Below are 576,716 nucleotides of genomic sequence, written 5' to 3'. Positions count from 1 at the left end.
ATTTTAGAGGCCAAAATAAGACGAAAGAATACCAATTTGTTGATGGAGGCTTCGTTAAAAAGTTACTAACAATTAAATTCAAAAATTACAAATCGTTCTGGAAAAATTATTTTCGTTTGTAGGGGTTAATTACTATCATTTTTGGTCATTACACATACCTCCGAAATCCTATCCACTTTTGAGAAAAAAATTCGAGACGGTGTTAAAATTTTTCGGCGAAGAAAAAATTTTTCAAACCGTTCTGGAAAAATTATTTTCGGTTGCGGGGGTCAATTACAATCATTTTTGGTGAATAGACATATCCCCCAAATCTTGCGCATTTTCGAGAAAAAAATTCCTTACCGAAAATGTAATTAGGTGCCTAAATTTTTCGACGAAAAAAAAAATTTCAAATCGTTCTGGAAAAATTATTTTCGGTTGCGGGGGTCAATTACAATAATTTTTGGTAAATAGTCATACCCCCGAAATTTCGCACATTTTCGAGGAAAAAATTCATTGGGGGTGGAATTTTAAACGTTAATAACTTTTTAACGAAGCCTCCATCAACAAATTGGTATTCTTGATTTTCGTCCTATTTTCGCCTCTAGAATCTTTCATTAAAATTTGTCCCAGAAGTGGCTGTACACCCTGTATATAGGGTAATTCACCAGATTTTAGCACCTGAATTTACGTCATTATTATTGCCCTTAGTGGTCAATATTTGAGATGGGGTTAAATAATTTCAAGTAAGTCGTATCATAATGTTAATAGTTATTTTTTTAGGTGGATATGTAGAGAGCTTATGATGATCATTAGGGTTTTTTTTGAACGAGATCATATATTTTTTATTGCACCTATCGATGCACCTTGATATTCTCTGTAGAAAAATACTAATCTATTAATGTCGAAAAACCATTAGTGTAGAAGATATTTTAATTTTAATAGTCCTATGAAACCATGACTCTCTTTATACAGTTGCAATGGTGTTATTTATATAAAAGGCTCAATGTAGTGACCATTTATATGGCTATAGTTTCTAAATTGTGAAAGTAATGATTTTTTCACATTATGTATTTTATTTATGTTGAATTTATTTATTGGAACAAAATACCTTACAAATTCGTTAACGATGACAAAAATATTATTTTACTATGTACATAATCAGTATTACTATATTTGCATCCACAACAACAGCAGGTAACCATAAAAGAGATAAAATTGTTGGGAGTATATCAATCCACACTGAACACAGTACAGTGCTGCCCACTAGCTCGCAGATGGTGATTATTTTTTCACAAGTTAAGAATATGTTATCACATTTGGTGATTATATGATTCTTCATTGGAGCCTCAACGTATGTCCTATTTTTCAAGTAACCCCATAAAAAAAACAAGGGATATTAAATCAGGTGATCTAGTTGAAAAATTAATGTAACCACCAAAGTCTTATGCAATAATTTGGAAATATTTCATTAATACTTTTTTATAGGGAATACTAAGTTGCATCGACTGATGCAGTAAGAAATATATAATCTCGTTTAAAAAAAACACTAATGATCTTTATAAGTTTCCTACGTACTCATCTAAAAGAATAACTATTAACATCATAATGTGTCTTCCTTGAAACCATTTAACGCTATCTGAAATACTTTCTGCTGAACATAATGATAATAACATAAATTGAGGTAGTAAAATCTAGCGAATCACTCGGTATACTATCAAATTTTATTTATTCGACAATGATGTATGTTGGGAAATTAAAATTTTATGAAATCAGCATCGAGAATCACATTTCATATCCAGTAAGAGAAGCAAAGTATGCAATGCACATGATTATACATAGCACAAAGCTTTTTTTTGTTATTCCTATGTATGAGCATACATAAGTATATTATTAATACGATTGAGTGTAAATAGCTGAATGAATTTAAATGAAACTTTACATTTAAGTTTTACGTTCTCATTTCAAAGTCCAGTTAGATTTTGACTATAATCAGGCCATGGATAATAATGATTATATAAATCTTAGGAAGAATTAAATTTTATGCAAAAAAATCAAATAAACTTTTTCTCTATCTTCTCTAGAAAAGAACCTTTTCCATTCCAACCTTTACTTGTTAGAACCGAGTTTTCAATTACCAAACATTTGGTGGATAATAAAAACAATTAATTTTTTCATTGCTGTTAAGAAACTTGTTACTGTTATCTTCTCTAGAAAAGAACCTTTTCCATTCCAACCTTTACTTGTTAGAACCGAGTTTTCAATTACCAAACATTTATTTCTCAATCGACCCTTTGCGAGTGAGACCATTTTGCACATTATTTTGAAACATTTGTGGTATTTGTTTTCAATGCGATTTAAGTAAGCATGTATACGGTTTTGAATTAGGTTTTACTTTGAGATATTATTACAGTTATTACAGGTACTTATCTTGAGAAATAGAACTATATTTTCCACTAACTAGCGTGGTGTGATTAACAAGGTGTTTGCCTACAAATTCAACGAGCTTCTTTTGCGTTGAGGGTTCAAATCCCGCTAAAGCAAATCTTTTATTACTTTTTCAATCATATTTTAATCGTACCCTGAATGTGACATATTTTCGTCTGACTTTCGAATATTTTTTTTTTCTAAAAATTGAATTTAACCTATTAAATTTAATATATGTTATTTTCAATGTACGAAGTATATGAATCTAAATGGTACTTTTCGTAAAAATAATCAGAACATAAAAATTTCAAGCACTACGTACATTTAATGAGAGTTTTGTTTTCATAGAAATTACAAAATTTTGTATTTAACTCTAGTGGAAAGGCCGCCTCATTTACATTGATAAAATGTGAGCGATTTTCGAATAGTCGTACCTTTTACCTTATACTGTAAAACAGCTTTATGACATTACTTGCTAACTCATGTTACTGTTCCAAAATTAAACGCTATGTTTTGTATCTGTAACAATATTCGACTATATCCTTTTAAAATTTTAAATCCCACCCATACTTTATATTAAAATGGCATATAATATTTAGTTCGTCGTAACAAATTGATACGGTTATCTCAAAACATATCGAGGAAAATCATTATTAATTCATTTCTGCAACAATTAATTCTTCTGTTTTGTTCATATTACAAAAATAAGAACACTTCTTATTGAAAAATGCTACAGCGTGCACAATATTGGCAGAGAGTAGACTCTCATTTTAATTTATTAATTTTCAATCTTAAAGTATGTTGCTTTTGAAAAATCGTATATAGGATAATAAAAAAAATTTCTTTTTTTTCAATAATTAAAATGTGATCACAGGGTCTTAAAACGTGTATTTCCGTAAAAAAATTTTTACAAAATTTGCCTGCATAGGAAAGTAAAAATGCCTGGGCAGTCGAGATTCCAAATCGTGTGCCGTAGACGGGAGATCGGATTTCAGTTGTTAAGAGCGAGAAGGCAAATGTGAGCCTTTCTCTCTCGACTCCCACGAGGCAGTCCGAAATTACTTCGGGCAACTTCGGAGAATCGAGAAAGAGGACATGCGTCAGTTTGCCTTTGTCGACTTTCCGAAACTCCACGAGCTCACGTACGCGTGATCTGGCATAGTGTGAGAAAGCACCTTCGGTGCTTTTCTGGCATCTCTGCGGGTGAGTGAGAATGGGGAGGGGCCTGAAAAGGCACGGCGGGGGACTCTGCGATGGCTCACTAGAGTTCCCGGTCCCCCGCCAGGCGCCTGAGGATGGTCACCATGGAGTTTTAGTCGATAAAAATTACTTTCGAGATTTTTTATCCTTTCGACGAATAGAATGAAATGCAACGATAAAGAAAATTCGACTTTGGAAAGAAACTGGTCATGATTAATTTTGAAGCCCACCCCTAACGCCTTAAGGGTAACACCCTTAACCTTTTAACGCTCATGCTCGAGTTTGACTGCTTTGAAAAAAAATATTTGTTTAATTTAACGGTTTAAAGGATAACAATGCTTGTTTTCCTTCAAATTAGAAGGTAGATACAACATTGTAATTAACAAAATCCGCATTTTTATATAGCTTAGAAACAAGTCCAATACAGAAAACTGATCATTCTTGGAAAAATATGAACGTTAAGGGGTTAAGAAAGCAATATTAGAATGGTCACAATTACACTGTAATATGTATCATTAACGAACTTATTAATTCTATTCCAAAATTACTTCTAGCAGTTATTCATAACAAACTAATACATCAAATATCATTAAAATGTATATATTTTTTAGTTTACATATTATTTTGCATTGCCACCTTACTTTCCAAACTGTAAGAAAACTGAATCTTTCAGTTCTCAAGTTATACACAAATATTTTCCGTTTTCCTCTGGTTACACATTTCGTGATACAACTTTGGATTGATTTTATGACGTTCCTCTATTCGTATAATAATTTTGTGTTGCTTTAAAGTAATGAAAATTAATTTGTATACATGTATAAAGGGTGTTCGGCCACCCCAGGGAAAAATTTTAATGGGGGATTCTAGAGGCCAAAATAAGACGAAAATCAAGAATACTAATTTATTGATGGAGGCTTCGTTAAAAAGTTATTAACGTTTAAAGTTCCGCCTATACTGAATTTTTTTCTCGGAAATGCGCAAGATTTCGGGGGGATGTCTAATCACTAAAAGTGTTTGTAATTGACTCCCGCAACCGAAAATAATTTTTCCAAAACGATTTGAAATTTTTTCTTTCCGTCGAAAAATTTTACACATTCTCGAATTTTTTTCTGGAAAGTGGGTAGGATTTCGGGGGTATGTCTATTCACCAAAAATGATTGTAATTGACCCCTGCAGTCAAAAATATTTTTTTTAGAATGATTTGAAATTTTTTTTTTTCGTCGAAAAATTTGGGCACCTATCCCCTGTCGATGTTTCTTAAAAATTCCTTTTTCATTTTTAGTAATTTTGTTTGACGCCCTATAGAAAAGTTGTCTAATACTTTTTTGTAGGTACCCATGAGCTCCACTTCAGAAAAAAGTTTCATTGAAATACATTCACAATTGTAGGAATTATGGTTGTTTGAAAATTAGACCATTTCCACACATATTCTTGAAAGTGCGTATAATTTCGAGGGTATGTGTAATAACCAAAAATGATTGTAATTAACCTCAGCAACTGAAAATAATTTTTCCAAAACGGTTTTGAATTTTTTTTTCCGTCGGAAAATTTCTCAGCTTCCCTAATTTTTTCCTCGAAAGTGGGTAGGATTTCGGGGATACGTATATTCACCAAAAATGATTGTAATTGACCCCTACAGCTAACAATATTTTTTTCAGAACGATTTGAAATTTTTTTTTTCGTCGAAAAATTTAGGCACCTAATTAGATTTTCGGTACGGAATTTTTTTCCCAAAAGTGCGTAGGAATACGAGGGTATGTGTAATAACCAAAAATGATTGTAATTAACCTCAGCAACTGAAAATAATTTTTCCAAAACGGTTTCGAATTTTTTTTTTCCGTCGGAAAATTTCTCACCTTCCCTAATTTTTTTCTCGAAAGTGGGTAGGATTTCGGGGGTACGTATATTCACCAAAAATGATTGTAATTGACCTCCACAGCTAACAATATTTTTTTCAGAACGATTTGAAATTTTTTTTTTCGTCGAAAAAATCAGGCACCTAATTAGATTTTCGGTACGGAATTTTTTTCCCAAAAGTGCGTAGGAATTCGAGGGTATGTGTAATAACCAAAAATGATTGTAATTAACCTCAGCAACTGAAAATAATTTTTTTAAAACGATTTGAAAAGATTTTTTTTCGCCGAAAAATTTCAATACCTACCAGTTTTTTTTTCTCGAAAGTGAGTAGGATTTCGGGGGTACGTATATTCACCAAAAATGATTGTAATTGACCTCTACAGCAAACAATATTTTTTTCAGAACGATTTGAAATTTTTTTTTTTCGTTGAAAAATTTGGGCACCTACCCCCTGTCGATTTTTCTTAAAAATTTCTTTTTCATTTTTAGTAATTTTGTTTGACGCCCTATAGAAAAGTTGTCTAATACTTTTTTGTAGGTACCCATGAGCTCCACTTCAGAAAAAAGTTTCATTGAAATATATTCACAATTGTAGGAGTTATGGTTGTTTGAAAATTGGACCATTTCCACACACATTCTCGAAAGTGCGTATAATTTCGAGGGTATGTGTAATAACCAAAAATGATCGTAATTAACCCCAGTAACAGAAAATAATTTTTCCAAAACGGTTTCGAATTTTTTTTTTTCCGTCGTAAAATTTCAGACCTTCCCTAATTTTTTCCTCGAAAGTGGGTAGAATTTCGTATATTCACCAAAAATTATTGTAATTGACCCCTACAGCTAACAATATTTTTTTCAGAACGATTTGAAATTTTTTTTTTTGCGTCGAAAAATTTAGGCGTCTAATTAGATTTTCGGTAAGGAATTTTTTTCTCGAAAGTGTGTAGAATTCGAGGGTATGTGTAATGACCAAAAATGATTGTAATTAACCTCAGCAACCGAAAATAATTTTTCCAAAACGGTTTCGAATTTTTTTTTTTCCGTCGGAAAATTTCACACTTTCCCTAATTTTTTTCTCGAAAGTGGGTAGGATTTCGGAGGTACGTATATTCTCCAAAAATTATTGTAATTGACCCCTACAACTAACAATATTTTTTTCAGAACGATTTGAAATTTTTTTTTTTCGTTGAAAAATTTAGGCACGTAATTAGATTGTCGGTAAGGAATTTTTTTCTCGAAAGTATGTAGAATTTCGAGGGTATGTGTAATGACCAAAAATGATTGTAATTAACCTCAGCAACTGAAAATAATTTTTTCAAAACGGTTTCGAATTTTTTTTTTCCGTCGGAAAATTTCACACCTTTTTGAATTTTTTTCTCGAAAGTGGGTAGGATTTCAGAGGTATGTGTATTCACCAAGAATGATTGTAATTGACCCCCACAACTGAAAATAATTTTTCCAGAACGATTTGAAATTTTTTAATTTAATTGTTAATAACTCTTTAACGAAGCCTCAGTAAAGAAATTGATATTCTTGATTTTTGTCTTATTTTGACCTCTAGAATCCTCTATTAAAATTTTTCCAAGGGGTGGCCGAACACCCTGTATACACAATTGATTCGATCCTGGATTTTCATCTTTCTGCTGAGTTTCTGCGAGGCAACGAAGAGACGAAATGAAGCAGCGGGGTATCGTAACGATAGACGTTCATTCGGTGGTCTTGAACGGCCAAAATCTTTTGCTCAGACTATAGTCATATTACCACGCACCACTGATACCACGAGCAAACACCATAAATGCTTTATTTACGGTGCTTTTATTATTTCAACTTATCATGTATTTCGTTCTTTTGTATTTTATGACGAACAGCACAGTCGTGCAAGTACATCATTCAAAGTAAACAAATATAAAGTCGAGTACAGTAGAACCTCGATTATCGGAACTATTAGGTCATCTCATAAGTTCATGCTTAACTTTTCTACAAGAATTTAAAGCAATATTTAGAGCATACCATTGAGTTTCGAGAAATACAAAATCACCCTTGTCCTTCGATAACACCCTCCCATTTTCGACTAAGTCATTATACCGTCACTGTAACTCCTCATTAATTTTCTATTCAAATTATTATTAAACACTGTTTTCATTCAGTATATATACTATTGATAATGTCTGAAGGCAGTGATGAAGGTAATTTTAATTAATTGGTATTTAACAAGTTAACCTCAGTTTTTGGACAATTGCGTTAGTTGAATAACCAGTACGTTTAGTTAATATAAAACTTAAAATTTAATATTGAATTTTAGAAATTATTTCACCCATGGGGAAGAACAGAACAAGATCATTTAGTTCAGATAGTGAAGAAGAAATAGTAACTAATGATTTAAAAAGAAATGGAAAAAGAAACAGAATTATAGAACAATATTCGTCTTCAGGGGATGAAGATACGGATAACAATGGAAAAAAGATTGATGAATCATACATCCAGAAAGTGTGAAAGATTAAACGGAATTCAGGAAAAAGATATTGTACTAAAACCGAAAATATTGTACCTGCAAAAATTTGATGAAGGTAATTTTAATTAATTGGTATTTAACAAGTTAACCTCAGTTTTTGGACAATTGCGTTAGTTGAATAACCAGTACGTTTAGTTAATATAAAACTTAAAATTTAATATTGAATTTTAGAAATTATTTCACCCATGGGGAAGAACAGAACAAGACCATTTAGTTCAGATAGTGAAGAAGAAATAGTAACTAATGATTTAAAAAGAAATGGAAAAAGAAACAGAATTATAGAACAATATTCGTCTTCAGGGGATGAAGATACGAATAACAATGGAAAAAGAAATGATGAATCATACATCCAAAAAGTGCAAAAGATTAAACGGAATTCAGGAAAAAGATATTGTACTAAAACCAAAAATATTGTACCTGCAAAAATTTGATGAAGGTAATTTTAATTAATTGGTATTTAACAAGTTAACCTCAGTTTTTGGACAATTGCGTTAGTTGAATAACCAGTACGTTTAATTAATAGAAAACTTAAAATTTAATATTGAATTTTAGAAATTATTTCACCCATGGGGAAGAACAGGACAAGACCATTTAGTTCAGATAGTGAAGAAGAAATAGTAACTAATGATTTAAAAAGAAATGGAAAAAGAAACAGAATTATAGAACAATATTCGTCTTCAGGGGATGAAGATACAAATAACAATGGAAAAAGAAATGATGAATCATACAACCAAAAAGTGCAAAAGATTAAACGGAATTCAGGAAAAAGATATTGTACTAAAACCAAAAATATTGTACCTGCAAAAATTTGATGAAGGTAATTTTAATTAATTGGTATTTAACAAGTTAACCTCAGTTTTTGGACAATTGCGTTAGTTGAATAACCAGTACGTTTAATTAATAGAAAACTTAAAATTTAATATTGAATTTTAGAAATTATTTCACCCATGGGGAAGAACAGAACAAGACCATTTAGTTCAGATAATGAAGAAGAAATAGTAACTAATGATTTAAAAAGAAATGGAAAAAGAATCAGAATTATAGAACAATTCGTCTTCAGGGGATGAAGATACAGATAACAATGGAGAAAAGATTGATGAATCATACATCCAGAAAGTGCGAAAGATTAAACGGAATTCAGGAAAAAGATATTGTACTAAAACTGAAGATATTGTACCTGCAAAAATTTGATGAAGGTAATTTTAATTAATTGGTATTTGACAAGTTAACCTCAGTTTTTGGACAATTGCGTTAGTTGAATAAGCAGTACGTTTAATTAATAGAAAACTTAAAATTTAATATTGAATTTTAGAAATTATTTCACCCATGGGGAAGAACAGAACAAGATCATTTAGTACAGATAGTGAAGAAGAAATAGTAACTAATGATTTAAAAAGAAATGGAAAAAGAAACAGAATTATAAAACAATATTTGTCTTCAGGGGATGAAGATACGGATAACAGTGGAGAAAAGATTGATGAATCATATATCCAGAAAGTGTGAAAGATTAAACGGAATTCAGGAAAAAGATATTGTACTAAAACTGAAAATATTGTACCTGCAAAAATTTTCCAAAACAAAGATTGCCGTTGTCAGAAAGCTTGCACAAAAAATTACGATGAAGAAGAAAGAAAGAATATTTTTGAGAAGTTTTGGGGTTTGGGAGATTTTAATAAATAAAATGTAATGAGTAATTGTTGCTGCACATACTGTCTACCTGATCGACTCATGAAAAGTCTGTGCGTAAAAAATGATTTTTATGCATAAACGTTCTACAAATTCCCATTTGACAATGTAGCATTATCAAATTAGATCAATTATTTATAATTTGTAACATGAACATAGCAACGATAGTCACTTGTTTCTACCTGTGAATCTGTCAAAAAATGTACTTAACCTTACTTTTTACTGTAATTTTACGACAAGTTTATAAAAAAATAACGAATTTCCGCTGATAATGAAATGCATATCAATAATGTACTGAATTAGACGAATCGAATGACGTATAACTCACCCCGATCGGTGAACGGGCCGTTTGCTAGGAATGTTGCGAAAACGCATATTATTCACTTAATAATTGCCACTATTTTAATAGGAACTATAAATTTAACACCCTTAGATACACTTAAGGAGTATGACTCATTAGTATCCTGTACATATATTTTTAATTGCATTGAAACACAAACCCTTAAATATCTCAATTTAAGTATAAATGAACTTAGGCCACTTTCAAAATAAATGGCTCAATTATTTACCTCAGGGGTCTCAACTCCAATTTTGATGATTTTGAAATATGTTATAGAAGATAAGATTCTGAACAACATTTTTCTGTACATATAACCGTCGCACGGTTATCTTCTATAACATATTTCAAAATCATCAAAATTGGAGTTGAAGCTCCTAAAGTAAATAATTACCTTACTTTCTTCTTTTGTCTCAGCATGTAAAATTTATAAAACACGATAACAACTAATGGTTCCATATTGTTCAAATATACACATAATACAGGGTGTTCGGCCACCTCTGGGAAAAATTTTAATAGGGGATTCTAGAAGTCAAAATAAGACGAAAATTAAGAATACCAATTTGCTGATGGAGGCTTCATTAAAAAGTTATTAACAATTAAATTCAAAAATTTCAAATCGTTCTAGAATAATTATTTTCAGTTGCAGGGGTCAATTACAATCATTTTTAGTAATTACACATACCCTCGAAATCCTACGCACTTTCGAGAAAAAAATTCCTTACCAAAAATCTAATTAAGTGCCTAAATTTTTCGACGAAAAAAAAAATTTCAAATTGTTGGAAATGCGGCCAATGTCGGCAGTATTGGCGGGCTGTAGCCGATGGTGGCAACGTCGCGCGGGGTTCTTCCCCGTTCACCTTCACTTGTTAATATGTGACGATCCTGGGTTTTTCGAGACTATGTAACGGACGAACTGTTTTAATAGGTTATGGGCCCAGAAGCCACGTGTTAATTGAAAAAGGTAAATCAGTGAATGTGAACATGGAATCAAAAATAGAACTCTCAGGAAGAGATAATTATGAATCGTGGGCGATTCATATGCGTGCAATTCTACGAAAAAAGAAATTATGGGCTTACGTAGAAGACAATATCAAGGAACCTGTGATTAGTGCCGAACGCAGACAGGAAGAACTTGCAGCGGATAAAACGTGGTTTGAAAAGGATGAAGAGGCTCGATCGGAAATAGAATTGGCTATTTTGTTTGCACAGGTAAAAGTTGTAAAGAATTGCAGAACCTCGAGAGACACGTGGACAAAATTGGGTGAGACGTATCAATCTAAAGGGCCTGCTAAAAAGGCAATGCTGATATTATACACCTAATCTTAAATAAAATGTCAGAAAGTGAAAACATTAGAGACTATCTCAAAAAGTTCTTTGATGTAGTTGACCAGTTAAGGGATATGGAAGTTTAAATTTGTGAAGATTTGATAGCAGGGATACTGTTTTATAGCTTGCCAGCTGCTTTTGAAAATTTCAGGTGTGCCATAATATCACGTGATGAGTTGTCTGATCCTGAGACATTGAGGATAAAAATTATCAAGCAGGGCGATATTAAAGGAAGTAATTCAGACAAAGTATACGTACCTGGTGCTAACGCAACCTTTCATAAATCAAGTAAGAAACCTATGAAGCCTCAATTCTATAAATCTGATACTACCAAAACTAGATGCTACCGCTCCAACAAAATGGGGCACAAGGCAGTTGATTGCAGAGTTAAGATGATGGATGTCCTTTGACATCCATCATCTTATTCTGGCCACAAGGAGGAAAAGTACACACTGCTTATGTCGACAAAAGATGAAAATGTGTATAATGCAATAGAGAACAGAAATATTGATAAGAAATCACTGTGGTGTTTAGATAGTGGTTGCACCAGTCGTATCTGCAATGATGCTGACAAAATAAAGGAAATGGCAAAGTGCAACGTAGGAAAATTATATCTGGCAAACAAAGAATCTGTTCAGATCCAAGCCAAAGGTAGGGTTCAGTTGAAGACATTAGACGGTTAGGGTGGTATAAATAATATAACCATCGAGGAAGTACTGTATGTGCCAGATGTAACGATGAATTTATTATCGGTCAGTAAAATGACACAAAAAGGTACGAAGGTCGTATTCAATAAAGAAAGAGCCACAGTTTTAAGCCAGGAAGGACGAACAGTATTAAGAGCAAATAAGATTGGAGACTTATATTATTTATGTAATAATTCCGTTTTAGCGGTTAACCAAGTAACCTGTAATCTTAATAATCTAGAGAAGTGGCATCAAACCATGGGATATCTGAATGTAAAGGATATTGCCCAACTGACCCGTCAAGGTATCATACCAGATCTAAATTTCAAGGATTATAAATTGGAATGCGATATTTGCTTGAAATATTTCATAACATTTACTGACGATTGTTCAAGGTTCACGGAAATTTACTGTATAAAGAAGAAAAGTGATGATGCTTTCCAGCAATTTCTGAGGTTTAAGGCCAAGGTGGAAAATCAAATGGGAAAGCGTATTAAATGTTTGAAGAGTGATAATGGGACCGAATATGTTAATCGCGTGTTTGAAGAATATTTAAATAAGTCGGGAATACGACGACGTCTTGCAGTACCATACTGTCCAGAGCAGAATGGAATAAGCGAACGAAAGAATCGTACGCTAGTGGAAATGGCGAGATGCCTATTGATGCAGGCGAATTTATCCCCATGTTTTTGGGCCGAGGCTGTGACGACGGCCAATTACATTAGAAATCGATGTCCAACTTCTAGCCTGAGAGGGAAGACACCGTATGAGATGTGGTACAACGAATTACCCAACGTTAATTATTTTCAGATATTTGGGTGTCGAGGTACGATATACGTTAAGACAGGGAACGAGTATGGGAAAGTTCATGCCCAAGTCGGAAAAATGCATATGCATTTTCGTCGGATATAGTGACGAGGTTAAAGGATATAAAGTTTGGATACCAGAACGTAGACGTATGGAAATCACAAGAAACGTAAAGTTTTTAATGCTCAAGCATCAGAAGGTTAGTAATTTCCAAGATTTTTACACAGATGATCCAGGAATAGAAATAGAGGAAGCGGAAAATGAGAGTGGTGGCAATCATAGTGAGGATGCACCCTATTATAATACTGACGACAGGAGTAGTCCAATTTCAATATGCAACGAAGAGGAGAGTGAAGAGGAAAGAGTTCCAGTAGATACTTCAAAGAGGGGTCGTAGCTGTCCACGCATACAACGCACTGGTTTAAGGAGGAGGCCAAGAAAACTTTACAATTTTCGAGAACAAAAAACGAATCATGAAATACACAATGATATTGGAATTTCAGGCAATTGGATCGGTCAAAAGGATGAGGTCAATTGCATTAAGGAAGAGTATACCTATGCAGGAGAGGTAATAGTGGAAGATTTTCGGAATTTACCTGAAAAAGAGGAATGGCTGCATGCGATGGGATCTGAAATAAAGTCTATTACAGAAAAGAAGACGTGGAAGTTGGTAGAACGACCAACGAATAAAAATATAATTGGTAGTCGTTTTGTATTAAGTATGAAGAGGGACCTCGATGGCCAACATAAGAAGTATAAGGCACGATTGGTTGCGAAGGAATGTGCGCAACGTCCAGGCATTGATTTCACAGAAACATTTTCCCCAGTGACCAGGATGAGTTCCATCAGATTGATGGCATCCCTAGCCTCAAGATATAATATGGTCATCGAACAAGTAGACGTAACTACTGCCTATTTAAACGGTGTACTTGAAGAAGATATATTCATGGAAATCCCACAACATTTTGAAGAAGGTCTGGAATTCTTAATTAGGAATGAGCCGAAAAATAGTGAAGTAAAAAAGATGGGAATAATAATGCTAAATGATTTACGAAAGGGAAATCGAGTTTGCCGTTTGAAGAAGGCGCTATATGGTCTTAAACAAAGTGGAAGACAATGGTTCGCTACGTTAAGTGACAAATTTAGAGAATTTGGTCTGTGCCAGTCGAAACTTGATCCATGCGTATTCTATTCCGGGAAAAGGGAGAAGTTATTAATGGTATGCGTATACGTCGATGACATGTCGATCTGTTGCAGGAGTAGGACACGGATAGATGAGTTAAAACAGAATCTGCAAGAAGTTTTTGAAATTAAATCCCTTGGAGAAGCATCGTGTTGCTTAGGAATCGAGTTTACAAGAAAGGGAAGAAGTATTGCACTTTATCAGTCTAGTTATGTTTCAGGTTTATTAGAAAAATACAAGATGACTGATGCAAATACAAGTTCGACACCTATGGTTGATGGATCAAAGCTGCAAAGAAGTCCCAGAAAGGATGATAGACCATACAGGGAATTAGTCGGAAGTCTAATGTATCTAGCAATATGCACACGCCGGATATTGCCCATGTGGCCAGTGTATCGGGCCAATTCAATGATCACCATAATGAAGAGCATTGGCAGGCAGCAAAGCGGGTGCTACGCTATTTAAAAGGAACACGTGAAGTTGGCTTAGCTTATAATACCAACGATGATAAATTGGTCGGCTATGTGGACGCCGATTGGGGAAGTAGCCTGATAGATCGGAAGTCATATACAGGGTTCGTGTTTACGCTGAGTGGCACGGCGGTTTCTTGGGAATCGCGTAAGCAGCGTGCAGTCGCAACATCTTCGACTAAAGTCGAGTACATTGGTTTAATTGAAGCTGCAAAGGAATCACGATATTTGAACAATTTACTGTTGGAACTCGGCTGTGAAGAGGTCATCAGCAGAGTCATTTTTAACGACAGACGAAGTGCTCAATTTATGACTAAGCATTCTGGATATCATGCTAGGATCAAGCACATTGCCATTCGTTGTCATTTTATCAAGGATATGGTCCAAAATGGAGAAGTTGTAATCGAATATATGCTAATGGAACGAATGGTGGCTGGCGCACTGACCAAATGTGTTTCGAGAGAGAAGCACCTTAGTTTTTGCAACCATACAGGATTAACCAATCTGCCAACATTGAGGGGGAGTGTTGGAAATGCGGCCAATGTCGACAGTGTTGTTCGTATTGACCAAAAATGATTGTAATTAACTCCCGTAACCGAAAATAATGTTTCCAAAACGATTTGAAATTTTTGAATTTAATTGTTAATAACTTTTTAACGAAGCCTCCATCAACAAATTGGTGTTCTTGTTTTTCGTCTTATTTTGGCCTCTAGAATCTCTCATTAAAATTTTTCGCAGGGGTGGCCGAACACCCTGTATACGCTCAATTTTCTTGGTCACTATCATCGAAGCCATATGTATACGCTCAATTTTGTTGGTAATTATTATTCGTCTTACAGGTCCATGTATTTAAAATTATAAAAAATCGTCTGGTTCGGCCTGTCATAAATTGGAGACTAAAACATCAGGCACCTTTGAGATCTTACCAAGCTAAGTGCGGTTGAACGATAAAATAATTAAACCGTACCACTGGTATGAAAGGATCAAGGAGCCGCGATGATCAGTGGCCAAACGGAATGTTTGCTAGATTAGAAAATATAGATAACTATATTCATTTTCCAATGGTCATACCATCAACGTCATCAAGAAAAGCTCAAAAACGTTGCGTCGTTTGTTTAGCTCAAAAGAAAAGAAGAGAAACAATTTATCAGTGTGAAAATTGTGAAGTGGCTTTATGCATTCAACATTTCAAATACTATCATACTGCCCAAAATAACTAATTAACCCTCTATGGGCCCGTGTAACTTTCAGGTCACATGTTAATATATCGACATTTTACTAAATAATTTTAGTTTTCTCACAAGATTATTTAATGGGAAATTTAAATTTTCAAGAAACTACAGAATGCACTTAATATGCCAAAATATAAGAAATGTTTCAAGTTAGATACAAATTATTGTATTTAGAGGTTGAGACAACCCTCTATAAAGTTCCCATTTCATTAATTCTATTAACCCTTTGCACTCGAGGGCTCCAGAGCGGAGCCATTTAAAATTTGTCTTCAAACTCGAGGGCTCCGCTACGGAGACAATGCAAATAATTTTCAGTTTTTAACATAAGAACAAAAACAAATCGTAAAAACTAGTTGTAGGATGTTTCGCTGTTGGTGACAAATGACGGTCGCAGCTCGCGGATTGTTATGCTCTCGATAACAGCAAATAATCGCGGTTTGAGCAACATTCTGTTGTCCGCACTTGGATGCAAGTGAGTTACAGTGACTCGCATTAATATTCGGACACCATGCTGTGTGCGAGATTATTGCTCTATATATTTGTTTACACTAGTGTTATCGAATTGTTTTTTTCGTAATATATTAAAACACTTATTGTAGTTAGTAGAAACATAAACTTTATTTATTTCACACGCATAGTTTTTTGCAAAATACGTGATAAAGTGAAGAATGTCGAAATTTAACATCGCAAAAATATTCGGACACAACAGTTTATTGGCTGTAGTAAGTCGTTGGATCCAGTCGGTTATTTTGCTAGTGTACATTGTTTGTAAACATAACGTCTAGCGTGCATCCAAGAGTCAGTACTGTTATTGACTTCGTTAATAGTAGACGTATTATTAGTGAATATGGGACGAAAAGGCAAAAATACATCCTTTGAAATTCGACAACTGGTTATTTACCACAAAGAAAAGGGAAAATCATATCGAGAAATAGCCAAATTGGTAAATGTAAGCAAGAGTACTGTAGCAGATATTGTACACAGGTATATTCATGAAGATCGAATCGATTCAATTCGGCAAAAGGGACGTCCAAAATTATTAGATTCTCGCGAAGAACGCAAGATTGTTAGAAAAATAAAGAATGATCGTAAAAAAAGTGCTATAAAACTAGCTGCCGAATTATTCCAAGAATCTGGAAAGAAAGTGCATCCCGACACAGTGCGTCGGGTATTAAAAAACCATGGATACAACGGCAGGGTTCCACGAAGAAAACCATACATAAACGAAGTGAATCGTAAGAAACGATTAAATTTTGCTAAAGACTACGTTTCTAAAGACCAAACATGCTGGAACAATGTAATATTTGCGGATGAAAGCAAATTTAATCTTTTTGGGTCAGATGGACGAAGAACGATATGGCGTAAAGTCAACGAAGAATTGAAATTAAAAAATTTGAGAGCAACAGTGAAACACGGCGATGGCAGTGTAATGGTGTGGGGTTGCATCTCAACTGCAGGTGTTGGTGAACTAGTTTTTATCCACGGCATTTTAGATAAGATGAAATATTTAGACTTATGGAAACAAAATTTAATCAAAAGTGCTGTTAATATGAACGTACGCAATAGTTTGAAGTTTTATCAGGACAACGATCCTAAGCACAAATCGAGAATCGTTCAGGAATACTTACTATATAACTGTCCTAAAGTGTTACACCCTCCGCCTCAATCGCCAGATTTAAATCCTATTGAGAATTTATGGAATCAATTGGATCGTAAAATTCGAACAACACCCATAAAAACAATAAAGGAATTAAAAGAACGTTTATTACAAGAATGGAAATGTATAACACAGGAATATTTAAATAAAATTATAACAAATATGCCCAAACGATTACAGGAAGTAATAAGACAAAAGGGTCAACCTACAAAATATCAATACGGTTCAAAAAATATGTATATTTTATATAAAATTTATGTAAGTTATTCACTGTCCGAATATTTTTGCGATGTTAAATTTCGACATTTTTGACTTTATCACTTATTTTGCAAAAAATTATGTGTGTGAAATAAATAAAGTTTATGTTTCTACTAACTACAATAAGTGTTTTAATATATTACGAAAAAAACAATTCGATAACACTAGTGTAAACAAATATATAGAGCAATAATCTCGCACACAGCATGGTGTCCGAATATTAATGCGAGTCACTGTAAGTCCTATTATTTAGTAGTAGAGTGTATCAGATTCAAGTTTATCTGTTGTTTTTATATTTTGAATTCATATTTATATCCCCGATATGGCAAATAAAAGAAAAATTTGTGAAAATTATAGTGATATTGAAAGTAGTAGCGATGAATTAGAATTTGAAGTTTCTAGTGAACATAACATAAATAATATAGACGCTCTTACCCATGATAACGCAGACAATATTGAACTAAACCATGAATCCGATTCTAATGATAGTGATATATTTCCTATTGTACGACGATACATACCGAGAATTGAAAGTGATACCGGAGAAAATGTAGAAGACACAGCAGATTCAACTGGAAATGACGAATGGATAGATGTTTCGGAAGTGGATAATATTCCATCTCCTATGGATTTCGATATTTCACCTCGAATTGCCGGACCAGAAATTTCCAACGATATAAAAGAACCATTAGATTTTTTTCGATTATACTTTACGGATACATTGATTGATTCCATAATAAAAGAGACAAATGATTACGCAAATTGAAAACTGCGAGGAAAGCAATTGTCAAAGAGATCAATATGGAATACATGGAGTGATGTTAATCGGAAAGAATTTCTGGCCTTGATTGGAGTGATGTTGAATATGGGAACCATGCCGGTTGCAAATCTCCAGGAATATTGGTGTACCAAATTCACCAGTAAAATTTCATTCTTTTCAGACGTATTTACCCGAGATAGATTCCAACAAATATTTTGGATGCTTCATTTACACAAAAATGCACCAGTAGGCAGAAATACATGCTTAAGGACCCGCATTCAAAAGGCTAATAACTTTTTACAATACATCAACTAAAAATTTTCCGAACATTTTGTACCTTATCAGTCGATTTGCGTTGATGAATCCATTAGAAAATTTAAGGGGAAAATATGTTTTATGACATATAATCCAGCTAAACCCACTAAATGGGGAATTAGAATTTACGTTCTGGCCGACTCAAATACCGGTTATGTTTATTCGGGTTTGCCTTATTACGGCAGTATTACTTCTGAAAATCTCATAAGACCTGATCTGCCTGTCAGTTCCAGAATTCCCTTAGACCTGTATAGAAAACTATTGGACAATGTTCCTAATGCTAAAGGTTATCACATGTATACCGACAGGTATTATACAAGCATACCCCTTGCTGAAGAACTGCTAAAAATGAATTGTTTCCTCACCGGCACAATAAAAACAAATAGGAAATATTTACCAATGGTAATAAAAAAAGCGGAATTTGTAAGAGACAGAAAAACAGTGGCTTACAGAAAAGGCATGGTTCTCGCATGGAAGGACAAAAGGATTGTAACTTTGTTAAGTACTCGTAATGAAGCGGGTTTGATATCGGTTGATAGAAGAGTACGTGCTGGTGAATTAGTCAGAATACAAAAACCTAAAATTGTTATTGATTACACAAAAAATATGCGTGGAGTAGATCGGGCCGACCAATATGCTGCAACATATTGTTTTCTGAGAAAATCCCTGAAATGGTGGAGGAAATTATTCTTCCGGGGGATGGAAATGTGTACAGTAAATTCATACATATTGTACACTTCTGTTAAAAAAATAAATAATGAAAAACCAATGTCACATTTGAAGTTTGTAAAATTGCTGGTGGACCAATTGATTGGGAATTTTCGACAAAACAGCACATCTCGAAAATACACTTACACGCCAAATACGGAGGGCAGGCTCAACAACCACCTACACATTATACGTTCTGGAACCAAGAAAGATTGTGTAGTGTGTTCCAATAGAAAAATTCCGGGTGAAAGACGGCAGACCCATTATTTTTGTGATACCTGTCTAGAAAAGCCAAGATTACATATTGGCAATTGCTTCGAGAGTTATCACACTTTCGACGATTACAAAATGTAATAATTTTATAATTTTTTGTTTCTTTATATATCATAACATTTGTATTCATAAACGATTAAAAAAATAATAACATACAACGATGACTTTTCTTTTAATGCGAATATCATTAACTTACATGTGAATATGATCTTTTCACTAAAATCGCTTCGAGTTGCTGGTAATATGAATGAAAAAAAACTTCGAGTGCAAAGGGTTAATAAAAATACGAATTTGCATAAAGATCCGCAGTCTACTAATAACAATATTGATGACGGTTGAAACAAATTCGGCCCATAGAGGGTTAACATTTCCGCCATTATAATAGTAACATACATGTATATGGACGTAAAGCCCGTATTTGCAATTTATTTGCATTGAAATATGAAGTTTTTTTACTTGTGGTCATTTTTGTACTTAAATATAATAAAAAAAAAAAAATTGGTGATAAAGGCCATTTTCTCATATTTCATTATGATGCAAATGGGTTAATAATCCTAGACTAAAAGCTTCGTCCACAGATGTAGGAATTCCAGCGAGTTACAAAAATTACTCTATTTTGGTTACTCAATAAAAAGGGATAAAAAAAATGCTTAAAAGCAAAAAAACCAAAGTGACTTGGCAAGTAACAAAATATGGAATCTGTGAAGCTTTATGTAATCTTTTCTTATCGTTTATATTAGAAAAAGAGCAAACTATTTTTCTGAAAGGCCAGATTGCTACATATTTTTTGAGTAAGAAACCGATAAAATATGTTTATATTAATATTTAACGCAGTAAAAGGTAACACAGGAAGTAAAAATCTTTCTGGAGCTTTGTCCAACGTGAGCCATTGTTAATTATTTTGTTACTCTGCTTAAAAAGCTGTCCAAAAATTCTATTCTTAGAATATGTCTCCCTATTAGTACCTACAATGGAGGTTCTACTGTACCTATACGTGTTTTTACATATCATTTTATTCGTTACTATGTTTCAAATTGCCCTGATACGTTATCAGCGTATTCGAGGTAGTAAAACATTCGTTATATGCTATTTTTTGCGTACAAGTCTATTGGAAATTGTTAATTACGTTAAACTCCACGAGAACCATTTAAACGAGGCCCACAAACTGTACAAACCATTGAATTGTTACAGAAGCTGGTCTATTATGCTTTTACGAATAGTACATTTTTAACACAGAATACATCCTATATTTGTTAATTGCTATGCTGAGTTATGCACATTAATATGCTCTTAAGAAACATTTAACGTAAAACATCGCAGTGTTGCTTCAGAAGAGAATTTTTAAAGCTTAAACATAGGACTATACACAGCTAAAAATCATACATAATACTTATTATTTTCATCCCCTTTAATCTCTTATATTAACACGTTTTAGAACTCGAAAGAATAATGTGAGAATTACTTGTAAAACAGCATTTCACGAATTTCTGTTATCCAGCACAAAATTTTTTAACCGACAAACTATCTCTAGAGCTAATTTTTTCAATTAATTTTATTAGCGGCAATGTTGGCAAATTAAAACAAGGAACTGGATATTTTTAATTTTTGAAAATATGGTAGTAAACAAAATATGATATTTTCGTCTTAAATTGATATCGTAAGTTGTCGATTTAAGCAATCTTTTCATTTAGGAAATGAACTCATTTCTAATATTAATTAACCCTTAAATAGTATCGTGTATTTTCAGAAAATAACTAAGATCGTCTCAAACTATCGAAAAATTAGACGCAACAAGTTTCTCGCATAATTGTTTCTATTTGAGGAAGCTAGTTATACAAAATAATAAAGGTAAATATTAATTAGAAATAAATATGAATGTACTAGTTAAGGGTTAAGTTCAAAAATAATATGCTTTGTGCACAATGTGTTCTAATAATACATATTCTTAGATAATTTACTATTATAAATTACAGCAATAAAATTAGAATAAACTTAATTCTCTTTTAGTTTTTTCAGAAATAATTATATTGCATTATTATAGATATAGCTGCTATAGTAAAATTAAGTATACAGGGTGAGTGGGTCACCTAACATTTGCAGCTGAAATATCTTTGTTATTTGTAAAGATACGTCAAATGTCTTGAGAACAAAATTGAATGGTAAAATGGGGCTCGCACGATGCCAAAAATATTTTTGTTTCTATGTCATTTTTTTAAAATAGAATCACCCTTTTTGAAACATCTACAATGATAGTCCCCTTAATTATTCCAGGTCATTCAAGGTCACGGTTGGAGAAAATGGTACAAGATGTAAAATATGAAAGCAGAATACCTGTATTTCACAAATGTTCAAAATGATGGCCATTTACTTCGATACACTGTTTGAAACAGATGTCCTGCTTTCGTGCCAGGGAAATGTTTAAAAATCCGGAAAAATGGCAACATAGATCCATTTGTCCTCTTGATAGATACAGTTACCGAAAAAAGTATCCATACACCGCAATACATTCAGTTTAAACAATAATAACTCTGATTATAGAAGGCTACTTAGCTATCAAAGGCACATATGCAGGTGGGAAATTAATTCAGCTTTCAGATAGTACGAATTCTATTATGATTTAAGGGAGTATTGCTGTCTAGGCTGTCATATCTTCGGCCCTTTTTTGTGATTTTTTTTTTACCGATAGGTAGGTTGTTTTGTAGTGACATTTTGCAGATATATTTATTCATCTTATAGGTATGTACAGTATTTTTTTCATAAAAAAATATTAAAAATTGCGAGAGTTATAGCTTCTCGTTTAAAAAAACGCATTTAAACTGGCTTACATGATATTTCAAGATCTAGCAGACCGATCGACTTCAAATTTCGAGAGAATATTCAGCAGACACGCCTTTATAGCTGGAACTAGAGATTTAAAAAAATATTGAGTTTTACTATTTTTTTCGATACGCTAAAGACAAACGAACGATTAACAAATAGAAATTCGAAACTTGAAGCGTCGCCATTTCTTTATTCATCAGGATTTTGACTTCTCCCTGGTTCCTGCTATAACTACAAGCTTCCTTATGAAGATATTTTAACCCCTCCTGTTTCAAATTATTTGGAATCCTGGAAGCCATTGGAGCACCTTTTCCAAAAGAGCCATTAAACAACAAGTTACAATTCCCACGATTTTTAATATTTTTCCATGAAAAAAATATTGTACGTGCTTAGAAGATGAATAAATGTATCTACAAAGTCTCAGTACAAAACAGCTTACCTGTCATTAGAAAAAAAATCACAAAATGGGCCGTGAAATTGAGAGTCTAGACAGCAATACCTCCTTAAGGGAGTAATACTGTCTAGGCTGTCATATCTTCGGCCTTTTTTTGTGATTTTTTTTTTACCGATAGGTAGGTTGTTTTGTAGTGACATTTTGCAGATATATTTATTCATCTTATAGGTATCTACAGTATTTTTTTCATCAAAAAATATTAAAAATTGCGAGAGTTATAGCTTCTCGTTTAAAAAAACGCATTTAAACTGGCTTACATGATATTTCAAGATCTAGCAGACCGATCGACTTCAAATTTCGAGAGAATATTCAGCAGACACGCCTTTATAGCTGGAACTAGAGATTTAAAAAAATATTGAGTTTTACTATTTTTTTCGATACGCTAAAGACAAACGAACGATTAACAAATAGAAATTCGAAACTTGAAGCGTCGCCATTTCTTTATTCATCAGGATTTTGACTTCTCCCTGGTTCCTGCTATAACTACAAGCTTCCTTATGAAGATATTTTAACCCCTCCTGTTTCAAATTATTTGGAATCCTGGAAGCCATTGGAGCACCTTTTCCAAAAGAGCCATTAAACAACAAGTTACAATTCCCACGATTTTTAATATTTTTCCATGAAAAAAATATTGTACGTGCTTAGAAGATGAATAAATGTATCTACAAAGTCTCAGTACAAAACAGCTTACCTGTCATTAGAAAAAAAATCACAAAATGGGCCGTGAAATTGAGAGTCTAGACAGCAATACCTCCTTAAGGGAGTAATACTGTCTAGGCTGTCATATCTTCGGCCTTTTTTTGTGATTTTTTTTTTACCGATAGGTAGGTTGTTTTGTAGTGACATTTTGCAGATATATTTATTCATCTTATAGGTATCTACAGTATTTTTTTCATCAAAAAATATTAAAAATTGCGAGAGTTATAGCTTCTCGTTTAAAAAAACGCATTTAAACTGGCTTACATGATATTTCAAGATCTAGCAGACCGATCGACTTCAAATTTCGAGAGAATATTCAGCAGACACGCCTTTATAGCTGGAACTAGAGATTTTAAAAAATATTGAGTTTTACTATTTTTTTCGATACGCTAAAGACAAACGAACGATTAACAAATAGAAATTCGAAACTTGAAGCGTCGCCATTTCTTTATTTATCAGGATTTTGACTTCTCCCTGGTTCCTGCTATAACTACAAGCTTCCTTATGAAGATACTTTAACCCCCTCTGTTTCAAATTATTTGGAATCCTGGAAGCCATTGGAGCACCTTTTCCAAAAGAGCCAATAAATAAGAAATTATAGTTCCCACGATTTTTAATATTTTTCCATGAAAAAAATATTGTACGTGCTTATAAGATGAATAAATACATCTACAAAGTCTCAGTACAAAACAGCCTGCCTATCATTAAAAAAAAAATCACAAAAATGACCGTAAAATTGACAGTCTAGGCAGCAATACCTCCTTAAATAAAAATACAACAGACAAATCTCAAATACCGAATGAAGTAAGAAAATCAGCGAGAAAAAAGTATTCATACGTGATATCTATTGGCGAAATATACCAATAAAACTAAAAATCTTGGGAGAATCTCGTCCATCTTTTATATCTGTTTCTTTTGTTTCATAGCATTTAGTCAATTGTTAGCGTGGTTTGTTAAAGAATCATAGTTTGTATCATAATGAGTGCTAAAAATAAGGAAACTACAACAGAGGAAAGAAAAATTGTAATTGAATTATGGAAAAGTGGGAAATCACTTTGCGAGATTGCTGAAATGGTAAAAAGGAGTCATGCTAGTCTACAATATACAGGGTGTTCGGCCACCCCTGGGAAAAATTTTAATGGGAAATTCTAGAGGCCAAAATAAGGCGAAAATCAAGGATACTAATTTGTTGATTGAGGCTTCGTTAAAAAGTTATACAAACATTTCCACACAGTATATTTTTGGTAAAGAATTTTTTTCTCGAAAGTACGTAGGATTTTGGGGGTATGTGTATTCACCAAAAATGATTGTAATTGACCCCCGCAACCGAAAATAATTTTTTCAGAATAATTTGAAACTTTTCAATTTTCAGGGTAACAGTTGTGGTCAGACATTATATTTTCAATACTGAATTTTTTTCTTGAAAATGCGTAGAATTTCGGGGGTATGTCTATTCACCAAAAATGATTGTAATTGACCACCACAGCTAACAATATTTTTTTCAGAACAATTTGAAATATTTTAATTTCGTTGAAAAATTTCACACCTTCTCGAATTTTTTTCTAGAAAGGGGATAGGATTTCGGGGGTATGTCTATTCACCAACAATAATTATAATTGACCCCCACAAACGAAAATAATTTTTTCAGAATGATTTGAAACTTTTCAATTTTCAGAGTAACAGTTATGGTCAGACATTATATTTTCAGTAATGAATTTTTTTCTCGAAAATTCGTAGGATTTCGAGGGTATGTGTATTCACCAAAAATAACTGAAGTTGACTCCCGCAACTGAAAGTAATTTTTTCAGAATTATTTGAAACTTTTCAATTTTCAGGGTAACAGTTATGGTCTGACATTATATTTTCAGTAATGAATTTTTTTCTCAAAAATGCGTATGATTTCGGGGGTATGTGTATTCACCAAAAATAATTGAAGTTGATCTCCCGCAACTGAAAGTAATTTTTTCAGAATAATTTGAAACTTTTAAATTTTCAGGGTAACAGTTATGGTCAGACATTATATTTTCAGTAGTGAATTTTTTTCTCGAAAATGCGTAGGATTTCGGGGGTATGTCTATTGACTAAAAATGATTATAATTGGCCCCTGCAATCGAAAATAATTTGTTTAGTATAATTTAAAATTTTTTAATTTAATTTTTTAATAACTTTTTAGCGAAGCTTCAATGAACAAATTGGTATTCTTGATTTTCATCTTATTTTGGTCTCTAGAATCTCCCATTAAAATTTTTCCCAGGTGTGGCCAAACACCCTGTATGGTTAATAAGTACAAAAGTACAGGATTAATTGAAAATATGCGTCGTTCCGGGAGACCGAGTAAGTTAACTGAAAGGGATGAAAGATTTATTACAAAGAAAATAAAAGAAAATCCATTTGAAAGAGCACCTAAAATCGCAGCAGAATTAGAAGCATGAACTGGTAAGAAAATTTGTTCAAAAACGATATCAAAGAAACTTAAAGAATCAGGGTATTTCGTACGAGTAGCGAGGAAAAAACCCTACTTCAATAAGGTGAATAGAGAAAAGAAGACTTAATTTCGCAAAAATTTACATAAATAAATCGTTTGATTTTTGGAAGCCAAGTTATTTTCTCAGACGAGAGCAAGTTTAATACTTGGGGTTCAGATGGACGAAAATTAGTGTACAGAAAAAAGGGAGAATCTTTAAGGCCGAAAAATATTAGATCTACAGTGAAACATAGTAGAAGTAGCCTTATGGTATGGGTGTGGGAAACTTGCATCTCATTGATGGAATAGTAGACCAATAGAAATATTTAGATATTTTAAAATCAAATTTTAAAGACAGCGCACGGAAATTAGGTCTTTCCGATAATTACTATTTTCAGCGAGATAACGCTCCCATCCACAAGACTCGTTTAATTAGAGAATGGCTTTTATAGAATACGCCTGACGTTGTGGAAACTCCTCCTTAATCACCGGACATAAATCCAATTGAGCATATATGGCGAGAATTGAAACATCGTTTGCAAAAATCTAAAATTACAAATAAAAATGATTTAACAAATGCTTTGCAAGAAGAATGGGAAAAAATGGAGAGAAATGTAACAAATAATTGAATTGAATCTATGCCCAGGCGATTACAAGCGATTATTGATAATAACGGATATCCTAAAAAATATTAATTACTATAAATATGACTGATTCACGTACAAACAAAATTCTGCATGAATACTTTTTTCTCGCTGATTTTCTTACTTAATTCGGCATTTCAGATTTGTCTGTTGTATTTTTATTTAAGTTACAATGAAATTCATACTATCTGAAAGCTGAGTTAATTCCCTAACTGCATGTGTGCTTTCCATAGTTAACTAGCCTTCTATAATCAAAGTATTTATTGTTTAAACTGAACCTGTTGCGTTTCTGTCGTATGGAATATGAAACAAAGTCATGGAGGCCATCTTTATAAAAATAAAGTGCAACTATCATCTTTATCAAAATTAAGTACTACGAACGATTATATGCATATTATAAAACCGCTCTCTTGTTTCTTAAAGAAAAATCTTCTTAATTTCTTGTTTTTTTTAAATATTTTTTAAGACCATGTAAGAAGAAATGCTTTGCCAAGCGTTGCTTTCTTCGGCGGATGAATCGATCAGCGTAGAAACTGATCTCTTATATATTCATAAATATTAAAAATTTAAGTATTTTATATAATCCATAGCCCAAAATTCTAAGAGTGAACTAATTTCCATTTGTGTTTCGGTCGTAAATTTATTCACAAATTATAATCCCATTAATAGATATTTTAATACGGCAATCGGGCGAGCGAAGCCTCGGACAAAAATCAGTTTACGAATAACTCTAAAGTTCCTATTCCTTATTCGTTAATATTTGCTCGACTCCGACTTCTAAACGGTACGAGATAGAAAAGAATTTATTAGGAAAACTTACGTGATACCGTAAAAAAATCAGTTTAAAATCTACTTTATGCGTAACATTAATACCATTCAAGTCTAAAAGTTAGGCTCACGTACAATGGAATGATAAAAAGCGAAATATCTTATAAAATAATCAATGTATGACGGAAACGTTCTCATACTTTTTTAGAAGGTTATTATAATAAATAATGGATACATCCATTGACGCATAAAAAATGTACAGTCCCGTTCAAAAAGTAGACAAGACACTGAAATCTTCGAAACGCCTCCATTTTCGGAATAAACGCATACACCGGATCATGCAGTGTCCAATAAAATGTAAGTTTGCCTAATGAAATTTTTTTTTTTGTTTATCTTCTACCGTTTAGACGTTATGGCCGAATTCGGCATAAGATTACGATAAGATAAGGAATTATTTTATTAGCGTAGCAGTATAATACGAATTCCATTTAAATAAAATGTACAAAATATTCCACATCAAATTAAACAAGAAAATTATTTCTTGGCACACGCTTCATGTATATTTTAATATACATTCATTCCGAAAATGTTTGCACATAAGATTTAATTCTATTTGCAATTTAAATTCTTACAAACTTACGTTGCTCGTTCGTTACTTTCGAATAGATGTTTCTATAAAATGTATAGTCTATCAAAAATTCTGAATATATCAAAGTCACGATCGATAATAACAACATTTTACTAAAAGAATAAACCAATTTTTAGAGTATCGAATAATACTTTGTAATTAATTTGAATTCCAGCATATAACGATGTCTAACTCTTTGAATATTTTAGCGTTTGCAGATTTTCAAAAACATACTATTTAGTATACGAAACGAACATCGAACTAATTTGCAGACTGTATTTGAAAAAGAATTAAAAATTAAAAGCAAAGCTTGAGATATATTATTTTATTACAAAATTATCAAAACTACTCGAATATTAACAAAAAAATGAAAAGAAATTGCACATCAGAAATCATGCACAAAGTCAATGCATTTCAATATGCCATGATTCACATTCAAGTTAATTTTGTTAACAAGTAGTAATAATATATCGTAGTTAAATAAAATGTGTCTATGCAAAACTTTCAGTAAATACATTTACTGTGCTCAAAGAATATTTTCTAAAGAATATACAGGTTTTGTTTCTATTGAACAATATTTTCCATAACATAAAGGGTGTTAGGCCACCCCTGGGAAAAATTTTAATGAGGGATTCTAGAGGCAAAAATAAGACGAAAATCAAGAATACCAATTTGTTGATCGAAGCTTCGTTAAAAAGTTATTAACGTTTAAAGTTCCGTTCGTGCCGAATTTTTTTCTCGAAAGTGAGTAGAATTTCAGGGGTATGTCTAATGACCAAAAATTATTGTAATTGACCCCCCTAACAGAAAATAATTTTTTTAGAACAATTTGAATTTTTTTTTTCGTCGAATTTAGGCATTTTCGGCAAGAAATTTTTTTTCTTGAAAGTGCATAGGAATTCGAGGGTATATGTAATGACAAAAAATTTTTGTAATTGACCCCCCTAACAGAAAATAATTTTTTTAGAACAATTTGAAATTTTTTTTTTCGTCGAATTTAGGCATTTTCGGCAAGGAATTTTTTTTTTTGAAAGTGCATAGGAATTCGAGGGTATATGTAATGACAAAAAATTTTTGTAATTGACCCCCGTAACCGAGAATAATTTTTCCAAAACGATTTGAAATTTTTTTTTCCGTCGAAACATTTCATACCTTCTCGAATTTTTTTCTAGAAACTGGGTAGGAATTCGGGGGTATGTCTATTCACCAGAAATGTTTGTAATTGACCCCCGCAACCGAAGATAATTTTTCCAAAACGATTTGAAATTTTTTTTTTTCGTCGAATTTAGGCATTTTCGGCAAAGAATTTTTTTCTCGAAAGTGCGTAGGATTTCGAGGGTATGTCTAATGACCAAAAATTATTGTAATTGACCCCCCTAACTGAAAATAATTTTTTTAGAACAATTTCAATTTTTTTTTTGTTTGGCCAAATATTTGGGCACCTACCCCTTGTCGATTTTTCTTAAAAATTTGTTTTTCATTTTTAATAAATTTGTTTAACGCTCTACAGAAAAGTTGCCTAATACTATTTTGTAGGTATCCATGGGCTCTGCTTCAGGAAAAAATTTCAATGAGATACCTTTACTATTGTAGGAGTTATGGCCGTTTGAAAATTGGACCATTTTTATTGGGTTTTTCTCAGTTTACGGGGTCAAGGATCGACTTTTCGAATATTTTTGCAATTTCTACATATTCTTCATCTAAATACGCGTCGTTTGCATTTTGAAAAATTAAAATCTTTCAATCCGTTCAGGAGTTATGACATTTTAAAGATTCGCCTGAAATTTCAAGGAAGCATTTCTGGCCTTACATCAGATTTAAATTTAAGCACCTGTTAAAAAAACTATTAAATTGCAAATTTAATATAATAATAATATAATTTAATTTTACCCCCTGTCGATTATTTTTAAAAGTTTGTTTTTCATTTTTAATAAATTTGTTTGACGCTCTATAGAAAAGTTGTCTAATATATTTTTGTAGGTATCCATGGGCCCTGCTTCAGAAAAAAATTTCAATGAGATACCTTTACTATTGTAGGAGTTATGGCCGTTTGAAAATTAGACCAGTTTTAGGGGGGGTTTTCTCAGTTTACGGTGTCAAGGAACAACTTTTGTAATATTGTTAAAATTTCTACGTATTCTCCACTAAAATACGCATTGTTTGCATTTTTAAAAATTAAAATCCTCCAATCCGTTTAGGAGTTATGACATTTCAAAGATTCGCCTGAAATTTCAAGGAAGCATTTCTGGCCTCACATCAGATTTTTGCTAAGGAATTTTTTTCTCGAAAGTGGATGGGATTTCGGGGGTATGTCTATTCACCAGAAATGGTTGTAATTGATCCCTGCAACCGAAAATAATTTTTTTAGAACACTACAAAACAACCTACCTGTCGTTAAAAAAAAAATCACAAAAAAAAGCCGAATAAATGACAGCCTAGACAGTAATACTCCCTTAAGGAGGTATTGCTGCCTAGACTCTCAATTGCCCGGTCCTTTTTGTGATTTTTTTAAAATGATAGATAGGCTGTTTTGTACTGAGACTTTCTAAATACATTTATTCATCTTCTAAGCATGTACAATATTTTTTTCATGGAAAAATATTAAAAATCCTGGGAACTATAATTTCTTATTTATTGGCTCTTTTGGAAAAGGTGCTCCAATGGCTTCCAGGATTCCAGATAATTTGAAACAGAGGGGGCTAAAGTATCTTTATAAGGAAGGTTCTAGTTATAACAGGAACTAGGGAGAAGTCAAAATCCTGATAAATAAAGAAATGGCGACGCTTCAAGTTTCGAATTTCTATTTGTTAATCGTTCGTTTGTCTTTAGCGTATCAAAAAAAATAGTAAAACTCAATATTTTTTTAAATCTCTAGTTTCAGCTATAAAGGCGTGTCTGCTGAATATTCTCTCCAAATTTGAAGTCAATCGGTCTGCTAAATCTTGAAATATCATGTAAGCCAATTTAAATGCGTTTTTTTAAACAAGAAGTTATAACTCTCGTAATTTTTAATATTTTTTGATGAAAAAAATACTATACATACCTATAAGACGAATAAATATATCTGCAAAATATCACTGCAAGACAATCTACCTGTCGTTAATAAAAAAATCACAAAAAAAGGCCGAAGAAATGACAGCCTAGACAGCAATACACCCTTAATTTGATTTTCGGCAAGGAATTTTTTTTCTCGAAAGTGCGTAGGATTTCGAGGGTATGTGTAATGATAAAAAATGATTGTAATTGACCCCCCTAGCTGAAAATAATTTTTTTTTTGTTGTCGAAATATTTAGACACCTACCCTTTTGTCGATTTTTCTTAAATATTAGTTTTTAGTTTTTAATCATTTTGTTTGACACCCTACAGAAAAATTGTCTAATACTTTTTTATAGGTGCTCATGGGCTCTACTTCAGAAAAAAGTTTCATTGAAATATACTCACTATTGTAGGAGTTATGGCTGTTTGAAAATTGAACCATTTTCATTGGGTTTTTTTCAGTTTACAGGGTCAAGGATCGACTTTTCGAATATTTTTAGAATTTCTACATATTCTCTACTAAAATACGCGTTGATTGCTTTTTTAAAAATTAAAATCCTCCAAACCGTTCAGAAGTTATGGCATTTTAAAGATTCACATGAAATTTCAGGGAAGCATTTCTGGGCCTCACATTGGATTTTCGGTAAAGAATTTTTTTCTTGAAAGTGCGTAGGATTTCGGGGTATGTTTATTCACCAAAAATGCTTGTAATTGACCCCTGTAACTACATATAATTTTTTTAGTATGATTTGACATTTTTTAATTTCATCTAGAAATTGCAGTACCTACTCGAATTTTTTTCTCGAAAGTGAGTAGGATTTCAGGGGTATGTCTATTCACCAAAAATGATTGTAATTAACCCCCACACCCGAAAATAATTTTTCCAGAACGATTTGAAATTTTTGAATTTAATTGTTAATAACTTTTTAACAAAACCTCCATCAACAAATTGGTATTCCTAATTTTCATCTTATTTTGGCTCCTAGAATCTCCCATTAAAATTCTTCCCAGGGGTGGCCGGACACCCTGTATATTGGGGTAGAAGATAATAAATTAAAATATACACACACATGGTTATGTTATTTACAGCTATCTAAAAGAAAAAGTTTACAACAAAAGTGGAACGGTATTTGATGTACAATAGATGTCGCTAAAAAAAATTTCGGAAACATTTTTTTGTCACAGCTATAATCATTAGCGTAATTTGAGTATTATAAATAGGAACACATAGTATTTTTTTACCATATTGTTGAGAAGATTGTTGAATCGAATACAAAACACACATTGCACAGTATTTTTACTAACATATTACTAGATTTACAGTACTGGAAATGTAAAACATTTAGCTTCTCATCGTATTTTACTTTTATACAGTAAACATACTTGATTACATATTTCAGACTTTGGAATGTAAACACGGAACGTTGCTTAACCTCTTAGGCACTATGCGCCACTATAGTGTGTGGCGGATGACGTCACAGGCGTAGCAAGCGCCATTTAGTTAAGTCCCTAGATTAGTTAGTTTCTAGTTAGTTTAGTTAGGTTAAGAGATATCTAAGTCATTAGTTGGTAGTACTAGATTTAAGTTGGCGCACCCCTTTCTTCTTCGTGGCCCGGAGAGTTTGTAAGGCCCAATCTGTTCGACGCCTACGAGAACATAAGAAGTACGAGAACACGCGTAAAAATAAAAATCCTGTTAATTCAACCACAGAGCTGAGTTTATATCAGAAGCCTCTCCCAGCGCGAACCAATCCACCACAAGTTGTGGCCATCATTGGAAACTTTGGCGCTTCAACATCAATACCGTCATGCCTCTAGTGGCCAAATAATCGAAACAATTACATCACCAAAATCACGCAGTCACTCTACCCACTCTCTCTCAGAACTTCTCCAACTATACACAAGTGCAAACGCCACAGCTGTAGCGACACACATACGTATCATTTGAGTTTTGCCACGTTTTTATCACAGAGTTTACGTAACGTTTTCATGTGTACATTATTGAATAAATAAATAAATATATATATAATTTGGTTCACCTCGTTCACGAATATATTTGAATATAGCCACAAACGCTATAATTGGTGACCCCGACGTGATTGGGGTGGATTACTTTATCGCGCGCGTAACATTAAAATCCACGTGTTCAGATACTCAACGCGAACCGCGTGTTTCAAGTGACGCATCAACATTAACTTTTAAAATAGATAACTATATAAACATTTGAAGTATTTATTTATTTTTTTTTTATTTTATTTTATTGTGAACAATTCATTTTCAACAAGTACGTAAAAGCCACGTGGTGACACAATAAGTGCAAATAGTGATATACCAACAACCGGGGACATCTCAAGCATCGCCAGATTTTATAGCAAACTCGACAACACAAACATTTACTGTGACATCTCGACAGGTTACATTTGATGTAACATTGATGTGAAAGTTAATACAAGAGTAACGCCAAAATATTAGGTTGTTCCATAAGTTCGTGCCGTTCGATATTCTTAGGTCGACGAGGATAAAATTCGTAGCTTGATGGGGAAAAAATGAAACTTTTCAACATCAACGATTCATAGACATTTAAAAAAAAATTGGGGCTGCGTCGAAGCTAGAAGTATGGATGGATACACATTGACTTACGCAACAAAACTTTCTGGATCGCGCGACTGCATGAATATTTTTGTTTACGTATAATAAAACCGAGTTTTTATCAAAGCATTTAATAACTGGCGATGAGAAATGACATTTCATACTGTGGCGCGCATGTGGCCGCACGATGGCGCTTTACGTGAGAGTATGTGGCCACCATTCGTAACTTTGGCGCTCCAACATTAATACAGTCATGCCTCTAGTGGCTAAATAATAGAAACAGTTTCACCATCAAGATCACACAGTCACTCTATACACTCTTTCTCAGTTCTTTCCGAACCTTACACAAGGACACACGCCACAGCTGTAGCTACATACACAAGTATCTGTTTAGTTTCGCCACGTTTTTTAATCATCAAGTTTATGTAACGTTTTCATTTGTGTTTTATTAAATTAATAAATAAATATACGTTTAATTCAATTCACCTCGTTCACTAGTATATTTGAATATAGCCACAAGCGCTATAAGTATGTGGCCACCATTCGAAACTTTGGCGCTTCAACATCAATACCGTCATGCCTCTAGTGGCCAAATAATCGAAACAATTACAACACCATGGGGTTTATATGAGTATATTGGAATGCCATTTGGATTGAAAAATGCAACACAAACTTTCCAGAGGTACATGGATTACATCTTTCGTGGTCTGGATTTCGTCTTTGTATACATAGATGACATTATTGTAATGTCTAAAGACGAGCAACAACATAGAGGCCATCTTCAACAAGTATTTCAACGACTGTCCGATCATAAATTATCCATCAATGTTAACAAATGTACTTTTGGACAAAAACAGGTATCATTTCTCGGGTACCAGATCAACGATGAAGGATACCATCCAAATCCTGAGAGAGCGAAAGCCATCGATGAATATCCACTTCCATCAACAGTAATGGAACTACGGAAGTTCCTTGGTATGTTCAATTATTACCGTCTATGCATACAAAACGCAGCACAACTACAATTACCGCTCACAGCATATTTGAAGAATTCTAAGAAGAAAGACAAAACTCTCATCGACTGGACAGATACTTTGAGACAATCCTTTTACGCTTACAAAAAAGCTCATTCATCTGTAGCACTGACTACATATTCAGCTCCATACACATTTCTACAACACTTGAATAGCAAGAACATAACAAAAACTGGAAACCGATAGGGTCTTTCTCTAGAAAAATGACTGAGACTGAAACGAGATACAGTACTTATGACAGAGAGCTACTTGCAATTTTTGCCAGCACGAAACATTTTAAACATCTTTTAGAAGGACGTCAATTCACAATCAGGACAGATCACAAACCACTTACTTACGCTTTCTCACAAAAATTAGAAAAAGTTTCAGAACGTCAACTGAGACAATCAGACTACATTTCACAGTTTACAACAGACATAATCTACGTAAAGGGTGAAGACAACATAGCAGCAGACACTCTTTCAAGAATCAATTCAATTAACTTACCAATGATACTAGACCCACAAATAATACATCAACAAGATGACAATGAACTACGAGAACTTCTCGAAAACAATAGTTCATCCTTGCAATTGAATAAACTCAAACTCGACAACACAAACATTTACTGTGACATCTCGATAGGAACAGTTTGAACTTACCTTCCACTCACACTTCGCAAGACAGCATTCAATGTCATTCACAAGTACAAACATCATGTCACGCCAGGTTCGAGAGAAGTTTGTATGGCCAGGCATTAAAAAAGATATCATCACCTGGGCTAGAGAATGCTTACCCTGTCAACGATCCAAAGTACATCGGTACACACGCATTCAACCACAGCACATAGATGTACCAGATGATCGTTTCAAACATATACATCTGGACATCATCATGGTACCAGAACACAAAGGATATAAATATTGTTTAACCATCATTGATCGTTTTTCTAGATGGCCTGTTGCGGTACCATTAAAAGACATCACTGCTGATACTGTCATCACCGCTCTATTTGACCACTGGATTGCACATTACGGCACGCCAACAACGATAACTTCTGATCAAGGTTCGCAATTCGAGTCATCCTTATTTCAGGCATTTACCAAATTCATTGGGTGCAACAAGCAGAGAACAACACCATATCATCCGCAATCAAATGGCATGATCGAACGATGGCATCGTACGTTAAAGTCAGCATTAATGTGCTCACCAAAACCTTGGACAGATATACTCTCCACTGTACTGCTTGGACTTCGTAATAGTCATAAAGAAGACATTGAAACCTCACCAGCAGAAATGTTGTATGGAACAACCTTACGCATTCCGGGAGAATTCTTTATCAACGGCGATTTTGCAGCTGATCCAGAAATTTTCTTAGAAAAGCACCGCGAATATATGAGAGGTTTGAGACCAACGCCAACAGCTCATCATATGAAATCAAGGATATTCATACCAAAAGACCTCCACACTTGTAGCCACGCATTTATAAGATCTGACCACGTCAAATCACCTCTAGAACAACCATACAGAGGACCATACAAAATTACAAAAAGATTTTCAGACACAAATTTCGAATTAGATATCGATGGCACACTTAAAAACATAAACATTGACAGATCGAAACCTGCATACCTATCCAAAACAGATGCAGACATTGGCTTAGAACCCACACAAACTGATCGCGTTCTTGAGCATCGATGGAGTTCAACACAAACATTCCTACAAAAACATATTAAAAAAAGAAAGTCTCTTTCAATCTTCCGATTAAAAAGACTTAGGGGGAGTACTGTGGCCACCATTCGAAGCTTTGGCACTTCTACATCAATACCGTCATGGTATTGAAATAAAATACAAAAATATACATAAAAATAAAATACAATAAAATGTTTCCATTTCCACTATTATAAATCTAGTAATGTTTTAGTAGAAATATTGTGTAATGCATATTTTGAATTTGTCTTGATGTCTTTCGCAATATGAAAACTAAAAGAAATATGTATATAGCCCCCTTTGAAAACCCCAAACTGACTTTAATTTCGCCACAAAAACAAACTGTTTTCGAAGTTTTTATTTAAAACTTTTTTATCAGATGGTCATGAATGGCTGAAAAATTGTGCGTTATACTCATTTTTTATATTTAAAATTGAACGATATCTATTAATTTTATGTTTTACTTGACTTTGAATATACCGAAATATAAGTATATTCCACTTGATGAAAATCATTTGATAAGAAAAAATTTCGTATATTTAGAACGATAGTAAAATAATTCGTTGTACACAGTTTAAAAAGGTGTAAGTTCACCATTAATTAGTGTGCACAATCAGTGTTTGATATAACATAACACTTTGGGAATTGTAATTTTCAGGTCTGTTTAATTTAATGTGGAACACTGAAAATTTAAAAAAACACAGTCACAAAGGAAACTAAGGAAAAGCTGGTCAGAGAAGTGCAAACGTAAACTAACATAATGGTGATCGTACCTTTATCCTAGATACAGCTTCCTCGGCCTGGCACATGCGCGTCGATTTGGTGGGCTCCCCTTCGCAGACAAGCTGAGTAGATCCGAGATATCTTGCTCTGAACAACACCCCCTCGATTAAAACTGAAGGATCATCGAGAAGAGCTGAAATAGCCATAGAAACGTACCATTTAGACTTGCGTCTCGCAATATTTTCTTGTTCAAGCAAACGAACACTGATAGATACTTATAATCGAACGAAAATCGAAGGAAGATGCGGATACAAGTTGCATCACCCTTCAGAATATTTTCCGACACGTTGTCCGTATCTCTCATATTAAAACATGTGTAATTCTACATTGTCTTTTAAGGGAGTATTGCTGTCTAGGCAGTCATTTATTCGGCCTTTTTTTGTGATTTTTTTTTTAACGACAGGTAGGTTGTTTTGTAGTGAAATTTTGCAGATATATTTATTTGTCTTATAGGTATGTACAGTATTTTTTTCATCAAAAAATATTAAAAATTGCGAGAGTTATAGCTTCTCGTTTAAAAAAACGCATTTAAACTGGCTCACATGATATTTCAAGATCTAGTAGACCGATTGACTTCAAATTTGGAGAGAATATTCAGCAGACACGCCTTTAGAACTGGAACTAGAGATTTAAAAAAATATTGAGTTTTACTATTTTTTTTGATATGCTAAAGACAAACGAACGATTAACAAATAGAAAATTGAAACTTGAAGCATCGCCATTTCTTTATTTATCAGGATTTTGACTTCTCCCTGGTTCCTGCTATAACTACAAGCTTCCTTATGAAGATACTTTAACCCCCTCTGTTTCAAATTATCTGGAATCCTGGAAGCCATTGTAGCACCTTTTCCAGAAGAGCCATTAAATAAGAAGTTATAATTCCCACGATTTTTAATATTTTTCCATGAAAAAAATACTGTACATGCTTAGAAAATGAATAAATGTATCTACGAAGTCTCAGTACAAAACAGTCTACCTGTCATTAGAAAAAAAATTACAAACTGGGCCGTGAAATTGACAGTCTAGACAGCAATACCTCTTTAAGGGAGTAATACTGTCTAGGCTGTCATATCTTCGGCCTTTTTTTGTGATTTTTTTTTTAACGACAGGTAGGTTGTTTTGTAGTGAAATTTTGCAGATATATTTATTTGTCTTATAGGTATGTACAGTATTTTTTTCATCAAAAAATATTAAAAATTGCGAGAGTTACAGCTTCTCGTTTAAAAAAACGCATTTAAACTGGCTCACATGATATTTCAAGATCTAGTAGACCGATTGACTTCAAATTTGGAGAGAATATTCAGCAGACACGCCTTTAGAGCTGGAACTAGAGATTTTAAAAAATATTGAGTTTTACTATTTTTTTCGATACGCTAAAGACGAACGAACGATTAACAAATAGAAATTCGAAACTTGAAGCGACGCCATTTCTTTATTTATCAGGATTTTGACTTCTCCCTGGTTCCTGCTATAACTACAAGCTTCCTTATGAAGATACTTTAACCCCCTCTGTTTCAAATTATCTGGAATCCTGGAAGCCATTAAAGCACCTTTTCCAGAAGAGCCATTAAATAAGAAGTTATAATTCCCACGATTTTTAATATTTTTCCATGAAAAAAATATTGTAGATGCTTAGAAGATGAATAAATGTATCTACAAAGTCTCAATACAAAACAGTCTACCTGTCATTAGAAAAAAAATTACAAAATGGGCCGTGAAATTGACAGTCTAGACAGCAATACCTCCTTAAGGGAGTAATACTGTCTAGCCTGTAATATCTTCGGCCTTTTTTTGTGATTTTTTTTTTAACAACAGGTAGATTGTTTTGTAGTGACATTTTGAAGATATATTTATTTGTCTTATAGGTATGTACAGTATTTTTTTCATCAAAAAATATTAAAAATTGCGAGTTATAGCTTCTTGTTTAAAAAAACGCATTTAAACTGGCTTACATGATATTACAAGATCTAGTAGACCGATTGACTTCAAATTTGGAGAGAATATTCAGCAGACACGCCTTTAGAGCTGGAACTAGAGATTTTTAAAAATATTGAGTTTTACTATTTTTTTTGATATGCTAAAGACAAACGAACGATTAACAAATAGAAATTCGAAACTTGAAGCGTCGCCATTTCTTTATTTATCAGAATTTCGACTTCTCCCTGGTTCCTGCTATAACTACAAGCTTCCTTATGAAGATACTTTAACCCCCTCTGTTTCAAATTATCTGAAATCCTGGAAGCCATTAAAGCACCTTTTCCAAAAGAGCCATTAAATAAGAAGTTATAATTCCCACGATTTTAAATATTTTTCCATGAAAAAAATATTGTAGATGCTTAGAAGATGAATAAATGTATCTACAAAGTCTCAATATAAAACAGTCTACCTGTCATTAAAAAAAAAATCAGAAAAAGGGCCGTGAAATTGAGGGTCTAAACAACAATACCTCCGTAACTCTTTTGAATTTAAAGTTAGAACTACCGGCGACTTCCTTATACTTTTTAGGAAAAACTTTAATGGGAGATTCCAGCGGCCAAAATAAGATGAAAATCAACAATATCAATTTCTTGATTGAGGCTTCGTTAAAAAGTTATTAACAAAATTAAATTAAAAAATTTCAAATCATTCTGAAAAAATTATTTTCGATTGTGAGGATCAATTACAAGCATTTCTAGTGAATAGACATGTATTCGAAATCCTACTCAGTTTCGAGAAAAAAATTGGAGTAGGTGCTTAAATTTTTCGGTGAAATTAAAAATTTCAAATCATTCTGAAAAAATTATTTTCAATTGTGGGGGTCAATTACAAGCACTTTTAGTGAATAGACATGTATTCGAAATCCTACTCAGTTTCGAGAAAAAAATTCGAGTAGGTGATGAAATTTTTCGGTGAAATTAAAAAATTTCAAATCGTTCTGGAAAAATTATTTTCGATTGTGAGGGTCAATTATAAGCATTTCTAGTGAATAGACATACCCTCGAAATCCTACTCAGTTTCGAGAAAAAAATTCGAGAAGGTGCGAAATTTTTCGACGGAAAAAAAAATTTCAAATCGTTTTGGAAAAATTATTTTTGGTTGCGGGGGTCAATTACAATCATTTTTGGTGAATAAACATACTCTCGAAATCTAACGCACTTTCGAGAAAAAATTCATTACCAAAAGTTTTATGTCTGACCATACATTGACATGTTTCCCTGAAATTTCATGCGTATGTTTAAAACATTATAATTTTTTAACGGATTGGAGGATTTTAAAGTTTCAATGTAGCAATTTCAACAATGTCCGAAAAGTTGTTCCTCAACCCCGTAAAGTGAAAAAAACCCCATAAAAATGGTCGAATTTTCAAACGACCGTAACGCCTACAATAGTGAATATATTTCAATGAAATTTTGGGAGGAAGTAGAGTTCATAAATACCTACAAAAAAGTATTAGACAACATTTCCGTACAGCGACAAACAAAATTATTAAAAACCAAAAACGAATTTTTAAGAAAAATCGACAGGGAGTAGATGCCTAAATTTTTCGGCGAAAACAAAAAATTTCAAATCGTTCTGAAAAGATTATTTTCAGCTGCGGGGGTCAATTAAAATCATTTTTGGTGAAGAGACATACCTTCGAATTCCTATGCATTTTCGAGAAAAAAATTCGTATAGGTGGATAAATTGTCGTTCTACAGACGGAACTTAGAATGTTAATAACTTTTTAATGAAGCCTCAATCAACAAATTGGTATTCTTGATTTTCGTCTTATTTTGTGCTCTAGAATCTCCCATTAAAATTTTTCCCAAGGGTGCCCGAACACCCTGTATAAGAGTTGATGCACAAATTTTAATTTAAACCGATATACAGGGTGATCGGCCACCCCTGGGAAAAATTTTAATGGGAGATTCTAGAGGCCAAAATAAGACGAAAATCAAGAATACTAATTTGTTGATGGAGGCTTCGTTAAAAAGTTATTAACGTTTAAAGTTCCGCCCGTACTGAATTTTTTTCTCGAACATGCGCAGGATTTCGGGGATATGACTCTTCACCAAAAATTATTGTAATTGACCCCCGCAACCGATAATAATTTTTCCAGAACGATATGAAATTTTTTAATTTTGTCGAAAAATTTCGCACCTTCTCGAATTTTTTTCTAGAAAATGAGTAGGATTTCTGGGGTATGTGTAATAACCAAAAATGATTGTAATCGACTCCTGCAACCGAAAATAATTTTTTCAGAAGATTTGAAATTTTTTTTTCCTCAAATAATTTAGGCACCTACCCCCTTGTCGATTTTTTCTAAAAATTCGTTTTTGATTTTTAATAATTTTGTTTGATATCCTACAAAAAAGTTGTTTAATACTTTTTTGTAGGTACCCATGAGCTCTACTTCAGAAAAAAGTTTCATTGAAATATATTCACTATTGTAGGAGTTATGACTGTTTGAAAATTGGACCATTTTTATGGGGGTTTTCTAACTTTACGGGGTCAAGAAACAACTTTTCCAATATTATTAGAGTTTCTACATATTCTCGACCAACAAACGCGTCGTTTGCTTTTTTTAAACATTAAAATCGTCCAATCCGTTCAAAAGTTATGATGTTTTAAAGATTCGCATGTGGGCAGAGATTTCTGGCCTGAAATTAGATTTTCAGTAAGGAATTTTTTTCTCGAAAATGCGTAGGATTTCGGGGGTATGTGTAATGACCAAAAGTGATTGCGATCGACTCTTGCAACCGAAAATAATTTTTTTAAAACGATTTGACAAATTTTTTTTCTGTCAAAAAATTTCAACACTGTTTGGAGAGCAGCTCCGGTTTCAAAGATTCAAAAACCAAAGGAGTTAATTTATAAACGATATTTATAAATTATACAGAAACAAGGAAAATGTAGTCGCGGAAAGTAAAACATGTGCGTTACAACGTAGAAGAAACAACTGCCAGTACACAGTCGCAAACCGTCGGTCCCGATGGGTCAACGGCAGGGGCGTATGACCCAATACGGGTCGCCCCCCGATGTGGAATCTTACAAATACCTACCCAATTTTTTTTCTCAAAAGTAGATAGGATTTCAGGGATATGTCTATTCACCAAAAATGCTTGTAATTGACCCCTGTAACTAAATATAATTTTTTTAGTATGATTTGAAATTTTTTAATTTCGTCTAAAAATTTCAATACCTACTCGAACTTTTTCTCGAAAGTGGGTAGGATTCAAAAAATAATTTTTCCAGAATGATTTGAAATATTTGAATTTAATTGTTAATAACTTTTTAACGAAGCCTCCATCAACAAATTGGTATTCTTGATTTTCGTCTTATTTTCGCCTCTGGAATCCCCCATTAAAATTTTTCCCAGAGGTGGCGGAACACCCTGTATAGTGTGTATCATAAATATACCAACCCGTCTATATTTAAATATTTTTACAGATTAGGAAAAGATTATGATGATGCGGTATTTTATAATAATGTATAATACTATTTAAATAAATAATATAACAGAAGTGGTTACGTAACAACATAAAATACTTAATAGAGAAAACGCCAGGATTGAAGCTTTTCGTATTGAAGACAGAGGGTACACCTATAGCAAACAAAATTGACCGTTCAAAAAGTGCAATTGCGGATATCATTGCTAAAAGATGTAATCATGGACAGAAAAAGCGTCCATGTTGATCTAGGAAACTGTCTTCTCGAGGCGAACAAAAAGTAATTCGAGTAGTTTCTAATTCCATAAAGTTATTGGTCAATGCTGGCGCAGTGAATAAAACAACCTGATTGCATATAACAAACAATGATACATTTAACGGAAATACACAATGATAATGATATATCTAGGTATGTTAATTATAGGTATCATAATATAGGAGTGATTACGTAGTAAATAATGATTGGTTCAGTTTAGTTTGAATCGCGTATGAGAGTGGGGGGTTGCGAGCTGGGCATGAGTTGCGGGGTTTTAAAACGAAGGGGCGATTGCAATTTTGTTATTATTAATGTTTGCGACGTGATAGCGAGCGGTGTATTTAATATACAGGGTGGGGCAGTAACTATTAGCACCTCAGATATCTTCGAAACTATAAGTTTCACAGAAATATTTGCTAAAGTAAATTGCACAGTACGAAGGGCGCTATTGGGTGGCGATAATAGTTTTTTTGCAGCTGGAGGTACTTCGGACATTTCAAGGTCACATCCATTTTTTTAAATGGATCGGTATGTTTTTGCTTCCGTATCACGATAGAGGATCTTAAAACGAGTTCAACGACCTGTTACACAAGGTCATCGAAGGTCATAGAAAGTAGAGAAAGGCGATAATACTTATGGTTTTGGTAGTAAATGAAACATGTTTATAGTAGGTGTTCGAAATGATGACCATCACTGTCAATGCACCGTTGGATTCTTTTTACGATTGATTGACTTGCAAGTCTTACAGCGTCAGAACTTATTGATGCACAGGCTGCAATAATTCGCTGTTGCATATCGTCAGATGTAGTTGCTACTTCTTTGTACACTTTCTCTTTCAGTGTTCCCCACAGAAAGAATCTAAAGGTGTTATGTCTGGTGAACGAGCTGGCCACGATATTGGATTCGAAATTTTTCATCGAGTTCCCTTCGCGCAATCGATGAATAATGTGCTGGGCATCCATCATGTTGATACCACATGGTTTGTCGTGTAAATAAAGGTAACTCTTCTGGCAAAAGACCCAATGTATCCTTAATAAAATTAGCATAGACGTTGCCATTGAAATTTCCATTGATAAAATAAGGTCCAATAATTTGATCACCTATGATACCGCGCCATACATTCACAGACCATTGTTTTTGATGTTCAACCTGTTGCAGCCAATGTGGATTTTCCGCTGCCCATAAATGCACGTTATGCAAATTAACATTCCCGTGATTTGTGAATGTTGCTTGATCAGTAAATAAGACGGTATTAAAAAAAGCTCATTGTTTCGAATCTGACGTATAGCCCATCGACAAAACTCAACGCGATTCGTGAAGTCGTTCCCATGCAATTCTTGGTGAAGACTAACGTGATGTGACAGTGCAAAATGCGAAGTACGCTCCTCCTACTAATGCCAGATTCGCGTTCAATTTGTCGCCAACTAATATGAGAATTTCTAGAGCACACCGATTTCCATTTCTTCGTTAATTACTCGTTTCTGGCGTTCACTTTTACGAACACTTAAACTACCGGTTTGCCTAAGTTTATCATACACATTTTTAAATGTTTGACGCGAAGGCTGAGACCGATGTGGATATCGTTCAGCATACAAGTTTGTAGCCCTTACAGAATTTTGTTGGCATTCGCCATAAATAAGAAGCATATCAAGCTGCTCTTCAAACGGATACATCGTGCCGGATTGACCGATTTATCGATACTAATCTTATGATGTTTATCTTACTCTGCAAACTATTAAAGTGTCCTTCAAGCAGTGTTTATTCTCAGTGAAGTAAACGGTAAGCATTACGCATTCCTCTACTGTTGACAATACGTACAGTGACTCGCATTAATATTCGGACACCATGCTGTGTGCGAGATTATTGCTCTATATATTTGTTTACACTAGTGTTATGGAATTGTTTTTTTCGTAATATATTAAAACACTTATTGCAGTTAGTAGAAACATAAACTTTATTTATTTCACACACATAGTTTTTTGCAAAATACGTGATAAAGTGAAGAATGTCGAAATTTAACATCGCAAAAATATTCGGACACAACAGTTTATTGGCTGTAGTAAGTCGTTGGATCCAGTCGGTTATTTTGCTAGTGTACATTGTTTGTAAACATAACGTCTAGCGTGCATCCAAGAGTCAGTACTGTTATTGACTTCGTTAATAGTAGACGTATTATTAGTGAATATGGGACGAAAAGGCAAAAATACATCCTTTGAAATTCGACAACTGGTTATTTACCACAAAGAAAAGGGAAAATCATATCGAGAAATAGCCAAATTGGTAAATGTAAGCAAGAGTACTGTAGCAGATATCGTACACAGGTATATTCATGAAGATCGAATCGATTCAATTCGGCAAAAGGGACGTCCAAAATTATTAGATTCTCGCGAAGAACGCAAGATTGTTAGAAAAATAAAGAATGATCGTAAAAAGAGTGCTATAAAACTAGCTGCCGAATTATTCCAAGAATCTGGAAAGAAAGTGCATCCCGACACAGTGCGTCAGGTATTAAAAAACCATGGATACAACGGCAGGGTTCCACGAAGAAAACCATACATAAACGAAGTGAATCGTAAGAAACGATTAAATTTTGCTAAAGACTACGTTTCTAAAGACCAAACATGCTGGAACAATGTAATATTTGCGGATGAAAGCAAATTTAATCTTTTTGGGTCAGATGGACGAAGAACGATATGGCGTAAAGTCAACGAAGAATTGAAATTAAAAAATTTGAGAGCAACAGTGAAACACGGCGATGGCAGTGTAATGGTGTGGGGTTGCATCTCAACTGCAGGTGTTGGTGAACTAGTTTTTATCGACGGCATTTTAGATAAGATGAAATATTTAGACTTATCGAAAGAAAATTTAATCAAAAGTGCTGTTAATATGAACATACGCAATAGTTTGAAGTTTTATCAGGACAACGATCCTAAGCACAAATCGAGAATCGTTCAGGAATACTTACTATATAACTGTCCTAAAGTGTTACACCCTCCGCCTCAATCGCCAGATTTAAATCCTATTGAGAATTTATGGAATCAATTGGATCGTAAAATTCGAACAACACCCATAAAAACAATAAAAGAATTAAAAGAACGTTTATTACAAGAATGGAAATATATAACACAGGAATATTTAAATAAAATTATAACAAATATGCCCAAACGATTACAGGAAGTAATAAGACAAAAGGGTCAACCTAAAAAATATTAATACTGTTCAAAAAATATGTATATTTTATATAAAATTTATGTAAGTTATTCACTGTCCGAATATTTTTGCGATGTTAAATTTCGACATTCTTGACTTTATCACTTATTTTGCAAAAAATTACGTGTGTGAAATAAATAAAGTTTATGTTTCTACTAACTACAATAAGTGTTTTAATATATTACGAAAAAAACAATTCAATAACACTAGTGTAAACAAATATATATAGCAATAATCTCGCACACAGCATGGTGTCCGAATATTAATGCGAGTCACTATATGTTTCATTTACTACCAAAACCTGGCTGCGACAGGTTGAACATCAAAAACAATGGTCTGTGAATGTATGGCGCGGTATCATAGGTGATCAAATTATTGGACCTTATTTTATCAATGGAAATTTCAATGGCAACGTCTATGCTAATTTTATTAAGGATACATTGGGTCTTTTGCTAGAAGAGTTACCTTTATTTACACGACAAACCATGTGGTATCAACATGATGGATGCCCAGCACATTATTCATCGATTGCGCGAAGGGAACTCGATGAAAAATTTCGAATCCAATATCGTGGCCAGCTCGATCACCAGACATAACACCTTTAGATTTCTTTCTGTGGGGAACACTGAAAGAGAAAGTGTACAAAGAAGTAGCAACTACATCTGACGATATGCAACAGCGAATTATTGCAGCCTGTGCATCAATAAGTTCTGACGCTGTAAGACTTGCAAGTCAATCAATCGTAAAAAGAATCCAACGGTGCATTGACAGTGATGGGCGTCATTTCGAACACCTACTATAAACATGTTTCATTTACTACCAAAACCGTAAGTATTATCGCCTTACTCTACTTTCTATGACCTTCGATGACCTTGTGTAACAGGTCGTTGAACTCGTTTTAAGATCCTCTATCGTGATACGGAAGCAAAAACATACCGATCCATTGAAAAAAATGGATGTGACCTTGAAATGTCCGAAGTACCTCCAGCTGCAAAAAAACTATTATCGCCACCCAATAGCGCCCTTCGTACTGTGCAATTTACTTTAGCAAATATTTCTGTGAAACTTATAGTTTCGAAGATATCTGAGGTGCTAATAGTTACTGCCCCACCCTGTATATGTAAGGAAAGCATCCTTAGTTATATTGAATTTAGCGCGTAAATAGGTCAATAAGTTAAATCTCCAATTGTATCAAGATAATTTAATGTATAGACAGGTGGCGTTAGTACGACAAGGTAAGCCAAAGTGAAAAGATATAGAAACTGCAAAAGAATCATAACGAATTACATATAAGAAAATTGATCAAGAAACAACGGTGTGAATAATAGCATTGAATGTTGTTTCTTTGTTATTACAGGTAGGATAAATAATTAGTCTAAGTTATTACATTAATATTTTGTTCAAAATAATAAAAGCTTTGTTATTACAGAGAAACAATTCTACTCGTTATTCACCAATAACCTGCATATTAAATAAAGCATTATATATATATTTCCATTTTCCTCCAATCCTCTATAAAATCCTACAATAATGCAAATAAAGTATTATACGATTTCCTAACGCACGCGGTGCGTACAGCGAGCACGCCATGACAGAAGAGAGCGCCGCCCGGCGGTGGGCCCCCACAACACGCGCGCGAATTATAACTAGTCTACAGTCAATATTAACCTCTTAGGCACGGTTGAATTACGTGTAAATGATACGACACTGCAATGTGTGACGGATAATGCTGTTCTTCCCACGAGTACATTGAAATGAAGTGTTTGACGATTAAATTATAATTTTTCTTAGAGATATGATACACGCATTTTAACTTCAACAATTTATTCTAATAATTAATAATACGATTCAGTATGGTACGTCTTAAAACACGGCACAACGCAAAGACCAACATCACGATCAAATCAAATAAATATAAAAAAGAAATCAAATGGTATATTTATTTAAATAAAGAGCAACAATTCATACCTGACACGGGTAGATAAAGAACAGGCTGTATATTGTGAAAACAATTAACAATCGATATGAATGCAAAACAAATGTGAAACAATATGTGAAAACGATTACTTTATTCAAACGGTGAGCGAGCGTGCCAGTAGAGTGCGCCATTTTGGTAGCGCGTCGTTCAGAAAGATGGCGTCCGCGAAAGCCACTAAAGTGGCGCATAGTGCCTAAGAGGTTAAAAACGAGTGCAAATTAAGATATATTTCGAAGTGTACATCGAAGTATTTTAAAATTACCGACAAGATTAAAAAATGCCGACAAAGAAGCAGGACTTTCGATTTCTAAAGCAAATATGAATACAGATTGGGGAAAGGTAAATACTTCTCTTACAAAGTGAATGATTATCAATGAAATTTTGTTTCTTAGATTATCTTCAGCGATGGAAAGAAATTTAATTTAAACGGACCCAACGGATTTAATTGCTAGTATGAAATACGAAAGGAAATAAAATATGTTAGAAAAATGGACTAGCTTATTTCTCAGGCACTGAGAAGCAGTAAATGTTCGAGCACGTCGCAAATGTTTCGTTGTTCTATAAAAACAGTTCTATACAGCCATATTTACTTTTATATAAATTTCCATTTTGTTCGTTAATCGTGTCTAAGTTTATTATTTCGTATCCCGACCTCATCAACAAAATATTTCTTTAAACGCAATTTTGGGATTTGGGATTCGGACATTCTTCTCAATCCTAAGAAAAAGTTCTCTAGCTTTCATTCCAAGTAAAATGAACAGAATGGATTATAGAAACATGTTAGAAAATTATTTGAAACCATTTTGGGCAGAAATTTAATTTTTATGCAAGACAATGCAGCCATTTGTAACTCAACCGATATCTTAAACTGGTTTGCAGGAAATAATATTCCTGTTTTAAACTGGCCTGCAGGTTCCTCTGATATCAATCCTATTGAAAATTTTTGGAGAATTTTAGTCATTGATTAAATTATTAATTAAAATAAACTAACGGAACTGCTTTTGAATATTTATTTGCATAGCACTTGCTATTATAGCTTAATTTATTTCCAAAATATCAAATTGTTTACATTTTCAGGGGTTGATATATTTATGATACACACTGTAGTCCAAACTTTAGGTCCTTTATAACAGTTATTCGAAATAAAAGGAAATAACTGCTTCAAGAACCTAAACCTGTGTATATTATAACAATATACGACAACTAATTGTAAGAACCGAATCAAGTTAGGATTAAGGTTAGAATCTTTGATCTCGAGCGATACAGTAAAGCTGATAATTTAAAGGGAATAGCCGAATAAGGGGGTCAAATGTGCCCCCAAACCGAATTGAACGAACGATGGGTCATTCGATAGCTTATCCAAAAAAAACCATGTGTGCAAATTTTTAACTTGAAATCTCGACCGTGGGGGTAGTAATGGGGTGAAAACGAAAATCATGTTTTTCAACAATTTCTCTTAACCTATTGAGTAAAAAAATGTAAAAAAATTCAGAGACACTTCGGATACTGGGATATATATTTTCGGAGATTTTCAGATTTTTTAATCGAAGAACCAGATAGTAAAAAATAAAAAACCGCAAAAAATGCCGAAAAATGCCCATTACGTATCGAAGGAGGCCCGGAACTACTTTTATACTTTTACAGTAAACACGTATTGCTATTACTATTATTCTCAATTTTTTTCAGATTTTTCATTTTGGTGCGCCGCAGTGAACAAAAATAAAAACCGATTTTTTCCTCATTTTCTGCGTATTAGAGTAACTTACACGTTGAATTTTTATGCATTCTTCAATATGCGAGTGTTTTGTTCACTGTTTAATGTTTCTACACTAAGCAAAATTACATAACAATTGAAAAAAATAAAATAAACCAACCGTTGAGCGCAACATATCCTAAAAAATCAACGATGTTTTCAACAGAGTCGTTGGCGCAGTGTTAGAGTGTCCGGCTGTGGAACCGCTGGAAGTTTTTTTACCGTAGGTTCGAGTCTCTCTTTGGGACTTAGTATTTTTTTTCAAATTCTGACTATATAACAATGGTTTCTATTTATTTATAAATATTCTAAAGGCATTTTACAAATATTTTAACCTGAAATATGTATAAATATAATTTTGGAGCGTCTTTGCGTCCTTATTTTTTTTGTCAACCACGATTATTGTTTAACATCTCTTAAACTGAAATTAATGTGAAATGTTAGTATTCAAATCTCTTACCTTTGACTATTGTGAATGGATTAGAACAGAAGATTCTATACTAGCTTACTATTACTTCTTCTCCTCCATCGATCAAGCAGATCTTTCCTTTTTTTTCTCTTTCTTTGATAAATATGAATGTTTGCTACAGAGTAACTTGCTAAAGAGTGACTAATCAATTATGATAAGGCTCTATGACAATATCTCGTCCTAATGTTCTTAGAATGTCACATCGACATTGTATAGTCGCGAGGTGCGTAACATTGAATCCATAACTTTATTCTTTTTTTCCTATTAACACTATTCCTTGTGCAAGCCTGAGGTTCACTGAGGACTTAACGGGAGTATATTCATTCGTACAGATTCAATATTCGTATATTTATGATAGGACAATCACTATTGAGGATATTGAAGCACAAATGTAGAACAGAAGTGAAGGATTTAAATATCCTGTATTAGATTTCAGAATTCCAATTTCTTACCAATTACAAATTATTAGAAAAATAATCTTACGAAAAAAACGATTCCTAATAACTACAATGTACCAGAAAACTGTCATAAACCGAATTCTCAAATCACTTTGGATTTTAACAGTATATTAAATATTGCAATAGTTTAACCATATGTATCCTTAATTTTTTTGAAGTTATTTTTAAATGATGTGGAGATAAGAAAATCATCCTACGCAAAAATCGCTCCAAAATTATATTTATACATACTTCAGGTTAAAATATTTGTAAAATACCTTTAGAATATTTATAAATAAATATAAATCATTGTTATATAGTTAGAATTTGAAAAAAAAAATAACGAATAAAAAAAAATTCTAAGTCCCAAAGAGAGACTCGAACCTACGGTAAAAAAACTTCCAGCGATTCCCCAGTCGGACACTAACGCTGCGCCATCGATGCCGTTGAAAACATCGTTGATTTTTTAGGATATCTTGCGCTTAACGGTTGCGTTATTTTATTTCTTTCAATTGTTATGTAATTCTGCTTAGTGTAGAAACATTAAACAGTGAACAAAACACTCCCATATTGAAGAATGCATAAAAATTCAACGTGTAAGTTACTCTAATACGCAGAAAATGAGGAAAAAATCGGTTTTTATTTTTTTTCACTGCGGCGCACCAAAATGAAAAATCTGAAAAAAATTTGAGAATAATAGTAATAGCAATACGTGTTTACTGTAAAAGTATAAAAGTAGTTCCGGGCCTCCTTCGATACGTAATTGGCATTTTTCGGCATTTTTTGCGGTTTTTTATTTTTTACTACCTGGTTCTTCGATCAAAAAATCTGAAAATCTCCCAAAATATGTGTCCCAGTACCCGAAGTGTCTCTGAATTTTTTTACATTTTTTTACTCAATAGGTTAAGAGAAATTGTTGAAAAACATGATTTTCGTTTTCACTCCATTACTATCCCCACGGTCGAGATTTCAAGTTAAAAATTTGCACACATGGTTTTTTTTGGATAAGCTATCGAATGACCCATCGTTCGTTTAATTCGGTTTGAGGGCACATTTGTCCTCCTTATTCGGCTATACCCTTTTAGTGATTTTTGAAAAAGTTACGTCTCAGGGAAGATTTTTAACGATCCTTTCCTACTATACGGTCTTTAAATGATAAAATTGAATTCATAAATATAAAAATATACGATTAAGTTCGACAGCTAATGAAGATTTCTCGATTGGTACATTGGACGTTGTACTTGAAAAGTTAATTAACACTAGGTTTAAACTTAACGTTATAGGACTCATAAATATTATTTGTTATCAATTTATGTTAAATTTAATTGATGTAACGATATGAATATACACTCTAATTAAAGGAAAAATTGCATTTCAATGCAACTATCAACATGGCGAATTATAATAAAAATATACGCAACGAGTGTCCGTAAACCTAGTGTTAAATATTATAAGATCGTCCCAAGAACACTGACCAACAAGTTTATATAAAAAATTATATAGAGATACAGCGTTTATCGGAAAGAAAATAATAAATACATCTTATCAGGATAGTCTTAACGATCCAATTCGAAGCTACTGCTCTAATCCTTAGATTGTTTAAACGAACGACCAGATACGAGTATTCGCTAAAGAGATACGGACTTAAGTTTAATTATCGTTCGGCGAATTAACCAGTCAAGCAGCAACTATGTAACACGATATACAGGGTGGTCCACGCAATTGTTTCAAGTCATAACTCCGTCATTATTGCATTTACGAAAAAATGCCAAAGGAGAAAGATAAATGGTTCGAAGAGCACCACATCTGTAGGCCTTTAAATTTTTTTTAGATGCAGTAGTGCATGTGCAATTAACATATTAACGACGGGGCATTTTTATTAAAACTTCCCTATACGACGGGTGATTTTAATGATACAGAATTCCTTCAACATGTGTATACTAAAAATGTGACAAGTATTTTTGTAATTAATATATTTCGTTGATATTTTCAGCAGTCATATGTAGGTAATATTGGAATTTTTTTTCCTTGTGTTATTAGAGAAATTACTAGAAAGACACACACTTGTCATAAAACGAGAATACTCGTTTACCGACGGTAATGTGTTAACAATTGCATCATTTCTTTAAATAGAAATGCATACTTTTTTTACACAGATCGATTCTTCTGTTCATTCTGCGTAAAAAATGATTAGGGTACCATGGCAAAAAAATTATTAGATCTCGAGATATTTTCAAAAAATGTCTTCATCGAAGAAGATACTCAAACACTTCACGACTATGTTGTAAAGGTAGACACCCTTTCGACATTGTTATCACAACAGAAACTGATTTGCACGAGTAAGCATTTCATCATTCAGTAGCAATTCACGTATCGTAACTCGAGTACGAAAACTAAGAATTTGGAAAAGTGTAACTATATTTCACTAAATACAAGAAAATGTATTTTACTGACAGTGAGAAACAAGATATGTACGACACTTTTGTGTTGTGTGACAAAAATACGAATGCCGCCGCAAGACTGTATCAGGAAAAATATCCAAACCGTCGACGACCATCGCGACAATTGGTTTTCAAATTGAATAACAGTTTGCAACACTATGGTGCATTTGTTGATATTTTCAGCAGTCATATGTAGGTAATATTGGAATTTTTTTTCTTGTGTTATTGGAGAAATTACTAAAAAGACACACACTTGTCATAAAACGAGAATACTCGTTTCCCGTCGGTAATGTGTTAACAATTGCATCATTTCTTTAAATAGAAATGCATACTTTTTTTACACAGATCGATTCTTCTGTTCATTCTACGTAAAAAATGATTAGGGTACCATGGCAAAAGAATTATTAGATCTCGAGATATTTTCAAAAAATGTCTTTATCGAAGAAGATGCTCAAACGCTTCTCCATTACATTCTAAACATTTCTGATAACGTTTTTTTTATTGTTTGCATAACTGCGTTTAAATTATTTGCAGTTATTGCTGCACATTCTAGTATGATTCTATCTCTCAGATTTTCTACAGAATCTATGGGATTTGAATAAATTCTATCTTTCAAATAACCCAACAAAAAAAAGTCAAGGAGACTTAAATCAGGTGAACGGGATGGCCAACGTATTGATGTATTTGTTGCGATAACGTTATTGCAAAACTTATTTTTTAGAAACCGCATGGCCACTTGTTAGCTGTGTGCCGGTGCACCATCTTGGTGAAAGTACAGTGTGTTAGGAAATGATAGGTTCACTCACATTTATTATCGTAACTTATAGAGAAATGTATCAACTGCTCTGAAACTTTCAAGATATAATGTCCTTGTATTAACAAATGTGATTGCTAAATTTCGTTTTCGAGTAATATTTCAAAATGATGTAACATAAGAATATCATAATTTTAACATATTTCAACCGTTAATAAATGATAGGTTCACTTTAAAAAACATATTTATACATAGTGATTAAATAATTCTTGACAAAGTAAAAATTAAAATTAATATTTAATAGATTTTCCAGCACTTTTAATTAATAAATTGATTCGCTTCGGCATGGATTCGACAAGATTTGTGAGTTGCCGAGTAGTAATGCGATCCCAAGCGTTCGTAATTGCCGTTTCGAGCTCTTTTACACTATTCAATTGCCGACATCGCGTACTAGTTGTCCCCATAAATTCTCAATCGGGTTAAGATCAGGAGACCTTGATGGCCATATTAACGTGACTATATTTTTAGTTTTTAACCATTGTTTAGTGCTTGATGAAGCGTGCACTGTTGCGTTATCATGCATCAATGTTAATTTTGCAGACGAAAAACGGCGAATATAGGGCAAAAGGTGTTCTTCGAAAACAGCTTGATATTTTTTTGAATCGAGTCGTGTATCAACGAAGGCTAATGTCGTTTTGTCAAATCCAGAGAACCTCCAGCAAAGTTACGCTTTGAAAAATAACGCGGTTCTGTACATAGATCGTGCCAATAGTTCGCCAACCCATCTGCTCCATCCAAGTTGAATTTCTTTTCATCGGACCAAATAATCGAAAAATTTAAAAATATGTAAATTGCAACGTCCTCGCTAAAAAATGTGCACATACCGAACGCCACCGATGGGTCCACGTTTTATGCAAATCTACAAATGTTACACGTCTTTTGCAATGCTCCTTTTTAAGCGTTGGGGCAGATTTCATTTTCTTGTATACAAGATTAGAAGATTCTTTTAAAACATTCCATACTGTCACGTGTGAAACATTTGCCGCGAATTCGTTGCGTAATCGTCGACTTCCTATTGTTGAATTTTATGTACACGCGATAATTGCTCTTTTATCGCGTGGTGTCGATTTTCCTGGTCTTCCAGGTGATTTTTTCATCCCCGTTTTTTATAAACTGATTCACCACATTGCAAGATCTGCCTATGCGACGACCAATTTCTCGATCAGACATTCCAGAATCTTTATACGTCAATATCTGTCCTTTCTCTTTTTCGTTCAAAACTTTACCCCTGGCCATTTTTAAAAAAAATGCTTCAACACCTTAATAACTCGATACCTGGATACTTTAATACGTATCTTTTTCACTGTAAATGCATGGGAAGATTCATGAGAAATTGTTTACCGTTTGTTTCCTTTGTAACCAGGATACGTACCAAACGACACGCAAACAAAATGACGGGTGTCGAGCAGCCAAATTCACAATGAATGCATTATAACGAAAAAATATTGCGATGTATTAAATTTTGGTACATTAACAAATCGTTTAATCGTCCTTTTAGCAAGTGAACCTATCATTTATTAACGGTTAAAAGCTGGTTACATTCAGTAAAAGATTTCTAGTTTCTTTTTGAACCGTTATTTCCATATAATGTTTAGCAGAACAGTTTGTTAATATAAAAGCTAAAAATTCTGAAAATTTGAAACTGATTTATGCACTTTTTTCTAAATTATTATCATAAGTATGACTGAACCTATCATTTCCTAACACACTGTATTTACAATTTAGCCTGTCTCGGAGAGGAATGTCGTTGAGAAGAGATGACAATTCAAATTCCAAAAAGTGTCGACATTTTTCTCCATTTAGGGCACCATCGATGTAGTATGGACCAATAATATTGGTATTTAAAATCCCACACGATACATTAACAGTGTACCTTATTTGGTGATGTATGTTCCTCCTAAGGAATGCATTTCTTCTTGCTCATGTATGTTCATTATGACGATTAAAAACACCATTGTTGGTGAACGTACATTCATCCGTCCATAAAATCTGCCGCGGGAAATCTTCGTTCATCTGAATTTGGTTTAAAACAAATTGACAAAATTGCATACGTCTTATTGAATCTCCAACATGTAAGGCATGACCAACACTAAATCGATACGGATGAAGCTTCTCTGATTTAAAAATTCGTTTCACACTATCGAGGCTTACACTGCATTCTCTCGATATTTCTCCTGTAGATGCTTTTGGTTTCCACTGAAAATAAGCGAGTATGTTCACTCTGTTGTTTTCATTTCCTACTACTGGTTTTGGAACTTCTCTTTTGGGTTTGGTAAATGCACCATAGCGTTGCAAACTGTTATTCAATTTGAAAAACAATTGTCGCGATGGTTGTCGACGGTTTGAATATTTTTCCTGGTACAGTCTTGCGGCGGCATTCGTATTTTTGACACACAACACAAAAGTGTCGTACATATCTTGTTTCTCACTGTTAGTAAAATACATTTTCTTGTATTTAGTGAAATACAGTTACACTTTTCCAAATTCTTAGTTTTCGTACTCGAGTTACGATACGTGAATTGCTACTGAATGATGAAATGCTTACTCGTACTAATCAGTTTCTGTTATGACAACAATGTCGAAAGGGTGTTTACCTTTACAACATAGTCGTGAAGTGTTTGAGTATCTTCTTCAATAAAGAGAGAGAAACGAGAATTTTCGTTTTATGACAAGTGTGTGTCTTTCTAGTAATTGCTCCAATAACACAAGAAAAAAAATTCCAATATTACCTACATATGACTGCTGAAAATATCAACGAAAAAATATCAACAAATGCACCATAGTGTTGCAAAGACGTGTAACGTTTGCAGATTTACATAAAACGTGGACCCATCGGTGGCATTCGATATGTGCACATTTTTTTAGCGAGGCCGTTGCAATTTACATATTTTTAAATTTTTCGATTATTTGGTCCGATGAAAAGAAATTCAACTTTGATGGAGCAGATGGGTTGGCGAACTATTGGCACGATCTATGTACAGAACCGCGTTATTTTTCAAAGCGTAACTTTGCTGGAGGTTCTCTAGATTTGACAAGACGACATTAGCCTTCCTTGATACACGACTCGATTAAAAAAAATATCAAGCTGTTTTCAAAGAACACCTTTTGCCCTATATTCGCCGTTTTTCGTCTGCAAAATTAACATTGATGCATGATAACGCAACAGTGCACGCTTCATCGAGCACTAAACAATGGTTAAAAACTAAAAATATAGACACGTTAATATGGCCATCGAGGTTTCCTGATCTTAACCCGATTGAGAATTTATGGGGACAACTAGTACGCGATGTTTACGATGATTGTCGGCAATTGAATAGTGTAAAAGAGCTCGAAACGGCAATTACGAACGCTTGGGATCGCATTGCTACTCGGCAACTCGCAAATCTTGTCGAATCTATGCCGAAGCGAATCAATTCATTAATTAAAAGTGCTGGAAAACCTATCAAATATTAATTTTAATTTTTACTTTGTTAAGAATTATTTAATCACTATCTATAAATATGTTTTTTAAAGTGAACCTATCATTTATTAACGGTTGAAATATGTTAAAATTATGATATTCTTGTTACATCATTTTGAAATATTACTCGAAAACGAAATTTAGCAATCAGATTTGTTAATACAAGGACATTATATCTTGAAAATTTCAGAGCAGTTGATACATTTTTCTAGAAGTTACGATAATAAATGTGAGTGAACCTATCATTTCCTAACACACTGTACTTTCAACAAGATGGTGCACCGGCACACAGCTCACAAGTAGCCATACGGTTTCTAAAAAATAAGTTTTGCAATAACGTTATCGCAACAAATACATCAATACGTTGGCCAGCCCGTTCACCTGATTTAAATCCCCTTGACTTTTTTTTGTTGGGTTATTTGAAAGATAGAATTTATTCAAATCCCATAGATTCTGTAGAGAATCTGAGAGAAAGAATCATACTAGAATGTGCAGCAATAACTGCAGATAATTTAAACGCAGTTATGCAAACAATAAAAAAACGTTATCAGAAATGTTTAGAATGTAATGGAGAAGCGTTTGAGCATCTTCTTCGATAAAGACATTTTTTGAAAATATCTCGAGATCTAATAATTCTTTTGCCATGGTACCCTAATCATTTTTTACGTAGAATGAACAGAAGAATCGATCTGTGTAAACAAATATGCATTTCTATTTAAAGAAATGATGCAATTGTTAATACATTACCGACGGGAAACGAGAATTCTCGTTTTATGACAAGTGTGTGTCTTTCTAGTAATTTCTCCAATAACACAAGAAAAAAATTCCAATATTACCTACATATGACTGCTGAAAATATCAACAAATGCACCATACTGTTGCAAACTGTTATTCAATTTGAAAAACAATTGTCGCGATGGTCGTCGACGGTTTGGATATTTTTCCTGGTACATTCTAGCGACGACACTCGTATTTTTGTCACACAACACAAAAGCGCCGCACATATCTTGTGTCTCACTGTCAGTAAAATACATTTTCTTGTATTTAGTGAAATACAGTTACACTTTTCCAAATTCTTAGTTTTCGTTCTCGAGTTACGATACGTGAATTGCTACTGAATGATGAAATGTTTACTCGTACAAATCAGTTTCTGTTATGATAACAATGTCGAAAGGGTGTTTACCTTTACAACATAGTCATGAAGTGTTTGAGTATCTTCTTCGATGAAGACATTTTTTGGAAATATCTCGAGATCTAATAATTTTTTTGCCATGGTACCCTAATCATTTTTTACACAGAATGAACAGAAGAATCGATCTGTGTAAAAAAATATGCATTTCTATTTAAAGAAATGATGCAATTGTTAATACATTACCGACGGGAAACGAGAATTCTCGTTTTATGACAAGTGTGTGTCTTTCTAGTAATTTCTCCAATAACACAAGAAAAAAAATTCCAATATTACCTACATATGACTGCTGAAAATATCAACGAAATATGTTAATTACAAAAATACTTATCACATTTTTAGTATACACATGTTGAAGGAATTCTGTATCATTGAAATCACCCGTCGTATAGGAAAGTTTTAATAAAAATGCCCCGTCGTTAATATGTTAATTGCACATGCACTACTGCATCTAAAAAAAATTTAAAGGCCTACAGATGTGGTGCTCTTCGAACCATTTATCTTTCTCCTTTGGCATTTTTTCGTAAATGCAATAATAACGGAGTTAGGACTTGAAACAATTGCGTGGACCACCCTGTATAGAAACAGTAAACTTTTAACCTTAAAGAACCATTGCAGTGGGGGTAACTACACTAGTGGAGAAAATTATAAAACACCTCATTCAATAAGTACTAACATATGCATCAATATGTACTTTTCAGTACAGTATGTACAGTATGTTTTCCACACGATTTAAAAAATAAAAAATGCAGTACAGAACAAGCATTTATAACACGCGCTTGGTGTATGAAACCATTTTGTTTTTCTTGTTTTTATGATAAAAATCATACAATGCGTTGTGAAACTCGTATGAAATAATTATCTAATGTTTGTATTTATTTATACGTGAGATGTAAATATGTGTGAAAATAAACATTTATAACCATAAAAGTATTTTATTTATTTGTAACAGCCAACGTTCGTGGAAAATATTCAGTATTTTGCGGAGCTAGTGCATTTTTGTGTGGTCGAAAAGTAAGTTGACACATGTAAATTTTCATTCTGTAGATAAAATATTAACCTTCTGCTTAAGTGTTAACGTTATTTTATAAAAACAGTAAAGTTGAAAAATATGTTTCAATTGTATTTGATAATTGGACCGTTTATTTTGAAAGTGGTGCAAGTTCATTTACTTTTGTTTCGAGAAAATTGAATGTTAGCAGATCTGACAATTAAAAAATATAGGTTAATTATGTGAAGTCTGGGAATGTTTGTACTAATTTATCAATATGTAATTTAATTATATAAATTTCTTTTAGGCGAATTTAACTAAAATAATGTACAGTTTCCAGGCTGCAAATGGACTTACACCACTTTCATAACACTGTTTAATACGAATTTTGTTTTCTTATAACCACTAGGTGATTCTTGTAGAGCCCTGTTTCCTAAACACGAATCTGAAAATGGAATTGCTGTATCACCCTCAGTTTTCGAAAAACACGAGTTTATGTAAAAACGCTCAATTTTTAGCAATAACGAGGTATTACGTGAAAATTAAAAACATCAGAAAGTTCCACTTAGTCTTAAAAGATAGAGGAGAGATTCCTGAATGTGCTAACATCAATAGTTATAATATTTTGTGCTTTTGAACGGTTGTAAATGATCGCCAAAGTTTGAAAAAGTGTCCAAGTACGCACTTTATGCACAATACTTTTGCATATTTACGAAAAGTTCTTTACCTGACACGAAAACTATACACAGGATTTGATTGAGCAGACATTTCTGAAGAAGAAACTGTCCAACAGAAGTATAGAAGCCGTTTTCAATTGTCACAGGTCGAAAAAATGTTCATCGGCAACGCGTGCACGATGTTTTACCGCCACGCGACCATCGCTTGCCTATCTCGGCGCGGCAGTGCCGTAGCTACCTACAAGCGAAACTGGTGTAATGGTACAATAGGGTATGCACTCTGTACATAATATATTTCATTTCATTATTGTAACTTTTATTGCTTAATATTGTTGTACACTGTATGATACTAATCACTGAATTATATTTTCAAAATTCATGTAAATCCATCAATGGAATCACTCGAACATGTACGCTTTTCTAAGAAAGATCATATACATACAATGAACATCGAAATTGTTTAGAAATGGAAATGATCGGAAAATGTTTTTTACAAATCCACAAACAGATTAAAAAATTAAACATGATAAACATATACAGGGATTGGGAACCTAATATATTATCAGTGTTGCATCGATTATGCGTAGCTACGGCGCTGGTAGGCTAGCGATGGCCATGTGGCGGCAAAACGCCGTGCACGCGTTGCCGACGAACATTTTCTCGACTTGTGACAATTCAGGACGGCTTCTACACCTCTGTTGGACAGTTTCTTCCTCAGAAATGTTTGCAGAATCAGATCCTGTGTATAGTTTTCGTGTCAGATAAAGAACTTTTCGTAAATATGCAAAAGTATTGTGTATAAAGTATGTACTTGGACACATTTTTAAATTTTGGCGATCATTTACAACCGTTCAAAAGCACAAAATATAACTATTGATGTTAGCACATTCAGGAATCTCTCCTCTATCTTTTAAGACTAAGTGGAACTTTCTGATGTTTTTAATTTTCACGTAATACCTCGTTATTGCTCAAAATTGAGCGTTTTTACATAAACTCGTGTTTTTCGAAAACTGAGGGTGATACAGCAATTCCGTTTCCAGATTCGTGTTTAGGGAACTAAGCTCTATAAGAATTACCTAGTGGATATTGAAAAACAGAAAAAAAATTTTATTTGTAGAACAGTGTAATTAGTCAATTGTAAATATCATTTAATTTCAATTTTGAAATAACAAATATCACTTAAAATATATCTCATATTAATCCAATTTTGTTTATAAATAATAACAAGAAATAAAGTAGGATTAGCATTTTTTATTTTGAACGTTAATTATATTTCTATATTGTTAAACTTAACACAAGATATTGGTATTATTAATTATGTATGCTCTTCGTGTGGCAGTGTTTTGAAATATTCATGATGCACAGGAGGTATATAAGGTAATACCTTATATTTTTCGTATGTAATAGGCTTGGTATCGTGATACAAAGGCGCCAGGTCGATTTTTTCAAATTTTACCGGTCTTCCCCGACATGTAGGTGATAAATTTAGAGTCTTAAATTCTGTGTCCTCCATTGATGTTTCATATGAAATAGTATACGGTGCAGTTTTGCAGAATCTCATCCAACATATTTGCAACCAATTTACTTTTCCTCCATTAGTGTTTCTTCTTATCTGTTTTTTAATTGCGTTTTGTAGATTTTTTGTCGAAACGAAATTCTCTCGTTTCATTTCGTGTAAAATAAATTTATTATGTCGCCTACATTGGTTTATAACGTCATAATAATCCTGTGGTGTGTCCAGGAAATTCTTTTTTCGTAATAAATACCAAAATCTGCATCGTTTGGAAGATACGAATGTCCGGAGAGTAAAAATTTATGATCAATTACTTCAATGTTATTTTCTAAATACTGGACAACCCTCAACCACATCAACGCCATTTGTAAATTTTGATTTTGCCCAGTACACGTATCACTATATGCAATAACATAAGTATGGAAATTGGACTTACACCACTTTCATAATCAATGGTTACGTAATTTCTTTTACCGGCAAATTTTAAATTGAACAAAGCATTAGCATCTTTTAAGATACTAAATACTAACTAGTTATAAACAAAAAGTTTACACTAAATTAAGCATAAATCACGTCATATCTCATTTTTTTTAAAAAAAGGACTTACACCACTTTCAAAATAAACGGTCCAATTATAAAGTGTAATTTTTCTATAGTATGCCAAAAACACGTGAATTAACTCCAGAGGAACGAGTCGCAGTATATAAAAGACGAGTAAAAGGTGATTCCCTACAAAAAATTGCTTACTGATTTCGGTATATCAAGAGAAGGAGTTAGAGAAATATTTAAAAAACTCAAAAATACCAGAAAAGCGGAGAATTTACCTAAAACAGGTCGGTGAAAATAAACGACTAGGCGTGAAGACAGAGCAATTCTTACAGAAGTTAACAAAAATCCATTTATTACAGCGAAATAAATAAAAGAAAATCTTTGTTTACCGATTGGAATTACGCAAATAAAATCTCGAATACACGAATGTAATTTACACGGTCGAATTTCAAGAAAACGTCCTCACATTTCTAAAGTCAACGCATTGAAGCGGTTAAAATTTGCACAAGAGTATTATAAAAAACCAATTTCATTCTGGAAATCGATCATTTGGAGCGACGAATCCAAGTTTGAATTAAAATCGAACAGAAGAAGAAAATATGTACGGAGAAAGGTAGGGGAGTCGTTCAAATCCACGTTAATTACGCCAAACATAAAACATGGAGGAGATAGCGTGATGATATGGGGTTGTTTTAATATTGAAAATGTGGGCAATTTAGTCATTATTGAAGGAAAACTTACAGGTGCAAAATATGTTCAGCTGCTAGAAGAAAATCTTTTTGATTCCATTGAAAAATTCGGAGAAATCGAATCGTTTATTTTTCAACAGGATAACGATCCCAAACATACTTCAAAAGTGTCCAAAAAATTCTTTTATGAACAAAAAATAAAACTGATTCCCTGGTCGCCCAAAAGCCCAAGACTTAAACCCCATCGAACACTTCTGGGAAGAATTGGACCGCCAAGTATCACAAAAATAAAGTTCATTGAGGTATTGAAACAGAAATGGGATAAAATAAGCTCTAATACGTTAAAAAATCTAATCGAAAGTATGCCAAAACGGCTTTTAGAAGTTATAAAAGCGAAGGGCTACCAAACATCTTACTAATTTTACGTTTAAAATTAAAACGTTGTGTCGTATTTATTGTCAACTGAATTACCGTTGTTCAGTTTTAATAATTGTTTTGTATTTGTTACTATATGTGTATATATACAATATCACAAATGCCTAATTTCTTATAAAAATAAAGTAAATAATCGTTGACAATTGTGGTTGTATTAGAAATTGCTTCTATTTTAATATTATCGTACTTTTCTTCGTATATTTGTGGTAAAATGCATGTGTCAACATAAATACCGTCGCGAGTGTATGTCTAGAAAATTACAAAGTAGTGTAAGAGGCCATCATATTTCATTTCATTGTAGCAATTTACTATTTCTAGTTTGAAAATGCATCTGCTCCAGAAATGTTACGATGATTATAATAAAATTATAAGTGATCTATTATAGTGACAAGAGTCACCATTGTTCTCACGTACAAATAAATCATCATCCACTTCTTCTCTTTCTTGATTCCGAAATTACTCTAAGCTACTTTCTGCTGAACTGTACTGAGCTCTACGCATTTTACAAAAAAGATAGTTGGATGTAGAAAGAAATCATCAAACTGTATGCTGCTAAAGCTGGATGTTAACTGAAGAGAATTTGAATCTGGAAAACTTCGTGTTTAAGAAACAGTTTCAATCCTTGATTACATACAGTTACCGAAAAAAGTATCCATACACCGTAATACATTCAGTTTAAACAATAATAACTCTGATTATAGAAGGCTACTTAGCTATCAAAGGCACATATGCAGTTGGAAAATTAATTCAGCTTTCAGATAGTACGAATTTCATTATGATTTAAGGGAGTATTGCTGTCTAGGCAGTCATATCTTCGGCCTTTTTTTGTGATTTTTTTTTTACCGACAGGTAGGTTGTTTTGTAGTGACATTTTGCAGATATATTTATTCGTCTTATAGGTATGTACAGTATTTTTTTCATCAAAAAATATTAAAAATTGCGAGAGTTATAGCTTCTTGTTTAAAAAAATGCATTTAAACTGGCTTACGTGATATTACAAGATCTAGCAGACCGATCGACTTCAAATTTCGAGAGAATATTCAGTAGACGCGCCTTTATAGCTGGAACTAGAGATTTTGAAAAATATTGAGTTTTACTATTTTTTTTGATACGCTAAAGACAAACGAACGATTAACAAATAGAAATTCGAAACTTCAAGCGTCGCCATTTCTTTATTTATCAGGATTTTGACTTCTCCCTGGTTCCTGCTATAACTACAACCTTCCTTATGAAGATACTTTAACCCCCTCTGTTTCAAATTATCTGGAATCCTGGAAGCCATTGGAGCACCTTTTCCAAAAGAGCCAATAAATAAGAAGTTACAATTCCCACGATTTTTAATATTTTTCCATGAAAAAAATACTGTACATACTTAGAAGATGAGTAAATGTATCTACAAAGTCTTAGTGCAAAACAACGTACCTGTCATTAGAAAAAAAATTACAAAATGGGCCGTGAAATTGACACTCTAGACAGCAATACCTCCTTAAAGAAGTAATACTGTCTAGGCTGTCATATCTTCGACCTTTTTTTGTGATTTTTTTTTTAACGATAGGTAAGTTGTTTTGTAGTGACATTTTGCAGATATATTTATTCGTCTTATAGGTATGTATAGTATTTTTTTCATCAAAAAATATTAAAAATTGCGAGAGTTATAGCTTCTTATTTAAAAAAACGCATTTAAATTGGCTTACGTGATATTTCAAGATCTAGCAGACCGATCGACTTCAAATTTGGAGAGAATATTCAGTAGACGCGCCTTTATAGCTGGAACTAGAGATTTTAAAAAATATTGACTTTTACTATTTTTTTCGATACGCTAAAGACAAACGAACGATTAACAAATAGAAATTCGAAACTTGAAGCGTCGCCATTTCTTTATTTATCAGGATTTTGACTTCTCCCTGGTTCCTGCTATAACTACAACCTTCCTTATGAAGATACTTTAACCCCCTCTGTTTCAAATTACCTGGAATCCTGGAAGCCATTGGAGCACCTTTTCCAAAAGAGCCATTAAATGACAAGTTACAATTCCCACGATTTTTAATATTTTTCCATGAAAAAAATATTGTACATGCTTAGAAGATGAATAAATGTATCTACAAAGTCTCAATACAAAACAGTCGACCTGTCAGTAGAAAGAAAATTAGAAAATGGGCCGTGAAATTGACAGTCTAGACAGCAATAACTCCTTAAATAAAAATACAACAGACAAATCTCAAATACCGAATGAAGTAAGAAAATCAGCGAGAAAAAAGTATTCATACGTGATATCTATTGGCGAAATATACCAATAAAACTCAAAATCTTGGGAGAATCTCGTCCTTCTTTTATTTCTGTTTCTTTTGTTTCATAGCATTTCGTCAATTGTTAGCGTGGTTTGTTATAGAATCATAGTTTGTATCATAATGAGTGCTAAAAATAAGGAAACTACAATAGAGGAAAGAAAAATTGTAATTGAATTATGGAAAAGTGGGAAATCACTTCGCGAGATTGAAGTCATGCTAGTGTACAATATATAGTTAATAAGTACAAAAGTACAGGATTAATTGAAAATATGCGTCGTTTCGGGAGACCGAGTAAGTTATCTGAAACGGATGAAAGATTTATTACAAAGAAAATAAAATAAAATTCATTTGAAAGTGCACCTAAAATCGCAGCAGAATTAGAAGCAAGAACTGGTAACAAAATTTGTCGAAAAACGATATCAAAGAAACTTAAAGAATCAGGGTATTTCGCACGAGTAGCGAGGAAAAACCCTACGTCAATAAGGTGAATAGAGAAAAGAAGACTTAATTTCGCAAAAATTTACATAAATAAATCGTTTGATTTTTGGAAGCAAAGTTATTTTCTCAGACGAGAGCAAGTTTAATACTTGGGGTTCAGATGGACGAAAATTAGTGTAGAGAAAAAAGGGAGAATCTTTAAGGCCGAAAAATATTAGACCTACAGTGAAACATAGTGGAAGTAGCTTTATGGTATGGGCGTGGGAAACTTGCATCTCATTGATGGAATAGTGGACCAATAGAAATATTTAGATATTTTAAAATCAAATTGGAAAGACAGCGCACGGAAATTAGGTCTTTCTGATAATTACTATTTTCAGCGAGATAACGCTCCCATCCACAAGACTCGTTTAATTAGAGAATGGCTTTCATAGAATACGCTTCACGTTGTGGAAACTCCTCCTTAATCACCGGACATAAATACAATTGAGCATATATGCCAAGAATTGAAACATCGTTTGCAAAAATCTAAAATTTCAAATAAAAATGATTTAACAAATGCTTTGCAAGAGGAATGGGAAAAAATGGAGAGAAATGTAACAAATAATTGAATTGAATCTATGCCTAGGTGATTAGAAGCGATTATTGATAATAACGGATATCCTAAAAAATATTAATTACTATAAATATGACTGATTCACATACAAACAAAATTCTGTATGAATACTTTTTTCTCGCTGATTTTCTTACTTAATTCGGCATTTGAGATTTGTCTGTTGTATTTTTATCTAAGTTACAATAAAATTCCTACTATCTGAAAGCTGAGTTAATTCCCTAACTGCGTGTGTGCCTTCCATAGTTAACTGGCCTTCTATAATCAAAGTTTTTATTGTTTAAACTGAACGTGTTGCGGTGTATGGACACTTTTTTCGGTAACTGTATATCAATATCATTGAAATCGGTAAGATGGCCCATTTTCTAAACAATTACTCAACTCTTTTTTAACAGATCTTCACCAAGCAAAGATATTATAGGATCCCGCTGCAATGATCGTGACACATAATTAAGTATATCACAACGAGACGATGAATATTATATAAAGTGTAATCGTATTTATAATGAAAAGATAATATTTAAAATTCACACATACAACGACGAAACTAATTTAAAGACATAGCTTGACTGGTTAAATTGTTTATTTTTCACTTAAGATTGTGATTAAAATTATGTTAGAACTACCTACCGTATGTACCCAATTGGAATGCAGCAATTAAAAAAGAATATTAATTATTTGTTCATTAGTACACGTTCAATAGATAAAAAGGACAGAATGTATTGATACATTTGTAATTACACAAACAGTAACTATAGGCATCTAAATGGCTAAAAAGATACATATTATTTATATTTTTAAATAAAATAAAACATTATATTTACGATATTGAAAAAGAAAGTTTTCAATTTGGTATAATATACAGGGTGTTCGGCCACCTGTGGGAAAAATTTTAATGGGAGATTCTAGAGGCAAACATAAAACGAAAATCAAGAATATTAATTTCTTGACTAAGGCTTCGTTAAAAAGTTATTAAAAAATTAAATTCAAAAATTTCAAATCGTTCTGGAAAAATTATTTTCAATTACGGGCCTCAATTACAACCATTTTTGGTGAATAGACATACCCCCGAAATCCTACGCATTTTCGAGAAAAAAATTCCTTACCGAAAATCTAATGTGAGGTCAGAAATGTTTTCATGCGAATCTTTAAAATGTCATAACTCCTGAACGGATTGGACGATTTTAATTTTTCAAATTGTAAACTACGCGTATTTTAGTGAAGAATATGAGAAAAATCCAAAAATATTCGAAAACTTATTCTTTGACGTCGCAAAATGAGAAAACCCCCGTAAAAACGGTCCAATGTTCAACTGTCCGTAACTCCTACCATTCTAAATATATTTCATTGAAACTTTTTTTTGAAGTAGAGCCCATGGGTACCTACAAAAAAGTATTAGACAACCTTTCTGTAGAGCGTCAAACAAATTAATTAAAAATGAAAAACAAAATTCTAAGAAAAATTGACAGGGGGTAAGTGCCTAAATTTTTCGACAAAAAAAAATTTCAAATCGATCTAGAAAAATTATTTTCAATTACGGGCTTCAATTATAATCATTTTTGGTAAATAGACATATCCCCGAAATCCTACCCACTTTCGAGAAAAAAATTCGAGTAGGTATTGAAATTTTTAGACGAAATTAAAAAATTTCAAATCATACTAAAAAAATTATATTTAATTACAGGGGTCAATTACAAGCATTTTTGGTGAATAGACATACCCCCGAAATCCTACGCATTTTCGAGAAAAAAATTCCTTACCGAAAATCTAATGTGAGGCCAGAAATGTTTTCATGCGAATCTTTAAAATGTCATAACTCCTGAACGGATTGGACGATTTTAATTTTTCAAATTGTAAACTACGCGTATTTTAGTGAAGAATATGTGAAAAATCCAAAAATATTCGAAAACTTATTCTTTCACGCCGCAAAATGAGAAAACCCCCGTAAAAACGGTCCAATGTTCAAATGTCCGTAACTCCTACAATAGTGAATATATTTCAATGAAAGTTTTTTCTGAAGTAGAGCCCATGGATACCTACAAAAAAGTATTAGACAACCTTTCTGTAGAGCGTCAAACAAATTAATTAAAAATGAAAAACAAAATTCTAAGAAAAATTGACAGGGGGTAAGTGCCTAAATTTTTCGACAAAAAAAAAATTTCAAATCGTTCTAGAAAAATTATTTTCAATTACGGGCTTCAATTATAATCATTTTTGGTAAATAGACATATCCCCGAAATTCTACCTACTTTCGAGAAAAAAATTCCACTAGGTATTGAAATTTTTAGACGAAATTAAAAAATTTCAAATCATATTAAAAAAATTATATTTAGTTACAGGGGTCAATTACAAGCATTTTTGGTGAGTAGACATACCCCCGATATCCTACGCATTTTCGAGAAAAAAATTCCTTACCGAAAATCTAATGTGAGGTCAGAAATGTTTTCATGCGAATCTTTAAAATGTCATAACTCCTGAACGGATTGGACGATTTTAATTTTTCAAATTGTAAACTACGCGTATTTTAGTGAAGAATATGAGAAAAATCCAAAAATATTCGAAAACTTATTCTTTCACGCCGCAAAATGAGAAAACCCCCATAAAAACGATCCAATGTTCAAATGTCCATAACTCCTATAATAGTGAATATATTTCATTGAAACTTTTTTTTGAAGTAGAGCCCATGGGTACCTACAAAAAAGTATTAGACAACCTTTCTGTAGAGCGTCAAACAAATTAATTAAAAATGAAAAACAAAATTCTAAGAAAAATTGACAGGGGGTAAGTGCCTAAATTTTTCGACAAAAAAAAATTTCAAATCGATCTAGAAAAATTATTTTCAATTACGGGCTTCAATTATAATCATTTTTGGTAAATAGACATATCCCCGAAATCCTACCCACTTTCGAGAAAAAAATTCGAGTAGGTATTGAAATTTTTAGACGAAATTAAAAAATTTCAAATCATACTAAAAAAATTATATTTAATTACAGGGGTCAATTACAAGCATTTTTGGTGAATAGACATACCCCCGAAATCCTACGCATTTTCGAGAAAAAAATTCCTTACCGAAAATCTAATGTGAGGCCAGAAATGTTTTCATGCGAATCTTTAAAATGTCATAACTCCTGAACGGATTGGACGATTTTAATTTTTCAAATTGTAAACTACGCGTATTTTAGTGAAGAATATGTGAAAAATCCAAAAATATTCGAAAACTTATTCTTTCACGCCGCAAAATGAGAAAACCCCCGTAAAAACGGTCCAATGTTCAAATGTCCGTAACTCCTACAATAGTGAATATATTTCAATGAAAGTTTTTTCTGAAGTAGAGCCCATGGATACCTACAAAAAAGTATTAGACAACCTTTCTGTAGAGCGTCAAACAAATTAATTAAAAATGAAAAACAAAATTCTAAGAAAAATTGACAGGGGGTAAGTGCCTAAATTTTTCGACAAAAAAAAAATTTCAAATCGTTCTAGAAAAATTATTTTCAATTACGGGCTTCAATTATAATCATTTTTGGTAAATAGACATATCCCCGAAATTCTACCTACTTTCGAGAAAAAAATTCCACTAGGTATTGAAATTTTTAGACGAAATTAAAAAATTTCAAATCATATTAAAAAAATTATATTTAGTTACAGGGGTCAATTACAAGCATTTTTGGTGAGTAGACATACCCCCGATATCCTACGCATTTTCGAGAAAAAAATTCCTTACCGAAAATCTAATGTGAGGTCAGAAATGTTTTCATGCGAATCTTTAAAATGTCATAACTCCTGAACGGATTGGACGATTTTAATTTTTCAAATTGTAAACTACGCGTATTTTAGTGAAGAATATGAGAAAAATCCAAAAATATTCGAAAACTTATTCTTTCACGCCGCAAAATGAGAAAACCCCCATAAAAACGATCCAATGTTCAAATGTCCATAACTCCTATAATAGTGAATATATTTCATTGAAACTTTTTTTTGAAGTAGAGCCCATGGGTACCTACAAAAAAGTATTAGACAACCTTTCTGTAGAGCGTCAAACAAATTAATTAAAAATGAAAAACAAAATTCTAAGAAAAATTGACAGGGGGTAAGTGCCTAAATTTTTCGACAAAAAAAAATTTCAAATCGATCTAGAAAAATTATTTTCAATTACGGGCTTCAATTATAATCATTTTTGGTAAATAGACATATCCCCGAAATCCTACCCACTTTCGAGAAAAAAATTCGAGTAAGTGCTGAAAGTTTTGGGTAAAAAAAAAAACTTTCAAATAGTCTTGAAAAAATTATTTTTAGTTGCAGGGTTCAATTACAAGCATTTTTGTCAACAGACATACCGCCGAAATCCTACTCAGTTTCGAGAAAAAAATTCCTCAACGAAAATATAATTTCTGGCCAGAAATGTCTGTCCGAATTTTCATGCGAATCTTTTAAACGTCATAACTTCTGAACGGATTGGACGATTTTAATGTTTAAAAAAGCAAACGACGCGTCTTTTAGTGTAGCATAAGTAGAAATTCTAAGGATATTCGAAAAGTTGTTCCTTGACCCCATAAAATGAGAAAAACCCCATAAAAATGGTCCAATTTTGTATACAGCCATAACTCCTACGATAGTGAATATATTTCAATGAAACTTTTTTCTAAAGTAGAGCTCATTTGTACCTTCAAAAAAGTATTAAACAACTTTTCTGTAAGGCGTTAGACGAAATTACTAAAAATAAGAAACGAATATTTAAGAAAAATCGATAGGTGGTAGATGCCTAAATTTTTCGGCGAAATTGAAAAGTTTCAAATCGTTCTGGAAAAATTATTTTCGATTGTGTAGGTCAATTATAATCATTTTTGGTGAATAGACATACTTCCGAAATCTTATCCACTTTCGAGAAAAAAATTCAGTACTGGCGGAACTTTAAACGTTAATAACTTCTTAACGAATCCACCATCAACAAATTGGTATCCTTGATTTTCGTCTTATTTTGGCCTCTAGAATTCCACATTAAAATTTTTCCCAGAGGTGGCCGAACACCCTGTATACAAGATGTCCTAAGTTCGAATGGCCAAACTTTGCCAATATATTTTGTGGGACTAAATAAGAAAAAAATGTTATATAAACATAGATCACTTCAAACTCTATGAAAAAATTATGACAAAAATGCTTAAATTCTTTACAAACTGAAAGTATGGAGTATCAACTACTATGGCTGGGTCCATACTTTATTTGATTTTATATCAGTCAGATGGCGCTTTACGTTGGAGTATGTGGCCACCATTCGTAACTTTGGCGCTCCAACATTAATACAGTCATGCCTCTAGTGGCCAAATAATAGAAACAGTTTCACCATCAAGATCACACAGTCACTCTATACACTCTTTCTCAGTTCTTTCCGAACCTTACACAAGGACACACGCCACAGCTGTAGCTACATACACAAGTATCTTTTGAGTTTCGCCACGTTTTTTAATCATCAAGTTTATGTAACGTTTTCATTTGTGTTTTATTAAATAAATAAATAAATATACGTTTAATTCAATTCACCTCGTTCACTAGTATATTTGAATATAGCCACAAGCGCTATAATTGGTATAACGTCGGGGTCACCAATTATAGCGCTTGTGGCTATATTCAAATATACTAGTGAACGAGGTGAATTGAATTAAACGTATATTTATTTATTTATTTAATAAAACACAAATGAAAACGTTACATAAACTTGATGATTAAAAAACGTGGCGAAACTCAACAGATACTTGTGTATGTAGCTACAGCTGTGGCGTGTGTCCTTGTGTAAGGTTCGGAAAGAACTGAGAAAGAGTGTATAGAGTGACTGTGTGATCTTGATGGTGAAACTGTTTCTATTATTTGGCCACTAGAGGCATGACTGTATTAATGTTGGAGCGCCAAAGTTACGAATGGTGGCCACAAGTGCTGGTCGACCGTAGGGGAACCCCCAAGTAAAGCTGACTAGTCGATCGCTGGGAATTCCCGTGCGTGTGTATTATTAGTTCTGGGGACACGCACACCAGGGCGACACACTCGTTAACGAACTTTCAACGCCACCTAGCGAGCGGGTTGATACCTTCTGGTGTCGCTTGTGTCATGTGCGTTCAACCACGTTTTTGTATTATTAATCCCTTGACTTACAATTTAATTCCAAATAATTTTTCAAACGTATACTATTTAATTTTATTTACATTTGTTCATACAAAGAATGGTCACGAAAAATTAACGTTGGGAACATTCCTAGCAAACGACCCGTTTACCGATCGGAGTGAGTTATATGGCATTCGATTCGTCTAATTCAGTACATTATTGATATGCATTTCATTATCTGCGGAAATTCGTTATTTTTTTATAAACTTGTCGTAAACTTACAGTAAAAAGTAAGGTTAAGTACATTTTTTGGTAGGTTCACAGGTAGAAACAAGTGACTATCGTTGCTATGTTCATGTTACAAATTATAAATGATTGATCTAATTTGATAATGCTACATTGTCAAATGGGAATTTGTAGAACGTGTATGCATAAAAATCATTTTTTTACGCATAGACTTTTCATGAGTCGATCAGGTCGACAGTATGTGCAACAACAATTACTCCCCCCCAACCCATATAACCCAGGCCTACACAGACAGTACTTATAGTTAGACAGTACATGCAGCAACAGTAAAAAATGTTGCCACCCCCCTCTGACACTGATTACAGGTAGACAATATAATAAATTACAATTATATGTAGTGCATTGATTTAACTTTTTTTTATTATTAAATTTCATTATCGTCTAGATCTGGTATATTTTCATTTTCTACAGAGTCAAAAGAAATTTCAGAAATTTCTTTTAATATTTGATTAAATAAATCATCCTTCCCCTGCTTGTAAGATTTGTAAAATACATAATGGCTTAGATACCCAATGAAATTATCTTTTTTGCTAAAAATAGAAAGTATTTATGGTATTATATGTTACAAAAAATATTAAAAAATGTGTGAAATTGCAAATACTAACCGACAATATTCAGGCAAAAAATGATTACTATGCCTCCATGTAGTTTCAATTGTGTTTGTACGAGCACCTGTTTTTGGGTCTTTAAAATATAAACTATGATTTACGATGAGGTGTTTATACTCTTCTTTTTCTTTTGAAGATCCCATTACTGATGCTTACACGAATTAAATTGAAACCACTTGGAGGCATGCCACACATTTTTTAATCTTTTTTATAACATATAATACTATCAATATTTTATATTTTCAAGAAGAGCAACTTCATTGGATACCTGAGCCATTATGTATTTAGTAAATGTACCTAATAGTAAAATGGTGATTTATTCAATGAAATATTAGCAGAAATAGCAGAAATTTCAATAAATTTTTAACAAATTAGCATTTGTCTACCTAGAATTTTGAACACAGTAACAATAGTCACTTGTTTCTACCTGTGAATCTGTCAAAAAATGTACTTAACCTTACTTTTTACTGTAACTTTACGACATATCAATAATGTACTGAATTAGACGAATCGAATGACGTATAACTCACCCCGATCGGTGAACGGGCCGTTTGCTAGGAATATACCTAACGTTGTTTTACGAACACCTCGTGAATGTAAAAATGTGTTGATTTTAATTAATAAGACTTGACAATGAGTGAGTGGCCTCATAATTGTGAAACTTGACATCAAAAACTTGTTACGAGTCAGACACGTCATTGTATGGCAAGGGGTTAAATCACTCGTGTATTGCTTTCTTTGTTATTTTTCATTAAACGACAGTATATACAACTGGTGCTTTCGATCACGGATCATTTCCCACATGTATTACTATCGAAACAGTTTTATAAAATATCTCTTCTTCGCTACTTTTGTAATTCTGCTATATGGTTTATTAGACCTGAATAAATTACATTTTACATTACTATCGGACCACAAGCCGACCTTTTTCCATAGAAAACTTCAAAAGAAAAAGCCTATTGAATAAAAATAAAAGAAAATGAATTATATTTTTAGAAACGATGGACATTTTGAAATGGACTCTTTATTACTTTTGCAAATGCTAGAAGTATCATGCTACTTTCAAGAACCTCAGATAGTAAACACAACTCGTATAAACAAACTAAACGTAAATGTTGCTGATCTATGTCTACATTGTATCACAGTAATCGTAAGTCTGATATTGTTCCCTCCGTACTCCATCATATTTTTGTCATCACTTTTTAATACAATTTCCAAGGTCTAACGTTTATGTAACATTTTTGCCATTTAGACCTATAGAATATACTGACAAAGTTTGACCGTTAAAACCTGGGACAATTATAAAGTATTTATACATACATTATAGAAATATTAATATTTTGGTATGTTTAACACTAAATTTACGGGAACCGTCAATTTGATGGGTGTCAGATTCCATATTTAAAATTGCAGAACGCATAAGTATTATTTTTTAACAACTTACGTTGAATTTGATTGATGCAATGACACGAATACATATTCTAATTAAAAGAAAAATCGCATTTTAAGGTAATCGTCAACATGAAAGGTATCAATAAATATATGTGTGATCAATACCCGTAAATCTAGTGTTAAAGACTTTTAAAATGAAATTAAAAAACTACATCCAATATATTAATTTGTAGCTCGACAAATATGTCAGATGGCAATAAGTAATAATAAAATTGTATAAATTATTTTGATGCTGATATTAATTAAAGAAAAGTACTAAAATGAAGAATGAAATAATTTGTAATTCTGCTTGTATTCACAAAGAATAAGAAAATATTGTTCATTATATTAATTTATAGCTCGACAAATATGTCAGATGGCAATAAGTAATAATAAAATTATATAAATTATTTTGAATTAAAGAAAAATACTAAAATGAAGAATTAAATAATTTGTAATTCTGCTTGTACTCACAAAGAATAAGAAAATATTGTTCATTACCTTCTTTGTTTCTGCTTTTCTTCTTTTCTTCTTTGTCCTGTGAAATATAAAAGTTTTATATATTGTGTATGACATAAACGAAAATATGTTAAACAATATCACGACTACGTGCTTTTTGCATGTCACATATCTGATACGGTCTGTTTAAGCTCTATTCATGCAATAAATTTCACAAATTCAATTATGATTCAATTTAAGGAATCTTTTTGTCGTATTGACTCATTCAAGCATTTTCCACAATTTTTATTGCGTATGAACATTGTCGAGACAAACCAAACTATTATATTTTCCCTACGAAAGCATCGAAAGAAAAAGCATATAATAGTAATATTTTCCAGGATTAGTACAAAAAGTTATAAACAACCGACCTATTTCGATACAACAAGAAAGTTGTATTTCTAATAAATATTCAATAATTTTACACTTTCTCTTATCGTAGAAAATAATTTTAAAGCCTTTCAAATAGTATCCATTTTTTAAGAAAACTAATTATCGACATATAAAATACAATATATATTCACAATTTTCTTTCTAAGTATTTTTTCATGGCCTTAAATACATCTGTATTTTAATAAATGATCTGTAATATTATATGTATATAATACTTTTTAATACACGATACACCAGGAAAATATGAGTCCCATAAATGTAAAGTATTTTTCATATTAACTTTTTTCTTTGTTTATATATAAGCTTATTAGCTGTTATTAAGATTAATGTTAATACTACAAAAGAGTTTACTTGCATAGAAAGGAAGAAGCGATGGGAAACATGCATTGTTTGCTTACTGGAACCGAATAAATAATGCGATTCTACGTATTTCAAGGATGAAACTAATTCTATTACGATGGTATTGCAATCATTTATGTTAAAAACAAAATCTTTTAACTTGTAACCGCAATCTTGAATAATAAAACCTTGGAAAAGGCAAATAATCTCATTTTTCATTACTACATACAGGGTGTTCGGCTACCCCTGGGAAATATTTTAATGGGGGATACTAGAGGCCAAAATAAGACGAAAATCAAGAATACCAATTTGTTGATGGAGGCTTTGTTAAAAATTTATTAACATTTAAAGTTTCGTTGGTACTGAATTTTTTTCTCGAAAATGCGCAAGATTTCAGGGGTATATCTATTCACCAAAAATGTTTGTAATTAACCCCCGCAACCGAACAAAATTTTTCCAAAACGATTTGAAATTTTTTTTTTTCGTCGAAAAATTTGTCTACCTTCCGGAATTTTTTTCTCGAAAATGCGCAAGATTTCAGGGGTATATCAATTCACCAAAAATTATTGTAATTAACCTCCACACTCGAAAATAATTTTTCCAGAAAGATTTGAAATTTTTTTTTTTCGTCGAAAAATTTGTCTACATTTCGGAATTTTTTTCTCGAAAGTGTGAAGGATTTCGAAGAAATATGTATTCACCAAAAATGATTGTAATTAACCCCTACAACTGAAAATAATTTTTCCAAAACGATTTGAAATTTTTTTTTTCCGTCGCAAAATTTCACACTTTCTTGAATTTTTTTCTGGAAAGTGGGTAGGATTTCGAAGGAATATATATTCACCAAAAATGATTGTAATTAACCCCTACAACTGAAAATAATTTTTCCAAATCGATTTGAAATTTTTTTTTTCCGTCGCAAAATTTCACACCTTCTTGAATTTTTTTCTAGAAAGTGGGTAGGATTTCGGGGGTATGTCTATTCACCAAAAATGATTGTAATTAGCCCCTGCAATCGAAAATAATTTTTCCAAATCGATTTGAAATTTTTTTTTTTCCGTCGAAAAATTTGTCTAACTTCCAGAATTTTTTTCTCGAAAGTATGAAGGATTTCGAAAAAATATGTATTCACCAAAAATGATTGTAATTAGCCCCCGCAACCGAAAATAATTTTTTCAAAACGATTTGAAATTTTTTTTTCCCCGTCGAAAAATTTCACACCTTCTCGAATTTTTTTCTCGAAAATGCGCAAGATTTCAGGGGTATGTATATTCACCAAAAATGATTGTAATTAACCTCCACACTCGAAAATAATTTTTCCAAAACGATTTGAAATTTTTTTTTTTCCGTCGAAAATTTCACACCTTCTCGAATTTTTTTCTAGAAAATGCGCAAGATTTCAGGGGTATATCTATTCACCAAAAATGATTGTAATTAACCTCCACACTCGAAAATAATTTTTCCAAAACGATTTGAAATTTTTTTTTTCCGTCGAAAAACATCACACCTTCTTGAATTTTTTTCTAGAAAATGCGCAATATTACAGGGGTATGTCTATTCACCAAAAATGATTCTAATTAACCTCCACACCTGAAAATAATTTTTCCAAATCGATTTGAAATTGTTAATTTCGTCTAAAAATTTCATTACCAACTCGAATTTTTTTCTCGGAAATGCGTAAGATTTTGGGGGTATGTCTATTCACCAAAAATGATTGTAATTAATCTCCACACTCGAAAATAATTTTTCCAAATCGATTTGAAATTTTTTTTTCCCCGTCGAAAAATTTCACACTTTCTCGAATTTTTTTCTAGAAAATGCGCAAGATTTCAGGGGTATGTATATTCACCAAAAATGATTGTAATTAACCTCCACACTCGAAAATAATTTTTGTAAAACGTTTTGAAATTTTTTTTTTTTCGTCAAAAAATTTCACACCTCAAATTTTTTTCTCAAAAGTGTGAAGGATTTCGAAGGAATATGTATTCACCAAAAATTATTGTAATTAACCTCCACACTCGAAAATAATTTTTCGAAAACGATTTAAAATTTTTTTTTCCCCGTCGAAAAATTTCACACTTTCTCGAATTTTTATCTAGAAAATGTGCAAGATGTCAGGGGTATGTCTATTCACAAAAAATGATTGTAATTAGCCCGCGCAACCGAAAATAATTTTTCCAAAACGATTTGAAATTTTTGAATTTAATTGTTAATAACTTTTTAACGAGTCCTCCATCAACAAATTGATGTTCTTGATTTTCGTCTTATTTTGGTCTCTAGTATATCCCAGGATTGCCGAACACCCTGTGTATGAAAGGAATATTGCGATTTTAAGTTATTCACTAACAATTGAAAGCAAACATTCGTATTGAAATAAAAGATCAAAGTCACATTGGTCAAAATATTTTATAAGAAAATTTTGTCTTCAAGAGCATTATAGGTATAATTCCGTTCTTTTGGCAAAAAAATAATAATAAATAATCGTTTAGATTGATTCAATATGTTCGTAACAATTATTTTATACGACAAAACTACGTTAAAACAAATATTTTCGTAATTTCATCGAATTACCATTCTTATCGTTTAATAATGCTATCGTAATTGTAAATTCGCGTTTATATTGTTCTGATATTTTGACCAAAGTCAACCATTATAAAAGAATATTTGCTCTCGTTCAAGTACATATAGTCAGTCACACAATTCTACACACATCTATAGAAAAAGATGTACGATAGACTGCTTATGTTTGCAATGGAGGACCAATAAAATATCAGCACCTATATACCTATGATAGTTCTGTTCTTTTATAAGCAGATTCAATAAATATTAGTATTTTTCGCGTAACGTAATACCTATATAAATACCAAATCACACGTATCGTCCACACCACCGCAATGTGTAAGTAGTCTTTTGCAACTGACTGTACGTACAGTGACTGAAATAATGATAGGTTTGCACTTCACGCTCATTTATTTACCGTTTTTCTCTCATTTTAGATTCTTCGAAACATATCATTGCAACTGCGTTCGTTTCTCGAACATGTGTTCTACCCAGAATTGGACAAATTACGTTCTCGAATAACGAATAAAAATATTAGACCCGTCAGTAAACTAAGGGTAAACGATACAGTTGTGGCCACCGAACAGTGGCTGATCCTATCTTAAAAACGAAAGAATATTAAGAAACAACTTCTTTCATAACACCTTGTTGAGAATAAGCATTGCATGCATGTATTTTTAATGAACATTTGTATACATTGGTGCAGCCCTCTCCCTTGCAAAGGTCAGTACTACCTCAGGAGGGTAACTCGTTTATTGCACCCCTTGTGCATCTCGTTTCTTCCTCCGAACCTCAAACTCAGTTAGCAGAAAACCGTCAAGCTAAGAACAGCATTTTCGATTTGTAAATCTGTATTAATTAAATGCATACGTAGGTCGAAACTCTGTTGTATTTATTTAGCAAATAAATATTCAACGCATCTTCTATATTCACATTCAAATTGCTAGTACGTTTTTGCTTCAGATGCAATTATTAATTTCTCACTGACAATTAAGATTAAAAAAAAAATAAAATAAATCATTGCGACTCTTTCAATTTGCAGTACATTCGAAAAACAGTAAGATTGAAGCTCATAATTCACAGATATTTTTATGCATTTAATACTATTAACAACTCATGTTACTGAAGAAAGTGTCTACTTAATCTGGACTCTAGAATCTCGCATTAAAATTTTTCTCAGGGATGGCCAAACACCCTGTATACAATAGTTCTTACTATTTAACTGTAAACATATCTTACTGCGATCAGTTGTTTCTTGGAAGTATTGAAGAAAAAAAACAATAATGTTTGAATTTATAATTATTCATAATATTGTACACTTCCTTGTCCTAAATATGAATTCAAAAGCAGAATTGCTCTTTTCTTTGAATTTTTGTAAAGAAAGCACAATTTTTTGGCAAAAATGAGATATTACGTGGAAATGAAATTTCAGTTAGTCTTCTGAAACGAAAGACCTTACAAGAAATCCCAGTAAAGAACTCATTGTTGCAAATATTAATAGTTTTCTGAATAGAAAATTTAATTTTGATAGACACTATGACATGGAAAATACACAGTAGTATTTAATAAAAGTGAAGGGTACCTCGATTCTTTTATGTACAAACTTGTTTGCGTGTTAAAAACTTATACAGTTACCGAAGAAAGTGTCTATACACTGCAACAGGTTCAGTTTAAACAATAAAAACTTTGATTATAGAAGGCAAGTTAACTATGGAAGGCACACATACAGTTAGGGAATTAACTCAGCTTTCAGATAGTATGAATTTTATTGTAACTTAGATAAAAATACAACAGACAAATCTCAAATGCCGAATTAAGTAAGAAAATCAGTGAGAAAAAAGTATTCATACAGAATTTTGTTTGTATGTGAATCAGTCATATTTATAGTAATTAATATTTTTTAGGATATCCGTTATTATCAATAATCGCTTGTAATCGCCTGAGCATAGATTCAATTCAATTATTTGTTACATTTCTCTCCATTTTTTCCCATTCCTCTTGCAAAGCATTTGTTAAATCATTTTTATTTGAAATTTTAGATTTTTGCAAACGATGTTTCAATTCTCGCCATATATGCTCAATTGGATTTATGTCCGGTGATTAAGGAGGAGTTTCCAGAACGTTAGGCGTATTCTACAAAAGCCATTCTCTAATTAAACGAGTCTTGTGGATGGGAGCGTTATCTTGCTGAAAATAGTAATTATCGGAAAGACCTAATTTCCGTGCGCTGTCTTTCGAATTTGATTTTAAAATATCTAAATATTTCTATTGGTCTACTATTCCATCAATGAGATGCAAGTTTCCCACGCCCATACCATAAGGCTACTTCCACTATGTTTCACTCTAGGTCTAATATTTTTCAGCCTTAAAGATTCTCCCTTCTTTCTGTACACTAATTTTCGTCCATCTGAACCCCAAGTATTAAACTTGCTCTCGTCTGAGAAAATAACTTGGCTTCCAAAAATCAAACAATTTATTTATGTAAATTTTTGCGAAATTAAGTTTTCTTTCTCTATTCACCTTATTGACGTAGGGTTTTTCCTCGCTTCTCGTGCGAAATACCCTGATTCTTTAAGTTTCTTTGATATCGTTTTTCGACAAATTTTCTTACCAGTTCTTGCTTCTAATTCTGCTGCGATTTTAGGTGCACTTTCAAATGAATTTTCTTTTATTTTCTTTGTAATAAATCTTTCATCCCTTTCAGTTAATTTACTCGGTCTCCCGGAACGACGTATATTTACAATTAATCCTGCACTTTTGTACTTATTAACTATACAGGGTGTTTGGCCAACCCTGGGTAAAATTTTAATGGGAGATTCTAGAGGCCAAAATAAGACGAAAATCAAGAATACCAATTTGTTGATGGAGGCTTCATTAAAAAGTTATTAACGTTTAAAGTTCCGCCCGTATTGAATTTTTTTCTCGAAGATGCACAAGATTTCGGGAGTATGTCTGTTCACCAAAAATGATTGTAATTGACCCACGCAACCGAAAATAATTTTTCTAGAACGATTTGAAATTTTTTAACTTTGTCGAAAAATTTGTCCACATTCCTGAATTTTTTTCTCCGAAGTGTGAAGGAATTCGAAGGAATATGTATTAACCAAAAATGATTGTAATTAACCCCCGCAACCGAAAATAATTTTCCCAAAACGATTTGAAAATTTTTTTTTCGTCGAAAAATTTAGGCACCTACCCCCTGTCGATTTTTCTTAAAAGTTCCTTTTTCATTTTTAGTAATTTTGTTTAACGCCCTACGGAAAAGTTGTCTAATACATTTTTGTAGGTATCCATGAGTTCTACATTAGAAAAAAGTTTCATTCAAATATATTCACAATTGTAGCAGTTAAGTCTGTTTCAAAATTGGACCATTTTTATGGGGGTTTTCTCATTTTGGGGGGTCAAGGATCAACTTTCCGAATATTTTTATAATTGCTACATATTCTACACTAAAATACGCAGCGTTTGGCTTTTTGAATATTAAAATCGTCCAATCCGTTCAGAAGTTATGATGTTTTAAAGATTCGCATGAAAATTCAGTGAAATATATCGATGGAATGGTCAGACATTATATTTTCGGAAAAGAATTTTTTTCTCGAAAGTGCGTAGGATTTCGGGGGTATGTGTAATGACCAAAAATGATTGTAATTGATCCCCGCAACCGAAAATAATTTTTCCAGAACGATTTGAAATTTTTTAATTTTGTCGAAAAATTTGTCCACCTTCCTGAATTTTTTTTTCGGAAGTATAAAGAAATTCGAAGGAATATGTATTAACCAAAAATGATTGTAATTAACCCCCGCAACCGAAAATAATTTTTCCAGAACGATTTGAAATTTTTGAATTTAATTGTTAATAACTTTTTAACGAAGTCTCAATCAACAAATTGGTATTCTTGATTTTCGTTTTATTTTGGCATCTAGAATCCCCCATTAAAATTTTTCCCAGGGTTGGCCGAACACCCTGTATATTGTAGACTAGCATGACTCCTTTTTACCATTTCACCAATCTCGCGAAGTGTTTCCCACTTTTCCATAATTCAATTACAATTTTTCTTTCCTCTATTGTAGTTTCCTTATTTTTAGCACTTATTATGATACAAACTATGATTCTTTAACAAACCACGTCAACAATTAACCAAATGCTATGAAACAAGAGAAACAGAAATAAAAGAAAGACGAGATTCTCCCAAGATTTTGAGTTTTATTGGTATATGTGGCCAATAGATATCACGTATGAATACTTTTTTCTCGCTGATTTTCTTACTTCATTCGGTATTTGAGATTTGTCTGTTGTATTTTTATTTAAGGAGGTATTGCTGTCTAGACTGTCAATTTCACGGCCCTTTTTCTGACTTTTTTTTCTAATGACAGGTAGGCTGTTTTGTACTGAGACTTTGTAGATACATTTATTCATCTTCTAAGCATGTACGATATTTTTTTCATGGAAAAATATTAAAAATCGTGGGAATTGTAACTTGTTATTTAATGGCTCTTTTGGAAAAGGTGCTCCAATAGCTTCCAGGATTCCAGATAATTTGAAACAGAGGGGGTTAAAGTATCTTCATAAGGAAGGTTGTAGTTATAGCAGGAACCAGGGAGAAGTCAAAATCCTGATAAATAAAGAAATGGCGACGCTTCAAGTTTCGAATTTCTATTTGTTAATCGTTCGTTTGTCTTTAGCGTATCGAAAAAAACAGTAAAACTCAATATTTTTTTAAATCTCTAGTTCCAGCTATAAAGGCATCTCTGCTAAATATTCTCTCCAAATTTGAAGTCAATCGGTTTGTTAGATTTTGAAATATCACGTGAACCAGTTTAAATGCGTTTTTTAAAACAAGAAGCTATAACTCTCGCAATTTTTAATATTTTTTGTTGAAAAAATTACTGTGCATACCTATAAGACGAATAAATATATCTGCAAAATGTCAGTACAAAACAACCTACCTGTCGTTAAAAAAAAAATCACAAAGAAAGGCCGAAGATATGACAGCCTAGACAGCAATACTCCCTTAAATCATAATGAAATTCGTAGTATCTGAAAGCTGAATTAATTTCCCAACTGCATATGTGCCTTTCGTAGCTAAGTAGCCTTCTATAATCAGAGTTATTATTGTTTAAACTGAATGTATTGCAGTGTATGGATACTTTTTCGGTAACTGTAACTCTGAGACTGATTTATATAGAGAATAATAAAAAGATTAAGATCGTATTAAAATTTTACATTTGTGTAAATAAATAAAACTGTGACGTCGAACAACTGTCGCATAAATTGCATTGAACAACAATGATTGGTCAGGTGGCCAACGATAGCTTTGAGGTGATGTTCACAATGAGACAATGATTGGCCTTGTCCCGGTTGCAGAATAACTATTCATTCACAGAAAAAGAAAATAACTCAGGAAAAAAGATAAAAAAACTGCAAAAGGAACAGAAAAAACAGCAAATAATAAAAAAAAGTAATAAAGAGAATTAGAAAAGAGAGTCAAAAGAAGAAAAGAAGTTTAGATATTACAACTGGAAGACACTGATAATTACACAAACTAAAATATTAATTTTTAAAATGATATTATTTCCAAACAAAAACCAATACTTTCTAACGCCAAAGATAATAATTGATAAGTATGAACTAATTTCTTCTTTCAAATTATACATTGAACAAAGTCTGTATAATAGTAATAGAACGTTCGTATAATAAATTGATGTGACCAAAACCAGCGACCAATCACTGTCAAATGAGTGGACAATCATTATTATTTTGATCTAATCAGTAACTATGTTTCTTTAGAATTTCTTCATTATTGTATTGTTTTTATTGTAAATCTCTAATTTATTGTGAAAATTTTATTAATTTATAATCTATTATACTTCTTTTTGGAACTGTTTATCTTTTAAACAGATTTAGGAGACATTCTTCCTTAAGGGAGTATTGCTGTCTAGGCTGTCATATCTTCGGCCTTTTTTTGTGATTTTTTTTTTTAACGATAGGTAGGTTGTTCTGCAGTGACATTTTGCAGATATATTTATTCGTCTTATAGGTATGTACAGTATTTTTTTCATCAAAAAATACTAAAAATTACGAGAGTTATAGCTTCTTGTTTAAAAAAACGCATTTAAACTGGCTTACATGATATTTCAAAATCTAGCAAACTGATTGACTTCAAATTTGCAGAGAATATTCAGCAGACACGCCTTTATAGCTGGAACTAGAGATTTTAAAAAATATTGAGTTTTACTATTTTTTTCGATACGCTAAGGACAAATGAACAATTAACAAATAGAAATTCGAAACTTGAAGCGTTGCCATTTCTTTATTTATCAGGATTTTGACTTCTCCCTAGTTCCTGCTATAACTACAACCTTCCTCATGAAGATACTTTAACCCCCTTTGTTTCAAATTATCTGGAATCCTGGATGCCATTGGTACACTTTTTCCAAAAGAGCCATTAAATAAGAAGTTATAATTCCCATGGTTTTTAATATTCTTCCATGAAAAAGATATTGTACATGCTTAGAAGATGAATAAATATATCTACAAAGTCTCAGTACAAAACAGCCTATCTATCATTAAAAAAAAATCACAAAAAGGGCCTTGAAGTTGACAGTCTAGACAGCAATACCTCCTTAAAGAACCAATCTCTGTACTGTTTACACTTAGCTTTTGCCCAGAACTTTGCATGTCCGAATATTGGTTTAAAAATTCATGAAAGAATTTACGAATGAAACGTACATAGAATAAAGAATTTATGAAAGAATTTACAAATGAAACGTACATAAAAGTTAGTTTACGAATCAATCTAATTCTGAGTTTAACAAATGTTCCAACAGTTACTTGAGTTTCAGCAACCTGAGTGTTAACACATTGCCAACCAATTTGAAGAGATTTCCACCTTTGCGCCATACTGCATTCTGCGCTTACAAATATACATAATAAGCGTGTTTATACTAATTGTATAAAACGTCAAGTCCTGGATCATCGAATGGAAACAAAATGATCTTTCATCGTGACAACGTCAGACTACATATAACAGAAAATATTCCAAAAGAATGACGTGAATTTGGTTGAGACTTTTTTGTCACGCCCAATTTATCTCTCAATTATTATCTCGTTCAACTATCGCTTATTTTGTCGCTTGCAACGCTTTTTAGTAAACAATTTGAAAATAAAATCAAAATACTGAAAATAGTATAGAATAATATTTGAATAGAAAATCAAAAATATTTTATAATGACAGAACATTAAAACTACGAGAATCAAACTTGGAAACCATTTTGGTGGTTTGTTTAGAAAGCAACGAAGAAGACTGGCTTCAGTATTGTAGCTGTGAAAAATGAGCACACGAAGCTTGTGTCGATATTCCTGAATGTGATAGCTGTAAATTACATTGAAATTGCTTTGAATTACCTTCTGAACTAATGCTATGTCCGGTAGTAAGTGATACCTAATGATCTGTTCAAATTCTATACCAAAGTTTAACCAAAGTTTCAGTTAACTATTATTATTATTTGTTTCGTTGCTTCATTTTATGGCCGCACGATGGCGCTTTACGTTGGAGTACTGTAGCGGTACTCACCGATAGAACAAGTTACTAGGTTAAGAACTAGATATATATTTTCCGAAGGTTGGCATATAGATGCAATAGGTAGTTGTACGCTAGGTTAAGTTAGGGTTAGGAACATATTTAAATCATTTTGTCCTTAAAATACAAGTTATATAAACTTTGTACTTCCTGCTATACTATTGTATTACCTACTATACGAGTAGGAGTAACTGTACGTACATATTCTTTCTTTTATTATCTTCTAGTTTCTAATTACTGTGTACGTTAATGCTATTTTTTCTTCTTTTATAATAGTGTTTTAGTTAATTTTTGTTATTGTTATGTTAAACCATAGATGTATCATTCTTCCACGAGAAGAAGGCACAGAGTGTTTACATCCCCACTCCTGTTGCAGTCCGCTGGCTCACAGGTATTGGTCGAAAGCAGTGACGAAGATCGGCGACAGCCAATCAGCGGACTGCAGCAAGAGTGGGGATGTAAACACACGCCTTCTTCTCGTGGAAGGACGATACAAGAGTCTATGTCGGTTTACCTCGGGTATACCGCTACAGTACTGGTCAACCGTAGGGGAACCCCAAAGTAAAGCTGGCCAGTCGGTCGCGGGGAATTCCCGTGCTTCTACACTCCTGGACAAAAAGATAGCACAAATGTGCTACCTTTAATTGCTCGGAAACTACGTTGAATTTTTCAAGTCTACAAAATAGTACGTAATGGTCACGACGCAAGAGGAAGAAGCACGTTAGAAAATAAGAACGAGCTCGCTAATATTCGCAGATCCCAGAAAAAAACATGTAAACACCGAGGGCGAAATGATAGCACACTGAACTTTCTGTTGACATTATTCAGTAGTTCGGGATCTCTTGAGCAGTTGTGAACAAGTACTGTTTATTACACGATCAAGCGTCGATATGGGACGCGGAAATAAGTTAAATGAGAGTGAGATTAGAGAGATCATTGAGCTGAAAAGTCGTAATTTGAATGTTTCTCAAAGGGTATAGCCGAATAAGGGGGTCAAATGTGCCCCCAAACCGAATTGAACGAACAATGGGTCATTCGATAGCTTATCCAAAAAAAACCATGTGTGCAAATTTTTAACTTGAAATCTCAACCGCGGGGGTAGTAATGGGGTGAAAACGAAAATCATGTTTTTGAACAATTTCTCTTAACCTATTGAGTAAAAAATGGAAAAAAATTCAGAGACACTTCGGGTACTGGGACACATATTTTGGGAGATTTTCAGATTTTTTGATCGAAGAACCAGGTAGTAAAAAATAAAAAACCGCAAAAAATGCCGAAAAATGCCAATTACGTATCGAAGGAGGCCCGGAACTACTTTTATACTTTTACAGTAAACACGTATTGCTATTACTATTATTCTCAATTTTTTACAGATTTTTCATTTTGGTGCGCCGCAGTGAAAAAAAATAAAAACCGAGTTGAATTTTTATGCATTCTTCAATATACGTGTGTTTTGTACACTGTTTAATGTTTCTACACTAAGCAGAATTACATAACGATTGAAAGAAATAAAATAACACAACCGTTGAGGGCAACATATCCTAAAAAATCAACGATGTTTTCAATGACGTCGTTGGCGCAGCGTTAGAGTGTCCGACTGTGGAATCGCTGGAAGTTTTTTTACCGTAGGTTCGAGTCTCTCTTTGGGACTTAGTATTTTTTGTTCAAATTCTGACTATATAACAATGGTTTATATTTATTTATAAATATTCTAAAGGCATTTTAAATATACTTTTACCTGAAATATGTATAAATATAATTTTGGAGCGATTTTTGCGTAGGATCATTTTCTTATCTCCTCATCATTTGAAAATAACTTCAAAATAATTAACGATACATATAGTTATTCTATTGCAATATATAATAAACAGTTAAAATTCAAAGTGATTTGAGAATTCGGTTTATGACACAGTTTTTTGGTACATCATCGTTATTAGGAAACGTTTTTTTCGTAAGATTATTTCAATAATTTGTAGTTGGTAAGAAATTGGAATTCTGAAATCTAATACAGGATATTGAAATCCTTCGCTTCTGTTCTACATTTGTACTTCAATATCCTCAATAGTGATTGTCCTATCATAAATATACGAATATCGAATCTGTACGAATGAATATATTCACGTTAAGTCTTGAGTGAACCTCTGGTTTGCACAAGGAACAGACAAAATAGGAAAAAAAGAATAAAGTTATGGATTCAACGTTACGCACCTCGCGACTATACAATGTCGATGTGACATTCTAGGAACATTAGGACGAGATATTGTCATGGAGCCTTATCATAATTCATTAGTCACTCCTTAGCAAGTTACTCTGTAGCAAACATTCATATTTATCAAAGAAAGAGAAAAAAAAGGAAAGATCTGCTTGATCGAAGGGGGAGAAGAAGTAATCGTAAGCCACTATACAATCTTTTGCTCTGATCCACTCACAATAGTCAAAGGTAAGAGATTTGAAAACTAACATTTCACATTAATTTCAAAAAAAATAAAGACGCAAAGACGCTCCAAAATTATATTTATACATATTTCAGGCTAAAGTATTTGTAAAATGCGTTTAGAAATTTTTTTAATAATTTGTAGTTGGTAAGAAATTGGAATTCTGAAATCTAATACAGGATATTTAAATCCTTCACTTCTGTTCTACATTTGTGCTTCAATATCCTCAATAGTGATTGTCCTATCATAAACATACGAATATCGAATCTGTTAAACAATAATCGTGGTTGACAAAAAAAATAAGGACGCAAAGACGCTCCAAAATTATATTTATACATATTTCAGGTTAAAGTATTTGTAAAATGCCTTTAGAACATTTATAAATAAATAGAAACCATTGTTATATAGTCAGAATTTGAACAAAAAAAAATTAAGTCCCAAAGAGCGACTCGAACCTACGGTAAAAAAACTTCCAACGGTTCCACAGTCGGACACTCTAACGCTGCGCCAACGACGCCATCAAAAACATTGTTGATTTTTTAGGATATGTTGCGCTCAATGGTTGCGTTATTTCATTTCTTTCAATTGTTATGTAATTCTGCTTAGTGTAGAAACATTAAACAGTGTACAAAACACTCGTATATCGAAGAATGCATAAAAATTCAACGTGTAAGTTACTCTAATACGCTGAAAATGAGGAAAAACTCGGTTTTTATTTTTTTTCACTGCGGCGCACCAAAATGAAAAATCTGAAAAAAATTGAGAATAATAGTAATAGCAATACGTGTTTACTGTAAAAGTATAAAAGTAGTTCCGGACCTCCTTCGATACGTAATTGGCATTTTTCGGCATTTTTTGCGGTTTTTTATTTTTTACTACCTGGTTCTTCGATCAAAAAATCTGAAAATCTCCCAAAATATGTGTCCCAGTACCCGAAGTGTCTCTGAATTTTTTTACATTTTTTTACTCAATAGGTTAAAAGAAATTGTTGAAAAACATGATTTTCGTTTTCACCCCATTACTACCCCCACGGTCGAGATTTCAAGTTAAAAATTTGCACACATGGTTTTTTTTGGATAAGCTATCGAATGACCCATCGTTCGTTCAATTCGGTTTGGGGGCACATTTGATCCCCTTATTCGGCTATACCCTTTCAAAAATTGTGAAAAGAAGCCGAAAAGTTATTTGTAATTTGTTGAAAGACCCGGCAAATTATTGCAAAAAAAAAAGTTCTGGAAGGCCACCATCTTTATCGGAACGAGATAAACGAGCCATTGTACGAGTCCCATCAAACTCGGCATTAACGTCTCGTGAAATTGCTTGTCGTTCAGGTGTTACAGCGAACATCCGCAGTGTACGCCGTGTTCTTCAGAGGTGTAAGTTTATTCAACGACTGAAGATGAAACAAAAACCCCCCTTAACAGAACAACACAAGAAGGAACGAGTAGCATTCGCAAAGACCAGAATTCACTGGAAGCAAAAATGGAAAAGAATTTTATTTACGGACGAGAAAAAATTTCATTTGGATGGTCCTGATGGATTTTCGTATTATTACCATGACACACGAAAGGAAAAAATTGTAAGAGAACGACGACAAATGGGTGGGGGTGGGATAATGGTTTGGGCCGGAATTGGTTACGCAGGAAAAACTGATATAAACTTCGTTAATGGCAAAATGAACAGTAAAATGTACATAGATTTAATATCTGAGCAAATACATAAACATGCAGACAGGATTACAAAAGGAAATTTCGTCTTTCAGCATGACAATGCTGCTGTGCATCGCGCTAAACTTGTAAAAGCATTCCTTACAAACCAAAAGATTGCAGTTTTGCCATGGCCTGCCCGCTCCCCAGATTTAAATATAATAGAGAATTGTTGGGGTGAATTAGCACGTGCCGTATACAAAAATGGAAAGCAATATCAACATATTCACGAATTAAAAGAATCCATCGTAAAAGAATGGGACAAATTACCTCAAGAAACAATAAAAAAACTGTATAAATCATTAACAAATCGAATGATTGAAGTCATTGTGAATAAAGGCAGTTATACTCATTACTAATTTTCATGTAAACTGTGTTTCTAGAATAAATTTATCTATGGATATTGTAAATGTGCTATCATTTCGCCTTTGGTATTTACATGTTTTCTTCTGTGAACTGCGAATATTAGTGAGAGCGTTCTTGTTTTCTAACATGTTTCTTTCTCTTGCGTCGTGACCTTTACATACTATTTATTACATTTGAAAAATTGTACGTAGTTCACACGTGTGCTATCTTTTTGACCAGGAGTGTATATTACTATCGAAACAGTTTTATAAAACATCTCTTCTTCGCTATCTTTGTAATTTCGCTGTATGGTTTATTGGACCTGAATAAATTACATTTTATATTACTATCGGACAACACCCTGACTACAAACTTGTACTTTGATTATTTTCAATCATCCATAACTCAAAAATTAAGTTACGTAAGGTTCAAATGACAGTTTCTATTTACTTTAGTGTATAAATTCAGTGTCTTGAGTAGCTCTACGTATGTCTGCAACACCGTGCACATTAATTTCAAAAAATAATCCCAATTTTATTGCACATCTTTTAAAATAATTGTATAGAACTAAAATCGTCGGTTCCAAGTAAAATTTTAGCGAAGCATCAGCGATCGGCAATGCGTCGATATTAATAAAAATTGTGCTGATTGACTGGGCTACGTTTTGCGTGAATAGGCTTAAAAAGAATCAATCATGACGAATAAAGTTTGAAAATGTTGCATGAAACAGTTTCATGACGTAAAACCTAGGTGAACCTGTTATTATTTCGGTCACTGTAGAGTTCTACTAACAATAAGAGTAACGGAAAGAACTAGAGGCGTGCGGGTACAAAAATTTGTGACATTCAGGTACCACCTGAACCTTGTGTCGCGAGTCGGCTCATTTTTCAATAGCATTTTACGCTTATTCTTTCACATTTCTATGTTTTCTTAATCTAAGTAAAGGAAATCAGATTGTAAAAATCTGTAAGCAAAGAAAACTTTTCGTATAATGCTGGACAAAATCCTAAAAAGATTGATATTGTTTAATGTTCCCTGTGAAAAATAAACACACACACACATTTTACATACCCTACACATTGGATATGTCATTAGTTTCTATAAATGATTTTATTATACAGGGTGGGGCAGTAACTATTAGCACCTTAGATATTTTGGAAACTATAAGTTTCACAGAAATATTTGCTAAAGTAAATTGCACAGTACGAAGGGCGCTATTGGGTGGCGATAATAGTTTTTTTGCAGCTGGAGGTACTTCGGACATTTCAAGGTCACATCCATTTTTTTTAATGGATCGGTATGTTTTTGCTTCCGTATCACGATAGAGGATCTTAAAACGAGTTCAACGACCTATTACACAAGGTCATCGAAGGTCATAGAAAGTAGAGCAAGGCGATAATACTTACGGTTTTGGTAGTAAATGAAACATGTTTATAGTAGGTGTTCGAAATGATGACCATCACTGTCAATGCACCGTTGGATTCTTTTTACGATTGATTGACTTGTAAGTCTTACAGCGTCAGAACTTATTGATGCACAGGCTGCAATAATTCGCTGTTGCATATCGTCAGATGTAGTTGCTACTTCTTTGTACACTTTCTCTTTCAGTGTTCTCCACAGAAAGAAATCTAAAGGTGTTATGTCCGGTGAACGAGCTGGCCACGATATTGGATTCGAAATTTTTCATCGAGTTCCCTTCGCGCAATCGATGAATAATGTGCTGGGCATCCATCATGTTGATACCACATGGTTCGTCGTGTAAATAAAGGTAACTCTTCTAGCAAAAGACCCAATGTATCCTTAATAAAATTAGCATAGACGTTGCCATTCAAATTTCCATTGATAAAATAAGGTCCAATAATTTGATCACCTATGATACCGCGCCATACATTCACAGACCATTGTTTTTGATGTTCAACCTGTCGCAGTCAATGTGGATTTTCCGCTGCCCATAAATGCACGTTATGCAAATTAACATTCCCGTGATTTGTGAATGTTGCTTGATCAGTAAATGAGACGGTATTAAAAAAAAAGCTCATTGTTTTGAATCTGACGTATAGCCCATCGAGAAAACTCAACGCGAATCATGAAGTCGTTCCCATGCAATTCTTGGTGAAGACTAACGTGATGTGAGGGTGCAAAATGCGAAGTACGCTCCTCCTACTAATGCCAGATTCGCGTTCAATTTGTCGCCAACTAATATGAGAATTTCTAGAGCACACCGATTTCCATTTCTTCGTTAATTACTCGTTTCTGGCGTTCACTTTTACGAATACTTAAACTACCGGTTTGCCTAAGTTTATTATACACATTTTTAAATGTTTGACGCGAAGGCTGAGACCGATGTGGATATCGTTCAGCATACAAGTTTGTAGCCCTTAGAGAATTTTGTTGGCATTCGCCATAAATAAGAAGCGTATCAAGCTGCTCTTCAAACGGATACATCGTGCCGGATTGACCGATTTATCGATACTAATCTTATGATGTTTATCTTACTCTGCAAACTATTAAAGTGTCCTTCAAGTAGTGTTTATTCTCAGTGAAGTAAACGGTAAGCATTACGCATTCCTCTACTGTTGACAATACGTATGTTTCATTTACTACCAAAACCATAAGTATTATCGCCTTTCTCTACTTTCTATGACCTTCGATGACCTTGTGTAATAGGTCGTTGAACTCGTTTTAAGATCCTCTATCGTGATACGGAAGCAAAAACATACCGATCCATTAAAAAAAATGGATGTGACCTTGAAATGTCCGAAGTACCTCCACCTGCAAAAAAGCTATTATCGCCACCCAATAGCGCCCTTCGTACTGTGCAATTTACTTTAGCAAATATTTCTGTGAAACTTATAGTTTCCAAGATATCTGAGGTGCTAATAGTTACTGCCCCACCCTGTATAGTTATTTTATGTATATTATGTATTTCGTTATAAAATATAAAATATATCATTTTTCTATACAAACGTAAAGAAAAATAATTATGAACCTGACAAGTTCAGTCTTGACCTGATCCACCTGACCGTTTTCGACTTCTCAAGGATTCCTTTTGAGCTTTTTTTATCTCTCAAGAGTTACGTTTAACCTATTCTTGATAAAAATCTCACCAGTTCAAATTAAGAGGGAACTTTTGAGAGAGTATCTTTCAATTCGTTCTCTCTTATTCGTTCCGGTTGTGACTGAGAGTACTAGGAAAAATTTTAATGGAAGATTCTAGAGGCCAAAATAAGACGAAAATCAAGAATACCAATTTGTTGATGGAGGCTTCGTTAAAAAGTTATTAACGTTTCAAGTTTCACCCGTACTGAATTTTTTTCTAGAAAGTGGATAGAATTTCAAGGGTAGGTCTATTCATAAAAAATGATTGTAATTGACCCCCACAGCTAACAATATTTTTTTCAGAATTATTTGAAATATTTTAATTTCGACGAAAAATTTCACACCTTCTCGAATTTTTTTCTAGGAAATGAGTAGGATTTCGGGGATATGAAAAATTTAGGCACCTAATTAGATTTTCGGTAAGGAATTTTTTTTCTCGAAAATGCGCAAGATTTCAAGAGTATGTCTATTCACCAAAAATGATTGCAATTGACCCCCGGAATCGAAAATAATTTGTTTAGAATTAATTAAAAATTTTTTTTTCCGTCGAAAAATTTAAGCACCTGTCCCCTGTCGATTTTTCTTAAAAATTACTTTTTCATTTTTAGTAATTTTGTTTGACGCCCTACAGAAAAGTTGTCTAATACTTTTTTGCAGGTACCCATGGGCTCTATTTCAGAAAAAAGATTCATTGAAATATATTCACAATTGTAGGAGTTATGGCTGTTTGAAAATTGGACCATTTTCATGGGGGTTTTCTCATTTTGCGGAGTCAAGGATCAACTTTTCGAGTATTTTTGCGATTTGTAGAAATACTCTCCACCAAAATACGCGTAGTTTGCTTTTTTAAACATTAAAATCGTCCAATCCGTTCAAAAGTTATGATGTTTTAAAGATTCGCATGAAAATTCGGGCAGACATTTCTGACCTGAAATTATGTTTTCGGTGAGGAATTTTTTTCTCGAAACTGGGTAGGATTTCGGGGGTATGTCTATTGACCAAAAATTATTGTAATCGACTCCTGCAACCGAAAATGATTTTTTTAGAACGATTTGAAAAATTTTTTTTCGTCAAAAAATTTCAACAACTACCTGAATTCTTTTCTCGAAAGTGAGTAGGATTTCTGAGGTATGTGTAATAACCAAAAATGATTACAATCGACTCTTGCAACCGAAAATAATTTCTTTAGAACGATTTGAAATTTTTTTTTTTGTCGAATAATTTAGGCATCTACCCCCTGTCGATTTTTCTTAAAAATTTGTTTTTGATTTTTAGTAATATCGTTTGACGAGCTACAGAAAAGTTGTCTAATACTTTTTTGTAGATACCCATGAGCTCTACTTCAGAAAAAAGTTTCATTGAAATATATTCACTATTGCAGGAATTACGGTCGTTTGAAGTTTGGACCATTTTTATGAAGTTTTCACTTTACGGGGTTAAGGAACAACTTTTCGTATATTTTTAGAATTTCTACATGTACTCCATCAAAATACGCGTAGTTTGCTTTTTTAAACATTAAAATCCGTCCATCCGTTCAGAAGTTATGATGTTTTAAAGATTTGCATGAAACTTCAGGGAATCATTTCTTTGGCCTCACATTAGATTTTCAGTAAAGAATTTTTTTATCGAAAGTGCGTAGGATTTTAGGGTATATCTATTTACAAAAAATGCTTGTAATTGATCCATGTAACTAAATATAATTTTTTTAGTATGATTTTAAATTTTTTAATTTTGTCTAAAAATTTAATTACCTATCCGAATTTTTTTCTCGAAAATGGATAGAATTTCAGGGGTATGTGTAATTACCAAAAATGATTGTAATTGACCCCTGCAACAGAACATATTTTTCCCAGAACGATTCGAAATCTTTGAATTTAATTGTTAATAACTTTTTAACGAAGCCTCCACAAACCAATTTTTATTCTTAATTTTCGTCTTACTTTGGCCTCTAGAATCCCCCATTAAAATTTTTCCCAGGGGTGGCCGAACACCCTGTATATGTACTGAAGTTATGATACGATTTCACTAGTACATATACAATAATAAATCAACAACGAAATTTATCTTTATTTTTCTTCTTCCTTTCTTCAAACTTCATCAACATACTCGTGACACTTTTCTGATTAAAATGACACCAAATACGATATACAATTTACGTTCCATTTACTAACGCAATAAGCGATCAAAGGCATGCATCGCTCAGGTGACTCCACGTCGCCTGTATCGAAACACAGGCGCTGTTTACGGGAGCCTATCCAGAATCAGTATTTCATTCTGCGACCTCTATCAAGAGAGGTGGAGGTCAGAATTAGAACACCGATTCGGTATAGGCTCGCGTAAACATCGCCTGTGTTTCGCTACAGCGGACCCGAAGCAAAGGAAGCGATAGCAAATCGGCGATGCTCGGGCGCAGTCCCTCTTTGTCATATGCTCGCTGTCCTTTTCTACACTCGCCGCCTCCAGTAGGCGTCAACAAAGAATCAAGAATCGTTTCTCGTCCACGATATAGCCGAGCGTTCAGCCCCGAGAACGTCGCTTCTACAAGAACTGTATAGAGACAATACTGTATCTTCAAGTGTGAAACGCTACACGATCGTTATTTCGCATAAACAATAGTAGGGATAGAATAAACAATGATCATGTTTCGCCATGTTTCAGTCACGCGTGCACAGCTAAAAGAAAATCAGTTGACTATTACATCTAATTAAAAACTAGTGTTTTGTTGTATACGAGTATGTATCACTATGTTTACGCCAGTATGTCTCAAATTCTTTTCCATACTTATCCTCACACCTGAACCTTGACCACTGACTCATTTTTGCAAGCTCTCACTGTCTCGCCCTTTTCTCTCCCTACCTTTCCCTCTTTTCCAGTCCTGCATATACAGGGTGGGGCAGTAACTATTAGCACCTCAGATATTTTGGAAACTATAAGTTTCACAGAAATATTTGCTAAAGTAAATTGCACAGTACGAAGGGCGCTATTGGGTGGCGATAATAGTTTTTTTGCAGCTGGAGGTACTTCGGACATTTCAAGGTCACATCCACTTTTTTTAATGGATCGGTATGTTTTTGCTTCCGTATCACGATAGAGGATCTTAAAACGAGTTCAACGACCTATTACACAAGGTCATCGAAGGTCATAGAAAGTAGAAAAAGGCGATAATACTTACGGTTTTGGTAGTAAATGAAACATACGTATTGTCAACAGTAGAGGAATGCGTAATGCTTACCGTTTACTTCACTGAGAATAAACACTGCTTGAAGGACACTTTAATAGTTTGCAGAGTAAGATAAACATCATAAGATTAGTATCGATAAATCGGTCAATCCGGCACGATGTATCCGTTTCAAGAGCAGCTTGATACGCTTCTTATTTATGGCGAATGCCAACAAAATTCTGTAAGGGCAAAAAACTTGTATACTGAACGATATCCACATCGGTCTCAGCCTTCGCGTCAAACATTTAAAAATGTGTATGATAAACATAGGCAAACCGGTAGTTTAAGTGTTCGTAAAAGTGAACGCCAGAAACGAGTAATTAACGAAGAAATGGAAATCGGTGTGCTCTAGAAATTCTCATATTAGTTGGCGACAAATTGAACGCGAATCTGGCATTAGTAGGAGGAGCGTACTTCGCATTTTGCACCGTCACATCACGTTAGTCTTCACCAAGAATTGCATGGGAACGACTTCATGAATCGCGTTGAGTTTTCTCGATGGGCTATACGTCAGATTCAAAACAATGAGCTTTTTTTTAATACCGTCTCATTTACTGATCAAGCAACATTCACGAATCACGGGAATGTTAATTTGCATAACCTGCATTTATGGGCAGCGGAAAATCCACATTGGCTGCGACAGGTTGAACATGAAAAACAATGGTCTGTGAATGTATGGCGCGGTATCATAGGTGATCAAATTATTGGACCTTATTTTATCAATGGAAATTTCAATGGCAACGTCTATGCTAATTTTATTAAGGATACATTGGGTCTTTTGCCAGAAGAGTTACCTTTATTTACACGACAAACCATGTGGTATCAACATGATGGATGCCCAGCACATTATTCATCGATTGCGCGAAGGGAACTCGATGAAAAATTTCGAATCCAATATCGTGGCCAGCTCGTTCACCAGACATAACACCTTTAGATTTCTTTCTGTGGGGAACACTGAAAGAGAAAGTGTACAAAGAAGTACCAACTACATCTGACGATATGCAACAGCGAATTATTGCAGCCTGTGCATCAATAAGTTCTGACGCTGTAAGACTTGCAAGTCGATCAATCGTAAAAAGAATCCAACGGTGCATTGACAGTGATGGTCATCATTTCGAACACCTACTATAAACATGTTTCATTTACTACCAAAACCGTAAGTATTATCGCCTTTCTCTACTTTCTATGACCTTCAATGACCTTGTGTAACAGGTCGTTGAACTCGTTTTAAGATCCTCTATCGTGATACGGAAGCAAAAACATACCGATCCATTTAAAAAAAATGGATGTGACCTTGAAATGTCCGAAGTACCTCCAGCTGCAAAAAAACTATTATCGCCACCCAATAGCGCCCTTCGTACTGTGCAATTTACTTTAGCAAATATTTCTGTGAAACTTATAGTTTCCAAGATATTTGAGGTGCTAATAGTTACTGCCCCACCCTGTATATCCTGCACTTTTCCCAAAATGGACACTCTGATTCTGATTCTCGACAGTCACACGAACGCGCAAGCTTTTAGTCTAAGACAACGAATAGTAAAATTGTATTTGTACGCCGTTAACCTAGTATTCCGACATTAATAAAGTATTATTAAGAGGAATACAACAGTTTAAGTTCTCTCAAAGATCCTTGTTGAGACGATGGAATATTCGGTCTCTGTGACAATGGCTGAAATGTATCGGTCTCGACTCGATTTAAACAATTTTCTAATGCATTCTTATTTTAAAAAGTTCCTATTTTTAATAATACTTTCTTTTAATTAGGTAATATCTTATATTATATTGGTTTCCATTCTCACATGCGTTTTTCATCAGGGTTATCCAAATGTGTGCAATAATATTAAGTTAATATTCGAAAACTATATATTTTAACAGACTTTGCACTATGTATCGCATTATTGTCCTACTAGAAAACATAATTACTGCCTGTAATACGAGACTTATTTAGCCCATCTTCCATTAGCTTAAGGAGGTATTGCTGTCTAGACTGTGATCACACTTTTTGAGATTTTTTTTTTTAATGATAGATAGGTTGTTTTGCACTGAGACTCTGTAGATATATTTATTCATCTTCTAAGCATGTACGATATTTTTTTCATGGAAAAATATTAAAAATAGTGGAAATTATAGCTTCTTATTTAATGGCTCTTTTGGAAAAGGTGCTCCAATGGCTTCCAGGATTCCAGATAATTTGAAATAGAGAGAGTTAATGTATCTTCATAAGGAAGGTTGTAGTTATAGCAGGAACCAGGGAGAAGTCAAAATCCTGATAAATAAAGAAATGGCGACGCTTCAAGTTTCAAATTTCTATTTGTTAATCGTTCTTTTATCTTTAGCGTATCGAAAAAAATAGTAAAACTCAATATTTTTTTAAATCTCTAGTTCCAGCTATAAAGGCATCTCTGCTGAATATTCTCTCCAAATTTCAAGTCAATCGGTCTGCTAGATCTTGAAATATCATGTAAGCCAGATTAAATGCGTTTTTTTTAAACAAGAAGCTATAACTCTCGCAATTTTTAATATTTTTTGTTGAAAAAATTACTGTGCATACCTATAAGACGAATAAATATATCTGCAAAATGTCACTGCAAAACAACCTACCTGTCGTTAAAAAAAAAATCACAAAGAAAGGCTAAAGAAATGACAGCCTAGACAGCAATACTCCCTTAATATATTGTTCACTGTTTAATTGGCTGAATCGAAAAACATTTGTCTCCTTACTTATCGAACGACCCACGTCTATTTTTGATAGATTACACTTAGAGTAAAAAAACATTCAAAAACGTGAAAGAATTCCATTGAAAAATCGGCCGACCCACGACGCCAAGATTCAGCTACTAGAATGTTACAGACTTTTGTATTTCCGACTCGTCTCGGCTTTTTGATTACAATTTGCAAATTTCTCGACTCCCGACACGAACCGGAACTGTCGGGTACCCGCACACCTCTAGGAAAAAACAGAAGAAGGAACAGTAGCGATATCATCAGCAGCAACAGTAGCAGAAGAAGAAAAAGATAGACTCGTGTAATTGAATTGAAAGGGCACCTTTTTCACCTTGTTGCTCGATTCCTTGAGACTCTGAGGGGATGAGGGAGAATTTTTTGCTGGAGTCTTCTGTGGACTCGACGAGGGTTGCGTAGGAGTGGTAACATCACGGTCGGACGGCGGTGATTTAATAACGGAAACTACTGGAGGAGGCGAAATAGAGGCAGAAGCGGAAGTGGAGACACAGGCGGAGGTCGAAGCTAATGGTTCTGAAGGTACTAGCGGGCTTTCTACCGGAGCAACACTCAGGCTTTTCGGGGGAGTTTGCTTAGGAGTTGACAGTTTTCCACTCATCGGTGGTAACATTGTCCTAGTCTTAGGCTTCCTCCACCCCTATGTAACACCAATTACATTTATGTCATGTTAGTCGGCTTACCCATCAAGTAATATATTTGCTCAAGCCGTGCATTAACCACGGAATCTTTTCTACGTATTTCACGGTTTCTTTTTATCGTTTAATCCTTTATTTCAATTCGACCTTTGTTCAAGAATAGAGTAAATTACCTATTTACTGCCACCTACCACTTACTGTCAACCTACATTCTTTCGTTTTAATACATTTCACTGGCCAAACCAAATTCGTCTTTTCTACGAGATCAATATTATCTTTTTAGATCATCTTAACTGGGCACGACAAGGCAACTAATCATTGGGAAATGGGTCATGGAACTCTAATAACAAAAGAATATTGTGTTTTATAATATTAAAAACTATGATTACTTCTAAACTTTTGGAAAGTAGTATATCATGTATGTATAGGTCAAACCAAATTCGTCAAATTTTCTGCGAGATCAATATTATCTTTTTAGATCATTTTAACTGGGGCACGACAAGACAACTTATCGTAAATAACTAAATAACTAATGACAAAAGAATATTGTGCTTTTAATATTAAAAACTATGATTACTTCTAAACTTTTGGAGAGTAGTATATCATGTATGTATAGGTCAAACCAAATTCGTCAAATTTTCTACGAGATCAATATTATCTTTCTAGATCATTTTAACTGAGCACGACAAGACAACTTATCGTAAATAACTAAATAACTAATGACAAAAGAATATTGTGTTTTTAATATTAAAAACTATGACTGCTTCTAAACTTTTGGAAAGTAGTACATCATGTATGTATAGGTCAAACCAAATTCGTCAAATTTTCTACGAGATCAATATTATCTTTTTAGATCATTTTAACTGGAGCACGACAAGACAACTTATCGTAAATAACTAAATATCTAATAACAAAAGAATATTGTGTTTTATAATATTAAAAACTATGACTGCTTCTAAACTTTTGGAAAGTAGTATATCATGTATGTATAGGTCAAACCAAATTCGTCAAATTTTCTACGAGATCAATATTATCTTTTTAGATCATTTTAACTGGGGCACGACAAGACAACTTATCGTAAATAACTAAATAACTAATAACAAAAGAATATTGTGTTTTTAATATTAAAAACTATGACTGATTCTAAACTTTTGGACAGTAGTGTACCATATATGTATAGGTCAAACCAAATTCGTCAAATTTTCTACGAGATCAATATTATCTTTTTAGATCATTTTAACTGGGGCACGACAAGACAACTTATCGTAAATAACTAAATATCTAATAACGAAAGAATATTGTGTTTTATAATATTAAAAACTATGACTGCTTCTAAACTTTTGGACAATAGTGTACCATATACAGGGTGTTCGGCCACCCCTGGGAGAAAATTTTAATGAGGGATTTTAGAAGCCAAAATAAGACGAAAATCAAGAATACCAATTTGTTGATGGTGACTTTGTTAAGAAGTTATTAACGTTTAAAGTTCCACCAATACTGAATCTTTTTCTCGAAAGTGATTGAAAAGTGAAGTCGAAAGTGAAGAAAATTTTTCCAGGACGATTTAAAACTTTTCAATTTCACCGAAAAATTTAGGCACCTACCTCCTGTCGATTTTTCCTAAAAATACGTTTTCCATTTTTAATAAATTTGGTGGACGTTGCACAGAAAAGTTGTTTAACACTTTTTTGTAGGTATCTGTGAGCTCTAGTTCTCTACTAAATTTCAATTAAATACGTTCACTATTGTATGAGTTACGGACGTTTGAAAATTGTGCCATTTTTATAGGGTTTTTCGCATTTTACGGGGTCAAGGATCAACTTTTCCTATATTTTTAGAATTTCTACATATTCTTCATTAAAATACGCGTTGATTGCTTTTTTAAATATTAAAATCGTTCAATTCGTTCAGAAGTTATGACGTTTTAAAGATATGCAACTTTCGGGGTACCATTTCTGGCCTCACGATACATTTTCAGTAAAGAATTTTTTTTGTTTGAAAATGCGTTGGATTTGGGGGGTATATCTATTCACCAAAAATGATTATAATTGACTCCCGCAACCAAAAATAATTTTTCCAGAACAATTTGAAACTTTCCAATTTCTCCGAAAAATTTAAGCACCTACCCCCTTGTCGATTTTTCTTAAAAATTCGTTCTTCATTTTTAATAATTTCGCTTGACGTCCTACAGAAAAGTTGTCTAATACTTTTTTGTAGGTACCTATGGGCTCTACTTCAGAAAAAAGTTTCATTGAAATATAATCACTATTATAGGAGTTATGGCTGTTTGAAAATTAGACCATTATTATGGGGTTTTTCTAACATTACGGGGCCAAGGAACAACCTTTCCAGTATTTTTATAATTGTTACATATTCTACACTAAAATACGCGGCATTTGGCTTTTCGAACATTAAAATCGTCCAATCCGTTCAGAAGTTGTGGTGTTTTATAGATTCGCATGAAAGGGTCTAGCCGAATAAGCATGGTAAAAGTGCCCCCAAACCAAATTGAACGGGGTTAATACCACTCGATAGGTGGTTCGAAGAAACCCCTTTTCCCAAAGTTTCAATCCGATATCTCTACTACAGGGGTAATTACGGGGTGAAAATCATTTTTTGGTTTATCCTTAATATCTCCCGTTCTACTCAATTAAAGATTATGAACAAAATCATGGTTATTCTATCGATTGATGTACATGTTTGAGAATTTTTTCAGAATTTTTGGATGCATATTCGATTTTTAAAAAATTCAAAAATATTTTAACCGTCGATTTTTTATCGAAGTTATCAAGTGACCACATTTGTTTTTATACAGTATAAAGCTCTCGAAAGAATTAGTAATCCCTAATTTTTTCAGATTTTTCGAAGGGGTGGAACGTAGTCAAAAAAATAAAAAATGATTAGAAAATAGTGAAAAAGCTTTATATTGTCTTAATTACTTACGTGACCATGCTCATATTTTTACAGCTATAGCGTAACATTATGACTATTAATGCGTAATTTTTTCAGATTTTTTGGAAAAGTGCATTATTGTTAGATAAATATGAATTCATATTTCCTACTTCTTCATACCAAAAAAAGGCCGCACATGCTTTTAAAATAGATATAATTAAAATATATTTGTTTACATACTTTGTCAACTGGTCGCTAGATGTAATTTCAAATATGTACGTGTGATACTGGACTCCTGTTGATTAAAACCATTACGGCGCGGCGCGGCGCGATGCGCTGATCATTTCGATAAACCATGCGCGACATTGCCAACATTTTGTCTCAATCTGAATAATATTATGTACTGATAAACATAAAGATGAGGATGAGACTAACGCAAACAATATTCTAAATATAATATTTTATTATATTAAAAAGCACATAGATGCACACAGCGTGGTTACAACACATAGCTATATATATGTTAGAAGTTTTGCTTTTGACGGTTCTGGGGTAAGTTCTGTGTCCTTCCTCACAGTGCTGCATTCAAGAAAATAACAGTAACCGATTTACTCGACTTCCCAGAAATGACCGAACAAGATCTAAAAATATTTTTTACGGGATCGTATCAATTTTCCCAAGCAATATCCTATCTTGCCCAAATAATGAATGAACGAAATGAAATAAACTTCAGTTATCTAAAACAAAAGGAAAATATAGTTCAGTTCAAAGTGCAATCACGACATATTAATAAAAAACTGTACAAGTGCTACAAAGACTATACATCAAATTCAACGGGCTACTCGGGAATTAGACGATATTTTTGCGAATGTGCAAGTGGTAACAGGACAATTGGATGCTGCTCCCATATAGCTGCGATAATTTATTATCTATCGAATGCCAGATACACTTCAAAAATAATAAAACCTGCAGAAATACTGAGTAAATTATTTGAAAATGAAACAGTAAATCCTGTAATAAATGATGACAGCGATGAAGATTGAAGAACAAACCGAGTTATTAATGCTGGCAATAAAAATAATAGCAGGTAAACCTTGTTTAGATCATTTATTTTAATTAAAGCAAAAATATTTAAGGAATATTTAAAAAACTTCATGTATATAATATATATTATATATATTATAATATTAATTTTATATATTATATACACAAGGATGCTGTACCAAAATGATCAGCGCCGTAGTGGTTCTAATCAACACGAGTCCAGTATCACACGTACATATTTGAAACTACATCTAGCGACCAGTTAACAAAGTATGTAAACAAATATATTTTAATTATATCTATTTTGAAAGCATGTGCGGCCTTTTTTGGTATGAAGACGTAGGAAATATGAGTTCATATTTATTTAACAATAATGCACTTTTCCAAAAAATCTGAAAAAATTACGCATTAGTAGTCATAATGTTACGCTATAGCTGTAAAAATATGAGCATGGTCACGTAAGTAATTAAGACAATATAAAGCTTTTTCACTATTTTTTAATCATTTTTTATTTTTTTCACTACGTTCCACCCCTTCGAAAAATCTGAAAAAATTAGGGATTACTAATTCTTTTGAGAGCTTTATACTGTATAAAAAGAAATGTGGTCACTTGATAACTTCGACAGAAAATCGACGGTTAAAATATTTTCGAATTTTTTAAAAATCGAATTTGCATCCAAAAATTCTGAAAAAATTCTTAAACATGTACATCAATCGATAGAATAACCATAATTTTTTTCATAATCTTTAATTGAGTAGAACGGGAGATATTAAGGATAAATCAAAAAATGATTTTCACCCCGTAATTACCCCTGTAGTAGAGATACCGGATTGAAACTTTGGGAAAAGGGGTTTCTTCGAACCACCTATCGAGTGGTATTACCCCGTTCAATTTGGTTTGGGGGCACTTTTACCATGCTTATTCGGCTAGACCCTTTCATGCGAATCTATAAAACACCATAACTTCTGAACGGATTGGACGATTTTAATGTTCGAAAAGCCAAATGCCGCGTATTTTAGTGTAGAATATGTAACAATTATAAAAATACTGGAAAGGTTGTTCCTTGGCCCCGTAATGTTAGAAAAACCCCATAATAATGGTCTAATTTTCAAACAGCCATAACTCCTATAATAGTGATTATATTTCAATGAAACTTTTTTCTGAAGTAGAGCCCATAGGTACCTACAAAAAAGTATTAGACAACTTTTCTGTAGCACGTCAAGCGAAATTATTAAAAATCAAAAACGAATTTTTAAGGAAAATCGACAAGGGGGTGGGTGCTTAAATTTTTCGGAGAAATTGAAAAGTTTCAAATCGTTCTGGAAAAATTATTTTTGGTTGCGGGAGTCAATTATAATCATTTTTGGTGAATAGACATACCCCCCAAATCCTACGCATTTTCAAAAAAAAAAATTCCTTACCGAAAATGTATCGTGAGGCCAGAAATGGTACCCCGAAAGTTGCATATCTTTAAAACGTCATAACGATTTTAATATTTAAAAAAGCAATCAACGCGTATTTTAATGAAGAATATGTAGAAATTCTAAAAATATAGGAAAAGTTGATCCTTGACCCCGTAAAATGCGAAAAACCCAATAAAAATGGCACAATTTTCAAACAGCCATAACTCATACAATAGTGAACGTATTTAATTGAAATTTAGTAGAGAACTAGAGCTCACGGATACCTACAAAAAAGTGTTAAACAACTTTTCTGTGCAACGTCAACCAAATTTATTAAAAATGGAAAACTTATTTTTAGGAAAAATCGACAGGAGGTGCCTAAATTTTTCGGCGAAATTGAAAAGTTTTAAATCGTACTGGAAAAATTTTCTTCACTTTCGACTTCACTTTTCAATCACTTTCGAGAAAAAAATTCAGTATTGGTGGAACTTTAAACGTTAATAACTTCTTAACAAAGTCACCATCAACAAATTGGTATTCTTGATTTTCGTCTTATTTTGGCCTCTAAAATCCCTCATTAAAATTTTTCCCAGGGGTGGCTGAACACCCTGTATATACACACGTTTAAGTCTGCTAATGTCGTTTAATACAAAATGTTCAATTTTACTTTATATTTTTAAAAAACCAAAGCTGAAATTATAATTTAACTCTGATTTTCGTAATTAGAGTCATCATAGGAGACTACAATTGATTGTTTATATGAAAAATATACAGGGTGTCCCGTAAATAGTGTAATAGCCGGAAATGTGGGGTAGTTGAGACGATTCTGAACAACAATTTCCTTAGAAAAAATGTCGGACGGGGCTTCGTTTTTGAATTATTAACGAAAAACACTGACCAAAACGAAGCCCCATCCGACATTTTTTCAAAGGAAATTGTTGTTCAGAATCGTCTCAGCTACCCTACATTTCCGGCTATTACACTATTTACGGGACACCCTGTATATTTGCTTTGACCAGTGTAATAGTTCTCAAAACGTTTTGCTCAAATTATTGAATTTAAAACTAGAAATATAGATTTTAACAGTCGTGGTATTCATTTTTTAAAATTAAAGATATCGAATAATAACAAATAAGAAGAAAAACCTATGCTTCGAACAAGTAAATAAGAAAAGCAATGTAATATTGCCAGAATTGATTGTTCAGGTGACAGTAATTGGGTCTTTTACCAAATATCTTTCATATGTCGCATACGATGTACGAAATTAGAAGTTATTTTTCGAAAGTATTTTATGAAACTCATCAACAGATACATTACTCTAAAGTTTTATTGATTTTTATCATTTCTGTGGAAAATCGCGAAAGGATCTCATACTTTTATCATAATTTTCGCAGATCACTATAAAGAATTAAAATTTTCATATATATACATATTTGTTGCTACCGAATGTGCTTAAATTGTACAACGTGAGAATCGTGGATATTGTATAAATTAAAAATATATCTCTTTTTTAATGTAACTACTTAGCAATAGGTTACTGGACTTAAAGAGCATAATCAGGGTGCGGAGTCGAAATGCAGCCATTATTGCAATTTATCTTCGATCTCGTTAATTATTTTTTACTTGAAATTATTAAGAAATACTAAAATTACTATAAAGCTCTATTAATCTTCTTTGTGTCCATCCAATAGGGTTCCAAAAATAAACAAGGAATTTTTATTTCAGCCAGTTTATCGGAATCCTTTATTCGCAAATCACGAATAAAAATTTTAAATTGATTGATAAATCAATTTCCATTTACATTTCATTCGTGAAACAATTCTTATATTAGAATCCACTGACGTATTTTTTGAAGCTACATCCAAGGAAATGAAGCATAAATAAAAAGTGATTTACAATTTAATGTAAAATTATTATTCGTTGCTAGCGAATAAAATTTATCCGACTCTGGTCTGTTATATTACTATAAAGCCTAACTAATCTTCTTTGTGTACATCCAATAGCGTCCCAATTCCTTTCTAATAAACAAGGAATTTTGATTTCAGCCAGTTTTTCGGAATCCTTTATTCGCAAATCACGAATAAAAATTTTAAATTTATTGATAAATCAATTTCCATTTACACTTCATTCGTGAAACAATTCTTATATTAGATTCCACTGACGTATTTTTTGAAGCTACATCCAAGGAAATGAAGCATAAATAAAAAGTGATTTACAATTTAATATAAAATTATTATTCGTTCCTAGCGAATAAAATTAATCCGACTCTGGTCTGTTATATTACTATAAAACTCTACTAATCTTCTTTGTGTCCATCCAATAGCGTCCCAATTCCTTTCTAATAAACAACAAATTTTGATTTCAGCCAGTTTTTCGGAATCCTTTATTCGCAAATCACGAATAAAAATTTTAAATTGATTTATAAATCAATTTCCATTTACACTTCATTCGTGAAATAATTCTCATATTAGAGTCCACTGACGGATTTTTTGAACCGACATCCAAGCAAATGAAGCATAAATAAAAAGTGATTTACTATTTAATATAAAATTATTAGTCGTTGCTAGCGAATAAAATTTATCCGACTTTGGACTGTTATATTACTATAAAACTCTACTAATCTTCTTTGTGTACATCCAATAGGGTTCCAAAAATAAACAAGGAATTTTTATTTCAGCCAGTTTATCGGAATCCTTTATTCGCAAATCACGAATAAAAATTTTAAATTGATTTATAACTCAATTCCCATTTATATTTCATTCGTGAAATAATTCTTATATTATAATCCACTGACGGATTTCTTGAACCGACATCCAAGCAAACGAAGCATAAATAAAAAGTGATTTACAATTTAATATAAAATTATTATTCGTTACTAGCGAATAAAATTTATCCGACTCTGGTCTGTTATATTACTATAAAACTCTACTAATCTTCTTTGTGTCAATCCAATAGGGTTCCAATTCCACTCTAATAAACAAGGAATTTTGATTTCAGCCAGTTTTTCGGAATCCTTTATTCGCAAATCACGAATAAAAATTTTAAATTGATTTATAAATCAATTTCCATTTACATTTCATTCGTGAAACAATTCTTATATTAGAATCCACTGATGTATTTTTTGAAGCTACATCCAAGGAAATGAAGCATAAATAAAAAGTGATTTACAATTTAATGTAAAATTATTATTCGTTGCTAGCGAATAAAATTTATCCGACTCTGGTCTGTTATAATTTCTATTACTATAAATTCTAACTAATCTTCTTTGTGTCCATCAAATAGGGTTCCAATTCCTTTCTAATAAACAAGGAATTTTCATTTCAGCCGGTTTTTCGGAATCCTTTATTCGCAAATCACGAATAAAAATTTTAAATTGATTTATAACTCAATTTCCATTTGCATTTCATTCGTGAAATAATTCTTACATTAGAATCCACTGACGTATTTTTTGAAGCTACATCCAAGGAAATGAAGCATAAATAAAAAGTGATTTACAATTTAATATAAAATTATTATTCGTTGCTAGCGAATAAAATTTATCCAACTTTGGACTGTTATAATTTCTATTACTATAAATTCTAACTAATCTTCTTTGTGTCCACTCAAAAGGGTTCCAATTCCTTTTTAACAAACAACAAATTTTGATTTCAGCCAGTTTATCGGAATCCTTTATTCGCAAACCACGAATAAAAATTTTAAATTGATTTATAAATCAATTTCCATTTGCATTTCATTCGTGAAATAATTCTTATATTAGAATCCACTGACGGATTTTTTGAACCGACATCCAAACAAATGAAGCATAAATAAAAAGTGATTTACAATTTAATATAAAATTATTATTCGTTACCAACGAATAAAATTTATCCGACTCTGGTCTGTTATATTACTATAAAGCTCTACTAATCTTCTTTGTGTTCTCCCAAAAGGGTTCCAATTCCTTTCTAATAAACAACAAATTTTGATTTCAGCCAGTTTATCGGAATCCTTTATTCGCAAATCACGAATAAAAATTTTAAATTGATTTATAAATCAATTTCCATTTACACTTCATTCGTGAAATAATTCTCATATTAGAGTGACGGGTTTTTTGAACCGACATCCAAGCAAATGAAGCATAAATAAAAAGTGATTTACAATTTAATATATAATTATTATTCGTTACCAACGAATAAAATTTATCCGACTCTGGTCTGTTATATTACTATAAAGCTCTACTAATCTTCTTTGTGTTCTCCCAAAAGGGTTCCAATTCCTTTCTAATAAACAACAAATTTTGATTTCAGCCAGTTTATCGGAATCCTTTATTCGCAAATCACGAATAAAAATTTTAGATTGATTGATAAATCAATTTCCATTTACATTTCATTCGTGAAACAATTCTTATATTAGAATCCTTGACGGATTTCTTGAACCGACATCCAAGGAAATGAAGCATAAATAAAAAGTGATTTACAATTTAATATAAAATTATTATTCGTTACCAACGAATAAAATTTATCCGACTCTGATCTGTTATAATTCGTATTACTATAAAGCCTAACTAATCTTTTTTACGCCCAGAGTTTCAGTTTGTTTCCAAAAAAACAATAAATTTAAATCGTAGCCAACCATTTGACTTGAAAAATTAATAAATTGACAAAACTTGCGGAATATGTTTTTAAGTAATTGAAAAAATAATCTAAAGAAAATTCTTCCCTTATTTTTTAATTTTCTAGTTTTTCATATTCAAATTTATTCATCCAGCACCATAATTATACTCTTTAAGAAATCAATGGTAATTGTGTAGCATCCATTATCATGATACTAATATACTCTTGGAACGAAAGCTCGCGTACATTACTGATTATAATTGTTAGTACCATTAAATAAATTTTGGCTAGAAAATGTACTTATTACCTTTTACTAATTAGCGTTAGAAAGTTCATAGTCTGAACTACAAGCAACAATATAGTTTTTAATAACATATTAGCAACAATAGATTAGTTCCATTATTATCAAGAATCATCCCATCTTAAAGGAGTTCGAAAGAATCTAATCTTAATATTTGGAACAATTACAAATTTTAAATAAATTATGCTCTAGTTAATCTTGTATTTTTACTTAGAAAAAAATTAAGGCATATTTATCATTCGAGAATAAAGTTGTGAATTGAATGAATGGTAATTATTCAGTTTAAGAAATTAAGATCCCAAGACCTTGACCTTGTATATTATCAAGGACAGTATTAACCCTTACCTTTGGTTTCTTATATATTTGTAAAAAATGATCGCAATTATGTTGATTCGAGTATTTGGTACCTATGACCTCAATCTTGACATATGTTGTCAAGGACAGCCCTTTTTAAGTAATCTCTAAGTAATTTTAGCCTAAATAAATATTACGCATACATAGAATTCATATATTAACACGTTCCCTGCCGCGTGGCGCGTATGCGTTCAAGCCATTTGGTATTATCACTGTAAAATGAAGAATTTTTTAAAAATTCATTATGCAGTCAATTATGGGCATCTTAATACTATTGTTGACGCCTTCATTTAATCGTGGGGCGTATACGCCCCACGCGGCGTGATGGGCAATTTTTGTTCACCATAACTTGTTTTTACTGCATTTCTTGTATTTCGATCAGTCATTTATTCGCGTGTCGTTGTAACAATACTTACTGCTTCACTGAAGCTGGGATTGTTATAGTTCAGTGTGTTAAACAAAGGAAATACGGTACGTACATATTATTTCAGTGTTATAAATTCGAATATTTTGCATTTAAAAATGTTTGCAATTTTTCCCGCCTTTTCTTTCTCAGTCTTTTTCCAAATTTTACAATAATTACTCCATATAAGCAGATATGGCATCACGCAGCAACAGTTGGACCGTTTATTTTGAAAGTGGTGCAAGTCCATTTACTTTTGTTTCGAGAAAATTGAATGTTAGCAGATCTGACAATTAAAAAATATAGGTTAATTATGTGAAGTCTGGGAATGTTTGTACTAATTTATCAATATGTAATTTAATTATATAAATTTCTTTTAGGCGAATTTAACTAAAATAATGTACAATTTCCAGGCTGCAAATGGACTTACACCACTTTCATAATTAGTCAATTGTAAATATCATTTAATTTCAATTTTGAAATAACAAATATCACTTAAAATATATCTCATATTAATCCAATTTTCTTTATAAATAATAACAAGAAATAAAATAGAATTAGCATTTTTTTATTTTGAACGTTAATTATATTTCTATATTGTTAAACTTAACACAAGATATTGGTATTATTAATTATTTATGCTCTTCGTGTGGCAGTGTTTTGAAATATTCATGATGCACAGGAGGTATATAAGGTAATACCTTATATTTTTCGTATGTAATAGGCTTGGTATCGTGATCCAAAGGCGCCAGGTCAATTTTTTCAAATTTTAGCGGTCTTCCCCGACATGTAGCTGATAAATTTAGAGTCTTCAATTCTGTGTCTTCCATTGATGTTTTATATGAAATAGTATACGGTGCAGTTTTGCAGAATCTCATCCAACATATTTGCAATCAATTTACTTTTCCTCCATTAGTGTTTCTTCTTATCTGTTTTTTAATTGCGTTTCGTAGATTTTTTGTTGAAACGAAATTCTCTCGTTTCATTTCGTGTAAAATAAATTTATTATGTCGCCTACATTGGTTTATAACGTCATAATAATCCTGTGGTGTGTCTAGGAAATTCTTTTTTCGTAGTAAATACCAAAATCTGCATCGTTTGGAAGATACGAATGTCCGGAGAGTAAAAATTGATGATCAATTACCCCAATGTTATTTTCCAAAGACTGGACAACCCTCAACCACATCAACGCCATTTGTAAATTTCAATTTTGCCCAGTACACGTATCACTATATGCAATAACATAAGTATGGAAATTGGACTTACACCACTTTCATAATCAACGGTTGCGTAATTTCTTTTACTGGCAAATTTTAAATTGAACAAAGCATTAGCATTTTTTAAGATATTAAATACTAACTAGTTATAAACAAAAAGTTTACACTAAATTAAGCATAAATCACATCATATCTCATTTTTTTTAAAAAAAGGACTTATACCACTTTCAAAATAAATGGTCCAGTTTTTCTAATGATGATTCTGACGTGCCACTCGCAGAAGTTCTAACAAAACGCCGTAGGATTACACGAGGAAACCTTTTTGAAGATTCTTCAGACAGTTCAGAGGAAATCATACCTTTTCATCGCCTTTCCACACGCGGCACTCGCATTTTATCCAGTAGTGAAGTCGAAGATACCGAACGTTCTCTAAACAATATAACTACTTCGCATATAGATTGGGGCGATCCCATCGGAAACCAACCGCGCCTTACGCCTTTCGTTGGTACACCGGGTTTCAAAATATTTAATCAAACTTATGAAAAACCGGAAGATATTTATTTTTTGTTTACGAGTGATGAATTCTTCGATCTGGTCGTTATAGAAACGAATCGGTATGCGCAGCAATGTCTATCTAAACAAACATCATCTCGATTAGATGAATGGAAAGCAACAGACAAAAACGAGATAAAACGTTTTTTTGGACTTATTATGTGGATGGGAATTGTAAAGCTTCCAGAAATAAGTTTGTATTGGTCTAAAGATCCGGCATATTCGTTGACTCTTCCATCTTCGATAATGTCAAGAAATCGGTTTGAAATTTTGTTACGAATGTTGCATTTTAACGACAATGACAAGGAAAGTGTAAACGACCGCTTGTATAAAATTAAAACAGTCATAGATATGTTGAATGAAAATTTTGAAAAGTATTTTGACCCAGGCGAAATTGTTTGTGTGGACGAATCTCTGATTCCTTTTCGAGGTCGCATTGTCTTCAAACAATATATAAAACAAAAAAGACATAAGTACGGTATCAAAATATTCAAATTATGTTCAGCACCGGGATACACGCTCGCCTTCAAAATTTATTGTGGAAAAAAAACGGATATAAAGAAAACAACGCCTACCAATGTTGTTCTATCATTGTGCAAAAGTATATTGGGTAAAGGTCGTACAATATGTACCGATAATTGGTACACAAGTATCGAATTAGCCAAAAAGTTAGTTGCTCAAAAGACACATCTGGTTGGAACAATACGATCAAATCGCCGTGGAATTCCAAAAGACCTACTTTCAAAAAAATTACAGCGATATGAATATATCGCTAAGGAAAGCAACGATGGTTTGACAATACTGAAATGGAAGGACAAGCGTGATGTCCTTCTATTATCAACGAAACACTCTAACGAAACTGTGGCAATGCAGAAAAGGGGGAATATTGTTATAAAACCGAAGGTTGTTGTGGATTATAATGAAGGGAAGTCTTATGTAGATATCTCCGATCAAATGGCTTCATATTGCAGTCCTCTACGAAAAACAGTAAAGTGGTATAAAAAAATTGTATTTGAACTTTGTCTGAACACAGCTGTAGTGAATTCATGGATTATACAGGGTGTTCGGCCACCCCTGGGAAAAATTTTAATGAGGGATTCTAGAGGCCAAAATAAGACGAAAATCAAGAATACAAATTTGTTGATGGAGGCTTCGTTAAAAAGTTATTAACAATTAAATTCAACAATTTCAAATCGTTCTGAAAAAATTATTTTCAGCTGCGGGGGTCAATTACAATCATTTTTGGTCATTACACATACCTCCGAAATCCTATCCACTTTCGAGAAAAAAATTCGAGAAGGTGTTGAAGTTTTTCGACGAAAAAAAAATTTTTCAAATCGTTCTAAAAAAATTATTTTCGGTTGCGGGGGTCAATTACAATCATTTTTGGTCATTACACGTACCCCCGAAATCCTACGCACTATCGAGAAAAAAATTCCTTACCGAAAATCTAATTTGGCGCCTAAATTTTTCGAAGAAAAAAAAAAATTTCAAAACGTTCTGGAAAAAATATTTTTAGTTGCAGGGGTCAATTACAATAATTTTTGGTCATTACACATACCTCCGAAATCCTATCCACTTTCGAGAAAAAAATTCGAGAATGTGTGAAATTTTTCGACGGAAAAAAAAAATTCCAAATCGTTTTGGAAAAAATATTTTTAGTTGCAGGGGTCAATTACAATAATTTTTGGTCATTACACATACCCTCGAAATCTTGCGCATTTTCTAGAAAAAAATTCATTATGGGCGGAACTTTAAACGTTAATAATTTTTTAACAAAGCCTCGATCAACAAATTGGTATTCTTGATTTTCGTCTTATTTTGGCCTCTAAAATCCCCCATTAAAATTTTTCCCAGGAGTGGTCGAACACCCTGTATATAACAGTCTTACAAACCGAAAAATAACAAGCATCGAATTTCGAACAAAATTAGCAATGAATCTGATGTCGTGTAACAATAACAATAATAACAATAATAATAAAAATAATAATAATAATAATTCACGAATTGTACCAAGAAGGAATCGACACGAAATTAAAAAGAAGGAAGGCCACTTTAATTCGATAAGAAGGCGCTGCAAAATTTGTTACGAAAGAAATGTTAAAAATTTAGGTTCCCAATCGGCAAGAAACTGTACTGTAAAAGTTGCAACATTCTGCGATAGTTGTGTGGGTAAACCACACTTATGTTTGCCATGTTTTAACAAAGTTCATCGTAACATCCCTTTGTAATTGCATACAAACTTGAATTCAACTAAAATGTTATATTTTAAACTGATATAGGCATGATAAAAAAAATTATATATGAGAATGCAACTCGCTTGGCATAGTAATGTTCAGCCAGGTATTTGTTGAACTAATACCTAGAAAAATAAATTTATTGGTTTGTTGTGTTATGCATGTTAAACTATACAACCTTTCCTTGATAATTATGATTTTTGCACTATTTTAATTATTGTAAGGCATACGCCAGAAACAAAATAATACAATTGTAAAGCCTGAACGGGAAGTCTTCAAAAAACGGTCTGGCAGGGAACGTGTTAACTAACAAGGAACGTTCGCGAACGGTCCGGCGTCGATTTTGATGAAACTTCGTACACTTATAAAGCAGCCAAAAATAATCGACACGTATTTTTTTTTAGCTGCGGTTACTCGAGTTTAAGGGGTGAAACCACCCCCTGAAGTTTTGCCTCGAAACGGCTATCTCGAAAACGGAAAGACATACGAAAAAATTGTTAATGGGCGAGGTTAATGGTTTCTTACGTACAATAACATGGTGTTAAACAATTTAACAAAATACTATTTGTTTATAACAAACAAAAATTTATTAACTTAATTTTTCATTTTATTGAAATTTACGTAATGACAAAAAATGACGAGCATTTTATTCCAAATCCATTGGTATGTAATATTTTAAAATTGCTTCCTACAGTTTTGCAGATTTTTATGATTTACATCTTGCGCGTACATCCACTATGCTAGTAGCCGTTCTAACTTTTATTTTAATGAAGCACTGTAGGCTTGCACTAAATTCTACAGTAACAAGTAACAAGTAACAATAACAGTGACAAGTTTCTTAACAGCAATGAAAAGATTAATTGTTTTTATTATCCATCTATGACATCGTGGCAAAGGTGGAGCGATTTATAAATTATAAATACATACAGTGTGAATAGCAATTGCTCTATGTAGTTTCGATAATAGTGGTACTCGTCGAAAAAATGTTTGAAACATAAAGATTTCTTACACCATGCGCATTTAATTATTGCCACGTCACCACAAATATGGCATCTTGGTTCATTTTCAACAGAATAGCAGTACTCAACAGGATTCTGGAATGCATTTGGTTTTTCATCTGTACAGGTTATTTGGCCACCCCTGGAAAAAATTTTAATGGGAGATTCTAGAGGTCAAAATAAGACGGAAATCAAGAACACTAATTTGTTGATGGAGGCTTTGTTAAAACGTTAATAAAAGTAAATTAAAAAATATTAAATCATCCTGAAAAAATTATTTTCGTTTGCGGGGCTTAATTATAATCATTTTTGGTGAATACACATACCCCTGAAATCCTACCCATTTTCGAGATAAAAATTCGAGTAGGTACTGAAATTTTTAGACGAAATTAAAAAATTTCAAATCATAATAAAAAAATTATATTTAGTTACAGCGGTTAATTATAATCATTTTTGGTCATTAGACATACCCCCGAAATCCTAACCATTTTCGAGAAAAAAATTGTTTACCGAAAATCTAATGTGAGGCTAGAAATGCTTCCCTGAAATTTCATACATATCTTTAAAACGTCATAACTTCTGAACGGATTGAAGGATTTTAATGTTTAAAAAAGCAATCAACGTGTATTTTAGTAGAGAATATGTAGAAATTCTAAAAATATTGAAAAAGTTGTTTCTTGACCCCTTAAAGTTAGCAAAACCCAATGAAAATGGTCAAATCTTCGAACAGCCATAACTCCTACAATAGTGAATATATTTCAATGAAACTTTTTTCTGAAGCAGAGCCCATGGGCACCTACAAAAAAGTATTAGATAATTTTTCTGTAGGGCGTCAAACAAAATTACTAAAAATGAAAAAGGAATATTTAAGAAAAATCGATGAGGGGTAGGTGTCTAAATTTTTCAGCGAAAACAAAAAATTTCAAATCGTTCTGGAAAAATTATTTTCGGTTGCGAGGGTCAATTACAATCATTTTTGATAAATAGACATACCGTCAAATTCCTACCCACTTTGGAGAAAAAAATTCGAGAAAGTTTAGGCACCTACCCCCTGTCGATTTCTCTTAAAAGTTCCTTTTTCATTTTTAGTTATTTTGTTTTACGCCCTACAGAAAAGTTGTTTAATACTTTTTTGTAGGTATCCATGAGCTCTACGTCACAAAAAAGTTTCATTGAAATATATTCACTATTATAGGAGTTATGGCCTTTTGAAAATTGGACCATTTTTATGGGGTTTTTCTCATTTTGCGGGGTCAAGGATCAACTTTCCGAATATTTTTATAATTGCTACATATTCTCCACCTGAATACGCGGCATTTGGCTTTTTTAACATTAAAATCGTCCAATCCATTCAGAAGTTATGATGTTTTAAAGATTCGCATGAAAATTCAATGAAACATATCGATAGTATGGTCAGACATTATATTTTCGGAGAAGAATTTTTTTCTCGAAAGTGCGTAGGATTTCGGGGGTATGTATAATGGCCAAAAATGATTGTAATTGACCCTCGCAACCGAAAATAATTTTTTTAGAACCATTTGAAATTTTTTAATTTTGTCCAAAAATCTGCCCACCTTCCTGAATTTTTTTCTCGAAAGCGTGAAGGATTTCGAAGGAATATGTATTCACTAAAAGTGATTGTAATTGACCCCCGCAACCAAAAATAATTTTTTCAGAATTAATTAAAAATCTTTTTTTTCGTCGAAAAATTTAGGCATCTACCCCCCGTCGATTTTTCTTAAATGTTCCTGCTTCATTTTTAGTAATTTTGTTTGACGCCTTACAGAAAAGTTGTCTAATACTTTTTTGTAGGTATCCATGAGCTCTTCTTCAGAAAAAAGTTGCATTCAAATATATTCACTATTATAGGAGTTATGGCCTTTTGAAAATTGGACCATTTTTATGGGGTTTTTCTTATTTTGCAGGGTCAAGGATCAACTTTCCGAATATTTTTATAATTGCTACATATTCTACACTAAAATACGCGGCGTTTGGCTTTTTGAACATTAAAATCGTCCAATCCGTTCTGAAGTTATGATGTTTTAAAGATTCGCATGAAAATTCAATGAAACATATCGATGGTATGGTCAGACATTATATTTTCGGAAAAGAATTTCTTTTCTCGAAAGTGCGTAGAATTTCGGGGGTATATGTAATGACCAAAAATGATTGTAATTGTCCCCCACAACCGAAAATAATTTTTCCAGATCGATTTGAAACTTTTCAATTTCGTTGAAAAATGTAGGCACCGTCGCTTTTCCTTAAAAATACGTTTTCCATTTTTAATAAATTTGGTTGACGTTGCACAGAAAAGTTGTTTAACACTTTTTTGTAGGTATCCGTGAGCTCTAGTTCTCTACTAAATTTCAATTAAATACGTTCACTATTGTATGAGTTATGGCTGCTTGAAAATTGTGCCATTTTTATTAGGTTTTTCTCATTTTGCGGGGTCAAGGAATGACTTTTCGAATATTTTTGGAATTTCCACATATTCTTCATCAAAATGCGCGTTATTTGCATTTTGAAAGTTCAAAATCCTTCAATTCTTTCAGAAGTTATGACGTTTTAAAGATATGCAATTTTCGGGGTACCATTTCTGGCCTCACGATACATTTTCGGTAAGGAATTTTTTTTTTGAAAATGCGTAGGATTTAGTGGGTATGTCTATTCACCAAAAATGATTATAATTGACCCCCGAAACCGAAAATAATTTTTCCAGATCGATTTGAAACTTTTCAATTTCGCCGAAAAATTTAGACCACCCCTGTCGATTTTTCTTAGAAGTTCCTTTTTCATTTTTAGTAATTTCGATTGACGTCCTACAGAAAAGTTGTTTAATACTTTTTTGTAGGTATCTATGAGCTCTACTTCAGAGAAAAGTTTCATTAAATCATATTCACTATTATAGGAATTATGGCTGTTTGAAAATTGGACCATTTTTATGGGCTTTTTCTCATTTTAGGGGGTCAAGGACCAACTTTTCGAATATTTTTGCGATTTGTACACATTCTCCATCAAAATACGCGTAGTTTGCTTTTTTAAACATTAAAATCGTCCAATCCGTTCAGAAGTTATGACGTTTTAAAAATCCGCATGAAAATTCGGGCAGACATTTCTGGCCAGAAATTATATTTTCGATAAGGAATTTTTTTCTCGAAACTGCGTAGGATTTCGGGGGTATGTCTTTTGACCAAAAATGCTTGTAATTGACCCCTGCAACTGAAAATAATTTTTCCAAGACGATTCGAAAGTCTTTTTTTTCACCCAAAACTTTCAACACTACTCGAATTTTTTTCTCGAAAGTGGGTAGGATTTCGGGGGTATGTGTATTCACCAAAAATGATTGTAATTGACCCCCTTAACCGAAAATAATTTTTCTAGAACGATTTGAAATTTTTGAATTTAATTGTTAATAACTTTTTAACGAAGTCTCCATCAACAAATTTGTATTCTTAATTTTCGTCTTATTTTGGCCTCTAGAATCCTCTATTAAAATTTTTCCCAGGGGTGGCCGAACACCCTGTATAACAGAATAAATCAACCTTAAACAACAAACATCGTGTATTCATTTCGCATCAAAAAAAGGGAAGAAACTTATGGCACGACCTAATATAAAGATAAAACTTTCTTATTTCTTTTAGTTTTTCAATGAATCTTTTACCAATGTATTTATGAAGTTTTTCTAAATAAGCGAGACCAAACACGATATAATTTGCATTATAATATTTACTTATTAATATTAATTGTATATTGGCACTCACTAATACGTAAATATGATCGAAATTATATCGCGTTTGGATTTACTTTGATCGAAAAAAAAACCTCACAAACACGTTGATAAATGTTTCATTTAAAAATACAAAAGTGGTTCCCCCCTCAATGGTGGGGATGAATACCTGACAGTTATGCCATAGTTTACCATTTACTATAATTGCAATACGGAAGACCAGCAATAGAAATAAACAATTGGTTCGATATCAAAAGGATATGAATATTTGTTAAAAACTTTTTAACGAACAATGAGCGACAACCAAAACTGTTTGAGAGTCGCTTGGGAAGGTGTCCTTGACAACATACATTAAAGTTAAGGTCATCATACCTTAATCCCCTAAACTAAATAATTACCAAAATTTTATTTATAAATTCATAGCTTCTGTATAAATTACTTTAAAAGTAAAAAAAAAGAATAAATCATTCGAATTTTATCGAATTAACGATCTCACTTTATACGTATGTAAAAAACAGTTTATCCTTAGAGTTATATCAGAAACGTTTTTCATTAATTTAGTGTTAATTTCCTGTATTCATGCTTTTAACCAGTTCAAGTGCTAAAGGCGATCGGAAAATATTTGTGCGAAAAGTGTCAAGCAAGCTCGATCGCGCTTCTGTTTTGTGTCGAAAAACGTTACCAAACGGTATTACTTTTTATTGTCCGAGAATGATTAAACAAATTAGTTTATTGAAACTATAACGCACCGATAATGGACCAAAGATGGGCATTTTATTCGTACAATACGTAATCAATAAGAGTAATTAAATTTGTACCTTGATCATTGCGAAATATCTCATTTTGCAATTTTTATTTTCAATCAACGAGTAACGGACAAACTGATCGTTCATGTTTGATTCGTTGTTTGAAAGGGTATAGCCGAATAAGAGGGTCAAATGTGCCCCCAAACCGAATTGAACGAACGATGGGTCATTCGATAGCTTATCCAAAAAAAACCATGTGTGCACATTTTTAACTTGAAATCTTGACCGTGGGGGTAGTAATGGGGTGAAAACGAAAATCATGTTTTTCAACAATTTCTCTTAACCTATTGAGTAAAAAAATGTAAAAAAATTCAGAGACACTTCGGGTACTGGGACACATATTTTGGGAGATTTTCAGATTTTTTGATCGAAGAACCAGGTAGTAAAAAATAAAAAACCGCAAAAAATGCCGAAAAATGCCAATTACGTATCGAAGGAGGCCCGGAACTACTTTTATACTTTTACAGTAAACACGTATTGCTATTACTATTATTCTCAATTTTTTTCAGATTTTTCATTTTGGTGCGCCGCAGTGAAAAAAAATAAAAACCGAGTTTTTCCTCATTTTCTGCGTATTAGAGTAACTTACACGTTGAATTTTTATGCATTCTTCGATATACGAGTGTTTTGTACACTATTTAATGTTTCTACACTAAGCAGAATTACATAACAATTGAAAGAAATAAAATAACGCAACCGTTGAGGGCAACATATCCTAAAAAATCGACGATGTTTTCAATGGCGTCGTTGGCGCAGCGTTAGAGTGTCCGACTGGGGAACCGCTGGAAGTTTTTTTTACCGTAGGTTCGAGTCTCTCTTTGGAACTTAGTATTTTTTTTTCAAATTCTAACTATATAACAATGGTTTATATTTATTTATAAATATACTAAAGGCATTTTACAAATATTTTAACCTGAAATATGTATAAATATAATTTTGGAGCGTCTTTGCGTCCTTATTTTTTTTGTCAACCACGATTATTGTTTAACAGATTCGATATTCGTATGTTTATGATAGGACAATCACTATTGGGGATATTGAAGCACAAATGTAGAACAGAAGTGAAGGATTTAAATATCCTGTATTAGATTTCAGAATTCCAATTTCTTACCAACTACAAATTATTAAAAAAATTTCTAAACGCATTTTACAAATACTTTAGCCTGAAATATGTATAAATATAATTTTGGAGCGTCTTTGCGTCTTTATTGTTTTTGAAATTAATGTGAAATGTTAGTTTTCAAATCTCTTACCTTTGACTATTGTGAGTGGATCAGAGCAAAAGATTGTATATTGGCTTACTATTACTTCTTCTCCCCCTTCGATCAAGCAGATCTTTCCTTTTTTTTTCTCTTTCTTTGATAAATATGAATGTTTGCTACAGAGTAACTTGCTAAAGAGTGACTAATGAATTATGATAAGGCTCCATGACAATATCTCGTCCTAATGTTCCTAGAATGTCACATCGACATTGTATAGTCGCGAGGTGCGTAACGTTGAATCCATAACTTTATTCTTTTTTTCCTATTTTGTCAGTTCCTTGTGCAAACCAGAGGTTCACTCAAGACTTAACGTGAATATATTCATTCGTACAGATTCAATATTCGTATGTTTATGATAGGACAATCACTATTGAGGATATTGAAGCACAAATGTAGAACAGAAGCGAAGGATTTAAATATCCTGTATTAGATTTCAGAATTCCAATTTCTTACCAACTACAAATTATTAAAAAAATTTCTAAACCCATTTTACAAATACTTTAGCCTGAAATATGTATAAATATAATTTTGGAGCGTCTTTGCGTCTTTATTTTTTTTGAAATTAATGTGAAATGTTAGTTTTCAAATCTCTTACCTTTGACTATTGTGAGTGGATCAGAGCAAAAGATTGTATATTGGCATACTATTACTTCTTCTCCCCCTTCGATCAAGCAGATCTTTCCTTTTTTTTCTCTTTCTTTGATAAATATGAATGTTTGCTACAGAGTAACTTGCTAAAGAGTGACTAATGAATTATGATAAGGCTCCATGACAATATCTCGTCCTAATGTTCCTAGAATGTCACATCGACATTGTATAGTCGCGAGGTGCGTAACGTTGAATCCATAACTTTATTCTTTTTTTCCTATTTTGTCTATTCCTTGTGCAAACCAGAGGTTCACTCAAGACTTAACGTGAATATATTCATTCGTACAGATTCAATATTCGTATGTTTATGATAGGACAATCACTATTGAGGATATTGAAGCACAAATGTAGAACAGAAGTGGAGGATTTAAATATCCTGTATTAGATTTCAGAATTCCAATTTCTTACCAACTACAAATTATTGAAATAATTTTACGAAAAAAACGTTTCCTAATAACGATGATGTACCAGAAAACTGTGTCATAAACCGAATTCTCAAATCACTTTGAATTTTAACTGTTTATTATATATTGCAATAGTTTAACTATATGTATCGTTAATTATTTTGAAGTTATTTTCAAATGATGTGGAGATAAGAAAATGATCCTACGCAAAAATCGCTCCAAAATTATATTTATACATATTTCAGGTTAAAGTATATTTAAAATGCCTTTAGAATATTTATAAATAAATATGAACCATTGTTATATAGTCAGAATTTGAAAAAAAAATACTAAGTCCCAAAGAGAGACTCGAACCTACGGTAAAAAAACTTCCAGCGGTTCCCCATTCGGACATTCTAACACTGCGCCATCGACGTCGTTGAAAACATCGTTTATTTTTTAGGATATGTTGCCCTCAACGGTTGCGTTATTTCATTTCTTTCAATTGTTATGTAATTCTGCTTAGTGTAGAAACATTAAACAGTGTACAAAACACTCGTATATCGAAGAATGCATAAAAATTCAACGTGTAAGTTACTCTAATACGCAGAAAATGAGGAAAAACTCGGTTTTTATTTTTTTTCACTGCGACGAACCAAAATGAAAAATCTGAAAAAAATTGAGAATAATAGTAATAGCAATACGTGTTTACTGTAAAAGTATAAAAGTAGTTCCGGACCTCCTTCGATACGTAATTGGCATTTTTCGGCATTTTTTGCGGTTTTTTATTTTTTACTACCTGGTTCTTCGATCAAAAAATCTGAAAATCTCCCAAAATATGTGTCCCAGTACCCGAAGTGTCTCTGAATTTTTTTACATTTTTTTACTCAATAGGTTAAGAGAAATTGTTGAAAAACATGATTTTCGTTTTCACCCCATTACTACCCCCACGGTCGAGATTTCAAGTTAAAAATTTGCACACATGGTTTTTTTTTGGATAAGCTATCGAATGACCCATCGTTCGTTCAATTCGGTTTGTAGGCACATTTAACCCCTTTATTCGGCTATACTCTTTTCACCTAAATAAGAATTTCTCCCATTTTGGTACTAAACGGTAGAAGCGCCATCGCGCTGCTCGACATTCAAATGGGTAAGAAACCGTGTAAAAACATTATTTTCAATAACATATTATAAAACAGTTAAGTATATGAAAATATTCATCGTACATTAAGCCTTACTTTGTCGTCGTAAAAACCCTGATCGTCTGTTCTTTGTTGGCCAAGCAATCGGTCGGTCTCGAGATCAGTGTCTGCCTCCTCTTCATCAGGGCCCTCCCCTACTTCAACATCCAGGTCTTCGCACGTATGTCTGACTTCCGATTCTTCGCTGTTGTTTTCTACACAAATTCTCCGTCTGCCGTCCGATATACTAAATTTTAATTAGATGTACTTAAAGAAGGACGATTGCTTTATAAGTATAGGACGTGGAAAAAGTACAGTATAACAGGGGCCAAATAGATTATCCTGCCCAACACGAATTTTATTCTACCCACTAGACGTTCCTAGTAGAGAGTCAATAATTATAAATTCAACTATGTTTCTACATTTCTCATATTATTAACACTAGATTTACCAGACCAGTCATTTTGACTGTTTAATCATTCAATTTCAATTCGAAATTCCTACTGCATGCATGTACTATACAGGGTGTTCGACCAACCCTGGGAAAAATTTTAATGGACAATTCTAGAGGCCAAAATAAGACGAAAATCAAGAATATCAATTTTTCGTTTGAGGCTTCGTTAAAGAGTTAATAACAATTAAAAACAAAAATTTGAAATCGTCCTGGAAAAATTATTTTCGGTTGTGAGGGTCAATTGCAATCATTTTTGGTGAATAGACATACTCCCGAAATCCTACTCACTTTCGAGAAAAAAAATCGTGTAGGTGTTGAAATTTTTCAGCGAAAAAAAAATTTTTCAAATCATACTAAAAAAATTATATTTAGTTACAGGTATTAATTATAATTATTTTTGGTCATTAGACATACCCTCGAAATCCTACCCACTTTCTAGAAAAATATTCAGGAAGATGTGAAATTTTTCGATGGAAAAAAAAAATTTCAAATCGTTCTGGTAAAATTATTTTCGTTTGTGGGGGACAATTACAATCATTTTTCGTCATTACATATACCCCCGAAATCCTACACACTTTCGAGAAAAAAATTCTTTTCCGAAGATATAATGTCTGACCATAATCGATGTTTCATTGAATTTTAATGCGAATCTTTAAAACATCATAACTTCTGAACGGATTGGACGATTTTAATGTTCAAAAAGCCAAACGCCGCGTATTTTAGTGTAGAATATGTAGCAATTATAAAAATATTCGGAAAATTGATCCTTGACCCCGCAAAATGAGAAAAACCCCATAAAAATGGTCCATTCTTCAAACAGCCATAACTCCTACATTTGTGAATATATTTCAATGAAACTTTTTTCTGAAGTAGAGCTCATGGACACCTACAAAAAAGTATTAGACAACTTTTCTGTAGGGTGTTAAACAAAATTACTAAAAAATGAAAAAGGAACTTTTAAGAAACATCGACAGGGGGTAGGTGCCTAAATTTTTCGACGAAAACAAAAATTTTTAATTAATTCTGAAAAAATTATTTTTGGTTGCGGGGGTCAATTACAATCACTTTTAGTGAATACATATTCCTTCGAAATCCTTCACACTTTCGAGAAAAAAATTCAGGAATGTGGGCAAATTTTTGGACAAAATTAAAAAATTTCAAATCGTTCTGAAAAAATTATCTTCGATTGTGGGGGACAATTACAATCATTTTTTGTCATTACACATACCCCCGAAATCCTACGCACTTTCGAGAAAAAAATTCCTTACCGAAAATCTAATGTGAAGCCAGAAATGCTACACTGATGTCATAACTTCTGAACGGATTGAAGGATTTTGAAGTTTCAAAATACAAACAACCCGTATTTTAATGCAAAATATGTAGAAATTCCAAAAATATACGAAAAGTTGTTCCTTGACTCCACAAAATGAGAAAACCCCCATAAAAATGGTCCAATTTTCAAACAACCATAACTCCTACAATAGTGAATATATTTTAATGAAACTTTTTTCTAAAATGGAGCTCATGGATACAAACAAGAAAGTATTAGACAACTTTTCTACAGAGCGACAGACAAAATTATTAAAAATGAAAAACGAATCTTTAAGAAAAATCAACAGGGGGTAGGTGCCTAAACGAAAAAAAAAATTTCAAATCGTTCTGGAAAAATTATCTTCGATTGCAGGGGTTAATTACAATCATTTTTGGTCATTATACATACCCTCGAAATCCTACGCACTTTCGAGAAAAAAATTCCTTACCGAAAATCTGATGTGAAGCCAGAAATGCTACACTGATGTCATAACTTCTGAACGGATTGAAGGATTTTGAAGTTTCAAAATACAAACAACGCGTATTTTAATGCAAAATATGTAGAAATTCCAAAAATATACGAAAAGTTGTTCCTTGACTCCACAAAATGAGAAAACCCCCATAAAAATGGTCCAACTTTCAAACAACCATAACTCCTACAATAGTGAATATATTTTAATGAAACTTTTTTCTAAAATGGAGCTCATGGATACAAAGAAGAAAGTATTAGACAACTTTTCTACAGTGCGACAAACAAAATTATTAAAAATGAAAAACGAATCTTCAAGAAAAATCAACAGGGGGTAGGTGCCTAAACGAAAAAAAAAATTTCAAATCGTTCTGGAAAAATTATCTTCGATTGCAGGGGTTAATTACAATCATTTTTTGTCATTACACATACCCCCGAAATCCTACACACTTTCGAGAAAAAAATTTCCTTACCGAAAATTAATTAGGTGACTGACAAAGAAAAAAAATTTCAAATCGTTCTGCAAAAAATATTGTTAACTGTAGGGGTCAATTGCAATCATTTTTGGTGAATTGACATACCTCCGAAATTCTATCCACTTTCGAGAAAAAAAATCGGATAGGTGCTGAAATTTTTCGGCGAAAAAAAATTTTTTCAAATCATTCTAAAAAAATTATTTTCGGTTGCGGGGGTCAGTTACAATAATGTTTGGTCATTACACATACCCCCGAAATCCTACACACTTTCGAGTAAAAAATTCCTTTCCGAAAATCTAATTAGGTGACTGACGAAGAAAAAAAATTTCAAATCGTTCTGAAAAAAATATTGTTAACTGTAGGGGTCAATTACGATCATTTTTGGTGAATAGACATACCCCCAAATTCCCACTCAATTTCGAGAAAAAAATTCGAGAAAGTGTGAAATTTTTCGACGGAAAAAAGAAATTTCAAATCGTTTTGGAAAAATTATTTTCGGTTGCGGGGGTCAATTACAATCATGTTTGGTGACTAGACATACCCTCGAAATCGTGTGCATTTTCGAGAAAAAAATTCAGTACGGACGGAACTTTAATTGTTAATAACTTTTTAACGAAGCCTCCATCAACAAATTGGTATTCTTGATTTTCGTCTTATTTTGGCCTCTAGAATCCCCCATTAAAATTTTTCCCAGATGTGGCTAAACACCCTGTATTTTGTGTTTTTACTGTATTTTTCAATAAATTTTAATTTTTGCATCGATATGACGCTTTTCTATTACTGATTTTCAAAAATTCTTTTTATAATTAAGCTCCCCATAATCTATAACTCACATTTTTACAAAATTAATGTTACATTTCCAAATAAATTAACTCATAATGTTAAAAGAAGAAATTCTAATTTGTAATATCTCCCTTAAAATTGCATGTTTCAAAGTTGACAAAAATCATGTAAGTCGTCTTGATCGTTTATTTTCCCCATAATTTTCAATGCTAGCTTACCAAAAATTTATAACTTCACTCTGTGATCTATTAATTATACTTCAAATTTGTCGTTGTCGATTATTCGTTGTTATAATAGCATAAAATAACACAGAGTTTCACAAATTAAAAAAAAAAATACTTTTCGATTCTCATAGTAATACTATCCAACCAAAAAAATCTAACAAAGTCACGAAATCATACTCAATGCGCTACAAACAGCAACTAAAATAAATATTCACGATCCTGTTAGTTTTGTTTTGTAACAATGAGCAAACAATTGATACAGCCAAATGAAAAGAAGAAGTTGCTTATACAGGGTGTTCAGCCACCCCTGGGAAAAATTTTAATGGGAGATTCTAGACGTCAAAATAAGACGAAAATCAAGAATACTAATTTGTTGATGGAGGCTTCGTTACAAAGTTATAGTAACATTTCCGGCCACACAGTATATCTTCGTTAAAGAATTTTTTTCTCGAAAGTGTGTAGGATTTCGTGGGTAGGTCTGTTCACCAAAAATTATTGTAATTGACCCCTGCAACCGAAAATAATATTTCCATGAATGATTTGAAATTTTTTAATTTAATTTTGTTAATAACTTTTTAACGAAGCCTCCATCAACAAATTGGTATTCGTCTTAATTTGGACTCTAGAATCTCGCATTAAAATTTTTCCCAGGGATGGCCAAACACCCTGTATACAATAGTTCTTACTATTTCACTGTAAACATATCTTACTGCGATCAGTTGTTTCTTGGAAGTATTGAAGAAAAAAAACAATAATGTTTGAATTTATAATTATTCATAATATTGTACACTTCCTTGTCCTAAATATGAATTCAAAAGCAGAATTGCTCTTTTCTTTGAATTTTTGTAAAGAAAGCACAATTTTTTGGCAAAAATGAGATATTACGTAGAAATGAAATTTCAGTTAGTCTTCTGAAACGAAAGATCTTACAAGAAATCCCAGTAAAGAACTCATTGTTGCAAATATTAATAGTTTTCTGAATAGAAAATTTAATTTTGATAAACACTATGACATGGAAAATACACAGTAGTATTTAATAAAAGTGAAGGGTACCTCGATTCTTTTATGTACAAACTTGTTTGCGTGTTAAAAACTTATATAGTTGCCGAAGAAAGTGTCTATACACCGCAACAGGTTCAGTTTAAACAATAAAAACTTTGATTATAGAAGGCAAGTTAACTATGGAAGACACACATGCAGTTAGAGAATTAATTCAGCTTTCAGATAGTATGAATTTTATTGTAACTTAAATAAAAATACAACAGACAAATCTCAAATGCCGAATTAAGTAAGAAAATCAGAGAGAGAAAAGTATTCATACAGAATTTTGTTTGCATGTGAATCAGTCATATTTATAGTAATTAATACTTTTTAGGATATCCGTTAATATCAATAATCGCTTGTAATCGCCTAGGCATAGATTCAATTCAATTATTTGTTACATTTCTCTCCATTTTTTCCCATTCCTCTTGCAAAGCATTTGTTAAATCATTTTTATTTGAAATTTTAGATTTTTGCAAACGATGTTTCAATTCTCGCCATATATGCTCAATTGGATTTATGTCCGGTGATTAAGGAGGAGTCTCCAGAACGTGAAGCGTATTATATAAAAGCCATTCTCTAATTAAATGAGTCTTGTGGATGGGAGCGTTATTTTGCTGAAAATAGCAATTATCGGAAAGACCTAATTTCCGTGCGCTGTCTTTCAAATTTGACTTTAAAATATCTAAATATTTCTATTGGTCTACTATTCCATCAATGAGATGCAAGTTTCCCACGCCCATACCATAAGGCTACTTCCACTATGATTCACTGTAGGTCTAATATTTTTCGGCCTTAAAGATTCTCCCTTTTTTCTGTGCACTAATTTTCGTCCATCTGAACCCCAAGTATTAAACTTGCTCTCGTCTGAGAAAATAACTTGCTTCCAAAAATCAAACGATTTATTTATGTAAATTTTTGCGAAATTAAGTCTTTTTTCTCTATTCACCTTATTGACGTAGGGTTTTTCCTCGCTACTCGTGCGAAATACCCTGATTCTTTAAGTTTCTTTGATATCGTTTTTGGACAAATTTTCTTACCAGTTCTTGCTTCTAATTCTGCTGCGATTTTAGGTGCACTTTCAAATGGATTTTCTTTTATTTTCTTTGTAATAAATCTTTCATCCCTTTCAAGTAACTTACTCGGTCTCCCGGAACGACGCATATTTTCAATTAATCCTGTACTTTTGTACTTATTAACCATACAGGGTGTTTGGCCACCCCTGGAAAAAATTTTAATGGGAGATTCTAGAGACCAAAATAAGACGGAAATCAAGAATATCAATTTGTTGATTGAAGCTTCGCTAAAAAGTTATTAAAAAATTTTAAATTATACTAAACAAATTATTTTCAATTGCAGGGGCCAATTATAATCATTTTTAGTCAATAGACATACCCCCGAAATCCTACGCATTTTCGAGAAAAAAATTCATTACTGAAAATATAATGTCTGACCATAACTGTTCCCTGAAAATTGAAAAGTTTCAAATCATTCTGAAAAAATTATTTTCGGTTGCGGGGATCAACTTCAATCATTTTTGGTGAATACACATACCCCCAAAATCCTACGTACTTTCGAGAAAAAAATTCTTTACCAAAAATATACTGTGTGGAAATATTTGTATAACTTTTTAACGAAGCCTCAATCAACAAATTAGTATCCTTGATTTTCGCCTTATTTTGGCCTCTAGAATTTCCCATTAAAATTTTTCCCAGGTGTGGCCGAACACCCTGTATATTGTAGATAAGCATGACTCCTTTTTACCATTTCACCAATCTCGCCAAGTGATTTCCCACTTTTCCGTAATTCAATTACAATTTTTCTTTCCTCTATTGTAGTTTCCTTATTTTTAGCACTCATTATGATACAAACTATGATTCTTTAACAAACCACGCCAACAATTAACCAAATGCTATGAAACAAGAGAAACAGAAATAAAAGAAAGACGAGATTCTCCCAAGATTTTTAGTTTTATTGGTATATTTCGCCAATAGATATCACGTATGAATACTTTTTTCTCATTGATTTTCTTACTTCATTCGGTATTTGAGATTTGTCTGTTGTATTTTTATTTAAATCATAATGAAATTCGTACTATCTGAAAGCTGAATTAATTTCCCATCTGCATATGTGCCTTTCATAGCTAAGTAGCCTTCTATAATCAGAGTTATTATTGTTTAAACTGAATGTATTGCGGTGTATGGATACTTTTTTTGGTAACTGTACATATGAATGGCTTTTCATAAATACATTTTAATGCGAGCAATATAATGTCACAACTTTAAAGGGGCAAGAATCCATTTGGCCCGTGGTATAATCAGGAAGGAATTGAGCCTTCGTATAAAAATAAATTTTTATAACGCTTGGTTAACGTATCTATCTATTACTCATTATTTTTATTTTTATTGATATTTGTTAACATTAACAGTATTATGGTATTATTTATTTGAACTAGTTCTAACCAATTAGAAGATAAAAACGTACACAAAGAACAGATACTTCTTTCCTGACAATACCACAATTTCTTTCCGCATCCTAAATAAAGGTAAGAAATATGGAACTAATTTAACAAGTAAACCTTTCATTGTTTTATGGTATGTTACGTTATAATTAAAATAACGGTTTTAACACTAGGTTTACGGAATACATCAATTTGATGCATTAAGATTCTAAACCTAACGTTACAGAACTCATAAATATTATTTGTTAGCAATTTATGTTGAATTGAATTGATGTAACGATATGAATATACACTCTAATTAAAAGAAAAATTGCATTTTAATGTAACTGTTAACAGAGCGAATTACAATAATAATGTGCGCAATGAGTGTCCGTAAACCTAATGTTAACAATGAAAGTAAATACATTATGGTGTTTATAATAAAAGTATACGATTGCAAATGTAAACCACATTAATTAAAGTTTAAATCTTGCAAAGAAAGAAAAATAAATGAGAACACGGTTTAAAGATATAGCTTGTCTCCGTTGTGTGGGACACCCTGTATATAAATTCAGAGCAAATGAAATTCAGCATAATAAAAACTCTTTTTATCTATTTTATATTAATACTAGGTTTGCGGAATACATCAATTTGACGCATTCAGATTCTAAACTTAACGTTGTAGGACTCATAAATATTATTTGTTAGCAATTTATGTCGAATTGAATTGATGTAATGATATGAATGTATTCTCTAATTAAAAGAAAAATTGCATTTTAATGTAACTGTTAACAAAACAAATTACAATAATAATGTATGCAACGAGTGTCCGTAAACCTAGTGTTAACAATGAAAGTAAATACATTATGGTATTTATAATAAAAGCATACGGTTGCAAATGTAAACCACATTAATTAAAGTTTAAATCTTGCAAAGAAAGAAAAATAAATGAGAACACATTTTAAAGATATAGCTTGTCTCTGTTGTGTGGGACACCCTGTATATAAATTCAGAGCAAATGAAATTCAGCATAATAAAAACTCTTTTTATCTATTTTATATTAATACTAGGTTTGCGGAATACATCAATTTGACGTATTCAGATTCTAAACTTAACGTTGTAGGACTCATAAATATTATTTGTTAGCAATTTATGTTGAATTGATGTAATGATTTGGATGTATTCTCTAATTAAAAGAAAATCTGCATTTCAATGCAACTGTCAACACAGCGAATTATAATAAAAATATGCGCAACGAGTGTCCGTAAACCTAGTGTTAAACGCATATAAGAATCTGAAGGTTGTTAAATGAATTTTAGAGAAAAGAAAGTAAAATACCTTGGTATCCAAATTGGACTGACGTTGGACTCAAGCGGTTCTTCCGTGGAAGATTTAACAGGTAAAGTCTTAGTCCTTTGTAAAGCCATTCTAATATCTTTAATAGCAGCCTCCACTTCGCCGCCTACTTCTAAATTAACAATTTGCCTAGCTTGAGGTGCTGGTGGCGGAGGTGTGCCAAGAGGATCCAAACCATCAAGCTGTAACTCATTTGTGTCGTACGAGTTCTCTTTTTTAGGAATGAACAGGTCAGGCGACGAAGTTTTCAAAGAATGCAAAATATCTTTGCTAACGGTCAAACCGGAAAGCTCTTTCCCGACTGGATCGCTCTCTGCCGCAGTAGGATAACTAGTTTCGTTAACACGACTTCTCTGAATAATCTCCTTTTCAATTTCGTTAATTTGTCGCTTCATCAGCATCACAGTTGGATTATTATTATCGGTATCGCTGGCATGGCCGCTAGACAAGCCATCTTCGAGAACTGGCATGCTAGTGTATATTCTTAAAGAATCAGAATTGTTTCCCAAGTCGCCGACTGATCCAAGTAGCCCGCTAGCCGGTATTAATTCATTGTCCATCATCATTAAAGATACTTCACTATCGAGGTCTCCGCAGTTACTATCGCAATCAGTCGTTTCAGGGCTTAAAGTAAAATTACGAGAGTGTCCGACTTGTAATCCGACCTCTGTTTCTCCAAGATCTTCGCTACTGCCAGTGCCAACCGAAAGGTCTAAGAAATTGTTTTCGTGTTCGCCAGACTAAAAAATAAATAAACAACTGAGTTTAAGTAAATAGATAGATAATAGTAAAATCATTATAAATTAAGGGTGTAAGAGACTCATGGTACAGACTTTTGATTATTCCGATAATCCGGTAATTCGAATATTTTCTGTTTAAATCATTTAAATAATTGCGATATTATGCTTCAGAGACTATAAAATAAGCCTATGATTAATGTTCTTTTTAACATTATTTCTCCCAAAGATGTCAAAATACATTTTTAAAAATTTTAATTTTTTTACCAAATTTAATCATTTTTCCTCGATAACATGATATTAAAAATAACACAATTCACATTAACAACTATTTCCACGGCCTTTTAGTCGAAATAAATATGCGTAAAATCGTGGTAGAAACAGTATTAAAATAGGAATAGAGGCAAACTAAAAATTTCTGCGTGATTGTAATTATGTAAATCAAACCAATATCCGCACAATCCCAATCCAATTATACAAATAGAAAAATAAATTATAATCTATAAGATAGATACGTTTTCAGTACTATTTTAGCCCTGAATAACTTTAAAGATCAACTAACTTGACCCATTTCATAATTCTAAATAAGAAAAGTTATTACTAAACCATCATCGAAAGGAATCGTTATGCTTTCTTCTGTACCTCTTTCTCTTTGATTCCTACATACGCAAAAATAAGTCCACACATTCTGTGTTACATATACACTTACATTTTGTGGAAAATCAGTTCTATGTTTCTTGGGAGATTCATGTACTAAAACTTCCTCTGTTGTTGGTAAACCGCTGGCTAATCGTTGACCAACATATGCATTTCCTCCTTGTCTTCGCAATTCGTAATCAAGATCCTTAAATACAAAACATAATAATAAATAAAATGTAATCAGTAAAATAAGAAATTAATATCAAACATTTTAATTTACAATAAATTTAAAAGAAGAGAGAAATTAAGTATATTATGATACAGTCAGGGACAAAATTGAATGGGCACCCATTTGTGTTAGAAAAAGATACAGTAAATTAGGAATTATTTCTAATTAATTACCACCTTTTTAATTCCTTATTATAGTTTAAGGTTTAAGTTTTTTGTAAATTGTTTTATGTAATAAAGTGATTTATTTTGAATAAGAATATTTACAAGCCTGAGAAATACGAAACAGCGTGGACAATGTTGAGTGGACATTATCATTTTTTCTTTATTTTACTCTATTTACATTCTTTTAATATTTTGTATTTCCTCCTGTAGCCTTAATGACTACTTTTAAACGTTTTGGAATATTTTCTACTAAATGTTCGATGATGTTTTTCATTATACTTTTCCATGAATGTTGTAAACTGCTGGAAAACAAAATTTTGTCTGTTTTGCTGGTAATTAATGTTCCTTTATCCAATAAGGCTCGTAAGTTTTCAATAGGATTCTATTCAAAAGCTCTATTGCTAAATCCTTAAAAAAATTCATGGCCCTTTTCACTTCGTGTATTGAAGCATTGTCTTGCTGGAAGACAAAATTGTTGATAATAAACATTTCTTCCAAATTTGCATTTATTAAATTAACATCGTATCGATCAGCATTACAGAGTTCATTAATTAATGTCAAATTTCCAGCACCGAACCAAGAAAGCACCCTCATAATGGAACCTCCAGCGTGTTTTATGGTTTACAAGATGAATTTTGATCCAATGAGATGAATGATATCCACCCAATTCTATCCACACTGTTTTCTTTTTCTCAAACTTGTAAATATTCTTACTCAAAATAAACCACTTTATAAGTGTGTAAATTATAACAAAGAATTAAAAAACTAGCAATTAATTCGAAAGAACCACTGACTTCGAGCCTTTTTATCTAAAACAAATGGGTGTCCACTCAATTTTGTCCCCGATTGTAATCCATAATTATTCAATTAGTGGAACTCTAAAATAAAAATTTGTTTATTTTTAGTCTTAACAAATGTAACGATTAATACTTAAAAATAGAGGAAAAATTCACTAAATAATTGTATATCATATCAGGACTCCAGAAATCGGGTAAAGAAAAAGAAAAATTGAGCATGTTTCATTAGTAATTTGACGACCAAACAGTTGTTTATTTTGAAACAATCTAAGTCGTGTAAACATTTACATGCACCTATTCTTAAAATTGTATTTTCAAAATAGGTACCAAAAGTATTTTTAAACCGGCAAAACCGATTTATATTAAATTTTTAAAAGTTATCTAATGCTCAAAATAAAAACTTCTAAATTTTAACAGCTGCCATTTTTGTCAATAATTAATTTTTTCAAAATTAGCTATAAAGACTAGATTTACGCGTTAACGCATTTTCTTTTTGTATTTAATTTTAATTAAACATGATGGAAGATACTGAAATTATTATTTATAGTACATATACGATTGATACCACAAACCTAATTACTTTATAGCGTTCTTTATACCTGACTTATTGAAATAACAATTTATTTCTTCTTCGAAAGCCAAATAAATGTGATTAATAGATGGATAGATAAAAATAGTTTATCACAATTCAGCAACAACTTGTATTCATCAACTAAAACAATTCCAATAATTTTTTAATGAATATTGTAGGAAATTAAATATTCAGAACATTAAAACACTTTATCAGTAGATATTCGTCATAACGTTAAATGTTATCGTATATCAACAAAATAAAAATTAAAACATAAAACGTATCAATTTTTAAATAACATTTTCATGCACTTATTATGAACTTACAAAATGTATGAATTTCTAAATTTATAAAACTTTTTCCAGAATTTATAATAAATTTATAAAATTTGTAAATGCATACATTTTATAAGTTCATAACAAATGTATACTTGCAAAATATTTATCTGTGTAAAAAATAATTCCTCTTTTACGAAAAATACCTTCTACTTTCTCCTTGACCTTAATAAATATTTATTTAAATAAAATCTTGCTCCAATAAAGTTTCATTGAGAATGAATTCATGTTCGCTATTCACAAATTATAACCAGTTTACTGATTATCCTAAAACGTTTATTCAAATAACGTTTGTACGTATTTTTTAATCAATAAGCCATCAAATTACTCTTAAAAGATGTATTTATAAAGTATCAAAATCCTACTTTCGTCGTGTGATTGTTTGACTGAAAAAATATTAAAAAATGTATAATGCTCCCTTAATACTCAGTATTTGCTCTTTGAAACTATTGAAATGATATCTGAATTAATTTTTAACAACGTTAAAAGTAAAACAAATTAATAAATGTTCTATTTCTAGTAGAACGAAAAAGGAACTAATTGCACAAGAATATCTATTCCTATTGTATAAATTTGTTTGTTTCAAAATATTTGTTTATATTTTATATTTCAATAAAAATAAATATAAAATATTCATACCTGAAATGGAAAAGATTCAGTGATGTTTTCTTTTTCTTTTGTTGGTGGTGGACACTTAAAAAATTCTTCAAGTACTTTTCGCGTTTCCGAGAATTCGTACAAATAATCGAATGTACTACCACCGGATGATACGAGATTACTTATATTGTCAGTGGGTAAAGTTGATGGTTTTAAAGAATCTTCTTCTTCATCTTCGATTTTTGGAGATGCAGGAGATTCATTTACAGCTTGATCATCAGAGTAATTAATATTTGTTTCTACCACAGCCTTATCTACGATGATTTCCGCAGAAGTATCCTCCTTCTTAAAATAAAGAATTAATTCAATTAATATTGATGTATTTATTTAAAATATGTTTGTAACGTAACATTAGGAAAATAATACAGAGACTCTCAATGTAAAATAATAGAAAAAAAAAGGAATTAAGCGATAAGTTTTATTTTATTAATGGTCGCGTCTTCTATCTCCTATTAACTTATTTTTTGTCATTAGTAATTGATTAAGATAATTCTTCTTAATTTATTATAAAATCGATTAAATCAGTTTTTTTCTTTATTTCTTTTGTGAACATGTATTAATACATGAAAAATTAAATCTAGTTTAACACATTCGCTGTATAGATATGAATGATTTAATTCCTATATATTGTTTTAAGTTTTTAGTTATACTACTAAGACAATTAATACATTTTTTTCATAATATCTTATAGAATTTTTAAAGTAATTCGTAAACGTGTTAAAGAATAAAAATAAAAAAGTACATGAAAAATAAACGAATCGAGTTTGATGGAGAACAATTTGTTTATAGATCTTAAATTCAAATTTGATACCTCATTGTGACTTGGTGTTGTTGGCAATACTCTTTGTGGGAATCCAGGTCTTGGTGTCATGTATACAGATGGTGATGATAGAAGGCAAGGAAGCTGAGTGTCACGTACTCCATAACGTCTTGGACTTTCAGAATACTGTGCTATTGGTAATTCACCAATTACTCTTGCCACTTTGTGATTGCGTTCTGAGGATGGTGAATCTACTTCGCAATCACTAGCTGGTGTAATTACCTAAAAATACATTTTATTTGGTATATATTAAATATTTGATTTAAAAACCATTTTACTTAAGTTTTCCTTTATTAGAATACGTTAAAGATACTTTATCCTCGAAACATTTAATGTAATCTTTTTATTTTAAACATATATGATAGATCAAAATACATTTCTTTAAAACGTGAATATACAATTTACTTATTCGTTATTCAAGAAAAATGTAGAGGAACAAAAAAAAATTCAAAATTACCTTAAAAAATTCTGAAGTATTACGATATGCTGTTGTTGGACTCGGAGTACTTCCAATGCTAGAACTTAGCGGTTCTGGAGGAATACGACCTCTTTGGGACTCTTCAGATTCAAGATTTAAATTAGTAGACGTAACTTGATTGGTATTATTAGAAGTTAAATCTAGTCTTAAATTTTGCCAGTTATCATCAATGTCATCGAATACAACAACTTCACCATCACTGACGATAGCCATACTTCTTGCCGGTGTTGTATGATTTGACTGATAATCTATACAACCCTTTGATAATCCATAATCGAGATCCATAATATTTTTTGGTATACTGTATTCTACATTATTGCTATTCAAAATTGAGTCATAATTAATAATACGATTACTATGATTGCTCTTAGGAGAATCATAATCGAGGATAGATTTTGTTGGATTATGCCGCACCGAATGTATTTCCGAAGCAAATACAGTTTCTGTTACTTCCCTATTAGAACGCTGCTTTCTTATATCGCCACATCTAAAAATGTACATATAACTCTTTTTTATTGAGAACAACATATGAATAATTTATCAAATACAACAAATATTTTAAGAAATTTAATTCTTATTTGCATAAGTATCGCTATACTTCATAACAAATACAATTTATTTTATAGGAAAAAGTTTTTCAATTACCGACTTCTTAATTCCCATATAGTTTGTGTATTTGGAGATTTATTATTTCTTTTAATTGATTGCTTGTTATCCGTTTGAATATCTTCGTTATTTAAGGAATTTGATGCAGCAAGAAAGCGTGATTTCCTAGCTGCTACTTTACCTCTACTTTGAGAAAAAACTTCTCGTCCACCAGCAATTTCTATAATTCTAGAACAGATAATTGTTATCAAATAAAAGTATTCGTAAAATGTATGTAAATTATAAAACATAATTTGAAGAATATTTTTCTTTTACATAAACGCAAATAAGCTAGTATCTAGCGAGTTTAAGGTATATGCATAAAAATGTAACAAGAAAATAAAATTATACAAGGTACAATGTTTTAAAATTATTTATTACTATTGTGCTTCACAAAATTAAAATAAATTACTTATGTCATTTTAAAACCTAAAAACAGAATAAGTACAGAATTATATGAAAGAACTTGTAAATGTTATGCTTTCTACGAAAGCTAAAAGATTCGATTCTAAATACTAATTTAGTATTTAGTATGATTTTACTATGAAAGAAAATAAAAAGAAAACTAAAAATAAATACCTAAAATACAGTACTTGTATTTGAATATATTTAGAACTTGTAAAACTTTATTTTATAACATGTTCATACTTCTTTGATTTTCTATTTTGTGAACGACGCTAAATAATACTATTTATAGAAGTATAAATAAATTAAATTTCATATCAGAAAAATGTAAATACAAAACGTGTAAGTTTAACGAAGAATATAGTATAGTATAAATCAATTATTATTATACTATACTATAATTTTGATACAATTGCTTCAACTACAAATGATTTATTATTATTTTCCACAATTTTGTAATTCATTAAAATTGTATATTAGAAACAATACTGCTGTTAATTATGTAGTTAAAATTTAGAAATTAATAACATCAATATATTTTGAAAGATAAGCAATGTCTGAAGTTACTTATTTAAAAAAATAATATAATAACAAAATCAATTTGTAAATGCAACAGGTTTAAAAATACTGTCTGTTAGGTTGTACTTCGCATATACAAAGTAATTAGATACAAAAAATAATGTAACTTGTACGTAGACAAATAAAACTTAACGATTATAAAAGTAAGCAATACATTCTTTATTGCTAAAATAAAATAAACATATGTGAAACAGAAATTATGTCGTTACTTTAACTGTTTAAACGTATTATGCGTTGTATATTAAATATTATTTATACAATTATCTGAATACTTGCAAAGAAACACTTCCTACTGAATTTGAATAATAATACTGTTCATATGAATCATAAATATACCAGATCAACATCGATTAACAAAATTATTAACAAATTAATATTTACAATTTTAAGGTTATAAACAATTATTAACTCACATTATTAATAATATTCATTTCACGTTTCTTTTTAAATAAATAAAATCGTTAAACGATTAAACGTATTTATCAAAAAGTGTTAACATTTAATTTGTACTTTTTTTTCTCACACACTTCGTAGCAAAATAGAAATTGTAACAATATATTACACGAATGTTACATATTTATAGACATTTGAAAATGTAATTAACTTTTTTTTTAAATATTTAATGTATTATCGTGTAATGAATTACGTTAAATTAGAAACACTAAATTTAACTGTGATTAAAAAACACTTGTAAATACACCTATATATGTTTTTATATAAATTTATAAAAAATCTAATTTCATCTCTTCGAATAATTTTTTAAAAATGCATCGAACTATTATTTGTCCAAGCAGAACCTCATCTTTAAATGGCTGTTGATAGTACACCCTACAAATTGTGTAAACAAAGAGTACCAATAGATTTTATTGTAACGCCGAAAAGATTATTTACTTCTTGTGTGTCACTTACTCTTCACTAACAAAGCTGTTTATTTAACATTTTAGTTTTACTATTATATACGATTTACATATTAGATATATAGTTTTTTCAAGAATCACCATAAAGAAATCTCAAGAACATCCATGATGTACCTAACCTAACATTAATTGCTACATAATATTTACAGACTATATTTCGATCGTGTCATTAACAAATTTATCAATTATTTCTGAATCTAGGTAAAAAATTTCTAGACATTTTACTTTACGTCGGATTGCATGCTCTATGTATAATGCAATAAACATATTTTTTTTCAATCATTTGTTCTTCATTCAGAAATTAATATAAAAAAGAAGCAACATTCAAATTAATTTCGTACGTTAAGCGATCACAGAATTTTGTAATAAATACATTCTGTACTTTAATTTATTATTCCATTAATAAAATCACTCTTTGTTAACCCAATAAAATATCAAAATATTTAAAGATTGAACTCACTGTATCCTACAATTTTATATTCGAGTACAACAATGGATTTCAGAATATCATTTGTCAAATGCTTGCATCTATTTGCAATATCTCACAACTATAAACATTAAAATATATATATATTTGTAATATTATGCGTTATTATACAAAATCTATTTATAAAGTTTTTAACATTACTCTGTATTTAAAAGAATATATTGGTTAATGTATTTCAGTATCAAATATTGCCGACTGTACAAGTTTTAAATCTTTTACATATAGTTATGACCTATAATCAAAGTGTCTATATATTGTTTTTTTATTCTTCGAATAATGTTATTATATTTCATTGTTTATACAAGGTGTTTATGAAATACATGGCCAAACTTTAGGAACATATACTACTTATAGTAACGATGAAAAAGAGTCGTATGAACATAAATTTAAAACATTTCTTCTCAGAGTTATAATGTTTTGTTTATGACTACAATCAGTAGTACATACTGTATAATGTATCATAGACTACTAAAGAAGTTTCAAAATGCATAAAGCATTTTAAATTTTATTGTACAGAGTAAGAATATTTCCAGACTAACAAGAAAAGGATATCATAAACAGAAGCCTTAAGTGTGTTTCCATAAATAAAAACTTAACCCTTTGACTATGAAAGGTGTATATATACACCCTTACAAGTCTATTAATATATGCGAAAGGCGAATATATATGCTCTCACAAGTTTATCAATATATACGAAAGGCGTATATATGTACACACTCTCACAAGTCTATCAATGTATATGAAAAACGTATTATATTACCAATTATTATTGAAGGAATGTGCAAGTTAAATAAATTAAAAATAGTTTAGAGTTAAAGAATTTATATTAAAGAAACAAATTGTGTAATCGATCCTCCTTTACCAATCCATCGGTTAATGAACTCATTAACTTATTAAGAAACTCGAGCAGTGTAACTATACTCAATCTAAATCATATATGATTATATATCTTCAATGGAACATACAATTTACAATGATTTGAAATTAACATGTTCAATCACAAGTATTGTTAGTATTTACTTCTAACAGAAAGAAAATGGTAATGGTACCTGTAACATTAAACTTGAAAATTATTGTTGCTAAATCCTATTATAAACAAAAAGTGGTAATCCATATTTATTCGATCCATGTGTGAAATACAATCTTAAACTTTGGCTATTTATTTCAGAATCACCCTATACCATAAAAGAATAAAATAGTTTACCTGGAATCTCTTAATTTATAACTGCGATCACCCTTAGCAGATGTTAAAATGTATACAGGGCTTTCTTCAGGCCCGCTATCATCTTGTTGCGAGTGACCCTGATGATCGCTACCTGGAAGGCTACCATACTGTGGTACATCTTCACTACGCCCAGAGGCAGATGAGGAACTCGAGGAAAGTGGTTTTGTATTAAGTGTGCCAAGTGAACCGAATGTTCCAAGTGGACTACTAACACCACCATTACCACCACTGATACCAACAGATAGTTGACTCTCCCCTGCGAAACCGGACACCATGCTTGTTGTCCTACAAAGCACAAATATATACAATTACTAGAAATATTACAATTGGTCTTACGTGCTACGACATATTTATTACATCATATTGTTTAATACGTTAATATAATGCAATTATAAATTTGGATATACTATAAAACGTATATCAGTAGCATGTTCAGCATTGTTCTTTAATGTCATAGTAAAACTTCGATATCTGCAGTTTATAATAGTAAAAAAAGAAAAGGAAGTAATGTGGAAATTAGTAAAGTTTTTTGAAATGTATCAAATTGCACAAACCTTAAAGAACAAAATTATTGAATATGATCCTTTTGTGAAACGAAGGATTAAAGTTACATGAATGATTACAGAGATATTAAAAACCTTTGCATACCATTATAATCAGTTATAGCAGAATTTAAGAAACCGCGTAATGAAAAAATAGAATCTGCAGTTTTGAACCTGTACAATTATACTAGCGAATTAAAAATTAGTGTTCCAGATACACATGTAATTATGCATTTTCTTATCCATGTGTATGGATATCTTCTAACTTATATTATTACAGTAGTCCTTCGATTAAACAAAAGATAATTATGGCCGAAATGATGAGAAAACATTTTACTATGCAATAATGATACCAGTGTCTATCATTTTAACTCAAAGTAAAACTCAGTAGTTGTGACTCAAAATAAAACTCAGACTCTGACATTTTTGTACTCTATGAAACGATTGATAGTGTAAAAAAAATGTAAACAAAAAATGAAATTAATTTTAGTAAGCTTCATTCAAGGTCATATGAATTTACTAAAAACAAGAATAACATTTATTTATATTAAGTCTTTAAAAAACGAAGTTTTAAAAATAGTGAAATTTGACCTCAAAATAAAACTCAGACAGTAGGAAATATGTAAGTAGATACACGAGTTTTATACTACTTTTATTTAATATTAATATTTTGTTGGTAATGATGACCTGGGGCTGTTACTTATGTCTGCTGGAATGGGTAGTTTGAAAGTAAAAAACAATATGAACAAATAACATTACAAAAGTAACAAGTAATAAATTCTAGAGGCCAAAATAAGACGAAAATAAAGAATACCAATTTGTTGATGGAGGCTTCGTTAAAAAGTTATTAACAATTAAATTAAAAAATTTCAAATCGTTTTGGAAAAATTATTTTCGGTTGCGGGGGTCAATTACAATCATTTTTTATGAATACACATATCCCCGAAATCCTACCTTCCTTCGAGAAAAAAATTCGGGTAGGTGGTGAAATTTCTCGGCGAAAAAATAAATTTTTCAAATCGTTCTAAAAAAATTATTTCCGATTGCAAAGGTCGATTATAATCATTTCTTATGAATAGATATACCCAGGAAATCCTACCCAGTTTGGAGAAAAAAATTCGAGAAGGTGTGAAATTATTCAACAAAATTAAAAAATTTTAAATCGTTCTAAAAAAATTATTTGTGATTGCAGGGACCAATTATAATAATTTTTGGTCAATAGACATACCCTCGAAATCCTAACCATTTTCGAGAAAAAAATTCCTTACCGAAAATATAATTTCAGGCCAAAAATGCTTCCTGCAAATTTCATGCGAATCTTTAAAACACCATAACTTCTGAACGGATTGGACGATTGTAATGTTCAAAAAGCCAAACGCCGCGTATTTTAGTGTAGAATATGTGACAATTCTAAAAATATTGGAAAGGTTGTTCCTTGGCCCCGTAATGTTAGAAAAACTCCATAAAAATGGTCCAATATTCAAACAGCCATAACTCCTATAATAGTGAATATATTTCAATGAAACTTTTTTGTGAAGTAGAGCCCATAGGTACCTACAAAAAAGTATTAAACAACTTTTCTGTAGGACGTCAAGCGAAATTACTAAAAATCAAAAACGCATTCTTAAGAAAAATGAACAGGGAGTAGTAAGTAGTAGGTGCTGAAATTTTTCGACAAAATTAAAAATCTTCAAATCGTTCTGGAAAAATTATTTTCGGTTGCGGGGGTCAATTACAATCATTTTTTATGAATACACATATCCCCGAAATCCTACCCTCCTTCGAGAAAAAAATTCGGATAGGTGGTAAAATTTCTCGGCGAAAAAATAAATTTTTCAAATCGTTCTAAAAAAATTATTTCCGATTGCAAAGGTCGATTATAATCATTTCTTATGAATAGATATACCCCGGAAATCCTACCCGGTTTGGAGAAAAAAATTCGAGAAGGTGTGAAATTTTTCAACAAAATTAACAAATTTTAAATCGTTCTAAAAAAATTATTTTTGATTGGAGGGACCAATTATAATAATTTTTGGTCAATAGACATGACCTCGAAATCCTAACTATTTTCGAGAAAAAAATTCCTTGCCGAAAATCTAATTTGAGGCCAAAAATGGTGCCCCGAAATTTCATGCGAATCTTTAAAATACCATAACTTCTGAACGGATTGGACGATTTTAATGTTCAAAAAGCCAAACGCCGCGTATTTTAGTGTAGAATATGTGACGATTATAAAAATATTCGAAAAGTTGGTCCTTGACCCCGCAAAATGAGTAAAACCCAATAAAAATGGTCCAATTTTTAAACAGCCATAACTCCTATAATAGTGAACATATTTCAATGAAACTTTTTTGTGAAGTAGAGCCCATAGGTACCTACAAAAAAGTATTAAACAACTTTTCTGTAGGACGTCAAGCGAAATTATTAAAAATAAAAAACGAATTCTTAAGGAAAATCGACAAGGGGGTAGGTGCCTTTTTCGGTGAAATTGAAAAGTTTCAAATTGTTCAGGAAAAATTATTTTCGGTTGCTGGGGTCAGTTATAATCATTTTTGGTGAATAGACATACTCCCGAAATCTTACCCACTTTCGAGAAAAAAATTCAGTATTGGAGGAACTTTAAACGTTAATAACTTCTTAACGAAGCCACCATCAACAAATTGGTATTCTTGATTTTCGTCTTATTTTGGCCTCTAGAATCTCCCATTAAAATTTTTCCGAGGGGTGGCCGAACACCCTGTATAAATATTTTGAAAAAAAATTTAAAAGTCATTACCGAAAAATTAGGAATTTTAGACCACTTTAAATATTATAGTGATAACGATCTCAAACACACGTCGCATGTAGCCAGGATGTAACTGCTTAATAATTAATCCAAAGTAATAAATATTACTTCCGCTATCACTTGATTTAAACGTGATAGAATACGTACATCTGATATGAATTAAAAATTAGCATTCGAAAACATACCATTAAAAATAAGTTTGATTTTAAAGAAACATTAATAAAGAAATAGGGTAAAACTGAATTCAATTTTACTGGAAAATTGATACGATCGATACCAAATAGATTGCGTGAGGTAGAACGTAATCGAGAAAATCCAATACAAAACTAAGGTTTAATTTGAGCAACTCGATAATCAATTTTGTTTAACTGTATGATTTTAGTTGTGAGGCGTTTTCCAAATGGAATTCTACTAACTCTATTGTTTTGTGTATATAAACAGATTCATTTGTTTTTGCATTACTATTTATTAAATATAAATACATTCACAATACAGGGTGCTCGGCCATCCCTGAGAAAAATTTTAATGGGAGATTCTACAGGCCCAAATAAGACGAAAATCAAGAATATCAAATTCTTGACTGAGGCTTCGTTAAAAAGTTAATAAAAAATTACATTAAAAAATTTTAAATCGTTTAACAAAAATTATTTTTAGTTGCAAGGGTCAATTACAATCATTTTTAGTGAATAGACATAACCCCGAAATCCTACGCATTTTCGAGAACAAAAATCCTTATCGAAAATCTAATTTCAGACCAGAAATGTTTTCATGCGAATTTTTAAAATGTCATAACTCCTGAACGGATTGGAGGATTTTGAAAATGCAAAAATACTCGAAAAGTTGACCCTTGATCCCGCAAAATGAGAAAACCCCCATAAAAATGGTCCAATTTTCAAACTGCCATAACTCCTACAATTGTGAATATATTTCAATGAAACTTTTTTCTGAAGTAGAGCTCATGGGTAACTACAGAAAAGTATTAGACAACATTTCTGTAGGGCGTCAAACAAAATTACTAAAAATGAAAAAGGAATTTTTAAGAAAAATGACAGGGGGTAGGTGCTTAAATTTTTCGACGGAAAAAAAAAATTTCAAATCGTTCTGGAAAAATTATTGTCGATTGCGGGAGTCAATTACAATTATTTTTGGTCATTACATATACCCCCGAAATTCTACGCATTTTCGAGAAAAAAATTCTTTTCCGAAAATATAATGTCTGACCATACCATCGATATGTTTCATTGAACTTTCATGCGAATCTTTAAAACATCATAACTTCTGAACGGATTGGACGATTTTAATGTTCAAAAAGCCAAACGCCGTGTATTTTAGTGTAGAATATGTAGCAATTATAAAAATATTCGGAAAGTTGGTCCTTGATCCCGCAAAATGAGAAAACCCCCATAAAAATGGTCCAATTTTCAAACTGCCATAACTCATACAATAGTGAATATATTTCATTGAAATTTTGGGAGGTAGTAGAGTTCATGAATACCTACAAAAAAGTATTAAACAATTTTTCTGTACAACGCCAATCAAAATTATTAAAAATAAAAAACGAATTTTTAAGAAAAATCGATAAACGGGGTGCCTAGTTTTTTCGGCGAAAAAAAAAATTTCAAATCGTTCAACAGAAATTGTTTTTAGTTGCGGGGGTTAATTACAATTATTTTTGGTAAATACACATACCCCCGAAATCCTACGCATTTTCAAGAAAAAAATTCCTTACCGAAAATATAATTTCTGGCCAAAAATGTCTGCATGAATTTTCATACGAATCTTTAAAACGTCATAACTTCTGAATGGATTGGACGATTTTAATGTTTAAAAAAGCAAACTACGCGTATTTTGGCGGAGAATAAGTACAAGTCGCAAAAATATTCCAAAAGTTGGTTCTTGACCCTGCAAAATGAGAAAAACCCCATAAAAATGGTCCAATTTTCAAACTGCCATAACTCATACAATAGTGAATATATTTCATTGAAATTTTGGGAGTTAGTAGAGTTCATGAATACCTACAAAAAAGTATTAAACAATTTTTCTGTACAACGCCAATCAAAATTATTAAAAATAAAAAACGAATTTTTAAGAAAAATTGATAAAGGGAGTGCCTAATTTTTTAGGCGAAAAAAAAAATTTCAAATCGTTCAACAAAAATTATTTTTAGTTGCGGGGGTCAATTACAATTATTTTTGGTAAATACACATACCCCCGAAATCCTACGCATTTTCGAGAAAAAAATTCCTTACCGAAAATATAATTTCTGGCCAGAAATGTCTGCTTGAATTTTCATACGAATCTTTAAAACGGCATAACTTCTGAATGGATTAGACGATTTTAATGTTTAAAAAAGCAAACTACGCGTATTTTGGCGGAGAATAAGTACAAGTCGCAAAAATATTCCAAAAGTTGGTTCTTGACCCTGTAAAATGAGAAAAACCCCATAAAAATGGTCCAATTTTCAAACTGCCATAACTCATACAATAGTGAATATATTTCATTGAAATTTTGGGAGGTAGTAGAGTTCATGAATACCTACAAAAAAGTATTAAACAATTTTTCTGTACAACGCCAATCAAAATTATTAAAAAAAAAAACGAATTTTTAAGAAAAATCGATAAAGGGGGGCCTAGTTTTTTCGACGAAAAAAAAAAATTTCAAATTGGTCAACAAAAATTATTTTTAGTTGCAAGAGTCAATTATAATCATCTTTGGTGAACAGACGCACCATCGAATTCCTTCGCATTTTCGAGAAAAAAAATTCCTTACCGAAAATCTAATGTGAGGCCAGAAATGTTTTCATGCAAATTTTTAAAATGTCACAATTCCTGAACGGATTGGAGGATTTTGAAATCGCAAAAATATTCGGAAAGTTGACTCTTGATCCCGCAAAATGAGAAAAACCCAATAAAAATGGTCGAATATTCAAACAGCCATAACTCATACAACAGTGAATATATTTCATTGAAATTTTGGGGGGTAGTAGAGTTCATGAATACCTACAAAAAAGTATTATACAACTTTTCTGTAGTACGTCAAGCGAAATTATTAAAAATCAAAAACGAAATTTTAAGGAAAATCGACAGGGGGTAGGTGCCTAAATTTTTCGGCGAAATTGAAAAATTTCAAATCGTTCTAAAAAAATTATTTTCATTTGTGGGGGCCAATTACAATCATTTTTGGTGAATAGACATACCTCTGAAATCCTACCCAATTTCGAGAAAAAAATTCGAGTAAGTATTGAAATTTTTAGACGAAATTAAAAAATTTCAAACCACACTAGAAAAATTATATTTAGTTACAGGGGGCAATTACAATCATTTTTTATCATTACACATACCCCGAAATCCTACGCGCTTTCGAGAAAAAAATTCCTTACTGAAAATCTAATTAGGTGCCTAAATTTTTCGACGAAACAAAAAAATTTCAAATATTTCTGGAAAAATTATTTTCAGGTGGGGGGGCAATTACAATCATTTTTGGTGAATAGACATACCTCTGAAATCCTACCCAATTTCGAGAAAAAAATTCCAGTAGGTATTGAAATTTTTAGACGAAATTAAAAAATTTCAAACCACACTAGAAAAATTATATTTAGTTACAGGGGGCAATTACAATCATTTTTTATCATTACACATACCCTCGAAATCCTACGCGCTTTCGAGAAAAAAATTCCTTACTAAAAATCTAATTAGGTGCCTAAATTTTTCGACGAAAAAGAAAAAATTCAAATCGTTCTGGTAAAATTATTTTCAGTTAGAGGGATCAATTACAATCATTTTTGGTGAATACACATACCTTCGAAATCGTACGCACTTTCTAGAAAAAAATTCTTTACCGAAAATCTAATTAGGTGCCTAAATTTTTCGACGAAAAAAAAAAATTTCAAATCGTTCTAAAAAAATTATTTTCATTTGTGGGGGCCAATTACAATCATTTTTGGTGAATAGACATACCTCCGAAATCCTACCCAATTTCGAGAAAAAAATTCGAGTAAGTATTGAAATTTTTAGACGAAATTAAAAAATTTCAAACCACACTAGAAAAATTATATTTAGTTACAGGGGGCAATTACAATCATTTTTTATCATTACACATACCCCCGAAATCCTGCGCATTTTCGAGAAAAAAATTCCTTACCGAAAATCTAATTAAGTGCCTAAATTTTTCGACAAAAAAAATAAACTTCAAATCATTCTAAAAAAATTATTTTCGGTTGCGGGGGTCAATTATAATGATTTTTGATGAATAGACATACCCCCGAAATCATACCCACTTTTGAGAAAAAAATTCGACACTAAAAAATACCACACCACGTGTAGTCTTCCGTATGCTAGAGTGGGATAGTAAACTTGAAGATAAAGAGTGGGGGCATAAACAAACGAAAACCGATCCTCCTGTTACCATTGCCTGAATAGAATACCAAAATAATACCGGTATTTAATTCGGTATTCGGTAGAATATTACGAGGATCGTTCAATAAGTCCTTAGAAAAAGATAGAAAAATAAATTATTTCAGTTAGATTTTTTTTTATTTTTCAACATAATCTCCTCTTAGCTCTATACACTTTTCCAAGCGTTTCTCCAACTTTTTTAAGCCATCTAAAAAGTAAGATTTCGAAAGGTCCTCAAAATAGGCATCTGTTTGGGTGGTGACCTCCTCGTTCGTCGTGAATCATTGTCCATCGAGCCATTTGTTTAAGTTTGTAAATAAAAAAAGTCACTGGGGGCCAAATCCGGTGAATACAGTGGATATTGTAACAATTCGAACTCTAATTCCATGATTTTGGCCATCGAAACTGCACAGATGTGCATTCGTGCATTGTTTCGATGGAAGAGGAAATTTCTTGCCTCAATTGACAATAAAAATGAAACCATGTAGTGGATATAACCGAGACTTTGAAAGCTGTCTAGTAAGTCACGATGCTTACTAAAAACAAACCATTTTTAATGCTACGAGCGCCAGGTCTTGGATCTTCTAAGGACTTATTGAACGACCCTCGTAGTTTCAGTATAGCTTTGCTGGAATAATACCAGTATAAAGCCCCTGGTTATGGGACACCCTGTATATTTGTCTGGTACATTCAATGTAGTATCCGACGAAGAATAATGATCGATAAATCAAAATAAGCTTACCTATCGGAGATGTCGCGCTCGAGGTCGATCATGTCTTCGGGTATCTCACGTGAATGATTCGAATGTGTGTTCTTGGAGGCGATTGCACGGGTGGTTGTGAGAGTGTTTGCGAACGTAGTCGCGAATGTACTCGTAAGGCTGGTGGTAACAGAGGCGGCCTCCTTCTGACAGAGGCTTTCATGCGGCTGACTAATCTGCGTGGAGGCCCCCGGACTCGGGGGTGGGCCACCCCTAGGCCGACATTTCGGGAAAAGTCGGTTCAAGTCTGCGTTTTCCAAGATCAGGCTTGTCATCGCCACTCCACATTCATCTCTTTTAACAGCCTGTCCATTCTAAAACATTGCAATATATCAAAACTTGACTATTTCCATTAATACAGGGTGGGGCAGTAACTATTAGCACCTCAGATATCTTGGAAACTATAAGTTTCACAGAAATATTTGCTAAAGTAAATTGCACAGTACGAAGGGCGCTATTGGGTGGCGATAATAGTTTTTTTGCAGGTGGAGGTATTTCGGACATTTCAAGGTCACATCCATTTTTTTTAATGGATCGGTATGTTTTTGCTTCCGTATCACGATAGAGGATCTTAAAACGAGTTCAACGACCTATTACACAAGGTCATCGAAGGTCATAGAAAGTAGAGAAAGGTGACAATACTTACGGTTTTGGTAATAAATGAAACATACGTATTGTCAACAGTAGAGGAATGCGTAATGCTTACCGTTTACTTCACTGAGAATAAACACTGCTTGAAGGACACTTTAATAGTTTGCAGAGTAAGATAAACATCATAAGATTAGTATCGATAAATCGATCAATCCGGAACGATGTATCCGTTTGAAGAGCAGCTTGATATGCTTCTTATTTATGGCGAATGCCAACAAAATTCTGTAAGGGCTACAAACTTGTATGCTGAACGATATCCACATCGGTCTCAGCCTTCGCGTCAAACATTTAAAAATGTGTATGATAAACTTAGGCAAACCGGTAGTTTAAGTGTTCGTAAAAGTGAACGCCAGAAACGAGTAATTAACGAAGAAATGGAAATCGGTGTGCTCTAGAAATTCTCATATTAGTTGGCGACAAATTGAACGCGAATCTGGCATTAGTAGGAGGAGCGTACTTCGCATTTTGCACCCTCACATCACGTTAGTCTTCACCAAGAATTGCATGGGAATGACTTCATGAATCGCGTTGAGTTTTGTCGATGGGCTATACGTCAGATTCAAAACAATGAGCTTTTTTTAATACCGTCTTATTTACTGATCAAGCAACATTCACAAATCACGGGAATGTTAATTTGCATAACGTGCATTTATGGGCAGCGGAAAATCCACATTGGCTGCGACAGGTTGAACATCAAAAACAATGGTTTGTGAATGTATGGTGCGGTATCATAGGTGATCAAATTATTGGACCTTTTTTTATCAATGGAAATTTCAATGGCAACGTCTATGCTAATTTTATTAAGGATACATTGGGTCTTTTGCTAGAAGAGTTAGCTTTATTTACACGACAAACCATGTGGTATCAACATGATGGATGCCCAGCACATTATTCATCGATTGCGCGAAGGGAACTCGATGAAAAATTTCGAATCCAATATCGTGGCCAGCTCGTTCACCTGGACATAACACCTTTAGATTTCTTTCTGTGGGGAACACTGAAAGAAAAAGTGTACAAAAAAGTAGCAACTACATCTCACGATATGCAACAGCGAATTATTGCAGCCTGTGCATCAATAAGTTCTGACGCTGTAAGACTTGCAAGTCAATCAATCATAAAAAGAATCCAACGGTGCATTGACAGTGATGGTCATCATTTCGAACACCTACTATAAACATGTTTCATTTACTACCAAAACCGTAAGTATTATCGCCTTTCTTTACTTTTTATGACCTTCAATGACCTTGTGTAACAGGTCGTTGAACTCGTTTTAAGATCCTCTATCGTGATACGGAAGCAAAAACATGCCGATCCATTTAAAAAAATGGATGTGATCTTGAAATGTCCGAAGTACCTCCACCTGCAAAAAAACTATTATCGCCACCCAATAGCGCCCTTCGTACTGTGCAATTTACTTTAGCAAACATTTCTGTGAAACTTATAGTTTCCAAGATATCTGAGGTGCTAATAGTTACTGCCCCACCCTGTATATATTGTATATACATACAGGGTGTTCGGCCATCCCTGGGAAAAATTTTAATGGGAGATTCCAGAAGCCAAAATAAGACGAAAATCAAGAATAGCAATTTGTTGATTGAGGCTTCTTTAAAAAATTATTAATGTTTCCGCCTGTAGATAGTGGTTCTCACTCAACATGAGACACTCTACTTAGTAATGTATCGATAGCCACACAGTTTTCTGAGTGAGAACCACTATCACGCGTACGCAGAGTGCCTATCTACAAGCGCAACTTTAAACGTTAATAACTTTTTAACCGAGTCTCAATCAACAAATTGCTATTCTTGATTTTCGTCTTATTTTGGTCTCTAGAATCCCGCATTAAAATTATTCCCAGGGGTGGCCGAACACCGCTAGGAAAAATTTTAATGAGAGATTCTAGAGGCCAAAATAAGACAAAAATCAAGAATATCAATTTCTTGACTGAGGCTTCCTTAAAAAGTTATTAACGTTTAAAGTTGCGCCTGTAGATAGGCAACCTGAATACAGCTACGTGCGCGTGATAGTGGTGCTCACTCAGCATGAGAAACTCTGCTTAGTGACGTATTAACAGCCACACAGTTTTCTGAGTGAGAACCACTATCACGCGTACGCAGAGTGCCTATCTACAAGTGCAACTTTAAACGTTAATAACTGTTTAACGAAGCCTCAATCAACAAATTGCTATTCTTGATTTTCATCTTATTTTGCCCCCTAGAATCTCCCATTAAAATTTTTACCAGGGGTGCCCGAACACTCTGTATATGTATATCATACAAAACTAAATGTCAATACTCAAAAGAAACTAGACGAATGAAAATAATTGTTCAACTTCGTTAACTATTTCTAATAATTTGGTTAATATTTTACTATTTCCTTTTTTTTGTCTAATACACAAGTATTTCATATATTCAATGTTATAGCAAATGTGCAAACAAGCTCCATGATAATAAAGTAGAGGGAAACATTTGATTTGGAACCGTTCGAATACGTTATTTATTATCTCCTGGTTACGATACGGTAATAACTTACAAAATTGGTTAATTCTAAACTAAGCTCAACTGGCGACTCAGTTATTGATTAAGTTATTGATAGATAAATACGTGTATTGCATGTGATATTTCCAATACATAACGCTGAGCGCGTAATTTTTTTCTGGTTAATATAAAAAGTTGTTTTCGTTGGGAATTTTATAAAATGTTCGTCAGAGAAACATAATTTTCGTTGAAATTGTACTTATAATTAACTGAATTTATTATAATTATAATTACAAAAATTTGTAGAAAAATTAATTTTACAGAGCGGAAAGATAAAATATTTTATTATTACACATATTAACAGATAATTTGGAACACGAACTTCTATGTAGGGTGTTCGACCACCCCTGAGAAAAATTTTAATGGGAGATTCTAGACGCCAATATAGGACGAAAATTAAGTATACCAATTTATTGATGGAGGCTTGGCTAAAAAATTATTAACGTTTAAAGTTCCGCTCGTACTAAATTTTTTTCTCGAAAATGCGTAGGATTTCGGAGGTATGTCTATTCATAAAAAATGATTGTAATTGAACCCCGTAACCGAAAATAATTTTTTCAGAACGAATTGAAATTTTCTTTTTTTCGTCGTAAAATTTCACACATTCTCGAATTTTTTTCTAAAAAGTGGGTAGGATTTCAGGGGTATGTGTGATGACCAAGAATGATTGTAATTGACCCCCACAGCTAACAATATTTTTTTCAGAACGTTTTGAAATTTTTTTTTTTCGCCGAAAAATTTCAGCACCTATCTGATTTTTTTTCTCAATAGTGGATAGGATTTTGGAGGTATGTGTAATGACCAAAAATGATTGTAATTGACCCCTGCAACCGAAAATAATTTTTCCAGATCAATTTGAAATTCTTTTTTTTCGTCGAATTTAGGCACCTAATTAATTTTCGATAAGGAATTTTTTTCTCGTAAGTGCGTAGGATTTCAGGTGTATGTGTAATAATCAAAAATGATTGTAATTGACTCCCGGAACCGAAAATGATTTTTTCAGAACGAATTGAAATTTTTTTTTTCGTCGTAAAATTTCACACATTCTCGAATTTTTTTCTAGAAAGTGGATAGGATTCCGGGTGTATGTCTATTCACTAAAAATGATTGTAATTGACCCCCGTAACCGAAAATAATTTTTCCAGATCAATTTGTAATTCTTTTTTTTCGTCGAATTTAGGCACCTAATTAATTTTCGATAAGGAATTTTTTTCTCAAAAATGCGTAGGAATTCGTGGATATGTGTAATGATAAAAAATGATTGTAATTGACTCTCGGAACCGAAAATAATTTTTTCAGAACGAATTGAAATTTTTTTTTCGTCGTAAAATTTCACACATTCTCGAATTTTTTTCTAAAAAGTGGGAAGGATTTCGGGTGTATGTCTATTCACTAAAAATGATTGTAATTAACCCCCGTAAACGAAAATAATTTTTCCAGATCAATCTGAAATTTTTTTTTTTCGTTTTGGGCACCTAATTAGATTTTCGGTAAGGAATTTTTTTCTCGAAAGTGCGTAGGATTTCAGGGGTATGTGTAATGATAAAAAATGATTGTAATTGAATCCCGTAACCGAAAATAATTTTTTCAGAACGAATTGAAATTTTTTTTTCGTCGTAAAATTTCACACATTCTCGAATTTTTTTCTAAAAAGTGGGTAGGATTTCGGGTGTATGTCTATTCACTAAAAATGATTGTAATTGACCCCCGTAACCGAAAATAATTTTTCCAGATCAATTTGAAATTCTTTTTTTTCGGCGAAAAATTAAGCACCTAATTAGATTTTCGGTAAGGAATTTTTTTCTCGAAAGTGCGTAGGATTTCAGGGGTATGTGTAATAATCAAAAATGATTGTAATTGACTCCTGCAAACGAAAATAATTTTTTCAGAACGAATTGAAATTTTTTTTTTCGTCGTAAAATTTCACACATTCTCGAATTTTTTTCTAAAAAGTGGGTAGGATTTCGGGTGTACGTCTATTCACTAAAAATGATTGTAATTGACCCCCGTAACCGAAAATAATTTTTCCAGATCAATTTGAAATTCTTTTTTTTCGGCGAAAAATTAAGCAGTTAATTAATTTTCGGTAAGAAATTTTTTTCTCGAAAGTGCGTAGGATTTCAGGGGTATGTGTAATAATCAAAAATGATTGTAATTGACTCCTGCAAACGAAAATAATTTTTTCAGAATGATTTGAAATGTTTTAATTTAATTGTTTGATAAATTTTTAACGAAGCGTCAGTCAAGAAATTGATATTCTCCATTTTCGTTTCTTTTAGAGTTAAATAAATATTATATATATTAATTCAAATTCAATATATTACAAATCATGTCAATCATATCAACTCGAATAATAACAGACAATCAGTAACACTTTGGTTACTAATGAAATTACTTCACTTAATACAATTACGCGGCACGGATTATAAATTCATTTCCTAACAGTTTCATTCTGGCCTCTAGAATATCTCATTAAAATTTTTCCCAGAGGTTACCGAACACCCTGTATAAAATGAACTATATATCTTTGTATAATCCTATGAACCCGGAGAATTTGTATTTATATGAGCAACTCACAATATGTGTTTCTCACGAATTCAATTTGTGTTATCCTAAATGAAATTAAAGAATTAAGTTATATACGTATATGGCGCTGATACGGTACATATACAGGGTGTTCGGCCACTCTTGGGAAAAATTTTAATGGGATATACTAAAGATCAAAATAAGATGAAAATCAAGAATATCAATTTTTTGATTGAGGCTTCGTTAAAAAGTTATTAACAATTAAATTCAAAAATTTCAAATCGTTCTGGAAAAATTATTTTCGGGTGTGGGGGTTAATTACAATCATTTTTGGTGAATAGACGTACCCTCAAAATCCTACGCACTTTCAAGAAAAAAATTCGAGTAGCTGTTAAAATTTTTAGGCGAAAAAAAGAAATTTCAAATAATTCTAAAAAAATTATTTTCGGTTGCGTGGGTCAATTACAATCATTTTTGCTCATTACACATACCCCCGAAATCCTACGCACTTTCGAGAAAAAAATTCCTTTCCGAAAATCTAATTAAGTGCCTGAATTTTTCGACGAAAAAAAAAAATTTCAAATCGTTCTGGAAAAATTATTTTCGGTTACAGGGGTCAATTACAATCATTTTTGGTGAATAGACATACCCCTGAAATCTTGCGCATTTTCGAGAAAAAAATTCAGTACGGGCGAAACTTTAAACGTTAATAACTTTGTAACGAAGCCTCCATCAACAAATTGGTATTCTTGATTTTCGTCTTATTTTGGCCTCTAGAATCCTCCATTAAAATTTTTCCCAGGGGTAACCGAACACTCTGTATATACATACATGTAGTATTCACACAATTCGGTTCAAGTTTTATTTATGGCAACACAAACCGAATCAACGAAATAAATGAATAATATGTAAACTATAAGCTTTTCAAGTTGCTAATCGTTCATATTGGAAACAATTCTTGAAATGCAAAGGTTCGATAAGAAATACGATAGTACACTTATTTTATTATCACATAATCGAGCATACTCGCGTATTAAGGGTTTAGGTAACCCTAAAATTTTGAAAAATTCGATATTTTGTTTTTTGGCTTAAATAGTTTGAAGCCTTAAAATCATTATGCGGAAAGTCCCAGTGTCGGAACAATGTTTTTGCTGAAAATTTAGAGCCTCAAATAATGACGTATATCTGCTTATATCTGCGTATATCAAACTTTAAATGCATTTTCCTCTGAACTATGTTCTACAAAACGGTGTACAGAATTACTCCAGTTCTAATTAATCAATTGCTTTGAAAATTTACAGTTATCTTTACTATTATATTTATTAAGCATTGACGATCCGGTTTTTTAAAAATTGTCTAATAATTCTGCAAAATATTAGTAATAAAAACTCGATTTTTGATAAAATTCGATTTTAGGTTTCAAATATCTGCCATATTGTTAATTTTTCTACAAATTGAAATGTCTCATCGTCGATGCTAAGGACTTTTATCATAGTTAATGAAATATTTCGACAACCATTTTACCATAATCCTGCACACCAGTTAGGCATCAAAAAATGAAGTGGCTCGGGAACAAGGCGCCGTGTAGGCTTAATTATAAATATTTTTTAAACATTGCCAAGGGTTTTTTTCAATATTTGTTATACCTAAATACAGTGCAAAGTCTCAAGATAATTGACTGCTTACTTTTTCTTCATTGTAGCTTAAAAAATTGCCTTGTTTTCCATACCGCTAGAGTTACCTAACCCTATTTAAAAATTTAACTTTTTAATATTTTCTAGCATAACCTTTTGCATCGATGATAACTTACGAGCATCGTGGCATAGATTGAATTAGTTTTTTAACGTAGAGGGATGGAATATTCTATTTTTCTCTCAATTTTATTTAAAAAATTATAATTACTCATTCTCGAATTTTGTTTCTCCCTAAACATTCTCAATTGTTTTCAATAATTTTGGGACATCGCATAGTAATCATAGTTGAACTGTGTATTACACATCCCCAGTGTCATTATCTTCTTAGAAACAATGAAACCGCAGCGTTGCCAATTTTTCTACTGATTCTTTTATTTCTATTGTATTTATTTATTTACGAGATAAATCCTATGATTTAGAGAAACAGAGAAATAGCAAATATACAGGGTGTTCGGCCACCCCTGGGAAAAATTTTAATGGGGTATTCTAGAGGCAAAAATAAGACGAAAATCAAGAACATCAATTTGTTGATGGAGGCTTCGTTAAAAAGTTATTAACAATTAAAGTTCCGTCCGTACTGAATTTTTTTCTCGAAAATGCACACGATTTCGAGGGTATGTCTATTCACCAAACATGATTGTAATTGACCCCCGCAACCGAAAATAATTTTTCCAAAACGATTTGAAATTTCTATTTTCCGTCGAAAAATTTCACACTTTCTCGAATTTTTTTCTCGAAATTGAGTTGGAATTTGGGAATATGTCTATTCACCAAAAATGATTGCAATTGACCCCTACAGTTAACAATATTTTTTTCAGAACGATTTGAAATTTTTTTTCTTTGTCAGTCACCTAATTAGATTTTCAGTAAGGAATTTTTTTCTCAAAAATGCGTAGCATTTCGGGGGTATGTGTAATGACCAAAAATTATTGTAACTGACCCCCGCAGCCGAAAATAATTTTTCCAAAACGATTTGAAATTTCTTTTTTCCGTCGAAAAATTTCACACTTTCTCGAATTTTTTTCTCGAAATTGAGTGGGAATTTGGGGATATGTCTATTCACCAAAAATGATTGCAATTGACCTCTACAGTTAACAATATTTTTTTCAGAACGATTTGAAATTTTTTTTTTTCATCGAAAAAAGGCAACTAATAAGATTTTCGGTAAGGAATTTTTTTCTCGAAAGTGGATAGAATTTCGGAGGTATGTCTATTCACCAAAAATGATTGCAATTGACCCCTACAGTTAACAATATTTTTTTCAGAACGATTTGAAATTTTTTTTATTTGTCAGTCACCTAATTAGATTTTCAGTAAGGAATTTTTTTCTCGAAAATGTGTAGGATTTCGAGGATATGTATAATGACCAAAAATGATTGTAATTAACCCCTGTAACTAAATATAATTTTTTTAGTATGATTTGAAATTTTTTAATTTTGTCGAAAAATTTCACACCTTCTCGAATTTTTTTCTCGAAAGGGGGTAGGATTTCGGGGGTATGTCTACCCTCCAAAAATGATTGTAATTGACTCCCACAACCGAAAATAATTTTTCCAGAACGATTTGAAATTTTTTTTTTCATCGAAAAAATGCAACTAATAAGATTTTCGGTAAGGAATTTTTTTCTCGAAAGTGCGTAGGATTTCGAGGGTATGTATAATGACCAAAAATGATTGTAATTAACCCCTGTAACTAAATATAATTTTTTTAGAACGATTTGAAAAATTTTTTTTTCACTGAAAAATTTCAGCACCTATCCGATTTTTTTCTCGAAAGTGGATAGAATTTCGGAGGTATGTCTATTCACCAAAAATGATTGTAATTGTCCCCCACAGACGAAAATAATTTTTCTAGAACGATTTGAAATTTTTGAATTTAATTGTTAATAACTTTTTAACGAAGCCTCCATCAACAAATTGATATTCTTGATTTTCATCTTATTTTGGCCTCTAGAATCCCTCGTTAAAATTTTTCCCTGTGGTGGCCGAACACCCTGTAGATAGTAAGATATAAAAAAATTGAAAAATAATGGAAATAAACAACTAAACACGAAGAAAAGGAGACAGAAAAAACGTAATCGGTACTAAATGAAAAGAAAGTTACAAATCAAATATTGTAGAAATGACAGAGCGTTTAAATATTCGGAAAAAAGGTATCGAAGAAGTAGAGTTTAGGATTCTTTAGAAGATATTTAAATATTTTATAATGTCCATCGTTCCGTCAATATATTTGATATTTCCTGTTCCATTAGCATCTACGGTGAGTGAAATAATTATTGCCACAGATAGTCAGGGTGTCCCACACAAATGTGGAAAGCTATATCTCTATGTCTTATAAGATCTTTTACAAGGCTCTTAATTCATCGTTTTCAATGATGTCTTTTCGTCGACTACTATTGGAAGACAAGATGATGGCACACAACCGACAAACTAAACGTAGCACAGTGGTGTCGTTTCTGTAAGAATGCATGTATGTGAACATGCATATGTATAGGATAATAAATTAATAGATTTGGGCAGTGCAAGATGGCGTTGCAACGGCCCATCTGTGGCCACCATTCGTAACTTTGGCGCTCCAACATTAATACAGTCATGCCTCTAGTGGCCAAATAATAGAAACAGTTTCACCATCAAGATCACACAGTCACTCTATACACTCTCTCTCAGTCTTTCCGAACCTTACACAAGGACACACGCCACAGCTGTAGCTACATACACAAGTATCTTTTGAGTTTCGCCACGTTTTTTAATCATCAAGTTTATGTAACGTTTTCATTTGTGTTTTATTAAATAAATAAATAAATATACGTTTAATTCAATTCACCTCGTTCACTAGTATATTTGAATATAGCCACAAGCGCTATACATCCCCACCACAGTTCACCGAGACAAAGAAAAAGCAAGTTCTAGAAGCGCTTCTGAGATTCGTGCCATCGCACGGTGGTCCCAAATCGTGAAATCGTGGCCAAAACCCCAAAAATTAATTTTTCGCTACGGAGGTTTGACTTGTCGGAATCGTTAGTTTAATGATGTCCCTTTAGGGTAGGGAAAATGAAATGTGTCATATTTTTATAGCTGGATGGCAATTGCGATCCAAACTTCGGCTTCTTTAGTCAGTCGTTTGGCGAAAGCGTAAGCGTGAATACGTGCGACCAAGTGAAAAGTGAATAAGTTTTTTTAGAAGACATCAATATCAATTCTGCAAAATGGATTCTGTTCCTGGAAGTAGGTACAACATGTCTGTGTAGTGATATATTGAAAATTGTTATCCAGTAAGTTTGTAAACCGGTACATTTATTAGTGAAAATAGAACGTGAAATTTCATGCATGCATCGCAAACATGTAAGCAAAAAGTTGCATATCCCACAATATCACGGTACAATTCCTCTTTAGACTCGTATTTGATACTTTGATCTTATAGAATTTGCAAAAATTAGCTGCCACTTTTTGCCCCTTTTGATCGTACAGCCCTATTTTATAATACAGGGTGGCCGCGTTACTAAATCAAGCTGGTTTTTCTTGGAAACCGTGGCAGATGCAACAAATTTTTTCAAATAAATAATGTATAATTTTGGGTGGACTTATTATTAGGTTTAATAAATCTTGAAACTAATGCATAAATAACTTTTTATTATTAAAAATTATATATATTTTAATGAACCAGTTGATTTAGTTCATTATTGACTATAAATCTGTATTAAACTAATTAGATGAAAAATTATTTATTTCGAAAATAATTAATAAAATTTGAGAATTCCTAACTAAAACATTTTTTCGCATTTGTCATGTAAAAGCACTAAGAATCAAAAAATACGAAGGCCCTGCTGCAAGCTGTGAATTGTACCTTATACCTGCCTTAATTTATAACGGTTACGAAATATCTGTGCGGTATTACCTTTCGTTTTCTCTTTCTTTCGTTTTCATGTAGATTTTTTACTTATACAGAGTGTTCGGCAACCCCTGGTAAAAATTTTAATGGGAGATTCTAGAGTCCAAAACAAGACGAAAATGAAGAATATCAATTTCTTGACTTAGGTTTCATTAAAAAGTTATTAACAAATTAATTTAAAAAATTTCAAATCATTCTGAAAAAATTATTTTTGGTTGCGTGCGTCAATTACAATAATTTTTGGTCAATACACATACCCTTGAAATCGTACCTATTTTCTAGAAAGAAATTCAGTACTGGCGGTACTTTAAACGCTAATAACTTTTTAACGAAGTCTCCATCAACAAATTGGTATTCTTGATTTTCGTTTTATTTTGGCCTCTGGAATCTCTCATTAAAATTTTTCCCAGAGTTGGCCGAACACCCTGTATAGCAAACCAATAGAGAGCAAGCAAAAAATACCGTACAATCAATAATCTTAAGACCTTTGCTTTAATTCTTGAACAGTGTGTTTTAAATATATTATAACTTATTGTTCGCACAGTGCATTATGCATCGCACAGTGGTCCCAAATGCCGAAAAGATGGCCAAAATATGAAGGAGTTCTTCGATTCAGCTAAAAATTTGTAGATAGCTGTTATCGAGGTCGCTGATTAAGAATCAAAAGTCATAATTAGAAAAAACAAAATGGCGTCTCCAATAGAGCTCACGCATATGCGAAGAAATGTAGGAATCACGTGAAATTTGATACATAGGTGTTATCGAGGTCGCTGATTACGAATCAAAAGTCATAATTAGAAAAAACAAAATGGCGTCTCCAATAAAGCTCACGCATATGCGAAAGAAATGTAGGAATCACGTGAAATTTGGTACATAGGTGTTATCGAGGTCGCTGATTACGAATCAAAAGTCATAATTAGAAAAAACAAAATGGCGTCTCCAATAGAGCTCACGCATATGCGAAGAAATGTAGGAATCACGTGAAATTTGATACATAGGTGTTATCGAGGTCGCTGATTACGAATCAAAAGTCATAATTAGAAAAAACAAAATGGCGTCTCCAATAGAGCTCACACATATGCGAAGGAAATGTAGAAATCACGTGAAATTTGGTACATAGGTGTTATCGAGGTCGCTGATTACGAATCAAAAGTCATAATTGGAAAAAACAAAATGGCGTCTCCAATAGAGCTCACGCGTATGCGAAGAAATGTAAGAATCACGTGAAATGTGATACATAGGTGTTATCGAGGTCGCTGATTACGAATCAAAAGTCATAATTGGAAAAAACAAAATGGCGTCTCCAATAGAGCTCACGCATATGCGAAGAAATGTAGGAATCACGTGAAATTTGATACATAGGTGTTATCGAGGTCGCTGATTACGAATCAAAAGTCATAATTGGAAAAAACAAAATGGCGTCTCCAATAGAGCTCACGCATATGCGAAGAAATGTAGAAATCACGTGAAATTTGATACATAGGTGTTATCGAGGTCGCTGATTACGAATCAAAAGTCATAATTGGAAAAAACAAAATGGCGTCTCCAATAGACTTCACGCATATGCGAAAGAAATGTAGGAATCACGTGAAATTTGGTACGTAGGTGTTATCGAGGTCGCTGATTACGAATCAAAAGTCATAATTGGAAAAAACAAAATGGCGTCTCCAATAGTGCTCACGCGTATGCGAAGGAAATGTAGGAATCACGTGAAAATTACAATGCATAATTATACATAAGTTATAATATATTTAAAACACACTGTTCAAGAATTAAAGCAAAGGTCTTAAGATTATTGATTGTACGGTATTTTTTGCTTGCTCTCTATTGGTTTGCTATACAGGGTGTTCGGCCAACTCTGGGAAAAATTTTAATGGGAGATTCCAGAGGCCAAAATAAAACGAAAATCAAGAATACAAATTTGTTGATGGAGACTTCGTTAAAAAGTTATTAGCGTTTAAAGTACCGCCCGTACTGAATTTTTTTCTAAAAAATAGGTAGGATTTCAAGGGTATGTGTATTGACCAAAAATTATTGTAATTGACGCCCGCAACCAAAAATAATTTTTTCAGAATGATTTGAAATCTTTTAAATTAATTTGTTAATAACTTTTTAATGAAACCTAAGTCAAGAAATTGATATTCTTCATTTTCGTCTTGTTTTGGCCTCTAGAATCTCCCATTAAAATTTTTACCAGGGGTTGCCGAACACTCTGTATAAGTAAAAAATCTACATGAAAACGAAAGAAAGAGAAAACGAAAGGTAATACCGCACAGATATTTCGTAACCGTCATAAAGCAAGGCAGGTATAAGATACAATTCACAGCTTGCAGCAGGGCCTTCGTATTTTTTGATTCTTAGTGCTTTTACATGACAAAAGCGAAAAAATGTTTTAGTTAGGAATTCTCAAATTTTATTAATTATTTTCGAAATAAATAATTTTTCATCTAATTAGTTTAATACAGATTTATAGTCAATAATGAACTAAATCAACTGGTTCATTAAAATATATATAATTTTTAATAATAAAAAGTTATTTATGCATTAGTTTCAAGATTTATTAAACCTAATAATAAGTCCACCCAAAATTATACATTATTTATTTGAAAAAATTTGTTGCATCTGCCACAGTTTCTAAGAAAAACCAGCTTGATTTAGTAACGCGGCCACCCTGTATTATAAAATAGGGCTGTACGATCAAAAGGGGCAAAAAGTGGCAGCTAATTTTTGCAAATTCTATAAGATCAAAGTATCAAATACAAGTCTGAAGAGGAATTGTACCGTGATATTGTGGGATATGCAACTTTTTGCTTACATGTTTGCGATGCATGCATGAAATTTCACGTTCTATTTTCAGTAATAAATATACCGGTTTACAAACTTACTGGATAACAATTTTCAATATATCACTACACAGACATGTTGTACCTACTTCCAGGAACAGAATCCATTTTGCAGAATTGATATTGATGTCTTCTAAAAAAACTTATTCACTTTTCACTTGGTCGCACGTATTCATGCTTACGCTCTCGCCAAACGACTGACTAAAGAAGCCGAAGTTTGGATCGCAATTGCCATCCAGCTATAAAAATATGACACATTTCATTTTCCCTACCCTAAAGGGACATCATTAAACTAACGATTCCGACAAGTCAAACCTCCGTAGCGAAAAATTATTTTTTGGGGTTTTGGCCACGATTTCACGATTTGGGACCACCGTGCATCGTGGCAAAAAGTACGCCGATTACAAAAGTCCATTACGAAGTTATACATTTCAGTTGCCATAGTTATACAGTTTAATTTGTTCATTATTGTTTATATTTTGCTGATTACTTTGAATATATTGGTTTGTATAAGTATTCACGTGTACGTCATTTATATCCACCCAACACGTTCGCTAATAGTTTCCCATGTCATTTTTTAAAAAGTATACTCATAATGAAAAATTCATTCATATAAATTTAACTGGACATATGGGTCATGATTTGGCATAATTTTGTTTACGATTTGTTAATTTTGGAAACGACTGGGCGGTTCTGAAGTGGTCAATCTCAAAATCGTCCGAAACTAAATTCGTCGTCTATAACTGTGTTGTTTTTTTAAATTAAATGACGAGTGATGAAATCAATTTTACCTAGTATATATATACTTGAATTGTAACAAATTATATTTTTATATCTATGATAGGGTTTGAGTTATGCCTATTTGAATGTTTTACACTTTCATTCCATTTTTTAATTAGGAGTGAAGCGAGATGAAGGTTTCGTTTTAGTCTCATTTTGAAGACTCATGTCTTGCGTCGCAAGAAGTAAGGGAAATCATCCGCACGATTCACTTAATCTTCTCTATTTCTTAAATTCGACATCACAATATCTTAAAGACCCAAAGTTTTTACAAAAAAAGTTTCAGACAAAAGTTATCTCCATTTTTATGTGGATCAAAATTCTGAAATAAAAAAAATATACCATTCCCACACGATCCACTTAATCTCCTCTAATTCTTAAGTTCGATATCACAATATCTTAAAAACTTAAAGTTTTTACAAAAAATGTTTCAGACAAAGTTATCTCCATTTTTATATGGACCAAAATTCTGAAATAAAAATACTATACCATTCCCGCACGATCCACTTAATCTCTTCTAATTCTTAAGTTCGATATCACAATATCTTAAAAACCTAAAGTTTTTACAAAAAATGTTTCAGACAAAAGTTATCTCTATTTTTACGTGGACCAAAATTCTGAAATAAAAAAAATATACCATTCCCGCACGATCCACTTAATCTTCCCTATATCTTAAATTCGATATCACAATATCTTAAAAACCTAAAGTTTTTACAAAAAAAGTTTCAGACAAAAGTTATCTCCATTTTTATGTGGATCAAAATTCTGAAATAAAAAAAATATACCATTCCCACACGATCCACTTAATCTCCTCTAATTCTTAAGTTCGATATCACAATATCTTAAAAACTTAAAGTTTTTACAAAAAATGTTTCAGACAAAGTTATCTCCATTTTTATATGGACCAAAATTCTGAAATAAAAATACTATACCATTCCCGCACGATCCACTTAATCTCTTCTAATTCTTAAGTTCGATATCACAATATCTTAAAAACCTAAAGTTTTTACAAAAAATGTTTCAGACAAAATTAGCTCCAGTTTTATGTGGATCAAAATTCTGAAATAAAAAAAATATACCATTCCCGCACGATCCACTTAATCTTCTCTACTTCTTAAATTCGATATCACAATATCTTAAAAACCTAAAGTTTTTACAAAAAATGTTTCAGACAAAAGTTATCTCTATTTTTACGTGGACCAAAATTCTGAAATAAAAAAAATATACCATTCCCGCACGATCCACTTAATCTTCTCTATTTCTTAAATTCGATATCACAATATCTTAAAAACCTAAAGTTTTTACAAAAAACGTTTCAGATAAAAGTTATCTCCATTTTTACGCGGATCAAAATTCTGAAATAAAAAAAATATACCATTCCCGCACGATCCACTTAATCTCCTCTAATTCTTAAGTTCGATATCACAATATCTTAAAAACCCAAAGTTTTTACAAAAAATGTTTCAGACAAAGTTATCTCCATTTTTACGTGGACCAAAATTCTGAAATAAAAAAAATATACCATTACCGCACGATCCACTTAATCTTCCCTATATCTTAAATTCGATATCACAATATCTTAAAAACCTAAAGTTTTTACAAAAAAAGTTTCAGACAAAAGTTATCTCCATTTTTACGTGGACCAAAATTCTGAAATAAAAAAAATATACCATTCCCGCACGATCCACTTAATCTCCTCTAATTCTTAAGTTCGATATCACAATATCTAAAGTTTTTACAAAAAAAGTTTCAGACAAAGTTATCTCCATTCTTACGTGGACCAAAACTCTGAAATAAAAAAAATATACCATTCCCGCACGATCCACTTAATCTCCTCTAATTCTTAAGTTCGATATCACAATATCTAAAGTTTTTACAAAAAAAGTTTCAGACAAAGTTATCTCCATTTTTACGCGGATCAAAATTCTGAAATAAAAAAAATATACCATTCCCGCACGATCCACTTAATCTCCTCTAATTCTTAAGTTCGATATCACAATATCTTAAAAACCCAAAGTTTTTACAAAAAATGTTTCAGACAAAGTTATCTCCATTTTTACGTGGACCAAAATTCTGAAATAAAAAAAATATACCATTCCCGCACGATCCACTTAATCTCCTCTAATTCTTAAATTCGATATCACAATATCATAAAAATCTAAAGTTTTTACAAAAAAAGTTTCAGACAAAGTTATCTCCATTTTTATGTGGACCAAAATTCTGAAATAAAAATACTATACCATTCCCGCACTATCCACTTAATCTCCTCTAATTCTTAAATTCGATATCACAATATCTTAAAAACCCAAAGTTTTTACAAAAAATGTTTCAGACAAAGTTATCTCCATTTTTATGTGGACCAAAATTCTGAAATAAAAATACTATACCATTCCCACACGATCCACTTAATCTCTTCTAATTCTTAAGTTCGATATCACAATATCTTAAAAACCTAACGTTTTTACAAAAAAAGTTTCAGACAAAGTTATCTCCATTTTTATGTGGATCAAAATTCTGAAATAAAAAAAATATACTATTCCCGCACGATCTACTTAATCATCTCTAATTCTTAAGTTCGATATCACAATATCTTAAAAACCCAAAGTTTTTACAAAAAATGTTTCAGACAAAGTTATCTCCATTTTTACGTGGACCAAAATTCTGAAATAAAAAAAATATACCATTCCCGCACGATCCACTTAATCTCCTCTAATTCTTAAATTCGATATCACAATATCATAAAAATCTAAAGTTTTTACAAAAAAAGTTTCAGACAAAGTTATCTCCATTTTTACGTGGACCAAAATACTGAAATAAAAAAAATATACCATTCCCGCACGATCCACTTAATCTCCTCTAATTCTTAAGTTCGATATCACAGTATCTTAAAAACCTAAAGTTTTTACAAAAAAAGTTTCAGACAAAGTTATCTCCATTTTTACGTGGATCAAAATTCTGAAATAAAAATACTATACCATTCCCGCACGATCCACTTAATCTCCTCTAATTCTTAAGTTCGATATCACAATATCTTAAAAACCTAAAGTTTTTACAAAAAAAGTTTCAGACAAAGTTATCTCCATTTTTATGTGGATCAAAATTCTGAAATAAAAAAAATATACCATTTCATTTAAAAAAACTACGTTTGACATTTATACAGGGTGTTCGGCCACCGCTAGGAAAAATTTTAATGGGAGATTCTAGAGGCCAAAATAAGACGAAAATCAAGAATACTAATTTGTTGATGAAGACTTCGTTAAAAAGTTATTGACGTTTAAAGTTCAGCCCGTACTGAATTTTTTTCCAGAAAGTGGGTAGGATTTCGGGGGTAGGTCTATTCACCAAAAATTATTGTAATTGACCCCTGCAACCGATAATAATTTTTCCAGAACGATTTGAGATTTTTTAATTTTCGTCGAAAAATTTCACACATTCTCGAATTTTTTTCTCGAAAATGGGTAGACTTTCAGGGGTATATGTAATGACCAAAAATTATTGTAATTGAACCCCGCAACCGAAAATAATTTTTCCAGAACGATTTGAAATTTTTTTTATTCGTCGAAAAATTTCACACCTTCTCGAATTTTTTTTGTCGAAAGTGGGTAGGTTTTCATGGGTATATGTAATGACCAAAAATTATTGTAATTGGCCCGCGCAATCGAAAATAATTTTTCCAGCTCAATTTGAAATTCTTTTTTTTCGTCGAAAAATTTGGGCACCTAATTAGATTTTCGGTAAGGAATTTTTTTCTCGAAAGTGCGTAGGATTTCGGAGGTCTGTGTATTCACCAAAAATGATTGTAATTGACCCCTGCAACCGAAAATAATTTTTCCAGAACGATTTTAAATTTTTTAATTTTGTCGAAAAATTTCACACCTTGTCGAATTTTTTTCTCGAAAGTGGGAAGAATTTCAGGGGTATGTGTATTCACCAAAAATTATTGTAATTGACCTCCGTAACCGAAAATAATTTTTCCATGAATGATTTGAAATTTTTTAATTTCGTCGAAAAATTTCTGCACCTACGAATTTTTTTCTCGAAAGTGCGAAGGAATTCGAGGGTGCTTCTGTCCACCAAAAATGATTGTAATTGACCCCCGCAACTAAAAATAATTTTTGTTGAACAATTTGAAATTTTTTTTTTCGCCGAAAAAATCAGGCAATCCCTTTATCGATTTTTCTTAAAAATTCGTTTTTTATTTTTAATAATTTTGATTGGCGTTGTACAGAAAAATTGTTTAATACTTTTTTGTAGGTATTCATGAACTCCACTACCCCCCAAAATTTCAATGAAATATATTCACTATTGTATGAGTTATGGCTGTTTGAAAATTGGACCATTTTTATGGAGTTTTTCTCATTTTGCGGGATCAAGGGACAACTTTTCGAATATTTTTGCGATTTCATACTCCTCCAATCCGTTCAGGAGTTATGACATTTTAAAGATTCGCATGAAAACATTTCTGGCCTCACATTAGATTTTCGGTAAGAAATTCTTTTCTCGAAAATGCGTAGGATTTCGGGGGTATGTATATTCACCAAAAATGATTGTAATTGACCCTTGCAACTAAAAATAATTTTTTTAAAATGATTTGAAATTTTCTTTGCGCCGAAAAAATTAGGCACCACCTTTATCGATTTTTCTTAAAAATTCGTTTTTTATTTTTAATAATTTTGATTGGCGTTGTACAGAAAAATTGTTTAATACTTTTTTGTAAGTATTCATGAACTCTACTACCCCCTAAAATTTCAATGAAATATATTCACTATTGTATGAGTTATGGCTGTTTGAAAATTGGACCATTTTTATATTTACCTGATTTTTTTTCTCGAAAGTGGATAGGATTTTGGAGGTATGTGTATTCACCAAAAATGATTGTAATTGACTCCCGCAACCGAAAATAATTTTTTTAGAACGATTTGAAATATTTTTTTCTCGTCGAGAAATTTCACACCTTCCCAAATTTTTTTCTCGAAACTGGGTAGGATTTCGAGGGTATACCTATTCATCCAAAAAAATATAATCGAACTTTGCAATCGGAAATAATTTTTGTAGAACGATTTAAAGAATTTTTTTTTCGCCGAGAAATTTCGCCGAGAAACCACCTACACGAATTTTTTTCTCGAAAATGGTTACAATTTGGAGGGTATGTCTGTTGACCAAAAATGATTGAATTTGACCCCCGCAACCGAAAATAATTTTTCCAGATCAATTTAAAATTTTTAAATTTAATTGTTAATAACTTTTTAACGAAGCCTTCATCAACAAATTAGTATTCTTGATTTTCGTTTTATTTTGGCCTCTAGAATTGCCCATTAAAATTTTTACCAGGGGTGGCCGAGCACCCTGTATGTCCTTTGTGCCTCCACCCACCACAAAATTATTGTCACCACATTGTTTGTCCCTTGAAACCAAGTAGCTCTTGCCTGAAACTTTTTCTTCTATTATTAAAAACAAACGAGTTATTCAGATGACCTGTTTCAAATGTTCCATCTTGTATATGTATCGCTTCTGAAACAGTTTTGGATCTATCTAGGGTAAATATATGTCATAAATATCTTGAAAAGGTAATATCAACATCTCATCTAAACGTAGAGAATAGCAAATGTTTGCATTTATGTATAGACTCAAAATCGTTTCAAAATTTATATAGAACCTAAAAAATAACTATTATAGAACCTATATGTGAGCTGATGTAAGAACTTTACACATAGTCTGAAATTTTGGTTCTTTATAATAGTTAATCAGAATCGAAGTTCAAAACTCTAAACCTATATTGCAACAGTTTTGAATCTGTCTAGTGTAAATATATGTCATAAATATCTTGAAAAAGTAATATCAACATCTCATCTAACGGTTGAGAATAGCAAATGTTTTCATTTATGTATAGATTCAAAATCGTTTCAAAATTTGTATAGAACCTAAAGAATAACTGTTATAGAACCTACATGCATGCTGATGTAAGAACTTTATACATAGTCTGAAATTTTGGTTCTAGTTATTCAGAATAGAAATTCAAAAATCTAAACCTATATTGCAACAGTTTTGAATCTATCTAGGTAAATATATGTCATAAATATCTTGAAAAAGTAATATTAACATCTCATCTAACGGTCGAGAATAGCAAATGTTTACATTTATGTATAGATTCAAAATCGTTTCAAAATTTGTATAGAACCTAAAAAATAACTGTTATAGAACCAATATGTGAGCTGATGTAAGAACTTTATACATAGTCTGAAATTATGGTTCTAGTTATTCAGAATAGAAATTCAAAAATCTAAACCTATATTGCAACAGTTTTGGATCTATCTAAGTAAATATATGTCATAAATATCTTGAAAAAGTAATATCAACATCTCATCTAACCGTTGAGAGTAGCAAATGTTTACATTTATGTATAGATTCAAAATCGTTTCAAAATTTGTATAGGACCTAAGAAATAACTGTTATAGAACCTATATGCAAGCTGATGTAAGAACTTTACACATAGTCTGAAATTTTGGTTCTAGTTATTCAGAATAGAAATTCCAAAATCTAAACTTATATTGCAACAGTTTTGAATCTATCTAGGTAAATATATGTCATTAATATCTTGAAAAAGTAATATCAACATCTCATCTAACCATTGAGAATAGCAAATGTTTACATTTATGTATAGATTCAAAATCGTTTCAAAATTTGTATAGGACCTAAGAAATAACTGTTATAGAACCTATATGTGAGCTGATGTAAGAACTTTATACATAGTCTTTAATTTTGGTTCTTTATAATAGTTATTTAGAATAGAAATTCAAAAATCTAAACCTACATTGCAACAGTTTTGAGTCTATCTAGTGTAAATATATGTCATAAATATCTTGAAAAAGTAATATCAACATCTCATCTAACGGTTGAGAATAGCAAATGTTTACATTTATACATAGATTCAAAATCGTTTCAAAATTTGTATAGGACCTAAGAAATAACTGTTATAGAACCTATATGTGAGCTGATATAAGAACTTTATACATAGTCTGAAATTTTGGTTCTTTATAATAGTTATTCAGAATCGAAGTTCAGAAATCTAAACCTATATTGCAACAGTTTTGAGTCTATCTAGTGTAAATATATGTCATAAATATCTTGAAAAGGTAATATCAACATCTCATCTAACCATTGAGAGTAGCAAATGTTTACATTTATGTATAGACTCAAAGTCGTTTCAAAATTTGTATAGGACCTAAGAAATAACTGTTATAGAACCTATATGCAAGCTGATGTAAGAACTTTATACATTGTCTGAAATTTTGGTTCTAGTTATTCAGAATAGAAATTCAAAAATCTAAACTTATATTGCAACAGTTTTGAATCTATCTAATGTAAATATATGTCATTAATATCTTGAAAAGGTAATTTCAACATCTCATCTAACCGTTGAGAATAGCAAATGTTAACATTTATGTATAGATTCAAAATCGTTTCAAAATTTGTGTAGAACCTAAGAAATAACTGTTATAGAACCTATATGCAAGCTGATGTAAGAACTTTATACATAGTCTGAAATTTTGGTTCTTTATAATAGTTATTCAGAATCAAAGTTCAGAAATCTAAACCTATATTGCAACAGTTTTGAATCTATCTAATGTAAATATATGTCATAAATATCTTGAAAAGGTAACATCAACATCTCATCTAACCATTGAGAATAGCAAATGTTTACATTTATGTATAGATTCAAAATCGTTTCAAAATTTGTATAGGACCTAAAAAATAACTGGTATAGAATCTATATGGGAGCTGATGTAAGAACTTTATACACAGTCTGAAATTTTAGTTCTAGTTATTTAGAATAGAAATTCAAAAATCTAAACCTATATTGCAACAGTTTTGAGTCTATCTAGTGTAAATATATGTCATAAATATCTTGAAAAGGTAATATCAACATCTCATCTAACCGTAGGGAATAGCAAATGTTTGCATTTATGTATAGATTCAAAATCGTTTCAAAATTTGTGTAGAACCTAAGAAATAACTGTTATAGAATCTATATGCAAGCTGATGTAAGAACTTTATACATAGTCTGTAATTTTGGTTCTAGTTATTTAGAATCAAAGTTCAAAAATCTAAACCTATATTGCAACAGTTTTGAATCTATCTAATGTAAATATATGTCATAAATATCTTGAAAAGGTAACATCAACATCTCATCTAACCATTGAGAATAGCAAATGTTTACATTTATGTATAGATTCAAAATCGTTTCAAAACTTGTATAGGACCTAAGAAATAACTGTTATAGAACCTATATGTGAGCTGATGTAAGAACTTTATACATAGTCTGAAATTTTGGTTCTAGTTATTCAGAATCGAAGTTCAAAAATCTAAACCTATATTGCAAGTTTTGGAGCCCCGGTGATAATAGTGATCGCGAAATAAACCGAATGCGAAGTAGAAAGCGATTTGCATCGTCGTTATCGTGTTTGCGATACGATTTCGCAGCGATTGCGGTATTATGTTGCTGTACGAGAGATTTACATTAGGAAAGATATACGTACAATGAAAGCAGAGAGAGAAAGGGTAGGAATGAAAATAAAACGACGAAGACGGATGATGAAGAGAAATGGATGAAGTAATAGGACACGGATAATGGTAAAAAGAAAGAAAAGATGTAGGAAGAGCAGGAGAGGGGTAGGAAAGGGGGAGTGAAACTAAAAGGGATGTACAAAGAAAGCCGTAGTAGGGAAATACGAGTTTCAGTCAAAACGAACGAACAGAACAAGATGAAGGCAAAAAGAAAAGAATGCTGCGGATTTGAGAAAAATACGAAGACATTAACAGAAGGAGCACAAAGAAGGGAAGATGAAAGGAGAGGAGAAAAGAAAACAAGAAAGTATGTGCAGGGCGTGAGAGAGGACAAGGGTTTAGTCTGTGCATCGTTGAGCGTGGAATCAATAGGAGGTCACTGGCATCAGTAGATACAATCGGCACATTTTAAGTCTGCCACCCTATGTGCACAGCTTAGTGCTGTACTGACCCTGGTTCCTTTTATGATTCATTCGAGACATAGGTACAGCGAGGAGCATAATTAAACCAATAAAAGAGTTTGTTCTTCCGAAAGCTACCTGTGGCTAATCGATGTGACATTTCGAGGGATTAGATGGGAGGGAAAAAGGATGCAAAATATACCATTTTAACTTCATAAATTAATTCATTTCCGAAATAGTACGTTAGATTTAGCTACTTCTTATTTCATCAATGCTATAGATATTCAAGTTGGATTAAAATAGTATATTGAGATTCGATATTCTTTTAAATGGCAACCGCGGGCGATCGATATGAAATTTGGAGGGAAGAAGGGAGAGGGGGAATGAATGCCAAATATAAAGTTTTAGTTTTGGGAATTATATAGTTTTCAAGATATTATTAAAGAAATTTCGGGAATTATTATACAGGGTGTTCGGCCACACCTGGGTAAAATTTTAATGGGTGATTCTAGAGGCCAAAATAAGACGAAAATCAAGAATACCAATTTGTTGATGGAGGATTGGTTAAAAAATTATTAACGTTTAAAGTTCCGCCCCTACTGAATTTTTTTCTAGAAAATGCGCAAGATTTCGGGGTTACGTCTATTCACCAAAAATGATTGTAATTGACCCCCATAACCGAAAATAATTTTTCCAAAACGATTTGAAATTTTTTTTTTCCCGTCGAAAAATTTTACACATTCTCTAATTTTTTTCTAGAAAATGGATAGGATTTCGGGGGTATGTCTATTCACCAAAAATGATTGTAATTGACCCCCACAGCTAACAATATTTTTTTCAGAACGATTTGAAATTTTTTTGTTTCGTCGAAAAATTTAGGCACTTAATTAGATTTTCGATAAGGAATTTTTTTCTCGAAAGTGCGTAGAATTTTGGGGGTATGTGTAATGACCAAAAATGATTGTAATTGATTCCCGCAATCGAAAATAATTTTTTTAGAGTGATTTGAATACATTTTTTTTCGCCGAAAAATTTCAGCACCTACCCTATTTTTTTTCTCGAAAGTGAATAAGATTTCGGAGGTATGTGTATTCACCAAAAATGATTGTAATTAACCCCCATAACCGAAAATAATTTTTCCAAAACGATTTGAAATTTTTCTTTTCCGTCGAGAAATTTCACACCTTCTCGAATTTTTTTCTAAAAAATGGGTAGGATTTCGGAGGTATGTCAATTCACCAAAAATGATTGCAATTGACCCCCGCAAACAAAAATAATTTTTCCAGAACGATTTGAAACTTTTCAATTTCGCCGAAAAATTTAGGCACTTAATTAGATTTTCGATAAGGAATTTTTTTCTCGAAAGTGCGTAGGATTTTGGGGGTATGTGTAATGACCAAAAATGATTGGAATTGATTCCCGCAATCGAAAATAATTTTTTTAGAGTAATTTGAATACATTTTTTTTCGCCGAAAAATTTCAGCACCTACTCTATTTTTTTTCTCGAAAGTGAATAAGATTTCGGAGGTATGTGTATTCACCAAAAATGATTGTAATTGACCCCCATAACCGAAAATAATTTTTCCAGAACGATTTGAAATTGTTTAATTTAATTTTTTATTAACTTTTCAACGAAGTCTCAGTCAAGAAATTGATATTCTCGATTTTCGTTTCATTCTGGCCTCTAGAATCTCAGGGGTGGCCGAACACCGCTAGGAAAAATTTTAATGAGAGATTCTAGAGACCAAAATAAGACAAAAATCAAGAATATCAATTTGTTGATGGAGGCTTCATTAAAAAGTTATTAACATTTAAAGTTCCGCCAGTAATGAATTTTTTTCTAGAAAATGCGCAAGATTTCGGGGTTATGTCTATTCACAAAAAATGATTGTAATTGATCCCCATAACCAAAAATAATTTTTCCAAAACGATTTGAAATTTTTTTTTCCGTCGAGAAATTTCACACCTCGAATTTTTTTCTAAAAAATGGGTAGGATTTCAGGGATATGTCTATTCACCAAAAATGATTGCAATTGACCCCCGCAAACGAAAATAATTTTTCCAGAACGATTAGAAATTTTTTTGTTTCGTCGAAAAATTTAGGCACTTAATTAGATTTTCGATAAGGAATTTTTTTCTCGAAAGTGCGTAGGATTTTGGGGGTATGTGTAATGACCAAAAATGATTGTAATTGACTCCCGCAACCGAAAATAATTTTTCCAGAACGATTTGAAATTGTTTAATTTAATTTTTTATTAACTTTTCAACGAAGTCTCAGTCAAGAAATTGATATTCTCGATTTTCGTTTCATTATGGCCTCTAGAATCTCAGGGGTGGCCGAACACAGCTAGGAAAAATTTTAATGAGAGATTCTAGAGACCAAAATAAGACGAAAATCAAGAATATCAATTTCTTGACTGGGGCTTCCTTAAAAAGTTATTAACATTTAAAGTTCCGCCAGTAATGAATTTTTTTCTAGAAAATGCGCAAGATTTCGGGGTTATGTCTATTCACCAAAAATGATTGTAATTGACCCCCATAAGCAAAAATAATTTTTCCAAAACGATTTGAAATTTCTTTTTCCGTCGAGAAATTTCACACCTCGAATTTTTTTCTAAAAAATGGGTAGGATTTCGGGGATATGTCTATTCACCAAAAATGATTGCAATTGACCCTCGCAAACGAAAATAATTTTTCCAGATCGATTTGAAATTTTTTTTTCGTCGAAAAATTTAGGCACTTAATTAGATTTTCGATAAGGAATTTTTTTCTCGAAAGTGAGTAGGATTTCGAAGGTATGTGTAATGACCAAAAATGGTTGTAATTGACCCCTATAATTAAATATAATTTTTCCAGAACGATTTGAAATATTTTAATTTTGTCGAAAAATTTGTCCACCTACTAGAATTTTTTTCTCGAAAATGCGCAAGATTTCGGGGTTATGTCTATTCACCTAAAATGATTGTAATTGACCCCCACAGCGAACCATATTTTTTTCAGAACGATTTGAAATTTTTGAATTTAATTGTTAATAACTTTTTAACGAAGCCTCCATCAACAAATTGGTATTCTTGATTTTCATCTTATTTTGACCTCTAGAATATGCCATTAAAATTTTTCCTAGGCGTGCTCGGCCACCTCTGAGATTCTAAAGGCTAGAATGAAACGAAAATCGAGAATATCAATTTCTTGACTGAGACTTCGTTGAAAAGTTAATAAAAAATTAAATTAAACAATTTCAAATCGTTCTGGAAAAATTATTTTCGGTTGCGGGGGTTAATTACAATCATTTTTGATGAATACACATATCCCCGAAATTCTATCCAATTTCGAGAAAAAAATTCGAGAATGTGTAAAATTTTTCGAAAAAATTAAAAAATTTCAAATCGTTCTAAAAAAATTATTTTTGATTGCAGAGACCAATTATAATAATTTTTGGTTAATAAACATACCCTCGAAATCCTAACCATTTTTGAGAAAAAAATTCCTTTCCGAAAATATAATTTCAAGCCAAAAATGCTTCCCGTTTTCATGCGAATCTTTAAAAAACCCTAACTTCTGAAAGGATTGGACGATTTTAATGTTCAAAAAGCCAAACGCCGCGTATTTTAATGTAGAATATGTAACAATTATAAAAATATTGGTAAGGTTGTTCCTTGGCCCCATAATGTTAGAAAAACCCCATAAAAATGGTCCAATTTTCAAACAGCCATAACTCCTATAATAGTGAATATATTTCAATGAAACTTTTTTGTGAAGTAGAGCCCATAGGTACCTACAAAAAAGTATTAAACAACTTTTCTGTAGGACGTCAAACGAAATTACTAAAAATCAAAAATGAATTTTTAAGAAAACTTGACAAGGGTAGGTGCCTAAAATTTTCGGCGAAAAAAAAAATTTCAAATCGTTCTGGAAAAATTATTTTCGGTTACGAGGGTTAATTACAATAATTTTTTATCATTAGACGTACCCTCGAAATCTGTTAAGATTCTATATCGGGGGGCGATCCGAATCGAGTCATACGCCCCTGTCGTTACCCCGTCGGGACCGACGCGCGACTGTTTGGCGACGACGAGTTTGCAGTTGTTTTCTTCTACGTTTAACGACATGTTTTACTTTCCGCGACTACGACATTTCATTCGTGTTTTGTATCGTTAATAAATCTTGTTTCTAAGTTAACTCCTTTTCATTTCCGAGTCTTCTAACCGGGAGCTGCCCTCCAAACAAAATCTTATCCACTTTCGCGAAAAAAATTCAGTATTGGCGGAATTTCAAACGTTAATAACTTCTTAACCATCAACAAATTAGTATTCTTGATTTTCGTCTTATTTTGGCCTCTAAAATCTTCCATTAAAATTTTTCTTAGGGTTGGCCGAGTACCCTATATGTATATGTATGCTAAAACGGTTACCTATACATATAAACAGATTGGATGAAACAAGGGATGCATTCGAAATCTTCGTTTCATTAAAAACTAATGTTTATTGTTCTGTTATTTCACATCTCCAAGGATTTATCCAACATTTACGTACTATTTGGAATAAAATATATCCATTTTGATAGAGGTGAAATAGTGGTAAAAATTGTAGTGGAAAATTTTATTTTCGGCATTAAGTTTACAAACAGTTTCTACCGTAAGTGATATGTATATGTATACATATACAGGGTGTTAGCCACCATTGGGAAAAATTTTAATGGGAGATTCTAGAGGCCAAAATAAGACGAAAATCAAGAATATTAATTTCTTGACTGAGGCTTCGTTAAAAAGTTATTAAAAAGTTAAATTAAAAAATTTCAAATCATTCTGAAAAAATTATCTTTGGTTGTGGGGCTCAATTATAATCATGTTTGGTGAATATACATACCCCCGAAATCCTACGTAGTTTCGAGAAAAAAATTTTTTATCGAAAACATACTGTGTGGTCGGAAATGTTTTTATAACTTTTTAACGAAGCCTCCATCAATAAATTCGTATTCTTGATTTTCGTCCTATTTTCGCCTCTAGAATCTCCCATTAAAATTTTTCCTGTATATTCGGATTCTACGCTAAAAAATATAAAAGTTTCGTCTCAAACATTTTTTCTAAAAATGTGTCTTTCTAATGTGAAGTCAGTTTGGTATTGCAAATCAAAAATAGATCAGCAATCGTAGATTGATGAAAAATAGATCAATTTTTATGAAAAATAATCTTTTACTTATCCTATTTGTATAAAATTTTGGAAAAACTTATTATTTATATCGATCTACATTGTACTTTGATAAATGTACTACAATGACTTTATTATATCTTATTTAATTTATCGATAATGAAATTTTGCTCGTGACTCAATTTTACACTACTTTTTAATGTGCACGTATTTAATTCGCTAGACACTATTACAATGATCGTTTACATTCCTCGTGAAGATATCACAAAGAAGTGTATAGTCTAGAGGCGAAAATAAGATGAAAATCAAGAATATTAATTTCTTGACTGAGGCTTCGTTAAAAAGTTATTAAAAAGTTAAATTAAAAAATTTCAAATCATTCTGAAAAAACTATTTTTGGTTGTGGGGCTCAATTATAATCATGTTTGGTGAATATACATACCCCCGAAATCCTACGTACTTTCGAGAAAAAAATTTTTTATCGAAAACATACTGTGTGGTCGGAAATGTTTTTATAACTTTTTAACGAAGCCTCCATCAATAAATTCGTATTCTTGATTTTCGTCCTATTTTCGCCTCTAGAATCTCCCATTAAAATTTTTCCTGTATATTCGGATTCTACGCTAAAAAATATAAAAGTTTCGTCTCAAACATTTTTTCTAAAAATGTGTCTTTCTAATGTGAAGTCAGTTTGGTATTGCAAATCAAAAATAGATCAGCAATCGTAGATTGATGAAAAATAGATCAATTTTTATGAAAAATGATCTTTTACTTATCCTATTTGTATAAAATTTTGGAAAAACTTATTATTTATATCGATCTACATTATACTTTGATAAATGTACTACAATGACTTTATTATATTTTATTTAATTTATCGATAATGAAATTTTGCTCGTGTCTCAATTTTACACTACTTTTTAATGTGCACGTATTTAATTCGCTAGACACTATTACAATGATCGTTTACATTCCTCGTGAAAATATCACAAGTAAGTGTATAGTCCGGGCCAAAATATAGCGAGGTCGTAAACTAAACTCTTGAGGGTTGGGACCGACTACTGCTGCGGCACTTAGGGCCGTACATGACATCTTGCTTGAGGGTGCCTTTCTGTCTGTTTCTCTGTGTCCATAACTGCACTATCTTTTTTCATTTTCTACATGCATATACAGGATGTTCACCTACCCCTGGCAAAAATTTTAATGGGAGATTCTAGAGGCCAAAATAAGACGAAAATCAAGAATACCAATTTGTTGATGGTGGATTCGTTAAGAAGTTATTAACGTTTAAAGTTCCGCCAGTATTGAATTTTTTTCTCAAAAATGGATAAGATTTCGGAAGTATGTCTATTCACCAAAAATGATTATAATTGACCGCCGCAACCGAAAATAATTTTTCCAGAACGATTTCAAACTTTTCAATTTCGCCGAAAAATTAGGCTCCTACCAACTATCGATTTTTCTTAAATATTCGTTTTTTATTTTTAGTAATTTCGTTTGACATCCTACAGAAAAGTTGTCTAATACTTATTTTAAGGTACAAATGAGCTCTACTTCAGAAAAAAGTTTCATTAAAATATATTTACTATTATAGGAATTATGGCTGTTTGAAAATTGGACTATTTTTATGGGCTTTTTCTCATTTTGGAGGGTCCAGGACCAACTTTTCGAATGTTTTTGCGATTTGTATATATTCTCCATCAAAATACGCGTAGTTTGCTTTTTTAAACATTAAAATCGTCCAATCTGTTACGTATGTCGAACGTTTCGTTCCTCAAATTTTTCTTGCCACTTGCGTGCATTATGAAATCGCCCTGCTACTTATCTAACCTTTGAAATGGGGGTCACTTCCGTCGCGATGCAGCAGCCCGTTAATTAATACAATTCGGAGAATAGAGCAGCTCGTTAATTAATAGAATTCGGAGAATAGTGCACACGGTGATTTCTAACGTACTTTTGAATCCGCCCCACACAGATTTTTTGGTATATAAACCCCGTGATTTCATTACTCGGGGGATCATAATCGTACCGTCACGCTTAGTGTCAACTCCACGACTCTCGTTACGCGTACACGATTTTTGTTAGTCAGTTGTATTTGTGAGATCGGGCTACAGTTCCCTGTCGTATCAATATTATATCATATAGAATCCGTGAACCGGCATAAATTCTATTGCGGCCATTACTTTCAACTGACATACCCCCGCATCGCCAGTGCGTCAACACCGCGCAAGATCTTTTTAGGTAAATATAATCATTCTTTGATCGCGACACAAGATACACGAAACAATTGTATTTTATTTGTTGATTTAAGAATATATCCACTTTTATTATCAAATCAGAGTTACCCAACTTCTTTAACCCATAATTATATAAAGCGATTATCGTTAGTTAAACGTTCCCATAATAATATAACCTTACCGCTCGTGTTATATTATATTTAATAATTCATAGTTACGAGTTGAATTAACACATCCCCAAATCCAAATACAACCTCTTACAACCTAGTGGCTCCTCGATTACGCATCGAGTTCGTCCACGCAATCTATTACCATCCTAGCGGCTCCCTGATCACGCATCAGGTTCGTCCGCATCCTACAGCTCCCTGATTTCGCATCAGGTTCGTCTGTGATTCATCCAACCTCCCAGCAGCTCCTCGATTACGCATCGAGTTCGTCTGCGTTTCTTCCAACCTCCCAGCAGCTCCCCGATTTCGCATTGGGTTCGTCTGCGTCGTTATCAAGAATCCTAGTGACTCCCCGATTTCGCATCGGGTTCGTTCACGACGTTTCACCCTCCTACGGCTCCCTGGTTTCGCACCAGGTTCGTCCGTACGTGACTCCATCCCAGAAGCTCCCTGATTTCGCATCAGGTTCGTCCTCGTTATCAACTATCCTAGCGGCACCCCGATTTCGCATTGGGTTCGTCCGTGCACCTAACTAACAAATTGATACCATATTCCATACTCTCTCTCGCACTCGCAGGCCACGCACGCTGCACGGCCCTGGCTCGTAACAAATCCGTTCAGTACTTATGACATTTTAAAGATTCGCATGAAATTTCGGGCAGACATTTCTGGCCAGAAATTAGATTTTCGTCAAGGAATTTTTTTCTCGAAAGTGCGTAGGATTTCGAGGGTATGTGTAATGACCAAAAATGATTGTGATTGACCCCTGTATCCAAATATAATTTTTCCAAAACGATTTGAAATTTTTTTTTTCCCGTTGAAAAATTTCACACATTCTCGAATTTTTTTTTAGAAAGTGGATAGGATTTCGGAGGTATGTCTATTCACCAAAAATGATTGTAATTGACCCCCATAGCTAACAATATTTTTTTCAGAACGATTTGAAATTTTTTTGTTTCGTCGAATTTAGGCACCTAATTAGATTTTCTGTAAGGAATTGTTTTTTCGAAATTGCGCAGGATTTCGAGGATATGTGTAATGACCAAAAATGATTGTAATTGACCCCCGCATCCAAATATAATTTTTCCAGAACGATTTGAAATATTTTAATTTTGTCGAAAAATTTGTCCACCTACTAGAATTTTTTTCTCGAAAATGCGCAAGATTTCGGGGTTATGTCTATTCACCAAAAATGATTGTAATTGACCTCCAAAGCTAACAATATTTTTTTCAGAACGATTTGAAATTTTTTTGTTTCGTCGAAAAATTTTACACATTCTCTAATTTTTTTCTAGAAAGTGGATAGGATCTCGGGGGTATGTCTATTCACCAAAAATGATTATAATTGACCCTCACAGCTAACAATATTTTTTCCAGAACGATTTGAAATATTTTAATTTTGTCGAAAAATTTGTCCACCTACTAAAATTTTTTTCTCGAAAGTGCGTAGTATTTCGGGGGTATGTCTATTCACCAAAAATGATTGTAATTGACCCCCACAGCTAACAATATTTTTTTCAAAACGATTTGAAATTTTTGAATTTAATTGTTAATAACTTTTTAACGATGCCTCCATCAACAAATCTGTATTTTTGATTTTCATCTTATTTTGGCCTCTAGAATCTCCCATTAACATTTTTCCCAGGGGTGGCCGAACACCCTGTATAATCATGTATTTCATATGTAATGAATTGATAATTGCTAATAAGTAAAATTTAGAATATTTTAACAATAAATTTAAATAAAACTTAAGAGAACAAGTTAGTAGAAAAACTTGATTTATAGAATGTAGAATTTTGAACTCAAAACCTGTTAAAATATTTATCACTTTTCATTTTACTTTAGTCCAAAGTAGTACAGGATAGTAAATTTCATTAGATCTTGTTTTTGCAATGAGATAATTTTACCTAAAAATCAAATAAGATAAGGAGTTTTAATAGTACTCGATAAAAAAAAAATCAATACATTATTAAACGGTACGAAGTTAATCGAGTGAAAACCCTGCAAGTTCGTTCGATGCAAGCTGTTTATTACATTAGTTAACAACATGTAGAGAATTTTAATTAAAAAAAAAAAACAATTTTCAAATATATTTAAATAACAATGTTTTAATTCCACTCTAAATTGTCGACCAAAAGTGTTTTTTCATTAAAAGAGCATGTGGAAATATGTAATTTCTAATTATCTGTAAGTATCTAATTTGATTAAAAATCATTGAATTTTATTACAGTCCAGACCATGAATATCTAATAGAGATTCAATAAAATTGATTATACATACCAAATTTTGTACTAGAAGTAATTCGTATTCGAGAAAAACATTTATCAAATAATCTTCTAGGTATAAAATATTTGTATTTTTAGAGTCCATAATATATCCTTAATAAAATATTTTATTCTAACAGTTTAAAGCAGTTATTATACATACCAAATTTTGTACAAGAAATAATTCGTATGCGAGAAAAACATTTATCAAATAATCTTCTAGGTATAAAATATTTGTATTTTTTGAGTCCATAATATATCCTTAATAAAATATTTTATTCTAACAGTTTAAAGCAGTTATTATACATACTAAATTTTGTACAAGAAGTAATTCTTATTCGAGAAAAACATTTATCAAATAATCTTCTAGGTATAAAATATTTGTATTTTTGGAGTCCATAATATGTCCATAATAAAATATTTTATTCTAACAGTAAAAACAGTAAAAAAAAATATTTTATTTTGATAACCTAAAGCATAAAATACAATACTTTCTCTTTGCTTTATAAGTACGCGTTTAAAAGAGAATTTAATTTGAAAATAAACTATGGAAAGAGATAACGCAAGAAATAATATTTGCAAACTAAATTTATTATTGCTATAGAGTGTAACAAATACTTTCTCAAGGAAAAGTGCTTCCTTTTATACTTCGGTTGAAAAAAATTAAGATATTTTACTATTTAATTTATTAAAATAAAAATATTTTATTTCCATATAATAAATTTTAAAAATCAAATATTTTTAGTAATCTTCATATAAAATATTATTTTATATACTATTTTACAGAATCTTTTCAACAAATAAAATATTTACTTACTATTTACTATTTAAAATAGCATTTTACATAATTTTGTAAAACAAAAAAATTTATTCAATATACTTGGATTCTATTTAATTTTATTAATTGAAATGCATGTTACACTTCTTTGTGATATTTTCACGTTCACAGACCTAAACGATCATTGTAATAGTGTCTAGCGAATTAAATACGTGCACATTAAAAAGTAGTGTAAAATTGAGTAACGAGCAAAATTTCATTATCGATAAATTAAACAAGATATAATAAAGTCATTTTAGTACATTTATCAAAGTACAATGTAAATCGATATAAATAATAAGTTTTTCCAAAATTTTATACAAACAGGATAAGTAAATGATCATTTTTCATAAAAATTGATCTATTTTTCATCAATCTACGATTGCTGATCTATTTTTGATTTGCAATACCAAACTGACTTCACATTAGAAAGACACATTTTTAGAAAAAATGTTTGAGACGAAACTTTTATATTTTTTAACGTAGAATCCGAATATACAGGAAAAATTTTAATGGGAGATTCTATAGGCGAAAATAGGACGAAAATCAAGAATACGAATTTATTGATGGAGGCTTCGTTAAAAAGTTATAAAAACATTTCCAACCACACAGAATGTTTTCGATAAAAAATTTTTTTCTCGAAACTACGTAGGATTTCGGAGGTATGTATATTCACCAAACATTATTATAATTGAGCCACACAACCAAAAATAATTTTTTCAGAATGATTTGAAATTTTTTAATTTAACTTTTTAATAACTTTTTAACGAAGCTTCAGTCAAGAAATTAATATTCTTGATTTTCATCTTATTTTGGCCTCTAGACTATACACTTCTTTGTGATATCTTCACGAGGAATGTAAGCGATCATTGTAATAGTGTCTAGCGAATTAAATACGTGCACATTTAAAAGTAGTGTAAAATTGAGTCACGAGCAAAATTCCATTATCGATAAATTAAATAAGATATAATAAAGTCATTGTAGTACATTTATCAAAGTACAATGTAAATCGATATAAATAATAAGTTTTTCCAAAATTTTATACAAATAGGATAAGTAAAAGATCATTTTTCATAAAAATTGATCTATTTTTCATCAATCTACGATTGCTGATCTATTTTTGATTTGCAATACCAAACTGACTTCACATTAGAAAGACACATTTTTAGAAAAAATGTTTGAGACGAAACTTTTATATTTTTTAGCGTAGAATCCGAATATACAGGAAAAATTTTAATGGGAGATTCTAGAGGCGAAAATAAGACGAAAATCAAGAATACGAATTTATTGATGGAGGCTTCGTTAAAAAGTTATAAAAACATTTCCAACCATACAGTATGTTTTCGATAAAAAATTTTTTTCTCGAAACTACGTAGGATTTCGGAGGTATGTATATTCACCAAACATTATTATAATTGAGCCACACAACCAAAAATAATTTTTTCAGAATGATTTGAAATTTTTTAATTTAACTTTTTAATAACTTTTTAACGAAGCCTCAGTCAAGAAATTAATATTCTTGATTTTCGTCTTATTTTGGCCTCTAGAATCTCCCATTAAAATTTTTCCCAATGGTGGCTAACACCCTGTATATGTATACATATACATATCACTTCCGGTGGAAACTGTTTGTAAACTTAATGCCGAAAATAAAATTTTCCATTAGAATTTTTACCACTATTTCACCTCTATCAAAATGGATATATTTTATTCCAAATAGTACGTAAATATTGGATAAATCCTTGGAGATGTGAAATAACAGAACAATAAACATTAGTTTTTAATGAAAACGAAGCTTTCGAATGCATCCCTTGTTTCATTCAATCTGTTTATATGAATAGGTAACCGTATTAGCATTCATAAACAGGGCGTTCGGCCAACCCTGGGATAAATTTTAATGCGAGATTCTAGAGGCCAAAATAAGATGAAAATCAAGAATATCGATTTGTTGATGGAGTCTTCGTTAAAAAGTTATTAACGTTTAAAGTTTCACCAGTACTGAATTTTTTTCTTGAAAATGCGCAAAATTTCGGGGGTATGTCTATTCACCAAAAATGATTGTAATTGACCCCCGCAACCGAATATAATTTTTTTAGAATTAATCAAAAATTTTTTTTTTCGTCGAAAAATTTAGGCACCTACCCCCTGTCGATTTTCCTTAAAAATTCCTTTTTCATTTTTAGTAATTTTATTTGACGTCCTACAGAAAAGTTGTCTAATACTTTTTTGTAGGTACCTATGAGCTCTACTTCAGAAAAAAGTTTCATTGAAATATATTCACTATTATAGGAGTTATGGCTGTTTGAAAATTGGACCATTTTTATGGGGTTTTTCTAACATTACGGAGCCAAGGAACAACCTTTCCAATATTTCTATAATTGTTACATATTCTACACTAAAATACGCGGCATTTGGCTTTTTGAACATTAAAATCGTCCAATCCGTTCAGAAGTTATGGTGTTTTAAAGATTCGCATGAAATTTACGGGAAGCAAAGAATTTTTTTCTCGAAAGTACGTAGGATTTCGGGGGTATGTATGTTCACCAAACATTATTATAATTGAGCCACACAACTAAAAATAATTTTTTCAGAATGATTTGAAATTTTTTAATTTAACTTTTTAATAACTTTTTAACGAAGCCTCAGTCAAGAAATGAATATTCTTGATTTTCGTCTTATTTTGGCCTCTAGAATCTCCCATTAAAATTTTTCCCAATGGTGGCTAACACCCTGTATATGTATACATATACATATCACTTCCGGTAGAAACTGTTTGTAAACTTAATGCCGAAAATAAAATTTTCCATTAGAATTTTTACCACTATTTCACCGTTATTAAAATGGATATATTTTATTTCAAATAGTACGTAAATATTGGATAAATCCTTGGAGATGTGAAATAACAGGACAATAAACATTAGTTTTTAATGAAAACGGAGCTTTCGAATGCATCCCTTGTTTCATTCAATCTGTTTATATGTATAGGTAAGGAAGCCTCAGTCAAGAAATTAATATTCTTGATTTATCATTCGCTGCTAAGTATAACATTCTGGACTGTTTAAATCTTTTCACGAAAAACTTACACAGATTCCTCGATCGCGAACAACTCTTTAATACGTTCATATCGTACGTCAAAAGTTTACAAATAAACACGTTTACAACAAATTTAATAAATGCCTCGTAAATGTATAATGCTTATAGAATACTTTAAATAATTTACATAATGGAATTAACACGAGAATCAATATAACAGGATATTAAAATGACGATGCTGTTAATATGATAACACTGATAAATCTTTAACATCGTACTTTAGAACAATTCTCTTAGATTTTTAATATATGCTATCTATATTGTTTATTTTTGGTAAAAATATTATCCTGAAAATTATCTTTTTTCAATTGTATCGTTAAAGGAAATTAATTTAAAATAAAATATCCGTTTAAAGACACTGCCACACGTTAATTATAAAATTATTTTACACAAGTTTCTTTTCACTTAAAATATAAATTTGGATTGCATAAATATTTAAGCATGTCGCCTATTTCTGATAAATTCAATTTTAATCTTTGCATTTATAGATCTTAACTCGATCGACATTGTACGATAATTAAGTCCAGTATCAAAATGAAACTAATGACTCAAATTATGTACCTTTCTGTATACAGAACGCAAAGAGTGTATTTAATAGGAATTATCAGATACATGCATTCTATAATATTTGAGATGAAATATCTCGTGTATTTCTCCAAACATACAATAACTAAAATTTGGCAATTCTATCATTGAGAAACAAATATTTTGTTTATTGAACGATAATTGTAATAAACGTTATTTTATTTGGAACATAAAAAAATATTAATGACCTAGTTGCATGGTGAACGAAGTGCAGGAAACATTTACGTAAAATAATTATGAATTATATAAATTTGCGACGGATAATTAACGCAAAATACATTTTTTACGTTCATGAAAATTTCATCTCTTTCTAGTTTCGATCTATTTACTTGCTGTTAATATGATAACACTGATAAATCTTTAACATCGTACTTTAGAACAATTCTCTTAGATTTTTAATATATGCTATCTATATTGTTTATTTTTGGTAAAAATATTGTCTTGAGAATTATCTTTTTTCAATTGTATCGTTAAAGGAAATTAATTTAAAATAAAATATCCGTTTAAAAACACTGCCACACGTTAATTATAAAATTATTTTACACAAGTTTCTTTTCACTTAAAATATAAATTTGGATTGCATAAATATTTAAGCATGTCGCCTATTTCTGATAAATTCAATTTTAATCTTTGCATTTATAGATCTTAACTCGATCGACATTGTACGATAATTAAGTCCAGAATCAAAATGAAACTAATGACTCAAATTATGTACCTTTCTGTATACGGAACGCAAAGAGTGTATTTAATAGGAATTATCAGATACATGCATTCTATAATATTTAAGATGAAATATCTCGTGTATTTCTCCAAACATACAATAACTAAAATTTGGCAATTCTATCATTGAGAAACAAATATTTTGTTTATTGAACGATAATTGTAATAAACGTTATTTTATTTGGAACATAAAAAAATATTAATGACCTAGTTGCATGGTGAACGAAGTACCGGAAACATTTACGTAAAATAATTATGAATTATATAAATTTGCGACGGATAATTAACGCAAAATACATTTTTTACGTTCATGAAAATTTCGTCTCTTTCTAGTTTCGATCTATTTACTTGCTGTTAATATGATAACACTGATAAATCTTTAATATCGTACTTTAGAACAATTCTCTTAGATTTTTAATATTTGCTATCTATATTGTTTATTTTTGGTAAAAATATTGTCTTGAGAATTATCTTTTTTCAATTGTATCGTTAAAGGAAATTAATTTAAAATAAAATATCCATTTAAAGACACTGCCACACGTTAATTATAAAATTATTTTACACAAGTTTCTTTTCACTTAAAATATAAATTTGGATTGCATAAATATTTAAGTATGTCGCCTATTTCTGATAAATTCAATTTTAATCTTTGCATTTATAGATCTTAACTCGATCGACATTGTACGATAATTAAGTCCAGAATCAAAATGAAACTAATGACTCAAATTATGTACCTTTCTGTATACGGAACGCAAAGAGTGTATTTAAAAGGAATTATCAGATACATGCATTCTATAATATTTAAAATGAAATATCTCGTGTATTTCTCCAAACATACAATAACTAAAATTTGGCAATTCTATCATTGAGAAACAAATATTTTGTTTATTGAACGATAATTGTAATAAACGTTATTTTATTTGGAACGTAAAAAAATATTAATGACCTAGTTGCATGGTGAACGAAGTACCGGAAACATTTACGTAAAATAATTATGAATTATATAAATTTGCGACGGATAATTAACGCAAAATACATTTTTTACGTTCATGAAAATTTCGTCTCTTTCTAGTTTCGATCTATTTACTTGCTGTTAATATGATAACACTGATAAATCTTTAATATCGTACTTTAGAACAATTCTCTTAGATTTTTAATATTTGCTATCTATATTGTTTATTTTTGGTAAAAATATTGTCTTGAGAATTATCTTTTTTCAATTGTATCGTTAAAGGAAATTAATTTAAAATAAAATATCCATTTAAAGACACTGCCACACGTTAATTATAAAATTATTTTACACAAGTTTCTTTTCACTTAAAATATAAATTTGGATTGCATAAATATTTAAGTATGTCGCCTATTTCTGATAAATTCAATTTTAATCTTTGCATTTATAGATCTTAACTCGATCGACATTGTACGATAATTAAGTCCAGAATCAAAATGAAACTAATGACTCAAATTATGTACCTTTCTGTATACGGAACGCAAAGAGTGTATTTAAAAGGAATTATCAGATACATGCATTCTATAATATTTAAAATGAAATATCTCGTGTATTTCTCCAAACATACAATAACTAAAATTTGGCAATTCTATCATTGAGAAACAAATATTTTGTTTATTGAACGATAATTGTAATAAACGTTATTTTATTTGGAACGTAAAAAAATATTAATGACCTAGTTGCATGGTGAACGAAGTACCGGAAACATTTACGTAAAATAATTATGAATTATATAAATTTGCGACGGATAATTAACGCAAAATACATTTTTTACGTTCATGAAAATTTCGTCTCTTTCTAGTTTCGATCTATTTACTTGCTGTTAATATGATAACACTGATAAATCTTTAATATCGTACTTTAGAACAATTCTCTTAGATTTTTAATATTTGCTATCTATATTGTTTATTTTTGGTAAAAATATTGTCTTGAGAATTATCTTTTTTCAATTGTATCGTTAAAGGAAATTAATTTAAAATAAAATATCCATTTAAAGACACTGCCACACGTTAATTATAAAATTATTTTACACAAGTTTCTTTTCACTTAAAATATAAATTTGGATTGCATAAATATTTAAGCATGTCGCCTATTTCTGATAAATTCAATTTTAATCTTTGCATTTATAGATCTTAACTCGATCGACATTGTACGATAATTAAATCCAGAATCAAAATGAAACTAATAACTCAAATTATGTACCTTTCTGTATACAGAACGCAAAGAGTGTATTTAAAAGGAATTATCAGATACATGCATTCTATAATATTTAAGATGAAATATCTCGTGTATTTCTCCAAACATACAATAACTAAAATTTGGCAATTCTATCATTGAGAAACAAATATTTTGTTTATTGAACGATAATTGTAATAAACGTTATTTTATTTGGAACATAAAAAAATATTAATGACCTAGTTGCATGGTGAACGAAGTACAGGAAACATTTACGTAAAATAATTATAAATTATATAAATTTGCGACGGATAATTAACGCAAAATACATTTTTTACGTTCATGAAAATTTCATCTCTTTCTAGTTTCGATCTATTTACTTGTGAATCAAAGTATCTTTAAAATTTTTGTTATCCTGAGAAATATTCCGAATTCGAATTTTTAAATTGTGGGAAACCCGAACCTTATTATTTAAATGTAATTTTTTTTTTAATTGTAATATCCAGGTCAGAAATTTTCTATAGTAACCCCCAAAAAAGAAATTGGTAGACTTTATGCGTGTACGTTTTCAAATAAAACGCCAATATTTGCAATCCGAGGCTAAGTTAACTTTTAAAAGATTATGGACCGAAAATCGAAAAATATGTCCCGTGCAATATCAGTTTTCGTTTCACAAAACAGAATGAAATTAAAAATTAAGAAAATCCACGTTTGTAAAAACGAAAGAAAACATTCGTTTTATACGATCATTCTTGTGAGAATTTTCAACGAAAGTAGAACGCACAATTACTTGTATGTACTTGTGTTTAGAAACGAGAGCGTTATGAATATTACAGAATGAAACGTTTCGTGCATATGGTAAGAAACACAGTATAATATGTCCAAATCAAACTTTACGAATAAAAAATCGAATTTATCTCCTGTGACACGCTAAAAATCGCAAGTAGAAACTGACCGGAAAATCTTATTTGTATTCGTACTAAAAGAAATAATGAGAATACAACGAGAATAAAAATACTTGCTCGAGACGAATTTAAATCGACAAACATGTTAAAACATATTTTCTGTAGATTTCTAGGAAAAACAGAATAGAGGCCTTTGACTGTAGGCGTCTGTCTAGAGGTTTCAAGGGTGAACTTGACTTCTTTCAACGTCGAATTGTCCATTTTCGATGAAATACGATGGAAAATGAAAATAAGTATACGCGGGACGTAAGATTCGGACGAGAAAGTAACAGTTAAAAAAAAGTGCAATCGGAGTTTTCTATCCAAGTCTCCCATCGTATCACGACTTGCGAGAAAGAGAAATCGATCCAACACGTTAACGCGTGTCTGGCATTGAGGATGGCAGCCACTCGAATAAACTGTTTTTTACAAATACTTCGATTACTGTTACTAATTACCTTTTTGTATCCGTTCTACAGCATACACTCGTCACTTTATTATAGCACGATACACTGAATCAAATTGTCACACGAAATGTCGCAATAATCTGGTAATACGATCGCGAGTACACAGGTCTTCAGAGGATAGTCAGCCACTGAGCAAGTAGATGGCGCTCGCACTTGTAACGGCACCCCTAGCGTCAAATTTTCCACCAACCCTCTTACCCCCACTAACGTTGCCCCACGGTTTTGACTAGAGGGTTGATCGCGTGATTCGTATCAAACTATCGAAAGTCAGGGCCAGTTCTGAATGAAAAATTCACTATAACCGACAGCTCTGCAGAATCGGGCAAAATCTAATCGGAAAAATAACCAACCACTAAAACTCCAATCGTTTTTCTAACAATACTCTCAGATATAAATTTTCTTCTGCAATATTCATTAGGTCTTCTCTGCAAAATCTGTCGTCCTACAATCATCCTAAACACGAATCTGGCAGTAAAATTCTTCCATCGTTCTCTGTTTTTGTGAAAACGCACGATTTTGAAAAATTATGTGAAAACTGAAAAAGATTGAAAACCGAATCTAATCTTGAAACATATGAAGCATTAAAAAGCGCCGAAACGAAAATTTCTTGGCATTATTTTTATATTTTTTACTAAAAGTTGTCCGTCTAGTGCAAATTTATCCATCCACGGAGAGTGGTGGAACATTTTGTAATTCGAACAGGTTAAGAAAATATTCCTCTAAAATTAACTTTCGTGTTGATTGTCTCATTTAAAATGTTCAACATTGTATTCGTTTAGAAATATCGAAAGTTATCAAAAGACACGACAAAAGTTTAAACTGCAATGAAAGACAGTTTCTAGCAAAATAGTTTAGTAAACTTTAAGGTGACATGACTCTTGAGCTATTAGATTTAGGGTGTACGTACCTCGATATTTTTTGTAGAGGTTAAAAAGCTGCATCAAATAGTGCAATCGAAATTATAGAGTTCCATTTAAAAAAAGGATGCAGATGCATTTATTAGATGCATCGATGTGTAAAAATGAATGAAATTACATTCAATTTGCGCATCGTTCAATGCCGTTTAATTTTGCCTCGTGACATGTTTTTGTATTTTTAACCGTTCTGGAGATACGGCTTTTCTCAGTTGCTTTGGACACCCTGTAGATATACGTGTCACATTATTACCATTCTTCCACGAGAAGAAGGCACAGTGTGTTTACATCCCCACTCCTGTCGCAGTCCGCTGACTCACAGGCATTGGTCGAAGACGATGACGAAGATCGGTGACAGCCAATCAGCGGACTGCACCAAGAGTGGGGATCTAAACACGCTGTACCTTCTTCTCGTGGAAGGAAGATACGTTAAATGCAAGCCAGAGCTAAGTGGATATGGTGGGTTACGAGTTCGGCACTCAGAAAAAATGTTATCGTTAAGAGGGTATTTTATTGCTATATACCACACGTTTTCGGTGTAATTTTGGGGAATTAATTAAGAGAAAAGTAAAATATTATTACAAATGTACACACAAGTCATTTTACGGAACACCCGCCCCATCTAGACATCTGAAATGAACGAATAATATTTCATTTTATTTGTTACAAACGTGGTCATTATTCAAACACAATTGACAAAATGACACTACTTCGAAGAAAATAATTTTCATTTCTCACGGCTCGGAGAAACAGTAAAATTTTTAAATATTATGAAGTTGGACGTCCACGCGATAGCCTAAAATGTAATTAAAGTGTTTGCAAAACTTGAAGGCGATCCATCCAGTAGTTTCTGAAAAAAATTATTTGTATTTATAGTCAGAGGGTACGAAGTTGGAATGGATCTTCTTGTCCTTGGACAGGTTGGAAACCTCGTATTAGTTGATATTCCGCTACCTCGATAACGATCACGATACGGTGAATTACCACAAAGTTGGTGGACTCATTCTGACCAAGTCCACTCATTTCACCTCCACACCGGGGTTCCTGGGATTTGATATTACACGGTGCAGAAGAGTCTAAAAGCTCGACTAAAATCATTAATACCCAAAAGTAAAATCTTTACAGGCAGCTAACTTGGAGTCAAGTACTCATCCTCAAAGATAAGGGAGACCTTTGAAAGAGCTGGTAATTCTGTATCATGACTCCTGGCAGTTTGGTGGAGCCACGGGGTAGATAAACTGCTTACGATGTTTCCGAACTATATCTGATGAATGAAAGCTCGCGTACTTAGAAGCGTTTGCCAAAGCTAGAAACTTGTATTCATAGTCGATTAAAATATAACTTCATTCTTTACTGAAAGATAACAGTATGATAACAGTACAAAGAATGATTTTTAAGAAACATAGAAAAAGTAGACCTCTACTATATTTTATAAGCTTCCACTACATAACTATCAAACTGTGTAACATTACACCTAGAGAATATCAGGTTTAGTTTACAGGACAAATAAAAGAGATAAAATGAAGAATATAATTAGTTGGACTTTTTCTAACTTGGGTAGGGTTACCAAACATTCTGTCCTTCGTTCTATCTCCAGCGAAAGAAGATAAAAAATGTCCTATTTTCTTTTTAGATTAAACAGTTATTCCCTCGCATTTGTGTTATTTGTTAGTCCCTAGAATTATTAAAATATTAAAGAACTCGCCAGGTGGCTCTACTCTCAATCTAGTGAGTAACTTGTTGGAATCTACCTAGGATCTTTTTTCCTAATAAATGGAAATTGTTAGAACTATGGGAATTTCTTATTATAAGATGTTCAATTGTTTAATAGATCTATTAGTTTTGTAGGACTAGTAAATAGCTGATTGTTAATTTCCAAAATAAAAATAATTTCATTTGTTAATAGAAAGCAATACATTTAACATGCTGTAGATTGTCTGCCCATTGATATTGCCAGCATCCTTGTCAAAATGTATAGTTATTTTTCTATTCATAGCATTAGAGTGGAAAAATTAAAAGAATTTTGTTCTTTTGTTACAGTTGACTAGAAACAGTTATTAAATCACTTAAAGATCCATTGGCTAGCTTTGTCCCCAATAATTACATGTACGAACCCTTTAAAAATTATTTTATATCTATACATAAATCTCCAATTGAAAATTCATTGAACAAAGCATATTTAATATTTGCTCCCTCGTTAGTTTCCACCAAAATATTTCGAAAATGGGAAAACATTTAAGTCTGAAATAGAAATAATTTCAATTTTAAAACAAGTTTCTAATGTTTTAACAACTAGATTAAACACAAAATTCCTCTCTTTGACAATAGTCAATTTCTTTTATAATAATTTTTTACTTAGATAAGCAGTATAAAAGTTTTAAAAAAGATTATATACTTACTTATTTATTATTTGAAACTGGAACGGAATATTTAAATGTACGGTCTAAACAATTTTTGCTCTTTAAAATCTTTGGATGACGTCACTTTCAGAAATGTATTCTTGGGAGGATATCATGAAAACAATTTAATATACAGGGTATACCTCCTAAACGGTTGGGAATAGAAAAATATATTACGAGTCAAAGTTAAATGGTATCAAACGATGCGCATAAGTTTCTCGATACAGCCTTGCGTCCTCTGTACCATTTTGATTACATTTACTAAACAAAATGAACATATCAACTGCTTCACTATTCGTAAATGCCATAATTTCGAAACACTGGGTCAGCAAACGATCACATACGAGTAGTAAATAGTTACTGATGGAAATCTTAATCTTACAGTGATTAGTATTAACAGCTGCAAAACATTGTAAAGCAGCACAAACATTGTAATGGATTCGGAGAACTTTTATCTTCGATAACATCCTAACAAATAAGTTTAGGGCATAAGTATGTTAACACTTTTACGTAGAGCATAAGGAACTACATCAACTGGTGCAGTCAAAAATGCAGATTTCCATTTTAAATAAAAGTGCAGTTGCATTTTTCTGGTGCACCAGTGCACATAAGTGCATAAAATTAGTTTCATATTACGCATCGTCCGATACCATTTAACTTTGACTTATAACATATTTTTCTAATCCCAACCGTTTAAAAGGCATAGTCTGTTCCAGTTGCATGGGACACCCTGTATACACAGAAAAAATATTATAATGAATGATTCGACATGTATTACTGTTGAATGACCAACACGACCAGACAAATACCACTCTGTCACATTGCAAACATTACTCATCCAAACATCCTAGTCACGATTCCTAAACCTTACTCATCCTGAACCTCGTACCCTTCCTGAGTCACACTCTCCCTTGACCATCCTCCCTACCTCTGCCTATTTCCAGCAATAGCATATAAACGCCTGCAAAACCGAAAAACATCTCAGAAAGAGTTTAGTATTCAGTCGACCTAACATTTGTACGAGTTCTCTTATTAAATAAAGTGTTATTAAATTCATTGGAATCCAACATTACCAAATATAATAATTTGAAAAATTTTATAGTTCAAAATTTTAATTTAAATAAAAAATAGATTGATTTTTTCAAATTAGTGAAAAATGAAGAATAACATTTAGAATTCTTGAAAATGTGTCAGTATATGTTTGTTATTCCAACATACAATGCTATTGTGGAACGAAAATTTAATCAACATCAAATCAAATGTTAATCAGCATTGTAAAAAGTTTGATGATAATTAAATTTAATTTTAGAAATAAAACATAACATGCTCTCAACTTTATGAAGAAATAATAAACAAAAATTTTGGTATATTCGTAGCAAACGGCCCGTTCAACGATCGAGATGAGTTATATACCATTCGATTCGTCTAATTCAGTACATTATTGATATACATTTCATTATCTGCGGAAATTCGCTATATTTACAAAGTAAGTTTATTTTAAAAAGTAAGGTTAAGTATAATTTGACAGGTTCACAGGTGGAAACAAGTGACTGTCGTTACTGTGTTCAAAATGCCAGCTAGTCAAATGCTAATTTGTTAACATTAACATTTATTGAATGAAATTTCTACTATTTCTGCAAATATCTCATTGAATAAATCACCATTTTCCTATTAGGTACATTTACTGAATGAAGTTACTTTTCTTGAAACTATAAAATATTGATAGTATTATACAGGGTGTTCGACCACCCCTGGGAAAAATTTTAATGGGAGATTCTAGAATCCAAAATAAGACGAAAATCAAGAATATCAATTTGTTGATGGTGGCTTCGTTAAGAAGTTATTAACGTTTAAAGTTCCGCCAATACTGAATTTTTTTCTCGAAAGTGGGTAAGATTTCGAGAGTATGTCTATTCAACGAAAATGATTGTAATTGACTCCTAGATTCGAAAAAATTTTTTTCGAACGATTTGAAACTTTTCAATTTCGCAGAAAAATTTAGACACCTACCCCCTGTCGATTTTCCTTAAAAATTCGTTTTTGAATTTAATAATTACGCTTGACGTCCTACAGAAAAGTTGTTTAATACTTTTTTGTAGGTACATATGGGCTCTACTTCAGAAAAAAGTTTCATTGATATATATTCACTATTATGGGAGTTATGGCTGTTTGAAAATTGGACCATTTTTATTGGGTTTTTCTCATTTTGCGGGGTCAAGGACCAACTTTTCGAATATTTTTGCGATTTGTACTTATTCTACACTAAAATACGCGGCGTTTGGCTTATTGAACATTAAAATCGTCCAATCCGTTCAGAAGTTATGACGTTTTAAATATTCGCATGAAAATTCGGCTAGACATTTTAGGCCTGAAATTATATTTTCGGTAAGGAATTTTTTTCTCGAAAATGGTTAGGATTTCGAGGGTATGTCGATTGACCAAATATTATTATAATTGGTCCCTACAACTAAATATAATTTTTTTAGAACGATATAAAATTTTTTAATTTTGTTGAAAAATTTCACACCTTCTCGAATTTTTTTCTCCAAACTGGGTAGGATCTCCGGGGTATATCTATTCATAAAAAATGATTATAATTGACCCCCGCAACCGTAAATAATTTTTCCAGAAGGATTAGAAATTTTTTTTTTTTCGTTGTAAAAATTTAGGCATCTAACTAGATTTTCGATAAGGAATTTTTTTCTAGAAAGTAGGTAGGATTTCGGGGGTATGTATAATGACCAAAAATGATTGTAATTGACCCGTGCAACCGAATATAATTTTTTTAGAATTAATCAGAAATTTTTTTTTTCGCCGAAAAATTTAGGTACCTACCCCCTGTCGATTTTCCTTAAAAATTCGTTTTTGATTTTTAATAATTTCGCTTGACGTCCTACAGAAAAGTTGTTTAATACTTTTTTGTAGGTACATATGGGCTCTACTTCAGAAAAAAGTTTCATTGATATATATTCACTATTATAGGAGTTATGGCCGTTTGAAATTTGGACCATTTTTATGGAGTTTTTCTCATTTTGCGGGGTCAAGGAACAACCTTTCCGATATTTTTATAATTGTTACATATTCTACACTAAAATACGCGGCGTTTGGCTTTTTGAACATTAAAGTCGTCCGATCCGTTCAGAAGTTATGACGTTTTAAATATTCGCATGAAAATTCGGCTAGACATTTTAGGCCTGAAATTATATTTTCGGTAAGGAATTTTTTTCTTAAAAATGGTTAGGATTTCAAGGGTATGTCTATTAACCAAAAATTATTATAATTGGTCCCTGCAACTAAATATAATTTTTTTAGTAGGATTCAAATTTTTTTAATTTTGTTGAAAAATTTCACACCTTGTCGAATTTTTTTCTTCAAACTGGGTAGGATTTCCGGGGTATATCTATTCATCAAAAACGATTATAATCGACCCTTGCAATTGGAAATAATTTTTCCAGAATGATTTGAAACTTTTCAATTTCGCTGAAAAATTTAGGCACCTACCCCCTGTCGATTTTCCTTAAAAATTCGTTTTTGATTTTTAATAATTACGCCTGACGTCCTACAGAAAAGTTGTGTAATACTTTTTTGTAGGTACATATGGGCTCTACTTCAGAAAAAAGTTTCATTGATATATATTCACTATTATAGGAGTTACGGCTGTTTGAAAATTGGACCATTTTTATGGGGTTTTTCTCATTTTGCGGAGTCAAGGAACAACCTTTCCGATATTTTTATAATTGTTACATATTCTACACTAAAATATGCGGCGTTTGGCTTTTTGAACATTAAAATCGTCCAATCTGTTCAGAAGTTAAAGAAATTTCACACCTTTTCGAATTTTTTTCTAGACAGTGGGTAGAATTTCGAAGTTATGTCTATTCACCAAAAATGATTGAAATTGACCCCCGCAACCGAAAATAATTTTTCCAGAACGATTTGAAATTTTATTTTTTCGTCGAAAAATTTCAGCACCTTCTCGAATTTTTTTCTAGAAAGTGGGTAGGATTTCGAGGGTATGTTTACCCTCCAAAAATGATTGTAATTGACCTCCGCAACCGAAAATAATTTTTCCAAAACGATTTGAAATTTTTTAATTTAATTGTTAATAACTTTTTAACGAAGCCTCCACCAACAAATTGTTATTCTTGATTTTCGTCTTATTTTGGCCTCTAGAATCTCCCATTAAAATTTTTCCCAGTGTGGCCGAACACCCTGTATAATGATATTCTTCATATTAATTACTCTATAGAGTTTAATTGGTTCTAATATTAAAAACTAGAAATGTTAAAGGAAATTAGTAGTACATTATTTCTTTACGTCCCATATATACTAAATACAAGTAGTACATAGTAAGTATAAAATACCGTTTATCACATAATGCATTATTTTACGATTGTTTACAATCATTTTCTTTCGTTTTATGCATAAATCTTTCGCCTTTTTTTTAAATTCCTTCATAATAATGAAATAGTAAGGTTATATGAAATGAAATATATATAATATGAAAAAAACAGTGAATTAAAATGATTCTGTAGTTCATAGAAACCTGGTAGATGGCGTACAATGTTCTATTTTAGTAAGTTTTTTATTCTAGAAATTGTCTTATTTTCCTTTCGTAAAATATTTGATAACTTTATCTCTACACACATCCATAGTAATATATAATTTATATATTTTATCGGAGAAGATAATAATAATTCTAAAGATGTGTGATAAAGAGATTAGAGGAAACAGTTTGCACGAAGGTGAGTTGAAAGTCAAGAGTATATTATCTTTAAGAGTGCTCTGTCGTGTACAGCACAAAAGACCATAGGGATCAAGTGAAACAACTTTTATAATTCACTCTACGTTCGTAAACATTGTAAGTTATCATAATTTATTTTTTAATTATATTTAATATAAAAATAGTATTAATTTGATATTATTCAATTGTAAATTGTTTGTTGTAATAGAAACTTCTAGAGGTGTGTAAGTTATTATATTCATATTATAAAAAATAAGTGATAGCAGTTTTTTTTTTATAAATAACGGTTTGTTAAATATCTTAACATTTTTTCTTTACACAGAAAACGTTTTCCAATGTGAGTAGATAATACAAAATTTATAACATTTAGGAATTACTTGTACATTATTTTCTATTAACATATGGAACATTGAAGGTAAACGATCGTAGGAATAATCTTTTTTAAAAGGGGGGAAAGGGTCATGATACTTTGTAACATGTTTTGCAATTGATACTTAAGAAGACATTCTGTTCAGATTACTTTTTTAAGTAATAATTTACTAAATTTTCCCTATAATTTCAAATATAATGGGTAATGATAATTATTTCTTTTAAGTACAACAAATACAGTACTATTCATTGAGGTCTAAATAGATATTAAAGTAAAACAGATGTTACGTAAATTTATGATAACAAAAAGAAACTGAAAGAAGAAAGGAAGGTATAATAGAAACAGGCAAAACTATAATCAAATGCTCAAAGGTAATATCTGGTTAATAACAAACGAATAATACAAAAATGTCTACCAAACCACAACTATCTCAGATTTTTGCAAAAAATAAACAAATAGGTGAAATATTTTATGAACTGTAATAATTTGCACACCTTTATATCAAAATCAAATATACTGTATTTACAGTACATATAACATAATAATAAGCTTTTAGAACTTTGATTATTTATTAATTGTAAGATATAACAATTAATTTCAGCTTAAAGCCTCACAGTACATCAAGTTTAATATTAGTAATAATTTTTAAGATATATGTAAAATAAGTTTTATTTTCAGCTATAAAACAATTCAGTAATTCAGTAATTATTAATAAACGTTAAGTCTGTAGTGTTAACATATGAGATGGAGTCAATGTGACAAACATTTTATCTTCAAAAATTTCATTTAATCATCTGTAAGTGTATCAAAATGTACATGAGAGAATTATGGAGGATAGTTATGAGACAAATATTGATTAACAAACTACCATTTTTATTAAATGATGCGATATTAACAGAACTTGGTGTATAACGACAAATAAAATGATTTATCTATCCAACATATGTATTATTGACAAATTCATACATCATTTTTAAATTCTATTTTACATGTATAGCTACTAGTACAATAATAGACGATATGGGTGAAATTTTTGAAGATTAAAAATAACATATGGCATTTATATATGTAATTGCTACTTTTTTATATTATTATTAATATTACTGTTGTTACTATTATTTGTCAGATTTACAGCTCTTTAATAAATTATTTACAACGAACCTCACATTATAATATTTTGGTATTTATTGACCTTAAATATCATGTTTAATAATATATTTTCTGTTTTTTGAATAAAATATTAGATATTCTATTTACAAAATTGCATACATCTCTCTTGACTCTATATCAACTTTTATATGATGGATAATATATAAGTAATTTACAGAATTTTACTAATGTTATTTTTCAATAATTGTGTAAATAACAAAACGTATCTTTGTTTATGTACTTATCGATGAAAATTTACAGAAATTACATTTATATTTTATACAGGGTGTTCGGCCACCCTTGGGAAAAATTTTACTGGGGGATTCTAGAGGCCAAAATAAGACGAAAATCAAGAATACCAATTTGTTGATGGAGGCTTCGTTAAAAAGTTATTAACAATTAAATTCAAAACTTTCAAATCGTTCTGGAAAAATGATTTGCGGTTACGGGGATCAATTACAATCATTTTTGGTGAATACACATACCCTCGAAATTTTACCCACATTGTAGAAAAAAATTCGAGAAGGTGCTAAAATTTTTCGACGGAAAAGAAATTTTCAAATCATTTTAAAAAAATTATATTTAATTGCAGGGGTCAATTACAAGCAGTTTTGGTCATTACACATACCCCCGAAATCCCACGCACTTTCGAGAAAAAAATTCCTTACCGAAAATCTAATTAGATGCCTAAATTTCAACGAAAAAAAAAAATTTCAAATCGTTCTGGAAAAATTATTTTCGGTTGCGGGGGTCAATTACAATAATTTTTTGTGAATGAACATACTCCCGAAATCTTGCGCATTTTTGAAAAAAAAATTCAGTTAGGGCAGAACTTTAAACGTTAACAACTTTTTAACGAAGCCTCCATCAACAAATTGGTATTCTTGATTTTCGTCTTATTTTGGCCTCAATAATATTTTTGTTATATTTTTTATAAATAACAATAAATATTACTAAAGTCATTTTTAACAGATTACAAAAGTTATGGTTATATATGGGAACATTGAAATTTGAATACTGGAACAGTTGCTTTTCATTGGTCATGCAATTGATACAAATGTATTTATTGCAATTTTCATTTCTTGTACGTGTAATAAATGCAAAGAATGTACTAAAAACTTTTTTTTTAATACGAAATAATATAATTTATTTATCACATGCAAAGTATTTGGAATGATATAAATATTATACCGTAGGAACACTTAAAAATAAAAAGTGTTTAAAATTCCCATTTTTTCATCAATGAAAACCAAATTTCCGACACCTGCAGCAGACATGCATCTCTAAATCATTCGAGATTTCCCTCCGAACTTTACTGTCGGCCGAAGGTTTTGTATTTTTATTTCTTCATTAGGTCTTCTCCAGACCGTTATTTTCGAGGCGTTCTTCCAAATAACTCATAATAACACCACAAACTTATAACACAAACTAGGAACTTTATTGACAATCCTTTAAATACATCTGTTCTCTACGAGTTCTGTCGTAGTTCTCCTCTTTCAAATCGTTGCCGGTTTCTCAGCAACCGGAAGGCGCGGGATCTCGCTTCCGCTCGTTCGTAGGAGCAGCTTCACATCGTTGCGGAACAGCCTTCACGTTGCCGCAACGATGCATCTTCAATCCGTCGCAACAATACAGGGTGGGGCAGTAACTATTAGCACCTCAGATATCTTGGAAACTATAAGTTTCACAGAAATATTTGCTAAAGTAAATTGCACAGTACAAAGGGCGCTATTGAGTGGCGATAATAGTTTTTTTACAGGTGGAGGTACTTCGGACATTTCAAGGTCACATCCATTTTTTTAAATGGATTGGTATGTTTTTGCTTCCGCATCACGATAGAGGATCTTAAAACGAGTTCAACGACCTATTACACAAGGTCATCGAAGGTCATAGAAAGTAGAGAAAGGCGATAATACTTACGGTTTTGGTAGTAAATGAAACATGTTTATAGTAGGTGTTCGAAATGACGCCCATCACTGTCAATACACCGTTGGATTCTTTTTACGATTGATTGACTTGCAAGTCTTACAGCGTCAGAACTTATTGATGCACAGGCTGCAATAATTCGCTGTTGCATATCGTGAGGTGTAGTTGCTACTTCTTTGTACACTTTCTCTTTCAGTGTTCACCACAGAAAGAAATCTAAAGGTGTTATGTCTGGTGAACGAGCTGCCCACGATATTGGATTCGAAATTTTTCATCGAGTTCCCTTCGCGCAATCGATGAATAATGTGCTGGGCATCCATCATGTTGATACCACATGGTTTGTCGTGTAAATAAAGATAACTCTTCTAGCAAAGGACCCAATGTATCCTTAATAAAATTAGCATAGACGTTGCCATTGAAATTTCCATTGATAAAATAAGGTCCAATAATTTGATCACCTATGATACCTTACCATACATTCACAGACCATTGTTTTTGATGTTCAACCTGTCGCAGCCAATGTGGATTTTCCGCTGCCCATAAATGCACGTTATGCAAATTAACATTCCCGTGATTTGCGAATGTTGCTTGATCAGTAAATAAGACGGTATTAAAAAAAAGCTCATTGTTTTGAATCTGATGTATAGCCCATCGAGAAAACTCAACGCGATTCATGAAGTCGTTCCCATGCAATTCTTGGTGAAGACTAACGTGATGTGACGGTGCAAAATGCGAAGTACGCTCCTCCTACTAATGCCAGATTCGCGTTCAATTTGTCGCCAACTAATATGAGAATTTCTAGAGCACACCGATTTCCATTTCTTCGTTAATTACTCGTTTCTGGCGTTCACTTTTACGAACACTTAAATTACCGGTTTGCCTAAGTTTATCATACACATTTTTAAATGTTTGACGCGAAGGCTGAGACCGATGTGGATATCGTTCAGCATACAAGTTTGTCGCCCTTACAGAATTTTGTTGGCATTCGCCATAAATAAGAAGCATATCAAGCTGCTCTTCAAACGGATACATCGTGCCGGATTGACCGATTTATCGATACTAATCTTATGATGTTTATCTTACTCTGCAAACTATTAAAGTGTCCTTCAAGCAGTGTTTATTCTCAGTGAAGTAAACGGTAAGCATTACGCATTCCTCTACTGTTGACAATACGTATGTTTCATTTACTACCAAAACCGTAAGTATTATCGCCTTTCTCTACTTTCTATGACCTTCGATGACCTTGTGTAATAGGTCGTTGAACTCGTTTTAAGATCCTCTATCGTGATACGGAAGCAAAAACATACCGATCCATTAAAAAAAATGGATGTGACCTTGAAATGTCCGAAGTACCTCCAGCTGCAAAAAAACTATTATCGCCACCCAATAGCGCCCTTCGTACTGTGCAATTTACTTTAGCAAACATTTCTGTGAAACTTATAGTTTCCAAGATATCTGAGGTGCTAATAGTTACTGCCCCACCCTGTATATTGAATTTTTATTCATCTGTAAAAATGACGAAGCCGAAATCTTCCTTTAAATATTCCCTAGCAAATTCTCTTCTCTCTTTCTGTTCTGATGACTAATGTATCGTTTGTTCCGGGCAACTCGTCCCTGATATTTATTATGTCTAAGTACTCTACGAATATTAGAATCACTTACTTTTTCCCGTAGATATTTTTCGACTTCAATAGCCAACTTCGGAGCATTAATTCTTATCAATATTAAGGAGGATTATTCTTATCAATATTAATAATCCAACGTTCATCCGCGTACTTAATTTTTTATCTGACCTTGTTTTCAACTTATTCGATACACGAGCATACTCTTTGTATCTTTTAATTATATATTGGATTGTACTTCTGCCTCTGTTCATAATTTGAGAAATTTCATTATAACTTTTCTTATTTTTATATTGATAAATAACCAAGTTTTGATCTTCAATAGAATTTTGTTTCATTTTTATTATTTTACACCCAGTGGACACTAATTTGTGGAGTTTGCTCATTAAAACATTTGAATGATAAAGTAAACAAAGGGCTACCAGCACTACATTTCAAAAACATGGGGTATTCCCCGAATAATTACAGTCGTACCAACTTGTAAGATTTTTAGTGACTGGTCATTTCAGTACGTTATTTTTAAATATGTTTAATTCCATGATTACAGATAAAGTATTTCATTTATAGCCATCGTGTATTAAATAAAAACATATTAGTATATCTATATCTAAAATATTTTCATAGTAAATGCATTAATAACAACGTTTTTCAAGCGGATATCTAATATTATATCACGGTGAACGATTTTAAGTGGCACTCACTGTACAGGGTGTTCGGCCACCCATGGGAAAAATTTTAATGGGGGATTCTAGAGGTCAAAATAAGACGAAAATCAAGAATATCAATTTGTTAATTGAAGCTTCGTTAAAAAGTTATTAACGTTTAAAGTTCCGCCCGTACTGAATTTTTTCCCAAAAAATGCGCAGGATTTCGGGGGTATGTATAATGACCAAAAATAATTGTAATTGACCCCCACAGCTAATAATATTTTTTTCAGAACGATTTGAAATATTTTAATTTCGTCGAAAAATTTCACACCTTTTCGAATTTTTTTCTAGAAAGTGGGTAGAACTTCGGGAGTATGTCTATTCACCAAAAATGATTGTAATTGACCCTCGCAACCGAAAATAATTTTTCCAGAACGATTTGAAATTTTTGAATTTAATTGTTAACAACTTTTTAACGAAGCCTCCATCATCAAATTGATGTTCGTGATTTTCGTTTTATTTTGGCCTCTGGAACCCCCCATTAAAATTTTTCCCAGGGGTAGCCGAACACCCTGTATGTATAGGAGAATGTTGTTCAAAATGCTGAGTTCTACAAGATATTTCAATTTCGTCAAAATCGTTGGGAAGAACCTAATCTCAATAATTACCAAAATTTTAATGGGGGAGATTCTAGAGGCCAAAATAAGATGAAAATCAAGAATACCAATTTGTTGTGGAGGCTTCGTTAAAAAGTTATTAACAATTAAATTCAAAAATTGCAAATCGTTCGGGATAAATTATTTTCGGTTGCGGGGGTCCATTACAATCATTTTTTGTCATTACACATAACCCCGAAATCCTACGCACCTTCGAGAAAAAAAATTCCTTATCGAAATAATTTTTGGTGAATAGACATACCCCCAAAATCTTGCGTTGAAACCCCGGGGACCGAGAGTTGAAAAGAATTACTTGTATTTAATACAACTGCTTTATTAATAAATTTCTTCGCTATACCGTTCACTCTCGCTATCATTCAAACTCTGGCACACTTCTTTCAACCGCTTACCGTTCCTCTCATCTTCTATCTCTCTCGCACTCGTTCTGCCATGCTCTCTGTCCTCATCCTCACCAATCATACAATCGTTTACAAACATTCCATCTTCCGCACTTTTCGATTCGCTCAACCATACACACTCGTGCGCACCTAGTCGCGCGTCGTTTCGCGGTTGGCGCGCGGTTCGATGCCACACTTGCGCATTTTCGAGAAAAAAATTCAGTACGGGCGGAACTTTAAACGTTAATAACTTTTTAACGAAGCCTCCATCAACAAATTAGTATTCTTGATTTTCGTCTTATTTTGTTTTCTAGAATCCCCCATTAAAATTTTTCTGAGGGGTGGCCAAATATCCTGTATAGAGAAAATACTGTATCGGGAAAAACCCTCGCTCGAGCGTGCCCTTTATGACGGCTATTATGATATTTACGTTAAAGCCATTTACGTTAATGGCTTGTAGCGTTAATGTAAACGCACAGATGCCAGAAAAGCACCGAAGGTGCTTTCTCACACTATGCCAGATCACGCGTACGTGAGCTCGTGTAGTTCCGGAAAATCGACAAAGGCAAACTAACGCATGCCCTCTTTCTCGATTATTCCGAAGCTGCCCGAAGTAATTTTGGACCGCCTCGTGAGAGTCGAGAGAGAAAGGCTCATATTTGCCTTCTCGCTCTTAACAACTGAAATCCGACCTCCCGTCTACGGCATACGATTTGGAATCTCGAGCCGTGATTCTCGACTGCCCAGGCATTTTTACTTTCCGACCTATGTAGGTGCACATAAGTACCCATAATGGAAAAAAAATTTTGTAAAATTTATTTTACGGAAATACACGTTTTAAGACCCCCTGATCATATTTTAATTATTGAAAAAAAAGAAATTTTTTTTTATTATACCCATGTATGAGCGTACATATGCATATTATTAATACGATTGAGTATAAATGGCTGAATGAATTTAAATGGAACTTTACATTTAAGTTTTATGTTCTCATTTCAAAGTCCGATTAGTCTTTGATTATAATCAGCCCATGGATAATAATGATTATATCTCTTGTTTCATAGTTGTTCCGATACATAGGCGTAATTTATAAAAGATCTTTTAAATATTTCATATAAATCTTGGGAAGAATTCAATTTTATGTAAATAAAATTAAATAAACTTTTTTTTTATCTTCTCTAAAAAAGAAAAACTTAAATGAAATCTTATACATTAGATGCTTATTTAAATCGCATTGAAAACGAATACCACAAATGTTTTAGAATAATGTGCAAAATGGTTTTACTCGCAAAGGGTTAATTGAGAAATAAATGTTTGGTAATTAAAAACAGCAGTAAGCAGCTTAACCGGCTGGGATTTTCGCTAAAACAAATTGAAAACTCGGTTCTAACAAGGGAAAGTTGAAATGGTACCCGGTTTTGGGTTAAATTTTACTGCAAGATATTATTAAAGTTATTACAGCTACTTATCCTCAGAAATAGAACCAAATTCACCAACAACTAACGTGGCGTGAATGATGAGGTATTTGGCTACCAATTCGAGCTTCTTTTGCTCTGCAGGTTCGAACCCTGCTAAAAGAAGTCTTTTTTTTTTAATTATATTTTAATCGTACACTAAATGTGACATAATATTTTTGTCTGATCTTCCAATATTTTTTTTTAAAGTTGAATTTACCAATTACATTTAACATGTGTTATTTTCAATATATGAAGTACATGAATCTGGATGGTATTTTTCGTAAAAACAGTCAAAACATAAAAATTTTAAACACCACATACATCTAATGAAAATTCTGTTCTCACAGAAATTACAAAATTTTGTATTTTACTCTGATGGAAAGGCCGCTTCATTTACATTGATATAATGTGAATGATTTTCGGATTTCGATTTACTTGTACCTCGTACTTTTTACCTTATACTTCAGGTAAAAATGGATATAACTGGCTAAAACAGTTTTATGATAGTACCTGCTAACTCATGTTACTGTTCTAAAATGAAACGCTATGTTTTGTACCTTAAAAAATATTCGACTATGTCCTTTTCAAATTTAAAATCCAACCCATACTTTGTATCACACTGGCAAACGGGATCACTATTCCTTTATTTTTAAACGGTTTGATGGTGGGGATCTCGTGACTATAGCTCGTATGTACATTAATCAAAAATTAATGTATCTACGAGCTCTTTTTTCATTACATTAGTTTGAACATTTCAATATTGCACATTGCATAATTAAATAACAGTTTTTTACATTTCCTTCCTGATGGAAGAGACCACCACCTTCCTGTGGTTTCCATTGAGCGGTATCGTGCACATTATTAATTTTGATGGATCGATACAATCATTTTTTTATGCAAAATTAAGCCAAATCAAACATATAATATTTAGTTCGTCATAACAAATTGATACGGTTAACTCAAAATATATCGAGGAAAATCATTATTAATTAATTTCCGCAACTATTAATTCTACTTTGTTGTTTGTTATAAAAATAAGAACTCTTCATATTGAAAAATACCACAGCGTGCACGATACTGGCAAAGAGTGGACTCTCATTTTAATTTATTAATTTTCAATCTTAAAGAATTTTGATTTTGAAAAATCGTATTATTAATATACATATGTACGTTCATACATGGGAATAATAAACAAAATTTCTTTTTTTTCAATAATTAAAATATGGTCAGGGGGTCTTAAAACGTGTATTTCCGTAAAATAAATTTTACAAAATTTTTTTTCCATTATGGGTACTTTGCTTATGTGCGCCTACATAGATTGGAAAATAAAAATGCCTGGGCAGTCGAAAATCACGGCTCGAGATTCCAAATCGTATGCCGTAGACGGGAGGTCGGATTTCAGTTGTTAAGAGCGAGAAGGCAAATGTGAGCCTTTCTCTCTCTCCTCCCACGAGGCGGACCGAAATTACTTCGGGCAGCTTCGGAATAATCGAGAAAGAGGGCATGTGTCAGTTTGCCTTTGTCGACTTTCCGAAACTCCACGAGCTCATGTTCGCGTGATCTGCCATGTGAGTGTCGCACCGGGTGCTGAATCTGGCATCTATGTGTAAACGCCAAATTGCTGTCGTAAATGGAACGGCATATTTCGCGACGCAATATGTATTTTTATATCAAATTTTAATTTTGTTGACCGAAAAATTGTTTGGAGGGCAGCTCCCGGTTAGAAGACTCGGAAATGAAAAGGAGTTAACTTAGAGACAAGATTTATTAATTATACAAAACACGAATAAATGTCGTAGTCGCGGAAAGTAAAACATGTTGTTATACGTTGAAGAAACAACTGCAAACTCGTCATCGCCAAACAGTCGCGCGTCGGTCCCGACGGGGCAACGACAGGGGCGTATGACTCGATTCGGGTGGACCCCCCCCCCCCCCCCCCGATGTGGAATCTTACAAAAATGTTAATTTGCAATATACTATTGTAATCCAACCTAAATATGTATATGAAATGAAAAATAGCCAATCTAATTGACAGAATTTACCACACAGTATTTGTTTAAATAAGTAATATATTTAACATAACAGGAAATAATTTGATAAATATGAATAAACGCAAGCAGGCTGTTGCAGCTCGTAATGCAAATCAAAACGTAACATACGAGAAGCGTCGCGAGAAGGCGTCTCCAAGACGAAAGAAACAAAACCGTCAACGATGTGAATGACGCGCATCTCAACGACCTATTTTATATCAAACACATATAGATCGCTTTCTCACACTAATAACTCATAAATTATTAAAAACCTAATAGTTAAAATTTTATATTTGAAATCCATACCATTCCTACCGAGTCTTTTTGAAACTATAGCAGTCATGACTAGCATAGGAAAATTAGAAAGGACAGGTAAAGATTTGTTAAAAAAAAGTTGCCGCAAAATTGACCTTGGTCACTTTCTCCAAGGTCAAATTTTTCTATATTTTAACGATTACAAATATTACCTTTTAAATTATGAAAGGTGTTCATCTACTGTTTCTAGATTTAATCCAAAGGGCCAAACCATTCTGATTTATAGTTTGCAATAACCTCCGTTAATTTATAGTCACACCCATAATTTCTTTTTCACGTTTTCCCCTAATTATCCGATAGAGATTTCAAATGTTTTCTCTGCACTTTTAGTTCGTCACCATTTTATATCAGAAAACGTTACTTGTCAGATTTTAAATAATCTCTTCGAAAAATTTCCGATTACGCAATTTTTTTAACAAGAATTTCTTGAGTCATCTTGATTACGACCACTTTCTAGTCAGATTGTAACATAAATAATTATGTCGTGTTTGAACTTATTTTAATCAAAAGAATCTTAAGTATGTATTGATACTATTTTTAGAAAGATAACATGAAAACTTCGGAAAGTAAAATTATTCTTTGTATCATAGCGGCATCTTTTTGAAGTGCCGAACATCGACGTGTTATTTCAATTTCGCTTCTTCCTGTTGCAACCATTCTCTTTCTTTATCGAGTAATGTTCGAGTTCAGTTTTAGAAAAATACACTGTCCTTTCGTACGCATAACTTTCATTGTTGGGTCCAAAATCTTGTGAAAGTTAACCATGCAATTCTGTACACATACAGGGTGTTCGGCTAACCCTGGGAAAAATTTTAATGGGGGATTCCAGAGGCCAAAATAAGACGGAAATCAAGAATACCAATTTGTTGATAGAGGCTTCGTTAAAAAGTTATTAACGTTTAAAGTTCAATATTCACGGTCGAGGCTGTAATAAGATTCAATGATTTTTAATCAAATTAGATACTTACAGATAATTAGAAATTACATATTTCCACGTACCCTTTTAATGAAAAAAACACTTTTGGTCGACAACTTAGAGTAAAATTAAAACATTGTTCTTTTAATATATTTGAAAATTGTTTTTTTTTTTTAATTAAAATTCTCTACATGTTGTTAACTAATGTAATAAACAGCCTGCATCGAACGAACTTACAGGGTTTTCACTCGATTAACTACGTACCGTTTAATAATGTATTGATTTTTTTTTTATCGAGTACTATTAAAACTCCTTATCTTATTTGATTTTTAGGTAAAATTATCTCATTGCAAAAACAAAATGTAATGAAATTTACTATCCTGTACTACTTTGGACTAAAGTAAAATGAAAAGTGATAAATATTTTAACAGGTTTTGAGTTCAAAATTCTACATTTTGCAAATCAAGTTTTTCTACTAACTTCTTTTCTTAAGTTTTATTTAAATTTATTGTTAAAATATTCTAAATTTTACTTATTAGCAATTATCAATTCATTACATATGAAATACATGATTATACAGGGTGTTCGGTGACCCCTGGGAAAAATTTTAATGGGGGATTCTAGAGGCCAAAATAAGATGAAAATCAAGAATACAAATTTGTTGATGGAGGCATCGTTAAAAAGTTATTAACAATTAAATTCAAAAATTTCAAATCATTCTGTAAAAATTATTTTCGGATGTGGGAGTCAATTACAATCAGTTTTGGAGGGTAGACATACCCCCGAAATCCTACCCACTTTCGAGAAAAAAATTCGAGAAGGTGTGAAATTTTTCGACGAAATTAAAAAATTTTAAATCATACTAAAAAAATTATATTTAGTTACAGGGGTCAATTACAATCATTTTTGGTCATTATACATACTTTCGAAATCCTACTCCCTTTCGAGAAAAAAATTCCTTACCGAAAATCTTATTAGTTGCCTTTTTTCGATGAAAAAAAAAAATTTCAAATCGTTCTGGAAAAATAATATTCGGTTGCGGGGGTCAATTATAATCATTTTTGATAAATACACATATCCCCGAAATCCTACCCTCCTTCGAGAAAAAAATTCGGGTAGGTGGTGAAATTTCTCGGTGAAAAAAAAAATTTTTCAAATCGTTCTAAAAAAATTATTTCTGATTGCAAGGGTCGATTATAATCATTTTTAATGAATAGATATACCCCGGAAATCCTACCCAGTTTGGAAAAAAAAATTCGAGCAGGTGTGAAATTTTTCAACAAAATTAAAAAATTTTAAATCGTTCTAAAAAAATTATTTTTGATTGCAGGGACCAATTATAATAATTTTTGGTTAATAGACATAGCCTCGAAATCCTAACCATTTTCGAGAAAAGAATTCCTTACCGAAAATCTAATTTCTGGCCAGAAATATTTTCATGCGAATCTTTAAAACGTCATAACTTCTGAACGGGTTAGACGATTTTAATGTTTAAAAAAGCAAACTACGCGTATTTTGGTGGAGAATATGTACAAATCGCAAAAATATTCGAAAAGTTGGTCCTTCATCCAGCAAAATGAGAAAAACCCAAGAAAAATGGTCCAATTTTCAAACAGCCATAACTCCTATAATAGTGAATATATTTCACTGAAACTTTTTTCTGAAGTAGAGCCCATAGGTACCTACAAAAAAAGTGTTAAACAACTTTTCTGTAGGACGTCAAGCGAAATTATTAAAAATCAAAAACGAATTTTTAAGAAAAATCGATAGGGGGTAGGTGCCTAAATTTTTCGGCGAAATGTGAAAAGTTTCAAATCGTTCTGGAATAATTATTTCCAATTGCAAGGGTTGATTATAATCATTTCTTATGAAAAGATATACCTCGGAAATCCTACCCAGTTTGGAGAAAAAAATTCGAGGTATGAAATTTTTCGACGAAATTAAAAAATTTCAAATCATACTAAAAAAATTATATTTAGTTACAGAGATTAATTACAATCATTTTTGGTCATTATAGATACCCTCGAAATCCTACCCCCTTTCGAGAAAAAAATTCCTTACCGAAAATCTTATTAGTTGCCTCTTTTCGACGAAAAAAAAAAAAATTTCAAATCGTTCTGGAAAAATTATTTTTGGATATGGGAGTCAATTACAATCATTTTTGGTCATTACACATACCCTTGAAATCCTACCCACTTTGTAGGAAAAAATTCGAGGTGTGAAATTTTTCGTCGGGAAAAAAAAATTTCAAATCATTCTAAAAAAATTATATTTTATTACAAGGGTCAATTACAAGCATTTTTGGTCATTACACATACCCTCGAAATCCTACCCCCTTTCGAGAAAAAAATTCCTTACCGAAAATCTTATTAGTTGCTTTTTTTCGACGAAAAAAAAAAAATTTCAAATCGTTCTGGAAAAATTATTTTCGGATGTGGGAGTCAATTACAATCATTTTTGGTGGGTAGACATACCCCCGAAATCCTACCCACTTTCGAGAAAAAAATTCGAGAAGGTGTGAAATTTTTCGACGAAATTAAAAAATTTCATATCATACTAAAAAAATTATATTTAGTTACAGGAGTCAATTACAACAATTTTTGGTGAATAGACATACTTTAAACGTCAATAACTTTTTAATAAAGTCTCTATCAACAAATTGGTATTCTTGATTTTCGTCTTATTTTGGCCTCCAGAATCCCCTATTAAAATTTTCCCCAGGGATGGCCGAACACCCTGTATATATACTATAAAATAGCCTGTAACTTTTAGTTAATTAATTAATTTCTTTTATTTCAGATGGCTACTAAATGGGGTATTGTAAGCGTTGGGAAAATATCTCATGATTTCGTAACGGCTTTAAGGACATTACCAGAATCTGAACATGTGGTTGTTGCTGCGGCTGCAAGGGATTTGTCACGAGCTCAAGCCTTTACTAACTTACACAAAATTAAAGAAGCTTATGACAGTTATACAAAATTAGCTGAGAACAAAGACATTGGTAAGTCATATCGGGTATTTAGATACAGTTAATGGTCGATTTATATTATTCGTTTAGACGCGTTACATATTTAACAAATACGACTGATAAAAAGAAGAACGACATACAGTGTATGTACAGTATCTTTCTTCTTTTCATCAAGTCCATTCGTCGGAAACGAAATGCGTTTAAACGTACCCGCCCACCTTATGAGTATAACATATTTTCTTTATTTAATTAATATTACATTCATAATTATCTATTATAATTTATACTAGTATAAACCTTAATTTGTATTTCAAATTAGGTCACAGTTAATTAGGGAATTATACAGGGTGGGGCAGTAACTATTAGCACCTCAGATATCTTGGAAACTATAAGTTTCACAGAAATGTTTGCTAAAGTAAATTGCACAGTACAAAGGGCGCTATTGGGTGGCGATAATAGTTTTTTTACAGGTGGAGGTACTTCGGACATTTCAAGGTCACATCCATTTTTTTAAATGGATCGGTATGTTTTTGCTTCCGTATCACGATAGAGGATCTTAAAACGAGTTCAACGACCTATTACACAAGGTCATTGAAGGTCATAGAAAGTAGAGAAAGGCGATAATACTTACGGTTTTGGTAGTAAATGAAACATACGTATTGTCAACAGTAGAGGAATGCGTAATGCTTACCGTTTACTTCACTGAGAATAAACACTGCTTGAAGGACACTTTAATAGTTTGTAGAGTAAGATAAACATCATAAGATTAGTATCGATAAATCGGTCAATCCGGCACGATGTATCCGTTTCAAGAGCAGGTTGATACGCTTCTTATTTATGGCGAATGCCAACAAAATTCTGTAAGGGCGACAAACTTGTATGCTGAACGATATCCACATCGGTCTCAGCCTTCGCGTCAAACATTTAAAAATGTGTATGATAAACTTAGGCAAACCGGTAGTTTAAGTGTTCGTAAAAGTGAACGCCAGAAACGAGTAATTAACGAAGAAATGGAAATCGGTGTGCTCTAGAAATTCTCATATTAGTTGGCGACAAATTGAACGCGAATCTGGCATTAGTAGGAGGAGCGTACTTCGCATTTTGCACCGTCACATCACGTTAGTCTTCACCAAGAATTGCATGGGAACGACTTCATGAATCGCGTTGAGTTTTCTCGATGGGCTATACGTCAGATTCAAAACAATGAGCTTTTTTTTAATACCGTTTTATTTACTGATCAAGCAACATTCACAAATCACAGGAATGTTAATTTGCATAACGTGCATTTATGGGCAGCGGAAAATCCACATTGGCTGCGACAGGTTGAACATCAAAAACAATGGTCTGTGAATGTATGGCGCGGTATCATAGGTGATCAAATTATTGGATCTTATTTTATCAATGGAAATTTCAATGGCAACGTCTATGCTAATTTTATTAAGGATACATTGGGTCTTTTGCCAGAAGAGTTACCTTTATTTACACGACAAACCATGTGGTATCAACATGATGGATGCCCAGCACATTATTCATCGATTGCGCGAAGGGAACTCGATGAAAAATTTCGAATCCAATATCGTGGCCAGCTCGTTCACCAGACATAACACCTTTAGATTTCTTTCTGTGGGGAACACTGAAAGAGAAAGTGTACAAAGAAGTACCAACTACATCTCACGATATGCAACAGCGAATTATTGCAGCCTGTGCATCAATAAGTTCTGACGCTGTAAGATTTGCAAGTCAATCAATCGTAAAAAGAATCCAACGGTGCATTGACAGTGATGGTCATCATTTCGAACACCTACTATAAACATGTTTCATTTACTACCAAAACCGTAAGTATTATCGCCTTTCTCTACTTTCTATGACCTTCGATGACCTTGTGTAATAGGTCGTTGAACTCGTTTTAAGATCCTCTATCGTGATACGGAAGCAAAAACATACCGATCCATTTAAAAAAATGGATGTGACCTTGAAATGTCCGAAGTACCTCCACCTGCAAAAAAACTATTATCGCCACCCAATAGCGCCCTTCGTACTGTGCAATTTACTTTAGCAAATATTTCTGTGAAACTTATAGTTTCGAAGATATCTATGGTGCTAATAGATACTGCCCCATCCTGTATACTGTTTATATAAAAATGTATTATTTTTCAGAAAAGTATATAGAATTATAGAAGTATTTAAGAAGTATTTATTTTATAGAAGTATAAAAGAATTAATATATTTTTTAACATTTTTTTGGAGGTTTGTCTATGTTTTTGCAGAGAACATTTTAATTCCACTCACAAATATTTAACCCATTTGCATCATAATGAAATATGAGAAAATGGCCTTTATCGCCAATTTTTTTTTTATTATATTTAAGTACAAAAATGACTACAAGTAAAAAAACTTCATATTTCAGTACAAATAAATTGCAAATACGGGCATTACGTCCATATACATGTATATTACTGATAATGGCGGAAATGTTGATTAGTTATTTTGGGCAGTATGATAGTATTTGAAATGTTGAATGCATAAAGCCACTGCACAATTTTCACACTGATAAATTGTTTCTCTTCTATTCTTTTGAGCTAAACAAACGATGCAACGTTTTTGAGCTTTTCTTGATGATGTTGATGGTATGACCGTTGGAAAATGATTGGAAAATGAATATAGTTATCTACATTTCCTAATCTAACGTAAACATTCCGTTCTGCCACTGATCATCACGGCACCTTGATCCTTTCATACCAGTGGTACAGTTTAATTATTTTATCGTTCAACCGCACTTAGCTGGTAAGATCTCAAGGTGCCTGATGTTTTAATCTCCGGTTTATGACAGGCCGAACCAGACTATTTCATATAATTTTAAATACATGGACCTGTAAGACTGATAATAATTACCAACAAAATTGAGCGTATGCATATGACTCCGGTGATAGTGACCAAGAAAGTTGAACGTATACTATATTGGATTGTACTTCTGCTTCTGTTTATAATTTGAGAAATTTCATTATAACTTTTCTTATTTTTATATTGATAAATAACCAAGTTTTGATCTTCAATAGAATTTTGTTTCATTTTTATTATTTTACATCCAGTGCACACTAATTTGTGGAGTTTGCTTATTAAAACATTAGAATGATAAAGGAAACAAAGGGCTACCAACACTACATATCAAAAACATGGGGTATTCCCCGAATAATTACAGTCGTACCAACTTGTAAGATTTTTAGTGACTGGTCATTTCAGTACGTTATTTTTAAATATGTTTAATTCCATGATTACAAATAAAGATTTTCATTTATAGCCATCGTGTATTAAATAAAAACATATTAGTATATCTATATCTAAAATATTTTCATAGTAAATGCATTAATAACAATGTTTTTCAAGCGGATATCTAGTATGTACATATCACGGTGTACGATTTTAACTGACACCCACTGTACAGGGTGTTCGGCCACCCCTGGGAAAAATTTTAATAAGGGATTCTAGAGGCCAAAATAAGACGAAAATCAAGAATACCAATTTGTTGATGGAGGCTTCGTTAAAAAGTTATTAGCGTTTAAAGTTCCGCCCGTACTGAATTTTTTTCTCGAAAATGTGCAAGTTTTCGAGGTTATGTCTATTGACCAAAAATGATTGTAATTGACCCCCACAGCTAACAATATTTTTTCAGAACGATTTGAAATACTTTAATTTCGTCGAAAAATTTCACACCTTCTCGAATTTTTTTCTAGGAAGTGGGTAGGATTTCGAGGTTATGTCTAATGACCAAAAATAATTGTAATTGCCCCCCGCAACCGAAAATAATTTTTTCAAAACGATTTGAAATTTTTTTTTTTTCGACGAAAAATTTAGGCACCTGATTAGATTTTCAGTAAGGAATTTTTTTCTCGAAAATGCGTACGATTTCGGAGGTATGTGTAATGACCAAACATGATTGTAATCGACCTTTGCAACCGAAAATAATTTTTTTAAAATGATTTGAAATTTTTTAGTTTCGGCTAAAAATTTTAGTACCTACTCGAATTTTTTTCTCGAAAGTGGGTAAGATTTCGAGGTTATGTCTAATGACCAAAAATAATTGTAATTGACCCCCGCAACCGAAAATAATTTTTTCAAAACGATTTAAAATTTTTTAATTTAATTTTGTTAACAACTTTTTAACGAAGCCTCAGTCAAGAAATTGGTATTCTTGATTTTCGTCTTATTTTGGCCTGTAGAATCCCAGATTAAAATTTTTCCTAGGGGTGGCAGAACACCCTGTATATATCAATTGTGAAAATTGATAAAAGTAATAAAAAAATGTTACCGGACTGTATTCAATTTCATAACAAAACAAAATTTGGAGTTGATATGACGGATCAAATGGCCAGAAAATATACAATGAAATCTAGTTCTCGTAGATGGCCCCCCCAAATATTTATCAATATTTTAGACTTGGCTGCTATAAATGCTCGGATCCTTTACAAAGAAACGACAGGAATACAAATACAATAAAAACAGTTCTTGTTTCAATTAGCAGAATAGCTTTCCTCCGATTACAGAGTTGCAAGACAGAAAAATTCATCAGAACATGAAGACCCACAAAGATCAACTGCAACATCATCAAATACAGCATATTCTAACAAACGAAAAATTTGTCAAGTACGACTTTGCCACAATAACAAAACAAATAATATATGTGAAAAATGTCAAAAGTATGTTTGCGGAAGATGTACACATAAAAAGATTTCCACTTTCATTTGCTTAAAATGTACAAACAATAATGCATAAATTATTTTTTTTTCCAAATGAAGTAAATTTTTTTTATTTTTAATACTTACTAATAACTTGTTGTATGACTGTAAATAATATAAAAAATATTAAAAATTAATTTTAAACACAATGCAGTCATTTTGACTGCTTTTGGGCAATATAGGTATATGTATACTAAGTTTCAGTCTTTTTAGTGTTAATTACATTTAGCACTAGAAATATCGACAACTATATGGTGTATTTATTTGTACCAAAAAAATTAAAACTCGAAGATACTTGAAGAAATGTATTCGTTCATCAGAGTGTAATAAGTAGAAGAGAACATTTTTTCTTTAGTTGAAATAGCATGATTTACATAAATATTTTATAAAATTGCTAAATATTATATGGAAAATATTTTATTATACATTTTGTGCTTATTCTTTGTTACAGATATTGTATATATCGGAGCGTTAAACCCTCAACATTTTGAGATTGCAAAATTAATGTTGAATCATGGAAAACATGTTTTGTGCGAAAAGCCTTTATGTATGAATTTAAAACAAGCAACGGAATTAATTAATTTAGCGAAGCAGAAGAAACTATTTTTGATGGAAGGTATTTGGAGTAGATGTTTTCCTGTATATGAAGCTGTTAGAAAAGAGATTGACTCTGGAAGTATCGGAGAAGTTCACCAAGTTATGGTAACTTTTGGATTCGATTTAACGGAAGTGGAAAGACTTATGTACGTTTGCAACATTTATTTTACGTTTATTCTGTGATCTATTTCATTAAACGTGTAAAATATATGTATAAATTATGAGGTAAAACGGATCGTCCTAATTCCAAAATTGTTTCTTGGGTGACTGTTGCCATACATGGTTTAGCATCGAAATGAAAAAGCACAACGTCCTTTAGATCGACGAGTGCTGGTCTTTCAATTTTTCTTATTCTCTAGTCAATTATTCAACGTACAATGCTGCTATAACTGTTTTTATTATGCTTTTGTGCGTTTGTCTCTGTTAAATTACTTTATGACTATTTCTAGTTTTTTCAGTTGTCGATAAATGGTAGATTGAGATGATTCTTTCTAATTGTTTAATGCGAGTTTTATTCCAATAGAATCTTCAAAACGTTCTCGTCTACATATTTATTCCTCCTATTTTCTATTAGAAGACTCTGTTATTTGTCAAGAAAGGGCATGTGTCTCTTTTACCTAGTTTTTTAGCACGTTAAAGACAAACCTACCATATAAAAAAATTTATTTTTTTTCTGTTTAGGAAAAAAGAATTAGGAGGTGGTACAATATTAGACTTGGGTGTATATGCAATACAGTTCGTCCGTTTCATATTTAACGATGATGTACCTCATTCTGTACGAGCTAGTGGTTGTTTAAATGAAGAAGGCATCGATAAATTTGTATCTGCAAATTTCTATTACAAGGACAATCGTACTGCAACTATAACCACCAGTTCCCTGACTTTTTTACCAAACGAAGCTTATATATTTGGAACAAAAGGGATAATAACAATTCCGCAATTTTGGTGCCCTACGACAGTATCACTCCCTAGTGGTACTGTAGTCGATGTACCTCTCCCAGAGGGTGGCCATAAATTCAATTTTACTAATAGTGCTGGATTGAGATACGAAGCTGAAGAAGCCCGCAAGTGCATTTTAAAAGGTATCGTAAATATAAAATATAATTATGTACGAGGTAGATCCTGAAATTAAGTGCTTACTACTCACACATGTGCGCCCCGCCAGATGCGCTATACTATCTAATTTTGAGCGTTGGCGGTAGTTATCATCACCGGTGGTTAGGTGTTGAGTAATATATGTGGCTCACGAAAGTATTCGAACGCTTACACATGCAAACTTGAATGGCCGAAATAATGTACATTAAAGTAATTTGCTGAAACAAGTAGATGTCAATAAGAAGATGGAAGTCTTAAGATTATGCCAGTAAAATTTGAAAAGGATTCAACAAAGTAAAGAGGAGTTATGATACATTTATTAGAAACAAGCATGGTAAGCGACTCATAAAAGTATTCGAATGCTGTAACACTGTTGATAGTTTTTCATCTTCCTTTGCACCGAATGTAAACATCATTGCTAAATGAAAGTATTGGTACGTTCACTTGATGTTAGGATATCGTTTCAGTAACAGTAACGTAAAAGTGTGCACAATAGTATTTAAAATGAACACCAAAACGTCTAAAACCAAAAAGTGTGAAAGAGAAATAATATTACGATTGCATGAGGACGGCAAATCGTATAACGAGATTGCCGGGATTGTGAACAGAAGCAAGTCTGCAATACATTATATCATAAGAAAGTCAAAGAATGAGGGAACAACTTGCAAACAAAGCTCGATCAGGTCGACCAAAGAAATTGACTGGAAGAGAGGAGAAATAAAATAGAATCCTACTATATCCGCTCCTCAACTCGCAAATATGGTAGCTGATATGTTTCATAAAGAAGTTCACCCGGAATTATGTCGACGAATCTTACGAAACAATGATTTTCATGGCAGAGTACCGCGAAAGAAGCCATATACAGGGTGTTCGGCCACCCCTGGGAAAAATTTTAATGGGGAATTCTAGAGATCAAAATAAGACGAAAATCAAGAATACCAATTTGTTGATGGAGGTTTCGTTAAAAAGTTATTAACAATTAAATTCAACAATTTCAAATCGTTCTGGAAAAATTATTTTCGATTGCGGGGGTCAATCACAATCATTTTTGGTGAATAGACACACCCTCGAAATTCTACCCACTTTCTAGAAAAAAATTCGAGAAATTGTGAAATTTTTCGACGGAAAAAAAAATTTTCAAATCATTCTAAAAAAATTATATTTAATTACAGGGGTCAATTACAAGCATTTTTGGTCATTACACATACCCCCGAAATCCAACGCACTTTCGAGAAAAAAATTCCTTACCGAAAATCTAATTAGGTACCTAAATTTTTCGACGAAAAAAAAAAATTTCAAATCGTTCGGGATAAATTATTTTCGATTGCGGGAGTCAATTACAATCATTTTTTGTGAATAGACATACCCTCGAAATTCTACCCACTTTCTAGAAAAAAATTCGAGGTGTGAAATTTTTCGACAGAAAAAAAAATTTCAATTCGTTTTGGAAAAAATATTGTTAGTTGTGGGGGTCAATTACAATCATTTTTGGTGAATAGACATACCCTCGAAATCTTGCGCATTTTCGAGAAAAAAATTCAGTTTGGGCGGTACTTTAAACATTAATAACTTTTTAACGAAGCTTCAATTAACAAATTGGTATTCCTGATTTTCGTTTTATTTTGGCCTCTAGAATCCCCCATTAAAATTTTTCCCAGGGGTGGCCGAACAAAAACATGTATTAATGCAGTAAATCGTAAAAAAAGATTGACTTTTGCGAAAACCTACATTAATAAAGATAATTCTTTTTGGGATAAAGTCATCTTTTCGGACGAAGTCAAAGTTTAATATTTTTGGCTCCGATGGTAAAAATTATGTGTGGAGAAAACTAAATACAGAATTGCCATTATTCTTTAAAATATTTAAATACTTATATTTATCAAGTATTTCGTCAAAAAATATTAAATTTCCGGTGCCACTGACAGCCATACACCCCCATATCATGACCGATCCACCTCCGTGTTTCATTGTTTGATGCAAATGTCGAATTTCCAATTCTGTATTTGGTTTTCTCCACACATAATTTTTACCATCTGAACCAAAAATATTAAACTTTGACTCGTCCGAAAAGATGACTTTATCCCAAAAAGAATTATCTTTATTAATGTAGGTTTTCGCAAAAGTCAATCTTTTTTTACAATTTACTGTATTAATATATGGCTTCTTTCGCGGTACTCTGACATGAAAATCATCGTTTCGTAAGATTCGTCGACATAATTCCGGGTGAACTTCTTTATGAAACATATCAGCTACCATATTTGCGAGTTGAGGAGCGGATATAGTAGGATTCTATTTTATTTCTCCTCTCTTCCAGTCTATTTCTTTGGTCCATCTGATCGAGCTTCGTTTGCAAGTGTTTCCTCATTCTTTGACTTTTTTATGATATAATGTATTGCAGACTTACTTCTGTTCGCAATCCCGGCAATCTCGTTAGACGATTTGCCGTCCTCGTGCAATCATAATATTATTTCTCTTTCACACTTTTCAGACGTTTTGGTGTTCATTTTAAATACTATTGTGCACACTTTTACGTTACTGTTACTGAAACAATATCCTAACATCAAGTGAACGTACCAATATTTTCATTTAGCAATGATGTTTACATTCGGTGCAAAGTTTAATATTTTTGGCTCAGATAGTCAAAATTATGTGTGGAGAAAACCAAATACAGAATTGGAAATTCGACATTTGCATCAAACAATGAAACACGGAGATGGATCGGTTATGGTATGGGGGAGTATTACTGCCAGTGGCACCGGAAATTTAATATTTATTGACGGAATACTTGATAAATATAAGTATTTAAATATTTTAAAGAATAATCTTAAAGAAAGTGCCAGTAAACTAGGATTATTGGAAGATTTCCACTTCCAACAAGATAAAGATCTGAAGCATACTGCTAGAATTGTAAAAGAATGGATCGTCTATAACACACCACACATGTTAATTACTCCACCGCAAAGTTCAGACGTAAATCCGATTGAAAATTTATGAGCTGAAATCGGAAAAAGATTAAATAAATTTCAAATAACATCAAAGCAAACACTGAAAAATAAAATTATAGAAATATGGAACTCCATTGAGTGTAGTTTTACAAAATCATTGGTTTCTAGTATGGAACGTCGGCTAAGAGACATTATAGCTGCTAAAGGTGGTCCAACAAAATATTAATATTAAATAATTTAATAATACATGTAGCATTCGAATACTTTTATGAGTCGTTTACCATGCGTGTTTTTAATAAATGTATCATAACTCCTCTTTACGTTGTTGAATCCTTTTCAAATTTTACTGGCATAATCTTAAGACTTCCGTCTTCCTATTGACATCTACTTGTTTCAGCAAATTACTTTAATGTACATTATTTCAGCCATTCAAGTTTGCATATGTAAACGTTCGAATACTTTCGTGAGCCACTGTACCTGCACGGGGCACTTTCAAAGTTTACCTAACTAAAGTCATCATTGATTCAAAACAGCTTTACAAACAATCTCCTGTGTTTTTACCTATCTAGAGCCGGCTACTCTGGAGCCTTCCCTTCACCACTTCTCTGTTACCCACAACAAATTTAATTCCCAAGAAAACAGAGACAAAGTGAAATAGAGTTGGACTCATCGGTAGATCTAACTATAAGTATAGACGGTATGACCAGTGTCACCGCCCGACAGTACTCTTATTTCAGTACACTATGACTTAGATGGTCGAAAGGGAGCTGTTGTTGGGATTTGAAGGAAGGTACGGGGGGTGGGGGGTCAGTTACTCTGAACTGGTAAGAGCTGAAAGTTTGACGAACATACTGAATCCCAGCGCAAAAAGAATAATACTACATTTCTTCGTACCCAGTATCATCGTTTCTCCGCCCAGTCGTAATTAAAAATCAAGTATCCCTACAGCTGAAAGGGATGTGATGATTTTACTATCCACGATCTACGTTAACAGTCACTAGTCAATACCCCCCGCTAGCCTCATCGCCAAGGGGTAGTAGGAGACCAGACGACATGTGGGGGATATCTGACAACTTCAGACATTGTCGCAATGGGCTTAGGCCTAGGGTCATACGAGCGGTGCGTTGCCGTTGCATTTTTATATTTTTCCTTGTCTTGCAATTGAAAACAACTAAGACAGACATACGAACGCCAGTCTCGTCTACATCCATTGTTTTCCGGTTAATTATCCGCGCGTTTATCCAATCTGCCCCTGTCTGTATGCTCTATTCTAGGTCCATTTTTCCCTACATGGTGAGTAGCTGACGATTCCAATCCACCATGAAAGCTATTTCTTGCTCCGTAGACAAGTTTGTGAGCCTTTCCAATATTTTCAGTTGAATCCATGTTCTTCTGTTAAAGTCTTTGTATGGTTGACTGCTTGACACTAACAAAGATATTTAAAGTGGTCAAGCTAAACGCAATACTCTGCATAATATGTTTAATTTACTCATAATATTGTAATGAATATTGTAAAATACACTACTATCTGCTTTGGCGTCCGCACTTTTGCCTACTTTAGCGTCCATTGCTATCCCTACCAATTCTTGGAAGTCAAACAGTTCTGAGTGAGCTCAGTTGTGAAATATAAGACAACTGACACTGACGCTTCAGCACGTGCCAGTTACATATTTGTATTTCGCTCACACTCATTCTCTTTCCTTCTCTCAGTTGAATTCGTGAAATTCACTACCCTACATAAGCGTTTATGGCCGGTCCTGAACTGCAGATGCAAAAGCAAGCAGTACTGTACTGATAATTTTAATTTCATTTCCATATTTTTACTTGATCATAATTACAAACAATTCTATAGAGAGCCTTTAAAATATTGTTTGTATTAATTTTTCTTATTATACATTTTAGGTATGATCGAGAGCCAGAAAGTTTCACACAATGATTCATTACTTATTGCTCAATTAGAGGACGAGATTAGAAAGCAAGTCGGTGTTGTATATCCTGAGGATTAAAATATGACATATAAAAACTGGATTGTACTACCAAAATGTACTAAACAGAATTCAATAATAAATGTGTAAATTTACTTTCAATTCATATTTGAAGTAAACGTTTTATTGAATATATAAAATATTTTAAACAAAAGTTTGTCCCATGGACATGCAATTCGTTTTTATTCATAATTATATTCTTATTTTTCAAAGTGTAAACCAGTGAAAATGCAGATTCAATGAAACATTCCTAGCAAACGGCCCGTTCACCGATCGGGGTGAGTTATACGTCATTCGATTTGTCTAATTCAGTACATTATTGATATGCATTTCATTATCTGCGGAAATTCGTCATTTTTTTATAAACTTGTCATAAAGTTACAGTAAAAAGTAAGGTTAAGTACATTTTTTGATAGGTTTACAGGTAGAAACAAGTGACTATCGTTGCTATGTTCATGTTACAAATTATAAATGATTGATCTAATTTGATAATGCTACATTGTCAAATGGGAATTTGTAGAACGTGTATGCATAAATATCATTTTTTACGCATAGACTTTTCATGAGTCGATCAGGTAGACAGTATGTGCAGCAACAATTACCCCCCCCCCCCCCCCCCCCCCATATAACCCAGACCTACTCAGACAGTATTTATAGTTAGACAGTACATGCAGCAACAGTAAAAAATGTTGCCACCCCCCTCTGACACTGATTATGGGTAGACAATATAATAAATTACAATTGTATATAGTGTATTGATTTAACTTTTTTTTATTATTAAATTTCATTATCGTCTAGATCTGGTATATTTTCATTTTCTACAGAGTCGAAAGAAATTTCAGAAATTTCTTTTAATATTTGATTAAATAAATCATCCTTCCCCTGTTTGTAAGATTTGTAAAATACATAATGGCTTAGATACCCAATGAAATTATCTTTTTTACTAAAAATAGAAAGTATTTATGGTATTATATGTTACAAAAAATATTAAAAAACGTGTGAAATTGCAAATACTAACCGACAATATTCAGGCAAAAAATGTTTACTATGCCTCCATGTAGTTTCAATTGTGTTTGTACGAGCACCTGTTTTTGGGTCTTTAAAATGTAAACTATGGTTTACGATGAGGTGTTTATACTCTTCTTTTTCTTTTGAAGATCCCATTACTGATGCTTACACGAATTAAATTGAAACCACTTGGAGGCATGCCACACATTTTTTAATCTTTTTTATAACATATAATACTATCAATATTTTATATTTTCAAGAAGAGCAACTTCATTGGATACCTGAGCCATTATGTATTTAGTAAATGTACCTAATAGTAAAATGGTGATTTATTCAATGAAATATTAGCAGAAATAGCAGAAATTTCAATAAATTTTTAACAAATTAGCATTTGACTACCTGGCATTTTGAACACAGTAACGATAGTCACTTGTTTCTACCTGTGAATCTGTCAAAAAATGTACTTAATTCTACTTTTTACTGTAACTTTACGACAAGTTTATAAAAAAATAACGAATTTCCGCAGATAATGAAATGCATATCAATAATGTACTGAATTAGACGAATCGAATGACGTATAACTCGCCCCGATCGGTGAACGGGCCGTTTGCTAGGAATATACCGATTCAATATGTATGTACATACAATAGTACTAAAACATAATACAAATTTAAATAATAAACTAATAAATATAAAATTATTAAAAATAGTATATACATACATAACATATATTGGATATTAAATATAAGTAATTGGTTCTACACATGAAAACAGTAAAAATATTCATATAAACATATGTTCTATTTCATCTTCTTTTCGATTTACAATGAAATTTCGGGGGATCGGGAACTCTAGTGAGACATTACAGAGTCCCCTGCGGGCCATGCTTGTCGAAGCTCATCTCGGGGGGAAGGACGAGTCCCTCCACCCGCGATCAGAGATGCCAGAAAAGCACCGAAGGTGCTTTCTCACACTATGCCAGATCGCGCATACGTGAGCTCGTGGAGTTTCGGAAAGTCGACAAAGGCAAACTGACACATGCCCTCTTTCTCGATTATTCCGAAGCTGCCCGAAATAATTTCGGTCCGCCTCGTGGGAGGAGAGAGAGAAAGGCTCACATTTGCCTTCTCGCTCTTAACAACTGAAATCCGACCTCCCGTCTACGGCATACGATTTGGAATCTCGAGCCGTGATTTTCGACTGCCCAGGCATTTTTATTTTCCGACCTATGTAGGCGCACATAAGCAAAGTATCCATAATGGAAAACAAATTTTGTAAAATTTATTTTACGGAAATACACGTTTTAAGACCCCCTGATCATATTTTAATTATTGAAAAAGAAGAAATTTTTTTTATTATTCCCATGTATGAACGTACATATGTATATTAATAATACGATTTTTCAAAATCAAAATTCTTTAAGATTGAAAATTAATAAATTAAAATGAGAGTCCACTCTTTGCCAGTATCGTGCACGCTGTGGTATTTTTCAATATGAGGAGTTCTTATTTTTATAACAAACAGAAAAGTAGAATTAATAGTTGCGGAAATTAATTAATAATGATTTTCCTCGATATATTTTGAGTTAACCGTATCAATTTGTTATGACGAACTAAATATTATTTGTGTGATTGGGCTTAATTTTGCACAAAAAAATGATTGTATCGATCCATAAAAATTAATAATGTGCACGATACCGCTCAATGGAAACCACGGGAAGGTGGTGGTCTCTTCCATCAGGAGGGAAATGTAAAAAATTGTTATTTAATTATGCAATGTGCAATATTGAAATGTTCAAACTAATGTAATGAAAAAAGAGCTCGTAGATACATTAATTTTTGATTAATGTACATACGAGCTATAGTCACGAGATACCCACCATCAAACCGTTTAAAAACAAAGGAATAGTGACCCCGTTTGCCAGTGTGATACAAAGTATGGGTTGGATTTTAAACTTTAAAAGGACATAGTCGAATATTTTTAAAGGTACAAAACATAGCGTTTCATTTTAGAACAGTAACATGAGTTAGCAGGTACTATCATAAAACTGTTTTAGCCAGTTATATCCCTTTTTACCTGAAGTACAAGGTAAAAAGTACGAGGTACAAGTAAATCGAAATCCGAAAATCATTCACATTATATCAATGTAAATGAAGCGGTCTTTCCATCAGAGTTAAATACAAAATTTTGTAATTTCTGTGAAAACAGAATTTTCATTAGATGTACGTGGTGTTTAAAAATTTTATGTTTTGACTATTTTTACGAAAAATACCATCCAGATTCATGTACTTCATATATTAAAAATAACACATGTTAAATGTAATTGGTAAATTCAACTTTAAAAAAAAATATTGGAAGATCAGACAAAAATATAATGTCACATTTAGTGTACAGTTAAAATATAATTTAAAAAAAAAAAGATTTCTTTTAGCAGGGGTTCGAACCTGCAGAGCAAAAGAAGCTCGAACTTACAGCCAAACACCCCATCATTCAAACCATACCACTTATTGGTGAATTTGGTTCTATTTTTGAAGATAAAGAGCTGTAATAACTTTAATAATATCTTGCAGTAAAACTTAACCCAAAATCGGGTACCATTTCAACTTTCCCTTATTAGAATCGAGTTTTCAATTTGTTTTAGCGAAAATCCCAGCCGGTTAAGCTGCTTACTGCTGTTTTTAATTACCAAGCATTTATTTCTCAATTAACCCTTTGCGAGTGAGACCATTTTGCACATTATTCTAAAACATTTGTGGTATTCGTTTTCAATGCGATTTAAATAAGCATGTAATGTATAAGATTTCATCTAAGTTTTTCTTTTCTAGAGAAGATAAAGAAAAAGTTTATTTAATTTTTTTTACATAAAATTGAATTCTTCCCAAGATTTATATGAAACATTTAAAAGATCTTTTATAAATTACGCCTATGTATCGGAACAACTATGAAACAAGAGATATAATCATTATTATCCATGGGCTGATAATAGTCAAAGACTAATCGGACTTTGAAATGAGAACATAAAACTTAAATGTAAAGTTCCATTTAAATTCATTCAGCCATTTATACTCAATCGTATTAATAATATACATATGTACGCTTATACATAGAAATAATAAAAAAAAATTTCTTTTTTTCAATAATTAAAATATGATCAGGGGGTCTTAAAACGTGTATTTCCGTAAAATAAATTTTACAAAATTTTTTTTCCATTATGGGTACTTGCTTATGTGCGCCTACACAGGTCGGAAAGTAAAAATGCCTGGGCAGTCGAGAATCACGGCTCAAGATTCCAAATCGTATGCCGTAGACGGGAGGTCGGATTTCAGTTGTTAAGAGTGAGAAGGCAAATGTGAGCCTTTCTCTCTCGACTCTCACGAGGCGGTCCGAAATTACTTCGGGCAACTTCGGAATAATCGAGAAAGAGGGCATGCGTTAGTTTGCCTTTGTCGACTTTCCGAAACTCCACGAGCTCACGTACGCGTGATCTGCCATGTGTGAGTATCGCACCGGGTGCTGAATCTGGCATCTATGCCCGCGATTTCTCCGTTGCGAACACCAACTTGGGCCTCTTGCATCGAGCACCTGCAGCCCCCAGAGGCGGCCCGTCAGACAGAGATGCCAGATTCAGCACCCGGTGCACTACTCACACATGCCAGATCACGCGTACGTGAGCTCGTGGAGTTTCGGAAAGTCGACAAAGGCAAACTGACGCATGCCCTCTTTCTCGATTCTCCGAAGCTGCCCGAAGTAACTTCGGACCGCCTCGTGGGAGTCGAGAGAGAAAGGATTTGCCTTCTCGCTCTTAACAACTGAAATCTGACCTCCCGTTAACGGCATACGATTTGGAAATGCTAACCCCATCACTCCGTTAGACGCTAAGAAAGTTCGTTGTCACTATTATCGATTTCGATGCACTCAATTATGCCCGATCTGTCCACACTGCTCGCACTTCTTACTAAGGCCCTGATCACTCTCTAACTAGAGAGACAACTCAGTTCCAAGCACCTGACCTCTGGTGGCTCGCATCGCCGCTGCGTGATGCGGAAAGAGTTGGCGGTCCTACGAATGTCCAGGTTTGCCGCCATCTCATGGAGGGGTTTATCTCCTATCTTGAGGTCTACTATGTCATCTATGTCACTAAAATAATCTGTGGTGACCACGGGCGCTTCGTCTTTGAATTGCGAACCGACAATACATTTGTTAGTAAACACGAAGGGTAAGGAAATTGAAGTACATAATTCCATAATTGTACATAGAGAAAGAATGTTTTGGATGAGATATTTAATTGCGTATTTTGTATTTTATTTTTTGAACATATATTCGATAATTTAATATAGTTATCGAGTTATCGTTTTTTTTTATCGATGTTGTTTACATTTTCAAAATATTCCTTCGGAATCCGAAAATTAGTTCAGCATTTAATGTTCTAAAAGTATTAATCGCGTATTAAAAAGTTATAAAATACTTTTTATTATTAAAAATACATTTAAAATACTTTTTATTGCAAAGTGTTTCTCTTAAACACTGAATAAATAAACAATATATCAAATGTAAATTAATCATAATTTTACGCGTATTTCTATTAATATATTTAGATTCGTAGACATTGAATGAATACCTAAATAATTTAAATAGGTTTTTAAATGTTTTATTCTTTTCTTATTCATCATTTATAATCAATATTAAATTATATATGTAATTATTAAATGTTATACTTTAATGATCATTGCAAGATATACAAGAATGTAATAATTTGCTAAATAATTGTGTTATGTTCACAAAGAAAATAAATTGTGTTTAGGATGTTATAAATTATGATGTCCTTCCTAAAATCAAAAGGAAACCTGTTTTTGGCTTCTTCTCTTTGTGACGGCTTAGAGGATAATGATATAAAGTGAGAAACTTGAAATTATAATTTTTTATTCAACTTTGTCTATTAACCACGTATACAAAATAATAATGAAATAAGTGGTCCTACTTTGATAACTAAAAATGTAAAAGGTCATATAAACATATATGTAAACATTTTTTGTTTATGATGACAAAAATGATTCCTTTTGCAACATGTTTTGTATTGTTTTTCCAAGACTTTCAAAAACATGCATTTGTTTCCTAGTATATTCTAATTTTTTACACGTTATAATATAGTTTTTTAATATTTCTAGACTGTCAATAATATTATTATCAAAAACTAGGGATAGAACGCTTGAAACCAGTTGATACTCAAAATGTTTCCAGTTTCGAGAATTCGAAACATTTTATTATTTTTGTTATTCAAAAATAGAGTAAATAAATATCGATTTATGTACTCTATCTCTTTATTTTTACATAAAAGTCGTTTATTCTACAAGTATTAATAAATTCTTCCCAAAAATCGAAGAAGATCCCTTAATTGTGGATAAAATATACCTACTTATGCTATTTTTAATATTTTAGAAGCTCTGGAGAATTTTATCCTCGTTCAAATTTTTTGGAAGAGAACCGATTACCCATACTACAGAAAATCTGTATGACATATACATTCATATTATCCACATTGAATGTGTTAACTTGAAACGTTTAGACATTTACTGTTGTCAATGTTAGCATGGCAAGCTTTACTACGTTACTTATTTCTAACAGAAATAAAATATCGACAGTGCTTGTAATTCTGTATATAACAGATATTCATGAAAAGTTACGATATGAACAAAACATGTTTACATCTTGAAAAAGAAGAGTATCCAGATTTATGTTTATATAATCTTCTTTCATTCTTAGGAAAAGTAGAATACAGTACTGAAATCGACACACATACCTATTTTTGAGTCAACCTGTATTATAACACTCTGTAAACAGAGTTAGGAATACTTTGCACATGAGTGAATTTAATATTTTAATTCGTTATTTGAGAATAAACTAGGTTTTACCCATAGCTATACTCATTTGAATATTAATTTAATATTTAATTTAATGAAATGTAAGTAGAGTTTACAATATTTGTGAATAAAATTTGCCCGACTCTGTTTATGAGTAATAACATTATACCTAATAATAATACAAAAAATATTATTCTTGGATTATTAATGTATCGTATGTATATTATATATCTATTTATCACTTTGTGTAATTTGTTCTGTAATAGGCAAGTAACAACTTTACTTTTAAATAAAGAAGCAAATCCTAATACGTTAATTCCTACACATGGAGTGACTCCGTTTCACTTAGTAATAGGTAATGATTCCGAAGCTTTTGCAGAGGAAGTAACTAAATTGTTTTTACGTCATGGAGGAAACCCAAATATTAGGTAAGTAATCAAAGTTCATTTAACTATATTTTTTAGTTACACGTGAGAATAAAATATTTCAATGCATAATTTTGTAGATCTGTAGATGGATTGACTCCCGTTCATCTAGCAGCAGCATGGGGCAGAGTTACAGTATTAGAATTACTTCTAGCAAATGGTGGAGATCCTCTATGTTTAGATGATGAAGGACATAGTCCATTTCATTATGCATTTGATGGAAAATATTACAAAGCGATCGTGGTACTGAGCAAATATTGTGAAAATAATACAATCGACGAAAAAGCAATTAAGTGTAAAATGACTTTTGGTAAGTTTTATACGTTGCCTGTGTATACCATTTATATCTTGCATTTAAATTTTTATTTACATTGATTTATAGATAAACTTTTGATTAATAGTGGAGACACAATCGCAGAATATGCTACGTCAGAAACTTCTGATTTATTTAATGAAAACGAACTTAAGAATAATGAAAATGATAAACTGTCTGATATCAAAGCTAAATATTACTTCAATTACAGTAACAACAGTTTATATAGCGATCATCAATCTGATATAAATACAGCAGAGCTTCGAATTTGTAACGAAATAGATAAAGAAAAGTGCCTGCTCTATGAAATTATTAATCAACTCTCAAGTTCTTTGAAAACTAACTCTGAAGATCGAGAGATTAGTAATGAACATTTGCAATATAAAGAAAATCAGTATGATAGAAGTCCATTGTCTATACTAAATGATAATATCACTCTTGATGCAAAGAACAAATTTTTATTGAAACCTAGAGTGAGAAAAAGATCTGTTACTCCAAGATATAGGCGCAAAATTTTTGAACAAAACAATGCCAAAACTCCACTAATTCCTGTATATAATCCAAATGATTCTATTATAAGTAAATCGCCAAACTGTCAAATAGGCAAATCAGCAGAAAAAGAATGGAGCTATTTATCTCCAAAAATAATAAATAATGAATCGAAATTTAAAGCTTTTACGCCTTGTATGACAAGAAATGAATTTCCTCAATCAGAAGGGTTTACTTTAGGAAAAAAAGTAGCTAGGTCTACCCCAAGAAGGAAACGATTTTACAGACAATATTCATCACTCAGAAAACTTAAGAGGAACAACAGATTTACGTCATCAGAAAATACAAGTCCTGAATCAGCAAATTCCTTGTCACCTGATCAGAATGGTCTAGACAAATTGCATTACAAATCTAATAAACATCTAGCAATAAAATTGCATGAGAATAAGTATGATGACGATGTACCAACAAATTCGAATTTCAACGAAATGAAGAATTACACAGAAAATCTAATAAAAGCATGTAATAACAATTTAGTAAACTTAAAAATAGAGCAAACAGACTGCAATGAAACAAATAAGAAAAATTTGAAAAAAGATAATGTGCAAAAAGAAATTATGGAAAAATTAGAAACTGGTAATACTTCAAATATATTTCACGAAAGTTTTATGACACCTCGATCAAGGTAATTTTATTGTATGTGTGTATCTATATGCTAAAAATATTTCATACGTAATAGTCTTTTAAAAGCCTCCATTCATTCTATGCATTATTGTTGTCATTTTATTTGCGAACATATCATCACTTACCATGTTAAATTACTGATTCTTTTTATCCAATTTATAACAAAAAGTTCTTTCCACAAAAAATTTATTTAATTATTCCAACAGTTTCACATCACAATCATACATTAGCGTGCAAGAAGAATATAAATATGAATATCCAGATGATGGTATAGCCTTTCTAGAACGTAGAATTTATGCACTACCACCATGGTAAGATATTGAAAATAGTTATGTAATTGTATTACAACGTTTATTATAAATAGTAATGAATATTATTGTTTTCGTCTATTTACAGCATGCCCACAGAAGATTGTACTACAGCCAACAAACTATGTAAGATTAGTCGACATTATCCTCTATGACAATTGTTTGAAAATTCAGTTGTTCAAAACTTTTATAAATTTCATTATTTTAACATTTAATGATTTTATCGACAGTAATTAATCTGTCATTATAGCGACTTTGCCAGGTACAAATCACAGTCAGAGATGCCAGACAAAGCTTCAAGTGTACTGAGGACACCTCATTCCACTTTCTCACACTATGCCAGATTACGCGTAAGCTGACACTGTCTAAACTCTAGGAAATGACGTACGTGTAATCTAGCATGCGTAAGAAAGTGCAATGAAGTGTTCCCGGTGCACCCGGGGCTCGTCTGGTATCTCTGATTACAGTGTTACGTTATCACGTATGTACAACCTGCGTCGAACTTTGTCTTATTAGAAATGCAGCCAGGCGAAAAGTTTAGTCATAGTTAAGTGGTTAATAAAATTGTTAATTGTTAAAAATGTAAAGTTCGTAAAAGTTTTGGGCACAATTACGATTTCCGTGGTCCCTACTTTGAAGGTTACATTTGTGTTCTTGTCTGGTGTAGTCGGTAAAGTAGATTTCCTGTTTTTTATAAACCTTCAAATATCTCGGAAACTATGCGAGATATGGCAAAATATATACAGACCTTTTCTGTAGGAAATTCGATTTCCTATAAAAAAAACATTAAAATGATGTTAAAATTCCGTTTTTCACTAAAAATATTCACTGGAATTTAATCAAAATTTCTAGTATCTAGTATAGTTCAAGTACTTCTGCTGTGAAAATGCAACCGCTTTTGTGAAATAATAAGAAATTATTTAAACAACATTATTATTTCACGAAAACGTTGACCGTAAGGTGGCCGGATTTAAATGTATAACCGAATCTAACCTAATACGTCAGTAATATTAACTGCTAATTGAGTTTCAATAGATAGACATTTCTTGAGTCTCATATAAGCAGTTGTGAAGGGAGCCTTTACGTTCCCCGACCATCATTTCAGGAAGGGGGGAGTTGTTCTGCAAGTTCACCGAAATATAAATATATTCGGAAACTGTGCAGCTGATAAAAAATGTCATAGGACATAAATTATTGGAAATTTAATTTTCTACAAAAAAGGTCTGTATATATTTTGCCATATCTCGCATAGTTTCCGAGATATTTGAAGATTTATAAAAAACAGGAAGTACATTCTTCCACGAGAAGAAGGCACAGCGTGTTTACATCCCCACTCTTGCTGCAGTCCGCTGATTGGCTGTCACCGTTTTCGACCAATACCCGTGAGTCAGCAGACTGGAATAGGAGTGGGGATGTAAACACACTGTGCCTTCTTCTCGTGGAAGCACAGTACATTCTTCCACGAGAAGAAGGCAGAGCGTGTTTACATCCCCACTCTTACTGCAGTCCGCTGATTGGCTGTCACCGTTTTCGACCAATATCTATGAGTCAGCGAACTGCAACAGGAGTGGGGATGTAAACACACTGTGCCTTCTTCTCGTGGAAGAATGGTACATTTTTATCTTAAAATGACCCCAAGAACACAAATTTGACCGCTAAACAAGGGGCTACAGAAATCGTAATCTCCCCAAATTTGGACGTACTGTAAACAAGTTTAAAACTTTTACCAATTTTTCAGGGCCAAAATCACTAAACGTATCAGTGGATATATCTATGACAAATGATATACTACGAAGAAAGTTAATTAATCTAGGTGACAACCCAGGACCAATAACCGACACAACAAAGCAGATATATTTAAAGCGACTTATACATTTAAAAGACAAAACGAGTAATCCATCATCATTTGCAATTATTCATTCTAAGGCTCCATTTAAAACGGACTGCCGTAAATTTGATTTGGAACCTTTTCTGATATATGGAGACTGGGTAAATCACTTGGCAAGATACAAAATTATCGAAAAGAATATTTTTGAAGAATTTTCTATGGTGGATCCTTCTAGAAAATGGAGAGAAGGGATTAATAAGACTTGTTTTAATTATCTACTTTTAGACCCACGCGTAACTAAAGATTTACCTTCAAGCACAGAAAATCTGACAAAGCCTACAATTTGGTCTACGTTTGTCTCTGGTATATTTTATGTGGGTAAAGGTACACGTAATAGACCATACTTCCATCTTAAAGATGCCTTTGATGCATGGGTTTCAAATCAAAGCTCTAAAAGTACAAAAATCAAACGTATTTTAGACATTTGGAATGAAGGATGTGGAGTGGTTTGTCTCCATATTTATCAAAATAGCATTCCAGTCGAAGCTTACACGCGCGAAGCTGCTATGATCGATGCTTTAGGAATAGATAAATTGTGTAATTGCAAAAATGGAGACTATTATGGAATAGCAGCAACTTGGAACATAAAAGAAAAAAGTAACTTTGGGAGGTACCTATTGTATCAAGCGATGCACATTTATTTACACGAAGGAGAGAGACAAATATTTCCTCAAAATTTGTAAAATCTGAATTCAACTTTTCGAAAGGCCAGAGCATATCTATGCAATGATAGGTTCAATGTTCATGGATGTTAATACCTCCTGAATATAGAGAAATATTAAGCTTTTCATATTAATTTTACAGCATCATATGTCCTATTTTCAGTTCTAAATATTATGCATCATTATTTTTAATAATAGCCAAACCATATGACTAATGATGCTATGTATTTACCACTTTTTAATCAAAAACCATTGCACTATAAATGTTAGTCAGTGCATGATAAATTGATTAATGAACGACTAATACATCTGTATGTATATGTATATATGTATGTTTTTTGTATATTAACTTTGAAGAATGCTAATAATTTTCAACTAAGTGCAATATTGTGAGAATAAAGAAACAACTGCAATAATTTATTTAATATAATCCATTTAATGCTTTTAATATGAAAATTATTTTTTTGAACTACACTATTTAGATTTACATATTATATTTATAAGTATGTTCTGTCTGGTTGCGTAAATCTCTTTCTCCTGGTCCAATTTCTGGGATACCACCTATGTTTTGTAGTATATGTTATTTTTGAAAGTTCTTCAATGACTACTTCAGGTCTTTTATGCTTAAAAGTTTCTGCAATTTCTTTTTCACCAATGCATAAGACAGAGTTTGATGAAAGTTGTTTTTCTTCTGGTAATGGTAACGAATATTCATAAGGAAACTCTTGTTGCGGATGCCAACAGACGATCATCTCCCTGTTCATTGGTACAACAATTTCGGGAGGTAGTTTACCAGTACTTAAATATCGTTTGAAGGATATGTTAAAAATGCGTGCAACATTCAACACAGTATTCATCTGTGTAAGAATTAAAAAATTGATTAGTACAATTTTTAAATTATTTAAAAAATTAAATCAGTGATTTTTAACTTGTGATCCACACATCCCAAAAGAGCCATACATAGGTATCCGGGTAGTTTGCACGTAGAAATTTTAAATACTTATTTTCATTGCATACATTATGCCTAAAAATATAAATTCCATCTTTTCGATGCTTTCACATTACAATAGCTAATAAACTAAGTCTTTTAATTCAATATCCTAAACTTAACATTAGGTCTTGTATGGAGAAATTATAAGTTTTCTCAACTAAGATGTTAATATAGAAAAGAAGCATAGAGATTGACATCTTTGAAAACTTTCAAATGTTGATAAAAATACTTTGCTAAGACGCAGTTGAATTCAAAAATTTTCTAACAATATCTTCTTAAGAAACGAATGTTTCAACCACCTAGAAACATTTAAGAACCTTTTTAACACTGGATTTACGGACACTCGTTGCGCATATTTTTATTGTAATTCGCTGTAGTAATAGTTACATTAAAATGCAATTTTTCTTTTAATTAGAGTGTATATTCATATCATTACATCAATTAAATCCAACGTAAATTGCTAACAAATAATATTTACAAGTTTTGTAACGTTAGGTTTAGAATCTTTCTTTTAATTAGAGTGTATATTCATATCATTACATCAATTAAATCCAACGTAAATTGCTAACAAATAATATTTACAAGTTCTGTAACGTTAGGTTTGGAATCTTAATGCGTTAAATTGACGTATTCCGTAAACCTAGTGTTAATATTCATCTTTATGTTGATGACATTAAAATTGAACATAGGTCCACAGTCCTTTCTTGTCTAATTAAATTCTATTAAAGACGCAGACCTAGCCCAGGATAATTTAAAATTTGTTATAATTAAAATTAAAAATGCCTTTGAGGATTTTAATGTTTCTCCTTGTGCAGCGACCTGTACAACTTTTCATCAAAGTCGGTGTATTCTATCCGAGTAAGTCAGGATTTTCAACAGTGATTGTAAAACATTAAATTAACTAATATGTAAAAACGTTATTCCCAGGAATATTGCATAGAAAAGATCCATAACCTCTATTGTACTTCCAAAGGGGATCCGTAGAAAAAAAAATTAAAAACCACTGGTTTAAATCATTTTTAAAACATAACCTTAAGTCATTATAAAATCATTATACTTATTAAAAATTGTTTGTTCATACTTTGACTATATTTTCAATTGTTGTAAATATTGCTAACAAACAAATAACGAATGTAAGTACTATAAACGATTTGTAAGAAATAACACACGATTAAAGCACTCTCACTACGTATATATCTCAAAATCCGTATTATTTAGAATTTAATTCGGCGACTGCCTCAGTATAGTAAACAGTATTACTGCTAGTACTGGTACTTGACAAATGTGACCAGATCGGACATAAATTATGCCGCATAATTGAGTGCATCGAAATCGACATTAGTAACGACGAACATCCTTAGCGTCTAACGGAGTGGTGGGGATAGCAGGCATATACTACCGCATGAGCCACGTATACGTCTTCGTATAACTTCGGGACAACTTCGCTCAACTTCGGGAAATCGATAGAGAACGCTACTGCGAGCCTTTCCTTGTTACTCTTGAAACAGCTGAAATACGTTCTCACGATAATCGGCATACGATTCCAAGTCTCGACCATAGATGCCAGATTCAGCACCCGGTCAGAGATGCCAGAAAAGCACCGAAGGTGCTTTCTCACACTATGTTAGATCACGCGTACGTGAGCTCGTGGAGTTCCGGAAAGTCGACAAAGGCAAACTGACACATGCCCTCTTTCTCGATTATTCCGAAGCTGCCCGAAGTAATTTTGGTCCGCCTCGTGGGAGGAGAGAGAGAAAGGCTCACATTTGCCTTCTCGCTCTTAACAACTGAAATCCGACCTCCCGTCTACGGCATACGATTTGGAATCTCGAGCCGTAATTTTCGACTGCCCAGGCATTTTTACTTTCCGACCTATGTAGGCGCACATAAGCAAAGTACCCATAATCGAAAAAAAATTTTGTAAAATTTATTTTACGGAAATACACGTTTTAAGACCCCCTGATCATATTTTAATTATTGAAAAAAAAGAAATTTTTTTTTATTATTCCTATGTATGAGCGTACATATGTATATTATTAATACGATTTTTCAAAATCAAAATTCTTTAAGATTGAAAATTAATAAATTAAAATGAGAGTCCACTCTTTGCCAGTATCGTGCACGCTGTGGTATTTTTCAATATGAAGAGTTCTTATTTTTATAACAAACAAAAAAGTAGAATTAATAGTTGCGGAAATTAATTAATAATGATTTTCCTCGATATATTTTGAGTTAACCGTATCAATTTGTTATGACGAGTTAAATATTATATGTGTGATTGGGCTTAATTTTGCATAAAAAAATGATTGTATCGATCCATAAAAATTAATAACGTGCACGATACCGCTCAATGGAAACCACGGGAAGGTGGTGGTCTCTTCCATCAGGAGGGAAATGTAAAAAACTGTTATTTAATTATGCAATGTGCAGTATTGAAATGTTCAAACTAATGTAATGAAAAAAGAGCTCGTAGATACATTAATTTTTTATTAATGTACATACGAGCAATAGTTACGAGATCCCCACCATCAAACCGTTTAAAAACAAAGGAATAGTGATCCCGTTTGCCAGTGTGATACAAAGTATGGGTAGGATTTTAAATTTGAAAAGGACATAGTCGAGTATTTTTAAAGGTACAAAACATAGCGTTTCATTTTAGAACAGTAACATGAGTTAGCAGGTACTATCATAAAACTGTTTTAGTCTGTTTTACCTTTTTAGAGGTAGTGTATTCTTTAAATTTTTGTTGATTTGCGAAATAGAAGAATTACCCCCTGAAGGAAATTCAGTGTTGTTCATTTCCTTTAAACGAATAAAATATAAAATAACATTAATATTATTCTTGAATTACGAATACCTACAATCTCCTATATGAATGCAGACAATTCAAACCACATACAAAAACATCAAAATATAACATTCATTTTGTAGTAGATCTGAAAAGATATGTCAAATGCGCTATTTTAGGAACGTTTAATTATACAATTAAACAATATTTATTATTACATGTTGGTATTAAGATAAACTTCATTAAGGTCAAAGTATTGTTTGTACCTAATAGTATACAGGGTGGGACAGTAACTATTAGCACCTCAGATATCTTCGAAACTATAAGTTTCACAGAAATGTTTGCTAAAGTAAATTGCACAGTACGAAGGGCGCTATTGGGTGGCGATAATAGTTTTTTTGCAGTTGGAGGTACTTCGGACATTTCAAGGTCACATCCATTTTTTTAAATGGATCAGTATGTTTTTGCTTCCGTATCACGATAGAGGATGTTAAAACGAGTTCAACGACCTATTACACAAGGTCATCGAAGGTCATAGAAAGTAGAGAAAGGCGATAATACTTATGGTTTTGGTAGTAAATGAAACATACGTATTGTCAACAGTAGAGGAATGCGTAATGCTTACCGTTTACTTCACTGAGAATAAACACTGCTTGAAGGACACTTTAATAGTTTGCAGAGTAAGATAAACATCATAAGATTAGTATCGATAAATCGGTCGATCCCGCACGATGTATCCGTTTGAAGAGCAGCTTGATATGCTTCTTATTTATGGCGAATGCCAACAAAATTCTGTAAGGGCTACAAACTTGTATGCTGAACGATATCCACATCGGTCTCAGCCTTCGCGTCAAACATTTAAAAATGTGTATGATAAACTTAGGCAAACCGGTAGTTTAAGTGTTCGTAAAAGTGAACGCCAGAAACGAGTAATTAACGAAGAAATGGAAATCGGTGTGCTCTAGAAATTCTCATATTATTTGGCGACAAATTGAACGCGAATCTGGCATTAGTAGGAGGAGCGTACTTCGCATTTTGCACCGTCACATCACGTTAGTCTTCACCAAGAATTGCATGGGAACGACTTCATGAATCGCGTTGTGTTTTCTCGATGGGCTATACGTCAGATTCAAAACAATGAGCTTTTTTTTAATACCGTCTTATTTACTGATCAAGCAACATTCGCAAATCACGGGAATGTTAATTTGCATAACGTGCATTTATGGGCAGCGGAAAATCCACATTGGCTGCGACAGGTTGAACATCAAAAACAATGGTCTGTGAATGTATGGTAAGGTATCATAGGTGATCAAATTATTGGACCTTATTTTATCAATGGAAATTTCAATGGCAACGTCTATGCTAATTTTATTAAGGATACATTGGGTCTTTTGCCAGAAGAGTTACCTTTATTTACACGACAAACCATGTGGTATCAACATGATGGATGCCCAGCACATTATTCATCGATTGCGCGAAGGGAACTCGATGAAAAATTTCGAATCCAATATCGTGGGCAGCTCGTTCACCAGACATAACACCTTTAGATTTCTTTCTGTGGGGAACACTGAAAGAGAAAGTGTACAAAGAAGTACCAACTACATCTCACGATATACAACAGCGAATTATTGCAGCCTGTGCATCAATAAGTTCTGACGCTGTAAGACTTGCAAGTCAATCAATCGTAAAAAGAATCCAACGGTGCATTGACAGTGATGGTCATCATTTCGAACACCTACTATAAACATGTTTCATTTACTACCAAAACCGTAAGTATTATCGCCTTTCTCTACTTTCTATGACCTTCGATGACCTTGTGTAATAGATCGTTGAACTCGTTTTAAGATCCTCTATCGTGATACGGAAGCAAAAACATACCGATCCATTAAAAAAAATGGATGTGACCTTGAAATGTCCGAAGTACCTCCAGCTGCAAAAAAACTATTATCGCCACCCAATAGCGCCCTTCGTACTGTGCAATTTACTTTAGCAAACATTTCTGTGAAACTTATAGTTTCCAAGATATCTGAGGTGCTAATAGTTACTGCCCCCACCCTGTATACATACATCGCAATATGAAAAGAAAAAATTTACTTTTGCTTACAAGAATAATATAATCTAATAGGATAATAGGAACTTTAATTTTACTTATGCTTTACCACTGTATAAGGTGAAAGTATTGTTTATTTCTAATAGTATGTAGATACATCACAGTATGAAAAGAGAAATTTACTTTTGCTTACATCAACAATATAATCTAATAATAACAGGAACCTTAATTTTACTTATTCTGTATCGCTGTAACATTATCGTCGCTTTCATCTTCATCATAGCCATAGATACTATAGAAATTCTCTGAAGTTTTAATGACTTCCTGATTGTCTTTTGCCTCAGATTTCAAATTTTCATAAGCAATAGTAAATCTTCTTCTAGTACGAATTTGCTTTGTTTGTCGATACAATGTAGCTGCTATTCTGGGATTTAAACAGGTGGTTTTTTCTTCATTTAATTTCTGAGGAGGAATAGTTTTTTCAACTTCGTTTTCTTTAGAGATCTTTAAAGAATTGTTATTCTTTAACTCTGAAATATTTATTTTTGTTTCAAAGGTATTTTGTCAAATCACAGATGTATTCATTTCTTCTTTATCTTCGCATAGAGAAACATTTTTCAAATTCACGGAACAATTAGATTTTTCGTTAAAAGTATTATTCAAAATGTTTTCTTCAGATTCTTTTTTCCGTCCGAACATTTTCCATATTTTCCTCCATGGAAACTTTTTCCAATTTAGAAATTATCTTATTATAGCAAATCCTGTTTGCAATAGTATTCAAAGAATTTGAATCAGATAATGCTTTAATAACTTTCTTAGGAACTCTTAAAAGTGTTTCTAATTCCTGTTAAAGAAAAGATAAATATGATATTGCTAAAGAATATCATAAATATCATAAATGCAATTGTAAAAAATAATGAAAAGTAGTATATACTTACTGGTTGTTTAACACTAGTAATATTATTGTTGATCTTGTTGTGGTCAACAAGTTTAGCAACTCTTTCTCGTTCACGTTGTTTATATTTCTTCTTTTCTGCCTTTGGCTTAACCATTCCCGCCCTCACTACATTTTTTTCTTCAGATGCAACCAATGGATCGTACGTAGGATTATTCTAAGATGTATAATTATTTTCAGTAAGAGTTACACAGGTAATCTCTATATGCTAAATACAAATTTGTATTCCTTAAACAATAAATGACTAAAAATGTTTTTACAGTAATTTCATAGAAATAATAATACATCTAAAATTTTGTTAATATTAGAAAAAATTAAAAGTTGAAACAAATTTGATAATTTTAAAAATTGTTTAAAAGGTAAGAATTTGTGTAGAAATTAAAATATAAGTAACAATAAAGTAAAACTTTGATTACATACTTCAAACCAGTTCTCGCCATTCATTGTACTTTCAGTACTTTTCATACTGCACGCGCTTTCTAAAGAAATTGTTCCAAGTTTCATTTTTGGTTCCAACGACTGTTGATAACATTTTATACTTCTACTATTTTCGCACTCTTTAAGATGATTCTAAACATAAATAAGAAAGAAAAAATGAACAGAATAGAAAGTAGAAAAGGGGCAATAGAAGCATTTCTTCAGAAACTGGAAAAGAAGAAAACAAGCAAGAGAGAACAAAGGAGGAGAAAAAGAAATGGGGAATAGGAGGAGAGACAAAGAAAGAAATGGAAAGAATCTCGGCACGCAAAGTAGCTGAAACATTTTGAGAAAAAGAAAGAGATGTGCAAAAATTCAAATTTCAGAGAAAAAAGAAACCGGAGATATACAATTCACCTCGTAATTCTGTGGATCCACTATATGTGAAGCATCAAAAATGCATACAAGTTTGTTACCCTCTGGATAATTCTTCGCACATTTAACTAAATGTGTTTGCAGTCTACCACGTATAATGCGATGTGACTTGTCATATGGACATTGCGTATAATCTCCAAAATAATTCATTTTTCTGAAAAAGTAAATAAAATAGAGCTCTATTTGATGTACTGATTCAGCAACCAAAGATAACAAAAAAGTTTATATAAACGCACAGTGAAAGTATTCAAGGGTAATTATCTTCAAATAAAATGTCTTTGGCTATAATTTGTGGCCGGTGACATCACACAGACATAATATGACTCATTCGGAATGCGGCTTCACGCCGAGCGCAACATGGTCGCTTTTCCCGCTCTCGCAGCTAGAGTGAGAGGGAAGTCCCTACAGACTCAAAGGGTTGGTGGTACTCGAGAGGAAAAGAAATTAGAGGCTTCCATTTCCTTCTATAAAACTATACAGGGTGTTCGGCCACTCCTGGGAAAAATTTTAATGGGAGATTCTAGAGGCGAAAATAAGACGAAAATCAAGAATATCAATCTCCTGACTAAGGCTTCGTTAAAAAGTTATTAAGAATTAAACTCAAAAATTTCAAATCGTTCTGAAAAAATTATTTTTGGTTGTAGGGGTCAATTATAAGCATTTTTGGTGAATAGATATACCCCTGAATTCCTACCCACTTTGAAGAAAAAAAATCGGGTAGATGCAGAGATGCCAGAAAAGCACCGAAGGTGCTTTCTCACACTATGCCAGATCACGCATACGTGAGCTCGTGTAGTTCCGGAAAATCGACAAAGGCAAACTGACACATGCCCTCTTTCTCGATTATTCCGAAGTTGCCTGAAGTAATTTCGGACCGCCTCGTGGGAGTCGAGAGAGAAAGGCTCACATTTGCCTTCTCGCTCTTAACAACTGAAATCCGACCTTCCGTCTACGGCATACGATTTGGAATCTCGAGCCGTGATTTTCGACTGCCCAGGCATTTTTACTTTCCGACCTATGTAGGCGCACATAAGTAAAGTACCCATAATGGAAAAAAAATTTTGTAAAATTTATTTTACGGAAATACACGTTTTAAGACCCCCTGATCATATTTTAATTATTGAAAAAAAAGAAATTTTTTTTTATTATTCCTATGTATGAGTGTACATATGTATATTATTAATACGATTGAGTATAAATGGCTGAATGAATTTAAATGGAACTTTACATTTAAGTTTTATGTTCTCATTTCAAAGTCCGATTAGTCTTTGACTATAATCAGCCCATGGATAATAATTATTATATCTCTTGTTTCATAGTTGTTCCGATACATAGGCGTAATTTATAAAAGATCTTTTAAGTGTTTCATATAAATCTTGGGAAGAATTCAATTTTATGTAAAAAAAATTAAATAAACTTTTTCTTTATCTTCTCTAGAGAAGAAAAACTTAAATGAAATCTTATACATTATATGCTTACTTAAATCGCATTGAAAACGAATACCACAAATGTTTTAGAATAATGTGCAAAATGGTTTTACTCGCAAAGGGTTAATTGAGAAATAAATGCTTGGTAATTAAAAACAGCAGTAAGCAGCTTAACCGGCTGGGATTTTCGCTAAAACAAATTGAAAACTCGGTTCTAACAAGGGAAAGTTGGAATGGTACCCGGTTTTGGGTTAAGTTTCACTGCAAGATATTATTAAAGTTATTACAGCTACTTATCTTCAAAAATAGAACCAAATTCACCAATAAGTAATATGGTGTGAATGATGGGGTGTTTAGCTGTAAGTTCGAGCTTCTTTTGCTCTGCAGGTTCGAATCCTGCTAAAAGAAATGTTTTTTTTTTAATTCTATTTTAATCGTACACTAAATGTGACATTATATTTTTGTCTGATCTTGGAATATTTTTTTTTAAAGTTGAATTTACCAATTACATTTAACATGTGTTATTTTCAATATATGAAGTACATGAATCTGGTATTTTTCGTAAAAACAGTCAAAACATACAAATTTTAAACACCACATACATCTAATGAAAATTCTGTTCTCACAGAAATTACAAAATTTTGTATTTAACTCTGATGGAAAGGCCGCTTCATTTACATTGATATAATGTGAATGATTTTCGAATTTCGATTTACTTGTACCTCGTACTTTTTACCTTATACTTCAGGTAAAAAGGGATATAACTGGCTAAAACAGTTTTATGATACCTGTAGTACCTGCTAACTCATGTTACTGTTCTAAAATGAAACGCTATGTTTTGTACCTTTAAAAATATTCGACTATGTCCTTTTAAAATTTAAAATCCAACCCATACTTTGTATCATACTGGCAAACGGGATTACTATTCCTTTGTTTTTAAACGGTTTGATGGTGGGGATCTCGTGACTATTGCTCGTATGTACATTAATCAAAAATTAATGTATCTCCGAGCTCTTTTTTCATTACATTAGTTTAAACATTTCAATATTGCACATTGCATAATTAAATAACAATTTTTTACATTTCCCTCCTGATGGAAGAGACCACCACTTTCCCGTGGTTTCCATTGAGTGGTATCGTGCACGCTATTAATTTTTATGGATCGATACAATCATTTTTTTATACAAAATTAAGCCCAATCACACAAATAATATTTAGTTCGTCATAACAAATTGATACGGTTAACTCAAAATATATCGAGGAAAATAATTATTAATTAATTTCCACAACTATTAATTCTACTTTTTTGTTTATGTTATAAAAATAAGAACTCTTCTTATTGAAAAATGCCACAGCGTGCACGATACTGGCAAAGAGTGGACTCTCATTTTAATTTATTAATTTTCAATCTTAAAGAATTTTGATTTTGAAAAATCGTATTATTAATATACATATGTACGTTCATACATGGGAATAATAAAAAAAATTTCTTTTTTTTCAATAATTAAAATATGATCAGGGGGTCTTAAAACGTGTATTTCCGTAAAATAAATTTTACAAAATTTTTTTTCCATTATGGGTACTTTGCTTATGTGCGCCTACATAGGTCGGAAAGTAAAAATGCCTGGGCAGTCGAGAATTACGGCTCAAGATTCCAAATCGTATGCCGTAGACGGGAGGTCGGATTTCAGTTGTTAAGAGCGAGAAGGCAAATGTGAGCCTTTCTCTCTCTCCTCCCACGAGGCGGACCGAAAGTACTTCGGGCAGCTTCGGAATAATCGAGAAAGAGGGCATGTGTCAGTTTGCCTCTGTCGACTTTCCGAAACTCCCTGAACTCATGTACGCGTGATCTGCCATGTGTGGGTGTCGCACCGGGTGCTGAATCTGGCATCTATGGGTAGATGTTGAAAGGGTATAGCCGAATAAGGGGGTCAAATGTGCCCCTGAACCAAATTTGGTATACGATGGATCCATCGATAGAGCATCAGAAAAAAACATTCTGTGCCAAATTTCAACCCTCTATCTTGTTCGGAAGGGTAGTTATGAAGAAAATTCGGATTAACGAATTTGTGCCTATTTCCCCTATTTAATCGGGTACGAAAATTATGAAAAAAATCTGGTGCATTGTGGTTATCGAGATACGTGTTTGAGAATTTTTTCCGATTTTTCGATTCGAAATTCTAGGCATGAAAAATTAAAAACGCAAAAAAAAGCAGAAAACTACCGATTTCGTATCGAAGCTTTCGAGACACTAGATTTATATAATTACTGTAAATGCATATTGTCATTGTTTATGTCCCTGAATTTTTCAAATTTTTTGGCAGGGTGCGCCGTAGTAGCAAAAATCAAAAACCGATTTTTTCGGCGTTTTTCGTGTGAAAAAGTAACTTATACTTTGAATTTTTGTATTCCCTTTAATGGATAACTATATTCTATGGTTTTAAACAATTCTATGTTGAATAGAACGATGATTTAGCAGAAAAAAGATTTTTCAAATCGTTTTAAAAAAATTATTTTCGATTGCAAGAGTCGATCGCAATCATTTTTGGTCATAACACATACCCCCGAATTCCTATGGATTTTCGAGAAAAAAATTCCTTACCGAAAATCTAATTTCAGACCAGAAATCGTTCCCCGAAATTTCATGCGAATGTTTAAGACATCATAACTCTTGAACGGATTGGACGATTTTAATTTTCAAAAACGCAAACGACGCGTATTTAGATGAAGAATATGTAGAAATTGCAAAAATATTCGAAAAGTTGATCCTCGACCCCGTAAACTGAGAAAAACCCAATAAAAATGGTCGAATTTTCAAACAGCCATAACTCGTACAATAGTGAATATATTTAAATGAAACTTTTTTCTGACGTAGAGCTCATGAGCACCTACAAAAAAGTATTACACAACTTTTATGTAGGTAATCAAATAAAATTACTAAAAATCAAAAACACATTTTTAAGAAGAATGGACAGGGGGTAGTAAATAGTAGGTGGTGAAATTTTTCGCCAAAATTAAAAAATTTCAAATCGTTCTGGAAAAATTATTTTCGGTTGCGGGGGGCAATTGCAATCATTTTTTGTGAATAGACATACCCCTGAAAACCTGCCCACTTTCTAGAAAAAAATTCGAGAAGGTGTGAAATTTTTGAGTAAAAAAAAAGACTTTCAAATCGTCTTGGCAAAATTATTTTTAGTTGCAGGGGTCAATTGCAAGCATTTTTGGTCAACAGACATACCCCCGAAATCCTACTCAGTTTCGAGAAAAAAATTCCTTACCGAAAATTTAATTTCTGGCCAGAAATGTCTGCCTGAATTTTCATGCGAATCTTTAAAACGTCATAACTTCTGAACGGATTGGACGATTTTAATGTTTAAAAAAGCAAACTACGCGTATTTTGACGGAGAATATGTAGAAATCGCAAAAATATTCGCAAAGTTGGTTCTTGACCCTGCAAAATGAGAAAAACCCCATAAAAATGGTCCAATTTTCAAACAGCCATAACTCCTACAATTGTGAATATATTTCAATGAAACTTTTTTCTGAAGTAGAGCTCATGGATACCTACAGAAAAGTATTAGACAACTTTTCTGTAGGGCGTCAAACAAAAATACTAAAAATGAAAAAGGAATTTTTAAGAAAAATCGATAGGTGCCTAAATTTTTCGGCGTAAAAAAAAAATTTCAAATCGTTCTGAAAAAATTATTGTCGGTTCCGGAGGTCAATTGCAATCATTTTTGTTGAATACACATACCCCCGAAATCTTGCGCATTTTTTAGAAAAAAATTCAGTACTGTCGGAACTTTAAACGTTAATAACTGTTTAACGAAGCCTTCATCAATAAATTGATATTCTTGATTTTCGTTTTATTTTGGCCTCTAGAATCCACCATTAAAATTTTTCGCAGGGGTGGCCGAACACCCTGTATACATACATACATATAAAGTTGTATAGCTTTCGCCGTATACCTACTTTCTAATAATATGGGAAAATTTTAAAATATGAAAAAATGTAAAAATACTGTAGAATTTTTGCAATGGAGAATTATTGAAGGAAAATGAATTGATTATATCGATATGTATACATATATTGGACACATCCCTCGCAAACACGCCGCAAACAATGAGAAGAAAAATGCCAATTTGTCTTTTTTAAAAACCCTGCAACTGATCTTTGGCTTGCAACTCGTCCTCCTTATTTAGCAATTATTATAAACGTAGACTCATTAAAATTCGTAGAAGTAACAAAGTTATAGTCATTTAAAGGGAAGAGTACCCAGCGGTTAATAATCATATCAGAAATTTTAAATGCGTTTTTCTTGAAACCATTTTTTCGAAACTGGCTGACATAATATCACAAATTCAAATTGATTAATGGATTTGAAATTTATAGAAACATGCCTGCAAATATAAATTAATTGGAAATAAAACCAGTTAATCTACATTCAAAAAAGAAAGGCTTGATGATGAATGGAGAAGACTGAAGGTGATTTTTCAAGTGTTTGAAATAAATTTTACATAATACAATTAACTATAATTTATCCCTATCTTCTGCAATATAGAAAAATTTTATATTGTATATTTAATTTTTATTTTGATTTTAATTTCAAGCTTTAGCCTTTGGATGACTATGTAGGGCAAACAAAACATGCATGCTGTTGCTAGGGGTCGTATCTTTTTATTTCATACGGAACCTCGCGACTCTTTCCGTTGTTACGAGCCAGGGCCGTGCAGCGCGCGTGGCCTGCGAGTGCGTGAGAGAGTATGGAATATGGTATCAATTTGTTAGTTAGGTACACGGACGAACCCGATGCGAAATCGGGGAGCCGCTAGGATAGTTGATAACGAGGACGAACCTGATGCGAAATCAGGGAGCCTCTGGGATGTAGTCATGTACGGACAAACCTGGTGCGAAACCAGGGAGCCGTAGGAGGGTGAAACGTCGTGAACGAACCCGATGCGAAATCGGGGAGTCACTAGGATTCTTGATAACGACGCAGACGAACCCAATGCGAAATCGGGGAGCTGCTAGGAGGTTGGAAGAAACGCAGACGAACTCGATGCGTAATCGAGGAGCTGCTGGGAGGTTGGATAAATCACAGACGAACCTGATGCGAAATCAGGGAGCTGTAGGATGCGGACGAACCTGATGCGTAACCAGGGAGCCGCTAGGATGGTAATAGATTGCGTGGACGAACTCGATGCGTAATCGAGGAGCCACTAGGTTGTAAGAGGTTGTATTTGGATTTGGGGATGTGTTAATTCAACTCGTAACTATGAATTATTAAATATAATATAACCCGAGCGGTAAGGTTATATTATTATGGGAACGTTTAACTAATGATAATCGCTTTATATAATTATGGGTTAAAGAAGTTGGGTAACTCTGATTTGATAATAAAAGTAGATATATTCTTAAATCAACAAATAAAATACAATTGTTTCGTGTATCTTGTGTCGCGATCAAAGAATGATTATATTTACCTAAAAAGATCTTGCGCGGTGTTGACGCACTGGCGATGCGGGGGTATGTCAGTTGAAAGTAATGGCCGCAATAGAATTTATGCCGGTTCACGGATTCTATATGGTATAATATTGATACGACAGGGAACTGTAGCCCGATCTCACAAATACAACTGACTAACAAAAATCGTATACGCGTAACGAGAGTCGTGGAGTTGACACTAAGCGTGACGGTACGATTATGATCCCCCGAGTAATGAAATCACGGGGTTTATATACCAAAAAATCTGTGTGGGGCGGATTCAAAAGTACGTTAAAAATCACCGTGTGCACTATTCTCCGAATTGTATTAATTAACGAGCTGCTCTATTCTCCGAATTGTATTAATTAACGGGCTGCTGCATCGCGACGGAAGTGACCCCCATTTCAAAGGTTAGATAAGTAGCAGGGCGATTTCATAATGCACGCAAGTGGCAAGAAAAATTTGAGGAACGAAACGTTCGATATACGTAACACCGTTATCCAACTAACGCGTTTCGCGTTTTCGATCGCCTCGCTCGCGTTTCTAGAAAACAAAAACCGATCCCCTATTTCGGGGGAACGTCCATGCATCGCGTCCAACCATTGTTGCCGTGGCGAAATCGACTTTTTCACCTTCGCCTTCGAAAAAGATTAAGTAAAAGAGTTTCCTTCGTTGAAAGAAGAAAAATTTTCCAGTCTTTTATTTTAATATGATTGATATCAACGAATCAGTGTTTTTTTTTTAAATTGCTAAACAAAGAGGACAAATAGGACAGTATTTCCAAATTTTTTCAGATTTAAAAATTTAAAATTACATTGAAATTCATTCGGTTGTTTAGACTCAATCGCATAAATAGTATAAATATATGAACGCACGTCCATAAGCATAGGAAAAAAATGTCTTTTTTTTCATAGTTAAAATATGATTAGGGAGTCTTGAAACGTGTATTTCCGTAAAAAAAAATTTTGAAATGTTTTTTACATTATGGTATTTTGCTTATATGCGCATACATACAGTGACTCGCATTAATATTCGGACACCATGCTGTGTGCGAGATTATTGCTCTATATATTTGTTTACACTAGTGTTATTGAACTGTTTTTTTCGTAATATATTAAAACACTTATTGTAGTTAGTAGAAACATAAACTTTATTTATTTCACACACATAATTTTTTGCAAAATACGTGATAAAGTGAAGAATGTCGAAATTTAACATCGCAAAAATATTCGGACACAACAGTTTATTGGCTGTAGTAAGTCGTTGGATCCAGTCGGTTATTTTGCTAGTGTACATTGTTTGTAAACATAACGTCTAGCGTGCATCCAAGAGTCGGTACTGTTATTGACTTCGTTAATAGTAGACGTATTATTAGTGAATATGGGACGAAAAGGCAAAAATACATCCTTTGAAATTCGACAACTGGTTATTTACCACAAAGAAAAGGGAAAATCATATCGAAAAATAGCCAAATTGGTAAATGTAAGCAAGAGTACTGTAGCAGATATCGTACACAGGTATATTCATGAAGATCGAATCGATTCAATTCGGCAAAAGGGACGTCCAAAATTATTAGATTCTCGCGAAGAACGCAAGATTGTTAGAAAAATAAAGAATGATCGTAAAAAAAGTGCTATAAAACTAGCTGCCAAATTATTCCAAGAATCTGGAAAGAAAGTGCATCCCGACACAGTGCGTCGGGTATTAAAAAACCATGGATACAACGGCAGGCTTCCACGAAGAAAACCATACATAAACGAAGTGAATCGTAAGAAACGATTAAATTTTGCTAAAGACTACGTTTCTAAAGACCAAACATGCTGGAACAATGTAATATTTGCGGATGAAAGCAAATTTAATCTTTTTGGGTCAGATGGACGAAGAACGATATGGCGTAAAGTCAACGAAGAATTGAAATTAAAAAATTTGAGAGCAACAGTGAAACACGGCGATGGCAGTGTAATGGCGTGGGGTTGCATCTCAACTGCAGGTGTTGGTGAACTAGTTTTTATCGACGGCATTTTAGATAGGATGAAATATTTAGACTTATTGAAACAAAATTTAATCAAAAGTGCTGTTAATATGAACATACGCAATAGTTTGAAGTTTTATCAGGACAACGATCCTAAGCACAAATCGAGAATCGTTCAGGAATACTTACTATATAACTGTCCTAAAGTGTTACACCCTCCGCCTCAATCGCCAGATTTACATCCTATTGAGAATTTATGGAATCAATTGGATCGTAAAATTCGAACAACACCCATAAAAACAATAAAAGAATTAAAAGAACGTTTATTACAAGAATGGAAATGTATAACACAGGAATATTTAAATAAAATTATAACAAATATGCCCAAACGATTACAGGAAGTAATAAGACAAAAGGGTCAACCTACAAAATATTAATACTGTTCAAAAAATATGTATATTTTATATAAAATTTATGTAAGTTATTCACTGTCCGAATATTTTTGCGATGTTAAATTTCGACATTCTTGACTTTATCACTTATTTTGCAAAAAATTATGTGTGTGAAATAAATAAAGTTTATGTTTCTACTAACTACAATAAGTGTTTTAATATATTACGAAAAAAACAATTCAATAACACTACTGTAAACAAATATATAGAGCAATAATCTCGCACACAGCATGGTGTCCGAATATTAATGCGAGTCACTGTAGGTCGGAAAGTAAAAAATGCCTGGGCAGTCGAGATTCGATATCGCATGCCGTGATGCTAGGTCGAATTTCAGTTGTGTTGAGAGCAAGAAGGGTAGACTCACATTCGCCGCCTTTCTCGAATCCCCGAAGCTATACAAAACGCCAGAACTCATATACAAGGTGGTTGTGCATTGGTGTGTAAGTGGAGGGGTAGTTTCCTTTGGCCACAGGCTTGCCGTCTGATAATACTGCACTGCCAACTCACATGTATTTACGCACACACTATAGCTTTCTGCCCATCAATACTAATTCAGTGAATAGTTTCTCAACTGACCGCCATCCATGAGAAGATGCCGCTAAAATCACCTCCGAATTTTCAGGTCGGTATGGCAGTCAGATTCGGCCGCGAAAGTCCATAAAGTGATTGGTCTACTCGTATACCTCGTCGGTGGTTGGATATTAGTTGTTCAAGAGCGAGAAGGCAAGTGTGAGTCTTCTCTCTCTCCTCCCACGAGACGGTCCGAACTTACTTTGGGCAACTTCGGAGAATCGAGAAAGAGGGCATGCGTCATTTTGCCTTTGTCGGGTTTCCGAAACTCGTCCGAGCTCACGTACGCGCAATTGGGCTTAGTGTGCGAAAGTGGAATGAGGAGTTCCTGGGTCCCCCTATGCGCTGTTTGATAATACTGATTTCGAGTCGCAAATACGATTTTGCCGAGTTATTTTTTAAATCAATAATGTATTACAATTTAAAATAAAAAATAGAGGATTTGCGGTGTCGTATTAATGAGATACATCCTTAGGTATTTTAATAATTTTGAAATTTTTAAATAATCTTAATCGATTGATTACTCCAATAAATTAATCGATTAATGTCTAATTATGGACCGTGCAGCTTTCATTCTGTTAAAAATAATAAAATTTCTGTAATTTCATTTTCTGTCTCACTTGCTCTTGTGTTCATTTCGAAATCTGTTGGTAACGTTGCGAGTGACACGGAAATGGTAATGGGGCTCTAGAGCCCCAGAGAATCGGGCCGAAAAAATACATTAGGTGGTAGGTCTATTTTTATGGGGCTCTAGAGCCCCATTACCATTTTCGTGTCACTCGCAACATTACCAACAGGTTACACATATGAACACAAGAGGAAGTGAGAGAAATTGAAATTACAGAAACCTTCCTGGCCACACATTATATTTTTGCTAAGGAATTTTTTCCTTAAAAATGGTTAGGATTTTGAGGATATGTCTATTGACCAAAAATAATCGTGATTGACCCCTGCAATCGAAAATAATTTTTCCAGAGTAACTTGAAACTTTTCAATATCGCCGAAAAATTTAAGCATCTACCCCCTTGTTGATTTTTCTTAAAAAATCGTTTCCGATTTTTAATAATTTTGTTTGATGCCCTATAGAAAAGTTGTCTAATACTTTTTTTTTAGGTATCCATGAACTCTACTTCAAAAAAAGAAGTTTCATTGAAATATATCCACTATTGTAGGTTATGGTCGTTTGAAAATTACGTTATTTAATCTGTTCCATGCATACAACTCATATGTATTTACACACAACTACAGCTGCTGCCCATAAATACTAATTCAGTGAATAGTTTCTCAACTGACCGCCATCCATGAGTAGAGGCCGCTAAAATCGCTTCCGAATTTTGAGGTCGGTATGGCAGTGAGATTGGGCCATGAAAGTCCATAAAGTGAAATGTCTACTCGTATACCTCATCTGTGCCTCGTCAGTACTCCTACCGCAGACGAGGTATACGAATAGATCTTTCACCTAACGTATTTTTTCGGCCAATTTTTCTGGGGCTCTACAGCCCCATTACCATTACCATTTTCGTATCACTCGCAACATTACCAACAAGTTACAGAAATGAACACGAGAGGAAGTGAGACAGAATACGAAATTACACAACATTCCTGATCACACATTATATTTTCGGTAAAGAATTTTTTTCTCGAAAGTACGTAGGATTTCGGAAGTATGTGTATTCACCAAAAATGATTACAATTGACCCCTGCAATCGAAAATAATTTTTCCAGGGTGATTTGAAATTTTTCAATTTTGCCGAAAAATTTCAGCACTCCCTGTCGATTTTCCATAAAAATTCGTTTTTGATTTTTAGTAATTTTGTTTGACACCTCATAGAAAAGTTATCTAATACTTTTTCGTAGGTACCCATGAGCTCTACTTCAGAAAAAAGTTTCATTGAAATATATTCACTTTTTAACTTTCCTATTTTTACGAATTTTAATGAGTCTACGTTTATTATAATTGCTAAATAAAGAGGACAAGTTGCGAGTCAAAGATCAATTGCGGGGTCCTTAAGAAGGACAGATGGGCATTTTTGTTCTCATTAATGTTTGTGGCGTGTTTGCAAAGGATGTGTCCGATATACAGGGTGTTCGGCCACCCCTAGAAAAAATTTTAATGGGAGATTCTAGAGACCAAAATAAGACGAAAATCAAGAATATCAATTTGTTGATTGAAGCTTCGCTAAAAAGTTATTAAAAAATTAAATTAAAAAATTTTAAATTATATTAAACAAATTATTTTTGATTGCAGGGGCCAATTATAATCATTTTTAGTCAATAGACATACTCCCGAAATCCTACGCATTTTCGAGAAAAAAATTCATTACTGAAAATATAATGTGTGACTATAACTGTTACCCTGAAAATAGAAAAGTTTCAAATCATTCTGAAAAAAATTATTTTCGGTTGCGGGGGTCAACTTGAATCATTTTTGGTGAATACACATACCCCCAAAATCCTACGTACTTTCGAGAAAAAAATTCTTTACCAAAAATATACTGTGTGGAAATGTTTGTATAACTTTTTAACGAAGCCTCAATCAACAAATTAGTATCCTTGATTTTCGCCTTATTTAGCCTCTAGAATCTCCCATTAAAATTTTTCCCAGGGATGGCCGAACACCCTGTATATTGTAGACTAGCATGACTCCTTTTTACCATTTCACCAATCTCGCAAAGTGATTTCCCACTTTTCCATAATTCAATTACAATTTTTCTTTCCTCTATTGTAGTTTCCTTATTTTTAGAACTCATTATGATACAAACTATGATTCTTTAACAAACCACGCTAACAATTGATGAAATGCTATGAAACAAAAGAAACAGAAATAAAAGAAAGACGAGATTCTCCCAAGATTTTTAGTTTTATTGGTATATTTCGCCAATAGATATCACGTATGAATACTTTTTTCTCGCTGATTTTCTTACTTCATTCGGTATTTGAGATTTGTCTGTTGTATTTTTATTTAAATCATAATCAAATTCATACTATCTGAAAGCTGAATTAATTTCCCAACTGCATATGTGCCTTTCATAGCTAAGTAGCCTTCTATAATCAGAGTTATTATTGTTTAAACTGAATGTATTGCGGTGTATGGATACTTTTTTCGGTAACTGTAAGTAAATTAGTTTCCATCGTTGTTTTCTGAACAGACAATATGGATGATAAATTGCTAAAAGGCTACTTCCACTATGTTTCACTGTAGGTCTAATATTTTTCGGCCTTAAAGATTCTCCCTTTTTTCTCTACACTAATTTTCGTCCATCTGAACTCCAAGTATTAAACTTGCTCTCGTCTGAGAAAATAACTTGCTTCCAAAAATCTAACGATTTATTTATGTAAATTTTTGCGAAATTAAGTCTTTTTTTTCTATTCACCTTATTGACGTAGGGGTTTTTCCTCGCTACTCATGCGAAATACCCTGATTCTTTAAGTTTGTTTGATATCGTTTTTGGACAAATTTTGTTACCAGTTCTTGCTTCTAATTCCGCTGCGATTTTAGGTGCACTTTCAAATGGATTTTCTTTTATTTTCTTTGTAATAAATCTTTTATCCCTTTCAGTTAACTTACTCGGTCTCCCGGAACGACACATATTTTCAATTAATCCTGTACTTTTGTACTTATTAACTATATATTGTACACTAGCATGACTCCTTTTTACCATTTCACCAATCTCGCAAAGTGATTTCCCACTTTTCCATAATTCAATTACAATTTTTCTTTCCTCTATTGTAGTTTCCTTATTTTTAGCACTCATTATGATACAAACTATGATTCTTTAACAAACCACGCTAACAACTGACGAAATGCTATGAAACAAAAGAAAAAGAAATAAAAGAAAGACGAGATTCTCCCAAGATTTTTAGTTTTATTGGTATATTTCGCCAATAGATATCACGTATGAATACTTTTTTCTCGCTGATTTTCTTACTTCATTCGGTATTTAAGATTTGTCAGTTGTATTTTTATTTAAGGAAGTATTGCTGTCTAGACTGCCAATTTCACGGCCCTTTTTGTGATTTTTTTTTTAATGATAGATAGCCATGTTTTGTACTGAGACTTTGTAGACATATTTATTCATCTTATAAGCATGTACAATATTTTTTTCATGGAAAAATATTAAACATCGTGGGAATTGTAACTTGTTATTTAATGGCTCTTTTGGAAAAGGTGCTCCAATGGCTTCCAGGATTCCAGATAATTTAAAACAGAGGGGGTTCAAGTATCTTCATAAGGAAGGTTGTAGTTATAGCAAGAACCAGAGAGAAGTCAAAATCCTGATAAATAAAGAAATGGCGACACTTCAAGTTTCGAATTTCTATTTGTTAATCGTTCGTTTGTCTTTAGCGTATCAAAAAAAATAGTAAAACTCAATATTTTTTTAAATCTCTAGTTCCAGCTATGAAGGCGTGTCTGCTGAATATTTTCTCCAAATTTGAAGTCAATCTGTCTGCTAGATCTTGAAATATCATGTAAGCCAGTTTAAATGCGTTTTTTAAAACAAGAAGCTATAACTCTCGCAATTTTTAATATTTTTTGTTGAAAAAAATACTGTACATACCTATAAGACGAATAAATATATCTGCAAAATTTCACTACAAAACAACCTACCTATCGTTAAAAAAAAAATCACAAAAAAGGCCGAAGAAATGACAGCCTAGACAGCAATACTCCCTTAAGTTACACAAAAGAGTGGATGATTAGCATTTTATTAAACTTTGTATTAATGCATTTCGTTGCTTAGTTTCGTCGATAGTATTTTGTTAAGTCTATAAATGAAATAATTAAAAATGATTCTTAATATTATAAAATTTATAAAATTTGTATTCCAAAATGGAATAAAAATTAAATAAATCGTCAGTTTTATTTATTAAATTTTCATTCTAGTATATAAAGATTTTATTTCAGTAACGATCAGGATCAACTATTTATGTAGAATACGTAATTAAATTTTATTTAACTGTTTCATTATTTTAGCAAATACGAAATTGTCAATTTATCGATTATTACAACATATTACTAAATGGGAAGCAGGGTTGCACGTATTATGGTTTTCGAAATCTGAGGCTGAGAGATTATTATAAATAGTAATAAAAACATGATATGTGATGTTTGAAACATTGTATATCTAATATTTTTCTCTCAACAAATTAAATTCTATGTTCATAGAACGAAAACCAATTAAAAGCGGCCTAGAAATCTGTAGATATTTTGTATAGAAGAATTGTTAATAAAAACTACTGTCAAAACTTAAACATCCCAGAAAAGGAAGATTTACTTTTCTAATCAACACGTACTGCCAGAAATACGTTTCTAAGCTTTAACACTAGATTGCCGGATGTTGGTTATACAGGGTGTTCGGTCACCCCTGGGAAAAATTTTAATAAGGGATTCTAGAGGCCAAAATAAGACGCAAATCAAGAATATCACTTTGTTTATAGAGGCTTCGTTAAAAAGTTATTAACGTTTAAAGTTCCATCTGTACTGAATTTTTTTCTCGAAAATGCGCAAGATTTCGGGGGTATGTTTATTCACCAAAAATAATTGCAATTGACCCCCGAAACCGAAAATAATTTTTCCAAAACGATTTGAAATTTTTTTTTTCCGTCGAAAAATTTCACACCTTCTCGAATTTTTTTCTAGAAAGTGAGTAGGATTCCGGAAGTATGTCTATTCACCAAAATTGATTGTAATTGCCCACTGTAACTAAATGTAATTTTTCTAGAATGATTTGAAATTTTTTTTTCGTCGAAAAATTCAGGCACCTACCCCCTGTCGATTTTTCTTAAAACTTAGTTTTTCATTTTTAATAATTTTATTTGACGCCCTACAGAAAAATTGTCTAATACTTTTTTGTAGGTACCCATGACCTCTACTTCAGAAAAAAGTTTCATTGAAATATATTCAGTATTGTAGAAGTTATAGCTGTTTGAAAATTGGGGTTTTTCTCATTTTGCGATGTCAAGGAACAACTTTTCGAATGCGTTTAGAATTTCTACATACTCTACACTAAAATACGCGTCGTTTGCTTTTTTAAACATTAAAATCGTCCAATCCGGTCAGAAGTTATGACGTTTTAAAGATTCGCATCAAAATTCGCCTAGACAGCAAGACTCCCTTAAATCATAATCAAATTCGTACTATCCGAAAGCTGAATTAATTTCTCAACTGCATATGTGCCTTTCATAATTAAGTAGCCTTCTATAATCAGAGTTATTATTGTTTAAACTGAATGTATTGCGGTGTATGGACACTTTTTTTCGGTAACTGTAGCTAATTGGTGTTTTTATTCCCGAATGCTTGGAATTTATGAATGGTTGGTCGAAATAATTCGTTAGTCCATGTAATTTTTGTGATATCTTCTTCAGATTCAGATGAAGTGTCTTCTCCATATTCGAATGTGCTGGATCTGATTTCTCTCGTCACCTTCTGACAGCTCCGAATAATTCTGGTTTATGTCAATACGCCTTTTTCTGTTATTTGACATCATTTTAGGGATAGGATAAAATCTGTTCAGAAATAATTAATCTAAATAAAGTTAAACAAAATGGAAAAACAACAAAGCATACCTTTTTATCTATTGTTAGGAGAGAAGTAAAATTAATTATCTTTCTGCAGTAAGCACTAACTTTAATCACTGGGAACAATCGGATAGATGTCTTGAGGCATTTGATTTGCTGAGTATTGAAGTGTTTTGTTTGTAAGAAACAAATGTTGCGAAACAAAAGACTGAAACTGCTCATCCAGAGTGACATACTTGATATGCCATACCTGCATACGCTCTTCGAGTGTACGATACGCAGCACTTTATGGAAAACGACTATAGTCGCCAGTGGCACCTCATGGAGGACAACTATAGTTGCCCTTAGTAGCGAAAGGGTTAATTCTGTATCTTTGCTCTCTGTAAAGGCTAGGAAAAAAAATCGACAGCTGAATTAATTAAATAAGATATCTGCATTTTACAAAGCAATAAGTTACATGAGTGTCCTTATAAGAAACTGACGAATTGAGTCGTTGGTCGTACTATATAATAGAAATTGTAAAGACTAACCAACATAGTTGGTTAGCTAGCAAAATGTTAAGAATCGTAGAATATGTTTTTCGCTTATTTATGGAGAAGTAAGGCTGTAGTTTGATTTCCCTTTACGTTGCACATATAAGTTTCATAATATTATTACAACGTAATTAGAAAGGCGACGAGATGTGGTTATCGAACGTGTAAATGTGTACGCTTCAACGCTACAGCATCCAGAAGTTCGATTTCCTTTGGAAGACTGGGACAACGACATCGTCGACGAGAACTATTGTCGGATGAAGCAGCACCAAAGCGCGTATCGATAAGCAAAATACCAAAAGCTACGACATCGACATTGTCTTGCAAATTATAATTAGCACCTACAAACTTTGTTATCGTTACGATAAGCCAAAAGAGCTACAAGTGAAATCATGTCAAGTTTCGTATAAAGTGTTGATAACTGCTCGTTGCTCCTGTTTGTATTTATGAATTTTATACTACCGACCATAGACGTGTCTGTAAAAGATACATGTATAAAGTTTATACTTTGATTTTCACTTTTTAATTTTGATTTGCTGTTGCAAAAATAATACTTCGATATTGGTTGACAGCGATGGTAACGTTATCAATGAGAAACTAAATGTATCTATCTTGAATTAACATGTTCATTTATATTATTCTCCATGCTTGATTTTTCTTGCATCGTTTTCTTTCTTCGACTAATATGTTCACTGCCCTTTCACCTACAACGTGAGTCAGGACGGTTCTTGCTCAGGAATCCCTGATCCATGTACGAATCAAGACAGCTTTAACTTGGAAAGCTTATGCCTTCCCGGAACGCGCCAACGACGTCCATTTCAGCTTATTGGAACAATGAACGTGTGTTAATCATTGCTCGTCGCATCGATGAATAATGGCTTATCAAGTAGTTCTTCGGCTATGCATACATTCGATAGTTCTTCATTCTTGCTTTTGTCGGACAGGAAATCCGACATCGATTCGGATCAATCACTGCAAATAAGGAAAACAGAGATACGTATGAATATGATGCAACTTTAAGTGAAATGATTATCATATAAAAGAATACAGTTACAACTTCTCGTACATTAACATTAGATTTACCAGACCAGTCATTTTGACTGGTCTTGCAATTTCAATTCAAAATTCCTACTGCATGTAACATTTTCTTTCCGAAATGACGTTATAACTTTTGTAGCTATAACTAAAGAATCAATTTTATGAACTGTATATTATTTTATATACAGGGTGTTCGGCCACCCCTGGGGAAAATTTTAATGGGGGATTTTAGAGGCCAAAATAAGACGAAAACCAAGAATACCAATTTGTTGATGGAGGCTTCGTTAAACAGTTATTAACGTTTGAAGTTCTGACCGTAATGAATTTTTTTCTCGAAAATGCGCAAGATTTCGGGGGTATGTCTATTCACCAAAAATTATTGTAATTGACCCCTGCAACCGAAAATAATTTTTCCAGAACGATTTGAAATTTTTTAATTTTATCGAAAAATTTCAGCACCTACTACTTACTACCCCCCCTCCATTTGTCTTAAAAATGCGTTTTTAATTATTAGTAATTTTGTTTGACGTCCTACAGAAAAGTTGTCTAATACTGTTTTGTAGGTGCCTATGGGTTCTACTTCAGAAAAAAGTTTCATTGAAATATATTCAGTATTGTAGGAGTTATGGCTGTTTGTAAATTGGACCATTTTTATGGGGGTTTTCTCACTTTGCAGGTTCAAGAACAAACTTTTTGAATATTTTTGCGATTTCTACATATTCTCCATCAAAATACGCGTAGTTTGCATTTTTAAATATTAAAATCGTCCAATCCGTTCAGAAGTTATGACGTTTTAAAGATTCGCATGAATTTTAGGGAAGCATTTCTGACCTGAAATTATATTTTCGGTAAGGAATTTTTCTCTCGAAACTGAGTAGGATTTCGGGGGTATGTTTGTTGACCAAAAATGCTTGCAATTGACCCCTGCAACTAAAAATAATTTTTCCCAGACGATTCGAAAGTCTTTTTTTTCACTCAAAATTTTCAGCACTTACTCGAATTTTTTTCTAGAAAATGGGTAAGATTTCGGAAGTATGTGTATTCACCAAAAATGATTGTAATTGACCCTCACAAACGAAAATAATTTTTCCAGAACGATTTGAATTTTTTAATTTTGTCGAAAAATTTCAGCACCTACTACTTACTACCCCCTGTCCATTTGTCTTAAAAATGCGTTTTTGATTTTTAGTAATTTTGTTTGACGACCTATAGAAAAGTTGTCTAATACTTTTTTGTAGGAACCCATGAGCACTACTTCAGAAAAAAGTTTCATTGAAATATATTCAGTATTGTAAGAGTTATGGCTGTTTGAAAATTGGACCATTTTTATGGGGGTTTTCTCACTTTGCAGGGTCAAGAACAAACTTTTTGAATATTTTTGCGATTTCTACATATTCTCCATCAAAATACGTGTAGTTTGCTTTTTTAAATATTAAAATCGTCCAATCCGTTCAGAAGTTATGACATTTTAAAGATTTGCATGAAAATTCGGGCAGACATTTCTGGCCAGAAATTATATTTTCGGTAAGGAATTTTTTTCTCGAAACTGAGTAGGATTTCGGGGGTATGTCTGTTGACCAAAAATGCTTGCAATTGACCCCTGCAACTAAAAATAATTTTTCCCAGACGATTCGAAAGTCTTTTTTTTCACTCAAAATTTTCAGCACTTACTCGAATTTTTTTCTCGAAAGTGGGTAGGATTTCGGAAGTATGTGTATTCACCAAAAATGATTGTAATTGCCCCCCGCAACCGAAAATAATTTTTCCAGAACGATTTGAAATTTTTTAATTTTGTCGAAAAATTTCAGCACCTACTACTTACTACCCCCCCTCCATTTGTCTTAAAAATGCGTTTTTGATTTTTAGTAATTTTGTTTGACGTCCTATAGAAAAGTTGTCTAATACTTTTTTGTAGGTACCCATGAGCACTAATTCAGAAAAAAGTTTCATTGAGATATATTCAGTATTGTAGGAGTTATGGCTGTTTGAAAATTGGACCATTTTTATGTGGGTTTTCTCACTTTGCAGGGTCAAGAACAAACTTGTCGAATATTTTTGCGATTTCTACATATTCTCCATCAAAATACCCGTAGTTTGCTTTTTTAAACATTAAAATCGTCCAATCCGTTCAGAAGTTATGACGTTTTAAAGATTCGCATGAAAATTCGGGCAGACATTTCTGGCCAGAAATTAGATTTTCGGTAAGGAATTTTTTTCTCGAAACTGAGTAGGATTTCGGGGGTATGTCTGTTGACCAAAAATGCTTGCAATTGACCCCTGCAACTAAAAATAATTTTTCCCAGACGATTCGAAAGTCTTTTTTTTCACTCAAAATTTTCTGCACTTACTCGAATTTTTTTCTCGAAAGTGGGTAGGATTTCAGAAGTATGTGTATTCACAAAAAATGATTGTAATTGACCTTCGCAACCGAAAATAATTTTTCCAGAACGATTTGAAATTTTTTAATTTTGTCGAAAAATTTCAGCACCTACTACTTACTACCCCCTGTCCATTTGTCTTAAAAATGCGTTTTTGATTTTTAGTAATTTTGTTTGACGCCCTATAGAAAAGTTGTCTAATACTTTTTTGTAGGAACCCATGAGCACTACTTCAGAAAAAAGTTTCATTGAAATATATTCAGTATTGTAGGAGTTATGGCTGTTTGAAAATTGGACAATTTTTATGGGGGTTTTCTCATTTTGCGGGGTCAAAAACCAACTTTGCGAATATTTTTGCGATTTCTACATATTCTCCATCAAAATACGCGTAGTTTGCTTTTTTAAATATTAAAATCGTCCAATCCGTTCAGAAGTTATGACGTTTTAAAGATTCGCATGAATTTTAGGGAAGCATTTCTGACCTGAAATTATATTTTCGGTAAGGAATTTTTTTCTCGAAACTGAGTAGGATTTCGGGGGTATGTCTGTTGACCAAAAATGCTTGCAATTGACCCCTGCAACTAAAAATAATTTTTCCCAGACGATTCGAAAGTCTTTTTTTTCACTCAAAATTTTCAGCACTTACTCGAATTTTTTTCTCGAAAGTGGGTAGGATTTCGGAAGTATGTGTATTCACAAAAAATGATTGTAATTGCCCCCCGCAACCGAAAATAATTTTTCCAGAACGATTTGAAATTTTTGAATTTAATTGTTAACTTTTTAACGAAGCCTCCATCTACAAATTGGTATTCTTGATTTTCGTCTTATTTTGGCCTCTAGAATCCTCTAGTAAAATTTTTCCCAGGGGTGACCGAACACCCTGTATATGTAGAAAGGAATGCCTTTCTCTTTTGCTTCGTTGTTCGCCTATGCAAAATAGCTAATTACTAGAAGTGTGCGAGGCCTCGAAAATTTCGAGTCAAGATTTTATATAAAAACTATTTTTTATATATAAACCTATTTATATTTTTTAACTTGTGCATGCAACCAATATTTTCGATTCGTCATTTTGTTTTTTGCAATGTTTACTTCAGATTCGTAATTAGTGATTTCGAAAATTTCTATATTCTAATTTGTATGCTAATCAAAGGATGTCTCGACATTTTGGCCAACATTTTGTGATTTCTTCCGCTATGAATCTTTCTAAAAATTGTTAACTATGATTTTGAAAAAATCAATCGTGATAATAGCCTATGCGTTTGAGTAAATAGTAGTATAAAATCTAGAATAACATACAGGATGGTCCACGCAACTTATGCAGCTCCATAATTTCCAAAATATGTGCTACACGAAAAAATGTGTGCAAAAGTTACATGGTTTAAAGGTGTAAATTACGTAGTGCATTTATTTTTTTTATAGGTGGAGGTATTTCGGAGATCTTTGTTTTTAAGAATAGAATACTATATTTTTTATATCCAAGTATGGAAGAATATCGAATTCTGAGTAAAAAAGTATTGACCTTTGTTAGCCCCACTCTCAATGGCTAACGAGTAATTTTACTTTATTATCTTACTATCAAATTGGAGACTCAACCTTGTCACAGATTTCTATAGAACAGTGAAAATTATCAAGAAATAAAGTGGAATTATTAATTAATTATTATTTATTGAGGTCGATTGTAGATCATCATAATGCAAGCGGCTGCGCCATCTTGATTGGTTAATACGTCTTGCGACACGTGAGAGAGGAGATGTATTGAAATACAATTTAGTATAAAAAATGTTCTACTCTTGCCATGTACCTCATCGACATTATTATTTATTATTATTCCTTATTATTTGATATTACACGAAGAATATTGTCAAGAAATGGAATGAAATTATTCGTTAGCTATTAGGTTTAGGACTAATAAAGATCAATACTTTTTTACTCAGAATTCAATATTCTTCCATATTTTGATACAAAGAAGAAATAGTATTCTATTCAAAAAAACAAAGTTGACCTTTAAATCTCCGAAGCGCCTCCACTTATAAAAGAAGTAAATCCATTACATCACCCTTGTCCTTCGATAACACCCTCCCATTTTTGACTGTGTCATTATACCGTCACTGTAACTCCTCATTAATTTTCTATTCAAATTATTATTAAACGCTGTTTTCATTCAGTACATTGATATTTTCAAATTTGTTACCCACTTGAAAGGGTTTGTAATATACAAAATAAGTCAAACGGGAGCAGTATCTATAGAGTAAAGTAGATGTTACAAAATTTTCCAGCCAGATTTACATAATTTTCTATTACTTTTTGCCTCATTTTGTCTGGCTTTGTCATGATTTTCTTTGTTTCTAATCAATAAGCCTGAAAGCTTTGCTCGCACAGATTCTGGTAATTTTCCTAGTTGGTCAAAGTTCATATTAGACACTATAGTTTCATTATTTTGTCTCAATTCAAACTAAAAAATACCTGGTGATACCACTATCGCATATAAAATCTTTACGAGAACGTAAACCTTAGGATATTTGATTCTTGATAAGAAAACGCATATTACCCACTTAATAATTGCCAGTATTTTAATATTAACTATAAATTTAACACCCTTAGATACACTTAAGCAGTACGACTCATTAGTATCCTGTACGTATATTTTTAATTGCATCGAAACACAAACCCTTAAATATCTCAATTTAAGTATAAACAGATTTAGGCCACTTTCAAAATAAACGGCTCACATAATGTATCTTTAAACCATGCAACTTTTGTAAATAAAATTTTTTCGTGAAACACATATTTTGGAAATTACAGAGGTGCACAAATTGTGTATCGGTGAGACGCAATAAAAATATTGTTTTACTTTGCACCTAATCGAAGACACAGATGAGTACAGATTTTAACAAAACAGGGGCTAGGAAATTTAAAGTTAAAACCTAAACTGAAATATTACCTATCGCTGTTTTCAGACGTTGCTTCTTCGCTACAATCCAAGTCAAGTTCACCCTGAATAGCGCTTTGCAAATCATCGATTCTTTGAAGCGCTAATCTAAGATCGTCTCTGGCGACTTTAGTCTCTGCTTCCGCAGCCTCGAGAGATTTCTCCAATTCGCGACGAGCACGCGTGGATTCTTGTTCACGCGCCAATGCAGAATTAGCTTCTTCTCTTGCTTCGCGTAACGACCTTTGCAATCGTCTCGCAGTATCCTGAGCAGTCTGTTCTTTCGTTCTCAGTAGTGCTGATTCGATTTGCAGTTTTTCAACGTTTTCTTTCAATCTTGCTATCTGAGTCTACAGTAACAGAAAATTTATAAAATTAAATGCAAGAAATTAAACACCTAATTCGTTAGCAAGTCGTTTTTAACACAGGTATCGGGGAAAACAGAGATTATTGCATTAACACTAGGTTTACGGTATGCATCAACTTAACGCATTCAGATTCTAAACTTAACGTTATAGGACTTATAAATATTATTTGTTAGCAATTTATGTTGAATTGAATTGATGTAGCGATATGGATGTATCCTCTACTTAAAAGAAAAACTGCATTTTAATGCAACTGTCAACATAGCAATTATAATAAAAATGGTATGTTCCTAGCAAACGGTCCGTTTACTGATTCGATTCGTCTAATTCAGTACATTATTGATATGCATTTCATTATCTGCGGAAATTCGTTATTTTTTTATAAACTTGTCGTAAAGTTACAGTAAAAAAGTAAGGTTAAGTATATTTTGACAGGTTTACAGGTGGAAACAAGTGACTATCGTTACTGTGTTCAAAATGCCAGGTAGTCAAATGCTAATTTGTTAAACATTTATTGAATGAAATTTCTGCTAATATTTCATTGAATAAATTACCATTTTACTATTAGGTACATTTACTAAATACATAATGGCTCAGGTATCCAATGAAGTTGCTCTTCTTGAAAATATAAAATATTGATAGTATTATATGTTATAAAACAGATTAAAAAATGTGTGGCATGCCTCCAAGTGGTTTCAATTTAATTTGTGTAAGCATCAGTAATGGGATCTTCAAAATTGATGCTGTTATTAATTTTCAAATGGCCTCTGTGATATTTTCTACGACAAAATGTTGATTCATCAATCTTGACAATCTACTCTACCCTTCCAATTGCTGTGCAGTATTTTTATTTTATTTTAGTTATATAATAATATGACATTGCTCATAATTATATGTTAGCATATATGTTAATTTTAAAACATATGTAGCTGAGTTTGTTATTAGAAAACCATGTTCTTTGCTTTGCAAATATCTTTATATTACAATATTTTTTTACGTTTAGCTGGATTGATAGATCCTGGAATAGTTATTCTGCATTGCCAATTTTCATATATCATTTTCATAACATTTCCACATTGCAGATAGTATAAGAAACAGAAGAAAAGCAGAAATTGTTTCAGTAATCATTTGTTTCAATTGTCATTTCTGATTTTCTTCTGTTTCTTGTACTTTGCGAATTTTGTTCAACTGTGCTATAAAAATGAGTGAATTAGTAGTTCCAGAAGTATGGACCTTATTCAAATTACACGAATTTTGTAAAAATAAAGAAGCCTTATTTAAATTTTTGCAAGATAAAAAGTTAATTGCCAAAAATCTTAATTGTCCACAGTGTGGAAATACAATGAAATTGATAAATGAAAATTGGCACTCTAGAAGAACAATTCCAGCATCTGCCAAAAGAAAGCGAATTTGTGATATGAAAATTTCTGTAAAACGTGGAACATGGTTTTCAAAAACAAAACTTTCCTATGAGATAGTATTAAAATTAACATACATGCTAGTTCATAATTTTGAACAGTACCACATAATACGAGAATTAGAATTGAACAAAAATACTGTTTCTCAGTGGAATTACTTTATGAAACAAGTGATGGCTGATTGGCTGCAAAATTCGTGTGAGATACTTGGCGGGCCAGATAAAGTAGTAGAGATAGATGAATCAAAATTTGGCCGAAGAAAGTATCACAGAGGTCACCATGTGGAAGGACAATGGGTTTTCGTAGAAAGGGAAAGTGGGAAAGTATTCCTCGTCCCTGTCGAAAGTAGGGACTCAGAGTCCCTTCTTTCTGTAATTAAACAATGGGTGTTTCCTGGGACGACAATTATATCAGATTGTTGGAAAGCTTATAATATTTTAGAGAAAGAAGGTATAAAGAAAGAAAGGTATAAACACCTCACCGTAAATCATAGTTTACATTTTAAAGACCCCACAACGGGTGCTCATACAAACACTATTGAAACTACATGAAGGCATAGTAAACATCTTTTGCCTGAATATTGTCAGTTAGTATTTGCAATTTCACATGTTTTTCAATATTTTTTGTAACATATAATACCATAAATACTTTCTGTTTTTAGCAAAAAAGATAATTTCATCGGGTATCTAAGCCATTATGTATTTTACAAATCTTACAAGCAGGGAAAGGATGATTTATTTAATCAAATATTAAAAGGAATTTCTGAAATTTCTTTTGACTCTAGAAAATGAAAATATACCAGATCTAGACGATAATGAAATTTAATAATAAAAAAAAGTTAAATCAATGCACTACATACAATTGTAATTTATTATATTGTCTACCCATAATCAGTGTCAGAGGGGGGTGGCAACATTTTTTACTGTTACTGCATGTATTGTCTAACTATAAGTACTGTCTGAGTAGGTCTGGGTTATATGGGTGGGATGGGAGTAATTGTTGTTGCACATACTGTCGACCTGATCGACTCATGAAAAGTCTATGCGTAAAAAAATGATTTTTATGCATACACGTTCTACAAATTCCCATTTGACAATGTAGCATTATCAAATTAGATCAATCATTTATCATTTGTAACATGAAATAGCAACGATAGTCACTTGTTTCTACCTGTGAACCTGTCAAAAAAAGTACTTAACCTTACTTTTTACTGTAACTTTACGACAAGTAACGAATTTCCGCAGATAATGAAATGCATATCAATAATGTACTGAATTTAACGAATCGAATGACATATAACTCACCCCGATCGGTGAACGGGCCGTTTGCTAGGAATGTTCCATAAAAACATGTGCAACGAGTGTCTGTAAACCTAGTGTTAAACATAAAGTAAGAGTAATATATCAGCAAAAACTAATCTACAACAACGAAATTGCAATGATTAATATCAATATGATGTAAACATTTTCGATTGGATATACGAATAATGCGTTAATTTAAAATATACTATTGTAAACAAATAATCAATAACCTACTTCCAAGCGTGCTCTTGTCGTTTGTTCCAATTCAAGTTTACTTTCAAGTTCTTTGGCACGAAACTCCAGTCGTCTTGCGACGAGACTATTTGCCGTAGGATCTCCGAGTTGCTCAACGGACTCCAGTCGTTGCGTCAGTTCTGAAAGTTGATCTTTCAACGAGGTTTTCTCAGTCTCCAGAGCGGTAATTTGTATCTGTGCCTCTTGCAACTGTCCTTGTTCCGTCGATACTTGTTGAACCGCTGCTCGATACTTCTTCAAGACCTTTTAACATAGGTTAACATGAATTAGAAGGGTCAGTCGAATATAAACCGAACTTTCTTTTCTGCTATTGCTAAACGAATGGGCGTTCAGAATCTTGACCGTGCGAAAATATCATTTGATATGTCTAGACTCCCTCCTTGCGATGCATGTCATCGTGAAATGTGGCAAACTTGTGGCCGCATGATGGTGCTTTACGTTGGAGTACTGGTCGACCGTACGGGAATCCCCAACATAGATGCCAGACAGAGATGCCAGAAAAGCACCGAAGGTGCTTTCTCACACTATGCCAGATCACGCGTACGTGAGCTCGTGGAGTTTCGGAAAGTCGACAAAGGCAAACTGACACATGCCCTCTTTCTCGATTATTCCGAAGCTGCCCGAAGTAATTTCGGTCCGCCTCGTGGGAGTCGAGAGAAAAAGGCTCACATTTGCCTTCTCGCTCTTAACAACTGAAATCCGACCTCCCGTCAACGGCATACGATTTGGAATCTCGAGCCGTGATTTTCGACTGCCCAGGCATTTTTATTTTCCGACCTATGTAGGCGCACATAAGCAAAGTACCCATAATGGAAAAAAAATTTTGTAAAATTTATTTTACGGAAATACACGTTTTAAAACCCCCTGATCATATTTTAATTATTGAAAAAAAAGAAATTTTTTTTTATTATTCCTATGTATGAGCGTACATATGTATATTATTAATACGATTGAGTATAAATGGCTGAATGAATTTAAATGGAACTTTACATTTAAGTTTTATGTTCTCATTTCAAAGTCCGATTAGTCTTTGACTATAATCAGCCCATGGATAATAATGATTATATCTCTTGTTTCATAGTTGTTCCGATACGTAGGCGTAATTTATAAAAGATCTTTTAAGTGTTTCATATAAATCTTGGGAAGAATTCAATTTTATGTAAAAAAAATTAAATAAACTTTTTCTTTATCTTCTCTAGAAAAGAAAAACTTAAATGAAATCGTATACATTACAGGGTGTTTGATCACCTCTGGGAAAAATTTTAATGGGGGATTCTAGAGGCCAAAATAAGACGAAAATCAAGAATATCAATTTATTGATGGACGCTCCGTTTAAAAGTTATTAACAATTAAATTCAAAAATTTCAAATCGTTCTGGAAAAATTATTTTTGGTTGCAGGGGTCAATTATAAGCATTTTTGGTGAATAGACATATCCCTGAAATCCTACTCACTTTCGAGAAAAAAAATAGGGTAAGTGTTGAAACTTTTTGGCAGAAAAAAAAATTTTTCAAATCGTTTTAAAAAAATTATTTTCGGTAGCAAGAGTCGATTGCAATCATTTTTGGTCATTACACATACCCCCGAAATCCTACGCATTTCCGAGAAAAAAATTCCTTACCGAAAATCTAATTTCTGGCCAGAAATGTCTGCCCGAATTTTCATGCGAATCTTTAAAACGTCATAATTTCTGAACGGATTGGACGATTTTAATGTTTAAGAAAGCAAACTACGCGTATTTTGGTGGAGAATATGTACAAATCGCAAAAATATTCGAAAAGTTGGTCCTTGACCACGCAAAATGGGAAAAACCCCATAAAAATGGTCCAATTTTCAAACAGGCATAACTCCTACAATAGTGAATATATTTCAATGAAACTTTTTTCTGAAGCAGAGCTCAAGGGTACCTACAAAAAAGTATTAAACAACTTTTTTGTAGGACGTCAAATAAAATTACTAAAAATGAAAAAGGAATTTTTAAGAAAAATCGACAGGGGGGTGCCTAAATTTTTCGACGAAAAAAAAAAATTTCAAATCGTTCTGAAAAAATTATTTTCGGTTGCGGGGGTCAATTACAATCATTTTTGGTGAGTAGACATATTCCCGAAATCCTACGCACTTTCGAGAAAAAAATTCAGTACGGACGAAACTTTAACGTTAATAATTTTTTAACAAAATCTCCATCAACAAATTAGTATTCTTGATTTTCATCTTATTTTGGCCTCTAGAATCTCCCATTAAAATTTTTACCAGAGGTGGCCGAACACCCTGTATATGCTTACTTAAATCGCATTGAAAACGAATACCACAAATGTTTTAGAATAATGTGCAAAATGGTTTTACTCGCAAAGGGTTAATTGAGAAATAAATGCTTGGTAATTAAAAACAGCAGTAAGCAGCTTAACCGGCTGGGATTTTCGCTAAAACAAATTGAAAACTCGATTCTAATAAGGGAAAGTTGCAATGGTACCCGATTTTGGGTTAAGTTTTACTGCAAGATATTATTAAAGTTATTACAGCTACATATCTTCAAAAATAGAACCAAATTCACCAATAACCAGCGTGGCGTAAATGATGAGGTGTTTGGCTATAAGTTCGAGCTTCTTTTGCTCTGCAGGTTCGAATCCTGCTAAAAGAAATCTTTTTTTTTTTAATTATATTTTAATCGTACACTAAATGTGACATTATATTTTTGTCTGATCTTCGAATATTTTTTTTTAAAGTTGAATTTACCAATTACATTTAACATGTGTTATTTTCAATATATGAAGTACATGAATCTGGATGGTATTTTTCGTAAAAACAATCAAAACATAAAAATTTTAAACACCACGTACATCTAATGAAAATTCTGTTTTCACAGAAATTACAAAATTTTGTATTTAACTCTGATGGAAAGGCCGCTTCATTTACATTGATATAATGTGAATGATTTTCGAATTTCGATTTACTTGTACCTCGTACTTTTTACCTTATACTTCAGGTAAAAAGGGATATAACTGGCTAAAACAGTTTTATGATAGTACCTGCTAACTCATGTTACTGTTCTAAAATGAAACGCTATGTTTTGTACCTTTAAAAATATTCGACTATGTCCTTTTCAAATTTAAAATCCAACCCATACTTTGTATCACATTGGCAAACGGGATCACTATTCCTTTATTTTTAAACGGTTTGATGGTGGGTATCTCGTGACTATAGCTCGTATGTACATTAATCAAAAATTAATGTATCTACGAGCTCTTTTTTCATTACATTAGTTTGAACATTTCAATACTGCACATTGCATAATTAAATAACAGTTTTTTACATTTCCCTCCTGATGGAAGAGACCACCACTTTCCCGTGGTTTCCATTGAACGGTATTGTGCACGTTATTAATTTTTATGGATCGATACAATCATTTTTTTATGCAAAATTAAGCCAAATCAAACATATAATATTTAGTTCATCATAACAAATTGATACGGTTAACTCAAAATATATCGAGGAAAATCATTATTAATTAATTTCCGCAACTATTAATTCTACTTTTTTGTTTATGTTATAAAAATAAGAACTCTTATTGAAAAATGCCACAACGTGCACGATACTGGCAAAGAGTGGACTCTCATTTTAATTTATTAATTTTCAATCTTAAAGAATTTTGATTTTGAAAAATCGTATTATTAATATGCATATGTACGCTCATACATGGGTATAATAAAAAAAATTTCTTTTTTTTCAATAATTAAAATATGATCAGGGGGTCTTAAAACGTGTATTTCCGTAAAATAAATTTTACAAAATTTTTTTTCCATTATGGGTACTTTGCTTATGTGCGCCTACATAGGTCGGAAAATAAAAATGCCTGGGCAGTCGAAAATCACGGCTCGAGATTCCAAATCGTATGCCGTAGACGGGAGGTCGGATTTCGGTTGTTAAGAGCGAGAAGGCAAATGTGAGCCTTTCTCTCTCTCCTCCCACGAGGCGGACCGAAATTACTTCGGGCAGCTTCGGAATAATCGAGAAAGAGGGCATGTGTCAGTTTGCCTTTGTCGACTTTCCGAAACTCCACGAGCTCACGTACGCGTGATCTGGCATAGTGTGAGAAAGCACCTTCGGTGCTTTTCTGGCATCTCTGCTGGTCGACCGTACGGGAATCCCCAAGTAGAGTTCGCTAGTCGATCGCGGGGAATTCTCGTGCTTGTGTATTATTATCGAAACAGTTTTATAAAACATCTCTTCTTCGCTACCTTTGTAATTTTGCTGAATGGTTTATTAGACCTGAGTAAATTATATTTTATATTAATATCGGACCACATGAAGTATTTGTTTTGGTAACTAGCACGATAATGATCAACCAGTACCTAATATTTTGCTATCAGAAAGACGTGGTAGGAGTTTTCCTATGTCCGAAAATCGAGCCGTGTGCAAACGGTAAGAATCGGGCCGGGTGTAAAAATCGATCGAAGAACCGAGAATGTTCCGCGGCACGTGTCGAGAACTTTTGCAGCCGGCGAGAAGAAAACCAAAGGACGATCGGGACGAGGACTATAAAAACCAGGGCCCCGATCGCCACGGGGCAATCAGTATTGAGTCGACGAATTGGCCGCAAGTTGTTTAAATCGTTATACTAAGTTGTAAATAATCTGGAGTTGGCCGCAAGTTGTTTAAACCGTTATCCTAAATAGTTCCTAACAGTTATACCGTATCATATCATATTAATTAAAACCTTTTTACGTTAAATACCACAATATAGTTACATAATAATGATTGTAATTGACCCCCACAAATGAAAATAATTTTTTTAGAATGATTTGAAATTTTTTTTTTTCGTCGAAAAATTTCACACATTCTCGAATTTTTCTCTAGAAAGTGGGTAGGATTTCGGGGGTATGTCTATTCACCAAAAATGATTGTAATTGACCCCCGCAACCGAAAAGAATTTTTCCAAAACGATTTAAAATTTTTTTTTTTCGTCGAAAAATTCAGGCAGCTAATTAGATTTTCGGTAAGGAATTTTTTTCTTGAAAGTGCGTAGGTTTTCAAGGGTATGTGTAATGACCAAAAATGATAGTAATTGTCCCCTGCAAACGAAAATAATTTTTCCAGAACGATTTGAAATTTTTGAATTTAATTGTTAATAACTATTTAACGAAGCCTCCATCAAGAAATTGGTATTCTTGATTTTCGTCTTATTTTGGCCTCTAGAATCCCTCATTAAAATTTTTCCCTGGGGTGGCCGAACACCTTGTATGTATATTACATTTAAAAATACAAAAGTTAGTTTATATTTGATTTAATTTCATATGGTATTTTATTTATGTAATTTTTAACAAATTTTAATCTGAACTTAATTACATAAAAAATGTATGAAAATTGAATAATTTTAAGTAATTCGATTAATTAACCGGTACAATGTCAGTGCCATGTTTGGAATTTTTCTTTATCTTTCTTGTTCAAGATCGACTACTAATTATAATTACTTATTAGGTCGTTCGTTAAGTTTGTTATGTTCGAAACTCATAAATGGCGTTGGCGCACGATGTGTTTATACAGGGTGTTCGGCCACCCCTGGGAAAAATTTTAATGGGGGATTCTAGAGGCCAAAATAAGACGAAAATAAAGAATATCAATTTCTTGACTGAGGCTTCGTTAAATAGTTGTTAACAATTAAATTCAAAAGTTTCAAATCGTTTTGGAAAAATTATTTTCGGTTGCGGGGGTCAATTACAATCATTTTTTATGAATACACATATCCACGAAATCCTACCCAGTTACGAAAAAAAAATTCGAGAAAATGTGAAATTTTTCGACAAAATTAATAAATTTCAAATTGTTCTAAAAAAATTATTTTTGATTGCAGGGATCAATTATAATCATTTTTGGTTAATAGACATACCCTCGAAATCCTAACCATTTTCCAGAAAAAAATTCCTTACTGAAAATATAATTTCAGGCTAGAAATGCTTCCCGTAAATTTCATGCGAATCTTTAAAACACCATAACTTCTGAATAGATTGGACGATTTTAATGTTCAAAAACCCAAACGCCGCGTATTTTAGTGTAGAATATGTAGCAATTATAAAAATATTCGAAAAGTTGTTCCTTGACCCCGTAATATTAGAAAACCCCCATAAAAATGGTCCAATTTTCAAACAACCATAATTCCTACAATAGTGAATATATTTCAATGAAACTTTTTTCTGAAGTAGAGCTCATTTTTACCTTCAAAAAAGTATTATACAACTTTTCTGTAGGGCGTCAAACAAAATTACTAATAATGAAAAACGAATTTTTATGAAAAATCGACAGAGGGTAGGTAGGTGTCTAAATTTTTCGACGAAAAAAAAAATTTTCGAATCGTTCTAAAAAAATTATTTTCGGTTGCAAGGGTCAATTATAATAATTTTTGGTGAATAGACCTACCCTCGAAATCCTACCCACTTTCGAGAAAAAAATTCAGGTAGATGCTGAAATTTTTTGGAGAAAAAAAAATTTTTCAAATAATTCTAAAAAAATTATTTTTGGTTGAAGGAGCCGATTACAATCATTTTTGGTCATTACATATACCCCCGAAATCCTACGCATTTTCAATAAAAAAATTCGAGTAGGTACTGAAATTTTTCGACAAAATTAAAAAATTTCAATTCGTTCTGGAAAAATTATTTTCGGTTACAGGGGTCAATTATAATAATTTTTGGTGAATAAACCTACCCCCGAAATCCTACCCACTTTCGAGAAAAAAATTCAGGTAGATGCTGAAATTTTTTGGCGAAACAAAAATTTTTCAAATAATTCTAAAAAAATTATTTTCGGTTGCAGGCGTCGATTACAATCATTTTTGGTCATTACACATACCCCCGAAATCCTACGCATTTTCAAGAAAAAAATTCAAATAGGTACTGAAATTTTTAGACGAAATTAAAAAATTTCAAATCGTTCTGGAAAAATTATTTTCGGTTGCAGGGGCCAATTATAATCATTTTTGGTGAATAGACCTACCCCCGAAATCCTATCCAGTTTCTAGAAAAAAACGTTAATAACTTTTTAACGAAGCCTCCATCAACAAATTAGTATTCTTGATTTTCGTCTTATTTTGGCCTCTAGAATCCCTCATTAAAATTTTTCCCAGGGGTGGCCGAACACCGTATTTTGATTCTCATAGATCAGCCATTCTGTTATAAGAAAATTACGTTTGGATCGGAAAACTCTACGAGGATCCGTAGATGAATAGCCAATGAATATCAAAAAACGGCAAATAAGTATAAATTTGTTGGCTAACGTAACATAATGCTCTGAATCGAATGTTTATCAATGCTATAGAATGTTTAATTAGATGTAAAGCTTACTTCAGCGAGCTCCTCTTCGTTTTCTTCCAATTGCGAGAGTAACTCGGTTCGCTCACGGTTGGCTAGATTAGCGCGATCTTCTGCTTCAGAACGCTGGCGCAGCGCTTCGTCGAGCGACGCTTGTATTTCATTTAACTCTTGTTCCAGCGCTTGCTTTGCCTTCATTGCGACTGCTCTGGCGCATTCGGCATCCTCTAACTGATTTTTTAGTTGTCGCAACGCTGCCTTGCCCGTTGATTCGCCCTTGGATCTTTCGAGCATCGTTTGAGCGTCTCTAAGCAGCGCCTTTGTCCTTTTCAGATCTCTCTTCAATCTAATGTAACAAACCAATTCCATCATTGCAAATTATATAGGATAAAACACTTGGACCGTTTATTTTGAAAGTGGTGTAAGACCTTTTTTTAAAAAAAATGAGATATGATGTGATTTATTCTTAATTTAGTGTAAACTTTTTGTTTATAACTAGTTAGTATTTAATATCTTAAAAAATGCTAATGCTTTGTTCAATTTAAAATTTGCCGGTAAAAGAAATTACGTAACCATTGATTATGAAAGTGGTGTAAGTCCAATTTCCATACTTATGTTATTGCATATAGTGATACGTGTACTGGGCAAAATCGAAATTTACAAATGGCGTTGATGTGGTTGAGGGTTGTCCAGTCTTTGGAAAATAACATTGAGGTAATTGATCATCAATTTTTACTCTCCGGACATTTGTATCTTCCAAACGATGCAGATTTTGGTATCATAGAAATGGCATTACGAAAAAAGAATTTCCTGAACACACCACAGGATTATTATGATATTATAAACCAATGTAGGCGACATAATAAATTTATTTTACACGAAATGAAACAAGAGAATTTCGTTTCAACAAAAAATCTACAAAACGCAATTAAAAAACAGATAAGAAGAAACACTAATGGAGGAAAAGTAAATTGGTTGCAAATATGTTGGATGAGATTCTGCAAAACTGCACCATATACTATTTCATATAAAACATCAATGGAGGACACAGAATTGAAGACTCTAAATTTATCACCTACATGTCGGGGAAGACCGCTAAAATTTGAAAAAATCACCCTGGCGCCTTTGTATCACGATACCAAACCTATTACATACCAAAAATATAAGGTATTACCTTATATACCTCCTGTGCATCATGAATATTTCAAAACACTGCCACATGAAGAGCATAAATAATTAATAATACCAATATCTTGTGTTAAGTTTAACAATATATAAATATAATTAACGTTCAAAATAAAAAATGCTAATCCTATTTTATTTCTTGTTATTGTTTATAAACAAAATTGGATTAATATGAGACATATTTTAAGTGATATTTGTTATTTCAAAATTGAAATTAAATGATATTTACAATTGACTAATTATGAAAGTGGTGCAAGTCCATTTGCAGCCTGGAAATTGTACATTATTTTAGTTAAATTCGCCTAAAAGAAATTTATATAATTAAATTACATATTGATAAATTAGTACAAACATTCCCAGACTTCACATAATTAACCTATATTTTTTAATTGTCAGATCTGCTAACATTCAATTTTCTCGAAACAAAAGTAAATGGACTTGCACCACTTTCAAAATAAACGGTCCACTTGTTGGGGCGTGAATCTGAATTGTAGCCGGTGTTTGTGTAAAATGAAAAAGTTAAATAATATAATAATACAGTGCACATAATTAACAGAAAGGTATATTAGGTTTTACAAGGCCGCCACGTGTCACGTGCTTCTCTCATTGTGCAGCGCCTTCGTTCTAGTGTGGCGGCACGGCGAAAGCAAGAAAAACTTAAAACCCGGTCCGCGTCTGCGCATCATCCACTTAACGGGGACTTGCGTCATCTAACCTATAGCACGCCTGTACGCTATAAACATAGCGTACACTTCAACAAAACTTACTATAGCCTTAATAATATAGCGGATGATTTATTTTAAATAATAATTTTAAAATAGTATCTCAAATAACATTAACTGGTATTTCAATTGATCTTGGATTCTTCATTTGGTTAATTAATAGCAAATTGAAATACTGCTTTTTGGGGGGAATAACATAGATTCCTTAAGAGAACAATTTTTTTCCAAATAACGTTTGGAACAAGTATTGAATAATATACAGGGTGTTTGGCCACACATGGGAGAAATTTTAATGGGAGATTCTAGAGACTAAAATAAGACGAAAATCAAGAATACCAATTTGTTGATGGATGCTTTGTTAAAAAGTTACTAACGTTTAAAGTTCGGAGCGTACTGAATTTTTTTCTAGAAAATGTGTACGATTTGAGATGTATGTGTAATGACCAAAAATGATTGTAATCGACCCCTACAACCAAAAATAAATTTTTCAGAATGATTTGAGATTTTTTAATAACTTCTTAACGAAGCCTCAGTTAAGAAATTGATATATTGTTGATTTTCGTTTTACTTTGGCCTCTAGAATCTCCCATTAAAATTTTTCCCAGGGGTGGCTTTCATTCCCAGAATGAAGTGAGGGGGCTAGGGGGTAAAATAATAACCCAACAAGCTACCCCACAATTATTACTGTTTATTATTTACGCGAGTGAGTGATGTGGGGCACATGCAGCCACACGTAGATTAAACTATAATGTCTCTAAGCCATGAACCGCGATACGCGTCTTTACCAGACTGTTTACGGGGACAACGTCTTTACCAGACTGTCTCACGACGACGTCTCTAACGGACTGTCCATTCTTTCTTCACATCTACTCCCTATACAGGGTCTTCGGCCAACTCTGGGAGAAATTTTAATGGGAGATTCTGTAGGCCAAAATAAGACAAAAATCAAGAATACCAATTTGTTGATAGAGGCTCCGTTAAAAAGTTATTAACAATTGAATTCAAAAATTTCAAATCGTTCTGGAAAAATTATTTTTGGTTGCGGAGGTCAATTACAATCATTTTTGGTGAATACGCATATCCCTGAAATCCTACCCATTTTCGATAAAAAAATTCGAGTAGATATTGAAATTTTTAGACGAAATTAAAAAAATTCAAATCATACTAAAAAAATTATATTTAGTTACAAGGGTTAATTACAATCATTTTTGGTCATTACACATACCCACCAAAATCCTACGCACTTTCGAGAAAAAAATTCCTTACCGGAAATCTAATTAGGCGCCTAAATTCGACGAAAACAAAAAATTTCAAATCTTTCTGGAAAAATTATTTTTGGTTGCGGGGATCAATTACAATCATTTTCGGTCATTACACATACCCCCGAAATCCTAGCCACTTTCTAGAAAAAAATTCGAGTAAATGCTGAAAATTTTGAGTGAAAAAAAAGACTTTCGAATAGTCTTGGAAAAATTATTTTTAGTTGCAGAGGTCAATTGCAAGCATTTTCGGTCAACAGACATACCCCCAAAATCCTACTCAGTTTCGGGAAAAAAATTCCTTACCGAAAATATAATTTCTGGTCAGAAATGGCTACCCGAATTTTCATGCAAATCTTTAAAATGTCATAACTTCTGAACGAATTGGACGATTTTAATATTTAAAAAAGCAAACTACGCGTATTTTGATAGAGAATATGTAGCAATCGCAAAAATATTCGACAAGTTTGTTCTTGAGCCTGCAAAGTGAGAAAACCCATATAAAAATGGTCCAATTTTCAAACAGCCATAACTCCTACAATACTGAATATATTTCAATGAAACTTTTTTCTGAAGTAGAGCTCATGGGTACCTACAAAAAAGTATTAGACAACTTTTCTGTAGGGCGTCAAACAAAATTACTAAAAATCAAAAACGCATTTTTAAGAAAAATGGACAGGGGGTAGTAAGTAGTAGGTGCTGAAATTTTTCGAAAAAATTAAAAAATTTCAAATCTTTCTAAAAAAATCATTTTCGGTTATGGGAGTCAATTACAATCATTTTTGGCCATTACACATAGCCCCGAAATCTTACGCACTTTCGAGAAAAAAATTCCTTACTGAAAATCTAATTACGTGCTTAAATTTTTCGACGAAAACAAAAAATTTCAAATCTTTCTGGAAAAATTATTTTCGATTGCGTGGATCAATTATAATCATTTTTGGTTAATAGACATAACCTTGAAATCCTAACCATTTTCGAGAAAAAAATTCCTTACCGAAAATATAATTTCTGGCCAGAAATGTCTGCCCGAATTTTCATGCGAATCTTTTAGACGTCATAACTTCTGAACCGATTGGACGATTTTAATGTTTAAAATAGCAAACTACGCGGATTTTGATGGAGAATATGTATAAATCCCAAAAATATTTGACAAGTTGGTTCTTGACCTCGCAAAGTAAGAAAAACCCCATAAAAATGGTCCAATTTTCAAACAGCCATAACTCCTACAATACTGAATATATTTCAATGAAATTTTTTTCTGAAGTAGTGCTCATGGGTACCTACAAAAAAGTATTAGACAACTTTTCTGTAGTGCGTCAAACAAAATTACTAAAAATCAAAGACGTATTTTTAAGAAAAATGGCCAGGGAGTAATAAGTAGTAGGTGCTGAAATTTTTCGACAAAATTAAAAATTTTCAAATCGTTCTAAGAAAAATTATTTTCGGTTGCGAGGGCCAAATACAATCATTTTTGGTGAATAGATATACCCCCGAAATCCTAGCCACTTTCTAGAAAAAAATTCGAGTAAGTGCTGAAAATTTTGAGTGAAAAAAAAGACTTTCGAATCGTCTTGGAAAAATTATTTTTAGTTGCAGCGTTCAATTGCAAGCATTTTTGGTCAACAGACATACCCCCGAAATCCTATTCAGTTTCGAGAAAAAAAATTCAGAACGGGCGAAACTTTAAACGTTAATAACCTTTTAACGAAGCCTCCATCAATAAATTGGTATTCTTGATTTTCGTCTTATTTTGGCCTCTAGAATCCTTCATTAAAATTTTTCCCAGGGGTGGCCGAACACCCTGTATACACGCCTTACCCTTTACCTAATAGCAAATGTAGAGAAAAAGAGATAGGACAGCAAGACGGAAAAACGAAACTGGAAAATATCTAGCGTAGGAAAAGTTCAGCTAGTGAAAGAGAGTAATAAAAGTCATGAAGCTCGCCGGGCCCGGATTGAGGTGGTCCGAGGCCCAGGCGAAACCTTGAAAGAAAACAGGCGCCTCGTACGGCTCTGATCGCCAAGTGTTTAACCTCTTAGGCATTATGCGCCACTATAGTGTGTGGCGGATGACGTCACAGGCGTAGCAAGCGCCATTTAGTTAAGTTCCTAGGTCTAGTTAGTTTAGTTAGGTTAAGTAATATCTAAGCTATTAGTTGGTAGTACTAGGTTTAAGTTGGCGCACTCCTTTCTTCCTCGCGGCCCGGAGAGTTTGTAAGGGCCCAGTCTGTTCGACGCCTACGAAAACATAGGAAGTGCCTACGAGAACACGTGTAAGAATAAAAATCCTGTTAATACGACCGCAGAGCCGAGTTTATATTAAAAGCCTCTCCCAGCACGAACCAATCCACCACAAGTTGTGGCCACCATTCGAAACTTTGGCGCTTCAACATCAATACCGTCATGCCTCTAGTGGCCAAATAATCGAAACAATTACAACACCATGGGGTTTATATGAGTATATTGGAATGCCATTTGGATTGAAAAATGCAACACAAACTTTCCAGAGGTACATGGATTACATCTTTTGTGATCTGGATTTCGTCTTTGTATACATAGATGACATTATTGTAATGTCTAAAGACGAGCAACAACATAGAGGCCATCTTCAACAAGTATTTCAACGACTGTCCGATTATAAATTATCCATCAATGTTAACAAATGTACTTTTGGACAAAAACAGGTATCATTTCTCGGGTACCAGATCAACGATGAAGGATACCATCCGAATCCTGAGAGAGCGAAAACCATCGATGAATATCCACTTCCATCAACAGTAATGGAACTACGGAAGTTCCTTGATATGTTCAATTATTACCATCTATGCATACAAAACGCAGCACAACTACAATTACCGCTCACAGCATATTTGGAGAATTCTAAGAAGAAAGACAAAACTCTCATCGACTGGACAGATACTTTGAAACAATCCTTTTACGCTTGCAAAAAAGCTCATTCATCTGTAGCACTGACTACATATCCAGCTCTATACGCATCTGTACGACTGACGACAGACGCTTCGACCACAGCTATCGGTTCATCATTTGAACAAGAACATAACAAAAATTGGAAACCGATAGGGTCTTTCTCTAGAAAAATGACAGACTGAAACGAGATACAGTACTTATGACAGAGAGCTACTTGCAATTTTTACCAGCACGAAATATTTTAAACATCTCTCAGAAGGACGTCAATTCACCATCAGGACAGATCACAAACCACTTACTTACGCTTTCTCACAAAAATTAGAAAAAGCTTAATAATTTTAATAATTAATAATTTTTCCTCGTCTGGGTTTTTCCGCGTAGCGGCTACGGGCCCAGGTCAACGCTTGGTGCCAGATGTTTTATGGCGAGTCAGGTATCGCAGGAAACATTTGGCACCGGTTTTCGATGTTATTGCATATAGTAAAATCATAGAACGCCTGGATTTGGAAGGCCATGCAGATTTCAATGAATTTAATATTTAACTAGCCGCCTTAACCTCTTAGGCACTATGCGCCACTATAGTGGCTTTCGCGGATGCCATCTCTCTGAACGACGCGCTACCATAATGGCGCCCTCTACTGGCACATTCGCTCACCGTTTGAATAAAGTAATCGTTTTCACATGTTGTTTCACATTTGTTTTGCATTCATATCGATTGTTAATTGTTTTCACAATATACAGCCTGTTCTTTATCTACCCGTGTCAGGTATGAATTGTTGCTTTTTATTTAAATGAATATACCATTTGATTTTTTTTTTATATGTTTATTTGATTTTATTGTGATGTTGGTCTTTGTGTTGTATCGTGTTTTAAAACGTACCATACCGAATTGTATTATTAATTATTAGAATAAATTATTGAAGTTAAAATGCGTGTATCATATCTCTAAGAAAAATTATAATTTAATCGTCAAACACTTAATTCCAATGTACTCGTGTAAAGAACAGCATTATCCGTCACACATTGCAATGCCGTATCATTTACACGTAATTCGCGTTTAACTCTGCCGTACAGAGAAACAGCCCCGCGCAAAATTTAGCCGTGCCTAAGAGGTTAACAGGACGACCACGAGACCCTGGGAAAATGGAAAATAGGAAGCTTAAAACTAGCCTCGCATTCCATTCCCATTCATACTCTGGCAAGGGCGTAGTGGCTCTACAATGGCCGCTACAGAAGTAAAATACTATCAATCGTTTCGTACATTTCACATATGAATATAAAGACTTAGTTTTAGAAACATACCTGTGCATGGTTTCGACCTCTATAGCGCGCTCGGCTCGATCTTGTTCTTCGATGGTTACCAAGCGGCGTTCCAGCTCATGTTTTTCACGAAGTAGAATTGTCCTTTCTTCGTGTTCGTTTTCCAATTGCGACTCCAATGCTTTGACCTTTTTAAGCGCAGTGCCGCGTACATCCTCTAATTCTTCGTCCCGCTGCTGCATTTCTTTACGCATTTCTTTGCGTTGTTGTTCGATGCTCATTTCAAGCCTCAGCTTCGCTTGCTCCAACAGCTGAACTTGGCCAGCGAGATCGTCGAGTTCTTCCTCTTGATCTTTCGTTCTTTTCTCCAATTCGTGCTTGGCTTTCTTCAATTGCGCCACTTCTTCTTCGGTTTTGCCACCGAACGTCAGCTCTTCGAGTTCCTGGCTCAACGTTCGCAGCCTTTCCTCTTTCAACTCAATTTCTAGTCTCGCGTCCTGTGCCCGAAAAAGGGTGTACATAAAAGTGGACAAAACTCGTATACAAAAATCACAAAATCATAATTAACACTAGATTTACAGCCATCAATTTCACGGATGTAAGATCCCATATTTAAAATTGCAGAACGCGTGAATATTATTTTTTAACAACTTGTGTTCAATTTTATTGATGCAATGGCATGAATATTGTTAGGAAATGAATTTATAATCCGTGCCGCGTAATTGTATCAAGTGAAGTAATTTCATTAGTAACCAAAGTGTTATTGATAATTGATTGTTATTATTCTAGCTGGCATGATCCACATGATTTGTATTATATGGAATTTGGATTAATATATATAATATTTATTTAACTCTTAAAAATATATATTCTAATTAAAAGAAAAATTGATAGTGTGTGTATCGCGTGGTAAATTTAGTATGTAAGTGTTAGTACAGTGTGCTGTATAGGCATTTTGGGAGGTAGAAATTAGGGGGAGATGCGCGCTCAACCATGGCCACGGGGGAAGAGGGAATTCCGTAGCCGGGTATAACGGGATTAAGGAGGGATATCATAGAAGCATTTGTATGGAACATTGCTAGCAAACGGCCCGTTCACCGATCGGGGTGAATTATACGTCATTCGATTTGTCTAATTCAGTACATTATTGATATGCATTTCATTATCTGCGGAAATTCATTATTTTTTTATAAACTTGTCGTAAAGTTACAGTAAAAAGTAAGGTTAAGTACATTTTTTGATAGGTTCACAGGTAGAAACAAGTGACTATCGTTGCTATTTCATGTTACAAATTATAAATGATTGATCTAATTTGATAATGCTACATTGTCAAATGGGAATTTGTAGAACGTGTATGCATAAAAATCATTTTTTTTCGCATAGACTTTTCATGAGTCGATCAGGTCGACAGCATGTGCAGCAATAATTACACCCCCCTCCACCCATATAACCCAGACCTACTCAGACAGTACTTATAGTTAGACAATACATGCAACAACAGTAAAAAATGTTGCCACCCCCCTCTGACACTGATTATGGGTAGACAATATAATAAATTACAATTGTATGTAGTGCGTTGATTTAACTTTTTTTTATTATTAAATTTCATTATCGGTCTAGATCTGGTATATTTTCATTTTCTACAGAGTCAAAAGAAATTTCAGAAATTTCTTTTAATATTTGATTAAATAAATCATCCTTCTCCTGCTTGTAAGATTTATAAAATACATAATGGCTTAGATACCCGATGAAATTATCTTTTTTGCTAAAAACAGAAAGTATTTATGGTATTATATGTTACAAAAAATATTAAAAAACGTGTGAAATTGCAAATACTAACAGACAATATTCAGGCAAAAGATGTTTACTATGCCACCATGTAGTTTCAATAGTGTTTGTATGAGCACCCGTTGTGTGGTCTTTAAAATGTAAACTATGATTTACGGTGAGGTGTTTATACCCTTCTTTCTCTAAAATATTATAAGCTTTCCAACATTCTGATATAATTGTCGTCCCAGGCAACACCCATTGTTTAATTACAGAAAGAAGGGACTCTGTGTCCCTACTTTCGACAGGGATGAGGAATACTTTCCCACTTTCCCTTTCTACTCCTCCGAAAACCCACTGTCCTTCCACACGGTGACCTCTGTGATACTTTCTTCGGCCAAATTTTGATTCATCTATCTCTGCTACTTTATCTGGCCCGCCAAGTATCTCGCACGAATTTTGTAGCCAATCAGCCATCACTTGTTACATAAAGTAATTCCACTGAGAAACAGTATTTTTGTTCAATTCTAATTCTCGTATTATGTGGTACTGTTCAAAATTATGAACTAGCAGTGTATGTTAATTTTAATACTATCTCATAGGAAAGTTTTGTTTTTGAAAACCATGTTCCACGTTTTACAGAAATTTTCATATCACAAATTCGCTTTTTTTTGCCAGCATTGGCAGATGCTGGAATTGTTCTTCTACAGCGCCAATTTTCATTTTCCAATTTCATTGTATTTCCACACTGTGGACAATTAAGATTTTTGGCAATTAACTTTTTGTCTTGCAAAAATTTAAATAAGGTTTCTTTATTTTTACAAAATTCGTGTAATTTAAATAAGGTCCATACTTCTGGAACTACTAATTCACTCATTTTTATAGCACAGTTGAACAAAATTCGCAAAGTACAAGAAACAGAAGAAAATCAGAAATGACAATTGAAACAAATGATTACTGAAACAATTTCTGCTTTTCTTCTGTTTCTTATACTATCTGCAATGTGGCAATGTTATGAAAATGATATATGAAAATTGGCAATGCAGAATAACTATCCAGGATCTATCAATCCAACTAAACGTAAAAAAACATTGTAATATAAAGATATTTGCAAAGCAAAGAACATGGTTTTCTAATAACAAACTCAGCTACATATGTTTTAAAATTGACATATATGCTAACATATAATTATGAGCAATGTCATATTATTATATAACTAAAATAAAATAAAAATACTGCACAGCAATTGGAAGGGTAGAGTAGATTGTCAAGATTGATGAATCAACATTTTGTCGTAGAATTTATCACAGAGGCCATTTGAAAATTAATCATAGCATCAATTTTGAAGATCCCATTACTGATGCTTACACGAATTAAATTGAAACCACTTGGAGGCATACCACACATTTTTTAATCTTTTTTATAACATATAATACTATCAATATTTTATATTTTCAAGAAGAGCAACTTCGTTGGATACCTGAGCCATTATGTATTTAGTAAATGTACCTAATAGTAAAATGGTGATTTATTCAATGAAATATTAGCAGAAATAGCAGAAATTTCATTCAATAAATGTTTAACAAATTAACATTTGACTACCTGGCATTTTGAACACAGTAACGATAGTCATTTGTTTCTACCTGTGAACCTGTCAAAAAATGTACTTAACCTTACTTTTTTACTGTAACTTTACGACAAGTTTATAAAAAAATAACGAATTTCCGCAGATAATGAAATGCATATCAATAATGTACTGAATTAGACGAATCGAATGACGTATAACTCATCCCGATTGGTGAACGGATCATTTGCTAGGAACATACCATTTTTATTATAATTTGCTACGTTGACAGTTGCATTAAAATGCAGTTTTTCTTTTAATTAGAGGATACATCCATATCATTACATCAATTCAATTCAACATAAATACACTAGTTACTTCCGCAGATAACTCTGTTATTTTCACCATATATTTTGCAGGATAACAATTTCTTTTCTCTATTAATAATTTGAAGTACGAAGACCGTTGATAATTATTGCATTTTATGAATTCATTACGCATGGTAATATATTGAAATTTGGAAAGGTCTGTCATGATAAAAATGCTTAAAGCTTTTTCTGAACTAAATGACTTTTCTTTGATAACAAATCTCAAAATCAATAAAAATATGAGCGATCAATGCCCGTAAATCTAGTGTTAAGAAGAAACATTAAAAAATGTACAAGAACGCATAGAACCAGATATATACTTACACTCAGATTTTGCTCCACAGTAAACTTCTCAGCGATTGCAATTTCTTTCTCCCTGGAGACTCTTTCGCGTTGTGCTTTCTCTTGTCGAAGATCGTTCATTAAATTTTGAGTTTCTGAATCGAACCTAATAAAATAAATATCCAACAATATTTAACCAATTAAAGACTATAAGTATTACAATAATGATAAAAATGTAAGACGATTAAAACATTTGTTGTAATAATGACAAAAACATTTAAAGATATTAAAAGATACAGATAGATTTAACAGAATTTTCTGTACAATATTAAAGAAACTATTTCTGGATAGAACATACAAATTCTAATGAGATTAAAAAAATAAGTACTATCATTTGGATCAAGTTTATAATTGTTTGAAAACGGAACGTTGAAATTATAGTAAATTTCATGGATTTAGTCTGACAGTTAATGTTGTTGAAACATGAAGTATAAGAAGCATTATCAAAATTTTCCAAGACTCGTACTTGCGTTGCTTCTTTTCCAAAAGATTATTTCTGGCTGTTTGTTCTTCTAGCATTAATCTCAAGTCATGCATTTCACCGTTTAGCTTTTGTACGCGTCGCTTCCATTGTCCCACAACTTGACGTTGTTCTTCAACCTCTTCGTAGGCATCAGCTAACTAAAGCATTCAAAATGTCAAATTAAACATTCTAAAATTTTTGTACAACTCATCTCTGTATGATTTAGTAGGGTAAAACAAGTATTCGTACACTTATTTTCTTTGCAATAACTTTGCAAAAAGAAATGAGATACATCACAAAGCTTGTTAAGCTCCCATTAGCATTTTGACTCGTAAAAGTTTATTTAACAGACTGAAGTATCTAAAAGAAACTAACATGTATAGTCCGGGCCAAAATATAGCGAGGTCGTAAACTAAACTCTTGAGAGTTGGGACCAACTACTGCTGCGGCACTTAGGGTCGTACATGACATCTTGCTTGAGGGTGTCTTTCTCAATGTTTTTCTGTGTCCATAACTGCATTATCTTTTTTCATTTCCTACATGCATATACAGGATGTTCACCCACCCCTGGCAAAAATTTTAATGGGAGATTCTAGAGGCCAAAATAAGACGAAAATCAAGAATACCAATTTGTTGATGGTGGATTCGTTAAGAAGTTATTAACGTTTAAAGTTCCGCCAGTACTGAATTTTTTACTCGAAAGTGGATACGATTTCGGAAGTATGTCTATTCACCAAAAATGATTGTAATTGATTTCCACAATCGAAAATAATTTTTCCAGAACGATTTGAAACTTTTCAATTTCGCCGAAAAATTTAGGCATCCACCACCACCTACCAATTTTTCTTAAATATTCGTTTTTTATTTTTAGTAATTTCGTTCGACGTCCTACAGAAAAGTTGTCTAATACTTTTTTGAAGGTAAAAATGAGCTCTACTTCAGAAAAAAGTTTCATTGAAATATATTCACTATTATAGGAGTTATGGCTGTTTGAAAATTGGACCATTTTTATGGGGTTTTTCTAACTTTACGGGGTCAAGAAACAACTTTCTCAATACTATTAGAATTCCTACATATTCTTCACCAAAATACGCGTTGTTTGCCGTGTAAAACATTAAAATCCTTTAATCCGTTCAGAAGTTATGACGTTTTGAAAATAAGCAATCGAGTGACATTTCTGGCCTGAAATTATATTTTCGGTAAGGACTTTTTTTTTCGAGAATGATTAGGATTTCGAGGCTATATCTATTGACCAAAAATGATTGTTTTTGATTCCTGCCATCGAAAATAATTTTTCCAGTATGACTTGAAACTTTTCAATTTCACCGAAAAATTTAGGCACCTACGCCCTGTCGATTTTTCTTAAAAATTCGTTTCCGATTTTTAATAATTTTGTGTGACACCTTATAGAAAAATTTTCTAATACTTTTTTGTAGATAACGACGAGCTCTACTTCAAAAAAAAGTTTCATTCAAATATATTCACTATTGTAGGAGTTATGGCTGTTTGAAAATTGGACCATTTCCATGGGGTTTTTTTCATTTTAGGGGGTTAAGGAACAACTTTTCGAAAATTTATATAATTGCTACATATTCTACACTAAAATACGCGGCGTTTGGCTTTTTGAACATTAAAATCGTCCAATCCGTTCAGAAGTTATGATGTTTTAAAGATTCGCATGAAAATTCAGTGAAACATATCGATGGAATGGTCAGACATTATATTTTCGGAAAAGAATTTTTTTTCTCGAAAGTGCGTAGGATTTCGGGGGTATGTGTAATGACCAAAAATGATTGTAATTGATCCCCGCAACTGAAAATAATTTTTTCAGAATTAATTAAAAATTTTTTTTTTCGCCGAAAAACCCTTTGTCGATTTTTCTTAAAACTTCGTTTTTCATTTTTGATAATTTTATTTGATGCCCTACAGAAAAATTGTATAATACTTTTCTGTAGGTACCCATGAGCTCTACTTCAGAAAAAAGTTTCATTGAAATATATTCACTATTATTGGAGTTATTGCTGTTTGAAAATTGGACCATTTTTATGGGGTTTTTCTAATAGTACTGGGTCAAGGTACAACTTTTTGAATATTTTTATAATTGCTACACATTCTACACTAAAATACGCGTCGTTTGTTTTCTTAAACGTTAAAATCGTGCAATCCATTCAGAAGTTATGGTGTTTTAAAAATTCGCATTTTTCGGCGAAATTTAAAAGTTTCAAATCGTTCTGGAAAAATTATTTTCGATTGTGGAGGTCAATTATAATCATTTTTGGTGAATAGATATACCCCTGAAATCCTACCCACTTTCGAGAAAAAAATTCGAGTAGGTACTTAAATTTTTAGACGAAATTAAAAAATTTCAAATCATTCTAAAAAAATTATATTTAGTTACAGGGGTCAATTACAATCATTTTTGGTCATTATACATACCCCCGAAATCCTATGCATTTTCGAGAAAAAAATTGTTTACCAAAAATCTAATGTGAGGCCAGAAATGCTTCTTTGAAATTCATGCATATCTTTAAAACGTCATAACTTCTGAACAGATTGCACGATTTTAATGTTTAAAAAAGCAAACGACACGTATTTTAGTGTAGAATAATTAGAAATTCTATAAATATTCGAAAAGTTGTTCCTTGACCTCCTAAAATGAGAAAAACCCCATAAAAATGGTCCAATTTTTAAACATCCATAACTCCTATAATAGTGAATATATTTCAATGAAACTTTTTTATGCAGTAGAGTTCATGGATACCTACAAAAAAGTATTAGACAACTTTTTGGAAGAGCGTCAAACAAAATTATTAAAAATCAAAAACGAATTTTCAAGAAAAATCGATAGGTGGTAGATGCCTAAATTTTTCGGTGAAATTGAAAAGTGTTAAGTCATACTGGAAAAATTATTTTCGATGGCAGGAATCAAAAACAATCATTTTTGGTCTATAGATATAGCCTCGAAATCCTAATCATTCTCGAAAAAAAAATTCCTTACCGAAAATATAATTTCAGGCCAGAAATGTCATTCGATTGCTTATTTTTAAAACGTCATAACTTCTGAACGGATTGGACGATTTTAATGTTTAAAAAAGCAAACTACGCGTATTTTGAAGGAGAATATGTCGAGATTCTAACAATATTGAAAAAGTTGTTTCTTGACCCCGTAAAGTTAGAAAAACCCCAAAAAGTGGTCCAATTTTTAAACAACCATAACTCCTACAATAGTGAATATATTTCAATGAAACTTTTTTCTGAAGTAGAGCTCATTTGTACCTTCAAAAAAGTATTAGACAACTTTTCTGTAGGACGTCGAACGAAATTACTATAAATAAAAAACGAATTTTTAAGAAAAATCGATAGGTGGTACCTAAATTTTTCGGCGAAATTGAAAAGTTTCAAATCGTTCTGGGAAAATTATTTTCGATTGTGAAGATCAATTATAATCTTTTTTGGTGAATAGACATACCGCCGAAATCCTACTCACTTTCGAGAAAATAATTGTTTACCGAGAATATAATTTCTGGCCAGAAATGTCTGCTCGAATATTCATGCGAATCTTTTAAACGTCATAACTTCTGAACGGATTGGACGATTTTAATGTTTAAAAAAGCAAACTACGCGTATTTTGAAGGAGAATATGTCGACATTCTAACAATATTGAAAAAGTTGTTCCTTGACCCCGCAAAGTGAGAAAAACTTCATAAAAACCGTCCAATTTTCAAACAGCCATAACTCCTACAATAGTGAATATATTTGAATGAAACTTTTTTTTGAAGTAGAGCTCGTCGTTATCTACAAAAAAGTGTTAGAAAATTTTTCTATAAGGTGTCACACAAAATTATTAAAAATCGATTGGTGATAGATGCCTAAATTTTTCAGCATAATTGAAAAGTTTCAAATCGTTCTGGAAAAATTATTTTCGATTGTGGGGGTCAATTATAATCATTTTTGGTGTATAGACATACTTCCGAAATCTTATCCACTTTCGAGAAAAAAATTCAGTACTGGCGGAACTTTAAACGTTAATAACTTCTTAACGAATCCACCATCAACAAATTGGTATTCTTGATTTTCGTCTTATTTTGGCTTCTAGAATCTCCCATTAAAATTTTTGCCAGGGGTGGGTGAACATCCTGTATATGCATGTAGAAAATGAAAAAAGATAGTGCAGTTACGGACACAGAGAAACATTTAGAAAGGCACCCTCAAGCAAGAGGTCATGTACGACCCTAAGTGCCGCTGCAGTAGTCGGCCCCAACCCTCAAGAGTTTAGTTTTGCGAAAAAATAATCACCATCTGCGCGGTAGTGGGCAGCACTGTACTGTGTTCTGTAGCGGTACTCCCTAATATAATAAGTCACTAGGTTAAGAACTAGATGTAGATTTTCTAAAGGTTGGTAATGTACATAAATGCAATAGGTAGTTGTAAGTCTAGGTTAAGTAGCGTTAGGTTCAAGGGTCTTGCCTTTGAATCTGTCTGTTCTGTACTGTACTCCCTAGAGCACGGATGTGCAAAGAATAAAGAAGCATAAGTACAAAAGAGAAACACGTGGCCATTACTGTTCCGATACCTCGGGTATACCGCTACAGTTCGGTGTGGATTGATATACTCTCAACAATTTTATCTCTTTTATTTGTTGCCTGCCGTTGTTGTGGGTGCAAATATAGTAATACTGATTACGTACATAGTAGAATAATATTTTTGTCATCGTTAACGATCTTGTAAGGTATTTTGTTCCAGTAAATAAATTCAACAAGTTTACGACCTCGCTATATTTTGACCCGGACTACAACACGAAATTTGACGTATTCGACACAGTAAAAAACGAAAAAGTATGAAACTCAAAGCGATATACACTGAATATTGTTGATAGATGTCTAAGCTCTCTGAAACAATTCAAGTGAAACAATCATAACAGCCAGAGCCATCTTTTCAAAACGGACCGAACTAACTTGTACTCCCAATACATAAAAAAAGAAAATAGTTCAATAAAATTTAAATTGCGTGTACTATTTAAGTAATATTTCTCGAAGAAATAAAGATTTTTAACTTTTAACATACGAACCTTTTTCTCCAATTGTTTCTTAAGTCCTACCAGCTGTTCGAGATCATCTTCGTGTTGCTGCGCCATTTTCCTTTTAGTGAATTCAAGTTCCCTCACGGCATGCTCGTACCTCTGCTTATAAACCCCGCCATCTTCGTTGTCCTCAGCGTCGGATGCAATTCCATTTAAATCGGCGGCTCTCGCGTACAAAAGTTCCATTTCCAGACGTTCTGTTGCTTGTTGGAGATTTTTATTAGTTTCGGTCACATCTTGAAGCTCTCTCTCGAGACGCAGACGTTCAGATGTTTCTGCATTGATTCTCTCCGCTGCCAATGTCGAGGTCGAATGCTCTTCAGCAAAGTCGGCAGATATTTCACTCAACTGGAATGAAAAATGAAATGAAAATTATTTTAGAGATAAGCGACTGACTTTGATGGACGATAATAAATATAATTATGCTTTCCACACGCGTTGTTAGGAAACTTGACATTCGTTAACGCGTTTGTATATCGGTTAAATAATGTCCAAGTGTTCGTTTTAATACGATATATTATTTTCCATATATTATATTTGACCATATATTATTTTTCTTTTTACATAGGTTGCGTTTTATACTGTACAGTAATATGTATTTCCATAGAAAAAAAGTACATTATAGCAGAGCAGATCGCTTTTAAGGGAGGTTTGCTACCTAGGCTGTTATATCTTCGGCCTTTTTTTGTGATTTTTTTTTAACGATAGGTAGGTTGTTTTGTAGTGACATTTTGCAGATATATTTATTCGTCTTATAGGTATGTACAGTATTTTTTTCATCAAAAAATATTGAAAATTGCGAGAGTTATAGCTTCTTGTTTAAAAAAACGCATTTAAACTGGCTTACATAATATTTCAAGATCTAGCAGACCGATCGACTTCAAATTTGGAGAGAATATTCAGCAGACGCGCCTTTATAGCTGGAACTAGAGATTTTAAAAAATATTGAGTTTTACTATTTTTTTCGATACGCTAAAGACAAACGAACGATTAACAAATAGAAATTCGAAACTAGAAGCGTCGCCACTTTTTTATTTATCAGGATTTTGACTTCTCCCTAGTTCCTGGTATAACTACAACCTTCCTTATGAAGATACTTTAACCCCCTCTGTTTCAAATTATCTGGAATCCTGGAAGCCATTGGAGCACCATTTCCAAAAGAGCCATTAAATAACAAGTTACAATTCCCGCGATTTTTAATATTTTTCCATGAAAAAAATACTGTACATGCTTAGAAGATGAATAAATGTATCTACAAAGTCTCGGTACAAAACAGTCTACCTGTCATTAGAAAAAAAATCACAAAAAGGATCGTGAAATTGACAGTCTAGACAACAATACCTCCTTAAGCGAACTGTTACGACTGTTGTCTTTGCATAGACGTTTCCAATTATGTACCCAAAGGTGTCCTCTATAAATTTAAAAAAAACCATAAAACATTTTTTACGGTAGTTCTGCTAAATGATTTATTCATCAGAAATTCTAATAATACAAAATAATCTTGAAAACAAGGTCTGAATGGTTTGAAATTTAAATTGAATCTTCAGAAGACATGTCTTTATTGCTGAAACTGAAAATATTCAGACAGAATATGTTGTTTTATTTTTTTACACTTGATAAACGAAAAAGAAAAAAAAAAATTTGAAATTGCACTGGAAAAATTATTTTCGGTTGAGGGGGTCAATTACAATTATTTTTGGTCATTACACATACCCCCGAAATCCTACGCATTTTCGAGAAAAAAATTCCTTACTGAAAATCTAATTAGGTGCCTAAATTTTTCGACGAAATTAAAAAATTTCAAATTGTACAAAAAAAATTATTTTTGGTTGCAGGGGTCAATTATAATCGTTTTTGGTCATTACACATACCCCCGAAATCCTACTCACTTTCGAGAAAAAAATTCTTTATTGAAAATTCTAATTAGGTACCTAAATTTTTTGACGGAAAAAAAAATTCAAATCGTTTTGGAAAAATTATTTTCGGTTGCGGAGGTCAATTACAATTATATTTGGTCATTACACATACCCCCGAAATCCTACTCACTTTCTAGAAAAAAATTCGAGGAGATGTGAAATTTTTCGACGGAAAAAAAAAATTTTGAAATTGATTTGAAAAAATTATTTTCGGTTGCGGGGGTCAATTACAATCAATTTTGGTGAATAAACATACCCCCGAAATCCTACGCACTTTTAAGAAAAAAATTCCTTACTGATAATCTATTTAGGTACCTAAATTTTTCAACGGAAAACAAAATTTCAAATCATTCTGGAAAAATTATTTTCGGTTGCGGGAGACAGTTACAATCATTTTTGGTCATTAGACATACCCTCGAAATCCTACTCACTTTCGAGAAAAAAATTCGAAAAGGAGTAAAATTTTTCGACAAAATTAAAAAATTTCAAATTGTACTAAAAAAATTATTTTTGGTTGCAGGGGTCAATTATAATCATTTTTAGTCATTACACATACCCTCGAAATCCGACGCACTTTCGAGAAAAAAATTTCTTATTGAAAATCTAATTAGTACCTAAATTTTTCGACGGAAAAAAAAATTCAAATCGTTTTGGAAAAATTATTTTCGGTTGTTGGGGTCAATTACAATTATATTTGTTGATTACACATACCCTCGAAATCCTACTCACTTTCGAGAAAAAAATTCGAGAAGATGTGAAGTTTTTCGACGGGGAAAAAAAAATTTGAAATTGATTTGAAAAAATTATTTTCGATTGCGGGGGTCAATTACAATTATATTTGGTCATTACACATACCCCCGAAATCCTACTCACTTTCGAGAAAAAAATTCAAAAAGGAGTAAAATTTTTCGACAAAATGAAAAAATTTCAAATTGTACTAAAAAAATTATTTTTGGTTGCAAGGGTCAATTATAATCGTTTTTAGTCATTACACATACCCCCGAAATCCTACTCACTTTCGAGAAAAAAATTCGAGAATATGTGAAATTTTTCGACGGAAAAAAAATAATTTGAAATTGATTTGGAAAAATTATTTTCGGTTGCTGGGGTCAATTACAATTATATTTGTTGATTACACATACCCCCGAAATCCTACTCACTTTCGAGAAAAAAATTCTTTATTGAAAATCTAATTAGGTACCTAAATTTTTCGACGGAAAACAAAATTTCAAATCATTCTGGAAAAATTATTTTCGGTTGCGGGAGACAGTTACAATCATTTTTGGTCATTAGACATACCCTCGAAATCCTACTCACTTTCGAGAAAAAAATTCGAAAAGGAGTAAAATTTTTCGACAAAATTAAAAAATTTCAAATTGTACTAAAAAAATTATTTTCGGTTGCTGGGGTCAATTACAATCATTTTTGGTCATTACACATACCTTCGAAATCCTACTCACTTTCTACAAAAAAATTCGAGAATATGTGAAATTTTTCGACGGAAAAAAAATAATTTGAAATTGATTTGGAAAAATTATTTTCGGTTGCTGGGGTCAATTACAATTATATTTGTTGATTACACATACCCCCGAAATCCTACTCACTTTCGAGAAAAAAATTCTTTATTGAAAATCTAATTAGGTATCTAAATTTTTCGACGAAAAAAAGAAATTTCAAATCATTCTGGAAAAATTATTTTCGGTTGCTGGGGTCAATTACAATCATTTTTGGTCATTACACATACCTTCGAAATCCTACTCACTTTCTACAAAAAAATTCGAGAATATGTGAAGTTTTTCGACGGGAAAAAAAAAATTTGAAATTGATTTGAAAAAATTATTTTCGGTTTCGAAGGTCAATTACAATCATTTTTGGTCATTACACATACCCCCGAAATCCTACTCACTTTGGAGAAAAAAATTCTTTATTGAAAATCTAATTAGGTATCTAAATTTTTCGACGAAAAAAAAAAATTTCAAATCATTCTGGAAAAATTATTTTCGGTTGCGGGAAACAGTTACAATCATTTTTGGTCATTATATATAACCACGAAATCCTACTCACTTTCGAGAAAAAAATTCGAAAGCGAGTAAAATTTTTCGATAAAATTAAAAAATTTCAAATTGTACTAAAAAAATTAGTTTTGATTGCAAGGGTCAGTTATAATCGTTTTTGGTCATTACATATACCCCCGAAATCCTACGCACTTTCGAGAAACAAATTTCTTACTGAAAATCTAATTATGGGCCTAAATTTTTGGACGAAAAAAAAAATTTCAAATCAATCTGGAAAAATTATTTTCGGTTGCTGTGGTCAATTACAATCATTTTTGGTCATTACACATACCCTCGAAATCCTACCCACTTTCCAGAAAAAAATTGGAAAAGATGTGAAGTTTTTCGACGGGAAAAAAAAAATTTGAAATTGATTTGAAAAAATTATTTTCGGTTTCGAAGGTCAATTACAATCATTTTTGGTCATTAGACATACCCTCGAAATCCTACTCACTTTCGAGAAAAAAATTCATTACAGTCAGAACTTTAAACGTTAATAACTTTTTAACAAAGCCTCCATGAACAAATTGGTACTCTCAATTTTCGTCTTATTTTGGCCTCTAGAATCCCCCATTAAAATTATTCCCAAGGTTGACCGAACTCCCTGTATAATGAACGAGGGGCAGTCAATATCTTGGATTTCTATGAAATTAAAGGACAAAGGAACAATTGATGTTTATATTTGTGTTTATACATATACCTCCTGGCCGATACTATCGGAAATAGTTCTGTCTTCGGAAGTGCGCGACAAAGACCGTCTGGAACAAGAACTTTTCGCGACACTGTTGGATCTACTGTAATACTGAAAACCGCGTATCATGATATTCGTAGCGCTTTGGCTTCTGCCCACAACATTCGCAGGCCTGTCCTTCGGTCGCCACGTCGACTGCAGGCTGAGGTCGTGATCCGTGTCGTCTCTATGCCCCAGGCTCCTCCATTCGTCCATTATGTGATCTGTTCTTTTCAAGAACTGCGAAATCTTCGATGACAAGTACGAAGAGGCGGTCATTGGCTCGAGATGAGAAGCGGTAGGCCTAAACGATTGTCTGACTCTCTGTTTTTCGCAGCCCAGCACGAAGTTCAGACTGGCGTCGAAAACGACCGGAGCCTGTTCCTTCACGGAGACGTCCTCCGTCGCGTCTAGAGGAAGAACGTTCTCCAACGGGTACGTTCTTCTCGGAGGAGTTGAGAAATTAGTCAAGAATTCCTGTCTCGTATGGGGTCGAGCCGATACCATGGATAGCGATTTAGAGCGGTAAGACAAATTAGACGATAGACTGCATGGCGAGGAGCTCCTCGTCGAGCTTGAGCCTACCATGTACGCTCTACTGGCCGATCTTTTTACGATACATGGCGGCAGTGGTGGTCTTTTCATCAGGTTACTCGATTCCATGGGTCTCGATAGATAACCAATCATCGTTTCACTGGAGTCATTGCCTCTATCGTCTAACACATTGTGCGTTACCGACTCTTCGAAATTGAACAAAGTGTCGTTCGACGAGGGGGGCATTGCATTCGCGTACGTAACTGGCACAGACGGCATTTTACCGATCTTTCGTCGTTGTCGATCATTTAATATCCTCCAGCGACCTAATTCCGATCGTGTCTCGCCAACAATACGGTGCAGAAGAAAAGTGGCATTTTCGAATGTTTAAAATTCGATTATCGTGTCGCGTGACTACGACATTTCCCTATGGGATAAAATTACGTACGTTCGTAATCACTTGTAAATACATCTTCAAGCTTGGTTGCTTGAGATATCAACGCAACGGATGTATTTACGGTAATGTTGCAGCGAACGTTTAGAAATGTGAAATCTTAGAAGTTTAGAATTCGACCCGATTCTAGAGAGCATTAATCACTTTATACGCGAAATACGACGTTTCTTTTAGCACAGTATAATCAACGGAATCGTTCGAAAGAAGGTTCGTTCGGTTGGCCAATTTCTATATTGTTAGCATTTTTAATGGCTTTTCGGGTTTTACGGTTCATCGAGTTACTCGTCACGAGTATTTAATTGCGTAACATCGAACGGCAACGCCCGTATCGAGAGGGAGTCGCGAAGCAACTGACTTCTTAGGTCAACCGATTGGCGAGCCGGTTGCGTCTGTTCGAGGAGACGACGATCACCTCCGAGTTATTCTAAGTGAAACGGAGTGCGAACAAGACGGGAAAACAGATTACGAGAAAACGAGAGAGCGAGAGATCTGGCTACAATTTTGGACAAGTGCCAGATCTCGTGCAAAGTCCGGGAGAAAAATCTCGACTGGCAGAAGACAAGAGAAAAAGAGAACAAAACGGAACGTGGAAGTGGCCAAGAGGCAGAAAATTGTCAACTAATTTCTTTCATCCTCGAGTCAACAATCAAAATATATACTAGGCTGGGGGCAGAGTTGGCCAAATCTTTATTCTCAAATTAATTAAATTTGCTTTGGAAATGGTTTGAAAAATTTGTTAATATACAGGGTGTTCGACCACCCCTGGGAAACATTTTAATGGGGGATTCTAGAGGCCAAAACAAGACGGAAATCAAGAATACCAATTTGTTGATGGAGGCTTCGTTAAAAAGTTATTAACGTTTATTTTTTAATTAACGAATTTTTTTCTAGAAAGTGGGTAGAATTACGCGGGTATGTCTATTGACAAAAAATGATTGTAATTGACCCCCACAGCTAACAATATTTTTTTCAGAACGATTTCAAATATTTTAATTCCGTCGAAAAATTTCACATCTTCTTGAATTTTTTTCTAGATAGTGCGTAGGATTTTGCGGATATGTGTATTCACCAAAAATTATTATAATTGACCACCACAGCTAACAATATTTTTTTCAGAACGATTTCAAATATTATAATTTCGTCGAAAAATTTCAGATCTTCTCGAATTTTTTTCTAGAAAGTGGGTAAGATTTCGGAGGTATGTCTATTCACCAAAAATGATTGCAATTGACCCCCGCAATCAAAATAATTTTTCCAAAATGATTTGAATTTTTTTTTTCCATCGACAAATTTCACACCTTCTCGAATCTTTTTCTAGAAAGTGCGTAAGATTTCGGGGGTATGTCTATTCACCAAAAATTATTGTAATTGACCCCCACAGCTAACGATATTTTTTTCAGAACGATTTCAAATACTTTAATTTCGTCGAAAAATTTCACATCTTCTCGAATTTTTTTCTGGAAAGTGGGTAGGATTTCGGGGGTATGTCTATCCACCAAAAATGATTGTAATTGACCCCCGCAATCGAAAATAATTTTTCCAAAACGATTTCAAATATTTTAATTCTGTCGAAAAATTTTACATCTTCTCGAATTTTTTTATAGAAAGTGGGTAGGATTTCGGGGGTATGTGTAATGAAAAATCTCGACTGGCAGAAGACAAGAGAAAAAGAGAACAAAACGGAACGTGGAAGTGGCCAAGAGGCAGAAAATTGTCAACTAATTTCTTTCATCCTCGAGTCAACAATCAAAATATATACTAGGCTGGGGGCAGAGTTGGCCAAATCTTTATTCTCAAATTAATTAAATTTGCTTTGGAAATGGTTGAAAAAATTTGTTAATATACAGGGTGTTCGGCCACCTGAGAAAAATTTTAATGGGGGATTCTAGAGGGCAAAATAAGACGAAAATTAAGAATATCAATTTGTTGATTGAGGCTTTGTTAAAAAGTTATTAACGTTTAAAGTTCCATTCATACTGAATTTTTTTCTCGAAAATGCGCAAGATCTCGGGGGTATGTCTATTCACCAAAAATGATTGTAATTGACTCCCACAGCTAACAATATTTTTTTCAGAACGATTTCAAATATTTTAATTTCGTCGACAAATTTCACACCTTCTCGAATTTTTTTCTAGAAAGTGGGTAGGATTTCGGGGGTATGTCTATTCACCAAAAATGATTGTAATTGACCCCCACAGCTAACAATATTTTTTTCAGAACGATTTCAAATATTTTAATTTCGTCGAAAAATTTCACATTTCGAATTTTTTTCTCGAAAGTGTGTAAGATTTCGGGGGTATGTGTAAAGAAAAATCTCGACTGGCAGAAGACAAGAGAGAAAGAGAACAAAACGGAACGTGGAAGTGGCCAAGAGGCAGAAAATCGTCAAATGATTTCTTTCACCCCAGAGTCAACAATCAAAATACATACTCACGGTTGTTCAGTAACTAGACTAGGGGCAGAGTTGACCAAATCTTTATTCTCAAATTAATTAAACTGAATTTGCTTTGGAAATGGTTTGAAAAATTTGTTAATATACAGGGTGTTTGGACACCCATGGGAAAAATTTTAATGGGGGATTCTAGAGGCCAAAACAACACGAAAATCAAGAATACCAATTTGTTGATGGAGGCTTCGTTAAAAAGTTATTAACGTTTAAAGTTCCATTCATACTGAATTCTTTTCTCGAAAATGCGCAAGATCTCGGGGGGTATGTGTATTCACCAGAAATGATTGCAATTGACCCCCGCAACCAAAAATAATTTTTCCAGAACGATTTGAAATTTTTATTTTCCGTCGACAAATTTTACACTTTCTCGAATTTTTTTCTAGAAAGTGGGTAGAGTTTCGTGGGTATGTCTATTGACCAAAAATGATTGTAATTGACCCCCACAGCTAACAATATTTTTTTCAGAACGATTTCAAATATTTTAATTTCGTCGAAAAATTTCACATCTTCTCGAATTTTTTTCTGGAAAGTGGGTAGGATTTCGGGGGTATGTCTATCCACCAAAAATGATTGTAATTGAACCCCGCAACCGAATATAATTTTTTCAGAACGATTTGAAATTTTTTTTTTTCGTCGAAAAATTTCAGAAATTCTCGAATTTTTTTCTAGAAAGAAGGTAAGATTTCGGGGGTATGTGTAATGACCAAAACTGATTGCAATTGACCCCCACAGCTAACAATATTTTTTTCAGAACGATTTCAAATATTTTAATTTCGTCGAAAAATTTCACATCTTCTCGAATTTTTTTCTAGAAAGAGCGCAAGATTTCGAGGGTATGTGTAATGAAAAATCACGACTGGCAGAAGACAAGAGAAAAAGAGAACAAAACGGAACGTGAAAGTGGCCAAGAGGCAGAAAATTGTCAAATGATTTCTTTCACCCTAGAGTCAACAATCAAAATACATACTAGGCTTGGGTCAGAGTTGGACAAATCTTTATTCTTAGATTAATTAAACTGAATTTGCTTTGGAAACGGTTTAAAAAATTTGTTAATATACAGGGTGTTCGGCCAACCCTGGGAAAAATTTTAATGGGGGATTCTGGAGGCCAAAACAAGACGAAAAACAAGAATATCAATTTGTTGATGGAGGCTTTGTTAAAAAGTTATTAACGTTTAAAGTTCCATTCATACTGAATTTTTTTCTCGAAAATGCGTAAGATCTCGGGGGTATGTCTATTGACCAAAAATGATTGTAATTGACCCCCACAGCTAACAATATTTTTTTCAGAACGATTTCAAATATTTTAATTTCGTCGAAAAATTTCACATCTTCTCGAATTTTTTTCTAGAAAGAGCGCAAGATTTCGAGGGTATGTGTAATGAAAAATCACGACTGGCAGAAGACAAGAGAAAAAGAGAACAAAACGGAACGTGAAAGTGGCCAAGAGGCAGAAAATTGTCAAATGATTTCTTTCACCCTAGAGTCAACAATCAAAATACATACTAGGCTTGGGTCAGAGTTGGACAAATCTTTATTCTTAGATTAATTAAACTGAATTTGCTTTGGAAATGGTTTAAAAAATTTGTTAATATACAGGGTGTTCGGCCAACCCTGGGAAAAATTTTAATGGGGGATTCTGGAGGCCAAAACAAGACGAAAAACAAGAATATCAATTTGTTGATGGAGGCTTTGTTAAAAAGTTATTAACGTTTAAAGTTCCATTCATACTGAATTTTTTTCTCGAAAATGCGTAAGATCTCGGGGGTATGTCTATTGACCAAAAATGATTGTAATTGACCCCCACAGCTAACAATATTTTTTTCAGAACGATTTCAAATATTTTAATTTCGTCGAAAAATTTCACATCTTCTCGAATTTTTTTCTAGAAAGAGCGCAAGATTTCGAGGGTATGTGTAATGAAAAATCACGACTGGCAGAAGACAAGAGAAAAAGAGAACAAAACGGAACGTGAAAGTGGCCAAGAGGCAGAAAATTGTCAAATGATTTCTTTCACCCTAGAGTCAACAATCAAAATACATACTAGGCTTGGGTCAGAGTTGGACAAATCTTTATTCTTAGATTAATTAAACTGAATTTGCTTTGGAAATGGTTTAAAAAATTTGTTAATATACAGGGTGTTCGGCCAACCCTGGGAAAAATTTTAATGGGGGATTCTGGAGGCCAAAACAAGACGAAAAACAAGAATATCAATTTGTTGATGGAGGCTTTGTTAAAAAGTTATTAACGTTTAAAGTTCCATTCATACTGAATTTTTTTCTCGAAAATGCGTAAGATCTCGGGGGTATGTCTATTCACCAAAAATGATTGCAATTGACCCCCGCAACCAAAAATAATTTTTCTAGAACGATTTCAAATATTTTAATTTCGTCGAAAAATTACACATCTTCCCGAATTTTTTTCTAGAAAGTGGGTAGGATATCGAGGGTATGTCTATTCACCAAAAATGATTGTAATTGAGCCCCGCAACCGAAAATAATTTTTCCAAAACGATTTAAAATTTTTTTTTTTTCCTCGAAAAATTTTGAGTACTTAATTAGATTTTCGGTAAGGAATTTTTTTCTCGAAAGTGCATAAGATTTCGGGGGTATGTGTAATGACCAAAAATGACTGTAATTGACCCTCGTAACCGAAAATAATTTTTTTAGAATGATTTGAAAAATTTTTTATTCGTCGAAAAATTTCACACATTCTCGAATTTTTTTCTAGAAAGTGGGTAGGAATTCGAGAGTATGTCCATCCACCAAAAATGGTTGTAATTGAGCCCCGCAACCGAAAATAATTTTTCCAAAACGATTTGAAATTTTTTTTTTTCGTTGAAAAATTTAGGCATGTAATTAGATCTTCGGTAAGGCATTTTTTTCTAGAAAGTACGTAGGATTTCGGGGGTATGTCTATCCACCAAAAATGATTGTAATTGACCCCCACAGCTAACAATATTTTTTTCAGAACGATTTCAAATATTTTAATTTTGTCGAAAAATTTCACATTCTTCTCGAATTTTTTTCTCGAAATTGGGTAGGAATTCGAAGGTATGTCTATTCACCAAAAATGATTGTAATTGAGCCTCGCAACCGAAAATAATTTTTCCAGAACAATTTGAAACTTTTTAATTTAATTGTTAATAACTTCTTAACGAGGGCTCAGTCAAAAAGTTGATATTTTTGATTTTCGTCTTATTTTGACCTCTATAATCTCCCATTAAAATTTTTCCCAGGGGTGGCCGAACTCCCTGTGTTCTAATTTATAAATAAATTTACCAATTAAACGTACAATGACGAACATACTGTGGATCAAGTAAGTCTCCAATTAATTTATTATGTTATAACTCTAAATATGATAGAAATTGATAAAAACTCTTTCGAGTATCTTAAAAGTGTTGTATTAAGTATTGCCACAACAGAAATGAAAGATCTTTGACATTTAATTATACAGGGTGTTCGGCCACCCTTGGGAAAAATTTTAACGGGAGATTCTGGAGGCCAAAATAAGACGAAAATCAAGAATATCAATTTTTCTTGACTGAGGCTTCGTTAAAAAATTATTAAAAAATTTGAAATCATTCCGAAAAATATTATTTTTTGTTACGTAGGTCAATTACTGTTGGAAAACATCGTTTTATAAGTATTCAAAGTGACTGCTATAAGTGGGAACGAAATAGAAGATATATGCGAGGGCGCTGTATCGACGATTCTGGTTACGCTGTAGGTTTTTATCGGGCGTTTCTTCGAGCGCATGTGTATGATGCAACATGTAGTGAGTAATCCGCGCCAAGCACATTGTTATAACTGTTATCATATTAACTTTATATTATATTATATTATATTTACATAAACGGTTCCAATCCATGATTGTAACACATATATCCAAATAAAACCTTGACAATCACAACGGTTTTTTATGAATACACATATCCCCGAATTCCTACCCACTTTCCAGAAAAAATTCGGGTTGATGCTGAAATTTTTCGGCGAAAAAAAAATTTCAAATCGTTGTAAAAAAATTATTTTTGATTACAGGGATCAATTACAATCACTTTTGGTGAATAGACATACCCCCGAATTCCTACGCATTTTCGAGAGAAAAATTCCTTACCAAAAATATAATGTGTGACCAGAAATGCTTCCCCGAAATTTCATGCGAATCTTCAAAATGTCATAACTTCCAAACAGATTGGGGGATTTTAATGTTTCAAAAGACGAACAACGCGTATTTTGGTGAAGAATATGTGGAAATTATTGTTGGAAATGCGGCCAATGTAGGCAGTGTTGGCGGGCTGTAGCCGATGTGGCAACGTCGCCGGGGTTCTTCCCCGTTCACCTTCACTTGTTAATATGTGACGATCATGGTTTTGTCGAGACGACGTAACACACGAACTGTTTTAATAAACTGTTTTTAATAGGTTATGTGCCCAGAAGCCACGTGTTAATTGAAAAACGTAAATCAGTGAATGTGAACATGGAATCAAAAACAGAACTCTTAGGAAGAGATAATTATGAATCGTGGGCGATTCATATGCGTGCAATTCAACGAAAAAAGAAATTATGGGCGTACGTAGAAGACAGTATCAAGGAACCTGTGATTAGTGCCGAACGCAGACAGGAAAAACTTGCAGCGCATAAAACGTGGTTTGAATAGAATGAAGAGGCTCGATCAGAAATAGAATTGGCTATTTCGTCTGCGCAGGTAAAAGTGGTAAAGAATTGCAGAACCGTAAGAGACATGTGGACAACATTGGGTGAGACGTATCAATCTAAAGGGCCTGCTAAAAAGGCAATGCTAATTACAAACCTAATCTTAAATAAAATGTCAAAAAGTGAAAACATCAGAGACTATCTCAAAAAGTTCTTTGATGTAGTTGACCAGTTAAGGGATATAGAAGTTTAAATTCATGAAGATTTGATAGCAGCGATACTGTTGTATAGCTTGCCAGCTGTTTTTGAAAATTTCAGGTGTGCCATAATATCACGTGATGAATTGCCTGATCCTGAGACAATCAGGATAAAAATTATCGAGCAGTGCGATATTAAAGGACGTAATTCAGACAAAGTGTACGTACCTGGTGCTAACCCAGCCTTTCATAAATAAAGTAAGAAATCTATGAAGCCTCAATTCTATAAATCTGATACTACTAAAACTAGATGCTGCCGCTGCAACAAAATGGGGCACAATGCAGTTGACTGCAGAGTTAGGATGGATGTCAAAGGACATCCATCATCTTATTCTGGCCACAAGGAGGAAAAGTACATGCTGCTTATGTCAACAAAAGATGAAAATGTGTATAATGCAATAGAAAACAGAAATATTGATAAGAAATCACTGTGGTGTTTAGATAGTGGTTGCACCAGTCATATCTGCAATGATCCTGACAAAATAAAGGAAATGAAAACATGCGACGTAGGAAAATGAAATCTGGCAAATAAAGAATCTGTTGAGATCCAAGCCAAAGGTAGGGTTCAGTTGAAGACGTTAGATGGTCAGGGTGGTATAAATAATATAACCATCGAGGAAGTACTGTATGTGCCGAATGTAAGGATGAATTTATTATCGGTCAGTAAAATGACACAAAAAGGTACGAAGGTCGTATTTAATGAAGAAAGAGCCACAGTTTTAAGCCAGCAAGGACGAACAGTATTAAGAGCAAATAAGATTGGATTATATTTATATTATTTATGTAATAATTCCGTTTTAGAGGTTAACCAAGTAACCTGTAATCTTAATAATCTAGAGAAGTGGCATCAAACCATGGGACATCTGAATGTAAAGGATATTGCCCAACTGACCCGTTAAGTTATCATACCAGATCTAAATTTCAAGGATTATAAATTGGAATGCGATATTTGCTTGAAATATTTCATAACATTTACTGACGATTGTTCAAGGTTCATGGAAATTTACTGCATAAAGTAGAAAAGTGATGCTTTCCAGCAATTTCTGAGGTTTAAGGCCAAGGTGGAAAATCAAATGGGAAAGCGCATTAAATGTTTGCAGAGTGACAATGGGACCGAATATGTTAATCGCGAGTTTGAAGAATATTTAAATAAATTGGGAATACGACGACGTCTTGCAGTACCATACTGTCCAGAGCAGAATGGAATAAGCGAACGGAAGAATCGTAGGCTTGTGGAGATGGCGAGATGCCTATTGATGCAGGCGAATTTACCCCCATGTTTTTGGGCCGAGGCTGTGACGACGGCCAATTACATTAGAAATCAATGTCCAACTTCTAGCTTGGGAGGAAAGACACCGTATGAGATATGGTACAACGAATTACCCAACGTTAATTATTTTCAGATATTTGGGTATCGAAGATATACGTTAAGACATGGAACGAGTATGGGAAAATTCATGCCCAAATCGGAAAAATGCATTTTCGTCGGATATAGTGACGAGGTTGAAGGATATAAAGTTTGGATGCCAGAACGTAGACGAATGGAAATCACGAGAAACGTAAAGGTTTTAATGCCCAAGCATCATATGGTTGGTAATTTCCAAGATTTTTACACAGATGATCCAGGAATAGAAATAGAGTAAGCGGAAAATGAGAGTGGTGGCAATTATAGTGAGGATGCACCCTATTGGAATACTGACGACAGGAGTAGTTCAATTCCAATACGCAATGAAGAGGAGCCGGGTCCTGAAGTGGAGAGTGAAGAGGAAAGAGTCCCAGAAGATACTCCGAAGAGGGGTCGTGGCCGTCCACGCATACAACGCACTGGTTTAAGGGGGAGGCCAAGAAAACTTTACAATTTTCGAGAACAAGAAACGAATCATGAATTACACAATGACATTGAAATTTCAGGCAATTGGATCGGTCAAAAGGATGAGCTCAATTGCATTAAGGAAGAGTATACCTATGTCGGAGAGGTAATAGTGGAAGATTTTCGGAATTTACCTGAAAAAGAGGAATGACTGCATGCGATGGGATCTGAAATAAAGTGTATTATAGAAAAGAAGACGTGGAAGTTGGTAGAACGACCGATGAATAAAAATATAATTGGTAGTCGTTTTGTAGTAAGTATGAAGAGGGACCTCAACGGCCAACATAAGAAGTATAAGGCACGATTGGTTGCGAAGGGATGTGCGCAACGTCCAGGCATTGATTTCACAGAAACATTTTCCCCAGTGACCAGGATGAGTTCCATCAGATTGATGGCATCCCTAGCCTCGAGATATAATATGGTCATCGAACAAGTAGACGTAACTACTGCCTATTTAAACGGTGTACTCGAAGAAGAAATATTCATGGAAATCCCACAATATTTTGAAGAAGGTCTGGAATTCTTAATTAGGAATGAGCCGAAAAACAGTGAAGTAAAAAAGATGGGAATAATAATGCTAAATGATTTACGAAAGGGAAATCGAGTTTGCCGTTTGAAGAAGGCGCTATATGGTCTTAAACAAAGTGGAAGACAATGGTTCGCTACGTTAAGTGACAAATTTAGAGAATTTGGTCTGTGCCAGTCGAAATTTGATCCATGCGTATTCTACTCCGGGAAAAGGGAGAAGTTATTAATGGTATGCGTATACGTCGATGACATGTTGATCTGTTGCAGGAGTAGGACGGATAGATGAGTTAAAACAGAATCTAAAGAAGTTTTTGAAATTAAATCCCTTGGAGAAGCATCGTGTTGCTTAGGAATTGAGTTTACAAGAAAGGGAAGAAGTATTACACTTTGTCAGTCTAGTTATGTTTCGGGTTTATTAGAAAAATACAAGATGACTGATGCAAATACAAGTCCGACACCTATGGTTGATGGACCAAAGTTGCAAAGAAGTCCCAGAAGAGATGATAGACCATACAGGGAATTAGTCGGGAGTCTAATGTATCTAGCGATATGCACACGTCCGGATATTGCCCATGCGGCCAGTGTATTGGGCCAATTCAATGATCACCATAATGAAGAGCATTGGCAGGCAGCAAAGCGGGTGCTACGCTATTTAAAAGGAACACGTGAAGTTGGCTTAACTTATAATGCCAACGATGATAAATTGGTCGGCTATGTGGACGCCGATTGGGGAAGTAGCCTGATAGATCGAAAGTCATATACAGGGTTCGTGTTTACGCTGGGTGGCACGGCGGTTTCTTGGGAATCGCGTAAGCAGCGTGCAGTCGCAACATCTTCGACTAAAGCCGAGTACATTGGTTTAGTTGAAGCTGTAAAGGAATCACGATATTTGAATAATTTACTGTTGGAACTCGACTGTGAAGAGATTATCAGCAGAGTCATTTTTAACGACAGCCGAAGTGCTCAATTTATGACTAAGCATTCTGGATATCATGCTAGGACCAAGCACATTGACATTCGTTGTCATTTTATCAAGGATATGGTCCAAAATGGAGAAGTTGTAATCGAATATATGCCAACGGAACGAATGGTGGCTGACGCACTGACCAAATGTGTTTCGAGAGAGAAGCACCTTAGTTTTTGCAACCATACAGGATTAAACGGAACTTTAAACGTTAATAACTTTTTAACGAGGCCTTCATCAACAAATTGGTATTCTTGATTTTTGTCTTATTTTGGCCTCTAGAATCCCCCATTAAAATTTTTCCCAGGCGTAGCCGAACACCCTGTACATGTAGTAATCGATGAACCAAAAATGCATTCTAAAGGAAATGGCAACATCGAAATCCCGTAAAACCTTGTCCACGTGACTTGAAGTCCACAAAATTGTTACAATATGTTCATATATATTATAAAACGATGAATGATCGCTAAAACTTTAGACCAAATATGATAAAAAAGGTGCAAAGAAAAATTACAGCTTTTGCTGCTTTGTGTATTATAGTTAATCCCATTGCACGATATATGCGTATTCTGAATAGTTGATCGAAGAACAATTTTTTGGTGTACCTTAGCTTCCAATACATCGTTATCATGTTTTAGGTGATTGCGCTCCTGCTCCAACCTTTCGACCTTAGCTCTGAGAATCTCAAGTTCCTCCTGCGCATAAAAAAACAATTGTTTATATCAATTACAATGATATAAGAAGTATGTTCAACAACGTGTTATTACAAAAGATGATTCTTGGATCTGGGAGAAGCTGTAGCATATAACATACAGGAAAATGCTGAATGCTGTAATGACTATCTTCTTTTAGTATAAGTGCTCATTTCATTGTCTTTTAAACAGGACCATGCATGTTTTTTTTCATAAATTGATTTTTCTCAACACTCTGCATTCAAAAGTACGATTTTAAGAGACATAAGTTACAACATTTCTTGAAAAAGAATTGTTAGTTTGTCCTAGTCCCTGGAATCATCCTTGTACTAATTATATCGTACAAGTCTCTAAATTGTATTTCACCTTCTCATTGTGCCCTTCACCTGCTCGTTTTCATAATTCTTTTTTAGTATATAAAAACGAGCCCATAATTATGAAAGTGGTCCAAGTCAAAATTGAAAAAAAATGAGTTTATCAGTTATTTCACATCAGATTATTTTAAACTAAATTAATTCAATATCATTTTTACGATATTGTTAAAAATGAACCATTAGTGGGTTGTAATTTCAACATTATATAAACATAACCTTAAAACGGCACGTGGCCCTGTTTGGCGCGTTTTTGAACTACACAATAAGTCGACAAATGACAATGAAACAGTAACTGTGATTTTGGGTTGATAAAAATGGAAATAAAAAAAGCAAATTACTTAAACAACCCTGAGCATTATTATGAATTCATAGAAAAGTGTAGAAGAAGAAATAGATTTTCAGTAAAACGAATTTACTTCAACGAAACCACTAGAAGAGTCAACGACAAGAAGAGTAAACAATATCGAATTTGTCTCTTGGCTGCAAATTCAATGGATGAGATTCTTGAAAGTCTCTAAATTGTATTTCACCTTCTCATCGTGCCCTTCACCTGCTTGTTTTCATAATTCCTTTTTAGTATATAAAAATGAGCCCATAATTATGAAAGTGGTCCAAGTCAAAATTGAAAAAAATGAGTTTATCAGTTATTTCACACCACATTATTTTAAACTAAATTAATTCAATGTAATTTTTACGATATTGTTAAAAATGAACAATTAGTGGGTTGTAATTTCAACATTATATAAACATAACCTTAAAACGGCACGTGGCCCTGTTTGGCGCGTTTTTGAACTACACAATAAGCCGACAAATGGCAATCAAACAGTAACCGTGATTTTGGGTTGATAAAAATGAAAATAAAAAAAGCAAATTACTTACACAACCGTGAGCATTATTATGAATTGATGGAAAAGTGTAGAAGAAGAAATAGATTTTCGGTAAAACGAATTTATTTCAACGAAACCACTAGAAGAGTAAACAATATCGAATTTGTCTCTTGGCTGCAAATTCAATGGATGAGATTCTTGAAAATTGAACCTTATAAGATGTTTTATAAAACTTCTTTGAATGATTCTAAATACCACATTTTGGATCTTTCAGCTAAAAGAGGAAGACCAAAAATATATGGAAATATTAAATTACTTCCATCATACAAAAAACAAAGATATTATGTGTTTACTACCATACATCCCTCCAGTTTTTCAAGAACATTTTAACAATCTTAAAAGCTCATAATGATAAAAGCCTAAAACGATAAAACTGAATTAGTTTTTAAAAATAATTAATAAATGTTCGTGAATCATTTCATTAAAATTATTGTTTCTAATAAAACTCGTAGTTTTTTATTGCTTTAAGTCATTTATAGGACATTCAGTTACTTTTGAAGATGTGAATTCAAACTTTAAAAACAACATTTTCGTATTTACACAATATTTCATATTCATAAGTTTCTGTTAATCAAGACTAATGAAATTCTAAATTAAAATGTTGCATAATATAAAAATAATGTTTAATTTATTCAAATGCAATTCATTAAATCTCTCAAAACAAGAAATATATGACTTGGTCCACTTTTATAATTAATGGGCACAAATACAAATCATACTCTAACCGTTTTTGCCTTCAATTGATCTTCTGTCCGATGAACGTTCAATAAAGGTGCAACTTTTACGTATAATCTCCACCATGGCCATTCTCTTACGGACATCCACTTCCTGACGTTCCTTTGTATGCATCTGACTGCAAGATCTTGCAACTAAAACAACAAATCAACTTAAATGGCGTATCAACTTTCATCAAATGTATTTAGTTCTCGTTAGAAGCATTTTATCGTCCTTTGATACGCGTCTCGTTAACACTAGATTTACAGTCTGAGCCAATTTGACTCATTTAGAAATTTGTTGCTATACAGAGTGTTTCCTTAACTTTTGCCCACCTATTTTCGAGCACTTCTGTTAATTTCACAAAAAAATGAGCCAATTTGACTCTTACAACAAAATTCAAGTTGTTTGCAAAGAAAATAGTTCCAAATCAATTTAAATGAAAGATTTATTATTAAAAATTTCATTGAAAACATTTTTTACGTATACACTGTGTTTTTAAAATACATTTAGCAAAAGAAATTTTTTCTGATTTTTTCCAACGATGGCAACCCTACGTAATTAGATGTAAAATAAATATCAATTGAAATACCTTTTACAAATAAATATCGAAATTACCTTGGTGGACAAAATGTTTCCAACAAAAGTTTATCAATGTCATGTTCTACAAGATGAAATACTGAATTAAAAAAAATTATCATTTTTTCAGTAAGAATTCGAGGTCACCTTGATTTTTTTAAATAGCATTGCATATTTTTTATTTCATATTATTATAGTTTGTTTTAGGACAAATTCAACGACCTGCTATAGCATGACCTTAGGATGACCTTGAACTGAGAAAATTGACTTCAAACGATGGCAACCCTACGTAATTAGATGTAAAATAAATATCAACTGAAATACCTTTTACAAATAAATATCGAAACTACTTTGGTGGACAAAATTTTTGTAGCAAAAAATTGATTTTATAAAATTATATTATCTCACTAAAAACGCTCTGTTCATACGCGATGTATAAAACGGAATAATGAAAAAGGTGGGTAAATAAGACACTTTTGACCCCAGCTAACTAATAAATTTACAAGATTCAACATGAATGTTTGCGCGTAATTCGTGTTAGAATTTTGATTGTTTATGTAAGCCAGAAATTTCATTTGCAAAGCAATTAACTGTTAAATCATTTTATGATTCAAATTGGATCACAATCGTAAAAATAGGTATACCACATGCGACAATACGAAATGAGGACGTAAGTCGAGGGGAGGAATTCATATTTATGTATAATTCATTACGGAATTAAAAACCAACATATGTTATTAAAAAATAATATTCAAGTTTTTTATATACAGGGTGTTCGGCTACCCCTGGGAAAAATTTTAATAGAGGATTCTAGAGGCCAAAATAAGACGAAAATCAAGAATACCAATTTGTTGATGAAGGCTTCGTTAAATAGTTATTAACGTTTAAAGTTCTTACTGTACTGAATTTTTTTCTCGAAAGTGGTTAAGATTTCGGGGGTATGTCTAATGACCAAAAATGATTGTAATTGACCCCCGTAACCGAAAATAATTTTTTCAGAATTAATTAAAAATTTTTTTTTTCGTCGAAAAATTTAGGCACCTACTGTCGATTTTTTTTGAACATTCGTTTTTCATTTTTAATAATTGTGTTTGACGCTCTACCAAAAAGTTGTCTAATACTTTTTTGTAGGTATCCATGAACTCTACTCCATAAAAAAGTTTCATTGAAATATATTCACTATTATAGGAGTTATAGCTGTTTGAAAATTGGACAATTTTTATGGGTTTTTCTCATTTTGCGGAGTCAAGCAACAACTTTTCAAATATTTTTATAATTGCTACATATTCTACACTAAAATACGCGGCGTTTGGCTTTTTGAACATTAAAATCGTCCAATCCGTTCAGAAGTTATGACATTTTAAAGATTCGCATGAAAATTCGGGCAGACATTTCTGGTCAGAAATTATATTTTCGGTAAGGAATTTTTTTTCTCGAAGGTGCGCAGGATTTCGGGGATATGTCTAATGATCAACAATGATTGTAATTGACCCCCACAACCGAAAATAATTATGCCAGAACGATTTGAAATTTTCTTTTTCGCCGAAACATTTAGGCACCTACCCCCTGTCGATTTTTCTTAAAAATTCCTTTTTCATTTTTAGTAATTTCGTTTGACGTCCTACAGAAAAGTTGTCTAATTCTTTTCTGTAGGTACCCATGAGCTCTACTTCAGAAAAAAGTTTCATTGAAATATATTCACAATTGTAGGAGTTATGACTGTTTGAAAATAGAACCATTTTTATGGGGTTTTTATCACTTTGCGAGGTCAAGGGCCAACTTTTCGAATATTTTTGCAATTTGTACATATTCTCCGCCAAAATACGCGTAGTTTGCTTTTTTAGAAATGAAAATCGTCCAATTCGTTCAGAAGTTATGACGTTTTAAAGATTCGTATGAAAATTCGGGCAGACATTTCTGGCCAGAAATTAGATTTTCGGTAAGGAATTTTTTTCTCGAAACTGAGGAGGATTTCGGGGGTATGTCCGTTGACCAAAAATGCTTGCAATTGACCCCTGCAACTAAAAATAATTTTTCCAAGACGATTCGAAAGTCTTTTTTTTCACCCAAAATTTTCAGCAATTACTCGAATTTTTTCTCGAAAGTGGGTAGGATTTCGAGGGTATGTCTATTAACCAAAAATGATTATAATTGATCCCTGCAAACAAAAATAATTTTTTTAGAACGATTTGAAATTTATTAATTTTGTCGAAAAATTGGTCCTTGACTCTGCAAAATAAGAAAAACCCCATAAAAAGGATCAATTTTCAAACAGTCATAACTCCTACAATTGTGAATATATTTCAATGAAACTTTTTTCTGAAGTAGAGCTCATGGGTACCTACAGAAAAGTATTAGACAAGTTTTCTGTAGGGCGTCAAACAAAATTACTAAAAACGAAAAAGGAATTTTTAAGAAAAATCGACAGGGGGTAGGTGCCTAAATTTTTCGGCGAAAAAAAAACTTTCAAATCGTTCTAAAAAAATTATTTTCGGTTGCGGGGGTCAGTTATAATCATTTTTGATCATTACACATATCTCCAAAATCCTACTCAGTTTCGAGAAAAAAATTCCTTACCGAAAATCTCATTTCTGGCCAGAAATGTCTGCCCGAATTTTTATGCGAATCTTTAAAACGTTATAACTTCTGAACGGATTGGACGATTTTAATGTTTAAAAAAGCAAACTACGCGTATTTTGACGGAGAATATATACAAATTGCAAAAATATTCGAAAAGTTGGTCCTTGACCTCGCAAAGTGAGAAAAACCCCATAAAAATGGTCCAATTTTCAAACTGTCATAACTCCTATAATTGTGAATATATTTCAATGAAACTTTTTTCTGAAGTAGAGCTCATGGGTACCTACAAAAAAGTATTACACAACTAACTATTTAACGAAGCCTCCATCAACAAATTGGTATTCTTCATTTTCGTCTAATTTTGGCATCTAGAATCCCCCATTAAAATTTTTTCCAGAGGTGGCCGAACACCCTGTATATAAAAACTTGAATATTATTTTTTAATAACATATGTTGGTTTTTAATTCCATAATGAATTATACATAAATATGAAATCCTCCCCTCGACTCACCGCCTCATTTCGTATTGTCGAATGTGGTATACCTATTTTTACGATTGTGAGCCAATTTGAATCATAAAATGATTTAACAATTAATTGCTTTGCAAATGAAATTTCTGGCTTATATAAACAATCAAAATTCTAACACGAATTACGCGTAAACATTCATGTTGAATCTTGTAAATTTATTAGTTAACTGGGGTGAAAAAGTGTCTTATTTACCCACCTTTTTCATCATTCCGTTTTATACATCGCGTGTGAACAGAGCGTTTTTAGCGAGATAATATAATTTTATAAAATCAATTTTTTGCTACAAAAATTTTGTCCACCAAGGTAATTTCGATATTTATTTGTAAAAGGTATTTCAATTGATATATATTCTACATCTAATTACGTAGGGTTGCCATCGTTTGAAGTCAATTTTCTCAGTTCAAGGTCATCCGGAGGTCATGCTATAGCAGGTCGTTGAATTTGTCCTAAAACAAACTATAATAATATGAAATAAAAAATATGCAATGCTATTTAAAAAAATCAAGGTGACCTCGATTTCTTACTGAAACAATGATAATTTTTTTTAATTCAGTATTTCATCTTGTAGAACATGACATTGATAAACTTTTGTTGGAAACATTTTGTCCACCAAGGTAATTTCGATATTTATTTGTAAAAGGTATTGCAATTGATATTTATTTTACATCTAATTACGTTGGGTAGACATCGTTGGAAAAAATCAGAAAAAATTTCTTTTGCTAAATGTATTTTAAAAACACAGTGTATACGTAAAAAAAGGTTTCAATGAAATTTGTAATAATAAATCTTTCATTTAAATTGATTTCGAACTATTTTCTTTGCAAACAACTTGAATGTTGTTGTACGAGTCAAATTGGCTCATTTCAGTAAAAATAGCTGTATAATCAACATCTTTAAATCTAGTGTTAATGAAAATTATGTCCAAGCGTTTTCTTCAAGAATTAACAAATATAAGTTGCAACACTTCTTATATCGTCAACCATTTAATTATAGTAGGGGTTAGTTTTAATAGTTTAGTTTATAATATTTAATAAGAAATCTTTCATTTAAATTGATTTGGAACTATTTTCTTTGCAAACAACTTGAATTTTGTTGTACGAGTCAAATTGGCTCATTTCAGTAAAAATAGGTGTATAATCAACATCCTTAAATCTAGTGTTAATAAAAATTATGTCCAAGCGTTTTCTTAAAGAATTAACAAATGTAAGTTGCAATACTTCTTACATTGTCAATCATTTAATTATAGTAGGGGTTAGTTATAATAGTTTAGTTTATAATGTTTAATAAGAAATCTTTCATTTAAATTGATTTGGAACTATTTTTTTTTACAAACAACTTGAATTTTGTTGTACGAATTGGCTCTTTTCAATAAAAATAAGTGTATAATCAACATCCTTAAATCTAGTGTTAATGAAAATTATGTCCAAGCGTTTTCTTAAAGAATTAACAAATGTAAGTTGCAATACTTCTTACATCGTCAACCATTTAATTATAGTAGGGGTTAGTTATAATAGTTTAGTTTATAATTTTTAATAATAAATCTTTCATTTAAATTGATTTGGAACTATTTTCTTTACAAACAACTTGAATTTTGTTGTACGAGTCAAATTGGCTCATTTCAGTAAAAATATGTGTATAATCAACATCCTTAAATCTAGTGTTAATAAAAATTATGTCCAAGCGTTTTCTTAAAGAATTAACAAATGTAAGTTGCAATACTTCTTACATTGTCAATCATTTAATTATAGTAGGGGTTAGTTATAATAGTTTAGTTTATAATGTTTAATAAGAAATCTTTCATTTAAATTGATTTGGAACTATTTTTTTTTACAAACAACTTGAATTTTGTTGTACGAATTGGCTCTTTTCAATAAAAATAAGTGTATAATCAACATCCTTAAATCTAGTGTTAATGAAAATTATGTCCAAGCGTTTTCTTAAAGAATTAACAAATGTAAGTTGCAATACTTCTTACATCGTCAACCATTTAATTATAGTAGGGGTTAGTTATAATAGTTTAGTTTATAATTTTTAATAATAAATCTTTCATTGAAATTGATTTGGAACTATTTTCTTTACAAACAACTTGAATTTTGTTGTACGAGTCAAATTGGCTCATTTCAGTAAAAATATGTGTATAATCAACATCCTTAAATCTAGTGTTAATAAAAATTATATCAAATGTTTTCTTAAAGAATTAACAAATGTAAGTTGCAATACTTCTTACATTGTCAATCATTTAATTATAGTAGGGGTTAGTTATAATAGTTTAGTTTATAATTTTTAATAATAAATCTTTCATTTAAATTGATTTGGAACTATTTTCTTTGCAAACAACTTGAATTTTGTTGTACGAATTGGCTCATTTCAATAAAAATAGGTGTATAATCAACATCCTTAAATCTAGTGTTAATAAAAATTATGTCCAAGCGTTTTCTTAAAGAATTAACAAATATAGGTTGCAACACTTCTTATATCGTCAATCATTTAATTATAGTAGGGGTTAGTTATAATAGTTTAGTTTATAATTTTTAATAATAAATCTTTCATTTAAATTGATTTGGAACTATTTTTTTTTGCAAACAACTTGAATTTTGTTGTACGAATTGGCTCATTTCAATAAAAATAGGTGTATAATCAACATCCTTAAATCTAGTGTTAATAAAAATTATATCAAATGTTTTTTTAAAGAATTAAATATAGGTTGTAACACCTTTTGTATCGTCAACCATTTAATTATAGTAGGGGTTAGTTATAATAGTTTAGTTTATACAATTTAATAAGAAATCTTTCATTTAAATTGATTTGGAACTATTTTTTTGCAAACAACTTGAATTTTGTTGTACGAATTGGCTCATTTCAATAAAAATAGGTGTATAATCAACATCCTTAAATCTAGTGTTAATAAAAATTATGTCCAAGCGTTTTCTTCAAGAATTAAATATAGGTTGCAACACTTCTTACATTGTCAACCATTTAATTATAGTAGGAACTAGAACTCAATTTTGAAAAAATACATCTTACTATAAAATATTTTATCCATTTTAATAGAACGTATTTTTTGGTATTAATTTAAACATTGATTACGTGAATTTATTTTTCAAAAGAAATTTAATTATTGGGAAATCATGTTATAATAATGAAACTTGATAAATGAGTGATATTTGGACAATTTTTTTATAAATCTTGATTATTACGATATTGTGCCGACGGTATAAGCAAAGGTAAGAAGATAATATTTAGAAATTTCTCGGAACGAGTGAAGATTACTACAGCCTCGTAAGTGAAGGTGCACTTTTACAGACTCAAAAAGATGTCATGACATACTTTCAAAGTGTTGAGTTTGCGACGTGCCAGATAACCTCTACACCTTGCTTGAAGAAGAATAATATGTCCAGTTAGTTTCTCGTCTCTCTGAGCTTCGAATCGTTCTAGAGTCCCCGATCTGAAAAATATCTGTTAGAAGCAAAACAAAGTAGAATTAATTTTCATTAAATTAACAGTATGATTTGATCGAAACGATATTTATGTAATTATGGGCGTCCATTTTATCGAAGAATATTCAAAAATATCGTTTAAATCAATAAATACATAATAAGACGTAGATTTAAAGAAACGTGAATTAATTATTTTATAAAAGTTTTAAAGGGTATAGCCGAATAATTATTTTTGTGTATATTTTTTAAATATTTTGAATAGATCTTCATTGTTATATAGTTGAAAATTGAAAAAATATATAACTAATAAAATGAAAAAAAGATATGGTTTAAACGGGGCGTGAACCAGCGTTAAAAAGATTGCACTGTATCCACAGTTAAGCATCTTACTCAATGCACCATCGCATCTCCTGAAAATATTGCTAATACTTCGGAATATAACGCACATAACACCTTTAATTTGGTGATTTATTTTTGTTTTTCCATTCTATACATCGTTCTATTCAACATAGAATTGTTTAAAACCATAAAATATAGTTATCCATTAAAGGAAATACAAAAATTCAAAGTATAAGTTGCTTTTTTACGCGATAAACGCCGAAAAAATCGGTTTTTGATTTTTGTTACTACGGCGTACTCTGCCAAAAATCTGAAAAAATTCAGGGACATAACCAATGGCAATATGCATTTACAGTAATTATATAAATCTAGTGTCTCGAAAACTTCGATACGAAATCGGTAGTTTTCTGCTTTTTTTTGCGTTTTTAATTTTTCATGCCTAGAATTTCGAATCGAAAAATCGGAAAAAATTCTCAAACACGTATCTCGATAACCACAATGCAACAGATTTTTTTCATAATTTTCGTACCCGATTAAATAGGGGAAATAGGCACAAATTCGTTAATCCGAATTTTCTCTATAACTACCCTTCCGAACAAGATAGAGGGTTGAAATTTGGCACAGAATGTTTTTTTCTGATGCTTTATCGATGTCAAATTTGGTTCAAGGGCACATTTGACCCCCTTATTCGGCTATACCCTTTACATCCAACAAAGATCGTGTTGCTCAAATAGTTTAGTGAAATTATACTGCACTTAATTAAGTGTAAAGAAAAATGATGAATTGTAAATTGAATATTCCCTATATTCCAACTTCCCATGACCTCGTTTTTTCAAACAAGTGCATCGGTGCACCAGTAGATCGTAGTTGCAATTTTATAGAAATTGCAAATTTAAAACACAAATGTAAAAAGTTTTTCCGCATAGAAAAGTATTCGAATAAAGTTTTTTTAATTTGTCATTAAATATTTTATTCTTTGAGAAAGCAGAACGATTTACTGACAGAAACAATTTCACATTACATCATGATAAACATCTTATAAACTGTTTTCAGTTAAGGGAGTATTGCTGTCTAGGCTGTCATTTTTTCGACCTTTTTTGTGATTTTTTTTTTAACGATGGGTAGGTTGTTTTGTAGTGACATTTTGCAGATATATTTATTCGTCTTATAGGTATGTACAGTATTTTTTTCATAAAAAAATATTAAAAATTGCGAGAGTTATAGCTTCTTGTTTAAAAAAACGCATTTAAACTGGCTTACATGATATTTCAAGATCTAGCAGACCGATTGACTTCAAATTTGCAGAGAATATTCAGCAGACACGCCTTTATAGCTGGAACTAGAGATTTGAAAAAATATTGAGTTTTACTATTTTTTTCGATACGCTAAAGACAATAGATTGATTAACAAATAGAAATTCGAAACTTGAAGCGTCGCCATTTCTTTATTTATCAGGATTTCGACTTCTCCCTAGTTCCTGCTACAACTACAACCTTCCTTATGAAGATACTTTAACCCCCTCTGTTTCAAATTATCTGGAATCCAGGAAGCCATTGGAGCACCTTTTCCAGAAGAGCTATTAAATAACAAGTTACAATTCCCACGATTTTTAATATTTTCCCATGAAAAAAATACTGTACATGCTTAGAAGATGAATAAATATATCTACAAAGTCTCAGTATAAAACAACCTATCTATCATTTAAACAAAATCACAAAAAGGGCCATGAAATTGACAGTCTAGACAGCAATACCTCCTTAAGCATTTTATTTAAGAATAATTAAATAATGATATATAAATATACTACTTTAGAAACATAAATTGCTTTTAATATAATTCCTGGAATTCATTACAAGGTTATTTGGGAAAATACAGCAAGACGTCGAATATACTTTTCAATTAATTTTCGAAACGAATATATGAATAGAAATGACGAACAAATGTTGCCAAACATAATATTTTTATACTCAATTCCGAGTTAAATTAATATTTTAAATATATTAATTTAAATATATACAGGGTGTTCGGCCACCCCTGGCAAAAATTTTAATGGGGGATTCTAAAATAAGACCAAAATCAAGAATATCAATTTGTTGATGGAGGCTTCGTTAAAAAGTTATTAACAATTAAATTAGAAAATTTCCAATCGTTTTGGAAAAATTATTTACGGTTGCGGGAGTCAATTACAATTATTTTTGGTGATTACACATATCCCTGAAATCCTATCCATTTTCGAGAAAAAAATTCGAGTAGGTACTGCAAATTTTTAAACGAAATTAAAAAATTTCAGATCATACTAGAAAAAATTATATTCAGTTACAGGGGGTAATAACAATCATTTTTGGTCATTATACATACCCCCGAAATCTTACGCATATTTGAGAAAAAAATTGTTTGCCGAAAATCTAATGTGAGACCAGAAATGCTGCCCTGAAATTTCATGCATATCTTTAAAATGTCATAACTTCTGACCGGATTGGACGATTTTAATGTTTAAACAAGCAAACTACGCGTATTTTAGTGGAGAATATGTACCAATCGCAAAAATATTCGAAAAGTTGGTCCTTGACCCCGCAAAATGAGAAAAGCCCCATAAAAATGGTCCAATTTTCAAACAGTAAACACTCCTACAATTGTGAATATATTTCAATGAAACTTTTTTATGAAGTAGAGCTCATATGTACCTAGAAAAAAGTATTAGACAACTTTTCTGTAGGGCGTCAAATAAAATTATTAAAAGTGAAAAAGGAATTTTTAAGAAAAATCGACAAGGGGGTAGGTGCCTAAATTTAAAAAAAATATTGTTAGCTGTGGGGATTAATTACAATCATTTTTGGTGAATAGACATATCCCCGAAATGTTGCTCATTTTCGAGAAAAAAATTCTGTATTGGCGGAACTTTAAACGTTAATAACTTTTTAACGAAGCCTACATTAACAAATTGGTATTCTTGAATTTCGTCTTATTTTCACCTTTAGAATCTCCCATTAAAATTTTTCCCAGGGGTGGCCGAACACCCTGTATAATAAATATTTTATTTATTTAATAGACCTTTGAAAATATATATATATATATATATTTAAAATATTAATTTAACTCGGAGTTTAGTATAAAAATATTATTTTTGGCAACATTTGTTCGTCATTTCTATTCATATATTCGTTACGAAAATTAATTGAAAAGTATATTCGACGTCATGCTGTATTTTCCTAAATAACCTAATGATTTCCAGGAATTACAACAAAAGCAATTTATGTTTCTAAAGTAGTGTATTTATATATCATTATTTAATTATTTTTAAGTAAAATGCTTAAGTTGGTATTGCTGTCTAGACTGTCAATTTCACGGCCCTTTTTGTGATTTTTTTTTTAATGATAGATAGCCATGTTTTGTACTGAGATTTTGTAGACATATTTATTCATCTTCTAAGCATGTACAATATTTTTTTCATGAAAAAATATTAAAAATCATGGGAATTATAACTTCTTATTTAATGGCTCTTTTGGAAAAGGTGCTCCAATGGCTTCCTGGATTCCAGATAATTTGAAACAGAGGGGGCTAACGTATCTTCATAAGGAAGGTTGTAGTTATTGCAGGAACTAGGGAGAAGTCAAAATCCTGATAAATAAAGAAATGGCGACGCTTCAAGTTTCGAATTTCTATTTGTTAATCGTTCGTTTGTCTTTAGCGTATCGAAAAAAATAGTAAAACTCAATATTTTTTAAAATCTCTAGTTCCAGCTATAAAGGCGTGTCTGCTGAATATTCTCTCCAAATTTGAAGTAAATCGGTTTGCTAGATCTTGAAATAACATGTAAGCTAGTTTAAATGCGTTTTTTTAAACAAGAAGCTATATCTCCCGCAATTTTTAATATTTTTTGATGAAAAAAATACTGTAGATACCTATAAGACGAATAAATATATCTGCAAAATGTCACTACAAAACAATCTACCTGTCGTTAAAAAAAAAATTACAAAAAAAGGCCGAAGAAATGACAGCCTAGACAGCAATACTCCCTTAATTTCGCAAAAAATTTACATAAATAAATAGTTTGATTTTTGAAAGCAAGTTATTTTCTCAGACGAGAGCAAGTTTAATACTTGGGGTTCAGATGGACGAAAATTAGTGTACAGAAAAAAGGGAGACTCTTTAAAGCCCAAAAATATTAGACCTACAGTGAAACATAGTGGAAGTAGCCTTATGTTATGGGCTTGGGAAACTTGCATCTCATTGATGGAATAGTAGACCAATATAAATATTTAGATATCTTAAAATCAAATTTGAAAGACAGCGCACGGAAATTAGGTCTTTCTGATAATTACTATTTTCAGCAAGATAACGCTCCCGTCTACAAGACTCATTTAATTAGAGAATGGCTTTTATAGAATACGCCTCACGTTCTGGAAACTCCTCTGCAATGACCGGACATAAATCCAATTAAGCATATATAGCGAGAATTGAAACATCGTTTGCAAAAATATAAAATTTCAAATAAAAATGATTTAACAAATGCTTTGCAAGAGAAATGACAAAAAATGGAGAGAAATGTAACAAATAATTGAATTGAATCTATGCCCAGACGATTACAAGCGATTATTGATAATAACGGATATCCTACAAAATAGTAATTACTAAAAATATGACTGATTCACATACAAACAAAATTCTGTATGAATACTTTTTTCTCGCTGATTTTCTTACTTCATTCGGCATTTGAGATTTGTCTGTTGTGTTTTTATTTAAGTTACAATAAAATTCATACTATCTGAAAGCTGAGTTAATTCCCTACCTGCATGTATGCCTTCCATAGTTAATTAGCGTTCTAAATCAAAGTTTTTATTGTTTAAACTGAACGTGTTGCTGTGTATGGACACTTTCTTCGGTAACTGTATATTTAATACATAAACAAAATAAAACCCCAAGATTTCGCCGTCAATTTCTATTTAATCCGCGGCAAAAAATGCAGGAAAGAAACACGGTACATGTGAATGTAATATAGTTGCTGTACCAAGTTCTAAAATATATCAAACGCAATCACATTTTTAATTGTACGTATATTTATATCGTAAAATAAAAAATTATAATGCTTGATATAGTATGATTTATGTCATATTCCAATATTAGCTTTATGCCCTCTATTTCGGTAAAAATAATTCGCATGGCATTATCAATGCAAAAAATATGTCACAATATACCAAGAATATGAATTTATGACAAAAAAAATTTGTGCATTTCTAAACGGTAAATTGAAGAAAAATGTGAGCGTTAAGGGGTTAAGGAGAAATGTAGTGTGCAACAAAGGTATCCTAATTAATACAGTGTGTTAGGAAATGATAGGTTCAATCATACTTATGATAATAATTTAGAAAGAAGTGTATGAATCATTTTCAAATTTTCAGAATTTTTAGCTTTTATATTAACAAACTGTTCTGCTAAACATTATATGGAAATAACGGTTCAAAAAGAAACTAGAAATCTTGTACTGAATGTAACCAGCTTTTAACCGTTAATAAATGATAGGTTCACTTGCTAAAAGGACGATTAAACGATTTGTTAATGTACCAAAATTTAATACATCGCAATATTCTTTCGTTATAATGCACTCATTGTGAATTTGGCTGCTCGACACCCGTCATTTTGTTTGCGTGTCGTTTGTTACGTATCCTGGTAACAAAGGAAACAAACGGTAAACAATTTCTCATGAATCTTCCCATGCATTTACAGTGGAAAAGATATGTATTAAAGTATCCAAGTATCGAGTTATTAAGGTGTTGAAGCATTTTTTTAAAAATGGCCAGAGGTAAAGTTTTGAATGAAAAAGAGAAAGGACAGATATTGGCGTATAAAGACTCTGGAATGTCTGATCGAGAAATTGGTCGTCGCATAGGCAGGTACTTGCAATGTGGTGAATCAGTTTATAAAAAATGGGGATGAAAAAATCACCTGGAAGACCAGGAAAATTGACACCACGCGATAAAAGAGCAATTATCGCGAGTGCATAAAATTCAACAATAGGAAGTCGACGATTACGCAACGAATTCGCGGCAAATGTTTCACACGTGAGAGTATGGAATGTTTTAAAAGAATCTTCTAATCTTGTATACAAGAAAATGAAATCTGCCCCAACGCTTAAAAAGGAGCATTGCAAAAGACGTGTAACATTTGCAGATTTGCATAAAACGTGGACCCATCAGTGGCATTCGGTATGTGCACATTTTTCAGCGAGGACGTTGCAATTTACATATTTTTAAATTTTTAGATTATTTGGTCTGATGAAAAGAAATTCAACTTGGATGGAGCAGATGGGTTGGCGAACTATTGGCACGATCTATGTACAGAACCGCGTTATTTTTCAAAGCGTAACTTTGCTGGAGGTTCTCTGGATTTGGCAAGACGACATTAGCCTTCCTTGATACACGACTCGATTCAAACAAATATCAAGCTGTTTTCGAAGAACACCTTTTGCCCTATATTCGCCGTTTTTCGTCTGCAAAATTAACATTGATGCATAATAACGCAACAGTGCACGCTTCATCAAGCACTAAACAATGGTTAAAAACTAAAAACATAGACACGTTAATATGGCCATCAAGGTCTCCTGATCTTAACCCGATTGAGAATTTATGGGGACAACTAGTACGCGATGTCGGCAATTGAATAGTGTAAAAGAGCTCGAAACGGCAATTACGAACGCTTGGGATCGCATTACCACTCGGCAACTCACAAATCTTGTCGAATCTATGCCGAAGCGAATCAATTTATTAATTAAAAGTGCTGGGAAACCTATTAAATATTAATTTTAATTTTCACTTTGTTAAGAATTATTTAATCACTATGTATAAATATGTTTTTTAAAGTGAACCTATCATTTATTAACACGTTCCCTGCCAGACCGGTTTTTGAAGACTTCGCGTTCAGGCTTTACAATTGTATTATTTTGTTTCTGGCGTGTGCCTCACAATAATTAAAATAGTGCAAAAATCATAATTATCAAGGAAAGGTTGTATAGTTTAACATGCATAACACAACAAACCAATAAATTTATTTTTCTAGGTATTAGTTTTACAAATACCTGGCTGAACGTTACTATGCCATGCAAGTTGCATCCTCATACACAGGGTGTTCGGCCAACCCTGGGAAAAATTTTAATGGGGGATTCTAGAGGCCAAAATAAGACAAAAATCAAGAATACTAACTTGTCGATGGAGCCTTCGCTAAAAAGTTATTAACAATTAAATTCAAAAATTTCAAATCGTTCTGGAAAAATTATTTTCGCTTGTGGGAGTCAATTGCAATCATTTTTGGTGAATAGACATACCCCCAAAATCCTACCCACTTTCGAGAAAAAAATTCGAGTACGTGCTGAAAGTTTTGGGTGAAAAAAAAAGACTTTCGAATCGTCTTGGAAAAATTATTTTTAGTTGCAGGGGTCAATTGCAAGCATTTTTGGTCAACAGACATACCCCCGAAATCCTACTCAGTTTTGAGAAAAAAATTCCTTATCGAAAATATAATTTCTGGCCAGAAATGTCTGGCCCAATTTCTTTCGGAATATTTAAAACGTCATAACTTTTGAACGGATTGAACGATTTTAATGTTTAAAAAAGCAAACTACGCGTATTTTGGTGAAGAATATATAGAAATTCTAAAAATATCCGAAAAGTTGTTCCTTGACCCCCGAAAATGAGAAAAACCTCATAAAAATTGTCCAATATTCAAACAGCCATAACTCCTACAATTGTAAATATATTTCAATGAAACTTTTTCCTGAGGTAGAGCTCATGGGTACCTACAAAACAGTATTAGACAACTTTTCTGTAGGACGTGAAACAAAGTTATTAAAAATGAAAAAGTAATTTTTAAGAAAACTCGACAGGGGGTAGGTGCTAAAATTTTTCGGCAAAAAACAATTTTTTCAAATCGTTCTAAAAAAATTCTTTTCGCTTGCGGGGGTCAATTATAATCATTTTTGGTCAATAGACATACCCCCGAAATCGTAGCCACTTTCTATAAAAAAATTCGAGAAGGTGTGAAATTTGTCGACGGAAAAAAAAAATTACAAATCGTTTTGGAAAAATTATTTTTAGCTGCGGGGCTCTATTACAATCATTTTTAGTGAATAAACATACCCCCGAAATCTTGCGTATTTTCGAGAAAAAAATTGAGTACGGGCGGAACTTTAAACATTAATAACTTTTTAACGAAGCCTCGATCAGCAAATTGATATTCTTGATTTTCGTCTTATTTTGGCCTCTAGAATCCCCTATTAAAATTTTTCCCAGGGGTGGCCGAACACCCTGTATAATTTTCTTTATCATGCCTATATCAGTTTAAAATATAACATTTTAGTTGAATTCAAGTTTGTATGCAATTACAAAGGGATGTTACGATGAACTTTGTTAAAACATTGCAAACATAAGTGTGGTTTATCCACACAACTATCGCAGAATGTTGCAACTTTTACAGTACAGTTTCTTGCCGATTGGGAACCTAAATTTTTAACATTTATTTCGTAACAAAATGTTAAAAATGTTAAATGTTTGCAGCGCCTTCTTATCGAATTACAGTGGCCTTCCTTTTTTTTAATTTCGTGTCGATTTCTTCTTGGTACAATTCGTGGATAATTATTATTATTATTATTGTTATTGTTATTATTGTTATTATTACAAGACATCAGATTCATTGCTAATTTTTTTCGGAATTCGATGCTTGTTATTTTTCAGTTTGTAAGACTGTTATATACAGTGGCTCACGAAAGTATTCGAACGCTTACATATGCAAACTTGAATGGCCGAAATAATGTACATTAAAGTAAGTTGCTGAAACAAGTAGATGCCAATAGGAAGATGGAAGTCTTAAGATTATGCCAGTAAAATTTGAAAAGGATTCAACAACGTAAAGAGGAGTTATGATACATTTATTAGAAACACGCATGGTAAGCGACTCACAAAAGTATTCGAACGCTACATGTATTATTAAATTATTTAATATTAATATTTTGTTGGACCACCTTTACCAGCTATAATGTCTCTTAGCCGACGTTCCATACTAAAAACCAATAATTTTGTAATACTACACTCAACGGAGTTCCATATTTCTATAATTTTATTTCTCAGTGTTTGCTTTGATGGTATTTGAAATTTATTTAATCTTTTTCCGATTTCAGCCCATAAAGTTTCAATCGGATTTACGTCTGGACTTTGCGGTGGAGTAATTAACATGTGTGGTGTGTTATAGACGATCCATTCTTTTACAATTCTAGCAGTATGCTTCGGATCATTATCTTGTTGGAAGTGCAAATCTTCCAATAATCCTAGTTTACTGGCACTTTCTTTAAGATTATTCTTTAAAATATTTAAATACTTACATTTATCAAGTATTCCGTCGATAAATATTAAATTTCCGGTGCCACTGGCAGTAATACTCCCCCATACCATGACCGATCCACCATTTTGAAAGTGGTGCAAGTCCATTTACTTTTGTTTCGAGTAAATTGAATGTTAGCAGATCTGACAATTAAAAAATATAGGTTAACTATGTGGAGTCTGGGAATGTTTGTACTAATTTATCAATATGTAATTTAATTATATAAATTTCTGTTAGGCGAATTTAACTAAAATAATGTACAATTTCCAGGCTGCAAATGGACTTGCACCACTTTCATAATTAGTCAATTGTAAATATCATTTAATTTCAATTTTGAAATAACAAATATCACTTAAAATATATCTCATATTAATCCAATTTTGTTTATAAATAATAACAAGAAATAAAATAGGATTAGCATTTTTTATTTTGAACGTTAATTATATTTGTATATTGTTAAGCTTAACACAAGATATTGGTATTATTAATTATTTATGCTCTTCGTGTGGCAGTGTTTTGAAATATTCATGATGCACAGGAGGTATATAAGGTAATACCTTATATTTTTCGTATGTAATAGGCTTGGTATCGTGATACAAAGGCACCAGGGCGATTTTTTCAAATTTTAGCGGTCTTCCCCGACATGTAGCTGATAAATTTAGAGTCTTAAATTCTGTGTCCTCCATTGATGTTTTATATGAAATAGTATATGGTGCAGTTTTGCAGAATCTCATCCGACATATTTGCAACCAATTTACTTTTCCTCCATTAGTGTTTCTTCTTATCTGTTTTTTAATTGCGTTTTGTAGATTTTTTGTCGAAACGAAATTCTCTCGTTTCATTTCGTGTAAAATAAATTTATTATGTCGTCTACATTGGTTTATAACGTCATAATAATCCTGTGGTGTGTCCAGGAAATTCTTTTTTCGTAATGCCATTTCTATGATACCAAAATCTGCATCGTTTGGAAGATACGAATGTCCGGAGAGTAAAAATTTATGATCAATCACTTCAATGTTATTTTCTAAAGACTGGACAACCCTCAACCACATCAACGCCATTTGTAAATTTTGATTTTGCCCAGTACACGTATCACTATATGCAATAACATAAATATGGAAATTGGACTTACACCACTTTCATAATCAATGGTTACGTAATTTCTTTTACCGGCAAATTTTAAATTGAACAAAGCATTAGCATTTTTTAAGATACTAAATACTAACTAGTTATAAACAAAAAGTTTACACTAAATTAAGCATAAATCACGTCATATCTCATTTTTTTTAAAAAAGGACTTACACCACTTTCAAAATAAAATAAATTTTGATGTAAATGTCGAATTTCCAATTCTGTATTTAGTTTTCTCCACAGATAATTTTTACCATGTGAGCCAAAAATATTAAACTTTCACTCGTTCGAAAAGATGACTTTATTCCAAAAAGAATTATCTTTATTAATGTAGGTTTTTGCAAAAGTCAATCTTTTTTTACGATTTACTGCATTAATATATGGCTTCTTTCGCGGTACACTGCCATGAAAATCATCGTTTCGTAAGATTCGTCGACATAATTCCGGGTGAACTTCTTTATGAAACATATCAGCTACCATATTTGCGAGTTGAGGAGCGGATATAGTAGGATTCTATTTTATTTCTCCTCTCTTCCAGTCAATTTCTTTGGTCGACCTGATCGAGCTTCGTTTGCAAGTGTTCCCTCATTCTTTGATTATTTTATGATATAATGTATTGCAGACTTACTTCTGTTCACAATCCCGGCAATCTCGTTATACGATTTGCCATCCTCGTGTAATCGTAATATTATTTCTCTTTCACACTTTTTGGTTTCAGACGTTTTGGTGTTCATTTTAAATACTATTGTACACACTTTTACGTTACTGTTACTGAAACGATATCCTAATATCAAGTGAACGTACCAATATTTTCATTTAGCAATGATGTTTACATTCGGTGAAAAGTTTAATATTTTTGGCTCAGATCGTCAAAATTATGCGTGGAGAAAACCAAATACAGAATTAGAAATTCGACATTTGCATCAAACAATGAAACACGGAGGTGGATCGGTCATGGTATGGGGGAGTATTACTGCCAGTGGCACTGGAAATTTAATATTTATCGACGGAATACTTGATAAATATAAGTATTTAAATATTTTGAAGAACAATCTTAAAGAAAGTGCCAGTAAACTAGGATTATTGGAAGATTTCCACTTCCAACAAGATAATGATCCGAAGCATACTGCTAGAATTGTAAAAGAATGGATCGTCTGTAACACACCACACATGTTAATTACTCCACCGCAAAGTCCAGACGTAAATCCGATTGAAAATTTATGGGCTGAAATCGGAAAAAGATTAAATAAATTTCAAATACCATCAAAGCAAACACTGAAAAATAAAATTATAGAAATATGGAACTCCATCGAGTGTAGTTTTACAAAATCATTGGTTTCTAGTAATGAACGTCGGCTAAGAGACATTGTAGCTGGTAAAGGTGGTCCAACAAAATATTAATATTAAATAATTTAATAATACATGTAGCGTTCGAATACTTTTGTGAGTCGCTTACTGTGCGTGTTTCTAATAAATGTCTCATAACTCCTCTTTACGTTGTTGAATCCTTTTCAAATTTTACTGGCATAATCTTAAGACTTCCATCTTCCTATTGGCATCTACTTGTTTCAGCAACTTACTTTAATGTACATTATTTCGGCCATTCAAGTTTGCATATGTAAGCGTTCGAATACTTTCGTGTGCCACTGTATAATCCATGAATTCACTACAGCTGCGTTCAGGCAAAGTTCAAATACAATTCTTTTATACCACTTTACTGTTTCTCGTAGAGGGCTGCAATATTAAGCCATTTGATCGGAGTTATCTACATACACTCCAGGACAAAAAGATAGCACACCTTATATTTTCTCACATTTTGTGTTAAGAGCTGATTAAGATACATATTTTCTTTTACTGATAACTCAGAGCATGTTTGTGTATACAATTTACGAAATATCGTCCACAACGTATACTTCGACAGGATTCTAACACAAAAAATGTAAATATTACTGTTCGCAAGCGGGACAAAATGATAGCACGCGTGGTAAATCTACGCTTTCCAGTTACACTGAAGCTTGCGAATTGCGAACATCAACCTCGGAACATAGTTAATAAAGTCCGTGATATTATTTCATGTTGTATATTTCTTCAAAAAAGGCGAAATATTATTAAAAATGGGTCACGGAAAGAGATTGAACGCGTGTGAAAGAACAATATTCAGTGACAAAAATAGTAAAAATTATGAATAGAAGTCGAAAAATAACAACGAATTTCTTGAAAAATCCGGATAACTATGGTAAAAAGAAGAGTTCTGGACTTCCGCAAAGTCTAAATGCCCACAAGATGACTGCAAGGCAAATTGCTCAAAGTGTTGGTGTAAACACTAATATAAAGAATGTGAGACGTGTTTTAGAAAAATGCAAATACATAACACGAAGAAAATTGAAGAAAAAGTCTTGGTTAACTGTGCAACATAAGATGAATCGATTACACTTTGCGGAAAAGAATATTCGTATGCGAACGAAATGGCGAAGAATAATATTTACAGATGAAAAGAGGTTTAATTTAGATGGACCCGATGGTCTGAGTTACTATTTTCATGATATGCGAAAAGAGGAACAGTTTTTCAGTCGTCTGCAAATGAGAGGTGGTGATGTGATGATTTGGTGCGGTATCGGATACTATAGTAAAATGGAAATCAAATTTATAATAGGAAAAATGAATAGCAAAATGTATTTGGAAATGATTAAGGAACAAATGAACATGTACGCCGCCAGAATTGCTGGAGAAAAGTTTATTTTTCAACAGGATAATGTCACAGTACACACTACAAAAGTAGTAAAAGAGTACTTTTCTCGAGAAAAAATTCGCATTTTGGATTGGCCAGCAAGCTCACCCGACCTTAACATTATTGAAAATTGTTGGGGAAATCTTGCCCGAGCTGTATATGGAAATGACAGACAATTTGGAAATATTGCCGAATTAAAAAAATGTATTCAAGATGAGTGGGAGCGATTAAAGCGAAAAACTATTAAAAAACTCTATAAATCTTTGCCAAAGAGAATGATGGCTGTTATTAAATGTAAAGGAGAAGCCACAAGATATTAAGCATTAAATATCATTCGTTGATTTATCGTTATACATAATATTAAGTTAAACGTGCTATCATTTTGTCCCACTATATTGCCTTAAAAGTTCTTTGTTTTTAAATAAAATTGTATAGACTGGAGAAATTCAATTCATTTTCATTTGTGTATGTTTATAGAGGTATTTTGCAAGAATGTATAAAAACAAAACCTTGGTTGTAATGTTAAATAGATAAAAATTACGTTAATTTTAAAGTGTGCTATCTTTTTGTCCGGGAGTGTAAGACTTCCCTTCATTATAATCCAAAATAACCTTCGGTTTTATAACAATATTCCCCCTTTTCTGCATAGCCACAGTTTCATTAGAGTGTTTCGTTGATAATAGAAGGACATCACGCTTGTTCTTCCATTTCAGTATTGTCAAACCATCGTTGCTTTCCTTAGCGATATATTCATATCGCTGTAATTTTTTTGAAAGTAGGTCTTTTGGAATTCCACGGCGATTTGTGTGTATTGTTACAACGACACGCGAATAAATAACTGATCGAAATACAAGGAATGCAGTAAAAACAAGTTACGGTGAAGAAAAATTGCCCATCAAATACGCCCCACGATTAAACGAAGGCGTCAACAATAGTATTAATATGCCCATAATTGACTGCATAATGAATTTTTAAAAAATTCTTCATTTTACAGTGATAATACCAAATGGCTTGAACGCATACGCGCCACGCGGCAGGGAACGTGTTAACGGTTGAAATATGTTAAAATTATGATATTCTTATGTTACATCATTTTGAAATATTACTCCAAAACGAAAGGGTCTAGCCGAATAAGCATGGTAAAAGTGCCCCCAAACCAAATTGAACGGGGTTAATACCACTCGATAGGTGGTTCGAAGAAACCCCTTTTCCCAAAGTTTCAATCCGGTATCTCTACTACAGGGGTTATTACGGGGTGAAAATCATTTTTTCAATATCTCCCGTTCTACTCAATTAAAGATTATGAAAAAAATCATGGTTATTCTATCGATCGATGTACATGTTTCAGAATTTTTTCAGAATTTTTGGATGCAAATTCGATTTTTAAAAAATTCGAAAATATTTTAACCGTCGATTTTTTGTCGAAGTTATCAAGTGACCACATTTCTTTTTATACAGTATAAAGCTCTCAAAAGAATTAGTAATCCCTAATTTTTTCAGATTTTTCGAAGGGGTGGAACGTAGTGAAAAAAATAAAAAATGATTAAAAAATAATGAAAAAGCTTTATATTGTCTTAATTACTTACGTGACCATGCTCATATTTTTACAGCTATAGCGTAACATTATGACTATTAATGCGTAATTTTTTCAGATTTTTTGGAAAAGTGCATTATTGTTAAATAAATATGAATTCATATTTCGTACTTTTTCATACCAAAAAAGGCCGCACATGCTTTTAAAATAGATATAATTAAAATATATTTGTTTACATACTTTGTTAACTGGTCGCTAGATGTAATTTCAAATATGTACGTGTGATACTGGACTCGTGATGATTAGAACCACTACGGCGCGGCGCGATGCGGTGATCATTTTGGTACAGCATCCTTGTGTATATAATATATAAAATTAATATTATAATATATATTATATACATGAAGCTTTTTAAATATTCCTTAAATATTTTTGCTTTAATTAAAATAAATGATCTAAACAAGGTTTACCTGCTATTATTTTTATTGCCAGCATTAATAACTCGGTTCGTTCTTCAATCTTCATCGCTGTCATCATTTATTACAGGATTTACTTTTTCACTTTCAAATAATTTACTCAGTATTTCTGCAGGTTTTATTATTTTTGAAGTGTATCTGGCATTCGATAGATAATAAATTATCGCAGCTATATAGGAGCAGCATCCAATTGTCCTGTTAGCACTATTCACAGAAATATCGTCTAATTCCCGAGTAGCCCGTTGAATTTGACGTATAGTCTATGTAGCACTTGTACAGTTTTTTATTAATATGTCGTGATTGCACTTTGAACTGAACTATATTTTCCTTTTGTTTTAGATAACTGAGGTTTATTTCATTTTGTTCATTCATTATTTCGGCAAGATAGGATATTGCTTGGGAAAATTGATACGATTCCGTAAAAAATATTTTTAGATCTTGTTCGGTCATTTCTGGGAAGTCGAGTAAATCGGTTAATAATAATAGCAGGTAAACCTTGTTTAGATCAGTTATTTTAATTAAAGCAAAAATATTTATGGAATATTTAAAAAACTTCATGTATATAATATATATTATATATATTATAATATTAATTTTATATATTATATACACAAGGATGCTGTACCAAAATGATCACCGCATCGCGCCGCGCCGTAGTGGTTCTAATCAACAGAAGTCCAGTATCATACGTACATATTTGAAATTACATCTAGCGACCAGTTAACAAAGTATGTAAACAAATATATTTTAATTGTATCTATTTTAAAAGCATGTGCGGCCTTTTTTGGTATGAAGAAGTAGGAAATATGAATTCATATTTATTTAACAATAATGCACTTTTCCAAAAAATCTGAAAACATTACGCATTAATAGTCATAATGTTACGCTATAGCTGTAAAAATATGAGCATGGTCACGTAAGTAATTAAGACAATATAAAGCTTTTTCATTATTTTTTAATCATTTTTTATTTTTTTCACTACGTTCCACCCCTTCGAAAAATCTGAAAAAATTAGGGATTATTAATTCTTCTGAGAGCTTTATACTGTATAAAAACAAACGTGGTCACTTGATAACTTCGACAAAAAATCGACGGTTGAAATATTTTCGAATTTTTTAAAAATCGAATTTGCATCCAAAAATTCTGAAAAAATTCTGAAACATGTACATCAATCGATAGAATAACCATAATTTTTTTCATAATCTTTAATTGAGTAGAACGGGAGATATTGAAAAAATGATTTTCACCCCGTAATTACCCCTGTAGTAGAGATACCGGATTGAAACTTTGGGAAAAGGGGTTTCTTCGAACCACCTATTAGTGGTATTAACCCCGTTCAATTTGGTTTGGGGGCACTTTTACCATGCTTATTCGGCTAGACCCTTTCATGCGAATCTTTAAAACACCATAACTTACGAACGGATTGGAAGATTTTAATGTTTAAAAAGCCAAACGCCGCGTATTTTGGTGTAGAATATGTAACAATTATAAAAATATTGGAAAGGTTATTCCTTGGCCCCGTAATACTAGAAAACTCCCATAAAAATGGTCCAATTTTCAAACAGCCATAACTCCTATAATAGTAAATATATTTCAATGAAACTTTTTTTTGAAGTAGAGCCCATAGATACCTACAAAAAAGTATTAAACAACTTTTCTGTAGGACGACAAGCGAAATTATTAAAAATCGAAAACGAATTTTTAAGGAAAATCGACGGGGGGTAGGTGCCTAAATTTTTCGACGAAAAAGAAAATTTTGAAATTTCTCTAAAAAAATTATTTTCTATTGCAGGGGTTAATTATAATAATTTTTGGTCAATAGACATACTCCCGAAATCCTACCCACTTTCGAGAAAACAAATTCGACAAGGTGCATAAATTTTTCGGCAGAAATGAAAATTTTTAAATCGTTCAGAAAAAGTTATTTATAGCTAGGGGTATCAATTACAATTATTTCTGGTCAATAGACATACCCTCGAAATCCTACCCACTTTGGAGAAAAAAATTCCTTACCGAAAATATAATTTCTGGCCAGAAATGTCTACCCGAATTTTCATGCGAGTCTTTAAAACGTCATAACTTCTGAACGGATTGAACGATTTTAATGTTTCAAAAAGCAAACAACGCGTATTTTAGTGAAGAATATTTAGAAATTCTGAGAATATTGAAAAAGTTATTCCTTGACCCCATAAAATGAGAAAAACTCCATAAATATGGTCCAATCTTCAAACAGCCATAACTCCTCTAATAGTGAATATATTTCAATGAAACTTTTTTCTGAAGTAGAGCCCATAGATACCTACAAAAAAGTATTAAACAACTTTTCTGTTAAAAACTAAAAATATAGACACGTTAATATGGCCATCGAGGTCTCCTGATCTTAACCCGATTGAGAATTTATGGGGACAATTAGTACGCGATTGTCGCCAATTGAATAGTGTAAAAGAGCTCAAAACGGCAATTACGAACGCTTGGGATCGCATTGCTACTCGTTAACTCACAAATCTTGTCGAATCTATGCCGAAGCGAATCAATTTATTAATTAAAAGTGCTGGAAAACCTATCAAATATTAATTTTAATTTTTACTTTGTTAAGAATTATTTAATCACTATGTATAAATATGTTTTTTAAAGTGAACCTATCATTTATTAACGGTTGAAATATGTTAAAATTATGATATTCTTATGTTACATCATTTTGAAATAATACTCGAAAACGAAATTTAGCAATCAGATTTGTTAATACAAGGACATTATATCTTGAAAGTTTCAGAGCAGTTGATACATTTCTCTAGAAGTTACGATAATAAATGTGAGTGAACCTATCATTTCCTAACACACTGTAGTTGTTTGTAAAAAATCTGCGTGACAAGAACACTATCGAATTAACTTAGCGATATTTTTCTGATATAAGATACATGATTACGCGACGGACCTGTCGTCCATCGTTGTAGGATCTGGTAGTTTTCCATTGGTCTTTACCGATGTGTTCTACGAGTTTCGTGTTTTCCCCGTTGCAACTATCGATGCTGCTCGCTCCGCTCGATGCCGATATACTGCCTCTGACGATACCCGTTTTCTTTTCAGATTCCAGTCTGTCGACGATCGCGGAATGAAACACGCCGTTAGCATGCAGTTTAGTGCGCTCGAATAAACATTCCTTAGCAAATTGTCGGGCCTCGCTCTGGATGCTATCTTTCCACTCGACTTCGTTCTCGTTGCTCATGTGCCCACTGTCCTCCGAGCAGTTGCTATCCGAAATATAACCGTTGTAATCGTTGATATTTTTAATGTTCAAATTCTTCTTCAACGTCGTAACGCCTTCGTCCGTCCCTGCGTTCGAACTAGACTGCGATTTCATCCAATAATCTTTCGCGTCTCTGGGCGCTTTTGCGTTCTTGCAATTAAAGAAGTTCACAAGATCCTCGATTTCCTTGGCCACTTTGCCCACCGATTGTTTCTGCTTCAATGCTCGTTTGATATCCTCGTTCCGTTGCTGGCTAGCTTTCAACGGATCCGCAGAACTTGCCGATTCGTTCTTTTTCTCCGAATCTACGACAGACTGCTGCCCGCTCGTTTGTTTCTCCCAATTCTTCCTCAGCTCTCGGATGCTCGACGTTTCTTTCTTCTTCCTCGATTCCTCTCTCACGTTCGACGAGATTTTAATATCTTTCTCGTTCTTCTCCTTCGCGTCTTCTTTCTTCGGATTATCCTTGACGTTAATCACCGAATCCGTTTCAGTTTTACCGTCCGATTTGCTGTTCGTTTCCCGAGCCTCGCGAAGAGAAGCAGTGGTTTCCGTCTGTGGATTTTCGTCGTCGTCGTCCAGTTGCGCCATTAATCGCGCAACTCGCTCCTCGAAGTTGCTACTGGACAGTCGAACGGTCTGATGCTTCTCCGTCGATACACAACCGAACGCTTCGAGGCAGTTTTCGTAGATTCGTTCGTCCATCGAACGATCAAGATCGACATCGTTGTCGAGTGGCACCGACCGCCGTATCCTCGGCTCTACGACTCGATCTACTTGAGATAGATCGGCTAGAGATTGACCCACGCGAGCGTTCCGATGCGTCAAAAGCGGGATCTTGCTCGGTCTCGACGACGCTCCGGCGTTTCTTCTCGACGGAGTTTGGATGCTCCACAGACTGGCCGATCTGTTCATCGCTTTTCTACGCGTGGAATCCTGTTTCTGTTCTTTCTCCGTTGGTTGCTTCTTCGACTCCGCGGCGAGAATCCCGTTCGTCTTGAACGATTCCACGGAATCGGCGCGAGTCACCGCAGAAACGCATCCCAGACTGGCCGAACGATCGAGCGCCATCTTCTTCCTCAGCGATTCCGGTTTCTTGGGTAACTTGGTCGGCGCGTAAGATAGTCTTTTCTTCAGCAACGTTCTGTCCTCGAGAATTATGCAAGACGGCGACGGACAGTTTGCCTTGGGCGGTTGTTTCTTCTCGTTTCGAATACTCGTCGTGGAACATTTTGTCGTTTCCACGCGGCCATCGGGCGTCGTACGACGAGCTTTGCTGTAAGTGGAACTACGCGCCTTCGCGTACAGCCCGGAACCATTTGCACGAACGTTGCAATCGTCGCTGGAATTGCACTTGCTCGATTTCCTCGAAGCAGCTGGAACTTTTCCACTTCGAACTGCATGTTGCGTCTCTTGCTCCTTCGGCGTTGAAAAAGGCATCTTCGATACGTTTGGACTGCTACGGGCCTTTACTAGCCGCGAACTAGCATTGCCCGACCACTTTGTCATGTTCTCCAGCATCGTGAATAAGATACCACGGTGGCGGATTAAACGAAGAGAATTTACAGGTCTGTTTGCAGATTAAGCAACGATTGTAGAATTCACTTTGTCCTTTCTGTCGATGCACATCACTGTTTAAACTGACCTCTGTTTCTAGGATTCCTTTAATACACTTGTATACGAAAGCATTCGAAAGCTTATATTTATAATATTCGAACAACGAAACACAGTTACAGGAGTGAATAATATACAGGGTGTTCGGCCACCCCTGGGAAAAATTTTAATGGGGGATTTTAGAGGTCAAAATAAGACGGAAATGAAGAATACTAATCTGTTGATGGAGGCTTCGTTAAAAAGTTATTAACAATTAAATTCAGAAATTTCAAATAATTTGGGGAAAATTATTTTCGGTTGCGGGGGTCAATTACAATCATTTTTGGTGACTACACATACCCTCGAAATTCTACTCACTTTCGAGAAAAAAATTCGAAAAGATGTGGAATTTTTCGGCGAAATTAAAAAATTTAAAATCGTTCCAAAAAAATTATTTTTAGTTGCAAGGGTCAATTACAATCATTTTAGGTGAATAGACATACCCTCGAAATTCTACTCATTTTCGAGAAAAAAATTCGAAAAGATGTGGAATTTTTCGGCGAAATTAAAAAACTTCAAATCGTTCTAAAAAAATTATTTTTAGTTGCAAGGGTCAATTACAATCATTTTTGGCGAATAGACATACCCTCGAAATTCTACTCACTTTCGAGAAAAAATTCGAGAAGGTGTGAAATTTTTCGACATAATTAAAAAATTTTAAATCGTTCTGAAAAAATTAGTTTTAGTTGCAAGGGTCAATTACAATCATTTTTGGTGAATAGACATACCCTCGAATGTCTACCCATATTTGAGAAAAAAATTCGAGAAAAAGTGAAATTTTTCGACAGAATTAAAAAATTTCAAATTGTTCTAAAAAAATTAGTTTTAGTTGCAAGGGTCAATTACAATCATTTTTGGCGAATAGACATACCCTCGAAATTCTACTCACTTTCGAAAAAAAAATTCGAAAAGATGTGAAATTTTTTGGCGAAATTAAAAAATTTCAAATCGTTCCAAAAAAATTATTTTTAGTTGCAAGGGTCAATTACAATCATTTTAGGTGAATAGACATACCCTCGAAATTCTACTCACTTTCGAGAAAAAAATTCGAAAAGATGTGGAATTTTTCGGCGAAATTAAAAAATTTAAAATCGTTCTGAAAAAATTATTTTCGGTTGCGGGGGCCATTTACAATCAATTTTGGTAGATAGACATACCGTCAAAATCCTACTCACTTTCGAGAAAAAAATTCGAAAAGATGTGAAATTTTTCGGCGAAATTAAAAAACTTCAAATCGTTCTAAAAAAATTATTTTTAGTTGCAAGGGTCAATTACAATCATTTTTGGTAAATAGACATACCCTCGAATTTCTACCCATATTCGAGAAAAAAATTCGAAAAGATGTGAAATTTTTCGGCGAAATTAAAAAATTTCAAATCGTTCCCAAAAAATTATTTTTAGTTGCAAGGGTTAATTACAATCATTTTAGGTAAATAGACATACCCTCGAATGTCTACCCATATTTAAGAAAAAAATTCGAGAAAAAGTGAAATTTTTCGACAGAATTAAACAATTTCAAATCGTTCTGAAAAAATTATTTTTAGTTGCAAGGGTCAATTACAATCATTTTTGGTAAATAGACATACTCTCGAATTTCTACCCATATTCGAGAAAAAAATTCGAGAAAAAGTGACATTTTTCGACAGAATTAAAAAATTTCAAATCGTTGTAAAAAAATTATCTTTGGTTACAAGAGTTAATTACAATCATTTTTGGTGAATGGACATACCCTCGAATTTCTACCCATATTCGAGAAAAAAAATCGAGGAAAAGTGAAATTTTTCGACAGAATTAAAAAATTTCAAATCGTTCCAAAAAAATTATCTTTGGTTGCAAGGGTCAATTACAATCATTTCTGGTGAATAGACATACCCTCGAAATTCTACTAATTTTCGAGAAAAAAATTCGAGAAAAAATGAAATTTTTCGACAGAATTAAAAAATTCAAATCGTTCTAAAAAAATTATCTTTGGTTACAAGAGTTAATTACAATAACTTTTTATCATTACACATATCCTCAAAATCCTACGCACTTTCGAGAAAAAAATTCCACACCGCAAATCTTAATTAAGTGCCTAAATTTTTCGACGAAAAAGAAAATTCAAATCGTCTTGGAAAAATTATTTTCGGTTGAGGGGTTCAATTACAATCATTTTTAGTGAATAGACATACCCTCGAATTTCTACCCACTTTCTAGGAAAAAATTCGAGTAGGTACTGAAATTTTCAGACGAAATTAAAAAATTTCAAATCAAATTAAAAAAATTGTAATTACTTGCAGGGGTCAAATACAATCATTTTTGGTCATTATACATACCCCCAAAATCCTACGCATTTTCGCGAAAAAAATTCTTTACCGAAAATCTAATGCGAGACCAGAAATGCTTCCCTGAAATTTCATGCATATCTTTAAAACGTCATAACTTCAGAACGGATTACTCGATTTTAATGTTTAAAAAAGCAAACGACGCGTATTTTAACATAGACTATGTAGAAATTCTAAACATATTCGGAAAGTTGTTCCATGACATCGCAAAATAAGAAAACCCCCATAAAAATGGTCCAATTTTCAAACAGCCATAACTCCTACAATAGTGAACATATTTTAATGAAACTTTTTTCTGAAGTAGAGCTCATGGGTACCTACAAAAAAGTAATAGACAAATTTTCTGTAGGGCGTCAAATAAAATTATCAAGAATAAAAACTAATTTTTAAGGAAAATCGACAGGGGGTAGGTGCCTAAATTTTTCGACGAAAAAAAAAATTCAAATCGTCATGGAAAAATTATTTTCGGTTGTGGGGGTCAATTACAATCGTTTGTGGTGAATACACATACCCCCGAAATCCTACCCACTTTCTAGAAAAAAATTCGAGAAGGTGTGAAATTTTTCAGCGAAAAAAAATTTTTCAAATCATTCTAAAAAAATTATTTGCGGTTGCGAGGGTCAAGTACAATAACTTTTGATAACTACACATACCCCCGAAATCCTACGCATTTTCGAGAAAAAAATTCCTCACCGAAAATCTAATTTCTGGCTAGAAATGTCTGCTGGAATTTTCATGTGAATATTTAAAACGTCATAACTTCTGAACGGATTGGATGATATTAATGTTTAAAAAAGCAAACTATGTGTATTTTGGTGAAAAATAAGTAGGAATTCTAATAGTATTGAGAAAGTTCTTCCTTGACCCCGTAAATTTAGACAAACCCCATAAAAATGGTCCAATTTTCAAACAGCTATAACTCGTACAATAGTGAATATATTTCAATGAAACTTTTTTCTGTAGTAGAGCTCGTGGGTAGTTACAAAAAAGTATTAGACAACTTTTTCGTAGGGCGTCAAACAGAATTACTAAAAATCAAAAACGAATTTAAAAAAAAAATCGACGCGGCAGGTGCTTAAATTTTTCAGTGAAAAAGAAATTTCTAATCGTTCTGAAAAAATTATTTTCGGTTGCGGGGGTCAATTACAATCATTTTTAGTCATTACACATACCCTCGAAATCCTACCCACTTTCTAGAAAAAAATTCGAGAAGATGTGAAATTTTTCGACGGAAAAAAAAAATTTCAAATCGATTTGGAAAAATTATTTTCGGTTGCGGGGGTCAATTGCAATCATTTTTTATGAATATACCTACCCCCGAAATCTGGCGCATTTTCGAGAAAAAAATTCATTACTGGCGGAACTTTAAACGTTAATAACTTTTTAACGGAGCCTCCATCAACAAATTGGTATTCTTGATTTTCGTCTCATTTTGACCTCTAGAATCTCCCATTAAAATTTCATTCGGAGGTGGCCGAGCACCCTGCATATAGGGGAAAAATTTTAATGGGAGATTCTAGAGACCAAAATAAAACAAAAATGGTAGACTAGTTATAATTCGCGCGCGTGTTATTGAGGCCCACCGTCGGGTGGCGCTCTCTTCTGCCTTGGCGTGCTCGCTGTATGCACCGCGTGCGTTAGGAAATCGTATAATACTTTCTTTTGCATTATGATACCTATAATTAACATATCTAGATATAGCATTACCATTGTGTATTTCCGTTAAATATATCATTGCTTGTTATATGCAATCAGGTTGTTTTATTGACTGCGCTAACAAAAATCAAGAATACTAATTTCTTTATGGAGATTTCATTAAACAGTTATTAAAGTTTACAGTTCCGCCTGTACTGAATGAAGGAGTTTGCTCTTCCCTCTATGTTGCATGCATATCGTATGGCCGTGATGCGCGCGCAGGTTGCCACTCGCTGCTTACAAGGGGAGGTCACGACCTGTCAACCTGGGATTTGAACGAAATTTGGCAGAGTTGTAGGGGCTGGTGTCCAAACGCATTCTGTAAAATACTAGACGTTTATGGCCAGCCGTTTGTTTAAAAAATGGCTGTTAAGTGTAAAGTTTCGAAGTCGTTGGATCGACGTTTTTTTTTAAAAAAAATTGTAGGTCTCAACGAGTGGAACACAAAAGTCCAATACATTTTTGCCGTAACATCAATAGTTTAAACAAAAATTGCATATGTACCGTGTAGTTTCACCGTGCTTTCAACAGCCATGGCAGCCGTAGAGTTAACATCGAGGAATTCGGGCCGGAAAACTGGAGTTCGGCCCCCGGAATTTTAGAGCATTTTGTTTTGTTCGTTTTTTCGCTTATTTTTGAATTTTTATTTATTTTTAATTTCAATTTTTAATATTATGAAAAAAGTTGGCTGTTACAAATAATTAAAATACTGTTATGGTTATAAATGTTTATTTTCACACATATTTACATCTCACGTATAAATAAATACAAAAATTAAATAAGTATTTCATACGAGTTTTTTGTATGTTTTCCACACGACCTAAAGAATAAAAAATGCTGTACAGAACAAGCATTTATAACATGCCCTTGCTGTATGAAACCATTTTGTTTTTCTTGTTTTCGTGATAAAAATCATACAATGCCTTGTGAAACTCGTATGAAATACTTATCTAATTTTTGTATTTATTTATACGTGAGATATAAATATGTGTGAAAATAAACATTTATAACCATAACAGTATTTTATTTATTTGTAACAGCCAACTTTTTTCATAATATTAAAAATTGAAATTAAAAATAAATAAAAATTCAAAAATAAGCGAAAAAACGAACAAAACAAAATGCTCTAAAATTCTGGGGTCCGAACTCCAGTTTTCCGGGCCGAATTCCTCGATGCTAACTCTACGGCTGCCATGGCTGTTGAAAGCACGGTCAAACTACACGGTACATATGCAATTTTTGTTTAAACTATTGATGTTACGGCAAAAATGTATTGGACTTTTGTGTTCCACTCGTTGAGACCTACAATTTTTTTAAAAAAAAACGTCGATCCGACGACTTCGAAACTTTACACTTAACAGCCATTTTTTAAACAAACGGCTGGCCATAAACGTCTAGTATTTTACAGAATGCGTTTGGACACCAGCCCCTACAACTCTGCCAAATTTCGTTCAAATCCCAGGTTGACAGGTCGTGACCTCCCCTTGTTAGATATATCTCCCGGTGTGTGCGTGTTTGAGACCCGCGTGTTCTGATGAACATGTAATGTTATAGTTTTACTTATTCAATTATGTTTTCTGTTATATTTGTGTCGTTGTGAAATAAACCTACGTGCATTCCACCTCGTACGCCTAATTTCCTTTTTCACTGAATTTTTTTCTCGAAAGTGGGTAGGATTTCGAGGTTATGTTTATTCACCAAAAATGATTGTAATTGACCCCCACAGGTAACAATAATTTTTCCAAAACGATTTGAAATTTTTTTTTTCCGTCGAAATATTTCACACCTCGAATTTTTTTCTCGAAAATATGCAAGATTTCGGGGGTATGTGTAATGACCAAAAATTATTGCAATTGACCTCTGTAATTAAATATAATTTTTTTAGAATGATTTACAAATTTTTTTTCCCGTTGAAAAATTTAGGCACCTACCCCCTGTCGATTTCTCATAAAAATTTGTTTTTCATTTTTAGTAATTTCGTTTGACGCTCTACAGGAAAGTTGTGTAATACTTTTTTTAATTTCGTCGAAAAATTTCACACTTTCTCGAATTTTTTTCTAGAAACAGGGTAGAATTTCGGGGGTATGTCTATTCACTAAAAATGATTGTAATTGAACCCCGCAACCGAAAATAATTTTTCCAAGACGATTTGAATTTTCTTTTTCGTCGAAAAATTTAGGCACTTAATTAAAATTTGCGGTGAGGAATTTTTTTCTCGAAAGTGCGTAGGATTTTGGGGATATGTGTAATGATAAAAAATTATTGCAATTGACCTCTGTAATTAAATATAATTTTTTTAGAATGATTTACAAATTTTTTTTCCCGTTGAAAAATTTGAGCACCTACCCCCTGTCGATTTCTCTTAAAAATTTCTTTTTCATTTTTAGTAATTTCGTTTGACGCTCTACAGAAAAGTTGTGTAATACTTTTTTGTAGGTATCCTAGAACTCTACATCTCCACAAAATTTCAATGAAATATATTCACTATTGTAGGAGTTATGGTCGTTTGAATGTTGGACCATTTTTATGGGGTTTTGTTCGTTTTACGCGGTTAAGGAACAACTTTTCGAATATTCTTAGAATCTCCACATATTCTGCACTAATATACGCATTGAAAATCCTTCAATCCGTTCAGAAGTTATGACGTTTTAAAAATACGTACGGAAGAGACATTTCTGGCCTGAAATTATATTTTCGCTAAGGAATTTTTTTCTCGAAGGTGGATAGAATTTCAGAGGTATGTCTATGGATCAAAAATGTTTGTAAATGATCCCTACAACCGAAAATAATTTTTTTTAGTATGATTTGAAATTTTTTAATTTCGTCTAAAAATTTCAGTACATACTCAAATTTTTTTCGCGAAAATGCATAGGATTTCGGGGGTAGGTCTATTCATCAAAAATGATTCTAATTGATCCCCGCAGCCGAAAATAATTTTTCCAGAACAATTTAAAATTTTTCTTTTCGACGAAAAATTTAGGCTCCTATTCCGCGTCGATTTTTCTTAAAATTTATTTTTTATTTTTGATAATTTTATTTGACGCTCTACAGAAAAGTTGTGTAATACTTTTTTGTAGGTACCCATGAGCTCTACTTCAGAAAAAAGTTTCATTAAAATATATTCACTATTGTAGGAATTATAGCTCTTTGAAAATTGGACCAGTTTTAGGGTGTTCTTTTCACTTTACGGTGTCAAAGAACAACTTTTTCAATATTGTTAGAATTTCTACATATTCTCCACTAAAAAAACGTGTTATTTGCATTTTGAAAAATTAAAATCCTCCGATCCGTTCAGGAGTTATGACATTTTAAAGATTCGCATGAAATTTCAGGGAAGCATTTCTCTTCTCACATTATATTTTTGGGAAAGAATTTTTTTCTCCAAAATGCGTAGGATTTCGGGGTATGTCTATTCACTAAAAGTGCTCGTATTAGACCCCTGTAAATAAATATAATTTTATAATTTTTTTAGTATGATTTGAAATTTTTTAATTTCGTCTAAAAATTTCAGTACATACTCGAATTTTTTTCGCGAAAGTGGGTAGGATTTCAAGGGTATGTGTATTCACCAAAAATGATTCTAATTGATCCCCGCAGCCGAAAATAATTTTTTCAGAACAATTTGAAATTTTTCTTTCTGACGAAAAATTTAGACACCCATCCCTCGTCGATTTTTCTTAAAAATTTCTTTTTCATTTTTGATAATTTCGTTTGATGTCCTACAGAAAAGTTGTTTAATACTTTTTTGTAGGTACCCATGAGCACTACTTCAGAAAAAAGTTTCATTAAAATATATTCACTATTGTAGGACTTATGGCTGTTTGAAAATTGGAACATTTTTATGGGATTTTTCTCATTTTGCGGGGTCAAGGAACAACCTTTCGAATATTTTTATAATTGCTACATATGCTACACTAAAATACGCGGCGTTTGGATTTTTGAACATTAAAATCGTCCAATCCGTTCAGAAGTTATGGTGTTTTAAAGATTCGCATGAGCATTTTTGGTTTGAAATTGTATTTTCGGTAAGGAATTTTTTTCTCGAAAATGGTTAGGATTTCGAGAGTATGTTTATTGACCAAAAAGGATTATAATTGGTCCCTGCAATCAAAAATAATTTTTTTAGAACGATTTGAAATTTTTTAATTTTATCGAAAAATTTCGCACCTCGAATTTTTTTCTCCAAACTGGGTAGGATTTCCGGAGTATATCTATTCTTAAAAAATGATTGTAATTGATCCCCGTAACCGAAAATAATTTTTCCAATACGATTTCAAATTTTTTTTTTTCCGTCGAAAAATTTCACATCTTCTCGAATTTTTTTCTCGAAAGTGGATAGGATTTCGAAGGTATGTCTATTCACCAAAAATGTTTGTAATTAACCTCCACAACCGAAAATAATTTTTCCAGAACGATTTGGAACTTTTCAATTTCGCCGAAAAGTTTAGGCACCTCCCGTCGATTTTTCTTAAAAATTCCTTTTTCATTTTTAATAATTTCGTTTGACGTCCTACAGAAAAGTTGTCTAATACTTTTTTGTAGGTACCTATGGGTTCTACTTCAGAATAAAAGTTTCATTGAAATATATTTACTATTATAGGAGTTATGGCTATTTGAAAATTGGACCATTTTTATGGCGTTTTTCTAACATTACGGGGCCAAGGAACAACCTTTCGAATATTTTTATAATTGCTACATATTCTACACTAAAATACGTGGCGTTTGGCTTTTCGAACATTAAAATCGTCCAATTCGTTCAGAAGTTATGGTGTTTTAAAGGTTCGCATGAAATTTCAGGGAAGCATTTCTCTTCTCACATTACATTTTTGGTAAAGAATTTTTTTCTCGAAAATGCTTACGATTTCGGGGATATGTCTATTGACCAAAAATTATTATAAGTGGTCCCTGCAATGAAACATAATTTTTTTAGAACGATTTGAAATTTTTTAATTTTATCGAAAAATTTCACACCTTCTCGAATTTTTTTCTCCAAACTGAGTAGGATTTCCGGGGTATATCTATTCACCAAAAATGATTGTAATTGACCCCCGCAACCGAAAATAATTTTTCCAAAACGATTTCAAATTTTTTTTTCCGTCGAAAAATTTCACACCTTCTCGAATTTTTTTCTCGAAAGTGGATAGGATTTCGAAGGTATGTGTATTCACCAAAAATGATTGTAATTAACCTCCACAACGGAAAATAATTTTTCCAGAACAATTTGAAACTTTTCAATTTCGACGAAAAATTTAGGCACCTACCCCCTTGTCGATTTTCCTTAAAAATTCGTTTTTGATTTTTATAATTTCGTTTGACGTCCTACAGAAAAGTTGTTTAATACTTTTTTGTAGGTACCTATGGGCTCTACTCCAGAAAAAAGTTTCATTGAAATATATTTACTATTATAGGAGTTATGGCTGTTTGAAAATTGGACCATTTTTATGGGGTTTTTCTCATTTTAGGGGGTTAAGGAACAACCTTTCGAATATTTTTATAATTGCTACATATTCTACACTAAAATACGCGGCGTTTGGCTTTTTGAACATTAAAATCGTCCAATTCGTTCAGAAGTTATGGTGTTTTAAAGGTTCGCATGAAATTTCAGGGAAGCATTTCTCTTCTCACATTACATTTTTGGTAAAGAATTTTTTTCTCGGAAATGGTTACGATTTCGGGTGTATGTCTATTGACCTAAAAATTATTATAATTGGTTCCTGCAATCAAACATAATTTTTTTAGAACGATTTGAAATTGTTTAATTTTATCGAAAAATTTCACACCTTCTCGAATTTTTTTCTCCAAACTGAGTAGGATTTCCGGGGTATATCTATTCACCAAAAATGATTGTAATTGACACCCGCAACCGAAAATAATTTTTCCAAAACGATTTCAAATTTTGTTTTTTCTGTCGAAAAATTTCACATCTCGAATTATTTTCTCGAAAGTGGATAGGATTTCGAAGGTATGTGTATTCACCAAAAATGATTGTAATTGACTCCCGCAACTGAAAATAATTTTTCCAAAACGATTTCAAATTGTTTTTTTTCCGTCGAAAAATTTCATACCTTCTCGAATTTTTTTCTCGAAAGTGGATAGGATTTCGAAGGAATATGTATTCATCAAAAGTGATTATAATTGATCCCCGCAGCCGAAAATAATTTTTCCAGAACGATTTAAAATTTTTTTTTTCACCCAAAACTTTCAGCAATTACTCGAATTTTTTTCTCGAAAGTGGATAGGATTTCGAAGGTATGTGTATTCACCAAAAATGATTGTAATTGACACCCGCAACTGAAAATAATTTTTCCAAAACGATTTCAAATTGTTTTTTTTCCGTCGAAAAATTTCATACCTTCTCGAATTTTTTTCTCGAAAGTGGATAGGATTTCGAAGGAATATGTATTCATCAAAAGTGATTATAATTGATCCCCGCAGCCGAAAATAATTTTTCCAGAACAATTTGAAATTTTGTTTTTCCGTCGAAAAATTTAGGCACCAAATTAGATTTTCGATAAGGAATTTTTTTCTCGAAAGTGCGTAGGATTTCGGGGGTATGTGTATTCACCAAAAATGATTGTAATTGACTCTCGCAACTGAAAATAATTTTTCCAAAACGATTTCAAATTTTTTTTTTCACCCAAAACTTTCAGCAATTACTCGAATTTTTTTCTCGAAAGTGGATAGGATTTCGAAGGAATATGTATTCACTAAAAGTGATTGTAATTGACTCCCGCAACTGAAAATAATTTTTCCAAAACGATTTCAAATTGTTTTTTTTCCGTCGAAAAATTTCATACCTTCTCGAATTTTTTTCTCGAAAGTGGATAGGATTTCGAAGGAATATGTATTCATCAAAAGTGATTATAATTGATCCCCGCAGCCGAAAATAATTTTTCCAGAACAATTTGAAATTTTGTTTTTCCGTCGAAAAATTTAGGCACCAAATTAGATTTTCGATAAGGAATTTTTTTCTCGAAAGTGCGTAGGATTTCGGGGGTATGTGTATTCACCAAAAATGATTGTAATTGACTCTCGCAACTGAAAATAATTTTTCCAAAACGATTTCAAATTTTTTTTTTCACCCAAAACTTTCAGCAATTACTCGAATTTTTTTCTCGAAAGTGGATAGGATTTCGAAGGAATATGTATTCACTAAAAGTGATTGTAATTGACTCCCGCAACTGAAAATAATTTTTCCAAAACGATTTGAATTTTGTTTTTTCGTCGAAAAATTTAGGCACCAAATTAGATTTTCGATAAGGAATTTTTTTCTCGAAAGTGCGTAGGATTTCGGGGGTATGTGTATTCACCAAAAATGATTGTAATTGACCCCCACAGCTAACAATAATTTTTCCAGAACGATTTGAAATTTCTGAATTTAATTGTTAATAACTTTTTAACGAAGCCTCCATCAATAAATTGATATTCTTTATTTTCGTCTTATTTTGGCCTCTAGAATCCTCCATTAAAATTTTCCCCATGGGTGGCCGAACACCCTGCATATGTACATTTCATGTGGTCTCTAATGGCTTCTGAAGCTCGATGTGACTTTAAATAAATAAATACAACATTGTAACTTGCGTGAAAGGTCCATCGATAAATTAAAACTTCCCGACATTTTTTCACGCCGACTGAATAACGTTTTCTCGTAAAATCGAGACCCAGAAAGGTACTATGAATACAATTGCAAAGAATTGTCAACACTGAAAATTATCTGAGTTAGAAATCGATGAAAAGAGCAAATTTCATAATATTTACGTGGGCTTGATTCGTTCGTCCCGATAACAGATTCTCTCGTAATCGGTATTTCCCGAAATCGACGTCCTACCGTACTTATCTGGAACTAAATTACTTTTATGGAACTAGCAAAACACTTTCATTTAATAAAATTCGTCGAAACTCTTTTCACGCTCGTGGATCAATTGGTTCTCGTCGGATCGCACTGTGAAAGCGACACACTTCAAATCTATCAACGTTCTTTATTTTTTCTCCTTTTTTGTTAAAATCACTTCTTCGAACGATTAATTTTCAAATGTTTCGCATAAACAAAGGCAGCTGCGACGAAGTCTTCCTATATTCCTTAAAATTCCTACGGCCTCATTCAATCGACAAAGATCCGTTTCTCGTCTTCTTCCTCTGCACTTAGCTGCACCATCATTTTTCTTGAATCACTGCTCACCTTTATCACTTATTAAAGAACGTAACATCCTCTTCTGTACTTTCCCTTCTGCACCTTTGGTAACACGATTACCGTAGCCACGCGTTTTTAGCACTCGTACCTTCCAAAATAGAACCGTCGCGTCGTATCTCGGAAAAATCTTCTTGGACGGAGAACGAGCCACGACTAAGTACCGTAAAAGCTGCGTAAAAGTGGTCGTACGTTTTATGGTTGCGAGAGAAAAGAAGAGAAAAAGAGGAAGGATGACGGGAAGGGAACTGTCAGGAGCGAAAGGAGGGGGAAACAAAGTGATGGGAGAAGGTTTGGCGGGGGAAGGAAGCAAGAGAGAGTAGTTGGAATAAAAATATAACTGCGGGAAACAAAAAGAAAAGAAATTACCGGCGTGGAGACCGCGAAAAACTGACTAATTAATCATAATAATTATCTTACAAAATTGTCATCCATTAATTGAGCCGTTTAAATAATTTTTCCAGAACGATTTGAAACTTTTCAATTTCGCCGGAAATTTTGGGCACCTACCCCCTGTCGATTTTTCTTAAAAATACGTTTTTGATTTTTAGTAATTTTGTTTCACGCCCTACAGAAAAGTTGTTTAATACTTTTTTGTAGGTACATGTGGGCTCTACTTCAGAAAAAAGTTCCTTCTCAAAAAGTCGGTTCAGACGACCATATGGACCGTTTATTTTGAAAGTGATGTAAGTCCTTTTTTTAAAAAAAATGATATATGATGTGATTTCTTTTTGTTTATAACTAGTTAGTATTTAATATCTTAAAAGATGCTAATGCTTTATTCAATTTAAAATTTACCGGTAAAAGAAATTGCGTGACCGTTGATTATGAAAGTGGTGTAAGTCCAATTTCCATACTTATGTTATTGCATATAGTGATACGTGTACTGGGCAAAATTGAAATTTACAAATGGCGTTGATGTGGTTGAGGGTTGTCCAGTCTTTGGAAAATAACATTGAGGTAATTGATCATCAATTTTTACTCTCCGGACATTCGTATCTTCCAAACGATGCAGATTTTGGTATTTATTACGAAAAAAGAATTTCCTGGACACACCACAGGATTATTATGACGTTATAAACCAATGTAGACGACATAATAAATTTATTTTACACGAAATGAAACGAGAGAATTTCGTTTCAACAAAAAATCTTTAATAATTAACAGAAATACTATTGACGAAACTAACCAACGAAATGCATTAATACAAAGTTTAATAAAATGCTCATCATCCACTCTTTTGTGTAACTTAAGGGAGTATTGCTGTCTAGGCTGTCATTTCTTTGGCCTTTCTTTGTGATTTTTTTTTTAACGACAGGTAGGTTGTTTTGAAGTGACATTTTGCAAAAATATTTATTCGTCTTATAGGTATGTGCAGTATTTTTTCCATCAAAAAATATTAAAAATTGCGAAAGTTATAGCTTCTTGTTTAAAAAAACGCATTTAAACTGGCTTATATGATATTTCAAGATCTAGCAGACCGATTCACTTCAAATTTGGAGAGAATATTCAGCAGACACGTCTTTATAGCTGGAACTAGAGATTTGAAAAAATATTGAGTTTTACTATTTTTTTCGATACGCTAAAGACAAATGAACGATTAACAAATAGAAATTCGAAACTTGAAGCGTCGCCATTTCTTTATTTATCAGGATTTTGACTTCTCCCTGGTTCCTGCTATAACTACAACCTTCCTTATGAAGATACTTTAACCCCCTCTGTTTCAAATTATCTGGAATCCTGGATGCCATTGGAGCACCTTTTCCAAAAGAGCCATTAAATAACATTAAGTTACAATTCCCACGATTTTTAATATTTTTCCATGAAAAAAATATTGTAGACGCTTATAAGATGAATAAATACATCTACAAAGTCTCAGTACAAAACATGGCTATTTATTATTAAAAAAAAAATCACAAAAACGGCCATAAAATTGACAGTCTAGGCAGCAATACCTCCTTAAATATTCCTATACTATGAAACTCTTTGTATTTCTTTTTTCCATTAAAAATTTCACAATTTTTAAAAATTAAAGAATTAACAATTGATCATCAATTGTTACTTGATTAATTGATCACTAACAACAAGTGCTACTTGCACTTGACAATTAATAAATGGACCGTTTATTTTGAAAGTGGTGTAAGTCCTTTTTTAAAAAAAATGAGATATGATGTGATTTATGCTTAATTTAGTGTAAACTTTTTGTTTATAACTAGTTAGTATTTAATATCTTAAAAAATGCTAATGCTTTGTTCAATTTAAAATTTGCCGGTAAAAGAAATTACGTAACCATTGATTATGAAAGTGGTGGAAGTCCAATTTATGTTATTGCATATAGTGATACGTGTACTGGGCAAAATCGAAATTTACAAATGGCGTTGATGTGGTTGAGGGTTGTCCAGTCTTTAGAAAATAACATTGAAGTGATTGATCATCAATTTTTACTCTCCGGACATTCGTATCTTCCAAACGATGCAGATATTGGTATTTATTACGAAAAAAGAATTTCCTGGACACACCACAGGATTATTATGACGTTATAAACCAATGTAGGCGACATAATAAATTTATTTTACACGAAATGAAACGAGAGAATTTCGTTTCAACAAAAAATCTACAAAACGCAATTAAAAAACAGATAAGAAGAAACACTAATGGAGGAAAAGTAAATTGGTTGCAAATATGTTGGATGAGATTCTGCAAAACTGCACCGCATACTATTTTATATAAAACATCAATGGAGGACACAGAATTTAAGACTCTAAATATATCAGCTACATGTCGGGGAAGACCGGTGAAATTTGAAAAAATCGCCCTGGCGCCTTTGTATCACGATACCAAGCCTATTACATACGAAAAATATAAGGTATTACCTTATATACCTCCTGTGCATCATGAATATTTGAAAACACTGCCACACGAAGAGTATAAATAATTAATAATACCAATATCTTGTGTTAAGTTTAACAATATATAAATATAATTAACGTTCAAAATAAAAAATGCTAATCCTATTTTATTTCTTGTTATTGTTTATAAACAAAATTGGATTAATATGAGATATATTTTAAGTGATATTTGTTATTTCAAAATTGAAATTAAATGATATTTACAATTGACTAATTATGAAAGTGGTGCAAGTCCATTTGCAGCCTGGAAATTGTACATTATTTTAGTTAAATTCGCCTAAAAGAAATTTATATAATTAAATTACATATTGATAAATTAGTACAAACATTCCCAGACTCCACATAGTTAACCTATATTTTTTAATTGTCAGATCTGCTAACATTCAATTTTCTCGAAACAAAAGTAAATAGACTTGCACCACTTTCAAAATAAACGGTCCATATATCCCATTTTGGACGTATCAATGACTATGGCCGTAACCGAAATGTATTGCTTTCAAATTCAACGGAAGTTGTTAAAAAATAATATTTACGTGTTCTGCAACTTTAAATATGAAATCTGACATCCGTCAAATTGACGGGTTCCGTAAATCTAGCGTTAACACTGCCATGTTAGTCCTAAATGACATTAATATAGGGAAACAGTTTTCTTAAGTCTAAATTATGTATTTTTTTATTAAAAGTAACGAATCTGGATTTAAGTTGATTTTGAATTTATACAGGTTATTCCGCCAACCCTGGGAAAAATTTTAGAAATTAATATTCGAAAAGTTGTTCCTTAACCCCGTAAAGCGACCAAAACCCTATAAAAATGGTCCAATTTTCAAACGGCCATAACTCCTACAATAGTAAATATATTTCATTGAAATTTTGTGGAGATGTAAAGTTCACGGATACCTACAAAAAAGTATTACACAACTTTCCTGTAGAGCGTGAAACGAAATTACTAAAAATGGAAAACAAATTTTTAAGAGAAATCGACAGGGGGTAGCTGCCTAAATTTTTCGACGGGAAAAAAATTTTTAAATCATTCTAAAAAAATTATATTTAATTACAGGGGTCAATTGCAATAATTTTTAGTCATTACACATACCTCCGAAATCTTGCACATTTTCGAGAAAAAAATTCGAGGAGGTGTGAAATATTTCGACGGAAAAAAAAAATTTCAAATCGTTTTGGAAAAATTATTGTTACCTGTGGGGGTCAATTACAATCATTTTTGGTGAATAAACATAACCTCGAAATCCTACCCACTTTCGAGAAAAAAATTCAATACGGGCGTAACTTTAAACATTAATAACTGTTTAATGAAACCTCCATCAACAAATTAGTATTCTTGATTTTCGTTTTATTTTGGCCTCTAAAATCTCCCATTAAAATTTTTCCCAGGGTTAGCTGAACACTCTGTATATGCGAAATAATGTTACTTTTAAAATATAAAAAGTAAATATTCAAATACAATTCTATTAAACTTTTTAAGAGTTTAGAGGAAACTCTTGAGATGTTATCTCTTATTCGTTTCACTTATGACCGAGAGTTCAAGAGTAGTTTTCTCAAAAAATTCTGTTCAGACGACCATGTATCCCATTTTGAACGTTTCAATGACTATGGCCGTAACCGAAATGTATTGCTATCGATTCCTTGGTATTTTTACATTATTTTGGTAAAAACTGTACTGCGTCTTTTGTCGGAATTTGTCAGACATATTTGAGCCATTTATTTTGAAAGTGGCGTAAGTCCATTTAAGTTCGAATCGAGATATTTAAGGGTTTGCGTTGGATTAAATTTAAAAATATGGGTAACAGATAACATAGTAAAATGATGTTTTTCGGTTTCTAAGTCAAATTTATCTTTCCAATCAGCGTAATTAACATTGTTTAAGAAATAATATGTTTTTGATGGCTATAATTGGACTTAGGCCGCTTTCAAAATTAATAAAATGAGGTTTTCAATTCTTAAGAAAGCACGAGTCCATTGGAAAACTAAATTCCCCTTGAAATAAAAATAGATGTATACACTTGTGTGTTATGAAATCAAAAAAATATACAACTTTAATTCTTTGTTAAATAATTTTTACATTGAAATTAATATTGTTTTATTAATTATTATTCAGTCTTCTCCAGTTTGTGTATGCAGGAGGGATTTAAAATAACTATGGTGGTATATAATGTAATAAATCCATTAAGTCCTTGTATTTTAGGTTAGTGAGTGGTCTCGTTTTTTTTTGTACACTTGTGCCAACTTGATATTATTAAAGTTTTTCGGGCTTCCCCAATGCGATAGTAAATGTTTTGAATGGTGCATCCTCGTTTGTTGTCGTTTTGTAGAAAAACTAATATGGATCGCTTCTCAAAAATCTCATCCAACATATTTTAAACCAATTTACTAATTCACCGTCAGTATTTTTTAGTCTTTAAAAAGTCCCGTTTCTGTTTTTCTGTGGACAGGTGCTGTTCCGAGTTTATAACAACTTCATTGCACATTGATAATTCAACTGATACTTTGATAACACTATGCAACAAAATAAAAAAGCTGGGATCTCATAAAATTTTATTGCACAATATTTTCCATATGCATTTGAAACTCTCAGAATGGGACTTACGCCACTTTCAAAATAAACTTTCTCATCACTTAATTAACCAGCACATTTTCGTGTTACAAAATCTTAATGATTTTAAATATATTAGTAACAAGTTGCTTCAGAATGAAACGATCATGTAAAAATGTAACTATTAAGGTAGCTAACTCGATTTTTTTGGAAAATGGACTTACGCCACTTTCAAAATAAACGGCCCAATTATTCTTGTTCGAGGGATTTCTAAACGAATTTTTATTAACAGGCTTGTACACGGAGCCCAACAATGTCAATAACCATCCCTCGCGAGAGAATTTTAGTAAATTCTTTTGGTTAAGAATAGTAAAAGGTTAAATTAGACAGTAGAATAATTACAGGAATTTGTAGAAACATTTAAATCGTGTTTAGAATATTAATAAATGGTCTTGAGTAATTAGGTTATTGGTTTAAGGTGTCCACCTATAATATTCTGGGATTCCCTGAATTAAAATAAGTCCATTCTAATGTGCTTGAGAATTTCATGACAAGTAAATATCAGGTTAGTTAATTTCGATTATATTTTTGAGAGGAAAAACGATAGTTACTAAGTTTACACTACAATCGAAGCGAAGTTCGGAACGAAATAGGCAATAATTACGAAAATAAAGCATACTGCAGTGCAGTCTATTCGTAAAAAAGATGAAAACATATCTCAAATAAAATAAAACAAAGCAAAAAGAAAATTTTAAACGATTTTAACGAAATATGCAGGGTGTTCGTTCGAAAACAATACATTTGAATATCTAAAAAATAACGTATTTTTAGGAGAAATATAAAATACAAAACTTTTTCAGCTTCAAGAATGAAATGAAAATGTAATCATTTTATGTTTATCGAGTGTTAGAGTTAAGATAATACTTTATTAGACAATGTAACATTGCATTATTAAATTGATTTTTATTTAAGATATATAAAATGCATGAATTTTGTAATTTTAAAATTCAAATTATTCAAAATACAACTGGTATGGACCACTATTGGAAGTTAATGTTACTTAAGAAATGGAGAAACAAATATTATAGATTCGTATACAGAAATATAATTTTTTTATGATTAATAAGGAAGGATTTTTCAGAAAAACAATTCCTGGTCAGAATATACCTATTCATAAAATAATATAGTGCATCGACGCGTTATTTGAAATTATGTATCGAAACTTAAGCGAATGGTTTTCAGTGTGTGGAACATACACAATGGTGGGAACGGTTTTTACGATGAAAAGTAGCGTTTTGTTAATAATATCCAGCTAGAGAAATGTAAACCGTTTCGGCACGATAAGTTAACCGAGAAACATCGAAAAAGCACTCGCGTGATCCGCTACGTTACATCGAGCCTGATACGTATTTACCGTTATCGGAGGTAACAGGTACTACAAGCCATAGACTGTTACTCTCTCCTTCTCCCGCGAGTTAATTGAGAAATCGACGTACGTACGTCCCCACTCTGTCCTTTTCCATTCTTTCTTTCTTTCCTTCTTCCTCTTCACTGTGAAGCCGCTACGCACTTGATCGTCCAACGACCAAAAACCAAACGACCCAAACGAAGCGATCGAATTGACTAACACGAAAACAAAACCGGTGCAGTCTTTGGGTCTATTCCTTGTTTATAGCAAAAATGTAATTCTGCTACAATTGCAACTATAAAATGTGATTGTACGGATTTCATATCCCTGAAATCCTACCCACTTTCCAGAAAAAAATTCGAGAAAGTACTGAAATCTTTAGACGAAATTAAAAAATTTCAAATCATACTAAAAAAATTATATTTATTTACAGTGGGCAGTTGCAATCATTTTTGGTCATTATATATACCCCCGAAATCCTACTCAGTTTCGAGAAAAAAATTCGAGAAAGTACTGAAATTTTTAGACGAAATTAAAAAATTTCAAATCATACTAAAAAAATTATATTTATTTACAGTGGGCAATTACAATCATTTTTGGTCATTATATATACCCCCGAAATTCTACTCAGTTTCGAGAAAAAAATTCGAGAAAGTACTGAAATTTTTAGACGAAATTAAAAAATTTCAAATCATACTAAAAAAATTATATTTATTTACAGTGGGCAATTACAATCATTTTTGGTCATTATATATACCCCCGAAATCCTACTCAGTTTCGAGAAAAAAATTCGAGAAAGTACTGAAATTTTTAGACGAAATTAAAAAATTTCAAATCATACTAAAAAAATTATATTTAGTTACAATGGGCAATTACAATCATTTTTGGTCATTATATATACACCCAAAATCCGACTCAGTTTCGAGAAAAAAATTCCTTACCGAAAATATAATTTCTGGCCAGAAATGTCTGCCCGAATTTTAAAACGTCATAACTTCTGAACGAATTGGACGATTTTAATGTTCAAAAAGCCAAACGCCGCGTATTTTAGTGTAGAATATGTACAACTCGCAAAAATATTCGAAAAGTTGGTCCTTGACTCAGCAAAATGAGAAAAACCCCATAAAAATGGTCCAATTTTCACTGTGAAGCCGCTACGAACTTGATCGTCCAACGACCAAAAACCAAACGACCCAAACGAAGCGATCGAATTGGCTAACACGAAAACAAAACTCGAGTATTAAACCTTGTGCAGTCTTTGGGTCTATTTCTTGTTTATAGCAAAAATGTAATTCTGCTACAATTGCAACTATAAAATGTGATTGTACGGATTTCATACTCCTGAAATCCTACCCACTTTCCAGAAAAAAATTCGAGAAAGTACTGAAATCTTTAGACGAAATTAAAAAATTTCAAATCATACTAAAAAAATTATATTTAGTTACAGTGGGCAATTACAATCATTTTTCGTCATTATACATACCCCCGAAATCCTACTCAGTTTCAAGAAAAAAATTCGAGAAAGTACTGAAATCTTTAGACGAAATTAAAAAACTTCAAATCATACTAAAAAAATTATATTTATTTACAGTGGACAGTTACAATAATTTTTGGTCATTATATATACATCCGAAATCCTACTCAGTTTCCAGAAAAAAATTCGTTTAGAAATCCCTCGAACAAGAATAATTGAGCCGTTTATTTTGAAAGTGGCGTAAGTCCATTTTCCAAAAAAATCGAGTTAGCTGCCTTAATAGTTACATTTTTACATGATCGTTTCATTCTGAAGCAACTTGTTACTAATATATTTAAAATCATTAAGATTTTGTAACACGAAAATGTGCTGGTTAATTAAGTGATGAGAAAGTTTATTTTGAAAGTGGCGTAAGTCCCATTACGAGAGTTTCAAATGCACATGGAAAATATTATGCAATAAAATTTTATGAGATCCCAGCTTTTTTATTTTATTGCATAGTGTTATCAAAGTATCAGTTGAATTATCAATGTGCAATGAAGTTGTTATAAACTGGGAACAGCACCTGTCCACAGAAAAACAGAAACGGGACTTTTTAAAGACTAAAAAATACTGACGGTGAATTAGTAAATTGTTTTAAAATATGTTGCATGAGTTTTTTGAGAAGCGATTTATATAAGTTATTCTACAAAACGACAACAAACGAGGATGCACCATTCAAACCATTTAGTATCGTATCGGGGAAGCCCGAAAAACTTTAATAATATCAAGTTGGCACAACTGTACAAAAAAAAACGAGACCACTCACTAACCTAAAATACAAGGATTTAATGGATTTATTACATTATATACCACCATAGTTATTTTAAATCCCTCCTACATACACAAACTGGAGAAGACTGAATAATAATTAATAAAACAATATTAATTTCAATGTAAAAATTATTTAACAAAGAATTAAAGTTGTATATTTTGTTGATTTCATAACACACAAGTGTATACATCTATTTTTATTTCAAGGGGAATTTAGTTTTCCAATGGACTCGTGCTTTCTTAAGAATTGAAAACCTCATTTTATTAATTTTGAAAGTGGCGTAAGTCCAATCATAGCCATCAAAAACATATTATTTCTTTAATAATGTTAATTACGCTGATTGGAAAGATAAATTTGACTTAGAAACTGAAAAACATCATTTTACTATGTTATTTCTTACCCATATTTTTAAATTTAATCCAACGCAAACCCTTAAATATTTCGATTCGAATATAAATGAACTTACGCCACTTTCAAAATAAACGGCTCAAATATGTCTGACAAATTCCGACAAAAGAAGCAGTACAGTTTTTTACCAAAAAGATGTAAAAATACCAAGGAATCGAAAGCAATACATTTCGGTTACGGCCATAGTCATTGATACGTCCAAAATGGGATATATGGTTGTCTCAATAAAATTTTTTGAGAAAACTTCTCTTGAACTCTCGGTCATAAGTAAAACGAATAAGAGATAACATCTCAAGAGTTTCCTCTAAACTCTTAAAAAGTTTAATAGAATTGTATTTGAATATTTATTTTTTATATTTTTAAAGTAACATTATTTCGAATATACAGAGTGTTCAGCTAACCCTGGGAAAAATTTTAATGGGAGATTTTAGAGGCCAAAATAAAACGAAAATCAAGAATACTAATTTGTTGATGGAGGTTTCATTAAACAGTTATTAATGTTTAAAGTTCCGCCCGTATTGAATTTTTTTCTCGAAAGTGGGTAGGATTTCGAGGTTATGTTTATTCACCAAAAATGATCGTAATTGACCCCCACAGGTAACAATAATTTTTCCAAAACGATTTGAAATTTTTTTTTTCCGTCGAAATATTTCACACCTCCTCGAATTTTTTTCTCGAAAATGTGCAAGATTTTGGGGGTATGTGTAATGACCAAAAATTATTGCAATTGACCCCTGTAATTAAATATAATTTTTTTAGAATGATTTAAAAATTTTTTTCCCGTCGAAAAATTTAGGCAGCTACCCCCTGTCGATTTCTCTTAAAAATTTGTTTTTCATTTTTAGTAATTTCGTTTGACGCTCTACAGAAAAGTTGTGTAATACTTTTTTGTAGGTATCCATGAACTCTACATCTCCACAAAATTTCAATGAAATATATTCACTATTGTAGGAGTTATGGTCGTTTGAAAATTGGACCATTTTTATGGGGTTTTGGTCGTTTTATAGGGTTAAGGAACAACTTTTCGAATATCAATTTTTAAAATTTTTCCCAGGGTTGGCGGAACACCCTATATAAATTCAAAATCAACTTAAATCCAGATTCGTTTCTTTTAATGAAAGAATACATAATTTAGACTCAAGAAAACTGTTTCCCTATATTAATGTCATTTAGGGCTAACATGGCAGTGTTAACGCTAGATTTACGGAACCCGTCAATTTGACGGATTGCCATATTTAAAATTGCAGAGCACCTAAATATTATTTTTTAACAAGTTACGTTGAATTTGATTGATGCAATGGCATGAATACATATTCTAATTAAAAGAAAAATCGTATTTTAAGGTAATCGTCAACATGAGAGGTATCAATAAATATACGTGCTATCAATGCCCGTAAATCTGGTGTTAATGACTGCAGCACATCTTTGTGGCATTGAATCAATTAGTTTTACACATTGTTCGATTGAAATGTTGTTCCATTCTGTTTCAATTGCACTGTAAAGGTCATTCAAATTTTTAGGTTTATATTTTTGTATGTTCCTTTTAACACTGTACCACAAGTTCTCAATCAGATTGAGATCCGGTGATCGTGATAGCCATGGTAAAACGGGAATATTTTCTTCTATAAAGTACTGCTTCACGATTTTAGCAGTATGTTTGGCATTATTATCCTGCTGGAAGATGAAATTGTCTGGGGTAACCATTATTTTTAACACTAGATTTACGGAACCCGTCAATTTGACGGATTGCCATATTTAAAATTGCAGAGCACCTAAATATTATTTTTTAACAAGTTACGTTGAATTTTATTGATGCAATGGCATGAATACATATTCTAATTAAAAGAAAAATCGTATTTTAAGGTAATCGTCAACGTGAGAGGTATCAATAAATATACGTGCTATCAATGCCCATAAATCTGGTGTTAATGACTGCAGCACATCTTTGTGGCATTGAATCAATTAGTTTTACACATTGTTCTATTGAAATGTTGTTCCATTCTGTTTCAATTGCACTGTAAAGGTCATTCAAAGTTTTAGGTTGATATTTTTGTATGTTCCTTTTAACACTGTCCCACAAGTTCTCAATCAGATTGAGATCCGGTGATTGTGATAGCCATGGTAAAACGGGAATATTTTCTTCTATAAAGTACTGCTTCACGATTTTAGCAATATGTTTGGCATTATTATCCTGCTGGAAGATGAAATTGTCTGGGGTAACCATTATTTTTAACACTAGATGTACGGAAGCCGTCAATTTGACGGATGTCAGATTCCATATTTTAAATTGCAGAGCACCTAAATATTATTTTTTAACAACTTGTGTTGAATTTGATTGATGCAATGGCATGAATAGATATTCTAATTAAAAGAAAAATCGTATTTTAAGGTAATCGTCTACATGAGAGGTATCAATAAATATACGTGCTATCAATGCCCGTAAATCTAGTGTTAATGACTGCAGCACATCTTTGTGGCATTGAATCAATTAGTTTTACACATTGTTCGATCGAAATGTTGTTCCATTCTGTTTCAATTGCACTGTAAAGGTCATTCAAATTTTTAGGTTTATATTTTTGTATGTTCCTTTTAACACTGTCCCACAAGTTCTCAATCAGATTGAGATCCGGTGATTGTGATAGCCATGGTAAAATAGGAATATTTTCTTCTATAAAGTACTGCTTCACGATTTTAGCAGTATGTTTGGCATTATTATCCTGCTGGAAGATGAAATTGTCTGGGGAAACCATTATTTTTAACACTAGATTTACGGAACCCGTCAATTTGACGGATGTCAGATTCCATATTTAAAATTGCAGAACGCGTAAATATTATTTTTTAACAACTTACGTTGAATTGGATCGATGCAATGACATGAATACATATTCTAATTAAAAGAAAAATTGTATTTTAAGGTAATCGTCAACATGAGAGGTATCAATGCCCGTAAATCTAGTGTTAATGTAACAAATAACTACAAGCGTTTGTCTTCAAGAAACTCAATCCCAAGCCCTGACACAAGAATGATAGACAATGTAACCGATATAAACAGCATTTTTCCCAGTCTCTTCGAATGGGTCAAACTTGAGTTTCGAGCTCTTAAAACTCCCGACTATTCCTCTCAGATTTTCGGTTATTTCGATCAGAGATACTAGTAAAACGTCTCAGACTTTTTTCGACTCGCCATTTCTCTCATCTCGCATTACGGTCACAGATTTCAGATCGAAATCTATCGGTCAGAAATTTCGATTACCTCTCGGATCTTCGCTCAGTTTCGATCAGAAATTCTCTGATTTCTCATTTCAGTCAGAGGTTACTGAGAGACATGTAACCGGTCGAGAATTGCGGTCACCGTTTCGGTCACGACTCTCTGAAAAATATGTGGTTTACGGTAGAATACTACCTTAACTAAAGATAAGACTCAAAGATTGGATAAAATATTCGATTAACACTAGATTTACGGACTGAGAAAATTTGACTCATTTAGAATTTTGTTGCTATACAGGGTGTTCGGCCAACCCTGGGAAAAATTTTAATGGAAGATTCTAGAGGTCAAAATAAGACGAAAATTAAGAATACCAATTTGTTGATGGAGGCTTTGTTACAAAGTTATTAACGTTTGAAGTTCCGCCCGTTACGAATTTTTTTCTCGAAAATGCCCAGGATTTCGGGGATATGTCTATTCACCAAAAATGATTGTAATTGACCCCCGCAACCGAGAATAATTTTTCCAAAACGATCTGAATTTTTTTTTTCGCCGAACAATTTAGGCACCAACCACCCTGTCGATTTTTCTTAAAAATTTCTTTTTCATTTTTAGTAATTTTGTTTGACGCCCTACAGAAAAGTTGTCTAATACTTTTCTGTAGGTACCCATGAGCTCTACTGCAGAAAAAAGTTTCATTAAAATATATTCACTATTGTAGGAGTTATGACTGTTTGAAAATTGAACCATTTTTATGGGGTTTTTCTCACTTTGCGAGGTCAAAAACCAACTTTTCGAATATTGTTGCGATTTGTACATATTATTCACCAAAATACGCGTAGTTTGCTTTTTTAAACATTAAAATCGTCCAATCCGTGCAGAAGTTATGACGTTTTAAAGATTCGCATGAAAATTCGGGAAGACATTTCTGGCCAGAAATTACATTTTCGGTAAGGAATTTTTTTCTCGAATGTGCGTAGAATTTCGGGGGTGTGTGTAATGGCCAAAAATGCTTGTAATTGACCCCTGTAATTAAATATAATTTTTTTAGAGTGATTTGAAAATTTTTTTTCCGGTCGAAAAATTTCACACCTTCTCGAATTTTTTTCTAGAAAGTGGGTAGGATTTCGGGGGTATGGCTATTCACCAAAAAGTATTGTAATTGACACCCGCAACCGAAAATAATTTTTCCAGAAAGATTTGAAACTTTTCAGGTTCACCCGAAATTTTGGGCACCTACCCCCCCTGTCGATTTTTCTTAAAAATTAGTTTTTGATTTTTAATAATTTCGTTTGACGTCCTACAGAAAAGTTCTTTAATACTTTTTTGTAGGTACATATGAGCTCTACTTCAGAAAAAAGTTTAAATGAAATATATTCACTATTGTAGGAGTTATAGTTGTTTGAAAATTGGACCATTTATATGGGGGTTTTCCAACATTACGGGGTCAGGGAACAACTTTTCGAATATTTTTATAATTGCTACATATTCTACACTAAAATACGTAGCGTTTGGCTTTTTGAACATTAAAATCGTCCAAACCATTTAGAAGTTATGGCGTTTTAAAGATTCGCATACGGGAAGCATTTCTTGGCCTGGAATTATATTTTCGGTAAGGAATTTTTTTCTCGAAAATGGTTAGGATTTCGAGGGTATGTCTATTAACCAAAAATGATTATAATTGATCCCTGCAATCAAAAATAATTTTTTTAGAACAATTTGAAATTTATTAATTTTGTCGGGAAATTTCTCATATTCTCGAATTTTTTTCTTGAAACTGGGTAGGATTTCGTGGACATGTGTATTCATAAAAAATGATTGTAATTGATCCCCGCAACCGAAAATAATTTTGCCAAAACGATTTGAAACTTTTGAATTTAATTGTTAATAACTATTTAACGAAGCCTTCATCAACAAATTGGTATTCTTGATTATCGTTTTATTTTGTCAATTACAATCATTTTCGGTGAAGACACATACCCCTGAAATCCTACCCACTTTCGAGAAAAAAATTCGAGAAAATATTGAAATTTTTATACGAAATTAAAAAATTTCAAATCATACTAAAAAAATTACTTTAGGTTGCAGGGGTTAACTACAATCATTTTTGGTCATTACACATACCTCCGAAATTCTACTCAGTTTCGAGAAAAAAATTCCTTACCGAAAATATAATTTCTGGCCAGAAATATTTGCCCGAATTTTCATGCGAATCTTTAAAACGTCGTAACTTCTGAACGGATTGGACGATTTTAATGTCTAAAAAAGCAAACAACGCGTATTTTAGCGTAGAATATGTGGAAATTCTAAAAATATTCGAAAATTTGGTCCTTGATCCCGCAAAATGAGGAAAAATCTCATAAAATTGGTCCAATTTTCAAACAGCCGTAACTCCTACAATAGTGAATATATTTTAATGAAACTTTTTTCTGAAGTAGAGCTCATGGGTACCTACAAAAAAGTATTAGACAACTTTTCTGTAGGGCGTCAAATAAAATTATTAAAAATGAAAAACTAAGTTTTAAGAAAAATCGACAGGGGGTAGGGTGCCTAAATTTTTCGACGGAAAAAAAATTTCAAACCATTTTGGAAAAATTATATTTAGCTACAGTGGACAATTACAATCATTTTTGGTCATTATACATACCTCCGAAATTCTACTCAGTTTCGAGAAAAAAAATTCCTTACCAAAAATATAATTTCTGGCCAGAAATGTTAGCTCAAATTTTCATGCGAATTTTTAAAACGTCATAACTTCTGAACGGATTGGACGATTTTAATATTTAAAAAAGCAAACGACGCATATTTTAGTGTAGAATACGTAGAAATTCTAAATATATTCGAAAAGTTGTTCTTTGACATCACAAAATAAGAAACCTCCCATAAAAATGGTCCAATTTTCAAACAGCCATAACTCCTACAATAGTGAATATATTTCAATGAAACTTTTTTCTGAAGTAGAGCTCATGGGTACCTACAAAAAGGTATTAGACAACTTTTCTGTAGGGCGTCAAATAAAATTATTAAAAATGAAAAACTAAGTTTTAAGAGAAATCGACAGGGGGTAGGTGCCTACATTTTTCGACGGAAAAAAAATTTCAAGTCGTTTTGGAAAAATTATATTTAGTTACAGTGGGCAATTACAATCAATTTTGGTGAATAGACATACTTCCGAAATCCTACTCACTTTCTAGAAAAAAATTCGGAAGGTGTGAAATGTTTTGACGGAAAAAAAAAATTTCAAATCGTTTTGGAAAAATTATTTTCGGTTGCATGGGTCAATTACAATAATTTTTGGTGAATAGACGTACCCCCGAAATCTTGCGCATTTTCTAGAAAAAAATTCAGTACAGATGGAACATTAAACGTTAATAACTTTTTAACGAAGCCTCTATAAACAAAGTGATATTCTTGATTTGCGTCTTATTTTGACCTCTAGAATCTCTTATTAAAATTTTTCCCAGGGGTGGCCGAACACCCTGTATAACCAACATCAGGCAATCTAGTATTAAAGCTTAGAAACGTATTTCTGGCAGTACGTGTTGACTAGAAAAGCAAATCTTCCTTTCCTGGGATGTTTAAGTTTTGACAGTAGTTTTTATTAACAATTCTTCGATACAAAAAATTTACAGATTTGTAGGCTGCTTTTAATTGGTTTCCGTTCTATGAACATAGAATTTAATTTGTTGAGGGAAAAGTAATAGATATACAAAGTTTCAAACATCACATACCATGTTTTTATTACTATTTATAATAATCTCTCAGCCTCAGATCTCGAAAACCATAATACGTGCAACCCTGCTTCCCATTTAGTAATATGTTGTAATAATCGATAAATTGACAATTTCATATTTGCTAGAATAATGAAACAGTTAAATAAAATTTAATTACGTATTCTACATAAATAGTTGATCCTGATCGTTACTGAAATAAAATCTTTATATACTACAATGAAAATTTAATAAATAAAACTGACGATTTATTTAATTTTTATTTCATTTTGGAATACAAATTTTATAAATTTTATAATATTAAGAATCATTTTTAATTATTTCATTTATAGACTTAACAAAATACTATCGACGAAACTAAGCAACGAAATGCATTAATACAAAGTTTAATAAAATGCTAATCATCCACTCTTTTGTGTAACTTAAGGGAATATTGCTGTCCAGGCTGTTATTTCTTTGGCCTTTTTTTGTGATTTTTTTTTAACGACAGGTAGGTTGTTTTCTACTGACATTTTGCAGATATATTTATTCGTCTTATAGGTATGTGCAGTATTTTTTCCATCAAAAAATATTAAAAATTGCGAGAGTTATAGCTTCTTGTTTTAAAAAACGCATTTAAACTGGCTTATATGATATTTCAAGATCTAGCAGACCGATTCACTTCAAATTTGGAGAGAATATTCAGCAGACACGCCTTTATAGCTGGAACTAGAGATTTAAAAAAATATTGAGTTTTACTATTTTTTTTAATACGCTAAAGACAAGAGAACGATTTACAAATAGAAATTCGAAACTTGAAGCGTCGCCATTTCTTTATTTATCAGGATTTTTACTTCTCCCTGGTTCCTGCTATAACTACAACCTTCCTTATAAAGATACTTTAACTCCCTCTGTTTCAAATTATCTGGAATCCTGGAAGCTATTGGAGCACCTTTTCCAAAAGAGCCATTAAATAACAAGTTACAATTCCCAGGATTTTTAATATTTTTCTATGAAAAAAATATTGTACACGCTTATAAGATGAATAAATACATCTACAAAGTCTCAGTACAAAACATGGCTATTTATTATTAAAAAAAAAACCACAAAAAGGGCCGTAAAATTGACAGTCTAGGCAGCAATACCTCCTTAAATATTCCTATACTATGGAACTCTTTGTATTTCTTTTTTATCATTAAAAATTTCACAATTTTTAAAAATTGAAGAATTAACAATTGATCATCAATTGTTACTTGATTAATTGATCACTAACAACAAGTGCTACTTGCACTTGACAATTAATAAATGGACCGTTTATTTTGAAAGTAGTGTAAGTCCAATTTATGTTATTGCATATAGTGATACGTGTACTGGGCAAAATCAAAATTTACAAATGGCGTTGATGTGGTTGAGGGTTGTCCAGACTTTAGAAAATAACATTGAAGTAATTGATCATAAATTTTTAATCTCCGGATATTCGTATCTTCCAAACGATGCAGATTTTGATATTTATTACGAAAAAAGAATTTCCTGGACACACCACAGGATTATTATGACGTTATAAACCAATGTAGGCGACATAATAAATTTATTTTACACGAAATGAAACGAGAGAATTTCGTTTCGACAAAAAATCTACAAAACGCAATTAAAAAACAGATAAGAAGAAACACTAATGGAGGAAAAGTAAATTGATTGCAAATATGTTGGATGAGATTTTGCAAAACTGCACCATATACTATTTTATATAAAACATCAATGGAGGACACAGAATTGAAGACTCTAAATATATCAGCTACATGTCGGGGAAGACCGGTAAAATTTGAAAAAATCGCCCTGGCGCCTTTGTATCACGATACCAAGCCTATTACATACGAAAAATATAAGGTATTACCTTATATACCTCCTGTGCATCATGAATATTTCAAAACACTGCCACACGAAGAACATAAATAATTAATAATATCAATATCTTGTGTTAAGTTTAACAATATATAAATATAATTAACGTTCAAAATAAAAAATGCTAATCCTATTTTATTTCTTGTTATTATTTATAAAGAAAATTGGATTAATATGAGATATATTTTAAGTGATATTTGTTATTTTAAAATTGAAATTAAATGATATTTACAATTGACTAATTATGATAGTGGTGCAAGTCCATTTGCAGCCTGGAAATTGTACATTATTTTAGTTAAATTCGCCTAAAAGAAATTTATATAATTAAATTACATATTGATAAATTAGTACAAACATTCCCAGACTTCACATAGTTAACCTATATTTTTTAATTGTCAGATCTGCTAACATTCAATTTTCTCGAAACAAAAGTAAATGGACTTGCACCACTTTCAAAATAAACGGTCCAAATGATCACCAATTGCCACTTACAAACAAGAATTAACTGATTTCACATTAACTGCTGCCTACAATTGATTGCTATTTCCATTTTAAATAAAACAATTGGTCATCAATTTCTGCTTAGAATTGGCAATTGACAATTAATCAACTACTGATAGTTGCAATTGACATTTAATAATGGATCATTAATTGACGATTATCTATTGTTAATTGACAATTATCTCGATAATTAAACTGACGAATAAAGTTTGTTGGTTGTAAGAGCAATAATAATTATGGCGTTCCGTCCTAGATATGCTAGAGGAATCACCGGTAAAGATTTTCTAGCAAATCCTGCCTTAAACCGTTGCATCGACCCACTTATGAAAAGTGCGGCACAAAGCATCATAAAAACCGTACACAAAGAAATGCATGCAATTTTTAACCAAACAAATATTTCAATTCGTGTAAGACAGTGCAGAAACCCATTAATTTTAGAGCATTCCTTCATTCGACTGTGCACACACGATATTAACTGAGTAAAAGAAGGCTTAAATACAAGAAAATCATACTTTCCATTTCACATGACAATTAAAAGACTAGGAAAATGTAAAAATAATTAATCACCCCCTAATATTATAGATTTTTTATTTGAAAAAATGTATTATTTATGTATAACGATTCTTGCATAATGCGTTGCAGTGTATTATACTTTCTACTATACAGGGTGTTCGGCCACCCCTGGGAAAAATTATAATAGGGGATTCTAGGGGTCAAAATAAGACGAAAATCAAGAATACCAATTTGTTGGTGGAGGCTTCGTTAAAAAGTTATTAACGTTTAAAGTTCCGCCAATACTGAATTTTTTTCTAGAAAGTGGGTAGAATTTCAGGGGTAGGTCTATTCATAAAAAATTATTGTAATTGAGCCCCGCAACCGAAAATAATTTTTCCAGAGCGATTTGAAATTTTTTAATTTTGTCGAAGAATTTAGGCACCTACCCCTCGTTGATTTTTCTTAAAAATAGGTTTTCCATTTTTAATAAATTTGGTTGGCGTTGCACAGAAAAGTTGTTTAACACTTTTTTGTAGGTATCCGTGAGCTCTAGTTCCCTACTAAATTTCAATTAAATACGTTCACTATTGTATGAGTTATGGCTGTTTGAAAATTGTGCCATTTTTATTGGGCTTTTCTCATTTTGCGGGGTCAAAGAACAACTTTTTGAATATTTTTATATTTGCTATATATTCTACACTAAAATACGCGGCGTTTGGCTTTTTGAACATTAAAATCGTCCAATCCGTTCAGAAGTTATGGTGTTTTAAAGATTCGCATGACAATTCGGGCAAACATTTCTGGCCAGAAATTATATTTTCGCTATGAAATTTTTTTCTCGAAACTAAGTAGGATTTCGGGGGTATGCCTGTTAACCAAAAATACTTGCAATTGACCCCAGTAACTAAAAATAATTTTTCCAAGACGATTTGAAATTTTTGAATTTAATTGTTAATAACAACTTAGTATTCTTGAAAAAATTTCACACCTTTTCGAATTTTTTTCTAGAAAGTGAATAGGATTCCGGAAGTATGTCTATTCACCAAAATTGATTGTAATTGTCCACTGTAACTAAATATAATTTTTCCAGAATGATTTGAAATTTTTTTTTCGTCGAAAAATTCAGGCACCTACCCCCTCTCGATTTCTCTTAAAACTTAGTTTTTCATTTTTAATAATTTTATTTGACGCCCTACAGAAAAGTTGTCTAATACCTTTTTGTAGGTACCCATGAGCTCCACTTCAGAAAAAAGTTTGATTGAAATATATTCGCTATAGTAGGAGTTATGGCTGTTTGAAAATTGAACCATTTTTATGGGGGTTTTCTCATTTTGCGATGTCAAAGAACAACTTTTCGAATATGTTTAGAATTTCTACATATTCTACACTAAAATACGCGTCGTTTGCTTTTTTAAATATTAAAATCGCCTAATCCGTTCAGAAGTTATGACGTTTTAAAGATTCGCATGAAAATTCAGGCAAACATTTCTGGCCAGAAATTACATTTTCGGTAAGGAATTTTTTTCTCAAAAGTGCGTAGGATTTCGGGGGTATGTGTTATGACCAAAAATGATTGTATTTGATCCCCGCAACCGAAAATAATTTTCTTAGAATGATTTGATAAATTCTTTTTTCGTCGAAAAATTTAGGCACCTACCCCCTGTCGATTTTTCTTAAAAATTCCTTTTTCATTTTTAGTAATTTTGTTTGAAGGCCTACAGAAAAGATGTCTAATACTTTTTTGTAGGTACCCATGCGCTCTACTTCAGAAATAAGTTTCATTAAAATATATTCCCTATTGTAGGAGTTATGGCTGTTTGAAAATTGGACCATTTTTATGGGGTTTTTCTCATTTTGCGGTGTCAAGGAACAAGTTTCTCAATACTATTAGAGTTCCTACATATTCTCCACCAAAATACGCGTAATTTGCTTTTTTAAACATTAAAATCGTCCAATCCGTTCAGAATTATGACGTTTTAAAGATTCGCATGAAAATTCGAGCAAACATTTGTGGCCAGAAATTAGATTTTCGGTAAGGAATTTTTTTCTCGAAGGTGTGTAGGATTTCGGGGGTATGTGTATTCACCAAAAATGATTGTAATTGACCCCGCAACCGAAAATAATTTTTCCAAAAGGATTTGAAATTTTTTTTTCCGTCGTAAAATTTCACACGTTCTCGAATTTTTTTCTAGAAAGTGGGTAGAATTTCGGGGGTATGTCTATTCACCAAAAATGATTGTAATTGACCCCCGCAACCAAATATAATTTTTTCAGAACGATTTGAAATTTTTCTTTTTCGTCGAAAAGGGTCTAGCCGAATATGCATGGTAAAAGTGCCCCCAAACCAAATTGAACGGGGTTAATACCACTCGATAGGTGGTTCGAAGAAACCCCTTTTCCCAAAGTTTCAACCCGGTATCTCTACTACAGGGGTAATTACGGGGTGAAAATCATTTTTTCAATATCTCCCGTTCTACTCAATTAAAGATTATGAAAAAAATCACGGTTATTCTATCGATGGATGTACATGTTTGAGAATTTTTTCAGAATTTTTGGATGCAAATTCGATTTTTAAAAAATTCGAAAATATTTTAACCGTCGATTTTTTGTCGAAGTTATCAAGTGACCACATTTCTTTTTATACAGTATAAAGCTCTCAAAAGAATTAGTAATCCCTAATTTTTTCAGATTTTTCGAAGGGGTGGAACGTAGTGAAAAAAATAAAAAATGATTAAAAAATAGTGAAAAAGCTTTATATTGTCTTAATTACTTACGTGACCATGCTCATATTTTTACAGCTATAGCGTAACATTATGACTATTAATGCGTAATTTTTTCAGATTTTTTGGAAAAGTGCATTATTGTTAAATAAATATGAATTCATATTTCCTACTTCTTCATACCAAAAAAGGCCGCACATGCTTTTAAAATAGATATAATTAAAATATATTTGTTTACATACCTTGTTCACTGGTCGCTAGATGTAATTTCAAATATGTACGTGTGATACTGGACTCCTGTTGATTAGAACCACTACGGCGCGGCGCGATGCGGTGATCATTTTGGTACAGCATCCTTGTGTATATAATATATAAAATTAATATTATAATATATATAATATATATTATATACATGAAGCTTTTTAAATATTCCTTAAATATTTTTGCTTTAATTAAAATAAATGATCTAAACAAGGTTTACCTGCTATTATTTTTATTGCCAGCATTAATAACTCGGTTTGTTCTTCAATCATCATCGCTGTCATCATTTATTACAGGATTTACTTTTTCACTTTCAAATAATTTACTCAGTATTTCTGCAGGTTTTATTATTTTTGAAGTGTATCTGGCATTCGATAGACAATAAATTATCGCAGCTATATGGGAACAGCATCCAATTGTCCTGTTACCACTATTCACAGAAATATCGTCTAATTCCCGAGTAATCCGTTGAATTTGATGTATAGTTTATGTAGCACTTGTACAGTTTTTTATTAATATGTCGTGATTGCACTTTGAACTGAACTATATTTTCCTTTTGTTTTAGATAACTGAGGTTTATTTCTTTTCGTTCATTCATTATTTCGGCAAGATAGGATATTGCTTGGGAAAATTGATACGATCCCGTAAAAAATATTTTTAGATCTTGTTCGGTCATTTCTGGGAAGTCGAGTAAATCGGTTAATAATAATAGCAGGTAAACCTTGTTTAGATCAGTTATTTTAATGAAAGCAAAAATATTTAAGAAATATTTAAAAAACTTCATGTATATAATATATATTATATATATTATAATATTAATTTTATATATTATATACACAAGGATGCTGTACCAAAATGATCAGCGCATCGCACGGCGCCGTAGTGATTCTAATCAACGGGAGTCCAGTATCACACGTACATATTTGAAACTACATTTAGCGACCAGTTAACAAAGTATGTAAACAAATATACTTTAATTATATCTATTTTAAAAGCATGTGCGGCCTTTTTTGGTATGAAGAAGTAGGAAATATGAATTCATATTTATTTAACAATAATGCACTTTTCCAAAAAATCTGAAAAAATTACGCATTAATAGTCATAATGTTACGCTATAGCTGTAAAAATATGAGCATGGTCACGTAAGTAATTAAGACAATATAAAGCTTTTTCACTATTTTTTAATCATTTTTTATTTTTTTCACTACGTTCCACCCCTTCGAAAAATCTGAAAAAATTAAGGATTACTAATTCTCTTGAGAGCTTTATACTGTATAAAAAGAAATGTGGTCACTTGATAACTTCGACAAAAAATCGACGGTTAAAATATTTTCGAATTTATTAAAAATCGAATTTGCATCCAAAAATTCTGAAAAAATTCTCAAACATGTACATCAATCGATAGAATAACCATGATTTTTTTCATAATCTTTAATTGAGTAGAACGGGAGATATTGAAAAAATGATTTTCACCCCGTAACTACCCCTGTAGTAGAGATACCGGGTTGAAACTTTGGGAAAAGGGGTTTCTTCGAACCACCTATCGAGTGGTATTAACCCCGTTCAATTTGGTTTGGGCGCACTTTTACCATGCTTATTCGGCTAGACCCTTTGAACACCTAATTAGATTTTTATTAGAGAAATGGAGTAACTTATTTCTCAGGCACTGGATGGATGTCTGGTCATCGCCTGCTGAGAAGCAATAAATGTTTGAGCTCGTTGCAAATGTACGGTTGCGACGAGAGATCGTCTCATTAAATCGTCAACTGTAAAACGGAACAGTTCTGTGCAGCCATTTTTACTTTTTCATAAATTTCCATTTTGTTCGTTTATTGTATCTGAGTTTACTATTTCTGTGAGAAAGCGATCTATATGTGTTTGATATAAAATAGGTCGTTGAGATGCGCGTCATTCACATCGTTGACGGTTTTGTTTCTTTCGTCTTGGAGACGCCTTCTCGCGACGTTTCTCGTATGTTGCGTTTTGATTTGCATTACGAGCTGCAACAGCCTGCTTGCGTTCATTGATATTTATTTAATTATTTCCTGTTATGTTAAATATATTACTTATTTAAACAAATACTGTGTGGTAAATTCTGTCAATTTCGTATACTGTTTATTATTTCGTATCCCGACCTCATCAACAATATCTAGTAACGAGAATATCGGCAACAGGTGTGAATACTCGCAACACGTTCAGGAATTCGAGACGCGTATGATCGTTTGACCGTGAAAGTATAAAGGGGTGAATACTTCTCGCAGAAACAGCGAGACGCGCGTTGTGACTTTCTCGTGGCCTACATAGAAATCGTTGCACTCTTCGCAGTCTTTCCTTCGATGTTGCCCGAGGCCCTTTCGTCGCGAAAGTGTTTCACTTTGCACGTATTTCTTTCTTTCTTTCTTTATTCGAATATTGAAAAATAGTTTCAATTTTCATCGATCGGATGAAAATCTATTTGAAAGATCCCCTTTATTTGCAATAACATCGTTCGTGTTATCGACGAGATACAGCCTGATTTATTGAAAATTGATTTCACTGTATTCTCTTCACTGGAAGCAATCGTGATTTATATCGAATACAAGAAAATATAAAAGAATGTTGAAAAATATACTTGTATACAGGGTGTTCGGCCACTTTTGGGAAAATATTTTAATGGGGGATTCTAGAGGCCAAAATAAGAGGAAAATCAAGAATATTAATTTGTTGATGGAGGCTTCGTTAAAAAGTTATTAACAAATAAATTAAAAAATTTCAAATCGTTCTGGAAAAATTATTTTCGGTTGCGGGGGTCAATTACAATCATTTTTAGTCATTACACATACCTTCGAAATTCTAGCCACTTTCGAGAAAAAAATTCGAGTAGATTCAAATATTTTTAGACGAAATTAAAAAATTTCAAATCATACTAAAAAAATTATATTTAGTTACAGGAGTTAATTCCAATCATTTTTGGTCATTACACATACCCCTGGAATCCTAGCGACTTACGAGAAAAAAATTCGATTAGATTCAAATATTTTTAGACAAAATTAAAAAAATTCAAATCATACTAAAAAAATTATATTTAGTTACAGGGGTTAATTCCAATTATTTTTGGTCAATACATATACCTTCGAAATCCTACTCACTTTCGAGAAAAAAATTCGAGTAGATTCAAATATTTTTAGACGAAATTAAAAAATTTAAAATCATACTAAAAAAATTATATTTAGTTACAGGGGTTAATTCCAATTATTTTTGGTCAATACATATACCTTCGAAATCTTAGTCACTTTCGAGAAAAAAATTCGAGTAGATACAAATATTTTTAAACAATATTAAAAAGTTTCATATCATACTAAAAAAATTATATTTAATTACAGGGGTTAATTACAATCATTTTTGGTCATTACACATACCCCTGAAATCCTAGCGACTTTCGATAAAAAAATTCGAGTAGATACAAATATTTTTAAACAATATTAAAAAGTTTCATATCATACTAAAAAAATTATATTTAATTACAGGGGTTAATTACAATCATTTTTGGTCATTACACATACCCCCGAAATCCTACGCACTTTCGATAAAAAAATTTCTTACCGAAAATCTAATTAGGTATCTAAATTTTTCGACGAAAACAAAAAATTTCAAATCATTCTGCAAAAATTATTTTCGGTAGCGGGGGTCAATTACAATCATTTTTGGTGAACAGACATATCCCCGAAATTCTACCCACTTTCTAGAAAAAAATTCGAGAATGTGTGAAATTTTTCGACGAAATTAAAATATTTCAAATCGTTCTGAAAAAAATAATGTTAGCTGTGGGGGTCAATTACAATCATTTTTGGTGAATAGACATACCGTCGAAATCCTATCCACTTTCTAGAAAAAAATTCGAGATGGTGTGAAATTTTTCGACAGAAAAAAAATTTCAAATCATTTTGGAAAAATTATTTTCGATTGCGAGGATCAATTACAATCATTTTTTGTAAATACACATACCCCCGAAATCCTACTCACTTTCGAGAAAATAATTGTTTACCGAAAATATAATTTCTGGCCAGAAATGTCTGCTCGAATATTCATGCGAATCTTTAAAACGTCATAACTTCTGAACGGATTGGACGATTTTAATGTTTAAAAAAGCAAACCACGCGTATTTTGAAGGAGAATATGTCGAGATTCTAACAATATTGAAAAAGTTGTTCCTTAACCCCGCAAAGTGAGAAAACCCTCATAAAAATGGTCCAATTTTCAAACAGCCATAACTCCTAGAATAGTGAATATATTTCAATGAAACTTGTTTTTGAAGTAGAGCTCGTCGTTATCTACAAAAAAGTGTTAGAAAATTTTTCTATAAGGTGTCACACAAAATTATTAAAAATTGAAAACGAATTTTTAAGAAAAATCGATAGGTGGTAGATGCCTAAATTTTTCGGTGAAATTGAAAAGTGTCAAGTCATACTGGAAAAATTATTTTCGATGGCAGGAATCAAAAACAATCATTTTTGGTCAATAGATATAGCCTCGAAATCCCAATCATTCTCGAAAAAAAAATTCCTTACCGAAAATATAATTTCAGGCCAGAAATGTCACTCGATTGCTTATTTTTAAAACGTCATAACTTCTGAACGAATTGAAGGATTTTAATGTTTCAAACGGCAAACAACGCGTATTTTGGCGAAGAATATGTATAGGAATTCTAATAGTATTGAGAAAGTTGTTTCTTGACCGCGTAAAGTTAGGAAAACTCCATAAAAATGGTCCAATTTTCAAACAGCCATAACTCCTACAATTGTGAATATATTTCAATGAAACTTTTTTCTGAAGTAGAGCTCATGAACACCTACAAGAAAGTATTAGACAACTTTTCTGTAGGGCGTTAAACAAAATTACTAAAAAATGAAAAAGGAACTTTTAAGAAACATCGACAGGGGGTAGGTGCCTAAATTTTTCGACTAAAAAAAAAATTTTTAATTAATTCTGAAAAAATTATTTTTGGTTGCGGGGGTCAATTACAATCACTTTTAGTGAATACATATTCCTTCGAAATCCTACTCACTTTCGAGAAAATAATTGTTTACCGAAAATATAATTTCTGACCAGAAATGTCTGCTCGAATATTCATGCGAAACTTTTAAACGTCATAACTTCTGAACGGACTGGACGATTTTAATGTTTAAAAACGCAAACTACGCGTATTTTGAAGGAGAATATGTCGAGATTCTAACAATATTGAAAAAGTTGTTCCTTGACCCCGCAAAGTGAGAAAAACCCCAAAATGTGGTCCAATTTTTAAACCGCCATAACTCCTACAATAGTAAATATATTTGAATGAAACTTTTTTCTGAAGTAGTGCTCATGGGTACCTACAAAAAAGTATTAGACAACTTTTCTATAGGACGTTAAACAAAATTACTAAAAATCAAAAACGCATTTTTAAGAAAAATGAACAGGGAGTAGTAAGTAGTAGGTACTGAAATTTTTCGACAAAATTAAAAAATTTCAAATCGTTCTGGAAAAATTATTTTTAGTTGCTGGGGTCAATTGCAAGCATTTTTGGTCAACAGACATACCCCCGAAATCCTACTCAGTTTCGAGAAAAAAATTCCTTACCAAAAACATAATTTCTGGCCAGAAATGTTTGTCTGAATTTTCATGCGAATCTTTAAAACGTCATAACTTCTGTACGGATTGGACGATTTTAATGATTAAAAAAGCAAACGACGCGTATTTTAGTGTAGAATATGTAGAAATTCTAAAAATATTCGAAAAGTTGTTCCTCGATCACCTAAAATGAGAAAAACCCCATAAAAATGGTCCAATTTTCAAACAGCCATAACTCCTACAATAGTGAATATATTTCAATGAAACTTTTTTCTAAAGTAGAGCTCGTGGGTACCTACAAAAAAGTATTAGACAACTTTTCTTAAGGGGGTCAAATAAAATTATTAAAAATGAAAAACTAAGTTTTAAGAAAAATCGACAGGGGGTAGGTGCCTAAATTTTTCGACGGGAAAAAAATTTCAAATCATTCTGGAAAAATTATATTTAGTTACAGTGGACAATTACAATCATTTTTGGTCATTATACATACCTCCGAAATCCTACTCAGTTTCGAGGAAAAAATTCCTTACCGAAAACATAATTTCTGGCCAAAAATGTTTGCCCGAATTTTGATACGAATCTTTAAAACGTCATAACTTCGTTAAAACATAATTGGTCTTTAAAACATAATTGGACGATTTTAATGTTTAAAAAAGCAAACGACGCGTATTTTAGTGTAGAGTATGTAGAAATTCTAAACGCATTCGAAAAGTTGTTCCTTGACATTGCAAAATGAGAAAAACCCCAATTTTCAAACAGCCATAACTCCTACAATAGTGAATATATTTTAATGAAACTTTTTTCTGAAGTAGAGCTCGTGGGTAGTTACAAAAAAGTATTAGACAACTTTTTCGTAGGGCGTCAAACAGAATTACTAAAAATCATAAACGAATTTAAAAAAAAAATCGACAGGGGGCAGGTGGTTAAATTTTTCAGTAAAAAAAAAATTTCAAATCGTCCTGAAAAAATTATTTTCGGTTGCGGGGATCAATTACAATCATTTTTTATCATTACACATATCCCCGAAATCCTACGCACTTTCGAGAAAAAAATTCGAGTATGTATTGAAATTTTTAGACGAAAAAAAAATGTTTCAAATCGTTCTAAAAAAATTACTTTCGGTTGCAGGAGTTGATTACAATCATTTTTGGTCATTACATATACACCCGAGATCCTACGCTTTTTCAAGAAAAAAATTCGGAAAGGCGCCTAAATTTTTCGACGAAAAAGAAAAATTTCAAATCGTTCTGGAAAAATTATATTTAGTTACAGTGGACAATTACAATCATTTTTGGTCATTATACATACCACCGAAATCCTACTCAGTTTCGAGGAAAAAATTCCTTACCGAAAACATAATTTCTGGCCAAAAATGTTTGCCCGAATTTTGATACGAATCTTTAAAACGTCATAACTTCGTTAAAACATAATTGGTCTTTAAAACATAATTGGACGATTTTAATGTTTAAAAAAGCAAACGACGCGTATTTTAGTGTAGAGTATGTAGAAATTCTAAACGCATTCGAAAAGTTGTTCCTTGACATCGCAAAATGAGAAAAACCCCAATTTTCAAACAGCCATAACTCCTACAATAGTGAATATATTTTAATGAAACTTTTTTCTGAAGTAGAGCTCGTGGGTAGTTACAAAAAAGTATTAGACAACTTTTTCGTAGGGTGTCAAACAGAATTACTAAAAATCAAAAACGAATTTAAAAAAAAAATCGACAGGGGGCAGGTGGTTAAATTTTTCAGTAAAAAAAAAATTTCAAATCGTCCTGAAAAAATTATTTTCGGTTGCGGGGGTCAATTACAATCATTTTTTATCATTACACATATCCCCGAAATCCTACGCACTTTCGAGAAAAAAATTCGAGTATGTATTGAAATTTTTAGACGAAAAAAAAATGTTTCAAATCGTTCTAAAAAAATTACTTTCGGTTGCAGGAGTTGATTACAATCATTTTTGGTCATTACATATACACCCGAGATCCTACGCTTTTTCAAGAAAAAAATTCGGAAAGGCGCCTAAATTTTTCGACGAAAAAGAAAAATTTCAAATCGTTCTGGAAAAATTATTTTAGGTTGCGGTGATCAAATACAATCATTTTTGGTCATTATACATACCTCCGAAATCCTACTCAGTTTCGAGGAAAAAATTCCTTACCGAAAACATAATTTCTGGCCAAAAATGTTTGCCCGAATTTTGATACGAATCTTTAAAACGTCATAACTTCGTTAAAACATAATTGGTCTATAAAACATAATTGGACGATTTTAATGTTTAAAAAAGCAAACGACGCGTATTTTAGTGTAGAGTATGTAGAAATTCTAAACGTATTCGAAAACTTGTTCCTTGACATCGCAAAATGAGAAAAACCTCAATTTTCAAACAGCCATAACTCCTACAATAGTGAATATATTTCAATGAAACTTTCTTCTAAAGTAGAGCTCGTGGGTACCTACAAAAAAGTATTAGACAACTTTTCTGTAGGGCGTCAAATAAAATTATTAAAAATGAAAAACTAAGTTTTAAGAAAAATCGACAGAGGGTAGGTGCCTAAATTTTTCGACGGAAAAAAAATTTCAAATCATTCTGGAAAAATTATATTTAGTTACAGTGGACAATTACAATCATTTTTGGTCATTATACATACCTCCGAAATCCTACTCAGTTTCGAGGAAAAAATTCCTTACCGAAAACATAATTTCTGGCTAGAAATGTTTGCCCGAATTTTGATACGAATCTTTAAAACGTCATAACTTCGTTAAAACATAATTGGTCTTTAAAACATAATTGGACGATTTTAATGTTTAAAAAAGCATACGACGCGTATTTTAGTGTAGAGTATGTAGAAATTCTAAACGCATTCGAAAAGTTGTTCCTTGACATCGCAAAATGAGAAAAACCCCAATTTTCAAACAGCCATAACTCCTACAATAGTGAATATATTTCAATGAAACTTTTTTCTAAAGTAGAGCTCGTGGGTACCTACAAAAAAGTATTAGACAACTTTTCTGTAGGGCGTCAAATAAAATTAGTAAAAATGAAAAACTGAGTTTTAAGAAAAATCGACAGGGGGTAGCTAAATTTTTCGACGAAAAAAAAATATTTCAAATCGTTCTGAAAAAAATAATGTTACCTGTGGGGGTCAATTACAATCATTTTTGGTGAATGAACATAACCTCGAAATCCTACCCACTTTCTAGAAAAAAATTCAATATGGGCGAAACTTTAAACGTTAATAACTTTTTAACGATGTCTCAATCAACAAATTGGTATTCTTGATTTTCATCTTATTTTGGCCTGTAGAATCTCCCATTAAAATTTTTTCCAGGGGTGGCCGAACACCCTGTATATCTCACTGGCTTCAGTAAGCCTTCTGGTTTTGCCCTTGGTATGAAGTTGATTTTTTATATGGAATCGTGGCAATATTTAAGCTTTTGCTCGTGGTAATATTTATATGAAGTATCGATATCTTAAGAAAATCATTCGTTTGATGAATTTGAAGAGGGCGAATCTGTAAACTAAAGGATTCGATGAAATGCGCTGGTGAGGTAAAACAGTTTTGCAAGCATCGAGACTGTTTTCTGTTCAGCGAGGAAAAGAAATTCAGCGGATATTTTTTAATCGTGAAAAGAATCTGGCGATTTTGTAACGCGGTCACACAGCACTTTTTTTGTTATACTATCTCGCCTCTCATTCTATATCAGTTCCTTTCTCCTGCTCGTCAGTAGGCCAGCAGACATTCTCGGTAACAGCTTTCCAATACATTCCCTGCATGTCTTTCAATTTCTCGAGGCAGTTGCCGTTAGTGAGAGATCTGTGAATTGTATTGAATGTACGAGCAGTTTTTCGATCGGATAAGACTGAAACACGAGAACTTCCTTAATGATTTATCAATTACCTGCTCAGAGAGATTTAAACTATTCCGAAAATATTCAATAATAATTAGGTCAAACTGCTTATATGTATACAGTATATATATATACTGTAATAAATAGTATATATATTTTTATATATGTTTATGTATACAGGGTGCTCGGCCACCCCTGGGAAAAATTTTAATGGGGGATTCTAGAGGCCAAAATAAGTCGAAAATCAAGAATACCAATTTGTCGATGGAGGATTCGTTAAAAAGTTATTAACAATTAAATTCAAAAATTTCAAATCGTCCTGGAAAAATTATTTTCGATTGCGAGGGTCAATTACAATCATTTTTGGTCATTACACATACCTCCGAAATCCTACTCAGTTTCGAGAAAAAAATTCCTTACGAAAATCTAATTTCTGGCCAGAAATGTTTGCCCGAATTTTCATGCGAATCTTTAAAACACCATAACTTCTGAACGGATTGGACGATTTTAATGTTCAAAAAGCCAAACGCCGCGTATTTTGGAGGAAAATATGTACAAATCGCAAAACTATTCGAAAAGTTGGTCCTTGACCCCGCAAAATGAGAAAACCCCCATACAAATGGTCCAATTTTCAAACAGCCATAACTTCTACAATAGTGAATATATTTAAATGAAACTTTTTTCTGAAGTAGAGCTCGTGGGTAGTTACAAAAAAGTATTGGACTACTTTTCTGTAGGCCTTCAAACAAAATTACTAAAAATGAAAAAGGAATTTTTAAGAAAAATCGACAAGGGGGTAGGTGCCTGAATTTTTCGACGGAGAAAAAAAATTTGAAATCGTTTTGGACAAATTATTTTCGGTTGCGGGGATCAATTACAATTATTTTTGGTCGGTACACATATTTCCGAAATCCTACGCACTTTCGAGAAAAAAATTACTTACCGGAAATCTAATTTCTGACCAGAAATGTTTGCCCGAATTTTCGTGCGAATCTTTAAAACGTCATAACTTCTGAACGGATTGGACGATTTTAATGTTTAAAAAAGCAAACTACGCGTATTTTGGTGAAATATATGTAGGAATTCTAATAGTATTGAGAAAGTCGTTCCTTGACCCCGTAAATTTAAAAAGACCCCATAAAAATGGTCCCATTTTCAAATAGTTATAACTCCTACAATAGTGAATATATTTCAATGAAACTTTTTTCTAAAGTAGAACTCGTGGGTAGTTACAAAAAAGTATTAGACTACTTTTCTGTAGGCCTTCAAACAAAATTATTAAAAATGAAAAAGGAATTTTTAAGAAAAATCGACAAGGGGGTAGGTGCCTGAATTTTTCGACGGGGGAACAAAATTTGAAATCGTTTTGGACAAATTATTTTCGGTTGCGGGGATCAATTACAATTATTTTTGGTCGGTACACATATTTCCGAAATCCTACGCACTTTCGAGAAAAAAATTACTTACCGAAAATCTAATTTCTGACCAGAAATGTTTGCCCGAATTTTCAGGCGAATCTTTAAAACGAATAACTTCTGAACGGAATGGACGATTTTAATGTTTAAAACAGCAAACTACTCGTATTTTGGTGAAATATATGTAGGAATTCTAATAGTATTGAGAAAGTCGTTCCTTGACACCACAAAATGAGAAAAACTCCATAAAAATGGTCCAATTTTCAAACAGCCATAACTCCTACAATAGTGAATATATTTGAATGAAACTTTTTTCTCAAGTAGAGCTCGTGGGTAGTTACAAAAAAGTATTATACAACTTTTCTGTAGAGCTTCAAACAAAATTATTAAAAACGAAAAAGGAATTTTTAAGAAAAATCGACAAGGGTAGGTGCCTAAATTTTTCGACGAAAAAAAAATTGATCAAATCATTCTAAGAAAATTATTTTCGGTTGCGGGGATCAAATACAATCATTTTTGGCCATAACACATACCCACGAAATCCTACGCACTTTCGACAAAAAAATTCATTACCGAAAATTTAATTTCTGGCCAGAAATGTTAGCCCGAATTTTGATGCGAATCTTTAAAACGTCATAACTTCTGAACGGAATGGACGATTTTAATGTTTAAAATGGCAAACTACTCGTATTTTGGTGAAATATATGTAGGAATTCTAATAGTATTGAGAAAGTTGTTCCTTGACCCTGTAAATTTAAAAAAACCCCATAAAAATGGTCCAATTTTCAAACAGTTATAACTTCTACAATAGTGAATATATTTCAATGAAACTTTTGTCTGAAGTAGAGCCCATAGGTATCTACAAAAAAGTATTATACAACTTTTCTGTAGAGCTTCAAACAAAATTACTAAAAACGAAAAAGGAATATTTAAGAAAAATCGACAAGGGGGTAGGTGCCTGAATTTTTCGACGGGGGAACAAAATTTGAAATCGTTTTGGACAAATTATTTTCGGTTGCGGGGATCAATTACAATCATTTTTGGTCGGTACACATATTTCCAAAACCCTACGCACTTTCGAGAAAAAAATTCCTTACCGAAAATCTAATTTCTGACCAGAAATGTTAGCCCGAATTTTCATGCGAATCTTTAAAACGTCATAACTTCTGAACGGATTGGACGATTTTAATGTTTAAAAAAGCAAACGGCGCGTATTTTAGCGTAAAATATGTGGAAATTCTAAAAATATTCGATAATTTGGTCCTTGATCCCGCAAAATGAGAAAAACCCCATAAAAATGGTCCAATTTTCAAACAGCCATAACTCCTACAATAGTGAATATATTTGAATGAAACTTTTTTCTGAAGTAGAGCTCGTGGGTAGTTACAAAAAAGTATTAGACAACTTTTTCGTAGCGCGTTAAATAGAGTTACTAAAAATATAAAACGAATTTAAAAAGAAAATCGACAGGGGGCAGGTGTTTAAATTTTTCAGTGAAAACAAAATTTCAAATCGTTCTGAAGAAATTATTTTCGGTTGCGGGGGTCAATTACAATCATTTTTGGTCATTACACATACCCTCGAAATCCTACCCACTTTCTAGAAAAAAATTCGAATAGGTATTGAAATTTTTAGACGAAAAAAAAAAATTTCAAATCATGCTAAAAAAATTATATTTAATTATAGAGGTCAATTACAAGCATGTTTGGTGATAGACATATCCCCGAAATCCTACGCACTTTCGAGAAAAAAATTACTTACCGAAAATCTAATTTCTGGCCAGAAATGCTTGTACGAATTTTCATGCGAATCTTTAAAACGTTATAACTTCTGAACGGAATGGACGATTTTAATGTTTAAAAAAGCAAACTAGTCGTATTTTGGTGAAATATATGTAGGAATTCTAATAGTATTGAGAAAGTTGTTCCTTGACCCCGTAAATTTAGAAAAACCCCATAAAAATGGTCCAATTTTCAAACAGTTATAACTCTTACAATAGTGAATATATTTCAATGAAACTTTTTTCTGAAGTAGAACTCGTGGGTAGTTACAAAAAAGTATTAGACAACTTTTTCGTAGGGCGTCAAACAGAATTACTAAAAATCAAAAACGAATTTTAAAAAAAAATCGACAGGGGGCAGGTGGTTAAATTTTTCAGTAAAAAAAAAATTTCAAATCGTCCTGAAAAAATTATTTTTGGTTGCGGTGGTCAATTATAATCATTTTTGGTGAATACACATACCCCCGAAATCCTACCAACTTTCTAGAAAAATATTCGAGAACGTGTGAAATTTTACGACGGAAAAAAAAATTTCAAATCGTTTTGGAAAAATTATTTTCGGTTGCGGGTGTCAATTACAATCATTTTTTATCATTACACATATCCCCGAAATCCTACGCACTTTCGTGAAAAAAATTCGAGTATGTATTGAAATTTTTAGACGAAAAAAGAAATGTTTCAAATCGTTCTAAAAAAATTACTTTCGGTTGCAGGAGTTGATTACAATCATTTTTGGTCATTACATATACACCCGAGATCCTACGCGTTTTCAAGAAAAAAATTCGGAAAGGCGCCTAAATTTTTCGAAGAAAACAAAAACTTTCAAATCGTTCTGGAAAAATTATTTTCGGTTGCAGGGGTCAATTACAATCATTTTCGATGAATACACATACCTTCGAAATCCTATCCACTTTCGAGAAAAAAATTCCAGTAGGTATTGAAATTTTTAAACGAAATTGAAAAATTTCAAATCACGCTAAAAAAATTATATTTAGTTACAGAGGGCAATTACAATCATTTTTTATCATTACACTTACCCTCGAATTCCTACACACTTTCGAGAAAAAAATTACTTACTGAAAATTGTTGATGAGGTCGGGATACGAAATAATGAACTGTATACGAAATAATATACTCAGATACAATAAACGAACAAAATGGAAATTTATGTAAAAGTAAAAATGGCTGAACAGAACTGTTCCGTTTTACAGTTCCAGTGCCTGAGAAATAAGTTACTCCATTTCTCTAACACAAATCATTCTGAAAAAATTATTTTCGGTTGCAGGGATTAATTACAATCATTTTTGGTGAATACACATACCCCCGAATTCCTACGCACTTTCGAGAAAAAAAATCAGGTAGGTGCTGAAATTTTTTGATGAAAAAAAAAATGTGTCAAATCGTTTTAAAAAAATTAATTCTAACAGGTGTAACTAATTAAATCTAACAGATATATCTACTAGTCTCTAGGATATTATAGGCTGCTGGGAGCACCTAACAAAGTATGCAATTGAAAAGAGAAGTTGGTTTTTTAACATATGCAATTCGTATTTCAAGTAATTCCACAATTCATATTCTGTCCCGAAAAACCAGTCGAAACTCGATTTCAAACGTTTCTCGTTCACTGTACTGTATTCTGTTAAGATTGACCAATACCTAGAAACAAATTAAGAGATTTTATTCTACTACTTTCTTTCTTAACACTTTAATGGCCGCATATTTCACGCAAAGGCTATTGTCTACCGCCGGTGATTCTCATGAGAGTTTTAACTCGATGAAAGCTTCTTAACTCTTCCTTGACCCGGAATTTTTAAATTCAACGTTTTATGAATACTCGAATATTAACTTTACATAGTTTTATCATAGCTTGTGTTGTAAATATCAGAGAGAGTATCATCCTATCTTCCCTATGCATGGAAATTTTTATTACAAACTATTTCTGAATTATGAATTCATATAAAATGAAATTTAACTTGTGTGAATTTAACTTGATGAATTATTAACTGCTTTCGAGCATAATTCCTTGATCAACTTGAGATAACTTTCTACGTCAACCACTGTAAACCAAAGTAAGCCACGCGAGAATGGTACAAATATTATTATACGGAATTAGAACTGTAGAGATATCACAATTAACATACAATATAGAACCTGAACAAACATAATAAGTTGATTAGACGAGGGCGTTGAAAGTGAAATAGTAAAATCACTTGTTTGCTACAATAGAAATATAGTATGTACAGGCTTGTGTTGTCGTAAATATCAGAGAGAGTATCATCCTATCTTCCCTATTCATGGAAATTTTTATTACAAACTATTTCTGAATTATGAATTCATATAAAATGAAATTTAACTTGTGTGAATTTAACTTGATGAATTATTAACTGCTTTCGAGGATAATTCCTTGATCAACTTGAGATAACTTTCTACGTCGACCACTGTAAACCAAAGTAAGCCAAGCGAGAATGGTACAAATATTATTATAAGGAATTAGAACTGTAGAGATATCACAATTAACATACAATGTAGAACCTGAACAAACACAATAAGTTGATTAGACAAGGGCGTTGAAAGTGAAATAGTAAAATCACTTGTTTGCTACAATAGAAATATAGTATGTACAGGCTTGTGTTGTCGTAAATATCAGAGAGAGTATCATCCTATCTTCCCTATTCATGGAAATTTTTATTACAAACTATTTCTGAATTATGAATTCATATAAAATGAAATTTAACTTGTGTGAATTTAACTTGATGAATTATTAACTGCTTTCGAGGATAATTCCTTGATCAACTTGAGATAACTTTCTACGTCGACCACTGTAAACCAAAGTAAGCCAAGCGAGAATGGTACAAATATTATTATAAGGAATTAGAACTGTAGAGATATCACAATTAACATACAATGTAGAACCTGAACAAACACAATAAGTTGATTAGACAAGGGCGTTGAAAGTGAAATAGTAAAATCACTTGTTTGCTACAATAGAAATATAGTATGTACAGGCTTGTGTTGTCGTAAATATCAGAGAGAGTATCATCCTATCTTCCCTATTCATGGAAATTTTTATTACAAACTATTTCTGAATTATGAATTCATATAAAATGAAATTTAACTTGTGTGAATTTAACTTGATGAATTATTAACTGCTTTCGAGGATAATTCCTTGATCAACTTGAGATAACTTTCTACATCGACCACTGTAAACCAAAGTAAGCCACGCGAAAATGGTACAAATATTATTATAAGGAATTAGAACTGTAGAGATATCACAATTAACATACAATATAGAACCTGAACAAACACAATAAGTTGATTAGACGAGGGCGTTGAAAGTGAAATAGTAAAATCACTTGTTTGCTACAATAGAAATATAGTATGTACAGGCTTGTGTTATCGTAAATATCAGAGAGAGTATCATCCTATCTTCCCTATTCATGGAAATTTTTATTACAAACTATTTCTGAATTATGAATTCATATAAAATGAAATTTAACTTGTGTGAATTTAACTTGATGAATTATTAACTGCTTTCGAGGATAATTCCTTGATCAACTTGAGATAACTTTCTACGTTGACCACTGGAAACCAAAGTAAGCCATGCGAGAATGGTACAAATGTTATTATAAAGAATTAGGACTGTGGAGATATCACAATTAACATACAATGTAGAACCTGAACAAACATAATAAGTTGATTAGACGAGGGCGTTGAAAGTGAAATAGTAAAATCACTTGTTTGCTACAATAGAAATATAGTATGTACAGGTAGTCCTTCTACAATACATCTTATAACACGGTTTTGCTTTAACACAATAAGAAAATTGCGAAAACCTTTGTACAACACTGTACTTCTACATCACTGAATAATATGATTTTTGCTTAACATATTTAAAAACTAAATTACCTCAAAATAATGAACTATAGTGGCTTTACATGAAAATATATAAACAAAATTATAATTTATTAAATTAATATTGTGTTAAATTAAAATAATATCTTTTGTTTGTTTTTGTTTTGTGTTATACTGTTGTTACATTGGAATAGAATGTTGGTACCACTCGTATATTGTTATATTGGAATACAATGTTGGTACCACTTGTATGTTGTTATGTTGCAATACAATGTTTGTACCACTTGTACGAGTGTCAATCTTGGCAGCACTGTTAGAAACTGTATACTAGAGATGGCGTGCAAAATCACTAACTGTGATTTATCACAGTGATCACAAAATCACGATCACGCTCGTGATTAACTCCATTCACGACCGTGATCCGAATGATGGCGTCTTAGTAGCAGTTCACGTTAACTGTGATTGTAGTGTTCCGCTAACTCCCCTTAGTGGGCATTCAAGGAAGTAAAAATGCGCCAAATTTAAATTGTATAGTAATGTAGTCTAAGCAATGAAAAAGGCTGCTTAATTGCATATTTTGTAAATTTCAAATGTCAGATTGTTAGAGTCGATTATTTAAGTAAATGATAAGTTTGTTGTTACGAAGAAAAAGTATTGCTTAGATGTTAACACTCGCTTTAAAAATAAGAAAAAGTATAAATCATCAGTAATGAAAATTCTTATGTTCATTCATATGAAAACATTAATATTATTGTCGCTAATAATTTTGAAAATCGAATTATTAATCAATAACAAATATCAAGTATCCGTAACAGTGATGGACATTCGTGGGAACTTTGGTCATGCGCACTGGAATTTTCCCTCGTGGGATTCTGTATGCCATAGATGTATCTTTAACGCAAAAAGAGGTGCATGTTGGGAATTCCCATGTTTTGTACAAAATTGAACTTTCTACTTCAAATGTTCGCCAATCACACAAAAATTAACTTATCGAAGATCCCCTACGTATTTCTCTAGCTATACTCATGTAGATTAAGAGAAAATTTTTTGTTTTTGTCTCTTTCCCTGTAACTTCCTTAAATTTTGTTCCTTACCGGGATCCAACGGTACCCTAAATTCTAGTTAAGTGTATACGGTAGTGATCATGCGTTCCAGTGCGCATGCCCAAATTCCCACGAATGTCCATCACTGGTTCCCTCCCTACCAATCAAAAGCGATCACGAAGAATCACGGATCACTGTGAAAAATCACTGTGATTGGGAATGAACGTGATCCAATCACGAGTGATTCTAAAGTAGCAGTTCTAGCCATCCCTAGTTGGTACCACTTGTATGTTGTTATGTTGAAATACAATGTTGGTTCCACTTGTATGTTGTTGTGTTGAAATACAATGTTGGTACCACTTGTATGTTGTTGTGTTGAAATACAATGTTGGTACCACTTGTATGTTATTATATTGAAATACAATGTTGGTACCACATGTAAAAGTGTCAATCTTGGCAGCACTGGTACAAACTGTATACAGGGTGTTCAGCCATCCCTGGGAAAAATTTTAATGGGGGATTCTAGAGGCCAAAATAAGACGAAAATCAAGAATACCAATTTGTTGATGAAGGCTTCGTTAAACAGTTATTAACGTTTAAAGTTTCATACTGAATATTTTTCTCGAAAATGCGCAAGATTTCGAGGTTATGTCTAATGACCAAAAATGATTGTAATTGACCCCCGCAACCGAAAATAATTTTTCCAGAACGATTTGAAATTTTTGAATTTAATTGTTAATAACTTTTTAACAAAGCCTCCATCAACAAATTAGTATTCTTGATTTTCGTCTTATTTTGGCCTCTAGAATCCTCTATTAAAATTTTTCCCAGGGGTAGCCGAACACCCTGTATAAATACCAAGTCCACATTCTAAACTATCATATACATACATTTATATTTTTCGTAAAAATTAAGTTGCTCATGTAGAATTAAAAAAACATATTTGTTTTTAATAAGCTTTCGAAACGTAACCCCCTTTTTGTACTGGCTCTGGGTTTTATATAACACGGTTTCACACAACACGGCATTTTCTAGGAACCTATCTACCGTGTTATAGAAGGGTTACTTGTATTTAAGAAATGTATGTACAATAGTATAAAAACAATTTGTTTGAATAAATTGCAATTTATTATACAACTTTTGTAGAATCAATCATTGTCTATCATGTCGTTCGAATACTTTTGTTACTCACTGTATATTAATATATTCACTACTTTATTGCTAATAATTTAACATGATGTTCAAATGAGAGAAAAATATTTTCTGTATTTAGAAATCTTACATACACATTGTAAATATTCATTTTAATGTACCGGTAAACAGTGCGAATGTGGCAATTCTTTTTGTTCTGATGCGACAGAATCATCTATCCCATTAGAACAAAAAGTATGTTCGGTGAAAAGTAAAAAAGAAATTTGACTTACTTGACTTTGACCTACTCGGTATGTAGCTGGATCAACATCAACTGTGAGCAACATATCTTCCACGGCGCGTCGTTCGTCGGCTATAGGACTACCCGGTCGTGCGTTAAAATCAGTTGATAATAAACTGAATCGTCTTCTGAACTCACCTAAGGCCATATGCTTAGGAAATCCGACTTTATGCAACCGGACAACATCGATTATTTGACTTCCACGAATCTGCATAAAGATACGGTTCATTCAAATTAGAAATTTTGTAATATCAGTCAAGATTGCAAATATTGTAAATTTCTTTAGTTTTTCTCTTTTGGATGACAACTGTTTTGATCACTGATACCATTACTATTTTCCGTAATACTTAAAATATACACAGGACACTTGCAAAATTTAAAAACAATATCTGTGTAACATTTTCTTAGCTTTTTTTAAATCGGAAAGAGTGTTTAAATTTTTAATTCCCAAACCAGACTGCCCCTTTAACTCTTTGCGGCACAGGATTTCAGATAACAAAATAGATCCATGTTGCGTAGAAATTTTATTGCGTTTTAAATTAAACAAAATTGGTATATTTTTATTAATAAAGGTATCACATGTAAAAATATAAAAAAAAATAATAATAGTTGTCGCAATAAACCTTCTGCTTGCAACAACCGATGAACCTGTATTGGCATGTCGGATGTTGTCAACACAAGCGAATACATTTGTATGTATTTATTGTTTTTACATATATTTCTATGCACACACAGCTATTGCAATATTTCGAGGTGGAACTAAAACTGTCCCACCATGCATTACGGTGCATCAAAAAGGTGGGACACTTTTAATCCCAGCGTGCCCCAAAGAGTTAAATAGTGGTGACGGTTTAAATATTTATTAATGATTATACACGATAGTCTTTAAATTAAAATACAACACTTTTACCTGTGAGCGCAATAGAGGTACATTGATGACATTGTCTTCGCTTTGATTTGACTTTACGGATAATAAACTTTTATTGTCGATAGACCCAGAATTGTGTTGAGGCAACACACAATGGATAAATTTAACTCGCGTTCTCCGCAAAGTTTCAACGAGTCCGTCCTGTAAACATTCATATCTTATATTTTATTCTTATTCTGTATAAACAAATCAAACGAATCAAGAACAAACAATAAATCTCACTTTTACAGTGAATAAACAAATAGTAAAAACGAGTAACAAGAATAGAAAATTACACCACAACAACATACGTCTTAATTCAATTGAATATTTTCAATACGGTATACTTGTTTATACCACAAAAAAAAATTTCAATTTCATTACTCGTAAACACATATTAAGAAATTGACTGATTGATGTATCAAACAATAGACAAAACCCTGGAAAGAGTCTACGAGACCAAAACTTTATTTTAGACAGATGGAAATTATATACTTTCCATTTGTCGTGTACTTATTTTTATAACTTCGTTAACATTCAAGACACCTATTTAGATTTACTTTCTTTAACATCTTATCTTAAGACTTAATTCTTTTAGCTCCTTAGGAGAAAGTCGTATCACCCATATACAGTGTTTCACGCATTTGGGCCCAGCGATGGCTATTAAACAATGAAAATACAAACAAATTTGTTTAGGGAAACTTAAATGTTATCGAATGGTGCACGATCTGGTGTATGTGTCTCCTCTAAGAGTAGAGGTCTTTTGAAGATTTTAAGGTCGTGACTATTTTTTTTAAAAAGAACTATATTTTTTTATATGTCAGCCAATACACTCCCGGACAAAAAGATAGCACACTTTAAAATTAACGTAATTTTTATTTATTTAACATTACAACCAAGATTTTGTTTTTATACATTCTTGCAAAATACCTCTATAAACATACACAAATGAAAATGAATTGAATTTCAGCAGTCTATACAATTTTATTTAAAAAAAAAGAACTTTTAAGGCAATATAGTGGGACAAAATGATAGCACATTTAACTTAAAATTATGTAACAATAAATCAACGAATGATATTTAATGCTTAATATCTTGTGACTTTTCCTTTATATTTAATAACAGCTATCATTCTCTTAGATAGAGTTTTTTAATAGTTTTTCGCTTTAATTGCTCCCACTCATCTTGAATACATTTTTTTAATTCTGCAATATTTCCAAATTGTTTGTCATTTCCATATACAGCTCGGACAAGATTTCCCCAACAATTTTCAATAATGTTAAGGTCGGGTGACCTTGCTGGCCAATCCAAAACGCAAATTTTTTCTCGAGAAAAGTACTCTTTTACTACTTTTGTAGTGCGTACTGCGACATTATCCTCTTGAAAAATAAACTTCTCTCCAGCAATTCTGGTGGCGTGCGTGTTTATTTGTTCCTTAATCATTTCCAAATACATTTTGCTATTCATTTTTCTTGTTATAAATTTCATTTCCATTTTACTATAGTATCCGATACCCCATCAAATCATCACATCACTACCTCCCATTTGCCAATAACTGAAAAACTGTTCCTCTTTCCGCATATCATGAAAATAGTAACTCAGGCCATCAGGTCCATCAAAATTAAACCTCTTTTCATCTGTAAATATTATTCTTCGCCATTTCTTTCGCATACGAATATTCTTTTCCGCAAAGTGTAATCGATTCATCTTATGTTGCACAGTTAACCAAGACTTTTTCTTCAATTTTTGTCGTGTTATGTATTTGCATTTTTGTAAAACACGTCTCACATTCTTTATATTAGTGTTTACATCAACACTTTGAGCAATTTGCCTTGCAGTCATCTTGTGGGCATTTAGACTTTGCAGAAGGCCAGAACTCTTCTTTTTACCATAGTTTTCCGGATTTTTCAAGAAATTCATTGTTACTTTTCGACTTCTATTCATAATTTTTACTATTTTTGTCATTGAATATTGTTCTTCTTTCAATTTTATTATAATGACCATTTCACACGCCTTCAATCTCTTTCCGTGACCCATTTTTAATAATAAGTCGCCTTTTTTTAACAAATATACAACATGAAATAATATCACGGACTTTATTAACTATGTTCCGAGGTTGATGTTCGCAATTCGCAAGCTTCAGTGTAACTGGAAAGCGTAGATTTACCACATGTGCTATCATTTTGTCCTGCTTGCGAACAGTAATATTTACATTTTTTGTGTTAGAATCCTGTTGAAGTATATGTTGTGGACTATATTTCGTAAATTGTATACACAAACATCCTCCGAATTATCAGTAAAAGCAAATATGTATTTTAATCAGGTCTTAATACAAAATGTGAGAAAATATAAGGTGTGCTATCTTTTTGTCCCGGAGTGTAGAAAAGTATTAAGATACTTGTGCCACAAAATATCTAATCTTAAAATTATTTTATGCATAAAATTTACATTAAATGCGAGCAAAACCGTCCAAAAATAGCGTTCAACTAACAGTTAAGGTTAGATACAATAGAACGATAAAAAACTGAGGTTAAAAAATTTTCTAAAATAATCAATTTTTAACTTAAGTGTCTCTATAGTTTCTTTGAAAACAATAAATGGATGCATCCATTTCATAAATAATTGTACGATTACATTTTAGAAAATATAGCTTGCCTTGAAATCATAGGAACACCATTTTCAAGGTAGACACATATACCTGATCAAACAATACTCTGTACCATTTGAGTTTGTTTTGTACAATCTTTTCTATCTTCTACCATTTAAGAACTATGACTGGGCCCAATTGCATTTAACACTATACAGGGTGTTCAGCCACTCCTGGGAAAAATTTTAATAGGTGATTCCAGAGGCCAAAATAAGACGAAAATCAAGAATATCAATTTCTTGACTGGGGCTTCGTTAAAAAGTTATTAAAAAATTAAATTAAAAAATATCAAATCATTCTGAAAAAAATATTTTTGGTTGCGGGGCTCAATTACAATCATTTTTGGTGAATACACATACCCCTGAAATCCTACCCACTTTCGAGAAAAAAAATTGGGTAGATGATGAAATTTTTCGACAAAATACAAAATTTCAAATCGTTCTGGAAAAATTATTTTCGATTGCGGGGGTCAATTACAATCATTTTTGGTCATTACACATACACTCGAAATCCTACGCATTTTAGAGAAAAAAATTCCTTACTGAAAATCTAATTAGGTGCCTAAATTTTTCGACGAAAAAAAAAATTTCAAATTGTTCTGGAAAAATTATTTTCGATTGCGGGGCTCAATTACAATCATTTTTGGTGAATAGATATACCCCTGAAGTCCTACCCATTTTCGAGAAAAAAAATCGAGTAGGTGATGAAACTTTTCGACAAAATAAAAAAATTTCAAATCGTTCTGGAAAAATTATTTTCGATTGTGGGAGTCAATTACAAGCATTTTTGATTAATAGATCTACCCACGAAATCTTACCCACTTTCGAGAAAAAAATTCAGTACAAACGGAACTTTAAACGTTAATAACTTTTTAACGATGCCTCCATCAACAAATTAGTATTCTTGATTTTCGTCTTATTTTGGCCTCTAGAATCTCCCATTAAAATTTTTCCCAGGGTTGACCAAACACCCTGTACATGGATGATGTGTTAATCAATGTGTTAACTGGTTCTGCAATTGAGATAGTACAACATGTAATATCACACATGATCTTACTTTTTACGTACATGCACACAACAAATGCATACATGATACAATTGAAAGAGATCGAACTTTTTATATGGAACTTCATTTTCAATAAAAATCATATTTGACAAAGATAATGTCAAATCTGATCCTCATCGATTTTAATGGAACTTGGTAGATTTACACGTCCATATGTACAACAATCAAAACCAGATTTATGGCCGTTTAAACATCCTAATAAAAAACATTTGTCAAACAACTTTTATACAACAACAAATAACAAAAAGACACGGAAATATAACGTTACCAACTCATACATACACAAATTAGGAAAAAAGAAGTTTAGGAATGATTTGGAAAAAGATAAGGCAGGCATATATTGTATATATATCTGCATTTATTGTGTAATAATGAGAAAAGAAATGAATATTGCTTAACATAAAAAAAATAAAGTTAGTATAATACGGTACAGAAAACATCTCGCAGCTAAAATCTTACGCTATTCTCCTATCTGGTATTCCCCTCCAGGAATCCCCCCCAAAAAAGGAAGAAAGTTAAACAAAAGATCACATTGTTTCAGCTTGCTAGTAAACGTGGTATTGCATCGAAGTAAGAAAATAAATCGTAATAATAGTAAAAATGAAGCAGATGACACTAGAAGCCCGAGGAATTGTTGCAAAGAACTTTCAAAATGGTAAAGGCTATCGAGAAATTGCAAAAATTATTGGTAGAAGTATTAGCACTGCTCAATACATTATTAAACATTATAGAGAAGAAAATAGAATTACAAATAAATTAAGAACAGCACCGAACAAAAAATTTAATGCATTATGATAAGCGAAGGATAGTTAGCAAAATCAAAGAAAATTCAAAGCTGAGTGAACCTAAATTGTCGAACGAGGTGGAAAAATATTTGCAAAAATCTGTTAATCCAAAAATTGTCAGAAGAGTACTAAGAAAGAATGATTTTTATGGGCGTACTGCAAGAAATGAACCATTTGTCAGCGATAAAAATGAGAAAAAGACTGGTGTTTGCGAGACAGTATCTAACTAAGGATTTTAGTCTTTGTAAAGAAATTATTTTTGTCAACGAAATCAAAAACCTTTTTCATTCAGATGGCAAGGTTACTGTATGGCGCAAACCTAATGAAGAATTTAAAATAAAAAATATGAATCCTACTATTAAACATGAAGGTGTGTCAATGATGGTGTGGGGGTGTATATCAGCTACTGGAACAGGAAATTTGAAATTTATTAAAGGGAACATGGACACTAGAGGGCCGTGGAATTGTTGCGAAGAACTTTCAAACTGGTAAAGGCTATGGAGAAATTGCAAAAATTATTGGTAGAAGTATTAGCACTGCTCAATACATTATTAAACGATACAGAGAAGAAAATAGAATTACAAATAAATTAAGAACAGCACCGAACAAAAAATTTAATGCATTATGATAAGCGAAGGATAGTTAGCAAAATCAAAGAATATTCAAAGCTGAGTGAACCTAAATTGTCGAACGAGGTGGAAAAATATTTGCAAAAATCTGTTAATCCAAAAATTGTCAGAAGAGTACTAAGAAAGAATGATTTTTATGGGCGTACTGCAAGAAATGAACCATTTGTCAGCGATAAAAATGAGAAAAAGACTGGTGTTTGCGAGACAGTATCTAACTAAGGATTTTAGTCCTTGTAAAGAAATTATTTTTGTCAACGAAATCAAAAACCTTTTTCATTCAGATGGCAAGTTTACTGTGTGGCGCAAACCTAATGAAGAGTTTAAAATAAAAAATATGAATCCTACTATTAAACATGAAGGTGTGTCAATGATGGTGTGGGGGTGTATATCAGCTACTGGAACAGGAAATTTGAAATTTATTAAAGGGAACATGGACAAATTTGATTATTTGAATATTTTAAAAATGAATTTAAAAAGTAGTGTTGAAAAATTGAGAATTTTGAGTTGTTTTAGATTTTATAGTGATAATGATCCAAAACATACATTGCATATTGCCAAAATGTGGCAATATAACTGCCCGAAAGTTATCAAAACATCTCCCCAATCACCCAACCTAAACGTAATTGAGAATATTTCGCATGAATTAGAAGAAAGGATTAGAAAACATACGATTTTTAATAAAAGTGATTTAAAAAAGGCATTGCAAGAAGAATGGAGAAAAATTGAACCCAATTTTACACAAAGCCTAGTAAAATCAATGCCGAATAGTACTAATTTTAAAAGTCCTACAAAATACTAATTTTTAATTTAATTTAAATGTAAAACAATATTCTTAATGTGTACGATTTTAGCTGTGATATGTTTTCTGCACCGTATTATAGTAACTTCTTTTTTTATGTTAAGCAATATTCATTTCTTTTGTCATTATTACACAATAAATACAGATATATTTACAATTACATGTCTGCCTCATTTTTTTTCCAAATCATTCCCAAAACTTCTTTAGAACAAGCTTTAGTCCTCTCTTAAACGATAATACAAAATATTAATAAACTTTTTGTATGCAACAATTCATGTGCACTACGGTTTTTTCTTTGTTTTAATCATGCATTCTGTTTCGTTTACATAAATAATTTCCACTCTAAACTCTGCATATTACAATATCAAGATATCAAACAAAAGTGACAAAGCTAAAAAAAAGTACAATTTTCAAGAGAAACTAAAAACTATTAGCGAACTTATGAACAAATTATTTATTAGACTCATAAGATCAGAAAAAAGTATAGGCTGTAGAAAATACTTATCAAAAATTATTTTCTAAATTCATGATTTGAAATTAAAAATAAAAGTTGACTGATCGATTATAACTACACTTAAAGATGCAATGACAAGTGCAAAGAAGTAAGGAAATATTTATGTTATGGACTGTAATGTTCGAATGTATGATCTACAATAAAATAATTATCTAATATAAAGTGTAAAATATCTCATAAATTCTATTTTCAATGATTCTATGATAATACTTTTGTCGTACTACCATTTGAAAAACAAGTGCGAGCAAAGAACTACAGCTTGTCTCAGTTTCTAGAATCGCTTTATACATTTAATTCTCATGTTTGATATCACTATGATTCGCATACTTACTACAGTAAATTTGACCTGCAAGCAAACATTTTTTCTTTTCACAGCCGAAAATGTTCGTCGAATACTCGAAGCTCGTCTTAACGATTGCGAACCTTCTAAACCAGGCATCGAATTACATAAAGTTCCAGAAACTCCAGCTCCCCGGGCACTTATGAATAGCTTGCTTACATCTTCTCTGATATGATAATAAAATATTAGATGTTATTGGAACACTGAATTTTTCATATATGAATTTTAGGAAATAAATAGCCTCGCGATAAATTCTATCATTAATTTCACCGGATGCAGCAAACAAACACAGATAGACCCTTTAAAATGGGTAATAGATTATACGTATAACACACACCAGTACAGCTTCAGTGGCTTTACAATTACACGCAACTTGTAGTGAAAAAATGATTATATTTAGTAAGCAGGAGATTAAAAAATGCCTGCTCTGGAACGATTCTATTTTCTTTTTAAAGGGTCTAGCCGAATAAGCATGGTAAAAGTGCCCCCAAACCAAATTGAACGGGGTTAATACCACTCGATAGGTGGTTCGAAGAAACCACTTTTCCCAAAGTTTCAACCCGGTATCTTTACTACAGGGGTAATTACGGGGTGAAAATCATTTTTTGGTTTATCCTTAATATCTCCCGTTCTACTCAATTAAAGGTTATGAAAAAAATCATGGTTATTCTATCGATTGATGTACATGTTTGAGAATTTTTTCAGAATTTTTGCATGCAAATTCGATTTTTAAAAAATTAGAAAATATTTTAACCGTCGATTTTTTGTCGAAGTTATCAAGTGACCACATTTCTTTTTATACAGTATAAAGCTCTCAAGAGAATTAGTAATCCCTAATTTTTTCAGATTTTTCGAAGGGGTGGAACGTAGTGAAAAAAATAAAAAATGATTAAAAAATAGTGAAAAAGCTTTATATTGTCTTAATTACTTACGTGACCATGCACATATTTTTACAGCTATAGCGTAACATTATGACTATTAATGCGTAATTTTTTCAGATTTTTTGGAAAAGTGCATTATTGTTAAATAAATATGAATTCATATTTCCTACTTCTTCATACCAAAAAAGGCCGCACATGCTTTTAAAAAAGATACAATTAAAATATATTTGTTTACATATTTTGTTAACTGGTCGCTAAATGTAGTTTCAAATATGTACGTGTGATACTGGACTCCTTTTGACTAGAACCACTACGGCGCGGCGCGATGCGCTGATCATTTTGGTACAGCATCCTTGTGTATATAATATATAAAATTAATATTATAATATATATAATATATATTATATACATGAAGTTTTTTAAATATTTCTTAAATATTTTTGCTTTAATTAAAATAACTGATCTAAACAACGTTTACCTACTATTATTATTAACCGATTTACTCGACTTCCCAGAAATGACCGAACAAGATCTAAAAATATTTTTTACGGGATCGTATCAATTTTCCCAAGCAATATCCTATCTTGCCGAAATAATGAATGAACAAAATGAAATAAACCTCAGTTATCTAAAACAAAACGAAAATATAGTTCAGTTCAAAGTGCAATCACGACATATTAATAAAAAACTGTACAAGTGCTACATAGACTATACATCAAGTACTCGGGAATTAGACGATATTTCTGTGAATAGTGGTAACAGGACAATTGGATGCTGCTCCCATATAGCTGCGATAATTTATTATCTATCGCATGCCAGATACACTTCAAAAATAATAAAACCTGCAGAAATACTGAGTAAATTATTTGAAAGTGAAAAAGTAAATCCTGTAATAAATGATGACAGCGATGAAGATTGAAGAACGAACCGAGTTATTAATGCTGGCAATAAAAATAATAGAAGGTAAACCTTGTTTAGATCATTTATTTTAATTAAAGCAAAAATATTTAAGGAATATTTAAAAAACTTCATGTATATAATATATATAATATATATTATAATATTAATTTTATATATTATATACACAAGGATGCTGTACCAAAATGATCAGCGCATCGCGCCGCGCCGTAGTGGTTCTAGTCAAAAGGAGTCCAGTATCACACGTACATATTTGAAATTACATCTAGCGACCAGTTAACAAAATATGTAAACAAATATATTTTAATTGTATCTATTTTAAAAGCATGTGCGGCCTTTTTTGGTATGAAGAAGTAGGAAATATGAATTCATATTTATTTAACAATAATGCACTTTTCCAAAAAATCTGAAAAAATTACGCATTAATAGTCATAATGTTACGCTATAGCTGTAAAAATATGAGCATGGTCACGTAAGTAATTAAGACAATATAAAGCTTTTTCACTATTTTTTAATCATTTTTTATTTTTTTCACTACGTTCCACCCCTTCGAAAAATCTGAAAAAATTAGGGATTACTAATTCTTTTGAGAGCTTTATACTGTATAAAAAGAAATGTGGTCACTTGATAACTTCGACAAAAAATCGACGGTTAAAATATTTTCTAATTTTTTAAAAATCGAATTTGCATGCAAAAATTCTGAAAAAATTCTCAAACATGTACATCAATCGATAGAATAACCATGATTTTTTTCATAATCTTTAATTGAGTAGAACGGGAGATATTAAGGATAAACCAAAAAATGATTTTCACCCCGTAATTACCCCTGTAGTAAAGATACCGGGTTGAAACTTTGGGAAAAGTGGTTTCTTCGAACCACCTATCGAGTGGTATTAACCCCGTTCAATTTGGTTTGGGGGCACTTTTACCATGCTTATTCGGCTAGACCCTTTACATACTAAACATGTTGAATTTCTGTATGAATAGATTTTTTTAATTTATCTATTTAGTGTTAAAGAGTATCTGAGAAGGCACAGGTCTATCAGTAAATATCTCAAAGAAGGGATATGAAACAAGAATAATATCACTGAAATTAACGATCAGGAATAATGAAAAGTACTGATACAAATGAAAAACTCATTGAAAGTTCAGTTTGATTACATGAACTATTAATAGCGAATATGAAACAAACATTGAAACATTTGAGTAATATTGTTTGTCCACATCAAATGCTAGGGTAATGTAGTGCCCTTCATATTTGAATTATAATTTGTGTTTTTTCTGTGTTAATATAAGGTAATATGGTAAAAATTTATTGTGCAATCTAAAAATCATTTATGCTTTAAAAATTTAACTCGCATATATGAGTAATTCGTTGTTTTTTAGCAAAAAAGTAATATCCAAATCAGTGTTCGGCCACCCCCGGGAGATTCTAGAGGCGAAAATAAGACGAAAATCAAGAATATCAATTTCTTCACTGAGACTTCGTTAAAAAGTTACTAACGTTTAAAGTTTTCATGCTGTTCTCATTGCAGTTCTACAAGCAGAAATATGAACATTAATCAGTTAACTGAGTTTGACGAGTATACTCGTCATGGAGAAGTACCAGGATCTTTTGTCATGACGAGTTTTATAAAATAAACCTATCTTTTTGATGCAATATTTAATCAGCGACACTTACTTTGTGCTTGACGACTATACTCGTCATCGATTGATTTTCGTGACACACAGAAATTCGCATTTTCAACACGGAGCGACACAGTTAACTGGTTAAAAAGGACCACTGCATTTTAATTTTGGAGAACAGCTTTTCATTAATTGCATGTTCTCCATTTTATTAATTTTGTCCTGCCTCTGTATAGGTAAATGAGATATTGTAAATAAAGATACGTGGAAAAAAGAAGTGATACAAACAATTTTTTCAATAGTTTTTAACGTTTTTATACCAAATCGCGTACTGTGCCAATACTTTTGCACACCACTGTAGCTGTTATTGTCTATAGAGTATAATATTTCTTGAGGTATCTCAGGTTTGACTGCAACTCTCAATACTATATTAACGAATAAATAAGTGAAACTCAGGAATTTCTAACACCTTCAAACAGGGTGTTCTGCCACCCCTGGGAGAAATTTTAATGGGAGATTCTAGAGACCAAAATAAGACGAAAATCAAAAAATTTTTTACCGAAAATATAATTTCAGGTCAGAAATACTTCCTCGAAATGCAAATGTTTAATATATCATAACTTCTGAACAGATTGGAGGATTTTAATGTATCGAAAGGCAAGCAACGCGTATTTAGGTGAGGAATATATAGAAATCGCAAAAATATTCGAGAAGTTGATCCTTGACACCACAAAATGAGAAAAACCCCATAATAATGGTCCAATTTTCAAACAGCCATAACTCCTACAATAGTGAATATATTTGAATGAAACTTTTTTCTGCAGTAGAGCTTGTGGGTATCTACAAAAAAGTATTAGACAACTTTTTGGTAGAACGTCAAACAGAATTACTAAAAATCAAAGACGAATGTAAAAAATATCGACAGGGGGCAGGTGCTTAAATTCCTCAGTGAACAAAAAAAATTTCAAATCGTTTTGGAAAAATTATTTTCAGTTGCAGGAGTCAATTACAATTATTTTTGGTCAATACACATACTATCGAAATCCTACGTACTTTCGAGAAAAAAAATTTTTTACCGAAAATATAATTTCTGGCCAGAAATGCTTCCTCGAAATGCAAATGTTTAAAATATCACAACTTCTGAACAGATTGGAGGATTTTAATGTTTCGAAAGGCAAACAACGCGTATTTAGGTGAGGAATATATAGAAATCGCAAAAATATTCGAGAAGTTGATCCTTGACACCACAAAATGAGAAAAACCCCATACAAATGGTCCAATTTTCAAACAGCCATAACTCCTACAATAGTGAATATATTTGAATGAAACTTTTTTTTGGAGTAGAGCTCGTGAGTATCCGCAAAAAAGTATTAAATAACTTTTTGGTAGGGCGTCAAACAGAATTACTAAAAATCAAAAGCGAATTTAAAAAAATATCGACAAGGGGCAGGTACTTAAATTTTTCAGTGAAAAAAAAAAATTTCAAATCGTTTTGGAAAAATTATTTTCAGTTGCAGGAGTCAATTACAATTATTTTTGGTCGATGCACATACTATCGAAATCCTACGCACTTTCGAGAAAAAAAATTCCTTACCGAAAATATAATTTCAGGCCAGAAATACTTCCTCGAAATGCAAATGTTTAATATATCATAACTTCTGAACAGATTGGAGGATTTTAATGTTTCGAAAGGCAAGCAATGCGTATTTAGGTGAGGAATATATAGAAATCGCAAAAATATTCGAGAAGTTGATCCTTGACACCACAAAATGAGGAAAACCCCATAATAATGGTCCAATTTTCAAACAGCCATAACTCCTACAATAGTGAATATATTTGAATGAAACTTTTTTCTGCAGTAGAGCTTGTGGGTATCTACAAAAAAGTATTAGCCAACTTTTTGGTAGAGCGTCAAACAGAATTACTAAAAATCAAAGACGAATGTAAAAAATATCGACAGGGGGCAGGTGCTTAAATTCCTCAGTGAACAAAAAAAATTTCAAATCGTTTTGGAAAAATTATTTTCAGTTGCAGGAGTCAATTACAATTATTTTTGGTCAATACACATACTATCGAAATCCTACGCACTTTCGAGAAAAAAAATTCCTTACCGAAAATCTAATTTCTGGCCAGAAATGCTTCCTCGAAATGCAAATGTTTAAAATATCATAACTTCTGAACAGATTGGAGGATTTTAATGTTTCAAAAGGCAAACAACGCGTATTTAGGTGAGGAATATATAGAAATCGCAAAAATATTCAAAAAGTTGATCAACATGATTCAACACGGTGCGACACAGTTAACTGGTTAATAATATTTTAATGAACTCTGAATCGACAAATTGATATTTTTGATTTTCTAGAATCTCCCATTAAAATTTTTCCGCAAGATGGCCGAACACCCTGTATAAATTCCAACATTATTAATTCAATTCACGTTTTCGTAGTTCGGAACCACAACAATCTCTTTTTATTTGTAGCCACATACTCGGGCATAAAATTCATGCATTGTTGATAGGATTTAAGGCGAGACTAGATATAACTTATGAATAATGTTTAAACAGAATGTAACATACCGTGTACTTTCTTGAAGAATTGTAATAGCACTTTTTGTAACAGGATTTTCTCGCGTGGCTTTAAGCCAACCAGTCGCTGTGTAGAGTACAGGATTAGTACCCAATAAATGTTGCAAAATAAATTGATTGTTGCCAGGTGCCTTTCTTAAGAGCATTTGATAATCTATAAAAAAAAACAAGAAAAAATAATTGTACACTTTTAATCGCCGGTAAGCTTAAAACATCGTGATGGTAATATTTTAGCACCTCGATCGCCGTAATGAGAAAATAGTCGATCCAGAAACGTCTCGTCGCTACCCCCAGAACAGACTGTTTCTTCATCCAATAGCCATAGAAGACCCTTACGTTCAATTTGTCTACTTCCGGTAAGATCATTCTGGCTAGTTCGTAACATTGTGGCACCTTGAGAACTCCCACGATCTAACAGCGAAACCATACCTTGAGGCGATCCAATTCCAACTTCGTCATACTCATCTTCATAATCTACATCAATTCCTTCTTGGACGTACCTAAATTTCAAGAATACCAACAATATTAATTAACTATTAATGATAGTAATATTATTGGAAATGTTGCGAATGTCCTGTCTTAATAATAACGTAGTATCTTGTGCTGCTGCTATTGGATGTTGTTATAGTCTGGGCCATGCTATAGCGAGGTCATAAACTAAACTCTTGAGGGTTGGGACCGACTCCTGCTGCGGCATTTAGGGCCGTACATGACATCTTGTTTGAGGGTGACTTTCTGAATGTTTTTCTGTGTCCGTAACTGCACTACCTTTTTTCATTTTCCAGATGCATATATTATAAGCGGGTAAATTAAGATATTAAAAGACTTGAGTAAGACCTTTATCTGTTACGATATTTCTTCGTACGGCCCTGACTATGGTCTAAGGCCCTTAGCTACTTGTATTTCTGTCAATTCACTTGTTTCGGGAGCTGAAACGTGTAAACTTTGACATCCACTCGAGTTTACGACCTCGCTATATTGTGGCCCGGACTATACAGTATAATGCATTTTTCTAAATATTTTAGCAGTTGAATGAAGTTTGTTGAAACAGTTTTGCTTGCGGTAGGTGTGATTGGATCCCACGCACTTGTTTGGTTGTCCAGGCGGAGGGAGGTGAACCACTACGTGGCGCGTCCCCAGGTGGCGGATAGGGGCAGTCGCTAGGATGGGATGCGGGGATGAGGTCATCAACCTGAGAAGGCTGGTGGCCGCATCCTCGCATGGCATCACGGAAGTCGGAGCGTAAGCTCCCGCGGTCTAAACACCGGTATGAATGTGTGTGTGAGTGGATTGGGGCATGGGATATTTGCCGCGGGTTTTACCTAAGGCCACAGGTTGGCCAACTGACTGCGACCAATGTGGCCACCCGGCCGGCGGCTTAGTCCCATGTCACGTGGTCGCGGGCGCTGGTGACTAGGCACCTGCGGTTGAATGGGAATCCGCTAGGAGGAGTAACTCTCACCGGGAGGGGCCTGAAAAGGCGCGGCGGGGGACTCTGTGATGGCTCACTGGAGTTCCCGGCCCCCCGCCAGGCGCCTGAGGATGGTCACCGTGGGGTTTTAGCCGGTAAAAGTACGACACTACCATGAGGACCCATGAGTGTCCATGAGGATTTCCCCACTGATTGGATCAACATCTTTATTTCTAACCTTGATGGATATTTTGGTGCTTAATACAGTGTGTTAGGAAATGATAGGTTCAGTCATACTTATGATAATAATTTAGAAAGAAGTGCATGAATCAGTTTCAAATTTTCAGAATTTTTAGCTTTTATATTAACAAACTGTTCTGCTAAACATTATATGGAAATAACGGTTCAAAAAGAAACTAGAAATCTTTTACTGAATGTAACCAACTTTTAACCGTTAATAAATGATAGGTTCACTTGCTAAAAGGACGATTAAACGATTTGTTAATGTACCAAAATTTAATACATCGCAATATTCTTTCGTTATAATGCATTCATTGTGAATTTGGCTGCTCGACACCGTCATTTTGTTTGTGTGTCGTTTGTTACGTATCCTGGTTACAAACGAAACAAACGGTAAACAATTTCTCATGAATCTTCCCATGCATTTACAGTGGAAAAGATATGTATTAAAGTATCCAAGTATCGAGTTATTAAGGTGTTGAAGCATTTTTTTAGAAATGGCCAGGGGTAAAGTTTTGAACGAAAAAGAGAAAGGACAGATATTGGCGTATAAAGACTCTGGAATGTCTGATCGAGAAATTGGTCGTCGCATAGGCAGATCTTGCAATGTGGTGAATCAGTTTATAAAAAATGGGAATGAAAAAATCACCTGGAAGACCAGGAAAATTAACACCACGCGATAAAAGAGCAATTATCGCGAGTGCATAAAATTTAACAATAGGAAGTCGACGATTACGCAACGAATTCGCGGCAAATGTTTCACACGTGACAGTATGGAATGTTTTAAAAGAATCTTCTAATCTTGTATACGAGAAAATGAAATCTGCCCCAACGCTTAAAAAGGAGCATTGCAAAAGACGTGTAACGTTTGCAGATTTGCATAAAACGTGGACCCATCAGTGGCATTCGGTATGTGCACATTTTTTAGCGAGGACGTTGCAATTTACATATTTTTAAATTTTTAGATTATTTGGTCCGATGAAAAGAAATTCAACTTGGATGGAGCAGATGGGTTGGCGAACTATTGGCACAATCTATGTACAGAACCGCGTTATTTTTCAAAGCGTAACTTTGCTGGAGGTTCTCTGGATTTGGCAAGACGACATTAGCCTTCCTTGATACACGACTCGATTAAAAAAAATATCAAGCTGTTTTAGAAGAACACCTTTTGCACCAATGAAGATACGATGCACATGCTTCTAGCTTCTTCCGATCCGTACATAAATAGTTTACGAACAGTGCCAAAGAAAAAGATGTTTGAACTCGACAACGATGCAATGGCTTTACTTGCAGAAGACAATGATTAGGTAATTACAAGATAATAATTACATAAATATAACTATTCTTGTTCTTCATATTTAATTTAAAACGTATTTTTCTTTAGAAATCAGTAAACTATTTGTTACATTTGTATAAATGTGATATACTTTGCAACGAGAAAAACATTTCTTAATTTTTCGTCATTTACCACAAATTATTACTTCATTTTGGATCAGCCATTTCGTTTTTTGAAATTTTCACTTCAGATTTATAATCAGCAACCTCAAAAACACGGGAATACCAATTTTTACGCAAATTGAATCTGTCATATTGATACTATCGTATTTTTTCTTCGATATAGGTAGTTCGAACCACTGTGCGGTGTTCTCTGGATTTGGCAAGACGACATTAGCCTTCCTTGATACACGACTCGATTCAAAGAAATATCAAGCTGTTTTCGAAGGACACCTTTTGCCCTATATTCGCCGTTTTTCGTCTGCAAAATTAACATTGATGCATGATAACGCAACAGTGCACGCTTCATCAAGCGCTAAACAATGGTTAAAAACTAAAAATATAGACACGTTAATATGGCCATCAAGGTCTCCTGATCTTAACCCGATTGAGAATTTATGGGGACAACTAGTACGCAATGTTTACGACGATTGTCGCCAATTGAATAGTGTAAAAGAGCTCAAAACGGCAATTACGAACGCTTGGGATCGCATTACTACTCGGCAACTCAGAAATCTTGTCGAATCTATGCCGAAGCGAATCAATTTATTAATTAAAAGTGCTGGAAAACCTATTAAATATTAATTTTAATTTTTACTTTGTTAAGAATTATTTAATCACTATGTATAAATATGTTTTTTAAAGTGAACCTATCATTTATTAACGGTTGAAATATGTTAAAATTATGATATTCTTATGTTACATCATTTTGAAATATTACTCGAAAACGAAATTTAGCAATCAGATTTGTTAATACAAGGACATTATATCTTGAAAGTTTCAGAGCAGTTGATACATTTCTTTAGAAGTTACGATAATAAATGTGAGTGAACCTATCATTTCCTAACACACTGTATTTCGTCGAAATTTTCGCAAAATTCAAAAATCATAATGGTGAATCACCATAGGAATGATCATTTGTACGATATTATAAATACTAAGAAGGCTCTCGCGAACGCTTTAGTAAATTTTAAATGTCTGAAATGTATTAATTTATATCACGTTATTTAAAATAAGATAACTTCATTCGAAAATCAATCCAGTAAACTGTATCTATGTTCTAATAATGATTTTGTTTAAAATAAGTAAGGTGACTTATGGACGAGAGAGTGTATATCGTCGGTGATACGTAATAACACGGTGTTTAATGTGTTAACATGGATATAAGCCAATAAAAAGTCACATGACTTATATTTTCAACTACTCCAAAATGCTAAAAAGATCGAGGTTTACACGTCCATATGTACAACAATCAAAACCAGATTTATGGCCGTTTAAACATCCTAATAAAAAACATTTGTCAAAAAACTTTTATACACGTGACTTATATTTTCAACTATTCCAGAATGCTAAAAAGTCACATCAAAATCGATCGGTATCGCTTTAGATAATACCCCTGTAAGTATCGTTTTAAGTCGTTTTATTTGATTATAATAAACACACCTGTCCTTCGGCGCCATCAGTGTTGTATGATGGAAAAGCAGTTGCAAGCGTTCGTGTAAATAATTATGACAAAGGTCTTCGAAGCCTGATCCGGTTTGTCTTCCACATGTGGCAGGATTCTGAAAACCTGGTGAATCACAAAGCAATAAAGTTGCTACCGTGTGTACAGAGGATGATATGGATCTGTGAATGCATAAAAAATAATATTACTAACATTATTCTTTGTTCGTTGTTCTATAAATGAAAAGAAGCATACCTATTAATAAGAGCTGCGATGCAATGGAATATTTCAGAATAAAGCCCAATGAGAAGACCTTCGAGAGCGTCAAAACCCGTTATGTCCTTACTTTGCTCTGTAGGACTTGGTGTCCGAAGAGCAGGTCTTGAAGTATTTGGCGTACCAGCACCACCTCCATTAGGGGAAAAGACTATTCTAATCAGTTCTTCGACAGTGGTACCCAACAGTGTAGCAGCTTTCTCTGCACATTCCACTTTTGCGAATTGCCAACGACTCTGAGAACTGGTACCGACTTTAACAGCACCAGCGCAACTCAGATGATATATACTAGTAAGTACCAGCCAAATAACTTTCTCATCAGCTTCAGAAATACCGAGAATCCTGAAAGCGGCCACGATTCGATTGAATTCTACCATGGCTCGTTGTTTGTCTTCGTGCTTCTGAAGAGGCGTAATGAACGGATTATTTTCTGCGACTAAATTAGTGAGATGCAATTCTTTCCTTAAGGCACCCTCAGCACCTGCTAGCAAACGGTACATCGCATGGAAAGTTGGATCACCGTTTGTCCTTTTCCCTATTCTTGACTTCTCCAAAAGTAGCACCTTGTCAACAAAAGACATATGATTCCATTAGTATCTTAAAATATTTAAACCACGAATTAAAAAGGTTTCACAAATAACTATTAATAATTATTATACAAAAGTTTTGATTGCAGTAGTTACGAAGAACCGAAATAATATTATAACTGTTACGAGTGGAAAAGATTTCAATCAATATCAATTCCTGTTACGGTTCTATAGAATCAATATTATTAGGACATCCCATAAGTTTCTTCCCTTTTTTGGATGCGAAATGAATACATGATATTTGTTGTTTAAGGTTGATTTATTGTGTTATATATGAACCGTTCTGTTCTATAACCTTCTTCCATCTCTCAGGAAGCCTCATTATGCCCTCTTTCCAAAATTGTTGAGGCTTACTTGCAAAATATTCATTTAGGTGCGTTTTTATTTTGCTTATGGATTTAAGAGATTTACCATGGAGAGAATTTTTTAAGGAGAGGAACAAGTAATAATCGGATGGAGCAAGGTCTGAGGAGTACGGAGGATGAGGTAGAACGTCCCAATCAAATTGTAATAATTTTTGCCTTACGGTCAATGCAACATGCGGTCTTGCATTATTGTGATAGAAAACAACGCCTCGTCGGTTCGCCAATTCTAGTCGTTTTTCTGCTATGGCGGCTTTCAATTGATCAAGTTGATTGCAATATTTGTCAGCATTGATCGTTTCACCTTGAGGAAGGAACTCGTAGTACACTACACCTTTCCAGTCCCACCAAATGCACAAAAGAACCTTCTTCGGATGAAGTCCAGGCTTCGCAACAGTTGAAGGTCTATTTTCCTTAAACCAAGTGCGTTTTCGATGCACATTTTGATACAAAATCCAAGTCTCGTCTCCAATGACAAGACTCTTTCATGTCTCTGAAGAAGCAAATCGCACATAGAGACACGGTTCATAAGGCCAGTCTCCGTCAATAGATGTGGAACCCAAACTTCATATTGATACGCATATCCCATCTTGATTAACACTAGATTTATGGTACACGTCAATTTGACACATTCAGATTCTAAACTTAACGTTATAGGACTCATAAATATTATTTGTTAGCAATTTATGTTGAATTGAATTGATGTAATGATATGGATGTATACTCTAATTAAAAGAAAAACTGCATTTTAATGCAACTGTCAATGTAGCGAATTATAATAAAAATATGCACAACGAGTGTCCGTAAACCTAGTATTAAATGCTTATGTACCGTTGTCTTGGGAATGTTAGTGGCATCCACTATCTCATGCACACTATATCGCAGATTTTCAGCGAGCATAGTCTTGATAAGGTCCGTATCCGTCGGTTTTCATCTTTCAACTCGAAATTGCCAGCTCTAAATTTCTTAAACCAATTGCGGAGAGTCGTAATAGTCGTAGTACCACTTCCGTAAACGGTGCAAATCTCGTCTGCAGTGTCCTTTGAACTATTGCCTTTTTTAAAGCAATGAAGCATAACATGCCGCAAATGCTTCTTTTGGCTCTCCATATTGAACGGTGCAGAAAACATTTTAAAAGAGACTTTGTCACCAACGAAACGTATTTTAAAAGAGCTCTGGAACGACTGAAACCGATGCCATAAATGGCTAAGAGATAAGCCTGCATGTTTATATAAACATAGCCAGCTAGAGTCATTGATAGCGTGGCGCGGAAGAAACTTATGGGACACCCTAATATATCCATTCTGAAACGGTTTTATATCAATTTTGAAACGATTCTATATCGGTTCTATAAAAATTACCTTTAAATTGTCGACAATGTCTACATCGACACCGAGTTTCATCGATAGTGTTCAAATAACAACATATTGAAAGTACTAATGAATATTAAGTCATTTAGATTTTCAATGTTTTCTTCTGTGGATACTTCTTCCTTTTCTTCATTCATAGCATTTTTGAAAAATTTAGTAGAGATTTCTTTAACAGAATTGACTATATTACTTACAATAGCATCATACATGTTTTGACATAAAAACTGTGGCATGTCCATTAGTTCACAAAACTTTTGATAACCTTTTATATCAAGTCCTAAAACTATCATAGTAAATATGAAACCTTTGCTAATTTCATATGTGTGTCCAACGAAAGAACATATGTTTCGAATACGACTTATTTTATTTAAGTTTAAATACTTATCGCTCTTAATGAAAGTAATGAAAGATTATGTATCCAAAGAATGTGGTGTCACAAAATCTTCTCTATTGGACAAACGTTGCGAACTGAGAATGAAATCAGGAAAATGAACTGTTATTGACACTTTTTATACGAATGTTAATTTTGTCTTTGAAATTTTCAGGACAAACATGGCGATATTTACTAACGACAGCATGTTTTACGTTTTAACATAATGAAAACATATGATCCAGAGTAGAGCCTCATTGTAGAAAAAGTACTAATAAAAAGCACATTACAGTATAAATGTTTAGTGTAGCAAATGTAAAGTTGGTGTACCGAGTTTGAAATTCTTTGAATCAATGGCTAACTTTCAAAATGAAAAAACTTTAATTTGTTGGTACATACATACGTGATGAAATAACTGCATTACCTGCAAAGAGGCAGACGCTATTTGCCCAGATTGATCGAAGTCTAAACTGAAAAGTTGTGTGAAGCGTGTTGCATTTGAGTTCATGTGTGTTCTACTATTTCCAAAAGCTTCCAAAACTGTGAAGACAGCGTTCAGTTTCTCGGTGGTCAAGACCTTTAAAAATACAGTAATTAATATAAATTATAAAAACTAAAATTAAATTATTGTAAAAATAAACGTTTTACAGAAATTATTATAGTAATCGATGGATTCGGTGGAAAACAGGCATATACCACACTTTCATAACATTAGAGAAGAGTACATTGAACAAAATTTATATTTTTATAAAGTATACAATACGGGATCATATTTATTTTAAGTAATACACAAATTATGTAATAAAAGACGACTGTTATTAAATTTTAATTGTAAAATTTATTTTATTATTATATTTGTTTTAAATTTTTCATCTATATTTTTGTATTTTTGTTCCACTTTACTACTATCGTATCGTAATTTATGATGAAATGGAACATATACAGGAGACATAAATTGTATTGAAATCTGTAAATTTCTAAATTATTATTATTATTAATATTTTATGGAAATTCATGAGTCTTATTTAGATTCATTGTCCTTAATATCTCGTCTTGGGAATTAATTTTTTCAATCCCTTATAGAAAAAAATGCAGTCACTTATAAATGTACAGGGTGTTAGGCTACCCCTGGGAAAAATTTTAATGGGAGATTCCAGAGGCCAAAATAAGACGAAAATCAAGAATATCAATTTGTTAACTGAGGCTTCGTTAAAAAATTATTAAAAAATTTCAAATCGTACATTGAACAAAATTTATATTTTTATAAAGTATACAATACGGGATCATATTTATTTTAAGTAATACACAAATTATGTAATAAAAGACGACTGTTATTAAATTTTAATTGTAAAATGTATTTTACTATTATATTAGTTATTAAATTTTTCATCTATATTTTTGTATTTTTGTTCCACTTTGCTACTATCGTATCGTAATTTATGATGAAATGGAACATATGTAGGAGAAATAAATTGTATTGAAATCTGTAAATTTCTAAATTATTATTATTATTAATATTTTATGGAAATTCATGAGTCTTATTTAGATTCACCGTCCTTAATATCTCATTTTAGGAATTAATTTTTTCAATCCCTTATAGAAAAAAATGAATATCAATTTATTAACTGAGACTTCAAATCAAGAATATCAATTTGTTAACTGAGACTTCAAATCAAGAATATCAATTTGTTAACTGAGGCTTCGTTAAAAAGTTATTAAAAAATTAAATTACAAAATTTCAAATCATTCTGAAAAAATTATGTTTGGTTGCAGAGATCAATTACAATCGTTTTTGATGAATACACATACCCCTAGCCATAAAATTCTAGCCACTTTCGAAAAGAAAATTCGGGTATGATAGTCAAATCATTCTAAAAAAATTATTTTCGATCGCAAGGGTTGATTATGATCATTTTTGGTTATTACACATACAGGGTGTTAGGTCACCCCTGGGAAAAATTTTAATGGTAGATTCCAGAGGTCAAAATAAGACGAAAATCAAGAATATCAATTTCTTGACTGAGCCCTCGTTAAAAAGTTATTAACAATTAAATTAAAAAATTTCAAATAGGTCTGGAAAAATTATTTTCGGTTGAGGGGGTCAATTACAATCATTTTTGGTCATTACACATACCCCTAAAATCCTACCTACTTTCGAGAAAAAAATTCGAGAAAGTACTGAAATTTTTAGACGAAATTAAAAAATTTACAATCATACTAAAAAAATTATTTTCGGTTGTGGGGTTCAATTACAATAATTTTTGGTCATTACACATACCCCTGAAATCCTACGCACTTTCGAGAAAAAAATTCCTTACCGAAAATCTAGTTATTCGACGAAAAAACAAAATTTCAAATCGTTCTGGAAAAATTATTTTCGGTTGCGGAGCTCAATTGCAATCATTTTTGGTCATTACACATACCCCCGAAATCCTAGCCACTGTCTAGAAAAAAATTCGAGAATATGTGAAATTTTACGATGAAAAAAAAAAATTTCAAATCGTTCTGGAAAAATTATTTTCGGTTACGGGGGTCAAATGCAATCATTTCTGGTGAATAGGCATATCCCCGAAATCCTGCACATTTTCGAGAAAAAAATTCAGTACTGGTGAAACTTTAAACGTTAATAACTTCTTAACAAAGCCTCCATTAACAAATTGGTATTCTTGATTTTCATCTTATTTTGGCCTCTAGGATCTTCCATTAAAATTTTTCCCAGGGGTGGCCGAACATCCTGTATATGGTTGAATGGCAGTCAACATATAATTATAATTAATATTATATTATAATAAAATTATACATACACTATAATTTTGTTTCTTACAATATTTTCTAAAAAAGCTTATATCGGTAATGTACAAGTACTAACATTTTTATTTACCTTGTTAACTGTGCCTGCAGCCAATACAAGGTAATGAAGAACATGTTTAAAGTTTGTGGTTTTGCCTGATCCACTACGTCCGAGAAAAACTAAGGAATGGTCCCTTCGTGTTGCTAACATTCCTTTATAGGCTGTTTGCGCCATTGCGTAAACATGCGGTGGCATATCTTCAGTCTTACATCCCCTGAACATTAGCGCCACCTTGAACAAATTGGAATATTTCGATTATAAAAAAAAATAATATACAGTGAATGTAAAAAGTATTCGTACACTAGTAAATTTGAACGAAAACTTTGCAGAACTTTGTTTATTACAAAAGTATGTTAACAAAAACATACATACATATTCTTAGAAATCTCTGGAACAAATGTCATTAACTACAAATTATTCATTTATAATTATTATGAAAATGTTAACAAATTTCCAGAAATTGGCGTGAAATATACGTGTAATAAGTATTCGTACACTTCTAATTTTACAACAAAAACTATAGATTTTAATACATAAACGTAACAAAAATCAGTCTATTTGCTATTTTAGTATCTAGTGGGATTTCCTTTAAATTGTATAATCGCTTGAAGCCTTTGCGGCATTGATTTACTAAATTTTTGGTTATAGTACTAGAAATTTTGTTCCATTCCTCTGAAAGTGCATTTTTTAAATCTTGTTTCGAAGAAATGTGATGATCTCGAATTTTTTCTTCAAGATGACTCCATAAGTGCTCTATCACATTTACGTCTGGAGACTGTGGAGGGATTTTTAATTGCTGCGGCACGTTATATAGGATCCACTGACGTGTACTATAAGCATTATGCTTCGGATCATTATCTTGCAAAGATATATAATTGTCCTGTAACTGCATTTTATTTGCACTAACCTGAAGATGCTCTTTTAGAATATCGATGTACATTTTGTGATCCATGATACCATCGATAAAAAGGAGGGATCCAACCCCGCTCGCACTCATACAGCCCCAAACAGTGACTGATCCTCCTCCATGTTTTACGGTCGGCCTCAAATTTCTTTTTTCATACTCGGTATTTTTTTCCGCCATACTGTACATCGTCCATCTGACCCAAATATGTTAAATTTACTCTCATCAGTAAATACTGGGAAAAATTTTAATGGGAGATTCTAGAGGCCAAAATAAGACGAAAATCAAGAATACCAATTTGTTGATGGAGACTTCGTTAAGAAGTTACTAACGTTTAAAGTTCCGCCAATACAGAATTTTTTTCTCGAAAGTGGGTAAGATTTCGGGAGTATGTCTATTCACCGAAAATGATTATAATTGACCCCCGCAACCGAAAATAATTTTTCCAGAACGATTTGAAACTTTTCAATTTCGCCGAAAAATTTAGGCACCCCTTTGTCGATTTTCCTCAAAAATTCGTTTTTGATTTTTAATAATTTCGCTTGATGTCCTACAGAAAAATTGTTTAATACTTTTTTGTAGGCACCTATGGGCTCTACTTCAGAAAAAAGTTTCATTGAAATATATTCACTATTATAGGAGTTATGACTATATAAGTTGAAAATTGGACCATTTTTATGGGGGTTTTCTAACATTACGGGGCCAAGGAACAACCTTTCCAATATTTTTATACTTGTTACATATTCTACACTAAAATACGCGGCGTTTGGCTTTTTGAACATTAAAATTGTCCAATCCGTTCAGAAGTTATGACGTTTTAAAGATTCGCATGAAAATTCGGGCAAACATTTCTGGCCAGAAATTATATTTTCGGTAAGGAATTTTTTTCTCAAAACTGAGTAGGATTTCGGGGGTATGTGTAATGACCAAAAATGATTGTGATTGACCCCTACAACCGAAAATAATTTTTCCAGAAAGATTTGAAACTTTTCAAGTTCACCCGAAATTTTGGGCACCTACCCCCTAGTCGATTTTCCTCAAAAATTCGTTTTTGATTTTTAATAATTTCGCTTGATGTCCTACAGAAAAGTTGTTTAATACTTTTTTGTAGGTACCTATGGGCTCTACTTCAGAAAAAAGTTTCATTGAAATATATTCACTATTATAGGAGTTATGGTTGTTTGAAAATTGGACCATTTTTATGGGGTTTTTCTAACATTATGGGGCCAAGGAACAACCTTTCTAATATTTTTATAACTACTACATATTCTACACTAAAATACGGGGAGTTTGGCTTTTTGAACATTAAAATCGTCCAATCCGTTCAGAAGTTATGACGTTTTAAAGATTCGCATGAAAATTCGGGCAAACATTTCTAGCCTGAAATTATATTTTCGGTAAGGAATTTTTTTCTTGGAAATGGTTAGAATTTCGAGGGTATGTCCATTGACCAAAAATTATTATAATTGGTCTCTGCAATCAAAAATAATTTTTTTAGAACGATTTAAAATTTTTTAATTTTGTTGAATAATTTCACACCTTCTCGAATTTTTTTCTCCAAACTGGGTAGGATTTCCGGGGTATATCTATTCATCAAAAATGATTATAATCGACCTTTGCAATCGGAAATAATTTTTTTGGGACAATTTGAAAAATTTTTTTTTTCGCCGAAAAATCTCACCACCTACCCGAATTTTTTTCTCGAAGAAGGGTAGGATTTCGGGGATATGTCTATTCATCAAAAATAATTGTAATTGACCCCCGCAACCGAAAATAATTTTTCCAGAACGATTTGAAATTTTTGAATTTAATTGTTAATAACTTTTTATCAAAGCTTCCATCAACAAATTGGTATTCTTGATTTATGTCTTATTTTGGCCTCTAGAATCACCCATTAAAATTTTTCCCAGGGGTGGCCGAACACCCTGTATAATACGGTTCCAGTACTCCATAGGAACATTAACGTACTCTTTCGCGAATTGCAATCGTTTCTTTCTATTAATTTCATTTACGAAATATTTCTTACGAACTACTCTGCCGTGGTATCCTCTATCCCGTAAAAAATTACGCACTGTGCTACTGCACACATTAATGTCCAGATCATTTTTAAGTTCAGCTGTGATTTTCACCGCACTTATCTTTAGATTTTGCTTTATTTTTCGAATTATCCATCAGCCGGTATACTCATTTATTATTCGTTTATGTCCGTTTCTTGGATTATTTTTTACAGTTTTTCGATCGCCATATCTGTCGATGATTCCTTGAATCGTGGACCTCGATCTATTTAAAACTTTAGAAATTTCACTCAGTGTTTTACACTTATTATGTAAATTTATAACAATTTTCCTTTCTTCTTCAGAGGTTTCCTTGCGTTTTCGTCCCATTTTACTGATAATTTCGTTTATAATGTTTGAATTTAGGATACTACCTATACCGACAGCGTCTCCAGACATACTGATGCTAAGTATGTTTACATATCATAGATTATCTTGTAATCGTTCCATGTGAAATGTTACGAATCAAAGACTGTACGAATACTTATTACGCGTATATTTTAGGTCAATTTCTAGAAGTTTGTTAATATTTTCATAATAAATATAAATAAATAATTTGTTGTTAATGACATTTGTTCCAGAGATTTCTAAGAATATGTATGTATGTTTTTGTTAACATACTTTTGTAATAAACAAAGTTCTGCAAAGTTTTTGTTCAAATTGACTAGTGTACGAATACTTTTTACACTCTCTGTATATTAGAGTAGAAATACTGTTGTAACGAAAACATACATTACTTTCATATGCTTAGTGCTCAACGTGGTTGAGTATACCCACGTATGCGACCATACAATGCGTAATGTACTCATAAAATATATTACGGTGGTACTCAAGTAAATGAATTTATTTCCACAATACTAAATTATAAAAAAAAAACGCGACATTACAGAACTATAGTATAGATCTAAAACATCGAATCGTTAAATAATTTCAGCAAACGATATCGAGAAAAAGTAAATCAATTTAAAACGATCACTTGCCTTTTCTGAGTAAATCGCCAATGGCACTACCGGATTGATAATGATCATACTATCTCCTGCATACGTGTGTATTAAATTACTAGCATAGCGTTGCCTCAGTGTGTGAAGAACGGAAGATTCATTTAAGAACCGTAAACGCGAGAGCTCCTCGGCCTTGTCGAATTGTGGGGGATTAGCCTATGGACAAAATTAACAATCAATTTGATTTAAATGTTTATTTGAGTACGCATGTTAGAAACTTTTGTATTTTCTATACTTTAATGATTTTACTTTCAAGTTCAACGATACCTTTTCGACATCCTCTTCGTCGACAAGAAGTTCATCCCCGGAAGACACTAAACGAATTTTCAATTTTCCCGTATCCGGATCTGCTGAATTGTACTTTGTCGCAAGAGTGAAGCCACCTCGATGCAACAACCAAATAGTTTCAAAATTTAGCCATGCTTGTTCTTGCGCCAAGTGCTCTTCTGTACGTGCCTAGCAACAAAAAGTATAAACCATATAACACACTGCATGCTGAATAAAATTACTACAGTATCCGGACAAAGTTTTGATACACCACTAGAAACAAAATAAATTATAGGAAATTAACGCAACTCTTAAACGAGATAATATTTTATTAAGATTTAAGCATTTTGTTGCAAATTATAATATTATACAGAGTGTTCGGCCACCTCTGGGAAAAATTTTAATGGGAGATTCTAGAGGCCAAAATAAAACGAAAACCAAGAATACCAATTTGTGTCAGGGGTGGTCGAACACTCTGTATATCTGTATTTATTGTGTAATAATGAGAAAAGAAATGAATATTGCTTAACATAAAAAAAGAAGTTACTATAATACGGTACAGAAAACATCTCACGGCTAAAATTGTACACATCAAGAATATTTTTTTACATTTAAATTAAATTAAAAATTAGTACTTTTTAGGACTTATAAAATTAGTATTTTTCGGCATTGATTTTACTAGGCCTTATGTAAAATCAGGTTCAATTTTTCTCCATTCTTCTTGCACTGCTTTTTTTAAATCACTTTTATTAGAAATTGTATGTTTTCTAATCCTTTCTTCTAATTCATGCGAAATATTCTCAATTACGTTGGGTGATTGGGAAGGTGTTTCGATAACTTTCAGGCAGTTATATAATTGCCACATTTTTGCAATATGCAACCTATGTTTTGGATCATTATCACTATAAAATCTAAAACAACTCAAAATTCTCAATTTTTTGACACTACTTTTTAAATTCATTTGAAATTATTCAAATAATCAAATTTGTCCATGTTCCCTTTAATAAATTTCAAATTTCCTGTTCCAGTAGCTAATATACACTCCCACACCATCATTGACACACCTTCATGTTTAATAGTAGGATTCATATTTTTTATTTAAAATTCTTCATTAGGTTTGCACCACACAGTAACCTTGCCATCTGAATGAAAAAGGTTTTTGATTTCGTTGACAAAAATAATTTCTTTATAAAGACTAAAATCCTTAGTTAAATACTGTCTCGCAAACTCCAGTCACTTTTTCTCATTTTTATCGCTGACAAATGGTTTATTTCTTGCTGTATGCCCATGAAAATCATTCTTTTGCAGTACTCTTCTAACAATTTTTGGATTAACAGATTTTTGCAAATATTTTTCCACCTTGTTCGACAATTTAGATTCATTCAGCTTGGAATTTTCTTTGATTTTGCTAACTATCCATCGCTGACCGTACGCATTAAATTTTTTGTTCGGTGCTGTTCTTAATTTGTTTGTAATTGTATTTTCTTCACTATAGCGTTTAATAATGTATTGAGCAGTGCTAATACTTCTACCAATAATTTTTGCAATTTCTCCATAGCCTTTACCATTTTGAAAGTTCTTCGCAACAATTCCTCGGGCCTCTAGTGTCCATGTTCCTTTTAATAAATTTCAAATTTCCTGTTCCAGTTGCTGATATACACTTCCAAAGCATCATTGACACACCTTCATGTTTAATAGTAGGCTTCATATTTTTTATTTTAAATTCTTCATTAGGTTTGCGCCACACAGTAACCTTGCCATCCGAATGAAAAAGGTTTTTGATTTCGTTGACAAAAATAACTTCTTTACAAAGACTAAAATCCTTAGTTAGATACTGTCTCGCAAACTCCAGTCTCTTTTTCTCATTTTTATCGCTGACAAATGGTTTAATTCTTGCTGTACGCCCATGAAAATCATTCTTTCTTAGTACTCTTCTTACAATTTTTGGATTAACAGATTTTTGCAAATATTTTTCCACCTCGTTCGACAATTTAGGTTCACTCAGCTTTGAATTTTCTTTGATTTTGCAAACTATCCTTTGCTCATCGTAATGCATTAAATTTCTTGTTCGGTGCTGTTCTTAATTTATTTGTAATTCTATTTTCTTCTCTGTATCGTTTAATAATGTATTGAGCAGTGCTAATACTTCTACCAATAATTTGTGCAATTACTCGATAGCCTTTACCATTTTGAAAGTTCTTCGCAACAATTGCTCGGGCCTCTAGTGTCCATGTTCCCTTTAATAAATTTCAAATTTCCTGTTCCAGGAGCTGATATACACCCCTAAACCATCATTGACACACCTTCATGTTTAATAGTAGGATTCATATATTTGTATTTAAAATTCTTCATTAGGTTTGCACCGTACAGTAACTTTGCCATTTGAATGAAAAAGGTTTTTCATTTCGTTGACAAAAATAACTTCTTCACAAAGTTAAAATCCTTAGTTAAATACTGTCTCGCAAACTGCAGTCTCTTTTTCTCATTTTTATCGCTGACAAATGGTTTATTTCTTGCTGTACAACTATGAAAATCATTCTTTCTTAATACTCTTCTCACAATTTTTGGATTAACATATTTTTGCAAATATTTTTCCACCTCGTTCGACAATTTAGATTCACTCAGCTTTGAATTTCCTTTGATTTTGCTAACTATCCTTCGCTCATCATAATGCATTAAATTTTTTGTTCAGTGCTGTTCTTAATTTATTTGTAATTCTATTTTCTTCTCTGTATCGTTTAATAATGTATTGAGCAGTGCTAATACTTCTACCAATAATTTTTCCAATTTCTCGATAACCTTTACCAGTTTGAAAGTTCTTCGCAACAATTTCTCGGGCCTCTAGTGTCATCTGCTTCATTTTTACTATTATTACGATTTATTTTCTTACTTCGATGCAATATCACGTTTACTAACAAGCTGAAACAATGTGATCTTTTGTTGAACGTTCTTCCTTTCTTTTGGGGGATTCCTGGAGGGGAATACCAGATAGGAGAATAGCATACGATTTTAGCTGCGAGATGTTTTCTGTACCGTATTATAGTAACTTTATTTTTTATGTTAAGCAATATTCATTTCTTTTCTCATTATTACACAATAAATACAGATATACAGGGTGTTTGGCCATCCTGAAACAAATTTTAATGGGGTATTCTAGAGGCCAAAATAAGACGAAAATCAAGAATAACAATTTCTTGACTGAGGCTTCGTTAAATAGTTATTAACAATTAAATTAAAAAATTTCAACTCGATCTGGAAAAATTATTTTCGGTTACGGGGGTCAATTACAATCATGTTTGGTTATTAGACATAACCTCGAAATCCTACCCACTTTCGAGAAAAAAATTCGAGAATCTGTGAAATTTTTCGACGAAATTTAAATATTTTAATTCGTTCTGAAAAAAATTATTTTCGGTTGCAAGGGTCAATTACAATCATTTTTGGTCATTACACATATCTCCGAAAACGTACGCATTTTCGAGAAAAAAATTCCTTACTGAAAATCTAATCAGGTGCCTTTTTTCAACGAAAAAAAGAAATTTTAAATCGTTTTGTAAAAATTATTTTCGTTCGCGGGGGTCAATTGCAATTACTCTTGGTCATTAGACATAACCTCGAAATCCTACCCACTTTCGAGAAAAAAATTCGAGAATCTGTGAAATTTTTAGACGAAATTAAAAAATTTCAAATCATTCTAAAAAATTATTTTCGGTTGCAAGGGTCGATTACAATCATTTTTGGTCATTACACATATCTTCGAAATCGTACGCATTTTCGAGAAAAAAATTCCTTACTGAAAATCTAATCAGGTGCCTAAATTCGACGAAAAAAAAAAATTTTTAATCGTTTTGTAAAAATTATTTTCGTTCGCAGGGGTCAATTACAATTATTCTTGGTCATTAGACATAACCTCGAAATCCTACCCACTTTCGAGAAAAAAATTCGAGAATCTGTGAAATTTTTCGACGAAATTAAAATATTTTAAATCATTCTGAAAAAAATATTGTTAGCTGTGGGGGTCAATTACAATCATTTTTGGTCAATAGACATAACCTCGAAATCTTGCGCATTTTGGAGAAAAAAAATTCAGTACGGGCGAAACTTTAAACGTTAATAACTTTGTAACAAAGCCTCCATCAATAAATTAGTATTCTTGATTTTCGTCTTATTTTGGCCTCCAGAATCCCCCATTAAAATTTTTCCCAGGGGTGGCCGAACACCCTGTATGTATACAATATATGTCTGCCTTATTTTTTTTCCAAATCATTCCTAAACTTCTTTTTCGAATGAAACATATTTTCATATGTGGTGTTCGATTTTGTCTGTGACTCACTGTAAATAAATCATTGAACTTCCGAAAAATTATTGTTTTTCGGATGAAAGCTTTTAGAATTAAATAAATATTATATATATTAATCCAAATTCCATATAATACAAATCATGTGAATCATGCCAACTAGAATAATAACAGACAATCAATTATCAATAACACTTTGGTTACTAATGAAATTACTTCACTTGATACAATTACGTGGCATGGATTATAAATTCATTTCCTAACAAAAGCAAGTTCCATTTTTGGGACTTGGATGGAGAACGTTTAGCGTCGAGGAAAAATAGAAAAGCTTTAAATCATAGAAATATAAGAGCTACGAGAAAGCACGTTATCGAGACATTAGCATTTTAAGTTTACAGCTACGACTTCCGCAGTGCCCAATTTGAATTCCAGTCAGAGTTGTCGCACTCATACAGGAAAACACGATTCGATTCACAGTTATATACACGGATCGTACCGTTTACGAAAATGCCCCAAATAAATACATAGCTCCGTAATATTTATTACACTATTCTACCAGTTTAAACACTTTTTTGCAGACTACAATCACGCATATCTTGTATCTTACGATTTCGAACACATTTCTTATTGAATTTTCATTCTAATTCCAATCATAGTAGAAATAATCGTGGTCAAAAAATTTTATATTAAAACACAAAAAATCTATTATTAATACTCAGAATTACACACGACATTGTCACCGATAATCACAAAAAAACGATGGTAAATGCAATTATTATCACTTATATTGATTTACAATCACATACGAACATGGATATCCAGCTAGGGAAAACTGATGTGATAGTAAATGTGTCAAGGAAAACTTTGTATACATTGTGTTCGGCCACCTGTGGGAAAAATTTCAATAGGGGATTCTAGAGGCCAAAATAAGACAAAAATCAAGAATACTAATTTGTTGATAGAGGCTTCGTTAAAAAGTTATTAACATTTAAAGTTCCACCCGTACTGAATTTTTTTCTAGAAAGTGGGTAGGATTTCGAGGTTATGTTTATTCACCAAAAATGATTGTAATTGACCCCCACAGGTAACAATATTTTTTTCAGAACGATTTAAATTTTTTTTTTTCGTCAAAAAATTTCACACCTCGAATTTTTTTCTAGACAGTGGGTAGGATTTCGGGGATATGTCTATTCATCAAAAATGATTATAATTGACCCCTGCAATCGAAAATAATTTTTTCAGAATTAATTAAAAATTTTTTTTTTCGTTGAAAAATTTGGGCACCTACCCCCTGTCGATTTTTCTTAAAAATTCCTTTTTCATTTTTAGTAATTTTGTTTGACGCCCTACAGAAAAGTTGTCTAATACTTTTTTGTAGGTACCCACGAGCTCAACTTCAAAAAAAAGTTTCATTCAAATATATTCACTATTGTAGGAGTTATGGCTGTTTGAAAATTGGACCATTTTTATGGGGTTTTTCTCATTTTGCGGGGTCAAGGAACAACTTTTTCAATATTGTTAGAATCTCGACATATTCTCCATTAAAATACGCGTCGTTTGCTTTTTTAAACATTAAAATCATCCAATCTGTTCAGGAGTTATGACATTTTAAAGATTCGCATGAAATTTCAGAGAAGCATTTCTGTGGCCTCACATTAGTTCGTAGGATATCGGGGGTATGTCTGTTGACCAAAAATGCTTGTAATTAACCCTTGCAACTAAATATAATTTTTTTAGTATGATTTGAAATTTTTTAATTTCCTCTAAAAATTTCAGTACCTAGTCGAATTTTTTTCTAGAAAGTGGGCAGGATTTCGGGGATATGTCTATTCATCAAAAATGATTATAATTGATCCCTGCAACCGAAAATAATTTTTTCAGAATTAATTAAAAATTTTTTTTTTCGTTGAAAAATTTAGGCACCTAGTCCCTGTCGATTTTTCTTAAAAATTCGTTTTCGATTTTTAATAATTTTCTGTGACACCCTATAGAAAAATTTTCTAATACTTTTTTGTAGATACCCACAAGCTCTACTTCAGAAAAAAGTTTCATTGAAATATATTCACAATTGTAGGAGTTATGGCTATTTGAAAATTGGACCATTTTTATGGGGTTTTTCTCATTTTGTGGAGTCAAGAATCAACTTTTCGAATATTTTTGCGATTTCTATATATTCCTCACCTAAATATACGTTGTTTGCCTTTTGAAACATTAAAATCCTCCGATCCGTTCAGAAGTTACGAAATTTTAAACATTTGCATTTCGAGGAAGCATTTCTGGCCTGAAATTATATTTTCGGTAAAAAATTTTTTTTCTAGAAAGTGGGTAGGATTTCGATAGTATGTGTATTGACCAAAAATAATTGTAATTGACTCCCGCAACTGAAAATAATTTTTCCAAAACAATTTGAAATTTTTTTTTTCACTGAAAAATTTAAGCACCTGCCCCGTCAATTTTTTTTTTAAATTCGTTTTTGATTTTTAGTAACTCTGTTTGACGCTCTACCAAAAAGTTGTCTAATACTTTTTTGTAACTACCCACGAGCTCTACTTCACAAAAAAAGTTTCATTCAAATATATTCACTATTGTAGGAGTTATGGCTGTTTGAAAATTGGACCATTATTATGGGGTTTTTCTCATTTTGCGGGATCAAGGAACAACTTTTTCAATATTGTTAGAATCTCGAGATATTCTCCACTAAAATATGCGTTGTTTGCATTTTGAAAAATCAAACTCTTCCTATCCGTTCAAGAGTTGTGACATTTTAAAGATTCGCATGAAATTTCAGAGAAGCATATCTGTGGCCTCACATTAGTTCGTTGACCAAAAATGCTTGTAATTAACCCTTGCAACTAAATATAATTTTTTTAGTATGATTTGAAATTTTTTAATTTCCTCTAAAAATTTCAGTACCTAGTCGAATTTTTTTCTCGAAAGTGGGAAGGATTTCGGGGGTATGTCTATTCACCAAAAATGATTGTAGTTGGCCCCCGCAAACGAAAATAATTTTCTTAGAATGATTCGAAAGTTTTTTTTTCCGTCGAAAAATTTAGGCACTACTCCCTGTCGATTTTTCTTAAAAATTCGTTTTCGATCTTTAATAATTTTCTGTGACACCCTATAGAAAAATTTTCTAATACTTTTTTGTAGATACCCATGAGCTCTACTTCAGAAAAAAGTTTCATTCAAATATATTCATTATTGTAGGAGTTATGGCTGTTTGAAAATTGCACCATTTTTATGGAGTTTTTCTCACTTTACGGTGTCAAGGAACAACTTTTTCAATATTGTTAGAATCACGACATATTCTCCATTAAAATACGCGTCGTTTGACTTTTGGAACATTAAAATCGTCCAATCCAATCAGAAGTTATGATATTTTAAACATTTGCATTTCGAGGAAGCATTTCTGGCCTGAAATTATATTTTCGGTAAAAAATTTTTTTTCTAGAAAGTGGGTAGGATTTCGATAGTATGTGTATTGACCAAAAATAATTGTAATTGACTCCTGCAACTGAAAATAATTTCTTCAGAACGATTTGAAATTTTTTTTGTTCACTGAAAAATTTAAGCACCTGCCCACTGTCGATTTTTTTTTTTAAATTCGTTTTCGATTTTTAGTAATTCTGTTAGACGCCCTACCAAAAAGTTGTCTAATACTTTTTTGTAACTACCCACGAGCTCTATTTCAGAAAAAAGTTTCATTTAAATATATTCACTATTGTAGAAGTTATGGCTGTTTGAAAATTGGACCATTTTTATGGGGTTTTTCTCATTTTGTGGAGTCAAGGATCAACTTTTCGAATATTTTTGCGATTTCTATATATTCCTCACCTAAATACGCGTTGTTTGCCTTTTGAAACATTAAAATCCTCCAATCTGTTCAGAAGTTATGATATTTTAAACATTTGCAGTTCGAGGAAGCATTTCTGTCCAGAAATTATATTTTCGGTAAAAAATTTTTTGATTTTCGTCTTATTTTGGTCTCTAGAATCTCCCATTAAAATTTCTCCCAGGGGTGACTGTACATCCTGTTTAAAGGTGTTAGAAATTCCTGGATTTCACTTATTTATTCGTTAATATAGTATTGAGAGTTGCGGTCGAACCTGAGATACCTTAAGAGATACTCTATAAACAATAACAGCTACAGTGGTGTGCATAAGTATTGGCACAGTACGCGATTTGGTATAAAAACGTTAAAAATTATTGAAAAAATTGTTTGTATCACTTCTTTTTTCCACGTACCTTTATTTACAATATCTCATTTACCTATACAGAGGCAGGACAAAATTAATAAAATGGAGAACATATAATTAATGAAAAGCTGTTCTCCAAAATTAAAATGCAGTGGTCCTTTTTAACCAGTTAACTGTGTCGCTCCGTGTTGAAAGTGCGAATTTCTGTGTGTGACGAAAATCGATCGATGACGAGTATAGTCGTCAAGCACAGAGTAAGTGTCGCTGATAAAATATTGCATCAAAAATATAGATTTTGTCGAAGGGTTGAGCAAACTGATTTGAATGTAGTGAAAGAAACTTTCTAGCGATGCTCAACTTCACACGTTAACTTTAATAACGAGTGAATGTTTTGGAGGATACGGAAGGTAAACGTAGAATCACAACCAGTGGAAATTATAACAACAACAACTATTTATTGTAAGTCGGATAGCCGAAAAGCAAAAGGTCTTGAGTATACTATTAATCTGTTATGTTTGCGTGTCAATTTTTGTCTGTCTTTCTGGTCAAGGTTCTCCAAACAGCTAACCTCGCCATGGGCGTACCCAAGGCCATGGGAGGCAGCATCTTCGATTGGTTAAAATTGTTAATAATGCAGACCAATCAGTTAAGAGGCGACGTTGGTCGGTGGGAGGCGGCATGTAACTTGTATTTTTAATAATTTTTCCTCGTCTGGGTTTTTCCGCGTAGCGGCTACGGGCCCAGGTCAACGCTTGGTGCCAGATGTTTTATGGCGAGTCAGGTATCGCAGGAAACATTTGGCACCGGTTTTCGATGTTATTGCATATAGTAAAATCATAGAACGCCTGGATTTGGAAGGCCATGCAGATTCGAATGAATTTAATATTTAACTAGCCGCCTTAACCTCTTAGGCACTATGCGCCACTATAGTGGCTTTCGCGGATGCCATCTCTCTGAACGACGCGCTACCATAATGGCGCACTACTGGCACACTCGCTCACCGTTTGAATAAAGTAATCGTTTTCACATATTGTTTCACATTTGTTTTGCATTCATATCGATTGTTAATTGTTTTCACAATATACAGCCTGTTCTTTATCTACCCGTGTCAGGTATGAATTGTTGCTTTTTATTTAAATGAATATACCATTTGATTTTTTTTTTTTTATATTTATTTGATTTTATTGTGATGTTGATCTTTGTGTTGTATCGTGTTTTAAGACGTACCATACCGAATTGTATTATTAATTATTAGAATAAATTATTAAAGTTAAAATGCGTGTATCATATCTTTAAGAAAAATTATAATTTAATCATCAAACACTTCATTCCAATGTACTCGTGTAAAGAACAGCATTATCCGTCACACATTGCAATGCCGTATCATTTACACGTAATTCGCGTTTAACTCTGCCGTAAAGAGAAACAGCTCCGCACAAAATTTCATTGTATGAAAAGTTTGACTCTACATCCGATGGCTTTATGATTTTACTGCTACGCTGCAATACAGACAAAATCGCCATGGTTATTGCGCGCCTTAAGGGGGGAACCTCATGTAAAATGAAATTTTTGAGCATTTTTTTTTTATTTTTGCTTAAATTGATAGGAAATTTCCTCAGGAATACGATAAAAAAAGTTAGAAACTGATCAGAGATTTCCTTGTACCTTATTTTAAAAATAAAGTAAATGGTTGTATTGGGCGCAGCGCCTCGGATAGTCGAATGCTCGTCGGACACTTGGTCTTATGGTTGTATAAGCGATCACCGCAGTCGGGCGACGGATGTTTAGGTTTTAGAGATATGAGGTGTCGATTTCGGAAAGAGAGGAGAGCGAAATCTTCCCGAAGAGAAGCGAGCGTTCTGCTGGCGGTCGAATAAAGACTTTTACGAAAGAAGCAGCTCGGAACGCTCAGAACGCTCAGAAACAGACATTGAAGAAATATAGAAGTAACTCCAAGAGACCGTGTAATCAACAGTGAAAATGAGTCGAAAAGTGCAAGATCATCTGTCTTCAACAAATGAAAAACTGCAGCACGACGACTGTTCTCCTGGTACCGATTCGTGGTATAAGTGGTGCGTTGTATAGGCCTTGGGACAAGAATTTGTCCATCCACCTCCATTACACGAAGATATGCAAAAACATATTCGTCCAATTTACAAAGATTTCTCACGAGATGATTTGTTGGAGAGATGTTTAGGTGGCCATACACAAACTGCTAACGAGAGCTTTAACGCCATCTATTTGGCGTTTAGCTCCTAAGCATTTCAATTGTCGCATAAAAATTATTGAAATAACTGCTTTTTTGGCTGCCGGCATATTCAACGAAGGATTTTCGTTCGTCCTTCAAATAATGCAAGAGCTCAGTATAGTAATTGGACAGCAGAGTAAAACATTCATTGATCGTGAAAATAAACGCCGTATTAAACAGCAGTAGCGCCGCAGTCTTCATTGCACAAAAGAGGCTCACGCTTCTTTAAAAGAAGAAAAAATGGCTAAATCACAACTTTTCGAAGAAGAGGAAGATCTGTTCCATGGCCCTGGAATCGTAGATTAGTAAAAAACCACGGTAAATTGAAATGAATTACGAATTTTTCACGATTTTTCTGTTACTCAAACTTTAAACGCGTTTTTCTCGAAACGCAAAATTTCGCACGCCGTGCAACAAAGCTCAAAAACTAATCACTCGATCTTTATGAAACTTGGCACAAATATTCTATAAATAATTGGCCTCAGCATGACGAGCTCCGATTTTTTATTTTTGTATTTAAAACCCTGATATTAACAATTATTCATAACAAAAAAATCCTTCTTTTCTTCAAAACTTCGCCATTTTTGCAATTTTGCAAATTTTAACAAAAGAAAAACGTCATGCTGAGCGTTCTTCCATAAACTAAAGAATCCATCTTAATTTTTTGGTTTCGGATCATTTTTGAAACCTGTACGCTGCACGGCGCATTTACAAAATGCCATTTTCAAGCCGCCATTGTACCGTCCTTATTAACAATTACGGCTTAAAAAAAATACTCATGTTACATTATAATATTAATAAATGATACCTAAAATTTTAAATCAATCTATGCATTAGATTTTTCACAAAAAATTCTTGAAAAACAGGCCATTTACATGAGGTTCCCCCCTTAACAGGTTTATTTTACAAAACTCGTCATGACAAAAAATCCTGGCTCTTCTCCATGACGAGTATACTCGTTAAACACAGTTAACTGGTTAATGTTGCGTAATCCTCGTAAAACGAGACTAATTTTGTTAGTTTTTACGAATGCAACGATAATACCAGAAACCAAACGAAAAATAGGTATTTAAGTAAAATAGGAAAAAGTAGAGGAAATGTGTTGCTGTGATTCAAAATAAAGCATCGATCAGAATACTCACCATACTATCGTCAAACCGCAAACTTCCGCGCTGATTAAGCGTGCCGCTTCGAGAGCTCGTAACTGAAAGTTCGGCTTGATTGTCGGTAGCACCGCGTCTTGATAATTCTGAAAGTTCTGCAACAGGTTGAACCTGAAAAGAGAAAAATATTTCTTTCCTAAAAATGCAACTCTATAATTTTAATTGGACTATCAACGTCGCAAGTTGCGGACAAAAGTTAAAGACGACTATCTTTTCCGTAGATCATCGGATTTTATTAGAGATACTAAACGTCTAATAGTTCCCAATTGCTCCTAAAATTTACACATACATTCCCAGCCAAAAAGATAGCGCATGTGTGCTATCATTAATTTCTTAATGACACACGTACAATTTTGGGTTTATAACGCATAATATAGTAAGCTTACCAGCTCAGAACATGCGGATCGCTGCAAAGATGTCGCGGCATCACGGCGTTTTGTTTACAAAACAGAAACAATGTTGTATACCAAGGACGAAATGATAGCACACTTATAAAATAATAAACATTTATTTAATTTATTATCAATCTATATAGTTATTCATTAATTGTTTAATAACGAGTACATCCTCCTTTATTTTCTATAATTTCAATCATTCTATTGCGTAACGACTTGTATAATTTTTGAATATTTTCTTGATTTAAATTGCTCCATTTCGTGACAATAGCTTCTTTTAGTTCGTGGACATTCTCGTATTGTTTCCCATGTTTGGAAACTGTTTGACTGAGTTGACTCCAACAATTTTCGATGATATTAATATCCGGTGAGCGCGCAGGCCATGATAAAACAGGTATCTTTTCTTTTTCAAAATAGGTTTTTACAAGTTTTGCAGTATGTACCGCTGCATTATCATGCTGATATATGAACCCAGACCCAGATATGCGTAGGGCATGCTTTGTAATTTGTTGCTTTGTCAAATCCAAATAATATTTACTGTTCATTTTTCCATGAATAAATTTTATTTCCGTCTTACCGAAGTAACCGATTGCCGCCCATTGCTCGCCGAATTGTTGACAATTTTTCTTTTCTCAGATCGTGGAAATAATAGTTTAAACCATCAGGTCCATCTAAATTAAATTTTTTCTCGTCGGAAAATATCACTTTTCGCCACTTGTTCTTCCAGTGTATTCGATCTTTGGCAAATTGTAAACGTTCTTGTTTGTGCCGTGGAGTTAATGCAGGTTCCTTTTTTATTTTTAGTCTTTTAATGTGCTTGCATGATCGTAATACACGACGAACACTTGAAACACTTGCATTCACGCCAGCCTTTTGCATGATTCGTTTTGTTGTACACTGAGTATTGGAAGCTGTACGCAAAACAGTTCGTTTATCCCGTTGTGACAACGATGATGGTCTTCCACCACTCTTCTTTTTACCATAACCTTCCACGTCTTTAAGTAAATTATGGACTACCTTTCGACTTCTACTAGTTATTTTCAAAATTTTAGATACTGATAAATTTTGCCTTTTCAGTTCAAAAATATGCTTTATTTCTGATATCGTTAATTTTTTCCCCCGTCCCATTTTTGTAAATTACTAGGCAATACTTTCGCGTCTTGAATACCTAAGAGATCGCGAAATACTGAGCAGTTTCTAAACATGTAGACGAAGTGTGCTATCATTTCGTTCCTAGAATACAACACTGTTTCTGTTTTCTAAACAAAATGCCGTGATGCCGCGACCACTTAGCACACTTTAAAATTAACGTAATTTTTATTTATTTAACACTATAACCAAGGTTTTGTTTTTATACATTCTTGCAAAATACCTCTATAAACATACACAAATGAAAATAAATTGAATTTCTCCAGTCTATACAATTTTATTTAAAAAAAAAGAACGTTTAAGGCAATACAGGGTGTTCGGCTACCCCTGGGAAAAATTTTAATGGGAGATTCTAGAGGCCAAAATAAGACGAAAATCAAGAATACCAATTTGTTGATGGTGGCTTCATTAAGAAGTTATTAACGTTTTAAGTTCCGCCAATACTGAATTTTTTTCTCGAAAGTGGGTAAGATTTCGGGAGTATGTCTATTCACCGAAAATGATTATAATTGACTTCCGCAACCGAAAATAATTTTTTCAGAACGATTTGAAACTTTTCAATTTCGCCGAAAACTTTAGGCACCTACCCCCTGTCGATTTTCGTTAAAAATTCGTTTTTGATTTTTAATCATTTCGTTTGATGTCCTACAGAAAAGTTGTTTAATACTTTTTTATAGATACCTATGGGCTCTTCCTCAGAAAAAAGTTTCATTTTAATATATTCACAATTGTAGGAGTTATGGCTGTTTGAAAATTGGACCATTTTTATGGGGTTTTTCTAACTTCACGGGGTCAAGGAACAATCTTTTCAATACTATTAGAATTTCTACATATTCTTCGCCAACATATGCGTTGTTTGCCGTTTGAAACATTAAAATCCTTTAATCTATTCAGAAGTGATGACGTTTTAAAAATAGGATAACGAGTGCCATTTCTGGCTTAAAATTATATTTTCGGTAAGGAATTTTTTTCTCGAAAGTACGTAGGATTTCGGGGGTATGTATAATGACCAAAAATGATTGTAATTGACCCCCACAACCGAAAATAATTTTTCCAAAACGATTTGAAATTTTTTTTTTCCGTCGAAAAATTTAGGCACCTTCTCGAATTTTTTTCTCGTGAATGGTTGGGATTTCGGGGGTATGTCTATTGACCAAAAATGAATGTCATTGACCCCTGTAGCTAAAAATATTTTTTCAGAACGATATGAAAATTTTTTTTTCGCCAAAAAATTTGGGCACCTACCCCCCGTCGATTTTTCTTCAAAATTCGTTTTTGATTTTTAATAATTTTGTTTGACGCTCTACCAAAAAGTTGTCTAATACTTTTTTGTAGGTACCTATGGACTCTATTTCAGAAAAAAGTTTCGTTGAAATATATTCACTATTATAGGAGTTATGGCTGTTTGAAAATTGGACCATTTTTATGGGGTTTTTCTAACATTACGGGGCCAAGGAACAACCTTTCCAATATTTTTATAATTGTTACATATTCTACACTAAAATACGCGGCGTTTGGTTTTTTGAACTTTAAAATCGTCCAATCCGTTCAGAAGATATGGTGCTTTAAAGATTCGCATGAAATTTACGGGAAGTATTTCTGGCCTGAAATTATATTTTCGGTAAGGAATTTTTTTCTCGAAAATGGTTAGGATTTCACGGGTATGTCAATTCACCAAAAATGATTATAATTGGCCCCTGCAAACAAAAATAATTTTTTTAGAACGATTTAAAATTTTTTAATTTTGTCGAAAAATTTCACACCTACGCGAATTTTTTTCTCGAAGGAGGGTAGGATTTCGGGGTTATGTCAATTCACCAAAAATGATTATAATTGGCCCCTGCAAACAAAAATAATTTTTTTAGAACGATTTAAAATACATAAAATTTCAGGGGAATCATTCATTCATGATCAGACATTATATTTTCGTTAATGAATTTTTTTCTCGAAACTGGGTAGGATTTCGGGGGTATGTCTATTCACTAAAAATGATTGTAATTGACCCCCGCAACCGAAAATAATTTTTCCAGAATTAATTGAAATTTTTTAATTTAATTTTTTAATAATTTTTTAACGAAGCCTCAATCAAGAAATTGATATTCTTGATTTTCGTCTTATTTTGGCCTCTAGAATCTCCCATTAAAATTTTTCCCAGGGGTGACCGAACACCCTGTATAGTGGAACAAAATGATAGCACATTTAACTTAAAATTATGTATAACAATAAATCAACGAATGATATTTAATGCTTAATATCTTGTGGCTTCTCCTTTACATTTAAAAACAGACATCATTCTCTTTGGCAAAGATTTATAGAGTTTTTTAATAGTTTTTCGCTTTAATTGCTCCCACTCATCTTGAATACATTTTTTTAATTCGGCAATATTTCCAAATTGTCTGTCATTTTCATATACAGCTCGGGCAAGATTTCCCCAACAATTTTCAATAATTTATTGAATCAAGCAATTTAAATCAAGAAAATATTCAAAAATTATATAAGTCGTTACACAATAGAATGATTGAAATTATAGAAAATAAAGGAGGATGTACTCGTTATTAAACAATTAATGAATAACTATATAGATTGATAATAAATTAAATAAATGTTTATTATTTTATAAGTGTGCTATCACTTCGTCCTTGGTATACAACATTGTTTCTATTTTGTAAACAAAACGCCGTGATGCCGCAACATTTTTGCAGTGATCTGCATGTTCTGAGCTGGTAAGCTTACTATATTATGCGTTACAAACCCAAAATTGTACGTGTGTCATTGAGAAATTAAAGATAGTACACATGCGCCATCTTTTTGGCTGGGAGTGTAGACTCATATTCTACGTACGAACGAGCTAGAGTTCTCCAAAACATAAACAGTCCTTAAAACGATCAGCACGAAACCTTCGATGTTGTATTTGCTACGGACATTAGTTTAAGACGAACATTCAAAGACAACGGTACTTTAAATTAATCGCGAAATAATAGAAATATTTAGTATAATATATTACATTTAGAATCGTAATTTCTGAATTTAAAGGAAAAACATGGGTAAAGCCAACAATCTACGTGTAGAAGAGAGAAAAATTGTAGTATTATTACGTAAGAAGAAGAAAACATTTGTCGAAATAGCAGATATTACTGAAAGATCTGAGACGGCTTGTAAGCAGGCGTGGTATAAATTTTAAAAAACTGGTTGCTATGACGGTAAGTTAAAAAGTGGTAGACCTCGAAAAACTACCGCCGCATCCATCGTTTATCCGAAAAGAATCGTTTTCAGACTGTTATCGATATCAAACGTGAAATCTGTACTACAAATAATCTGGATATTAGTGTAAGAACCGTTCATAGACGTCTTCATGAATTTGGCCTTAAGGGAATTTGGCCTTTTTTTGTAATTTTTTTTTTAACGACAGGTAGATTGTTTTGTATTGACATTTTGCAGAAATATTTATTCGTCTTATAGGTATCTACAGTATTTTTTTCATCAAAAAATATTAAAAATTGCGAGAGTTATAGCTTCTTGTTTAAAAAGGCGCATTTAAACTGGCTTACGTGATATTTCAAGATCTAGCAAACCGATTTACTTCAAAGGGTCTAGCCGAATAAGCATGGTAAAAGTGCCCCTAAACCAAATTGAACGGGGTTAATACCACTCGATAGGTGGTTCGAAGAAACCCCTTTTCCCAAAGTTTCAATCCGGTATCTCTACTACAGGGGTAGTTTCGGGGTGAAAATCATTTTTTGGTTTATCCTTAATATCTCCCGTTCTACTCAATTAAAGATTATGAAAAAAATCATGGTTATTTTATCGATTGATGTACATGTTTGACAATTTTTTCAGAATTTTTGGATGCAAATTCGATTTTTAAAAAATTCGAAAATATTTTAACCGTCGATTTTTTATCGAAGTTATCAAGTGACCACATTTCTTTTTATACAGTATAAAGCTCTCAAGAGAATTAGTAATCCCTAATTTTTTCAGATTTTTCGAAGGGGTGGAACGTAGTGAAAAAAATAAAAAATGATTAAAAAATAGTGAAAAAGCTTTATATTGTCTTAATTACTTACGTGACCATGCTCATATTTTTACAGCTATAGCGTAACATTATGACTATTAATGCGTAATTTTTTCAGATTTTTTGGAAAAGTGCATTATTGTTAAATAAATATGAATTCATATTTCCTACTTTTTCATACTAAAAAAGGCCGCACATGCTTTTAAAATAGATATAATTAAAATATATTTGTTTACATACTTTGTTAACTGGTCGCTAGATGTAATTTCAAATATGTACGTGTGATATTGGACTCTTGTTGATTAGAACCACTGCGGCACGATGCGCTGATCATTTTGGTACAGCATCCTTGTGTAATAGTATAAAATTAATATTATAATATATATTATATACATGAAGTTTTTTAAATATTCCTTAAATATTTTTGCTTTAATTAAAATAAATGATCTAAACAAGGTTTACCTGCTATTATTTTTATTGCCAGCATTAATAACTCGGTTCGTTCTTCAATCTTCATCGCTGTCATCATTTATTACAGGATTTACTTTTTCACTTTCAAATAATTTACTCAGTATTTCTGCAGGTTTTATTACTTTTGAAGTGTATCTGGCATGCGATAGATAATAAATTATCGCAGCTATATGGGAGCAGCATCCAATTGTCCTGTTAGCACTATTCACAGAAATATCGTCTAATTCCCGAGTAGCCCGTTGAATTTGACGTATAGTCTATGTAGCACTTGTACAGTTTTTTATTAATATGTCGTGATTGCACTTTGAACTGAACTATATTTTCCTTTTGTTTTAGATAACTGAGGTTTATTTCATTTTGTTCATTCATTATTTCGGCAAGATAGGATATTGCTTGGGAAAATTGATACGATCCCGTAAAAAATATTTTTAGATCTTGTTCGGTCATTTCTGGGAAATCGAGTAAATCGATTAATAATAATAGCAGGTAAACCTTGTTTAGATCAGTTATTTTAATTAAAGCGAAAATATTTAAGGAATATTTAAAAAACTTCATGTATGTAATATATATTATAATATTAATTTTATATATTATATACACAAGGATGCTGTACCAAAATGATCAGCGCATCCTGCCGCGCCGCGCCGTAGTGGTTCTAATCAACACGAGTCCAGTATCACACGTACATATTTGAAATTACATCTAGCGACCAGTTAACAAAGTATGTAAACAAACATATTTTAATTATATCTATTTTAAAAGCATGTGCGGCCTTTTTTGGTATGAAGAAGTAGGAAATATGAATTCATATTTAACAATAATGCACTTTTCCAAAAAATCTGAAAAAATTACGCATTAATAGTCATAATGTTACGCTATAGCTGTAAAAATATGAGCATGGTCACGTAAGTAATTAAGACAATATAAAGCTTTTTCACTATTTTTTAATCATTTTTTATTTTTTTCACTACGTTCCACCCCTTCGAAAAATCTGAAAAAATTAGGGATTACTAATTCTTTTGAGAGCTTTATACTGTATAAAAACAAATGTGGTCACTTGATAACTTCGACAAAAAATCGACGGTTAAAATATTTTCGAATTTTTTAAAAATCGAATTTGTATCCAAAAATTCTGAAAAAATTCTCAAATATATACATCAATCGATAGAATAACCATGATTTTTTTCATAATCTTTAATTGAGTAGAACGGGAGATATTGAGGATAAACCAAAAAATGATTTTCACCTCGTAATTACCCCTGTAGTAGAGATACCGGGTTGAAACTTTGGGAAAAGGGGTTTCTTCGAACCACCTATCGAGTGGTATTAACCCCGTTCAATTTGGTTTGGGGGCACTTTTACCATGCTTATTCGGCTAGACCCTTTGGAGAGAATATTCAGCAGACATGCTTTTATAGCTGGAACTAGAGATTTAAAAAAATATTGAGTTTTACCATTTTTTTTGATACGCTAAAGACAAAAGAACGATTAAAAAATAGAAATTCGAAACTTGAAGCGTCGCCATTTCTTTATTTATCAGGATTTTGACTTCTCTCTGGTTCCTGCTATAACTACAACCTTCCTTATGAAGATACTTTAACCCCCTCTGTTTCAAATTATCTGGAATCCTGGAAGCCATTGGAGCACCTTTTCCAAAAGAGCCATTAAATAAGAAGTTATAATTCCCACGATTTTTAATATTTTTCCATGAAAAAAATATTGTACATGCTTAGAAGATGAATAAATATGTCTACAAAGTCTCAGTACAAAACATGGCTATCTATCATTAAAAAAAAATCACAAAAAGGGCCGTGAAATTGACAGTCTAGGCACCAATACCTCCTTAATGGTTGTGTGGTTCGTAAGAAACCAGTACTGAGTTTGAAAAATCGGAAGCTGCGGATCGCTTTTGCTAAAGCACACAAGTACTGGACAGTATAAGATTGAGGAAATACACTATAATAATACTACAAGACACCTGCGATTTTAGCTAATATTTTATTAATACTAATTTTTTCGTGAAAGTTTTCGTTATTAATCCTGTGAGAATTTGGGTGTGATTACACGACGATGTACGGACATTTTATGAACGCGTCTTTCCGGCGCCTACTCGTACTCGTACAGGCATTAGCCTCATTTGTTCTTGTTACTGTTTCTAACGAATGTTTATCCAACCGTATGTATTAAATATTGTATCTCTGACGAATTGTTCTTTTTATGGCGTTTATTATATCGGGCACTTAATTAATATTCCCTTAACTGCGTTTAATAACCAATAAATCCGAAGAATCAATTAAAGTACATACATTTCCATAGCAGCATTATTCTTAAATTAGATTGAGAAAGGTTTCATTAAAATTTCTAATTTTTGATAAAATAAGGTGCGACAAAACTATAAGACAGTGTATATTATAAGTACGAAAAAGTGGGTGGAAGTTAATGAAAACAAATTTTTTTCTATTTCTTAGTAATGTGTTGTGCCACCTTCATTTTGTATAGTTTCAATTAATCGCCGTGGTATCGATTTATATAAATTTTTTATCCGATCTTCATTTAATTTGGACCATTCTTCTTCGATACGAACTTTCAACTCTTCCACCGTCAAAAACTGTTTCCCATTTCCACATACAGCACGTGCTAACATTCCCCAGATGTTTTCTATTATATTTCAATCTGGAGACCTCGCTGGCCATGGTAAAATTTCTATATCACGGTCTTCAAAATATTGTTTTACACGTTTCGCTGCATGCACAGCGACATTATCACGTTGAACAATATAATTTTCACATGCAATAGTGCTGGCATGTCGCGTGAATTGTTCCTCTAATATTTCTATATATTTAATTCCATTCAGGCTGGTGTTAAGAAATTTTCTATCGGTTCTCCCGTGGTACCCTATTGTGGCCCATCCATGATGCCACCTCCGGCCATTTGCCTCCTTGACAAATGCAATTCTCCATTCCGCAAATCGTGAAAATAATATTAAAGACCATCCGGTCCATCTAAATTGAATCGTTTTTCATCTGAAAAGATAACTTTTCTCCACTTTTTCCCCACTGGAGCTGTCTTTCAGCAAAATCTTACCTGGCTGCTTTGTGTCGATTCGTAAGTGGTGGTTTTTTCTGCAATTTTCGTCTTTTTAAATGCTTAGCTTGTTTAATTATCCGTTGCACATTAGAAATATTAGTATGAACGGCAGCTTCCGCTGTACTTTGCCGTGCTGTCAAGCTAGAATTCGACGCTACCCTCAGAATAGCTCGCCGTTGTCGTTCGGTTGTCGCTTTTGGACGTCCTTCAAGGTGTTTCTTTCCATAATTCTCTCTATTTTTTAAATAATCAAACACGGCACATCGACTTTGCCCAATTGCTCTTGAAATTTCTGAAATAGAAGTATTCTTTTCTTTGAAATTTACGATCACTCTTATTAATTCACTGTCTGTCAGCTGTTTCCCACGCGGCATTCTAGTTATATTATGTAAGAACAAAATTACAAATGTTTCAATTTAAGTACACAATTACTTTTAACACTGTCACTGCGATTAGAGAAAAAAATCGACTGACGAAAACCTACTGTCTTATACTTTTGTCGCGAGGAAAATAGCATGTTTCCATACATTGCCCAAATTCTTGGAATTGTAGCCTTCGATATTTCATACAACTGTAGAATATACTTACATATGACGTAAACAATAACAGTACGAACGAAGGAAGACAAAACTCGAGGCTTACATAGAATTTTCTTCGAATTTCGCACATGTCTTATAGTCTTGTCGCGGAGTGTACGTGCTTATAAGTCGTAAACAACAAAAGATATCGAAAAATAGTTGAAATAGAAGTTATACCGTTTCTTGAAGTCTATAGAGCTGCGTGTAAATTTTTTTGAAAAAATCATTTTTTTTTTTTTTGCAAAATTGAATTCTCCCTCTCCCTATTTATCGAAAAACTTTCGCATTTTGTAATCAATAAAAGCGTCTATTTATGGTGGATTCGGCGATGTATAATAATATATAATTATTTTAATTATTCCGTTGGAATTCGCAATTTAAATATTGTTATCTTTCTGTATCGACTGTTGATTCGACCTATACAGTTGCGGACAAAAGTTTAAGACGACTACCTTTTTAGTAGATTATCGGATTTTATTAGAGATATTAAACGTCTAACGATTCTCAGTTGTTCTTAAAATTTACACATACGTTCGTACTCTATCTACGAACAGCCTAGACCCTTTCAAAACATAAACAACGTTTGACAGAATAAGCATGAAACTTTCAATACTGTATCTGCTGCGGGCATTAGTTTAAGACTTATTTATGAAAAAGATATTTATGTTAATACAGGGTGTTCGGCCACTCCTGGGAAAAATTTTAATAGGGGATTCTAGAGGCCAAAATAAGACGAAAATCAAGAATACCAATTTGTTGATGAAGGCTTCGTTAAACAGTTATTAACGTTTAAAGTTCCGACCGTACTGAATTTTTTTTCAAAAATGCGCAAGATTTCGGGGGGTATGTCTATTCACCAAAAATGATTGTAATTGTAATAATACAACGTCTTCTAGTTTTGTCGCGAAGAGAATAGCATGTTTCCATACATTTCCCAAATTCTTGGAATTGTAGCCTTCGTTATTTCATAGAACTGTAGAATATACTTGTATGTGACGTAAACAATAACCCTATGAATGAAGGAAGACAAAACTCGAGGCTTACATGGAATTGTCTTCGAATTTCGCACATGTCTTATAGTTTTGTCGCGGAGTGTATATTATTTTCTGACGAGTCGAAGTTCAATAGAGAATCTTCTGACGGATTTCGATATATCAGACGTCGCAAAGGTGAAGCTCTTAATCCAAACTGCGCTGTAGGAACACTGAAACGGTCCAGGACCAATTCGAAAAATTAATGGCATTATGGACAGATTTCAATATCTGGAAATTTTGAAGAAAATCATGATACCTTATGCACGTGAATATATGGCAGACAATTTCATCTTGCAGCAGGATAATAATGCCAAACATACTGCTAAAATCGTGAAGCAGTACTTTATAGAAGAAAATATTCCTGTTTTACCATGGCTATCACAATCATCGGATCTCAATCTGATTGAGAACTTGTGGGACAGTGTTAAAAGGAACATACAAAAATATAAACCTAAAACTTTGAATGACCTTTACAGTGCAATTGAAACAGAATGGAACAACATTTCAATCGAACAATGTGTAAAACTAATTGATTCAATGCCACGAAGATGTGCTGCAGTCATTAACACTAGATTTACGAGCATTGATAGCACGTATATTTATTGATACCTCTCACGTTGACGATTACCTTAAAATACGATTTTTCTTTTAATTAGAATATGTATTCATGCCATTGCATCAATCAAATTCAACGTAAGTTGTTAAAAAATAATATTTACGTGCTCTGCAATTTTAAATATGGCAATCCGTCAAATTGACGGGTTCCGTAAATCTAGTGTTAAAAATAATGGTTACCCCACAAAATATTAACTTTTTAAGAACTTATTCTTACTTATACAGGATGTTCGGCCACCCCTGGGAACAATTTTAATCAAGAATACCAATTTGTTGATGGAGGCTTCGTTAAAAAGTTATTAACAATTAGATTCAAAAATTTCTAATCGTTCTGGAAAAATTATTTTCGGTTGCGGGGGTCAATTACAATCATTTTTGGTAAATACACATACCCCTGAAATCCTACCCACTTTCGAGAAAAAAATTCGAGTAAGTGCTGAAAGTTTTGGGTGAAAAAAAAGACTTTCGAATCGTCTTGGAAAAATTCTGTTTAGTTGCAGAGGTCAATTGCAAGCATTTTTGGTCAACAGACATACCCCCGAAATCCTACTCAGTTTCGAGAAAAAAATTTCTTACCGAAAATATAATTTCAGGCCAGAAATATCTGCCCGAATTTTTATGTGAATCTTTAAAATGTCATAACTTCTGGACGGATTGAACGATTTTAATGTTTCAAGAGGTAAATAACACGTATTTTAGTCAAGAATATGTAGAAATTCTAGCAATATTGAAAAAATTGTCTCTTGACCCTGTAAAGTGAGAAAAACCACATAAAAATGGTCCAATTTTCAAACAGCCATAACTCCTAGAATTGTGAATATATTTCAATGAAGCTTTTTTCTGAAGTAGAGCTCATGGGTACCTACAAAAAAGTACTAAACAACTTTTCTGTAGGGCGTCAAACATAATTACTAAAAATGAAAAAGGAATTTTGAAGAAAAATCGACAGGGGTAGGTGCTTAAATTTTTCGGCGATATTGAAAAGTTTTAAAACACTCTGGAAAAATTATTTTCGATTGCAGGAGTCAATTACAATAATTTTTGGTGAATAGACATACCCCCGAAATCGTACGAATTTTCGAAAAAAAAATTCCTTACCGAAAATATAATTTCTGGCCAGAAATGTCTGCCCGAATTTTCATGCGAATTTTTAAAACGTCATAACTTCTGAACGGATTGGACGATTTTAATGTTTAAAAAAACAAACTACGCGTATTTTGATGGAGAATATGTACAAATCGCAAAAATATTCGAAAAGTTGTTCCTTGATCCCGTAAAAATGAGAAAAAGCCCATAAAAATGGTCCAGTTTTCAAACAGCCATAACTCCGACAATAATGAATATATTTGAATGAAACTTTTTTCTGAAGTAGAGCTCATGGGTATCTACAAAAAAGTATTAGAAAATTTTTCAATAGGGTGTCACACAAAATTATTAAAAATTGATATCGAATTTTTAAGAAAAATCGACAGGGGGCAGTGCTTAAATTCTTCGACGGAAAAAAAAACTTTCAAATCATTCTAAGAAAATTATTTTCGTTTGCAGGGGCCAACTACAATCATTTTTGGTGAATAGACATACCCCAGAAATCCTACCCACTTTCGAGAAAAAAATTCGACTAGGTACTGAAATTTTTAGAGGAAATTAAAAAATTTCAAATCATACTAAAAAAATTATATTTAGTTGCAGAAGTTAATTACAAGCATTTTTGGTCGACAGACATACCTCCCAAATCCTACGCACTACTGTGAGGCCAGAAATTCTTCCCTGAAATTTCATGCGAATCTTTAAAATGTCATAACTCCTGAACGGATTAGACGATTTCAATGTTTAAAAAAGCAAACGACGCGTATTTTGATGGAGAATATGTAGAAATTCTAACAATAATGAAAAAGTTGGCCCTTGATCCTGTAAAATGAGAAAAACCCCGTAAAAATGGTCCAATTTTTAAACAGCCATAACTCCTACAATTGTGAATATATTTCAATGAAACCTTTTTCTGAAGTAGAGCTCATAGGTACCTACAAAAAAGTATTAGACAACTTTTCTGTAAGGCGTCAAACAAAAATACTAAAAATGAAAAAGGAATTTTTAAGAAACATTGTCAGGGGGTAGGTGCCTAAATTTTTCAACGAAAAAAAAAATTTTTAATTAATTCTGAAAAAAATATTTTCGGTTGCAGAGGTCAATTACAATCATTTTTGACTAATAGACATACCCCCAAAATCCTACCCACTTTCTAGAAAAAAATTCGAGGTGTGAAATTTTTCGACGAAAAAAAAGATTTCAAATCGTTTTGGAAAAATTATTTTCGGTTGCGGGGGTCAATTACAATCATTTTTGGTGAATAGACATACCCCCGAAATCTTGCACATTTTCGAGAAAAAAAATTCAATACGGTCGGAACTGTAAACGTTAATAACTGTTCAACGAAGCCTTCATCAACAAATTGGTATTCTTGATTTTCGTCTTATTTTGGCCTCTAGAATCCCCTATTAAAATTTTTCCCAGGAGTGGCCGAACACCCTGTATTAACATAAATATCTTTTTCATAAATAAGTCTTAAACTAATGTCCGCAGCAGATACAGTATTGAAAGTTTCATGCTTGTTCTGTCAAACGTTGTTTATGTTTTAAATGAGTCTAGGCTGTTCGTAGATAGAGTACGAACGTATGTGTAAATTTTAAGAACAACTGAGAATCGTTAGACGTTTAATATCTCTAATAAAATCCGATAATCTACTAAAAAGGTAGTCGTCTTAAACTTTTGTCCGCAACTGTATAGGTCGAATCAACAGTCGATACAGAAAGATAACAATATTTAAATTGCGAATTCCAACGGAATAATTAAAATAATTATATATTATAGTACATCGCCGAATCCACCATAAATAGACGCTTTTATTGATCACAAAAAGCGAAAGTTTTTCGATAAATAGGGGGAGGGGGAATTCGATTTTGCAAAAAAAAGTGATTTTTTCAAAAAAATTTACACGCAGCTTTATAGACCTCGAGAAACGGTATAACTTCTATTTCAACTATTTTTCGATATCTTTTGTTGTTTACGACTTATAAGCACGTACACTCCGCGACAAAACTGTAAGACATGTGCGAAATTTGAAGAAAATTCTATGTGAGCCTTGAGTTTTGTCTTCCTTCATTCATACTGTTATTGTTTAGGTCATATGCAAGTATATTCTACGGTTCTATGAAATATCGAAGGCTAGAATTCCAAGAATTTGGGCAATGTATGGAAACATGCTATTTTCCTCGCGACAAAAGTATAAGACAGTAGGTTTTCGTCAGTCGATCTTTTTCTCTAATCGCAGTCACAGTGTTAAAAGTAATTGTGTACTTAAATTGAAACATTTGTAATTATGTTCTTACATAATATAACTAGAATGCCGCGTGGGAAACAGCTGACAGACAGTGAATTAATAAGAGTGATCGTAAATTTCAAAGAAAAGAATACTTCTATTTCAGAAATTTCAAGAGCGATTGGGCAAAGTCGATGTACCGTGTTCGATTATTTAAAAAATAGAGAGAATTATGGAAAGAAACACCCTGAAGGACGTCCAAAAGCGACAACCGAACGACAACGGCGAGCAATTCTGAGGGTGGCGTCGAATTCTAGCTTGACAGCACGGCAAATTGCAGCGGAAGCTGGCGTTCATACTAATATTTCTAATGTGCAACGGATAATTAAACAAGCTAAGCATTTAAAAAGACGAAAATTGCAGAAAAAACCACCATTTACGAATCGACACAAAGCAGCCAGGGAAGATTTTGCTGAAAGATATCTCCGGTGGAAAAAAAGTGGAGAAAAGTTATCTTTTCAGATGAAGAACGTTTCAATTTAGATGGACCGGATGGTCTTTAATATTATTTTCACGATTTGCGGAAAGGAGAATTGCATTTGTCAAGGAGGCAAATGGCCGGAGGCGGCATCATGGATGGGCCGCAATAGGGTACCACGGGAGAACCGATAGAAAATTTCTTAACACCAGCCTGAATGCAATTAAATATATAGAAATATTAGAGGAACAATTCACGCGACATGCCAGCACTATTGCATGTGAAAATTATATTTTTCAACGTGATAATGTCGCTGTGCATGCAGCGAAACGTGTAAAAAAATATTTTGAAGACCGTGATATAGAAATTTTACCATGGCCAGCGAGGTCTCCAGATTGAAATATAATAGAAAACATCTGGGGAATGTTAGCACGTGCTGTATATGGAAATGGGAAACAGTTTTTGACGGTGGAAGAGTTGAAAGCTCGTATCGAAGAAGAATGGTTCAAATTAAATGAAGATCGGATAAAAAATTTATATAAATCGATACCACGGCGATTAATTGAAACTATAAAAAATAAAGGTGGTACAACGCATTACTAATAAATAGAAAAAAATTTGTTTTCATTAACTTCCACCCACTTTTTCGTACTTATAATATACACTGTCTTATAGTTTTGTCGCACCTTATTTTATCAAAAATTAGAAATTTTAATGGATCTTTTCTCAATCTAATTTAATAATGTGAGAAAGCGATCTATATGTATGTGTTTGAGTTAAATAGGTCGTTGAGATGCGCGTCATTCACATCGTTGACGGTTTTGTTTCTTTCGTCTTGGAGATGCCTTCTCGCGACGTTTCGCTTATGTTATATTTTGTTTTGCATTACGAGCTGCAACAGCCAGCATGCGCTCGTTCATATTTATTTATTTATTTCCTGTTGTATTAAATATATTAGTTATTTAAAGAAATACTGTGTGATAAATTCTGTCAAATAATAATGCTGCTGTGGAAATGTATGTGTGGCGTCGCCTCCCATGCTCGCCACCAGAGCTAGTAGCCAAAATAAGACGAAACTCAAGAATACCAATTTGTTGATGGAGGCTTCGTAAAAAAATTATTAACAATTTTCAAACAGCCATAACTCCTATAATAGTAAATACATTTCAATGAAACTTTTTTCTGAAGTAGAACCCATAGGCACCTACAAAACAGTATTAGACAACTTTTCTGTAGGACGTCAAACGAAATTATTAAAAATGAAATACGAATTTTTTTGAAAAATCGCAGGGGGTAGGTGCCTAAATTTTTCGTCGAAATTGAAAAGTTTCAAATCGTTTTAAAAAAATCATTTTCGGTTTTGGGGATGAATTACAATCATTTTTGATGAATATACATATCCCTGAAATCCTACCCTCCTTCGAGAAAAAAATTCGAGTAGGTGGCGAAATTTCTCGACGAAAAAAAAAATTTTTCAAATAGTTCTAAAAAAATTATTTCCGATTACAAGGGTCGATTATAATAATTTTTCATGAATAGATATACCCCGGAAATCCTACCCAGTTTGGAGAAAAAAATTCGAGAAGGTGTGAAATTTTTCAACAAAATTAAAAAATTTTAAATCGTTCTAAAAAAATTATTTTTCATTGCAGGGACCAATTGTAATAATTTTTGGTCAACAGACATATCCTCGAAATCGTAACCATTTTCGAGAAAAAAATTCCTTACCGAAAATATAATTTCAGGCAAAAATGCTTCCCGTAAATTTCATGCGAATCTTTAAAACAACATAACTTCTGAACGGATTGGACGATTTTAATGTTCAAAAAGCCAAACACCGCGTATTTTAGTGTAGAATATGTAGCAATTATAAATATATTCGAAAAGTTGGTCCTTGACCTCGCAAAATGAGAAAAACCCCATAAAAATGGTCCAATTTTCAAACAGCCATAACTCCTATAATAGTGAATATATTTCAATGTAACTTTTTTCTGAAGTAGAACCCATAGGTACCTACAAAAAAGTATTAAACAACTTTTCTGTAGGACGTCAAACGAAATTACTAAAAATCAAAAACGAATATTTAAGAAAAATCGACGGGGGGTAGGTGTCTAAATTTTTCGGCGAAATTGAAAAGTTTCAAATCGTTCTGGAAAAATTATTTTCTGTTGCGGGGGTCAATTATAATCATTTTCGGTGAATAGACATAGCCACGAAATCCTACGCATTTTCGAGAAAAAAATTCCTTACTGAAAATATAATTTCAGGCCAGAAATGTCACTCCAAAATTTGAAAACGTCATAACTTTTGAACGGATTGAACGATTTTAATATTGAAAAAAGCAATCAACGCGTATTTTAGTGAAGAATTTGTAGAAATTTCTAAAAATATTGTAAAAGTTGCTCCTTGATCCCGTAAAATGTGAAAAACCCCATAAAAGTGGTCCAATTTTCAGACGGCCATAACTCCTACAATAATGAACGTATCTCATTGAAATTTTTTTCTGAATGAGAGCTCATAAATACCTACAAAAAAGTATTAGACAACTTTTCTGTAGGACGTCAAGTGAAATTATTAAAAATCAAAAATGAATTTTGAAGGAAAATCGACAAGGGGGTAGGTGCCTAAATATTTCGGCGAAATTGAAAAGTTTCAAATCGTTCTGGAAAAATTATTTTCGGTTGCGGGGGTCAATTATAATCATTTTAAGTGAATAGACATACTCCCGAAATCTTACCCACTTTCGAGAAAAAAATTCAGTATTGGCGGAAGTTTGAACGTTAATAACTTCTTAACGAAGTCACCATCAACAAATTGATATTCTTGATTTTTGTCTTATTTTGGCCTCTAGAATCTCCCATTAAAATTTTTCCCAGGGGTGGTCGAACACCCTGTATATTGTCTTATAGTTTTGTCGCACCTTATTTTATCAAAAATTAGAAATTTTAATGAAACTTTTCTTAATCTAATTTAATAATAACGCTGCTATGGAGATGTATGTATTTTAGTTGATTCGTCGGATTAATAACGAAAACTTTCACGAAAAAATTAGTATCAATAAAATATTAGCTAAAATCGCAGGTGTCTTATAGTATTGTCGCGGAGTGTACATAGAAAGAGCAGTTGAAATAAAAGGGTTGGTATCTCCCTCAAAGTGCAAAACGAGCACGAACGAATTACACCATCTTTCTTCTTAGATACGTCTAATAAATGTTTATGCAAAGTTTCATAAAAATCGGAGTATATCGGTTCGCGATGTTCCCTTGTTAGTTGGTTTGAAACCCAAAAAGAATGATATTAACGCAGAATTGAAAAAGTTATGTAATTTAAGGGAGTATTGCTGTCTAGGCTGTCATTTCTTCGGCCTTTTTTGTGATTTTTCTTTAACGACAGGTAGGTTGTTTTGTACTGACATTTTGCAGATATATTTATTCGTCTTATAAGTATGTACAGTATTTTTTTCATCAAAAAATATTAAAAATTGCGAGAGTTATAGCTTCTTGTTTAAAAAGACGCATTTAAACTGGCTTACGTGATATTTCAAGATCTAGCAGATCGATTGACTTCAAATTTGGAGAGAATATTCAGCAGACACGCCTTTATAGCTGGAACTAGAGATTTAACAAAATATTGAGTTTTACTATTTTTTTTAATACGCTAAAGACAAACGAACGATTAACAAATAGAAATTCGAAACTTGAAGCGTCGCCATTTCTTTATTTATCAGGATTTTGACTTCTCCCTGGTTCCTGCTGTAACTACAACCTTCCTTATGAAGATACTTGAACCCCCTCTGTTTCAAATTATCTGGAATCCTGGAAGCCATTGGAGCACCTTTTCCAGAAGAGCCATTAAATAAGGAGTTATAATTCCCACGATTTTTAATATTTTTCCATGAAAAAAATATTGTACACGCTTATAAGATGAATAAATACAGGGTGGGGCAGTAACTATTAGCACCTCAGATATCTTGGAAACTATAAGTTTCACAGAAATGTTTGCTAAAGTAAATTGCACAGTACGAAGGGCGCTACTATTGGGTGGCGATAATAGTTTTTTTGCAGCTGGAGGTACTTCGGACATTTCAAGGTCACATCCATTTTTTTAAATGGATCGGTATGTTTTTGCTTCCGTATCACGATAGAGGATCTTAAAACGAGTTCAACGACCTGTTACATAAGGTCATCGAAGGTCATAGAAAGTAGAGAAAGGCGATAATACTTACGGTTTTGGTAGTAAATGAAACATGTTTATAGTAGGTGTTCGAAATGATGACCATCACTGTCAATGCACCGTTGGATTCTTTTTACGATTGATTGACTTGCAAGTCTTACAGCGTCAGAACTTATTGATGCACAGGCTGCAATAATTCGCTGTTGCATATCGTCAGATGTAGTTGGTACTTCTTTGTACACTTTCTCTTTCAGTGTTCCCCACAGAAAGAAATCTAAAGGTGTTATGTCTGGTGAACGAGCTGGCCACGATATTGGATTCGAAATTTTTCATCGAGTTCCCTTCGCGCAATCGATGAATAATGTGCTGGGCATCCATCATGTTGATACCACATGGTTTGTCGTGTAAATAAAGGTAACTCTTCTAGCAAAAGACCCAATGTATCCTTAATAAAATTAGCATAGACGTTGCCACTGAAATTTCCATTGATAAAATAAGGTCCAATAATTTGATCACCTATGATACCGCACCATACATTCCCAGACCATTGTTTTTGATGTTCAACCTGTCGCAGCCAATGTGGATTTTCCGCTGCCCATAAATGCACGTTATGCAAATTAACATTCCCGTGATTTGCGAATGTTGCTTGATCAGTAAATAAGACGGTATTAAAAAAAAGCTCATTGTTTTGAATCTGACGTATAGCCCGTCGACAAAACTCAACGCGATTTATGAAGTCGTTCCCATGCAATTCTTGGTGAAGACTAACGTGATGTGAGGGTGCAAAATGCGAAGTACGCTCCTCCTACTAATGCCAGATTCGCGTTCAATTTGTCGCCAACTAATATGAGAATTTCTAGAGCACACCGATTTCCATTTCTTCGTTAATTACTCGTTTCTGGCGTTCACTTTTACGAACACTTAAACTACCGGTTTGCCTAAGTTTATCATACACATTTTTAAATGTTTGACGCGAAGGCTGAGACCGATGTGGATATCGTTCAGCATACAAGTTTGTAGCCCTTACAGAATTTTGTTGGCATTCGCCATAAATAAGAAGCATATCAACCTGCTCTTCAAACGGATACATCGTGCCGGATTGACCGATTTATCGATACTAATCTTATGATGTTTATCTTACTCTGCAAACTATTAAAGTGTCCTTCAAGCAGTGTTTATTCTCAGTGAAGTAAACGGTAAGCATTACGCATTCCTCTACTGTTGACAATACGTATGTTTCATTTATTACCAAAACCGTAAGTATTATCGCCTTTCTCTACTTTCTATGACCTTCGATGACCTTGTGTAATAGGTCGTTGAACTCGTTTTAAGATCCTCTATCGTGATACGGAAGCAAAAACATACCGATCCATTTAAAAAAATGGATGTGACCTTGAAATGTCCGAAGTACCTCCAGCTGCAAAAAAACTATTATCGCCACCCAATAGCGCCCTTCGTACTGTGCAATTTACTTTAGCAAATATTTCTGTGAAACTTATAGTTTCTAAGATATCTGAGGTGCTAATAGTTACTGCCCCACCCTATATCTACAAAGTCTCAGTACAAAACAGCTTATCTATCATTAAAAAAAAATCACGAAAAGGGCTGTGAAATTGACAGTCTAGACAGCAATACCTCCTCAAGTGGCGAAAGCATTTGCTTTCTATTATTTTGTCAAAAAACCTTGAGTATTAAATCAAAGTAAATGTTAACAGGTAAAAATTCTCTTATGCAAACGCTTTTGTCCCCCAGTTAAATCATATAACAGAGATTCTACTGTACAGCTTTTCCAGTTGCGTGTGACCACTTGTTTAGTATTATTTTAAATCTTACCCGTACGGTGACGCTGTTGGCAGAACGCTTGATGAGGTCTATGATTTCCTCGCGTGATTTATCATCAACGTTAATCCCGTTCACCTCGATTAATCTATCACCAGGCAACAAACCAGTATCGTTATTGTTTTGTATCAGTGAACCAGGTTCCGCGAAGATCACCGATCTCATTTGCATAACACCACTCGCGCCTCGTTCGACGATCATGGCTCGGCGCAATGAAAACCCGAAATCGTTCCGTGGCGGTGGTTGCCTATGGATTCTCAATTCCCGGGGCTCAGGAAGTTCTATCGGAGCAATTTCAGGTAGTTGTAACTCGACACCCTGTTCTTCGAAGGATGTCGACGACCGCCATCTTGAGAAACCTTGGGATTCTCCTACGGGCGACAGACTGAAGGGCGGCGTTGCAAAACTCGAATTTGTCGTATCCGTTAAGGAATCGGCCGACGGACTCGCACTAGTTACCACCTGAAATAACAAAAATTAAAATTAAATTGTTGAGAAAAAATTAGACCGATAGGCATCGTCTACGGGCGAATCAATAATAGTCAGCAATTCACATACAGTGGGGCACTAAAGTGTTCGTACACTTGGAATATAGAGGTGGAAACAGCAATATTTTCTATATTATTAATTATATTCAAACATATGTTACTGTATATCGTACATAACACTTATAACTACAAATGAGTAAAAAAATGAAGGCAATAACATCGTTTAGTAACTTAATATGGATTGAAATTCACACGACGGTCAGAAATGTCGTGTAAATTTCAATTCATATTAAGTTACTAAATGGTGTTATTGCCTTTATTTTTTTACTTTACTTTAGGTCTGGGTTAGGTCTGGGTTACTTTAGTAAAAAAATAAAGGCAATAACATCATTTAGTAACTTAATATGAATTGAAATTCACGCGACGGTCAGAAATGTCGTTTAATGTTTAAAGTTGTGTGTTTAATGTTTAAAAAAACAAACTACGCGTATTTTGATGGAGAATATGTACAAACCGCAAAAATATTCGAAAAGTTGGTCCTTGACTCCATAAAATTAGAAAAACCCCATAATAATGGTCCAATTTTCAAACGACCACCGTAACTCCTACAATAGTGAATATATTTGAATGAAACTTTTTTCTGAAGTAGAGTATTAGACAACTTTTTGGTAGAGCGTCAAACAGAATTACTAAAAATCAAAAACGAATTTAAAAAAAAAATCGACAGGGGGCAGGGGCTTACATTTTTCAGTAAAAAAAAAAATTTCAAATCGATTTGGACCCTGCAAAATGAGAAAAACCCCATAAAAATGACGGTCAGAAATGTCCTGTGAATTTCAATTTATATTAAGTTACTAAATGATGTTATTGCCTTCATTTTTTTACTCATTTGTAGTTATAAGTGTTATGTACGATATACAGTAACATATGTTTGAATATAATTAATAATATAGAAAATATTGTTGTTTTCACTTCTATATTCCAAGTGTACGAACACTTTAGTCCCCCACAGTAATTCGATAGTATAATGTTTCGAAAGGAGGCTCTGTAAATTCGGAGAGTTCGAGAAGATACGTGATTTGACTTATCATCGGGAGTTACGAGTTGGAGTAAATGCTGAGTGGCAGAAACGAAAGAAAAACTTGTAAAATTCGTGAATTCAATTCAGGGCTTTTATGAAATGATCATTTGTAGCCTATTTATGAAAATTCATCAACAGACTCTCAGTGGCTCACGAAAGTATTCGAACGCTCACATATGCAAACTTGAATGGTCGAAATAATGTACATTAAAGTAATTTGCTGAAACAAGTAGATGTCAATAGGAAGATGGAAGTCTTAAGATTATGACAGTAAAATTTGAAAAGGATTCAACAACGTAAAGAGGAGTTATGATACATTTATTAGAAACACGCATGGTAAGCGACTCACAAAAGTATTCGAGCGCTACATGTATTATTAAATTATTTAATATTAATATTTTGTTGGACCATCTTTAGCAGCTATAATGTCTCTTAGCCGACGTTCCATACTAGAAACCAATGATTTTGTAAAACTACACTCGACGGAGTTCCATATTTCTATAATTTTATTTTTCAGTATTTGCTTTGATGTTATTTGAAATTTATTTAACCTTTTTCCGATTTCAGCCCATAAATTTTCAATCGGATTTACGTCTGAACTTCGCGGTGGAGTAATTAACATGTGTGGTGTGTTATAGACGATCCATTCTTTTGCAATTCTAGCAGTATGCTTCCGATCATTATCTTGTTGGAAGTGGAAATCTTCCAATAATCCTAGTTTACTGGCACTTTCTTTAAGATTATTCTTCAAAATATTTAAATACTTATATTTATCAAGTATTCCGTCAATAAATATTAAATTTCCGGTGCCACTGGCAGTAATACTCCCCCATACCATGACCGATCCACCTCCGTGTTTCACTGTTTGATGCAAATGTCGAATTTCCAATTCTGTATTTGGTTCTCTCCACACATAATTTTGACTATCTGAGCCAAAAATATTAAACTTTGCACCGAATGTAAACATCATTGCTAAATGAAAATATTGGTACGTTCACTTGATGTTAGGATATCGTTTCAGTAACAGTAACGTAAAAGTGTGCACAATAGTATCTAAAATGAACACCAAAACGTCTGAAACCAAAAAGTGTGAAAGAGAAATAATATTACGATTGCACAAGGACGGCAAATCGTATAACGAGATTGCCGGGATTGTGAACAGAAGTAAGTCTGCAATACATTATATCAAAAAAAATTCAAAGAATGAGGGAACACTTGGAAACCAAGCTGGATCAGGTCGACCAAAGAAATTGACTGGAAGAGAGGAGAAATAAAATAGAATCCTACTATATCCGCTCCTCAACTCGCAAATATGGTAGCTGATATGTTTCATAAAGAAGTTCACCCGGAATTATTTCGACGAATATTACGAAACGATGATTTTCATGGCAGAGTACCGCGAAAGAAGCCATATATTAATGCAGTAAATCGTAAAAAAAGATTGACTTTTGCGAAAACCTACATTAATAAAGATAATTCTTTTTGGGATAAAGTCATCTTTTCGAACGTAGTCAAAGTTTAATATTTTTGGCTCAGATGGTAAAAATTATGTTTTGAGAAAACCAAATACAGAATTGGAAATTCGACATTTGCATCAAACAATGAAACACGAAGGTGGATCGGTTATGGTATGGGCGTGTATGGCTGTCAGTGCCACCGGAAATTTAACATTTATTGACGGAATACTTGATAAATATAAGTATTTAAATATTTTAAAGAATAATGGTAATTACTTAGATTACGGACGGTACTTCCTATTTCGGTGATTTTTGAATATGTTATAGAAATCAACATTTTGAACAACTTTTTCCTATACATATAACCGCCGCTCGGCCTGTTTTCGAGATATTTTCGAAAAATTGTCGGAACTAATTCATTAAATTCTCTCTATAAGTGTGCATCCGTGTTACACTTGACGCGTTAGTATGCGATCGCCGCTTTTCTACTGTTTTGCAGGCAGCAGCACACCGACGGACACCAATACATATACATAGCCTAACTTAACTTAATCTAATATTCCTAATCAATGAATTAGGTTAGGTTAGAGTCTAAGGTACATAAACTTCGATACAAAATCACTAAAATTAGTTAAATTTGATTTTTAAGCCCACTCGTTATACAGGGTGTTCGGCTACCCCTGGGAAAAATTTTAATGGGGGATTCTAGAGGTCAAAATAAGACGAGAATCAAGAATTCCAATTTGTTGATGGAGGCTTCGTTAAACAGTTATTAACGTTTAAAGTTCTGACCATACTGAATTTTTTTCTCGAAAATGTGCAAGATTTCGGGGGTATGTCTATTCACCAAAAATGATTGTAATTGACCCCCGCAACCGAAAATAATTTTTCCAAAACGATTTGAAATTTTATTTTTCCCGTTGAAAAATTTCACACATTCTCGATTTTTTTTCTAGAAAGTGGCTAGGATTTCGGGGGTATGTCTATTCACCAAAAATGATTGTATTTGACCCCCGCAACCGAAAATAATTTTTCCAGAACGATTTGAAAAATTTTTTTTTTTCACTGAAAAATTTCACATTTTCTCAAATTTTTTTCTAGAAAGTGGGTACGGTTTCGAGAGTATGTCTATTAATCAGAAATGATTATAATTGAGCCCTGCAAACGAAAATAATTTTTTCAGTTTTAATAAAAATTTTTTTTTTCGCCGAAAAATTTAGGCACCTACCCCCTGTCGATTTTTCTTAAAAATTCCTTTTTCATTTTTAGTAATTTTGTTTGACGCCCTACAGAAAAGTTGTCTAATACTTTTTTGTAGGTACCCATGGGCTCTACTTCAGAAAGAAGTTTCATTGAAATATATTCACAATTGTAGGAGTTATGGCTATTTGAAAATTGGACCATTTTTATGGAGTTTTCCTCATTTTACGGGTTCAAGGACCAACTTTTCGAATATTTTTGCGATTTGTACATATTCTCCACCAAAATACGCGTAGTTTGCTTTTTTAAATATTAGAATCGTCTAATCCGTTCAGAAGTTATGCTGTTTTAAAGAAATGCATGAAATTTCAGGGAAGCATTTCTGGCCTCCTGTTAGATTTTCGGTAAGGAATTTTTTCCTCGAAACTGGATAGGATTTCGAGGGTATGTGTAATGACCAAAAATGATTCTACTTGACCCCCGTAACCGAAAATAATTTTTTTAAAACAATTTGAAATTTTTTAATTTTGTCGAAAAATTTCTCACCTTCTCGAATTTTTTTTTCGAAAATGCGCAGGATTTCGAGATTATGTCTATTCACCAAAAATGATTGTATTTGACCCCCGCAACCGAAAATAATTTTTCCAGAACGATTTGAAACTTTTGAATTTAATTGTTAATAACTTTTTAACGAAGCCTCCATCAACAAATTGGTATTCTTGATTTTCGTCTTATTTTGGCCTCTAGAATCCCCTATTAAAATTTTTCCCAGGGGTGGCCGAACACCCTGTATATGTTAGAAGTTTTGCTTTTGGCGGTTCTGGGGTAAGTTCTGTGTCCTTCCTCACAGTGCTGCATTCAAGAAAATAACAGTAACCGATTTACTCGACTTCCCAGAAATGACCGAACAAGATCTAAAAATATTTTTTACGGGATCGTTTCAATTTTCCCAAGCAATATCCTATCTTGCCGAAATAATGAATGTACGAAATGAAATAAACCTCAGTTATCTAAAACAGAAGGAAAATATAGTTCAGTTCAAAGTGCAATCGCGACATATTAATAAAAAACTGTACAAGTGCTACATAGACTATACATCAAATTCAACGGGCTACTCGGGAATTAGACGATATTTCTGTGAATAGTGCTAACAGGACAATTGGATGCTGCTCCCATATAGCTCCGATAATTTATTATCTATCGCATGCCAGATACACTTGAAAAGTAATAAAAACTGCAGAAATACTGAGTAAATTATTTGAAAGTGAAAAAGTAAATCCTGTAATAAATGATGACAGCGATGAAGATTGAAGAACAGACCGAGTTATTAATGCTGGCAATAAAAATAATAGCAGGTAAACCTTGTTTAGATCATTTATTTTAATTAAAGCAAAAATATTTAAGGAATATTTAAAAAACTTCATGTATATAATATATATTATATATATTATAATATTAATTTTATATATTATATTCACAAGGATGCTGTACCAAAATGATCAACGCATCGCGCCGTAGTGGTTCTAATCAACAGGAGTCCAGTATCACACGTACATATTTGAAATTACATCTAGCGACCAGTTAACAAAGTATGTAAACAAATATATTTTAATTATATCTATTTTAAAAGCATGTGCGGCCTTTTTTGGTATGAAGAAGTAGGAAATATGAATTCATATTTATTTAACAATAATGCACTTTTCCAAAAAATCTGAAAAAATTACGCATTAATAGTCATAATGTTACGCTATAGCTGTAAAAATATGAGCATGGTCACGTAAGTAATTAAGACAATATAAAGCTTTTTCATTATTTTTTAATCATTTTTTATTTTTTTCACTACGTTCCACCCCTTCGAAAAATCTGAAAAAATTAGGGATTATTAATTCTTCTGAGAGCTTTATACTGTATAAAAAGAAATGTGGTCACTTGATAACTTCGACAAAAAAAAGACGTTTAAAATATTTTCGAATTTTTTATAAATCGAATTTGCATCCAAAAATTCTGAAAAAATTCTCAAACATGTACATCAATCGATAGAATAACCATGATTTTTTTCATAATCTTTAATTGAGTAGAACGGGAGATATTAAGGATAAACCAAAAAATGATTTTCACCCCGTAACTGCCCCTGTAGTAGAGATACCGGGTTGAAACTTTGAGAAAAGGGGTTTCTTCGAACCACCTATCGAGTGGTATTAACCCCGTTCCATTTGGTTTGGGGGCACTTTTACCATGCTTATTCGGCTAGAAGACCCTTTGAATAAAACTTTGAAAATTTCGAAACGTTCTCGCCGCCAAGGTTCTGGGGTAAGTGCCAAGAGGTAAAACTTAGTCCTCTTACCAGAAGGCACCCTCGCCTTCCCCACTCCGTGGCCAGATCCTCAATGAACAGCGTTCCTATTCTTTAAAGCAAGACAACGTCGGGTCGCTTGCCTTTTCCTAACATACCCATGTTTTCTTTCAAACAATCAATCCTATGACGCCCGATAGCTACGTGACTCCGAGTCACCAGCCATCGACAGGCATCTGGATTGTATCCTTACGACCATCCCTCTTGGGCCGCACGCAGGCCGAGTCCCTATCATAAATCGTTCGAAAACGAAATATCGTCGAGCTAATTGCCCTCGACGTCCCTTAAAAATAAGCTGCCGCTAACAGGCACGTTTACTGGAACGTTCAATTCCTCCAAATATCCGTTGGCCCGTAAGAAGTCGTCCTTTATTAAATTTTCGTTTCCCAATCTTGGCCTCATCAATCTCGACGACTTCATTTTCACCAGCGATTGGAACGGAATGTTTTTCCACCCACAATGTACACAACTCACGCCAAAAACTGGCCCAGTCTACAGCTGTCGTCGATGATATGTTTAGTTCGTTTTGTAGTAATTCTTGTCGCGGTGGTTTTATCATAAAATGGTAGCCGATAAATCGACAAATGTCTCGAATAGGTGCACGTATTTCACTAAACCATGTATTACGTAATGCGCTAATTTTTGAATTGCAGTTTATTTTCACTTTTTTCTTATTTCGATTTTTAGAATAGCAATAATTGTGGCACCTAAATACTAAATTATTACGGTCAAATGTCATTGGGTTTTCACTTCCACACTTCATGCAATACATACTATTATGGATCACTTTTTTTCAATTAAAAAATCAATTAAATCATTATAATTATTACATATATTTAAATATTCGTATAATTTCATTTTGTATTTTTTTTTTTTTTTAATTCGGGTTTTACGTCGCATCAACCCACGGGTCATTAGCGACGATTAGGACCTATTTCATTCTTCCCTGTCCGGTCATATCCAGTGGTAAATGTTGATGTCTTTTAGGTAGTTTAGGATCTTTTCTACGTGCTTCTTTGTCATTAGAGCTTCTGCCGATGTTATTTTATATCTTTTCCTTTGGGTGTTATGTTGGATGACCAATAGGCCAAACATCGATAAGTCATCGTCTGTTAGTCACAGGGCCCGTTTAGTCACAAGGCCCGTTAGTCACTAAGTCTAAGGGTCCTCCGCCCCTACTATTACGTAGACGTATATATATCCCCGGATCACGGGGCCCGAGAGTTCAGAGTTGCCCAAGAAGTCTGCGGGTGTTAACGCCTTGTTGAAGAGTCAAAAGTCCATTGCAAATTCCGTTATTCTTCGTAGTTGAGTTCGGCGTGAGTTCAATGTAAACGAATAAACTCTTATAATACTAGAAGAGCATTACTTGACCACCCGGATCCCAACAGTTATATATTGTACATTCGAATAGCAGGTGGTTGATTGTAATGATCTTCCTGCAGACAGTGCACATTGGTGGTTCCGTTTTCTTAATTAGGTACTCATGTGTGAGTTTGCAATGACCAGTTCTCAGCCTCGTCATGATTATCCTATCCTTCCTTCTCATATTGCTGCTAGGCATTATTTGAAAGAAGTCTTGGGTAACGTCGTGTGTTTTTATTTTCTTAGATGTAGTCCATATGTTATTCCATGATCGTTGTTCGTGTATTTCCAGAAGTACACAAGGTTTCGAATGGTCACGTCGACGTGCCGCTGCCTGCAAAACAGTAGAAAAGCGGCGATCGCATACTAACGCGTGAAGTGTAACACGGATGCACACTTATAGAGAGAATTTAATGTATTAGTTCTGACAGTTTTTCGAAAATATCTCGAAAACAGGCCGAGCGGCGGTTATATGTATAGGAAAAAGTTGTTCAAAATGTTGATTTCTATAAGATATTCAAAAATCATTGAAATAGGAAGTACCGTCCGTAATCTAAATAATTACCATTATTCTTTAAAATATTTAAATACTTATATTTATCAAGTATTTCGTCAATAAATATTAAATTTCCAGTGCCACTGGCAGCCATACACCCCCATACCGATCCACCTCCGTGTTTTATTGTTTGATGCAAATGTCGAATTTCCAATTCTGTATTTGGTTTTCTCCACACATAATTTTTACCATCTGAGCCAAAAATATTAAACTTTGACTCGTCCGAAAAGCTGACCTTATCCCACAAAGAATTATCTTTATTAATGTAGGTTTTCGCAAAAGTCAATCTTTTTTTACGATTTACTGCATTAATATATGGCTTCTTTCGCGGTACTCTGACATGAAAATCATCGTTTCGTAAGATTCGTCGACATAATTCCGGGTGAACTTCTTTATGAAACATATCAGCTACCATATTTGCGAGTTGAGGAGCGGATATAGTAGGATTCTATTTTATTTCTCCTCTCTTCCAGTCAATTTCTTTGGTCGACCTGATCGAGCTTCGTTTGCAGGTGTTCCCTCATTCTTTGACTTTTTTTATGATATAATGTATTGCAGACTTACTTCTGTTCGCAATCCCGGCAATCTCGTTATACGATTTGCCGTTCTCGTGTAATCGTAATATTATTTCTCTTTCACACTTTTTGGTTTCAGACGTTTTGGTGTTCATTTTAGATACTATTGTGCACACTTTTACGTTACTGTTACTGAAACGATATCCTAATATCAAGTGAACGTACCAATATTTTCATTTAGCAATGATGTTTACATTCGGTGCAAAGTTTAATATTTTTGGCTCAAATAGTCAAAATTATGTGTGGAGAAAACCAAATACAGAATTGGAAATTCGACATTTGCATCAAACAATGAAACACGGAGGTGGATCGGTCATGGTATGAGTGTGTATGGCTGCCAGTGGCACCGGAAATTTAATATTTATCGACGGAATACTTGATAAATATAAGTATTTAAATATTTTGAAGAATAATCTTAAAGAAAGTGCCAGTAAACTAGGATTATTGGAAGATTTCCACTTCCAACGAGATAATGATCCGAAGCATAGTGCTAGAATTGTACAAGAATGGATCGTCTATAACACACCACACATGTTAATTACTCCACTGCAAAGTCCAGACGTAAATCCGATTGAAAATTTATTGGCTGAAATCGGAAAAAGATTAAATAAATTTCAAATACCATCAAAGCAAACACTGAGAAATAAAAATATAGAAATATGGAACTCCGTTGAGTGTAGTTTTACAAAATCTCTCACAATTTCTCGAAACAAAAGTAAATGGACTTGCACCACTTTCAAAATGGTGGATCGGTCATGGTATGGGGGTGTATGGCTGCCAGTGGCACCGGAAATTTAATATTTATCGACGGAATACTTGATAAATATAAGTATTTAAATATTTTGAAGAATAATCTTAAAGAAAGTGCCAGTAAACTAGGATTATTGGAAGATTTCCACTTCCAACAAGATAATGATCCGAAGCATACTGCTAGAATTGTAAAAGAATGGATCGTCTATAACACACCACACATGTTAATTACTCCACCGCAAAGTCCAGACGTAAATCCGATTGAAAATTTATTGGCTGAAATCGGAAAAAGATTAAATAAATTTCAAATACCATCAAAGCAAACACTGAGAAATAAAATTATAGAAATATGGAACTCCATTGAGTGTAGTTTTACAAAATCATTGGTTTCTAGTAATGAACGTTGGCTAAGAGACATTGTAGCTGCTAAAGGTGGTCCAACAAAATATTAATATTAAATAATTTAATAATACATGTAGCGTTCGAATACATTTATGAGTCGCTTACCATGCGTGTTTCTAATAAATGTCTCATAACTCCTCTTTACGTTGTTGAATCCTTTTCAAATTTTACTGGCATAATCTTAAGACTTCCATCTTCCTATTGACATCTACTTGTTCCAGCAAATTACTTTAATGTACATTATTTCGGCCATTCAAGTTTGCATATGTAAGCGTTCGAATACTTTCGTGAGCCACTGTAGATTGAGTATGCAAGCGGTATTTTCACGAATTTTTTACAGGAAATGATTGTGTATTTTTTCAAAATGATCTGTTTACTATGTATAAATCATTTCTTGAACTTGAGAAAATAATTTTATTAAAATGTTTACATTTACTTATAACAGAAAAAATGGCATTATCCCGAACCATGTACGGTACACTGGTGGGCGTAATAACTCAAAACCCATTCAACCGAATTTAATGAAATTTGGTACCTGCAGGATGCTCGGCCACCCCTGGGAAAAATTTTAATGGGAGATTCTTGAGGCCAAAATAAGAACGAATAAAAACAAGAATATCAATTTCTTGACTGAGGCTTCATTAAAAAATTTCAAATCATTCTGAAAAAATTAGTTTTGGTTGTGAGGGGTAATTACGTCCATTTTTTGTGAATACACATACCACCGAGTTCCTACGCATTTTCGAAAAGAAAATTCAGGAAGGTGGACTTTTTCGACAAAATTAAAAAATTTCAAATCGTTTTAAAAAAATTAGTTTCAGTTGCAAGGGTAGATTACAATCAGTTTTGGTCATTTCACATACCACCGAAATCCTACACACTTTCGAGAAAAAAATTCCTTAGCGAAAATCTAATGTGAGGTCACAGAAATGGTTCCCTAAAATGCGAATCTTTAAAATGTCAGAACTCCTGAACGGATTGGACGATTTTAATGTTTCAAAATGCAAAGAATGCGTAGTTTTGTGAAGAATATGTGGAAATTCCAAAAATATTGAAACAGTTGTTCTTTAACTCCGCAAAATGAGAAAAACCCCATAAAAGTGGTCCAATTTTCAAACGACCATACCTCCAACGATAGTGAATCTATTTCAATGAAACTTTTTGCTGAAATAGAGCTTATGGGTACTTACAAAAAACTATTAGACAATTTTTCTGTAAGGCATCAAACAAAATTACTAAAAATCAAAAACGAAGTTTTAATAAAAATCCACAAGGTGGTAAAGGTGCCTATTTGGCGACAAAAAAAGGATTTCAAATCATTCTGGAGAAAATTATTTTCAGTTGCAGGAGTCAATTACAATTATTTTTGGTCAATACACATACCATCGAAATCCTACGTACTTTCGAGAAAAAAAATTTTTTACCGAAAATATAATTTCAGGCCAGAAATACTTCCTCGAAATGCAAATGTTTAAAATATCATAACTTCTGAACGGATTGGCGAATTTTAATATTTCCAAAGGCAAACAACGCGTATTTGGGTGAAGAATATATAGAAATTGCAAAAATGTTCGAAAAGTTGATCCTTGACTCCACAAAATGAGAAAAACCTCGTAAAAATGGTCCAATTTTCAAACGACCGCCATAACTCCTACAATAGTGAATCTATTTCAATGAAACTTTTTGCTGAAATAGAGCTCATGGGTACTTACGAAAAACTATTAGACAACTTTTCTGTAAGGCGTCAAACAGAATTACTAAAAATCAAAAACGAATTTAAAAAAAAAATCGACAGAGGGCACATGCTTAAATTTTTCAGTGAAAAAAAAAAATTTCAAATCGTTTTGGAAAAATTATTTTCAGTTGTGGGGGCCAATTACAATAATTTTTGATGAATAGACCTACCCCCGAAATTCTACCCATGAATAAAATTCAGAGGAAAAAATTCAGTACGGGCAGAACTTTAAACGTTAATAACTACTTAACGAAGCCTCCATCAACAAATTAGTATTCTTGATTTTCGTCTTATTTTGGCCTCTAGAATCTCCCATTAAAATTTTTTCCCGGGGGTAGTCGAACACCCTGTATAATTCATGCATTTACAACAGCTGTGTTTAGGCAAAGTTCAAATACAATTGTTTTATATCATTTTAATGTTTTTCACGGAGGACTGCAATATGGAGCTATTTGATCAAAGACATCCACATAAGTCTTTCTTTCTTTATAATCTACAATAATCTTTGGTTTTATTACAATATTCCCTCTTTTCTGCATAACCACAGTTTCGTCAGAATGCTTCGTGGATAATCACGTTTGTCGTTCCATTTTAATATTGTTATTGCTAATATTTAATCAATGTCTTCCTAAGCAATATACTCATGTCGCTGTAATTTTTTTTCAAGTAGATGTTTCGAAATTCCGCGGCGATTTGAATAATTTACACTCCTGGACAAAAAGATAGTACACGTGTGCTATCTTTTTGTCCAGGAGTGTAAGTAATCTTTAAAAATAAATGACACGTCCTACAATATACCATCTTTGGAATTCCAAACACCCAGCTTCAGTAAAGCAGTAATTGTCGCGTCAATGGCACACGGATAAGTGACTGATTGGAACACGATTTGCAGTTGCAACAAGTTCCAGTAAAAAAAGATGACTGCCACGCCGCGTGGATCGGATACGCCCCATGATAAACGCAGCAGTAATAGTACAGTTACCGAAAAAAGTATCCATACATCGCAATACATTCAGTTTAAACAATAATAACTCTGATTATAGAAGGCTACTTAGCTATCAAAGGCACATATGCAGTTGGGAAATTAATTCAGCTTTCAGATAGTACGAATTTTATTATGATTTAAGGCAGTATTGCTGTCTAGGCTGTCATATCTTCGGCCTTTTCTTGTGATTTTTTTTTTAACGATAGGTAGGTTGTTTTGTAGTGACATTTTGCAGATATATTTATTCGTCTCATAGGTATGTACAGTATTTTTTTCATCAAAAAATATTAAAAATTGCAAGAGTTATAGCTTCTTGTTTTAAAAAACGCATGTAAACTGGCTTACATGATATTTCAAGATCTAGCAGACCGATTCACTTCAAATTTCGAGAGAATATTCAGCAGACACGCCTTTATAGCTGGAACTAGAGATTTTAAAAAAATATTGAGTTTTACTATTATTTTTGATACGCTAAAGACAAAAGAACAATTAACAAATAGAAATTCGAAACTTCAAGCATCGCCATTTCTATATTTATCAGGATTTCGACTTCTCCCTAGTTCCTGCTATAACTACAACCTTCCTCATGAAGATACTTTAACCCCTACTGTTTCAAATTATCTGGAATCCTGGAAGCCATTGGAGCACCTTTTCCAAAAGAGCCATTAAATAACAAGTTACAAATCCCCCGATTTGTAATATTTTTCCATGAAAAAAATATTGTACATGCTTGGAAGATGAATAAATATGTCTACAAAATCTCAGTACAAAACATGGCTATCTATCATTAAAAAAAAAATCACAAAAAGGGCCGTGAAATTGGCAGTCTAGACAGCAATACCTCCTTAAATAAAAATACAACAGACAAATCTTAAATACCGAATGAAGTAAGAAAATCTGCGAGAAAAAAGTATTCATACGTAATATCTATCGGCGAAATATACCAATAAAACTAAAAATCTTGGGAGAATCTAGTCTTTCTTTTAATTCTGTTTCTTTTGTTTCATAGCATTTCGTCAATTGTTAGCGTGGTTTTGTTAAAGAATCATAGTTTGTATCATAATGAGTGCTAAAAATAAGGAAACTACAATAGAGGAAAGAAAAATTGTAATTGAATTATGGGAAAGTGGGAAATCACTTGGCGAGATTGGTGAAATAGTAAAAAGGAGTCATGCTAGCCTACAATATACAGGGTGTTCGGCCACCCCTGGGAAAAATTTTAATGGGAAATTCTAGAGGCCAAAATAAGGCGAAAATCAAGGATACCAATTTGTAGATTAAAGCTTCGTTAAAAAGTTATACAAACATTTCCACACAGTATATTTTTGGTAAAGAATTTTTTTCTCGAAAGTACATAGGATTTTAAGGGTATGTGTATTCACCAAAAATGATTCAAGTTGACCCCCCAAACCGAAAATAATTTTATCAGAATGATTTGAAACTTTTCAATTCTCAGGGTAACAATTATGGTCAGACATTACACAGGATGTTCGGCCACCCCTGGGAAAAATTTTAATGGAAAATTTTAGAGGCTAAAATAAGACGAAAATCAAGAATACTAATTTGTTGATTGAGACTTCGTTAAAAAGTTATTAACGTTTAAAGTTTCGCCCGTACCGAATTTTTTTTCTCGAAAATGCGCAGGATTTCGAGGGTATGTCTATTCACCAAAAATAATTGTAATTGACCACCGCAACCGAAAATAATTTTTTTTAAATTAAAAATTTGTTTTTTTTTGTTGAAAAATTTAGGCACCTACCCCCCGTCGATTTTTCTTAAAAATTCCTTTTTCATTTTTAGTAATTTTGTTTGACGCCCTCCAGAAAAGTTATCTAATACTTTTCTGTAGGTACCCATGAGCTCTACTTCAGAAAAAAGTTTCATTGAAATATATTCACTATTATAGGAGTTATGGCTGCTGGAAAATTGGACCATTTTTATGGGGTTTTTCTAACATTACGGTGCCAAGGAACACCTTTCCAATATTTTTATAATTGTTACATATTCTACACTAAAATACGCAGCGTTTGGCTTTTTGAACATTAAAATCGTTCAATCCGTTCAGAAGTTATGACGTTTTAAAGACTCGCATGAAAATTCGGGTAGACATTTCTGGCCAGAAATTATATTTTCGGTAAGGAATATTTTTCTCGGAACTGAGTAGGATTTCGGGGGTATGTCTGTTGACCAAAAATGCTTGCAATTTACTCCTGCAACTAAAAATAATTTTTCCAACACGATTTGAAATTTTTTTTTCCGTCAAAAAATTTCACACCATTTCGAATTTTTTTCTCGAAAATGCGTCGGATTTTGGGGGTATGTCTATTGACTAAAAATGATTATAATTGGCCCCTGCAATCGAAAATAATTTTTTTAGTATAATTTGAAATTTTTTAATTTAATTCTTTAATAACTTTTTAGCGAAGCTTTAATCAACTAATTTGATATTCTTGATTTTCGTCCTATTTTTGTCTCTAGAATCTGCCATTAAAATTTTTCGCAGAGGTGGCCAAACACCCTGTATGGTTAATAAGTACAAAAGTACAGGATTAATTGAAAATATCCGTCGTTCCGGGAGACCGAGTAAGTTAACTGAAAGGGATGAAAGATTTATTATAAAGAGAATAAAAGAAAATCCATTTGAAAGTGCACCTAAAATCGCAGCGGAATTAGAAGCAAGAACTGGTAACAAAATTTGTCCAAAAACGATATCAAACAAACTTAAAGAATCAGGATATTTCGCACGAGCAGCCAGGAAAAAACTCTACGTCAATAAGGTGAATAGAGAAAAAAGACTTAATTTCGCAAAAATTTACATAAATAAATCGTTTGATTTTTGGAAGCAAGTTATTTTCTCAGACGAGAGCAAGTTTAATACTTGGGGTTCAGATGGACGAAAATTAGTGTACAGAAAAAAGGGAGAATCTTTAAGGGCCAAAAATATTCGACCTACAGTGAAACATAGTGGAAGTAGCCTTATGGTATGGGCGTTGGAAACTTGCATCTCATTGATGGAATAGTAGACCAATAGAAATATTTAGATATTTTAAAATCAAATTTGAAAGACAGCGCACGGAAATTAGGTCTTTCTGATAATTACTATTTTCGGCAAGATAACGCTCCCATCCACAAGACTCGTTTAATTAGAGAATGGCTTTTATAGAATACGCCTCACGTTCTGGAGACTCCTCCTTAATCACCGGACATAAATCCAATTGAGCATATATGGCGAGAATTGAAACATCGTTTGCAAAAATCTAAAATTTCAAATAAAAATGATTTAACAAATGCTTTGCAAGAGGAATGGGAAAAAATGGAGAGAAATGTAACAAATAATTGAATTGAATCTATGCCCAGGCGATTACAAGCGATTATTGATAATAACGGATATCCTACGAAATATTAATTAGTATAAATATGACTGATTCACGTACAAACAAAATTCTGTATGAATACTTTTTTCTCGCTGATTTTCTTACTTAAATCGGCATTTGAGATTTGTCTGTTGTATTTTTATTTAAGTTACAATAAAATTCATACTATCTGAAAGCTGAGTTAATTCCTTAACTGCATGTGTGCTTTCCATAGTTAATTAGCCTTCTAAATCAATTTATTTACGATTTACAGGCATTGAAAACACGTATATTTATTGATACCTCTCATGTTGACGATTACCTTAAAATACGATTTTTCTTTTAATTAGAATATGTATTCATGCCATTGCATCAATCAAATTCAACATAAGTTGTTAAAAAATAATATTTACGTGTTCTGCAATTTTAAATATGGAATCTGACATCCGTCAAATTGATGGCTTCCGTAAATCTAGTATTAAACAACGAACAACGGATTCTCGCTAACCTTCAAACCGTACATATTTAGTATTTTTCCGTTTATTAATGTAGTATCAGAAAGACTGTTTCAGTAATTTTCCTAGGTTTAACCCCTTCCCGTACCATTTACAGTGGCTCACATAAGTATTCGAACGCTTACATATGCAAACTTGAATGGCCGAAATAATCTACATTAAAGTAATTTGCTGCAACAAGTAGATGCCAATAGGAAGATGGAAGTCTTAAGATTATACCAGTAAAATTTGAAAAGGATTCAACAACGTAAAGAGGAGTTATGAGACATTTATTAGAAACACGCATGGTAAGCGACTCACAAAAGTATTCGAACGCTGTAACACTGTTGATAGTTTTTCATCTTCCTTTGCACCGAATGTAAACATCATTGCTAAATGAAAATATTGGTACGTTCACTTGATGTTAGGATATCGTTTCAGTAACAGCAACGTAAAAGTGTGCATAATAGTATTTAAAATGAACACCAAAACGTCTGAAACCAAAAAGTGTGAAAGAGAAATAATATTACGATTGCACGAGGACGGCAAATCGTATAACGAGATTGCCGGGATTGCGAACAGAAGTAAGTCTGCAATACATTATATCATAAAAAAGTCAAAGAATGAGGGAACACTTGCAAACGAAGCTCGATCAGGTCGACCAAAGAAATTGACTGGAAGAGAGGAGAAATAAAATAAAATCCTACTATATCCGCTCCTCAACTCGCAAATATGGTAGCTGATATGTTTCATAAAGAAGTTCACCCGGAATTATGTCGACGAATCTTACGAAACGATGATTTTCATGGCAGAGTACCGCGAAAGAAGCCATATATTAATGCAGTAAATCGTAAAAAAAGATTGACTTTTGCGAAAACCTACATTAATAAAGATAATTCTTTTTGGGATAAAGTCATCTTTTCGGACGAGTCAAAGTTTAATATTTTTGGCTCAAATGGTAAAAATTATGTGTGGAGAAAACCAAATACAGAATTGGAAATTCGACATTTGCGTCAAACAATGAAACACGGAGGTGGATCGGTCATGGTATGGGGGAGTATTACTGCCAGTGGGACCGGAAATTTAATATTTATTGACGGAATACTTGATAAATATAAATATTTAAATATTTTAAAGAATAATTTTAATGAAAGTGCCAGTAAACTAGGATTATTGGAAGATTTCCACTTCCAACAAGATAATGATCCGAAGCATACTGCTAGAATTGTAAAAGAATGGATCGTCTACAATACACCACACATGTTAATTACTCCGCTGCAAAGTCCAGACGTAAATCCGATTGAAAATTTATTGGCTGAAATCGGAAAAAGATTAAATAAATTTCAAATACCATCAAAGCAAACACTGAGAAATAAAATTATAGAAATATGGAACTCCGTTGAGTGTAGTATTACAAAATTATTGGTTTCTAGTATGGAACGTCGGCTAAGAGACATTATAGCTGCTAAAGGTGGTCCAACAAAATATTAATATTAAATAATTTAATAATACATGTAGCGTTCGAATACTTTTGTGAGTCGCTTACCATGCGTGTTTCTAATAAATGTCTGATAACTCCTCTTTACGTTGTTGAATCCTTTTCAAATTTTACTGGCATAATCTTAAGACTTCCATCTTCCTATTGACATCTACTTGTTCCAGCAAATTACTTTAATGTACATTATTTCGGCCACTCAAGTTTGCATATGTAAGCGTTCGAATACTTTCGTGAGCCACTGTAGCTCGACGAAATCCGAGCCCAAACGATAGGCGTCAACGCGCTGTAAACAGACCAGATTGATGCTAAACTGCTTTGTAACAGAGGTTGTAAGAAGCGTGACTGTCTCTTGTGGCGTACTGATAGGAACTAAAACTCAATCGCGATCGTGATTCGCTGTCTGCGAGCCTGGCTCGTGATGTTTATGTTTGGGCTGTTAGAAACATTGAAATAGATAAATGCCCGAAGCGGGCCATGTGCTTCTTTTTGGGCGCGTTTCCCCCTCTTAAAGGAGGATCGGCCAGGACACTTAGACAAAAAAGGGCCGTACTGTCAAGGGTGCCCTCACGACCCTGGTTCTCTGTCAGGGTACAGATTTGTATTGGCTCTTGCCGCGAGCAGACACCAAATATAGTTTTCCAAAAGTCCATCGTGTCTTAAGTTTTATTAAAACGCCCAACCGCTCTCCTGACCGTAGTATCTACATTCTTACAGGGCCAAAATCTTTGTCACGAGTCAGGCTCATTAAAGTACGGGAAGGGGTTAAGAGTTGAGCCGTGTGCAAACGGTATAAGAATCGGGCCAGGTGCAAAATCGATCGAAGGAACGAGAATCTTCCGCGGCACGCGTCGACAACTTTTGCACCCGGTGCGAAGGAAACCAAAGGACGATCGGGACGAGGGCTATAAAAACCAGGGCCCCGATCGCCACGGGAAGCAATCAGAATTGAGTCGACAAGTCGTGGCCGCAAGTTGTTTAAGGAAGCATTGCTGTCTAGGCTGTCATTTCTTCGGCCTTTTTTTGTGATTTTTTTTTTTAACGATAGGTAGGTTGTTTTGTAGTGACATTTTGCAGATATATTTATTTGGCTTATAGGTATGTATAGTATTTTTTTCATCACAAAATATTAAAAATTGCGAGAGTTATAGCTTCTTGTTTAAAAATACGCATTTAAACTGGCTTACGTGATATTTCAAGATCTAGCAGATCGATTGACTTCAAATTTGGAAATAATATTCAGCAGACACGCCTTTATAGCTGGAACTAGAGATTTTAAAAAATATTGAGTTTTACTATTTTTTTTGATACGCCAAAGACAAACGAACGATTAACAAATAGAAATTCGATACTTGAAGCGTCGCCATTTCTTTATTTATCAGGATTTTGACTTCTCCCTAGTTCCTGCTGTAACTACAACCTTCCTTATGAAGATACTTTAATCCCCTCTGTTTCAAATTATCTGGAATCCCGGAAATCATTGGAGCACCTTTTCCAAAAGAACCATTAAATAACAAGTTATAATTCCCACGATTTGTAATATTTTTCCATGAAAAAAAATATTGTACATACTTAGAAGATGAATAAATATGTCTACAAAGTCTCGGTACAAAACAGCCTACCTATCATTAGAAAAAAAATCACAAAAAGAGCCGTGAAATTGACAGTCTAGGCAGCAATACTTCCTTAAGTCGTTTTAAATCGTTATCCTAAGTTGTCTTAAGTTAAATAATCCGAATAATTCTTAAGCAGTTTCTAGCCGTTATACTATATTATATTACAATATTGTCTGTATAGAAGCGACGCTCTCGGGGCTGAACGCTCGGCTATATCGTGGACGAGAAACGATTCTTGATACTTTGTTGACGTCTACTGGAGGCGGCAAGTGTAGAAAAGGACAGCGAGCATATGACAAAGAGGGACTGAGCGCCCGAGCATCGCCGATTTGCTATCGCTTCCTTTGCTTCGGGTCCAATGTAGCGAAACACAGGCGATGTTTACGCGACCCTATACCGAATCGGTGTTCTCTAATTCTGACCTCTACCTCTCTTGGTAAAGGTCGCAGAATGAAATACTGATTCTGTATAGGCTCCCGTAAACATCGCCTGTGTTTCGATACAGGCGACATGGAGTCACCTGACCGATGCATGCCTTTGATAGCTTATTGCGTCAGTGAATGGGATCTAAATTGTATATCGTATTTGGTGTCATTTTAATCAGAAAAATGTCGAATATGTTAGAAACATTGAAATAGATAAATGCCCGAAGCGGACCATGTGCTTCTTTTTGGCGCGTTTCCCCCTCTTAAAGGAGGATCGGCCAGGACACTTAGACAAAAGAGGGCTGTACTGTCAAGGGTGCCCTCACGACCCTGGTTCTCTGTCAGGGTACAGATTTGTATTGGCTCTTGCCGCGAGCAGATACCAAATATAGTTTTTCAAAAGTCCATCGTGTCTTAAGTTTTATTAAAACGCCCAACCGCTCTCCTGACCGTAATATCAACATTCTTACAAATATGTTGATGAAGTTTGAAAAAAGGAAGAAGAAAAATAAAGATAAATTTCGTTGTTGATTTATTATTGTATATGTACTAGTGAAATCGTATCATAGCTTCAGTACCTACATATACAGGGTGTTCGGCCACCCCTGGGAAAAATTTTAATAGAGGATTCTAGAAGCCAAAATAAGACGAAAATCAAGAATACCAATTTGTCGATGGAGGCTTCGTTAAAAAGTTATTAACGTTTAAAGTTCCGCCTGTACTGAATTTTTTTTCTTGAAAATGCGCAGGATTTCGAGGGTATGTCTGTTCACCAAAAATGATTGCATTTGACCCTCGCAACCGAAAATAATTTTTCCAAAACGATTTCAAATTTTTTTCCCCCGTCGAAAAATTTCACAACTTCTCGAATTTTTTTCTGGAAAGTGGATAGGATTTCAGGGGTATGTTTATTCACCAAAAATGATTGTAATTGATCCCCGCAACCGAAAATAATTTTTTCAGAATTAATTAAAAATTTAAGCACCTGCCCCTTGTCGATTTTTCTTAAAAATTCCTTTTTCACTTTCAGTAATTTTGTTTGACGCCCTACAGAAAAGTTGTGTAATACTTTTTTGTAGGTACCCATTAGCTCTACTTCAGGAACAAGTTTCATTGAAATATATTCACAATTGTAGGAGTTATGGCTGTTTGAAAATTGGACCATTTCTATGGGGTTTTTCTTATTTTGTGGAGTCAAGGAACAACTTTTCGAATACTTTTACGATTTGTACATATCCTCCAACAAAATACGCGTAGTTTGCTTTTTTAAACATTTAAATCATCCAATCCGTTCAGAAGTTATGACGTTTTAAAGATATGCATGAAATTTCAGGGCAGCATTTCTGGTCTCACATTAGATTTTCGGCAAACAATTTTTTTCTCAAATATGCGTAAGATTTCGGGAGAATGTATAATAACCAAAAATGATTGTTATTACCCCCTGCAACTGAATATAATATTTTCTAGTATGATCTGAAATTTTTTAATTCCGTCTAAAAATTTCAGTACCTATTCCAATTTTATTCTCGAAAATAGATAGGATTTCAGGGGTGTGTGTAATCACCAAAAATAATTGTAATTGACTCCCGCAACCGTAAATAATTTTTCCAAAACAATTTAAAATTTTTGAATTTAATTGTTAATAAATTTTTAACAAAGCGTCCACCAACAAATTAGTATCCTTGATTTTCGTCTTATTTTGGCCTCTAGAATCCTCCATTAAAATTTTTCCCAGGAGTGGCCGAACACCCTGTATATACAGGCCAAAATAAGACGAAAATCAAGAATACTAAGTTGTTATTAACAATTAAATTCAAAAATTTCAAATCGTCTTGGAAAAATTATTTTTAGTTACTGGGGTCAATTGCAAGCATTTTTGGTTAACAGGCATACCCCCGAAATCCTACTTAGTTTCGAGAAAAAAATTTCATAGCGAAAATATAATTTCTGGCCAGAAATGTTTGCCCGAATTGTCATGCGAATCTTTAAAACACCATAACTTCTGAACGGATTGGACGATTTTAATGTTTGTGGAGAAGGTAGTGGAATGCGGTGCCGAATAACATTGCAACTTATCGAAATACTTTTTATTCGGTAGCGTGCACGCCGTATCCCGGCGTGTCTCTCTCGACGAGTTGTCTTACCCAACTAACTTACGAACTAACCATTCGTTCGCTCATGCCACACCGACATTCTTTATCTCATTCATTCCCAATTCTCTCACTCTAAACTAACGCTAAACATACGCACCCCTCGCGACATTCGACCAGACGCTCTAAACATTCTTTCGAACCCAAACACTCCGCATGCAATCGGACCCATTCGCTCGGACGCTCTCGAAACTTAACCTAAACAGATGGCGGGACTCGGCGCCAGTTTGTCGCGCCACATGTTCAAAAAGCCAAACGCCGCGTGTTTTAGTGCAGAATATGTAGTAATTATAAAAATATTCAAAAAGTTGTTCCTTGACTCCGCAAAATGAGAAAAACCCCATAAAAATGGTCCAATTTTCAAACAGCCGTAACTCCTACAATAGTGAATATATTTCAATGAAACTTCTTTTTTTGAAGTAGAGTTCATGGATACCTAAAAAAAAAGTATTAGACAACTTTTCTATAGGGCATCAAACAAAATTATTAGAAATCAGAAACGATTTTTTAAGAAAAATCGACAGCGGGTAATAAGTGCCTAAATTTTTCGACGAAAAAAAAAATTTTTAATTAATTCTGAAAAAATTATTTTCAGATTGCGGTGGTCAATTACAATCATTTTTGGTGAATAGACATACCCCCGGAATCCTACCCTCTTTCTAGAAAAAAATTCGAAAAGGTGTGCGAATTTTTCGACGGAAAAAAAAAATTTGAAATCGTTTTGGAAAAATTATTTTCAGTTGCGGGAGTCAATTACAATAATTTTTGGTGAATAGATATACCACCGAAATCTTGCGCATTTTCGAGAAAAAAATTCAGTACGGTCGGAACTTTAAACGTTAATAACTGTTTAACGAAGCCTTCATCAACAAATTGGTATTCTTGATTTTCGTCTTATTTTGGCCTCTAGAATCCCCCATTAAAATTTTTCCCAGGAGTGGCCGAACACCCTGTATGTATGTATCGCTCGTTTACTGTAATAGTGATATGACTTAAAAAGATACAACTTGTGAATTTAAACTGTTTAACCAAATTATTTTACTGTGAGTTGTCTCACGATTTCAGCAAATAAATGATAGGTCAATGAAATTACAATTCCTTTTTTCAGATGAGGATACCCTTTAAAGAAAGGACAAATGTATATTATAATTTATGAAAAACAATAATAAAAATTATGTTGTACTTGATCTTAGTTAAATCAGAAAACTGCCACAGACATGTTAAAAGTTTCAAAACAAGAAAAGGGAAAATAAAAAATTTATATTATTGCACTAGTGTTGCCTTAGTAATTTGAACCCGTATCGTGTGACAATGTTCGACGACCGATCGTCAAGCGTGCCGCCATCTTGGGGAACCGCCCATAGGAAGGCACGCTACAGCGAGTGCTGGGTTCCAACAGTACGCAGTGGGGATAAGTAGAGGGGATACGATATTTGCCTATATCGTGGACGAGTTACGAACTTATAGAGAAAATACTGTACCTCCTTAAGTCGTTATCCTACGTTGTCTTAAGCTAAATAATCCGAATAGTTCTTAAGTAGTTTCTAGCCATTGTACTATACAGGGTGGGGCAATAACTATTAGCACCTCAGATATCTTGGAAACTATAAGTTTCACAGAAATGTTTGCTAAAGTAAATTGCACAGTACGAAGGGCGCTATTGGGTGGCGACAATAGTTTTTTTGCAGGTGGAGGTACTTCGGACATTTCAAGGTCACATCCATTTTTTTTAATGGATCGGTATGTTTTTGCTTCCGTATCACGATAGAGGATCTTAAAACGAGTTCAACGACCTATTACACAAGGTCATTGAAGGTCATAGAAAGTAGAGAAAGGCGATAATACTTACGGTTTTGGTAATAAATGAAACATACGTATTGTCAACAGTAGAGGAATGCGTAATGCTTACCGTTTACTTCACTGAGAATAAACACTGCTTGAAGGACACTTTAATAGTTTGCAGAGTAAGATAAACATCATAAGATTAGTATCGATAAATCGGTCAATCCGGCACGATGTATCCGTTTGAAGAGCAGGTTGATACGCTTCTTATTTATGGCGAATGCCAACAAAATTCTGTAAGGGCTACAAACTTGTATGCTGAACGATATCCACATCGGTCTCAGCCTTCGCGTCAAACATTTAAAACTGTGTATGATAAACTTAGGCAAACCGGTAGTTTAAGTGTTCGTAAAAGTGAACGCCAGAAACGAGTAATTAACGAAGAAATGGAAATCGGTGTGCTCTAGAAATTCTCATATTAGTTGGCGACAAATTGAACGCGAATCTGGCATTAGTAGGAGGAGCGTACTTCGCATTTTGCACCGTCACATCACGTTAGTCTTCACCAAGAATTGCATGGGAACGACTTCACGAATCGCGTTGAGTTTTGTCGATGGGTATACGTCAGATTCAAAACAATGAGCTTTTTTTTTAATACCGTCTTATTTACTGATCAAGCAACATTCACAAATCACGGGAATGTTAATTTGCATAACGTACATTTATGAGCAGCGGAAAATCCACATTGGCTGCGACAGGTTGAACATCAAAAACAATGGTCTGTGAATGTATGGTGCGGTATCATAGGTGATAAAATTATTGGACCTTATTTTATCAGTGGAAATTTGAATGGCAACGTCTATGCTAATTTTATTAAGGATACATTGGGTCTTTTGCTAGAAGAGTTACCTTTATTTACACGACAAGCCATGTGGTATCAACATGATGGATGCCCAGCACATTATTCATCGATTGCGCGAAGGGAACTCGATGAAAAATTTCGAATCCAATATCGTGGTCAGCTCGTTCACCGGACATAACACCTTTAGATTTCTTTCTGTGGGGAACACTGAAAGAGAAAGTGTACAAAGAAGTAGCAACTACATCTCACAATATGCAACAGCGAATTATTGCAGCCCGTGCATCAATAAGTTCTGACGCTGTAAGACTTGCAAGTCAATCAATCGTAAAAAGAATCCAACGGTGCATTGACAGTGATGGTCATCATTTCGAACACCTACTATAAACATGTTTCATTTACTACCAAAACCGTAGGTATTATCGCCTTTCTCTACTTTCTATGACCTTCGATGACCTTGTGTAATAGGTCGTTGAACTCGTTTTAAGATCCTCTATCGTGATACGGAAGCAAAAACATTCCGATCCATTTAAAAATATGGATGTGACCTTGAAATGTCCGAAGTACCTCCACCTGCAAAAAAACTATTATCGCCACCCAATAGCGCCCTTCGCACTGTGCAATTTACTTTAGCAAACATTTCTGTGAAACTTATAGTTTCCAAGATATCTGAGGTGCTAATAGTTACTGCCCCACCCTGTATTATATTATATCATATCATATCAATTAAAACCTTTCTTAAGTTAAATACCACATTAATTATTATTGTTGTTGATAGTTTATTGCGTTAAAATAAAGTAACCATTATACCGTTCAATGAGTAGAAAATTAACATTTCACCCGTAGTTGAACAAGATTAGTTTAGCATACGACGAGCGTAAAATATTAAATAGTACGTGAAACGCCACTTTTCTAGCACTTCACACTAGACTGTCATACTTTTCACGATCTTAAAGACTAATTTGAATTATACTAATCATGAGAAAATTTCACACACGACGAAATCATTTCATTAGATAAAAACGTTAGTAATTTTTCACGAATAGAGGAGAAAAACGAAAATCTAACACGGAACGTCGACTAACCTGTAAAAGTTTCGTCTCACTCTGATGAAGCGAATGATGATGGTGATGGTACTGATGCTGTTGCTGATTCTGTTGAACAGACCGCTGAGGTGAAATTTGCCACAAACTCTGACTAGTTTGCATTTCTTCTTCGCTGCATGTTTCCTCTATATTTACAGCATTTCCGAATCCCGATAAATACGTGGGTACATTTTGATAAGCTATTACTTCATTTTGTAGAGTATTTCTCACTAATAAATTGCTAGCCTCTTGGTAATTAGCCTCGTCGCCGTTCGACAATGTATTTTCCTCGGAAAACGTGTGGGTTGAGCCAGTGATGTTCAGACGCGGTCCTTTCAGAATTCCCCGTTTAGGAGGTTTCGGTGGTAATGGCGGGAAAGTCTTTCCTAAATGACCAGTAACGTTCGTTCGCATTGCCGCAGATGTCGTAGTGGCGATGGTCAAAGAAGTTAGGGAAGTTTCTGAGGAGTCGCTTTGTATTAAACCATCTGGTGTCTTATTTAGCGAATTATTCCCAGTGCGCGCACTCTGCCCAGAATTTGCAGAATTTTGCGAATTTTCCAACAGATCGCGGTCCAAGTTCGCGAAAAACGAGGCACTGTAGTCTGCAGTTATACCACTTGGTAATTTCTGTTTCTCCTTCCGCCGTCCAGGAATTTTCAACGATCTTCGAACCTGTGATAATAATAAATAATACATAATTATTTAATGCAAACAAAATGGAAATTTAAATAAAAAGATTTCAACGCGAATTTTGTTGAGCCGTTCGTAATCTCGCGGCAATAAGCACGTGTAGCGACCAGCGGCCAGTATTGCCGGCGTTCGATGCGCCATCTGGTTTTAACTAGGTTAAGTTAGGTTAGTTAGTTTCTAGTCATAGGTTAGGGATTTTAGGATAAGTAGTCTCCCAGGAGGAATAACTGTACAACTTGTTGCACTGAACAATTATTCTTTTATTAACCGTACGCGTGTCTTTTCTCTTTGACGATACCGAGAGGAGCAACTACGCAACGCTTCCTCGTGTCTCTCCTGAGGCGCGCGTCTTATTAACTAAGCTTACCAACTACTTATCCTAAAATCCCTAACCTATGACTAGAAACTAACTAACCTAACTTAACTTAGTTAAAACCAGCTGGCGCATCGAACGCCGGCAATACTGGCCGCTGGTCGCTACAACGCGGCTACAGTGGCGACACCTATGAGATTGAAGATCGTACGGGGATTCCCGTGGTTTTGGTTCGTGTCGAGTCACACGGTCGGCATTCTTAAATAACTAAAGTGGTTGTGATTAATATTTAAATACTGTCTATCTATAGTTATTTAATCAGTTTCTATGCAAGAGAATCTAATATTATTCAACAAATTTCAGTTCTAAATCAAAAGAAAGATAATGCATACACTAGGGTGGACCTTAGTTATACTTAGTGAAAAATTTTTTTTCATGACTTTTTTCGGGACACCCCCTAAAATTATGACATTAGATGAGAAAATAACCTATGCGAAATCTGACAATTTTTTATTTTTGTAACCTGTTTTTCGCCATTAAAGTGTATCGTTATTATACAGTTTAATACCTCTTTGAATTCATCTTTTTACACTTTATAAGACTATAAAAACAAAATATACAATTTTTTCTTTTTTATAAGTTGATTCTAAAATTTCAAAAATTTATTGCGGAAAAAAATATACTTCTTCGCATTACATTTACTTCGTTAAATAGTACAAGTTTTACCTATAAGAGTTTTTTATGTGTTTATTAATAACGTAGATATTTAAGTTTTTTATGGATTTCTAGTATATAATTATCCATAAGATAATTATGGATTTCTTGATCATTTAATATTAACAAATTAATTCATGTGTTTCAATTGTTTATGTAAACATGTGCAAAATATTCAAAGCCTTGAAAGTGCTGTTACATTTAACGATTCAAAGGAGCTTGTGTGTTACGGGAACAAAACCAAAGGACCATGTGTTACCCAATTTAAAAAATTTTGAGAAGCCTAGACTTCATTTGACAAAGTAAGATATGAGCTGTTTATTTTGAAAGTGGCGTAAGTGCATTTATGTTCAAATAGAGATATTGAAGGGTTTGCGTTGGATTAAATTTAAAAATATGGGTAACAAATAACATAGTATTGTATATAAATGTCTTTGAATTTCTAAAAGTGTCAAATTTATCATCACAATTAGCATAATTATCATTATTTAAGAAATAATATATTTTCGATGGCTATGATTGGACTTACGCCACTTTCAAAATCAATGAAATGACGTTTTCAATTCTTAAGAAAGCACGAGTCCATAGGAAAACTAGATTTCCCTTGAAATAAAAATAAATGTATACACTTTTGTGTTACAAAATCAAAAAAATATTCAACTTTAATTCTTTGTCAAATAATTTTTACATTAAAATTAATATTGTTTTATTAATTATTATTCAGTCTTCTCCAATTTATGTATAAGGGAGAGATTTAAAATAACTATGGTGGTATATAATGTAATAAATCCATTAAGTCCTTGTATTTTAGGTTTGTGAGTGGTCTCGTTTTTTTTTGTATAATGGTGTCAACTTGATATTATTAAAGTTTTTCGGGCTTCCCTGTTGCGATAGTAAATGTTTTGAATGGTGCACCCTCGTTTGTTGTCGTTTTGTAGAATAACTTATATGGATCGCTTCTCAAAAATCTCATCCAACATATTTTAAACCAATTTACTCATTCACCGTCAGTATTTTTTAGTCTTTAAAAAGTCGCGTTTCTGTCTTTCTGTGGACAGGTGCTGTTCCGTGTTTATAACAAATTCATTGCACATTGATAATTCAACTACTACTTTGATAACACTGTGCAACAAAATAAAAAAGCTGGGATCTCATAAAATTTTATTGCATAATATTTTCCATATCCATTTGAAACTCTCACAATGGGACTTACGCCACTTTCAAAATAGATTAGATTTTAAATATATTAGTAACAAGTTGCTTCGGAATGAAACGATCATGTAAAAATATAACTATTAAGGTAGCTAACTCGATTTTTTTTGGAAAATGGACTTACGCCACTTTCAAAATAAGAATTAATACCAAGTTTGTCCGTCGAAATATTCCAACTGAATTAACTCAATAAAGTAATGAATTTTCATTTAGAACTTTAACAACGGAGAGACATTCATTGACAATTTTTAATTCCCAAGCGATGTTTTACTCATAATTAAAGTCGCTTTCATGTTCCCATACATCAAGACCTTTTTCTAAGAAGTCAAACGAAAAAGAAAATCTTCCAAAAAATGTTTTTGTCTTTTGTGAAATGAAATACATACTCAATTCCTGTATCGATATAGGTTTTCACATCTTCAGGAGCAATTTTAATCTTTTTACAAAAGTCGTCCTCTGATTTATTTTTCATTGCTTCCACTAGTCGCAATTTAGAATTGTTTAGAAGTGTTTTGTCACAACTACTATTGCCAATGTATTTTTCGTTTGTTGACTTGACATTCTGTTTCCTATTTCATCACAGAGTCCAACGTTTGAATTTAAGCGTTTTCCAAATGAATTGTTAAAAAAGCATGCTATTCTACAGTATAATTCGGCTATTTTTATAATGTTCTATTTTTGAATAGTTGCTGTCGTTATTATGTATTAATTTTACGTAGCTAGAGAAACGATGGAATAGAAACTGCTACATAATTGTTTTTGTGTATATTTTAAGTGAAAATATTTGTTAAATATTTTAAATAGATCTTCATTGTTATATATGTAGGAAATTTGTATTGAATATTTGTGCCACGCTGTAGTTTTGTTAAATGTTAATTTATGTGCAAAAGGTATGGGAGTGTTTTGTTCGAGAAGGAATGGGTAACCAGGGACAGTGAGAAAACTGGGAGTTGGAAACGAGTGATTGTGAAAGAGAGACGTGATTATAAGTTGTGTTGCCAATTAATGTGATTTGAATTTGTGTTGTTAATTGTTAATTGCTAATTTGTGTGTTCCTAATTCGTTTATTAAAATTATATTTTTTGTATATTTGTTCCTCAAATATATTCTCTCCGTTAAATCCTATATATAGTTGATAATTGAAAAAATATATAACTAATAAAATAAAAAAAAGATATGGTTTAAACGGGGCGCGAACCAGAGTCAAAAAGTTTGCACTGTATCCAAAGTCAAGCATCTTACTCACTGCACCATTGCATCTCTTGGAGATACTACTGATACTTCTAAATATACCGCGCATAGCACCTTTAATTTGGTGATTTATTTTTGTTTCTCTATTCTATACACCGTTCTAGTCAACATAGAATTGTTTAAAACCATAAAATATAGTTGTCCATTAAAGGGAATACAAAAATTCAAAGTATAAGTTGCTTTTTCACGCGATAAACGCCGAAAAAATCGGTTTTTGATTTTTGCTACTAGGGCCATCCTGCCAAAAAATCTGAAAAAATTCAGAGACATAACCAATGGCAATATGCATTTACAGTAATTATATAAATCTAGTGTCTCGAAAACTTCGATACGAAATCGGTATTTTTCTGCTTTTTTTTGCGTTTTAAATTTTTCACGCCTAGGATTTCGAATCGAAAAATCGGAAAAAATTCTTAAACACGTATCTCGATAACGACAATGCACCAGATTTTTTTCATAATTTTCGTACTCGATTAAATAGAGGAAATAGATACAAATTCGCTAATCCGAATTTTCTCTATAACTACCCTTCCGAACAAGATAGTGGGTTGATATTTGGCACAAAATGTTTTTTTCTGATGATCTATCGATGTCAAATTTGGTTTAAGGGCACATTTGACCCCCTTATTCGGCTATACCCTTTAATTGAATCCAAGAAGTACTAATATACTTTTTATATTATATTCACAATATATTATTTCATAAAGTAAACGTACATATTTCAAAACTGTTTTATTCCTCGTTATTTCATTACATAGCTGGAACTTTGGTTTTTCTAGAATCACTGTCTGAAAAATCGATTATCGGAATGAATTTGTCTTCTTATTAATTCAGATAATCAACGTTTTACTGTAGACTGTATACATGCAATTTTAATGGGAGATTCTAAAGGCCAAAATAAGACGAAAATCTAGAATACCAATTTGTTTTTTATATTTTCGGTAAGGAATTTTTTTCTCGAAACTGAGTAGGAATTCGGGGGTATGTCTGTTGACCAAAAATGCTTGCAATTGACCCCTGCAACTAAAAATAATTTTTCCAAAACGATTCGAAAGTCTTTTTTTCCACCCAAAACTTTCAGCACTTACTCGAATTTTTTTCTCGAAAGTGGGTAGGATTTCGGGGGTATGTCTCTTAACCAAAAATGATTGTAATTGGCCCCCGCAACCGAAAATAATTTTTCCAGAACGATTTAAATTTTTTGAATTTAATTGTTAATAACTTTTTAACGAAGCCTTCATCAACAAATTGGTATTCTTCATTTTAGTCTTATTTTGGCCTCTAGAATCCTCTATTAAAATTTTTCCCAGGGTTGGCCGAACACCCTGTATAAGCAACTGCATTTTTTTCTATAATGGATTGAAAAAATTAATTCCTAAGACGAGATATTAAGGACAATGAATCTAAATAAGACTCATGAATTTCGATGAAATAATAATAATAATAATAATTTAGAAATTTACAGATTTCAATGCAATTTATTTCTCCTGCATATGTTCCATTTCATCATAAATTACGATACGATAGTAGTAAAGTGGAACAAAAATACAAAAATATAGATGAAAAATTTAAAACAAATATAATAGTAAAATAAATTTTACAATTAAAATTTAATAACAGTCGTCTTTTATTACATAACTTGTCTATTACTTAAAATAAATACGATCCCGTATTGTATACTTTATAAAAATATAAAGTTCAATGTACGATTTGAAATTTTTTAATTTAATTTTTTAATAACTTTTTAACGAAGCTTCAGTTAACAATTGATATTCTTGATTTTCGTCTTATTTTGGCCTCTAGAATCCTCTATTAAAATTTTTCCCAGGGTTGGCCGAACACCCTGTATAAGCAACTGCATTTTTTTCTATAATGGATTGAAAAAATTAATTCCCAAGACGAGATATTAAGGACAATGAATCTAAATAAGACTCATGAATTTCGATGAAATAATAATAATAGTAACAATTTAGAAATTTACAGATTTCAATGCAATTTATGTCTCCTGCATATGTTCCATTTCATCATAAATTACGATACGATAGTAGTAAAGTGGAACAAAAATACAAAAATATAGATGAAAAATTTAATAACAAATATAATAGTAAAATAAATTTTACAATTAAAATTTAATAACAGTCGTCTTTTATTACATAACTTGTGTATTACTTAAAATAAATACGATCCCGTATTGTATACTTTATAAAAATATAAATTTTGTTCAATTTACTCTTCTCTAATGTTATGAAAGTGTGGTATATGCCTGTTTTCCACGGAATCCTTCGATTACATAATAATTTCTGTAAAACGTTTATTTTTACAATAATTTAATTTTAGTAATTTAATTTTTATAATTTATATTAATTACTGTATTTTTAAAGGTCTCGACTACCGAGAAACTGAACGCCGTCTTCACAGTTTTGGAAGCTTTTGGAAATAGTAGGACACACATGAACTCAAATGCAACACGCTTCACACAACTTTTCAGTTTAGACTTCGATCAATCTGGGCAAATAGCGTCTGCCTCTTTGCAGGTAATGCAGTTATTTCATCACGTATATAAATTTTGTTCAATGTACGATTTGAAATTTTTTAATTTAATTTTTTAATAACTTTTTAATGGAGCCTCAGTTAACAAATTGATATTCTTGATTTTCGTCTTATTTTGGCCTCCAGAATCTCCCACTAAAATTTTTCCCATGGGTGGCCGAACACCCAGAACTAATCTTCGACGATAGGACAATGGCGATGCGTGTACTATCCATAGATGCCAGATTCAGCACCCGGTGCGATACTCACACATGGCAGATCACGCGTACGTGAGCTCGTGGAGTTTCGGAAAGTCGACAAAGGCAAACTGACACATGCCCTCTTTCTCGATTATTCCGAAGCTGCCCGAAGTAATTTCGGTCCGCCTCGTGGGAGGAGAGAGAGAAAGGCTCACATTTGCCTTCTCGCTCTTAACAACTGAAATCCGACCTCCCGTCTACGGCATACGATTTGGAATCTCGAGCCGTGATTCTCGACTGCCCAGGCATTTTTACTTTCCGACCTATGTAGGCGCACATAAGCAAAGTACCCATAATGGAAAAAAAATTTTGTAAAATTTATTTTACGGAAATACACGTTTTAAGACCCCCTGATCATATTTTAATTATTGAAAAAAAAGAAATTTTTTTTTATTATTCCTATGTATGAGTGAACATATGTATATTATTAATACGATTGAGTATAAATGGCTGAATGAATTTAAATGAAACTTTACATTTAAGTTTTATGTTCTCATTTCAAAGTCCGATTAGTCTTTGACTATAATCAGCCCATGGATAATAATGATTATATCCCTTGTTTCATAGTTGTTCCGATACATAGGCGTAATTTATAAAAGATCTTTTAAATGTTTCATATAAATCTTGGGAAGAATTCAATTTTATGTAAAAAAAATTAAATAAACTTTTTCTTTATTTTCTCTAGAGAAGAAAAACTTAAATGAAATCTTATACATTATATGCTTACTTAAATCGCATTGAAAACGAATACCACAAATGTTTTAGAATAATGTGCAAAATGGTTTTACTCGCAAAGGGTTAATTGGGAAATAAATGCTTGGTAATTAAAAACAGCAGTAAGCAGCTTAACCGGCTGGGATTTTCGCTAAAACAAATTGAAAACTCGATTCTAATAAGGGAAAGTTGAAATGGTACCCGATTTTGGGTTAAGTTTTACTGCAAGATATTATTAAAGTTATTACAGCTACTTATCTTCAAAAATAGAACCAAATTCACCAATAAGTAGTATGGTGTGAATGACGTGGTGTTTGGCTGTAAGTTCGAGCTTCTTTTGCTGTGCAGGTTCGGACCCTGCTAAAAGAAATCTTTTTTTTTTTAATAATATTTTAATCGTACACTAAATGTGACATTATATTTTTGTCTGATCTTCGAATATTCTTTTTTAAAGTTGAATTTACCAATTACATTTAACATATGTTATTTTCAATATATGAAGTACATGAATCTGGATGGTATTTTTCGTAAAAACAGTCAAAACATACAAATTTTAAACACCACGTACATCTAATGAAAATTCTGTTTTCACAGAAATTACAAAATTTTGTATTTAACTCTGATGGAAAGACCGCTTCATTTACATTGATATAATGTGAATGATTTTCGGATTTCGATTTACTTGTACCTCGTACTTTTTACCTTGTACTTCAGGTAAAAAGGGATATAACTGGCTAAAACAGTTTTATGATAGTACCTGCTAACTCATGTTACTGTTCTAAAATGAAATGCTATGTTTTGTACCTTTAAAAATATTCGACTATGTCCTTTTAAAATTTAAAATCCAACCCATACTTTGTATCATACTGGCAAACGGGATCACTATTCCTTTGTTTTTAAACGGTTTGATGGTGGGGATCTCGTGACTATTGCTCGTATGTACATTAATAAAAAATTAATGTATCTACGAGCTCTTTTTTCATTACATTAGTTTAAACATTTCAATATTGCACATTGCATAATTAAATAACAATTTTTTACATTTTCCTCCTGATGGAAGAGACCACCACTTTCCCGTGGTTTCCATTGAACGGTATCGTGCACGTTATTAATTTTTATGGATCGATACAATCATTTTTTTATGCAGAATTAAGCCAAATCAAACATATAATATTTAGTTCGTCATAACAAATTGATACGATTAACTCAAAATATATCGAGGAAAATCATTATTAATTAATTTCCGCAACTATTAATTCTACTTTTTTGTTTATGTTATAAAAATAAGAACTCTTCTTATTGAAAAATGCCACAACGTGCACGATACTGGCAAAGAGTGGACTCTCATTTTAATTTATTAATTTTCAATCTTAAAGAATTTTGATTTTGAAAAATCGTATTATTAATATACATATGGACGCTCATACATGGGTATAATAAAAAAAAATTTCTTTTTTTTCAATAATTAAAATATGATCAGGGGGTCTTAAAACGTGTATTTCCGTAAAATAAATTTTACAAAATTTTTTTTCCATTATGGGTACTTGCTTATGTGCGCCTACACAGGTCGGAAAGTAAAAATGCCTGGGCAGTCGAGAATCACGGCTCGAGATTCCAAATCGTATGCCGTAGACGGGAGGTCGGATTTCAGTTGTTAAGAGCGAGAAGGCAAATGTGAGCCTTTCTCTCTCTCCTCCCACGAGGCGGACCGAAATTACTTCGGGCAGCTTCGGAATAATCGAGAAAGAGGGCATGTGTCAGTTTGCCTTTGTCGACTTTCCGAAACTCCACGAGCTCACGTACGCGTGATCTAGCATAGTGTGAGAAAGCACCTTCGGTGCTTTTCTGGCATCTCTGGACTACTATCTAGTGATGGCTTGATGGCTAGGCACGCTGATTGGCCGTAGCGTAACAGCGACGCCTGCTCTCACACGCATTGTCATTATTGGCTGAGCCGCTCACAACTACAATTCCATCGCGTGACAAAGGACGCGAACGAAACGTATAGGGACAAAGTAGGATAAGACAAGACTGAGAGGCATTGGCGCAACCGTACGCTCAAAATAGTAGCCGTGAATAGGACAAAAAGGTATCTTTCGTGGTTATGGAGACCCTACTACTATGTAGCGTGACGTCAGAGCTAACCTCTTCAGTTGGAATAGGGCGGCGTGAAGACCTTCTCTCTTTGCCCTTGCCCCGTTTAGTTTGTAGGTGCCTAGCCAACAAGTCATCTCTGTATAGTACATACACATGGACATTCGCAAAAAATGTAATTGCGTGGGTATTATAGAGAAGAAAATTGTCAATTGAAAGTGGCATTCACTCTCTCTATTTGAAAATCTTGTCACACAAATTTCGATACGCCCTTCTGGATTTTTACAAACCACGTTTAATGTAAATTACGTTCCTATAAAATGAGGCATGATCGTAATATAGTACGTTGATAAGTACGCTGTCTACATGGCAAAACCGTGTACCCTTTGCCCTTAAATGCACTATGGAAAGTCTAAAAACAGAATATCGTCATTGTAAGCTTTCGTTTTATTTTCTTTTGTAATACTTTACGAAATAAAAATTAACATATTTACAGAGTGTGCTATTCTTTCGTCGCGGACGGTAAATGTCACGTCACTTCTGTATAAGGTCTAAACTTAAATTTTATAAGTCAAATCAAACCCTCAAAGTTAAAAAAATCGTCATTTCATCGATGTCTCGTTCTGCTTCCATAAACATCAAATGTCTAGGAAACAAATATTGCGTTGAGCCGTTCATAATCTCGCGGCAGTAAGCACGTGTGGCCACCATTCGAAACTTTGGCGCTCCAACATCAATACCGTCATGCCTCTAGTGACCAAATAATCGAAACAATTACATCACCAAAATCACGCAGTCACTCTACCCACTCTCTCTCAGAACTTCTCCAACTATACACAAGTACACACGCCACAGCTGTGGCGACATACATACGTATCATTTGAGTTTTGCCACGTTTTTATCACAGAGTTTACGTAACGTTTTCATGTGTACATTATTGAATAAATAAATAAATATATATATAATTTGATTCACCTCGTTTACGAATATATTTGAATATAGCCACAAACGCTATACACGCGGCCAAAGTGGCGACACCTATAAGGTTGAAGATCGTGCGGGGATTCTCGTGTCTCTTGTTCGTGTCGTTCGAGTCGCGTCGTTTTGTTCGAACCGCATGATCGGCATTACTCTTAATTTCTTACATTAAACTATGTAATACTTAAGGACTAATTAAAATGGTTGTGTTTAACATTTTAACATTGTCTACATATACAGGGTGTTCGGTCACCTCTGGGAAAAATTTTAATAGGAGATTCTAGAGGCCAAAATAAGACGAAAATCAAGAATACCAATATGTCGATGAAAGCTTTGTTAAAAAGTTATTAACGTTTAAAGTTCACGCCCGTTCTGAATTTTTTTCTCGAAAATGCGCAGGATTTCGGGAGTATGTTTATTGACCAAAAATGATTGTAATTGACCCCCACAGCTAACAATATTTTTTTCAGAACGATTTAAAATATTTTAATTTCGTCGAAAAATTTCACACCTCGAATTTTTTTCTCGAAAGTGGGTAGGATTTCGAGGTTATGTCTAATGACCAAAAATAATTGTAATTGACCCCCGCAACCGAAAATAATTTTTTCAAAACGATTTGAAATTTTTATTTTCCCCGAAAAATTTAGGCACCTACCCCCTGACAATGTTTCTTAAAAATTTGTTTTTCATTCTTAACAAATTAGTTTGACGCTCTACAGAAAAGTTGTCTAATACTTTTTTGTAGGTACCCATGAGGTCTACTTCAGAAAAAAGTTTCATTGAAATATATTCACAATTGTAGGAGTTATGGCTGTTTGAAAATTGGACCATTTGTATGGGGTTTTTCTCATTTTAGGAGATCAAGGAACAACTGTTCGAATATTTTTAGAATTTCTACATAATTCTACACTAAAATATGCGTCGTTTGCTTTTTTAAACATTAAAAACGTGTAATCCGTTCAGAAGTTATGACGTTTTAAAGAAATGCATGAAATTTCAGGGAAGCATTTCTGGCCTCACATTAGATTTTCGGTAAAGAATTTTTTTCGCGAAAATGCGTAATATTTCGGGGGTATGTATAATGACCAAAAATGATTGTATTTGACCCCTGTAACTAATTATAATTTTTTTAATATGATTTGAAATTTTTTAATTTCATCTAAAAATTTCAGTACCTACTCGAATTTTTTTCTCGAAAGTGGGTAGGATTTCAGGGGTATGTCTATTCACCAAAAATGATTGTAATTCAGCCCCGCAAACGAAAATAATTTTTCCGAAACGATTTGAAATTTTTATTTTCCGTCGAAAAATTTCACATCTTCTCGAATTTCTTTCTAGAAAGTGGGTAGGATTTCGAAGGTACAGTGACTCGCATTAATATTCGGACACCATGCTGTGTGCGAGATTATTGCTCTATATATTTGTTTACACTAGTGTTATTGAATTGTTTTTTTCGTAATATATTAAAACACTTATTGTAGTTAGTAGAAACATAAACTTTATTTATTTCTCACACATAATTTTTTGCAAAATAAGTGATAAAGTCAAGAATGTCGAAATTTAACATCGCAAAAATATTCGGACAGTGAATAACTTACATAAATTTTATATAAAATATACATATTTTTTGAACAGTATTAATATTTTGTAGGTTGACCCTTTTGTCTTATTACTTCCTGTAATCGTTTGGGCATATTTGTTATAATTTTATTTAAATATTCCTGTGTTATACATTTCCATTCTTGTAATAAACGTTCTTTTAATTCCTTTATTGTTTTTATGGGTGTTGTTCGAATTTTACGATCCAATTGATTCCATAAATTCTCAATAGGATTTAAATCTGGCGATTGAGGCGGAGGGTGTAACACTTTAGGACAGTTATATAGTAAGTATTCCTGAACGATTCTCGATTTGTGCTTAGGATCGTTGTCCTGATAAAACTTCAAACTATTGCGTACGTTCATATTAACAGCACTTTTGATTAAATTTTCTTTCAATAAGTCTAAATATTTCATCTTATCTAAAATGCCGTGGATAAAAACTAGTTCACCAACACCTGCAGTTGAGATGCAACCCCACACCATTACACTGCCATCGCCGTGTTTCACTGTTGCTCTCAAATTTTTTAATTTCAATTCTTCGTTGACTTTACGCCATATCGTTCTTCGTCCATCTGACCCAAAAAGATTAAATTTGCTTTCATCCGCAAATATTACATTGTTCCAGCATGTTTGGTCTTTAGAAACGTAGTCTTTAGCAAAATTTAATCGTTTCTTACGATTCACTTCGTTTATGTATGGTTTTCTTCGTGGAAGCCTGCCGTTGTATCCATGGTTTTTTAATACCCGACGCACTGTGTCGGGATGCACTTTCTTTCCAGATTCTTGGAATAATTCGGCAGCTAGTTTTATAGCACTTTTTTTACGATCATTCTTTATTTTTCTAACAATCTTGCGTTCTTCGCGAGAATCTAATAATTTTGGACGTCCCTTTTGCCGAATTGAATCGATTCGATCTTCATGAATATACCTGTGTACGATATCTGCTACAGTACTCTTGCTTACATTTACCAATTTGGCTATTTCTCGATATGATTTCCCCTTTTCTTTGTGGTAAATAACCAGTTGTCGAATTTCAAAGGATGTATTTTTGCCTTTTCGTCCCATATTCACTAATAATACGTCTACTATTAACAAAGTCAATAACAGTGCGGACTTTTGGATGCACGCTAGACGTTATGTTTACAAACAATGTACACTAGCAAAATAACCGACTGGATCCAACGACTTACTACAGCCAATAAACTGTTGTGTCCGAATATTTTTGCGATGTTAAATTTCAACATTCTTGACTTTATCACGTATTTTGCAAAAAACTATGTGTGTGAAATAAATAAAGTTTATGTTTCTACTAACTGCAATAAGTGTTTTAATATATTACGAAAAAAACAATTCAATAACACTAGTGTAAACAAATATATAGAGCAATAATCTCGCACACAGCATGGTGTCCGAATATTAATGCGAGTCACTGTATGTGTATTCACCAAAAATGATTGTAATTTACCCTTGTAACCGAAAATAATTTTTCCAGAATGGTTTGTGTTTGGAGGGCAGCTCCCGGTTAGAAGACTCGGAAATGAAAAGGAGTTAACTTAGAAACAAGATTTATTAATTATACAAAACACGAATGAATTGTCGTAGTCGCAGAAAGTAAAACATGTCGTCAAACATAGAAGAAACAACTGCAAGCTCGTCGTCGCCAAACAGTCGCGCGTCGGTTCCGACGGGGCAACAACAGGGGCGTATGACTCGATTCGGGTCGCCCCCCGATGTGGAATCTTAACAATTTGAAATTTTTTAATTTAATTTTTTATTAACTTTTTAACGAAGCCTCCATCAACAAATTGGTATTCTTGATTTTCGTCTTATTTTGGCCTCGAGAATTTCCCATTAAAATTTTTCCCAGGGGTGGCCTAACACCCTGTATTTATTTAATCAGTTCCTATGCAAGAGGGTCTGATATTATTCAACAGATTGTTAGTTTAAGTACAAATTATAAGATAAACTGTTTATTACTGATACCAAAAATGATGGCCTGGTGGGAGGTGGGCGAGGGGAGCCTTGAAAGCCGAGGGCGTTAAGAAGGGTCGAAGCAATCATTTCGTTACGGTACCGTTTCTTATTTATCTGTAAATTAAGTCAAACAGATAATAGTACATAATATGATACAATAAGATTTTTAATTATAGAGACTTCTACATAACAATATTGACTAATTTACGAAATAAGAAATTTTTTTTTACTTTATAACCGTTCAATCTTTTGCCAAAAACAATTGCTGTTAATTTCGCAACATTTTGATATTCAAAATCACATCGTGCGAACGCTTCTACGATTTGGCACTGACAGGAAAAGAAACATTTTGCAACTTCGACTATCATTGTTGGTTTTTCTCTTCTAAAAGATGTTGTAAAAATTAAACTAAACTTTGTAAATTGGTATAGGCTCGGGCGACCACACCCCAAATAATAACCCGCTTGTTAAATATATCGACATACTTTATTTTCGCCTTACACGTATTCTGCCTGCCGCTCGGCATTTCACCTGTTTATACAGGGTGGGGCAGTAACTATTAGCACCTCAGATATCTTGGAAACTATAAGTTTCACAGAAATATTTGCTAAAGTAAATTGCACAGTACGAAGGGCGCTATTGGGTGGCGATAATAGCTTTTTTGCAGGTGGAGGTACTGCGGACATTTCAAGGTCACATCCATTTTTTTTAATGGATCGGTATGTTTTTGCTTCCGTATCACGATAGAGGATCTTAAAACGAGTTCAACGACCTATTACACAAGGTCATCGAAGGTCATAGAAAGTAGAGAAAAGCGATAATACTTACGGTTTTGGTAGTAAATGAAACATACGTATTGTCAACAGTAGAGGAATGCGTAATGCTTACCGTTTACTTCACTGAGAATAAACACTGCTTGAAGGACACTTTAATAGTTTGCAGAGTAAGATAAACATCAGAAGATTAGTATCGATAAATCGGTCAATCCGGCACGATGTATCCGTTTGAAGAGCAGCTTGATATGTTTCTTATTTATGGCGAATGCCAACAAAATTCTGTAAGGGCTACAAACTTGTATGCTGAACGATATCCACATCGGTCTCAGCCTTCGCGTCAAACATTTAAAAATGTGTACGATAAACTTAGGCAAACCGGTAGTTTAAGTGTTCGTAAAAGTGAACGCCAGAAACGAGTAATTAACGAAGAAATGGAAATCGGTGTGCTCTAGAAATTCTCATATTAGTTGGCGACAAATTGAACGCGAATCTGGCATTAGTAGGAGGAGCGTACTTCGCATTTTGCACCCTCACATCACGTTAGTCTTCACCAAGAATTGCATGGGAACGACTTCATGAATCGCGTTGAGTTTTCTCGATGGGCTATACGTCAGATTCAAAACAATGAGCTTTTTTTTAATACCGTCTTATTTACTGATGAAGCAACATTCACAAATCACGGGAATGTTAATTTGCATAACGTGCATTTATGGGCAACGGAAAATCCACATTGGCTGCGACAGGTTGGACATCAAAAACAATGGTCTGTGAATATATGGTGCGGTATCATAGATGATAAAATTATTGGACCTTATTTTATCAATGGAAATTTCAATGGCAACGTCTATGCTAATTTTATTAAGGATACATTGGGTCTTTTGCCAGAAGAGTTACCTTTATTTACACGACAAACCATGTGGTATCAACATGATGGATGCCCAGCATATTATTCATCGATTGCGCGAAGGGAACTCGATGAAAAATTTCGAATCCAATATCGTGGCCAGCTCGTTCACTGGACATAACACCTTTAGATTTCTTTCTGTGGGGAACACTGAAAGAAAAAGTGTACAAAAAAGTAGCAACTACATCTCACGATATGCAACAGCGAATTATTGCAGCCTGTGCATCAATAAGTTCTGACGCTGTAAGACTTGCAAGTCGATCAATCGTAAAAAGAATCCAACGGTGCATTGACAGTGATGGTCATCATTTCGAACACCTACTATAAACATGTTTCATTTACTACCAAAACCGTAAGTATTATCGCCTTACTCTACTTTCTATGACCTTCGATGACCTTGTGTAACAGGTCGTTGAACTCGTTTTAAGATCCTCTATCGTGATACGGAAGCAAAAACATACCGATCCATTAAAAAAAATGGATGTGACCTTGAAATGTCCGAAGTACCTCCAGCTGCAAAAAAACTATTATCGCCATCCAATAGCGCCCTTCGTACTGTGCAATTTACTTTAGCAAACATTTCTGTGAAACTTATAGTTTCCAAGATATCTGAGGTGCTAATAGTTACTGCCCCACCCTGTATACACATTCTCTCTCTCTCTCGTTCACACTCGTCTCATTCGCTCAACTTCGCATTCGTACAATTTCGCGGCTATTTCAAACGGTCCACATTTTTATCTTTTACTTTTTATTTATTTTTAATGCATTTTTTTTAAACATGTGTGGCATCGAACCGCGCGTCAGCCGCGAAACGACGCGCAATTAGGTGCGCACGAGTGTGTATGATTGAGCGAATCGAAAAGCGCGGAAGATGAAATGTTTGTAAACGATTGTATGATTGGTGAGGATGAGGACAGAGAGCATGGCAGAACGAGTGCGAGAGAGATAGAAGATGAGAGGAACGGTAAGCGGTTGAAAGAAGTGTGCCAGAGTTTGAATGATAGCGAGAGTGAACGGTATAGCGAATTAATAAAGCAGTTGTATTAAATACAAGTAATTCTTTTCAACTCTCGGTCCCCGGGGTTCCAACACATGCTCTTCATATTTTTCTGGTTAAAATAAGATGAAACATGACAATCCCGATGACGTTTAGTTAAATAGGGTGTTCGGCCACACCTGGGAAAAATTTTAATGGGAGATTCTACAGACAAAAATAAGACGAAAATCAAGAATATCAATTTGTTGATGGAGGCTTCGTTAAAAAGTTATTAAAAAATAAAATTTAAAAAAATCGAATCATCCGCGGAAAAATTATATTCAGTTGCAGGGGTCAATTACAATCATTTATGGTCAATAGACATACCCCCGAAATCCTGCACATTTTCGAGAAAAAAATTCAGAACGGGCGGAACTTTAAATGTTAATAGCTATTTAACGAAGCCTCCATCAACAAATTAGTATTCTTGATTTTAGTCTTATTTTAGCCACTAGAATCCCCCATTAAAATTTTTCCCAAGGATGGTCGAACACCCTGTATATTATTTATATTATTTTCATTATGTATTATATAACTAAATAAAAAAAATAAATTGTTAATTATTATTGTAAGCTTTACTTCCGAAAAGCTCCAGAGACTGATCGATATAAAATTCGTAGCGAAATGGGGAAAGGAAAGAACTACGGATCTCAAATATAAAATGGTAGATTCGGGTATTTAATAGTTGTCGAGATTTTCGCAATAAACTTTTGCTTTGCATAATTGAATTGTGCCTATACGTATGCTTCCTTGGCAGCGTAAGTTCGTGGCTGTTAGGAAATGAATTTATAATCCGTGCCGCGTAATTGTATAAAGTGAAGTAATTTCATTAGTAACCAAAGTGTTATTGTTAGCATGATTCACATGATTTGTATTATATGGAATTTGGATTAATAAATATAATATTTATTTAACTCTAAAAGTGGCTGTCGCTTATCTGCTGTTTTTCAGGTACAACAGGTAAACCTAAAAGTACAAACCTAACCGATTTCAATGATTCCGAATACTAACATAGTATAGGCTATTCTTTCGAATAGCATATCAGTTCGATCGACGTTGTTACGAACATCCTATCCTATATGTGGAAACGTTTGGTGGCTTGGGCGTTGGCACGATTATCTACCACTCACCCCCAGGATAGGGGTTGGGTTGACTCATGCCATGTGTGAGTAACCGGCCCAGTTTTATTACCTTACATGGTAATTCTCAACCATTGAACGAGTGCGTTTTCAGGAACATAACAAGCTGAGTTTTCATACTCCACAGACAAGCAACATTACTATATAGGGTGTTCGGCCATCCCTGGGAAAAATTTTAATGGGGGATTCTAGAGGCCAAAATAAGACGAAAATCAAGAATACCAATTTGTTTATGGAGGCTTCGTTAAAAAGTTATTAACGTTTAACGTTTCACCAGTACTGAATTTTTTTCTCAAACATGCGCAGGATTTCGGGGGTATGTCTATTCACCAAAAATTACTGTAATTGCCCCCTGAAACTAAATATAATTTTTTTAGTGTGATTTGAAATTTTTTTTCCCCCGTCAAAAAATTTCACACCTCGAATTTTTGTCTCGAAAGTAGATAGGATTTCGATGGTATGTCTAATGATAAAAAATGATTATAATTGACCCCCGCAACCGAAAATAATTTTTTCAAAATGATTTGAAATTTTTTTTTCGCCGAACAATTTAGGCACCTACCCCCTGTCGATTTTTCTTAAAAATTTGTTTTTCATTCTTAATAAATTTGGTTGACGCTCTCCAAAAAATATGTCTAATACTTTTTTAAAGGCACCCATGAGCTCTACATCAGAAAAAAGTTTCATTGAAATATATTCACAATTGTAGGAGTTATGGCTGTTTGAAAACTGACCATTTCTATGGGGTTTTTCTGATTTTAGGGGGTCAAGGAACAACTTTTCGAATATTTTTAGAATTTCTACATATTCTACATTGAAATACGCGTCGTTTGCTTTTTTAAACATTAAGATCGTATAATCCGTTCAGAAATTATGACGTTTTAAATATACGCATGAAATTTCAGGGAAGCATTTCTGGCCTCACATTAGATTTTCGGTAAAGAATTGTTTTCGCGAAAATGCGTTGGATTTCGAGGGTATGTATAATGACCAAAAATGATTGTATTTGACCCCTGTAACTAATTATAATTTTTTTAATATGATTTGAAAGTTTTTAATTTCGTCTATAAATTTCAGTACCTACTCGATTTTTTTCTCGAAAGTGGGTAGGATTTCAGAGGTATGTGTATTCACCAAAAATTATTGTAATTGACCCCCGTAACTGAAAATAATTTTTCCAGAACGATTTGAAATCTCTATTTTCGCCGAATTTAGGCACCTACCCCCTGACAATGTTTCTTAAAAATTTGTTTTTCATTCTTAATAAATTTGTTGACGCTCTATAGAAAAGTTGTTTAATACTTTTTTGAAGGCACACATGAACTCTACTTCAGAAAAAAGTTTCGTTGAAATATATTCACAATTGTAGGAGTTATGGCTGTTTGAAAATTGAACCATTTGTATGGGGTTTTTCTCATTTTAGGGGGTCAAGGAAGAACTTTTCGGATATTTTTAGAATTTCTACATATTCTACATTAAAATACGCGTTGTCTGCTTTTTTAAACATTAAAATCGTGTAATTCGTTCAGAAGTTACGACGTTTTAAAGATATGCATGAATGGAAGCTTTTCTGACCTCACATTAGATTTTCGGTAAAGAATTTTTTTCTCGAAAGTGCGTAGGATTTCGGGGGTATGTGTAATGACCAAAAATGATTGTAATTGACCCCCGCAACCGAAAATAATTTTTTTTGAATGATTTGAAATTTTTGAATTTAATTGTTAATAACTTTTTAACGAAGCTGCAGTCAAGAAATTGATATTCTTGATTTTCGTCTTATTTTGGCCTCTAGAATCTCCCATTAAAATTTTTCCCAGGGGTGGTCGAACACCCTGTATAAACCTGTACATATGGTTTCAAATGCTTAATAAAAAAAAAATATTCAATTATTTATTCTAAGCTTATTTCCTTAATTTAAAAGCAACCTTGAAACTTATTAGCAGTAAAGCTATGGATATTTTATTGTCCAAATATCCTATGTTACAATAGATTTATTACTTTATACAGGGTGTTCGGCCACACGTGGGAAAAATTTTAATGGGAGATTCTAGAGGACAAAATAAGACGAAAATCAAGAATTTCGATTTCTCGAATGAGGCTTCATTAAACAGTAATTCAAAAATTAATTAAAAGTTTTAAACTCATTCTGAAAAAATAATTTTCGATGGCAGGGATCAAGAACAATCATTTTTGATCAATAAACACACCCCCGAAATCCTAACCATTCTCGAGAAAAAAATTCCTTACCGAAAATATAATTTCAGGCCAGAAATGTCACTCGATTGCTTATTTTTAAAACGTCATAACTTCCGAACGGATTCAAGGATTTTAATGTTTCAAACGGCAAACAACGCGTATTTTGGTGAAAAATATATAGGAATTCTAATAGTAATGAGAAAGTTGTTCCTTGACCCCGTAAAGTTAGAAGAACCCCATAAAAATGGTCCAATTTTCAAGCAGCCATAACTCCTACAATAGTGAGTATATTTCAATGAAACTTTTTTGTGGAGTAGAGTTCATGGATACCTACAAAAAAGTATTAAACAACTTTCCTGTAAAGCGTCAAACAAATTTATTAAAAATGAAAAAGCAATATTTAAGAAAAATCGACAGAAGGTAAGACGCGTAAAAAAAAAAATTTCGAATCGTTGTAAAAAAATTATATCTAGGTTTTGGAGTCAAATACAACCATTTTTGGTCAATAGACATACCCCGGAAATCCTAACCATTCTCGAGAAAAAAATTCCTTACCGAAAATATAATTTCAAGCCAGAAATGTCACTCGATTGCTTATTTTTGAAACGTCATAACTTCCGAACTGATTGGAGAATTTTAATGTTTCAAACGGCAAATAACGCGTATTTTGGTGAAAAATATGTAGAAATTCTAATAGTATTGAGAAACTTGTTCCTTGACCCCGTAAAGTTAGAAGAACCCCATAAAAATGGTCCAATTTTCAAACAGCCATAACTCGTATAATAGTGAGTATATTTCAATGAAACTTTTTTGTGGAGTAGAGTTCTTGGATTCCTACAAAAAAGTATTAGATAACTTTTTGGTAGAGCGTCAAACAAAATTATTAAAAATCAAAAACGAATTTTGAAAAAAATAGTCAGGGGATAGGTGCCCAAATTTTTTGGCGTAAAAAAAATTTTCAAGTCGTTCTGGAAAAAATATTTTTAGCTGCAGGGGTCAATGACAATAATTTTTGGTCAATAGACATACCCCCGAAATCCTAACCGTTCTCGAGAAAAAAATTCCTTACCGAAAATATAATTTCAGGCCAGAAATGTCACTCGATTGCTTATTTTTGAAACGTCATAACTTCCAAACTGATTGGAAAATTTTAATGTTTCAAACGGCAAACAACGCGTATTTTGGTGAAGAATATATAGGAATTCTAATAGTAATGAGAAAGTTGTTCCTTGACCCCGTAAAGTTAGAAGAACCCTATAAAAATGGTCCAATTTTCAAACAGCCATAACTCCTACAATAGTGAATATATTTCAATGAAACTTTTTTGTGGAGTAGAGTTCGTGGATACCTACAAAAAAGTATTAGACAACTTTTTGGTAGAGCGTGAAACAAAATTATTAAAAATCAAAAACGAATTTTTAAGAAAAATCGTCAGGGGATAGGTGCCCAAATTTTTTTGCGTGAAAAAAATTTTCAAATCGTTCTGAAAAAAATATTTTTAGCTGCAGGGGTCAATGACAATCATTTTTGGTGAATAGACATACCCCCGAAAACCTGCATATTTTCGAGAAAAAAAATTCAAAACGGACGTAACTTGGAACGTTAATAACTTTTAAATGAAGTCTCAATCAACAAATTGATATTCTTGATTTTCGTCTTATTTTGGTCTCTAGGATTCGTTAAAAGTTTTCCCAGGGATGGTCGAACACCCTGTATAATTTACATTTGGACTCTAAGGGGGTGTAAATAAAAAATAGAAAACCTGTTAAAGTATCCACTCATGAACAACGCGAACGGTATGTTTCGAGTTATTGTCTTACTGTAAATAATAATCGTCTTGCAGATTCAGTTTCTGTTAGGAATTCCCAACATTTATTAACGGACCACAGTTAGTGAATAATATATCAATTTAGCGTACACCTCATTTGTTAAAATATAATAAAACTCAAATGCTGTTCGTTGGTCACGACATCACGGGAGAACGGCTGAACCGATCTGGCTAATTTCTTTTTTTTAAATGTTCGTTGTAGTCCGAATCAGGTTTTTACATTAAAAAAAATTGGAAAAGTTGCTCGGAAACATGAAAATTCGGGAAAATATGAGACTACCCATACCGCGACCGCCGCGAGAGCGAGAGCCGATTTTTATGTTCACGTAAAACTCAAGACCTATTGAACCGATCTTCCTCAAATTTTGACACGTTATGCCTGCATACTCTAGGGCGGACATAGGCTATGTAGCATGTCTCAGAAGCGTGTTATTAACATGTAATTTATATGCAAAGATTTCATGTGTACGACTGTTTGGCAGACCACGTGATTCCTGTATACGACAGTCTACTTGCGCGCGCATGCGCATATTCGGCCCGCGCGATACCTCGCCCGTAGCAGTACCGCGATGTTACCGCCAGGTGGCGAAGCTTCTCGAGCGCTTCCTCGCGAGAGAAATCTTAAATTGCTTTTGCAAATTTATCTACAGTCTCTTTTGAAGTCTGTTTTGATTTTGATGTTACTAAGCCACGAATGCGATCAAACTTATCAAGATTATCCGTTTCTGCTCGACGTAGGAAATCTACACGCCGAGCAACGCGGAATGTTGTTAATCATGGGCTCATAAAAGTAATAATTACCGTAAGGTTTGCTTTCAAATATGATCCAGGAATTGACTATCTTAATTTACGAGAAGTTAAAGTAGGAGCGATGGATCATACTTGTCGCCATTGCTTAGCCAAAAAATGGAACGAAAAAGCGCCTGGTATCTGTTGTGTAACGCTACCATCTCGGGCGAAGCCGAGATGGGGCATGCTAGTCACTTAAGGGGGGAACCTCATGTAAATGGCCTGTTTTTCAAGAATTTTTTGTGAAAAATCTAATGCACAGATTGATTTAAAATTTTAGGTATCATTTATTGATATTATAATGTAACATGAGTATTTTTTTTAAGCCGTAATTGTTAATAAGGACGGTACAATGGCGGCTTGAAAATGGCATTTTGTAAATGCGCCGTGCAGCGTACAGGTTTCAAAAATGATCCGAAACCAAAAAATTAAGATGGATTCTTTAGTTTATGGAAGAACGCTCAGCATGACGTTTTTCTTTTGTTAAAATTTGCAAAATTGCAAAAATGGCGAAGTTTTGAAGAAAAAAAGGATTTTTTTGTTATGAATAATTGTTAATATCAGGGTTTTAAATACAAAAATAAAAAATCGGAGCTCGTCATGCTGAGGCCAATTATTTATAGAATATTTGTGCCAAGTTTCATAAAGATCGAGTGATTAGTTTTTGAGCTCTGTTGCACGGCGTGCGAAATTTTGCGTTTCGAGAAAAACGCGTTTAAAGTTTGAGTAACAGAAAAATCGTGAAAAATTCGTAATTCATTTCAATTTACCGTGGTTTTTTACTAATCTAATACCAGGGCCATGGAACAGATCTTCCTCTTCTTCGAAAAGTTGTGATTTAGCCATTTTTTCTTCTTTTAGAGAAGCGTGAGCCTCTTTTGTGCAATGAAGACTGCGGCGCTACTGCTGTTTAATACGGCGTTTATTTTCACGATCAATGAATGTTTTACTCTGCTGTCCAATTACTATACTGAGCTCTTGCATTATTTGAAGGACGAACGAAAATCCTTCGTTGAATATGCCGGCAGCCAAAAAAGCAGTTATTTCAATAATTTTTATGCGACAATTGAAATGCTTAGGAGCTAAACGCCAAATGATGGCGTTAAAGCTCTCGTTAGCAGTTTGTGTATGGCCACCTAAACATCTCTCCAACAAATCATCTCGTGAGAAATCTTTGTAAATTGGACGAATATGTTTTTGCACATCTTCGTGTAATGGAGGTGGATGGACAAATTCTTGTCCCAAGGCCTATGCAACGCACCACTTATACCACGAATCGGTACCAGGAGAACAGTTGTCGTGCTGCAGTTTTTCATTTGTTGAACACAGATGATTTTGCACTTATCGACTCATTTTCACTGTTGATTACACGGTCTCTTGTAGTTACTTCTATATTTCTTCAATGTCTGTTTCTAAGCGTTCTGAGCGTTCCGAGCTGCTTCTTTCGTAAAAGTCTTTATTCGACCGCCAGCAGAACGCTCGCTTCTCTTCGGGGAGATTTCGCTCTCCTCTCTTTCCGAAATCGACACCTCATATCTCTAAAACCTAAACATCCGTCGCCCGACTGCGGTGATCGCTTATACAACCATAAGACCAAGTGTCCGACGAGCATTCGACTACCCGAGGCGCTGCGCTCAATACAACTATTTACTTTATTTTTAAAATAAGGTACAAGGAAATCTCTGATCAGTTTCTAATTTTTTTATCGTATTCCTAAGAAAAGGGTCCAGCCGAATACGCATGGTAAAAGTGCCCCCAAACCAAATTGAACGGGGTTAATACCACTCGATAGGTGGTTCGAAGAAACCCCTTTTCCCAAAGTTTCAATCCAGTATCTCTACTACAGGGGTAATTACGGGGTGAAAATCATTTTTTGGTTTATCCTTAATATCTCCCGTTCTACTCAATTAAAGATTATGAAAAAAATCATGGTTATTCTATCGATTGATGTACATGTTTGAGAATTTTTTCAGAATTTTTGGATGCAAATTCGATTTTTAAAAAATTCGAAAATATTTTAACCGTCGATTTTTTGTCGAAGTTATCAAGTGACCACATTTGTTTTTATACAGTATAAAGCTCTCAAAAGAATTAGTAATCCCCAATTTTTTCAGATTTTTCGAAGGGGTGGAACGTAGTCAAAAAAATAAAAAATGATTAAAAAATAGTGAAAAAGCTTTATATTGTCTCAATTACTTACGTGACCATGCTCACATTTTTACAGCTATAGCGTAACATTATGACTATTAATGCGTAATTTTTTCAGATTTTTTGGAAAAGTGCATTATTGTTAAATAAATATGAATTCATATTTCCTACTTCTTCATACCAAAAAAGGCCGCACTAGCTTTTAAAATAGATATAATTAAAATATATTTGTTTACATACTTTCTTAACTGGTCACTAGATGTAGTTTCAAATATGTACCTGTGATACTGGACTCGTGTTGATTAGAACAACTACGGCGCGACGCGATGCGCTGATCATTTTGGTACAGCATCCTTGTGTATATAATATATAAAATTAATATTATAATATATATAATATATATTATAATATTAATAATATAATATATATAATAATTAATTATATAATATATATTATAATATTAATAATACTTATATTTAATACTCATATTTATTTAACAATAATGCACTTTTCCAAAAAATCTGAAAAAATTACGCATCAATAGTCATAATGTTACGCTATAGCTGTAAAAATATGAGCATGGTCACGTAAATAATTGAGACAATATAAAGCTTTTTCACTATTTTTTAATCATTTTTTATTTTTTTCACTACGTTCTACCCCTTCGAAAAATCTGAAAAAATTAGGGATTACTAATTCTTTTGAGAGCTTTATACTGTATAAAAAGAAATGTGGTCACTTGATAACTTCGACAAAAAATCGATGGTTAAAATATTTTCGAATTTTTTAAAAATCGAATTTGCATCCAAAAATTCTGAAAAAATTCTCAAACAGGTACATCAATCGATAGAATAACCATGATTTTTTTCATAATCTTTAATTGAGTAGAACGGGAGATATTGAAAAAATGATTTTCACCCCGTAATTACCCCTGTAGTAGAGATACCGGATTGAAACTTTGGGAAAAGGGGTTTCTTCGAACCACCTATCGAGTGGTATTAACCCCGTTCAATTTGGTTTGGGGGCACTTTTACCATGCTTATTCGGCTAGACCCTTTCCTATCAATTTAAGCAAAAAAAAAAAAAATGCTCAAAAATTTCATTTTACATGAGGTTCCCCCCTTAATAAGCACTTTGGCAACTTTTTGGTACAATACAAATTGCCGTACCATAACGCCGTAAAGGGACCATCCTTCGGGACCATAGCTGTCCTTGGGACCGCGAACACCTACCCCTGCACCACCCTCGGTGGGTGGGAATTTGAATATCTGAGGACTAGCCCACGAGGGATGGACAGGCGATTCCAAATCTCCACCTATTTTGGAATAGGTTTAAAAACGCGGGACATGAATTTTTAGAACCAGAATAAGAAAGAACACCATACGGACTGTACCATTAGAATTAAACCAGGGACATTGAAATTAAACTGTTAGCACCAACGTAAATATTGTAAATAAATTCAAGTGTGTAAATAGTACCGAACTTTCTATTTACTAAATAAAACGGCTTCGCGAACTTAGTGAGAGCCTACAGTTTCGTTGCACTTATTTGCAAGTTTTCTTATCAAATATTTTTATATTTAATCTTGTTCACGATATCATTGACGGAGATAAGATTATCCACTCTGGATTGCTGTCACGTAGCCCTAAACCATCCCAGAGCCTCCACTGTGCGTTCCAATCGATTCTACGTTTCTTAATTCCAGTCTTTTTTATTAGTTTAAGTTTAGTAGTTCTTCGTAAATGCTAATCTCTTCACTCTATTAACTTTAACAATGAAAATCTTATTCCTCGATGCTCGACCATGGAGATTTTGATTTTTCAATGTTCTTGGGCATGTTTTATGAAACATTAAGAACATACTGTTACTGTTACATTCCACAGTTAATTTAGATAGTGTTGAGATAGAAACTCGTATTGCCCGCCATGTGCGAGTGAGTGTGTCTGTACGTTTGTATGTGTGTGTCTCTCTCGTCATTCGTCTTCCGTTCGGGCGATGTGTTTTTTGTTGTGTTATCCACCATGTGCGTTATGTATCGTATTCACCTGTATAGTTATAATAAACGGTAATAGTTACGCTTATAGTTACACAACCATACCTCAACTAAACCCTAATCCACGTCCAACAGATAGACTAATGGCACTAACGTGGATTTTCATGTATAGTCCGGGCCACAATATAGCGAGGTCGTAAACTCGAGTGGGTGTCAAAGTTTACACGTTTCAGCTCCCGAAACAAATCAATTGACAGAAATACGAGCAGCTAAGGGCTTTAGACCATAGTCAGGGCCGTACGAAGAAATATTTTATCTAGTGTCGCCATTTTTAGAGGTATCGTAACAGGTAAAGGTATTACTCAAGTCTTTAAAATCTTAATTTACCTGCTTATAATACAGGATGTTAGACCACCCCTGGGAAAAATTTTAATGGGAAATTCTAGAGGCCAAAATAAGACGAAAATCAAGAATACCAATTTCTTAATGGACGCTTTGTTAAAAAGTTATTAATAATTAAATTAAAAAGTTTCAAATCGTTCTGAAAAAATTATTATCGGTTGCAGGGGTCAATTATAATCATTTTTGGTCAATAGACATACCCTCGAAATCCTAACCATTTTCGAGAAAAAAAATTCTTTACCAAAAACATAATATGAGGCCAGAAATGCTTCCCGTAAATTTCATGCGAATCTTTAAAACACCATAACTTCTGAACGGATCGGACGATTTTAATGTATAAAAAAGCAAACGACGCGTATTTTAGTGTAGAATATGTTGAAATTATAAAAATATTCGAAAAGTTGTTCCTTGACCCCGTAAAGTTAGAAAAACCACATGAAAATGATCAAACTTTCAAACAGCCATAATTCTTACAATAGCGAATATATTTCAATGAAACTTTTTTCTGAAGTAGAGCCCATGGGTACCTACAAAAAAATGTTAAACAACTTTTCTGTAGGACGTCAAACGAAATTATTAAAAATCAAAAACGAATTTTTAAGAAAAATCGACAGGGGGTAGGTACCTAAATTTTTCGGCGAAATTGAAAAGTTTCAAATCGTTCTAGAAAAATTATTTTCGGTTGCAGGGGTCAATTATAATCATTTTCGGTGAATAGACATACCCCTGAAATCTTACCCACTTTCGAGAAAAAAATTCGAGAAGGTGAGACATCTTTCGACAAAATTAAAAAATTTCAAATGAGTTTAAAAAAATTATTTTCGGTTGCGGGGGTCAAGTACAATAATTTTTGGTCATTACACATACCCTCGAAATCCTACCTAGTTTCGAGGAAAAAATTCCTTACCGAAAATATAATTTTAGGCCAGAAGTGCTTCCCGTCATGCGAATCTTTAAAACACCATAACTTCTGGACGGATCGGGCGATTTTAATGTTTAAAAAAGCAAACGACGTGTATTTTAGTGTAGAATATGTAGAAATTCTAAAAATATACGAAAAGTTGTTTCTTGACCCCCTAAAATGAGGAAAACCCCATAAAAATGGTCCAATTTTCAAACAGCCATAATTCCTACAATAGTGAATATATTACAATGAAAATTTTTTCTGAAGTAGAGCGCATGGGTACCTACAAAAAAGTATTAGACAACTTTTCTGTAGGGCGTCAATTAAAATTACTAAAAATGAAAAAGGAATTTTTAAGAAAAATCGACAGGGGGTAGATGACTAAATTTTTCGACGAAAAAAAAAATTTTTAATTAATTCTGAAAAAATTATTTTCGATTGCGGTGGTCAATTACAATCATTTTTGGTGAATAGACATATCCCCAGAATCTTACCCACTTTCTAGAAAAAAATTCGAAAAGGTGTGGAAAATTTTTCGACCGAAAAAAAAAATTTCAAATCGTTTTGGAAAAATTATTTTCAGTTGCAGGGGTCAATTACAATTATTTTTGGTGAATAGACATACCACCGAAATCCTACGCATTTTCGAGAAAAAAATTGTTTACCGAAAATATAATTTCTGGCCAGAAATATCTGCCCGAATTTTCATTTGAATTTTTAAAACGTCATAACTTCTGAACGGATTGGACAATTTTAATGTTTAAAAAAGCAAACGACGCGTATTTTAGTGTAGAATATGTACAAATCGTAAAAATATTGGAGAACTTGGTCCTTGACTCCACAAAATGAGGAAAACTCCATAAAAATGGTCCAATTTTCAAACAGCCATAACTCCTACAATAGTGAATATATTTCAATGAAACTTTTTTCTGAAGTAGAGCCCATAGGTACCTACAGAAAAGTATTAGACAACTTTTCTGTAGGGCGTCAATTAAAATTATCAAAAATGGAAAACTAATTTTTAAGAAAAATCGACAGGGGTAGGCGCCTAAACTTTTCGGCGAAAAAAAAATTTTTCAAATCGTTCTAAAAAAATTATTTCCGATTGCAAGGGTCGATTATAATCATTGTTGATGAATAGATATACCCCGGAAATCCTACCCAGTTTGGAGAAAAAAATTCGAGAAGGTGTGCAATTTTCCAACAAAATTAAAAAATTTTAAATCGTTCTAAAAACATTATTTTTGATTGCAGGGACCAATTATAATTATTTTTGGTCAATAGACATACCCTCGAAATCCTAATCATTTTCGAGAAAAAAAATTCCTTACCGAAAATTTTAGAGTTAAATAAATATTATATATATTAATTCAAATTCAATATATTACAAATCATGTCAATCATGACAACTCGAATAATAACAGACAATCAGTAACACTTTGGTTACTAATGAAATCACTTCACTTAACACAATCACGCGGCACGGATTATAAATTCATATCCTAACAGAAAATATAATTTCAGGCCAAAAATGCTTCTCGTAAAATGCGAATCTTTAAAACACCATAACTTTTGAACAAATTGGACGATTTTAATGTTCAAAAAGCCAAATGCTGCGAATTTTAGTGTAGAATATGTAACAATTATAAAAATATTGCAAAAGGTTGTTCCTTGGCACCGTAATGTTAGAAAAACACCATAAAAATGGTCCAATTTTCAAACAGCCATAACTCCTATAATAGTGAATATATTTCAATGAAACTTTTTTGTGAAGTAGAGTTTATGGGTACCTACAAAAAAGTATTTGACAACTTTTCTGTAGGGCGTCAAACAAAATTACTAAAAATGAAAAAGGAAGTTTTCGGAAAAATCGACAGGGGGTAGGTGCCTAAATTTTTCGACGAAATTGAAAAATTTCAAATATTTCTGGAAAAATTATTTTCAGTTAGAGGGGTCAATTACAATCATTTTTGGTGAATAGACATACCCTCGAAATCCTACGCACTTTCAAGAAAAAAATTCCTTACTGAAAATCTAATTAGGTGCCTAAATTCGACGAAAAGAAAATTTCAAATCATTCTGGAAAAATTATTTTCAGTTGTGGGGCTTAATTACAATCATTTTTGGTAAATACACATACCTCCGAAATCCTACCGAATTTCGAGAAAAAAATTCGAGTAGGTATTGAAATTTTTAGACGAAATTAAAAAATTTTAAACCACACTAGAAAAATTATATTTAGTTACAGGGGGCAATTACAATCATTTTTTATCATTACACATACCCCCGAAATCCTACGCGCTTTCGAGAAAAAAATTCCTTACGGAAAATGTTATTAGACGCCCAAATTTTTCGACGAAAAAAAAAAAATTTCAAATTATTCTGGAAAAATTATTTTCAGTTGTGGGGGTCAATTATAATCATTGTTGGTGTATAAACATACCCCCGAAATCCTACCCACTTTCTAGAAAAAAAATCGAGAAGGTGTGAAATTTTTCGACGAAAAAATAAAATTTCAAATCGTTCTGGAAAAGTTATTTTCAGTTAGAGGGGTCAATTACAATCATTTTTGGTGAATACACATACCTTCGAAATCGTACGCACTTTTGAGAAAAAAATTCCTTACCGAAAATCTTATTAGATGCCTAAATTTTTCGTCGGAAAAAGAAAAATTTCAAATCGTCCTAAAAAAATTATTTTCAGTTCCAGGGGTCAATGACAATAATTTTTGGTGAAACAGTCATAACTCTTACAATAGTGAATATATTTCATTGAAATTTTGGGGGGAACTAGAGTTCATGGATACCTACAAAAAAGTATTAAACAACTTTTCTCTAGGACGTCAAGCGAAATTATTAAAAATCAAAAACGAAATTTTAAGGAAAATCGACAGGGGGTGGGTGCCTAAATTTTTCGGTTAAACAAAAAAATTTCAAATATTTCTGGAAAAATTATTTTCAGTTAGGGGGGTCAATTACAATCACTTTTGGTGAACACTCATACCCTCGAAATCCTACCCAATTTCGAGAAAAAAATTCCAGTAGGTATTGAAATTTTTAGACGAAATTAAAAAATTTCAAACCACACTAGAAAAATTATATTTAGTTACAGGGGGCAATTACAATCATTTTCGGTGAATAGACATACCCCCGAAATCCTGCGCATGTTTGAGAAAAAAATTCCTTACTAAAAATCTAATTAGGTGCCTAAATTCGACGAAAAAAAAAAATCTCAAATCGTTCTGGAAAAATTATTTTCAGTTAGAGGGGTCAATTACAATCATTTTTGGTTAATACACATACCTTCGAAATCGTACGCACTTTCTAGAAAAAAATTCTTTACCGAAAATCTAATTAGGTGCCTAAATTTTTCGACGGAAAAAAAAAATTTCAAGTCGTTCTAAAAAAATTATTTTCATTTGTGGGGGCCAATTACAATCATTTTTGGTGAATAGACATACCTCTGAAATCCTACCCAATTTCGAGAAAAAAATTCCAGTATGTATTGAAATTTTTAGACGAAATTAAAAAATTTCAAACCACACTAGAAAAATTATATTTAGTTACAGGGGGCAATTACAATCATTTTTTATCATTACACATACCCCCGAAATCCTACGCGCTTTCGAGAAAAAAATTCCTTACAGAAAATCTAATTAGGTGCCTCAATTTTTCGACGAAAAAAAAAAATTTCAAGTCGTTCTAAAAAAATTATTTTCATTTGTGGGGGCCAATTACAATCATTTTTGGTGAATAGACATACCTCTGAAATCCTACCCAATTTCGAGAAAAAAATTCCAGTAGGTATTGAAATTTTTAGACGAAATTAAAAAATTTCAAACCACACTAGAAAAATTATATTTAGTTACAGGGGGCAATTACAATCATTTTTTATCATTACACATACCCTCGAAATCCTACGCGCTTTCGAGAAAAAAATTCCTTACCGAAAATCTTATTAGATGCCTAAATTCGACGAAAAAATAAAATTTCAAATCGTTCTGGAAAAATTATTTTCAGTTAGAGGAGTCAATTACAATCATTTTTGGTGAATACACATATCTTCGAAATCGTACGCACTTTCTAGAAAAAAATTCTTTACCGAAAATCTAATTAGGTGCCTAAATTTTTCGACGAAAAAAAAAAAATTTCAGATCGTTATAAAAGAGTTATTTTCGGTTCCAGGGGGTCAATGACAATAATTTTTGGTGAAACAGTCATAACTCTTACAATAGTGAATATATTTCATTGAAATTTTGGGGGGAACTAGAGTTCATGGATACCTACAAAAAAGTATTAAACAACTTTTCTGTTCCGCGACGACCAAATTTATTAAAAATGAAAAACGAATGTTTAAGAAAAATCGACAGGGGGTAGCTGCTGAAATTTTTCGGCGAAACAAAAAAATTTCAAATCATTTTGGAAAAATTATTTGCAATTCCGGGTGTCAATTACAATCATTTTTGGTCATTAGACATAACCTCGAAATCCTACCCACTTTCGTAAAAAAAATTCGAAAAGGTGCCTAATTTTTTCGGCAAAAATAGAATTTTTGAAATCGTACGAAAAAAATTATATTTAGATAGGGGGGTCAAATACAATCATTTTTGGTGAATACACATACCTCCGAAATCCTATCCACTTTCGAGAAAAAAATTCGAGGTGTGAAATTTTTTCGACGGGGGAAAAAAAATTTCAAATCGTTCTGGAAAAATTATTGTTACCTGTGGGGGTCAATTACAATCATTTTTGGTGAATAAACATACCCTCGAAATTCTACGTACTTCCAAGAAAAAAATTCAAGAAGGTGGAAAAACTTTTCGACAAAATTAAAAAACTTCAAATCGTTCTGGAAAAATTATTTGCAATTCCGGGTGTCAATTACAATCATTTTTGGTCATTAGACATAACCTCGAAATCCTACCCACTTTCGTAAAAAAAATTCGAAAAGGTGCCTAATTTTTTCGGCAAAAATAGAATTTTTGAAATCGTACGAAAAAAATTATATTTAGCTATGGGGGTCAAATACAATCATTTTTGGTGAATACACATACCTCCGAAATCCTATCCACTTTCGAGAAAAAAATTCGAGGTGTAAAATTTTTTCGACGGGGGAAAAAAAATTTCAAATCGTTCTGGAAAAATTATTATCAGTTAGAGGGGTCAATTACAATCATTTTTGGTGAACACTCATACCCTCGAAATCCTACCCAATTTCGAGAAAAAAATTCGAGTAGGTATTGAAATTTTTAGACGAAATTAAAAAATTTCAAACCACACTAGAAAAATTATATTTAGTTACAGGGGGCAATTACAATCATTTTTTATCATTACACATACCCTCGAAATTCTACGTACTTCCAAGAAAAAAATTCAAGTAGGTGGAGAAACTTTTCGACAAAATTAAAAAACTTCAAATCGTTCTGGAAAAATTATTTTCGGTTGCGGGGGTAAATTACAATAATTTTTGGTGAATAGACCTACCCCCGAAATCCTACCCACTTTGTAGAAAAAAATTCAGTACGATCGGAACTTTAAACGTTAATAACTTCTTAACGAAACCTCAGTGAAGAAATTGATATTCTTGATTTTCGTCTTATTTTGGCCTCTAGAATCTCCCATTAAAATTTTTCCCATGGTATATAGCAACAAAATTCTAAATGAGTGAAATTGTCTCAGTCCGTAAATCTAGTGTTAATAAGTGAACGAAAGTTACTAAATTATATTTGTGCAACATCGTATCTGGTATATATTAGAAACGATAACAATAAGAAAACTTGATGAATGAACGGTGAGAAAGTAAACGAAAGAAAATACGTACTTCGTCTAAACGTAGTAATTCTTCGGCAGACATGCTACTTCGGTCTCGTTTCTTGACATCTTTTCGTTCCTTCTTTTCGCGCTTCCTCTTCTCCTTGTCGTCCTTTTCCGTGGCCTTCTTTATAAAGTTAAACATTTTTTCATTCGCGGTGGAAATGTCGAGTCGAAGGCGAGAAAGAGATAACGCGCGATCTCCCCTCTTGGTTGCTCGCACCTACACACTTCACGCGCAGCCGCGTACTTCAGTCGACCCCACACGCATAACACGACACTGTCCATCGAACCGATTATGTAGATAACATTGAGAGAGCACGGAGTATCTACATGTCACTTTTCACTGCACCTTCTGCTGGTGCTGTTGTCCACTAATGAAATTCTGCTTGTAAACAAATGCAAAATCTCGGGAACGATCCTTGTACATCGGTAACGACGTGGGTGGTTGATCCTTTACACCCGAATCGAGCAAATTGTTAAAAATATCAATATATTTACGCGGATGAAGGTGGAACGTAATTTTCAATGTACAACGAAACTGACAGCCAGCGCAGCGTTAAATGCACGTCACGATACAGTCACCCTATCACATTCACCAGAACGGAGCAAGCGTGCTTAGGACGCGTGCAATTTGTATACGACAAGACACTATTTCAGAACGACAATGCCATCGTTCGTTTGCTAAACGGTCACACGCGAGTCCTCGAGGGCGTGTAACAGCCTAGCCCATTGAATCGTTCTCCTTATCAAAAAGACACAATCAATAATAGATGAAAGTTCAACGTCGCACTCGCGTGACACCGATACCTGTCATGGCAGACTCGTTGCAAGTTTCAAGTAAGACCGGTGGCGACTGCTGGTGTCGTAAACCGAATCACAGCATGCGAGACCCCCACCACGGACGAGGTACAAGATAGACTATGCATCTTATAGAAGTTGCTGCCACGCGAACTGAAATGCCGACCAGGTAAAAAGAACCAGTGGTTTTCGAGCGAGCTCTTCGTTTCAAGCACAGACGAGGTATACGAGTAGACCTTTCGCCTTATGGACTGAAAGTGGCCCAGTCTGACTGCCATACCGACCTGAAAATTCGGAGCTGATCGTAGCGTCCTCTTCTCATAGATGGCGGTCAGTTGAGAAACTATTCACTGAATTAGTGTTGATAGGGCAAACAGTTGTAACGTGTGCGTAAATACATGTGAGTTGACTATGGAGGGGATTAAAATTCATTTCTGAATCTGTCGGTAACGTTGCGAATGACGCGAAAATGGTAATGGGATTTCGAGACCCTATAAAAATGAATCAAAAAAAAATATATTGGGTGAAAAATCTACTCGTATACCTCGTCTTTGACAATACTCTAGAATCTTTGATGAATTAATGAGAATCAAAAATAATCTAACGAAGAAGCACTAGTGTATTGAGATTAGGTTCCTCCTGACCGATTTTGATGAAATTTCAATATGCTGTAGAACTCAGAATTTTGAACAACTTTTTCCTATACATATAACCGCAGCTAGCCTTAGTTTTCGAGATATTTTCGAAAAACTGTCGGAACTAATTCATTGAATTCTGTTTGTCGTGTCTATCCGTGTTACCTCCGACGCATTGATATGAGATCGCCGTTTTTCACTGTTTTGCAGGCAGCAGCACATCGACGGACACCGATACATATACACATACAGGGTGTTCGGCCACCCCTGGGAAAAATTTTAATAGAGGATTCTAGAGGCCAAAATAAGACGAAAATCAAGAATACCAATTTGTCGATGGAGACTTCGTTAAAAAGTTATTAACATTCAAAGTTCCGCCCGTATTGAATTTTTTTCTCGAAAATACGCAGGATTTCGGGGGTATGTCCATTCACCAATAATGATTGTAATAGACCCCCACAGCTAATAATATTTTTTTCAGAACAATTTGAAATCTTTTTTTTCCGTCGAAAAATTTAGGCACCTACTCCCTGTCGATTTTTCTTAAAAATTCGTTTTTGATTTTTAATAATTTCACTTGACGTCCTACAGAAAAGTTGTTTAGTACTCTTTTGTAGGTGCCCATGGGCTCTGCTTCAGAAAAAAATTTCAATGAGATACCTTTACTATTGTAGGAGTTATGGCCGTTTAAAAATTGGACCACTTTTATGGGGTTTTTGACATTTCACGGGATCAACGAGCAACTTTTCCAATATTTTTTGAATTTCTACATATTCTCTACTAAAATGTGCGTTGATTGCTTTTTTAAACATTAAAATCCTTCAATCTGTTCAGAAGTTATGACGTTTTAAAGATATGCATGAAATTTCAGGGAAGCATTTCTGGCCTCACATTAGATTTTCGATAAAGAATTTTTTTCCTTGGAAGTGCGTAAGATTTCGGGGGTATATCTATTAACCAAAAATGATTGTCATTAACCCCTGCAGCTAAAAATATTTTTTTCAGAACGATATGAAAATTTCTTTTTTCGCCAAAAAATTTAGGCATCTACCACTGGTCGATTTTTCTTCAAAATTCGTTTTTGATTTTTAATAATTTTGTTCCACGCTCTACCAAAAAGTTGTCTAATACTTTTTTGTAGGTATCCATGAACTCTACTCCACAAAAAAGTTTCATTGAAATATATTCACTATTGTACGAATTATGGCTGCTTGAAAATTGGACCATTTTTATAGGGTTCTTCTAACTTTACGGAGTCAAGAAACAACTTTCTCAATACTATTAGAATTCCTACATATTCTTCGACAAAATACGCGTTATTTGCCGCTTGAAACATTAAAATCCTTTAATCCGTCCAGAAGTTATGTCGTTTTAAAAATAAGCAATCGAGTGACATTTCTGGCCTGAAATTATATTTTCGGTAAGTAATTTTTGTCTCGTGAATGGTTAGGATTTCGGGTGTATGTCTATTGACCAAAAATGATTGTCATTGACCCCTGCCATCGAAAATAATTTTTCCAGTGTGATCTGAAACTTTTCAATTTCGCCGAATAATTTCAGCACCTGTCGATTTTTCTTAAAAATTTCTTTTTCATTTTTAGTAATTCTGTTTGACGCCCTATAGAAAAGTTGTCTAATAGTTTTTTGTAGGTACCCATGAGCTTTACTTCGGAAAAATAGTTTCATTCAAATATATTCACTATTGTAGGTGTTATGAAAGTGAATAACTCCTCGGAAATAAAACAATCATGTTGTTTATTACATTCTTTGCTCGGTATCCGCTTCGTATCTATCCTTCAATTTAATAATTGCGATATTTAATACATTTTGTACTAACGAAAACCCCATATATTTACCCACGAATTTAAGAAATAAAAGAATAAAATAGTACTGGTAAATTGTCTTCATTTTAAAATTATAAATAATGATACTCCAATGAAATTAGTCGATTGTGTTAAGATATTCGAAGTCACCCCGCTCGAGCGAAGTAACCGCTCGAGACGTTTATCGTTTGTGCGCTTGTATATTGTTTTTGGTTGTGTAATCGATAACGTTGTAGTTGCATCTTTTTCGTTCTGTGCCATATTTATTATAAATAAATCAGTGTATATTCAAAAGATTGATGCCCAATTCTGGACCATATAACTTTTGTTCCGTTAAAAAACAAAAGATTTCCTGTAATTTCATTTCCTGTCTCATTTCTATAACCTGTTGGTAACGTTGCGAGTGACACGAAAACGACAATGGGGTTCCAGAGTCTAGTGCCCCAAAGAAATGGCTCGAAAAAATACAGGGTGTTCGGCCACCCCTGGGAAAAATTTTAATGGGGGACTCTAGAGGCCAAAATAACACGAAAATCAAGAATACCAATTTGTTAATAGAGGCTTTGTTAAAAAGTTATTAACAATTAAATTCAAAAATTTCAAATCGGTCTGGAAAAATTATTTTCGGTTGCGGGGGTCTATCACAATCATTTTTAGTCAACAGACATACCACCTAAATCCTACTCAGTTTCGAGAAAAAAATTCCTTACCGAAAATCTAATTTCTGGCCAGAAATGTCTGACCGAATTTTCATGCGAATCTTTAAAACGTCATAATTTCTGAACGGATTGGACGATTTTAATGTTTAATAAAGCAAACTACGCGTATTTTGGTGGAAAATAAGTACAAATCGCAAAAATATTCGAAAAGTTGTTCCTTGACCCCGCAAAATGAGACAAACCCCATAAAAATGGTCCAATTTTCAAACAGCCATAAATCCTATCATTGTGAATATATTTCAATAAAACTTTTTTCCGAAGTAGAGCTCATGGGTACCTACAAAAAGTATTAGACAACTTTTCTGTAGTACGTCAAGCGAAATTATTAAAAATCAAAAAAGAATTTTTAAGGAAAATCAACAGAGGTAGGTGCCTAAATTTTTCGACGAAAAAAAAAATTTTTCATTAATTCTGAAAAAATTATTTTCGGTTGCGGGGGTCAATTACAATCATTTTTGGTCATTGTATATACCCCCGAAATCCTACCCACTTTCCAGAAAAAAATTCGACTAAGTGCTGAAAGTCTTGAGTGAAAAAAAAGACTTTCGAATCATCTTGGAAAAATTATTTTTAATTGCAGGGGCCAATTGCAAGCATTTTTGGTCAACAGACATACCCCCGAAATCCTACTCAGTTTCGAGAAAAAAATTCCTTACCGAAAATATAATTTCTGGCCAGAAATGTCTGACCGAATTTTCATGCGAATCTTTAAAACGTCATAATTTCTGAACGGATTGGACGATTTTAATAGTTAAAAAAGCAAACTGCGCGAATTTTGGTGAAAAATATGTAGGTATTCTAATAGTATTGAAAAAGATGTTCCTTGACCTCGTAAAGTTAGAAAAACCCCTTAAAAATGGTCCAATTTTCAAACAGCCATAACTCGTACAATAGTGAATATATTTCAATGAAACTTTTTTGTGGAGGAGAGTTCATAGATACCTACAAAAAAGTATTAGACAACTTTTTGGTAGGGCGTCAAACAAAATTATTAGAAATCAAAAACGAATTTTGAAGAAAAAACGATAGGGGGTAGGTGCCCAAATTTTTTGGCAAAAAAAAAATTTTCAAATCGTTCTGAAAAAAATATTTTTAGCTGCAGGGGCCAATGACAATCAATTTTGGTTAATAGACATATCCCCGAAATCCTAACCATTCTCGAGGAAAAAATTCCTTATTGAAAATATAATTTCAGGTCAAAAATGCTTCCCGTAAATGTCATGCGAATCTTTAAAACACCATAACTTCTGAATGGATTGGACGATTTGAATGTTCAAACAGCCAAATGCCGCGTATTTTAGTGTAGAATATGTAACAATTATAAAAATATTGGAAAGGTTGTTCCTTGGTCCCATAATGTTAGAAAACCCCCATAAAAATGGTCCAATTTTCAAACAGCCATAACTCCTATAATAGTGAATATATTTCAACGAAACTTTTTTCTGAAGTAGAGTCCATAGGCACCTACAAAAAAGTATTACACAACTTTTCTGTAGGGCGTGAAACAAAATGATTAAAAATGAAAACTAATTTTTAAGAAAAATCGACAGGAGGTAGGTTCCCAAATTTTTTGGCAAAAAGAAAATTTTCAAATCGTTCTGAAAAAAATATTTTTAGCTGCAGGGCTCAATGACAATCATTTTTGGTTAATAGACATACCCCCGAAATCCTAACCATTTTCGAGAAAAAAATTCTTTATTGAAAATATAATTTCAGGCCCGAAATGTCACTTGATTGCTTATTTTTAAAACGTCATAACTTCTGAATGGATTAAAGGATTTTAATGTTTCAAACGGCAAACAACGCATATGTTGGCGAAGAATATGTAGGAATTCTAATAGTATTGAAAACATTGTTCCTTGACCCCGTAAAGTTAGAAAAACCCCATAAAAATGGTGCAATTTTCAAACAGCCATAACTCCTATAATTGTGAATATATTTCAATGAAACTTTTTCCCGAAGTAGAGCTCATGGGTACCTACAAAGAAGTATTAGACAACTTTTCTGTAGGGCGTCAAATAAAATTACTAAAAATGAAGAAGGAATTTTTAAGAAAAATTGACAAGGGCGTGCCTAAATTTTTCGATGAAAAAAAAAATTTTTAATTAATTCTGAAAAAATTATTTTCGGTTGCGGGGGTCAATTACAATCATTTTTGGTCATTATATATACTCCCGAAATCCTACCCACTTTCGAGAAAAAAATTCGAAAAGTTGTGAAATTTTTCGACGGAAAAAAAAATTTCCAATCCTTTTGGAAAAATTATTTTCGCTTACAGGAGTCTATTACAATAATTTTTGGTTAATAGACATACTCCCGAAATCTTGCGCATTTTCGAGAAAAAAATTCAGTACTGTCGGAACTTTAAACGTTAATAACTGTTTAACGAAGCCTTCATCAATAAATTGATATTCTTGATTTTCGTCGTATTTTGGCTCCCATTGAAATTTTTCCCAGGGGTGGCCGAACACCCTGTATAGTGGATGCAACATCTGCTCGTATACCTCGTCCATGCTCGTATTCTTCTCAGTCGGCAAAGTTATTGAGAACGAACGTAACGAAACCTACTTTTCAATCCACTAGATGGCAGCATACAACAATTTACCATGTTCAGAAAGAATTCAAGGGATTCTACAAAGAATTACCTCGCTATCGTATTGCTTTATCGCATAAACATAACTAAAAATTATCATCCTTTCTAAATGTTAAAACAATGTTGTCTAGAGGCCTCTTGCTCGTTCATACTTTTGTCAGGGCCATAAATGTCGAGATACATTTGCATTGTAGGCAGACTGTCTCGTTATATAAATCGACGCAACGTCTGTGTACGATAAGCAGACAGTGCCCCACGGTCGGTGAAGTTGTTGAAGAATGGAGCAACCGATTCAAGATCGAAGGTATTCCAGAACCTGTAGAATCGATCGAGCACATCGTAGCACACATCATAAACACCAATAAGGTATCATAATCGCCAAATAACGAAAACATTCGCACCGTTCAATCACTGATTACAATTAACGAATAAAAGGATAGGAAACCCAATTACTGTCACTCGTACTTCCAACTTTAGTTATTTTGCATTATTGTCTTTTCTTTATTTATTAAAAGTAAAGGGTTTTTCTTCTTATATATAATAATATACTATACCTTTAATAACAATAATAATTCAATACCTTTAATTTAAAAAAAATATTTTGGAAACTATTACCGTTATCTCTAAAACGTGTTTTACCGAATTACATTACTGTCAGCTGACCAACACTCTCAGACTGCAGATTACTGTTCTCTTAACCAAAAATCAAATTTATGTATTACCAAATCAAAGTTATTAGAGTGAAAAAATACTTTTGTGTTCCACGTTTATATGAATAATTACTAATGAAAACGTAGGTATGCGTATAATTCTAGAAACATTACAGAAATAAAATATTAGGTTAGGTGCGCACCGACTACCGCCATTGCACGAAAAGAAGGCACAGCGTGTTTACATCCCCACTCTTGCTGCAGTCCGCTGATTGGCTGTCCACCGATTTTGTCACCGTTTTCGACCAATCCTGTGCGAGTCAGCGGACTGCACAGGAATGAGGAAGTAAACACTCTGTGCCATTCTTCTCGTGGAAGAATGGTACAACGCGAATGACAGAAATAACTGTACAATTTTGTATCCATGAGTAAATGCTATCGTGACAGTTAAGTAAAACAGTTTAAGATGACAATAGGTAGGTGTGTAAATGGCAGTAAATGGGTCATTAATCGTAAGTACTAATATTTGAATTGTTTACTTGTTTGTTTACTTATTTCTTTCTTAGAGCACTCGTCTTTCAAAAAGTTGTTTTCAGGTAATAGATGTTATAAATGCTCGAAATGTGAGACTCACGTCAGATCAATGTTCTAAGTTGGAATCATTGTGCGAATGCCGGTTATCTAGGTAAAAATATTTGCCAATATTGCGTTTCGTATACATTTGATAGTTATAAAGAATAGATTTTTACAGGATGCCAGTACAATACATAATAGGAGAATGGGATTTTCGAGATATTACTTTAAAATTAGTCCCACCTGTTTTCATCCCGCGGCCAGAAACTGAGATATTAGTCGATTTCGTGTTAAAAAGACTAAGCTTCTCACAGAAAAAAGAACAGAAGATTTTAGAACTCGGATGCGGTTCTGGAGCAATATCTCTTGCAATTGCTCACAGTAACAAAACTGTGATTATCGTTAGACTTTACGACTTATGAATGTTACATATGTGCATATTTTTAGATTAAAATTGATTTCTAAGCAATGGAAGTCGTACATTTAACAATGATTCTTTTTAGGTAAATTGCATAGCGATCGATGCAAACCCTCAGGCATGCGAATTAACTAAAATCAATCGAGACCGATTAGGTTTAGAAAATCAAGTTGTAATTGTACATGCGACTCTCAAAGACAACGGAACAATCGAACTTGCGAACGTACTAAGTGGACCTGAAAATATTGATTTAAATACAGATTCATTTGATTTTATAGTTAGCAATCCTCCGTATGTACCTACTAAACAGATACTTAAATTATCTCCAGAAATTAAAATGTAATTGAATTACTTTTTATATTTAATTATATGGTATTATACGCGAGCGAAATATACTTAACACGTTCCGTGCCAAACCGTTTTTCGAAAACTTTCCGTTCAGGTCGGAAATTTATTGTTTTGTTTTGTTTTTGGCGTATGTCTTATAATGATTAAAATGGTGCAAGAATCATAATTATCAAGGAAAGGGTGTATAGTTCAAGACGCATAACATAACAAAGCAATACATTTATTTTTTTAGGAATTAGTTTAACAAATATCTGGCTGAACATTACTCTGCCAAGCGAGTCGCATAATATAATATTTTTTCATTATGTCTATATTAGTTTAACACTAGGTTTACGGTACGCGTCAATTTGACGCATTCAGGTTCTAAACTTAACGTTATAGGATTCATAAATATTATTATGTTGAATTGAATTGATGTAATGATATGGATGTATCCTCTAATTAAAAGAAAAACTGCATTTTAATGCAACTGTCAACGTAGCGAATTGTAATAAAAATATGCGCAACGAGTGTCCGTAAACCTAGTGTTAAAGTAAAATATTTTAATTAAAATATGTTTAATATTATATTTGGTAATTATTTAGAAAAGGGGGGGCTTCGCCGATTTCGATGATTTTTTATGTTGTAGAAATTAACATTTTGAACAACTTTTTCCTATACATATAACCGCCGCTCGGCCATAGTTTCCGAGATTTTTCTTCAAAAAGATCGCTGCTACTACAATGAATTTTATCTATACGTACGTGTCTGTGACAGCGTGTGTGTAAACGTCGAATCGCCGATTGTTTATTGTTTCTATAGATACATCGAGGCGACTGGCATAAAAAAATCTGACCCAAACCTTATTTAAACCTAACTATTCTACTCAGTAACTAATATAATGGACTAGGTCTGGGTTAGATTTCCTTATACCGGCCACGCATTCATTTTCTATTTCAATTTTCTTTATTGATATTATCAGAAGTGAGAAAGATTTCAGCCATTATTTTGAAAAATTTCATTATTCGATTATTAAAATCATATTGTCGACGGAAGAAGAATTCAGCTAAATAGTCTATATGTATAATGTATTTGGCGAGTTCCATACTTCGGAATATTCGATATCAGTACAGAACTAGATTTAGCTTGACACATTATATATTATTTGTCGTTGGTTGTCATGCCGATTAATACAAACAAGAGAAAAAATCGGCGATCGTGGACTGACACATACAGAGTCACAGGCATACACAGTTACCGAAAAAAGTATCCATACACCGCAATACATTCAGTTTAAACAATAATAACTCTGATTATAGAAGGCTACTTAGCTATGAAAGCCACATATGCAGTTGGGAAATTAATTCAACTTTCAGATAGTATGAATTTGATTATGATTTAAATAAAAATACAACAGATAAATCTCAAATACCGAACGAAGTAAGAAAATCAGCGAGAAAAAAGTATTCATACGTGATATCTATTGGCGAAATATACCAATAAAACTCAAAATCTTGGGAGAATCTCGTCTTTCTTTTATTTCTGTTTCTTTTCTTTCATAGCATTTCGTCAGTTGTTGGCGTGGTTTGTTAAAGAATCATAGTTTGTATCATAATGAGTGCTAAAAATAAGGAAACTACAATAGAGGAAAGAAAAATTGTAATTGAATTATGGAAAAGTGGGAAATCACTTGGCGAGATTGGTGAAATGGTAAAAAGGAGTTATGCTAGTCTACAATATGCAGGGTGTTCGGCCACCCCTGGGAAAAATTTTAATGGGAGATTCTAGAGGTCAAAATAAGGCGAAAATCAAGGATACTAATTTGTTGATTGAGGCTTCGTTAAAAAGTTATACAAACATTTCCACACAGTATATTTTTGGTAAAGAATTTTTTTCTCGAAAGTACGTAGGATTTTGGGGGTATGTGTATTCACCAAAAATGATTCAAGTTGACCCTCGCAACCGAAAATAACAGTTGTGGTCAGACATTATACAGGATGTTCGGCCACCCCTGGGAAAAGTTTTAATGGAGAATTCTAGAGGCTAAAATAAGACGAAAATCAAGAATACTAATTTGTTAATTGAGACTTCGTTAAAAAGTTATTAACGTTTAAAGTTTCACCCGTACTGAATTTTTTTCTCGAAAATGCGCAGGATTTCGAGGGTATGTCTATTCACCAAAAATAATTGTAATTGACCCCCGCAACCGAAAATAATTTTTTTAAAATTAATTAAAAATTTGTTTTTTTGTTGAAAAATTTAGGCTCCTACCCCTCGTCGATTTTTCTTAAAAATTCCTTTTTCATTTTTAGTAATTTTGTTTGACGTCCTACAGAAAAGTTGTCTAATACTTTTCTGTAGGTACCCATGAGCTCTACTTCGGAAAAAAGTTTCATTCAAATATATTCACAATTATAGGAGTTATGGCCGTTTGAAAATTGGACCATTTTTATGGGGTTTTTCTCATTTTGCGGGGCAAGGATCAACTTTTCGAATATTTTTGCGATTTGTACATATTCCCCACCAAAATACGCGTAGTTTGCTTTTTTAAACATTAAAATCGTTCAATCCGTTCAGAAGTTATGACGTTTTAAAGACTCGCATGAAAATTCGGGCAGATATTTCTGGCCAGAAATTATATTTTCGGTAAGGAATTTTTTTCTCGGAACTGAGTAGGATTTCGGGGGTATGTCTGTTGACCAAAAATGCTTGCAATTGACCCCTGCAACTAAAAATAATTTTTCCAACACGATTTGAAATTTTTTTTTCCGTCGAAAAATGTCATACCATTTCAAATTTTTTTCTCGAAAATGCGTCGGATTTTGGGAGTGTGTCTATTGACTAAAAATGATTATAATTGGCCCCTGCAATCGAAAATAATTTGTTTAGTATAATTTAAAATTTTTTAATTTAATTTTTTAATAACTTTTTAGCGAAGCTTCAATCAACAAATTGATATTCTTGATTTTCGTCTTATTTTGGTCTCTAGAATCTCCCATTAAAATTTTTCCCAGGGGCAGCCAAACACCCTGTATGGTTAATAAGTACAAAAGTACAGGATTAATTGAAAATATGCGTCGTTCCGGGAGACCGAGTAAGTTAACTGAAAGGGATGAAAGATTTATTATAAAGAGAATAAAAGAAAATCCATTTGAAAGTGCACCTAAAATCGCAGCAGAATTAGAAGCAAGAACTGGTAACAAAATTTGTCCAAAAACGATATCAAACAAACTTAAAGAATCAGGGTATTTCGCACGAGTAGCGAGGAAAAACCCCTACGTCAATAAGGTGCAAAAAGAAAAAAGACTTAATTTCGCAAAAATTTACATAAATAAATCGTTTGATTTTTGGAAGCCAAGTTATTTTCTCAGACGAGAGCAAGTTTAATACTTGGGGTTCAGATGGACGAAAGTTGGTGTACAGAAAAAAGGAAGAATCTTTAAGGCCGAAAAATATTCGACCTACAGTGAAACATAGTGGAAGTAGCCTTATGGTATGGGCGTGGAAACTTGCATCTCATTGATGGAATAGTAGACCAATATAAATATTTAGATATTTTAAAATCAAATTTGAAAGACGGCGCACGGAAATTAGGTATTTCTGATAATTACTATTTTCAGCAAGATAACGCTCCCATCCACAAGACTCGTTTAATTAGAGAATAGCTTTCATAGAATACGCCTCACGTTGTGGAAACTCCTCCTTAATCACCGGACATGAATCCAATTGAGCATATATGGCGAGAATTGAAACATCGTTTGCAAAAATCTAAAATTTCAAATAAAAATGATTTAACAAATGCTTTGCAAGAGGAATGGGAAAAAATGAAGAGAAATGTAACAAATAATTGAATTGAATCTATGCCCAGGCGATTACAAGCGATTATTGATAATAACGGATATCCTACGAAATATTAATTACTATAAATATGACTGATTCACATACAAACAAAATTCTCTATGAATACTTTTTTCTCGCTGATTTTCTTACTTAATTCGGCATTTGAGATTTGTCTGTTGTATTTTTATTTAAGTTACAATAAAATTCATACTATCTGAAAGCTGTGTTAATTCCCTAACTGCATGTGTGCCTTCCATAGTTAACTAGCCTTCTATAATCAAAGTTTTTATTGTTTAAACTGAACGTGTTGTGGTGTATGGCCACTTTCTTCGGTAACTGTACATATGGACAGAATTCATTGTAGTAGTAGCAATCTTTTTGAAGAAAAATCTCAAAAACTAAGGCCGCGCGGCGGTTATATGTATTGGAAAAAGTTGTTCAAAATGTTGATTTCTACGACATATTCAAAAATCATCGAAATCGGTGAGACCCCCCACATTTCTAAATAATTACCTTAAATAGGGTGTTTGGCCACCCCTGAGAAAAGTTTTAATGGGGGATTCTAGTGGCCAAAATAAGACGAAAATCAAGAATACCAATTTGTTGACGGAGGCTTCGTTGAAAAGTTATTAACAATTAAATTCGAAAATTTCAAATTGTTCTGGAAAAATTATTTTCGGTTGAGGGGGTCAATTACAATCATTTTTGGTCATTACACATATCCCTGAAATCCTACCTATTTTCGAGAAAAAAATTCGAGAAAGTACTGAAATTTTTAGACGAAATTAAAAAATTTACAATCATACTAAAAAAATTATTTTCGATTGCGGGGGTCAATTACAATCATTTTTGGTCATTACACATACCCTTGAAATCCTACCTACTTTCGAGAAAAAAAGTCGAGAAAGTAGTGAAATTTTTAGACGAAATTAAAAAATTTACAATCATACTAAAAAAATTATTTTCGGTTGCGGGGGTCAATTACAATCATTTTTGGTCATTACACATACCCCTGAAATCCTACGCACTTTCGAGAAAAAAATTCCTTACCGAAAATCTAGTTATTCGATGAAAAAACAAAATTTCAAATCGTTCTGGAAAAATTATTTTCGGTTGCGGGGGTCAATTGCAATCATTTTTTATGAATACACATATCCCCGAAATCCTACCCTCGTTCGAGAAAAAAATTCGGTAGGTGGTGAAATTTTTCGGCGAAAAAAAAATTTTTCAAATCGTTCTAAAAAAATTATTTCAGATTGCAAGGGTCGATTATAATCATTTTCGATGAATAGATATACCTCAGAAATCCTACCCAGTTTGGAGAAAAAAATTCGAGGTGTGAACTTTTTCAACAAAATTAAAAAATTTTAAATCGTTCTAAAAAAATTATTTTTGATTGCAGGGACCAATTATAATAATTTTTGGTCAATAGACATACCCTCGAAATCCTAACCATTTTCGAGAAAAAAATTCCTTACCGAAAATACAATTTCAGGCCAAAAATGCTTCCCGTAAAGGGTATAGCCGAATAAGGGGGTCAAATGTGCCCCCAAACCGAATTGAACGAATGATGGGTCATTCGATAGCTTATCCAAAAAAAACCATGTGTGCAAATTTTTAACTTGAAATCTCGACCGTGGGGGTAGTAATGGGGTGAAAACGAAAATCATGTTTTTGAACAATTTCTCTTAACCTATTGAGTAAAAAAATGTAAAAAAATTCAGAGACACTTCGGGTACTGGGATACATATTTTGGGAGATTTTCAGATTTTTCGATCGAAGAACCAAGTAGTAAAAAATAAAAAACCGCAAAAAATGCTGAAAAATGCCAATTACGTATCGAAGGAGGCCCGGAACTACTTTTATACTTTTACAGTAAACACGTATTGCTATTACTATTATTCTCAATTTTTTTCAGATTTTTCATTTTGGTGCGCCGCAGTGAAAAAAAATAAAAACCGATTTTTTCCTCATTTTCTGCGTATTAGAGTAACTTACACGTTGAATTTTTATGCATTCTTCAATATACGAGTGTTTTGTACACTGTTTAATGTTTCTACACTAAGCAGAATTACATAACAATTGAAAGAAATAAAATAAACCAATCGTTGAGCGGAACATACCTTAAAAAATCAACGATGTTTTCAACAGGGTCGTTGGCGCAGCGTTAGAGTGTCCGACTGTGGAACCGCTGGAAGTTTTTTTACCGTAGGTTCGAGTCTCTCTTTGGGACTTAGAATTTTTTTTTATTCGTTATTTTTTTTCCCAAATTCTAACTATATAACAATGGTTTATATTTATTTATAAATATTCTAAAGGCATTTTACAAATATTTTAACCTGAAATATGTATAAATATAATTTTGGAGCGTCTTTGCGTCCTTATTTTTTTTGTCAACCACGATTATTGTTTAACATCTCTTAAACTGAACTTAATGTGAAATGTTAGTTTTCAAATCTCTTACCTTTGACTATTGTGAATGGATTAGAACAGAAGATTCTATACTGGCTTACTATTACTTCTTCTCCCCCTTCGATCAAGCAGATCTTTCCTTTTTTTTCTCTTTCTTTGATAAATATGAATGTTTGCTACAGAGTAACTTGCTAAAGAGTGACTAATAACGAAAAATAATTTTACGAAAAAAACGATTCCTAATAACTACAATGTACCAGAAAACTGTCATAAACCGAATTCTCAAATCACTTTGGATTTTAACAGTATATTAAATATTGCAATAGTTTAACAATATGTATCCTTAATTTTTTTGAAGTTATTTTTAAATGATGTGGAGATAAGATAATCATCCTACGCAAAAATCGCTCCAAAATTATATTTATACATATTTCAGGTTAAAATATTTGTAAAATGCCTTTAGAATATTTATAAATAAATATAAACCATTGTTATATAGTTAGAATTTGGGAAAAAAAATAACGAATAAAAAAAAATTCTAAGTCGCAAAGAGAGACTCGAACCTACGGTAAAAAAACTACCAGCGGTTCCACAGTCGGACACTCTAACGCTGCGCCAACGACCCTGTTGAAAACATCGTTGATTTTTTAAGGTATGTTCCGCTCAACGGTTGGTTTATTTTATTTCTTTCAATTGTTATGTAATTTTGCTTAGTGTAGAAACATTAAACAGTGTACAAAATACTCGCATATTGAAGAATGCATAAAAATTCAACGTGTAAGTTACTCTAATACGCAGAAAATGAGGAAAAAATCGGTTTTTATTTTTTTTCACTGCGGCGCACCAAAATGAAAAATCTGAAAAAAATTGAGAATAATAGTAATAGCAATACGCGTTTACTGTAAAAGTATAAAAGTAGTTCCGGGCCTCCTTCAATACGTAATTGGCATTTTTCGGCATTTTTTGCGGTTTTTTATTTTTTACTACCTGGTTCTTCGATCAAAAAATCTGAAAATCTCCCAAAATATGTATCCCAGTACCCGAAGTGTCTCTGAATTTTTTTACATTTTTTTACTCAATAGGTTAAGAGAAATTGTTCAAAAACATGATTTTCGTTTTCACCCCATTACTACCCCCACGGTCGAGATTTCAAGTTAAAAATTTGCACACATGGTTTTTTTTGGATAAGCTATCGAATGACCCATCATTCGTTCAATTCGGTTTGGGGGCACATTTGACCCCCTTATTCGGCTATACCCTTTCATGCGAATCTTTAAAACACCATAACTTCTGAACGGATTGGACAATTTTAATGTTCAAAAAGCCAAATGCCGCGTATTTTAGTGTAGAATATGTAATAATTATAAAAATATTGGAAAGGTTGTTCCTTGGCCCCGTAATGTTGGAAAAACCTCAAAAAAATGGTTCAATTTTCAAACAGCCATAACTCCTATAATAGTGAATATATTTCAATGAAGCTTTTTTCTGAAGTAGAGCCAAAAGGTACCTACAAAAAAGTATTAAACAACTTTTCTGTAGAACGTCAAGCGAAATTATTAAAAATCAAAAACTAATTTTTAAGGAAAATCGAGAGGGGGTAGGTGCCTAAATTTTTCGGCGAAATTGGAAAATTTCAAATCGTTCTGGAAAAATTATTTTCGGTTGCTTGGGTCGATTACAATCATTTTTGGTCATTAGACATACTCTCGAAATCTTACTCACTTTCGAGAAAAAAATTCGAGAAATTTGCGAAATTTTTCGACGAAAAAAAAAAATTTCAATTCATTTTGGAAAAATTATTTTCTGTTATGGGGGTCAATTACGATCATTTTTGGCGAATAGACATATCCCCGAATATCTGCGCATTTTCGAGAAAAAAATTCAGAAAGGACGGAACTTTAAACGTTAATAACTTTTTAGCGAAGCCTTCATCAACAAATTGATATTTTTGATTTTCATCTTATTTTGGCCTTTAGAATCTCCCATTAAAATTTTTCCCTGGGGTGGCCGAACACCCTGTATTTACATGACAAGTTTGTATAAAATCACAAAGGGATGTTACGGTGAACTTTGTTAAAACATGGTAAACATAAATGTGGTTTATCCACACAACTATCACAGAACGTTGCAACTTTTACAGTACAGTTTCTTGCCGATTGAGAACAGAAATTTTTAACGTTTTTTTCGTAATAAATTTTACAGCGCCTTCTCTTATCGAATTAAAATTGCCATTCCTTTTTTTTAATTTCGTGACGATTTCTTCTTGGTCCAATAGGTAGAGAATTATTAGTGTTATTACAAGACATCAGATTCGACGCACCCAAACACCCAGCTTCAGTAAAGCGGTAATTGTCTCATCAATGGCACACGGATAAGTGACTGATCGAAACACGATATGCAGCTGCAACAAATTCCAGTAAAAAAAAAAATGACTACCACGCCGCTTGAGCCGTATACGCCCCACGGTCGAATAAACGCAGCAATAATAGTATTAAGATGCTCATAATTGATTGGATAATAAATTTTTAAAAAACTCTTCATTTTACAATGACAATACCCAATGGCTTGAACGGAAAGTTCAGCGCACGGAACGTGTTAAGTATTCTTTTGGTTTTACTGTGACAAACTTCAATGTTATGTTTCTACTGTTTAGTTATGAAGATTTAAGAGCGCTCGATGGAGGAGATGATGGTTTAAAAATAATTAAACCTTTGTTAAAATATGCTTCCTCGGTTTTAAAAACTGGTGGACGTTTATTTCTAGAGGTTGATTCGACTCATCCTGAATATATACAATTTTTTACGAAAAAATATTCTACTCTTAAGCTTCAGTATGAGCATACGTATAAAGACTTTTGTAATAATGATCGATTTGTCGAAATATTAAAACTGCCATAAGTCTGCTTCACCTAAAGCAAAAATAAAAGTAAAGACAATACAAAAATATTAAAGTGTGAAAAATCATTTGTAGTTTTACAATTAATAAATAATAAACCTTGATGATACTAATGTAAGATTGTAAAATCCAAAATCCTTACAATTTATTCTAATCGTTATTATACAAAGTATCGGTGATATAGAAGGTATCCTGTGGTTTTCCAGCAAATTGTGAGAACAATCTAGAGATGAAAAGAAAAAAGAAATATTATATAAAGTTTGCGAATAAATGCTTTGGTTTTACAGTTAGGAAAAAACATTGTATAAAGAGAATAAGTAATGAATTTTCTGCCACAGCACATAAAAGGTTGATTGTGTTTATCTGCTCTACATAATTACATATTCTTTACTATCATTAAAATCTCATATTACATCTCGACATCAATAAACTATTGAATTTAATATTCCACAAAGTTCCTCAATATTTTGCTGAGTTATAATAACTGTGATTTTAATTCTTTTAACTTTTTGTAAATGTAATATGTTTAATATAGTTTCTAGCTTTAAACCAAAATGTTTATTTACAAACTTTATATAATATTTCTTTCTCCTTTTGACTTCTGGATTAAAATTCTCAGAGTTTGACGGAAAAACCATAGAACACTTGTATAAGTAGAATTTTTTTTGTAAACATAATTAAAAAATCAAATTCAACGTAACACCTATGAATCTCGTAAACTTTGTTTAATAATTTTTAAATAATACTGTATAAATTGAATCGTTTCAATTAGGAATATCAGAAAAAAACTATTCAAAACAAATTATGTCATTGATGTTTTCCTAAATGAAATTGTATATTTTTGTGCTGGATAGTTAATAGAAAATAAAAAGACAAATTTAACATTTTGTAATATTCAATTCTATTCATCTAATTTCAAAATATTTACACTAATATTACCTGAAATTAGTAGACATGCATTCATGCATATATTCGTATCCAAACATAGATATCCGATTATGCCATAACAACATCTTATCATAGAATTACAAAACGCATTGGATATAAAAATTCACTGTTGAATTGGATGCAAAGGAACTACAGAATAGCCAATCCATTCCTTGGATACCTCTGTCAGTTTTCCATCTATCAATTAGAAAGTACTGCTTATTATGAAACATCTACAGTCAGTCACGGAAGTCTTTGTACACCCCCTAAAATGATCGTTTGATTACAAATGCTGTGCTGCTTTTCCTCCATATTTTGCTTCTTCCATCCGCTTCAAAAATATTATACTTACTTTCGTCAGTGAATAAAATAAAAAGACAAATTTAACATTCTGTAATATTCAATTCTATTCATCTAATTTCAAAATATTTACACTAATATTACCTGAAATTAGTAGACATTCATCCATGCATACATTCATATCCGAACATAGATGTCCGATTATCCCATAACAACATCTTATCATAGAATTACAAAAACGCATGGATATAAACATTCACTGTTGAATTGGATGCAAAGGAACTACAGAATAGCCAATCCATTCCTTGAATACCTCTGTCAGTCTTCCATCTATCAATTAGAAAGTACTGCTTATTATGAAACATCTACAGTCAGTCACGGAAGTCTTTGTACACCCCCTAAAATGATCGTTTGATTACAAATGCTGTGCTGCTTTTCCTCCATATTTTGCTTCTTCCATCCGCTTCAAAAATATTATACTTACTTTCGTCAGTGAATAAAATAAAAAGACAAATTTAACATTCTGTAATATTCAATTCTATTCATCTAATTTCAAAATATTTACACTAATATTACCTGAAATTAGTAGACATTCATCCATGCATACATTCATATCCGAACATAGATGTCCGATTATCCCATAACAACATCTTATCATAGAATTACAAAAACGCATGGATATAAACATTCACTGTTGAATTGGATGCAAAGGAACTACAGAATAGCCAATCCATTCCTTGAATACCTCTGTCAGTCTTCCATCTATCAATTAGAAAGTACTGCTTATTATGAAACATCTACAGTCAGTCACGGAAGTCTTTGTACACCCCCTAAAATGATCGTTTGATTACAAATGCTGTGCTGCTTTTCCTCTATATTTTGCCTCTTCCATCCGCTTCAAAAATATTATACTTACTTTCGTCAGTGAATAATATACTCTTTCCCAAAATTGTATATTCTAGTTTTCATGTTTTCTTGTGAATTCAATTCTATTAGAATGGTTGATGTCACTAAGCATTTCCCACGATATCCAGATTTTTTAAAAATTCTTCGAATATATTCAGAATGTACTGTTTTCCCAAAATCATTTTCAACTTCTGCGGCTATTTATGGAGCACTTACTTTTGAATCTTGACGAACAGTTTGCAGTACAGATTGAATTACTTAGGATTCTAGGACAACCACTGCGTGTTTTATTTTCATATTTACCAGCTATTTTGAATTTTTTTATTATGTACTGAACAGTAGAATGTTTTCTGTCCTTATGCAATTTAACAATGCTTGTTTCTCTCCTAGAAGCACTCACTGTCGTTAAATGATTGTTAGACATCTTTCAACTGAATCACGACGCCATGACAATGTAAAGAAAACATTATCGGGGAAGCCCAGGTATTATGTTTCAAAAATTTACTAGATTTGTTAGATTTACTACCTTCGTATTTTAGTGTACGAATAATTTTGTGACATACAGATTTCGTTTTTTCTTCATTGTATAAAATATTCTTAAAAAGAAAAAAATAAATTTGTATGTAGTTTAATTAATAATATCATACATAATAATAAATGAATATAATATTATATGAAATTGTTGCTTATTTTCTTTAAAATTACTATTTTAGGGGATGTACGAAGACTTTCGTGACTGACCGTATAATGTCAGAGAACACGAAGAAGTAAATTCTTTAAAAATATGGTATATAAAATATAAACTAATTTATTGCAGTTTAATAAATTCTTCAATGAATTTTTTATATTTTGATTATAAAAGTATACCCTTCTATCGACGAAACGGGTTACAAAATGGTATTAATCTTAAACGAAGCGATTCGTTAATAAATGAAATGATTCCCTTATTTAATAGAATACGTTTAACAGAAAAAAATGAATTTATTGCATTTCTTATAAATAGTTCATCTATGAATTATGATATGTACAATGAAAATGTAGAATACAATAAATGTTTTAGTGAATCGATAAACCAAATAAAAAAAATGTAATACAGTTGTTTGAACAAATAAAGAAACACTGCAATATCCTTAAACCATTATCTCTTTCTTGCATTCATAACTGCTGCTATAGAGCAAACGAGATTGTTTTTATTATATATAATGTTAATTTATGTATTCGTAATTTTTCTTATCAAAGTTTGTATAAAGTGTTACATTACAATGGTGTGTTACATATACACGATGTAGATAAATATTTCTTATACGACAGTGGACTTTATTCAAAATCAGGGAAATCCTACCCTGTATGAGTTTGCTTCAAATTTTGCACATTTTTACAAGCTATATTTCTGTTTTCGTTCGACTTAGACTGAATATCTACTTTTTTCAACATTATTAATAACAGTAATATTATTGAGAAATGGATAGATTACAAGATTGTTTGAAAAATGTCTTTATCGAAATAAATGTTTAAGTATCTTTCTACCACATTCTAAACATTTCATACAACGCTTTTTAATAGTTTTCATTACCAATACTGTTTGGTTATTACTCTGCAATGGATTGTAATTTGTTCTTTTAGATCTTCTACTGAATTAATAGGGTGCGTGTACAGCTTATTTTTTGTGCATCCTTATAAAAGAATGTAGGAGATTGCAAATGTGGTGGCCATAATATCAGAGACCGTGTACTGAAATACTCATTGCCATATGTAGGTACATATAAGAAATTATGTAATTATCCTTCCATTGTGAACTGGTGCACCATTTTATTGGATTCCTTCGCTTATTTGCAATAAAGTAACAGTATAAGATCGTTATACGAAAACAGTGACGTTGACCTTCCAAGAATAGTGTTTATATTGTTTCTATCACAAGAAATGTATTTTCGAGTATTTTCCGATGGGACTGTAGATCTAAAAAAATATGAAATTTGAAGCAAAATCTATAGGCATAAGATTTTGTTGATTTTGAGTATGATTTTTCATCTTTTCAAGATTTTGTAATCTTTGAAGAAGTATCATCTGAACGAGTGAATGAGTTCTATATAACTACACGTATAAAATTGATACTGTATATATAAAAATTTGTGATATATTTACACATCATTCTAAATATGATTTCAATTATTGTTTTAAAATATTTCTTTTATCCACTGTATGAATATCTATCATTTAACAATGTATTATCATATTTAGTCTTTTTTCCATTTCCATGTATTGTTTATTGCAAGGAAAATTTTTTAAGTTCTTTTTTAATCGAAACAATTAATGGTACTGCAGGATCTTCTGGTGGAAGTTGACACTCTAAAAGTATGCGTCTTGTATTTATGTATGGTAGGTTAGGCCTATGAAATGGACCAGCACTGAACGGTCTGGTACCCCAACTATTATGAGATTGAATAGGTACTGAATGTCTATTTTCTCCAATGCTTTCTTCAAAGTCTTTTTGTGGCAATGACATATCAAGTCTTGACTTTGTTTCCATCATTGGCGAAGACACAGAACTGAAAACATAAATAGAGAACAAATGTTATAATCAAATATTATATGCAATAGTAACAGAACAATAAACATGTACTAAAAAATTTATTTATAGTTGAAGAAGAATATTACACATATTTTAACACAAGAATTACTAGATTCCATCTTAACACATTGACTGCCACGTCACCCACATATGGGTGACACTGTTTTTCACTAAGGAGCTAAAAGAATTAATTCTCAAGATTAAATGTCAAAGAAAACAAATCTAAATATGACTCTTGAATTTAAACAAATCTGTGAAAGTAAGTTCTATGACGAATTATGGCTCTGCTGGTTACCAAATGTTTATAAACAAAGTTTCGTTTTCATGGGCAATTCGAGGGGTTTGGTCTGACAGTCAACGTGTTAAACTTGCAAATGTAACATCAAAGACAAAATATTTACTTAACACTTTGTGGTCTAATGTGGCCATAGAAACTGCATCACGCCATATAGAAATATTATAAAATAGAAATTTCATGCGAATCTTCAAAATGTCATAACTTCTGAACGGATTGGAGGATTTTAATGTTTCAAAATGCAAACAACACGTATTTTGGTGAAAAATATGTAGGAATTCAAACAGTATTGAGAAAGTTGTTCCTTGACCCAGTAAAGTTAGAAAAACCGAATAAAAATGATCCAATTTTCAAACAGCCATAACTCTTACAATAGTGAATATATTTCAATGAAACTTTTTTGTAGAGTAGAGTTCATGAATACCTACAAAAAAGTATTAGACAACTTTTTGGTAGAGCGTCAAACAAAATTATTAAAAATCAAAAGTGAATTTTGAAGAAAAATCGACAGGGGGTAGGTGCCCAAATTTTTTGGCGTAAAAAGAATTTTCAAATCGTTCTGAAAAAAATATTTTTAGCTGCAGGGGTCAATGACAATCATTTTTGGTCAATAGACATACCCCCGAAATCCTACCCACTTTCGAGAAAAAAATTCCTTACCGAAAATATAATTTCAGGCCAGAAATGTCACTCGATTGCTTATTTTTAAAACGTCATAACTTTTGAACAAATTGGAGGATTTTAATGTTTCAAACGGCAAACAAAGCGTATTTTGGTGAAAAATATGTAGGAATTCTAACAGTATTGAGAAAGTTGTTCCTTGACCCCGTAAAGTTAGAAAAACCCCATAAAAATAGTCCAATTTTCAAACAGCCATAACTCGTACAATAGTGAATATATTTCAATGAAACTTTTTTGTAGAGTAGAGTTCATGGATACCTACAAAAAAATATTAGACAACTTTTTGGTAGAGCGTCAAACAAAATTATTAAAAATCAAAGACGAATTTTTAAGAAAAATCAACAGGTGCTGCAATTTTTCGGCGAAATTAACAAATTTCAAATCATTCGAAAAAAAATATTTTCAATCATTTTTGGTCGATATATATACCCCCAAAATTCTAACCATTTTCAAGAAAAAAATTCATTGCCAAATATATAACTTCTGGCCAGAAATCGTCCCCCGACATTTCATGCAAATATGTAGAAATTCCAAAAATATTCGAAAATATTTTTTGTCCTTTTTTCCTGGTTATTTTGCAGTACCTTGGGCTGTGCCCTACAACCTGCACTTAAAGTGAATGGTTAGTGTCTGAAGATTTTTAGGGGGGGGGGGGGGGGGGGGGGGGTTATTGTGTTAATTTCGTGTTTTAGGTCGAGGGAAAAGTTTCAAAAACCTCGTTACTCCAAAGGATATCGGGAGTTAGTTGTTTATGATGAGTTTGGGGGTTTTCATGCGGATTTTTAGTGGATATTCGGTGAGTTTATAGTTGCCTAGGGAGGATACTAGGGAGTTTGGGTGTTGAGAGTTGTTATCCTGTGCTTTGGTGGCTAGTGTTTTTATGTGGTCATGCAGGAGTTCTGTTTTTGTTTCTATGTGGAGTAGTGCTGTGGGGTAGGATCAGGGTTGATTGAATATGATCCTGAGGTATTTGTTTTGTATTTTTTGGAGTGTGTTTATGTGTGTTTTTGCTGCAGTGCACCATACAGGTGCACCGTACGTTAAGATGGGTCGGACACAGGTTTTGTAAAGTCGGATTTTTAAGTTGATAGGAAGTGAGCTGTTATGTGCTAGGAGTGGGTAGAGTGTTCGGAGGATTCCTATGCCTTTGCAGGCTCTATCTTTGGAATTGTGGTGCCACTTTAGTTTGTTGTCAAACCAAATACCTAGGTATTTAACTTTAGTGGACCAGTTGATGGGATGCTTGTTTATTGTGAGCTTATCTGGATTGTTTAGTTTTTTTTAAGTGAATACTATTGCCTCGGTTTTGCTTGGATTTAATATTAGTTTCCATGTGGAGGTGAATCGGAGGATATGGTCGAGGTGATTTTGGGTATGTTTGATTGCCTGTTTGAGCTGCCAGGAGGAGGAGTAGATGGCTGTGTCATCTGCGTAGAGGACAAGTTTGGTGTTGGAACGATTGGGTATGTCATTGATGTAGAAGTTAAATAGGATGGGCCCTAGGACTGATCCCTGAGGTACTCCAGTGTATAGGAGTCTGGGGGTGGAGAGGGAGCCGTTATAGGAAACTATTATGTGTCTGTCTGTGAGGTAGTATGGAATATTTTGATTAAGTGGGTATGGAGATTGATGTGATGGAGTTTGAGGAGGAGGCCATTGTGCCAGACCATGTCGAAGGCCTTCTGAAGGTCTAGCAGAGCTAGAACCATCGTCTGGTTCTTGTTCACCTCCAGGGCAATGTCCTCTTGGAGTCTTAATGCTTGAGCTTCTTTCTTAAGACCTCCCTTCAATATATACATAGCCTTACTCTAATAGTAAAGGGAGAGAAAAAGAGATAGGACAGAAAGATGGAAAAATGAAACTGGAAAATATCTAGTGTAGGAAAAGTTTAGCTAGTGAAAGAGAGTAATAAAAGTCAAGAGTCAATTTTTCAAAATGGAAAAATAGAAAGCTTAAAACTAGCCTTGCATTCCATTCCCATTCATACTCTGGTAAGGACGTAGTGGCTATACAATGGCCGCTACATACCTAATATGGGAAGATCTTCCTTTGGTCTTCGAAAAAATCGTGAGGACGTCCGCCGCGCACGTGGCTGAATTTGGTCGCAGCGTACAAGGTTGGACTTCCGATTTCTGATCTCTACTTCCAAATAGGCTGAAGGAATCTTCTAAGAGCTCGTTTAGTCTTCGTTTAGCTCGACCAACAGAGCTTGCTGACGCCACGCAAGTTAATTCATCGGTTTCTGATGTACCAATATCTGATAAGAGTAGAATTGAGCAGATTCAGAAAAATGATGCAAAATGAACAATCAATATCAGAGACACGTAAGAATCTGAAAATGTTTGATCGAGTTTGGTCGAAAAGGAGGGTGTTAACAATAGATTGCCTAAGGATGTTATTTTGACTGCTTTTCAATTTCAATTAGAAAAACAATTATGTATATAATGACACAGTTTCTTAGAATTATGTGACTTTTTATACAACGTATAAATACGTTTATTAGTAATTGTAGTTGCCTCCCCCCTCCTTCATTTCCGATATATATATACAGGGTGGGGCAGTAACTATTAGCACCTCAGATATCTTGGAAACTATAAGTTTCACAGAAATATTTGCTAAAGTAAATTGCACAGTACGAAGGGCGCTATTGGGTGGCGATGATAGTTTTTTGCAGGTGGAGGTACTTCGGACATTTCAAGGTCACAACCATTTTTTTAAATGGATCGGTATGTTTTTGCTTCCGTATCACGATAGAGGATCTTAAAACTAGTTCAACGACCTATTACACAAGGTCATCGAAGGTCATAGAAAGTAGAGAAAGGCGATAATACTTACGGTTTTGGTAGTAAATGAAACATGTTTATAGTAGGTGTTCGAAATGATGACCATCACTGTCAATGCACCGTTGAATTCTTTTTACGATTGATTGACTTGCAAGTCTTACAGTGTCAGAACTTATTGATGCACAGGCTGCAATAATTCGCTGTTGCATATCGTCAGATGTAGTTGCTACTTCTTTGTACACTTTCTCTTTCAGTGTTCCCCACAGAAAGAAATCTAAAGGTGTTATGTCTGGTGAACGAGCTGCCCACGATATTGGATTCGAAATTTTTCATCGAGTTCCCTTCGCGCAATCGATAAATAATATGCTGGGCATCCATCATATTGATACCACATGGTTTGTCGTGTAAATAAAGGTAACTCTTCTAGCAAAAGACCCAATGTATCCTTAATAAAATTAGCATAGACGTTGCCATTGAAATTACCATTGATAAAATAAGGTCCAATAATTTGATCACCTATGATACCGCACCATACATTTACAGACCATTGTTTTTGATGTTCAACCTGTCGCAGCCAATGTGGATTTTCCGCTGCCCATAAATGCACGTTATGCAAATTAACATTCCCGTGATTTGTGAATGTTGCTTGATCAGTAAATAAGACGGTATTAAAAAAAAGCTCATTGTTTTGAATCTGACGTATAGCCCGTCGACAAAACTCAACGCGATTCATGAAGTCGTTCCCATGCAATTCTTGGTGAAGACTAACGTGATGTGACGGTGCAAAATGCGAAGTACGCTCCTCCTACTAATGCCAGATTCGCGTTCAATTTGTCGCCAACTAATATGAGAATTTCTAGAGCACACCGATTTCCATTTCTTCGTTAATTACTCGTTTCTGGCGTTCACTTTTACGAACACTTAAACTACCGGTTTGCCTAAGTTTATCATACACATTTTTAAATGTTTGACGCGAAGGTTGAGACCGATGTGAATATCGTTCAGCATACAAGTTTGTAGCCCTTACAGAATTTTGTTGGCATTCGCCATAAATAAGAAGCATATCAACCTGCTCTTGAAACGGATACATCGTGCCGGATTGACCGATTTATCGATAACTAATCTTATGATGTTTATCTTACTCTGCAAACTATTAAAGTGTCCTTCAAGCAGTGTTTATTCTCAGTGAAGTAAACGGTAAGCATTACGCATTCCTCTACTATTTAAAATACGTATGTTTCATTTACTACCAAAACCGTAAGTATTATCGCCTTTCTCTACTTTCTATGACCTTCAATGACCTTGTGTAATAGGTCGTTGAACTTGTTTTAAGATCCACTATCGTGATACGGAAGCAAAAACATACCGATCCATTAAAAAAAATGGATGTGACCTTGAAATGTCCGAAGTACCTCCACCCGCAAAAAAACTATTATCGCCACCCAATAGCGCCTTTCGTACTGTGCAATTTACTTTAGCAAACATTTCTGTGAAACTTATAGTTTCGAAGATATCTGAGGTGCTAATAGTTACTGCCCCATCCTGTATGTGTTATACCTATATTGCCCAGAAGCAGTCATTTTGACTACTTGGGAAATTTTAAATAATCAAATGACTTTTATTATTGAATTGAGTAAATTTCTTATATGACCAGATCGGCTCTGGATTGGAATAACAGTTTATATTTTTTTTTGATTACCGTTACGTGATAACATACAAGTTCATGATAAATTGTCCTTCCCCTTCAACGCGTTATAACGGAGTTCAGGGGGGAAAGAATATCACTGACCGCTTGATGCCACAGCCCAGCATACTGTAACTATTATACAGGGTGTTCGGCCACCCCTGGGAAAAATTTTAATGGGGGATTCTAGCGGCCAAAATAAGACGAAAATTGAGAATACTAATTTATTGATGGAGGCTTCGTTAAGAAGTTATTAACATTTAAAGTTTCGCCCGTAGTGAATTTTTTTCTCGAAAATGCACAAGATTTCGAGGTTATGTCTATTGACCAAAAATGATTGTAATTGACCCCCACAGCTAGCAATATTTTTTTCAGAACGATTTGAAATACTTTAATTTCGTCGAAAAATTTCACACCTTCTCGAATTTTTTTCTCGAAAGTGGGTAGGATTTCGAGGTTATGTCTAATGACCAAAAATAATTATAATTGACCCCCGCAACCGAAAATAATTTTTTCAAAACGATTTAAAATTTTTTTTTTTTCGTCGAAAAATTTAGACACCTATGGATTTTCACCTTGTGGATTTTTATTAAAACTACTTTTGTAATTTTTAATAATTTTGTTTGACACCCTACAGAAAAATTGTCTAATACTCTTTTGTAGGTGCCCATGGGCCCTGCTTCAGAAAAAAATTTCAATGAGATACCTTTACTATTGTAGGAGTTATGGCCGTTTAAAAATTGGACCACTTTTATGGGGTTTTTGACATTTCACGGGATCAACGAGCAACTTTTCCAATATTTTTAAAATTTCTACATATTCTCTACTAAAATGTGCGTTGATTGCTTTTTTAAACATTAAAATCCTTCAATCTGTTCAGAAGTTATGACGTTTTAAAGATATGCATGAAATTTCAGGGAAGCATTTCTGGTCTCACATTAGATTTTCGATAAAGAATTTTTTTTCTTGAAAATGCGTAGGATTTCGGGGGTATGTCTATTAACCAAAAATGATTGCCATTGACCCCTGCAGCTAAAAATATTTTTTTCAGAACGATTTGAAAATTTTTTTTTCGCCAAAAAATTTGGGCACCTACCCCCTGTCGATTTTTCTTCAAAATTCACTTTTGATTTTTAGTAATTTTGTTTGACGCTCTACCAAAAAGTTGTCTAATACTTTTTTGTAGATACCTATGAACTCTACTTCAGAAAAAAGTTTCATTGAAATATATTCACTATTGTACGAGTTATGGCTGTTTGAAAATTGGACCATTTTTATGGGATTTTTCTAATTTTACGGGGCCAAGGAACAATCTTTTCAATACTATTAGAATTCCTACATATTCTTCGCCAACATATGCGTTGTTTGCCGTTTGAAACATTAAAATCCTTTAATCTATTCAGAAGTTATGACGTTTTAAAAATAAGCAATTGAGTGACATTTCTGGCCTGAGATTATATTTTCAGTAAGGAATTTTTTTCTCGAGAATGGTTAGGATTTCGGGGGTATGTCTATTGACCAAAAATGATTGTCATTTATCCCTGCAGCTAAAAATATTTTTTCCAGAACAATTTGAAAAATTTTTTTTTCGCCGAGAAATTTCACCACTTACCCAAATTTTTTTCTCGAAGGAGGGTAGGATTTCGGGGATATGTGTATTCATAAAAAATGGTAGTAATTGATCCCCGCAATCAAAAATAATTTTTCCAAAACGATTTGAAATTTTTTAATATAATTGTTAATAACTTCTTAACGAAGCCTCCATCAACAAATTGGTATTCTTGATTTTCGTCTTATTTTGGCCTCTAGAATCTCCCATTAAAATTTTTCCCAGGGGTGGCCGAACACTCTGTATTTACTGATGAGACTAAAAACATATTTGGGTCAGATGGACGATGTACAGTATGGCGGGAAAAAAATACCGAGTATGAAAAAAGAAATTTGAAGCCGACCGTAAAGCATGGAGAAGGATCAGTCACAGTTTGGGGCTGTATGGTTGTGAGCGGGGTTGGATCCCTCCATTTTATCGATGGTATCATGGATCACAAAATGTACATTGATATTCTAAAAGTGCATCTTCAGGTTAGTGCAAATAAAATGCAGTTACAGGGCAATTATATATTTTTGCAAGATAATGATCCGAAGCATAATGCTTATAATACACGTCAGTGGATCCTATATAACGTGCCGCAGCAATTAAAAATCCCTCCACAGTCTCCAGACGTAAATGTGATAGAGAACTTATGGAAGTCATCTTGAAGAAAAAATTCGAGACCATCACATTTCTTCGAAACAAGATTTAAAAAATGCACTTTCAGAGGAATGGAACAAAATTTCTAGTACTATAACCAAAAATTTAGTAAATTCAATGCCGCGAAGGCTCAGGCGATTATACAATCTAAAGGAAATCCCACTAGATACTAAAACAGCAAATAGACTGATTTTTGTTACGTTTATGTACTAAAATCTATAGTTTTTGTTGTAAAATTAGAAGTGTAATATATATAATTCGTACACTTCTTTGTCTCACTTTGGCCTGAAATTATATTTTCGGTAAGGAATTTTTTTTCTTGAAAATGGTTAGGATTTCGAGCGTATGCCTATTGACCAAAAATTATTATAATTGGAGCCTGCAATCAGAAATAATTTTTTTAAAACGATTTAAAATTGTTTAATTTTAATGAAAAATTTCACACTTTCTCGAATTTTTTTCTCCAAACTGGGTAGGATTTCCGGGATATATCTATTCATAAAAAATGATTATAATCGACCCTTGCAATCGGAAGTAGTTTTTTTAGGACGATTTGAAAAATTTTTTTTTTCGCCGAGAAATTTCACCACCTACCCGAATTTTTTTCTCGAAGGTGGGTAGGAATTCGGGGATATGTGTATTCATAAAAAATTATTGTAATTGACCCCCGCAACCGAAAATAATTTTTCCAGAACGATTTGAAATTTTTTAATTTAATTGTTAATAACTTTTTATCGAAGCTCCCATCAACAAATTGGTATTCTTGATTTTCGTCTTATTTTGGCCTCTAGAATCACCCATTAAAATTTTTCCCAGAGGTGGCCGAACACCCTGTATAATACGGTTCCAGTACTTCATAGGACCATTAACGTACTCTTTCGCGAATTGCAATCGTTTCTTTCTATTAATTTCATTTACGAAATATTTCTTACGAGCTACTCTGCCGTGATATCCTCTATCCCGTAAAAAAATACGCACTGTGCTACTGCACACATTAATTTCTAGATCATTTTTAAGTTCAGCTGTAATTTTCACCGCACTTATCTTTGGATTTTGCTTTATTTTTCGAATTATCCATCGGCCGGTATACTCATTTATTATTCGTTTACGTCCGTTACTTGGATTATTTTTTACAGTTTTTCGATCGCCATATCTGTCGATGATTCTTGAATCGTGGACCTCGGTCTATTTAAAACTTTAGAAATTTCACTCAGTGTTTTACACTTATTATGTAAATTTATAACAATTTTCCTTTCTTCTTCAGAGGTTTCCTTGCGTTTTCGTCCCATTTTACTGATAATTTCGTTGATAATGTTTGAATCTAGGATACTACCTATACCGACAGCGTCTCCAGACATACCGATGCTAAGTATGTTTACATATCATGGATTATCTTGTAATCGTTCCATGTGGAATGTTACGAATCAAAGACTGTACGAATACTTATTACGCGTATATTTTAGGTCAATTTCTAGAAGTTTGTTAATATTTTCATAATAAATATAAATGAATAATTTCTAGTTAATGACATTTGATCCAGAGATTTCTAAGAATATGTATGTATGTTTTTGTTAACATACTTTTGTAATAAACAAAGTTCTGCAAAGGTTTTGTTCAAACCGACTAGTGTACGAATACTTTTTACACTCACTGTATGTACACCCTTGGACAAAAAGATAGCACATGTGTGCTATGATTAAGTTCTCATGTATAGAGTCGGAATCTCCCAAGTTAGGCGAATGGCATATAAACAGTATTTTGTAGTAGTATAATATATGACATTAAAACTGTATCTCCGCTATTCCTCTTGTATTTACCAACAATAATTGTGAAATCCGGTCGGCGAAATGATAGCACACTTTCGAATATTGTAATGTTAATTATCTATTAAATTGTACAAAAATAGAAAACTTTTTTAGTATTTAATAGTGCGTGGATCCGCCCTTATTCTCCACCACCTCCAGCATCCGTTTCGGCAAAGAACGATAGAGTTTTCTAATATAATCTGGTGATATGTTTCTCCATTCCTCTTCAAGGCACTTTTTTAGTTCATTAATATTTTGAAATTGCCTATTTTCCTTATAAACGGCTTGGCTTAGTTTGCTCCAACAGTTTTCAATGATGTTTAAATCGGGGGAACATGCAGGCCAGTCCAAAACTGCAATATTTTCTTTTGAAAAATATTCTTTCACAACCTTGGCGGTGTGAACTGCGGCATTATCTTGCTGAAAGATAAAATCTTCTCTCGCAATATGTGTTGCGTACTTCGCAATTTGTTTCTGTATCAAATTACGATAAGTTGTAGCGTTCATTTTGCTGTTAATTGATATTAAATCGGTCTTTCCATTGTACCCAATACCTGCCCAAAGCATAATACTACCTCCACCCATTTGACGCCGTATTTGTGACAATCTTTTTTTCCGTACATCATGGTAATAAAAATTGAATCCATCTGGGCCATCTAAATTAAATCTCTTTTCATCTGTGAATATAACTTTCCTCCACTTCTTGTTCCACCGTATATGACACACATGTGCTATCATTTTGTCCAAGGGTGTACTTCTGCGATCAAGCTTGGGCAACAACTGAGGATTTCTATACAAAGCATTTTAGGAAAAAGCTCAGGTCAAACAGACTGTAAACACGATTAAGAAAATTTCGTTCCGTAAGCTAGTGTGGATCAAATACTTGAAACTATGACACACTATTTATTTCAAATTTCTATGAATTGTTAATGTTGGTATATTTTAAATTTATGAAATCTCCTGAACTGACAAATTTCATTTGTTTTATACTTAAATTGTATAGTGTCGACCTAATATAATAGTTTTCGGTTTGCATTACTGATTGTCAACCGATACACGCATATTTTGTTTAAGCAGCTGTTGGCCGCTGGAATCAACAGATTTTTCAGTAGGTTTTGTCGAAGTAGAAACGCGACGTTTTAGGGGGGGAACCTCATGTAAAATGAAATTTTTGAGCATTTTTTTTTTTTTTTTGCTTAAATTGATAGGAAATTTCCTCAGGAATACGATAAAAAAATTAGAAACTGATCAGAGATTTCCTTGTACCTTATTTTTAAAATAAAGTAAATGGTTGTATTGGGCGCAGCGCCTCGGGTAGTCGAATGCTCGTCGGACACTTGGTCTTATGGTTGTATAAGCGATCACCGCAGTCGGGCGACGGATGTTTAGGTTTTAGAGATATGAGGTGTCGATTTCGGAAAGAGAGGAGAGCGAAATCTCCCCGAAGAGAAGCGAGCGTTCTGCTGGCGGTCGAATAAAGACTTTTACGAAAGAAGCAGCTCGGAACGCTCAGAACGCTTAGAAACAGACATTGAAGAAATATAGAAGTAACTACAAGAGACCGTGTAATCAACAGTGAAAATGAGTCGAAAAGTGCAAGATCATCTGTCTTCAACAAATGAAAAACTGCAGTACGACGACTGTTCTCCTGGTACCGATTCGTGGTGTAAGTGGTGCGTTGCACAGGCCTTGGGACAAGAATTTGACCATCCACCTCCATTACACGAAGATGTGCAAAAACATATTCGTCCAATTTACAAAGATTTGTCACGAGATGATTTGTTGGAGAGACGTTTAGGTGGCCATACACAAAATGCTAACGAGAGCTTTAACGCCATCATTTGGCGTTTAGCTCCTAAGCATTTCAATTGTCGCATAAAAATTATTGAAATAACTGCTTTTTTGGCTGCCGGCATATTCAACGAAGGATTTTCGTTCGTCCTTCAAATAATGCAAGAGCTCAGTATAGTAATTGGACAGCAGAGTAAAACATTCATTGATCGTGAAAATAAACGCCGTATTAAACAGCAGTAGCGCCGCAGTCTTCACTGCACAAAAGAGGCTCATGCTTCTCTAAAAGAAGAAAAAATGGCTAAATCACAACTTTTCGAAGAAGAGGAAGATCTGTTCCATGGCCCTGGAATCGTAGATTAGTAAAACACCACGGTAAATTGAAATGAATTACGAATTTTTCACGATTTTTCTGTTACTCAAACTTTAAACGCGTTTTTCTCGAAACGCAAAATTTCGCACGCCGTGCAACAAAGCTCAAAAACTAATCACTCGATCTGTATGAAACTTGGCACAAATATTCTATAAATAATTGGCCTCAGCATGACGAGCTCCGATTTTTTATTTTTGTATTTAAAACCCTGATATTAACAATTATTCATAACAAAAAAATCCTTCTTTTCTTCAAAACTTCGCCATTTTTGCAATTTTGCAAATTTTAACAAAAGAAAAACGTCATGCTGAGCGTTCTTCCATAAACTAAAGAATCCATCTTAATTTTTTGGTTTCGGATCATTTTTGAAACCTGTACGCTGCACGGCGCATTTACAAAATGCCATTTTCAAGCCGCCATTGTACCGTCCTTATTAACAATTACGGCTTAAAAAAAATACTCATGTTACATTATAATATTAATAAATGATACCTAAAATTTTAAATCAATCTGTGCATTAGATTTTTCACAAAAAATTCTTGAAAAACAGGCCATTTACATGAGGTTCCCCCCTTAATAAATCGTTACTGTATATTGTTGGATTCCAATGAATTTGACAACACTTTATTTAATAAGAGAACTCGTGCAAATGTTAGGTCGACTGAATACTAAACTCTTTCTGAGGTGTTTTTCGGTTTTGCAGGCGTTTATATGCTATTGCTGGAAATAGGCAGAGGTAGGGACGATGGTCAAGGGAGAGTGTGACTCAGGAAGGGTACGAGGTTCAGGATGAGTAAGGTTTAGGAATCGTGACTAGGATGTTTGGATGAGTAATGTTTGCAATGTGACGGAGTGGTGTTTGTCTGGTCGTGTTGGTCATCCAACAACATATTTGTACGAAAGTAAATCTTACTGAAAACTGTTAAATAAAATGTTAAATAAAATTAAGTCTTTCGACCGATTTCAGAAGTTAAACCACCTCCATAAATAATTGATAGATATTAATAACTAATAATGTTACATGTGATAATTTAAACATACATTACTTATAACCAATAGTAATGCTATTTATATTTTGTATCATTAAATATTTCATGTAAAAGAAAAAGATTAAAAATTGTACCTTCCGTAGACATTATTTGTCTTCGAAGATTCCAAACTACAGGTCCAACAACTCCAGGATCTTTGATAGTACTTGAAGTTCGCACAAAAATTTTGTCGTTACTCTCATTCCTGTACGTATCAATGTCATTATTTTCTCGCCTGACCAATTCTGGCGAATCTATATCTAAATGTTTCACCTGTGAAAGATACATTTACTTAAAAATACAAATAAATATAAATATCGTATAGCTGAAACATAATAGACACATTGACAGATTGTGGAGACTACAGTTAGTTTTAGGGTTAAATAAATATTATATATATTAATCGAAATTCCATGTAATACAAATCATGTGAATCATGCCAACTAGAATAATAACAGACAATCAATTATCAATAACACTTTGGTTACTAATGAAATTACTTCACTTGATACAATTACGCGGCATGGATTATAAATTCATTTCCTAACAGTTAGGCTATAGCATTCTTCTTATTAAACGCGAATGAGATCAAGCATGGTTCAGAAAATAATAGTTTCAAACAATTACAGGGTGTTCGGCTACCCCTGGGAAAAATTTTAATAGGAGATTCTAGAGGCCAAAACAAGACGAAAATCAAGAATACCAATTTGTTGATGGAGGCTTAGTTAAAAAGTTATTAACAATTAAATTCCAAAGTTTCAAATTGTTCTGAAAAAATTATTTTTAGTTGGAGGGGTCAATTACAATCATTTTTGGTGAATAGACATACCCCAGAAATCCTACGCACTTTCGAGAAAAAAATTCGAAAAAGTAGACTTTTTCGACAAAATTAAAAAATTTCTAATCGCTCTGGAAAAATTATATTTGGATGCAGGGGTCAATTACAATCATGTTTGGTCATTACACATGTCCCCGAAATTCTACGCATTTTCGAGAAAAAAATTCGAGTAGGTTTCAACAAAATTGAAAAGTTTCAAATCGTCCTAAAAAAATTATTTTTAGTTGAAGGGGTCCTTGACCCCGCAAAATAAGAAAAACCCAATAAAAATGGTCCAATTTTCAAACAGACATAACTCCTATAATTGTGAATATATTTCAATGAAACTTTTTTCTGAAATAGAGCCCATAGGTACCTACAAAAAAGTATTAGACAACTTTTCTGTAGGGCGTCAAACAAAATTACTAAAAATGAAAAAGGAATTTTGAAGAAAAATCGACAGGGGTTAAGTGCCTAAATTGTTCGACGAAAAAAAAATTTTTAATTAATTCTGAAAAAATTATTTTCGGTTGCGGGGGTCAATTACAATAATTTCTGGTCATTACACATACCCCCGAAATCCTGCCCACTTTCGAGAAAAAAATTCCTTAGCGAAAATATAAATTCAGGCCAGAAATGTCACTCGATTTCTTATTTTTAAAACGTCATAACTTCTGAATGGATTAAAGGATTTTAATGTTTCAAACGGCAAACAACGCATATGTTGGCGAAGAATATGTAGGAATTCTAATAGTATTGCAAAGATTGTTCCTTGACCCCGTAAAGTTAGAAAAACCCCATAAAAATGGTCCAATTTTCAAACAGCCATAACTCCTACAATAGTGAATATATTTCAATGAAACTTTTTTGTGGAGTAGAGTTCATGGATACCTACAAAAAAGTATTAGACAACTTTTTGGTAGAGCGTCAAACAAAATTATTAAAAATCAGAAACGAATTTTGAAGAAAAATCGACAGGAGGTAGGTGCCCAAATTTTTTGGCGAAAAAAGAAATTTTCATATTGGTCCGGAAAAAATATTTTTAGCTGCAGGGGTCAATGACAATCATTTTTGATGAATAGACATACCCCCGAAATCCTACTCATTTGTTAGAAAAAAATTCGAAAGGGTATTGAAATTTTTAGACGGAATTAAAAAATTTCATATCACACTAAAAAAATTATATTTAGTTACAGAGGGCAATTATAATCATTTTTGGTCATTACACATACCCCCGAAATCCTACATACTTTCGAGAAAAAAATTCCTTACCGAAAATCTAATTAGGTGCCTAAATTTTTCGATGAAAAAAAAAAATTACAAATCGTTTTGGAACAATTATTTTCGGTTGCAGGGGTCAATTGCAACAATTTTTGATGAATAGACATACCCCCGAAATCATGCGTATTTTCGAGAAAAAAAATTCAGTAAAACCCTGTATACAGAGTGTTCGGTCACCCCGGGGAAAAATTTTAATGGGAGATTCTAGAGACGAAAATAAGACGAAAATCAAGAATAGCAATTTGTTGATTTAGGCTTCGTTAAAAAGTTATTAACGTTTAAAGTTCCGCCTGTAGAACGTCAACTTGAGAACAGTTGCGTACGCGCGATAGTGATTCTCACTCAGAAAACTGTAAGGCTGTCGATACGTCAGTGAGTAGAGTCTCTCATGCTGAGTGAGAACCACTATCACGTGCACGTAGCTGTTTTCGCAGGTTGCCGTTCTATAGGCGGAACTTTAAACGTTAATAACTTCTTAAAGAAGCCTCAATCAACAAATTGGTATTCTTGATTTTCGTCTTATTTTGGCCTCTAGAATCCCCCATTAAAATTTTTCCCAGGGGTGGCCCAACACCCTGTATATCTCAATTAAAAGGAATACTACATTTTAATGTAACCGTCAACTTGACGTGTTTTAATAAAAATGTGCACCATAAATGTCCATAAATCTAGTGTTAAAAAGATGTTTACTGTAGAAAGTAGGTTACTACATACCATAACTGGTTCCAAAACTCTAGACAGAGGTTCGACGCCTTTCAACTTGGGAAATTGTTTACAAGATGGCATAGAAAGATAAGAATGCGGTGAAGCAGTAGCTTCTTCTATATCCCCTTCTTGTTTTGTGTAATTGTTTTCCAAAGATTCCAGCATTTCTAAATTATCATCTACCATATTCACTGAGTCCGATGCTATAGGTACATTGATTGCATTTGTCCTTGACAGTCTTTCGTGTGTTAATCTACAATTAAAAATTGCCTAGTAGCTTAAGGTATTACCGAATGAACTATTCAACACGCTGATCGACCAACACATATCGAATATGCAGGGTGTTCACCCACCCCTAGGGAAAATTTTAATGGGAAATTCTAGAGGCCAAGATAAGACGAAAATCAAGAATATCAATTTTTTGATGGAGGCTTCGTTAAAAAGTTATTAACAATTAAATTCAAAAATTTCAAATCGTTCTGGAAAAATTATTGTCGGTTGCGGGGGTCAATTACAATCATTTTTGGTGAATACACATATATAACTGTTTTACATTCATATGGAAAAACATTCTAATTAAATTCGTCGTATGATTACAATTAAACGTGTGCATGCATATTTGATAGATAAAGTTATGTTGTAAGTCTCAATATAATGAATTTTGGTATAGATTGTGATTGATTAAAAATGGTTCCTTAAATCAAGATGTGACATTTTCTAAAGACAATTTAATTAATACAATTGCCTAAAATATTATCATGTTACAACATATAGAACTGTGCCTGAAGACTGACAATTAGTTGTGCGTGCCACATCCTACAGACTTTCCAAGTTCTTTTTCTCAATAATGGAACGTATTATAATAAAATTTTATTCCACATTTTTAATTTGTCTTTGAACCTTCAAGATAACTACTATGCCCTGCTAAAATCATACTTAAATGACAGGTTCTTCCAGATCAATCAAAATGTCAAATACTCGAAAATCTACCCTATACACGCGGGTGTTCCTCAAGGTAGCGTCTTAGGTCCCATATTATACCAAAGGGTCTAGCCGAATAAGCATGGTAAAAGTGCCCCCAAACCAAATGGAACGGGGTTAATACCACTCGATAGGTGGTTCGAAGAAACCCCTTTCCCCAAAGTTTCAAACCGGTATCTCTACTACAGGGGTAGTTACGGGGTGAAAATCATTTTTTGGTTTATCCTTAATATCTCCCGTTCTACTCAATTAAAGATTATGAAAAAAATCATGGTTATTCTATCGATTGATGTACATGTTTGAGAATTTTTTCAGAATTTTTGGATGCAAATTCGATTTTTAAAAAATTCGAAAATATTTTAACCATCGATTTTTTGTCGAAGTTATCAAGTGACCACATTTGTTTTTATACAGTATAAAGCTCTCAAAAGAATTAGTAATCCCTAATTTTTTCAGATTTTTCGAAGGAGTGGAACGTAGTCAAAAAAATAAAAAATGATTAAAAAATAGTGAAAAAGCTTTATATTGTCTTAATTACTTACGTGACCATGCTCATATTTTTACAGTTATAGCATAACATTATGACTATTAATGCGTAATTTTTTCAGATTTTTTGGAAAAGTGCATTATTGTTAAATAAATATGAATTCATATTTCCTACTTCTTCATACCAAAAAAGGCCGCACATGCTTTTAAAATAGATACAATTAAAATATATTTGTTTACATACTTTGTTAACTGGTCGCTAGATGTAATTTCAAATATGTACGTGTGATACTGGACTCCTGTTGATTAGAACCACTACGGTGCGGCGCGATGCGCTGATCATTTTGGTACAGCATCCTTGTGTATATAATATATAAAATTAATATTATAATATATATAATATATATTATATACATGAAGTTTTTTAAATATTCCTTAAATATTTTTGCTTTAATTAAAATAAATGATCTAAACAAGGTTTACCTGCTATTATTTTTATTGCCAGCATTAATAACTCGGTTTGTTCTTCAATCTTCATCGCTGTCATCATTTATTACAGAATTTACTTTTTCACTTTCAAGTAATTTACTCAGTATTTCTGCAGGTTTTATTATTTTTGAAGTGTATCTGGCATGCGATAGATAATAAATTATCGCAGCTGTATGGGAGCAGCATCCAATTGTCCTGTTAGCACTATTCACAGAAATATCGTCTAATTCCCGAGTAGCCCGTTGAATTTGATGTATAGTCTATGTAGCACTTGTACAGTTTTTTATTAATATGTCGTGATTGCACTTTGAACTGAACTCTATTTTCGTTTTGTTTTAGATAACTGAGGTTTATTTCATTTTGTTCATTCATTATTTCGGCAAGATAGGATATTGCTTGGGAAAATTGATACGATCCCGTAAAAAATATTTTTAGATCTTGTTCGGTCATTTCTGGGAAGTCGAGTAAATCGGTTAATAATAATAGCAGGTAAACCTTGTTTAGATCAGTTATTTTAATTAAAGCAAAAATATTTAAGAAATATTTAAAAAACTTCATGTATATAATATATATTATATATATTATAATATTAATTTTATATATTATATACACAAGGATACTGTACCAAAATGATCAGCGCATCGCGCCGCGCCGTAGTGGTTCTAATCAACAGGAGTTCAGTATCACAGGTACATATTTGAAACTACATCTAGCGACCAGTTAACAAAGTATGTAAACAAATATATTTTAATTATATCTATTTTAAAAGCATGTGCGGCCTTTTTTGGTATGAAGAAGTAGGAAATATGAATTCATATTTATTTAACAATAATGCACTTTTCCAAAAAATCTGAAAAAATTACGCATTAATAGTCATAATGTTACGCTATAGCTGTAAAAATATGAGCATGGTCACGTAAGTAATTAAGACAATATAAAGCTTTTTCACTATTTTTTAATCATTTTTTATTTTTTTCACTACGTTCCACCTTTTCGAAAAATCTGAAAAAATTAGGGAGTACTAATTCTTTTGAGAGCTTTATACTGTATAAAAAGAAATGTGGTCACTTGATAACTTCGACAAAAAATCGATGGTTAAAATATTTTCGAATTTTTTAAAAATCGAATTTGCATCCAAAAATTCTGAAAAAATTCTCAAACATGTACATCAATCGATAGAATAACCATGATTTTTTTCATAATCTTTAATTGAGTAGAACGGGAGATATTAAGGATAAACCAAAAAATGATTTTCACCCCGTAACTACCCCTGTAGTAGAGATACCGGATTGAAACTTTGGGAAAAGGGGTTTCTTCGAACCACCTATTGAGTGGTATTAACCCCGTTCCATTTGGTTTGGGGGCACTTTTACCATGCTTATTCGACTAGACCCTTTATACAGCAGACCTTCCTGCAGATGAAATCGTACTCGTGGCCACATACGCAGATGACACTGCGTTCTTATCTTCCCATGAAAACCCTGAGGAGGCATCACAATACTTGCAAGGAGTTCTTGATAAGACTACAGAATGGGCCAAAAAATGGAAAATTAAAATCAACGTAAACAAATCAGCACACATTACATTTACTACCAGACATATTACGTCCCCTGCAGTCAAACTGAACAGTGAATACCTCGAGATCAAGGACTGTGTCAGATATCTTGGACTGCACATAGATAAAAGACTCACATGGAAAGACCACATAAAAAAGAAAAAAATGCAACTGAACCTCAAAATGAGAACCATGTATTGGGTCCTTGGTCGAAAATCGAAACTTACACTATACAATAAACTACTCCTGTATAAGGTCGCCATTATTCCAATTTGGACATATGGAATACAACTCTGGGGATGTGCCAAGAGAAGTAACATAGACATCATCCAGAGGTTTCAGAACAAAGCACTGAGAACTATTGCCGTAGCCCCATGGTACATCACCTCAGACTCTCTACATAATGATTTGGGCGTACATAATATCAAACAACAGATAGAAAAATTTGCTATAGCACACAAGAAACGAATATTAAATCACCCCAACGGTAACGTTAAGGAACTAAATCAGGCACCACAACACAGAAGACTAAAAAGAAACAAACCGACTGACTTGCAGAATTAAGTAAAAAGAAGGAACATTACTTATAATGGAAGCGGAAACGCTACGGAGCGTTTACTGCATGCATGCCATGTCTCTAGTTCATCAAATTTGCTGGTTAGCTCAATGAAACTAGTTGTAAATGTAATTTAAAAATAAATAAAAAAAAAAAAAAATTTGTCTTTACATGAAAAATTACTTACTTTACGAGTATACTAAGATTAGTGGAACATTCTGTATATTCGAAACTGAAGCATTTGATATAATATGACACATCAAACAAGGAACAAGCCCTAAGACTACATATAAATGAAATTAGCAAATAATTCAACAATATACTGGGTGTTCGCCCACCCCTGGGGAAAATTTTAATGAGAGATTCTAGAGGCCAAAATAAGACGAAAATCAAGAATATCAATTTGTTGATCGAGGCTTCGTTAAAAAGTTATTAACGTTTAAAGTTGCGCCTGTAGATAGGCAACCTGCGTACAGCTGCATGCGCGCGGAAGGTTGCGCAGGCCAGTGCTAGTGGTTCTCATGCAACATGAAAAATTCTACTTACCGACGTTACCGACAGCTTTAGATTTTTTTGTGTCCATTCATGGGAACGCGAACACCTTACGTTGAATGAGATTCAACCTGTCTCATGAAAATTCAGAAGGGCATATCAAAACTCGCCCGAAAAGGTTTTCACAGAGAGAGGGTGAATGTCACTTATAATACACAATGTTGTGCACAAAAATCACTCACACGCGAGCATACACGTCCCACAATTGTCCACAAATAATACTTTCACTATGCAATTAAATGAACACGCACACGTCTATGTGTACTGTCCAGTGATGACTTGTTGGCTAGGCACGCTGATTGGCCGTAGCGTAATAGCGACGCCTGCTCTCACACGCATTGTCATTATTGGCTGAGCCGCTCACAACTACAATTCCATCGCGTGACGAAGGACGTGAATGAAACGCATAGGGACAAAGTAGGATAGGAGAAGACTGAGAGGCATTGGTGTAACTGATAATAGAACAAAAATCAGAACAACGCCGAAAGACGGTCATCGTCTATTTAGGGGCCTCGGGATGTCTATGAGGATTTCCCCAAGTATAAAAAGAAAATGGTTGAATCTCATTCAACATAAGGTGTTTGCGTTCCCATGAATGGACACAAAAAAAATCTAAGGCTGTCGGTAACGTCGGTAAGTAGAAATTTTCATGTTGCATGAGAACCACTAGCACTAGCCGCAACCTTCCGCGCGCATGCAGCTGTGCGCAGGTTGCTTATCTACAGGCGCAACTTTAAACGTTAATAACTTTTTAACGAAGCCTCGATCAACAAATTGATATTCTTGATTTTCGTCTTATTTTGGCCTCTAGAATCTCTCATTAAAATTTTCCCCAGGGGTGGGCGAACACCCAGTATATTGTTGAATTATTTGCTAATTTCATTTATATGTAGTCTTAGGGCTTGTTCCTTGTTTGATGTGTCATATTATATCAAATGCCTTAGTTTCGAATATACAGAATGTCCCACTAATCTTAGTATACTCGTAAAGTAAGTAATTTTTCATGTAAAGACAAATTAAAAATGTGGAATAAAATTTTATTGTAACACGTTCCATTATTGAGAAAAAGAACTTGGAAAATCTGTAGGATGTGGAGCGCACAACTAATTGTGAGTCTTCAGGCACAGTTCTATATGTTGTAACATGATAATTTTTTAGACAATTGCATTAATCAAATTGTCTTTAGAAAATGTCACATCTTGATTTAAGGAACAATTTTTAATCAATCACAATCTATACCAAAATTCATTATATTGAGACTTACAACATAACTTTATCTATCAAATATGCATGTACACGTTTAATTGTAATCATACGCCGAATTTAATTAGAATGTTTTTCCATATGAATGTAAGACAGTTACCTTGTAAAGTTAATTCTATTAAAAAATTCATAGAAATGGTGTAATGTTGCTCTGTATAGAACTGTACTAGAGATTTGTAATTGGTGAGATTAACTACATGTATTATCAAATTTTAAACAATTAAGTATATTTTTATAGTTTAATGTTTCTCTTATACCTTCTCTTCTTTAAAGAGCGCTCCCAAAGACGCGATGCTCTTGTCTTTTCTGTTTGTTCTTCGTCATCTTTATCGCTCAAAGCCTTGTGAATTTCTTCGTCAAGGCTGTCAAGAATTTCTGGATTAACTGGAGTCCTTGGCATGCTTTCAGAAGTCTGTTTCTCGCTATCGTCAGTCTGTAAAAACAAATGGGAATTGTGGAATGAAAAAGAAATTAGTTGTCGTTAAGTATGAATATGGTGTATGTTTATCAAACTTGGCTACCAAATATGGTACGATTAAATCAACCACATTAAGCTATAATAACTGATATTTCTTTGATAAAGTTTAACTAGCAATATATAAAAACCAATATACAAGGACAAAAACGCATTGCAATATTATCTGTTATAACATACAGACTCATCAATATTCAAACAATAAAAACTTTTACGTACTCCTTATTAGAGTTAAAGAAAATAAACTCAACTTATACAATATTTGTTTAATAATTTGACATGAAAGAAAATATGTTAACAATTTAGAAAAGAAAGAAAAGAACTTAAAGATTGCAATAATTGGACGCACGTGCTGCCCTCTTCGTGGGCGCGCGCGCGCGCTACACATAAAAAGGGACGCATAAAGCAATGCAGCCAACCACACAAAAACAAAAGTAACCAAACGTTAAACCAGATATCCAAGGATTATAGAAACATATTTTAACACTCCTAATAAATTCGACTGTATTGTTTTCACAAGAAATGATTTATTTAATCAGTGACATAATTTCCATTAGTAGTTCCACAAGGTTTTTAATTAAAAATTGTTGTGGTTTTGACAAGAAATATTCCTGAAGGGTCGTTTTAAATTTCACCGAGTAATTAATTAATTAACGCAATAATTAAGAAAAACATGCGTACCTTAATTTCCATTTCTGATGTTGAAAAAGCAGTATTATCTGGGCCGGTTAATGCCGATACATAATATTGTTTCTTTTTTAGAATATTGCGATGCGGTGGTGGTGTTACTGTACTGTGTGACCTCTTTTTTCTTGCTGTGAAAATTAATCCCACAAGCACGAAAGCTAAAAGAACAAAGCCAGCACTTGCTGCCCCAACCAGCAGCCATGCATCTCTTTTTCTCGAAAGTGCCAGTGGTCGAGATTCTTTCAAGTACGCTATATGTGTAAAAATGTATTTAATGAACGTCTTGCAAGAAAACCGATCGAAAGCGGTTCTGCGATATTTTGACAAAAACATACAAAATTTAGTCAGCAAAGTAGAGCGTAGAAAAACAATAATAAATGCAGATTTTTGACTAAAAATTTAAAATCGGTCGTGATGCACGTAGTGTTGGCAGGCATGTGCGATGGCCCATCGACGCAAAAAATTTTTGCAATCTTAACGAACAATTCGATAATTAAGAAGTGGGCGAAAATACAGTATGTCTTAGGAAATCTGTCCACTTAAATATTATTTCAAACAATGCGAGAAGGTATTACTTACAGAAGTTGTAGAGGTCAAGAGATTACATGATATACCATTCTTGCAAGTGGAGGCGCAGAGCAAATATAGAGGTCAACATTGCTTTTTAAATGCAATGTCCAATTGTTTCTCTATTTGGACAGATTGGCGTATTTTGAAAAATACTAAAGTATGTTTGCCCTAAAACTTACCGGTTCAGGGATATTTGACTGGTTTCATGCAGCTTGTTCAAAATGTCGGTCATCTGCAGTAATCTTTGAACTGTTGCGTCCCTTACACGTCTTATTGTTAGAGTGTTTATTGTACTAAACACTGTGTTAATTCATTCCTTCATATCTTCCAGAGTTGTTGGTGCATCTCCATATACAACATCTTCGATGCTTCCCCCAAGAAAAAATCTAAGGTTGTCAAATCTAGACTTCATGCTGGCCAGCAAATAGTGCCTCTGCATCCTACCCATTGATCGAGGAATATTTCACCCTTCGAACATAATGTGTGGGTATCCAATCATGTTAATACCACATTGCCTTACAAATGCTTAATGGTACATTTTCTAATAACTTTGGTAACGTATTTCTTAAGAATGTATCATATTTTAGATCAGTAAAAGTGTTGTTGATGAAATAAGGCCCAATTATTTGATGCCTATGATTTCATTATGACGATCAATTTCTCACAGCCTGTGAAAATTTTGCATTAACCAATAATGCGTGTTATGTAAATTAACACACTCAGTGCTGATAAAAGTATACTCATTGGTAAATAGTATTAAAGAGAAAAATTTTGGTAATTATTTACTTTAACGATTCCTCGCCAATTTCGACGACCTTGAAATGTGTTGTCAACGTTTTTTCTTCAAAAAGATCGCAGCTACTACAATGAATTCTGTTTATAGGTACAGTGACTCCCAAAAATATTGGGATACTAAGTGTGGCTAACTTTATGGCTCAATATTTCGGTTGTGTATAAAGCAATCACCCTGGTTAATTTTTTTAATAATAAGTCATTTATTAATGATGACAAACATCTAGCATTTATCTAAAACATTCACATACATTGCAATGTAGAAATTTTCTAAGTATTATATTTCTCTGTTTATGTCCTTCTGGTAACCCGTTACTTCAAGGAAGCAGAAACGTGTGTTTACAAACAGCACTTAGAAGTACCTTAGAAGTCCTTGCCTTCTCACTATACTCCTCACTCCTCAGTAGCAAATGTGACTTTGCCCAGAATGAGTAGTAAAGGAAAAAATACGACATTTGATATGCGACAACTTGTTATTTTCCACAGGGGAAACGGAAAAACCTATTGAGAAATTGCTGTTATGCTTCGTATGAGCAAGAGTACAATTGCGGATATCTGTCGACGATTTCATATCGAGAATCGCATCGAGTTTTTCCCGCAAACTGGCAGACCAAATCTTCTAACAAGGGATCATCCCGAGGTGTAAATCATAAATTTTGATGAAACTTCGCAATTATGTAGTTCTCATAAATCTATTAGACACGTATTTTTCTGTAGCAGCTAATATTCACTTTAAGGGGTTGAAATCAGCCCTCAAAGTTGGGGGTTCAAAACATACTTTGTTGAATATCTCGGAAACTATTAGAGATAGGGGTGTGCTTCAAATGGATGAAATTTATGTTTTTCAACGGTGAATTTGATGGTGTAAAGAGATTTGCAAAACTTTTATTTGTTTAAACAATATGTTAAAAAATAGCACATTTTTTTATTTTTCTCGTTGGATATTAATGATTTTTTTTTCTCCATTTGTACAGAGAAACTACACAACCATGTACAAAATACGGATAAATTGGAATTTTGATTTTTTCACAATAAAGAAAGATTTTATATTTGTAATTTTTTTCGTATTTCGTGTTGTACGAACTACCAGATCGCATACAGGGTGTTCGGCCACCCCTGGTACAAATTTTAATAAGGGATTCTAGAGGCCAAAATAAGACGAAAATCAAGAATACCAATTTGTTGATGAAGGCTTCGTTAAAAAGTTATTAACAAATAAATTCAAAAATTTCAAATCGTTCTGAAAAAATTATTTTTGGTTGCGGGGCTGAATTACAATCATTTTTGATGAATACATATAACCCCGAAATCCTACCCACTTTCGATAAAAAAATTCGAGTAGGTACTGAAATTTTTACACGAAATTAAAAAATTTCAAATCATACTAAAAAAATTATATTTAATTACAGTGGGCAATTACAATCATTTTTGGTCATTATACATACCCCCGAAATCCTACGCATTTTTGAGAAAAAAAATTCCTTACCGAAAATATAATTTCTGGCCAGAAATGTCTGCCCGAATTTTCATGCGAATCTTTAAAACGTCATAACTTCTGAACGGATTGAACGATTTTAATGTTTAAAAAAGCAAACGACGCGTATTTTAGTGTAGAATATGTAGAAATTCTAACAATAATGAAAAAGTTGTTCCTTGACCTTCTAAAATGAGAAAAACCACATAAAAATGGTCCACTTTTCAAACGGCCATAACTCCTACGATAGTGAATATATTTAAATGAAACTTTTTTCTGAAGTAGAGCTCATGGGTACCTACAAAAAAGTATTAGACAACTTTTCTATAGGGCGTCAAATAAAATTATCAAAAATGAAAAACTAATTTTTAAGAAAAATCGACAGGAGGTAGGTGCCTAAATTTCTCGGCGAAAAAAAAAAATTTTTAATTAATTCTGAAAAAATTATTTTCGGTTGCGGGGGTCAATTACAATCATTTTTGGTCATTATACATACCCCCGAAATCCTACCCACTTTCGAGAAAAAAATTCGAGAAGGTGTGAAATTTTTCGACAAAATTAAAAAATTTCAAATCGTTCTGGCAAAATTATTTTCGGTTGCGGGGGTCAATTACAATAGTTTTCGGTGAATAGATCTACCCCCGAAATCCTACTCCCTTTCTAGAAAAATCCAAAGCATACTGCTAGAATTGTAAAAGAATGGATCGTCTATGACACACCACACATGTTAATTACTCCACCGATCAGGTCGACCAAAGAAATTGACTGGAAGAGAGGAGAAATAAAATAGAATCCTACTATATCCGCTCCTCAACTTGCAAATATGATAGCTGATATGTTTCATAAAGAAGTTCACCCGGAATTATGTCGACGAATCTTACGAAACGATGATTTTCATGGCAGAGTACCGCGAAAGAAGCCATATATTAATGCAGTAAATCGTAAAAAAAGATTGACTTTTGCGAAAACCTACATTAATAAAGATAATTCTTTTTGAGATAAAGTCATCTTTTTTGACGAGTCAAAGTTTAATATTTTTGGCTCAGATGGTCAAAATTATGTGTGGAGAGAACCAAATACAGAATTGAAAATTCGACATTTGCATCAAACAATGAAACACGGAGGTGGATCGGTTATGGTATGGGTGTGTATGGCTGCCAGTGGCACCGGAAATTTAATATTTATTGAAGGAATACTTGATAAATATAAATATTTAAATATTTTGAAGAATAATCTTAAAGAAAGTGCCAGTAAACTAGGATTATTGGAAGATTTCCACTTCCAACAAGATAATGATCCGAAGTATACTGCTAGAATTGTAAAAGAATGGATCGTCTACAACATACCACACATGTTAATTACTCCACCGCAAAGTCCAGACGTAAATCCGATTGAAAATTTATGGGTTGAAATCGGAAAAAGATTAAATAAATTTCAAATACCATCAAAGCAAACACTGAGAAATAAAATTATAGAAATATGGAACTCCGTTGAGTGTAGTTTTACAAAATTATTGGTTTCTAGTATGGAACGTCAGCTAAGAGACATTATAGCTGCTAAAGGTGGTCTAACAAAATATTAATATTAAATAATTTAATAACACATGTAGCGTTCGAATACTTTTGTGAGTCGTTTACCATGAGTGTTTCTAATAAATGTATCATAACTCCTCTTTACGTTGTTGAATCCTTTTCAAATTTTACTGGCATAATCTTAAGATTTTCATCTTCCTATTGACATCTACTTGTTTCAGCAAATTACTTTAATGTACATTATTTCGGCCATTCAAGTTTGCATATGTAAGCGTTCGAATACTTTCGTGAGCCACTGTATGTTGTCAAGGTCATCGAAATTGGCGAGGAATCGCTAAAGTAAATAATTGCCAAAATTTTAATTGATTTGCTGCTCTTGAGCCCATACACAAAATTTAATGCATTTTACACAATTTTTGTCATATAATTTCTGATTGAGGCTAATATGTCAAGGATAAAATTTATGACGAGTGAGAATTCGTAATGTACTACTTTTGCTAACTGCAGATTTGCACTCAATTTGTAAACTAATACGAGGGTTAGGCTTAATGGCATAATGGAAAGTAATACAATAAAAATAATCAAATATCTCAGAAATGGTAAGTTTTAGGAAAGACGTATTTTAGTACATTTATACTCAGAATATGTCAATCTGTTGGAATCAAGTATAAAAATTTGAATATTCCAGTTAAAAAAACAAGGTTAACCTCCTGTATATCGCCTCTACACTTCTATTTGCAAGAATACCATTTATACCATATTATGTACTTTCTTAAACTCTACAACTTCTGTAAGTAACATTTTCTCGCATTGTTTGAAATAATCATGATATTTAAGTGGACAGAATTCGTGGGACATACTGTATAAGCCAATTACCAATGTACAATGTACAATGAGAAAGCACAGTGTATGCAATTTAGTATTTTAGTCGGTAAGAGTACTATTTCCAGGCCCAGGATATCCATGAGGATTTTCCACGTGTAAAAGAAAAAGACAAAAACCAAACTGCTTACAATTAGTGACTTTCCCTTTAAATAGCCAGAATCCATTTGACCTCTTGTACTTTGCTGCCTGTGATTTAAACAACATGGGCTTTGAAATTTAAACAACTTATATGTTGAAAATGAAGTCTCAGATTACAAAATGGTTCAGAACATTTTGATTTATTTTGGCATGAAGATTCTGTATGTTTCAATAGTTCCCCCTATCGCATACTGGCAAATAGTAAAAATTGCAGATATTTAAAGAACTTACGTTCACTTTGAACAAGAACAGGTGCACCAAGTTCTAGCGCAACTTCTTGAGGTGATAAGAGAGCCATATCTCTGGCAGCTATTTCAGCAGGTACGGGTTTTCCACCTAGATGAACGGAGTAAATCAATCTTGTAGCACCACTTTCTGTCACGCTTGTATTTTGCATTCTAACTTGAACAGTTTCCTCTGCAGTATAATTGTGTAAACGTAATTCGAATCGTTTACTTCCTCTTTCCTCTTCGATGTTATTCAATATCTGTTTTCTTGATAGAGGATGATTGTCCGAGGAAATCTGAAAGTTACATATCACAAAAGAAAATGTTCATTACCTTGTAAATATTATTGATTAAAATAACGTGTAGTGTTTTTGCTAAAATATGTTAGTTCTACTGTAAGCATTTGATAAGAACATTGCTCAACAGAAATTTTGACCTGTAATATCTATTGGATGATATCCATTGGGTTGGTATATCCTAAACACGAATCCAAGAGTGAAATTGTTCCATTGATGTTGTGTAACTCCTCAAATTAAAAATGATTAAATTTCTTATATCTAAATTAGTCTGTTTTTCATTAGCTGCCATGGTAGCACGTTATGGAAATATTTTACTATCAATTTTCAATACGGGAAACAGCCAACTAAAAATTCTAAAACGTAAATTGGCAGTTGACAGTTGTGCAGCAACACGTTTATTTTAGTGGTTTTGCCCTACAGTAATCTGTACATTTTTTTATGTTTTTTTCACAAAAGGCTTCAGTAATAAAAAGAAATATAGATGAGGAGGTTGAAAAAGTAATGCGCTTTTGCAACTTTTTTACAAAAAAGACTTAAAATTAAAAAAAAACTACAATATCCGTGAAGCGATTCCGTTGATTTTGGAGTATGTTATAGAGGATGAAATTGTGAACAACTTTTATCTGAACAATAATTCTCGCTCGGCCTCAGTTTTCGAGATATTTACAAAAACTTACTTAAAAGTTAGTACAATAGTGCCCACATAAGTGACCGCGGTTATCCCCACCAATTCTTAGAAGCTAAGCAGCTTCGAACATCGAGCGTGTCGGGTTCCAGCTATTGTATCTCACTCGCACTTATCCTCTTTCTTTATCTCCGTTGAATTCTGAAAACTAACCATGCCCACATAAATGACCGAGGCTGGTCCCGAGCTTGGTCACTTATGTGAGCATTACTGTACTACCTATTTACTCTGTCTGTACTATCCAGTGATGACTTGATGGCTAGGCACGCTGATTGGCCGTAGCGTAATAGCGACGCCTACTGTCACACGCATTGTCATTATTGGCTGAACCGCTCACAACTACAATTCCATCGCGTGACAAAGGACGTGAATGAAACGCATAGGGACAAAGTAGGATAGGAGAAGACTGAGAGGCATTGGCGTAACTGACGCTCAAAATACTAGCCGTGAATAGGAGAAAAATGTATCTCTCGTGGTTATGGAGAACCTACTACTATGCAACGTGACGTCAGAGGGTTTCTCTCCTTGCCTTTGCCCCGTTTAGTTTGTGGGTGCCTAGCCAACAAGTCATCTCTGTATAGTACGTGTACCATAGGCGCGTTCCGTCTGCTGATCGTCTTCTGTTGACGTTTTTTTTTTTGAGCGTTTTAGGTCACATGCACCTTGTAAGTTATTAGTGACCACAGTTGGGTTACCTAGTGGAACTACTCATATTTAGAGTAATTGGTATACTTTGATGTCTTTTAAGAATTTAAAAATTTCTTTGCAGGAGTCTATTTCTCGCAAGTTTGTTAGTGAATTTTGAATCCTCTTCATATTGTATTTAGGGCAAATTGTCAAGATGTGTTCAATAGTATTTTGTACGTTACAGGTGTCGCAGGAATTTGGTTCGGTTTTTGTGATAAGGTATGAGTGTGTCCAGCTTGAGTGTCCTATTCTTACTCGGGTTGTTTTTACTTGATCTTTTCTATTTAGTAGTAGCGCTGGATTGAATTCATATAGTGTACTAGGAAATGATAGGTTCACTCACTTTTATTATCGTAACTTCTAGAGAAATGTATCAACTACTCTCAAACTTTCAAGATATAATGTCCTTATATTAACAAATCTGATTGCTAAATTTCGTTTTGCAGTAATATTTCAAAATGATGTAACATAAGAATATCATAATTTTAACATATTTCAACCGTTAATAAATGATAGGTTCACTTTAAAAAACATATTTATACATAGTGATTAAATAATTCTTAACAAAGTAAAAATTAAAATTAATATTTAATAGGTTTTCCAGCACTTTTAATTAATAAATTGATTCGCTTCGGCATAGATTCGACAAGATTTGTGAGTTGCCGAGTAGTAATGCAATCCCAAGCGTTCGTAATTGCCGTTTCGAGCTCTTTTGCACTATTCAATTGGCGACAATCATCGTAAACATCGCGTACTAGTTGTCCCCATAAATTCTCAATCGGGTTAAGATCAGGAGACCTTGATGGCCATATTAACGTGTCTATATTTTTAGTTTTTAACCATTGTTCAGTGCTTGATGAAGCGTGCACTGTTGCGTTATCATGCATCAATGTTAATTTTGCAGACGAAAAACGGCGAATATAGGGCAAAAAGTGTTCTTCGAAAATAGCTTGATATTTTTTTTAATCGAGTCGTGTATCAAGGAAGGCTAATGTCGTCTTGTCAAATCCAGAGAACCTCCAGCAAAGTTACGCTTCGAAAAATAACGCGGTTCTGTACATAGATTGTGCTAATAGTTCGCCAACCCATCTGGTCCATCTAAGTTGAATTTCTTTTCATCGGACCAAATAATCGAAAAATTTAAAAATATGTAAATTGCAACGTCCTCGCTAAAAAATGTGCACATACCGAATGCCACTGATGGGTCCACGTTTTATGCAAATCTGCAAACGTTACACGTCTTTTGCAATGCTCCTTTTTAAGCGTTGGAGCAGATTTCATTTTCTTGTATACAAGATTAGAAGATTCTTTTAAAACATTCCATACTGTCACGTGTGAAACATTTGCCGCGAATTCGTTGCGTAATCGTCGACTTCCTATTGTTGAATTTTATGCACTCGCGATAATTGCTCTTTTATCGCGTGGTGTCAATTTTCCTGGTCTTCCAGGTGATTTTTTCATCCCCATTTTTTATAAACTGATTCACCACATTGCAAGACCTGCCTATGCGACGACCAATTTCTCGATCAGACATTCCAGAGTCTTTATACGTCAATATCTGTCTTCTCTCTTTTTCATTCAAAACTTTACTCCTGGCCATTTTTAAAAAAATGCTTCAACACCTTAATAATTCGATACTTGGATACTTTAATACGTATCTTTTCCACTGTAAATGTATGGGAAGATTCATGAGAAATTGTTTACCGTTTGTTTCCTTTGTAACCAGGATACGTAACAAACGACACGCAAACAAAATGACGGTGTCAAGCAGTCAAATTCACAATGAATGCATTATAACGAAAGAATATTGCGATGTATTAAATTTTGGTACATTAACAAATCGTTTAATCGTCCTTTTAGCAAGTGAACCTATCATTTATTAACGGTTAAAAGCTGGTTACATTCAGTAAAAGATTTCTAGTTTCTTTTTGAACCGTTATTTCCATATAATGTTTAGCAGAACAGTTTGTTAATATAAAAGCTAAAAATTCTGAAAATTTGAAACTGATTTATGCACTTCTTTCTAAATTATTATCATAAGTATGACTGAACCTATCATTTCCTAACACACTGTATATATTGTTCCGAACTTTGTGTAGCTTAGTTGGTCTGTTATTTCTCCATTCTTCATTTCACACTTCCGTTAGTGCCTTGGTGTAATGCTTTTGGAGGTCTTGGTGAGTTGCCTGCTCATATTTCATTATAGTTGTACTAGAGCTAGCCAGTTTTGCTGCTTCATCGGCCTTCTCATTGCCCTGTTGACGTTGTCTACGCTCAAACCTAGCTTATATCACAGACGAGATATACGAGTAGACCTTTCACCCAATGTATTTTTTCGGCCCATTTTTCTGGGATCTCGAGACACATTACCATTTTCGTGTCACTCGCAACGTTACCAACAGGTTTAGAAATGAAGACAAGAGGAAGTGAGACAGAATATTACATTATAGGAATTTTATTGCTCTTTAACGGAATGAAAACTGTATGGTCCAGAATTGGGCATCAATCGATTAATTTTATTGGAGTAATCAATCGATTAAGATCATATAGAGATTTCAAGATTATTAAAATACGTAGGAATGTACCTCATTGACAAGTTCACCGCAAATCCTCTATTTTTCTCATGAGTGGGCACAAAAATCTAAAGCTATCAATAACGTCGGTAAGTAGGGTTTCTCATGCTGACAAGGAACGTTTGCGAACGGTCCGGCTTCGATTTTGATGAAACTTCGTACACTTATGAAGCAACCAAAAATAATCCACACGTATTTTTTTTTTAGCTGCGGGAACTCGAGTTTAAGGGGTGAAACCACCCCTTGAAGTTTTGCCTCGAAACGGCTATCTCGAAAACGGAAAGACATACGAAAAAATTGTTAATGGGCGAGGTGAATGGTTTCTTATGTATAATAACATGGTGTTAAAAAATTTAACAAAATACAATTTGTTTATAACAGAAACAAATTTATTAACTTAATTTTTCATTTTATTGAAATTTTCATAATGTCAAAAAATAACGAGCATTTTATTCCAAATCCATTGGTATGTAATATTTTTAAATTGCCTCCTACAGTTTTGCAGATTTTTATGATTTACGTCTTGCGCGCACATCCACTATGCTAGTAGCCGTTCTAACTTTGATTTTAATGAAGCACTGGAGGCTTGCATTAAATTATACAGTAACAAGTAACAAGTAACAATAACAGTAACAAGTTTCTTAACAGCAATGAAAAGATTAATTGTGTTTATTGGCCATTTATGACATCGTGGCAAAGGTGTAGCGATTTATAAATTATAAATACATACAGTGTGCATAGCAATTACTCTATGTAGTTTCGATAATAGTGATACTCGTCGAAAAAATGTTTGAAACATAAAGATTTCTCACACCATGTGCATTTAATTATTGCCACGTTACCACAAATATGGCATCTTGGTTCATTTTTAACAGAATAGCAGTACTCAACAGGATTCTGGAATGCATTTGGTTTTTCATCTGTACAGGGTATTCGGCCATCCCTGGGAAAAATTTTAATGGGAGATTCTAAAGGCCAAAATGAGACGGAAATCAAGAATACTAATTTGTTGATGGAGGTTTCGTTAAAAAGTTAACAAAATTAAATTAAAAAATGTTAAATCATTCTGAAAAAATTATTTTTGGTTGTGGGGCTCAATTACAAACATTTTTGGTGGATTCACATACCCCTAAAATCCTACCCAATTTCCAGAAAAAAATTCGAGTAGGTACTGAAATTTTTAGATGAAATTAAAAAATGTCAAATCATACTAAAAAAATTATATATAGTTACAGGGGTCAATTACAAGCATTTTTTGTGAATAGACATACCCCCGAAATCCTACGCACTTTCAAGAAAAAAAATTCTTTATCGAAAATCTAATGTGAGGCCAGACAGAAATGCTTCCCTGAAATTTCCTACATATCTTTAAAACGTCATAACTTCTGAACGGATTGAAGGATTTTAATGTTTAAAAAAGCAATCAACGCACATTTTAGTAGAGAATATGTAGAAATTCTAAAAACATTGGAAAAGTTGATCATTGATCCCGTAAAATGTGAAAAACCCCATAAAAGTGGTCCAATTTTTAAATGGCCATAACTCCTATAATAGTGAAGGTATCTCATTGAAATTATTTTCTGAAGCAGAGCCTATGGGCACCTACCAAAAAGTATTAGACAATTTTTCTGTAGGTGGTCAAACAAAACTATTAAAAATTAAAAACGAAGTTTTAAAAAAAATCAGCGAGGGGTAAGTGTCTAAATTTTTCAGTGAGAAAAAAGATTTCAAATCGTTCTGGAAAAATTATTGT

The 576,716-nt window shown here is 32.8% G+C and overlaps 7 protein-coding genes across 26 annotated transcripts in view; 3 read left to right on the top strand and 4 right to left on the bottom strand.

The window, feature by feature from the left end:
* The window catches only part of LOC143344901 (uncharacterized), a 242,653-nt gene extending 48,359 nt beyond the window's left edge, over positions 1–194,294 (bottom strand). For 3 of the 9 annotated variants that reach the window (XM_076771491.1, XM_076771498.1, XM_076771499.1), the window contains exons 1-13: positions 194,101–194,294; positions 151,584–151,915; positions 143,100–143,405; positions 139,508–139,696; positions 138,842–139,349; positions 138,376–138,606; positions 137,547–137,849; positions 134,882–135,016; positions 133,418–134,175; positions 124,939–125,128; positions 100,550–100,882; positions 75,832–75,868; positions 37,275–37,417 (exon numbers count right to left, since the gene is read on the bottom strand). In XM_076771491.1, coding sequence (XP_076627606.1) covers positions 37,275–37,417; positions 75,832–75,868; positions 100,550–100,882; positions 124,939–125,128; positions 133,418–134,175; positions 134,882–135,016; positions 137,547–137,849; positions 138,376–138,606; positions 138,842–139,349; positions 139,508–139,696; positions 143,100–143,405; positions 151,584–151,876 — 3,426 coding nt within the window. In that variant the 5' untranslated portion in view covers positions 151,877–151,915; positions 194,101–194,294. The remainder of the gene's footprint in view (positions 1–37,274; positions 37,418–75,831; positions 75,869–100,549; positions 100,883–124,938; positions 125,129–133,417; positions 134,176–134,881; positions 135,017–137,546; positions 137,850–138,375; positions 138,607–138,841; positions 139,350–139,507; positions 139,697–143,099; positions 143,406–151,583; positions 151,916–194,100) is intronic. The other 6 variants (XM_076771494.1, XM_076771492.1, XM_076771493.1 and 3 more) reach the window with 6 other exon arrangements.
* A 7,724-nt stretch (positions 194,295–202,018) lies between these two features.
* Positions 202,019–228,083, top strand: LOC143344597 (trans-1,2-dihydrobenzene-1,2-diol dehydrogenase). Of its 5 annotated transcripts, none has more exons than XR_013080114.1 (7): positions 202,032–202,283; positions 216,452–216,653; positions 221,805–222,096; positions 222,632–223,032; positions 226,560–226,780; positions 226,889–227,109; positions 227,893–228,083. XR_013080114.1 is itself a non-coding variant. In XM_076770781.1 (5 exons), exons 2-5 carry the CDS (start codon positions 216,452–216,454, stop codon positions 227,994–227,996), a joined length of 999 nt encoding a protein of 332 aa, XP_076626896.1. In that variant the 5' UTR covers positions 202,019–202,167; the 3' UTR covers positions 227,997–228,083. The 5 variants fall into 5 exon arrangements, 2 of the variants coding, with proteins under 2 accessions (XP_076626896.1, XP_076626895.1); XR_013080113.1 differs by having other exon boundaries at positions 226,560–226,814; XR_013080112.1 differs by having other exon boundaries at positions 226,560–227,109.
* Positions 228,084–233,158: 5,075 nt separating this feature from the next.
* LOC143344564 (uncharacterized) lies at positions 233,159–240,066 on the top strand. Of its 2 annotated transcripts, XM_076770732.1 has the most exons (8): positions 233,159–233,213; positions 233,785–233,877; positions 235,108–235,269; positions 235,347–235,576; positions 235,649–236,753; positions 236,959–237,063; positions 237,149–237,186; positions 238,799–240,066. In XM_076770732.1, the coding sequence occupies exons 2-8, from the start codon at positions 233,798–233,800 to the stop codon at positions 239,629–239,631; spliced, it is 2,553 nt and encodes an 850-aa protein (XP_076626847.1). In that variant the 5' UTR covers positions 233,159–233,213; positions 233,785–233,797; the 3' UTR covers positions 239,632–240,066. The 2 variants fall into 2 exon arrangements, with proteins under 2 accessions (XP_076626847.1, XP_076626846.1); XM_076770731.1 differs by lacking the exon at positions 233,159–233,213 and having other exon boundaries at positions 233,757–233,877.
* Positions 240,067–245,603: 5,537 nt separating this feature from the next.
* Positions 245,604–247,554, bottom strand: LOC143345109 (uncharacterized). The gene is made up of 6 exons (XM_076771914.1): positions 247,483–247,554; positions 247,229–247,400; positions 246,815–246,964; positions 246,378–246,551; positions 246,137–246,283; positions 245,604–245,994 (listed from the first exon to the last, which is right to left on the bottom strand). The coding sequence occupies exons 2-6, from the start codon at positions 247,394–247,396 to the stop codon at positions 245,671–245,673; spliced, it is 963 nt and encodes a 320-aa protein (XP_076628029.1). The 5' UTR covers positions 247,397–247,400; positions 247,483–247,554; the 3' UTR covers positions 245,604–245,670.
* Positions 247,555–264,084: 16,530 nt separating this feature from the next.
* On the bottom strand, positions 264,085–521,010 carry LOC143344899 (unconventional myosin-XVIIIa). Of its 7 annotated transcripts, XM_076771483.1 has the most exons (27): positions 520,186–521,010; positions 500,260–500,364; positions 485,918–486,592; positions 459,706–460,173; positions 438,544–438,675; positions 426,661–426,849; positions 426,373–426,549; positions 422,465–422,665; positions 420,008–420,160; positions 416,874–417,457; positions 416,618–416,800; positions 412,267–412,529; positions 412,021–412,183; positions 406,012–406,186; positions 399,245–399,403; positions 398,327–398,542; positions 324,221–324,349; positions 317,217–317,360; positions 315,144–315,233; positions 298,117–298,476; positions 293,052–293,206; positions 292,568–292,691; positions 288,587–289,041; positions 281,221–281,533; positions 273,867–274,130; positions 270,561–270,898; positions 264,085–265,175 (listed from the first exon to the last, which is right to left on the bottom strand). In XM_076771483.1, the coding sequence occupies exons 1-27, from the start codon at positions 520,318–520,320 to the stop codon at positions 265,169–265,171; spliced, it is 6,357 nt and encodes a 2,118-aa protein (XP_076627598.1). In that variant the 5' UTR covers positions 520,321–521,010; the 3' UTR covers positions 264,085–265,168. The 7 variants fall into 7 exon arrangements, with proteins under 7 accessions (XP_076627598.1, XP_076627599.1, XP_076627600.1 ...); XM_076771484.1 differs by lacking the exon at positions 500,260–500,364; XM_076771485.1 differs by lacking the exons at positions 416,874–417,457; positions 420,008–420,160; positions 422,465–422,665; ... (5 more) ...; positions 500,260–500,364; positions 520,186–521,010 and having other exon boundaries at positions 412,267–412,440; positions 416,618–416,717.
* A 5,787-nt stretch (positions 521,011–526,797) lies between these two features.
* On the top strand, positions 526,798–538,587 carry Hemk1 (HemK methyltransferase 1). Its single transcript, XM_076771530.1, has 5 exons — positions 526,798–527,112; positions 527,993–528,081; positions 528,148–528,361; positions 528,473–528,726; positions 537,620–538,587. The coding sequence occupies exons 1-5, from the start codon at positions 526,867–526,869 to the stop codon at positions 537,861–537,863; spliced, it is 1,047 nt and encodes a 348-aa protein (XP_076627645.1). The 5' UTR covers positions 526,798–526,866; the 3' UTR covers positions 537,864–538,587.
* Positions 538,588–540,196: 1,609 nt separating this feature from the next.
* LOC143344913 (uncharacterized) lies at positions 540,197–571,065 on the bottom strand. The gene is made up of 7 exons (XM_076771528.1): positions 570,724–571,065; positions 565,096–565,352; positions 564,197–564,372; positions 558,067–558,310; positions 555,350–555,527; positions 545,568–545,796; positions 540,197–542,540 (listed from the first exon to the last, which is right to left on the bottom strand). The coding sequence occupies exons 1-7, from the start codon at positions 570,887–570,889 to the stop codon at positions 542,258–542,260; spliced, it is 1,533 nt and encodes a 510-aa protein (XP_076627643.1). The 5' UTR covers positions 570,890–571,065; the 3' UTR covers positions 540,197–542,257.
* Between the last annotated feature and the right edge of the window lie 5,651 nt (positions 571,066–576,716).

Source organism: Colletes latitarsis, chromosome 8 (genome assembly GCF_051014445.1).
Source record: "Colletes latitarsis isolate SP2378_abdomen chromosome 8, iyColLati1, whole genome shotgun sequence".
NCBI lineage: Eukaryota > Metazoa > Arthropoda > Insecta > Hymenoptera > Colletidae > Colletes > Colletes latitarsis.
The sequence above is the reverse complement of the archived record's forward strand: the minus strand, read 5'-3'. Positions and strand labels throughout refer to the sequence as shown.

Excerpts from the sequence above, each read along its gene's own strand:
- LOC143344913 (XM_076771528.1), bottom strand. The coding sequence starts at position 570,889 with ATGCAAAATACAAGCGTGACAGAAAGTGGTGCTACAAGATTGATTTAC. Across the intron at positions 564,373-565,095 it reads CATCAGAAATGGAAATTAAG|ACTGACGATAGCGAGAAACA; the intron begins GTACGCATGTTT and ends TTGTTTTTACAG. Across the intron at positions 542,541-545,567 it reads GGAAGATCTTCCCATATTAG|TTCTGTGTCTTCGCCAATGA; the intron begins GTATGTAGCGGC and ends TTATGTTTTCAG.
- LOC143344899 (XM_076771483.1), bottom strand. The coding sequence starts at position 520,320 with ATGTTTAACTTTATAAAGAAGGCCACGGAAAAGGACGACAAGGAGAAG. Across the intron at positions 417,458-420,007 it reads TAGCGTCTGCCTCTTTGCAG|GTGCTACTTTTGGAGAAGTC; the intron begins GTAATGCAGTTA and ends TTTGTTGACAAG. Across the intron at positions 298,477-315,143 it reads ACGATGTATTGGAAGCTAAG|TTGAGTGAAATATCTGCCGA; the intron begins GTACACCAAAAA and ends TTTTCATTCCAG.
- LOC143344564 (XM_076770732.1), top strand. The coding sequence starts at position 233,798 with ATGATGTCCTTCCTAAAATCAAAAGGAAACCTGTTTTTGGCTTCTTCT. Across the intron at positions 235,577-235,648 it reads TAAGTGTAAAATGACTTTTG|ATAAACTTTTGATTAATAGT; the intron begins GTAAGTTTTATA and ends ATTGATTTATAG. Across the intron at positions 237,064-237,148 it reads ATTTATGCACTACCACCATG|CATGCCCACAGAAGATTGTA; the intron begins GTAAGATATTGA and ends GTCTATTTACAG.
- Hemk1 (XM_076771530.1), top strand. The coding sequence starts at position 526,867 with ATGTTGTCTAGAGGCCTCTTGCTCGTTCATACTTTTGTCAGGGCCATA. Across the intron at positions 527,113-527,992 it reads ACATCATAAACACCAATAAG|GTAATAGATGTTATAAATGC; the intron begins GTATCATAATCG and ends AGTTGTTTTCAG. Across the intron at positions 528,727-537,619 it reads TTATCTCCAGAAATTAAAAT|TTATGAAGATTTAAGAGCGC; the intron begins GTAATTGAATTA and ends TCTACTGTTTAG.
- LOC143345109 (XM_076771914.1), bottom strand. The coding sequence starts at position 247,396 with ATGAATTATTTTGGAGATTATACGCAATGTCCATATGACAAGTCACAT. Across the intron at positions 246,965-247,228 it reads TGGATCCACAGAATTACGAG|AATCATCTTAAAGAGTGCGA; the intron begins GTGAATTGTATA and ends ATTTATGTTTAG. Across the intron at positions 246,552-246,814 it reads ATGGCGAGAACTGGTTTGAA|AATAATCCTACGTACGATCC; the intron begins GTATGTAATCAA and ends TATACATCTTAG.
- LOC143344597 (XM_076770781.1), top strand. The coding sequence starts at position 216,452 with ATGGCTACTAAATGGGGTATTGTAAGCGTTGGGAAAATATCTCATGAT. Across the intron at positions 216,654-221,804 it reads AGCTGAGAACAAAGACATTG|ATATTGTATATATCGGAGCG; the intron begins GTAAGTCATATC and ends TCTTTGTTACAG. Across the intron at positions 222,097-222,631 it reads ACGGAAGTGGAAAGACTTAT|GAAAAAAGAATTAGGAGGTG; the intron begins GTACGTTTGCAA and ends TTTTCTGTTTAG.